We start from the raw sequence: 538896 nt of genomic DNA, 5'->3' as shown, positions 1-538896 counted from the left end.
GGGGGACACACACGCGGTTAGCGTGTAGGAGGTGCAGAGGAGACCACAGCAGGAGGAGATCTGACCCGGAATAGAGAGGCTCAGCTGGACGGAGCTAGCAGCTGGCAGGTTATAAAGCATATTGTAATAGACTGAAAATGCATGCAATGGAGAAAGTTCACAGACGCAGGAGGTGAGGGGGAGTTGTTGGGGGATGGTGGTGGAGAAAGACTGGATAAGGACTAAAAAGCAGTTTAAAACTTTTTTATTGAATATAGATCCCCGAGCATACCACTTAGCTTGAACTATTCAGCAACATGTGTCTCTACCTGCATATCCGATGGGATACCTGCTAGCAGCTGCATATACCTGCTTGTAACCCAGTCATGGACATTTGCATGCTGAATTAAGCCTGGTTATACCTTCTATTTTTTATTTTACATACTTTTCAAAGCTACCAGTGTGTGGGGCTGGCAAAGGAAGGGAAAAAGAGAGAAGAAAGAAAAAAAGGGTGCACACGTGCTCGGTTGGATGGAGCTCAGCAGCTGGCAGGTTGTAAAACACATTGAAACAGAGTGAAGATGTATGCAATGAGGTGAGGGGGAGCGGGTGAGGAATGCTGGTGGATAAAGGCTAAAAAGAAGCAGCCGAAAACTCCTTACTGTATACTCCCTGAGTGTGTATGCACCCTAGTCATGGACATTTGTATGCTGAGTTAAACACTGTGATTTCTTTCTTACACACTACTTAAGAGTCACCGGTGTGTGGGGTCTGCATAAGTTTTTTCTTCTTTCCCCCTTAAGAGAAGAGAGAGGAGGAGAGGAAGAGAGAAGGGGGAAATCCTTTGTTTCTCTCTCTTTTTTCTTTTTTTTTGTGTATCTGCAGACTGGCAGGTCGGGGTACTGGTATACCTGTATATCTCTATAAACCATTGCAGATCTATATCAGGACAAAGAGACTGGTTGACTAATCTATAAAAAGGGACAGATTGATCCTTCATAGAGCTCCATGTCCCTGTTTTCACCTGCTGTGTCACTGCTTATTTTCTATGGAATAAACTGCACAAATATATGCCTATATGCCTATCAACTTGTCAAGTACATATATCGAAGTTGGGCCTGTGACTATAGGACTCACAAGTGAAAGCCTAAATCCAAAAATGAAACAACAGAATTAATTCTGCTAAATGGACTGACAGTATATGGGCATGTGAAGGTGATATAGGCGCATACCACAGCGCTGCTTTCCTCCGCCCTTGCTTGTTTTGTTTGTTTTTTTGCTTTTGGTCCCTCCTCCCCCCCTTCGTGGATGAAGAGACGGGCTGACTCACCTATAAAAAACAAAATAGTCGGGTCTTTTAAAATATACACAAATATATAAACTGAAACGTGTATACATATTTGAATGCAGGTTGAAATAGGGGATATCAGCGGAATGTCCACACGTCGCCGGGCGGCTAAGCAACTATCTGGTGGTGGGAAGAGCCAGGTAAACGGGCTCAGAGCCTATCTAACGGCACCAAAGATGGATCAAGGCAGCACAATAAAGAGGACATTGGGGCATGAGGGCTTGAAGCAGGGCTCCCCAGATCCAAAAGGGGGAGTAAAAATGGCAGGACAGGACCCCCTAGTCCAGGGACGTGGAGGGGGTGGAGTAGGGAGAGGTAGTACAACACCTGGCCGAGGACAATCCCCGCTCAACTTTAAGCAAAGTAGTAGGACACCTGGAGCGAACTCTAGGGGTGCAGGAGAGGTCACCGGGCTTAGTGACCGGGGGGCAGTTTCCCCAGAATTAGAACTGATAGGGGAAAGTCTGAGCCCCACCAAACTTCAGGAAGAAGGCCGTAATAATGACATCACCACAGAAATAACTAAAGCGCAAACAGAGCTGAAATTGGATTGGGACTTAAGAGAACATATAAAGGCCCTACCAACAAAAAATGACATAATGCAACTTATAAATGCTGTAGAGTCTTCCTGTAAACAGGCGGTGGAGGAGATCAGAGAAGAAGTGGGAGCACTGGGGAACAGAGTGGAAGAGTGGGAGACGGACCAGGAAGATACCAGACAGGCGGTCGCGGATCTTCAAGAAACAACAAAAAAACATGAAGAAGTGTTGAACTCAATGCTGGATCAAATGGACAATTACGAAAATCGCGAGCGTAGGCAAAATATACGCATTAGGGGCCTACCGGAAATAGAGCAACGGAACGAACTTCACTTACTAGTTACTAGGCTATTTCGGTTAGTTCTGGGGACATCTGCACCCGAAATGATCGAAATAGATAGAGTGCATCGGGCGCTCTTCCCAGCTCCTCAAGGTACAGAAAGACCAAGGGACGTAATTTGCAAAATGCATCGATACCCGGTAAAGGAAGCAATCATGAGAGCAGCAAGAGAAAGAGTGGGAATTGAATTTGAGGGAGGCCAAATTGCTCTGTTCCCAGACATATCACGTAGAACACTCATGCAGCGAAGAACTATTAAGCCTTTGTTGGAAGCATTAAGAGCGGTTGATGTGAGATATCGTTGGGGGTACCCTTTCAAGGTCACAGCAACAAGAAATGGGAAGACGGCATCACTCCAAAACAAAGACGACCTACAACATTTTTTAGATGTATTGGAACTACCACAGGTGGACTTTCCAGACTGGAGATTAAAAAACCAGGGGTCAACCATGCAAAGACAAGGAAGGTGGCAGCAAGTGCCGGGTGGGGACAAATAGGGAAGGCAAAGGGAAATATTGGAAATGTATTCTGATGGGAGGGGGGAGGGGGGGGTTGGTTTCTTGGTTCTAATATAGGTGCCAATCTGAGATTTTTTCCCCCTGTGTTTCCCCCGTTATCCTCTCCCCTCCCCCCACCTTTCCCCCTTCTTTTTTTTTTTTTTTTCTCTCCTTCCCGGGGAAATTGGTTGGATATCTCTGAGGTAAATATTTAAAACTTAAGTAAAATGTAAAGGTAAAATAAAGTGTAGAAGGTCAATATAGTTAAAGGATAAAATGTATGGGATTAATAGAAGGGGAAGCTTGGGGAGTGGGAGGGGCCCACTATATGTCGGTGGGAGAATTCTTCCCCCGTTAGGTAGGTCCCGAGGTAAGGGACTTGGTTCTCCGTTAGGGAGTGGAGGGGGTGGGGAGTCTGGACGGGGTTGTAAGGTCTCGAACGGACAGAACATCCTCTTAGGGGGTTACCCATACGTAGATATGGTGGCTTATATGTTATTCGTGGGGTTAAGTGTATATTTTATTTTTTTCCCCTTTTTTTTTTTTTTTTTTTTTTTTTTTTTTTTTTTTTTTTTTTTGCTGTCTCTCTCGCCCGCCCGCCGCCGGTCCTGTTTCAGGGCCTGTCCGCTCTTATTTCCCTCGGCCTACCGTCCCCTTCCCTCTATTTGGGGGGCTGGGGCTGGTGGGAGGAGGGAATAGAGTTTAGGGGGTAAGGACTAAAAAGATGTCAGATAAAATGAAAATTATATCATATAATACAAGGGGTCTCTGTTCAGGTTGTAAGAGGGGGCGTCTCTGGCATGAACTGCGCCACCTTGGGGCGGAAATTGTTCTTCTACAGGAGACGCACTTCGTGGAAGGGTCGATCCCCCATATGCCCCTTTTCGTATACAATCAGTGGTTTCATGCTCCTTCGCCTATTTCTGGGGCAAGAGGGGTTACAATGGGAATACATAAACAATGCCCTTTGGTACCTACAGAAGTACAAAAGGACCCGGAAGGGCGATATCTTTTTGTGAAAGGAAAAATCCAGGGCCAGTGTTATACTATAGCAACGATTTATGCCCCAAATAGTCAAACGGTTAAGTTTTTAATTAAAACCCTAGATAGGTTGGAGAAATTCAGAGAAGGTCTGTTGATCTTGGGGGGAGACTTTAATATTACTATGGACCCGAGTTTAGATACCTCATCTGGGAAAACTTTTTTGTCACAGAAAGCGCTAAGATGTGTTAAAAAGCGTCTACGTTCCCTACATTTGGTTGACAGCTGGAGGGTATTACATGAGCGGGATAGAGATTATAGCTATTTCTCCAAGACACATAATATGTATTCAAGGATCGATATGTTAATGATCGACCAATATTATTTGAGTCTGGTGGACTTTGCGACTATTGAGTCGATCACCATATCGGATCATGCACCGATAAGTTTAGGGATGAGACCAGCTTTGGTTGGGAGTAGGGAAAGAACTTGGAGACTGAATGAAGCGATATTGGACGATAAGCAAAATGTAGAATCCTTAACTGGCAAGTTGACCTCATATTTTGAGATGAATACGTCAGAAGAGGTGTCGGACCAGGTGGTCTGGGAGGCCCATAAGGCGGTAATGAGAGGGGAGTTAATTTCAATGGGATCACGTATTAAAAGAGATAGACAGAAGGAACTGACAACTCTTTTGGAGGAGATACATAAAATAGAAATTAAACATAAGATCCATTTAAAGCCAGGAGATGCGCAAAATTTAGAGAAGCTTCGGGCGGATCTCAAACAGCTCCTGGATCGAAAAACTCAGAATAAAAATAGATATTTTGCCCATCGCTTTTATGAGCAGGGAAATAAGAGCGGGAGGTTAATGGCCAGACAGCTAAAGAAACAACAGGAGGCGCGTCATGTACATACAATAAAGGTAGGGAGTAAACAGATAATAGATTCTCAAGCGATAGCAGCTGAATTCCATCGGTTCTATACTTCGCTATACAATCTAGATCCAAGTCTGGGGGAGGTAGACGGGGGGGGGCAGGAGGAAGGGATTCGGGAATATTTAAAGGCCTCGGGACTACAAGCAATACCAACAGCAGCCCTGGAGGAAATGGAAAAACCCATCTCCATAGAGGAGTTAGAGAGAGTGATACTGGAGGCAGCGCAGGGCAAAAGTCCAGGACCAGATGGATTTACTAATATGTATTATAAAAAGTTCTCCTCTATAATCCTGACCCCCCTCTGTAGGTATCTCAACTCGGTGTCGATCTTGAGTCCATTATCGCCAGATGCTTTAACTGCTTATGTGACTGTTCTCCCGAAAGCGGGGAAGGATCCGCAGTGCTGCGCTAGTTACAGGCCCATCTCCCTCCTGAACTCCGATGTTAAGTTCCTATCTAAAATTCTAGCTTTGAGGCTACAGGATCACATTGTTAAGCTGATCCATCCGGACCAGACAGGATTTATGAAAGGCCGAGAGGCCAGAGATAATACAATAAGAGCCCTCCATGTGTTACACTGGATACATAAAGGCCCAAATCAAACCCCGGCAGTTGTGATCTCAATGGACGCTGAAAAGGCCTTTGATGGGGTGGGATGGGGATTTATGGTCGGAGTTCTGAGGGAGATGGGCCTGAGGGAAAGAATGATGGGATGGGTGATGGCATTGTATGCAGAACCCAGAGCAAGGGTTAAAGTCAACGGGAGACTATCAGATTACTTTGAAATAAAAAACGGGACTAGGCAGGGGTGCCCACTGTCCCCACTACTATTCGCTATGGTATTGGAACCTTTTTTGTGTATGATTAGAGGGAATAGGGGGATCAAAGGGATAGTTATAGGATCGATGGAACACAAGATATCCGCATATGCGGATGACTTGTTGTTATATCTTTCCTCACCTCAAGAGTCTCTGACGGAATTGATGAGAGAGATAGACAGGTTTGGCTGCATTTCCAACTTTAAAATAAATATAGAGAAATCGATGCTGATGCCGAATCAACTGCCTGCGGGGATGAAGAAAAAGCTGCAAAGATCCTTCCCCTTTGTATGGCGTTCAGACTCTATATTTTACCTGGGAACACATATAGCCCCAGATGTTAAACGTTTATATGAGTTGAATTATATACCCCTGCTCTCGTCAATACTAAGAGATTTACAGAGATGGAGAAGTTATACACTGACCTGGTTTGGGAGAGTAGGTGCTCTTAAAATGAGTATAATTCCAAGGCTTATCTATGTCCTGTATGCCATCCCTATAGCTCTCCCACAAATATTTTTTAAACAAATAAAGAAAGCTTTTAGGACTTTTGTCTGGGGGGATAAACATCCCAGGCTGGCATATGATATTTTGAAAAGATCAAAGAAGGAAGGAGGAGTAGGACTCCCAGATATGGTACTTTACTATAGAGCCATGGCCCTGGTTCGTATTATGAACTGGAGACATGACTCAAAAGGTAAAATATGGGTTTCCCTGGAGAAAACACTGGCAGGAAGGGATCTGGCGGGAGCACCCTGGATCCCGACCGTATTTAGGGGGCTATCGGAATATGTGTCACCATTAACTACAACAACGTTATCTATCTGGGATAGAATGAATAAGTCGGGAAAGTTTGCCCCTCCAATATCGCCTATTACTCCTTTGGAGGGATTTCCATGGTTCCCTCCTGGGGAAGAGAAGGGTAGTTTTGAGGGGTGGGGAGGAAATTGTTCAGAGGTGGCCCCATTGGGGGAACTGCTTCCCTTAAGGGAGTTGGTACAAAAGCAGGGGGAGGTATCAATGAGGGAATGGAAATACCGGCAGTTGACAGACCTGTTTAATAAATGGAAACACCAAATTAGATCAGTAAATACCATGACTACTTTTGAGGAGTGGTGTGTTAACCGCTTGGAACCAGGCCATATGTTATCTCGGATGCACAGAATGGTCCAGAGTGCCCAAGATAAGACAATCCCATATTACATGCGTGAATGGGAAAGGGAGTTGGGCCTTAAATTTACAGCGGAACAATCAAATAGGTTGATGGAAATAACACACCGGTCCTCAATAAGTTCATATATACAGGAGATGTCGTATAAGTTTCTGACTAGATGGTACCATACGCCGACCCGTTTGGCTCAGATCTACCCATTAATGAATGCCAACTGCTGGAGGGGGTGCAATCAAAGAGGGTCATTTCTTCATATATGGTGGCAGTGTCCCAGGATCAGGAGATTTTGGGAGGAGATATCCCCGTGGATAAAGAAACTGACATTAAGACCTATTGAGCAATCCCCATTGCATTTCCTGTTTCATGGAATGCCAGCATCCATGAAGTTCTACAAAAGAAGTGTTACACCACACCTATTAAATGCAGCGAAGGCACTGATACCTAGACACTGGAAACAACCTACAGTCCCCAATATAGTGGAATGGAAAATCGAGGTAGAGAGGATAATGGAGGCAGAGAGATGGGTACACATGGTCAAGGACCAACAGGACAAATTTAAGGATATATGGGCAGGGTGGATATATTACTCTCCTGAAGTAGGGAAGGATTAGTTTGGGGCGGAGAGGCTAGGAGGCGGGTGGGGGGGAGAGGTGAGACGGCGAAAAATCTTTTTTCCCCCTTTTTTTTTTTTTTTTTTTTTTTTTTTACGTCTTTTATTTTATTTATTTTTTATTTTTGTCTCCCTACCCTGCGGGCGCCGGAGGGGGAGGAGGGGGGAGGCGCGCCCCCCCCCTCCTATTTTCTCACATTTTTTTTTTTTTTTTTTTTTTTTTTTTTTTTTTTTCCCCCCTCTTTTTCACAGCACTAATTTGGATCACTAAAGAGGAGGAAATAATTAATCAATTAAGTCAATATAGGAGGACAAGTATAGAGGCTCCCCTTAAGGGACTTTATTTGGGAGTCATAAGAATGGGAACGGGGGTTTTAAAGGAAGGTTATAGTCACAAAAGAAAGATCACTAATAAGGGAATGGAGAAGAACACACTCAATATTGTTTTTTTTTTAAATTCATTTATTTATGTATTTATTTTTTTTCCACTCCTCTTTTTTGAGGTGGTTATGAAACTTCTCCCCTTCGCATGGTAGGGGGGGGGAGATAAGGTGATGGGGAGTTAAAGAGGCACGAAACAAAGAAAACATTTTTTAATTTTTTTTTTTTTTTTTTTTTTTTTTTTTTTTTTTTTTTTTCCACTAAAGTCACGAAATTAAGGACTATTAAGCCCTGCACAAAATCCCTTTGCTTTTTTTATTTTTTATTATTAGGGTGGGATTGAGCTCCTCCTTTTTGTGCCGTAGGGAGGTCATAAGGTGATGGGGTCTAGGGGGTCACGTGGGAGGGGGGGGGGTCTCGTCTCTCCTTTCTCCTCCTCCTCTTTCTCTCTCTCCCTGGCGTCCCTCCCGCCTCTTGTAGGTGGGGAGTGGGACGGGGGATTGGAGGAGAGGGAGGGGGAGGCCGATGGTGCCCATGGGGGGGATAATGTAATGTATGAAAGTATTTTTACTTAAATATGTACGGAGATGTCCTTTTTTTTTTTTTTTTTTTTTTTTTTTTTTTTTTTTTTTGGTTTTGTTATTGTTATTTGTTTATTGTATGTGATGTAATTTGGAAAATAAAGAAAATAGGTAATTATAAAAAAAAGAATGATCCTAAGGCCCAGAAGTAATTGTTCCCCATAGCCTGCTGGAGTCCATCCACAAGGAATTTAACCTGAATGTCCGGAAGCCTGGGGTCAGTATTGAGTGCCAGGGTTACCGCTTCTATGGCATCATCCTGTCGGATATTGGTATACAGTGACTCAACATCAACTGTAACCAGCCAGGTGTTTTCTGTAACCTTCAGGGAGGATAGGGATTTGATCAATTCTCGACTGTCTTTCAAATAAGATTTGCCTTGTATGACCAGTGGCTGTAGGAATGTGTCTAGATATTCCCCAATCCTGGAATATAAAGATCCAATCCCACTGATTATGGGCCTCCCTGGTGGGTTGATTTTGTCTTTGTGCACCTTAGGAACTATGTATAATACTGGAGTCCTCGGTGCATTGGGAACTAAATATAAGGCTTCCTTTTTGGTCAGTATAGATTTCGCTGTACCTTCTGATGTCCATAACAGTAATTGCTCCTTAAGTTTTGATAGGGGATCCCCTTTAAGAAGTTTGTAAGTGGCTTTATCTCCTACTAGTTTTTGAATTTCCCCGTAATAATACTCCTTTGTTAGCACTACTACACCCCCCCCTTTGTCCGCGGGACGTATGATAATATTCTTGTTTTCTTCTAATTTCTTAATACCTTCTTTTATTCTACCATCTGTTTTGTTTTTAATGACCTCAAGATCTTTGATGTCTTCTTGGATCATGTTTTTAAAAACCTCCACATGATGGTGGGTTCCCTTTTTGGGATTGAAAACTGAATTGTTCTTAAGCCCTGTGTGTACAAAGATGTCATCGCTCGCTATAGGAGAAGCGATGGTCTGTTGTGCAAAATGTTTCTTAATGTTCAATTTTCTTATGTATTTTTCCACCTCAATGAATACCTCAAATTTGTTGATGTTTTTATCTGGACAGAATTTCATGCCTTTTGACAGCACTTCCAATTCTGCTCTTGAAAACACAACTCCTGCCAGATTAAAGATGCCCTCGCTTAGTTGTCCCGAGGTCTTTTTCGCCCTGGTTCCCCCTCGTCTCCCTCTTTTTCTTTGCTTGATTGTTGGGGGTAGACTGGGGTAGTAGGAGTTTTCTGGGGAATTTTGTAGGGGATTTTGTAGGGTTCTTTCCATCCCCTCCATTCCCCCCCCTGGGGCGGATGGTTTTGTTGCTGTGCTGGTCTCCCCCTAAAATTCCCTCTAAATTGGCCTCTAGAAGGTCTAGGTGCATATTGGCCCGATGGAGGATTGTATTGGTAATTATCATAATCCCCTGGATAATTCTCTATAGGGGCAAATCTATTATAATTCGGTCCCCCATATGGTGCCGGATAATATTCATATGGGGCTGGATGGTTACCAATATTCATTGGATAGGGGGGACCCCTCCCAGGTGGATTATTATTACTCTTGGGTGGTGCAGAAAGTTTGGTTTTTTTCGGGGTGTGAGTTTTATTTTTGTGTTTTACTTTGTTGACTGCATGGGGCATAGGATTAGAAACTTCCGCATCACTGGTCATGGGTGGCTCAGTGGAGCTTGCTGGATCGAATTCAGCTTGCCATCTATAGGCTTTGTGCTCTTCATAGTCCCTAACGTCCCTCTGATATTTTTTAAGCTTTTTGTTTTTAATTTCTGCATCATACTTGGAGAGATGCACCTGTAGCCTTTGTGCTCTCTCCAGGTATTCTTCAGAATCCATAACAGGCCCCATTCTTTCTCTTAAATCACTAATACTGGCTTCTACTAATGTATTTTTGGCCTTACGCCGTCTGATCATTAGTTGTAGTAGTTTCTGTTCGCATGCATTGAAAAACTAAACTTTCTGCACCACCCAAGAGTAATAATAATCCACCTGGGAGGGGTCCCCCCTATCCAATGAATATTGGTAACCATCCAGCCCCATATGAATATTATCCGGCACCATATGGGGGACCGAATTATAATAGATTTGCCCCTATAGAGAATTATCCAGGGGATTATGATAATTACCAATACAATCCTCCATCGGGCCAATATGCACCTAGACCTTCTAGAGGCCAATTTAGAGGGAATTTTAGGGGGAGACCAGCACAGCAACAAAACCATCCGCCCCAGGGGGGGGAATGGAGGGGATGGAAAGAACCCTACAAAATCCCTTACAAAATTCCCCAGAAAACTCCTACTACCCCAGTCTACCCCCAACAATCAAGCAAAGAAAAAGAGGGAGACGAGGGGGAACCGGGGCGAAAAAGACCTCGGGACAACTAAGCGAGGGCATCTTTAATCTGGCAGGAGTTGTGTTTTCAAGAGCAGAATTGGAAGTGCTGTCAAAAGGCATGAAATTCTGTCCAGATAAAAACATCAACAAATTTGAGGTATTCATTGAGGTGGAAAAATACATAAGAAAATTGAACATTAAGAAACATTTTGCACAACAGACCATCGCTTCTCCTATAGCGAGCGATGACATCTTTGTACACACAGGGCTTAAGAACAATTCAGTTTTCAATCCCAAAAAGGGAACCCACCATCATGTGGAGGTTTTTAAAAACATGATCCAAGAAGACATCAAAGATCTTGAGGTCATTAAAAACAAAACAGATGGTAGAATAAAAGAAGGTATTAAGAAATTAGAAGAAAACAAGAATATTATCATACGTCCCGCGGACAAAGGGGGGGGTGTAGTAGTGCTAACAAAGGAGTATTATTACGGGGAAATTCAAAAACTAGTAGGAGATAAAGCCACTTACAAACTTCTTAAAGGGGATCCCCTATCAAAACTTAAGGAGCAATTACTGTTATGGACATCAGAAGGTACAGCGAAATCTATACTGACCAAAAAGGAAGCCTTATATTTAGTTCCCAATGCACCGAGGACTCCAGTATTATACATAGTTCCTAAGGTGCACAAAGACAAAATCAACCCACCAGGGAGGCCCATAATCAGTGGGATTGGATCTTTATATTCCAGGATTGGGGAATATCTAGACACATTCCTACAGCCACTGGTCATACAAGGCAAATCTTATTTGAAAGACAGTCGAGAATTGATCAAATCCCTATCCTCCCTGAAGGTTACAGAAAACACCTGGCTGGTTACAGTTGATGTTGAGTCACTGTATACCAATATCCGACAGGATGATGCCATAGAAGCGGTAACCCTGGCACTCAATACTGACCCCAGGCTTCCGGACATTCAGGTTAAATTCCTTGTGGATGGACTCCAGCAGGCTATGGGGAACAATTACTTCTGGGCCTTAGGATCATTCTTTAATCAGATCAAGGGAGTGGCTATGGGGGCTCGTTATGCCCCCAGTGTGGCTAACCTAGTATTGAACAAGTGGGAAGAAGAAACCATCTACCAACAAAACCACATATCACTCATCTATTATATGAGGTACATAGATGACATTATTCTTATGTGGGAAGGCACCTGGGCGACCTTGGAAATGTTCTTAGATGGATTGAATACCAACCAGTACGGACTTAAATTCACAGCGACATCAAGTCTGGTTTCAATCAATTATTTAGATCTCATTTTAACCAAGAATGGCAACAAAATTAATACTCGCACGTATTTTAAAAGTACGGATAGAAATGCGTTTGTGCCAGTGAATAGCTGTCACCACCCCAAATGGTTAAGCACCATTCCGAAAGGACAATACATGCGACTTCGTCGGAATTGTGACACCATTTCTGATTTTCAATCACAATCTTTGACCTTAACAGAAAAATTCAAAGAAAAGGGCTACCATCCTAAAATTCTAGAAAAAGCAATATCGGAAGTAGCAAATATGAATAGAGAACAACTTCTGATTTCCAAGAAGAAGCCCCCCTTCTCAGGAGAATTGGCTTTCTTCTCAGGTTTTCACCGACAATATCAGAGCATTGAGAAAATTTTCAACAAGCATTGGCCCATCTTGCTCAAAGATAATGACTTAGCTGCACTACTACCCCCCAAACCAAAATTTGTATACAGACGGGCACCAGGATTGAGAAATATAATTGCCCCAAACATACCGGACCCACCACCCAAACCTTTCACTTTTCTTGATGGAACAGGATTCCACTACTGCACCAGGTGCAAATCATGCAAAAGCACCATTAGAAAAAGCAGAAAGATTACAAAATTTAAGTCTAACACAACCCAAAGTGAGTACACAGTGAAACCACTTATCACATGTGATTCACATCATGTTACTTACTTACTTGAGTGTACATGCCAGCTACAATATGTGGGCCGCACTACTAGGAAATTGAGAATAAGGATCAATGAACACGTGGCTAACATTAAGAGCGGTTTTCCGAATCATAGTGTGTCCCGACATTTTGATGAATGCCATGGTAGGGATCCTAGCCAACTCACATTCGTGGGCATTGACAAAGTAACTGGCCATTGGAGAGGTACCAATATGACACAGGCAGTCTCTCAGAATGAGACCATGTGGATTCACCGTTTGGGGACGATGCATCCGCATGGCCTCAACATTGAATTGGACCTCAACTGTTTCCTTACTAACTATTAACTGGGGTGTTGAGTTTCTATTCAGAGCACATAAAGTCCCCCCTTTTTTAACAAATATTTGTGGAAATTTTTTCTAAAAAGAATTTTTTTTTATATTTACTATCACTTGATATAGCAATCATATCGATTTTAATAATAATAATTTTAATTGAATTACTATTGCTTACATGCTCTTGTAAATGCGTTTTATTACCTTATTTATCTATGTGGGCTTTAAGGGATTAATGGGTGAATACATTTACTCTTATTATTTTTTCCATCAATTTATTCATCCATATATGTCCGTTCCATTTGCATATTAGATTTGGACGCATGCCATTGTTGCTACTATCGTTCAATACTGGTATTATTGCCTTTTGATCTGTATGTAGCCAAACATTGATACCATGGGCATTAATTTCAAGTCTATGTATTGTATGGGCAGTTCAACGGCACTGAACCCGTTACTGAGGCTGCATCCGGTGATTTCCGCCCATACCAATTGATGGACATATATAAACTACTATCTAGCGTGGTTGGGCACGCCTCCTGAAGACGATTCACAACGAAACGTACGTCGGGGCGGCACTCAACCACGCACGAAACGTCACTTCCTGCCAACGCTGGTTCCGGACATTGCCGAGGTGGAACGCACGCTCCACCGATGAGAGATCGAAACAGCGGTATACACTCGTGGTATACATTGTGACACACCTACCCTACGCGCTACAGCCTCAGTGCCGGGTCACAGGCACTTCTTATGGTAGGCGGCCATTTGGCTCCTTTTATGTTAAGTCTTTTTAATTTTAATAAACCTACTACACTATATTGGCACCATTCTGTCTTTCATGTTATATATTGGGACGTCCAAGACTGGCATTTACATCCTTGCTAGGATACAGCAGACTCTACAAAGTGATCCTGTTTTAAGCTATATATGTCTCCTTGTTTGATACCAAACTAAGGGACATATCCATCTGGTAAGGAGCCATTTCACTTATCCACTTCGGGTGTTTGATCATATGGTGAAGGTGGAACACATTGGAAGCACTATTTACTTCAGTTTTTTCCTCTGAGGATCTTCTTTGGGACGTTTTTCTTCTTTTTTGTTTTTGTTTACCATCACGGGACTAATTCACTTGAGCCCAGTTCTTACCAAGTTCATTACTATGGTTATCTGGGCTTGATTTCACATTCAATCAAGTGCACATGGACTTTAATGTTAGATGTATTATTATTCACAGGTGTTTCACATATTTATATATATACAGTTTTTATTATATAAATATTAATTTATAGCGCACCCATCCCCCACTTATTTTCCACTTTCCACCTGTAGCCTGCCACCAGATGGAGTGTGCCACTTTCCACCCGTAGCCTGCCACCAGATGCAGTGTCCCACCTGCCACCAGATACAGTGTGCCACTTTCCACCCATAGCCTACCACCAGATGCAGTGTGCCACTTGCCACCCATAGCCTGCCACCAGATGCAGTGTGCCATTTCCCGCCCGTATCCTGCCACCAGATGCAGTGTGCCAGTTGACACCCATAGCCTGCCACCAGGTGCAGTGTGCTCCTGGCCACCCGTATCTTGCCACCAGATGCAGTGTGCCAATTGCCACCTATAGCCTGCCAGCAGATGCAGTGTGCCACTTGGCACCCATAGCCTGCTACCAGATGCAGTGTCACTTGCCACCCGCAGCCTGCCACCAGTCTGACTCACCGGAGCCCTGGGAAGGTAAACGCCTTATCACATCTTCAGCTCTGAGGGGTTCATGCTGGGACCAGTAGTCCATAACATTTGGGGGGATTCATCCCTAAAAAGTGAAGAACTACAAGTCCCAGCATGAACCCCTGATACCTAAGGGTGTAACCTCCTCCCATCTCTCCGAGGGTGTCTTGTCATCTGTCACTGTGTCATCTATCCTCTCCTCTGCTGCCAGCTTACTCATCATCTGCTGTCCTCTGCACTGCAGTCAGTGCCTCATGATGCGCTATTCATCTGCATGCCGCCAGAGAAGATTGAGGCAGAGGTGGGTGGAGCTAAGCACTAGGCACAGATGAAAAGGAAGTAAAAACCTTCCTCCGCTCTGAATGCTGGGGCCTTGGCCTCGCTCTCTCTGGTGACATCACTGGTTGCTAGATGCCAAAAAGCTAGCAACCAGTTCAGGCAGTGAGCCAGTGGCTGGTGACTTTGGGTGGAACAAGGTAAAATGAGTCTCGGTCGACCAGGATTCCACCAGGACAAGTGACAGCAGTGATGCAGTGGCCTTATTAGGGGGCTTCTGAATGGCCCATGGGGCAATTCTGGGACGCTGCGCCACCCCAATGGGGCATTGAATTGTTATAGATTGTTTCTCTGAACCATTTTCTTTTTTTTTTTTCATATTTAAATCTTTTATTTTATTTTTCTTTTATGGTAAGGTTCACAGAAGGTTAACATAACTTATACAATGGATACATAATCATATAGTTCTTATCACTACACACTTATAATGGGCTAGCAAATAAACAGGTGGGGATTCAGAAACTTAAGAAGAATAAACCAAAAGCAGTACCTCCCCGGTCCTCTTACTCTGTTCCCACGCCCGCCTGCCTTTTATCAGTAACTTCTTTTCCCGTTTCCTAATACCACTGTATTGACCTCACACTTCTTCCTCCCCTCTGATCCCTTGTCCATTCCTATACCCCACCTAACCCCCCCTTAAACCTAGAATCAACATAATCCTCAACAAAACAAAACAACAAAAAAAAAAAAATGAGAAAAACCCGCCAACCCCCTCCCCTCCTCTCCCTCGCCGGAGACGGGCGGATCCTCCCTTACTTCAACCCTTCGGCCTCTACCATTCCACTTCTACCCAAAAAGGATTCTTCTCTCCCCTATCTATTCCTCCAGTAATCTCTTCCCCTCTTCCGTACTCATAAACTGGTTCCAACCTTTCCAAGTTTCTACATACTGTTCCCTTTTGTTCCGGGCTGAGAGGATCAGATCTTCTATAGCTCCAGTCTCTCTCACTCTATTGAGCCATCTCGCAATAGAGGGTGATCTACTGTCTCTCCATTGTAATGTTATTCCATTTCTGGCAGTATTTATCATGTGACATATCACCATCTTTTTGTACTCTCGCACTGGGATTTGTGAGCAATGGAGCAGAAAAAAAGCTGGATCCTCCTGAATCTGGTATTCCGTAAATTTTTGAACAATTCTCTGGACTTCCTTCCAGTAATCTCTTACTTTTGCACAGGACCAAAATATATGCAGCAAGGTTCCCTGCTCCACACCACATCTCCAACAATACTCTGAGTAACCTTTAGAAAATTTATGTAGCCTTACTGGTGTATAATACCAATGGGACAATAGTTTATAGTTGGATTCCTGTATTCGCGTAGATATTGAGGAGTTTAGTGCTAAGTGAATTATGTGTTTTTACGTTGAGTCTGTGAGAAATTTCTCCCCAGATCTCTTTCCCATTTCCCCAGTCCCGGCAACTCAAAATCCTCCTGAGGGGAATTCAATAGTCTATACATCTTTGAACTCACTCTTTGTATTGGTTCCTCCTCGTCGCAGTATTGTTCAAATTTTGTTAGTTGTTGCCGAAAATTAGATGGTTGTCCCAGGGATCTTAAAAAGTCGCTTATTTGAAATGCTTGCCAAAAGGATAACTCATAATTCCCTCCTCTCTTTGTTAGGGCCTCCAATGATGGCCACATACCAGTTTGCAGAAAATGTGATACCTGTACTTTACCCCTTTGTTTTAATTTATTAAAAACTGCTCCTACTGTACCTGGTATGAAGCCTGGGTTCCCTAATATAGGGAACAGGGGAGAATACTTCGATGAGAATTTTGGATTTTTACATATTTTAGCTGCGATTGACAACGTTGGGCCAATTATAGGATGTTTCTTCATCTTACTTGGCAATAACTTATAACACCAAGGGGCTCTACTTAGTGTTATTGGACAGGTCTGCTGTTCTACCTCAACCCACCTTTTATAGTGTCCGTTTCTACACCAGTCTATCAATCTCGTCAAATGTGCCGCTTGATAATATTTGGCAATATCCGGGACTGCCATCCCCCCAAAACACTTGGGTAACCTCATCACCTCTTTCTTAATTCTTGCCTTTTTCCCTGCCCAGATGAATTTCATCAGGAGGGCACTAATTTGCCGTAGGAAGGCCGATGGTATCGATATCGGCAGTGTTTGAAACAAATACGTAATCTTTGGCAAGATACTCATCTTGACTATATTATTTCTGCCGAACCATGAATGTAGTCCATGTTGCCATTTCTCAAGTAGCATTCTTATTGAAGTAAGAAGAGGTGGAAAATTTATTTTAAAAACTTATTTTATGTTTGCTGGAATCAGGGTACCCAAGTATTTTAGCGCAGTCTTCCACTTAAAACCAAAGTTTTGTTGTATAATTGACTGTTTCTGGGGTGTCATTGACACACTCATTGCTTCAGATTTTGCTTGGTTTATTTTTAGGTTGGAGAGCTCTCCAAATTTAGCGATTTCTTTGACGAGATTGGGAAGAGATACGTGAGGGTTTGATATAGTAAACAGCAAGTCATCTGCAAATGCGGTTATTTTGTGCCTTCTCCCCCCTATCTGTATACCCTGTATATCCGGATTTTGGCGTATTTTATTTAATAAGGGCTCCAAAGATAACACAAATAGTAGCGGTGACAGGGGACATCCCTGGCGCGTTCCGTTTGTGATTTGGAAAGTTTTAGAGAACATCCCGTTAACTCTCACTGAGGCACGTGGGTCTGTATAAACACTCCCTATCCACCTTAACATATTCTCCCCCAGGCCCACGTGTCTCAGTACTGAGAACAGGAAATTCCAACTCACTCTATCAAAAGCCTTCTCGGCATCGGTATTTAGGAACACGCAAGGGATGTCCCCGTCAGTGGCCTCCTGCACCAGATTAAGAACCCTTATTGTACCATCTCTTGCCTCCCGTGTAGGAACGAATCCGACTTGATCCATATCGACTAGCTCGGGTAACCATACTTGGATCCGTCTTGCTAGTAACTTCGTAAAGAGTTTTAAATCGGAGTTTAACAATGAAATCGGCCTATAGCTGCCGCACTCCGCCGGATCTTTCCCATCTTTGGGAATGACTATAATTTGAGCTAGTAATGCGTCCGGCGGGAACCCAGCCGTCTGGCCTACTGCATTGAGAAACTCTGCTAACTGCCCTCCCAGTAGTGTTACAAATTCTTTATAGTATCTTATCGTATAGCCATCCGGTCCCGGTGCTTTCCCTTCCTTCATAGTTTTTAACGTTGCCTCTATTTCTTCTATCGAGATGGGGGTGTCTAAACTGGCCTGAGCTATTGATGATAACCTAGCTAAGTCCATTGCTGAAAGATATTCTTCTATTTTGGGTGGGGCTACTGGTAGCTGTGCCAAATTATATAGAGAGGAGTAATATCTCCCAAACTCCTCCACTATCTCTTTTGGCGTACGTTTTAATTGTCCCTTCTTCCCCTTAATTTGCGGGACATACGTTTGTTGACTCTTCTCTTTCAATTTCCCAGCTAGTAGTTTACTACACTTGTCTCCAAATTCGTAATTTATTTTCCTTCCCCTTTGTATTATTGCTTTGGCCTTATAGCGTAGAATCTCTGTAATCTGCCTTCTCAGATGGCTCAATTCTCTGCCTGTTTGAGGGGTATGTGTCTTTTTATGTTGTAGTTCTAGTTCCTGAATCTCTGTTAGTAGATTTTTAACCTGCTGTTCTCGCTTCCTTTTTAGAATCGATCCATGTCTGATAAGGACCCCCCTGATCACCGCTTTGTGCGCTTCCCACACCATCCCTAGATTACTCCCGGGGGTAACATTCATTTGGAAATATTCTGTGATTTCCCGAGCAACATCTTCTCTCACTTCCCTATTCTGCAAGAGGCTTTCATTTAGACGCCACCTTCTCTCCTGTGCAAGCCCTATGCCAGATAGTGAGTTACGCAGGCTAACCGGGGCATGATCCGACCATGTAATACTACCAATGGACACCTCCTTCACAGAGGAGATCAGATAGTGAGGTATCATGAAGAGATCTATCCTGGAGTACACCTGGTGGGGATTGGAGAAGGTGTAGTCCCTCTCTTCCCCATGTAACGTCCTCCATGCATCCACCAGCTGGATTTCGTACAGTCTACGTAGAACCTCCCGTCTGACCCCCTCTGTGATAGACGAAGTTCCCCTTGAGGTATCTATCTTTGGATTCAGGGGGATATTAAAATCCCCCCCCAAAATCAGTTTGCCTTCTGAAAACTCCATCAATTCTTTGAGAGTCTTCCTCATAAAGGTATCTTGATGTACATTAGGCACATACACTGTAGCTAAAGTCACTTTTGTTTCTCCTATCTTCCCTTTTAAAAAAAAGGTATCTCCCTTTTGGGTCTCGATAGCAATTTTCTAATGTCCATGGGATCCTATTAGAAATCAAAATAGAGACCCCCTTGGATTTTGCTTCCTGGTTCCCTGCGTGGTAGGCCGAAGGGAAGAACCTATTTTGCAATAGTGGGAGCCCCCCCGTCCTAAAGTGAGTCTCCTGTATGTAGGCAATATCGGTCTCTGAATGTCGCAGATCGTTCAGCAACATCCTGCGTTTTTCAGGGACATTAAGTCCCTTTGCGTTCAGGGAGGTTATTTTTAATCCCTCCATCTCCGACGTTGAGGGGAAGGGAAAGAAAGAGGAAACGAAGAAGGAGAGAGAAAAACCCTCACTATCTCCCGCCCTACCCTCCCTCCTGCTTCTAAATCCCCCAAGGGTAAGTTGCCCACTTTTGACCTTCCCACCCAATGGTTCGGTGGGCAGTCCCTAATCTAGGGGCTGGTCTAATTAGGTGGTGCAAAGAAAAAAAAAAGAGAACAAAAAAAATAAAAAATAAAAATGAGACACCCCAGCCTGCTCCCCCCCCCCCCTCCCTCCTCCCTCCGACCATTATCATTACCCTACAGTTTTGTTACTTATTTCCCGTTTTCCTGCCTAGCAGAGTTATTCTTTCTTTACATGCCATTTTGTTTCTCTTTCAGTAGCCTCCATTTATCCCATTGTCCCCGAGTCCCCGAGTTTTATATTTGAATTTTCCCTGCCCCCACTCTCCTTCCCCTCCTCCCCCTCTCATAGATTATCAAAGGTCGCTATACAGGTTCTTGCCTTCTCTTAACCTTTAACCTTCTCAACCCGCATCTCCCTCCTCCTCGCTATATTACCCCCCTCCCCCCACCCCACCAGGGGGATCAAGGGGGGAGGCCGGGAACAAAACAAAAAAAAAAGGACGTCACGGAGGAAAACCCGGGGCAGCTCCTCCAGGAGGAGTTCCATTAGACCAGCTATTCCCCTCCTAACATCCCCACTCACTTCCTAAGGGCTCTCAAGTTGGGCTCCTTCTTCCCTATTATTAATTCCTCCTCTCTTCCCCGTAGTCCCCCCCCCCCAGACCTCACCTATCCCCCAGCCCCAGCAATATGTGTTTATTCTGTGATCCTTAACTATCCACTACCACCCCCTCCCCCCCCCAACCCCAATTTCCATACATCATATATTCCTTGTGACTTTTTGTGACTTCGTGTTACTTCCCATAGTGCCACAGTCGGACCCCCTGCGGCCCACCCTGGGCCTACATGGTCCACTGTGATGTGTACCCTCTCTCCTAATTCTCCTGGGCATGATATCAAAACAAAAGCATAAGTCAAAAAGAGAAACACACCCAATAAAATAAAAATAATAAAAAAAAAAATTATAACCATATTCTGAGGTACTCTAACGGTACCACTTCCTTATAGTGCATATATATAAAATGTCCACATCTATACAATCACCCACTATATTGGGGTTTATAATTATTCTACTTAAAAAAAAAAAAAAAAATACACGTGAAAAAAAAAACTTGATATAAAAGTGGTTCAAAAAGTGTTAGATCCTGGGGCTCTCCTCAGGCAGTCTGGGCCCATGGGGCCGGGATAATCCCCCCCAAGGGGAGAGGGGCGGCGGGGCGGAAGGGAATCGCCTACTCCACCGAATCAAAAAACACATCATAGGGGAAAAAAAAAAGCAAAAAGGGGTAAAAAAGAAAAGGAGGGGAACTGCCCCTTCTACCGGGGTTCTTCATCACTAGAGGTCAATGACATTTGGCTTTTAATATGGTACAGTTTATGGCTTTATGGCCTCTCCATAGGCTGGAAAGAGGGAAAAAAATAAATAAAAATATAACAAAACAGTCCTCGTGTTAGGAGGCTCTTAATCTTCCTCCTTAAGGGGGTACCAATACATTCTCCCTTCTCCTCTCTGACCGTCTAGGCTCTATAGATTTTGCTGTACCCCTGGAAGGCCCATGTAAATGCTGCAGCCAATTTGGCACCTCCATTGTCTCCATCTCCATAAATTTAAACATCTCAGGGAGTTCCAGGGGCTGTTGTAAATGGAATGTCTGAGTATTCCTCCTTATTATGACCGAAATGGGGTACCCCCACCGATATGTTCCTCCTGCCTGTTTGACTTTATCCAGCACTGAACGCAACATTGCTCTTCGTTGGAGGGTAGCGCGGGAGAGGTCTGGCAGTATCTGTATCCGGGACCCCTCATACACAATTTCTCCAGCTTCCCATGCCCTCCGACTTATAAGCTCTTTATGTGAAAAGTGTTGAAAACAACAGATTATGTCTCTTGGTCTATTTGGGTTATCTGATAGGGGCCCCAAGGCTCTATGCAACCTCTCAAATTCAAGCGGGTGGGGGATGGGGGGGACTACCAATTGGAGGCATATTGCCTCAATGGTCTGCTGTAGAGCCTCTTTCCCAATTGTCTCAGGTACCCCCCTAAACCTCAAATTCTTACGCCTACTACGGTCCTCGATTTCTTCTATTTTAAGCTGTAGGGAGTCAACTTGCACTGCTTGTAACCTCTGTGTCTGTTCCAGGCTTGCAACCCGCTTCTCCAGCATACCCCCCGCAACCTCCACATGTGCCAACTTATCTGTTAGTTGCTGTACTTCCTCCTGTACAGTTTCCAGCTCTCTTCGATGCGCCTCCTCCATCCTTAGTACGAGGGCCTCCATCTCTGCCCTTGTAGGCAGTGCGAGTATGTCCGCACGTGTTGGGAGGGTTAGCAACAGTTCTTTCAAAGATCTGAGCTCCGGTTCCTGGTCGGTTGCTTTTTGGTCCATCTCGAGCTGCCGCTGCTCAGCCTCTTCCTGGTCTGTCCGCGTCACCAGCATCCCCCTCTGCAGCCCCCCTTCTTTTTCCTCACCCGTAGCTACAGCTGGGGATAGCACCCTGTGTATCTCCGCAACGCTGCCTCCTAGAGCTGTCGGTGTGCGTGCGTCTGGGTCTGAATCAGCACGTGACACCGCGGATCGAATGCGGTTTGCAGCTGCTCTGGTCTGCGGGAAGTACTGCTGGATCTCGGCTTGAACACGGGCTTTGGAGGACTTCTCCACCTTCTTCATCCCCAGCACGCCGTTCAGATCCCGCTCACCCCTTCGAAGCTGCCCGCAATGTGAGGCTATTTAGTCTAGGACCGTGGGTATCTTCTTGGCTTCATTAATTGTCGGGAGGGGGACGGAGGTTTGTGGAGCTCTGGAGCTAGTGTGCCTCTACTCCACCATCGTTAGACCACGCCCCTCGGACTTCCCCCCCTGTCCTCCTATCTCTCTGAACCATTTTCTATGGATGTTATGTTTAGTTCGCATGCTGCCATCTAGTGACCTTTTGTGGTAATGCACCTATTTTCCATGTTTTCTTTGTCTGATTTATGACACACTTCCATTCTATGTAATGTTCCACCCCTTCTTCCTGGGTTTTGTACTTCCTGTGTAATGGAGGCATCTACAGGCCACATGTAACATGGGCACATGTATTCTGCATAGTAAGCTACAGACAATATCATCTTTTGACCGCATAAGTACCACAACCTATTCATCTGTTTGTATCCTATCATCTGCTGTAACCTGTTTCCGGATTAAAGCGCCTCTGCGAATAGAATCGGTACTTGGTGAGTTCAAGCTATCTAATGAGGATTGTCCTCAGTGATTATATCTGCTTATACATACCAAGCATAGAGGTCTCACAAGGGATAATTGCTTCACAACAATCGGAGTCAGAATAGTCAAAATATGTTACATAGTTAGTTAGTTAGTCAGGTTGAAAAAAGACACAAGTCCATCCAGTTCAACCACAAAAAAAATAAACAAACAAAATAAAAAACACAATACAATCCCATACACCCAACTCTATACCCACAGTTGATCCAGAGGAAGGCAAAAAACCCCAGCAGAGCATGATCCAATTTGCTACAGCAGGGGAAAAAATTCCCTCCTGATCCCCCAAGAGGCAATCGGATTTACCCTGGATCAACTTTACCTACAAATCTTAGTACTCAGTTATTTTATGTACATTTAGGAAAGAATCCAGGCCTTTCTTAAAGCAATCTACTGAGCTGGCCAGAACCACCTCTGGAGGGAGTCTGTTCCACATTTTCACAGCTCTTACTGTGAAAAAACCTTTCCGTATTTGGAGGTGAAATCTCTTTTCCTCTAGACGTAAAGAGTGCCCCCTTGTCCTCAGTGTTGACCGTAAAGTGAATAACTCAACACCAAGTACACTGTATGGACCTCTTATATATTTGTACATGTTGATCATATCCCCCCTAATTCTCCTCTTCTCAAGAGTGAATAAATTCAGTTCCTCTAATCTTTCCTCATAGCTGAGCTCCTCCATGCCTCTTATCAGTTTGGTTGCTCTTCTCTGCACTTTCTCCAGTTCTCCGATATCCTTTTTGAGAACTGGTGCCCAAAACTGAACTGCATATTCCAGATGAGGTCTTACTAATGATTTGTACAGGGGCAAAATTATATCTCTGTCTCTGGAGTCCATACCTCTCTTAATACAAGAAAGGACTTTGCTCGCTTTGGAAACCGCAGCTTGGCATTGCATGCCATTATTGAGCTTATGATCAACTAAAACCCCCAGATCCTTCTCCACTACAGACCCCCCCAGTTGTACTCCCCCTAGTATGTATGATGCATGCATATTCTTAGCCCCCAAGTGCATAACTTTACATTTATCAACATTAAACCTCATCTGCCACTCAGTCGCCCAATTAGACAGAGCATTGAGGTCGGCTTGTAAATTGGCGACATCCTGCAAGGACGTTATTCCACTGCATAGCTTGGTGTCATCTGCAAAGACAGAAATGTTACTTTTGATCCCAGACCCAATATCATTTATAAATATATTGAAAAGTAAGGGTCCCAGCACTGAACCTTGGGGTACACCACTGATAACCTTGGACCATTCAGAGTAAGAATAATTAACCACGACTCTCTGAATTCTGTCTTTCAGCCAATTTTCTATCCATTTACAAACTGATATATCCAATCCTGTAGACCTTACCTTACACATGAGCCGTGTGTGCGGAACTGTATCGAACGCTTTTGCAAAATCCAAATATATCACGTCCACAGCCACTCCTCTGTCCAGGGTTTTACTTACCTCTTCATAAAAGGAAATCAGGTTTGTCTGACAACTTCTGTCTTTCATGAATCCATGTTGTCTGCTGCTTAAATAGTTTTTTTCCTGCAAGAACTCATCCATGTGGTCTTTTATTAAACGTTCCAGTATCTTCCCAACTATAGAAGTTAAACTAACAGGTCTATAGTTACTTGGTAAAGACTTTGTTCCCTTTTTAAATATGGGCACCACATTGGCCCTGCGCCAATCCAGTGGTACTATTCCTGTCATTAATGAGTCCCTAAATATTAGATACAGTGGCTTTGAAATGACAGAGCTCAACTCACCTAGGATCCGTGGGTGGATGCCATCAGGTCCAGGTGCTTTATCCACCTTTATTCTGTCTAAATATTTCTGGACCATATCACTTTTGAGCCATTGTGGATTTGGGGCTGTGTCACTCCCACCCCCATTATGGACAGGAGCTCCCCCATGCTCCATTGTATACACAGAGCTGAAGAAAGCATTTAATAAATTTGCCTTCTCTTTGTCCCCAGTCACCCACTCTAGATTATTTTGTAAGGGGCCTACATGCTCAGACTTCACCTTTTTACTATTAATATATTTAAAGAATTTTTTGGGGTTTGTCCTACTATCTTTTGCAATCTGTCGTTCATTTTGAATTTTTGCATCCTTGATTTCCTTTTTACATATCCTGTTATATTCTTTGTAACATTTAAACAACACTAGTGTTCCTTCATTTTTATATTTTTTAAAAGCTACTTTCTTATTGTTTATATCTTTTTTAACTTTGCCCGTGAGCCACATAGGTTTTATTTTTAGCCTTTTAAACTTATTGCCCATGGGAACATACTTTGCAGTGAGGTTCCACACAGTCTTTTTGAAAAATTCCCATTTCTGTTCTGTGTTCATCTGTGTCAATAGTCCCTCCCAGTCCAAGTCCTGGAGAGCGGCCCTCATCCTTGGAAAATTTGCTCTCTTAAAATTTAGTGTTTTAATATTTCCTGTATGTATTTCTTGCTTATAGTTAACATTAAATGAAATCATGTTATGATCACTGCTACCCAGGTGTTCCTTTATCTGAACATTAGTAATAAGCTCTGCATGGTTTGAGATTATCAGGTCCAACAGAGCATCATTCCTAGTTGGGGCCTCAATAAACTGCACCATAAAATTGTCCTGCAATAGGTTTTTAAATTGTTGTCCTTTAACTGTCCCAGAAGTGCCATTAATCCAGTCAATTTCTGGGTAGTTAAAATCCCCCATTATTATCACCGTCCCAGCCCTTGCAGCCCTTTCCATCTGTGCAAGGAGCTGAGTCTCCACCTCCTCATTAACATTGGGTGGTTTATAACAAACTCCAATGATTAATTTTGAACTACGCACATCTGTATAGATTTCCTACAGCCTGCTGTGTATACGTGTGCTTTTGATCTGCAATCAAGTTCAGTGCCGTCCACCATCTTGTGAAAGCACATGGTCGCACAAGCTTACTGCACCTCATGTGAATTTTAAAAACTGTGGGCCAGATTCAGGTAGATCCGCGTATCTTTGCGGCGGCGTAACGTATCCGATTTACGTTACGCCTTCGCAACTTAGACAGGCAAGTGCTGTATTCTCAAAGCACTTGCACCGTAAGTTGCGGCTGCGTAGCGTAAACCGGCCGGCGTAAGCCCGCCTAATTCAAATTTTGAAGAGGTGGGCGTGTTTTATGTAAATCAGGCTTGACACTACGTGATTGACGTTTTTCCCGAACGGCGCATGCGCCGTCCGTGGAATTTCCCAGTGTGCATTGCTCCAAAGTACGCCGCAAGGACGTCATTGGTTTCGACGTAAACGTAAATGACGTCAAGCCCCATTCACGGACGAATTACGCAAACGACATTGGTACGCCACACTTACGCCACCATATAGCAGGGGTAACTATACGCCGGGAAAAGCCTAACGTAAACGGCGTAACTTTACTGCGTCGGCCGGGCGTACGTTTGTGAATTTGCGTATCTAGCTGATTTACACGCACACGTACACGCCCCTAGCGGCCAGCATAGATATGCAGTTACGATCCGACGGCGTAAGAGACTTACGCCTGTCGGATCTAATAGATATCTATGCGTAACTGATTCTAAGAATCAGGCGCATAGATACGACGGCACAACGCAGAGAATCTGGCCCTGTTTCTCTATATTGAACTGTGTTATCCCACCTGTCTAAGCTGCTGTTCGTCTTCTTAAAGAGGCAGTACCATTTTTTGCAAAAATTTTAAAAATGTCCAGACAAGACTCTGAGCACCCTTTTGTGGCTGAACCAACACAGAATTATCATGCCTCTGAACCCACAGACGTACAGGGAGCAGATTCTGCAGATATTACCGAACAGAGTGTAAGACCCAAATGTACAATAAAACAGACACAGAAACTCAGAAACCACTAGCAATTAGTTCTCCAGCAATCTGTCAGACTTATGGGACAGAATTTCACACTGCATGTCAGTTTTGTCACACTTTGGCACCAAAGAGTGAGAGATCAGACTTGAATGACTTCACCAGATATATGGTACGCCGTGAGCTCATTAACACTACCCTCTCAAGGTTTGATGACTGTCGAGAGAGCTACGTGGCCTGGAGATCAACCTTCAAAGCTGCAATTGCTGATCTCAACCTTACTATCAAGGAGGAACTTGATTTGCTCATAAAGTGGCTGGGGCCAGAATCTGCAGATTGTGTTAAAAGACTGAGAACAGTGCATGTTGACCACCCAGATGCAGGTCTTGTTGCTGCATGGGCAAGACTTGAGCAAGCCTATGGTAGCTCTGAAGCCATAGAAAGCTCTCTATTCAAGAGACTGCAAAACTTCCCAAAAATATGGAACAAAGACTATCGCAAGCTCCAAGATCTGAGTGACCTTCTCATGGAGCTGGAGTTGGCAAAGACAGACCCACGTCTACCCCGACTAAGCTTCCTGGATACTGCTCATGGTGTCAATCCAGTGGGGTCTAAACTGCCATATGACCTGCAAGAGAAATGGGCACAACAGGGCTCAAGGTACAAAAGAGACTACAACATATATTTTCCTCCATTTGCATATTTTTGCAGGTTCATCAGTGATCAAGCCTGGACGAGAAACGATTTCATCTTCAAAAAATATGTAGCATGTGTAAATGGTGATGTCTGCGCTGTCTGACACAAAGGGAAGGGGGGGAAGTGTGGCTGATGGACACACAATAGTAAATAAAACGTATGTGAAGAAACAGTGGGCTAGATTCAGGTAGGGGGACGTAAGTTTGTGCGGGCGTAGCGTATCCTATTTACGCTACGCCTCCACAACTTAGACGGGCAAGTGCAGTATTCACAAAGCACTTGCTCCGTAAGTTGCGGCGGCGTAGCGTAAATCTGCCGGCGTAAGCGCGCCAAATTCAAATTGTCAAGAGGTGGGCGTGTTTTATGTAAATAAAACATGACCCCACGTAAATGACGTTTCTCACGAACGGCGCATGCGCCGGCCGTGAACGTATCCCAGTGCGCATGCTCCTAATAACGTCGCAAATAGTCAATGCTTTCGACGTGAACGTAATTTACGCAAAGCCCTATTCGCGAACGACTTATGCAAACGACGTAAATTTTTTTAAATTCGACGCGGGAACAACGTCCATACTTAACATTGGCTATGCCTCATATAGCAGGAGTAACGTTAACGGGAAAAAGCCTTACGCAAACGATGTAAAAAAATCCGCCGGGCGCACGTACGTGTCTGAATCTGCGTATCCAGCTCATTTTCTACGCTGAAATTGACGACAGCGCCACCTAGCGGCCAGCGTAAATATGCACCCTAAGATACAACGGCGTAAGAGACTTATGCCAGTCGGATCTTAGCCTAATTTCGGCGTATCTTGCTTTCTGAATACAGAAAGAAGATACGCCGGCGCAGCTTTGAATTTACGCGGCGTATCAATAGATACGCCGGCGTAAATTCTTTCTGAATCTAGCCCAGTGTCTCTCGGTGAAATGGCAATTAACAAGTGATCAGAATATAATAACACATCAAACCCTCCACAGAGGAGTATGAAACATCATAAATGCAAAACATAAAAGTGAAATATATATATAAATCAAGTCCCAACTGTGAAATCCAGAAAATATAAAAAATATATATATATATAAAAACGTATATAACAAGTTCTTGAAAATGCAGTCTGTGTGTGGTAATCCCACCACCAAACAAGTGCTGGAAATAAACACTCATAAACTCACATTTAAAAGAATTCTGCGGTAAATGTCATTCATGATGAAGTCACGTGATGTGACGATATGTGTCAGGATTGGAGCACTGGATACATTCACTATCTGACGGCAGGAGACGAGCTCGGCGCTCGTGGATGACATTTACCACAGATTTCTTTTAAATGTGAGTTTATAAGCGTTTTGTTCTTATGGGATTATGCTATGAGTCTCCCTTCTCTCACATATACCGCCATATACTGAGTCACTGGCTACACACGGCTGGGAGGCAGAGAGGACCTAACATCACACACAGAGGGCTGACGAACTCGGTGTTCGTGGATTGATGCCCACGCTCCCTTTGTAAAAGTGAGTGCTTTACAGAGTGACTGCGCCCTTGCTGATGTGTAACAGAGTCACGCTATGAACGTTCTCTTTGTTTCTATGTTTCTCTGCATATGATACCTGCTACTGAGATCACTCAGCAACTTAAAGGAAACCATCTTAGTGCTACAACCATCATCCTCAGTCACATCTCTGATCTTACATGCTGGTTGTTCAACAGCAGTGAGGTGAGCTGCTTGCAGACATAGAGGTGTTCACACTGAAGCAATTTATTTCCAGCACTTGTTTGGGGGTGGGATTACCACATACAGACTGCATTATCAAGAACTTGTTATATACATTTTTATATTTTCTGGATTTCACAGTTTGGACTTGATTTACAGTTGCAATAAAAAGTATGTGAACCCTTTTGGAATGATATGGATTTCTGCACAAATTGGTCATAAAATGTGATCTGATCTTCAACTAAGTAACAACAATAGACAATCACAGTCTGCTTAAACTAATAACACACAAATAATTAAATGTTACCATGTTTTTATTGAACACACCATGTAAACATTCACAGTGCAGGTTGAAAAAATATGTGAACTCTTGGATTTAATAACTGGTTGAACTTCCTGTGGCAGCAATAACTTTAACCAAACGTTTTCTGTAGTTGCAGATCAGACGTGCACAACGGTCAGGAGTAATTCTTGACCATTCCTCTTTGCATGCTAAAAAGTGTACTGGGGGCGCTAATATGTCCAATTCCATTTTAATAAAATAGTGTTGCACTATGGAAGCTCTCTGTTTGTATTCCATGTTCTAAAATCTCAACATTCCGAGGGTGAGATATCGTACATGCTCCAGTCGATTTATATGTCTGCAGGCATTATCCTGCTCAAGCGCATCTGACCGTCTTTTTCATTAAAGAGGTCAACCAAGTCTGGTAAGCACAATTTACTACTTGTGCACATGTCGTACTAATTATCCAGGTGGTGGAAGATCAATTAAGTTTGTATGACCGGAGACGGTTTTTGTATCACAGCAAGAAATATATCTAGAGGATATTTGAGCATTGATGTTGTATCTTTGTTTGCACCAATGGGACTTTATTATTTACTATTGATTTATCACGTACAACAGGACACATTTTTATTAATTTACTTGCTGTTGCATATTATAGGATAAGTTGTGTAATTACATATTACTCTATAGCACCCCCAGTACACTTTTTAGCACGCATCAGATAGAAGTCACATACACTTCATCACTTTCTAGGGGAGCAGCTTAGCACGCATTGTGTGTTTGGGACCTTTACATGGGCACCCAAATTATTGTTTAATAATATATATAAATATTTTTTTGGCGCGGAATTGTTTTTTATATCATTTCTCTTTACAGATAGAAATAAAATTGGCACTGTGTAGCGATACCTCTCATCTTAAATATGGATACTGTAGCTATGGCTGGTTTCCGCATCCTCTGTGGCTGGCTGACTCCCGTGTCCTCTGTGGCTGGGTCAACGTGGGATTACTGGCTGTCTGGCACCCTGTCCCTGCTGTGGGTCACTATGGGTGGCTGGCTAGCTGGCACTCTGGCCCTGCTGTGGGTGGGTCACCATGGGTGGTTGGCTGGCACCCTGGCCCTGCTGTGGCTGGCTGGTGTGTCTTCTCCTCTTCCACCACTGCTTGCAGAGGCAAGGGAGGGACTTGGAGGGAGGCGGCGGCCTTTGCCCAATTCAGGATGGTAGAACTAGAAGGTGTACAGCAGGCACAGTGCGTGGAGGCGCGCATGGCAAAACACATAATAATGTTGCGTCTCTCGTTGTCCTCTCTGTGTCTATTTAAGAGGCTATGTTAGAAGTAGTGCCCATCAATGCAGCCTCATCAGTGCCCATCAGTACAGCCTCACCAGTGCCCATCGATGCAGCCTCATATCAGTGTCCCTTCAATCCAGCCTCACCAGTGTCCCTTCAATCCAGCCTCACCAGTGCCCATCAGCACAGCCTTACTAGTGCCCCTCAATGCAACCTCACCAGTGCCCATCAATCCAACCTCACCAGTGCCCATTAATGCAGCCTCACCAGTGCCCATTAATGCAGCCTCACCAGTGCCAATTAATGCAGCCTCACCAGTGCCCATTAATACAGCCTCACCAGTGCACCCCCCCCATGCTTCCCTCCACCATCCAGCTGGGTCATTTCAGGAAGTTCAAATGACAACCTCCTTGGGCACCCTTCCTCCCCACCAGGATTCCCAGGTCAATGGAGAAAGCAGGAATTTTGCGACAGTATGTGCAAACATCAATTCTCCAGGAAGCGGGAGTAACCGTTCCAGAGTCCGAACAGTACTCATGTTTTTATTCTCCAGTTTATTTTGTGTGCAAGAAAATGGGAGGATGGAGGCCAGTGTTGGATGTGAGATTGAACAGATTCAAGATGGAGTCAATAAATACGGTCATATTGGCAGTCCAGCCGGAGGACTAGATGGTCTCCATAGACCTCCAGGACGCATACTTACATGTATCCATTAACCGCCATTTTCAGGCTTACTTAAGATTCAAAAGTAGAGGACATCCACCTTCAGTTCCAGTGTCTCCCATTCTGTATATCCATAGCACCAAAAGTCCTTGTGGCAATTCTAGCACCACTCAGAGAACGGGAGATCAGAGTCCTGCATTGATCTGGACGACATCTTGATATTATCAAGATATTATCAGTGCAAAGTAATGTTATTGGCACACTTGCAGGGGGTAGTGGATGTCCTTACCAGGTTCGATTGGATAATCAATTAATCCAAGAGCCAGCTCACTCCTAAGCAAGATATGATATACCTGGGAGCTCTGTTCAACACCCAGAATCGGTCAGTTTCCCTTCCACCGGCAAAATCAGAGAAAAGGTGAAGCAGGCCTTGTCAAGCCAATCTATGCCGGCATCGAGATGCTTCAGCCTCCTGGGGACTTTTGTCTCATGTATTCCGATGGTCAAATGGGCCCGCTGACACCTCTGGTCTTTTCAACAAGGATTTTTAGCCCAGTGGAGAAGGAAGTCACTGTCCCAGCAAATAGTGGTGACTCTGAGGATGAAGAACAATCTCTGGTGGTGCACAAGACACCAAAGCCTCCTCAATCACTGCCATCTTGGTCCCATCTCCTGGACCAGTCTTATGTCCGATGCAAATTAGTTGGGCTGGGGTGCTCATTGTGGATCCGACATGGTCCAGGGAAGAAGGCGGTTCGACACCAGCAATGCAGTATCTAATGTGCTGGAGCTGAGAGCAGCCTGGATTGCCATATCCCTTCTGGCCTCCTCTCTCAGAGGGAAATCGCTCCTGATACATATGGACAACAGAGCAGTGGTGGACTATGTAAAAAGCCAGGGCTGCACACACAGCAGATCCCCGATGCAGCAAGTGGAGCCGATTCGGTCATGGGCAGGGCGGAACCTGCTGAACCTCAGAGCGGCCTACATTTCAGCCTTTCAGAATCACCAAGTGGATTTGTTGTCCAGGAATCTGGCCGACAACAAGTGGTCTCTGAATCAGAGAGTGTTCGATTGGATTTGTCAACAATGGGGTCATCCCCAAATAGACCTTTTTGCCTTGCCTCTGAATACCAATACGCCTCTCTTTTTCTTGAGATATGTCTGGCGGACGTCAGCGGGGCTGGATGCGCTAGCTCAAGTATGATTTCCTCTCGGCCTATGCCTTCCCTCCAGTCCCTATGATCTTGCGTTTTCTCCAACGACGCAGCAAGGAGAGAGTGATTGTGCTGGCAGTAATGCCTTATTGGCTGCGGAGGCCATAGTTCACCCTGCTGATGCATCTGTCCCTCTGTGAACCCCTCTCTCTCCCACATCTTCAGGACCTTCTGTCTCAGCCCCCTGCTGGCTCACGCAGTTAAGGCGCACAGTGTATTTCTCTCTCAAATAGAAAGCACTGTTTATCGGTGAGTATATCCATATAGATACTTAGATCACTAGCCAACTTTACGCCTACTTTGTAGGTTATCCAGTAGTATTTTTTGTACTTGTTTTCTTTAATAGAAACACTATGTCTTTTAATATTTAGAAGCTCCAGAAGAAGCGATGTGTATAAGATCGTGAAACATGTCGAGCTGATTTTAACATTCCAATGATTCAATCGGTCTCATCTTGGAATCATCACTCTACCCAGCGCAATATCTGTTTATCACAATAAGCCCTGTGGCTATTGAGTGTTTATCCTGGAGTGACACAAAATTGGGTCCCTATTGTTCCTGTTTTTGTTTATTTGAATTTATTTCTTGTGATGTATTTATGTATCTTTTGTATTAAAATTATCAATTTTATTGGGTTGTGCCTATAAAGTCAATTTTTTCGTTAAGGACATGTTCGCATGTCCTTTCCACAAATCTCAGGGAGACTTTGTGCATCTGCATCCAGATATTTTGAATTTAAGGGTCTGGAAGTTGAGAGGAGAAGATTGGAAGTAGGGTGTTCCAGCCAAGTCATCAAATCTCTGCTTCAGGCAAAGTATGCCTCCACAAGCAATACCTATTACAGGATTTGGCAGAAAATTCTTGAATTAGCACAAAGAGAGCAGTTTGACCCACTAAGAACGGAGGTTCAGAACTTGGTTCAATTTCTCCAGTCAGGCCTAGATTTAGGATTAGGCCTTAATACCCTGAAGGTGCACATCTCTTCCCTCCCCGCTCTCACGGACACCAGATGGGCCCTAAATCTTTTGGTAGAACACTTTCTAAGGGTAGTAATAAGGCTAAAACCACCAAGAAGAAGTCTATACCCCAAATGGGACTTACCGATAGTGCTACACTTTCTTGCAGCACCTCCCTTTGCACCTATGGAAGGCTGTTCTTTGGACGGCATCACACTGAAGCAACCTTCCTAGTAGCTGTTACATCAGGGCGCAGAGTCTCAGAAATTCAAGCCCTAGGCTCTCAATATCCTTATTTTGTTTTCTATCTAGACAGGGTAGTCCTTCAGCCTATCCATCAATTCGTACCCAAGGTCCCTACCACGTGTCATTCCAATTAGGAATGGGTCCTGCCAACATTCCCAGAAGAACAGAATTCATCAAAACTGCACAAATTGGATGTAGCAAGAGCCTTAAAGGCCTACATGTCTGCTACTCTACACCTCTGTAAAGATGAAAGATTATTTGTAGTTCCCAGTGGTGCAAGGAAAGGCCACGCAGCATCGAAGCACACAATAGCAGAATGGATTGTGCAGATTATACAAAGGGCTTAACGGGGCTTGCTGTTCCCCAGGAAGTGAATGCGACTCGACAAGAGGGATTTTTTATCTTTATGGGTAGCCTTGGCAAAGGTCTCCCCTGAGATAATTTGCAAAGCAGCAAACTGGTCCTCGTTTTCCGCGTTTATGGCTCACTACAGCCTAGATCAAGCTAGTCTCACCTCCCGAGATTTTGGGAGGAAGACCGTACAATTTTCGTAATAGTTAATTCAAAATTCTGTTTTCTTCAGCATTCCCTCCCGGGTAGCAAGTTATTTACCATGCGTATGCTGCCATGAAGGCACCAGGAGAATGGAATACTTACCTTTCTGTAATTTTCCTTTCCTGGTGCCTATCCATGGCAGCACATTCCCCTTATTCTTGTGGCTGAATTGAGTCTAGTTATGAGAATGGAGGAGGGGCGTCACTCTCTTTTATAGAGTTATAATGGTCCTGTGGGTTGGCCAGGGGTGGAGCAACCAACCATGCATATGCTGCCATGGATAGGCACCAGGAAAGGAAAATTACGGAAAGGCAAATATTCAATTTTTCATTATTGCACTACTACATAGGAATAAGCAGGGGGAATCTACTAAGTTGCTGAAAAAAAAAAAAAAGAAAAAGGCTTTTCTTATTTTTTTCTTCTTAATATTACATTTTGGTAATATATTTAGGTAATAAGTGCAATGGCATTACAGTCAATAGAGTTTACGTTTTTTGTTATAGTTTAAGCCTGGATTCACATTTGTGCGGGGTGTGGGGCACTGTATGTGAATCGCACAGAAATTGCAACACATCCGCATCAAAAGGGTGCAGGACCCTTTTTTTCCCACACTTGAATTGCATCTGGTAATGGCACTACATTTTGCGATCTGTTTCTGGGTGTTGTTAATATAACATTGACACCCGCAGCAGATCACATGGATGCTGTGCTATTTCTAAGCAGTGCGATGCGATTTGGGGAAACGCAGCAAATCTTGTGTGTTTCCGGCATCGCATCAGATGCACCATAGCGCGGCCACAACAAAATGACCGCCAATGGGAATTCTAATGCAAACCAGAAGACTTCAAAAAAATGGTGCGAATTGCCGCAATTTGGGTGAGAAGACCTAATGGGGCCTTATTGTGGCAAAAACACCCCCCACAGAAAAAAAACAGGCTTAGACACCCCACAGTCCCCAGGTGGGGTAAGGAGCCCCCCCCCACAGGTCCACCCTGGCAGCAGCATAGCATTGCAGTAGAGGGAAACATGACAGAGAGCAGGGAAAGGGAGGATAAGAGGGCCCCCAAACCCAGGAATGCTCAGCCGTAACGACCCGCAGAGGCGGGAAGGACTGTACTTACCCGTCCATGTGAGGACCCGCTGACGCATTCCTGACAGGCATACAACCGCGTTGGAGTAGCTGTCGGCCTGGTCCACTGTGAGTGAGACAACACCACAGCCCAGTCATATGTGGACCTTGGAGCAAAAGCTCACCGGCCACCCCAGGAGTCATGGGGTATGTCGTGGCAGACCCAGCCTCTTCAGCAATGGTGTGCTCACGTACTGAGGAGACTACAAGGATCTATATATCCAGCCTGTCTCTCAGCTGACAGTTGATAGAAGATTCTCAACGAATAAAATAAAATAAAAATTTCCTCCGGGCGCTGGGCCCAAAGGGAGCCATACGTCCTTCTCCTTTGCTAGGCAGAAAAAAACTGATGCTGCATGCTGTAGGGAGGAGGGTTATGTCTGGAGGGACCCCTCTCTGGGTGGGGCTGTTCAACTCTGTTAAAGTAACATATATTTAAATATGTAACATGTTTCTACCTAGTCCTCTCCTGTGAACAGGAACATAACCCACTTGTCAAGACTTGAGAAGGCTGTGTCTGTCCATGGACGATAAGAGAAAACAACTACTTACCTGTTCCGCGTGGACTCGCTGGAAGCATCCCTGACAGGCCATCTTCTGCATGGCAACGGAGGTGGCTGTCGGCCCGGCACACTGTGAATCAGGCACGGAGCCCGGTCATATGCGTACCCCAGAGTGTGAAGCTCACTGGCTACCCCTGGAACGCCGGGGCATGTCGTGGACAACCCAGCGCGTAGCTACGGTCGGCACACATTCGCTGGCCGAAGATGGGGAGACTCCAAGGATCTGGGATCCAGCCTGTCGACCAGTCGGCAGTTGCTAGCAGATCACAGGAGCAAAAAAGGAAAAAAAATAATTAAAAAAATCGCCTATACTAGGCAAAAAAACTGAGCTGCATGGTGCAGGGAGAGGGGGTTGTACCTAGAGGGACCGCCCCCGGGGCGGTGCTGTACAGTTTGTTTGATGTGTTTAAACATTAGCCTGTTTCTGCCTAATCCTCTCCTAGTTGAAGGCTGAATACCCACTTTGTCAAGAGAGTGCTGTGTCCGTCCATGAACGAAAGAGAAATAGCATTTTAGTCAAAAGACTATGACTAAAACTAAATCAAATTTTGACGTCAAAATTAACACTGGATAACATCGGTGCTCTCTCTTTCTGGTTGACTGATACTAACTTGAAAGACTGGGGACAGCTCCAGACTGAAGGTGAAGGTGAGTATTGCAACCAGAGATTCTTTTTTTGACTGGGGCTAAATAATAGATAAAAATTAGCTTAGAGTTTGACTTTAACTTAGAATATGGCAGCAGAATCAAACTCATAACATTGTCAGAGTTGTTAGAACAAAATACATATTATTATATTTTTTTTTTTAAACAAAACAAAGGTGCTTTATTGGTTGTCATATAGGTGAATTAAACAGCATGTCCAAATACATATTACTTTAATATATTTCCTAAACTTTTTTTTATTGGTTACAACATCTGAAGGAAACAAGGTTCGAAACCATTAACTTTAAACTGACATGTACGCATACTTGATATTGATGCTGAAAAGGGCTACACGCTAAAAAAGTCTGCATGTGCTCACATTCTTCCTGACCCAAAATAAGTATTGACATGTCTTACTGTATTGTCATAACAGTGATCCCAGTGGAATGTTTTAGTATTGCAGAGCACATTTCAAAGATTGAGTTCACTGTGATTGCTGTAATGTTGCTTAAATGTTCCATAACCTAAAGTGGAAAAGAAAGAAAAGAGGGTGACTTTAGTGCTTACTGCCGACATGATTTCTTAATTTCTCTGCAGAAATCACCTATAATTAGTCAAAAAATAATTAGAAACAAAACTTTTTAAAATGAGTAGCTGTTGTACATTGTAAAATCACTAAGTTATATCCAATTAAAGTGGTATTAAATCCAAAAGTAAACATGTATTATATCGCAGCGTACAAATTCTCAAACATGATGGCTGCATTAGTTCTCTTTTTTAGGGTCTCTTTCCTTTCCTTTATTTTCACCTGTGATCTGGCCAGTATGTCTATATAGAGAGTTAAGACAAACCATTTAGTACTGACAGTGGTGCTTACAATGATCAGCATTTTTATGTAAAATCTTTATCCCAAACTGTTTGCACTAACTGCTTATAAAGTGTTAGGTGGAGTTCAGCTTCAATTTGTTAGGGTATCTAAATCTGCTAGTGCATCTAAAGCCTCATTCACACGATCTGACTTCCATTGGACTTTTTCAGCCAACATTCACCAAATCATGTGGCTTTTCAGCTCTTTACCTCCACCCTTTAGGCTATTGTTGGCTGATCTTTAGCATTGGTTCTGAGTAGGGTTGTCCCGATACCGATACTAGTATCAGTATCGGGACTGATATCAAGCATTTGCCCGAGTACTTGTACTCGGGCAAATGCTCCCGATGCTTCACCCGATACTTGTACTGTCGGCGGTGATCAGTGCATGGGGAAGTTACAAGCACCGATCACCGCTGATTTTAAAGCAGCTGAAAGCCGCCGTGTATCCCGTGTATGCCGCCGTGTATCCTGTGTATGCCGCCGTGTATCCCGTGTATGCCGCCATGTATCCCGTGTATCCCGCCGTGTTTCTCTCCCCTTCCGTGCTCCTCCTCCACCCCTTGGAAATGTCAGGATGGAGAGCGGGGTAGGAGCCGGTAAATCCGGCTCCTTACTGCTCCGAATGGACAGAGTCAGTGATCACTGACTCGGTCCATTCACATAACTGAAACATCTTAAACTGTGATTACAATGCTTGAGTTTATGAATGAAGAGAAGACGCTGTCTTCACTCCATTCATTTTCAGTGCAGCTGATGCTGCTGAGAAAGGGACAGGGGAACATGTGTCCCTAGTCCCTTTCCCTGTCTCAAAGGGAAGATGTCAGAGGTCTGTTAAGACCCCTGATATCTCACCAAAGCCCCCCCCCCCCCCCCCAACAGGGCTGAAAAAATAAATAAAAAAATAAAGAATAAAAAAACAAAAGAATAAAAAAAATGATTGTAGAAAATTTAAAAATTAAAGAAAAAACACACTGACACGGTACACGCCCCCCCCACACACCACCTTAAAAAAAAGAAAGCATTATAAAAAAAAAAAAAAACATACTGACACATGTGCAGCTGTCACATGAGATTAAAAAAAAGTATCGTTATTCCGAATTCGCGAGTACTTGAAAAAAAGTATCGGTACTTGTACTCGGTCTTAAAAAAGTGGTATCGGGACAATCCTAGTTCTGAGCATGCGTGTTTGTACTTTGGATTTTAGCTGATGATGGACTTGTGTACACACGATCAGATTAGCCTCCAATCGGACATTTGTTCCTGGAAAGTTTGAGAGCATTCACAGTGGCGAACATTTGTCTGATGTCTTGCTTTTTTCGGAAATTCGGAATTCGCAAATTCAAAAACTCGGAAAATCGAAAATTCTCAAATTCGTATATTCAGAATTAAAGAATTCAGAATTTTCTAATTTCCGCTTTTCGGATTTGGGAATTTAGAATTTTTGAAAATCCAAAAATTGCAAATTTGAAAAGAAAGAAAATCAGTATAATTTGAAATAATAACTATGGGCCAAATCCACAAAAGAGATACTCCGGCGTAAGCCGTCGTATCTCTGGTTCTAACTTTGGAACTGATCCTCAGAAGCAGTTTTCCAAAGTTAGGCAGAAGATCCGACATCTGTAAGGGACTTACACTGCCGGATCTTAGGATGCAGTACCGCATCCGCCACTGGGGGCATTTCGAGTCGAAATGCCTCTTCTGGTATGCAAATTAGCACTTAGGGCGATCCACAAAGCTTTTCTGCTTCGTTTTTTCGCCGTAAGTTTTAGTTTGCCAAGTGTAAAACTAGGGCTGCTTTTACATGGTCTAAAGTTAGTAACACCATGTAAAAGCCCATTCAAGCGACGGCATTTGGTATGCATTCCCGAGGGAGAACTCCACGGCAATTTGTAAAATAAAAACCGGCATGGGTTCCCCCCCAGGAGCATACCAGGCCCTTAGGTCTGTTATGGGTTGTAAGGAGACCCCCCCTCCGCGGAAAAATCGACGTAGGGGGTCCCCCTACAATCCATACCAGACCCGTATCCAAAGCACGCTACCCGGCCGGTCAGGAATGGGAGTGGGGACGAGCGAGCGCCCCCCCCTCCTGAGCCGTGCCAGGCCGCATGCCCTCAACATGGGGGGGTTGGGTGCTCTGGGGCAGGGGGGCGCACTGCAGGCCCCCCACCCCAGAGCACCCTGTCCCGATGTTGATGAGGACAGGACCTCTTCCCGACAACCCTTGTCGTTGGTTGTCGGGGTCTGCGGGCGGGGGCTTATCGGAATCTGGGAGTCCCCTTTAATAAGGGGCCCCCAGATACCGGCCCCCCACCCTAAGTGAATGGATATGGGGTACATCGTACCCCTATCCATTCACCTGGAGGCAAAAAGTTAAAGTTATTAAACACACAACACAAGGGTTTTTAAAATAATTTATTATTCTGCTCCGGAGGCCCCCCCCTGTCTTCTTTATTAGCTCTATTACCAGGGGGGGCTTCTTCTTCCACTCTCTGGGGGTCTTCTTCCACTCTCCGGGGGTCTTCTTCCACTCTCCGGGGGGGGGTTTCTTCTTCCGCTCTCCGGGGGGGGGCTTCTCCGCTCTCCGGGGGTCTTCTTCTCTCTTCGCCGCTCTCCGCTGTTGACTCGGCGAACCCCGGTTCTTCTCCAGCTGTCCGGTGCCTTCTTCTTCAGCGCTGGCTGCCTGCTATCTTTGTATGTTAGCTCAATTACTAACAGGCAGCCGGCGCGGTCTTCTGTGACGTCAGGTTCTTCTTCTCCCCTCTTCCGATGTTGACTCGTAGCCTCTTGTCACTGCAATGATGGAAGCGCGCCTTGCATCCCATTTATATAGGCATCACCGTCCCATCATGCTCCGGCAGGTACCCACGTGGTGGGTGCCTACCCACGTGCACCCACCACGTGGGTACCTACCGGAGCATGATGGGACGGTGATGCCTATATAAATGGGATGCAAGGCGCGCTTCCATCATTGCAGTGTCAAGAGGCGACGAGTCAACATCGGAAGAGGGGAGAAGAAGAACCTGACGTCACAGAAGACCGCGCCGGCTGCCTGTTAGTAATTGAGCTAACACACAAAGATAGCAGGCAGCCAGCGCTGAAGAAGAAGGCACCGGACAGCTGGAGAAGAACCGGGGTTCGCCGAGTCAACAGCGGAGAGCGGCGAAGAGAGAAGAAGACCCCCGGAGAGCGGAGAAGCCCCCCCCGGAGAGCGGAAGAAGAAACCCCCCCCCGGAGAGTGGAAGAAGACCCCCGGAGAGTGGAAGAAGACCCCCGGAGAGTGGAAGAAGAAGCCCCCCCTGGTAATAGAGCTAATAAAGAAGACAGGGGGGCCTCCGGAGCAGAATAATAAATTATTTTAAAAACCCTTGTGTTGTGTGTTTAATAACTTTAACTTTTTGCCTCCAGGTGAATGGATAGGGGTACGATGTACCCCATATCCATTCACTTAGGGTGGGGGGCCGGTATCTGGGGGCCCTTATTAAAGGGGACTCCCAGATTCCGATAAGCCCCCGCCCGCAGACCCCGACAACCAACGGCAAGGGTTGTCGGGAAGAGGTCCTGTCCTCATCAACATGGGGACAGGGTGCTCTGGGGTGGGGGGGCCCGCAGTGCGCCCCCCTGCCCCAGAGCACCCAACCCCCCCATGTTGAGGGCATGCAGCCTGGCATGGCTCAGGAGGGGGGGGGGCGCTCGCTCGTCCCCACTCCCTTCCTGACCGGCCGGGTAGCGTGCTTTGCATACGGGTCTGGTATGGATTGTAGGGGGACCCCCTACGTCGAATTTTCGGCGTGGGGGGGTCTCCTTACAACCCATACCAGACCTAAGGGCCTGGTATGCTCCTGGGGGGGGGGGAACCCATGCCGGTTTTTTCTTTGAAAATTGGCATGGAGTTCTCCCTCTCAGGAATGCATGCTGAGCGACGCTGTCATTTTTTTTTTAAATTATTTGTTTTCCCGGCGCATATATTTTTTTTCACCCGTCGCAACTTTAGTGTCCCGTCGCAATCCACAAAGCCGCCCGGCGTCAATTACGTTCGCGTGCTGCACGTCGGGAAAATTACGTCACACGCATGCGCAGTACGGCCGGCACGAGAGCGCGCCTCATTTAAATTTTAAACGCCCCCCGGAGAGGAGGACCGCCTTGCGACGGCGGCACTTAAGTTACACGGCCTGAAATTTCTAGGTAAGTGCTTTGTGGATCAGGCACTTATGTAGAAACTTTAAGTCAGTGTAACTTAACTGCTGAAAGTTAAGTTACGCCGCCTGGCTGAGGATTTGGCCCTATGAAATTATAGGTATTTGAATTTCCTTGCAAATTTGGCTGTTTATTTGAAGTTATGAATTATCCCAAATAATGAATCTATACAAATGGAATGGAACAAAATTAATAATAAATAATAATAATAATAAAAAGTTTTTATTATTATTTATTATTAGATCGTTACGTTCCATTTGTTTAGATGCAGCATTTGTTATTTGGGATAATTCGTAACTTTGGATAAATTTGTATTCGTTACAATCCAACAACTAAATTTAACCGCTTAATCACCGCCTTATAGCCGAAATACGGCTACAAGACGGTTCCTTAAGTCTGGGAGGACGTCCACACTGCTCCTCCTGTGTCCCCTATTGCAAAAACGAAGCTTCCATTTACCTCAATAGCTCAGTTTTTTTTTTCACTGATCTGGTCACATGACTTCTCTCCTCTGATGGGCATGTGACTGCTCTCTTCCAATCAAAGCTACACTCAGAGAAGGAGGAGAGCAGCCTGAAAAAACTGAGCTATATTGACATTTACAAGCTTTGTTTTACAATGACGCTGACAGAGGAAGAGCGGTGTACAAGGGGCTGGCAAGTGACTTTTTTTTTCAACTTTAGACTATGCAGAGAGCGCTGTTCCAGGGCCAGGTCCCGATCCCCGCCCCCTGCTGGTAGAACATGATATCGGCGTATAACGCGAAGGGAACTGTTTACCCTCTGTTTTCAGAGGAAAAAAGTGCGTTATACGCAGATAAATACGGTAACTGATATCACAGGGAAAATAAAAAAGGGGAAAAAGTTTCACAGCTCATATACAGGTCAGACATTCAGGCAGTCAACGCAATCAGCATTGCAAGAGGGATACGGTAACAGCATTGCTAGCACCCATCACCACATAGAAAACAAAAAAACAGTTCTCACTGTCACTGGGGATATTCGTTGCATAAGCCTGCCCCACAATAAATCACGTACCCCACAAGAGGGTCACTTCCTCTGCACGCCCACTGCTCACATTGCCCTCTACCTAAACAGTCGATCCATCACCAGATCGACCGGGGATAGTCCGGGGGCATCCAGCCAAGGTGCCCACAGTCTGTCGAACCTCCCCGGTCGACCCCTATGCTGATATATACATTTTTCCAATCGAATGGTGTCACCCATTTGGGTAATCCATTCCCTCATCGTCGGTGGCTCAGTAGCCTTCCAATGCCTCAGAATTAGTTTGCGGGCCTGAAACAGGGCCCTGGTTATGGCCTGTTTGGAATTATCGTCCATGGGGATGTCATCCAAAATTCCCAATATGCATGGTTTCGGGTCCGTAGGTATGTTAGTCTGAAATACTCTGTTAACTGTGGCTAAAACCCCTGTCCAATATGGGTGTAACTTGGGGCACCTCCATAACAGATGGATTAGGTCCCCATGATCTCTCTCGCAATGGGGGCAATTAGAATACGGTCTCACCCCATTTTGCACAACCTAACAGGCGTATAATGTACTCTAAGGATAATGTAGAGTTGTGAGAGCCATTGGGCCATGTTTAAGGAACACAGTTGTACCCCCTGGAGCGCCTCCTCCCACTGCTACCTATGGGGATTTTTAAGTAGCGAAGTTTGGCACCATTCCACAAGCGTGTGCAATTTTGAAGGGTGACATGTTGGGTATCTATTGACTCGGCGTAACTTCATCTTTCATATTATGCAAAAACATTGTGCTAACTTTAATGTTTTTTTTTTTTAAAGCACAAAACTGATTTATTTCCAAAAAACGCGTTCGAAAAATTGCTGCGAAAATTCTGTGCGCGATAAAAATATGCAACGACCGCCATTGTATTCTCTAGGGTCTTTGCTAAAAAAGCATATATAATGTTTTGGGGTTCTATGTAATTTTCTAGCAAATAAATGATGATTTTTCCATGTAGGATAGGAATGTCAGAATTGGTCTGGGTGTTCCAGAACGCCTGATGGTGCTCCCTGCATGTTGGGCCTCTGTATGTGGCCACGCTATGTAAAAAGTCTCACACATGTGGTATCGCCATACTCGGGAGGAATAGCAGAATGTGTTTTGGGGTGTAATTTGTGGTATGCATATGCTGTGTGTGAGAAATAACCTGCTAATATGAACATTTTGTGAAAAAAAAATCTTGATTTTGCAAAGAATTGTGGGAAAAAATTACAACTTCAAAAAACTCACCATGCCTCTTTCTAAATACCTTGGAATGTCTTCTTTCCAAAAAGGGGTCATTTGGGGGGTATTTGTACTTTTCTGGCATGTTAGGGTCTCAAGAAACGAGAGAGGCTGTCAGTACTTCAGGTGTGATCAAATTGATCAATTTTCAGTAATTGGTACCATAGCTTGTAGACCCTATAACTTTCACCCAGACTAAATAATAACCAATTTTTTTTTTTACCAAAGATATGTAGCAGTATACATTTTAGGCCAGATTTATGAAGAAAAATTCATTTTTTGCTAAATTTTATAATAGAAATTAAGAAAAATTCATTTTTTTTACAAAATTTTCGTTCTTTTTTCATTTATAGCGAAAAAAATAAAAACCGCAGGGGTGATCAAATACCACCAAAAGAAAGCTCTATTTGTGGGGAAAAAGGGACAAAAATTTAATTTGGTTACAGTGTTGTATGACTGAGTTATGGTCATTCAAAATGTGAGAGCACCGAAAGCTGAAAATTGGTCTGGTCATTAAGGGGGTTTACGTGCCTGATGGTCAAGTGGTTAAAAAGCAAATTCCAATACCTATAATTTAAGAGTTAGTAATAGTTAAGTTATTATTAGTTAGTTATCATTTCAGATTTTCATTCTTTATCATTTTCTGATTTTCATTTACGGATTTTCGAATTTCCGAAATTTAGAATTTTCAAATTTCCGGAATTTCGATATTCCAAAATTCAAATTTCTGAAATTGTGAATTTTCCGAATTCAAGTTTTCAAAATTCCAAATTTCCAATATTTCGAAGTTTTGGAAATTCTAATTTTCGGAAATTTCGGAATTAACGAATTTGTCAAAATTCGTTAAAAAAGAAATTCCGAACAAAACGAATTGAACGTGTCTAAATGAGACTGCCTGTGCATCCCCACGCGCATAATCACAGCACTCACATGGACTTTAGTACGCCCCAACTGAACAAGGCCTTTTGCAACAAGAATTTAGTTAAGTTATGCTGTGTTGTATGTGCTGATAAAGCTTTTAGTGTATTTTTGGTAAAAACGTTTAATAAAACATTTACACAACTGTTGTGGGTTTGTTAAAATCAACTCTGGCTGACCAGGGGATTGTACTGGGGGACAGACTGACCTGTGGAGATTTTATTAGGCGACATATTGACCTGGGGGAGATTATACTTGGGATAGACTACCCTGGGAGGGATTATACCAGGGGACAGATTGGCCTGTTGGGAGTAGAATTGTACTGGGGAACAGACTGACCTGGGAGAAGATTATACTGGGGAACAGGCTGACCTGAATGGGATTGTACTGGGGGACAGAGTGACCTGGGGGTGATTACACTGAGGGACAGATTCACCTAGGGGGTAAGAATATACTATGGGACAGATTGACCTCAAGGGAGGGATCATACTAGGGGATAGACTGACCGGGGGGGATAGTATTGGGGGACAGACTGAGCTGGGGGTGATTATACTGGGGGAAAGACTAACCTTGGATTGAATTTTACTGGAAACCAGACTGACCTTGTTTCATTTAACTACACCCCTTAAGCCCCTCCCATCATTAATGTAATTTGGTCACACCCACTGTTTTCCGCCTTTCTCTTCTACTTGCTTTGCCCAAAGGTGCCCTAGGTCTTTTACAATCCTAGCAACATCCCTGGCACAATGAAAAGCATGTCCAGTTTTAACTGTGGCATACAAAGCAAGCCGCTTTTTCAAACAATGGGGCACAACTTATGGTCTTGCACACAGACCCACTGATTTCATAAAATGCCCCTAAGCGGAGGCCATCTAATACAGGAAATGTGTTGCTGGCCAGATCACCAGGTGAAAAGAGAGGGGAAAGAAAAAAAAGAAGACATGCAGCCACCACATCGAAGGATTAATAAGCTGCATGATGTTAAATTTTTGGGTTTAATACCGCTTTAAATAATATGTTAACCCAATATTTTATATTCCTAGTATGTGCCTGTTGTATCATTACTTGTACCATGTACTTGTTTTTAACTGTATCCTGTTCTCTTTGTATTGCTTCCTTTGTGTAAAACACCTGGTGTTCCTGCCAGTCCCTCTGCCTTTCAAATAAAAACTGACTACACTAGGCAAGAGAGCACAGTGTGGTCAGATATCTGGCTATGCTGGGAACTCACTTTGCTTTCTCCTTCCTTGGCTCCTTATGCAGCTGAGAACAGAGGGCATTTATAATGTTTTTTTAAGGCGCTTTGGAACCACTGCCCATTTATTCCAATGGGCAGGGCGTTTTGGGTATTTACATCGCTCCCAACCCACCCCAAAGATGCTGCTTGCAGGATTTTCCGTAACGTCCCGCAAGCGCCCCGCCCCAATGTGAAAAGACACTGCAATGAATGGGAGGTGGTTTCAGGCACTTTTTAGAGGCTATTTCTAGCACTAAAGCGCCTGAAAACTACCCCAGTGTGAAAGGAGTCTAATGCCACGTACACACAGTCGGAATTTCCGACAAGAAAAGTTCAATGTGAGCTTTTGGTCTGAAATTCTGACCGCGTGTAGGCCCCATTGGACTTTTTCTGTCGGAATTTCCGACAGCAAAAATTTGAGAGCTGGTTTTCAAATTTTCCGACGGGAAAAATTCTGATCGTTTGTATGCAATTCCGACGCGCAAAAAAACACAAATTTTCTCGGCTTGTTGTAGTGTTGTACATCACCGCGTTCTTGACGGTCGGAATTTTGTGTGACCATGTGTGTTCAACACAAGTTTGAGCCAAAATTCCGTCGTAAAAAAATCACAGTTTTCTTGACAGAATTTCCGATCATGTGTACGCGGCATTACTCTATTCAAACTGAAAAAGGTTTTGCCTATAGTTCTACTTTAAAGGTTATGTAAAGTTATAATTTTTTTTTTTAAATAACAAACATGTTATATTTACCTCCACTGTGCAGCTCGTTTTGCACAGAGTGTCCCCAACCCGGTCTTCTGGGGTCCCTCGGTGGCTGTCTCGGCTCCTCCTCGCAAGAACTCAACACATTCATCCGAGCTCCCGTGATACAGCCGCTCACCGTATCACTCAGCCCCGCACCTGGCACGCCCGATTATTGGATGTGATTGACAGCATCGCAAGCCTATGGCTGCGCTGCTTTCAATCCATCCAGTGTAGCCAATCAACAGCCAGGCTCGGAAACAAGGAGGATGACGGGGGGGGGGGGAGCGTAGGACTTTCGAAGGGTCAGGTAAGTAAAACGGGGGCTCGGGGGGGGGGGGTTGGTTGGGGGTGTTGTCAGATGTTTTTTCACCTTAATGCAAAGGATGCATCGAGGTGAAAAAATGTTTACCTTTACAACCCCTTTAAGTTATTCCACCAGGAATGTCTCTGTGCAATGCTCTGTTTTGTAATACTCCTCAAAGAGCCACACAATCAATGTGAGCTTTTAAGAAGTAGTATTTTAAAAAGTGAAAATTTGTGTGATGATCTTTGTTGATTTTTATAAAACAAAACAAAACACCACCAAGCCCTAGGATATGTGGAGGGCCGATATACCGTCCTTAGACGAGGAAGGGTGGGAAGAATGCATTACCTCGTATATCCTCTCTCTGATCGTAGCAAAGGACAGATTTATACAATTTAAATTTCTCCACAGAGCCTACTACACCCCGCAATGGCCAGGGACGTCTTAATAGCATCATGGGCCCCTGGGCAAAGTAATACTCTGGGGCCCCTACAATGGAGACAGTGCAGGTAAACGGACATCAAGTAGGTAAGAGGTACCTTTTGGGCGGAGATCTGCATTAACTACATGAACAATCATTCTGTACAGCAAAGAAACAGAGGGGAAAATACTACATACATTAAGTAACAAAGCTGTCCTGTGCATTTAATATATCTGCTAGATTGATGGCTGTGGCCTCCAGACTGACTGATGTGGGTGCCTCTTGGCAATGCTCTGTGAATTCGGTCCTGCCCCTATACCAGCTGACTTACGAAAATAGACAGTGCCGGAGAAATTTCACAAGATCTGGTCCACCTGGGTGGAGACTCCTGCTGCCCTTGACCCCCCTCCAGCTTAAGACGGGGCGACACTGATGGCCCCATCTGACATTCATAAATGGTAGTTGTTTAGGCCCCCCCCCCTTACTCCACTCCTACGTCTACACCACAGTTGAGGGTTATGTGAAATAATCATGGAGGTGCTTGCTGAGCCTCACTTGCTCGGCAAGATTGCTGTCTAATCATTCCTTGCTTGTTGTTGCTGCCTTGGGCTTTGCCTTTGGCTGGACTGCATCGTATGCTCCTGATACTCTGATTTGTGCATCACTGTATTTACTGTAATTTATCTATAATGTAATGCTGATTTGTCTAATAAACTTTTCCCTGTTAAAAAAAAAGAACTGTAAATTGATTATTTAAGTGTTTGCTGTTAAATCTACTGAAAAACATCAAGCTATCAAGGAATCATAGGTCAGAAATATAATCAAACATACTTTATGCTTAGGAGAATTAACCCTAAAGTGTCCCAAACTGATCACATCAGTCTGTTTTTTTTAAAGGTACCTGTTTCCATGAGTTCTGGCTTATTATGTAGGTGCTGGCTGCAATGATCCCAGTACCCAAAAGCATCCCATCTTCTTTTACAGCCAGAAATTTGCTCCTATTAAGAAAAATAATATTAATCAATGGTATTAAGCCAGCGAATATAAAGACAGGACTTAAACCCTCACCTCTGTATATCAGTTGGAGTTGGCAAGTCCACTGTTGACTTAAGTACAGTTTCATAAATAGGATTTCTAAGCAAATAAACCAAATCCAATACCATCACACTCATATCATACACTTGCTTTAGTGGCAGAGAACAGCCATTATAGCCTGCAAAATTCAAAAAGACATGTTACATTTTAATTAACACGTATCATTTAATTGACATATTACTTTGATCTGTATCCGATTTGCCAGATTTCATTATCAGAGACCGAAGCTTTATAAATATTATTTAAAATTAAAGTGTTACTAAACCCACAACTGTAAAATCAGTCTGTACTGTATATGCAGTATAGCATGCTTGTTATACTCACTGTGGAATCTAAGGGGTTAATCCTTTGCATTGTGTAAAAAGGCTGTGTGATCCTGTTTTTTCTTATCCTCCGCTTTTTCCACAGTCCACAATCCATCTCCTTATAAGAGCCTTTTCGATGACGCCACAATCTCCACCCTCATGCTTTTTCTTCACTCACGTGCAACTTTATCAAAGGGTTTGATAAAGGCGCATGTGAGTGAGGAAACGTGTCAGGGTGCTGCTTGTGATGTCATCTCATCGTTTGTAGGAAGCACACGATCACCCATGAGGGCAGTAAGGCCGAGGACTTGCAGATGAATTTGTGACCCCAGTGACTGATCTGTATATTTTCAAGTTCATCACCTGTGTGCACCAGGGATAGTGTATTCCTAAATGTGAGTGGACGGGTTGCTTGTTTTTTAAATACATTTTGTTTTACAGTATTACACTATGCTAGTTTCTTTTGTACCCTTATGTTTCCATCCTATATGAGATATCACACTTGCAGGAGTCCACTATTGGGAGCATAAAGATCCTGGATTGAGACCCCAAAGGGGAAGGTGCTACTTGGTCCAATTGGGGGCTGGGAGGTGAGCGAAAAGTGTGACTGGTGGAGGGTCCACGTGGTGTTAAGTCACTTATTTGTTATCATTCACCATTAGATTGTGTGTGGACAGCATTGGTTCACAGAATATATTACTGGATTGCAAAAAAAAATGCCATCAAAGTGTCAGAATGGGCCTTGTCTTCAAGTTGTTAGAAGAGTGGGTGATGTGTAACATAAGCTTCTAAATGTTGTGCATAAAATGCCAGGACAGTTAAAAACCCACCCAAATTACCCCATTTTAGAAAATAGACACCCCAAGCTATTTGCTGAAAAGTCATGTCGAGTCCATAGAATATTTTATATTTTGACACAAATTTCGGGGAAAATACAATTTCTTTATTTTATTTTGCACAAAGTTGTCACTAAATGATATATTGCTCAAACATGCCATGGGCATATGTGGAATTACACCCCAAAATACATTCTACTGCTTCTCCTGAGTACGGGGATACCACATGTGTGAGACTTTTTGGGAGCCTAGCCGCGTATGGGATTCCCCGAAAACCAAGCATTGCCTTCAGGCTTTCTAAGGGTGTACATTTTTTATTTCACTTCTCACTGCCTTTCACAGTTTCGGAGGCCATGGAATGCCCAGATGGCACAAATCCCCCCAAATGACCCTATTTTGGAAAGTAGACACCCCAAGCTATTTGCTGAGAGGTATGGTGAATATTTTGAAGTTCTTGCTTTTTGGCACAAAGTTTTCAAAATTAAAAAAAGAAAAAATATATATATTTTCTGACAGACTCCATGGCAGACTACGTGTGGGTTAACCCCGCCTCCTCTCCACTGCTATAGGACCCCCTACTTATAAATTCGAGCTCACCTCCATGGACTTCCGTGTTCCTTTCCTGTCCTCCTCACATGGACCCTACATCACAATGTTCTGCGCAAGTCCAGGATGTCTGTCGGATCGTACCAGTTGTTGCGGTTCACCCAGGGCCCAGCTAAGAGCGGGCGAGTGGTTTCCGGGCCTATAATACCCTGATGGTGGAGGGACGTGGCCTTTTTCTTATTATGCCATGGCAGATTGTTTTTTGTGTATTTGTCTCACCCCTTAGTTCTATATTAAAGGGGTTGTAAAGGTTTTTTTTCTATTTTCTAAATAGGTCCCTTTAAGCTAGTGCATTGTTGGTTCACTTACCTTTTCCTTCGATTGTCATTTTCTCTTCCTTATCATGGACATATCTTCGCCACTGTGTGGCCAGCCTTCTTGCACAAGGTATGTGCAGAAGGGGGATGGTGTTTTTGATGTGTTTTCTCTGGAAGTTGCTAATGGCTACCATGGTTGCCTTTTCTTCCCCTCCGTCTGTCTCGTATTGTTCCATTTCAGCTCTGCTAGATCAGATCATCGGTCACGAGACAGGGACCTTGCCAGGTTGCAGCATCATTCATCTTCTAGGTCCAGACGTGACACTCTGTCTCGGACCCATCATCAGAGGGGATGTTCCCATTCCCCCTCCAAATATAGGAGATGTTCACATTCCTCCTCCAGTCACCGCTACCACCGCCATGATAGTTGCTCTGACCACAGAGGGCAAATCGCTATGAGACCCATGTTATGCCCGGGTGGTTGGCGAGAAAGAGACGGAGAAACAAAACTTATTAGGCTGATTGGTCTGTAGTTACCTGGGGCCAGATTCTCAAAGGACTTACGACGGGGTATCTCCACGTACGCCGTCGTAAGTCCGAATGCGAGCCATCGTATCTATGCGCCTGGTTCTTAGAATCAGTTACGCATAAATTTGGCCAAGATATGAGCCGCGTAAGTCTCCTACGCCGTCGTATCTTGGGTGCATATTTACACTGGCCGCAAGGGGCGCTTCCGTAGATTTACGTGTCGAATATGTAAATTAGCTAGATACGCCGATTCACAAACGTACTTGCGCCCGCTACGCCGTTTACGTTAGGCTTACGTCCGGCGTAAAGTTACCCCTGCTATATGAGGCACAACCAATGCAAAGTATGGACGTCGGAACAATCGTATTTTTTTACGTTGTTTACGTAAGTCGTACGTGAATGGGGATGTGCGTAGGTTACGTTCACGTCACAGGCATTGAGCCGGCGTATCTTAGGGAGTAAATTCGACGTGATACTGAGCATGCGCGCGCATGCGCCGTACGATCAGCGCTTAATTTACATGGGGTCACGGCTCATTTGAATGCAACACGCCCACCTCTTCCAAAATTACGCGGGCTTACGCCGGCCTATTTACGCTACGCCACCGCAACTTAAGGAGCAAGTGCTTTGTGAACACTGCACTTGCCTGTCTAAGTTGCGGAGACGTAGCGTAAATAGGATACGATACGCCCGCATAAAGATACGCTCTCCTACGTGAATCTGGCCACAGGTATATACTGTATCTCGGCCCGATTTATATTGGTACCACGTTTGCTTTTCACCAGTCAGCTGGTACAAATCCAGTGAGTATGCAGTCCTTAAAAAACAGCGTGGGGTCCCCCCAAACCATACCAGGCCCTTTGGCTCTGGTATGGATTTTGAGGGGAACCCCATGCCTAAATGTAAATCAAAAATGGTGTGGGTACCCCCAAAATCCATACCAGACCCTTATCCAAGCATGTAGCCTGGCAGGCCAGGAAAGGGGGGGCAAGTGAGCACCCCCCTCCTGAGCCATACCAGGCCACATGCCCCCAAAGCACCTCGTCCCTATATTGATGAGGACAAGGGCCTCTTCCCTAAAACCTTGGCCAGCGGTTGTGGAGGTCTGCAGGCTGAGGGTTGATTGGTATATGACAGCCCCCTTTAACAAGGGCCTGCCCAGATCTCCCCCCCATGTGAATGAGTAGGGGTACCCCTACTCATTCACAAAAAATAAATCAAAAACACAGAGACAGTTTTTGACAATTCGGTTGCTTCATCCTTAAAGTGGTTGTAAACCCTTAGATTAAGGCTTACCTGTAGGTCCAATAAATATCTCCTTAACCTACACGGCTAAGGATATATTTCCAAGAAAGACAGTACCGATGTCTACAGTGCATGCTGCTAACGGCACGGATGGAAGTCACTCCAGCGACGGAGGAGGTGTACAAGGACCGCTGCGGGGGCTTTGTTCTCGGGTAAGTAATTCATAAAGAGCTAGTATGCTATGCATACTAGCTCATTATGCCTTTGTCTTGCAGGTTTTTTTTTTTAAAGAGAGGGTTAACTTCCTCTTTAACAATTGGCTATTCATAGTTTGTTGAGAAAAAAAATGCAAAATGTAAAATGCATGGAAAAAAACGCATTAAAAATGCAACACTTGCATTTTTGGTGCAGGTCCATTAAAAAATATTACACAGAAAATGCAATCTGCTGCAGGAAAAAAAAAATGCTGACCCTTTTAAAAAAAACGCACAGGCTGAAAAACGCATAGATGTAAACGTGTCCCATAGGAAACCATGTTAAATGGACTGTAATGCATTTCTGCAAAACACGCATACGGTAGGTGTGAACCTAGCCGTACACATGTACCAAAGGTTAGGAAAGAATACGCTTGGGGAATAAAAAACGTAATGCACTGAATGTTATATATAATTCCTAAAGTCAGTTTTATGGATTGAATTGTTGGTACAAGCCAAACATTTAGCGTAAATTTCAAGATATAGAAAATGTCATATAACTTACCTAAAACTTCTAATAGCATCTCCACAAATGTGAAAGGAGATTGGATGTTGATATGGAAGTCTAGAGTTTTTAACACTGTCATTTCAGACTGCAGTAAATCTTTCTTTGTATAAGAGTAACCTGCAGATCTCAGAAACTGGATGACTGCATTACTATTGATAATCTGAAATAGGCACACAAATCAAAGCGATTAACAGTGTAACAATGTTTTTTTCATACACCAAGCCTTTCAACAAAGAAACAATGGGAGTTCCTTCATTGACTGGAGAATCACTGGCCCAGGACAAGCATACAGCAAGTAAAATGTCACAACACTTATTACATACATGCCTAGTAGAAAAGAAACAATTCCTGCTGAATTTGAGCCATTAGTGGCCTTGTGAACAACCACCTGACTAGACAAAAGTCAATTAAAAATTGACCAACCCTGGTCTCTCATGCACCACTGGAAACTTAGACCTCCTCCGGGTTGATGACAGTACATGCACCACATTGGGCTTGGACATCATAAACCTCTCCGACTATGAACTTTCACCAGATGAAAGGACTCTATTGGCAAAGGGTCTCACCTTCTGTGCGGAAGCCCAATTTGACACATTTGAGATCATTAAGGATCTTCACCTCTTTGCCAGGAAATTGCTATTCAAAAGTTTATAAAAATGTGAGGCATCACACACTACAATTCAACAGCACAAGGCGGATTTGGAGCTACTCCTATCGTTATCCGATGAGGTTGACTCTATGGATCTCATTGACACCTTTGATCTGGAAAGTCTATTACAAGAACCGGCACTAACAGACATCTCTGAGAGGCCGGTGGGTCCATTAAAAAACAAATCTGATAAATTCCCCCCATTGCAAACAAACCCTAATTTAGCAGCTTTTGTTGCCCTCACCTCTGCTGAAATCAAAAAAATACACAAACCAAGAGTTGTTGGCAATTTAACTTGCCAACACAGTGAAGCCCTAGAAAAATTAAAGAACTGCAATTCCTTAACCATTAAACTGTCAGACAAAGGTGGGAATATTGTCATTTTGACCAATGACCAATATAGAAACATGTGTCTCAAAATTCTTTCTAACGGCGAGTGGTATGTGCCCATTTCTAGGTCCAGTATTCTGAAATTCGAAACACAATTTTATGCCCTGATAGATGGAGCCTTCTCTCAGGGCGTAGTCAACCAGGACACTTAGGAATTCCTTCGAGCGAAATACCCTAAAATACCTACCTTCTATTGTCTCCTGAAGGTTCACAAAAGTCTGTTGGATCCACCGGGCGACCCATTGTGTCTGGTAATGGTGCTTTAACTGAAAACTTGAGCATCTACATCAACACATACTTAAGGCCGTTTGCAAATTAAACTCATGTTTTTTCCTGTTTTGTACCATAAACAATCTTTTGTAACACTTTGTTGATGTAATCATTTCTATTTATATTGTATACAGTATAAACCCACACGGACATTGGCCCCTGAAGAAGGGACTTTATTCCGAAATGCGTAGGGCCTTAATTTATCCCTGTGGATGAGTCCAACACGCATCTATGCAATTTGTTCTTAAACAATTTGTCCTTATAAACTTTTGTATCCATTAATAAACATATTTTATTGTACTTATTCACCTTCATTGAATCAATTGTTACCGTTAAAGCCCCACCTTGGGGGATTTTTCCTTTCCTATTTAATAATAGGGGTGTTGGTAACAGCCAAGGGTCTCCCTTATAGATGTCTCCTTTGTATTTGGCAGACAATTTAAGTATTAGCTAAACAGTGACTACATCTTCTCAAATGCAGTTACTGTCCGGGAATTCAGGCAGCTTGATCCATGCTATAAGTGTAGATGGGGATATTGATTGATTTTCTCTCGTTCAGCCTGCAGAGACGATCAAGCTGTCTGTGATCATTCCTGTATATGCAAGCACATTAAATACAAAGTCTTGTGTGAAATTTAAAACTCTTACATGATAGTGGAAATTCAACTTGCTAGTAATCTGAATACAAGACACCAGGTAGAGGATGAACCTTTTGCACAGGCTGGCTTTTGCTGATGCCCATGCCTCTGTGATTTCCATCAGATTCCTATTTTCTGTACTGGATTTATACAACTGCTTTATGTATAAGATCATGAACCTGAAATAAAGCACACGTCAATGTCATTCTATGTGTAAGTCTACTTGTCACTTTAACATAAACCTGACTGGGCTTAAGTGCAAGCACCTTATTGTACTCCCCCGCGTAAGTGCAATTATGGGCCGTCGTATCTGTGCGCCGTGCCCACAAAACTAGATACGCCTGAAAATAGGCTTCATCCGACCGACGTAACTTGCCTACGCCGGGGTAGAGTGGGCGCATATTTACGCTGGATGTATTTGGCTCTCCCATTGATTTTCTATTCACATATGCAAATGAGGGAGATACGCCGATTCACGAACGTACGTCCGTCCGACGCAGTGCGCGTAAAGTCATACGTCCGGCGTAAAGTTATGCCCCATAAAGGAGGTGTAACTCAGCAGTATCCATGCAAAGGGCTGCAGCAGGGAACACAAGCCGACGTATTTTACGTAGGACGTGAATATGACTAGGCGTAGGTTACGTTCACGCCATAGGCAGTGATCCGACGAATCTTAGGCAGTTGTTCCGACGTGATTGTGAGCATGCGCACTGAGATGCGCCCACGGGACAGCGCATGCGCAGTTGGCGATACGTATCTGTCTGGCGCTCGGCCCATCATTTGCATGGGGTCACGCCTCATTAGCATGGCTCACACCCACTTCCACTTACGCCGACTTACGCCTGAGAAACCCAGCGCAGATTTGGGAGGAAGTGCTTTGTGAATCCAGTGCTTGCCTCTCTGCGCTGCGTCTGCGTAGAGGAGATATGCTACGGCGGCATAAATATGCGCCAGTGTCTGTGAATCCGGGCCTAAGTATCTATTTGGTCTCCAAAGTAACCTCTGTTTCCCTGTGGTGCCTCCTTGGATCATAGGCCAAGGCTACATATAAAAATACTACTACTGCCAACACTGACCCTGCCTCTGCCAGGTGCTAAGACCTGTTTTTGTCTTCAAAATATCAAATGCCAAAGTTTTAGTGGAAAGTTACGTTTCTGATACCTGAAAGATGGATGGCAGGGGTGGTGTTTAGCAACAGTAAATGGGACTGTATATAACAGTAAGTCACAAGACAGCATGCCATTATGTACAGTGCAGGAACAGCATGACATCGTTAAGGGCTTGCCCACATAACAGAGCTGGAGTCGGAGGAGCGGGGAACCAGGTAGATGTTCCTCTTTGTTAAATCCCCTAGACCAAGTAGTTATTAACCACTCAAGGACCGTGCCTCTTTTTGAGATTTGGTGTTTAAAAAACTTTTTTTTTGCTAGAAAATTACTTGGGACCCCCAAACATATCTCTATCTATCTATCTATCTATCTATCTATCTATCTATCTATCTATCTATCTATCTATCTATCTATCTATCTATCTATCTATCTATCTATTTATATATATATAAAAAATTCTAACACCCTAGAGAATAAAATGCAATACTTTGTTACACCGTGTTTGTGCAGCGGCCCTTTTTTTGAATAAAAAAATAGACAACAGTAAAGTTAGTCCAATTTTTTTATATATTGTGAAAGATAATGTTACGCCGAGTAACTTGATACCCAATAGATCACGCTTCAGAATTGCGCCCACTCGTGAAATGAAGACAAACTTTTACCCTTTAAAATCTCCATAGGCGACGCTTAAAAAATTCTACAGGTTGCATGTTTTGAGTTATAGGGGAGGTCTAGGGCTAGACTTATTGCTTTCGCTTTGTGTGGTTTGAATCCTATTTTTCATATGTGGGCGCTGCTCACGTAAGCGTATGCGTTCGCTTCTGCACGCGAGCGGCGCATTTAAATGTATTTCCTTTTTTTTTCTTATTTCTTTTACCTTTTTATTTTTACACTGTTCTTTTAAAAAATAAAATGTTGTCACTTTTATTCCTATTACAAGGAATGTAAACATCCCTTGCAATAAAAAAAAAAGCATGACAGGACCTCCAAAATATGAGATCTGGGGTCAAAAAGACCTCAGATTACATATTTACACTAAAATGCAATAAAAAAAATATATATGTAAATGTTATTTTAAAAAAAAGGGCTCTTTAAAAGTTATAGCCGGTAGTGACGTTTTGCTATGGTATGGAGATGGGTGGGAGCCGTTATCCCCTCACTCGTCTCCATACCAGCCAGGGAGAGGACCTGATCGCCTCCGCCGCTACGGACGGCCCCGGTAAGCGGTGGAGGACACAGGAGAGTGGCGGAAGGTCCTCTCCCGCCGCCGATAAAAGTAATCTTGCAACGCATCTGCCGCAGAGACCACTTCTATCTGAAACCCGCTCACTGAAGAAGAAAATACTGGTCTTATGGTAGCTACTGTAGCTGCTGCCATAAAAACGATATCCCTCTTCAAAGTGCTGACGTGTATCGGCATGAGCCAGTCGGGAAGTGGTTAACATTGTTTGAGTCATTGATCCCTTTAAAGCGTAGATCCACTGGTTTTTGAGTGTATTAACCACTTGCCGACCGCCACACGCAGATGTACGTCGACACAATGGCACGTATCTGTACGTCCTCTTAAATTTGCCGCAACCCGTAATCGGGAACGGTCATCAGTGACTTGTCACTCGTAGTCACGCCCCCTAACAGCAAGAATTACTCCCTAGTACTGACTTAACCCCTTCAGCGCCACCTAGTGGTTAACCCAGTCACTGCCAGTGTAATTTTTACAGCGATCAGTGCATTTTTATAGCACTGATCGCTGTAAAAATGACAATGGTCCCAAAAATGTGTCAAAAGTGTCCGATGTGTGCGCCATAAAGTCGCATTCACAATAAAAATCGCAGATCACCGCCATTACTAGTAAATAAAATATATTAATAAAAATGCCATAAAACTATCCCCTATTTTGTAGACGCTATAACTTTTGTGCAAACCAATCAATAACATGCTTATTGCGATTTTTTTTACCAAAAATATGTAGAAGAATACGTATAGGCCTAAACCGAGGAAAAAAATGTTTTTTTAATATATTTTTGGGGGATATTTATTATAGCAAAAAATAAAAAAATATTGCATTTTTTCAACATTGTCACTCCGTTTTTGTTTACAGCGCAAAAAAACAAGAACACAGAGGTGATCAAATACCACCAAAAGAAAGCTCTATTTGTGGGAAACAAAAGGATACCAATTTTGTTTGTGAGCCACATCGCACGACCGCGCAATTGTCAGTTAAAGCGACGCAGTGCCGAATTGCAAAAAGTGGCCTGGTCTTTGCCCAGCGAAATGGTCCGTGGCTGAAGCGGTTAAAATTCATCAGCGATGTAGCCGCCCGAAGCCTCCATTCTTTCCCACCTCCTCTTCGCGGCGCTGACATTGTAAGTGTGGGTGCCCGGCTGTGACAGTTTGCGGCTTCACAGCCGGGCACGCACTGCCGTCAATGGCCAGGTAATGTTCTGGGACTTGTGACGTGTCCCAGAACATTGCCGGGGGGGGGGGGGGGTTGGAGGGGCCGCTTAGGGGGAGAGAAGGAGTTGCCTAGGTGGCCAGAAATCGGAAGGAGGAAGTGGGACGGGAAGTCCTACTCCAAACCAGGTACCCAGCCCCCCCAAAAAATTACATGCCAATTGTGGCATGTTCAGCAAATTATATCACCTGTGATGTATTTCAGTTATTTTGCAAACCTGGCCTGTTAGTGGGCCCTGAGGACAGGAGTTGATGACCACTGCCCTATGTGAATTACTTTGTTATTTTTTAGCTGATGCACGTGCAGGGTTTTAAATAAGAAAGTTGCAGTGCTTGCACACTTTTAGATGCGATTAACCCTTAATGAGCATCTCACCCACAATTCGATTTATGTTGCAGAGGGTGTCTAAAATCTGAATATCTTATTGCAGACTTATAGGAAAATCAGTTAGCCAATCACACAAGCAAGAAATTGCATTTCTCTGGGTCTTCCATCTGTGTACAGAATGCCTCCAGGTTTCTATATTGCATTGAACTTTACAGAAATTACAATGCTACAGACTGAAAAGGAAAGGTAATATTAAATAACATCAAATTACAATTGTATATGCTTTTTTTATTCGCTATATTTTTTCCACAAAAGTTGAGTTACATTTTAAGGGTTAATGAACACAGACTGCAATCAGTTAAAGAACTGCTACTAGAACAGGTGTCCTAATTGAAAGCTATTTCTGCTATTTGTGTACTCTCGCCTCACCTCCAATAGACAGAATATATCATTCCAATCAATGAGGAATGGAGGGATGATGGAAGGTAAAGTGAAAGTAAATTAAGTGAATATTTCACAGTTACTTTCTTGGGATTGTTTGGGAGAGGGAATTATGAAGAATTTAGAATATACTCGATGCAGATAATAGATATACTGTTAGATAGGATGGCAAGAGAAAAGGCATAGTTAAAGTGGTTGTTAAGCCACTACAATAAAAACATCCCATTCCCTCTGTAACATAACGTGTGCCCCTGTGTCTGTGTTAAATAAATAAGCTTCCGATCTGTACCTTCTATCAGAGTATCTCCCGGCACTCACGTGACTCCTTGACTCTCTCCTCTGCCCGGCCTACAGCTATAGCCAGGGAGGAGAGGAGGAGAAAGCCGAGGAGCCACGAGAGTGACGGGAGACGCTCTGATAGAAGGTACAGATCGGCAGCTTTTTTATTTAACACAGACACAGGGGCACACGTTATGTTACAGAGGAAATGGGATGTTTTTATTGTAGTTTTGATAGCAGCAAGAGGGAGGGGGGGGGGCACTGACACAGAGCAGGCAGGGAGGGAGGGGGAGAGGAGGACAGAGAAGGACAGAGCAGACCTGTGGATGACAGAGGCATGTAAACTGACCACAGTGTCAGGGCTCAGCAGCCATGATAAACCGTGGTCAGTTTACAGGAGGGAGGGTATAGGCAGGCAGGGTCAGCCAGGTATTTTAGGTGATAGAAGGGGCCAAATTACACTGCACAAGCACTGTGCTATTATTCATGCTTTTTTAGGGTAACAAACACTTTAATTAAAAGTTATATGTAACCCTTATTTTTTTTTTTAAGTAACTTCAGCAGCTGATTTAAGTCACTCCCAACTGTTGGATTCTTCATCAGAACGCATGCACAGGCTTTCAGTACATACAGACTTGATCCTACTCATTCCTCCCCATACTCAGTCATTGGTAACTCAGGATAAAATGATAAATACTTTAGATGGCCCATTCTGAGTTCCATTCTCCAAAAAAAGTCAAGTCTCCAATGTCATTCTTCTGGACAATGGTACTCTATAGCATACACCCCTTATCTATTCTCTACACATATAACTCAACACTGAATCCGTGAAAAAAATCCCCATAATAGAAACTGAGTGAGTGATCTATTAGTATCTTTCACATCAGAAAACTGTTAGAGGATCTCACACATCTCACTGAAGCCGTGAATCTGTACCAAATATAAAGAAGATAATTTAAAAGTTCTCTCCAGATAGTACAGAACACGACCATCAAATTCTACCTGAATGTCACAAACTAGTGCTGGGGATGCAATGCAGAACAAGCCTCCAACCTGTTTGGAGAATGTAATGCTCCTGTTCCATGACAGCTGCTGGACTCATTCTAGAATCCTGGTTTTGGCGCTGAGCTGCATTCTCCATGTCTGCCTGTCCACCTGCAAGGTGAATGATGTAGCCATCCTCTGGGTGGAGATCAAACCTCACTGACATCTTTGCTGCCATAGTGCTATGTGCTGGGTGTTCAGTGTGCCCCTGTACCTTTAAGGAGGGGTGGGCTCCTTCCAGGCCACCTGTCATCACCTATCCATTAAAATGCATTTGCTCCCATTGTGAAGACTTAAAAGTCAGGGTTGGGGACTACAGAAAACAAATTACCTTGAAGGGGCCTTTAGCTGACGCATGCATTTGCAAATGTGTGCAGACAAAACTCCTGTTCTTAAACTGGAGTTCCACCCACAAGTTGAACTTAAACTTTAAAGAAAGGTGACCCCTGACATGCCACATTTGGCATGTGATTTTTGGGAGGGGGGCAGAAACCCTTTTTTTTAGAGGGTTCCAGCTCCCACTTCCTCCCTCTAAGACCGGAAGTAAGTTACCTCTCCCCCCCCCACTCCGCAATCATCTGGGACACGTCACGGGTCGCCCACAGTGACAATGCCGGCGCCGCGGAGAGGAGGGGGAGACGAACGGGGATTCGTTCCCCCGCATCGCTGGACCTTGGGATAGGTAAGTGTCCGATTATTAAAAGTTAGCTGCAGTATTTGTAGCTGCTGACTTTTAATTTTGTTTTTTTTAGGCGGAACACCCCTTTAACCCATATTGTTGGCCGCTGGCTGGTTGGTAAGTTTGAGCTTGGAAACCTCTTTGCATTTGTTAAAAATATGTCACCCTTCCAGAGCTTCTTGCTGCAATAGACCAGTTATAGGTGGGGGCAGTGGGCACTTGTTTGTTTGGAGATCAAACCTGTTTTAAGCCAGCCAAACCCTCTGTGTCTGACTTGTGACAGTGTTTATAAAACATGCTTCAAGCAACCTGTTTTCCTGCCTTGTTCTCATGCCTAGACCTGCATCTTTGCCTTGCTCTGCCATCTTGTTTGGATTCCATTGCTGATGACCTCAGATCGGATTTTAACTATGCTCAGAACTCTGCCTGCTTTTTGACCACAGATTGTTTCTGACTATTCTTTGAACTCTGCCTGTTCTGAACTAAGACTGTTACTGGACTGCTCTGCCTGTCTGCCAATCACAAGTACCTGTTCGCTGTGCTAGTTCGCACCTGCCCCAGCATGGTAGCCAGGCACTCTAGCATTGTGTATAAGACCTGGGGGCAATGGAGTACTGGTAGGCCTGCTTGCCTTATGGGAAAGGCATAGTTGCCAATAGTCCTGATTTGACAATGTCCCAGTCTGACTGTGTCCAGGGCAAAATCATGAAAATTCGACAATGTCATGGACATCGGGCAAAACCAGATCCTTCCCTCTACCTCCTCCGACTGCCTCCAGCAGCAAATCTGTTCAGCGCATCAATTAGGGCCTTGCAGTGTGATTGGGTGGGACTAGTGAGGGGGCATGGCCAGACTCGGAGGGGAGATCACTCCTTGATTCTGGCCTGGGTGCAGAATGCGTGAGGAAGGAGCAGGCTGCGGCAATACAGACCCAACCAGAGGTAAAATCGAGGGCGGTGCAACGGGGCAGACATTCTTTCACTGTTTGGAGCATGGGTCTCTTTTTTTTCCTGATGATTTCGACCTTAGGTCACTGTTATACCTTTTGAGAAGATTCAATAAAAATGATTTGAATCAAAATTGTGCGAGTTTGTGTGTGTTTAAGGATTGTGTTTGCTGACATTCATTATTAATGGCATCCCAAAAGCAACTAGCAAAGCGAGGAGATAAAAAATAAAAAACAATTTGAAAAAATGTAAAGCTCAACAAAGTACATGAGCTTCTTTGCCATGTTTGTTGGTCTTAGGGCAGCTCATTGAAATGGAGAGGTTGTCCCATGCACATAAAAACATGCATATGTATGCTGCATCATAGACTGAAAAAACACAAAACCTCCTGCGCTCTGGTGTTTCGCCAAACCGGGTACAGCAGTGTAGTCTAACGGCAAAAATCAGAAGTCTTGCAGCCCTCCACAGAACAAAGGGTGTTCATATGGCTAAAACGAAACAGAAAAGAAAGGAGGGCGCACCGACCTTGTGCATTACCACTTAAAAATGTATTAAAAAAGAATAAAAAGCAATGGTCCTACTCACAAGACAATCATAAGAAAGCGCTTTTCAGACAACTGGACTGGACCTCGCGGCACCTGCCAGGGGAACTTCAGACATCTAACATGCATATGTATGCTGCATCATAGACTGAATAGGGACTAGGTCTAGTTACCCTTTATGCTGCATCTGCCACTTAGGATTAAAGAGGAACTGCAGTCTGCAGTCTGCTCACATAATTTGTAATAAAAACATCTTTGTCATTCTGAAGCTTCCCTCCAACCACTTTGCATATTATTTTATGTATACTGTGATTCTGTACTTGCCAAATATGCTGCAAAATATCTCCCTCCACTAAGTCTGGCTGCAACCATTTTAAATGTGGGCAGCTAAAGCTGCTGCCTGTTCACTTCCTGGATTTACACAGACACACACCTCCAGCTCTGCAGCTCTCATTGGCTCTCTTACGAATCATCTCCCCTCCCTTCCTGACAAATGCTCACGAGAGTAAGGCCCCATACACACGAGAGGATTTATCCGCGAATACGGTCCAGCGGATAAAGCCTCTCGAGGATTTGAGCGGATTTCCATGCGATGGAGTGTACTCACTATAGCATTGAAATCCGCGCCGAAATCCTCTGGCGATAACGTGTCGCGCCGTCGCCGCGATTATGACGCGGCGACGTGCGCGACGCTGTCATATAAGGAATTCCACGCATGCGTCGAATCATTACGACGCATGCGGGGGATCCCTTCGGACGGATGGATCCGGTGAGTCTATACAGACCAGCGGATCCATCCGTTGGGATGGATTCCAGCAGATAGATTTGTTTAGCATGTCACCAAATATTTATCTGCTGGAATCCATCCCAGGGGATAAATATCCGCGGAAAAAGATCCGCTGGAGTGTACACACCATAGGATCTATCAGCTGAAACCCATTCGCTGGGATTTTTCAGCGGATGGATTCTATCGTGTGTATGGGGCCTTAGAGACAGAGCTGTGCATGATGTCATAAGCCTAGGCTAATGACCAGACAAGAAAAAGGAAGTGGGTTGTAAAAGGTATTTACTGGTAGAAAAATAATCTTTTACTATCCAAAAATAAAACAAGGGCAGACGATTTAATAGATGAAAAGATGAAAAAGGTCCACCTTAACCACTTAAAGACCAGCCGCCACAGTTGTACTGCGGCAGGTTGGCTCTCCTGGGCGAATCATCGTCATCGTACGTTGGCCTCTTTAAGACCACTAGGAGCTGATACGTGTGGCTGGCGGCCGCAATGTCCACTGGCCATCTTCTCAGAGAGACAGAATGGGGATCTGTTAATGTAAACAGGCAGATCCCCGTTCTGTCAGGGGAGGATAGACAGATCTGCTGTTCCTAGTGATTAGGAACAGTGACCTGCTTCCCCCGCTAGACACTACACTGTCCCCAGTTAGAAACACCTCCCTAGGGAACACTTTTAACCCCTTGATCGCCACCTAGTGTCAACCCCTTCACTGCCAGTGGCATTTATACAGTAATCAGTGGCTATTTTTAGCTCTGATCGCTGTATAATTGTCACTGGTCCCCAAAAAAGTGTCAAAAGTGTCCGATCTGTCCGCCGCAATGTCACAGTCCCGCTAAAAAACCGCTGATCACCGCCATTACTAGTAAACTAGTAAAATAATAATAAAAATGCCATAAATCTATCCCCTATTTTGTAGACGCTTTAACTTTTGCGCAAACCAATCAATATACACTTAATGCGATTTATTTTTTACCAAAAATATGTAGAAGAATACACATTGACCGAAACTAGATACTATACATTTTTTTGAGGGGGATATTTATTATAACAATAAAAACAGGAGGCGATCAAATACCACCAAAAGAAAGCTCTAATTGTGGGGGGGGGAAAGGTCATCAATTTTGTTTGGATGCAGTGTCGCATGACCACGCAAATGTCAGTTAATGCGACGCAGTGCCGTATATCACAAAAAATGGCCTGGTCATTAAGGGGGCAAATCCTTCCGGTTATTAAGTGGTTAAAATAAACATTTGTAAAGTTTCAACCTACATATCTTCTTAACCAATAGCTGTACCTGTCAAGAAGTTCTACTGCTTGATACTTAGTGGAGCAATCTTGGCACCAATGCTCTGCTAACAAGAAAATGAGCTCTGCAATATAAAACATGAATATTATATATTAATCAAAGCCATTAAGATCTATTCATAACATAGAAGACTTTTGTGTAATGAAAAAAATAATCACCACTGTTGCTGTACAATTACATTGTAATTAAAACAAAAAGTACAGCAATACCTCAGGCTGCGAATAACGTGGTTAACGAGCGTTTCACAATACGAGCTATTATTTTTTCTAAATCCTGACTCAGTTTGCGAGTATTGTCTCACAAAACGAGCAAGTTTAAAGCCAATGGGGTGTACAGTACCGCATTTGGCTAGAGGTGCAGGGGCGCCGGTGACACCCGAGCCGCTCGAAAGACACTCAGACACATTCGGAAACATTTGGAAACACTCCGTTCCCGAGTGCATCCGAGTGGCTCAGAGCAGTCTCCGAGGTGTTTCTGAGTGTCTCCCCCACCTCTGGCCATGCGGTACTGCATAAAATAGAAGTCACTGTGGATCAAACTATCTGAGTTTTCATTGACTCCTATAGGGAAACTCGCTTTGATATACGAGTGAATTGTATTAAAAGCATTATTTTTTAACTAATTATGCTTGTAATCCAAGGTAACACTGTACTTGCTTCAATGCCAAAGTCATTCATCATAGAATATTTAGTGCTACACTAAGAATTGTTGAATTCATAAAAACTGGTGCAGGCAGATTTTGCAAAAGTGTCTCTAGTGCAATTTTTAACAGTGGTGAAGAATGTGCCAAGTTCACGTACCTGTCTAGAACCTGTACTTGAATTTGGCTCATGCTGCACCCGTTTTAGAATGCACGTGAGGCATATTTGCAAACTCTGCAACCAGAGTGCACATTTTTTTTGTGCTGAAAATGCCCCCCTCGGCTTATACTCGAGTCACCTTTTTGCACCCGATCTCCTGGACTTTGGGGACCCGGTACTGGCCGGCCGTATGTCCCCGGGACCCCAAACTTGGCACACATATAGCCCCACTCTTCCTCTACAAGTTTGTTTTCTGGGGGACCTATGGCCGGGGAGCACCAATTTTTCAAAGTCGGGCACCCCTTCCATAGACTCCCATGTTAAAGGGTAATTTCTCCAGTAACTTTGGGGACCCGGTACCGATTTTTCAAAGCCAGGCACCCCTTCTATATACTCACATGTTAAACGTAAGTCTAGTCATGGGCACAGTGAGGCATGGGTACAGTGAGGCATGCAGATGGACACCCTAGGCTTATACTCGAGTCAATAATTTTTCCCATTTTTTTGTGGTAAAATTAGGTGCCTTGGCTTATATTTGGGTCGGTTTATACTCGAGTATATACTGTATGTTGAAAGATCCCAAATTTTCTTGTACTTAAACTATTATTCAGAATCATCCTAATAGATAATATACATGCCGTATCAGTAAAAGGACATTTACCAAACAGGGACTCACCTATCACCTTTGGTTGCTTAAAACAGCCAGCATGCGCCGACAGGCTTTCAAGAACATTCTCATTTTCATTTGCCAAGCTAACAAGAATATCTTCCAAGATATCAAATGTGGCCATTCCAAATATTGTGCAAGGAATTTCGGTAAATTTTTGGGTTTTAAATGGAAGCCGGTTCATCCTTCAACTAAATCAAATACCAAAGTAATTTATCAAACAGGAATTCTGTACAATTATTATTCTCTAATCTGTAATATCTAAATGTTTTATGACTAACAATATACCATTTTTTTTTTATATCTAAAGCATCAATTTTATATACCAGATGAATTCCAGTGAGAAAACTAGAAGTATCAGCAATAATCTGCATTTGTATTGCATATTCCTAGAACATTTCTACAATCCAATATCTCAGAATACCCACATCACATCAGCTTCAGCATTTGAAACCAGAGATTGCCTCTCCTATAGGTAACATGTACTGAGGAATATGGGGGCTGTCATTGCTGACCATCTTCTTGCTTGGTTGTCTCTGGGCTCAATATTTTCTCACAAGCATGCAGGCTGAGAAGCCAGAACTCCTGATCTGAATACTCAGAAAGTATTAATGCCATTGGCTCAGCATGACAGCCAGGCAACCAACATTTCCAAAAGTGGTTGTGGCACCCTTGATTTTTCTCCTATCTATCCTGTGTACAAAAGACCTGTATACTTACCTTTTTTTCAGTGTTCTCTGGTGCAGTCATGTGATCCTGCAGCTCTAGCCCCCTTGTGTCAGTAAGCGGTGTCTACAAAGGAGAGAAAAGAACACTGGCAACAGCTGGGACATGGGAGTCTATGGGTGACATCATAGCACCTGTAATTTATGGCCGATGTTGAGTGCTCCATCATGACACAGGACAGCCAGAGTAGTGGCATCATGTTAATGGCCCGGCCTAAAAATGGTAAGTATACAGATCTTTTTTATACAGGGTAGGTGGGATAGGTAGGAGGAGGAACATTTTTAAGAATAGTTAGTGTTAGGCTTGAATTCCACATGAATATGCAGTCTCCAATGCTAAACATTCATGTTACAGGCTTCAAAAAATATTTTATTTTAACATCAAATGACATAGTTAGTTAACTACTCGACCACTAGAAGGTTTTACCCCCTTCGTGACCAGGACATTTTTTGCTATTTAGCATTGCATTACTTTAACTGGTAATTGGGTACCCCCCCTCAAATATTTTTAAATTGGCGTGCCCCCCCAAAATCCATACCAGACCCTTATCTGAGCATGCCGCCCGGCAGATCAGAAAAGGGAGGGGAAAAGCGAGTGCCCCGCTTCCTGAACCATACCAGGCCGTATGCCGTCAACATGGGGAAATGGGTGCTTTGGATAGTCCTTTTCTGCAAACTGTTTTCTGTTAAAAAAAGTAGAAATGTAACAGACTTACTGGCCAGATCATCAGAAAATGAAGAAAGAAAACGAATGCAGCTACCACATCTAAGAAATGGTAATCTGCTTTATATTTTTGTTTTTGGGTTGAATACTGCTTTAACTATTACTGGCTATACCATGACCTGGATAAATCAACATTTTGGCAGACATACAGTCAGTAGCCTCCTGAAGACCTGGAGTCAGCATCGCCAGGCTCTGAGCTTCAAAGTTGCCTAGCTAAGCTTCATATCAGTCAAATGTTTTCTGTCGAGAGTTTCTAATTACATCTATGTTACGTCTATGTTCTCGCTATACACAGCTGTATCCCATATAGGGTACTTTTTTTCTCTCCTACTCTCCTCAATATTGTGAAAATGAGAAAGCTTTTAGCCTATGTTCACACTGCTGCGGCATTAAAATTGTGCAAATTCAGCTGAACTCACACAATTTCATTCCTGCATGTCAGTCTTACTTCGGTTGCTATTTAGCATTGCATTACTTTAACTGGTAATTGTGTGATGCAACACTGTAACCAAATGAAATTTATTTAATTTTTTTCCACACAAATAGAGCTGTCTTTGAGTAGTATTTAATCACCACTAGGTTTTTTTTTTGGTGTGGAGTTCCCCTTCAAGATCATCAGAGCACAAGTCGCATTCCAAAGTCGGATCAGTTAGGACGGCGACTCAACTTTGACTTCGACTTCAGTGATATTCAATGGGTGGAATTAGGATCAAAGTCGGACCAAATTAGTACAGGGAGCATTTTCAAAGTTGGACTGACTTGTGTCGGACCAGTTAAGATGGCTCCCATAGGGAAACATTGATTTTCACACGTCATACGACATGAGCTACCAATGTTGGAGCGTTTGTCGCACCGGTGCGAACCCAGCCTAAGGTAGGGCAGTTTCCCGGGTTATAGAAAAAATGTAAATGAAAAAGTATTTTATGATCTGAGAAAGATGAGCTCAGTAAAATAAATGCTAAATAAAATACCATCCCAACAGGTGTCACACATTTGAATTTTTCCAGCATTGACTTCCTTTGCGAAGCTCTGTCATTCGGTCACATGACATCTCAGAGCCACAAAAAAAGTTAATGATTGAAGACTTTCTTGTGCCAGGTGCTGTGATCACAGGCCTGAATAGGAAGCAGATAGCTATACAATGCCCAGTAGCTGTCACTGACTGAATGTCTAAATGGAGTAATCTACACTAAGGGCCACCATATAAACATATAATATTTCTGATGCCTCCACCTCCCCCCTATGATGATGGAAATGAACTACAAATGTATAATTAGATGGTATAGGACCCCCGATATCTTAGGGAAGTACCAAGTAGGCCAAACAATGGAGTGTTGGAGGGGGGTGTGGACAAGTGGGAACAATGGCCCACATTTGGTGGCAATGCCCCAAGATAGAGACCTACTGGAAGGAAGTACTAAGCCATATTAAAGAGATTACTAAGACAGAGTTATTTATGGAACCTTGGACATGTTTATTCCATGGAGTAGACATACCGTTAAAGGAATATAAAAATTCAATGACAATACATATGAGGAACGCAGCAAAAAGTTTAATAGGGAAATTAAAAGTAAGTAGCGAAGGATAGAGAAGGGGTCAAGAGGCTGGGAGTGGGGGTAGGTGGGTGGGAAGGAGGGTGAGCACGAAGGGGTATGGGTAAATATGTTAAAATACATGCCTATTGGGGAAGGAAAGGTATATTGTATGTTTTCTATCTATTTTGTATATGCAAATTTAAAACCAATAAAATATAAATAAAAAAAAAAACAATAAAACAAAAAAAGACCAACAATTAAAAAAAAAAAAAAAACTTTCTGCTATAATACATATCCAAAAAACAAAAAAAATAAAAATGTATTCATCAGGCCGATATATATTCTTCTACATATTTTTGGTAACAAAAAAACGCAATAGGTGTATATTGATTGGTTTGCGCAGAGGTTATAAAGTCTACAAACTATGGGATAAATTTAGGGACTTTTATATATTTTTTTATTGATTGTACTGGTAGTGGCGGCGATCTGGGATTTTTAGCGGGAATGCGACATTGCGGCGGACAAATCTGACCCCAAATAACCAGTCCACCCCAAAATCCATACCAGACCCTTATCCAAGCATGCAGCCTGGCAGGTCAGGAAAGGGAGGGGACAAGCGAGTGCCCCCCCTCCTGAACCATATCAGGCCGCATGCCCTCAACATGAGGGGATGGGTGCTTTGGGGCAGGTGGGCTCTGTGTCCCCCAACCCAAAGCACCTTGCCCCCATGTTGATGTGGACAAGGGCCTCTTCCCGACAACTAATGCCCGGTGGTTGTCGGGGCCTGCGGTCTTATCGGAATCTGGAAGCCCTCTTTAACAAGGGGGCCCCCAGATCCTAACCCCCCCTATGTGAATGAGTATGGGGTACATTGTACCCCTATCCATTCACCCAAAAAAAAGTAGTGTAGTGTTAAAAATTACAGTAGACGGTTTTTGACAAGTCTTTTATTAAAAATATCTTCTTCTCTACTTCTTCCTCCGATCTTCCCCCATCTTCTCCCACATCTTCATCCTCCGGTCTTCTTCTTCTCCTCCTGCTTCTTCTTCCGCTCTTCTTCTTTCTTCTGTCTTCTTTGTCTCTTCTTCCTCTGCCGCCGCTCCCACCGACGAACCTCCTCCGATGCTGAGTCCCGCTCATCTGCCGATGTCAAGCATTTCTTAAATAACGATGGGGCATGGCAATCAGATTACGTCATCCGGAGGCCACACACCCTTGTGACATCATGGACTCAGCATGCCTTGGGCGGTGACGTCACAAGGTGGCGTGGCCTCCGGATTACGTAATCTGATTGCCACTCTTCTATCGTTATTTAAGTAATGCTTGACATCGGCGCAGACAGATCAGCGGGACGCAGCATCTTAAGGAGTGTCGTCAGCGGGAGCGGCGTCAGAGGAAGAAGAACACCAGAGAAAGATGAAGAGTGGGAGAAGGAGAAGACCGGAGGATGAAGATGTGGGAGAAGATGGAGGAAGACCGGAGAAAGAAGAAGGAGATATTTTTAATAAAAGACTTGTTAAAAACTGTCTACTGTATTTTTTAACATTACACTACTTTTTTTGGGTGAATTGGTAGGGGTACAATGTACCCCATACTCATTCACATAAAGGGGGGGCGGGATCTGGGGGGATCCCCTCCGAATCCATACTAGACCCAAGGGCGTTTTTTTTTATTTTCAATTTTTTTTTACATTCAGTGGGAAGCCCACTGACAGCTGATTGACTCATCGGTTGTTAAGGATGCGGCGGCCGGCTTACTGGTCCCCTCCTTAGCGATCAATGTATGGGCTGCCTAAGAGCTAAGACCAGCCATAGACAGTTTAAATCTCAGCTGGTTCAGCAGGAACTGGCTGAGATTTGAACCAATAATGGGCAGATTCTCTTATGATTATCACTAGTGGTTGCTGTATAGACAAACACTGTTTGTCGGGAGAATACAATTGGTGGGCAGGAGGGATATTTCCCTGTAAGCACTGTCTGTGTTGATGGGGGAATCATGCAAGTTTCTTTCCTGCAATCTGTTGATGCAGGAAAGAAATTTGCACCGTATATTACCTGCCTAACTGAAAGTGAAAGTAAATTGTGAATGTCTTGAAAGAACAGGAGAGGGGGAGGGAGACTGATGGGGGAGAGAAGGGATGGAGATAATGTAATTCAGTGATTACAGTGTACTGCAGTCTGCAGTGCACACACTTACCCACGGTCCAGGCTAGAATCTCAGGCATCATTCACACACAGCCAGGAATGCTGCTGATTTTCATATTTTTCACCCACACATCCCCTCTCTTCAGAAACAGCATGCCAGGATAGTGTGGGCGGGACTGGAAGGAGGAGGAGGAGCTGTATTCCTCCCTGCTCGTATGTGAGGAGAGTAAGGGGGGGTGGCTGGACTCGCTGGGCTGTGAAAGAGTGTTATAGACTGACACTCGGCTCAGCTTGCAGTCACCACTCTTGGAATTTACAGGCTGGTTCTCCTGCCCTAAGGATGGGAGAAATCAGTCTGTTTTTTCAGTAGCTGAGATGAAGGCTTGGGCCCCCCTCCCCCCACCATGCTCGTGGAGTCCTTCCTACAACTCGCTCTTCTCCATGCCAATGAGGATGCAGGGGATGGAGCAGATCGGGCGGCTGTGGTTGTGTGAGCGCTTGCATTCTGCAGTGTCAGTAAGCAGAGGGAGGAATCCCCCGCAGAAGCTTACTGGGGACACTCTCCTTCTCCCTCTCATTGCCTAGGGTTGCCACCTTTTCTTCATGCCAAACCCGAACACTTTAGCAGTGCATGGCAAATATTTTTTTTTTGTAGTACATTAAATCTATTATGAGCGGGAGAGAGGTGTGGAGGGTATGATGGGGGCAGTATGTACGGGAGAGGAGTGTGGAGTGTATGATGGGGGCAGTATGTATGGGAGAGGAGTGCGGAGGGTATGATGGGGGCAGTATGTACAGGAGAGGAGTGCGGAGGGTATGATGGGGGCAGTATGTACGGAAGAGGAGTGCAAAGGGTATGATGGGGGCAGTATGTATGGGAGAGGAGTGCAGAGGGTATGATGGGGCAGTATGTACAGGAGAGGAGTGCGGAGGGTATGATGGGGGCAGTATAGGGAGGGATTACTTGCAGTGTCTGTGGGGTGACTATGGAATGATGTCCCTCATCTGGGGGTAGGAAGCAGCTCTGAGTGATGTCTGGGGGGGGAAGTAACCTGGGGGGAGTTAAAAAAAAGCTATTGTGGTTGTCTACTAAAATATACAACAATACTACTCAATGAAAACATTATTTTATAAGATGCCAACCCCCAGCACTCTGTATGTACAGATGATGTGAAGGTAATTGATGGGCATTCATATAACCCTGTGTTATCCAGGCTCTGAGTCTGGACAATCAGAGGTGTACACTTATCACATACACACAGGGTTAAGTGAATGGTCATAAATGAACTTCCCATAATCTGGACAGAGGGATGTTTGTATAGATAGATAAGTGCTGCTTGGGAGATACTGTGAATCAGCTGTGATAGGGCTGCAGACTCCCCCCTCCTCCTCACACACACACACTTGCTCGCTGTCTCTTCCAATTTTGCTTATCTAGTGAGCAGTGGCCAGACGTAGCTACAGTAATCTCCTCAGCTCCCCCCCCCTTCTCTCAGAACAGGCACTAGTGATAGTGATTGGAGAGTGGGGTCAGAGATAACAGAGACTGCAAGAGCCTGGAGGGGGGAGACAGACAGGAGCTTCAGATTCATAACATACACACCAGCACAGCGTGTGTATTTAGTGAGAAGAAATAACACTGCTGCTGTGACTGTCTCCACAGTGTCAAGTTTGTGCTAATGAAGCTCCCCCCTCTGCCAGAATGGTCTGTCTGGGTTTCAGGAAGTCTGAAAACCGGACAGATGATTCAGAACCCGGACTGTCAAGGGAGGACCTCACTGTTGCTACTACTTTGCACAAAGCGCTTGTACATCCATCTAAATGTAAGTGTTCTTTCTAAATTAAATTTTCAACATTCAACACAGAGTTATGCTATGTGGATGTTTTTTTTCTTCCTAATCTATGGTGCACACCCTTCCATCCACATCCTGATTTTTTTTGGACCATCATGTCCTGTAAGACCATTGGGTAACCAGCTATCTTCGTCTGTGGTATACTCCATTCCTCTGCCGTTTGGTCACACTTTCTACAGCCATTGGAGACACATACAGGATTGCCCAGGTTCCATCGTGTTTTTACCACACAAAGCTCTGTTTGACTCATCTGAACGTAGGGTCTCCTGGGTTCAAACTCTCTGGTAAGCCCCTTACCTACCTTTGAAGTTATCATCAGGCTTTAGAATTCACCAATATTATTGCTGGACTATTCTATAGTCAGATTTGTATTTTTACAATATTCGTGTTTTTCACATATGGACATTTATTTATATATTTATGTATTTATGTGGACATTTTCACTTCACTTTTATTGTCAGATTTGTAATTTGAAGTTTTATGCCAACCTAACCTAATTAGCGCTACACTTTTTTGTTTTTACGTTTTTTTGCTATTTGTCTATTTGCAGTGTTAATGGCTTACCTATAGGGCAGCGCTGTATTTTTCTGTATATTATTCTGTATATTATTCGGGTGAATCCCGTACAGGTGGCAATCCTAGGTCCACCTAAAATAAAAATATTAAAAGCCAGCAGCTACAAGTACTTCAGCTGCTGACTTCTAATAAATGGACACTTACCTGTCCATGGTGCCTGCGATGTCGGCAGCAGAAGACGAGCAATCGCTCGTCTCTTGGCTGCCCCCTGCTGCCATCCTCGGTGAGGGAAGTGAAGCGTTGCGGCTTTACTGCCCGGTTCCCTACTGCGCACGCGTGAGTCGTGCCTTTCACTGGTCCCCGCCGTGTTTTGAGAACTGTGTGTTTCCCAGAAGCAGGGAGGGGGGGGGCGGTTGGGGAGTGGCGTAGATGTCAGCGAGGTTCCTCTAGTATAGATTTGGAGGCTATCCCCCCTCAAATATTTTTAAATTGGCGTGCCCCCCCAAAATCCATACCAGACCCTTATCTGAGCATGCCGCCCGGCAGATCAGAAAAGGGAGGGGAAAAGCGAGTGCCCCGCTTCCTGAACCATACCAGGCCGTATGCCGTCAACATGGGGAAATGGGTGCTTTGGATAGTCCTTTTCTGCAAACTGTTTTCTGTTAAAAAAAGTAGAAATGTAACAGACTTACTGGCCAGATCATCAGAAAATGAAGAAAGAAAACGAATGCAGCTACCACATCTAAGAAATGGTAATCTGCTTTATATTTTTGTTTTTGGGTTGAATACTGCTTTAACTATTACTGGCTATACCATGACCTGGATAAATCAACATTTTGGCAGACATACAGTCAGTAGCCTCCTGAAGACCTGGAGTCAGCATCGCCAGGCTCTGAGCTTCAAAGTTGCCTAGCTAAGCTTCATATCAGTCAAATGTTTTCTGTCGAGAGTTTCTAATTACATCTATGTTACGTCTATGTTCTCGCTATACACAGCTGTATCCCATATAGGGTACTTTTTTTCTCTCCTACTCTCCTCAATATTGTGAAAATGAGAAAGCTTTTAGCCTATGTTCACACTGCTGCGGCATTAAAATTGTGCAAATTCAGCTGAACTCACACAATTTCATTCCTGCATGTCAGTCTTACTTCGGGTGCGATTTTAACCACTTAAGACCCGGACCAAAATGCAGCTAAAGGATCAGGCCCCTTTTTTGCGATTTGGCACTGCATCGCATTAACTGACAATTGCACGGTCGTGCGACGTGGCTCCCAAACAAAATTGGCGTCCTTTTTTTCCCCACAAATAGAGCTTTCTTTTGGTGGTATTTGACCACCTCTGCGTTTTTTTTTTTTTTGCGCTATAAACAGAAATAGAGCGACAATTTTGAAAAAAATTCAATATTTTTTACTTGTTGCTATAATAAATATCCTCCAAAAATATATAAAAAAAATATTTTTTTCCTCAGTTTAGGTCGATACGTATTTTTCTACCTATTTTTGGCATAAAAAAAAATCTCAATAAGCGTTTATCGATTGGTTTGCGCAAAATGTATAGTGTTTACAAAATAGGGGATAGTTTTATTGCATTTATATTATTTATTTATTTTTTTACTACTAATGGCGGCGATCAGCGATTTTTTTCGTGACTGCGACATTATGGCGGACACTTCTGCCAATTTTGACACATTTTTGGGACCATTGTCATTTTTACAGCAAAAAATGCATTTAAAATGCATTGTTTACTGTGAAAATTACAATTGCAGTTTGGGAGTTAATCACTAGGGGGCGCTGATGAGGTTATGTGTGACCTCATCTGTGTTTATAACTGTAGGGGGTGTGGCTGTAGGTGTGACGTCATAGATTGTGATTCCCTATATAAGGGAGCACACGATTGATGACAGCGCCACAGTGAAGAACGGGGAAGCTGTGTTTACACACAGCTCTTCCCGTTCTTCAGCTCCGGGGACCGATCGCGGAACTCCAGCGGCGATCGGGTCCACGAGTCCCGCGACCACGGTCATGGAGCTTCGGAGCGGGTCGCCCGCGACCCACGGCTGGGCATTATTTAATCACGTACAGGTACGTGATTGTCCCCAGCCGTGCCATTCTGCCGACGTATATTGGCGTTAGGCGGTCCTTAAGTGGTTAAAGACATCTGTGCGGGTTCCGAAGTCGCCAAAAGTAGTACAGAAACGACAGGAATCAGTGTGGAGCCGCAAAGTCGCACCAATTCAGACGGTGCCATTGCCGGCAATAGCCGCCGATTTGGCATACGATTTGACATGTCAAATCGCTTTTTTTAACCCTAGGCTAAACCAAAAAGTTTTAATGTATTCTTGTGGTATTTGTGATCATAATGGGGTGGATCTACTAAAGACAAAGACTGCACTCTACAAGTGCAGTTGCGCATACCCAATCAACTGCAGAAAAAAAAATGCATTTTTGCTTGTACGTGATTGGATGAGGGAAATCAGCAGAGCTTCACCACATTCACTAAGCTCTGGGGAAAATGAGTGCAACTGCACTTTCAAAGTGCACAGTCTGTGCCTTTAATAAACCCAACCCACTGGGGGTCATTTACTAAAAACTGACAGACAGACCTGCAAAAACTCATTTCAGGGCGCCGCCCCCCACCAATTTAACATGGTGATCAAATGAAATGGAATTAGTATACAGAGGTTTACTTCTTCTGAGAGATATTAAAGGAACATCAACACAAAGGACCATCTTCATCCATAAGTTTGTCTCCAGTATCATACTCATTCTATTTCACAATGTATCCAAGTCTTCCTCATCCCTGAATTCTTAATAAATATATGTCCTCATTCCTCTCCACAGTGTAACCTCATCATCCTCAACCCCAACACCCCCTCCATATTCATCATCCTCGTCCCTCTCCACATTGTAACATCATCATCCTCAACCCCAACACCCCCTCCATATTCATCATCCTCGTCCCTCTCCACATTGTAACCTCATCATCCTCAACCCCAACACCCCCTCCATAATCATCATCCTCGTCCCTCTCCACATTGTAACCTCATCATCCTCAACCCCAACACCCCCTCCATATTCATCATCCTCGTCCCTCTCCACATTGTAACCTCATCATCCTCAACCCCAACACCCCCTCCATAATCATCATCCTCGTCCCTCTCCACATTGTAACCTCATCATCCTCAACCCCAACACCCCCTCCATAATCATCATCCTCGTCCCTCTCCACATTGTAACCTCATCATCCTCAACCCCAACACCCCCTCCATATTCATCATCCTCGTCCCTCTCCACATTGTAACATCATCATCCTCAACCCCAACACCCCCTCCATATTCATCATCCTCGTCCCTCTCCACATTGTAACCTCATCATCCTCAACCCCAACACCCCCTCCATATTCATCATCCTCGTCTCTCTCCACATTGTAACCTCATCATCCTCAACCCCAACACCCCCTCCATATTCATCATCCTCGTCCCTCTCCACATTGTAACCTCATCATCCTCAACCCCAACACCCCCTCCATATTCATCATCCTCGTCCCTCTCCACATTGTAACCTCATCGTCCTCAACCCCAACACCCCCTCCATATTCATCATCCTCGTCCTTCTCCACATTGTAACCTCATCGTCCTCAACCCGTCACCCCCTCCATATTCATCATCCTCGTCCCTCTCCACATTGTAACCTCATCATCCTCAACCCCAACACCCCCTCCATATTCATCATCCTCGTCCCTCTCCACATTGTAACCTCATCATCCTCAACCCCAACACCCCCTCCATATTCATCATCCTCGTCCCTCTCCACATTGTAACCTCATCATCCTCAACCCCAACACCCCCTCCATATTCATCATCCTCGTCCCTCTCCACATTGTAACCTCATCATCCTCAACCCCAACACCCCCTCCATATTCATCATCCTCGTCCCTCTCCACATTGTAACCTCATCATCCTCAACCCCAACACCCCCTCCATATTCATCATCCTCGTCCCTCTCCACATTGTAACCTCATCATCCTCAACCCCAACACCCCCTCCATATTCATCATCCTCGTCCCTCTCCACATTGTAACCTCATCATCCTCAACCCCAACACCCCCTCCATATTCATCATCCTCGTCCCTCTCCACATTGTAACCTCATCATCCTCAACCCCAACACCCCCTCCAAATTCATCATCCTCGTCCCTCTCCACATTGTAACATCATCATCCTCAACCCCGACACCCCCTCCATATTCATCATCCTCGTCCCTCTCCACATTGTAACCTCATCATCCTCAACCCCAACACCCCCTCCATATTCATCATCCTCGTCTCTCTCCACATTGTAACCTCATCATCCTCAACCCCAACACCCCCTCCATATTCATCATCCTCGTCCCTCTCCACATTGTAACCTCATCATCCTCAACCCCAACACCCCCTCCATAATCATCATCCTCGTCCCTCTCCACATTGTAACCTCATCATCCTCAACCCCAACACCCCCTCCATATTCATCATCCTCGTCCCTCTCCACATTGTAACATCATCATCCTCAACCCCAACACCCCCTCCATATTCATCATCCTCGTCCCTCTCCACATTGTAACCTCATCTTCCTCAACCCCAACACCCCCTCCATATTCATCATCCTCGTCCCTCTCCACATTGTAACCTCATCATCCTCAACCCCAACACCCCCTCCATATTCATCATCCTCGTCCCTCTCCACATTGTAACCTCATCATCCTCAACCCCAACACCCCCTCCATATTCATCATCCTCGTCCCTCTCCACATTGTAACATCATCATCCTCAACCCCAACACCCCCTCCATATTCATCATCCTCGTCCCTCTCCACATTGTAACCTCATCATCCTCAACCCCAACACCACCTCCATATTCATCATCCTCGTCCCTCTCCACATTGTAACCTCATCATCCTCAACCCCAACACCCCCTCCATAATCATCATCCTCGTCCCTCTCCACATTGTAACCTCATCATCCTCAACCCCAACACCCCCTCCATATTCATCATCCTCGTCCCTCTCCACATTGTAACCTCATCATCCTCAACCCCAACACCCCCTCCATATTCATCATCCTCGTCCCTCTCCACATTGTAACCTCATCGTCCTCAACCCCGTCACCCCCTCCATATTCATCATCCTCGTCCCTCTCCACATTGTAACCTCATCATCCCCAACCCCAATACCCCCTCCATATTCATCATCCTCGTCCCTCTCCACATTGTAACCTCATCATCCTCAACCCCAACACCCCCTCCATATTCATCATCCTCGTCCCTCTCCACATTGTAACCTCATCATCCTCAACCCCAACACCCCCTCCATATTCATCATCCTCGTCCCTCTCCACATTGTAACCTCATCATCCTCAACCCCAACACCCCCTCCATATTCATCATCCTCGTCCCTCTCCACATTGTAACCTCATCATCCTCAACCCCAACACCCCCTCCATATTCATCATCCTCGTCCCTCTCCACATTGTAACCTCATCATCCTCAACCCCAACACCCCCTCCATATTCATCATCCTCGTCTCTCTCCACATTGTAACCTCATCATCCTCAACCCCAACACCCCCTCCATATTCATCATCCTCGTCCCTCTCCACATTGTAACCTCATCATCCTCAACCCCAACACCCCCTCCATATTCATCATCCTCAACCCCAACACCCCCTCCATATTCATCATCCTCGTCCCTCTCCACATTGTAACCTCATCATCCTCAACCCCAACACCCCCTCCATAATCATCATCCTCGTCCCTCTCCAGATTGTAACCTCATCATCCTCAACCCCAACACACCCTCCATATTCATCATCCTCGTCCCTCTCCACATTGTAACATCATCGTCCTCAACCCCAACACCCCCTCCATATTCATCATCCTCGTCCCTCTCCACATTGTAACCTCATCGTCCTCAACCCCAACACCCCCTCCATATTCATCATCCTCGTCCCTCTCCACATTGTAACCTCATCATCCTCAACCCCAACACCCCCTCCATATTCATCATCCTCGTCCCTCTCCACATTGTAACATCATCATCCTCAACCCCAACACCCCCTCCATATTCATCATCCTCATCCCTCTCCACATTGTAACCTCATCATCCTCAACCCCAACACCACCTCCATATTCATCATACTCGTCCCTCTCCACATTGTAACCTCATCATCCTCAACCCCAACACCCCCTCCATATTCATCATCCTCGTCCCTCTCCACATTGTAACCTCATCATCCTCAACCCCAACACCCCCTCCATAATCATCATCCTCGTCCCTCTCCACATTGTAACCTCATCATCCTCAACCCCAACACCCCCTCCATATTCATCATCCTCGTCCCTCTCCACATTGTAACCTCATCATCCTCAACCCCAACACCCCCTCCATATTCATCATCCTCGTCCCTCTCCACATTGTAACCTCATCGTCCTCAACCCCGTCACCCCCTCCATAGTCATCATCCTCGTCCCTCTCCACATTGTAACCTCATCATCCTCAACCCCAACACCCCCTCCATATTCATCATCCTCGTCCCTCTCCACATTGTAACCTCATCATCCCCAACCCCAATACCCCCTCCATATTCATCATCCTCGTCCCTCTCCACATTGTAACCTCATCATCCTCAACCCCAACACCCCCTCCATATTCATCATCCTCGTCCCTCTCCACATTGTAACCTCATCATCCTCAACCCCAACACCCCCTCCATATTCATCATCCTCGTCCCTCTCCACATTGTAACCTCATCATCCTCAACCCCAACACCCCCTCCATATTCATCATCCTCGTCCCTCTCCACATTGTAACCTCATCATCCTCAACCCCAACACCCCCTCCATATTCATCATCCTCGTCCCTCTCCACATTGTAACCTCATCATCCTCAACCCCAACACCCCCTCCATATTCATCATCCTCGTCTCTCTCCACATTGTAACCTCATCATCCTCAACCCCAACACCCCCTCCATATTCATCATCCTCGTCCCTCTCCACATTGTAACCTCATCGTCCTCAACCCCAACACCCCCTCCATATTCATCATCCTCGTCCCTCTCCACAGTTATCCCGTTCCTCTCCACAGTGAAACCTCATCATCCACTTCAATTTCCATAGTCATCCTGATTGATCTTCCTCATTCCTCTTACGATCGTCCCCATCATCCTCATCTCTCTCCAGAATGATCCTCATCTCTCTCCACATTGTAACTCTATCATTCTCATCTTTCTCCATAACCATCTTCATCCCCCAACATTCTCTCTCCATAATCACTCATCATCCTCATCCCCACCATCTTCTTCATCCCTGTAGCGCCCCTCTTTCCTTATGACATATGACACTCTCCTGATGTCAGGGTATATGACCTGTACTGTGATGTAATCTATGGTGTAAGATGTGTTCTTAGTACAGTAAGAGGAAGTGGCTACCACAGCACACTTACCTCTCTCCGTGTTGCTCCTTTCTGCACCAGAGAAGGTGGGCTGGGTGTGACCACCTCCGAGGTCAGCCACATCCCTTCCTTGAGCCCCTCCCAATTAAAATGTGAGCCTAGGAGCAAGCTCCGCCTCAGGGGTGTACTCAGTAGAAATGAGTCCCCCAATGAGAGAGTGCTGATCAGACATGGGGGGGGGGGGATAAAGTAGGAAGAGGAATTTGTTTTATCAGCATGTATTCCTCTTTCTTTCTTTCTTTCTTTCTTTCTTGTGTGGTTGGCAGTGGTGTATTTAGGTTTTGTGCTGCCCTAGGCCTGTCTAAACGTGTGCACCCCCTAATTTAAATATGACACACCCTTTCTGTCAAGGCCACACCCCTAGCTTTTTGAAACCCGACCTAAAATTTTCGAGTGGGGACACTAGTTCTGAGGGCCTGGGGGGGGGGGGCAATGAATTCCCTTAATTTGCATAGATTTCCACTCACTTCCTGTTTGGCTATGGGGCAGGAAGTGAAGGGAAATCTCTGCAACGGGACAGGGATGGTAAAAAAAAAAAACTGACAAGGACTATAACTCTCTTACTCTATCCAAAATTAAAAAACAAAGTGTTGCCTATAGTTCTACTTTAAGCATAAATTTCTGATAATTTTATGGAGAGGACTAAGAGGATATAACCATGCCAATGGTGCAACAGAAAACATATAGCACAGTAAGGAAGGTTTGTGGTCCAGGATGATAGGACAGTCAAAATTACAAGCAGCGCCCCCCCCCCCCCCTACAGTTGCGGAATGCCTGCCGCCTGCATACCGGAAGCACTGCGGTCGCTTTATGGGAGCGGTAGACTAATTTGCCCCCCAGCCCAGTCTGCCCCATAAGACTGGCGCTACACTAACGTATCGCAAACCGGTGGGGACTCTTTCCATGCTGCCCCCCTGCAAAGTGCTGCCCTAGGCCTGGGCCTTGTTGGCCTAGGCCAGGATACAGCGTTGGCAGTTGGGGCTGGCAGCCAGTATATCGCGGGGGACTCGCGGAAAACTTGGGATGTCTGGACCTTATAGGGCCCTTTGTATGAAAGGGCCTTAGGGTCTTAGGCCGCGTACACACGATTGGTCAAAACCGATGAAAACGGACTGAAGGACCCAAACCGATCGTGTGTGGGTCCCATCGGTCAGTTATCCTTCGGTCAAAAAAAAAGAGAACTTGCTTTAAAATTTAACCGATAGACGCCTAACCGATAGGTCAAAACCGATCGTTAGTATGCAAAAGCATTGGTTAAAAACCTGCGCATGCTCAGAATCAAGTGGACGCATGCTTGGAAGCATTGAACTTCATTTTTTTCAGCACGTCGTTGTGTTTTACGTCACTGCGTTCATTAACCAATGGTGTGTAGGCACATCAGACCATCAGTCAGCTTCATCGGTTAACCGATGACGGACCGTTGTCATCGGATGGACTGATGGTGTGTACGCGGCCTTAGGCTCCATTCACACTAATGCATTTTTTTAAGCATTTTGCAGAAATGCAGGCAATTTTTTTAACATGAGTTCCTTTGGAACACGTTCACATCAATGCATTTTTGTGCCTCTGCGTTTTTGGAAAGGGTCTGGGACTTTTTTCCCGCAAAATGCAGCGTTTTGCTTGTTTAATGGACCCACATCAGTTTTTACTGCGTTTTTTTTTAGCTGTACATTCACTGTATATAACTGGCTGCTAAGGAGGGAGCCAGGAAGCCGGCCACCACATCCTTAACAACCAATGAGTCAGCTGTCAGCGGGCTTCCCTGGACCTGCATCCAAAACGCAAGTACTGCGTTTTTAGCGCAATTTTGGCACGATTTGTGGGTTGTTTATTTTTAGCTGTAAATTTACTATATATTACTGGTTGCTAAGGAGGGGGGACAGGAGAAAGAATCGGGAGAAGGAAAAGCCCGGAGGAGGAAGAAGCGGGAAAGGAGAAGACAGAGGAATACCGGAGGAAGAAGACATTTTTAATAAAATACTTTTTACTGTATTTTTTCACACTACACTACTTTTTTTGGTGAATGGGTACTGGTACGATGTACCCCATACTCTTCCACATTGGGGGCGAGGCTCTGGGGGGGCTTCCGGATTCTGATAAGCCCCCCATCCGCAGACCCTGACAACCATCGGCCAGGGTTGTCGGGATGAGGCCATTGTCCCGATCAACATTACTTTACATTGTAGCAAAGTGTAATTTCTTCAGTGTTGTCACATGGAAAGATATAATATATTTACAAAAATGTGAGGGGTGTACTCACTTTTGTGAGATACTGTATATCTGCAGTGTTTTATTATGTCTCTTCAAAGCCCTAAATCCTCTGGCTTTCTCCTGCTCTGTTCTTCGGTTATCAGCCTGATAACTTCTGACAAGTTCTCTGTCAACAGAGATATAACCAAAGGCTGAATTTTGTGTCTGGGTGGGTGCTATAAATAGATTAGCAGAAAGCTGGTCTATTCACAGCACAGCTCTGCACATTCTTACTTCCTTTGCCTATGTGGAGAGGGGGTGTGTGCCTTTCCTCCAATCACCCGTCTCACAGTGTATAGCAAGAATCCACACCCCCAGGTGAATCAGGAAGAGAAAATTCTAAAACAATGTGTACTTTCTAAACAGTATATAAAGCTGAAGACAGCAGATATACAAGTAAAACTTATGTAGGGAGATTTTTTTCATCTCATTGTATCATCTGAAGCCCTGTACACACGCCAACGGGATTTCTGGCGGTAAAAAGTCCATCAGGAATCCCGGGGGGAAAACCGAGAACCTGCTCGGTAACTTTCCCCCTGTACACACCAGAGGTTTTCCCTTCTGGAAAACTGCAGTGAGAACTTTGGCTGGGAATCCTGGCCATGTGTATGCTCCACCTCAGTGTTTCCCATAGGGAAACTGCCGGGAAAAAGTGTTCTAATTTTTCCTGCCAGGATTCCCGGTGGTTTTCCTGTCGGGAAAATGGCCATGGAGCATACACACGGCCAGTTTTCCCGGGTAAAAGCTGTCATGGCAGTTTTCCCGTCTGGAAAACTGGTCGTGTGTACGAGGAATGAGGCTGATCACTTCAATGGGTACATGTGAGGGGTTTACATCCACTTTAAGTCACAACAATAGACAAACACAGTCTGCTTAACCACTAGAGGACCGCACTATAGACGAAAGACGTCCACAGCGCGGCTCTCAAGTGGCAGGTGGACGTCCCTGGACGTCCTGCTATTTACATTCCCCGCGCGCGCCGCTGGGGGCGCGCGGCGGGGAAACACTGTGCCCGGCACATCGCTGAGATGCCGGTGCGCGTGCCTGGCGGCCGCCATGTCCGCCAGGTACCCGCGATCGGCGGTGACAGCAGGGACGTGGAGCTCTGTGTGTAAACACATAGCTCCACGTCCTGTCAGGGAGAGAGGAGACCGATGCCGTGTCCCTTGTACACAGGGACACACATCGGTCACCGCCCCCAGTCAGCCCCCCCCCCACACACACAGTTAGAACATACTCAGGGAATACATTTAACCCCTTCCTCACCCCCTAGTGTTAACCCCTTCACTGCCAGTCACATTTATACAGTAATTAGTGCATTTTTATAGCACTGATCGCTGTATAAATGTGAATGGTCCCAAAATTGTGTCAAAAGTGTCCGATACGTCCGCCGCAATATCGCAGTCCTGATAAAAAAATCGCAGATCGCCGCTATTACTAGTAAAAAAAAAAAAAAATCATAAATCTATCCCCTATTTTGTAGGCGCTATAACTTTTGCGCAAACCAATCAATAAACTCTTATTGCGATTTTTTTTAACAAAAATATGTAGAAAAATACGTATCGGCCTTAACCGAGGAAAACAGTTTTTTTTTTTTTTAATTGGGATATTATTATAACAAAAAGTAAAAAATATTGTGTTTTTTTTTTCACAATTTTCTGTCTTTTTTTGTTTATAGCGCAAAAAATAAAAATCGCAGAGATGATCGAATACCACCAAAAGAAAGCTATATTTGTGAGAAAAAAATGATAAAAAAATAATTTGGGTACAGTGTTGTATGACCGCGCAATTGTCATTCAAAATGCGTCAGCGCTGAAAGCTGAAAATTGGTCTGGGCACGAAGGGTGTTTAAGTGCCCAGTAATGAAGTGGTTAAACGAATAACACCCAAAGAATTAAATGTTACCATGTTTTTATTGAATACACCATGTAAACATTCACAGTGCAGGTGGAAAAAGTATGTGAACCCTTGGATTTAATAACTGGTTGAACCTCCTTTGGCATCAATAACTTCAACCAAACGTTTCCTCTAGTTGCAGATCAGACGTGCACAACAGTCAGGAGTAATTCTTGACCATTCCTCTTTACAGAACCTATTTCAGTTCAGCAATATTCTTGGGATGTCTGGTGTGAATCGCTTTCTTGAGGTCATGCCACAGCATCTTAATCGAGTTGAGGTCATAACTCTGACTGGGGCACTCCAGAAGGCGTATTTTCTTCTGTTTAAGCCATTCTGTTGTTGATTTACTTCTATGCTTTGGGTCGTTGTCCTGTAGCAACACCCATCTTCTGTTGAGCTTCAGCTGGTGGACAGCTGGCCTTAAGTTCTCCTGCAAAATGTCTTGATAAACTTGAGAATTTATTTTTCCTTCGATGATAGCAATCCGTCCAGGCCCTGACGCAGCAAAGCAGCTCCAAACCATGATGCCCCGCCACCATACTTCACAGTTGGGATGAGGTTTTGATGTTGGTTTGCTGTGCCTCTTTTTCTACACACATAGTGTTGTGTGTTTCTTCCAAACAACTCAATTTTGGTTTCACCTGTCAACAGAATATTTTGCCAGTACTGCTCTGGAACATCCAGGTGATCTTGTGCAAACTGTAAACGTGCAGCAATGTTTTTTTGGACAGCAGTGGCTTCCTCTGTGGTATCCTCCCATGAAATCCATTCTTGTTTAGTGTTTTTTAAGTATCGTAGATTCACAGGGATGTTAGCATATGCCAGAGACTTTTGTAAGTCTTTAGCTGACACTCTAGGATTCTTCTTCACCTCATTGAGCAGTCTGCGCTGTGCTCTTGCAGTCATCTTTATAGGACGGCCACTCCTAGGGAGAGTAGCAGCAGTGCTGAACTTTCTCCATTCATAGACAATTTGTCTTACCGTGGACTGATAAAAGGCTTTTGGAGATACTTTTATAACCCTTTCCAGCTTTATGCAAGTCAACAATTCTTAATCGTAGGTCTTCTGAGAGCTCTTTTGTGCGAGGCATCATTCACATTAGGCAATGCTTCTTGTGAAAAGCAAACCCAAAACTGGTGTGTGTTTTTAATAGGGCAGGTAGCTGTAACCAACACCTTCAATCTCATCTCATTGATTGGACTCCAGTTGGCTGACACCTCACTCCAATTAGCTCTTGGAGATGTCATTAGTCTAGGGGTTCACATACCTTTTCCACCTGCACTGTGAATGTTTGCATGGTGTGTTCAATAAAAACATGGTAACATTTAATTATTAGTGTGTTATTGGTTTAAGCAGACTGTGATTATCTATTGTTGTGACTTAGATGAAGATCAGATCACATTTTATGACCAATTTGTGCAGAAATCCATATCATTCCAAAAGGGTTCACATACTTTTTGTGGCAACTGTATATAAACTGGTAACTATGTATATATTTATGCTTCACCTGTGGTGTTTTTATTGGTCCATCAGTGCACCAACACCTTTGCAGCCATTGTGCTACATGCTGGGTGCTTGGTGTGCTCTTGTACCTTTAAGGAGGGGTGGCTTCCCTTCAGTTCACCTGCCCCTGTCTATCCATTTAAATGCATGTGCCTCCACTGTGGAGACACTCATTGTTTAGTGTTAGGACCACAGATTACAGGGTGCCTTGGCGCGGCTCTGTGGCTCACGCATGCGTTTGCAAATGCGTGCGGACAAAACCCCTGTTTTTAACGCATACTGTAGGCAGGTTGATTGGTTTTCTGCAAGCTGGTTGGTAAGAAGGCTTGGTTTTTCCCTGGGCATTCCCCAGGCTTTTGTTGTTAACTATGTATATACCATACCTGGCCAATGACCCTGAAAGATGTAAATCACTGAAGCAGACACAGCCTCTCCATTAATCTCCACATGCTTATGGGTGCCATGCTGAGCAGCTGACCTGTTGCACCGTGAACACAGGAGGTCGGCCGCTCTGCATGGGTGCCATTCCGAAAATGCTTTGCATTTTTTGAATGAATGCAAAGTGTATTCTAATTGCATGAGGTAAAGAGTGTGGTGTCACTGCCCGCCTCTCCACCTCATCCAATCAGAAAATGCTTTGTAATGCTTTTAAATGGTACTGTATAATTCACACTGTGTTTTTACATGCATTCCATTTTGCTCTGTTTGGAGAAAATTTAATTTTGTGCATTCAGAGGCAGCTGAACACATTGAAACTAGTGTGAATAGACATATCCAGTTTTCGGGGACAGTTCCCAATATGAAGTAGCTGTCCTCAGCTGAAAAGTGTCCCCAGATGTGTCCCTGATTAAAAAAAAAAAGTCCCCTGATCTTGCAGCAGATGCAATCCAATGGCAAGGAGAGGGGGATTTGTGCTGGTTTTGTCATGGGGGAGGGGTTGTACCGAAAAGAAGGGGTATTTTTCCACTCTGTGTTTTACTTTTTACCTCTGTAGTCTGTGTGTTACTCCACAGCCCTGCACTCTGTGCATTACTTACTAAGGATCCCTGCAGTGCACTCTGTGCTTTGCTTAATTTTTACCACTGTACTTTACTTACTTCTGAGCCCTGCACTCAGAGTGTAGCTTCCTCCTGACCCTTATGTGTTACTCCTGACCCATGCACTTTATCGGCCTTAGAGCCCGCCTTTACTGTCTCTGCCTTTCTTGCCTGTAGTGCCAGCACTGGACCCTGCTGCTGCTCACTTTCACTTCCTGCTATAACCTACCTCTGTCCATCTCTTGTGACCCCTCTACCTACCTCCTCACACCTGACCTTCCCATCTAGGCTCTGTGTTTTACTTCCTGACCCCTTGCACTCTGTATTTTATTTACTTCCGAGCCCTGCACTCTGTGCGTATTCCTGACCCTTATGCGTTACTCTTGACCCATGCACTCTGTGTATTACTTACTGCTGGCCCTTGAATACTCTAAATTACTTACTCCTGACCCCTGCACTCTGTGCTTTACTTACTCCTGACCTCTTCACTCTACTCATATTTACCCATAAATATTTAAAGTGGAGGTTCACCCGGAAATGTTAATTTTTAACATTAGATTCATGCTCATTTTGTCAAGGGGAATCGGGTAGTTTTTTTAAAATCAAAGCCGTACTTACCGTTTTAGAGATACATCTTCTCTTCCGGGTATGGGCTGCGGGACTGGGCGTTCCTATTTGATTGACAGTCTTCCGACAGGCTTCCGACGGTCGCATACATCGCGTCACGATTTTCCGAAAGTAACCGAACGTCGGTGCGCAGGCGCCGTATAGAGCCGCACCGACGTTCGGCTTCTTTCGGCTACTCGTGACGTGATGTATGTGACCGTCGGAAGCCTGTCGGAAGACTGTCAATCAAATAGGAACGCCCAGTCCCGAAGACCATACCCGGAAGCGGCGGAGAAGATCGCTCTCTAAAACGGTAAGTAGTGCTTCGTTTTTAAAAAAACTACCCGATTCCCCTTGACAAAATGAGCATGAATCTAATGTTAAAAAAAAAAAAACGGGTGAACTCCCGCTTTAAGCCCCACTAACTATTAAGCACAATTTTTCATTGCTATGCGTGCTGCCACACCTACCCCCATTATTGGTTGGTGTGGTCAGCAGGGTATCCTTATATTTAATTTTGAACACCCAGTCACTTCAGTCTAAACACATAAACAAAAATTAATTTAAACCCAGGAGAACATGATCTGTAAAGCATTATTTGTTTATACTTCCCAGATAATATCTCCTCCGTTTGCCTCATTTACATAGCAGTGTAGGCCAAACAATGCCAGGAATGAGTGTGGCGGGTAGCTGCAATCAGCCACAGACAGTAAGCGTATACAAATAAACAGGTGGCTGTCTATGTCACGTGGTTACATGTGGATGAACGTTGCATTGCATTGAGGGCCGCTCATCTATCCCTAACCGCTCAAAGTGCGATTACAGAGGAACCTGTGCTGTCTGAAATTGCATTTTATATACAACTATATAGATCAGACCAAAATGAGGGACAGGTGAGGAGGAAAGAGGGACTTTGTGCCAAATCAGGGAGTTGGGAGCTATAGTCCTCTTCTATACAAAATAAAAAAGTTCAACTTAAAGCAGTTGTATAGTCAAAAAAAATATGTAATTTTTTTGTGCCACCTGTAAGGGAAAAAGCTAGTAGTTGTAAACCCACTTTTTCACTTTTACCTACAGGTAAGCCTATAATAAGGCTTACCTGTAGGTATAAAGAATATCTCCTAAACCTGTACGATTTATGAGATATTCCCCTCGCAATGCGCCGCTGATTGCAGCGGCGCATGCGCAGGGGGGAATCCACGGCGAAAGGACCAGCATCCGCCGGACCCTGCCGATTTTAAATCTCCCGCTCGCACGGGACGTCATCGCCGCTCCAGCCAATCACAGCGCTGGAGCGGCGATACCCGGAAGACACGCCGGAGCAAGATGACATCTCGCTCGGCGTGGACCAGGTAAGTGTTCTTCACCTCGTTCCGAGGTAAGTATTTCATAATCAGCTAGTATGCGGTGCATACTAGCTGATTATGCCTTTTGCCTTGCAGGTTTGAAAAAAAAAAAAGTTTATGCGGTTTACAACCGCTTTAATGAGCTAGTATGCACCGCAAACTAGCTCATTATAAAATACTAACCTTAGAACGAGGCGTCGGTATCTCTGCCGGTCCACGCCGAGGGAGATGACATTTTCCCTCGGCGTGTCTTCCGGGTATCGCAGCTCCAGCCACTCACAGCGCTGCGAGCGGGAGACTTCTTTCCGGCAATGTCCGGCATCTGCCGGGCCTTCAGCTGAGAATCCCCTGTATGCATGCGCATTGCAAGGGGAATATCTCCTAATCCGTAAAGGTTTAGGAGATATTTTTTTTTACCTACAGGTAAGCCTTATCATAAGCTTACCTGTAGGTAAAAGTAAAAGTAAAAGTAAAAGTAGCTCAGTTATTCTGACAGGACGTCATATGACGTCCTGTCAAAGCCGCTAGGGGGCGCGCGCGTCCCGTTACTGGGAACACAATGCGCGTGCTCGGCGGTCGCGATGGTAGCCGGGCACCCGGGATTGCCCAGTAACTGAGCAGGACCGTGGATCTCTGTGTGTAAACGCACAGATCCACGTCCTGTCAGGGAGAGGAGACCGATGCTGTGTCCCTTGTACATAGGGACACAGATCGGTCACCTCCCCCAGTCAGTTCCCTCTCCCTACAGTTAAAACACTCACTAGGCTACACATTTAACCCCTTCCCCGCCCCCTAGTGTTTAACCCCTTCCCTGCCAGTCACATTTATACAGTGATCAATGCATATTTATAGCACTGTTCACTGTATAAATATGAATGGTCCCAAAAATGTGTCAAAAGTGTCCGATGTGTCCGCTATAATGTCGCAGTCCCGAAAAAATCGCAGATCGCAGCCATTCCAATTAAAAAAAAAAAAAATCATAATTATGTCCCCTATTTTTTAGGCAATATAACTTTTGCGCAAACCAGTCACTATAAGGTTATTGCGATTTTTTTTTTTTTTTACCAAAAATATGTAGAAGAATACGTATCGGCCTAAACTGAGATAAAACATATATTTTTTTTTTTTTTAATTGGATATTTATTATAGCAAAAAGTAAAAAATATTGTGTTTTTTTTTAAATGTACGCTCTTTTTTTGTTTATAGCCCAAAAAATAAAAACCGCACAGGCGATCAAATACCACCAAAAGAAAGCTCTATTTGTGGGAAAAAAAGGACGTATATTTTGTTTGGGAGCCACGTCGCACGACCGCGCAATTGTCAGTTAAAGCGACGCAGTGCCGGTGCATCACATTTCATGGCAAATCGCATTTCATGGCAATGCACCGGAAGCTAAAATTTCGTCTGGGCAGGAAGGGGGTGTGCCCAGTAGGCAAGTGGTTAAACCTTTAGGAGTAATATAAGAATAAAAGAATAACGTGGATTTCTTTTTGATGAACATTACGTTTCTGCCACCACAGCACCATAAACCCTCCACTGCAGCCAACACAGACTTCCCTGACCTCTTTTGTCTGCACCTCAGGGTAAAACTCCGGTGGGTGTAACAAGATGTCCGCTTGCCCCCTTCTCACTCTATCATTACTGTCCAGGAGTAGCAAGATGGCGGCGAAAAAACGTCACTTCCGCAGCATTCTGTGATAGGGAGCGGAATGTGACACTGCACCCGCAATTCACAGCGGTCTCCGACAAAATGGCGCCGCCGCAGTGACTGACCAAACTAGGTAGGGAAAAAAACGAATTTTAGAAAAAAAATAGGTGAATATTCATTAACTGTACAGTCCCATAAAGCATATTAACGTATGTTTTAACTAACATTAATCCGGAGAAACGTTTTTTCTTTTTACTAGTGCGGAACTGCGGAAGCATAGAAGGGTGACATCATCAGTCGGCGCCAAGCTGTAGACATGGAGACGGGGAGAGGACAGGGCTCTGAGCCGAAATATGCACAGAGGATCGACCCCAAAACGCTGACCCCGGAGCAGCTGGAGCACATGAGACGAATAGAGATGGCTCAGTGGGCAAAGAGGTCGGGGAATCTGAAAGGCAGAAATATAATTACTGGTCTGGCCATAGGCGGCCTCGTGCTTGGGATCTGTATCCTTCTAGTGTGACCTTCTATACTCATTATACTGGAGAGACCTGACACACGCTCATCTGCCTGGCTGCTGGCTCAGGGGTTATCATTGCCAGACTATGTGATCTAGATATATGTATTATTTACCTTTAGACGTAAACTGTTTTTTTTTTATTCCTCCCATGTACAGGCATGATGTGCTAGTATGCATCACATACTAGCACATTATGTGACACTTGCCTGCAAACAAAGCCCTTGTTGTCCCCGCTGGAGGCCGCATCCATCTTCATTCGTCTTCCTTCTGGGACCGCGGACTCCAGCACTGTAATTGGCCCGAAGCCACGTGACGTCACTCCCTCACATGCATGCAGGAGCCGCCGATCATCGCACACACTTCTGAAGAAACAACACGGGCGGCTGTTGCTTCAGAACACATGTGCTGATGACCTCATTGGCGCGGTATATAGTAAATATCACCTAAATGGCGCACATTTAGGAGAAATTTACAGTACCTATTGGTACAAATTACACAGGGAGATGTACTACCCACTGATGCCAACGATTTTCCCCAATAATATGATGTATAATAATACTCATCTCATACAGTTTTTTTACAGTAGTAATACATTGGTGTTTTTTTTTTTTTTTTCCTTTAAATTAACACACTCTTAAAACGGAGTTCCACCCAGAAATGGAACTTCCACTGTCCGGATCAGCCCCCCCCGGTGTCACATTTGGCATCTTTCAGGGGGGACCAGATACCTGTCTAATCCAGGTATTTGCTCCCACTTTCGGCGAAAAATCATCACAGTATCTGCGACCATCTACGCCATGTCCGGGCCCTTCTCTACTCCGCCACCCCCCGTGCTTTCTTCTAGGAGACACGCAGGTCCCAGAAGACAGTAGGGACCACCGCAAGGCTTCACTTCCTGATTCCCTTACTTAACCAATTAAGCCCCGGACCAATATGCAACTAAAGGCCCAGGCCAGGTTTTGTGATTCGGCACTGCATCGCTTTAACAGACAATTGCGCGGTCGTGCGACGTGGCTCCCAAACAAAATTGACGTCCTTTTTTCCCCACAAATAGAGCTTTCTTTTGGTGGTATTTGATCACCTCTGCGGTTTTTATTTTTTGCGCTATAAACAAAAATAGAGCAACAATTTTGAATAAAATGCAATATATATATATAATATATTTTTTTTTCATCAGTTTAGGCCGATATGTATTCTTCTACCTATTTTTGGTAAAAAAAAATCGTAATAAGCGTTTTATCGATTGGTTTGCGCAAAATTTATAGCGTTTACAAAATAGGGGATAGTTTTATTGCATTTTTATTAATATTTTTTTTTTACTACTGACGGCGATCAGCGTTTTTTTTTCATGACTGCGACATTATGGCGGACACTTCGGACAATTTTGACACATTTTTGGGACCATTGTCATTTTCACAGAAAAAAATGCATTTAAATTGCATTGTTTATTGTGAAAATGACAGTTGCAGTTTGGGAGTTAACCACAGGGGGCGCTGAAGGGGTTATGTTTCACCTAGTGTGTGTTTACAACTGTAGGGGGGTGTGGCTGTAGGACTGACGTCATCGATTGTGTCTCCCTATAAAAGGGATCACACGATCAATGCAGCCGCCACAGTGAAGCACGGGGAAGCCGTGTTTACATACGGCTCTCCCCGTTCTTCAGCTCTGGGGAGCGATCGCGAGGGGGCGGCTAGAAACGGATAGCCGCGCCCTCCTCCAGGATCGCACCCACACAATTTCCGACCGCCGCATGTACCAAGGGGGCTCCCGATCGGACCCGCAGAAAGGCAGGGACGTACATGTACGCCTGTATGTGCCGTTCTGTGGACGTATATATACATGCGGCAGTGGTTAAAGCAGAGTTCTACTGATTTTTTTTCTTAAAGTCTGCAGCTACAAATGCTGCAGCTGCTGACTTTTAAAATATGGACACTTGCCTGTCCAGGGCGCCCCAGAAGCCGATCTGTCTCTTGGGTGGGGGTGCCACCATCTTTAGTAAGGGAATCAGGAAGTGAAGCCTTGCGGCTTCACAGCCTGGTTCCCTACTGCGCATGCATGAGTCGCTCTGCGCATCCTCACTGGTCCCTGCTGTTTTTTGGGACCTGTGTGTTTCCCAGAAGACAACAGGGGAGGGGCCGGACATGGCATAGATCCCATCGGAGCCTGCAGCAATCTATGCCCGGTAGTGGGAGCTAATACCTGTATTAGACAGTTATCTGGTCGAGAGTAGAACGATATGGGTTTTTCTCTGGCCGATGCCGATATTTAGAAATTGGGGAGGCTGATATATGATGCTGATTTTTGTGGCCGATATTTTAGGCCGATTTAAAAAAAAAAAAGAATCGTCACCCACTCCACTCCTTCCTGCTTACTCCTGTCACTCTAGCACACACTTGATTTCCTCAGTACAGGTGGCACTGGTTTGGAACTTACAGTTGGCACTAGTTTGGGACAGATGGCACTGGCAGGTGGCACTGATTGGCACTGGCAGGTGGCACTGATTAGTGGTGGCAGTGGCCGTGACACTGGTTGGCACTGGCGGGTAACACTGGTTGGCACTGGCAGGTTTTTACACTAAGCCGAGTGTAACTGTGTGAAACTAACAGAGAGAGGAGCTGTCTGCTCAATGTCGGCGGTGGGTGGGACCCAGCAGCTAGATTACACCAGCCAATGATTGGGCTACTTTAGAAAGGGGGCGGGCCACGTACACGTAGCTGCTCGCCCAGATACCATCCCATTGGCTGGTGTAATATAGCTGCCGGGTCCCGCCCACCCCCGACATCGAGCTGACAGCTACTTTCACTCTCCTCTCTGTTACTTGTCAGTTTCACACTCAGTGCAGGGCTGGATGCTGCCAGCGCTGCTGAGTGTGGAGAAGAGAGGAGGAATGGCGGTCAGTGAAAAATATCGGCCTAATCTTGATAATAATCGGCCGATTAATCAAAAATGGCCAAATATCGGCCGGTCGATATATCGGTCTACCTCTAATCTGGTCCCCCCTGAAAGATGCCAAATGTGACACCGGAGGGGGGGAGGATTCCAAAAAGCGGAAGTTCCATTTTTAAGTGGAACTCTGCTTTAAGATGCTGGCGCCTCCACCAAGAGCCCAGGGGCGAGTTGGGTGAGGACATTGTGGGCGCCCTGGACAGGTAAGTGTCCTTATTTTAAAAGTCAGCAGCTGCAGTATTTGCAGCTACTGAATTGATTTTTTTTTTTCAGGCAGAACTCCGCTTTAAAGTGTTCATCTTTTCAAAAAATATTTAAAGCGGTGGTTCACTCTTATTAACATGTTTTTAGCATAAAATTCGGCATAGTAGCGCGAGCTGCAGTATGCCTGTCTTAATTTTTTTAGTCCCGTACTCACAGTGTAATTGTAGACACAAGATTTCGACTCCCCGCGGGGAATGGGCGTTCCTATGGAGAGGGAAGGTGATTGACGGCCGGCTCTGGCACGTCACGCTCCCCGAAGACAGCCAGAACAGGTCTCGGCTCTTCACGGCGCTATACGGCGCCTGCGCACAGACTATGCGCAGGCGCCGTGAAGCGCCAAGTCCTATTTCGGGTATTTCCGGAGAAGCGTGACGTGCCAGAGCCGGCCGTCAATCATGCTGCCTCTCCATAGGAACGCCCATTCCCCGAGGGGGGTCGGAATCTTGTCGCTACGATTACACTGTGAGTACCGGACTAAAAAAATAAAGACAGGCATACTGTAGCTCGCGCTACTATGCCTCATGTTATGCTAGAAGAAAAAACATTTTTTTTTTTTTTTTTTATTAATAGGGTGAACCCCCGCTTTAAAGTATAACTAAAGAAAAACTTTTCATTTTGCATAGAGTAAACAAGGGTTATATATAACCCCATGTCGTTTTTTTTTTTTTTGTTTTTTTTTTTTTTGCTTTCTGTGTCACATTTGGGAGATTTCCCTTCACTTCCTGTTCTACAGCCAAAACAGGAAGTGAAAGGAAATCCCTGCAAATTAAGGGAATCTCTGATTGTCACCAGGACTAGTGTCCCCATTGGAAGAATTTCGCTATATTTTACTCTTCTGGGGACAACCCAACATTTGGGATTTTTATTTTACTTTCACTTTTCATGATTACAGTAAACAGGACAAATAGGGTGAATTTTCTTAGCAGGCATAGAGATCAATAAAAACTGTCAGGTGTTCTAATCCCTCTCCACTCTAGCCAAAACTTAAAAACCCTTTATCACTATCCGCTGGTCCTGTGTGTGGAAGTAAGGAGGGTTTCTATCACATGCATGCTGCCATGGAGGCACCAGGAAAGAGTTTTGCCCTTAGTTGTATTTTAAGCTAACACTGATCTGTTCTAGAAGTGGTGCAGAAAAAAAAGGGAGATAAGGATTTAAAATCCCTGGGCCACTAAATGGGCTCTGACAGTGCGGCACTCACAGAAGTTATATACAGTGGGGACAAAGTGGGTGGGGAAGATGTCTGGCATTGGTGTACCTTTTTCTTTTTTTTTCTAAAAAGGTGAACTAACCTTTTTAAAGCCAGGGCCGTTTTTGTACATGTTTTAAAAAAATAAATTTAGGCCCGAAGATTCGTTAAAACTGTTAAAGCGGAGGTTCACCCATAGAGAACACATTTTCCCCTTAGATGAATGCTCGTTTTGTCTAGGGGAATCGGCTAGTTGTTTTAAAATATGAGCTGTACTTACCGTTTACGAGATGCGTCTTCTCCGCCGCTTCCGGGTATGGGCTGCGGGACTGGGCGTTCCTTCTTGATTGACAGTCTTCCGAGAGGCTTCCGACGGTCGCATCCATCGCGTCACGATTTTCCGAAAGAAGCCGAACGTCGGTGCGCAGGCGCAGTATAGAGCCGCACCGACGTTCGGCTTCTTTCGGCTACTAGTGACGCGATGGATGCGACCGTCATAAGCCTCTCGGAAGACTGTCAATCAAGAAGGAACGCCCGCTCCCGAAGACCCATACCCGGAAACGACGGAGAAGATGCATCTCGAAAACGGGTAAGTACAGCTCATATTTTAAAACAACTAGCCGATTCCCCTAGACAAAACGAGCAGGAATCTAAGGGGAAAAGGTAAAAAAATAAATAAATGGGTGAACTCCCGCTTTAAACCTAATTTCTGAAAGTGGACACCCTGGTGAATAAAATATTGGTAGTTCCAATTTTTTATAACCCCCTGATGTCTCACCTGCCCTCAAGTGAAGCTAATGGAGTGCAGATCAGGCCATAATGACTGGGAAAACTGACACTAGGACCAAGAAGTGACATTTTAAATTTTGCTTCCAGATCATTAGCAGGAAGGGATGATCGCCAAACAACGTTCACTGATCTCCCTCTTCTCCAGCGGGTGGCATCCACTGATGTGGGCGCAGGGTGTTTGTGTGCGTGGTAGCGTTTGGGCAGCTGCACATGGGCGACAACATAATGGCCACCAAGCCTCCTTTGAGGACAACTAAAGAGATTATCAGTTAAGTTCTTTTTAACGAAAGCGGCTTGTCTGCTGCCATTTCTAATATGTCTACTTGTAAAACAACAATTTAAACCATTGTAGTTGAAAGTGGAATTCCTGGCATGGATATTTTATACATGGTGACAGTGATTCAGCATAAACTAGTGTAACTATGCATATAATATATCTGGCCTATGCCCCTGGAAGCTGGAAATCACTGTAGTAGCCAATGCCTTGCCAGCGATCTCCACAGGCTTCAGGGTCCCATGCTGAGTGGTTGGTCCAATGCATCCTGAACACGGTATGTCTGCTGCTTGGCACGGGTACTGTTCAGAGCTTTGCAAAGTATTCGCTGATTGGATGAGGCAGATAGCAATGTGTAATCAAGAATACATAATTAAAGGATACGTTTAAATTTTGTAACATGTTACACCTATATTCAGGTTGAAACATGATACAGCTGCACCGACCCCAGCTCCGCTCAATCCCCTGTTCTGACAGCTATGTCACAATCGTCCACCTGGCCCCGTCATCCATTCACAGTGTTCTGTGAATGGGAAAACTACAAGGTCTGACAGTTTTTGTGGTTGTCGGCTTGTAGTTTTCAATGAACTACCACAACGCTGTGGTAGTTCATGAAGTCTTCCAGTCACGGTGTAACTGCCTGGCCATGTCGGAAGTACAGCCAGACAGATACAGTCTGTAGGACTTTGGCATTACATTTTCTGATTGTGGGTCAGTGCTTCATAGGTATATTACAAAAAAAATTGAATTTTTTCACATGCAAATAAACAAGTGCATTTATTCTTTATTTATTTATTTATTGTAATGGTAAACATATCCTTTAAAATGATTTATTTAGGTATAAGCTGTGTAAGCATCTAAGCCTCTTTCAGCCACCATACAGCAAAGCTTACATTGGGGAGGGAGAAGCAACACAAGGAGCCAGTCAGTTATTCTGCTGAAGTGCAGGGAACTTGATGATAGGAAGAGGGAGCAGAGTGACAGATAAGCTCATTAGTCTGCTGTTTTTCCTTTCGCTGTCCAGTCACAGGCTGGGGGACGGACAAAACCTGTACTTGTTACTGAACTGCAGCAGAGAATTAAGCCTCGTACACACGATCTGATTGTTGGCAGGGGATTGTCTGTTGACAAATGTTGAAGATATATTTTCGCGCCAAAAATGTATAAATGTGGAACATATCAATTATAAAATATAAATTAGAATAGAGCTGCTCCCCTGAAAATGAAAAAGGTGATACCTCATTGATTTTAGTGAATGGTGAATGGTAGGGGGCGCTATTGTGATAGGAATATATTAAGACCTATTACTAAATATCAAAAAAATATATATAAATTACTATACATAAATAAAATAAATACTGATCAATTAATAATTGAGCAATTACAAAACTCATGTGATAAAAAAATATAAAAGTAATCAAAATACATCAACCAGTGACAAAATCCACAAATAATTAGTTGAATCAATATAAAGAAGAAAGGAGATTCACAGAAGAAACTCTAATTAAAGAGTGATGTGCTCCCAAGACCATAAATCAAAAATTTGTTGTTCCAAAAATAATGTGATAATGTCCATGTATTCCTAGAATAGCGGTGAACCCCTAGTATACACAGAAGTGAATCTTCTAAATAGTCCAAGAAATAAACATGCAATCCCTTCATGGACAACAGTGCTTCAAAGAATTTCTTCCACCAGTTACGCAAATGACACCCAAGAGTGCGGATAATAAATGCGCTTACCAAAGCGATTAGACGCCTTTAACTAAAAAGAGAGTCAAACTCGCTTGTGCAGTTTTGATGTCTGCAAACATATGGTGCGTCCTCCAGTACTTTAACACAGGCAAGTCTTCTCCAAGCAGTCTCATAAATGGAACATAAAATAGAAAAACAGCTCCATAGTGCAACCGGTTTTTATTTTAAAAATATAAAACATCATGGGCCAAGTGGCCACTTACATTAAAAGGTGCCCATCCCGGCACTGGGTCTGCGGGCCTTGAATATATGAGGTAGCAAGCCTCAAATCGCGTATGGCGTGTGTCTCCTCTCGCCTCGCCAGCTCGCAGGGTCGGATGATGGGGAATTCGTAAAAAGCGTGACCAGGCTACGCCGCCCTAGCCCTAGACTTGCCTGTGTTAAAGTACTGGAGGACGCACCATATGTTTGCAGACATCAAAACTGCACAAGCGAGTTTGACTCTTTTTAGTAAACCACTTCCAGACCTGCGCACGACGATGTACGTCCTGTTTTTAAAGATTGATATCTCGGTAACGGCAGCAGCTGCTGCCACAACCGAGGTATCGATCTTTAGTGTGCGCGGTCTGGTACACGATAACGGCGGTCTCCGCGGCGGATTCGCCGCGAGATCGCCGTTATCGGTGGCGGGAGAGGGCCCCCCCCCTCCCGCTGCTCTCCCGCGCCCTCCGCCGCTTACCGGAGCCGTCGGTAGCGGCGGAGGAGATCGCGACTGTTCGGCAGCTGAGCAGGGAAGAAACTGAAGGAAAAATCTCCTTCGCCCGTCCTCATAGCTCTGCTGGGCGGAAGTGATGTCAAAACGTCAGTCCCGCCCAGCCTCTTAAAGAGACAATTTTTTTTTTGTCATTTGAAAAAATGACAGTTTCAAATTTTTTTTTTTTTTGCATTTTAGTCTAAATATGAGATCTGCGGTCTTTTTGACCCCAGATCTCATATTTAAGAGGACCTGTCATGCTTTTTTCTATTACAAGGGATGTTTACATTCCTTATAATAGGAATAAAAGTGATCAATTTTTTTTTTTTCAGTGTAAAAAGTAATAAAATAAATAAAAATAAATGAGAAAACCCCCAAAAAAAATGTTTAAAGCGCCCCGTCCCGACGAGCTCGCGCGCAGAAGCGAACGCATACGCTTGTAGCGCCCGCATATGAAAACGGTGTTCAAATCACACAAGTGAGGTATCGCCGCGATCGTTAGAGCGAGAGCAATAATTCTAGCCCTAGGCCTACTCTTTAGCTCAAAAAATGCAATCTCTAGAATTTTTTAAACATCGCCTATCGAGATTTTTAAGGGTAAAAGTTTGACGCCATGCCAAGAGCGGGCGCAATTTTTAAGCGTGACATGTTGGGTATCATTTTACTCGGCGTAACATTTATCTTTCACAATATATAAAAAAATTGGGCCAAATTTATTGTTTTATTTTTTAATTCAAAAAAGTGATTTTTTTCCAAAAAAAGTGCGCTTGTAAGACCGCTGCGCAAATACGGTGTGACAAAAAGTATTGGAATGACCACTATTTTATTCTCTAGGGTGTTGGAAAAAAATATATATATATATAATGTTTGGGGGTTTTAAGTAATTTTCTAGCAGAAAAAACAGTTTTAGTCTTGCAAACACCAAATCTGAAAAACACCTAAGGTCTGGAAGTGGTTAAAAGAAGTCTAATCGCTTTGGTAAGCGCATTTATTATCCGCACTCTTGGGTGTCATTTGCGTAACTGGTGGAAGAAATTCTTTGAAGCACTGTTGTCCATGAAGGGATTGCATGTTTATTTCTTGGACTATTTAGAAGATTCACTTCTGTGTATACTAGTGGTTCACCGCTATTCAAGGAATACATGGACATTATCATTATCACATTATTTTTGGAACAACAAATTTTTGATTTATGGTCTTGGGAGCACATCACTCTTTAATTAGAGTTTCTTCTGTGAATCTCCTTTCTTCTTTATATTGATTCAACTAATTATTTGTGGATTTTGTCACTGGTTTATGTATTTTGACTACTTTTATATATTTTTTTATCACATGAGTTTTGTAATTGCTCAATTATTAATTGATCAGTATTTATTTTATTTATGTATAGTAATTTTATATATATTTTTTTGATATTTAGTAATAGGTCTTAATATATTCCTATCACAATAGCGCCCCCTACCATTCACCATTGTCTGTTGACAGACTGTTGTCCTAAAGTCTTAACGTTAGTACGCTCCTTTTGACAATTGTTGTTGAACTTTCGGCCAACAAATGTTGTCTGACATGCTTGTAAATTTTCGGCGGACAATAGTTTGACGTCAGATTTTCTGATGGTCAGTACACAAAAATCCATCACACAAAAGACAAAAGTACATGCTCGGAATCAGTGCTCACCAAACACGAAATTGGCAGAATGGGCCAAAAGGGTGGCGCTCGAGCTGAAATCCCTCGTAGTACGTCACTACGTTCATGTTTGTGGCATGACAATTGTGTACCGTTAGTATGCAAGACAAGATCCTGGCTAAGGATGAGCTCCGGCACGTTCGCACAGTCCATGTGCAGAGCCCGCCTGGAAGTCGGCACTGCGCTGCGCTAATCACAGGAAGGAAGACATTTCCCAATGCTCGGCTGCAGAGATCGGGAAATGTCTCCCTGCCTGTGATTAGTGCGATGCCGACTTCCTGGCGGGCTCTGCACATGGACTGTGCGAACACGCCAGAGCTCATCCTTTTGACAAAAATCAGACGCTCATTGGCCAACAATCTCGTGTGTATGAGCCTTTACTCTGCCAGACAGGGCTATGCTGTGTAGCGGAGCTGTATAAATCTCAAGACTGAATAGACAGAAATATGAAACATTTGTCAGGTAAGATAAACCAGCAGTCATATGTATTTCATCTGTGTAGCCAGCTGTTTGCTGATTACCCCAGATGTGTGTAGCGTCTTCAGAATTTATATTTTTAGATGCATTTGATTTAGAAGCCTTAACTTCCTAACAGATGGTTACACCTTTTTCTCTGTATCACAAGAAAAATTTCTAGATGAACTAGAAGAGGAAGCAAAATTGGCCCGAGCAAGATATCCAAAAACATCTGGCAATTAAATAAGCCGATTGAAGATTTTTGGGGAATTCTTATGATGCATGGATACCACCTTTTAATGCCACCATGGAGCCAAAGCATTTTGCCTATCTTGTCCTATAAAACTCCCATGTCAGAGATCAAAACTATTTTGTTTGATATATGGAATGTTTTCTCAGTGACCATGTTTTCTGTGTCTGTATAGTATGTACTTAAATTTTTATGAATAAAATATGTACAGAAGTCATGCTTGTAGTGACCAGTATACGACTATATTTTATATTGCATTGAAAACAAAAACACCATATACCTGCTCCTTCACAAACTTTTATTTTCTTTTAGGAAGCCAGACAGTTGAAATACACTAGAAGTAAAATGCGTAAAGGCATGTCACATGGGTTGGCCTCTCTGTACTATACCGATCCTGGTAGCTGGCGGGTTTGGGCGCTGGTGGAGGCTCGTCCGCTCTCATGGTTTCCATTGCTCAGAGTTAATCCAAGAATCGCATCCTTGTCAGCTGTGATGTCAGTGGGCAGGGGTACAAAAGGCCATCAGGCGCGCCTTCAGAGCTTGCATGCTCCTTCAGGCAGTACATTTGCCATGCTGGTGCAGGGTTGTATTTATGCTGCTCACATGGGAGCTAGAGACTACATTACCCAAGATGCTGTGGGGTCACAATCCTATGTAGCCCATGGGAGGGAGGGGGGGCAGCAGTATGGTTCAAATAATATAATGTATATAAAAAAATAAAATTAAAGCAGAGTTCTGGCCACAATTTCACTTTTTAAATATAAATACCCCTGTAATACACAAGCTTAATGTATTCTAGTAAAGTTAGTCTCTAAACTAAGGTCCGTTTTGTTAGGTTGTTACAGCATTTAGACACTTTATAAAATAGAAATTGACTGGGGCCATCTTAAGTGTGTGCATCATGAAGCCAGACTGTATGACTTCCTGGATTTCAGCCTTGCAAATCTCACACATGCTCAGTGCTGCACAAGCAGTGTCAGATCAGGTTTCAGCACCTGTGCTGTCCAAGTCACATGATTCTTTGAGACTGGGGAATGCACAGACTCCTGGAAAGTTACACCCACTACATTCCCAGGAGTCTGTGCGGTGTAGGTTAGGAAGCATTAAGCACCTAGGTGCAGGAAGTGGGAAGATTAACTATTCTGCCTAGCAACAACACTTTGAAGGCATCTAGAAAAAAAAAAAAAAAATTCGTAAAGGACTAATGACATTTTTTTTAAAACTACTGATGTAATGTTATATTTATGGGTGGAACTCCACTTTAAGATAAAAAGAAAGATAGAAATGGAAGTAAAAATGAATATAAATAAAGTAAAAAAATATATTAAATGAAGAGAAAAATAAATAATATAGTACAGAAAATATTAGGCTACATCAACTAGTATTTTCTGCTATGTATATTTGGTAGTAATTTCTAAATGATTGGTAAAGCTGACCACATACTTAAACAACCTTACTATGCAGCCTTTGTACAATGTTGGGGCCTACCTAAATAATCTGTTCATTTTATATCTAAGCAAGTAGGCTCTTATGCCTCGTACACACAATCATTTTTTCCGACAAGAAAAGTGTGATGTGAGCTTTTTTGCCAGGAATTCCAACCGTGTGTATGCTCCATCACATCTTTTCTGTGCGAATTCCTGCCAAGAAAAGATTGAGAGCAGGATCTAAATTTTTGTGACAAAAAAAATTCCTATGGGGAATCGCAGTCGTCTGTATGCAATTACAATGCAAAAAAAAAAAGCGCATGCTCAGAATCAAGCAGAAGAGACAAACTGACTATTGAACTTCATTGATCTTGGCGTGTTGTACTTCACCGCGTTCTTGACGTTTGTAATTTTAGACGAGATTTGTGTGAACGTGATCGTGTGTATGCAAGATAAGTTTGAGCCGTTTTCCTGCTGGAAAAAAAAAACACGGTTTTCCTGTTGGAAAAACTGATCGTGTGTACATGAGACTATATAATTATTGGAAGATCTTATGGTAACCTCTTTAGCCAGCATAAAACATACCAACTCTTGCCAGAAGACCCAACTTGTAGAATGCAGAGGGTACTGGAGAAAGGTTTGGAAAAACGTTTATCAATAAGGATGAAGGAAAATACTTGGATATTAAAGATTGGTATTTTTGTTTTATTTTTTTATACCTAAAGTAGTCTACTCTGTGCATGGATGGAACCTAAGGCCCTGTACACACGATCAGTCCAAACTGATGAAAACGCACTGAAGTTCAGTTTCATCGGTTCACCGATGAAGCACCGATGAAGCAGACTGATGGTCTGATGTGCGTACACACCATCAGTTCAAAAACCGATCGAGTCCAACGCGGTGGCGTAAAACACAACGACGTGTTGAAAAAAAAACGAAGTTCAATGCTTCCAAGCATGCGTCGACTTGATTCTGAGCATGCACGGGTTTTAAACCAATGCTTTTGCGTACTAACCATCAGTTTTGACCGATCGGTCAGGCGTCCATCAGTCCGATTTTAAAGCAAGTTCTAAAACTTTGGTCTGAAGGACAAAAGTCCGATGGGGCATACACACGGTAGGTTTGGACTGATGAAACTGAACTTCAGTCCGTTTTCATCAGTTTAGACTGATCGTGTGTACAAAGCCTTAGGGCAGTGGTCTCAAAGTACCGGCCCGCGGGCCATTTGCGGCCCGCGGACCAGTTATAAATGGCCCGCAGGCAGGGTGGAAGTGGGGGGAGCAAAAAAATATATTTTTTTTTTTTTTTTTTTTTTTTGTGAGCTGGTGGTGAGCCGTTGGTATTACAAGTTATTACCACCAGATGTGAGCTGGCGCCATCTGGTGGTGGCCGTTGGTATTACAAGTTAAGCATTACAAGTTAAACAGCAATTCTAATGTCATTTTACACTATTTTCACTGCCATCTTCTTCCCTCTAATTAGAACCCCCAAACATTATATATATTTTTTATCCTAACACCCTAGAGAATAAAATAGTGATCGTTGCAATACTTTCTGTTACGCCGTATTTGCGCAGCGGTCTTACAAGCGCACTTTTTTGGGAAAAAATTACACTTTTTTAAATTAAAAAATAAGACAACAGTAAAGTTATCCCCATTGTTTTTAATATTATGAAAGATAATGTTACGCCGAGTAAATTCATACCCAACATGTCACGCTTCAAAATTGTGTCCGCTTGTGGAATGCCGACAAACTTTTTTTACCCTTTAAAATCTTCATAGGCGACGTTCAAAAAAATCTACAGGTTGCATGTTTTAAGTTACAGAGGAGCTAGAATTATTGCTCTCGCTCTACCAATCGCGGCGATACCTCACATGTGTGGTTTGAACACGTTTACATATGCGGCGCTGCTCACGTATGTGTTCGCTTCTGCGCGCAAGCTCGTCGGGACGGGGTGCGTTTTCTGGCTCCTAACTTTTTTAGCTGGCTCCTAGATTCCAAGCAAATTTGTCAACCCCTGACTTACACCAATGCTGGTGGTAATAATGCGCTCGCTGACACCAGTGCTGGGGGTTAATATTGTGTTCGCTGACACCAGTACTGTTGTTTTTGAAGTTTGAAAGTTTGCATGCGGCCCCCCATGGCATATGAAAACTTGTCTTGTGGCCCTCAGGTAATTTGAGTTTGAGACCCCTGCCTTAGGGCTTACTCCGCATTGTGTAAAATGGCTGTTTTACCCTGTCTTCTCTGATCTCTTCTTCCACTGTCCCCAATCCATTTCCTGATAGAACAGAGGCTAGGGGACCAGCTGCACATGCTCAGTTTGGTGTGTATTGCTGGAGAGTTTTTTTTTTGGGAAAGTGCACTGTCCAGATAGAGGGTCAGGGGTCCTGTAGCCTCATTGAACAGTCATAGGAGAATGAAAACTTCTCCTTTTTATTCAGACGCTGATAGAAATCACAAAACCGCTATATACTGTTGATTAAAAAAGGTATTTATCGGTTTATATTTACTAAAACTATTGTATTTCCATGTTCTGTGTACTGTAGGAGACTATATATAATGAATGCAGGATCCTGGGTTTAGTAACAAAAAAACTTCTTAAATTTAGAATCACTTTAAATTTAAAGATATCTGTGATATACACACATACATAGTTGGTAAGGTTGAATAAAGACGTCGGTTCGTCCCGTTCTTTTTTTTTTTTTCAGGGAGAACGAGTAGAAATTTTGTAGTTTCTCATAACTGAGCCCACTTATTAGCTTTGTCGCATTTCTCTGCTCTCGCTCTAGTTCCAGCACATCCTTCCTGAGGATTGGTGACCAAAACTGGACAGCATACTCAAGATGCGGCAGAACCAGAGTTTTGTAAACTGGTAGAATTCTAATTTTATCTCTTAAGTATATACCCTTTTTAATTCATGCTAATAATCTGCTAGCCTTTCTTGCCCCAGATCGTTTTCCATTCATAGTCCCCCCCCCCCCCCCCCCCAGTGAGTAACTTGCATGCATTTTCTTTTTTAGCTTCTAAGAGAATTGCCTTACAGATTTCTATTTTAACTAGGGCTTGTAAAGTTTCTGTATTCTGTTGTGATGTTATAGCCAGGGTTTTGCTCTGTAGCCTCAACAAACACTGAAATGTAACTATTTATTCCAACTTCTATATCATTTATGAACAAGTTAAACTGAATCGGTTCCAGGACAGAGTCCAGGGGTACTCGCTTACAACTCTAGACCATTCAGAAAATATGCCATTAATCACAACCCTCTTGAAGTGCACATGCAAGCAGTTTTCTACTCTACTCTACTCATCAATGCCAAAACATCTTAATTTGTAAATTAAGCATTTATAGGGCATGTATCAAATGCCTTAGCAAAATCTAGGTAGACTACAACTACAGGCCTATCTCTATCAAAATTATAGCTCACCTCCTTACAGAATGTTAAAAGTTTGGCCTTTAATGGTGGTATAGATTTACATTTCAGTAAATACTGATGGTTTTTGGGCATTTATTTGTTATTGTTTTACTTGGGACTTTATCACCTTTGCACTTGTGTTTATTTGAGTGCTGCCAATGTCTATTATATTATATTCTATGTATGGTGTGACATAGTATGGGTGGGACTATCCATTTGTATGGCAAGATTATGAGAAAGACTCGCTTAATAAAAGGAACAGCATTGATAGTCTGAATGCAGCATAGAGTTATGTTTCCTTGGCTTTGTGCACGTTCGCCACTTAAAGTGGAGTTCCACCCATTTTTTTATGTTTGTCTGTGCTGCATGCTCTAATCGCATAGTGTTCAGAATGGACAATTTTTATTTAATTTGTTGCTTGTAAATACCTTTATTTTGTAGTCCTTCATTACTTCCTCCTCCTTATTTGCCTAGGCTATTTGCAAGGGTTTCTGGGATAGGCATCATGTTTCCCAGTAGTCCTTGCAAACCTGACTGAAACCTATTACATTTCTTGTGCACTGAGCATGTGCGAGATATGCAAAGCTGAAATCCAGGAAGTCATACAGTCTGGCTTCATGATGCCCACACTTAAGATGGCCACGGTCTATTTCTAGATTATAAACTCTAAATGCTGTAACAACCTAACAAAACGGACCTTAGTTTACAGACTAACTTTACTAGAATACATTAAGCTTGTGTATTACAGGGGTATTTATATTTAAAAAGTGAAATTGTGGGTGGAACTCCCCTTTAAGTTTTGGGTGACTATGTATCTACAGTATGTTAGCACTTTAAAAGTAAATCTGAATTCTGATATTGCGATATTAGTGAATACATTACATGAAGATGGAGCAGTTAAGGCTTGATTCTTAGGCATAATCAAAGGGGTTAACAGCGCTGATCAGTAGACATAAACAGGACCCTCAACTTTTTATTATTGTTAAAAAAAAAAAAGATGTCCACCAAGGCATACAGCAGTCAATTGATGGTCATGCAGAGACTTGGATTAAAAAACTGACCGTACCTGGAGGCTGGAGCCACATGGATGACACAGGGGCTCAGGGAAACCCAGCACAAAGCCGTTGAACAAAGAACACAGGAGCGCCGCTGGTGGGGGGCCCGTCCAGGATCGTGGGGCCAGGGGTCCGATGAAGGAGGAAGCAAACTGCAGGCACAGGAACTGTGTAATATACCTTAGCTGTTTTCATCTTTTTTTTTTTTTGCATTTTCTGAGATATAGACATTATTTGTGTATTTAAAATGTTCTCTTATTATTTATTATCTATGCAGGCACGGGGAGACCATGCAGACTTCGGGCAGATGGTGTTGTGGTCTGAGTTCGAACCAGCAGCCATCGTTTGCTGCTGGGTGAGGGTGCTAACAACTACACCACTGTGCTGCCCAGGATTGTGTATATTATACAAAATACACATATATATATATATTGAAAGATTTTTTATGCATGTGTGTTGTTATTGTTTTTAGTTTTCCTTTTTTTATTAATATTATTACTTTTCAACGGTACATTTTTAAGATATGCAATTGATGATAAAGTATTGTGCACTGGGTATTGTTAGTATCCACTCGGATGGGTGGGGCTTTATGGATGACAGGGCCCTGCTAGCTCCTCTCCCTCCCACACTTATACTTCCGGGTAATTTTTCCCTATTTAATCTTCACACTCAGCTGACTAATCAGCTAACCTGAAGAAGGGGCGTGTTCCCGAAACATGTAGTGTCTCCAGTCTGCGATATGTGACTCTCTTTGCTCCTTTGGCATAGGCAGTTCCTATTTGGAGAACTGTAGTACAGTCTGTGTAGTATATATAATATAGTTCAAAGTATATCATGCACTCTGTGTAGTATAAATAATACAGTTCAATGTATATAGTGCAGTCCGTGTAGTATATATAATACAGTGGAGAATATATAGTGGCATCAGTGCAGTATATATAATGCATTGCAGAGTATATAGTGCAGTCAGTGTATTATGTATAATACAGTGGAGACTATATTGTGCAGTCAGTGCAGAGTATATAATAGGGTTCCCCTTAACCACAATACACTATGAAAGAATTAAAGAAAAAAAACGGCGTGGGGTTCCCCCCAGGATCAATACCAGGCCCTTTGGGTCTGGCATAGATTTTAAGGGCAACTCCATGACAATTAAACATTTTTTTGGGCGTGGGGTCACCCCAAAAATCCTTACCAGACACTTATCCGAGTATGCAGCCTGGCAGGCCAGGAAAGGGAGGGGATGAGCGAGCGCCCCCCCCCCCCACCCGAACCATACCAGGCCGCTTGTCCTCAACATGGGAAGGATGCTTTGGGGTGCCCCCAAACCACCTTGTCCCCAAGGGCCTCTTCATGACAACTCTGGCCGGTGGTTTTGGGGTCTGCGGGGGGCCTATCAGAATCTGGAAGCCAGATAACAAGAGGGCCCCCAGATCCTGGCCCCCCTTATGTGAATGGGTATCGGGTAAAAGAAAGTGTCAAAAAGTAAAAACCACAACACTGTTTTTGACAAGTCCTGCGATCCATCCATTCATCTTCAATTACGCCACCAGACAGATCCCACATTTTTTTTTAACCACTTGCCGACTGCTTCATGTAGATATACGTCGGCAGAATGGCACGGGCAGGCAAAGCAACATACAGGTGAGTTGCTTTGAATCTGCCACCTGGCGGGCGGTTGCATCACCAGGTCCTTTGGGCAGCGTGATTGAAAATGGATTTACACTGCGGGACACTTTTTTCCCCCCCATGTTTAGGGCAAGCTGCCTGGTATGGTTCAGGAGGGGGGGGGGTGCTTGCCCGTCCCCCCACCTATCCTGACCTCCTCCCTGATAAGGGTCTGGTATGGATTTTGGGAGGTACCCCATGTTGTTTTTTTCATAGATTTTTCTTCTATATTGCCAGAAGCTGACAATACATTACTGCCACAAGAAAGTTTAAATTACATTTAGAATTTCCCTTTAGAAATGTCATTATTGCTGCGACATTGTTCTACACATCGCACAGATGCGCCACTTTACAGGCAGACGAAGGGGACCCCCCAGGTACGATATTTAAAGGAATATTACATTTTTATTCTTTCACTTTAAGCTTTATTAAAATCACTGCTCTGAGGAGGACATTGATTGCTCATTGCACTCACCTGGAGCGGCGGTCTTCTTTTCTCCATTTGAAAAAAACAATAATTTTAAAAACTTTTTGCATCGATCCATGTCCCCTAGGGCAGTACCTGGTTCCCCATACATTTTTTATGGCAATAACATGCATTTAAGCCTTTAAAATTAGGACTTTTGATTTTTTTATGTTTGTGTCCCATAGACTTTAAAAGGGTTAGTGTGTTCACTAGAGAACATTTTGCCTGTTCGAGGTCTTCTGGGGAAAACCTAACCGGGGGGGGGGGGGGGGGGCGGGCGTGCGTTGTGTTCCGCCCATTCCTAGCAGGAACGTGCAGTCAGGGGAGGCTTTGAAGTTGGTAGCCCAGTGATTAGGGGTCACAGAGACCCTGAATTTGGGGGGTAGGTAGCTGAAGTCCTACCTCCACCCCTGCTCAATCTGGGGCTCTCATCTATGGTTCCGGAGATACGGGGCTCCTTGCCCAGCCTGTCAGAAGCTAAAAGCAGAGTGGGCAGTTTAAATACAAGCTGCCACACTCTGTTTGCAGCAGACTGAGAGGATGAGCTCACAGTGCCTCTCCTCACTTCTCGTCAGAGGCACTGAACTCAATGGAGCTTGGACCAATGGCAAAGTACCATTGACCCAAGCTGTCCAATAAAAATGCTGCAGTGGAGGCTGGCCTCTCACTGCAGTGTCATAGAACGGGGCATGTGTCTTGAAGACAAATACAGCAAAACCTCGGATTGGGAGTATAATTTGTTCCAGAAGCATGCTTGTAATCCAAAGCACTTGTATATCAAAGCAAATTTTCCCATAAGAAATAATGGAAACTCAGATGATTCGTTCCACAATCATTTATTCATAGGTACTTCAGTTTATAGTCCATATAAAAAGATTATAGCAATGTGAAAGGTTGTGTAACCATAAAATGTCCATCCACAAGGGGATTAGAGAAGAGAAGAGAGACGCCTCTAAGTGTAGCAATATGTTGCTAAATGTTGTACCTTCATTAAATGTAACCATATTGCTACAATTAGAGGCTCTTCTCTTTTATACTCTAGCTCCTGCTGGATTTTGAATAGGAGTTTTGGAGTTGTGACATGACGCTACTTGTATATCAAGACATCGCTTGTATATCAAGTCAAGATTTTTTAAAATGTTTTGCTTGTCTTGCAAAACGCTCTCAAACCAAGGTTTTACTGTACTCCCTTCCAGCTCAGTCCTCTTAACTAGAAGGAAAAAAACATGTGGGTATAAGATTTACCCATAAACCTGTTTTTTTCACACAGTTCAGAAGGAAAATGAGAATCTGCTGCTGTTGAAAAGGTACAAGCTAAATCATATATTATGCTATATGCGGTAACATCATTTATTATTTATTTACTTTGAAATTACTGGTTTAAAGTTGGTTTGTGCAAAGCCCCCCTTACATCAGGCATTCCCAGCGGAGCCCCTCCTTCCATGAGGCATTCCCAGCGGAACCCCTCCTTACATCAGGTATTCCCACAGTTTAGGCTGATACGTATTCTTCTACATATTTTTGGTAAAAAATTTGCAATAAGCGTTTATTGATTGGTTTGCGCAAAGCCCCCCTTACATCAGGCATTCCCAGCGGAGTCCCCCCTTACATCAGGCATTCCCAGCGGAGCCCCCTTACATCAGGCATTCCCAGCGGAGCCTCCCTTACATCAGACATTCCCAGCGGAGTCCCTCCTAACTTTAGGCATTCCCAGCGGAGTCCCCCTTACATCAAGTATTCCCAGTGGAGCCCCTCCTTACATCAGGCATTCCCAGTGAAGTCCCTCCTTACATCAGACATTCCCAGCAGAGCCCCTCCTTACATCAGGTATTCCTACAGTTTAGGCCGATACGTATTCTACATATTTTTGGTAAAGAAATCGCAATAAGCATTTATTGATTGGTTTGCGCAACGCCCCCCTTACATCAGGCATTCCCAGCTGAGTCCCTCCTTACATCAGGCATTCCCAGCGGAACCCCCTTACATCAGGTATTCCCAGTGGAGCCCCCTTACATCAGGCATTCCCAGCGGAGCCCCCTTACATCAGGCATTCCCAGCGGAGCCCCCCTTACAGCCGGCATTCCCAGCGGAGGCTCTCTTACACTAGGCATTCCCAGCGGAGTCCCTCCTTACATCAGGCATTCACAGCAGAGTCCCCCTTACATCAGGTATTCCCAGCGGAGCCCCTCCTTACATATGGCATTCCCAGCGGAGTCCCTCCTTACATCAGACATTCCCAGCGGAGCCCCTCCTTACATCAGGCATTCCCAGCGGAACCCCTCCTTACATCAGGTATTCCCAGAGGAGCATCTCCTTACATCAGGCATTCCCAGCGCAGTGCTTTCTTTACATCAGGCATTCCCAGCGGAGCCCCTCCTTCAGGCATTCCTAGCGGAGCCCCTCCTTACATCAGGCATTCCCAGCGGAGCCCCTCCTTACACCAGGCGTCCCCTGCGGAGCCTCTTCTACATCAGGCATTCCCAGCAGAGTCCCCCCTTACATCAGGCATTCCCAGTGAAGCCCCACTTACATCAGGCATTCCCAGCGAAGTCCCCCTTACATCAGGCATTCCCAACGGAGTCCCTCCTAACATCAGGCATTCCCAGCGGAGTCCCCCCTTACATCAGGCATTCCCAGTGGAGCCCCCTTACATCAGGTATTCCCAGTGGAGCTCCCCTTACATCAGGCTTTCCCAGTGGAGTGCTTTCTTACATCAGGCATTCCCAGTGGAGCCCCCCATCAGGCATTCCCAGTGTAGCCCCCCTTACATCAGGCATTCCTAGAGGAGCCCTCCTTATATCAGATATTTCCAGTGGAGCCCCCCCTTACATCAGGCTTTCCCAGCGGAACCCCTCCTTACACCAGGCATTACCAGCGGAGTCCCTCTTACATCAGGCATTCCCAGCGGAGTCCCCCTTACATTAGGCATTCCCAGTGGCGCTCCCCCATCAGGTATTTCCAGTGGAGCCGCCCCATCAGGCATTCCCAGCAGAGTCTCCCTTACATCAGGTATTTCCAGTGGAGCCCCCCTTACATCATGTACAGGGAGCGCAGAATTATTAGGCAAATTAGTATTTTGACCACATCATCCTCTTTATGCATGTTGTCTTACTCCAAGCTGTATAGGCTCGAAAGCCTACTACCAATTAAGCATATTAGGTGATGTGCATCTCTGTAATGAGAAGGTATGTGGTCTAATGACATCAACACCCTATATCAGGTGTGCATAATTATTAGGCAACTTCCTTTCCTTTGGCAAAATGGGTCAAAAGAAGGACTTGACAGGCTCAGAAAAGTCAAAAATAGTGAGATATCTTGCAGAGGGATGCAGCACTCTTAAAATTACAAAGCTTCTGAAGCGTGATCATCGAACAATCAAGCGTTTCATTCAAAATAGTCAACAGGGTCACAAGAAGCGTGTGGAAAAACCAAGGCGCAAAATAACTGCCCAAGAACTGAGAAAAGTCAAGCGTGCAGCTGCCAAGATGCCACTTGCCACCAGTTTGGCCATATTTCAGAGCTGCAACATCACTGGAGTGCCCAAAAGCACAAGGTGTGCAATACTCAGAGACATGGCCAAGGTAAGAAAGGCTGAAAAACGACGACCATTGCACAAGACACACAAGCTGAAACGTCAAGACTGTGCCAAGAAATATCTCAAGAATGATTTTTCTAAGGTTTTATGGACTGCTGAAATGAGAGTGAGTCTTGATGGGCCAGATGGATGGGCCCGTGGCTGGATTGGTAAAGGGCAGAGAGCTCCAGTCTGATTCAGACGCCAGCAAGGTGGAGGTGTAGTACTGGTTTGGGCTGGTATCATCAAAGATGAGCTTGTGGGGCCTTTTCGGGTTGAGTCCTACTGCCAGTTTCTGGAAGACACCTTCTTCAAGCAGTGGTACAGGAAGAAGTCTGCATCCTTCAAGAAAAAACATGATTTTCATGCAGGACAATGCTCCATCACACGCGTCCAGCGTGGCTGGCAAGAAAGGGTATAAAAGAAGAAAAACTAATGACATGGCCTCCTTGTTCACCTGATCTGAACCCCATTGAGAACCTGTGGTCCATCATCAAATGTGAGATTTACAAGGAGGGAAAACAGTACACCTCTCTGAACAGTGTCTGGGAGGCTGTGGTTGCTGCTGCACGCAATGTTGATGGTGAACAGATCAAAACACTGACAGAATCCATGGATGGCAGGCTTTTGAGTGTCCTTGCAAAGAAAGGTGGCTATATTGGTCACTGATTTGTTTTTGTTTTGTTTTTGAATGTCAGAAATGTATATTTGTGAATGTTGAGATGTTCTATTGGTTTCACTGGTAAAAATAAATAATTGAAATATAGTATATATTTTTTTTTGTTAAGTTGCCTAATAATTATGCACAGTAATAGTCACCTGCACACACAGATATCCCCCTAAAATAGCTAAAACTAAAAACAAACTAAAAACTACTTCCAAAAATATTCAGCTTTGATATTAATGAGTTTTTTGGGTTCATTGAGAACATGGTTGTTGTTCAATAATAAAATGAATCCTCAAAAATACAACTTGCCTAATAATTCTGCACTCCCTGTATTCTGAGTGGAGCCCCCCCTTACATCAGGCATTCCCTAGCAGCGGAGACTCTCCGCCGCCATTAAGAACATCACAATCGAGTGTAACTAAATAGGCGGAGCCGCCGGGTGGCTGCCAATATAAATTGAGCTGCGGCACCGCCCAACCCCTGCCCCTTCCCACACACTACACAGACAGACCGGCAGCGGGACAGGAGGAAGGCGATGCCGCAATTGAGTGGTGGCACCACCCACCCCCGCCCCTTCCCACACATTACACAGACAGACCGGCAGTGTGGTGGTGCCACAATGGTGCTGCGGCACCACCCAGCCCGGCCCCTTTCCACACACTATACAGACAGACCGGCAGCGGGGCGGGAGGTGGGCGTTGCCGCAGCTCAATTTCTATTGGCAGCCACCCCCGGCCTCTTGTTTGTGCTGGTCTTCAGGAAAATGGCGGCCGGGAGAGACCGCTGACCTCTAGTGGTGGCAAAATTCGGGAATGCTCCAAATCCCAGGAATGTCCCGGGAAATTCGGGACAGTTGGTAAGTATGGTCACTGATGACTGTTTCCAATCACAGTTTAAAAAGGCATTCCGGGGTTCTGCCCTTGCCGACCGCAATCGCCGGCCTCCCGGGATAATCGAGTTCCCGGGACCCGCGGCCACACTCGCAAGGCACGCAACGGGTGCCAAATTTAAAGGGACGTACCTGTATGCCAATCTGCCTGCCCGTGCCATGTTGTTGACGTACATAGTTGCGCAGCGGTCGGCAAGTTGTTAAGCTTGTGCATTGTTGGTCACTTACCTTTTTCTTCGATTTCCCTTCTAAATGTTTTTTTTTCTTTGTGTGAATTTCTCACTTCCTATTACTCCTCAGTAAGCTTGCCCCCATCATCTGAGCTGTTCTGGCTTGGGGTTAGTCAGCCAGAACAGCTTACTGAGGAGGAACAGGAAGTGAGAAATTCAGACAAAGAAAAAAAACATTTAGAAGGAACCTACTTAGAAAATAAAAAACTAACCGTTACAACCCCTTTCATATAGATTAAGGCAGACCATAACACGCAGGTTAGGTCTGCCATGAGGTCCCCAACACACTTTAACTAAAATATAAGGGAGGTCAGTTCTGAATAAATATCTCTGGTAGAACATTTGAACTGCTTAAGTACTGCGAGGCAACCGTCCGACTAGCCACCTAGTGTATTTTGTCAAACATTACAACTGTCTCTTATGGGGGGCATGATGAAATTTCTAACTGTGCTTTTGTAAACAAAAAAAAGAAATTTCTAACTGTGAAAGGAGATCCAACTTCACCTCCCCCTGCCCCATCACCGATGTCATTCCGCTCTTCTACCAGTAAATTATTCCTGATATATAGACACACCAAGGGACTGGCCCACTGGCATACCGGGATATTTCCCGGCAGGCCGCCTGCCCTAGGGCCGCTTTGATCTATGCTGTGGCTGCAGCTCCCCCTTCCTCCTCCTCCTCTTGTCATGCACAGCGGGAGACTGCTGTGTCACAGAGCTCAGTGTTAAATGTTCGGCCGCGCTATGACAAAAGTCCCACCCTCCTCCTAGACCAGCTTGTGTGATAGATGCAGTGTTCTGTCTATTACATGAGCTGGTCTAGAAGGGGGTCAAGACTTTTGTCATAGCGCGGCCGAACATTTCACAGCTCCGTGACCCAGCGGGAGATGCCTGCTGACTGCTGTGTGTAATCCAGGCACTAAGGCTGCAACGATGGTTAGGCTGCAATGAGGGCACAGTAAGGCTGCAATGAGGGCATGGTGAGGCTGCAATGAGGGCACAGTAAGGTGGCAATGATGTGCACTGTCAGGCGGCAATGATGGGCATGTGAGGCTGCAATGAGGGCACACTAAGGCAGCAATAACGGGCACGGTGAGGCTGCAATTATCGTCACAGTAAGTCTGCAATGAGGGCACAGTAAGGCTGCAATGAGGGCACGGTAAGGTGGCAATGATGGACACAGAACGGCTGCCATGAGGGCACAGTGAGGCAGCAATGATGGGCACAGGAAGGAGGAAATGATGGGCATGGTGAGGTTGCAATGATGGGCATTTGAGGCTGCAATGATGGGCACAATAAGGCTGCAATGAGGGCACAGTAAGGCGGCAATGATGGGCACTGTGTGGCTGCAATGATAGGCACAGTAAGGTGGCAATGATGGTGAGGCTGCAATGAGGGCGCAGTGAGGCTGCAATAAGGGCATGGTGAGGCTGCAATGATGGGCACAGTAAGGCATGGTGAGGCTGCAATAATGGGCACAGTAAGGCTTTAATGAGGGAACGGTAAGGCGGCAATGATGGGCACAGTAAGGCTGCAATGATGGGCACAGTAAGGCTGCAATGATGGGCACAGTAAGGCGGCAATGATGGGCACAGTAAGGCGGCAATGATGGGCACAGTGAGGCTGCAATGATGGGCATGTGAGGCTGCAATGATGGGCACAGTAAGGCTGCAATGAGGGCACGGTAAGGCGGCAATGATGGGCATGGTAAGGCTGCAATGAGGGCACAGTAAGGTTACAATTTGGGCACGGTAAGGTGACAATGATGGGTACGGTGAGACGCAAATGATGGGCACAATGAGGCGGCAATAATGGGCATGGTGAGGCAGCAATGATGGGCATGCTGGGGCTGCAATGATGGGAACAGTGAGGCAGTAATGATGGGCACAGTAAGGCGGCAATGATGGGCACAGTGAGACTGCATGGACTGGCACAGAGGCTGCATTGATGGGCACAGTGAGGCTGCATTTGATGGGCACTGGTGAGGCTGCATTGATCTCTTGTATCGTGTCCGCAGTCTCTGATCATCTACTTTATCATGTCTACATTCTCTTAACATCTTTAGTATCATGTCCTCATATACAAAAAAATCTGATGATGCAAACTATTGCGAAACGCGTCGGGACTCTGCTGCTGCCATGCGCAACCTTTTATTGATGCCCTTTGTTTTCATCAGAACTGTAAGTGTTTTTTTTTTTTTTTTTTCATATTTAACCTTTTTCTTTATTTTTCTGTAGTCAAGGTCACAGAGTAATAACACAGCATAAACCATAAATACATAAACATATAAGAATCCACTATACATTCTAACAGAGAGTCGACTTGAAAGCAAACCAGAAACAACCCAGACAGATAGTGGGATATCAGAACTATCACCGTCCTGGTTCCCTTACTCTGTTCTTGTTTTAACTATCTCTTTGTCTCTGGCTCGCCCTCCCCTCTCCCCCAGAACTCTGTGCCACTCCATACTTCTGTCCCACTCTGTTCCCTTTACCTACCCCATGCCCTACCTATCGCCCCCCTAAACTTAAAACCAAAATAAACCCTCACAGCAGCAAACCGGAAAGAAAAAAAAAAAAAAAAAACCCGTATCAATATCCCCCCCTCCCCTCTCTCCCCTCCTCCTCCTCGCCAGAGACAGATATAACCTCATTTAGTTCACCTCTTCTACTTCTCTCTACCTACACCTATCCTAGTGGGCTCTACCTTCTCTATTCTATTCTTCCAATAGTCTCTTTCCTTCTTCTGATTTCATAAACTGGTTCCACCCAGACCATGTTTCTTCATATTGTTCCCTTTTGTTCCTCGTTGAGAGGATTAAGTCCTCTATAGCTCCGATCTCTCTCACTCTATTAAGCCATCTCGCAATAGAAGGTGATCTACTTTCTCTCCACTGTAATGTTATTCCGGTCTTAGCAGTATTTATCAAATGGCATATTACCGACTTTTTATACTCTTGCATTGGGATTTGTGAACTGTGGAGCAGGTAAAGAGCTGGATCGTCCGGAATCTGACGTTCCGTAAATTTTTGGACAATTCTCTGGACTTCCTTCCAGTAACCTCTCACTTTTACACATGACCAGAATATATGCAGCATAGTTCCCTGATCCAATCCACATCTCCAACAATACTCTGAGTTATCCTTGCTAAATTTATGCAACTTTACTGGTGTATAATACCATTGGGACAGTAATTTATAATTGGATTCTTGTATACGCGTAGATGTTGAGGAATATAAAGCTAGGTGGGTTATTTGTTTACGTTGATTCTGTGAGAAAACTCTCCCCAGATCCCTTTCCCATTTCCCCAGTCCCGGCAACTCAAAGTCCTCTTGAGGTGATATCAATAATCTATACATCTTTGAACTTACTCTCTGTATTGGTTCCTCATATTCACAATATTGTTCAAATTTAGTTAATTGTCGCCGGAAATTAGATGGTTGACCTAGGGATCTTAGGAAATAACTTAATTGAAGTGCTTGCCAAAAGCTTAACTTGTAACTCCCCCTTCTCTTCGTTAAGTCCTCAATTGATGGCCATGTATTTTTTTGCAGAAAGTGTGATGCCTGCACCTTGCCCCTTTCTTTTAATTTATTAAAAACCACTCCTCCTGTACCCGGTATGAATCCTGGATTCCCTAATATAGGGATCAAGGGGGAGCATTTTGTTGAAAATTTTGGGTTTTTACATATTTTTGCTGCAATCAACAGCGTAGGGCCAATTATAGGGTGTTTCTTCATCTTACTTGGTAGAACATTATAGCACCAGGGGGCTCTACTTAATGCGATTGGACAGATCTGCTGTTCAACTTCTACCCACCTTTTATAGTGCCCATTCCTACACCAATCTATTAATCTCGTCAGGTGTGCCGCTTGATAATATTTGGCAATGTCCGGAACCGCCATCCCCCCAAAGCACTTGGGTACCTTCATTACTTCTTTTTTTATCCTTGCTTTCTTCCCCGCCCAAATGAACTTCATCATAAGTGAGTCCGTTTGTCGGAGAAAGACTTGTGGTATGGTTATCGGCAAAGTTTGGAACAAGTACGTTATTTTTGGCAGAATACTCATCTTGATTATATTGTTTCTGCCGAACCATGAGTGAAATCCATGTTGCCATTTCTCAAGTAGTATTTTTACTGAGTTGAAAAGCGGTGGAAAGTTTTTTTTAAACACTTCTTTTATATTTGCCGGAATCAGGGTACCCAAGTACTTTAGTGTAGTCTTCCAATTAAAGCCAAAGTTTTGTTGTATGATCGACTGTTTGTGTGGTGTCATTGACACACTCATTGCTTCAGACTTTGCCTGGTTTATTTTTAGATTGGAGAGCTCTCCAAATATGGCTATTTCTTTAACAAGGTTAGGCAAAGAAACATGTGGGTTTGATACAGCGAACAGCAGATCGTCTGCAAAAGCCGTTACTTTATGTGTACCCTCCCCTATCTGAATACCCTGTATATCCGGGTTTTGGCGTACTTTATTTAGCAAGGGCTCCAGAGATAATACAAATAACAGCGGTGACAGGGGACATCCCTGGCGCGTTCCGTTTGTGACTTGGAAGGTTTTGGAGAATATCCCGTTCACTCTCACTGCTGCTTGTGGGCCTGTGTATATACTCCCTATCCATCTTAGCATATTCTCCTCCATCCCCACATGTCTCAACACTGCGAACATAAAGTTCCAACTCACTCTATCAAACGCCTTCTCGGCATCGGTATTTAGGAACACGCAAGGGATGTCCCCGTCAATAGCCACCTGCACCAAATTAAGAGCTCTTATTGTACCATCTCTTGCCTCCCGTGTGGGAACGAAACCAACTTGGTCCATATCCACCAGCTCTGGTAGCCACACCTGGATTCGTCTCGCTAAAACCTTCGTGAAAAGTTTTAGGTCGGAGTTTAGCAACGAAATCAGCCGATAACTGCTACACGCCGCCGGATCCTTTCCCTCTTTGGGGATGACTATAATATGTGCCAATAAGGAATCTGGTGGGAAATCCGCTGACCGGCCCACTTCGTTGAGAAACTTTACTAACTGCCCTCCCAATAGTGTTCCGAATTCTTTGTAGTACCGTATTGTGTAGCCATCTGGGCCCGGTGCTTTCCCGTCTGCCATGGTTTTTAATGCTGCTTCTAACTCTTCTATCGAGATCGGGGTTTCTAAGCTAGCCCGTGCAATTGGTGACAATTTGGCCAGATCCATTGCTGAAAGATATTCCTCTATTTTTAAAGGTGCTACTGGTTTCTGAGACAGGTTATATAGAGAGGAGTAGTATCTACCAAACTCCTCCACTATATCCTTCGGCTTCCGTTTTAATTGACCCTCCTTCCCCTTAATTTGTGAGATAAATGTTTGTTGGCTCCTCTCTTTCAGTTTCCCAGCCAATAATTTGCTACATTTATCTCCAAATTCGTAGTTTATTTTCCTTCCTCTTTGTATGCTTGCTTTGGCTTTATATCTTAAGATCTCTGTAATCTGCCTTCTCAAGTGGCTCAGTTCTCTACCTGTCTGAGGAGTATGTATCTTTTTATGTTGGAGTTCCAGTTCCTGTATTTCTGCTAGTATATTTTTAACCTGCTGTTCACGCTTCCTTTTTGGGTTCGCCCCATGTCTGATCAGGACCCCCCTAATCACCGCTTTGTGCGCTTCCCACACCATCCCTGGGTTACTCCCGGGAATGTCGTTCATTTGGAAATACTCTGTTATTTCTCGGGCGACGTCATCCCTCACTTCCCTATTCTGTAAAAGGCTTTCATTTAGTCGCCACCTTCTTTCCTGAGTGGGCCCCGTACTGAGCAAAGAAATACGTAGGCTGACCGGGCATGGTCAGACCATGTTATGCTCCCGATGGACACCTCTACCACCGACGAGATCAGATAGTGGGGGATCATGAACAAGTCTATCCTAGAGTAAACTTGGTGTGGATTGGAGTAGAATGTATAATCCCTTTCCTCTCCTTTCATCGTCCTCCATACGTCTACCAACTGCATTTCATGTAGACTGCGCAAGACCCCTCGTCTGACCCCCTCTGCGGTAGATGAGGTGCCCCTCGAGGTATCTATTTTTGGGTTCAGGGGGATGTTGAAGTCTCCCCCTAGAATTAATTTACCTTCCGAGAATTTCATCAACTCCTTAAGGGTTTTCCTCATGAAGGTGTCTTGCTGCACATTCGGGAGGTACACCGTAGCTAGGGTTACTCTAATTCCTCCTATCGTCCCTTTCAAAAAGAGGTATCTCCCTTTTAGGTCTTGGCACCTGTCTTCCAGTGTCCAGGGGATTCTATTGGATATTAAAATAGAGACCCCTTTGGATTTAGCTTCCTGGTTACCTGCGTGGTAAGCTAATGGGAAGAACCTATTCTGCAGTAAAGGTAGCCCACCAGTCCTAAAATGCGTCTCCTGTATATAGGCGATATCTGTCTCTGCATGCCGCAGGTCATTCATCAACATCCTGCGTTTTTCAGGGACATTAAGTCCCTTTGCGTTCAGGGATATAATTTTTAATCCCTCCATCTTCGGCGTTGAGGGGAAAAAGAGAGAGAGAAGGACAGAGGCAAAAAACTAAATAAAAATAAATAAATAAATAAATAAATAAATAACCCCCCCCCTAACCCCCTTTTCCCACTCTAACTACTCCCACCCACCCTACCCTCCACCCAACCCTCCCCTCTCACCCGTTCCTAAATCCCTCTTAGGGACTTTGCCCACTTTTAACCCCCTCCCCCAATGGTTCAGTGGGCAATAACCTAATCTGGGGGCCGGTCTAATTAGGTGGTTCAATATACAGAAATATATACATAAAAATATTAAATAAAGTAAAAAAAAAAAAAAGAAAAATGAGACACCCCAGTCTGCTCCCCTCCCTCCGACCACCCTCCAACTATTTTTGCTTCCCTGCCCTCTACCTTATTATCGGCCTGACAGCGGGTCTTTTTTTCCCCTCTTTTCCCCCTCCCCCCCATTCCCCCATCCACACCTCTAATTGTTACCCTGCCCCTGGATTTTTACCTCTAACTTCTCCCCCCTCCCCCCCCCCAATGAAGACCCCCTGGCCTAACCCCCCTCCATCCTACTATTGGCTCCCCCCCCACCCCGACCCCACTCCCCCTCTCCCAGATCCCTCCCATCCCCCATCTCCCCCAACATACGTGATTTTGTGCTCCTCAGCACTAATCAGGTGCAAAAGGGGACCAGGGAGGTAAAAAAGGAAAGCCTCCCCCTCCCTCCCCAGATCTGTGCAAGTATATTATTACATTGTGTTACGTTGTGTTACATTGTGTTACATTGGGCTTCATATTACTTCCTATAGGGCCATAGTTAATCTTACTGTGGTCCCCTATAAATATAAAAAATAAAAAATAAAAAGTAAAGCGATTAAAAAACCGCCCAAAAAACAAAACAAAAAAAAAAAGCACTGCATATCCATGTTCTGAGGTACCTTAACTGTACCATTACATTACCATCTATTATAGTGTACATATATCTACTAACAATCTCTCCTTCCCTAAAAACACCCATATTCCTTGGGAATTGCTATATCTCCTCAAAAAATAAAAATAAAAAAGAGAGGAGAGTGAATAAAAAAAAAAATTAAGTGAAAATGGCAATCCTACCCCCTAACTCCACTCCCCCCTTAAAAATACATAATAGTGATCCCCAAAAAAAAAAAAAAAAAAAAATCCTACATGGGGCTCCTTCTGTGGGTCTGGGCCCGGGGGTTGGGTATTACCCCCATCGGAGGCGGGGGCGCGGCGGGGCAGGGACAGTAGGGAGCACCTTCCTCATACACCTCAGTATTTAGGCATAGCCCGGGGGAAAAGGGTCAACTCAAAAAAAAAAAAAAAAAAAAAGGGGGGGGGGGAAGAGAAGCTCCCCTCTACAGGGGGATTTAATAACCAGAGGTCCACGTCTTAAATTCATATCCAGGGGCCTTGTGCACCTTGTCTATCGACTCTATGAGTATAGTAAAAAAGGGAGAGGGGAAAAAAAAGAGAAAAAAAAAAAAACGTCTCCATATTTGCGGGACCCTGGACTTCTTCTTTACGGGGGTACCGGCATACTCTCCTTTCTCTTCTCGAACCTCCTTAATCCTGTAGATTTGGCCGTACTTCTAATAAGCCCTGGTAGATGCTGCAGCCAATTTTGCACCTCTATTGCCTCCATCTCCATAAATTTAAACAGCTCTGGAAGCTCCAGAGGCTGTTGTAAGTGAAATGTCTGTGTATTCCTTTTTATTATGACCGCGATAGGGAACCCCCAGCGGTAAGTTCCTCCTGCCTGCTTAATTTTATCCAGCATTGGACGTAACATGGCCCTGCGCTGTAACGTAGCACGAGAAAGATCTGGCAGTATCTGTATCCTAGACCCCTCAAATATAATCTCGCCTACTGCCCAGGCCCTCCGGCTGATAAGTTCTTTATGTGCAAAGTAATGGAAACAGCAAATTATGTCTCTCGGCCTGTTTAAATTTTCTGACGGTGGTCCCATGGCTCTATGTAATCGTTCAAATTCAAGAGGTTGAGGGCTGGGGGGATCCATCAATTGGTAACATATTCCCTCAATTGTTTTTTGTAAGACCTCCTTCCCAATTGACTCTGGTACCCCCCTAAATCTCAGATTCCTGCGCCTACTGCGGTCCTCAATTTCCTCTAATTTAAGCTGTAAGGAGTCCACTTGCAAAGTTTGTAATCTCTGCGCCTGCTCTAGGGTTGCAACCCGTTTTTCCAGCAGTCCCCCCGCAGCTTCCACTTGTGACAACTTATCTGTTAGTTGCTGTACATCCTCTTGTACAGTTTCCAGCTCTTTACGGTGCGACTCCTCCATTCTTAGCACCAGGGCCTCCATCTCTGCTCTTGTAGGCAGTGCAAGTATGTCTGCACGTGTTGGAAGGGTGAGTAACATCTCCTTCAGATCTCTGAGCTCTGGCTCCTGGGACACCTCTCTTCGGTCGATCTTGTGTTGCTGCTGGGCCAGCTCCTCCTGCTCCGACCGCAGCACCCTCCTCGTGGCCATATCTCCTTCCTTGCTCTCCGCTGCGGCAGGGAATGGCTTTCGATTCTCCGCCGGCTCTGTATCCCTTAGCACACTCCCTGTGTGTGTATCTGCGACTGGTCCGGCGCGAGGAGCTGCGGATCGATGCCGAATTGCAGCTGCTCTGGTCTGAGGAAAGTATTGTTGAATGTCAGCTTGGACGCGGGTTTTGAGAAACCCCTCCTCCTTCCTCATCCCCGGCACGCTGCTTGCGGTCTGCGGTCTGCTAAGTCTGAGGAAACCGCGCTAACTACAGGGCCGTTTTTTCTAATCTACAGCCGTGGTAGCTTTTCCGGCGTCAGCTTCCTATGTTAGTCCGGAGGTGGACGGAGGTAAGAGGAGCTCGTGAGCTAGTGTGCCTCTACTCCACCATCTTCAGGCCCTCAGAACTGTAAGTGTTTTTAACCGTTAATAAATTTTCATTAATATTACGGTATCACACTATGCGACCTCGTTTTCTTTTATGTACCTTGGATACGGCCTGATCTCTTGTGAGTTACCATCAAGACGTTGTCACTCCCCCTGCTCTGGTTTAAAGTGATGCTTTCAAGCCATCGTTTTCTCTGTGTATCCAGATCCGATTGATGTGGTTCCACCAACTTACATACAGTCTATATTGACCCTTTAAGCGTATGCTTACTAGGGTTCAATATTTCCGGTAAGCCTCCCCTCCCGGTGGTGGTTACTCTTTCACACAATTATCCATTTTCATTTCACCGTGGTGTTTACAATCGTCCATCATAGGAGATTATCTACTGGCACCTTTCCAGTGACTCACTGTTTTTTGATCTACTATATATGGACTTTTTTGTTCACATTGTTATACGATTTACTTTGTTATAATATTTTTCAATATCATCATTTTCTAGCGCCACTTAATTGTTTTTGTATATTTTCATCACTTTATTGTTTCACTAGATTGTTTGTGGCTGCTTTTTACACAGATAGTGCAGATTTATTCTTGTTTTTTAGTATCATGTCCTCAGTCTCTTTTTTTTTAATCTTAATTTCTCTTTATTGTTTTCCACTTTTTTTTTCTTTTTAAAAAAAGAATTGCATATTTACATACAAAATAGTATAAATTGTCTTAGTACAGTTATTCTGGTATATGTGATTAAACATACATTGTGTACATACAATAAGTTAACATATTCCATCCCTCCCCTCCCCCCCCCCATCCTACCCCCCCCCCTATAAATGTTATGACTTATTATTTTTACTATCCCAAAGTAGGAGCAAAAGTCTTAATCTAGGTTATTCTTTAGTTAGTTAAGCATGCAGAAAGGAAGTTAAAAGGGAAAAGGAGAAAAAAAAAATATAAAGAAAGAGAAAAAAGGAAAAAGAGGAATCCCAGACAAAGACCATAGAGAAGAACCAAGCCAGACCAAAACAAAAGAAGACTGGGGAAAATTCTGTCCTCCCTGTCATTAGTCTCTAGTTGTAAGGAATTGGCATCCAGGGTATAGGAGGTATCAAAACCCCCCTATAAAAACTATCTCTACAGAGGAAATCCCATTTCGCTCAACCAAGGTCCCCACATTCTTGTGAATTTATTATAATTTCCTTGTTTAATAAAAGCCGCCCTCTCACACCAGATCAAAGCGTTAATTGTTTCAACCCAATTTTCAACAGATGGAGGAGCATGCGCTTGCCATCTCTGTGCTATTAATTTCCGAGCTTGGAATTGGCACCTTAACACACTTTCCAGAGCTCCTGTGGGGACTCTGTGATCTTCCATACTCCCTAGCAGGCAAGTTCTAGCCTCTGGCTCTAAGGAGGTCTTAAAAATGTTGTTAAGTCTATTTATCACTTCTGTCCAGTATCTAAAGAGCTTAGGGCATCTCCAAAACATGTGAACAAGGTCCCCTGTTGTCTTACACCTGGGGCATTCGTCGCTTTGGTTCCAACCCAATGCAAACATTTTTTTAGGGGTATAATAAACCAGGTGCAGTATAAATAAGTGGGACAATCTCTGTGCTGGAGCGATTGACACCAATGCCCCTCTGTGTAGAATCTCGTTCCACTGCTCCGAGGTTATCAACCCAATATCTCTTTCCCATCTTTCTCGGCACTTAATTACACCAGTTTGACTTATGGCTCTAGCCCCCAATTTATCGTATAGTGAAGAGATTTGGCCTTTCGTAGTGTTAGTTTGAATCATTTTAAGAAGAGCAGGAGTATGAGTCCTAATCATCGGATGGACCTTAAACTGGGTCTGGAGGGCATGCCTAATCTGAAGATACTTAAAAAATGTTAAATTCATCTCTCAATTCCAAAAACGTTTTAATGAGGTTACCCTCATACATATGTAATAGCCGTATTATTCCCTGATTCTCCCAAATTTTAGGTATTTCTATATCTTTAAGTTCTGTTAAATTCTTATTGTTCCCCAGGGGAGCAAACTCAGTCACCCCAATATATCCCAACAAAGCTTTCGTGGTCTGCCATACTTTGTTAATTAGCTTTGTAGTCGGGCATTGATGGAAAAATTAGTTTGCCTCCAAGGCTTCTATTAGAATTGTATGTGTCATGGATCTGCCACTTAAGGGTTAATGGTGCAGACTGATTTCAGTGATTAACAGCAGGCTGCCCTATTTAAACACCTCAGCAGCACAGTGTCTTCGCTGCCTGATCTGCAGTATTGACCACATCATACCTGAGACCTGTTACCTGTTTATCCTGCTTGAATACCTGTTTGAAACCTGAACCCGGCTTGCCTGACTACCCGAACCTCTCCAATCCAGACCCGGCTCCGTTTGACCATCCGCTTGCTTGACTTCACTGTTGCCAGATCCACCTGCTTGTTTTACCGACTATTCTTCAGCCATCTTCCTGCACGCTCACCTGTTATGACCCGGCTTGTCTGACTCTGCTATATCTGAACTGTTTCCTGCTTGTGCCGCTGTAGTCGCAGATCCCGTGCGGGTCGCTGACCCATCCTCCGCTTCTGTGTTCAGCATCTACTCACCAGAGGTATTCGTCCTTCTGCAACTACCCATCATCACCTCTGCACTCTTACCCCTCTGTGCTCCGAGTCCGCTGTTCCCACATTCAGTGGCTCGTGAACCAGAGTCGTAAGAGAGGCTACCCTGCATCAGACTCTACACACCAGGTACGTTACAGTATCAGGCAGCCATGACAGAGTCTGCAGGTGTAGTTCCGGCCATGGAAGAGGTGTGTAAACATCTAGCTTCCCTTACCCAAGCCGTGAAAAATCTGCAAGATGGCTATCTAAGGTTGGAGGGACAAGTTCAGAACTTAACAGCATCTGGGGACGCAACTTCAGCATCTGCTGCTAGACCATCTGCATCTTCATCCGCTTCTGGTCCGTCAGTAGTGATGTTACCACCCGAACCCAGGGTTCCCATGCCCGAACGATTTTCTGGAGATCGAACCAAATTCCGGGACTTTCGCAACTCCTGTCAGTTGTATTTCGCCTTGCAACCTCGCATATTTTCTTTGGAAGCTACCAAAGTAGGATTTGTTGTTTCTTTGCTTCAAGGGGAACCTTTGAATTGGGCACATCGATTACTGGAGGAGAACAGGTTCCAAACCGAGACTTTGCTGTTCTTTTTCCAGGCCATGGCGCAACTTTATGACGACCCTCAGAGAACTGCCACAGCTGAAGCGGCTCTACTCGCTCTCCAACAGGGGCGAAGGGCCGTAGAGGACTATGTTACAGATTTCCGCCGCTGGAGTGCGGACACTCAGTGGAATAGCGCAGCCTTGCGCCATCAATTTCGTTTAGGTTTGTCCGAAGCTTTAAAAGACGAATTGGCCCGTATTGGGGTACCTGACACCCTGGATGACCTGATCGATAAAGCTGTGCAGATCGACCGACGATTAAGGGAGCGCCGAGCAGAACGATCTTCTCAGCCAAGTCGCCCAGTCTGGGTCACTACCCGAGCTCCATTGCCTCCTTCTCGTTATCAGCCACCAACTTCTTCTAACTCTACTGGCTCTTCCTTGGACACTCCTGAACCCATGCAGTTAGGCGTGATGCGACCTACCTTACCGCCAGAAGAACGCATTCGCCGCCGCCAGCTGAACTTATGCCTGTATTGCGGTGAGGCCGGCCACTACTTTCACAATTGCCCTGTTAAACTACGTAAGTCCCGATCATCAGTTCCTGGTAACATTTCTGCTATCTCTACCAATACCAACCTTCTCGATATCTCCCTTTTGTTACAGCTTCCAGGAAAGACGGTGTCGGTCAAAGCCATTGATTCAGGTGCGTGCAGCTGCTTTATTGACTCCTCATTTGCCGATATGCACAACATCCCTGTCCGCTTAAAGAACTTTACACTTTCAGTTTTTTTGGCTGATGGCTCACATATCAAATCCGGGCAAGTCACCCAGGAAACCTTTCCTTTACCTGCCATCACTGCCTCCAATCATAAGGAACTTTTGATTTTGGACGTTATCTCGTCTCCTTTGTTCCCGGTGATCCTGGGAATACCTTGGCTTAAAGCACATAATCCTCAGATCGATTGGATATCCAAAGAAATCTTGTTTTCATCCCCCTACTGTCAAGTACACTGTCTACCTGGACGCCCTGATCCATCTTCTGCCCTACTTTGTTGGAATACCGATCCAAGTCTGCTACAATCCGTCCCTAAACCCTACCACCAATTCCTGGATGTCTTCAGCAAGAAGGGAGCTGACTCCCTTCCACCTCATCGGCCATATGATTGTCCGATCGACCTCCTTCCCGGGGCTGAGATTCCCTTTGGACACATTTTTCCACTCTCCGAAAAAGAACAGGACGCATTAAAGATCTACCTGGATGAAAATCTGTAAAAGGGATTTATCCGCCCGTCCACTTCACCAGCAGGTGCCGGAATATTTTTTGTTACAAAGAAAGATCAATCTCTCCGTCCCTGCATTGACTACCGGGAACTCAACAATGTTACAGTGAAAAACCGTTACCCCTTACCCCTAATACCGGAACTCTTCCAAAAGCTAAGGTTTGCCGTAATTTTCACGAAATTAGACCTGAGGGGAGCGTATAACCTAATACGTATCAAAGACGGACATGAGTGGAAGACAGCATTTCGTACCCGTTATGGCCACTACGAGTACTTGGTCATGCCCTTCGGGTTATGCAATGCGCCTGCTACGTTCCAACATTTTGTTAATGACGTGTTCAGAGATTTCTTGGACATTTTCGTTATTGTTTATTTAGATGACATATTAATTTTCTCTCGTTCCTTAGAAGAACACCGAGGACATGTCTGTAAAGTTTTGGATCGTCTTCACCAGCACAGTTTGTATGCGAAAGCAGAAAAATGCGAGTTCGAGCAGCAAACCATTCAATTTTTAGGCTTGGTAATTTCTCCAACAGGAATTGAGATGGATCAAAAGAAGGTATCTGCAATTTTAGACTGGCCAACACCTTTAGATAAGAAAGGGGTACAACGCTTCATAGGATTCGCGAATTTTTATAGAAAATTTATTAAAGGTTTTTCTGCTATTGTCGCCCCCATCACACAACTCACAAAACAGAACCTTCGCTTCCGTTAGAACCCTGAAGCCCAGAAGGCCTTCGACACTCTAAAAATACTTTTTACTTCAGCTCCAATTCTCAGACACCCCAATCCAGCGTTACCCTTCCTCCTCGAAGTAGACGCCTCTGAAGTTGCCGTTGGGGCCGTCCTCTCCCAACGTTTAGGAGATAAAGATCTAATACATCCAATAGGATTCTTTTCTCGAAAGCTTTCCCCCACAGAAAAGAACTACGACGTGGGAGATCGGGAATTACTAGCCATTAAGACCGCCTTAGAGGAATGGAGATATTTGCTAGAAGGCGCCGCTCACCCTGTTCTGATCTATACGGATCACAAAAATTTGGAATACTTAAAAACTGCCAGACGCCTTAAACCTCGACAAGCTCGTTGGGCTCTTTTCTTTACTCGTTTTTGTTTTCACATTACTTACCGGCTAGGATCTAAAAACGTGAAACCGGATGCATTATCCCGAATGCACGACAATCCGAAGGATGCATCCACTCCTGATACCATTTTACCGGACAACAACTTCCTATTGTTACATACCGACCTACTCTCTATGATCAGAAGGGCCTCTTCCGATTCCTCTAAACCCTCTAATAATTTTACTAACCGCTAGAGACGGACTATTTTGGAGAGGAAGTCAGGTTTTTGTACCAGAAGATATCAGAGTCGAGGTCTTGAAACTTTGTCATGATCATCCATTAGCAGGCCACTTTGGAGTTAATAAAACTCTTGAATTAATACGACGCACATTCTGGTGGCCCAATCTGGAGGACTTCTGTAGGTCATACATCAATTCTTGTCCTATATGCAACCGAAATAAAACACCCCGAAAACAAGCTTGGGGTTTACTAAAACCGTTACCAGTACCCAACCGACCATGGGAAATGATCGCAATGGATTTCATTGTTGAACTTCCTCGTTCCGAGGGATGTACGGCGATCTTTGTTGTTGTGGATCGTTTCACCAAAATGTCCCATTTCTTGCCCCTGAAAAACACGCCTTCTGCAGCGGAGACGGCCGCGTGTTTATCAAGGAGATTATCAGATTGCATGGAGTACCTTCTAATATCGTCTCTGACAGAGGGGTTCAGTTTACTTCCCGATTCTGGAGAGCTCTCTGCGAAACACTACAAATTCAACTGTCCTTGTCCTCTGCCTATCATCCTCAGTCCAATGGACAAACGGAAAGGACGAATCAAACATTAGAGCAATATATTAGATGTTTCACAACCTTCTCCCAAGACGATTGGGTCTCCCTGCTACCTTTGGCAGAATTTGCATACAACAATGCCAATCATTCAGCTACTGGGCAATCTCCTTTCTTTGCTAATTATGGGTTCAATTTAACATTTTTGCCAGATTTCTTTTCAGAGTCACCAGTTCCAGCCGTACAAAGTACTATGGACTTTCTCAGACGCAACAATCAACTTTTGCACGACGCCAAGGCTCAGGCGGACAGCAAATTTTTTTTCGATAAGAAGAGAAGGGGTGACTTGGATCTAAAACCGGACGATCAGGTATGGCTATCTTCAAATAACCTCAGATTACCTTGTCCGTCTAAAAAGCTAGCACCTAAGTTTTTGGGTCCTTTTCCAGTCAAAAGAAAAATTAATGTAGCCTCTTACGAACTGGTTTTGCCTGACACCCTAAAGATACATCCTGTGTTTCACGTCTTTTTGCTCAAGCCTGCAGTTGCCGATCCTTTTCCCAACAGAGGGTCTAAACCTCCAGAACCCATTCATGTGGACGGATGGGAAGAATATGTGGTAGAAGCCATATTGGACTGTCGGAAGCGACAAGGCCAGAATCAGTTCCTAGTCAAATGGAAGGGGTACGGCCCAGAGGATAATTCTTGGGAGCCAGAAGGTAATATACATGCCAAGAGGTTGTTACGTGCTTTTTTCCTTGCTCATCCTGACAAAGAAGCCCGACTGGGCATCCGGAGGCTGCCCCTTGGGGGGGGGCAATGTCATGGATCTGCCACTTAAGGGTTAATGGTGCAGACTGATTTCAGTGATTAACAGCAGGCTGCCCTATTTAAACACCTCAGCAGCACAGTGTCTTCGCTGCCTGATCTGCAGTATTGACCACATCATACCTGAGACCTGTTACCTGTTTATCCTGCTTGAATACCTGTTTGAAACCTGAACCCGGCTTGCCTGACTACCCGAACCTCTCCAATCCAGACCCGGCTCCGTTTGACCATCCGCTTGCTTGACTTCACTGTTGCCAGATCCACCTGCTTGTTTTACCGACTATTCTTCAGCCATCTTCCTGCACGCTCACCTGTTATGACCCGGCTTGTCTGACTCTGCTATATCTGAACTGTTTCCTGCTTGTGCCGCTGTAGTCGCAGATCCCGTGCGGGTCGCTGACCCATCCTCCGCTTCTGTGTTTAGCATCTACTCACCAGAGGTATTCGTCCTTCTGCAACTACCCATCATCACCTCGGCACTCTTACCCCTCTGTGCTCTGAGTCCGCTGACGAATTGGCCCGTATTGGGGTACCTGACACCCTGGATGACCTGATCGATAAAGCTGTGCAGATCGACCGACGATTAAGGGAGCGCCGAGCAGAACGATCTTCTCAGCCAAGTCGCCCAGTCTGGGTCACTACCCGAGCTCCTTTGCCTCCTTCTCGTTATCAGCCACCAACTTCTTCTAACTCTACTGGCTCTTCCTTGGACACTCCTGAACCCATGCAGTTAGGCGTGATGCGACCTACCTTACCGCCAGAAGAACGCATTCGCCGCCGCCAGCTGAACTTATGCCTGTTATGACCCGGCTTGTCTGACTCTGCTATATCTGAACTGTTTCCTGCTTGTGCCGCTGTAGTCGCAGATCCCGTGCGGGTCGCTGACCCATCCTCCGCTTCTGTGTTCAGCATCTACTCACCAGAGGTATTCGTCCTTCTGCAACTACCCATCATCACCTCGGCACTCCTACCCCTCTGTGCTCCGAGTCCGCTGTTCCCACATTCAGTGGCTCGTGAACCAGAGTCGTAAGAGAGGCTACCCTGCATCAGACTCTACACACCAGGTACGTTACATTATGTGGGGCCCAGGTTTTGAGTACCACAGCCCACTATGTGTTGCAGCTGAGACGCCAAAAAATATGTTCTTGGATGTGGAACCGCCGTTCCTCCCTCTCCCACCGGGAGCTGCAGCGTCTGTAGTTTAATTCTGGCCTGACCTCCTTTCCATATTAACTCCCTGAATAATGTTTCAATTCGTTTAAACCATATTTGATTTACCCAAATCGGAGAGTTGTGAAGAACATATAATATCTGAGGGAGCCAGATCATTTTTTATCAAGTTACATCTCCCAGCTACCGAGAGGGGGAGGCGGTTCCAGATATCTTTTTTTTGTCTCAGTCTCAACAGTAATGGAGCTATATTATTTTTAGTATACTCCTTAACCTCACTAGTAATCCAGACCCCTAGATATTTTAATTTTGTTGGAATTTTCAGCTGGAGCATTTTGGCTATTATATGTCCTCAGTCTCTAAGTATCTCCTGTAATATGCCTGCAGCCTCTGACATCTCCTGTACCATGCCCACATCCTCTGACCATCTCCTGTACCATGCCTCCAGCCTCTGACCATCTCCTGTAACATGCCTCCAGCCTCTGACCATCTCCTGTAATATGCCTGCAGCCTCTGACCACCTCCTGTACTATGCCACAGCCTCTGACCATCTCTTGTCTTATATCATGTCTGCAGTCTCTGAGGGAGAGTGGGAGAGCCGTCGGGATGGGGGTCATGGGAGAAGTCCGACATATGTGGACTGTGGAGAGAAGACTATAGGAAAACCAGAGCCACCAAGCTGGAGCCGACTGACTGATCCCTGCATGGTGCACCTCAGGCCAGTCTGAGGGGGGGGGGGGTCACTAATGTAAGGGGGGTGAATAAAATAATGTAAGGGGGTACTGATATAAAGGTTTCCCCCCTAGATCAGTAACCGCCCCCCCCCCCCGGTCTTACCTTAGTGTATTTTCTGCGGAAGGTGGTCTCTGGTTTCCAGAGTGCCCCTCCCCCCTCAGAGTCCTAGGTGTCCCCCTTGATGATTGCTTCACTTTTACTACTTTTAACTGAAATTTGCTGTTTTATATATATATATCTCTAGCCCTATGTGCTTTCATATCTGTCTTATGTAAATATAATACGCTCTTCAAATGTGCTTTAAAATGCATGGTTTTCCTTTTTATGAACAAAAAATAATGACGTTTTGCTGTTGGGCTGGTATAAAAATGCTATGGGGCTGGTATGAAATTATTTCCAGGGCTGGTTTTTATTCTCAGTCTGGCCCTGGACACACCCTTCCCCCTCTCCTATCCTCACTGTCCGTCCGATACAAGAAATACCCCTGGATGTTTGCTAGCCAGTCATGTGAGCTGTCAAACCAAGTTTCTGTTATTCCCATAAAGTCCACATCCTACTCGTGTAATAGCAGCTGCAGTTCTTCCATTTTTATGACTAGGCTCCTGGTATTTGTGAACATTCCCCTAAGTTTTGTATTGGGGAAAAAAAAATTCCATATGATTTCTTAGGCTTCGTTTTTAATCTTTAACCCCGGAATTAGAAGTTATGGATATAATATCACTAGCGTCTCCACTAATCCCCTCTGTCCTATGCTCACTGCCAGTTATCACTACCTCTATACCCTCCCCCCCAACACCTAGTTAAAAAAGCCCCTCCAACTTTGTGGCCATCTTTCTTCCCAATAGAGCTGTCCCCATTTAGGTGCATCCCGTATTTACTAAAGAGCCGGTAACTGACTGAGAAGTCAGCCCAGTTCTCCAGGAACTCGAACCCCTCATTTCTACACCAGTTCCTCAGCCATTAATAGTATTTGCTAAGGTCATCACAGAGGATAAAGGAATACTCTTTACTTCTGGAGGAAAAAGAGATTTAACCTCCAAAAATGTGGAATAGACTCCCTCAAGAACTGGTTCTGGCCAGCTCAGTAGATTGTTTTAAAAAAAGATTATTTCCTAAATCTACATAATATAACTTCATACTTTGCTGACCCCATAATAGGGATAAAACCTTTTTTGTGGAAGGGAGTTTAACAAAACACATATTAAAATTAGAAGAAAAGAGGTTTAACCTTCAACTACGTAGAGGGTTCTTTACTGTAAGAGCGGCAAGGATGTGGAATTCCCTTCCACAGGCGCTGGTCTCAGGGGAGAGCATCGATAGTTTCAAAAAACTATTAGATAAGCACCTGAACAACCACAGCATACAGAGATATATAATGTAATACTAACATTCAGAGGTAACATTGATCCAGGGAATATTTGATTGCCTCTTGGGGGATCAGGAATTATTTTTTTCCCCTGCTGGAGAAAATTGGATAATGCTTTATTGTTTTTTTTTTGCCTTTATCTGGCTCAACTGTGGCTGTAGGATTATGTATTTAGGATTGTATACATTTTCTTGTTTCCCTTCTATTGGTTGAACTGGATGGACATGTTTTGTTTTTTCAACCAGACTAGATAGTCTGGTTAACCGTGGGAATCTTAGAATCTGGAGAAACTTTAGGACTTCTGACTGATCTGACTAGCAAAGAAATGCATGTTACTTCAAACATTTCTAGTCTCTCCTTCCTCCTTTCTGTAAATTTGGATACATAATTGGATGAAAGCCTCAAGATCATTAGGAGTCTTTGCTCATCTTTTACCTGTTTAGAGAGCCCTTGATAGAACTGACTTTTTTGTGCTGCTGGGTTCCAAGTGGTATCTGCGATCCAATGTCGGAATTCAGCTGTGTAATGGGCAACAGATTATATAGTTACATAGATATGTATGGTGAGGCTGCAGCTCAGGTTCAGGGTCTTAACAATCTTCTTATAGCCTATAGCCAGCTTTATGTAGAGCAACAATTCTTTTTTTTCATATCCTCAGAGAGTTCTTTGCCATGCGGTGCCATGTTGAACTTCCAGTGACCACATTGAGAGAGTAAAAGCAATAACACCAAATTTAACACACCTGCTCCCCATTCACATCTGAGACCTTAACACTAACATGATACCAGGGAGGGAAAATGGCTAATTGGGCCCAATTTGGACATTTTCACTTTGGGGTGTACTCACTTTTGTTGCCAGCAGTTTAAACATTAATGGCTGTGTGTTGAGTAATTTTGAAGGGACAGCAAATTTACACTGTTATACAAGCTGTACACTCACTACTTTACATTGTAGCAAAGTGTCATTTCTTTAGTGTTGTCACATGAAAAGATATAATAAAATATTTACAAAAATGTGAGGAGTGTACTCACTTTTGTGAGATATTGTATGTCTATATTGTGGGTACTCTGGGCATTATGCAGTTAATTGTCCCAACAAAGTTAAAGGAACAATTGCTGTGACTGAACAAATAAACTCCATTACCCAGTCTACAGTATCTCCTTGCTCTGCTAAGGTGATAGCACCAATTACGCAGATGACAAAGAAAGCGATGCCCTTTGTGTGGTCACCTGAGTCAAAGACTGCCTTTACTAAGCTAAAGACTCTGTCCACTTCTGCACCGATATTGGTAAATCCCAATCTTGAACGTCCTTGTGGATGCTTAACCTCCCTGGCGGTATGATTCTGTCTGGAATTACGTACCAAAAGCGGTACATTTATTTTGCAAGGAAATTGGCGTTTTATACTGTAGGCCTGTAATTTTTAGAAATAACTCACTTAAATCTGACCAAACAAGAGTCTTGTAGGCATCCCGGGTATGATTTTTTTTTTTAAAACAAAATTATAAATTATAATATAATAAATAATTATAAATAATTATAACAAATAATAATATAATTATAATAAAAATTATTCAATAATGTAATCAACTCAAAATCACTGAAATTTGCAGTTGCAGAATTGTCGCTGTCATTATTTTATTTTTTTATGACGAATTTCCCCGCAAATCGCTATCGCACATTTCTGCAAGTGATTATAATTTATTATCGCTGTTTTCTAGCTGATCTAAAACCATTTTTGACATAAAGGGACACTTTTGGACAATCTACAGTTTTTAGGCAGAAATTACATTTTTTATTATATAAAAGTACATGCAGGACACTGAGCAGACCACTAGGGACAAGGGGGGTGTGTATTTTTTACATACAGTACTGTAATCTATAAGATTACAGTATACTGTATGTAATGTGTTTGTTTACTTTTTTGAATTTGGCGCCATTCTCCGTCCCCGTGCGTCGTAACGTCGCAGGGAACGGAGATCGGCGTCACACGGGGACTGTGAATCGAGCGAGGAGGTCCCGCTCGCTCACACAGCGGGTGGCATCGCTGGATCCAGGGACAAGGTGAGTAAACCAAGCCTGTGGATCCAGCGAAAGGTAAGCCCGTCCAGCCCGAGCGTGACTCGGGTTTGCCGATCCTAACATGTAAAACCAACCCCGAGTCACGCTCGGGTTTACCGTCAGGGGGGTTAAGACTCTGATGTTGATGTTGATGATCAGTAGACATGTGCAATTCGTTTAAATCCGAATTTGTTTTTTAACGCATTTTGACAAATTAGTTAATTCCGAAATTTCTGAAAATCCCGAATCTTTCAATTTACGAACTTTAACATTTTCGGATTTCCGAAAATTCGAATTTCAAAATATCAAAATTTCAGAAATTAGAAAATCGGAAATTAGAAAATTCCTCCCAAATTCGAAAATTCATCCGAAATTAGAAAATTCCTCAGAAATTTGAAAATTTGAATTAAAAAATTCAGAATTTGAAAACGAATGCTCCACCCCTAATTATAGCAAGGCCCCGCCTACATGCAAAAAAAAGATGTCCCGTTTTTTTTTTGCAATGTTGGCAACTGTGTTAAAGGATTTGGCCTAAGAACAGGCCTGCATTTTTTTTTGTAGTGTGTATATTGAGTTACAAATAGATATGGTGTTTGTGGGTTTTGGGGTGTGCATAATTCCTGACCCACACCCCACTAAGGCTGTTTGATGATTGCTTCTAAATCTCACATGTTAGACTTACAACTGCTATGTAAAGGTTGAGATGAAAAGGAAGGTTCATGCTAATTCATTCCAGCACTGTGTCGCTTTAACCGGTAATTATACATCAGTCAGGAGGCTCATATCTTATGCATTAATCCTTCTTTATTAATGCTCACAGCAGAAGTGTAAAACATCTAACGTATGTAATAAAATAAAAAACTGATAGAACCACACCTCCCAGCAGTCCCATGGCCTAAACCACTCCCATTCTAGTCTCTATAAATGGACTGCTCTCACTAGAATCTTCCTCTTTCTTTCTGCTCACGGCGGAGCACAAGATAAGTATCACCAAAATAATTTTATTGATATTGATACATCTATTATTTTATCTTTTGATATTTACATGTCTATTATTGGTGCGATTTTGAAGGAAATCCCTGCCTTTCTGACACCCAAAGCTTTTATTCCCCAAAGCTTTTTATCCTTATTTTACTGTTTTCTTTTTCCACCTCTGTCTTTAGCACTTCTGTGCCCCTATATTCTTACCTCCGCTCCGCTGGGATCGCTGCGATCGTCAGCGGTCTCCAGCGGCCATACGCTCCCTTCTCTCTTCTTTTCCTCATCTCCTATGCGGCGCGCCATCTTAGCCAGATTCCCCCTCCTCTCTCCTCTATAGAGCGAGCGCGCGTCGCCAAGGAGGCGGATCCTCCGCCTCGCTCTAATCCTGCAGAGCCGCCTCCGCCGTCCTATCGCTTCGCGTGCTGGACTCGGGAGGCGGGCTCTCTCTCACTCCTATTATCCAATAGACGCCTGGGGGCCGTAGTCTCGCGAGACTTCGCCCCCAGAGCGCAATCGCTCCCAGGCTCTCCTCCCGTCGCGTGCCAGTCAGCGCTGGTGACCGGAGGGAGAGCCTGGTATAGTTTTCACCTCAGCACGTTTTTTGTTCCTGGGAATTTAATTCCCATCACTGCCCTGTGCCCACATTTTCTTCCCCTAAACTCTCACCAGATACTCTGTGTATTACAGATCCTTGCCACATAATACCATATATATTTTTTTCCCCTTTGCACTGCTGCCTCCCTCTCCCATTACCATGGCAGAAGAGGGTTCCCCCTTAGGGCAGGAATTGGTCCTAGAACCAACTCACCTTCTTAGTACTTCCCAATTACAGGACCTTATTAATCAGTCTGTCCAAGCAGCACTAGCAGTGGCTGCCGCTTCTGGACCTTCCCAATCCAAGTATCCCCCTGTGCCCGTACCACTCGGCACAGAACCGGCCACAAAGAAAGGAAAATCTTCCTATAAAAGGAAGAATGTGGTGACGGCTAATAATATGCTGCGAGCAGATCCTTCCACGGACTGCCCCACGCATCCTACAGACCCTTTTCAACCTCTGAGCCTCAGAGAGTCAACAAAAAGGCATGGTTCCGCTAAGAGAGCCAAACCAGACTCATACGTCATAGAGTCGGACGACGATTCATCCGCCGAGTCGGATAAATCCGATGTCTCAGGGTCTGAATATTATGAGGAAGAGGATGCGGGGGCTTCGGCAATCCTCCCGGATGCCAACCCTGACAACCAGGGCAAAGACGTACTAGACGCCATGGGGGAACCCCTATTCAACCCGGACACTATTTCCCATCCCCGCTCGGGGGACTGGTCCCCCCTGCCCCACGTGTCCCAATATGTAGAGCTCTGGGCACGTAAACCATTAGATAAATCCAACCGCAATAAACTTAGAGCGGAGTGCCCCCGCCCGCACATCCCCATGAAGGCGGTTGTCACACCTACAGTGGACCCCATACTAATGAAATACCTGCTTAAGACAGGAAAAATGCCTAAGAAAGGGATAGACCGGTCCTTTACAAATATCCAGGATCGCATCCTGGACCTGTTCGGGCCCCTGACCAAAATCCTGAATTTGGCGGAACAATCCGCGACAACCGGCCAAGGGGTTGATCTGACACAACTTCGCGGTTGGGCCCAAAGAGCCATATGCCTTACGGGCAACGCCAACACCGCCTGTTCAGTCGAGCGCAGGCGCTCAATCCTCATGCGCCTCGACCCGCAGCTGGCCCATCTAGCGGAGTCCGAGCCAGGCCCCTCAGCAGGGGGCATGCTTTTTGGCGAGTCCTTAATAAAGGACATTAATAAGTTCGTTGGCATGTTCAACAGCCTGGATAAGGCACAAACGTCCCTGAAAAAAGCCAACAATACCAGAGTTTTTCCCCGGGCTGGCAGAAGCAGGGGCCGTTCTGCTGGCCGATACAACACGGGCAGACCCTTCCAGAGGTCTTCTGCGCAAACACACTATACTCAGGCTCCCGCCCACTATACCACCACCGCGCAACCGGCACCCTTCTTCCCTCCCCGTGGAAGACCCTGGAGGGGACGCGGCCAAAGAGGATACCCTCGTTCACGCCCGTATTCCGGTGAGTACCACGCTCATTCCCTTTCCCCTCATACCGGTGGGAGGCCGCCTAATGTTTTTTACGCACGCCTGGTCTGCGATTACGGCAGATACCTGGGTTCTGAATACGGTAACGGGTTTCCAAATAGACCTTGTTTCCCCACCGACTCTGGGGATAGTACCACCCCCTATCCACTTTTCAGAACAAAATGTAACCCTCATAGACACCGAACTTCGGGAATTGATAGCCAAACATGCGGTCACCGAAGTCGTCACCCCGTCACCGGGTTTCCTCAGCAACCTCTTCCTGGTCAAGAAGAAAGGGGGGGTTATCGTCCAGTCATAAATCTCCGGGACTTGAACCAACATGTCGCCTATCGGCATTTCAAGATGGAAGGCATTCACTGCCTTCGAGATCTTCTCACCCCCGGGGACTGGTTAGTGAAGGTGGACCTAAAGGACGCCTACCTCACAGTTCCCATGCATCCGGATTCCCAACATCTCCTCCGCTTCAGATGGTGGGGTCGCATCTGGCAATTTACGTGCCTACCGTTCGGCCTGTCCTCAGCCCCATGGTGTTTCACCAAGCTTCTGAAACCAGTCGTGGCATCGTTGAGGAGCAGGGGAGTTCGTCTGATCATTTATCTGGACGATCTCCTAATAATAACTTATTCCAAGAGTCTGGCGTATCGCCACATGAACTGGACCATCGACCTGTTACAAACCCTGGGTTTCGTAATCAACCGAGAATAATCGGTTCTCGTCCCTGCACAAGAGATGGAATTTCTGGGCTTCTCGATAGACACCAACCTCGCTATCCTTCGACTTCCCAGCGAGAAGTTGGCCCTAATCCGAAAGGAGATCAGGGTGGTTCTGCGCAGGGGTTCCCTATCCCTACGCATTCTGGCACGCATAGTCGGCCTATTAGCTGCGTCCATTCAGGCCATCTTTCCGGCTCCCTTACATTACCGGGCCCTCCAGAGGTTAAAAATCCTACATCTGCGACGGGGCCTCCGCTACGCGGACAAAGTGTCCCTATCCCCAGAAGCTCAGGTCGAGTTACGCTGGTGGCTCCGCCACGCCACCGAGTGGAACGGCCGGACAATTTTCAATGCACACCCGGACGTAGTCATAGAGTCGGACGCGAGCCGACGTGGCTGGGGCGCCCGCTTGGGGATGGTGTCCACGGGAGGGATCTGGTCCAGGGAGGAATCCCTGTTACATATCAACGCTTTGGAACTCTCAGCGGCTCTCTTCGCCATTCAGAGTTTCTTGGCAACACGGACCAACTGTTGCGTCTTATTGCGCATGGACAATATTTCAGTGGTTCAATACATCAACCGCCTGGGAGGTACCAGATCCAGATTCTAGCGGACATCTCTGCGGAGATTTGGCACTTCTGTCTGTCTCGAGACATCTCTCTTATAGCAGAGTACATCCCGGGGGTCTCCAACACAGTAGCAGACTGGAACTCTCGATATCTTGTAGACTCCAGCGATTGGGGTTTAGACCGTACGGTTTTCGCCCAGATAAACTTACTTTGGGGCCCCTTGGGCATAGACCTTTTCGCCTCTCGCCTCAATCACCAACTGCCCCACTTCTTCAGCTGGAGACCGGACCCAGGGTCCTCGGCAGTGGACGCTTTCCGCCACTCTTGGACAGGGGGTACGCATTATGCGTTTCCCCCATTCTCGATGATCCCCAGGGTCCTTCTGCAGATTACCAATCAGAGAGCAACGGTGGTTCTGATCACACCGTGGTGGCCAGCTCAACCCTGGTTTCCTCTGCTGCTGGACTCGATCATCGACCATCCCAGACTCCTTCCCCGATTCCCTCGTATCCTGTCACACCCGACCAAGGGCATTCATCCCCTGGTGGAGGAAGGCACTCTGACGCTCCTAGCGTGGCTGGTCTCCGGGTGCCGGACCCGGGTGACGGCCTTTCAAGCTCGGCTAGAGACCTCCTCGCCATGGCCTGGGCCCCCGGGACTCGGTCGGCATATCGATCAGCCTGGCAACTCTGGGTACGTTGGTGTGACCAACGGCAAGCTGATCCCTTGCGTGCCCCTGTAAACGTCGTTGCGAACTACTTGGCGGATTCTTTCTCCTCCGGCAAGGCATACAGTTCCATCAATGTTTACAGGTCGGCCATATCGGCCTATCACTACCCAGTGGATTCCATGCCTGTCGGCAAACACCCCCTGATCTGCAGACTCCTGCGAGGTATCAGGTTCAAACGACCCCCGCGTCCTAAGTATCAGTCCACCTGGGACGTTTCCAGGGTCCTTGTCATGCTCTCGGGCTGGGAGGACAACGATTCGCTGTCTCTTAAGATGCTGTCATTCAAGCTTACTATCCTGCTTTGTCTGATTTCTATAAAACGCGTCTCCGACGTTAGAGCCTTGGACATCTCAAGGCGCCAATTCTCACCTCAAGGCGTCAAGTTCACGATAGTCCGCAGGACGAAGACCGGCCTGCACTCGGTTTTCTATCCCTTTTTCCCTACACACCCACGCCTCTGTGTGGTTAGGTGCCTACAGGCATACGAAGCGAGCACTGCGGACCTACGAAGTCCAGGTTCCTCTCAACTATTAGTATCTTACGTCAGACCTCATCACCCGGTCACAACTGCCACTCTAGCACGCTGGGTTAGATCCACCATGGCTCTGGCAGGTATAGACATCACCCTGTTTGGGGCACACTCCTCCAGAGGGGCCATGGCTACCAAGGTGATGGCGACCGGAGGCTCACTCTCTGATCTGTTAATGGCCGATTGGTCTTCTGAATCAGTCTTCCGTCTCTTTTATTTCAGACCGGAGGATCATGTTGCCATGTCTGTTTTATGATGTTTGATTGCTATGTAATGTCTTGCCTTTTTCCTCTGGTATATATATATGCTGTGTTAGCTTTGAACTTGCATAAGATATGAGCCTCTTGTCTGATGTATAATTCGAGATTTTCCTAGCTTGTGACGGAAAATATTGATTATATGAAGACAGGAGGCGAGTATCTTCCCTCCCTTCCCAACCCTTTCACGTTTTTGGGTTTTATTTCAGGCTATTGACATATCTATTACCTGGAGTTTTCGTTTAACCTATGGTTAGGGTGATGTTCCCCTGTTCGGTTCAATCAGCAAGTCGACGCGGCACTGTGGGTCGGCATAGTCGGGACCTGCAGCCTATCTTCTTTGGAAGTCTTCGGTTACAAATCGTGGGCCGGCTGGCCGAAGAGTCGATAATCGGAGACTAAGAAATGACACCTCGTACTCACACAAAGAAAGAGGAAGATTCTAGTGAGAGCAGTCCATTTATAGAGACTAGAATGGGAGTGGTTTAGGCCATGGGACTGCTGGGAGGTGTGGTTCTATCAGTTTTTTCTTTTATTACATACGTTAGATGTTTTACACTTCTGCTGTGAGCATTAATAAAGAAGGATTAATGCATAAGATACTCGCCTCCTGTCTTCATATAATCAATATTTTCCGTCACAAGCTAGGAAAATCTCGAATTGCGCGGTCATGCAATGCTGTTTTTATTTTTTGCACTATACACAAAAAAGAGCAACAATTAAAAGAAATATATATTTTTTACTTTTGGCTTTAATAAATATCCCCAAAAATGTTTTTAAAAAACAGCCGCCCTCTGGCCGTACCCATATGGGGTTTTGCTCAGGAGAGCCATTCTGCCCCTGTATATGTACCGCTTGCTGACTGCCTCTCGCAGATTTACATCGACAGAATGGCACGGGCAGGCAAAGCAACGTATATATACATTGCTTTGAATCCTGCCCCCTGGCTGCAAGCGCCCACCCCGGTCTCCATGCCTGCAGACTCGATGTCCGCCGTTGTCCCGCGATCCGGTCACAGAACAGCAGAACGGGGGGATGCCTTTGTAAACAAGTAGTTGGCAGTGGTGGGAGAGATGGCAGCACAAGACGGCGGCACGAGACGATGGTGGTGGGAGCGACCCGATACCCATTCAAATAGGGGGCAGGATCTGGAGGCCCCTTTGTTAAAGGGGGGCTTTCAGATTCTGATAATCCCCCCCACCCGCAGACCCCAACAACCACCGACCATGGTTGTCGGGAAGAGGCCATTGTCCCCATCAACATGCAAGCATGCGGCCTGGTATGGTTCAGGAGGGGGGACGCTTGCTCACCCCCCCTTGCCTGACCTTCAGGCTGCATGCTCGGATTAGGGTCTAGTATGGATTTTGTGGGGGACCCCACGCCATTGAATTTTTTTGTAATTTGGTGGAGGGTCCCCTCCGAATTTATACTAGACCCGAAAGGGCATGGTATGGACCTTGGGGGGGGATCCCACGCCGTTTTTTTTGTTTGTTTTTTGGGATGGCAATTTTTTTTTTACATTCAGCTGTTAGCGGGGTTCCCTGCTGACAGCTGAATGTAAAAAACAAAAAATGGATGACTCATCGGTTGTTAAGGACGTGGAGGCCAGCTTCCTTGCTTAGCAACCAGCTATATACTGTAAAAATAAAAAGGGCAAAGTTTACATCTTAAGCAGCCGTAAATGCTGACAATGCCTTATAGCCAATGCCACATGAGCATGGTTGTTACCATAATATCAATGCTTCAAATGCAAGACATTATTGTAATGAATGAAAAGAATCAAACATTAATAATATTACTTTCTATTTACGATTGTGCTCAGCTCCATAGCGCAAAGGTATAACTTGCTACCTTCAAAGGTTCAAGCCATGGGTTTGAATGCCACAAATGGTATCACCTAGTGAAAACTTGTATTGTACTCAGCAGCATAATAATCAGTTTGGTTGATGCAATGGTAGGTAAGTATTTAATAACATTATGGTATGGAATTTAAAAAATCCGGCTATTGAGCGCATGCGCGGGCGGCAGGAGCGGATGCATCCCTAGACCGCTCCGCACACCCCCGGCACTTTGAGCTAGAATTAGCAGCCCCCCAACCCGGCTTACCCTCGGACGTGGTCGGCGACACCTGGGGCTCACTACGGAGACCCGCTCCATGTCCATCCGGTCGGCGGGGAGGACCGGCGAATCGCGCTGTCAGCCTCGTGGGTCCGGGAAGGAATCCAAGATGGCGACCGCAACAAGCGCCATGCAGTCAGATGGAAGGAGGACACAGGGGACTGAGGGAAAACCCCCAGCTTCGGGGAATAACAGTGTGCCTCCAGCCAAGAACCCTCTGATTACAGGGGAGCTGACCGACCCTCCCTACTCGCAGGCCCTGTCATCTCCAAGCCCTGCTTCCCATGCTTCCTCAGCTCTGGATAGAGACATGGCAGATATATTTCTCAGCCAGGCCAGTGAAGAAATAGACAATGACAGAATGCAGCCCAGTAGCCAGGACACTGATGCTGATAGCCCTGGAGGTTCCTTGGCTCTCTTGCCTGCACCGCTCCCATATTCTCCAGATGCTATTCTTCTGGCACGTTTTGCAGACATGTTACAGAGAGAGTTGGGGAAAGCTACCACTAAACTGGCTGCAGATATAAAGCAAGATTTTCAGGAGCTTGGCTGTCGTTTAGATAGCATTGAATCCAAAGTTGATGACACTGTTCACAAAGTGGCGCAGAATTCTAATATGATTACTGAACTTTATGATCGCTTGGAAGATGCTTACGCTAAAATCGACGACCTTGAAAATCGCGCCAGGCGATATAATTTTCGTATCCGCGGTTTACCAGAAACGATTAAAGATCTACCCTCTGTCGCTTACTTTTTAATGCAATCTGCTATCCCTGATATTGACGAACTCCACACGGAAATTGATCGTATCCATAGAGCTCTTGTCCCTCCGAAACAAGATGGTCCTCCCAGGGATGTGATTGTGAAACCTCATTTCTTCAGGGTCAAAGAAGCGGTCATGAGGTACGCCAGAGAGCACCCGGATCTGGAATTTGAAGGTTGCAAGCTCCAGATTTTTGCGGATATTTCCCAAGCTACCATTCAAAAACGAAGAGCGTTTAAACCTTTGCTTTCGCCTTTGGTGCAACGTAATATTCGCTATCGCTGGAACTATCCTTTTCGCTTACAATTCACCTATAATAATAGATCACATTCTTTTGCCACGTTTGCTGAAGGTGAAAAAATCATGCTGAAACTGGGATTTATCTCCCATGACCCATCGTCTCAGAACCAAGCAAGATCCGGCGGTCCTCCGCTTTCGCCGCCTTTGGTCCTCCCCGACATCACGGAAATCTGCGACTTCTCGCCAAGTTACTTGAGAATTTCCTAACTGACACCAGTTACTCTTTTTTTTTTTTTTATCTTTTATTTTTTGATTTTTTCTTGTTGGTGGGGCGGCGGCTTCTCAGTGGTCCCTTCGCGGGACATTAGCTGCTGCCTATGTTTTGCTCCTATTTTGGGTGTCATTGAACTTGGTGTTGGGGGGTAATATTACTTGTTGTTTTATACATGTACCGGGGGGTGGCTATGCTCTCTCCTGACTTGTCGGACTCTTCCCATTGGTTACCTTTGGTGGAGACTCCTACATTTCCAGAACTGGAGTTCTGGACTATTTGGTTAAATTTTTTGTGTTTTATATTGTCTAAGAATCATTTTATGCTACACCTCTTGATACTAGGCGTTTCTAAGCCCTTGTGTAATTTTTCTCTCTTTTTTTATTTACTTTTTCTACTTTTAACCTTTTTTCCTTTTATCTTCTGAGGGTCAGCCGGAATCTCGCCAGGACTTTCGTGTTGTCTGTGCATTGGTGGGTGAGTCTGGTGGTTACAGCTGTTTTTTTCCATGACCATGTCCAAGTTCGCTGATTCCATTGGAACCATACGACTGCTTTCACATAACGTTCAAGGGCTGGGTTCACCGTCTAAACGTATCAAATTGTTTAATTATTATAGGTCCATAGGGGCAGATATTGTAGCCCTTCAGGAAACACATTTCCTTCCTTCCTTTACTCCCCGGTATATACATAAAAATTATCCTGTTTGTTATTTTGCTAATGCTACAGAGAAAAAACGAGGGGTAGCGCTCTGTTTGTCTAGTAGGCTGTCATTTACTGAATCTAGAATACTACGGGACAAAGAGGGGAGGTATTTGTTGGTGAAAGGGCACTTGGGGGAGAATTTAGTGACGATCTTAGTTTATTATGCTCCTAACACGATCCAGGTCGCTTTTTTTAATTCTTTATTTCCTTCTTTGGCCTCTGAATTTGAGGGTGATGTTATTATAGCTGGTGATTCTAACTTGGCGCTGGATCACATGTTGGATAGGTCTCATCACCCTCAACTTCGATCCCCTTCTAATCAAAGCCGTAAATTTGCCCAGCTGCTACACCATTATGATTTTATTGATGCTTGGAGGGAGGCCAATCCTACCACTCGAGACTACTCCCACTTCTCCAGGGCCCATAACCGTTATTCGCGTATCGATCATGTTTTTCTCCCCTCGGGTTTACTACCTAAACTGGTCTCAGCTAAAATAATTGCGACGCCTTTGTCTGATCACGATCCGATTGTATTGGTGTTCACTAATTTATCTGTCAGATTAGCTAAATCCCATTGGAGATTGAATGAATCAATGCTTAGTGATGAGTCTTCTTGTTTAGAAATCCTCTCTCATTTGAAAATGTATTTTGACATCAATCGGGCGGGAGATATCACTCCTGCCATTAATTGGGCGGCCCATAAGGCTTCCATACGGGGTTTTTTGATTCAGCTATCATCTAGACTTAAAAAAACTCGTGATGAGGTAATCCGTGTTAAGACTGCGGAATACGAAGAATTAGCGACTCAACACAAACGCTCCCCACACCCTGACCTATTGGTTAGACTTGAACAGGCACGTACGGAACTTAATGTTTGTCTCACCACTAAGGCAGAAAAACAGTTGCGATGGACTAATCATACATTTTTTACTTGGCGGGATCGACAGGGTTCGTTGTTGGCGCGTAAACTTTCCCCTAAACATGCCCACGTAGCTCTTCCAAAAATTAGACTCTCAAATGGCGATCTTTCCCAACATCCCAATAAAGTTCTTCAGGAATTTCAAAAGTTTTACACTGAATTATACAACCCAACCCAGGACCACACTCCTGTCTCCATTGAAGGTTTTTTGCACACCTTATCACTGCCATCCCTCACTGAATCCCATAGAGAGCTTATGGACCAACCCATTACCTGCGAGGAAATACAGAATACTATTAAAGTACTGTCATTACATAAATCTCTGGGCCCTGATGGCCTCTCTAATATTTATTATAAGAAATTCTCTGAACAGTTGGCTCCTCATATGGCTCTCTACTTTAATTTTTTGCGGGATGGCGGAACAGTTCCTTTAGATGACAATAGGGCGTACATTAGTGTTATCCCCAAACCACATAAAGATTCTACAGACATTCTTAATTATCGGCCCATTTCCTTAATTAATTGCGATCTTAAAATCCTGACAAAACTTTTAGCCATACGGCTTGGTTCTTTTTTAGAGCAATATGTTCACAAGGATCAATCTGGATTTATAACCGGGCGTCAGACGCTGGACCAGATTCGTCGTTCCATAGCATTGATCTCTGCAGTGCGCTCTAAATGGGATGCCCCTGTGTCGAGGGAATTATTACTTCTATCTTTGGACCTTCACAAGGCCTTTGATAGCTTACATTGGGACTATTTATTTACTACTCTGGAAGCATTTGGATTCGGCTCCACCTTTATTTTATTGCTTAAACAACTCTATAGTAATCCATCGGCCCAGGTTTCTGTTCGGGGTTATAAATCGGCATCGTTTCCTATCCGACGTGGGACGAGACAGGGCTGCCCGCTCTCCCCTTTATTGTTTGCCTTGGCGATTGAACCCCTAGCTGTATCAATCCGATCTCATCCTGATATACATGGCATTTGTTGTGGACAGCGGGAACATAAATGTTCCCTGTTCGCCGACGACATTCTTATGTATGTCACAAATCCTCAATCGACCTTACCTAATCTTTTGACCCTGTTCCATCGGTTCTCTCGGATCTCGGGACTCTCTTTAAATACCCAAAAGACTATGGCCCTCAATATTTCTTTACCCACCGCGACGGTCTCAACCTTACGGACTCTATATAAATTCCAATGGACACAAAAATCGTTGCCATACTTAGGTGTTCAACTGACACCCTCGATCGATACTCTTTATCGAGCTAATTATCCCCCGCTTTTCAGTCGACTTCGGGAGGATCTTCGGCGATGGGCAGATTATCCCTTGTCCTGGTTCGGTAGAATCAATTCTATTAGGATGACGTTTTTACCCAAGTTACTTTATTATTTTAGGACTTTGCCAATTGCGGTTCCGAGGAGAGATTTACAGCGATTGCAATCAGAAGTTTCCCGTTTTGTTTGGAACAATAAGAAACCGCGAATGAATAAATTGACTATGTGTCTCGAAACAATCTGGTGGGCTTGGCCTCCCTAATTTACAGGCCTACTATCAGGCGGCTCAAATAACCCAGCTTTCCTACACAACGGCTAAAGGATCTACACCCCTTTGGGTCTCTATCGAGGCTCTTTCATGTCACCCCTTTGCTATAGGCTCTTTAATGTGGCTTCCTGGTCGTCTTCGCCCTCCGATATTGTGCCCTACCCTGTCCCATTCATTGGCAATCTGGGACGGAGTACGACATCGCAAACCCTTGTCCTCCCCACATACTCCATTAGCCCCCATTTTCTTTAACCCTGAATTTTCTCCTGGAATGACTCCAATGCTGTTTCTGTGGTGGCTAAACAAGGGGCTTCTTAGGATAGGTGATTATCTTGATGGAGATCAACCGCACTCGTTACAATATCTTACAGATACATGTCAGATGCCTTCTAGCGAACTATTTAGATATAACCAGATTATTTATTTTATACGATCCAAACTTAATCAGTTGGCTGGACCCATGGTTCTTACAAATTTTGAATTATCTTGCCAAACAAAGGGCCTTCTACGGGGAAGGATATCTACAGTATACACTATCCTCACTGACCCGAATGCCAAGCTCCCTTACATGAAACAATGGGAACGGGATTTGAATACCACGTTGGAATTATCAGATTGGCAAGATATTGCCTTCGCCTTATCCAAAATTGCTTCAGGCGTTGTGGACAGATGGGTACAATGCTTCATGTTTGGTGGCAGTGCCCCGTGGTCACGAGGTTTTGGATTCGTATATTTAATTTAATTTATTCGGTAACGGGTGTTAATATACGTCGATCCCCGCAACCAGCGCTTTTTCATAAGTTACCCAGTGAGGTTCCCAAAAAATCAATGACGTTAATCACATATATGTTTTTGGCAGCAAGAATAACTATTGCTAGATATTGGAAGCAGTCGGTGGTTCCTCTTGATTACGTGAAGAATAAACTTAATTGGATCATGGTTAACGACAGACTCACCTGTGTCCTTCGCAATTCTACTAAGAAATTCGATATAACGTGGGATCCGTGGATACGTTACCTATCTCCGTCATAAAATGTCTCCGGCTGACCCTCTTCTCTTCTCTTCTCCTCTTATTTTCTCCCTCTCTTTGTTTTCTCTTTTCTTTTCTTTTTCTCTTTCCTCTTAAAAAAAACGTTTAATGTTGAATTGGCTATTGTTGTTATTGTTGCCAACTGTGGGATGCATTAATGGACCTTCTGTCTCTATGTTAACATGATGTAGGTGGAAGTATATGGAGGGGTTTCCCTTTCTTTCCCCTTCTCTACCTTTCCTTGTCCTTCCCTATCTTTCCCTACCTTTCCCAATCCCTCCCCTCCTTTTTCTTCCCTCTTCTCTTCCTCCTCTGTTCTTTATATGCATCTTGCTCCTGGTATGAATCATTCTTGCGATTCTGGGGTAGTGTGGCTTCCTGGGACAACCACTAGTTGGACCCTAGGGAGTCGAGAATATGGCTCATTAGCTTTATTCGTATTTTCTTTTTTGTTTTTTTTCTTTTTATTACCACTCAGTGAATGATTTCACAGCGGAAGAGGGGAGGGATACGATTTAAAGGGAACATTGTGTTGTTTTTTTTCCTTGGTTATCCTTATGTCATATAGATAAATTAACGGGCTTTCCCGCTAACTGCATTTTATGTTGAGTCTCTTTTTTTTTTTTTTTGTTGTCTATAGGTTTTAGGCTTATGACTCTTTGTATGAATAATATAATCTGATAGAGCTCGATTGTTCTTTTCATCTTTGTTACCTATGTCTGAGGCAACATTGTTCATTTTCAATAAAAAATATTTGAAGTAAAAATCCGGCTATTCAAAAATCAAGACAAAAAACGGCGTGCGGTCCCCCCCCAGTCCATACAAGGCCCTTTGGGTCTGGTCTGGATTTTAAGGGGAACCCCACACCAAAATATAAAAATACCAGACCCTTATCCGAGCATGCAGCCCAGCAGGTCAGGAAAGGGAGGAGACGAGCGAGCGCCCTCCCTCCTGAATGTGCCAAGCTACATTCCCTCAATCTGGAAGCCCCCTTTAAGAAGCAGGCCCCCAGATCCTGCCCCCCTAAGTGAATGAGTAGGGGGTACATCATACCCCCTACCCATTCACCAAAACAGTAGAGGTAGAGTAATGTGACAAAAGACAATAGCCAGTTTTTGACTGTCCTATTAAAAATGTCTTCTTCCCCCGCTTCTTCCTCCTTCTTCCGATCCTCCTTCCGCTTCTCCTTCCCCGATTCTTCCTCTGGTCTTCTCTTTCTTGCTTCAGTCTTCCTCCGGCTTATTATTCCCCCACTTCTTCCTCTGGTCTTCTTTTTCCACGAACCTCCTCTGACACTGCGGCCCGCCGATCTGTCAGCTTCCATGGCACATTTCATATATACCTATGGGGTGACCCCCTTCCCTTGTGACATCACGGACCCATCATGCCCCGGGCGGTGAAGTCACAAGAGGCGGGGTCTCTGAATGACATCATCCGCCCCATCGCATCATCGAGGGATTTTTTTTTTTAAATCTTCAGTGGGTCGGCCGTGGCAGCAGAGGCAGAGGAAAAAGTAGAAGACCAACGTAAAAAGAAGTAGGGGAAGAAGAAACCGGAGTAAGACCGAAGGAAGAAGGAGAAGGCCAGAGGAAGAATCAGGGAAGGAGAAGCCGGAGGTGGACCAGAGAAAGAAGACATTTTTCAAATAAGCTACTACTTTGTGGGGGAATGGGTAGGGGTATGATGTACCCCATACTTATTTACATAGGGGGGCGGGATCTTTGTTAAAGGGGGCTTCCAGATTCTGATAACCCCCCCACCCCCAGACCCCAACAACCACTGGCTAGGGATGTTGAGAAGAAGCCCTTGTCCCCATTAACACCCTCACCATGTTGAGGGCATGTGTCCTGGTATGGTTCAGTTAGGGAGTAGTGATATTGTCCCCAAACCCTTTTCCTGACCTCCAGGCTGCATGCTCGGATAAGGGTCTGGTATGTATTTTGGGGGGGACCCCATGACAACTTTTTTTGCATGGAGTTTCCCTTAAAATCTATTCCAGAACCGAAGGGCCCAATATAGACCCGCACATCGTTTTTTTTTTCAATCTATATTGCTGGAAGCTGTCAATACATTACAGCCACAAGCAAGTTTAAACATTGACATTTTTTCCTTTACAGTCAGGCTAAGTGGAACCCCCAGGCATGATATTTAAACTAATTTTTAATTTGTATTGTGTCACTTTAAGCATCATTAAAATCACTGCTCCTTTAAAAACAATCATTTAAAAAAAAAAATTTGCATTGCTACATGGGCAGGACCCAGGTCCCCATACCCTTTTTTTAAAAATATTTTGCATAAAAGCCTTTAATGAGGACTTTTGATTTTGCAGGTTCGAGCCCCATTGACTTCAATTATTCCCGCATATGCTGATTTGACAGTTTAGGTTTTAATTGGCTTGATTAAGTGCTATTATCATGTACCACTCAATCGCATATTCACGCTATACTAAATGACCCCCATAGTGTCCATTTTGTTCCTACCCCCTTCTTTATTTATCCTCTTTCACATAGCTTTCTTTAATCATCTATCCAGTATGGTATTGTAAAATATTGTCAAACACCCTCAAAACCCCCACACACACATCTCTTTTTCCTTATATTGTGTATACAATGAAAATAATGAAAATAAGGCAATATAAAATTATATATTTTTTTGTATAGTAAAACAAGAACAAGTTAATTTTACATTATACAATGCTAATCTTTTACAGCAATACAAAGAAGCAAGCAGCATACTTTCAAGAACTCCTGCATTATTTGGTATGTTTTGGGTCTTGCAGCAACAGACAAAGTTAAAGTGAAGTAAAAGGTTCACTTAACCCTCCTTCTCATCAGCAATTCTTGCCTTTCCTTGCCCTCCTGGCATTCTGATTGGGGAACTTGTCAAAACTTAAAAAAGGACCATGGCCTTCTTTCCCGGCCCCATGTAATAGCACTGGGCCAATCACAAATAATGTTACAAAATTTGTTACAAAAATTAGGGGACTTCAGCGTCATTGGAGTTCATTGAAAAGGAAACGTTTTGGTGGTTTTATTTGTGACTTTTCAATGACTCCTGAGGGTTACAGAAGCCCTCAATACCTGTTCTTATGCCAAAAATGACCCCTAATTAGCTTACTTATTACAATCTTTTTGAAAGACAGAAAAAAAACTTTTGATAAAATGTTATAACAATTTGAAACAACAGTAAACAAGTACAAAATACTAAATGAAAAAAAAATAAAAAAAATAAAACTACCCAAAATACACCCAAAAAACACACCTTTTATATTGGGAACTTAAAAGTAGATTTTCTAAAAAAAAATGACGATTCCGTCTTCAGCAAAATTTCACCTTTTTGTAATATGTGGCAAACTCAAATTCACCTAAATCATTCTGCTCATCCCTGAACCCCAAGTGAAGTGATTCCACTTAGTCCCATGATGTTGGGTGTTTCACTTTGCTCCCAGTGGCTAAACGAAATGATGGGGAATGAAGGAAAGATGTCTGGTCTGGAGAGTCAAGGAGTTAAGCATACCTTTTACATTCTGTTAATGGGCAAATAAACAGTTCACTTTAAGACAAAAGACCTCTAAACCTAAAACACAAATTGCTTTACGCAACAACAAAATATAATTTGTTATCAGTGTATACATTCCCATATCTTAAAAAAATATAGCAAAAAATATAGCATGAATTCACACAACTGCAAAATCTATTGTACATTTTTTTGTTATTTCTCATAATGTTCAACTCACAAAAATACATTTTGCAAAACATTTATCTATTGAATACTTCTATTATGCTTATGAATCAGATTTTTTTCACTATTACCACCATTATTTTATCACTAACTCTTTGTCATCAGTAGACACTTCACAGAAGTTCATCATTAATGCACGAGAATGAAAATACTTTGAATTGGGACCTATGTGATCATTTACATTAAACTGAGATATTCTGCAAAGATGAAAACACATTTTTTTTTAATCAATCATTTCAAGCTGAAGAGAGGCTGGCTGCAGTGTTCTTCATAAGCATGACTAACAGGGGGCATTGCTAATATTGTACAAGAATTGTGGCACTATGTCTGAACCTACCTTAAAGAAGAACTAAAATAGTAAGGACTACAACTGTTAAGACAATGGACACTTTGGTGAGGACTATGTAATGTACCACATAGTGTGTATAGTGCAGAAGTCCGTAAGGCAGAGTGCATGGGTGTGCCATGCACAGAGTGCAAGGGCCATGAGCACGTAACACAGAGTGCTGCAGTCAGTGTCAAGTTTAGGAACACATATTGCAGAATTCCAGGAGTCATGGGTGTGTAATGCACAGGGTGCTTGGGCCTGAGGTGTGTGATGTCAAGAGTTCGAGGGTCAGAAATATTTAACGCACAGAGTGCTGCGGTCAGTTCTGGGTTTAGAAGCACATAACTCACAGAGAGTATGTAGTGTACAGAATGCAGGGGAGTGTAATGCACAATTGCGATCAGGTGTACAAAGCGAAAGAGTGCAGGAGTCAAGGCTGTGTAATGCTTTGTAGGGATCAGTAGAGTGTACACTTTGCCCCGCAAGCAATATTCTCCCCCACTTTTCCCTTTCAGAAAAATATCACTACTCCCTAACAAAATCCAGCATTAATCCTCTTCCACCGCCAAGCACAAATCCCCCCAAATCCTCCCTTCTAGTACAAATCCTTTTCCCTTCCAAATTCTTCCCAGAACAACTTCTCTCTTTCCCCCTCCAAATCATTCCTCCCAGCACAAATCATTGTAAATCCCTTCTACCTCATCATTGTGTACCCCCTAGTACAATTCCCCCTCTCTCCCTGTAACTTACAGACCTCAGATACAGTGCATCTCAAATCTGGGAGATTTCCTTCTTCCCAGGACTCCCCTCATGTTGTTGTGTCATGGAACACATCAGAGCTGAGGAGAAGCCTCGTGGCAGCTTACATTGGCTCTGATGTTTACAGCTAGTGACAGGCAGCTGGTGGGGACAGATGCTGGCTGTTGCAGTGTAAACTGTAGCAGCCAGTTGGTGACCCTAGGTACCCCACAAGAGATACACAGCACTTGCCCTGAGTGTCCGGCACTAGTGACACCCCTGATGACTAGACAGAAAGACAGCAGTAAGTAGGACATAATCAATTCAAATCACAGCTTTAGTTCAAATATCCTTAGTTCTAACAAACTCCCAAATCTTAAATACATATATAGATATCTATAAAATTGCAATCAATCAATATTTTATACATTCCAACTTGTGTTTTAGGTTACTTGGTCCTTTTAGCCATTGCTGGTTTATACTAGATACCATAGACAGTCAGGTTATAGGCAAGCTACATTTGTAATGATATTCATTAAATTCTGTTTGATGTGATGAGCAATATTCAGGTAAAATTCTGGGGTTCACATTCATAGCAGTCTGTCAGCATTGCTCTTATTCAAATCTTCCACGTTCAGTTATTTTATTGCTATAGCTTTATATAATGATGCTTTTTCATTGTTTTCATGGTTTCAAGTGAAAAAGCCAAATGGCAAAAATGTTGGCAAGCGGCTTTCCCCTTTCTTTTTTCCAAGTCCAAAGTGCATTGTTGTGTAACTTACAGTCTCATAATCAAGTGCATTTGATTAAATGCAACAATATTTTCTGCTAAACACTATATAATGCAACTCTCATTCCACTACAGGTTATCCTTTGTACAACTCAAGCTGTAGCCATTAGGGCCATGTTCTCTGGCTAACATGCGCCCAAGTAGCTGGTAAAAAGATAGAGATGTCCAAACTAGCAGTTACTATGGCAGCTAGGGTTTCAGTTATCTATTTTATATATAGTATCCACCAAGCCAGAAGACTAGTCTTTACTCTGCAAAATCATTGTGTAGGCTTTCAGAGGATTCTCCCACATCGGTCAATATATATCTTGCTTGAAAAGTCTAAATCAAAGAAGACATCACTTGGCAGAACCACAACCATCGAGGTAGTCCAAAATTTAAGTTCAAGTCTTTCTTATTGAAGGCATTACTAAGAAAAAAAAAAAAATCAATTGTAATTAAAAGATTTGTAATATTTTAATGCTGAATAATGTCAGAAAAAAGTTTATGCAGTAAAAATACTTTTTTGAAGTAGCTTAAATAATGGTGTTTTCGAGTGTAGATTGAGACCACATCATACAACAGAATTTCAATCCCCTCATAATTAGAAGTGTGACTAAAGTGTGATTATCATTTGTTAGGTGTGTTAAACATACAAACGATCACTTCCAGGAATTTTGTCAGTATATAAATAAAGGAAATGTTTTGGCTGACTTGTTTTTGAAGGCGCATGCTCTGGGAAGCTATGCCTATCTTTTCACTAACTTCTGAGTCACAGACCCAGAACAAGCAGTGTTGACCACACTATATATAAAATGCCCTTTGGCGCTTTTAAAATAAATCACCCAGTGCACCATGTTAAACACCCAAACACAAAATCAGTGACCAAGTTAAAAACATGTTTTATTGCTAATGATGATATATTTCCTTAACAATAGCTTAACCAGATAGCCTTCAACATATATTTAAAAAATCATACATGAGTCTGGGCTCAATGTGAGAATTTACTTTCTCAAAGGTGCAAGATAAATCCAACAGTGGCGGCACATCCCCTTAATCCATGTGCTCGCCCCCTAATCTCCATGAAGGGCACTGGATGCATGGATTCCAAAGTTTTTTTTTTAGGAGCACATGATTAGAGCCTGAGGCTCTAACTGGCTTCAAAAAAGAGTGGGCTCGGGGCGCAGAGCACTGTGCCCTGAGCCTACTGAGTTGTGTGACAATAGTGAATTAATATTCGCTATTGTCTTCCTGATTCTCCTCTTGGCCAATCAGGAAGTGAGTCCTAAGACCCGATTGGCCGAGAGGAGAAGCGATTTTATTGGCAGCCGAGGGAAGGAGGAGGGGAGCCACCATAAAGCCAGAGAAACAGAGTAAAGCCGCCCAGGTAGTGGAGACGGAGGGGAAGCTGCCATGAAGGAGGAGATGCATGAGGGAGCCAAAGCTGCCCGTGACCTAGATGGGGTAAGTGCTGCTGGGCAGACAAACAAGCGAGCAATGGGGTGGGAGTTGGGGGAAAGGGGTTTGACTGATTAATTGACCAACTGACTGGGGGGGGATGTCTTGTTTGCCACCCCCCCCCCCCCAAAAATGGAGCCACTGGAATCCAAAGGGGTTGATTTACTAAAGGCAAATAGACTGTGAAACTTTGAAAGTGCAGTTGCTCCAGAGCTTAGTAAATGAGGCATTGGGGTTGATTTACTAAAGGCAAATCCACTTTGCACTGTAAATGCACAGTCAATTTAGATCTGAGGAGAAGATCTGAAATGAGGGGAATCTCTGCTGATTTTATTATCCAATCATGTACAAGCAAAAATGCTGTTTTTTATTTTCCTTGCATGTCCCCCTCAGATCTACAGCAACTGCACTTTCACACTTTCAAGTGCACTTGCAGTGCACTTGAAGTGCAAAGTGGATTTGCCTTCAGTTAAAAACTCCCAAAGTTTCACTTTACAAAGAACAACCAATCGCATACATGGAAAATAAAAAAACAAAACAAAAAAAAACAGCATTTTTGCTTGCACATGATTGGACGATGAAATCCAGCAGAGCTCTCCCTCGTTTACTAACCTTAAAGTGGTTGTAAACCTCTGAAAAATATCCCCACCCCCGCCAAAAAAAAACTGCAAGACAAAGGCACAATGAGCTAGTATGCATCACATACTAGCTCATTGTAAAATACTTACCTTAAAGCAAAGCTGTTTCAGAAGTCCACGCACACCAATGTTACGGCCAACATCTTTCCCGGAGCTTCTTCCCTGTAGGCGTTCACGGCACGGCTCGGAAAGGAACGGCACCCTTGAGCTGTTCCTTCAGAGTGCATGCGCCAGTGATGTCACTGGCTGCATGCACTGGAAATATCTCCTAAACTTTACAGCCCGGATTCACAGAGACTTACGCCGACGTATCTTTATATACGCCGCGTAAGTCCATGGATGCGCCGTCGTATCTATGCGTCTTATTCTTTTAATAAGATACGCCAGAATTCTGGCTTCCTACGACCGACGTAAGTCTCCTACGCCGTCATATCTTGGGTGCATATTTATGCTGGCCGCTAGGGACGCTTCCGTTGATTTACGCGTCGAATATGTAAATGAGCTAGATACGCCGATTCACGAACTTACTTGCGCCCGTCGCAGTAAGCTACGCCGTTTACGTAAGGCGTACGTCCGGCGTAAAGATAAAACACCTCTATAGGTGGCGCAGCCAATGCAAAGGTATGGACGACGGAACAGCCGTCGGATTTTATGTCGTTTTTACGTTAGTCGTACGTGAATGGGGCTGGGCGTAGGTTACGTTCACGTCGTTGCCATTGAGCCGTCGTATCTTAGGGAGTAAATTTGTCGTGATTCTGAGCATGCGCGCGCATGCGCCGTTCGTTCGGCGCTTCATTTACATGGGGTCACGATTCATTTTAATACAACATGCCCACTACCTGCCTACTTTGAATTAGGCGGGCTTATGCCAGCCCATTTACACTACGCCAATGTAACTTAGGGAGCAAGTGCTTTGTGAATACTGGCCTTGCCTCTCTATTTTACATCGGCGTAGCGCATATGAGATGCACTACGCCCGCTCAAATGTACGCCGCTCTACCTGAATCCGGCTAAGTAGGTATAGGAGACATTTTTCACACCTATAGGTAAGCCTTATTATAGGCTTACCTACAGGTAAAAGTTTGCAGAGGAAGTTTAATTCCTCTTTAATTTAAGACCTTTAAATAATTAAAGGTCACAATATGCCTGTTCCCTTTAAAGCCGTGATCAGCTGTGCACTGGCTCTCTGTTTCTTGTCTCTTTCACTTGCTTGTTTCCCATAATACAGGTGGTTCTCAAAAAATTAGCATATTGTGATAAAGTTCATTATTTTCTGTAATGTACTGATAAACATTAGACTTTCACATATTTTAGATTTATTACACACAACTGAAGTAGTTCAAGCCTTTTTATTGTTTTAATATTGATGATTTTGGCATACAGCTCATGAAAACCCCAAATTCCTATCTCAAAAAATTAGCATATCATGAAAAGGTTCTCTAAACGAGCTCTTAACCTAATCATCTGAATCAACTAATTAACTCTAAACACCTGCAAAGATATCTGAGGCTTTTAAAAACTCCCAGCCTGGTTCATTACTCCAAACCGCAATCATGGGTAAGACTGCCGACCTGACTGCTGTCCAGAAGGCCATCATTGACACCCTCAAGCAAGAGGGTAAGACACAGAAAGAAATTTCTGAACGAATAGGCTGTTCCCAGAGTGCTGTATCAAGGCACCTCAGTGGGAAGTCTGTGGGAAGGAAAAAGTGTGGCAGAAAACGCTGCACAACGAGAAGAGGTGACCATACCCTGAGGAAGATTGTGGAGAAGGACCGATTCCAGACCTTGGGGGACCTGCGGAAGCAGTGGACTGAGTCTGGAGTAGAAACATCCAGAGCCACGTGTACAGGCGTGTGCAGGAAATGGGCTACAAGTGCCGCATTCCCCAGGTCAAGCCACTTTTGAACCAGAAACAGCGGCAGAAGCGCCTGACCTGGGCTACAGAGAAGCAATACTGGACTGTTGCTCAGTGGTCCAAAGTACTTTTTTTGGATGAAAGCTAATTTTGCATGTCATTCGGTAATCAAGGTGCCAGAGTCTGGAGGAAGACTGGGAAGTACCCACAGTCAGTGATGGTCTGGGGTGCCATGTCAGCTGCTGGCGTTGGTCCACTGTGTTTTATCAAGGGCAGGGTGAATGCAGCTAGCTATCAGGAGATTTTGGAGCACTTCATGCTTCCATCTGCTGAAAAGCTTTATGGAGATGAAGATTTCATTTTTCAGCATGACCTGGCACCTGCTCACAGTGCCAAAACCACTGGTAAATGGTTTACTGACCATGGTATTACTGTGCTCAATTGGCCTGCCAACTCTCCTGACCTGAACCCCATAGAGAATCTGTGGGATATTGGGAAGAGAAAGTTGAGAGACGCAAGACCCAACACTCTGGATGAGCTTAAGGCCGCTACCGAAGCATCCTGGGCCTCCATAACACCTCGGCAGTGCCACTGGCTGATTGCCTCAATGCCACGCCGCATTGAAGCAGTCATTTCTGCAAAAGGATTCCCGACCAAGTATTGAGTGCATAACTGAACATAATTATTTGAAGGTTGACTTTTTTTTATTAAAAACACTTTTCTTTTATTGGTCGGGTGAAATATGCTAATTTTTTGAGATAGGAATTTGGGGTTTTCATGAGCTGTATGCCAAAATCATCAATAATAAAACAATAAAAAGGCTTGAACTACTTCAGTTGTGTGTAACGAATCTAAAATATATGAAAGTCTAATGTTTATCAGTACATTACAGAAAATAATGAACTTTATCACAATATGCTAATTTTTTGAGAACCACCTGTATATCAGGCCATAAAGGATACAAAAGGAAGAAAGAAATTGTGCTCTCTGTCTGATAAATGTATCCCTTTTTAATAAAAGTGTAACCACACTTTCACAGGTAAAAACAGCACAAGCTTCAACATGGCTATACAAAGCGGGATGCAACCTATGCTCACTGCTCACTCCTTGGTCTGGCTGATAGTTTGCTCGCTTGCATGGATTGGACTGCTGCTTTCACTGCAAATATTCCACAAATGTCGTAGATTTTTACCCTACTTGTCGCGTCAAAAAATTACTTCATGGATGAATCCATCTATAAACTCTCTGAAAGTGGCAGTGTTTTAGTTCAGCAAATTGGATGATTTCTTTATAGAGGTTCTGTTATAACTTTGAGTGCTGCAGCTTTTCTTTGTAGTTTATTGGTGAGCGTGAAGATTATTAATTTAATATAACCATCAGAGTTGCTATTAGAAATCCCACACAGCTTACCTGACAGTCGTACATCCCCCCCCCCCCCCCCCCCCCGCTGTCAGTGATGCATTAAACAGTGCAATTCACAGCTAACATCTGCTATCGTATAACAAAGCAGAGCTGTGGTTCGAGTTTATAGCTTTAGTTCCATTATACCTTATAAGAGCATCCACATCTGATTGGACTTAATTGGTAGCTGGATGGGAACTCTGGCAGCTACCAATTAAGTCCAGCCAATAAACTGGAACTATAGCCTTGCTTTTTTTAAATGGAAGCAGATGTTGGCTGTAAATTGCACCATGTACTACGTCACTGACGCTGATGTTTAAATCTGTTGCAGAGTTGAAGTCCTCATGTACTGCAGCTAGTGGAGATGTTTAGGCTTTCTGGTGCAATACGGTTTAATTTATGTGGCTCCATGCTATCTCAGCTGATGTCTGGGACAGTGATCCAGAGTCTGGAGCATATAATTTCCCACTCTGCATGTACCAGTCCAGCTTCCCACAATGTAGGTAACACTAGCACAACTTACACTACTACTAGACGCTGTACCAGTCTGCCACTCTAAGGTGGTGGGTCAGGTGTGGGCTATGGACACCCACAGGCTTCAGCAGGTGTGTGCTTTACATAGTCAGACAGGCAGATATTATTTGTTCTGTTCTGGCTAAATCCATGTCTGCCTGTGCACCTGATGTGTACTCTGAACTGCCCTGATGACTTTTTTAATTCGGAGGTAAGAACTAAAAACTTCTAAAGTGTTACATCTGGGGCTGTGATTGTCAACTTCACTGTAGAGCCATGGCATTCATTCCTTCCTTATTCCATTCCAATGCCAGTAAATGTGAATGTGATTCATTCAATAAGGAAAGTAGCAGCTGCTCCGGTGCTGCAGAGGTCAGCCTGCAGACCTTTGATAGTTTTAAGACTTCCACAAGTACCACAATGGGCCCAGCAGACAAACAGTAGTAAAAGTTGTAATGACTTCTAATCTTAGTGACTTTTAAAGCACAGGGTGCAGGGCAGCTCTCCGGCTCTAGCAGGAGGATGCTCTTGAGGGCCTCCGGCAGAAAGACAGACAGTGTGCAGAAGGACTGTCTCTATAGGGGGGTATAGGCAGTACTCCTCTGCTAAGCCTCCTGCCGATGGGGCCCATGATGGGGGAATGCCTGTACCCTTCTGTTGGCAGCCCTACATAACTTTTTTGTACACGTGCTTGTTCTTTGTTAGTGACCCACCAAAAAAGGTCTGGGTGACAGCCTAGAACTTTCATTTTCCAAAAAGTCAGTAATAGCAGCTAATACACTTACATCCCCATGTGTTTACTTTAAAGTAAACTTGTGGGTAAGCTTTGAGCATTAGCATTTTCGTGTCAAGCAGGAAATGAGCCCTCATTGATCTCTGGAGCTACATGTACTGTGATAGCTCAAATTAAAACTTGTTTTCTTTCTTAAGGAATGTAATATAAATAATTAAATGCACCTAGCCTCATGCCGTGTACACACGGTCGTTTTTTGTGATGAAAAAAAACAACGTTTTAAAAAACGTCATTTAAAATGATCGTGTGTGGGAAAAACTTAGTTTTTTGTCTTTTGAAAAACGACCAAAAAAAAATTCGAACATGCTTCAATTTTTTATGTCGTTTTTCAAAATGACGTTTTTTGTGTCATTTAAAATGATCGTGTGTGGGATAAAACTATGTTTAAAACAACGTTTTTAAACCCGCGCATGCTTAGAAGCAAGTTATGATGTGCTTTGCTAGAGCATTTTGAAAAAACAATGGTGTGTAGGCAACGTCGTTTTTTAAAATGAAGTTTGAAAAACGTTGTTTTTTTTTTCATGAGAAAAAACGACGTTTTTTTACAAGACAAAAAACGACCGTGTGTACGCGGCATCAGGTTCTCGCCAATGTACATTTTTTGATAGTAGGAAATCAAATTTGAAATGTACCACCAGTTTTATATTTGTTTCACCAAAAATGTAATGTTTTTGTTAGTCTTATGTTTTACCGTTTACAGTAACTAGATCGATGATTCCTTGTTTCTGAAACGTATCTGTCATAGGAGGTAGCTTAAGGCCCTTTCATACGGGTGGACGATCAGTTCTGTCTGTCAGTTTTTCAGGTGGACCCAATCAGACCCTCCATTCTCCTCTATGGAGCGGCGGGTATCATTCTGTCCACTAAAAGCACATCCATTCCCCATCTGTCTGTGGGACTGGATAGCAGTCCAGTTTAAACAGACAGGCGGTCCGTTTACATCTGACTGCCCATAGAGGAGGGCTGTGTCTGTGTTCCGCTCTGAATAAGTGGAGCGGGCATGATTCCCAGCTGAACAGGCAGACTCCAATGGAGCCTGCCCCATGTGTAAGGCACCATAAAATAATTTAACTAATAGCAACAACAACAATAGCAACATGCTGATGTGATGGTGCAGATGTAAGATATTTAGGCTGGTTGGTGGTCAACAGTGGTAGTACCAGTAGTATTTTTTCCTTTCTGTATGACATACAGTATGTTTGGATTTGGCATTGCTCACAAAGCAAGCATTTAATTAAAAAATTACCTTTACTTTTCCTTTATTATCCTGATCACATGCTTCACTGTAAAATCCTCCAGTAGTTATCTGAAACAAGAACAATTCTAATTAATACTTTACACTCATCTTTGTGTCCCAGTACAGAACACTGTGACAATAATGCAAAAATCATCACTTTCTGCCATCCCCAAAATAAATACCTCCTAGGTATTTAGAATGCATTTCTAAGCATATTTTGTGCAATGCAATTTTGAGCATTAGATTCTACTTGCTGTCATATGACATCATATGGAGATGACAGATCATGATGATTTTTAAGATAGCTACCCTTTAAGCACAATAATTACAATTTCTAACAGTTAAATAATATAATCAGATAATAATATAAAAAATAATCAGGGTGGATATAACTTTCTTTAGTATATGTGTAATGCATTTGAAATAATATAGATCTGTTTTAATGGACAGATTCACATAAACCTGATGTCCCTTAAAGCAGTGGTCATCAACCCTGTCCTCAGGGCCCACTAACAGGCCAGGTTTGCAAGATAACTGAAATACATCACAGGTGATATAATTTGCTGCTCAGTGATTGCATTATTCTAGTCTGCATCTCCCCAAGGTAATACATAAAACCTGGCCTGTTAGTGGGCCCCAGGGTTGATGACCACTGCCTTAAAGCGGTTGTAAACCGCATAAACTTTTTTTTTTTTTTAAAACCTGCAAGGCAAAAGGCATAATCGGCTAGTATGCACCGCATACTAGCCGATTATGAAATACTTACCTCGGAACGAGGTGAACACCACTTACCTGGTCCACGCCGAGCAGGATGTCATCTTGCTCCGCCGTGTCTTCCGGGTATCGCCGCTCCAGCGCTGTGATTGGCTGGAGCGGCGATGATGTCATCGCGCGGGAGATTTAAAATCGGCAGGGTCCCGCGGATGCCGGTCCTATTGCCGTGGATTTCCCCCTGCGCCGCCCGCATTGCGAGGGGAATATCTCCTAAACCGTGCAGGTTTAGGAGATATTCTCCTTACCTACAGGTAAGCCTTATTATAGGCTTACCTGTAGGTAAAAGTCAAAATAGTGGGTTTACAGCCACTTTAAATAATAACATTTATGCTTTATTGTTGAGACTGTCATATTCAGTCATATGTCATACTCACCATTTTTGTGACATCTCCTGTGAATGTGACTGCTTTATTTGGATGATGTTCCTGTGATCCGGTACTGCTTCCTCCAAGTGAGTTCTTCCTGATTCCTGTTAAGGTGTTATGAAAGAATTTGTATTAGAACAAAATATGGACCTTCATATTATTATTTTACAGACTCGACAATTCTTTTGAAGTGTGTATAACCTAGACCAAGTGAAATTTATTACACATAGTTCTGCAATATATATCATATGAAGTGCGTTTCAGTTAATATTTCTAAAACTACTAATATCCCAATTGTAGCTGTAATCAAGAATGCATTAAACAGCTTTAGTTAGCACCCTTGGGTGGTATATAATGCATGCTAGCCTTCAAATTATTTTTCTCAATGATATAGTAAAGTGTTATGACCTCTAATACCATGGAAGCAGTATTTTTGTGTAATCAACTGTACATTTATCTAAATCTGTACTGATTCCATCTGTAAACTTTAAACTCGGTGCAGACACACTCATGAGTCCTGCTGCTGCGTCCATTGACACAGACAGTAGGACTTGGCCATGCCGCCCGCGTCACTGGATTTGATTGACAGCATGGGACAGGCCTCCTTAAATACCTAGAGTCAGCCCAGCTGGAGAGGGGGGATAGTTGTCGGGTGAAAGAAGCTGGAGATGGAGCACTAGGTTGTCGGGGCCTTTGAGGCACTCCCCAGTCTGGGGGGGGGGGGTGACCTTGGGTCTGTGGTGTTCGGGTGCAAGTCAGAGCCTTTCTGAGTAACAAAGAAGGATCTGGACTGGAGGCACAGAGAGAGACCAAGAAGGACAATGGGAGCTAGTGTGACAAGTCTCCAGGAGGGATCCACCGGAGTGCAGCCAGGAGGGCTGGTTAGTGACAGGCACAGTTGAGAAATCTGGGGAGGCATGCTGGAGTGGACTGGGACAGTGCAGTCTGAGATGGATGTAGAGCCAGCAGGAGAGACTGTGATGTCATTGGCAGTGGATGTGGGCAGCTGGAGCCAGGAAGGCTGGCAGGGCCTAAAGAGGACTGACTGGGACCAGTAGTCGACTAAGGTCAGGTAGCACTAAAGACTTTCCTATTTTTGTGGCTACAGTAAAGGGGCCCACGGTCCCTGCCTGAAAATGACAGTTGCTAAGGCCTGACAGAGTCAGAGTTGGACCTACCATGTGCTAGCTGTACCAGGAACCAAGTATTGTACAGGAGAGAGAGGAACAGTATACTAATAAGCATTGTGCTGTAGGGAACTGGAACTTTAGAAGTGTAAATAGAGGTTCCATCTGATCATCTTATCGATTCCATTATTGATTCTGGGCATCCCATAATTTCCCTTACCCTATCAAAGTTTAAAATTCCTCAATAAAATACAAAACAAACATACAGACAATAGTCTTAAGAGTGACTGGGAAGTAAATGCCGGGTTAGGCAGGGTGACAGGTGGACCACAATATCCAGCAGCCCCTACAGGGATACCGCTACATGTGGTTATATCCACTTCATAGAGATTTTGGCTAATGTTTCCTATAGAGCTGGACAATTAATCGTTAAAAAAAACTGTGATCTCGATTCAACCCCCCTGACGATCTCCAATGTAGAGTTTGCCGATTCTTTCATATAACAAGTGGAGAGACTTATCAGCTGTCAAAAGAAAATATCCGGGCAGTCTGCCAAGTTTTTAACAGGAAACATTGAAACTAATGCTTCCCTCTTATATCAAAGGGATAAACTTCTGTGTGTGTAAGTCCCCTTTCACACTTATACGACTTGTACCACGATTTTGGACGGCAAAATCGTATGACATGTCATTCTCCATGATTTTCAATGACTACCATTCATATTGGCACGAAGTCATGCAGACTTCAAAGTAGTTCCTGCACTACTTTTTTTCTGAAGTGAGATCAAAGTCAGATTCCATATTAACAGATCCGACTTTGGCATGCGACTTGTACACGACTTGTGCATTAAGGGGAACTCCACGCCAATAAAAAAAAACGGCATGGGTTCCCCCTTCGTAAGCATACCGGCCCATAGGTCTGGTATGGATTTTAAGGGGAACCCCCTACGCCGAAAAATGGTGTGGGTTCCCCCCCAAAATCCATACCAGACCCTTATCCGAGCACCAGCCCGGGCCGGTCAGGAAAGGGGGTGGGGACGAGCGTCCTGAGCCACCTTGCCCCCATGTTGATGAGGACAAGGGCCCCTTCCCGACAACCCTGGCCATTGGTTGTCGGGGTCTGTGGGCGGGGGGCTTATCACAATCTGGGAGTCCCCTTTAATAAGGGGGCCCCCAGATCCCTCCCCCACCCTATGTGAATGAGTATGGGGTACATCGTACCCCTACCTATTCACCTGGAGGATGTAAGTGTCAAGAAAAAAAAACACACTACACATGTTTTTAAAGTAATTTATTAGGAAGATCAGGGGGTCTTCTTCCGACTTTGGGGGTCTTCTTCCGACTTCGGGGTCTCTTCCGACTCTCCGCTCTCTTCTCCCGCTCTCCAGTGCCTTCTCCGCGCTCTCCGGGGGTTTCTGCTGGGCTCCTCCACTATCTTCTTTCAGCTCTTTTACTAGCGGGGCCCGGTCTTCTCCATCATCTTCTTCCCTCTTCTCTTGTTACGATGTTGACACGATGATCTCTCCTGCTGTAATGCCGTGTGTGCGGTGCGCAATGATTTATATAGGCATGGGGCGGGGTCACCGGGTGATGTCACCCGGTGACCCCGCCCCATAGGACGTCACAGTCCCGTGGCATGATGGGACTGTGACGTTCTATAGGGCGGGGTCAACGGATGACATCACCCAGTGACCACGCCCCATGCCTATATAAGTCGTTGAGCACCGCGCACGCGGCATTACAGTCGGAGGGTGTGTCGTGGGAACATCGCAAAAAGAGAAGAGGGAAGAAGACGTCGATGAAGACCGGGCCACCGCTAGTAAAAGAGCTGGCAGAAGATAGCGGAGTAGCCCGGCAGAAGGCAGAAAGCACCAGAGAGCAGGAGGAGAAACGGAGAGCGCAGAGAAGGCATCGGAGAGCACAGAGAAGGCATCGGAGAGCAGGAGAAGAGGCCGAAGAGTCGTAAGAGACCCCAGAGCTGCCTAATAAATTACTTTAAAAACCTGTCTAGTGTGTTTTTTTCTTGACATTTTTTTCCCTCAGGTGAATGGGTAGGGGTACGATGTACCCCATACTCATTCACATAGGGTAGGGGGCCAGGATCTGGGGGACCCCTTATTAAAGGGGCTCCCGAATTTTGATAAGCCCCCCGCCCCCAGACCCTGACAACCAACGGCCAGGGTTGTCGAGAAGAGGCACTTGTCCTCATCAACATGGGGACAGGGTGCTTTGGGGTGAGGGGCCGCAGGGCTCTCGCTCGTCTCCTCCCCCTTTCCTGACTGTCCGGGCTGGGTGCTCGGATAAGGGTCTGGTATGGATTTTGGGGAATCCCCATGCTGTTTTTTCAGCGTAGGGGGTTCCCCTTAAAATACATACCAGACCCAAGGGCCTGGTATGCTCTTGGAGAGGGAACCCATGCCGTTTTTTTTTTCAAAAAAAAAAACGCGTGGAGTTCCCCCTAATTATTGGGGGATCAAAGTCGCGTCCCTGCTCATTGAAGTCGTACTTCAAGTTGTGGGGCAAAGTCAGATCCACAGTCGTATGACTCTCTTGTTAAAATCTTGGCTGCAGGCTTTCACACTGGAGCGTCTTTGGAGCGGTGAAGGAGTTTACCGCTCCTCCACCGCTGCTACCCATTGAAATCAATAGCGCATTGCGGGCGGTTTAGGCCGCAAATCCGTCCCATAGTGTCCGCTGTAAAAATAGATGATCTCAAATGTAAACATATGAGATCATCTCTCATTGCCGGCTCACACAGAGACAGCGTCCTGTCAGGGGGAGAGAGGAGACCGATCTGTGTCCCTTGTACATAGGGACACAGATCGGTCACCTCCTCCAGTCAGTCCCTTTCCCCCACAGTTAGAACACTATTCAGGGTACACATTTAACCCCTTCCTCACCCCTTAGTGTTAACCCATTCAATGCCAGTCACATTTATACAGTAATTAGTGCATATTTATAGCACTGATCGCAGTATAAATGTGAATGGTGCCAAAAATGTGTCAAAAGTGTCCGATGTCGCAGTCCCAATAAAAATCCCAGATCGCCGCCATTACTAGTAAAAAAAAAATAATAATTCTGTCCCCTATTTTGTAGGCGCTATAATTTTTGCGCAAACCAGTCGCTTATTGCGATTTTTTTTTTTTTACCAAAAATATGTAGGAGAATACGTATCGGCCTAGACTGAGAAAAAATTATTATTATTTTTTTTTAATTGGGCTATTTATTATAGCAACAAGTAAAAAATATTATATTTTTTTCAAAATTGTCGCTCTTTTTTGTTTATAGCGCAAAAAATAAAAACCGCAGAGGTGATCAAATACCACCAAAAGAAAGCTCTACTTGTGGGGAAAAAAGGACGTCAATTTTGTTTGGGAGCCACGTCGCACGACTGCGCAATTGTCAGTTAAAGCGACGCAGTGCCGGAAGCTGAAATTTCACCTGGGCAGGAGGGGGGTATATGTGCCCTTACTGGATGGTTAAAATCAATATTTTTTGGTAGAAAATTACTTGGAACCCCCAAACATTATATATATTTTAGCAGAGACCCTAGGGCAGGGATAATCAATTAGCGGACCTCCAGCTGTTGCCAAACTACAAGTCCCATCATGCTTCTGCCTCTGGGAGTCATGCTTGATGCTGTCAGAGTCTCGCTATGCCTCATGGGACTTGTAGTTTGGCAACATCTGGAGGTCCGCTAATTGCTTATCCCTGCCCTAGGGAATAAAATGGCAATTGCTGCAATATTTTATGTCACACTATATTTGCCCAGCTGTCTTTCAAATGCAAATTTTTGGGGAAAAAATACACTTTAATTAATTAAAAAAAAACGAAACTGTAAAGTTATACCAATTTTTTTTTGTTTTAGAGAGAATCGTGATCTATCTTCTAAGCAAAAAATTTGTGATTCTCATTTTAGCCAGAATCGTGCAGCTCTAGTCTCCTAACATGTGCAGAAATTATATATGAAAGAATTTTACCTACTTGAATATCATCATGTATGAATCACCCTATGTGAAGAGTGAATATTCGCGCCAAAAAAACTAAATTAATAAATAAAAATAAGATATATAAATCTCAAAAGTGTATAAAAAGCTGCAATCTAAAAAATCTAGGGGGGCAACCCCAGTATTCAAGAGTATGTGAAGGAAAAGAAGATGCGCTAATTAAATGAACCTATAAATGTGTTATAAAATTCAATGAATCAACCTCAAATCTCTAATTAAAATGATAATAAATTATATAATGGTGGGATAGAAGTGAATATATATACAATAATAAGTATATAAAAATAAAGTGCCCAAATAAATAGATGAATAAGACTCCTACTGAAGGAGATCAAAACAAATTATTGTGCACAGACAGTCCAAATAATAGTGAAAAGAATTTTGCAGGGTAAGTCCATAGGTATGTATAGACTTCCTCCTCCACCAAGGAATGGAAAACAAAACACCGCAAACAAGTGCTCATGGATGGCACCTTACCGCAAAAAGTTGATCTCCTTAATCAAAAGGAGATCGCAATAAGCATAGGTTTGTATAACATCAAAATCCTCTTATGTTGATATCAGCAGATCCAGCATCCAGCTGTCATGCCCATCCGTGTATTCCTCTTATAAAGTGTGAAGAGGGATGTTTGCTTGGGAAAATAACATTTTTTTATATACTTATTATTGTATATATATTCACTTCTATCCCACCATTATATAATTTATTATCATTTTAATTAGAGATTTGAGGTTGATTCATTGAATTTTATAACACATTTATTGGTTCATTTAATTAGCGCATCTTCTTTTCCTTCACATGAATCACCCTATAACCGCTTAACACCCGCCTGCCGTCAAATGACGGCGGGCAGAATACCCTGTTGTTCTGACAGGACGTCATATGACGTCCTGTCATTTAAAGCTGCTATGGGGCGCGCGCGCGCACCCGTTGCGTTACTGGGAACACAATGCTTGTGCCCGGCGGCTGTGATGGCCGCCAGGCACCCGCAATTGCCCAGTAACTGAGCAGGACCGTGGATCTCTGTGTGCAAACACAGAGATCCACGTCGTGTCAGAGAGAGGAGACCGATGCTGGGACACAGATCGGTCACCTCCCCCAGTCACCCCCCTCCGCCTACAGTTAGAACACTCACTAGGCTACACATTTAACCCCTTCCCCACCCCCTAGTGGTTAACCCCTTCCCTGCTAGTCACATTTATCCAATGTGTTCGCTATAATGTCGCAGTCCCGAAAAAAAATCACAGATCGCCGCCATTCCTAGTAAAAAAATAAATAAAAAAAAAATCATAATTATGTCCCCTATTTTGTAGGCAATATAACTTTTGCGCAAACCAGTCACTATACAGTTATTGCAATTTTTTTTTTTTTTTTTTTTACCAAAAATATGTAGAAGAATACGTATCGGCCTAAACTGAGATAACATTTTTTTTTTTTTTAAATGGGATATTTATTATAGCAAAAATATTGTGTTTTTTTTCAAAATTTACACTCTTTTTTGGTTTATAGCCGCCCAAAAAATATAAACCGCACAGGGGATCAAATACCACCAAAAGAAACCTCTATTTGTGGGGGGAAAAGGACGTCAATTTTGTTTGGGAGCCACGTTGCGCGACCGCACAATTGTCAGTTAAAGCGACGCAGTGCCGGAAGCTAAAATTTCGTCTGGGCAGGAAGGGGGTGTATGTGCACAGTAGGCAAGTGGTTAAACACATATATGTTCAAAATTAAAATCATTTATTAATTTCCACTGTGTAATTCTCCTTATTTATAGTGTGTCAGAGAGTATGAAGTCATTAGCCCACCTTTCCGCCTCAGCCAATCAGAGGAAGCTTTGTATGTATTCACAGAATGCAAAGCTCTCTATGAATGGCTGAGTACCGGCGTTCCGGGTGTGAAACAGGAAGTCTCTGTCTCACATGCGGAACCCAGCTGAAGCTACATACAGTTCATACAGTACTTAGAGCCAGTGCAGCACTTAGTGAAGGGAAGTTTGTTTGGACCAGCCTGGTCCAAACAAACTATTTAAAGTGAAAGGAAACATGAGGAAGTGGGTTAGTCCTCAAAAAGCATCAGATGGCCAACATAGTGGTGCATCCGGTCAGGCCACTGGACATCCGCAGTGGATCATAATTTGGTGCATTATTATGCTTATGTATTTCCTACTTTTGTGAGCGTGGATTTGGCTGTTTGTTTTTACTAATAAACCTCCGATAATTCACTAGGTGCTTGCGCCCTCCTGTGTGCTCTTTTACAGTCTGGTAATTTGTTCAGTCTGTTTAAAGACTGAAAAAGACTGAAAAAGTTCCCTCTACAGGAAAGCATTTTTGCCTATTTGTAGCTAAACAGTAACACACACTGGATGGGTGCACATTCTTTTGTTACACCTGGTTGTACCTGTCTCCTCAGGGGCAACAAGTTCACTTACGATTGTGTTTTTGCAGTGTTCTGTTTTATGCTGCACTTAGCCTAGGTCTTAGTCCTAGTTATATCCTAACATTCATCTGTGAGCTTACTATCTAACATCAGCAGTGATATTTCCTGTGATATTACTAGCACAAAAATACAATTATATGTTTGTCATCTATCCACATTTTAATATGCTTATACCATACTAAGGTACTGATGGGCCTTCAGGACCTCTGTGCAGTTAATACAGGATGCACAGAAAATATGTCTGTTTGAAGCAGTGGTACACTATAGTCTGTTCATAAAAACTATGTAAGTTCCCATCATTAAATATCAGTCTAGGTTTCATCGTATACACTCTCTGAGGCTGCAGAATAACCATACAAAATAAATAGGCAAAGCATAAATTGTGAGTATTATCCCTGGATTCATACCAGCAGCTGGTAGAAGCTCTAATCTCTGCAAGCTGTTCCTCCTCGATGGATTAAAGCTGCCCTTTGATAGACGCCTTTGTCGACTGGACAGCATGGCTGCTGGAGACACAATACCCGGAGGAGGCACTTTTCCCATCTTAGAATACAGCTCCTCAATCTCTTTCTTCTGCAGTGCTTGTAAGACCTGAACTTCAGACATGTGTCTATTCACAAAACAAAAAAGGCATCAGTAAGTACATGGTCATAATGCAAATCATTACATCTAGTGTGAGTGTCATGTATGCTGTATATGATTTTTATATGATGCAGCCTTACTTATTAGTCTTGCAAAATTTAAAAACAAGACTATTAGCGCTCTTTAAACCTTGAACATCTTAAGCTGTTGACAAAAGTTAATTAACCTTCAAACAGCATTCTCATCATAAAAGTAAAAATACACCTCAGATAAATTCTTCTACTAGCAGGAAAGGGAATATTCGCTATAGCCAGAGCATGTCCAGTTCTCACCAAAATATAAACACTACACAGTCCTGGGCAGGTCGGGGCAGATGAAAATGGAAGAACTGGAATAGAACTACTTACTTCTGTCTTAGCTGTTGAAGCTCCTCAAATATCTCCTCATCTTCACTCTCAGTATCATCACTGCTGAGATAGGCAATACCTCTGGTGTAATGCAGCCAGACCTGAACTGTGGAGATCTGCTGGGGTGTCCTTTCCTGGTTTTCCTCTTCACTAGAAGAGCTAGAATCAACACTTTTCATGTTTGCTGAAACTAAAATGCTGTCTGCATTATTTTCCTCATTCATAACATGGTCATTGTGAATGCATTTTTCATTGCCAGTGATGTCCTTGCAATCATCTTCTGCTGTAGGGTTGTTGTTATTGAAAACACATATACATCCCTCTGATACTTCTACAATGTTACTTACAGGGGTCAAGCTTTTCATGTCACCAGAATATTGACCCCCACAGCTTTGGACACAAACCCCAGATTCTGAGCAGCTAAGATGCCTAGCATGGTCCCACATAGGTGAGTCTACATTGGCACTGGGGGTGAGTCTTTCAGATTCTGATATATTTCCTTCTGTGTCCTCATCTGTGCTAAAATCTGTGTCTGATGAAGCCGTCTCATACAGCTCTGGGGTGGTGTCTGATCTTGGAGATATATCAAGGCTGCTGTTCACATCCCATGATTTATTACAGTTTGTGGGTTCTTGTGCAGTTGTGACTTGAAATCTCCCAACAACTTTTGGTTGGACCTCTGTAAGAACGCAAAATAAAGAAACTGATTTCAGTGGTTCAGTATATTATTCTGATCTTTAATCATAGAGAACAATTATTTGTTCTACAGTGATCATAATAAAAAACTATTCAACTTTCTTCTTATAAATATAAATAAAATAAATATATAAATATACAAGTTTTTTGGATTCGGAGAAGTATTTCATGCAAACTTTCATTAGCAATAAACAATTTCCTTTAAGGGTAGAAATGCCTTTTCCTGGTCCTGATATAGAATTGGCCTCTAAAAGATGCATGTAGTGTAAAGTTAGTTAAAAGTAACACCATCCAGGATTCTAAATTGAATAGAGATTGGAATTTGGACCCCAAACCAAAAAACAAAAAAAGGGGGGGTTGTGGGCATTTGGACTATTGCGGTACAAAGAGCAGTTGTAAAAAATGCACATGTGTATTTTTTACAACTGCTCATCGTACCGCAATAGTCCAATTGCCCACAACCCCCCCTTTTTTTGGTTTTTGATTTGGTGTCCAAATTCCAAACTCTATTCAACTTTTCCAAGTCATTAAGAATGCCTTGGAACTCTCCTTAAACTTTTTGCAAAAATTATCCAAGAGGAAAACCACTAATTACGCACTTTATTGGCAAATTATAAAAATAATAATAATATCATAATTCTTACATTACTAGGGACCAGTGCTCTGAATATAGGTTGCCAGGGAAAGGGGGAAACAATGCAAATCTCAGCTGTCTTGTCAGTATTTGGGTGAGGAGACAAACTGGGATTTTGTAAGCTCTAACGAGCAGGGTCCTCTGATTCCTACTGTATTAAACTTTATTGCAATTGTACTGTCTGTCCTTTTGTTGTAGAGCGTTGTGTAAACTGTACATAATTAATTTCAGAGTATTAGCTTGAGCCTAGCTGCAGCAGAAGTTCTAAAGGTAGTACATTTCCTCCGAGCTGGGGAGAGATTGAACTGTACTGCCAATGTCCTGTACATCAGCTAAACAAAAGCAAGAGAGACCTATGCCACCACGAGGCATAGAACCCTTATACAAAAGCAAATTGAGGGGTGTTATTTTCAACCTGAAAGTCTGAGTGCTGGACCATATGGAGGCAATCTTCTCCTGAGGAGGAGGATTCTGGCTTTAACTTTGTCTAAAATTAGACCCAGGTACTTCAAACATTGTGAGGTCTGTAGGGCAGACTTTGGAAAGTTGATTATCCAGCCAAAGTTTTGCAGGAACTGGATGTACCTTTCGACGTTGACAGACAAGGTCCTGGCTGAGGAGTCCTTAAATTGTAAGTTCACCATTACAGAAAAATCTGTAAAACCGCCCAATCCCGCTGACCTGCAGCGCAGCAATCTCCCATTATGAGCCCTGCTATAGCTGCCTCACCGATCCGGGTCTTAGCAAACCCTGCAGCTTAATCTCCAAAACGTACCTCATCAGGAGGGTGGTTTAAGAGCATTCTAATTGGTCGGCGCCATCACATGGGTGGCGCCAACCAATCAGAACCTGCATAGCCTGTCCGCTCAGCGGGGAAGAAGACGTGCAAATGCCGAGGGGGTTTCTAAGACCCGGAACAGTGAGGCAGCTATAGCAGGGCTCATAACGGGAGATCGCCGTGCTGCAGGTCATTGGGACTGGGTGGGGGTGGTGAAGAGGGGGACCTATGTAAGTTCACCTTACAGATTTTTCTGTACAGGTGAACTTATACTTTAAGCAAAAGATCATCCAGATAACCTGTGAAAAGAATACCATGGGTTCGTAGACGAGCCACAAGTGGGGCAGGCACTTTCGAGAATCCTTAGGGTGCAGCTCCAATGGCAGTGACACAAACTGTAAGTGCTGGTCTTCCGCAACAAAATCCAAAACACATTGCTTTGATGGGAATATGGAGATAGGCACCTTGTATTTCTACTGATGCAAGAAATGCCCATTGTTTGAGGGAAGCAACAGATTCTAGGTTCCACCTATAATTTTGGTACACAAAGGAATCTGTTTAGGGATTTTAGTTCCAGTACCGGGCAGATGTCCCCATTTCATTTCAGGATTCTACATAGGAACCTTGCAACCCATCCTCTGAAGAAACTGGTACAACCACCCCCTTTTGCCTGAAGTTGGTGCAGGGGGAGTCATTAAATCTGCCTTCCTTTGATCTGAAGCTGGAAAACTGAAAGGCAAAAAAGCGAGGAGGGGGCAGGATAGAAATCTTCTTTTGTAGAGTAGAGATAGAAGTCATAAGAGTAGAAGAATTTAGTTTTTTTTCTTATTCGATAAGAGTACCTTCCCCTCAGTTCTTTTCTTGATGAATTTTTCAAGGGATTCCTCAAAAAAAGGGGCATTCACTAAAGGACACAATAGTGACGTGAGAGTTGGCAGGTAAATACTCTGAGGACATTAGGAGATCAAATTATTGAAAGTTTAATTTTCAAAGACTTCAGTGGAGTACTTCAAGTGGTGTTGGGTGGTGCAGACACTTTCTTCTTTGCAGGTACATTTTTTGGCAGCAAGTCTATGTAAGCAACATAGTTGTTCTGAAAAATGTCCATTTGTACCAACCTATGTACCATTTCACAGCAGATTAAAGCAATGTGGCTACATTTATACTACCATGAAATAAGTCTTCTGATCATGTACATTATCATGTTTTATTATATTATTATTTATTTATTACATTACATTTATTTAATATTTTATTATTATTTATTATTTATTACATTTCATGTCTTATGTCCTCTGTCTTCTCACATGGCACATATGCATAACAAAGTATTCCTCCAATGATTGATAATATAGTATAGGATAAGATATTCAGATTGCCTTAGAATGTACATTCAAACTATTTAATACTAGCATTTTCTCTACAGAAAGATATAATGAATTTTACTTACCATCCAAGATTTTACAAGAAGGCATGAGACTTGCTTGTGGTGAAGGTGATGGAGGACCACATTTAGAGATTAGGGATGGTGCCTAAAAAAAACCCCCAAACAACAAAGGAGTTAAAATAATTATGACACATACACTTAATTTAAAGATCACTGTAAATCTTAGAGATGCAGCTGTATAGGTAGAAATCTGCAATTACATAAATGTTGACGATGGTGTAAAGACCCACCTAAGTTGAGTGCAGTATAAGTGTATGTATAGCCATAAACATTTTGGTTTATTTTTAGATAGAGTAGGTATAAATACATTTTTTTGCTGCAAAATGAAAAAGGGAGAAGGAAGAGGGACTTTGAATGATGTATGAATCATATATGTCAGTAATAAGGTACAAATGGTAAACATAATTCATTATAAATGTGTATTTTGTGTCACCGGCGCTAAACAATATTGTATATATATAAATATATATATAAGATTATTTTTTTTTAACTGCTGCAGTACTGTAAACACCTCAAGATAGGGGTATGTGAAGAATATAAACAAAATGTGTTACTGCGCCAATCCTAATTTAAATAAACCTATAATTAATAAACCAACAGCATATTGTAAACTCAAACTCCCAATTAAAAAACAAAAGAAATGAATACACCAAAATCCAATGTGACTATATGTATACGACTATTCCAGATATAAATTCAAGACCTGTTTAGAGTCGATTCGATATCTAGGGATTAATATCCCAGCCTCAACATCACAATTATACTCTCTAAATTTTCTCCCGATGCTTCATAAAATTCAAATGACTTTGACATCTTATGCATTTAAGAGACTTTCATGGTTCGGTAGAATTAATACCCTTAAGATGGATATACTCCCTTGTCTCTTATATTTGTTTCAAACGATTCCAATTCATCTTCCGGCCTTGTAGTTCCATAAAATTCACCGGCTATTTTCCAAGTTTATATGGACTCAGCCCAGTCTCGAATTAGCTTTGGGACATTATCTCTTCAGAAAAACAAAGGTGGAGTAGGGGTACCAGATGTTTCTATCTATCATAAAGCAATCATATTAACACGTATTATTGACTGGTTTCACCACTCCTCATCCAAGTTATGGGTACAACTGAAAGGTCACATACATCCTATAGATCTCTGTGCCCTTCCGTGGACTTCGTCTATTTTACGAAAGGGCCTCTCAATTCCAGCAGATCTCACTAGGCAAACACTACACATATGGGATCATAAACAAAGGAGAGAAGGATATGGGAATCCCACCTATTTATCAAATATGTAGTACTCACCGATATTGTCGGGGGGTTTTTTGTGAGTGTATTCTCAGGTCACTTCTAGGGTACTATACCATTATTGGTTACCTGTGTGTTTTTAATGCCTTTTATGCTCTATTTTCTGATATTTAATAAAACGTAGTAATAACTCTTAAGGGTGTGCAGCAGTCATTTTTCTTTTTTTGTTTTTTTCTCTCTTGGTACATATGGGATCATATGATACCTATCTATAGAATATCAAAACAATTGAGCCCTATGACTCACTTCTTTGGAACGCCGGATTTTCTACCAGCCTTACACTCAACTGTGTTTGGCCCTTGGTACAAACAGGAACATAGAAGAATTGCCCAAGTCCTCCAATCGGACCCATTATTAATGGTAGACTCTTCATCTACAATGCTTTCCCATAACCCTGCGCAGTGGCTACAGAGACATCAAGCTTTATGTTATATACAATCTATTCCATCAAAACATGATATCTGTGCTAAACCAACTGCATTTGAATCTTTGCTCCTGCAAGAGGAACCAATACCACACCCGGTCTCTGTATTATACTCTATTCTTTTGCTATCAATCCACTCTGATCTCCCCCCGTATACACGGAAATGGGAAAAAGACCTCCAAGAGACTGTAACTTTATCGGACTGGCAAAAAAGCTTCATTTTGATCCATAAAATATCAATAGCTACAAGATCTCAAGAGAAGGCATATAAACTGGTGAGTAGATGGTACAGGTGTCCCTCTACCCTCCATCAAATTAACCAGGATATATCTGATATCTGTTGGCGTTGTCATGAGTCAAAGGGAGATATGATACATATCTGGTGGGACTGTCCCCCGGTGAGAAGGTTTTGGAAACATATCTTTGACCTATATGGAAAACTAGTGCATATAACTATCCACGCATCACCCAGAGTGGCTCTCTTAACCATGATTTGAGGATCTTTAAAGAAAGCAAAGGAGGATGTGCTTAGACATTTCCTCGCTGCAGCCCGAGCAGTCATCCCACGACACTGGAAATCAACGACAGTACCCTCCCTGGGGGAATGGGCAATTGAAATGGACTTTATTAGAGGCTTAGAAGGTCTGTTGGCACGGGAAATGGGAAGAGAAGAACAGTTCTCCCATACTTGGTCCGTTTGGTCCAAGTTTCGACAGTCAACTGAGTTTCCAATCTGGGTTAAGGGAAATCCTACCATTGTTTAGCTATGTTCGAGTGATTATAATTAATAATGTTTTCGTAATTTCTCCACTTTCTTCCCCTCCTTCTTTTATTTTTTATTATCTTTCTCTTTCTTTTTCTTTTTTTTTTCCTTTTTTCTTTATAAAGAAGATATGCATTGAAGATATGTAAGAATATATACTGTACTCTGCAATTATATGCAGATGGCCTTCATCTATACAGTGTATATATATATATATATATATATATATATATATATATATATATATATATATATCTGCTGTGTATAGGGTAAACCCTTGTAATACTTATATAAAATAATAAAATAATATTGTAAACAGAAATAAATCTGAAAGAGAACTAAATACGGTAGCTCTTGATTCAATATAAAAAAAGTCCAATGTTCAAAAGCTCAAAGTGCTCCTTAGTGCAAATGTATAAATAGTGAATCTTCCACCGAGTTGTGCCACCGCCACCAAGTTCCAAAATGCACGCTCACCAGACCCAGATATAACAATCGCCTTTAGAAATTGGGGTGGATATCTCCTCTTTTTACAGCCAACATGCTATTTTTCCTCCTTTCATGCAAGAAGTGGTACCTTAATTGTCTTAAAACAAGGGACTCATCATGGTGCAGTGTGCTCAAAACTGCTTTATTTGTATAAAAACATATATGAAACTCACTCACATGGTATTGTGCCTCCAGACCGGCACCAGTCCTTCTAGCAGTACCGAGCGCCACCAACGCTCATCCGTGTAGTTGTTCCATCTGACGGCGTACGCCCCATGCTTCTGACTCTATGCCAGTGGTCTCAAAGTACCGGCCCGCGGACCAGTTATAAATGGCCCTCAGGCAGGGTGGAAGTGAGGGGAGCAAAAAAAAAAAAAAAATTTTTTTTTTTTTTTTTTTTTTTTTTGAGCTGGAGCCATCTGGTGGTGAGCCGTTGGTATTACAAGTTATTACCACCAGATGTGAGCTGGCGCCATCTGGTGGTGGCCGTTGGTATTACAAGTTAAGCATTACAAGGTAAACAGCAATTCTAATGTCATTTTACACTATTTTCACTGCCATATTCTTCCCTCTAAAGAAAACCCCCAAACATTATATATATTTTTTATCCTAACACCCTAGAGAATAAAATAGCGATCGTTGCAATACTTTCTGCTACGCCGTATTTGCGCAGCGGTCTTACAAGCGCACTTTTTTGGGAAAAAATTACACTTTTTTTAATTAAAAAATAAGACAACAGTAAAGTTATCCCCATTTTTTTTAATATTATGAAAGATAATGTTACGCCGAGTAAATTCATACCCAACATGTCACGCTTCAAAATTGTGTCCGCTTGTGGAATGCCGACAAACTTTTTTACCCTTTTAAAATCTTCATAGGCGACGTTTAAAAAAATCTACAGGTTGCATGTTTTAAGTTACAGAGGAGCTAGAATTATTGCTCTCACTCTACCAATCGCGGCGATACCTCACATGTGTGGTTTGAACACCGTTTACATATGCGGGCGCTGCTCACGTATGTGTTCGCTTCTGTGAGCAAGCTCGTCGGGACGGGGTGCGTTTTCTGGCTCCTAACTTTTTTAGCTGGCTCCTAGATTCCAAGCAAATCTGTCAAACCCTGACTTACACCAGTGCTGGTGGTAATAATGCGCTCGCTGACACCAGTGCTGGGGGTTAATAATGTGTTCGCTGACACCAGTACTGTTGTTTTTGAAGTTTGAAAGTTTGCATGCGGCCCCCCATGGCATATGAAAACTTGTCTTGTGGCCCTCAGGTAATTTGAGTTTGAGACCCCTGCTCTATGCAGTTCAACGTTCAACGGCAGGGTATAGCACGTGACGTATTTCCGCTCAACCTGTGTTACCCAGAAGCCTCTACGTGTTTCGCAAGCGGTGTTGCGTCATTAGGAAGCTTCCTGATAACGCAACACCGCTTGCGAAACGCATTGAGGCTTCTGGGTAACGCAAGAGGCGTGGAGTGCATGCCGTCAAATGGAACAACTAAACGGATGAGCGTTGGTGGCGCTCGGTACTGCTAGAAGGACTGGTGCCGGTCTGGAGGCACAATACCATGTGAGTGAGTTTCATATATGTTTTTATACAAATAAAGCAGTTTTGCGCAAACTGCACCATGATGAGTCCCTTGTTTTAAGACAATTAAGGTACCACTTCTTGCATGAAAGGAGGAAAAATAGCGTGTTGGCTGTAAGAAGAGGAGATATCCATCCCAATTTCTAAAGGCGATTGTTATATCTGGGTCTGGTGAGTGTGCATTTTGGAAGTAGGTGGCGGTGGCACAACTCGGTGGAAGATTCACTATTTATACATTTGCATTAAGAAACACTTTGAGCTTTTGAACATTGGACTTTTTTATATTGAATCAAGAGCTATTTGGTTCTCTTTCAGATTTATTTCTGGAATAGTCGTATACATATAGTCACATTGGATTATGGTGTATTCATTTATTTTGTTTTTGTTTTTTAATTGGGAGTTTGAGTTCACAATATGCTGTTGGTTTATTAATTATAGGTTTATTTAAATTAGGATTGGCGCAGTAACACACTTTGTTTATAATTCATTATAAAAATTATAAAAATTATAAAAATTTTAATACAATACATATATATATATATTATATATATTATATGCTGTGTTTCAATTCATCATCTGTTTCATAAGATATTTCTCAAATATGTGTATTACGTAATATGAACTGTCTGCAATCATGTGGCATTTTGTTTTATTATATGTATATATATATATATTGTATTTGATTTTATAATGAACCATGATTACCATTTGTACCTTATTACTGACATATATAATAAATGTGATTGTTTTTACACCTGCATGCTTCATTCAAAGTCCCACTTCCTTTTACCTTTTTCATTTAAACAGGGATGGAGGCAATGGACCTTACCAGGTCACCGCCTCATTTAAAGTCCCAAATTGTTCTCCTGCTTTTTATATTTCTGCTGCTAAGTAGTTTCACCCTCACTACTTGTCCTTGTTTCAATTGTCAACAAAGATATAAGGGGTTATTAAATTAAACATTTTTCAGTTGCCACCATCACAAGAGGTGAGAGCACATTTTCTAACAGGGACATCTGTTCCTCTGACAACTGTCAAAGAGGGGATTCCCCCTCATTTAAAAGTGTTTTTCTCTAGCTTTCTGTTGTTTCACTAGCACGGGAGTGACGGGAAATCTCCACAATAGGATGCTGACAGCAAAAAATAAACTGGGAATGGTTTTAACCCCTTCTTTCCCAATCCAAATGAAAAAAAAAAAGGTCTTAGCTATACATAGACTATAAAATCTTAAACTATCAATGGCATGATTAATTGCTCAAGAGCCTTGGCTGTTACCTTAAAAGGATTTTTCAATAATTTTTTTAAACTAAAGTCTTTCCAAACCAATAGATACACAATAGCCGTCTGTGAGAAACCATGTCAAATGCTTTAGCAAAGTCTAAATATATTACACCAACAGCTATCTCTCTGCCAAGTTTCTGCTTACTGCCTCATAAAAGGAAATTAGATTTGTTTGACAACATCTGTTATTTGGTTATCAATGCTGGCATGCTTATAGTATTATTTGCTATTATGTGCTTTTGTATGGGGTCCTGTGTTTTCCCCTCCAATATCTTCCTAACAACAGAAGTTAAACATATAAGTCAATAGTTACTGGGTGACCTTGATCCCCTTTTTAATAAAGGTAACACATTTTCTTTACGCCATTCCATTGGTACCAAGCCAGTCATTAAAGGGTCTGTAAAATTAGAAACAAATACTTAGCACTAACAGAGTTTGGTTTCTTCAGGACTTATGCATGTAAGCCATCTGGCAAAATTATCTTTGCATTTACTTGCCTATTCCTGTACTATTTCAACATTAAATCACTGCACTACATTGAAATGGCAACAAACTCTTCTTCTTTTTCTTTTTTTATACTAAGAAGGTTTGTTTAAAGATTGTGCTTTAAACCAGTATTAAACCCAAAAACAAAAATATAATATATTGCAGCTTACTAGTGCTTACACGGAATGCTGCAATATATAAATGTTCCTAGTTTAATACTACTTTAAGTACGTTATTATTTTGAAGCTATTGAGCATTTTCTATTAAAAAAAACAGTTGCCTTCTTCGTGTGTTACAGGATATTGTAATATGTTTAAATCTATTTAGATATGTGTACATGTTAAGCCAGTGCACAGAAGGAAAATGTGCAACAACCAATCAGATTTAGTTTTTCTGAAGTCATATGAAATGAGTGACTGTCCTTTGCTTTACCATAAATCTACTGGGGTATTCCTGTATGTGCTTTCATCAAGTTAATCAAGAATGTGTATTCAGGTCATGCAGGATTCAGCAGCTGTGACCCTAAATGTGTCTGGTTGCACCCCAGATAACTTGTTGTAAGTTATTAGCTGAGGCAGGTTGCAGCATATCTACAGAAGACGTATAAATCAATATTTGCTAATATTAATGCATTGTAACCTTAGACATTGCTTTTTTACTGACTCTTGCAGAGAACCTCAGAATTCTGCTCCAGTGGAAAAAAATGGGAGCCACCCACTGTGTTTATCAGCAGAGAATAACACTGGTCAACTGGCATTGAATGCGCTTTTTTTTACAAATATACCATTTAGGCTAACATTATTACATTATTGCCAGGGAAGACCGCTATCTGCAAAGGTTGTTGGTTGAAGATTATTTATTTTGAGTGTCTTATTATTACTTTATTACAGATTTTTGCTTTTTATGTTTACTAAGAAACTGAAGAACTGAGCTGTTCCTTAAATTGTATATGATCAAAATTAGCAAAAACATAAGGGTGCTTTTAAAAGTATACCAAAAAAATCAGGATCGACAACCACCTAAGCACTCACCTAATGTTTTTTCAACAAATTATTATTTTTTTTAAATGAAATTCATTTAATATTTGCTATAAACACTTAAATTGGATTTGGGGAAAATTATCTCTTTATTAGGCACATGATCATTTGCGGGCCAAAAACAAAAACTTTAGTACAGTATGCAGCTTCTCATTTAAATAGACTCATTGATTGGTGTCACCATTGTCAAACCAAACTGTGGGTCGTCATTGAACAGGAATTTATTTCCATTCCCTTACATACACTACCATGATGTTCACTGCCACCCCTGCAAGAGTTTTGATCCCACCCAACTCTGAAGTCTACCTCAACTTTAGCTTAAACCTTTTTGTGCAAATGAGAGGTATCTCTGATCCCTTCTCCTTTGTTTTCTATCTTAGGAAATAATGCCTTCCAACCAGGTAATCAGAATTCTTCATTCATAGCTATCTGAGAGACCAGCTTATTTCAAGCCAACCATACATAGACCCCCCTGGCCACACTGACTTAGATCCAACCCATTTCTCACTGGACCCTTGAAAGCAGAAACAGCTATCTAATTTTTTAGTCTTATGCCGCGTACACACGATCGGTTCGTCTGATGAAAACGGTCTGATGGACCGTTTTCATCAGACGAACCGATCGTGTGTGGTCCCTATCGTTTTTTTATCCATCGGTGAAAAAACTAGGAACTTGTTTTAAAATTATCTGATGGTTAAAAAATGATAGAAAAAAACGATCGTCTGTGGGCACGTCCATCGTTTAAAAATCCACGCATGCTCAGAATCAAGTCGACGCATGCTTGGAAGCATTGAACTTAATTTTTCTCAGCACGTCGTTGTGTTTTACGTCACTGCATTCTGACACGTTTTTTTTAACTGATGGTGTGTAGGCAAGACTGATGAAAGTCAGCTTCATCGGATATCTGATGAAAAAATCCATCAGACCGTTTTCATCGGATGAACCGATCGTGTGTAGAGGGCATTACTGCCTTAATTTAAGAGGGAATGTTCCCAAACAAGGCCAGATAGACATATTTTATTCCTCTACTTTAGCAGGATGATCTCTCTTCTCCATCTGCCTTACTGGCTCACTGGGAGAGAGATCTTGTCTGTGTATTCACCCAGAGGCAGATGTCCAGGATCTTGACCTTATGTACCAAATCCTCCATCTGTCGTAAATATCAAGAATGCAAATATAAAGTCACGACTCACTAGTACCGGACACAGCAAGCACTCCATAGTTTTTTCCCAGTGGCAGCAGAGATGGACACCTTCTCCATATATTTTGGTCGTGTCCCAAACTTGACAGGGTCTGGGGGTAGGGTCACTTCATTATGCAGAAATTCACTGACCACTCAATAAATAAATCCCCAGGATTCTTCTCACTTCATCATAATAACTTTCCTTTGGGACATATAGGCACTCAGTTTTGATTTATATGGTAAATGCAGCCCATGCTTGCATTCCTGCAATTTGGAAAAAAAAACTGCACCACCATGATAAAACAGCAGTTTTAAAGGGTTTAATGACATTATGCTGATGGAAGATCTCACCAGTCATCACAGATATACCACTACATGATTCCGTAGTACTTGGCTTTAATGGCAAGGATATAGAATTACTGATGCATACAAGTCTTGCCTTTTAGAAAACCAGAGGTTCTCTAACCACCATCCTCCTCCACTGCCCCACAACTCCCAACTCATGCTGGATCGCACCCCTCCCCCACCCACTTTTGTTTTTCTTCCCTCTACCTGCCTACCCCAGGACCGTGCCACTGAGAGCACCCTGATTACTCTTGCCCTCTATTGTGACTCATACAGGGTATAGTCTATGCTGGGTCCTCTCCAGTTTAGCAGTCCACTTTGCTCTTAAGCTTTACCCTAGGAGCATTCTCTCTCTTCCCCTACCCTAGAAGTAAAATCCTTTATGGTTCTTCACTTTATCTGCTACATTAGTGCAGTGTCTCACACGCATTAACTGCTGTACTTATAAAGTATGTCAATAATTAAAGCAGTTATGCACTAAAAGCAGGCCCGGATTTACTCCCTTTGCCGCCCCAAGGCCGGGCCCTTCAACGCCGCCCCCCCCCCTCCACACACACACCATCACATAGGAGGCTTCTGAGCCCCCCCATGTGATAAAAAAGAGGAAACATAAATAGCTCAGAGTCGGCTGAACACGGCGCTTGCACAATGACGGGTGGTATTAGCAATATACTATATGTTTTAGTGGGGCGTGTTTAAACAAATGAAAGGCGGCTTTTGCAATGTTGTTGGGCGGCTTTGCACGAGTATATTGCTAATACCACCCCCAAGTTATCAGCTCTGCCCATCAATTGAAAACTCGGCCTCTTCAGTAGCTATCCGCTCCTTAGACGATATAACAGTAATGCACCCGTCCCCTTGCAGAGTAGAACGTGCATCGGGAGCGTGCCGCAGCGTCTGTCACAAGATGTCATTGTGCAAGCGCCGTGTTCAGCTGACTCTGAGCTATTTTTGTCGGCCCCGTTGTGGTTCGTGCTGCACCTGCGCAGTACAGGGGGAGAAACCGGCCGGTGTTCTGCCAAAAAAAGATCCCCGGCAGATTTTGATCTCCCTGTACTGCGCAGGCACAGCGCTTGCGCAGTACGAACCACAACAGAGCCTCCGAAAATAGCCAAAGATGAATAGCTGAGTCCGCTGTTACAGGGCGCCTGCGCAATGACCACGATGCAGCGGCACGCTCCCGATGCTCATGCAGAGCAAGGGGCGGGTGTATTAATATTATCTCGTGCAAGGGGCTGGTTTATTACTGTTATATCATGCAAAGGGTGGATGGCTACAGAAGAGGGCAAATTTTAAAATGATGGTAAAAAAGAGATGATAAAAATGTTGATGGGCGTTTTTAATACTTGTCACAGTATATTGTTATTATGCTTATAAAATGGCTACAGGGGATGCCTCTGCCCATCAATTTAAAATGTGCCCTCTTCTGTAGCCATTCACTCCTTACACGATATTCATAGTGTATGGTGAATGGAGGAGGGTCAGATTTTCCGGTACTTAGCACCCACCTACGAGCCAAGGGTGGGGTCCCGGATGTCAGGCTCTCCCTTCCAATTTGGTCGGATGGTCCGGTCAGGATCTCGGGCTCAGTCCTCTGTATGGATCGGACCGGTAGGTCGGGTCCCAGCTCTCCCCTCTCTATGGATCGGATGGTCCGGTCCGGATCTCGGGCTCTCCCCTCTTAATGGATCGGATGGTCGGGTCCGGCTCTCTCCTGTCTCTGAAACCCGCGACCCTGGTCACTCCTATTGGTCCCCCCTGCCGGCCAGTGAGAGGGGAGAGCGTGGTGCGTTGTCGTGGAGACCTTTAGGAGGTTCAAATCCCCCAATTGGAGAATGCAGCATCCGGTGGCCGAGGACACAGGGGGCGGGGCAAGGATGCGCTGTATTGACACAGGTGCAGACTGGGCGGTGATTGGGTGGGCGGTTATGTGTTACAGAGAGTGTGTAAGTAGGCGGGCGGCTTGGCCTGGGGGTGGCTCCTAATGAGTGTGGGTGGAATCAGTAGTAATAGTAAATGCGGCGTTCCCTGTGCCGTGGCACCGCCCCTGCACCCCTGCCGCCCTTGGGCCTGGCCTCTGTGACCTTGTCTGGAATCCGGCCCTGACTAAAAGTCAGAATTGTCATCAACCTGCATTGTATTCTTTTTAAATTTATATTCCTTTTTAGGTGTTTATGACTGGGGAAATTCACCTCTACTTTCTGAGACAAGAAAAATAACTGATAGGAACAGGACAAGGCAGGAATATTTAGCCAGTGATCAAGACCTGGCACTGATAGAATACTGTCTGGCAGAGTAACCTTGATTACTGCTGCTAAGGGTGATGCTAGAGACCAACCAACAGGATCAGTAGATGGGTGATATTATCTGTTTTACATATTGTTAAGAGCAAATAAAAACAGATTTGACTTTGTAAAACAGTAATTGTTAAGCTCTCAATAGGCATGTAACTATATACCAATATAGCTCTATTCCAAAACTACATATTTACTGGAATGGTGATGTTCTACCAATATGTTCCCCCCGTCAAAAAGTGCCCACGCGTGCGCAGAACAGAAGGACACTCCAGCTGAGTTGCCAATCAACTGGAGTGATGTCCCTTAGTGCATACACACATCGTAGGAGTCTTTTATCGATGGGAGATACAATTTCTCAGCCACAATTTAATGCTATGCAAACAGCGGAGGGACACTGTATTTATCATTTTGTGCCTCACTGTTGCGCCACAGGTTTACAGTGAGGCACAATCTGACATGTACGGTGTCCCTCCGCTCTTTGGATAGCTTCCATTTGTACCCGTGAAATGGTATCATCCGTCAAAAAACCCTCCTACAATGTGCGCATGCGATATGCTGACGTCATATGGAGTAAACATCTTTTCTAGAATTGTTATTTTATTTCTCTGTAATCAAACCCTAAAATGTATTGTAACCCATCCTACGTTTATATTGTATAAAACAAAGGACAATAGCCCATATTAAACTGAGCATGTTTTTGATCTCATCTTTTTGTGTCTCCCGGGATCCTGGTGGAAGCGATCCAGCGGTCTGGTTTAAGTCCCCAACAGATCCATAAAGCTGATTATAATGAATGCAGTCTGTACCTGGGGTGGATCACAAAGAGTTTGGGAGAAGTGCATGGCTAGGGAGAAAGCTGAAACATCATGGCTCAACTGTTGGTAGGAGTCACTGCTGGAGATGACAACAGCATTGGGAATGAGAGGGAGAATGGCACAGCGGGGGGGCTCCATGGAGATATAGGCTTTTGCATAGGATAGCAGCAAAAGATAGCAACATTAACCTGGAACATGGAATCAGGATTCAGGATTCAGAGGGAAAAAAATCAATTGCAAGACTTGAATAAAGAGTGATGCACCAATAGTGGTAGATTTCCCTGGAAAACTAGCCACAAGGCTACTATAAATAATGCATTACAAAACGTAGGCCAAAACAATGTATTTTTACATTTTATTCATGATATTGTTAAATGTGTCTCAGTTTAGTTTGTTTACAAGTTTGTTACAAGACTGTCCATCGACAACACTTTCAGAATGGCCTCTAGCAAATTGGCAACTTCCTTGTCTCTACATATGATAAGTGGGCTTTATATAATAACAAAATCAATAAGGTTCTTGAAAGAGTGGTTAAAATAATGTATATGAAACCATTAAAACATGATCTCATTTGATCACCTTTCACCATGTTTGTTGTTTTATAAAATAAACAGGAAGCTGTTTATAATGTGTATATTACAAATTGTCTCAGTTTACTTGAATTAAATTGTTCTTAACTACAGATGTTGCCACTTATCATAGTGCCCAAGGATGTGCCATAACTGGCCACAACAGGACACAGACAATACCTCCATAAAGATTCCCTGCCCTTAAACAGACCCTGTCATCAAAAGGTAAAACATTTTAAGTATGAGCACAAAAAGATCAAGTATTTTACATGCTTAGATGCAGTGTTTTCCCTATTCATAAATCATTTTTTTTATTCACTTGCAAACTGTTTTCAAACTTGCAAAGTCAATTCCCTAAAACAGTCTCCTTCCTGTTTGTAAGTCATAGCCTTCTCCCCTTCTGGGACAGTCTAATTAGTGTCTGTGCTGACTCAGCATCTTTGCCCCTCCCATCACGTCCCTACTTAAACTTTAATATAGCTGCCAGGGGTGAGGCATAGGAGAATACTATGGAGTGAGTCAGCTGACACCACATCTAAGATCTGAATCCCCAGCAGCAGTCTCAGGGCCTTTGAATGTCTACATAAGGGAGGCTTTTAAAGGTAAATACCTTGCACAAAATAGTTAATCCTATGTGAAGATTTTTGTTGAAATAAACGGTCTAGTGACAGGGTCTGTTTAAGAGCTTACAATCTATAACTCTAAAATGGGACCAATTCCCACATCATATGGTCCCCATACAAAATTAAATATTGAATTGTCTTCATTATATGTATTTACCTATACTTGCCAGTAATTTTAAAGAAATAGACTGAACAATCCACACAAACAACAGACACAAGGGAAGCAACTATTAATGTAATTAATGGCATTATGTGCATCACCACTTTTAAGTTATACTTAAAGTTTAAGTCAACCTCCCTATTGTTTTCAGCCAAGGAAGCTGCCATCTTTGCCTCTGTTTAATCTACAACTGCCATGATGCTCATGTGATCAGTTATGACACCAGCCATTGGATGCACGTTCCGGAAATTAAACTGTTTTATGGATAGGTTTACTTCTGCTTTAAAGGTAAAATCCAGGCAAACTTCTAAATATTCAGTCCTGACATTTACACAGCTATGCCACACAGCACATTGCTCTCTGGCAGGGAAGAGGACATGATCTTCCTCTCCTGCATTTAATTAAGACGGTTAGGACTTACAAGTGCAATCCCCTGCCAAACCGTGTGAATGGAAAATGAAAAGGAAAGCAGCACACTAATAAGCTTGCCTCTGTCACTCTGCTTTCTCCGATAAGCATGCTGCTTTTACTGCAACACACCTGATTGGACTATTGTGTTGATTTTCCCTCCTCATCTCCGAGCTCTGTAGTACAGGGACTGCAAGAGGTTGATACACTTCAAATTAAGGTACACTGCTTACATTTAAAGAATACATTTAAGGATGTAATAATGATTACAGAGCTGCATTTATTTGTGTATTTAACATCTGCCTGGAGTTTAGCTTTAATGATGCAAAAAATTAGGGTGTACTACTATTAATAGCAGCCAGGCAACTGGCAAAATCCAGTAGTCTAATAGTATAAAGCTATAACACCTTGGATTTAAGAAGGTGGGTTTCCTATGCTACAGATCATAGCATAGCTTGTGCCTGAAAAGGCACAGAACACAGAAGTTATCTGCTGCATGGTCCATTACAGCAATGTTCTGCATCATACATGTCTGTATGAATATATGAAATAACAGATATAAGTACTGCAGTCATGGCAATAGTATACTGGGAAAAAAACATGGTCGCTTTGCTTCGAAAATATCGGTATTTACTGGGATTAGCAGAGCAGACTTCTGACTGATTCAGAATGGTTCAGATCAATGTCAGGTATATGTCATGGCCTTTTTCTTATGCAAGAGGGAGGATAACTGCAACTGATACAGCCTTAAAGTGTAAGTTTACAGTACAAACACCCTACACACTTACCACTCTCTGGTCCCTGCTGTACTGATTAGTTATCTTTTCCTACACAGCTGGTATAACAGTCCAGGGATTTGAAATCCCCACTTCTACTCCCCTTCTTTCTTTAGGGCTTTTGGGACGGATCAGAGTGATTCCAATTGGACAAAATGGTCACGTGGCGGTGCTGAACAATTGGAGTCATTCTGATTTGCCACGGAAGCCATAGAAAAAACAGTAGAAGAAGAGAGGGGATTTCAAATCCCTGGACTGCTACACATTTAATCACCCATGGAGATTGAGGAGGTTCTAGGTTGTTGGATCACCTTTTCATTCTTTGTGAAAAAATGAACTTACACATTTGAGACCTAAGGAATATACCAAAATGTTGAACTTTAAGTCTACAGCCTGTTCCACCATGTATGCATGAGACACCAGTGGAAAGAACAATATTTATTTTGAGGGGAATTTATATAGCATTATTTATTGGCACATACCAAACGTATTAGCAGCACTTATCCCAAAATGTTAGCTGTTTAAAACATGCAATAAAAGCGAATAAATCACAGCTCTAGTATGTAATATACTGAGTAAAGTAAAAGGCACATACAAACTCTTGAAGCTGGACTCCAGGCAAGCAGCTTAATATAAAGGTGGAATATATACAGGATAAGGGAGCTTTTTTCCTGCAAAATGATTTCATTTTGATTCATCCACATCCTTGCCAGAAAGCATAGCAAGACCTTGACTTTTTGCAGTTAAAGTATAACTAAAGGTAAAACTATTTTTAAAGTTTTGGAGGGAATGGACAGGGATTAGAACACCTGTCAGTTTTTATTGCTGTCTGTGCCTCCATTAGGGAGATTCACCCTTTTTTTTTGTCCTGTTTACCATTATCATTGAAAGTGAAAGTAAAAGAAAATCCCAAATTTTGGGTTGTCCCCAGAAATGTAATAGGGAGAAAATCTTCCAATGGAGACACTAGTTCTGGTGATCTAGGGGTCCCCAAGGAATTCCCTTAATTTTCAGGGATTTCCTTTCACTTCCTGTTTGGGGACAGGAAGTGAAGGGAAATCTCCACAATGGAACACAGATGGCGAAAAAAATTATATATAACAGGGGTTACAACCCACTCCCTGCTTGTCCAAAAATGAAAAAAAAAAGTTTTGCCTATAGTTCTACTTTAAGCAAAATAACTTGGTCACCACCATCCCTGTAACTGGAAAGTAAAGGAGCAGCAGCAGACAGATAAACCTGTCCTTCTGCTCACTTTACTTTTTCCTTCTGAGAGCATATTGATAGCACATAAGCATAAACAACACCCATGACTGGACCTTAGTCAGGGATGGACTGGCCATCGGGACTACCGGGAGATTCCCGGTGGGCACCCGTCAATCACCGACAGCTGGCGCCTGACGGGTAGATCGAGATTTAGCCAGCAGAGTAGCAGGAAGCGTGTGTAATAAGTTCTCTCTCATGCAATAGTGTAAACCTAGGCTTACAGAGGACTACAAGGAACCGATACCAGGACAAATGCTGGAACTTATACTCATAAACACACAGCTGCATTATATTGTACTGTTTTTTGCTTGACGTTCAGCTACAATTAACATAATACCATAAACATAAATTTGATTGTTAACCTGAATATCCCTAAACTTACCTGTTAACCTTAGCCTAACCCCTAAATAAACTTAAAACTCAAGTAAAGTTTATACTGTCACAGCAATAAATAATAATATGGCGATACTAGCTCTGAAAATGCTATTGTAACAAAAATGGAATGCATTAAGCGCTTTGTTGTTTATCAAATCTTCAAAAGTATTGCGCTTCACTGAAGCAAAAGCTGCTCTGAGTATCATTGCAAGCTATGTACATATGGAAATGCCTATATAATGCAGATTAAATCCTTTAAAAAATATATAAAATTGCACTAACAATGAAATGACTTCAGGGCATATCCCCAAAGTACAATATTCACTGGACCACCAGATTTTGCCATCAGTTGATTGACAGACACTTTAACTGTAAAGCAAGCAATTGGGGAGAGTAAGACCAGATGGATTCACTGATGTGGAAATCAGAAGAACCGGTAGGGAGAGACTCTCGATTGGCCGCCGAGGAGGAGGGAGGAAACAAAAGCCACCGCCGTGCTGAACAGGAGAACGGTAGTCCGCTGCCGAGGAGGGAAAGCCGCCAGTGGTGGGGTAAGTGCTCCCTGCCTGCTGACCAACTGACTGACCTACGGGTGGGTGGGTTTGGGGTTGGTGGGCTTTGGAGGGGTTGGCATATTGTTTGCCCCCCCCCAAAAAAAATTACACCACCCGCCACTGGCTGTCACTCAAGTAACACTCAAATGTATTCCCCTCCACTCCTGTCCTGGCATCTATATAAATAGTTATGTAGCAAGGTGAAGGGAGGGGTGATGGAGGCTGAAGGAGGAGTTGTTTTAGGGGACTCCCCAGAGGACTCATATTGCATCTGTTATTCCACAAATATAAGTGTGGATCACCATACCGAAGAACCAAAATATGCAAAGAAAATTGAGAAGAGTTCCCAGATGGTCGGTATATAGTGACTCCAGGCAGTATGCTATCAGAAAAGATTATGGGCTAGATTCAGATAGCCCTGCGTAATTTAGTGCGGGCGTAACGTATCTCCGATACGTTACGCCGCCGTAAATTAGGGCGCAAGTTCCGTATTCATAAAGAACTTGCGCCCTAAGTTACGGCGGCGTAACGTATGTGGGCCGGCGTAAGCAAGCCTAATTTAAATGGAGATGATGTGGGCGTGTTTTATTTAAATTATTGTTGACCCCGTTGCATGCGCCGTTCGTGAAAGAATCCCAGTGCGCATGCTCGAAATTCCGCCGCAAATTGTCCTTGCTTTCGACGTGAACGTAAATTACGTCCAGCCCTATTCGCGAACGACTTACGCAAACGACATAAAAAATTAAAAATTCGACGCGGGAACGACGTCCATACTTAACATTGCGTACGCCTCATAGAAGCAGGAGCAACGTTACCCCGGAAAAAGCCTTACGCAAACGACGTAAAAAATTCCGCCGGGCGCACGTACGTTTGTGAATCGGCGTATCTAGGTCATTTGCATATTCTACGCCGAAAACGACGGAAGCGCCACCTAGCGGCCAGCGTAAATATGCACCCTAAGATACGACGGCGTAAGAGACTTACGCCAGTCGAATCTTAGCCTAATTTCGGCGTATCTTGCTTTCTGAAGAAGATACGCCGGCGCAGCATTGAATTTACACGGCGTATCTATAGATACGTCGGCTTAAATTCTTGCTAAATCTAGCCCTATGTTTATTGGACTTATTTACAACAGAAAAAAAAAATTAAAAAAAATAAACCTTCATCCGACACCGCAATAAAAACTGCTATTAAATCATTTAAAATGTAGCACATACAAAGCCCATGGGCCTAAATTCAGGGAAGCGGGTGAACATATCCCCTGTCTAGGATGTGTGTGCAAAATCAAAGATTTGCTCAATTGAGCAATACCAATCCCTAATTGCAGGGATAGTTGATCAGAGAGAGACCTGCTCAAGAAAGTGTGAACACAGGGGCAGATTGGTATCGATGAGATCATCTGGTTTGTGCTGGTATATAGCAAACCAATCCCCCTTGTTTGGAATGGGGGTGATGGGGGACCTTGGCCAGTAAGGCAGTAATTCCGTACTACCAGAAGAGGAGAGGGCTATGATATGCAAGCAAAGAGGGGTTGTGCTGGGGAATTGACACTTCTGGAGTAGCCAAATTTCCTAGAAAGTTCAGCGGGACATTGCAAGTGAATGACAAAAAAAATTACGGTAAAGAAATGCTGCAGGAAAACATGTTTAAAATTTTTATTTTAGGGCTACTTTAATTACAATGGCACACCATAACCCATTGCAACTAACCAAGACCAGCTTACAGAAGTTTAGCTTGGTGGAACTAAAAACACCTATTGGATTCTACAGGTTTAAGTTCAAGATAGATGGCAGGTATGTTAGTCATCCATTGGCGTCTTATACAGTATACATCTCACAGACTCTGGTGAAAGCATCTCTATACCTGAACGGAATAAATGGTAGACCATTGAAGATTTAACTCTCAATGGAGGAGCACGTTGCCTTTGGACGTCCTCCTGGGGGTTTTGTTGGCACATCCTGGGCCGTGATATTGGGCACATTTATGGTGCCATGATTAATACTCCATATAATAGATGAAGAGAGTGCACTTAAGACCCTGGCTGGGAAGAACTGATGTGTCATTTTTAAAGAAGAAATCTATTTAATTCTCTCTTTGTAAATATAAATGGTTCTTATAAGTACAGTTATTTTGCATAATCAAATCATTTGGAGATCACATTTTAAATAGCACCAAAAAAGTTCTTGTAAGTGTACCATAGTGGAGGGGAATGACACATTATTGCACAGAGCGTGAAGTGGATTGAGCAGTATAAAGCTGGCCAAACACTTGTAGACTACTGGTAAAATCCCAACAGTACATTTGATAATGCCATCAGAGATTTGCCAAATATCGTTTGAAAGTACTTAAAAATGTCATTTGCTTTTAACGTTGTTTTCGAATCAATGGAATTTCCTGAATGAAAACCACATTTACTGTTAGAATTTCATTCATTTGATTTTTTTTTTAACCTGCTCCATCAGTTTTTTTTCTTCACTGCGATCAAAAACAATCGTTAGTTTGACCCCATTATCTATTATGTAGACGATAAAATTAAAAATTTAAATTTTTGAACAAGGCTCTACTGGTGTATACTGGTGCCTTACAACTGTTTAATGAAAGTGAGAATGGAGCAGTGGTGGTGCCTGACTCCTGTGAAGAGACACTTGAGTGGCAGAGGAGCAATGTCAGACTATTTTCTGACATACTGCAGATACTTAAAATGTTACTAAACCCAGGACCCTGCGTTCATTATATCCGGTCTCCCACAGTACACAGAACATGGGAATATAAACTGCTAAATACATTTTCTCATCAGCAGTCGTGTGACTTCTATCAGTGTCTGGTTAAAGTCTGTAGAAGGAGTTTTCATTCTCCCATGATTGTCCTATGAGGATGCAGGACCCATGACCCTCTGTCTGGACAGTGCTGATTGGCCCTGTTCTGATCACCTCCCTTCATGCTACCTCCCAAGAAAAAAAAACTCTCTAGCAGGGGAGGAACATAGAAGACAGGATCAAACAGCCTTTTTACACAATGCAGAGGATAAATGCCTTAGGTTCCACAGTGAGTATAACAAGCATGCTTTACTGCATATACACACTGATTTTACTTTTGTGGGTTTAGTAACACCTGAATAGGAGAAGGAGCTTGAAAGACTTAGTAATAAATCCACATATAGTTGTGGGCCCCCCATGGAAAATGAAGAAACATCCTGGTTTGAGTACACTTATGTGGAGTAACCTGTGAAGAGTGAGTACAGAGTTTCCAGCAGTGGCGGCTGGTGCTCCATGTTTTGAGGGGGGAGGGGCCAAAAAACTATTGTGTTTTTTGCTGCAAACAAACTGTCGGCCACCCCCGTTCGCTCGGTCGATCAGTCAAAGAACAACCCCCCGTCGGTCGCTCGTCAGCCCACCAGACCCACACTTACCACATCTAGGTCGTGGACAGCACTTCCTCCTCTGCGGCTTCATCCTGAGTCTCCTCCTTCTCGACGGCTATCTCTACAGGGGTCAATACGATCGCTTCTCCTCTCGGCCAATCGGGTCTTGAAAACGCGCTTCCTGAATGGCCGGGAGGAGAATCAAGAAGACAATAGCAAATATTAATTTGCTATTGTCACACAATTGGGTGGGCTCAGGGCACAGTGCTCTGCGCCTTGAGCCCACCCTTTTTTTAAATCAATTAGAGCCTCAGGCTCTAATCGTGCTTCCAAAAAAAAAAAAAAAAAACATTGAAATCCATGCGTCTGGTGCCCTGCATGTAGATTAGCGGCTGGGCGAATGGATTAGGGGGGCCGCGCCCCTGAGCCCCTTATGGATGGGCTGCCCCACTGGTTTCTAGTAAAATAATTATAATCATGATAGTCATGCATCTGGAAGAAGTTATAGTGCCCTATCAGTATAACTGGAATGTTTTCCCTCTGGCAGTTTTGGTGTTGTTTCTGCAGGATGATGCTGACTATAAGGTCTTTCATGTCTCTGGATTGGATGTTATTTTTAGCCTTTCATCTTCTGAGCTTGAAAGGAGGTGTTGAAAGGTTTTAGATAGGTAAACCCTGACGCTCACCTGCCTTGGATGAGGCAGCACGTTCAAAAAGACTGTAAACTGTAGCTTCTGAGCTGAGATAGTATGTGTATTGTCCTTACCAAGACATGGTAAATCAGTAATGGGGAAAAAAATAAGCTGGAGGGAACCTATAGGCGTTATTGGCAACTAGTTCTTTGTCCTCTGCCTGCCTGCCATAGCTTCCAGAGTTCTGATCCTCTTTAATAAATTCTTATTTAATTTTTAATTACATTTTTCAAACACATATATATTTAAATGAAAACAAAAAGCTTTATAAAACTAAGAGCACACATTACATACATGTGTGCTTGATTACATTTTTATGTGCCCAAATAAAAAAAAATGAAAAAAACAATACAAAACACAAAAGAACATACACACATTACTTCTCTAACCTATGCCTTTCAGTTAAAAAACAAAACAAAATGTTTTAATAATGTTGCTCAGGAAACTAGAGCAGGGGTCTCCAAACTTTCTAAACAAAGGGCCAGATTATTGTCCTTCAGACATTAGGGGGGCCGGACTGTGGTCCCCCAATGGTAGAAAATGCTGAGAGTCTGTGGGAGTAAACAATGCTTCTGACTTTGTACCCATTGGGATTAAAAAAGAAAAAAGACATTGCACTTCTGGTCATTAGGAGTGGGAATAGTGCCCTGTCACCTGTATTGGAGGCATAGTGGTGCCCTATTGCTGGTATCAGTGCGAGGGATAGTTCCCCAAAGCTGGTATCAGTGGAAGGGATATTTCCCCAATTCTGGTATCAGTGGGAGGAATGGTGCTCTATTGCTGTTATCAATGGGGGGATGGTATCCCATTGCTGGTATCAGTGGGGGGATGGTGCCCCATTGCTGGTATCAGTGGGAGTGATAGTGCCACATTGCTGGTATCAGTGGTGGGGGGATAGTTCCCCATTGCTGGTATCAGTGGAAGGAATGGTGCTCTGAGGGCCAGATAAAGACAAGTAAAGGGCTGCATTCGGCCCGTGGGCCACAGTTTGGAGACCCCTGAACTAGAGGCTCACAGTCATGGACAAAAATATTGTCATTGCTGCATTTCTGTCAGATAATGCACCACTTAGCCCAGAAAATTGTTGCAATTACAAATGTTTAGGCATTCACATGTTTATTTCTTTTGTTTGTATTGGTATGACACAAACAAGTGGAGAAACAAAAAGTCAAATCTGACACATATCAAACAAAACTCCAAAAATGGACTGTAAAAAATTATTACACCTCTTTATTGAAATCTTGGACCACTCTTCTTTCGCCAACTGCTTCAGGTCACTCAGATTGGAATAGTTTATTTTCCCAACTGCTGTTTAAGATCTCTCCACAGGTGCTCTATGGGATTTAGATCTGGACTCATTGCTGACCAGTTCAGTACTCTCCATGCTTTGTATTACCATTTCTGGGTGCTTTTTGATGTGTACTTTGGGTCATTGCCTGCTGTAAGACCAATGACCTCTTAACCTCCCTGGCGGTATGATTCTTTCAGATTTTTGGTTCTGAAAGCGGTACAATTTGGCACAGGAGTTTCTGTCAGAACTTAAACTGTTGCAGATGTTTTTTTAACCTCCCTGGCGGTATGGTTATGTCAGATTTTTGATGCTGAAAGCCGTACCATTATTTTGCATGGAAATTTGGCGTTTTATATTGTAGGCCTGCAATTCTTAGGAATAACTCACTTAAATCTGTCCAAACAAGAGTCTAGTAGACATCCCGGGTATGATAAAGTTTGAAAAATGAAATCATAAATTATAATATAATAAATAACTATAAATAATTATAACAAATAATAATTTAATAATAATAAAAATGATTACTTTCAGTGTTTGATGACGAATTTTCCCACAAATCACTATTGCCCAATTCTGCAAGTGATTCTAATTAATTATCGCTGTTTCCCATAAAGGGACACTTTTTGGTTGCTATGGACAATCTCCAGTTTCCAGGCAGAAAGAAGAGTATTTATAATATAAAAGTGCATGCAGGACACTGGGCAGACCACTAGGGACAAAGGGGGTGTGTATTTATTTTATACAGTACTGTAATCTGTAAGATTACAGTATACTGTATGTGTACTGTGTTGTTTATTTTCTTGAATTTGGCGCCGATCTCCGCCCCCATGCCTCGTAACGTTGCAGGGAACAGAGCTCGGCGACACATGGGCACTGTGTGAATCGAGCGAGGAGACAGCTCGATCACACATCGGGAAGATATCGCAGGATCCAGGGGACAAGGTAAGTAAACTCCGCCTGGATACTGCAATGCAATCCTGAGCCAGACTCGGGATTACCGCCAGGAAGGTTAAGGAGACCCAACTTTCTGACACTGGGCCCTACATTGCACCCCAATTCTTTGGTAGTCTTCAGATTTCATAATGTCATGCACACTGTCAAGACATCCAGTGCCTGAAGCAGCAAAGCAACTGAAAAATTTCAGTGAACCTTCACCATGTTTGACTGTAGGGACTGTTTTCTTTTTCTTTCAAAGCCTCATTTCTTTTTCTGAAAAAAGTTTTGTTTTGTCTGTCCACAGCACATTCTCCCAAAATGATTTTGGCTTCCTTAACCACTTCCAGCCCAAGGACATCATATGACGTCTTTGAATTTCAGTGGTTATATCTAAATGATGCCTGCAGCTGCAGATATCTTCTTTTTCAGCTGGCGATTCTGTGCACCTTAAGAATGTTTAACCACTTGATCGTTCTTACAGGCGACATCCCCCCGCCACCCTCCGGTGCTTCTCCAGGCTCTCCCGTGCCATTGGGGATCCAGAGAAACAATCTGCTGCAGCCAGATGAAGAGCATAGAGATTTCCAGTGATCGGATGGTCACCAGTCATCTCTATGACCGTCGGAGACCCACGCGCGACATTATGATGTCACGTCCAGGCCGCGGATGTCAACAAAGAGGCTTGCTCTGCAGGAAAGCATCAGATCTGTCATTTCTTTTTGGATCTGATGCTTTCCACCCTGGAGGAGAGATGTGGGGTCTTATAGGCCCCACAATTCTCCAGAAAGAGGACCGATCACGGCCATTTACAAGTTTACAAGGGATGTTTACATTCTTTGTAATAGGAATAAAAATGATCAACATTTTTTTTTTTAAAGAGAAAGTGTAAAAATAACAAAATTAAAGTAAAATAACCAATAAAAAAATGAATAAAATGTAACACATAAGTCCCGTCCACATATGTAAATGCCGTTCAAACCACACATGTGAGGTATCGCCACGTGCGTTAGAGCGAGAACAACAATTCTAGCACTAGACCTTTTCTGTTACTCAAAACATATAACCTGAAAAAATAAATACATTTTTTAAGTACCAAAGTTTGGCGCCATTCCACGAGTAGTTTTAAAGCGTGAAAGTTTGGGTATCTATTTACTCGGCGTAACATAATCTTTCATATTATACCAAAAAATTGGGCTAACTTTACTGTTTTGTTATTTTTTAATTCATCCAAAAAAAACACGTTTGAAAAATTACGTGTGACATAAAAAGTTGCAACTACTGTCACTTTATTCCCTAAGGTGTCTACTAAAAAACATATACAATGTTTGGGGTTTATAAGTAATTTTCTAGCAAAGAAAATATGATTGTTACATGTAGGAGAGGAGTGGCAGAATAGGCCCAGTATGGAAGTGGCTAAGTTAGATTTGGCAAACTCTCTTCTCTTTCACCCACATCCAGGGAGATTAGCTACAGTGCCATGGGCTGTAAACTTCTTTACAATGTTGCACACAGTGGACACAGAAACATTGACCACTTGCTGATCATCTTATAGTACTTTTACTACTACAGGGCGGCAGCTGTGGGCAGAGTCACGTATATATACGTGATTCTGTATTTTCACTTGCAGGGGGCCACCAGCGGGCCGCTTATGCTATGATAATTTACAGCAGAAAGCTAATCTGCAAGTCTCGAGGACTCAATGTCCTCCAGCTCGTATCGATCATTAGTGAAACATGACCATGATTAATAATGATAATGATTGCTCTTTTTCCCTAGTTAAAGCAGCACACAGCAAACACAAAAACACTGCCGAGGAACAGTTAACCCTTTGATTGCCCTAGATGTTTAACCCTTTCATTTTCATTGTCAAAAGTATCAATTAGTCACTTATCGCCACCATTACTAGTATAAAAAAAGAAATAAATACAAATTCCACAAATATATCGCATTGTTTGTAGACGCTATAATGTTCACGAAAACCAATCAATATATGCTTATTGGGATTTTTTTACCAAAACATGTAGCAGATTACATATTAGCCAACATTTATAAAGAAATGTGATATATATATTTTTTGGAATATGTTTTATAAAATTGTCAGTATCTTTTTGTTTATAGCGTAAAAAAAAAAAGAAGAAAAATGCAGTTGTGCTCAAACACCACCAAAAGCTATTTGTGGGGGAAAAATTACATACATTTTACTTGGGTACAGTGTGGTACAACTACGCAAAAAATGTGGCCTGGTCATGATGGGGGGGGGGGGGTAAATCTTACGGAGGTCAAGTGGTCAAGATCTCTCGAGATGGACTTGAAACTTTGAGATTGTCCATACTTTTCCACAATTTTTGTTCTAAAATCCTCAATTATATTCGGCTCTGTCTCTTCCCCATGCTCCTTGTGGCACACAGAGACACATAACAGAAAGGTTGAGTCAAATTTTCACCATTTAAACTGGTTGCCGGTGTGATTTCTATATTATCAGCACCTGTTAATTGTTATGGATGACTTTAATTACAAGAACATGAAAAACTTGGAATGCAATTATTTCTTAAAATTTTAAGAATGTGGTAAAAATTGTATCCAGTCAATTTTTGGAGTTTTGTGTGGAATGTGTCAGATTTAGCTGTTTGTTTCTTCACTTTTTCGTGTCATACCAATACAAACAAAGGAAATAAACATGAGAATACCTAAACATTTGTAATTTCAAAAATTTTCTGGGCGAAGTGGTGCATTATCTGACAGAAATGCAGGGGTGCCAATATTTTTGCCCATGACTGTACCTGTGACACTATAACCATATACTGTGCTTTATATTCTCTGTAGGCATTGTAGGAAGTCCCTTCTCCTTTAACTGTTGTACAACCTGCTGTTTAGGTGGAGAGTGAGGTATTCTCCATAGTTAGGAATGGGAGGGTTTAGCTACAGTGTAGTGGTGCCTCTGAAAATGATTCAGAATGTAGCAGGAGAGCTGTTGTGGGCTTTCCCCTTTGGATAGATGCATAGCCAGGAACTGAGAGCTGTGACCCTTGCATAGGAATTGAGCAGAAGACACAATATCACCTTGCTGGAATGTATTGAAGAGCAACCCTAATAGGGGACTGTTAACATCTTTATGATACTGCTTATGAAACATATGAATTTGCATTGATGCCACTGTTGTGGACTGTTTTTACTTACTTAAAATAAAGAGATTAGGTGCAACAAGCAGCCTCCATGTGGTGTGATGAAAGAGGCTAAAACTGTGAATCAGAATGCACAGCCAATATCTAGGGGATGGAGCATTTATGAGTAACTAGTGAAAGCATGATATACCTATGAGCTGGTGGTGGTTAGGGAAAAAAACACCTTCTTGGCGATGAGAGAGGACCACCCCAATCATGAGACATGTGTCAGATGACCCAGACCCCCATGTCTCTTGGGCCCCTGGTGTTTGGCTATGCTTCTCTGAACCACAATTGTATTGCAGGACTCTGTGTGACATGTGCTCAAGTTGTTTGGGGGTTGTTGTGGACTTGTAGATCAGGAGAGTGAAGTGTAAATGTCTCAATCCGCCATCCATGCACAGATTTGGCAGCCAGTCAGAACTACAATGGACTTGGCAGATACAGAGTACAGAGGATGACCTTGATAGCCCTGTTTATTGGTAGGGCCAAAGCTTTTGGGCACATCCACATGGAGTAGCTTGGGGTCCTGCCTACAGGCCTAATTTCTACTATATTTATTTTACAGAGCTTAGCCCTATCTTTTGGTTTCACACTTTAAAGTTAAGAAGCAAACTATCTATGGAATGTACTTGACTGCATCTGTCACAAAGGACTGAAGGCGTCCCATTGCTCAGGTATACTCCAAATCTTACCTTGGTTGGTTTAGCATAAATATAATTCATACTGTACTGTGTATAAATGCTGTACATGAACCCCTGGCACAGGGCCCCTTATCTTAATTTATATGCTATATTATCAATTCACTTAAACCAGTAGAACAATGCTTTCATTTAATAGCATTTGTTTACTTCCACACACTTACAACTATATATATTTAAATACATTTTACTAAAATAAAATACACATATTTTAAAAATACTGCAACGCATCCCTGACTCCCAAAGCAGCGTATTTATCAAGAGCATGACCCATCAGGTCATGCAAAGATGTAAATAATAAAGTGCATTTGCGGGTCTGATTTACCAGCAGATTTACCAGGCTAGGTTCTATTCCTCAAACCTCTGGATCTCTCTGTCTTTGGGGGAAAATCTAGGTCCCAGCAACATTTGCTGTATTTACCAGATTTCATTTATACAGTCTAATCCCGTTGTTGATATTCTCAACATAAGGAGGGCAAATTGCTTCTGCATCTTCACGTCCCACACTTATTAGTTCAACATGATGCTCACAAATGAAACCTTTAGCCATACAATCCTTTGCCACTGTAACTGGCCCAGATTCATATTCTAAATACTATAAATCTGCAGGGCAAGTGGTCAGTGAATGCTAGAAAATGCAGGCAAAGCTAGGCATGGTGATGTGTCTACATTTGCTTACTCTTGATAAATGTTGCCCTTAATTAATGAAGCAAGAATACAGCTATAAACCATGCAACCTGCACTGAGCCAACTTTAAAGTAAATATTTTAGTAAGGCTTGGCATAATATATGGTTATCATATGTACCATATCATCATTTGATTAAAGTAGCAGAGAATCCCTTTTAGAATTGTCAGTTAGTTGCAAGGCTCAGTCATGCGCAGAGCTATTTAACATCATGTCTAAGCAAAACGTCTATCATAACGTAAGAAAGGAAGCAGTAGTCAACTCTGAACTATGTCTCAATGGTTCCACTGTCTTCTTATTGTAACATTACTGTCAATAAAAGACAGCCATAGCGAAGCAGTATTTGCCTCCATGTACACCAATGATTCCTACTTCTAGTCTGTACCTAGTGAATAACACCAACCCCTCTGAATATGAAATCAAACACAGCAGTACTATACACAGAAAAACAGTTTTGTTATAAACAAAGGTTCAGTTCTGGCAAGCTCCAAAAAAGTTATATCTACATATTGTTCTCAGATCCCCAAAGGGATAAATGCATTTATGGATACTTAAAAATGACACCCGTCTGTAACCACTAAAGTCCAGTCAGTGTACAGTATAACCACCATACTGAACGACTCCACAAGTTCCCACACACAGCCTGCCATATACAATGTAGAATAATCAAGGTTCCTGCAGTTTAAGTAAAAACAATGCAAGGAACCTGCCTGGTAAGGGCTCTCAAAAGCAATTTTCTGCAAAGGCTTTTTTTTACTGTGTACATTTTGGGATAGATGCAGGAGCAGTTTTAGTAAAAAAAAGGTAGGCAAACACTATTGTCTTAATTAATGATTTTTATACTTTTGGTCAAAAGAATTCCATTTACAGACTGTGTGAACTGATATTGGATTTTGGGTGGGAATTCCTTAGCCATCCAAATTCTATCCAAATAAGCCCACACAGCTAATTTTTATTAGCTTGACTTTGTACATGTGTAGAAGTCAAAAGTGAGTATGCCTGTACAACATTTCTGTTAAAAATACTTAAAGCAAGATGGTTCGTAAAAAATAAAGTTTAAGAAAAGTTCAACTTTATTTTGTATTGCAGTCTCCATCTTAAACTAAGGATTGATTCGATTAGAGTACCTGCCTAGAACTGAACCTATTTATCACACGACTACAAGACATGGGTACAGAAATAATGTCTGATACCACCTCACATATTAAAAGCTTATGCTTACAGATTGGTTCATGGCCTGTCCCACCACACATCCAGTAGTTTCCAAACTCTGATTTCCAGTTGGAGCTGAAGATGTCTCACTGAAGCTTCCTATACCTGGCTGCAGTTCTGGTAAGTTTGCCACAATGCCAGGAGAAGATGGAATTTCCATCTGTTGGGGAAGCTTCGTAGGGTATCCTGGTATGTTGGTAGGTGGCACTTGGTGAAGGAACATTCTGCTGTCTGGTACTGAATCTGGGTTCACAAAGGCCTGAGAGAAAGTGCCTCCCATATTAGAAAAAGGTTGTCCGGGCATATTTTGAAGAAACATTCCGCTGCTATTGGTGGATTCAGGAAATACATAGGGGCACTGTCCTTGAAAGTCCTTGACTGGACTTTGAGGTTGGGAATAACTTGTTGGATACATCAGAGGGGGCTGAGCATGTCCAGACATTTGCTGGGGAAAGATAGTTCCTCCATGAGGGATTCCTTGAGGCTGTGTGGTAGCTGTTGATGCCACTGGTAACAAAGTCTGAGCCATGCTCATAGCCAAAGATAATACATTAGCCAAAGAAAACATGGGTGTGGTTGGAGACCACTGGGTAGCTGGTGGGACATTAGAAACAAAAGCACTATTCATAGTTTGTGGCACCATTCCATTTTGCATCATTTGTTGCAAGGTATTCCCATGATTAACAGGAGGAGTCATCATGTTGGGAAGCAATGTATTTGGAGGGTTCACATGTCCTACTGAAGACGAAGGCATCATATGTTGTGGTAGGGAGGATAGGTAGCTACTGCTATGCGCTGAACTGAAAGCTGCAGGTGGGAAGGTGTGGGAAGATGGCATGGAAAAGCTTGTTGAAAATGGTACAGCAGGATTAGATGTAGTTTCAAAAGATGGCCAAGTTCTACTTGCAGCCACTGGAGAACCTGAGAAACAGACCAGAGATAGAAGTTAAATTTAAAGAATATCAAACCACATGGTGACATTAAACTTACCAATTACTCAGACGTATGGAATATCACTTTAAGAGTAGCAAATAATTACAATACTAATGCTAAAAAATGTAGATCAAGTGATCACTAGGACAAATAGAGAGGAGGAATCTGCCCATCAGTGACACAAACAGTAAAGACAGTAAAAAACTTGACAGGGGTTCTAACCTGTTCTCACTCTATCCAAAATAAGAATTTTTATGGCTTTAGAGAATGATGTAAAAAATGACCTGTCAATATTACATTTCTTTATCCACTTGCGCGCCAAAAGGTTTTACCCCCTTTATAACCAGGCCATTTTTTGCTATTCTGCTACATGTCTTTGGTTTGTGTGAAAGTTATAGCACCTACAAACAATGGTATATATACTGGAAAAAAATATATAATTATATATAATTATAATTAATTATAATGGAACTGTGATAGTGCGGCGGAAAATCTGACACTAACTGACGCTGGGAGGGAACTGACTAACTACCACTGACCTCACCAGTTATGCCCTGTACACACGATCGATTCATCCGATGAAACCGGTCTGATGGATTTTTTCATCAGATATCCGATGAAGCTGACTTTCATCAGTCTTGCCTACACACCATCAGTTAAAAAAACTATTGTGTCAGAACGCGGTGACGTAAAGCACAACGACGTGCTGAGAAAAATTAAGTTCAATGCTTCCGAGCATGCGTCGACTTGATTCTGAGCATGTGTTGATTTTAAACCAATGGATTTCCCCACAGACGATCGTTTTTTTCTATCGATTTTTTAACCATCAGATAATTTTAAAACAGGTTCTAAGTTTTTTCACCGATGGGAAAAAAAACTGATGGGGCCCACACACGATCGGTTCCTCTGATGAAAACGGTCCATCAGACCGTTTTCATCAGACGAAACGATCGTGTGTACGCGGCATAACAATAATACAGTGATCAGTGATAATACTATACACTGTCACTGTACTAAGGACACAGCCTGGGAGGGCGATCAAGGGATTAAATGTGTGGCCAACAATGTGTAATGTGTGTAAAGTGTGCTGTTTATATTACTAGATCTCTCAGTTTCTCATTACTGCTTTGCATCGCTCCCTCCGTACAGAGCCCTGTGTTATTTATCAACACAGGGCTTTGGACTGTGATAGCACACAGCTAATTAGCATGTCCTGGGCGTTAACCCTCCTGGCGGTATTCCCGAGTCTGGCTCGGGGTAAGATTTTTGTACCAAGAGCGGTATCCCCGAGCCAGACTCGGGCTCGCCTCGCTGAAGCCAGAGACAAAGTTACTTACCTTGTCCCTGGATCCTGCAATGCCTCCCCGCTGTGTAGAGCGAGCAGGTCCTCGCTCGATTCACACAGTGTCCCTGTGTGCCGCCGATCTCTGTTCCCTGCAACGTTACGACGCACGGGGGCGGAGAACAGCGCCAAATGCAAAAAAGTAAACAAACACATTACATACAGTATACTGTAATCTTATAGATTACAGTACTGTATGTAAAAAATACACCCCCCCTTGTCCCTAGTGGTCTGCCCAGTGCCCTACATGTACTTTTATATAATAAAAACTGTTCTTTCTGCCTGCAAAATGTAGATTGTCCATAGCAACCAAAAGTGTCCCTTTATGTCACAGGTGTTTTTTGAGCAGCTAGAAAACAGCGATAATAAATTATAATCACTTGCAGAATTGAGCGATTGCGATTTGTGGGAAATTCGTCATAAAAAAATAAAAGTAATGACAGCGACAATTCTGCAACTGAGTACATTTCAGTGATTTTGAGTTGATTACATTATTAAATAATTTTTATTATAATTATATTATTTTTTGTTATAATTATTTATTATATTATAATTTATAATTTTGTTTTCCAAACTTTTTCATACCCGGGATGCCTACTAGACTCTTGTTTGATCAGATTTAAGTGAGTTATTCCTAAGAATTGCAGGCCTACAATGTAAAACGCCAAATTTCCTTGCAAAATAATGGTACCGCTTTCAGCACCTAAAATCTGAAATAATCATACCGCCAGGGAGGTTAAAGGGAAACTATAATGGTTTTGAATCAGTTTTATTTTATTTCAAACTAATGTATAATATGTACCAACAATGCAGCATTCCCAAAGTACCGTGATTTTCTAAAGGGAGAGCTCACCAAAAACAATTTCCTTTAAGAAACAGGATTTTTTTTTTTACATGACTGTGCAATAGCAGTATAAATTCATTCAGCTTATTAAGTAAAAATTCTTTTAGGGAATCAGTCACTCTGTTAATTATTAATCAATTATTAAATCCCCTTAGAAGGAAGTTTTTTTTTCTTACAGAGTAGAAAGGATTATTTGAGCCAAAAGCTGCATCTTGCAGTCTGCAGATTTAATTATATATTAATTGAAATATAAATAATCTGTTCAATTGTCTTTATTTAATTTAAAATGTCTGCAGTTTGACACTTAACAGGCCAAATAAAAAGTCTGTTATGGGAATTGAATAAAAATAATTGGCACCCCAGTAAGACTGGCCCATTTGTTGGTAAAACCTTCATAGAAGGCACTGAGTGTTATGGCATGCTGGAAGCTGAGTCATGAAAATGCTTTACCTATCAGGTCTTTTTCACCCGTGCGAGGACTTTGTTTGCCTGCATGGGGAAGCACAGGTGTTCTGTGCACTCTCATGCAGGAAGTCCCATGCATGCACGGGAAAAGCTGCACGGGAAAAGCTGTTACTCCCAATCTGACAGCTGTATCTGATGCTTAAAGCGGTTGTAAACCCTCCTATCTTTTTCAGCCAAGGAAGCTGCCATCTTGGCCTTTGTTCAATCTTCAACTGCCATGAAGCTGCACATGTGATCAGTTATGACACCAGCCATTGGATGGTTTGACAGTTTGGTTGAGAGCACAACCAATGTGCAGTTAGCATTCCCGGCATGCCGGGAATGTTAACAGTTTTTTTAAGTGTTACATCGATGGGTTTACAACCGCTTTAAGTACATCCATGTGAATGAGGCCTAACTGCATATTGCGCTTTAAGCATAAATTGATTGGATAAGGTATTGCAGACCCTACTCCTCAATAATTAATAACACTTGTCATTTCCACTAGAGCACATTTTCTACAGCAAATACTATGAAATACAGTGTACCTATGGTCATGGATGGCAGAATGGATTTTTGTCGAAGATCTGGAACACTTATAACAGGTGCAGCTGCAAATACATCATTGTCCAATATGGGGCTACCCTGATTGAAGAGGCTTGGGGAGACAGTTCCTTTGCTTGGACTCGTAGAGGTCAAATCTTAAAATAGAAATATAAACTGAAGAAAATACTTAAGGACACAGTCAGTGAATAATAAACAGTAAAACAGAAGACTTCGAACTTGGAAGGCAACTAAGCTTATCCTACTCCCATTTCCATCCTAAGCCTATTCTATCTACCCTGTAAAAGGAAAGATGCCCATACTTACCTGTTCTGAAGTTGCTCTGGTCCAGTCACATGACCAGTTTTCAGCTCCGGCTTCAGTGTAGAGGAGGGACATCCCACAATGTATGACCCATAGTAAGCCTATGCGTGATGTCATAGCCCAGCCATGTCTGCAGCCGTTTTCACTGCCTTTCCTTTACATCATGTGACCGGGCCGGTGCAACTTCAGATTAGGTAAGTAAGTATAGCCATCTTTCCTTTTACAGGGTAGATATAATAGGCTTAGAATGGGGATGGTAGTAGGATAAGCTTGGTTTGATTTTGCCTTGCATTCTATATATACATATACAGTATATATAAGCTTTAAGGCTGAACTCCAGTGAGATAAACAAAACAATGAAAAAATGCTGATGAATGTAGCTGTGTAAGAACATAAATGTATATATACAACCAGGGCTCAAGTCCTGCGGCAACGCGTGGGAACGGCATCCCTGCACTTTTTTCACAGCAGGAGCGCAGTTCCCTTTGCAGAACTAGAGCAGCCGAGCCGCCCGAGCCAATTCTTCACTAAGCGGCAATGCCCAGCTCGAGTCACTGTCAGGGGCAGGTGAACCTTAGTAATCCTTTATGTTACTAGCTGCTTCCTGTATATGGATTCATTGGGAAGTGTGCGGGTATTCCGTCACTTCCTTGATGCCGCAATGTCTCCTGGGAGCTTTTGTCATTGTTCCCAGGAGACATTGTGGATGCCATTACTTCTTAATACAACCCCAACCGCAGAGAAATTTTGCCCTGTTTGTCGCATGATAAATCCCATAGAAAATGCAAACAAAATCACGCAAACAAAATCACGAGACACATGTCCTGGGATTTTGTTTGCGTGATTTTACCACGATTTGTTGCGCGACAATCACTGCAAAATTGGGGTGCCATTAAGAAGTAATGGCATCACATACGCATTCCACGTTTTGCTGTGATTTGGAATCGTAGGTAGAATTGCGGCGATTCCACCCGCGATTCCAAAACGCCTTGTTATGAATGGAGCATTGGTGTCTATAGATGGTCAGATCTATCACTTATGCCGTGTACACATGATCATTTTTCGGCATGAAAAAAAACTTTGTTTTTAAAAACGTCATTTAAAATGATCGTGTGTGGGCTGTACGTTGTTTTTCAGTTTCTGAAAAACAAATTTTTTTTTTCGAACATACTGCATTTTTTAACGTCATTTAAAAAAAAATTGTTTTTCAGGTAGTAAAAAATGATCGTGTGTGGGCTAAAACAACGTTTTAAACCCGCGCATGCTCAGAAGCAAGTTATGAGATGGGAGCGCTCGTTCTAGTAAAACTACCGTTCATAATGGAGAAAGCACATTTATCACGCTGTAACAGACAAAAAAGCGCGAATCGTCTTTTACTAACAAGGAATCAGCTAAAGCAGCCCAAAGGCAAATAGAACTTCCCCTTTAGAGTGCCGTTGTACATGTTGTACGTCACCGTGCTTTGTTCATAATTTTTTTAAAAAGATAGTGTGTGGGCAACGTCGTTTTTAATGATGAAGTTGGAAAAACTTTGTTTTTTGGACATGCTGAAAAACAACGTTTTCTTTCATGCCGAAAAATGATCGTGTGTACGCGGCAATAGGGCAACAAGGTAAGAGATTTGCCTTTCTTCATTCATGATGTCCACCACCAAGCCCGCTGCTTTTTTCCCCCTTGGCTGCCTAGGTTGATAATAATATTGTGCAAGATGCAATTTTTTCTGTGGAAAAAAGGAACTAGACATCAGTTAAGATACATAACTCTGTGTATAAAACAAACACTATTATTGCAAGGTATGCTTGCCTTAGTTTGCCTTATTTATCAGGCTGAATATGAGTGTGAAGCCATACTTGAGAACAGTAGGCTAGATTCAGCAAGCATTTACGGGGGCGTGTCTCCATATACGCCGCCGTAATTTCAAGTCGGCGTATCGTTACGCCGATTCTCCAAGGCAGATACGTCCAAAAAATAGGCTTCCTCCTCCGACGTAACTTGAATGCGGCGGCGTATAATTGTGTGCATTCTCACGCTGGCCGCTAGGGGCGCTTCCGTTGTTTTCGGCGTAGAGTATGCAAATTACCTAGTTACGCCGATTCACAAACGTACGTGCGCCCGGCGGTACTTTTTTACGTCGTTTGCGTAAGGCTTTTTCGGCATAACGTTGCTCCTGCTTCTATGAGGCGCACGCCATGTTAAGTATGGACGTCGTTCCCGATTCGAAATTTGAATTTTTTACGTCGTTTGCGTAAGTTGTTTGCGAATAGGGATGGACGTAATTTATGTTCACGTCAGAACCAATACGTCGTTGCGGCGTACTTGGGAGCAATGCACACTGGGATATGTACACGGACGGCGCATGCACCGTTTGGAAAACACGTCAATCACGTTAGGTCATCACACATTAGCATAAAACACGCCCCCCTTCCACATTTGAAGTACGCAGGATTACGCCGGCCCCATTTACGCTACGCCGCCGTAAGTTAGGAGGCAAGTGCTTTGTGAATACAGCACTTGCCTCTCAAACTTACGGCGGCGCAGCGTAAATACGATACGCTGCGCCGCCGTACGATTGGGTAGCTACGTGAATCTAGCCCAGTGTTTTTTTAAGACCCTCTTTAACCACTTCCATACCAGGCACTTATACACCTTCCTGCCCAAGCCAATTTTTAGCTTTCAGCGCTGTCGCAATTTGAATGACAATTGCGCTGTCATGCTACTCTGTACCCAAACAAATTTTTTATCATTTTGTTCCCACAAATAGAGCTTTCTTTTGGTGGTAATTGATCGCCTCTGGGGTTTTAATTTTTTGCGCAAAAAATAAAAAAAAGACAGAAAATTTAGGGAAAAAAAAGGTTTTCTTTGTTTCTGTTATTTTTTTTGTAAATAAGTAAATTTTCCTACCAATGAGGTGGCACTGATGAGGTGGCACTGATGGGCACTGATGATGGACACTAATAGGTGGCACTAATGGGCACTGAAAGGCGGTACTGATGGGCACTGATAGGTGGCACTGGTATGTGGCACTGATGGGCACTCATAGGCGGCACTCATGGGCACCAATAGGCGGCACTGATGGGTACTTATGGTGGCAATGATTGATACTTATGGTGGCACCGATAGGTGGCATGGATGGGCACTGAGACTGACACCCCGCATCACCGATCGCCGTGCTGCGCGCACCCACGGGCGCACGCCGGCTTGTTATCCTGCTGGACGTCAATAGATGTCCAGTCAGGATAACAGAACCACTTCCCGGACTTCAATTGTCTATTGACTGGGCGGAAAGTGGTTAACCTCTTCCATACCGGGCAGTTATACACCCATCCATACCGGGCCTATTCTGGCACTTCTCTCCTACATGTACAAATCATAATTTTTTTTCTAGAAAATTACGCAGAACCCCCAAACATTATATATGTTTTTTTTAGCAGACACCCTAGGGAATAAAACGACGGTCATTGAAACCTTTTATCTTGCACGGTATTTGCGCAATAATTTTTCAAACGCCTTTTTTTGGGAAAAAAATTGTTTCATGAATTAAAAAAAATTAAAAACAGTAAAGTTAGCCCAATTTTTTTGTAAAATATGAAATATGATGTTACACCGAGTAAATAGATACCTAACATGTCACGCTTTAAAATTGCGCACACTCATGGAATGGCGCCAAACTTCGGTACTTAAAAATCTCCATAGGCAACGATTTGAAATTTTTTACAGGTTACCAGTTTAGATTTACAGAGGAGATCTAGTGCTAGAATTGTTGCTGGCACTCTAACGCACGCGGCGATACCTCACATATGTGGTTTAAACGGCGTTTACATATGTCGGCGGGACTTGCGTGTGCGTTCGCTTCTGCGCGCAAGCTACCGGGGACAGGGGCGTTAAAAAAATAAATTTTTATTTCTTTTTTTTTTTATATATATTTATTTCTTTTTTTACACTTTTTTTTTTAATTTTTTTTTTTTTTTATCACTTTTATTCCTATTACAAGGAATGTAAACATCCCTTGTAATAGGAATGTGTGTGACAGGTACTCTTTATGGAGAGATGCGGGGTCAGTAAGACCCCACATCTCTCCTCCAGGCTGGAAAGCATGAAATCGGTGAAAAAAAATTCACCGATCTCATGCTTGTGGTTGCTTAGCAGCCGCAATCGCGGCTTTGTTTACTTACGGGACCCGGGCGTGACGTCATCACATCGCGCCCGGGTCCTCCGACGGTCATAGAGATGACTGGTGACCATCTGGTCACCAGTCATCTCTATGCTTCCTGCGAGCGCCGGACGATTCGTTCTCCGGGCCCCCGATGGCACGGGAGAGCCCGGAGAAGCACCGGATGGCGGCGGGAGGGGGGGGATGTCCCCTCCCGCCGCCTGTAAGAACGATCTAGCGGCGGAACCGCCGCTATGATCGTTCTTACGTTGTGCAGAATCGCCGGCAGTTTAGAAGGATATCTGAATGATGCCTCTAGCTGCAGGCATCATTCAGATATCCACCCGGAAAGCCCAGGACGTCACATGACGTCCACTCTGAACGGCAGAAGTTCTTTGTGGACGTCATTTTACTATGGGCCGGTAGGGAAGTGGTTAATAAAGTAAATGGTTTCACATTTTCAACAGCCCTTAGGCCGGGTTCACACTGGTATGACACAACAGTCGCACGACTGTGGATCCGACTTTGCCCTGCGACTTGAGGTCCAACATCAGTCCGACTTCAATGAACGGGGATCTGACTGATCCAGACAACGCCAGGCACTTTGTGTCTGGTATGAATCTTTGGGGGGAAATTCCAGACCCTTATATGAATATGCAGCCTGGCAGGTCAGGAAAGGGCGTGGGGACAAGCAAGCGCCCCCCCCTCCTGAACCATACCAGGCCACATGGCCTCAATATGGTGGGTTGGTGCTTTGGGGAAGGGGGGCCCTTGCGCCCCCCACCCCAAAACACCTTTCCCCCATGTTGATGGGGACAAGGGCCTCTTCCCGACAACTCTGGCCGTTGGTTGTCGGGGTCTGCGGGTGGGGGGCTAGTTGGAATCTGGAAGCCCTCTTTAACAAGGGGGGCCCCAGATCCTAGCCCCCACCCTATGTGAATGAGTATGGGGGTCCTCTCCCTCTGTTCTTACTCGGTTCTACCTCTGTTCTTCCTCCGATGTTGACCTAACGCCCTCTCCCGCTCTAATGATAGGTGCGCGGTGTGCCACTACTTATATTGGCATGGCACTCAGTGACATCCCCAAATAGCCCCGCCCCATGTCAATATAAGTAGTGGCACACTGCCCACCTAGCATTAGAGCGGGAGAGAGCATTGTGTCAACATCGGAGGAAGAACAGAGGAAGAACAGAGGTAGAAGACAGCACAGAGAGGAGACCTGGCAGAGGCAGAAGACAGCGGACAGAGGGAGAAGAACAGGGCTAGAAGACATCAGCGGAGTGTGGAGAAGAACCGGTGAGGGGGGAAGAACCGGCAGAGGCAGAAGACATCAGCGGAGGAGGCAGAAGAGCCTTGGGGGGGGGGGAAATAGGAGCTATATAAATTACTTAAAAAATGTGTGTACTGTGTTTTATTTTTATTTTTTAGGTGAGTGTACCCCATACTCATTCACACGCCCCGAAGCACTAACCCCCCCCCCCCCCCATGTTGAAGGCAAGTGGCCTGGTATGGTTAAAGAGGGGGGCGCTCGCTCATCCCCACCCCTTTTCTTTTTTTTTCTTTCTTTCCTTTACTTCAGACTTCACCTCGTAGATTTTACTTAGAGCGCTCAGAATCTTTAAACGGCCCTTTCGCGTCTCTATTTTGGTTTCGCATCATTACTAAAGGTGGGGTTTTATCTCTTTTGATGCTTTTTTTTCCCTTCTTTTTCTTTTCCTTTTCCCCATAACTTTTTTTTTTTTTTTAAAGTAAAGATTTTATACTTTTAGTAGTAAGATACACTTTCCTGTTTCTTTCCATTATACATTTTATATCCACCCCTTTTCTGACCTGCCAGGCTGCATGCTCAGATAAGGCCTGGTATGAAGAGGCTAGACCGAATGGCCTGGTATGCTCTTGGAGGGGGAACCTAATGCCATTTTTTTTTTTTTTTTTGCGTGGGGTTTCCCTTCAAGATCTTTAGAGCAGAAGTCGCATACCAATGATTGTTTTTTCAGCTGCCAATAAAATGAACAATGCTCTTGTCATAGAGAAAGATACCTCTGCAGATGGAAGACACGAGGGGTCTATTTGGAAACTTTGCTTACCACTCAGAGATGAGGAGGAGAAGGAGCGGGATAATTCTTGAAGTTGAAGATCAGTCTGTTTAAATAATGTGGTAATGTCAGTTTCACTGAAGTAATGCAACATTCTGTAGTACTAAGGCCCTGTACACACGAGCGGATATCTGATGAAAACGGTCCGCCGGACCGTTTCCAGCGGACATTTTTGCTCCGGATTTTGATCTGATGGGCTGTACACACCATCAGATCAAAATCCCTGCGGAAAACATACGCGGTGATGTGGCCGCGCCATCGCCGCGACGATGACGCAGCGACGTGCGCGACCCTGGAAGGTAAATACTTCCACGCATGCGTTGAATCACTTCGACGCATGCAAGGCATGGGGATCGGTCGGACTTATCCGGTGAGTCTGTACAGACGACCGGATCAGTCCGACGGACAGGTTTACAGCAGATAGATTTCTTAGCATGCTAAGAAATTTTTATCCGCTTGAAAACCGGTCGGCTGGACAAATGTCCGCCGAAAAATGTCCGCTAGGCCGTACACACGACCGGATTTGTCTGCTGGAACTGATCCGCGGATAAATCCCAACAGACAGAACCGGTCGTGTGTACGGGGCCTTAGAGACCAATTCCACCCAAACTTGAAAGCTACTGTTGGGCTGAGACACCTGCCAATTTCTTATATTTGCCTACAATTGCAAAAGTTCCCTTGGAAAGGCCATAACAGAGGTGACTCCAAATAATTTTTACTAAACTATTAAGTAAGTGTCACTTTCTTGGAAGAAAAAAATAGCAAAAATGATTTTAGATAGTGTACACAATTGTGACACATTGTAATTGAGTGTTATTAAAAGTTTCCTTTCCTTTTAAATCTGCAGCACTGTAATTTTCTGTAAAGTGCAATACAATTTGGCTACCTGGAGGTGCTTTGTACACAGATGGTGTACAGAACGCCCCCCCATAACTGTTATTTTCTGCTTGTTTGATTTTCCCAGAAGTCTGCACTTAGGCTCGATTCACATTTTAAAGTATTTTGCAGAAATGCAGGCAATTTTTTTAACATGGAACATTTTCACATCAATGCATTTTTGTGCATGTGCATTTTTGGAAAGGTTTCGGGGATTTTTCTTTCTGCAAAATGCAGTGTTTTGCATGTAATAGACTTCAATGGACCCGCATGCAAAACACAAGTACCGTGTTTTTACTGTGATTTTACAGTGATTTGCGATTTTATTTTTTACACTGTATATAGCTGGTTGCTAAGGAGAGGGCTGGGAAGCCGGCCGCCGCGTCCCTAACAACCGATAAGTCATCAGCTGTCAGCTTTTTGACAGCTTTTTTTTTTTTACCATTTTATTTTAGCCTGCGATTATCTTTTTTACATTCAGCTGTCAGTGGGGAAACACATTATCACTCCAAAAAACAAAGAGATTTGCTGTCTTGTTTCTGTTGTAGAAAGCCACCTTATTTACTGTTCTGGCAGCCACCATGGGAATCACAGCAAACTGCCCAGCAGAGACACAAACAACAATACAAACTAACAGAGGTTCTGACCTTTCCTTTCTATATTGATAACTGCCCTTTAATTTATCTCTATCCTTAATACAGAATGGTGAAGATCTATGCTACAAACCTGAAAATTGGGAGGTAACGTGCTTTCCACAGTAACTAAACCATCCGCCTCATCTTCTCTGTCTCCACTAGCATCTTTCTTTAGCAAAGCCTCCACACGGTGGATGATGTCCTTAATCCTGTTGGTAAAGCTTTCTCTTTCTGACTGCATAATAAACTCATTGTTCACCTGGGGAAAATAAGAATTTTGTCAAACACAACTACTGAATTGCTAAAGAAGGTCAGAAAGGCATAGCGTTGTTCAGCACTATTAAGCAAAAAGCAGAGCCTGCATTTATAATGAACACACATGGCTAACTCCGTAAGCATGCAGTACATAAATAGTTACATAGTTAAAGGTAATATACTGCTCCAGTCCAAAGAATTCACCTCCCCCTGCACTAGGCGGGTGCTGGCTCTGTAGGCAAGACACAAGCAAACGAAAAAAGATCCAGGTAGCCACACAATAACGTTGATGTCTTTTTTGAATGGAAAGCAGTACAAACAGCATACAGAGTCAAAGATAAAAAACTGACGTGTTTCACTTCTCTTAACCGGTGCTTAGTCAGCAAGATATTTACATAGTTAATCTGGTTGAAAAAAGACACAAGTTCATCTAGTTCAACCAATAAAAAGGGGGAAAAATACATATAATGTTATTTACACCATCCAATACCCACAGTTAATCCAGAGGAAGGCAAAAATAACCAGCAAAGCATGATCCAATTTGCTCCAGCAGGGGAAAAATTTCCTTCCTGATCCCCCAATAGGCAATCGAACATTCCCTGGATCAACTTTAACTATAAATGTTAGTATCCAGTTGTATGCAGTTAGTAACGAGTCCAGGCCTTTTTTACAGCATACTACTAAGCTGGACAGAATCAGCTGTCTATTCTACATTTTCACAGCTCTTACTGTGAAGAAACCTTTCCGCAGTTGGAGATTAAATCTCTTTTTCTCCAGATGTAAAGTGTGCCCTCTTGTCCTCTGTGATGACCTTAAAATTAATAGCTCAACACCAAGTTCACTGTATAGACCACTTATGTATTTTTATACATGTTGATCATATCCCCCCTAATCTCTTCTCAAAAGGGAATAAATTCAGTTCCTCTAATCTTTCCTCATATCTGAGCTCCTCCATGCCTCTTCTTCGCATTTTCTCCAGTTCCCCGATATACTTTTTTGTGAACTGGTGGCCAAAACTGAATTGCATATTCCAGGTGGGTCTTACTAATGATTTGTACAGGGGCAAAATTAGATCTCTCTCTCTCTCTCTCTGGATTCCATATCTCTCTTAATAGAAGAAATAATTTTGCTTGCTTTGGAAACTGTAACTTGGCATTGCATGCCATTATTAAGTTTATGATCTACCAGAACACCCAGATCCTTCTCCACCATTGATTCCCCCAGTTGTACTAGTATGCATGATGCATGCATATTCTTAGCCCCCAAGTGCATAACTTTACATTTCTCAAGATTAAACCTAATTGGCACATAGTTGCCCAATTAAATAGTGCGTTTTGTAAATTGAAGACATCCTGTAAGGACATTATTCCACTGCATAGCTTGGTGTCATTTGCAAAGAATGAAATGGTACCTTTAATCCCAGACCCAATATCATTTATAAATATATCAAAAAGTAAGGGTTCCAACAAACACTGAACCTTGGGTTACACACTAACAGCACTAACTACTTTCTGAGAATATGGCCTCTTAGCCAGTTTTCTATCCAATTGCAAACTGATCTCTCCAAGTCTGTAGACTTTACCTTACACATTAGCCATGTGTCACAGTATACCACACCCACAGCCACCCCTCTGTATAAGAGTTTACTTACCTCCTTATAAAAATAAATCAGATTTGTCTGTCAAATTCTTTCATAAATCCATGCTGTCTGTTGCTTAAAAAAAAAAAAAAAATTCCAGAAAGAACTCATCTATGTGGTCTTTCATTAAACTCTCCAGTAAAGAGTCCCCCAAAAATGTAGAAACAAAGGCTTTGAAATGACAGAGCTTAATTCTTTTAGGATCAGTAGGTGTATGTCATCTGGTCCTGGCCATTTTCACCTTTATTCTGTCAAAAAATTTCTGGATTTACAGCTAACATTAAATGAAATCATGTTATGGCCACTGCTACCCAAATGTTATTTTATATGAACATTATTAATAAGCTCTGCATGGTATGAGATCACCAGGTCCAGTGGAGCATCATTCCTAGTCGGGACCTTTATGAATTGTACCATAAAATTGTCCTGTAATAGGTTATACATTTTTGCCCTTTAACTGTTCCTGCAGTATTATTACTCCGGTCAATTTCCGGGTAGTTAAAATCCCCCATTATTATCACTGTCCTAGCCCCTGCAGTCTTTTCTATCTGTGAAATGAGTCTCCACCTTCTCATTAACCCTGGGTGGCCTAAAACAAACTCTATTAATTACCTTTGTAGTACACACACCCATGTGCAGTTTCACCCATAACGATTAAGACGCAATCAACTACGCTCTCTTTCACACTCGCTTTGAAATCACTTCTCAACGAGAGACAAACACCACCACCTTTCTTTTTTACTTTGTCTCTCCGAAAGAAAACATAACCAGGAATTTTAGTAGTCCAGTCATGTGAACAATGAAGCCAAGATTCAGCAATACCAATTAAATCATAGTTCTCTTCATGCACCAGAGCTTCCAACTCATTTATTTTGCTTGGCAGACTTCTGGCATTGTGAACACACACATAGTTACAATCCTTACAAAAAGTTACATTTTAATACATAAGCACACATTGATATGAATGAACACATTATGCAGATCTTTTAAACATATCCTCCACAGCACTGACATTTCTAGGTGTCTATGATTTGCTGTGTACACCAGGAACCCTAATGGAGGAGAGTATACATATATCATGCAGGAATTGTGGTGTAAGAGGAGAAACCAGAGGGATCCTCCCTGCCCCCAAACAACCAATCCCGCCCCATCCCCATCCTAAGTCCCAATTAGGGTATTGGTGACATTAGCAGAGAGATAGTAACCAGTACTACATCTAAGCTTTTGAAGACCTGCACCGTATCTTTACAGAGCTACCACAGCATGACAGCAGTGCAAACTTGCAGTCTTATATAATAAGACAGTAAAAAAAAAGCAAAGATGATGTGCATAATCTCATAACAATAAACCAAATTCCTGGGTTACTTAAGCTGACCCAAGAAAGGTGAATTCTGTCTGATCACTTTGGGTTACCGTCAGTGCTTTTTTTCTCAGACAATAGGTGCAGGAACTCACCGTTTCCGAGTCACCCCTTTTCTCCACCCCTACCCACCTCCCAGTACCGCCCCTTTTAGACAATATAGAACCAAGTATAATTTTGTGGCGCTAAGTAATTTATACGGAATTTGGTAATGATATCAAGAAAATAAGTAAATTAGATCGCCTGCAGCCAGTTACAATGGACCACCCACAACAAACCCCCCCCCCCCCCAGCAACAATAGACTTCCGGCAGCATCAACAGATCTCTGCATAGCCAGCATTAATAGACTCTCTGGAAGCCATCAACAATGGACCATTCCCCCAACAGTAGATCTCTTTCAGCAACAACTGACCCCCCAGCAACATAAGACCCCCCAGCATCAATAGGTCCCCCACCAGCAACAATAGACCTACTCAGCAACAACAGACTCACCAAAAATAGATCCCCAGCAGTGAGCATCAGTACCCTGCAGCACACCCCAGCACCCCTTGCCATTAAATACAGTGGCCCAGATTCTCAAAGAAGCTCCTATCTTTAGGTGGGTGTAGCGTATCTCAGATACACTACGCCACCGTAACTTAGAGCGGCAGGTCCCGTATTCAGAAAGGACTTGCACTCTAAGTTACGGCGGCGTAGTGTAAATGGGCTGGCGTAAGCCCGCCTAATTCAAACTAGGCTGGTAGGGGGCGTGTTGTATGTAAATGATTGGTGACCCCACGTAAATGACGCGCTTTACGAACGGCGCATGCGCGCGCATGCTCAGTATCACGTAGAATTTTCAAAGTAAATTACGCCCGCTCAATGCTTAGTTGATGTGAACGTAACCTACGCCTAGCCCCATTCACGGACGACTTACGCAAACAACGTAAAATACAACGCTGTTGGTACATTTCCAACGTCCATACCTAACATGACTTACCCCTGCTTTATGAGGGGTAACTTTATGCCGGTCTGACGCCTTACGTAAACGACGTATCTTGATACGCCGGGCGCATGTATGTTCGTGAATCGGCGTATCTAGCTAATTTGCATATTCGACATGGAAATATACGGAAGCGCCCCTAGCGGCCAGCGGAAATATGCACCCCAAGATACGACGGCGTAAGAGACTTACGCCGCTCGTATCTAGGCAACAGTGAGGCGTATCTGATTCTATGAATCAGGTGCAGAGATGCGACGCCTTACACTCAGAGTTACGACGGCGTATCTGGAGATACGCTGTCGTAACTCCTTTGTGAATCCGGGCCAGTCAGTCCAGGAGGTGCCAAAACTGCGTTCCCCCACGTTCCCGCGTACTTTGCTCTCTGCCTTATGGAATAAGCTTAATAACACTTATATTTGCATAACATTAATGAGTGAAAGCCAGAATTCTTTCACATGCCTCATTTTTAAATCAGTTTTCAACAAAAATATCACAATGCACCACTTACCATGACTGCTGCAATATCCTCTGGATTGTCTCCATCTAGATCGAACTTGAATGTAACCATCTTTCCATTGTAGGTTTGCAGCTGACACTCTACAACTCGATCACTCTTATCTGAGATCTATACAAAAAGAAGATCAAAACAATTATTGTTATCAATAAAAAAAAAGTTTACTGTAGGATGATTTCAGATTTTTACATTCAAAACAGTTTCCATTGGAGGCACAAATGACATTGTTATGTCTGTAATTTCGCTATAAAATGTTTGTTGCATTTACAAGCTGAATTTATATGAGAAAAGCATATGGAACAATATGAAACCATCAGGCCCTGTACACACGATCAGTCTAAACCGATGAGAAAGGACTGAAGTTCAGTTTCATCGTTCCAAACCGACCGTGTGTGGGCCCCATCAGTCAGTTATCCTTCGGTCCAAAAATTTAGAACTTGCTTTAAAATTGAACTGATGGACGCCTAACCGATAGGTCAAAACCGATGGTTAGTACGTAAAAGCATCGGTTCAAAACCCGCGCATGCTCAGAATCAAGTCGACGCATGCTTGAAAGCATTGAACTTCGTTTTTTTCAGCACGTCATGTGTTTTACGCCACTCCTCTTCTTTAGTATGGCAGAAGGATTCTACTCTGAGCGTGTTATATTTTCTGCTATCAATATGCATATCAAACTAAACCCATGGAAACATTTATCATTAGCTTCCCTGGAGTCTGGGATGCTTACATAACCTATAGCCCCTACATAGTATATTCTTGTTTCAGGAGCCATCTGAACAAACACAGCAGTATTAAGATGCAGAGCATCAGCATATGAACCTCCAGTGGGAGTGCTTCACAGAAAAGCACAAATTATAATGGATGGACCAGTGAACAAATGCAAGTAATCAAGTTTATTTATAATTTACACATATATGCAGCAAAATACACATTGGTAGCAGGGCCATCTTTTCCATTGGGCACGCTGGGGAGTTGCCCGGGGGCCCCGCTTGCCTGGGGGGCCCCACCGGCTGCCCAGCAACCCCAGTAAAAAAATTGTGGAGAGTGACGGGTTAGAACTGCCCATGCCCAGTTTGCGGAAATCACAGAGAAGATCCGATCCTCCACGAATGCGGGGGGTTGCTGATGTAAGGGGGGAGTGAATGCAAAAATGTAAGGGGGCACTGATATAAAGGTTTCCCCTACTATATTAGTGACCCTCCTTACCTTAGTGTATTTACTCTACGGAAGGTGGTCTCTGGTCACCAGAGTGCCCCCCACATCAGAGTTCCCCTTTACATCAGAGTCTGCAGGATTCCCCCTTACAATGCAAGGGGGAACTCAGTCTGCGGACCCTGATGTAAGTGGGAAAGAGAAAGCAGTGGACTCTGATATAAGGTGGTCTCTGGTCACCAGTGTTCCCCTTTACATAAGAGTTCCCTTTCACTGTAAGGGGGAAGACTCTGCAGACTGCAGACTCTGATGTAAGAGGAAACTCTGTAGATACTAGCTAAGGTGCTGGCCATGCGGCTGAATGGGGTGATAACTTCAATTGTGCATGGAGACCAGGCTGGTTTCATGCCCAATAAATCCACGGCGGTCAATCTTAGGAGGCTGTTCCTTAATATACAGGCACGACAACATGGGCAGTAGGGCGCTACTGTCCTTAGACGCCACAAAGGCGTTTGATAGTATAGATTGGAACTACCTTTGGACGGTGTTGCAGAAATTCGGGTTTGGCCCGGTTTACATTTCCTGGGTGCGCTTGCTATACTGTCAGCCACAGGCGGCAATAAGGACGTTTGGCTCCCTGTCAGGGAGTTTCGCACTGAGGAGGGGTACTCGGCAGGGGTGCCCTCTGTCCCCCCTCCTCTTTGCTTTGGCTATTGAACCGCTGGCCATTAGTATCAGAGCCAACCCTTGCATCACCGGTTTCTGCTATGGAGATGAGCAGGAAAAGGTGATGTTATATGCGGACGATACCCTCCTTTTGTTGGGGGATACGGACACTTCCCTTAGAGAGGCTATGGTAGCGATCACGGAGTTTGGCCGATTTTCTGGTTTACTTATTAACTGGTCAAAGTCGGCCTTGCTTTTGTTGGACGGTGACAACACACAGGTAATTAATCCCTTGTGCCCTATTCCCATTACTCCCTCCTTTAAGTACCTAGGGGTGCAGATCACGGCTCAGCCACGGGACTTCATCCGACTCAATATATCCCCCTTGTTATTACGATTTAGGGACAAAGTTAAAACTTGGAAGGCCCTGTTGTTATCGGTTGCAGGCCGGGTGAATTTAATCAAGATGATACTTATGCCACAGTTATTATACTTCCTCCATAACACCCCCATGGTCATCCCCTTGAAAGTTTTCCACACGGTTAATAGCATTTTTCGAGGCCTCATCTGGAGAGACGGGGCTCCTAGGATTAAATTAGAGCACTTACAGAGACCTAAGGATAGTAGGGGATTGGCATTGCCAAACCCCTGGCTGTACTATTTGGCGGCCCAGATGCAGCAGCTGGTCGGTATGTTTCGGCCGGCGGTGCGGTCCTCTGCTCAGAAACTCCTGGAGCACACTGTGGGCAGAAGTCCGATTCCTGATGCGTTGGAGGCACAGGCCTTTGCTGAACCACATAGGAAATACCCCACTTTTAGCCTAACCCAGAAGGTATGGAATAAGGTCAAATATGTTCAGAATGCGGAAGGATACACGAAATACAGTCCAATATGGCAAAATGACACCTACACTGAACTGGCCAAGTTGCAATCGGGGACCAGATGGAAAAGATATGGGGTCACACACCTCACACACATATTTTGTAATGGAGTGCTACGTACGTTCCCTGCGTTGCGAGAGGAGTTTGGCTTGCCGCAGTCAATGTCCTTCTCCTACCTACAGTTGAGGCATGCAGTGGTGGCGCAGGGTCGCTCTTCTGAGTGGTGCCTGTCGCCTACTCCTGCTTTTGATCTTTTGGGGGATGCTGAGACGTCGAAAGGCTTTATCTCCCAGTGCTATACCATTTTGTTGCAATATGTGATGAAGCAGCATCCCCTGAGGATAAGAGAGAGGTGGGAAGCGGATGCGGGAGAGTTGGATGGGGAACAGTGGGAGGAGATTTTTCAGGCGGTGGGCAAGTGCTCCTTGAATGTATCACAAAAGCTTACCCAGTTGTATATCCTGTTACGTACCTATTACACCCCACACAGACTTAGTAAGATGAACCCGCAACTTGACCCTACTTGTACACGTTGTAAGAGAGACCATGGAGATTTGATTCATATGTTATGGAGATGTCCCAAACTCCACACTTATTGGGCAGGAGTAGTGAGTACCATTAACTCAACATTTGGCGTGGCTCTTCCGCAGGACCCGAGGGCATGTCTCTTGGGGGCTCTGGAGGAGTACGAATGGGAGGAGGCGGACAGGGAAGTGATTCACAGGGTGTTGTTCCAGGCGAGGAAACTCATCATGGTTCATTGGAGAGCTGAGGCTCCCCCGACCCGTGCTGAGTGGATCACCAACATTGGGACAACGATGAGGATGAAGAAACTGGTACACCAACACAGGGGCAATGCCCACAAGTTTGAGAAGCTATGGGCAAAGTGGTTGGATGTACCGGGCCTAGCCCCGGTGGACTTGGTGATGGATAGGTTGCTGGGTATTAATGTTGGGTGAGATCTGGATGGGAGCGGATGCCACGAGAGCAATGTCCGGAGTGGTTGCGGGGGGGGGGGGGGGGATTTACCTCCAGAATGGGATTGCTATATCTGTACATGTTTGTATGGCCTTGATCTTTATCTCTATTTTATGTTTATGTCCCCGACGTGTCGAGGGGATTCTGTATGCCTTGTACCTCTGCAAACTAAATAAAACTTTTGTTGGATTAAAAAAAAAGAGGAAACTCTGTGCTGCTTATTTTTTCCAAATAAGGACTCGAGAAACTAAAACATTTTTCAAATTGAGTGCATAAGTAACACTTTCCTTTGTTTTAAATACCATCTATTCACATATTTTTTTTTTCTTGTGAAGGATTCAATTCAGTGCATTTGGGTTATAGTAACCTGACCTTCATGTCAATGAAGACATTTTTTTTTTTACTTTTGTTTAACTTAAACACATTGCTAATAGCACTAGCTATATGTTTATAGTTTAAATACTGACATTTGCATTGTTCGGCACTGAAAACTGTAATTGTAGGTACTTTTTTTGCAGTGGCAGTAAAAAATGTGGTTCTGCCAGTAAATTTTATAATTTTTGTCAGTAAATTCTCGTGTGTGATTGTGTAGACAGGGCCCCAGTGCACTGTATTGCCCGGGGGCCTATAATGCTCTTAAGATGACACTGATTGGTAGAGGTTGTGCATGAATAATAAAATGGCAGCAAAAGGAAATAGAGACACTGAACAGATGTTGCATATTATTCTTGGGTTAGAGTATTAAAGCAGTGAAGTAGACCTGTGGAGATGCAATGTCTATAAAAATACTGCTCTGACTACCCCCAACTTCCTTAGCTTCAGGCACTGACACGGACAAGTGCAACTTTTGCAAAATACATCAGGGTGGTGAGTTGGCTGGAGGGGACACATGAAGAGAGGATGGGATACAAAAAAGTCAAAACAAGCTGGACTGCAAAAGCCATGGGATGCAAACTAAGTTATGATGATTGATGATGGAAAATAACTGCAAAAGTTATTTAATCAAGAACTTTGATACATTTACTCAGTGGATGTAAAAAAGAAACATATACACATTACGGTAGTTCAGAATGCCATTATTAAGCAATGAAAAATATAGACGTGAGAGTTGGAAAAAATCAGTTAAAAAAAATTAGACAGCATAATACTATTGTGTTGAAAGTAATATGGCCTAAATTAACAGTTTTAATGTATTAATGATTTGCTATAATAGCGTTAATGTTTTTATCTAGAAATATATTCTATAGGTACAGTACCTATAAGGTCATTAAAAGCATTTCAGAGCAGCTCATTATGAACATTTTAATTTGATTTATTTAAAATTATGTTGGGAATTTTTTTTTTCCAAATAAGGACTCGAGAAACTAAAACATTTTTCAAATTGAGTGCATAAGTAACACTTTCCTTTGTTTTAAATACCATCTATTCACATATTTTTTTTTTCTTGTGAAGGATTCAATTCAGTGCATTTGGAAGAAAACCTTACATTTTACCAGAAACTGTCATGCCTTGTACACACGACTAGTTTTCCTGTTGGGAAAACTGCCATGACTTTGGCCAGGAAAACTGGCCGTGTGTATGCTCCATGGCAGTTTTCCCGACAGGAAAACCGCCGGGAATCGCGGCAGGAAAAATTAGAACATGTTCTCTTTTTTCCTGCCTTGATTCCCGGCGGTCTTTTTCCTGGCAGTTTCCCTATGGGAAACACTGCAGTGGAGCATACACACGGCCGGGATTCCCGGCCAAAGCTCTCACCGCAGTTTTCTTGACGGGAAAATCTCTAGTTTGTACACGGGAAAAGTGACTGAGCAGGTGCTCGGTTTTCCCCCTGGGATTCCCAGCAGACTTTTTACCGCCAGGAATCCCGATCGTGTGTACCGGGCATTATAGTTATGGTGTGTAGTGTTGAATTGAGTTTTGCAAAAACACCGGTTAAACAAGAGAAATCAATAGATTGTTCCACCCATGCTAAAAAGTGTATGGGGGAGTATCCCCTGCCAGCTATTGCTTGCAGTGCTGAATGAGTATCCAAACAGTGACTGTAGAAGTATGTTGATCAGGGTGGTCCTAACAACTCCAAATTTTGATCGATTCAGCAGGATCTAGTTCTGAATGTTCTTTAGCACTATCATGTATTCTGTCTGGACTTGCTGTCCTTGATTTTTCTTCATTGCCTGTCAGTTCCTAACTGGTCTTGGAACACTTGTCATAACTTCCAGGTGTACTTGGTATGACACCTTCTCTGTTGATAATTGGCCATGGCATTTCCACATCTGTTACATATTGGATTGTTTTCAGGCAAGACCAAGCAGTGCAACCCAAGCCATTGAAAAATGAAAGTTTAAGTTTCTTACTTAACAGTACACAGTTTTTGACAGTGAACAAAATTCTGCACATCTCACACACATTGTCCAAGAAAAATCGTCACAGGTAGCAAAGGACTGCTGGCTGTAAATAGAGGTTCAGGAAACTCCTGGGGCTAAAGAACTTGACAGCAGCACAGCAGAAATCACAAACTGTGCTTTTCACCATTCCTGAATGATAACTTTATGTAATGCCGCTTACACATGATCATTTTTCATGTCATGGAAAAAAACAACGTTTTTCTCAACGTAATTCCTCTCAAGCCTGCCTTGCATACACACGATCGTGATAAAATGATGAGAAAAAATAGAGCACGTTCTAAATTTTTAATGCCAATTTTTCTCGTCGAGAAAAATGCTCTGGAGCCGACTACACGATCGTTTTTAACGACCAATTTAAAAAATTGCATTTTTTTCGTCATGAAAAACGGTTGTGTGTACGCGGCATAAGAGTTTCTTTCTGTGTTGTAACTAGACAGTATTAGCCAGATTCAGGTAGAGCGGCGTATGTTTAAGCGGGCATAGCGCAGCTCATATGCGCAATGCCGACGTAACATAGAGAGGCAAGTACAGTATTCACAAAGCACTTGCTCCCTAAGTTATGGCGGCATAGCGTAAATGGGCCGGCGTAAGCCCGCCTAATTCAAATTAGGAAGGTAGTGGGCGTGTTGTATTAAAATTAGCCGTGACCCCATGTAAATGAATTCCCGAACGAACGGCGCATGCTCAGAATCACGTTGAATTTACGCCCTAAGATACGACGGCTCAATGGCAATGACGTGAACGTAACCTACGCCCAGCCCCATTCACGTACGACTTACACAAACGACGTAAAATCCAACGGCAGTTCCGACGTCTATACCCTGCACGACTTGTACCAGCTATTTGGTGGTTTATCTTCACGCTGGACGTACGCCTTACATAAACGGCGTAGCTTACTGCGACAGGCGCAAGTACGTTCGTGAATCGGCGTATCTAGGTCATTTACATATTCGACGCATAAATCAATGCAAGCGCCCCTAGCGGCCAGCGTAAATATGCACCCAAGATACGACGGCGTAGGAGACTTACGTCGGTCGTAGGAAGCCAAAATTCAGGCGTATCTTGTACTGTGAATACAGCGCATAGATACAACGGCGCATTCGTGGACTTACGCAGCCTATCATTAGATACGCCAGCGGAAGTCTACCTGAATCCGGCTATATGTTGGCACGCAGTCATACAATGTAATCTACTACAGGGGTGGACTGACAACTCATGGGGTCCCCGGGCAATAGAAGATTATGGGGCCCCCAGGCTTACAGATGGCCACCACGCCAGGAGGCAGTGCAGAGGCAGGGCAGTTAAAATCTCAGGATTTTCACATCAAAAGCATGTCGGTTTCAGACATATCAGGGACAGATGTAAAAAAAAACACAGATTTTTACATACTGTCCCTGGTTTTACTAAGCCTGGCAACCCTGATGGGGCCCCCTAGTGACATGGGGCCCTCGGGCAGTGCCCGAAAACCCCAATGGTCAGTCCGCCTCTGATCTACTACCAGTTTCAATGGATATGACTACTGAGTAACAAATTACCTTAATGCTGTTAGAATTTTACTATTCTCTATACACAATGAACTTCTCCTGTTTGTAAAATAAACCCAATCAGGTAAAAACTTACGTTGATAATACGAAGCCTGGATCTTGCTTTACGTCTGAGAAGTTTTCCAGGTGTCTTCTTTACAGGCGAATTAGCACCACGCTCTCCTGCTGATTGGCCTTCACAACCATCACTCAGCCCTGAGGCCTCTGATGCATAACTGGAAGGAGGAGAATTATGCATGAGATTTTAACATTATACTTACAATTAGATAAAAGAAATATTACAATTAAACACATTATGATAGACAATCTTCACAGATCACAGATTTAGTTTATTCTGCCTCACCTGTCCACAGGAGAGGCGATGTCACTGGGAATTCCAAGAGGAAGTGTGCAGTCTGTGTTCACACTGATGGCAATACTCTTAAGAGACAAGACCATAGACTGAATTACTGACCATTTCTCTTACTGCATATAACCTATACATACAATTTTATTTCCTCAGTTTGTATAACATCTGATATTTGATTCCTTGCTAAACAGGCCCTTGTTCGTGTTTAATGATTGTCTACTCAAAATGGGTACAATTACCCTTAAAGATAATATTTAAAAGTGACAAATAGTACAGAAATATTTGCAATGAGGTGAAAAATACCAATAGGTTAATCAAACTACATGTAAAAATCTAATATAAAAAAGAATCACACTATTTGTGATGTCTATGACCTGTTTCTGTGTATCAATGCACCCCCACCTCTCTATCGCTATCGTCCCTAGGTATGACTAAGCACTAGTTTCAGTGCGAAATGCGTCAGCAGTCGGGTTTTATCTTATTTTGCTGTGACTTGTAGTGCTGTCCTTCTTTTAATTTAATAAAGGCTACAATTTGTTCAGAGTGCGGCTGTCCAGAGACAATTTTTGTTCCTTCCTCTCTATCGCTATCGTCCCTAGGTGCACCCCCACCTCCACCTAATTGAGGACCCGCTGGTGCTTCTTCCGCCTGGTCATCTTCCCTCCATTTACCTTATTTGTTTATTGTAAATCATTTTGTAAGTACAACCAGGTGGTCTGGCATTTATAATGAATATAAAATTACATGCTTTTTTGATTGTATTCTATAATCTCCATTCAGAAAATATAGTTTTTAAAAAATTAGGCACCTGAAGAGGCATGGCCTGTGTGAAATATGTTGAGCTGAACCCTGAACTGGATATCACCACCCTATTTATGGCCATCCGTGGGTAGTTTAAAGTAGGGTTACATGATACATATGGTTAAAAATACTTGGTTGTTTCTATTTCTTTTGTAGGGTTAATGGGATATTACAGGAAATGAGATTGTTATATGTCGAGTAAACTGTGATAAAGGATTTTTTAATAGGAAAACTTTTTTGTATGTTCAATAAAATAGTTATATATTTTAAACATATTTTGAGTGGTGTTGTGCCAAAAAAGTCAATTATTTTTTTCTCATTTCCAATATATACAGATTTTAAAGAAGGCAATAACAGTTCCTTCAATTATATTCATACTTACTCCTGGAAAACATATCTCTGGCTGGGTGCTTGGGGGGCTATTAAGATCCTCTTGAGAGGTATCACTTGTATTCCTCAGGGAAATGTCCACTGGCTCCATCAAACCAGAAGAACTAAGATACTCATCAGTCTCACAGTCCGCTAAGTGAAAAAAATAGCATGGCTGTTTTCAAATGATACCTTTCTTTAAACACTGTACAAGAAATAAAATATTTAACAAATGGGATAACTAGTTTGATTAAACTCTTGCTCAAATTATAATAATAAATATATCATTTTGAGACCTGAGGTTTATGTCCCTGAACTTAAAAGCCATTATAAATCAGTTGTTATGCCGCGTACACACGATCATTTTTCGGCATGAAAAAAAACAACGTTTTTAAAAACGTCATTTAAAATGATCGTGTGTGGGCTTCACATTGTTTTTCGGCTTCTAAAAATGTTGTTTTTCGGGTTGTAAAAAATTATCGTGTGTGGGCTAAAACGACGTTTTAAACCCGCGCATGTTCAGAAGCAAGTTATGAGACGGGAGCGCTTGTTCAGGTAAAACTACCGTTCATAATGGAGTAAGCACATTCATCACGCTGTAACAGACAGAAAAGCGCGAATTGCCTTTTACTAACACGGAATCAGCTAAAGCAGCCCAAAGGCAAATAGAACTTCCACTTTAGAGTGCCGTCATACGTGTTGTACGTCATCACGCTTTTTTAATCATTTTTTTTAGACGATGGTGTGTGGGCAACGTTGTTTTTAATGATGAAGTTGGAAAAACATAGTTTTTTGGACATGCTGAAAAACGTTTTTTTTTTCATGCCGAAAAAATTATCGTGTGTACGCGGCATTAGAGTTTGATATGAATTTACTTATAGGATGATCATGTGGAAAGTTGGCATAGATAGGGAGAACATAACTGCTTACATGTAGTAGAGGAATAACATGTTTGTCTGAAGTTAAACAGGTGATGCTGATCAGCCTCTGGTTCCTCTGGCTCAGGCAGAAATGTGCCACTGTTTACCGACTCTGCGGATTCCGAGTTTGATGGCAGGGAGGTAGCTCCAGGGGTGGTATCAGTGGGAGAAATAGTGGTGCTCTGAGAATCTCTCAGCTGCTCAAGGAGTTTTAGAATGTTTTGCTGCTTCTCATCTTCTTTTTTCTTCAGCTCCTCTTGGGCACGTCTCACCTTTTCTCGTTTCCTCTTTATTGCCAACACACGGTCACGAATAGCCTTTGCCACAATTTTGTAGTCCCCTTCACAGACAAAATTAAGTACCACCTTGGAAACACACAGGAAGTTTCAATACCAGAAATATAATATAACATTTAACAAAAAAGTGTATTTTTCTTATCTCACTCTCCTTGTTATATATTGCCTCTACTGACTCCAGGTGTGATTTGTATTGCATACTTACATTGGTCCAGTTTGGGCCAGTATAAGTATCTATATCTCAAACCCAAGGTTACTGATGAAGTAATAGCAGTGATCTACTGGGTTCTGTGCCAAGCAGCTTCTCTACTGAGTGTCTTGTATTGTGCTGACAAAAAAACGAACAAGTATAATCTCTTCTCTTCTGACGTGAGATAATAAGCGCGGGGGGGGGGGGGGGCTGGCCTGGGGACCATCGTGCCCCTTACAGGTGTAATGCAAAAAATGTTTTTTAAAAAAAATAATTACCGGTATTAAAAAAAAAAACAGGAGGGGGCCAGCCGGGCCCCTTACAGGTGAAATGCCTGTACCCCCCTGATGGCGGCTCTGATTGTCAGCTTCCCCAGCAGACCCTCATGCATGAGATACGCATACTTTCATTGGTCCAGGCTGGATCAATGTAAGCATGCCATAAATATATTATCTGGAGTTCAGTTTTAAATTAATGTACCTGATATACTGTACTCACCATATACTAAAAAGAAAAGAACAACATATTATAAGCATTCCATGCAATATGCTTAACCACTTGACCGTTGGAAGGTCTTACCCCTTCATGAATAGAATTTTTTTTGCTATTCAGAACTGTGCTACTTTAACTGGCAATTACTCAGTCATGCAACACTATACGTAAATAAAATTGAGGCCCTAAAATGCCAGGACAGTAAAAATACCCTCCAAATGACCTCTTCTTGGAAAGTTTACAGCCTAAGGTATTTAGTAGGAGGCAATTTTTTGTCACAATTTTTTGAAAATTTTTAAATGAAATAAAATTAATTTTCTTCACTTTTTTTTTACATATGTGCACCAGTGCAGTACAGCGTCATCATATGACTGGTGTGGCAGTGATCAGGGATACTGATTGGAGACAGTATGTACACATTTTTTTATTATTATTTTTCATTCAAATTATTTTTACATACTCTCATCACAGTAGTTCAGTGAAGCCAGTGAATGATCAGGGATTTTTCTTTCTTTTACACTGTTATTGCTTATACCAGTGATGATCACTGTTATAAGCAATAGTTTTAGCTCTCATGCTTATTTTTGTAAACTGTGATTGGCTACAGCCAATCACATGGTACAGTCAGGGCCGCTGATAAGACAGTACAGCCAGCCCTCCTGTATCGGGCCCAGGCCCATTAGTTCAAAAGTCTGGCCCGGGCACCTGCCGAGCAGAAGGGATGGCTGTACTGCCTTGTGACTCTTGTGGATCCCCTGCAGAGCAGCTCTGGTTCTACATACTTGCCAACTGTCCCAATTTTGCAGCAGAGACATCTGAAGAGTCTCTTCCTTTGCCTCTGAGTCTGCAGTGCCAGGTCCTGAAATTTCTCTCCCCCTCCCTAGCACAAAAGATTTAGGAAGGTAGAAGTTCTCTGCCTGCTCTACCTCCTCCATGAGTTCTGAGCTCTGCTTCACCTCTCTCCACTCTGTGCACTGTAAGCTCCAGTGCTGGCTGCAGAGCTTGAATGGGGTAGTGCTTCTGCTGGAGGGGGTGAGTGTGGGGGGGTGCGAGGGAGTGAAGCTTCACTTGAATGTGATGCTCGACATGCGACAGATGCACCATAGAAGTTCTAGAATCTTTTCAAGCATGCACCTTTACCTGACTGGCAGCAATTGTAGCCAAACGCTCTGCTCTTTGCTGTTGTGTCCCTAACAAAATAAAGTTTGTTTTTTCGCTGTTGTTTGCTGTTATCCCATTTTGGGGCTTGCTAGGTTTTCCCTTCACTCAGTAGGTTGTTTGCTCTCATCTTTTACTGTGACAGTTGCTCCAGTGAGCAGTATGGCAAGGACAATGGGTTATGAATCTGACTCAAGCAATCTCTGATAGTAATGGTTAGACATATGGCTTGGGAAATTATAAATATTTTGGTCTACTTAGACCTGGCCTCAATCTGGGGCATGTTCCAGGGGCCAAGGACTTAAGCTTGCTGCTGCAATAGATGGAAGAAGTTAGACTGAAAAAGGATCTCCCTGCTGAAGAATGTTGCAGAAGAGCTAAGTAAAAACTGCGGTGTAGCCAATGGTAAAGATATTCATTTCCCAAAGATCAAGTTATCTTTGATTGCTTCAAACGGGTCAAGGGATAAACTGACTAGAGAGAGATCCACTGCAAATAAAAGAAAACGACTGTGGCTGCTCTAACAGAGTCATATATCTGATTGCTGCTCTCACTGGGTCAACAGTTACTAAGCGGTTGTCTCTGAATGATCTTACTACTACTAATGCTACTTTCAGAATAACTGTCCTATTTTGTGCTCGTTTTGGGTATCCTGCACCCACAAACCCTCTCTTCTAGAACTAAGTTCATAAATAAAAGGTAAAAGAGTGACTGCTGCCCAATTTATTTTCTGCCCCACCATACACCAAGGACCAAACCCTGAAATTAAAAAGTTAGCCTAAAAACACTTAAAGTGGAGTTCCACCCATTTTTTTATGTTTGTCTGTGCTGCATGCTCTAATCTCATAGTGTTCAGAATGGACAATTTTAAATTTGTTGCTTGTAAATACCTTTATTTTGTAGTCCTTCATTACTTCCTCCTCCTTATTTGCCTAGGCTATTTGCAAGGGATTCTGGGATAGGCATCATGTTTCCCAGTAGTCCTTGCAAACCTGACTGAAACCTATTACATTGCTTGTGCACTGAGCATGTGCGAGATATGCAAAGCTGAACTCCAAGAAGTCATACAGTCTGGCTTCATGATGCCCACGCTTAAGATGGCCACGGTCTATTTCTAGATAATAAACTATCTAAATGCTGTAACAACCTAACAAAACGGACCTTAGTTTACAGACTAACTTTACTAGAATACATTAAGCTTGTGTATTACAGGGGTATTTATATTTAAAAAGTGAAATTGTGGGTGGAATTTTGCACCTTCCCAAGAGGAGGAATGTTACACTTAAATTGGTAGCAAAGTCTGCTTTGTTATTTTTACCTACAGGTAAAATTAATATCTCCTAAGCGTGCACTGTTTATAAGATATTAACTCTACCTGCAGCCACTGACATCACTGACATATGCGCTCTGAAGGTCAGGCATACCTTGCTGGAACTTCAGAGCTTTGTGCCGGTACTGAGGGCTCCGGTCATTGCGGCCCCTGGCCAATCACAGAGCCAGAGTGTGCAAACCCGGGGGAAAAAATGGGGGAAGTTGTCAGCCCTCTCAGCGGTGACAGCGCATTACGGGAGGACTTCATTTTATGGTAAATATTCCATAATGTGCTAGTGTGCGATGCGCACTAGCACATAATGCAATTGCCTTACAGGTGTTATTAATTTTTATTTTCCTCCAGCCGCGGTTTACAACCGCTTTAAAGAAAAGTTCTCACAAATGTCATTCCGATATGCCATATGGGTTTTATTAAACACTTACCATCTCTTGAGATACCTCCTCTGCAATATCTTTGTAAAGGTCAAAGAGAAACTCTATGGCATTGTTGTCTTTGTATTTGCCATGCAGCTTTTTACTATCATCCATCCTCAACCAAAGTTTCAAGGCTGGTTTGAGTCCATCATCTTCTTCTGCAAGTTCAACATGAACCCCAGTGTCTTCCTGAAAGAAGGAGTGTTCCAGCAGGTCCTGGATGGTATACCTGTCAACATCCAAAAAGGCTTATTTATATGTAAAGAATAAAGTTGATTACTTAATATTCCCTTTATCTGCATCTCCTGTCTTTAATCAGTTTTTGGCTAAGGTACATTTTGAGAAAGAGAAAACCGGAACCAAATATGATCAAGTAGTGAGTGTGGTAGCAAATAAACTACATGGAAGACTACATTGGCACATAGTAACCTAAGCAGCAAAAAAATATGCCAGCATCACACTATGTGGCCATGGTGGGAATGCTGTTCTCTGGCTTGTTCTCTACACAAGCATGCATAAGACATTAGGCTGCAGCACAGCAATATTCTCTTGCAGCAGGACATTAGCTGCCACTGCTACTGGGTGAAGACACTAAAGCCTTGTACACATTAGTAGTTTTTTTTTATTCAACCCAGCAGGGCTGAATGAAAAAAAACTGACAACTCAGGAGGAGCCGCTGTACTAACTATGCTATGCAACGTTACATAGTTACATAGTTAGTCAGGTTGAAAACAAGACAAAAGTCCATCTAGTTCAACCAAAATAAATAAGTAAATCATACAATCCCATATACACAATCCTTCACCCACAGTTGATCCAGAGGAAGGCGATAAACCCCAGCAAAGCACGATCCAATTTGCTACAGCAGGGGAAAAATTCCTTCCTGATCCCCCGCGAGGCAATCGGATTTTCCCTGGATCAACTTTACCTGGATCAACTTTACCTATGAATGTTAGTACCCAGTTATATTATGTAAATTTAGGAAGGATTCCTGGCCTTTCTTAACCACTTCCCGCCCACCGTCAAACGGCGGCAGAATGGCTCCCCTGCGCAAATTGCCGTAGCTGTATGGCGGGCGCTTTAAGGGGTATAAGGGGCGTACGCGTGCCCGCTGTGGTACTGAGACCATGCCGCAATGTATTCTGTTGTTTGCTGGGGCTTGCATTTTTTGGATTAATACCTCTTTTTAATAAAGGCATTGATTTTGAGTGTGGCTGTCCAGAATTTTCTCCTTGCCCATGCTGCAATGTCCGCTGGGCACCCATGATTGCTCCTGACAGAGCCAGAACGATAATCTGTGTGTGTAGACACACAAATAGACAGTCTGGCAGGGGAGAGAAGAGAGATCATGTGTTCCTAGTATATAGGAACACTGATCGGTCTCCTCCAGGCAGTCTCCTCCCCCCTAGAGTTAGAACACACCCAGGGAACACATTTAACCCCTTGATTGTCCCCTACTGGCACTCTCCCTGCCAGTGACATTTATACAGTAATCAATGGCTATTTTTAGCTCTGATCGCTGTAAAATTGTCACTGGTCCCAAAAAAGTGTCAAAAGTGTCCAATCTGTCCGCTTATTGCAATTTTTTACCAAAAATATATAGAAGAATATTTATGGGCCTAAACTATTGAAGACATTTTATTTTATTTTTTTATTTAGGGATATTTATTATAGAAAAATAAAAACCACAGAGGTGATCAACTACCACCAAGAGAAAGCTCTATTTGTGGGGAAAAAAGGACGTAAATTTTGTTTGTGTACAGCATCGCACGACTGTGCAATTGTCAGTTAAACCGACGCAGTGCTGTATCGCAAAAAATGGCCAGGTCAGGAAGGGGGTAAATCCTTCCGGGGCTGAAGTTGTTAAAGCAATCTACTGAGCTGGCCAAAACCACCTCTTGAGGGAGTCTATTACACATTTTCACAGCTCTTACTGTGAAGAAACCTTTCCGTATTTGGAGATGGAATCTTTTTTACCCTAGACGTAAAGAGCGCCCCTTTGCTTCTGTGGTGATCTTAAAGTGAATAACTCAACACCAAGTTCACTATATGAACCACTTATGTATTTGTACATGTTGATCATTCCCCCTTAATCTCATCTTCTCAACAGTGAATAAATTCAGTTCCTCTAATCTTCCCTCATAGCTGAGCTTCTCCATGTTATTACAGTGATCTCCCATGCTGTTCTATTGTATTCTGACAGAACACTCCAGTCAGCGCTCACAGACTTTGGCTGAGGGTGCTAATCGGGAGCCGATCGAAAGACCTTTTTCGGTCATGCCCCTTCAACAGAAGCCCGCTGAACAATTGGCTTCTGTCAGACCGGCTGCAGTATACACGGGCCACATGTCAGCCAGTTTCTATTGAACCAGCCCAACATTCGGTCTGTGTGTACCAGACTTTAACCTCCATACACAGAAAAGCTTCTTTACTGTAAGAGCTTTGAAAATGTGGATTGGACTCTCTTAGGGCCAGATTCACAGAAGAAGTACGCCGGAGTATCTACTGATACTCCGGTGTATTTTAAAATTTGCCGCGTCGTATCTTAATTTGTGATTCACAAACAAGATACAAAGGCATTTGGCTAAGATCCGACAGGCTCACCGCTTCGTACGCCTTCGGATCTTAGGCTGCAATACTTCGGCCGCCGCTGGGTGGAGTTTGCGTCGTTTTCCAGCGTCGGGTATGCAAATGAGCTTTTACGGCGATCCACGAAGCTACTCGCGTGCGTTACGTAGTTTTTTTCCCGTCGCAAAGTTAAGCCTGCTTTTTCATGGCTTAACTTTACACCAGCCATGTTAAAGTATGGCCGTCGTTCCCGCGTCGAATTTAAAAAAAAAAATTCCGGCGTAAGTACGTTACGCACGTCGCCATTCACAAACACGTTGGGGCGCCGTAATTTCACGCAAAGCACGTCGGGAGATTTACTAACGTAGCATGCGCAGAACGTTCGGCGCGGGAGCGCGCCTAATTTAAATGGTACACACCCCATTTGAATTAGGCGGGCTTGCGCCGGACGTCTTTACGTTATTCGGCCGCAAGTTTATACTCAAGTGCTTTGTGAATCAAGCACTTACGAGGAAAACTTGCGGCGGTGTAACGTAAAGACGATACGTTACGCCGCCGCATTTGTACCTGAATCTGGCCCTTAGGAACTAATTCTGGGTAGCTCAATAGATAGTTTCCTCATTACACAAATTATAACTGGATATTGCCATTTATAGGTAATAACAGTTGAGATTGATAATCCAGGGAATATCTAATTGCCTCCTGGGGATCAGTAAGGAATATTTTCTCCTACTGGAGGAAATGCTTTATAGGGTGTTTGCCTTACCTGATCAACTGTGGGCATAGGATTGTGTATATGGAGATTTTCTATTAGTTTAACTAGATGGACTTTTTTCAACCTGATCAACTATATAAATTTACACAGCAATTCAAAAAGGCTATCTCAGAGCTTCTAGCAGTTCTGCCATTTATGCTAAAGCCCTACAAATCCTGCACTGCATGGAATACATTTTTCTAACAGGAGCTTTGGCAAAGCTTAACCCCCTTGGCGGTAAACCCGAGCGTGACTCGGGGTTGATTTTTTATGCTAGGATCGGTAACCCCGAGTCACGCTCGGGCTGGACGTGCAGAGTGTGCAGCGGCGCGGCTTACCTTTCGCTGGATCCACAGGCAAGTTACTTACCTTGTCCCTGGATCCAGCGATGCCACCCCGCTGTGTGAGCGAGCGGGACCTCCTCGCTCGATTCACAGTCTCCCCGTGTGCCGCCGATCTCCGTTCCCTGCGACGTTACGACGCACGGGAGCGGAGAACGGCGCCAAATTCAAAAAAGTAAACAAACACTTTACATACAGTATACTGTAATCTTATAGATTACAGTACTGTATGTAAAAAATACACACCCCCCTTGTCCCTAGTGGTCTGCCCAGTACCCTACATGTACTTTTATATAATAAAAAATGTAATAAATTACAATCACTTGCAGAAATGTGCGATAGCGATTTGTGGGGAAATTCGTCATAAAAAAAAAATAATAATGACAGCTACAATTCTGCAACTGAGCAAAATTCAGTGAATTTGAGTTGATTACATTATTGAATAATTTTTATTATAATTATATTATTATTTGTTATAATTATTTATAATTATTTATTATATTATAATTTATAATTTTGTTTTAAAAAAAATCATACCCGGGATGCCTACTAGACTCTTGCTTGGTCAGATTTAAGTGAGTTATTTCTAAAAATTACAGGCCTACAGTATAAAAACGCCAAATTTCCTTGCAAAATAATTGTACCGTTTTTGGTACGTAATTCCAGACATAATCATACCGCCAGGGAGGTTAATGTGCTTGGGTTTATAAAAATGTGAAGCTATTTATTAACAAACAGGATGACAATCCAGGGTTTAACGGCCATTAAAGTATATTAAAAATGGATAGAAACATACACACATTCTTGCCGTAACATTGTATAAATGTAAATATTTGCTAAATCCGGTACAAGAGCTGAAACTTTATTTGCACCAAACAAACCCTGTCACCCTTACATCTAGGAGCAACTATTGTCCTCTACAAATTATGCTAGTAAGCGCTCTGCTTGAGGTGATTTTACCTTTCATTTTTGTTCATACGTATACAGCCCTCAATGATCTCCTTGAGCTCAGGAACTTTAACTTTGTAGAAGCTGTCTGGCTTCATGCCCTGTGGATGATGAAAGGAAACACAATGTCAGGTCATGCAGCTTTGACTAAGCAATGTTCTGTACGTCAAAAGACAGCGTCCAAGATAGCCTTAGGAGTAACAATAGAACAGGACTGAGTGCCGGGTTAAACTACTTAAAAATGATATAGAAATCACACATTTGTTTACATTTTATCCCGTAATGTCCTAAAGAGAACCAGTCAGTCAACACTGAAAGCATTGCCATTCATACTACTTGAGTAAAAGCAGAAACCCTTGTACAGTTGATGTCATAGCTAAAACAAAATAAAAATCCGAAGTACTTAGATCACTTTACATCACGGCACCACTTGATACCTTTAAACCATACTTTGCAATCATTCACCAATCCACAGGAAAGACGCTCACTGCATCAATTGACAACCCAGCTAAGAGTTGGTCAATACATAAATATTAAATCCTCCACAGCAGGAAAAACATTTAATCTGCAAGTGGTAAGAACACTGCTAATACTTATGTTTTAAGGAATACCGTACAAAAAACAAGGCATCATTATGCAGGGTCACAATGTAAAACAGTTAATATGGATGTTTATTTTGCAACTTTATACCAGATTACATTGTTCTCTGAAGCAAATAAGGCTATACTGATAGGAAGAACATATTAGCAGGGCCCCATACCTTAGCACCTTTGCGCAGATGAGATACACATGCTCTGTTTTATGTTTAACATTGCTAAATACATATTCCACTTTATGGATCACTGCCTTGCAGTGGTGAAGAGGCTTGCGTAATTCAGTGAAGCTATGAGCTATGCCGTGTAGGCTCAGCTAAGACGGACAGGTCACAGCAGAGAATTCTGACAAGACGTGATACACTGGAGAAGGGAATGGCAACCCACTCCAGTATCCTTGCCAAGAAAACCTCATGAGCAGAAACACAAGGCTAAAAGATATAACACCGGAAGATGAGTCCCCCAAACTGGAATGTTGTCAAGAAGTGCAAGCCAGTATGCAAGATGGCGGGAGCGCGCGGTAACAGCTCTTGGCGTCAAACGGGGCTATTTAAAGGAACTGATGCCTGGGCTCCTTGCTGTTCGGTCTGCAGCGTTCCTGAGACCCACCTGCTACCTGTTAAATCTGCTTACCCAATCCAGAGACCCAGCTTGTTCCTGATCGCTCCTGTCTTGACCCCGGCTTGTTTATCCACGCTTCTGCTACTCCCTCTGTACTACCTGCTGCCCGCCCGTTACTGACCCAGCCTGAACCACAACTCTGCCTCTGCTTCCGAATATGTATATGATCCGCCTGCCTGTGTTTGACCCGGCCTACCTAGACTTGCTTGTGTCCTGTACTACAAAACACCTCCCCACTGACTGCAGCTTCCAGTTTCCTGCATCTCTGCCTCCAGCTTGTCTGCTGTTCCAGTCATTTCCTGCACTGCTGGCATATCTACAGAGTCTCCTAAAGTTCAGCTCAGTCTCTACACTGCCAGGCACTTGTGCGACTCTGCACTTGCAAACTCCCTGTCTGTACTATCAGGGGTTCCAGAGTCAGAGGTGTAAAAGAGGCCGCTTCCTGCATATCGTGCTCTACCACCAGGTACGTGGTGTCCAATGTGCTACTGGTTAAGAGCGGAGGGCTTATCCACATATACAGTACAATGATTTGAAGAAATAATTCCGGATGGCTGCACTTCCAAGAATCCTTTTATTAAAGCTTCATATGACAAGTGGTTGACAGATGGAGCAGGGGACAAAGAGGTTGACGCGTTTCACGCAAATGTTAGCACTTAGTCATTACCTCAATGATTCCTCTATGGTTTCCTGGGTCACTGGGGCAGCAGTTTGGTTGGATGCTGACAAACCGTGTGACTCTGGCAGCCATATTGGGTCACATAGAGTCTATTTAAGACCATAGCTCCTGAGTCTGGTGCACAGTTAGCATGTGACCAGTGTAGAGACAGGTCACTTGTCTGTCAGGGACAGTAATAGCGGCAGCAAAAGGTTCCAGATGAGTAGGGAAAGACGAGGGATGCGCCACATCTCCTGAAATCCTCCCTGTTCAGGCTCTGACCAGCCAGGTCACATTTGGCCCCTCAAAACAGACACTGTCAATTTGGCTGAGATCTGCTCTGCTACAAACTGCTGTTCACTCGCCCGCTGCCTGGCTTGTTGTGAATTGCTATATGTTGACTACAATACTAGTTCTTTCTACTGCAACTGGACTGTGAGGGAGTTACTTTCGCCGCACCATGCTGCATCCTACCAAGCTCATAAAGAATTTTAATGTTATTCTATCTTTAAAATGACTGGTGTGAATACCCCTTGCTCCACTTTATCTAATTTATTTAGTTAAAGCGGTTCTCCACCCTAAAGTGGAGTCCCGCTGATCGGAACCCTCCCCCCTCCGGTGTCACATTTGACACCTTTCAGGGGGGAGGGGGGTGCAGATACCTGTCTAAAGACAGGTATTTGCACCCACTTCCGGCCCGGCATTCACGGGCAAAAGACGGGCATTCCGTCACATTCCGTCACCCCCCCATTGTGTGCTGGGAACACTCGGCTCCCAGCACACAGCGGGAGCCAATCGGCGGGCGCGGCGCGACTCGCGCATGCGCCGTAGGGAACCGGGCAGTGAAGCCGCAGCGCTTTACTTCCTGGTTCCCTCAGCGTGGATGGCGGGGGGAGCAGCAGAGAGACGAGCGATCGCTCGTCCTCTGCTGCGATCGGCGCTGGACTCCAGGACAGGTAAGTGTCCTAATATTAAAAGTCAGCAGCTGCAGTATTTGTAGCTGCTGGCTTTTAATATTTTTTTCCCATGGCACATCCGCTTTAACTTATTTTTGAAGGGGGGTGCCAGGAGAGCAAAGTTTACACCAGGTATGGCTAAAATATTTATGGCACCTTAGGGAACATGAATTTAAAGATGTGCACACTTCCCCTAAAAGGACTCTGACATGAGATATAATAGAGGCTGTCATTGCCTTTTGGGAATCCTGGTTGCCTGGCTGTCATACTGATACTGAAGTTACACAGTAGACACAGCCAGGCTACTAGCACATTGAAAATAAGGCCAGCAATGGCAGGCAGCCCCCACACTGCTCTCATTAAAGAGTCACTTTAAGGATTGGAGACCTTTATATAGGCTATTGTTTTTTTTTTTTTATTGAAAGGGGGATGGAAAAAAAAAACTGAGAATTTAAATGCCAACAATTGTGAAATGTATCTTACATATATTTATGGGAGCAGTGATTTACAATTTCTAGATTTGGAGTTAAACAATAATGAAAGGAGTAAGAGTCGGTTAACACTAGGGCGACACGACTTCCAGCGCGACTTTCAGAGGCGACTCCGACACGACTTGAACATGAACCACAGGGCGATCTGGGGCGATTTACAACACGACTTGAAGTCGTCTCCAGGACAGGAGACTTTCCAGTGGCCAATAAAACAACAATCAGCTCTGGGAGAGGGAGGGGGAGGGAGGGGGGCAGGAGAGGTTTGCCTGAGAAATGTATGTAATCTTCCTGGAAAGTCGCTTCAGTAAGACACTGATCCGACTTCTGAGGCGATTTCCATTGAAATCAATGGGTACAAATCGCCTACAAGTCGGATTGAAGTAGTACAGGAACCTTTTCTGAAGTCGGATCGCCTTGAGTCGTGTGTATTAACACCGCTCCCATTCACTTACATTGTTTTTCTCTACAGCGCGACTTGGGACGACTTGAGGCGACATGAAGTCGGATTGCAATTCGCCCCAGTGTGAACCGGCTCTAACCCAATTGTTATTTTAATGGCATGAAAACAATTCATATATTTTTGTAAGAAAAGTCAACATTTCCCAAAGCAGCAAGAAGGTTAATAAAAAAAAACAGACAACTATTGTGAATAAGTGAAGGGTGGTCTGACTGTGATAGTACAAACAAAAATGGCTTTACTAATTGGGTGTTGTGTGACACAGATTGTATATCTTTATTTGCACCTCTCATCACCTTATTTATTGTGTATTCCCTTCCACTAAGAAGAACGTATGAATTTATGTTACTTGCACTTTTGTCTAGAATAGTTATAAGTTTGTCAGCCTGCTCACTGATCGGCTCTTTGTAAAGCCATTTTTGTTTGTACTATCACAGTCAGACCACCCTTCACTTCCTTTCCACCTCTCCATCCTCCACACATAGCGCAGCACTACCTTCCCTATTAATAATACTTAAGGTCTGATACACCTTCCAGTGCCGCAGCTGCACCCCACCCCCCCCTCCCCACCCTCCCTCTGATAGCGCGGTAATACCCACTCTCACATATTGTGAATAAGTACTGTACAGGAATAAATATAAAAAACAAGCTGCAGGATAGATTTTTGGCTAAGAGTTATGACAATCAAAAGATATAGAAATTCAAGGAAAAAAATAAATTAATATGGATTCAGCTTGAAATTTGGGATGCAACATTGGCAATTGAAAAGAGTGGGAAAAAAAGATGACATAGAAAGTGGATTGTACAATGAAGCAGGAAATACCAGAGGATCCAGTTATCATGTATAGTAAATCACCTAACCCAAAAAAGAAAGTAGTGCCAAAATCAATAGATACTCCTAAAAATTGAATATGGAGGATTAGAAAGGTCTTTTCATGACAAACACGTGTAGGATGTGGTAGCAACAAAAATAGGAAGGTGGTTAAAGTGATTATGTAAAATGTAATTATTTCATGTGTATCACGTTTGAGAAAAGGTGTGTTATATTTTTTAAGGATGGGATGTGTTATAATATAAAAAAGACTGTTAATACCCCTAGTGTATCTTTATACTTGTTCTATAAGAATGGATCTGAACCCAGGGGATAGAAAATGGTTCTAAAGACCAGGCATTTTCACCTTAAAGCGGAGTTCCGGCCACAATTTCACTTTTTAAATATAAATACCCCTGTAATACACAAGCTTAATGTATTCTAGTAAAGTTAGTCTGTAAATTAAGGTCCGTTTTGTTAGGTTGTTACAGCATTTAGACACTTTATAAAATAGAAATTGACTGGGGCCATCTTAAGTGTGGGCATCATGAAGCCAGACTGTATGACTTCCTGGATTTCAGCCTTGCAGATCTCGCACATGTTCAGTGCCGCACAAGCAGTGTAATGGGTTTCAGATCAGGTTTCAGCACCTGTACTGTCCAAGTCACATGATTCTTCGAGACTGGGGAGTGCACAGACTCCTGGAAAGTTACACCCACTACATTCCCAGGAGTCTGTGCGGTGTAGGTTAGGAAGCTTAAGCACCTAGGTGCAGGAAGAGGGAAGATTAACTATTCTGCCTAGCAACAACACTTTGAAGGCATCTAAAAAAAAAAAAAAATTCTTAAAGGACTAATGACATTTTTTTAAAACTACTGATGTAATGTTATATTTATGGGTGGAACTCCACTTTAAAATGTTTTTTACCCCAACATTTCATATTCCTGATATGTGTCTGCTGTACCATGTACTTGTATGAGAAAGTATCCTGTTCTCTTTGTATTGCTTCCTTTGTATGTAATCCCTAATGTTTTTGTCAGTCCCCCTGCTTCCATAGTAAAAAATGACCACACTAAGCAGGAGAACACTGCATGGTCAGGTCTCTAGAAATGCTGGGAACTAAACCTGCTCTCCTCCAATAATCAGACTTGTCCTGACAACACACAGCCATTCACTGGGGAGTTTAGTGTAAAGTTGCTTCTCCTTCCTCAAGCTCTTATGCAGCTGAGAACAGAAGGAATAGAGGGGATGTGATCACTTATAAAAAAATGAAAAAATTTATTTATAATGTTTTTATGTCTATACAAAAATGTTTTGACCTTCATTTCTATTTTACACTGAATGGGTTGTTTTACAAGGTGATCTTTTATACTCACTTTAATGCTGTTATAAACATAAATACAAAAAAAAAATGATTTAATGCACCTAGGCCAATGGAACAAAATTACCCTGGTTATATTTTATGGAATACATCTGGGCAAAACATAGATAGATACATAAAGAATACTGGTTAACAATAGGCTAAGCATTTCCACTCAAGTGGCAGCTGCAAAAGCACACAAAAGCTTTGGATATAGCTTTGGATATAATATACAGTGCCTTGCGAAAGTATTTGGCCCCCTTGAACTTTGCGACCTTTTGCCACATTTCAGGCTTCAAACATAAAGATATAAAACTGTAATTTTTTTTGAAGAATCAACAAGTGGGACACAATCATGAAGTGGAATGAAATTTATTGGATATATCCAAACATGTGGAAGAAGGTGCTCTGGTCAGATGAAACCAAAATCAAACTTTTTGGCAACAATGCAAAACGTTATGTTTGGCGTAAAAGCAACACAGCTCATCACCCTGAACACACCATCTCCACTGTCAAACATGGTGGTGGCAGCATCATGGTTTGGGCCTGCTTTTCTTCAGCAGGGACAGGGAAGATGGTTAAAATTCATGGGAAGATGGATGGAGCCAAATACAGGACCATTCTGGAAGAAAACCTGATGGAATCTGCAAAAGACCTGAGACTGGGAGGGAGATTTGTCTTCCAACAAGACAATGATCCAAAACATAAAGCAAAATCTACAATGGAATGGTTCACAAATAAACATATCCAGGTAGAATGGCCAAGTCAAAGTCCAGACCTGAATCCAATCGAGAATCTGTGGAAAGAACTGAAAACTGCTGTTCACAAACACTCTCCATCCAACCTCACTGAGCTCGAGCTGTTTTGCAAGGAGGAATGGGCAAAAATGTCAGTCTCTCGATGTGCAAAACTGATAGAGACATACCCCAAGCGACTTACAGCTGTAATCGCAGCAAAAGGCGGCGCTACAAAGTATTAACTTAAGGGGGTTGAATAATTTTGCACGCCCAATTTTTCAGTTTTTTATTTGTTAAAGAAGTTTGAAATATCCAATAAATTTCGTTCCACTTCATGATTGTGTCCCACTTGTTGTTGATTCTTCAAAAAAATTACAGTTTTATATCTTTATGTTTGAAGCCTGAAATGTGGCAAAAGGTCGCAAAGTTCAAGGGGGCCGAATACTTTCGCAAGGCACTGTATATGTCACATGGCTATCAAGATGTCCTCACTCACTGTTCTCATGTTGTTGACCTTTTATCTACTTTAATTTTCCAGCCCACCGAATCATACAAACCGACTATCCTGCTGTTACGCTTGCCTGGTATGTGATTTATGTCTCCAGACCACCAAATTTTCAAATTAAGCAATTCATACCAACTGAAATGTTAGTATTTGACTATTTTGTAGGTAAGTAATATTTCCTAAACTGTTTTCCCACTTTCGGGCTATAAGTAGAAAACCATTTACATGTACACCTTGACTCGAATTGCTGCTCAGCGGAGGTCTCATGGATTAGCTGTTTTAACAGCACTGCTGGAGCTCTCTAATCGAAGTTGCTCAGCTTTTCTCATAGCAATACAGCCTAGTTTCACAAACCCGTTGCTTTTCTGTGGGTTTCTGAAACATTGGCTACACCTGTACAGCTTGAAATAAACAAGTGTATTTTCTAAGCTGACTGCATGTTAGAGTGGTGGGAGCTATACTGTGTTTCCAGGCAAACATGTTTTCCAGTTGATGCCTCAAACTTCTTAAAAAGTTTGCTTCTTCACAACCTACATTTACTATTTCTGAAAAATAATCTCAAATCAGGCAGCACTTTTGTCACAGTAGATCTTCAGACATATTAGATCTAAACCCTTAAATGCCATTCCCTTATAGATTTAAATAGGGTGTCAAGTCAAAATATGTGTTTACACAGTAATCTGCATAAATGAGTGCTCCTTGCCAAAAAAAATACTGTTTTTTTTTGAAGAAACAAGCTCTGATTTAAGTATTGCGTAATGCATAGAACAGTATTAGGCTAAAATGCCTTAAGAACAGTGACAAGAAATGACCTCTAAACTTTTTGCACCTTGCTTGGCCTCACATAATTTGTAGATTGGAACAGTCAGTACAGGACCTGTAAACAATATTTTTAGCTCTCTCTATGGTTTGTTTTCTCTGGCAGCTTGAAGCTCAGAATGAATGCAGAGCTTGTGCTGCTCGGTTTAATAGCGCAATTCATTCATTCCAGAGTAAAAGATCATTGGTGAGTTTGTGGGAGTGTTGAGATCTGCCTCCTTGTTGATGCAGGAAGCCAAAACAGAGACATCGGTCTAACTAAGAGCTGGGAAGTCTACCTAAAGAACTGGTACCTGTTTCACACAATGTTAAAACACAATGATACTTTATAGGATTTTAATAATTTTGGATTAAGGATCTTCATTTCAGTATAATTTCAAAGTATGCTGATGCTTATTTGATAATTCGCATCCAAATACATTTTGGGGTAGATTCACAAAGGAGATACGACGGCGTATCTCCAGATACGCCGTCGTATCTCTGAGTCTGATCCGTCGTATCTATGCGCCCGATTCATAGAATCAGTTACGCATAGATTTCTATTAGATCCGACCGGCGTAAGTCTCTTACGCCGTCGGATCATAACTGCATATTTACGCTGGCCGCTAGGGGCGTGTACGCTGATTTACGCGTCGAAATATGTAAATCAGCTAGATACGCGAATTCACAAACGTACGCCCGGCCGACGCAGTACAGATGCGCCGTTTACGTTAGGCTTTTCCCGGCGTAAAGTCACCCCTGCTATATGAGGCGTACATGCGGCGTACCAATGTTAAGTATGGACGTCGTTCCTGCGTCAAATTTTAAATATTTTACGTTGTTTGTGTAAGTCGTCCATGAATGGGGCTGGACTAATTTACGTTCACGTCAAAACCAATACGTCCTTGTGGCGAACTATGGAGCAATGCACACTGGTAAAATCCACAGACGGCGCATGCGCCGTTCGTGAAAAACGTCAATCACGTCGGGTCATGGTTAATTTACATAACACACGCCCACAATTTGAATTAGGCGGGCTTACGCCGGCCTATTTACGATACGCCGCCGCAACTTTCTTTTGAGAATACGGCACTTGCCTGTAAAAGTTGCGGAGGCGTAACGTAAATAGGATACGTTACGCCGGCACAAAGATACGCCATTCTACGTGAATCTACCCCTTTATATTGTATTAAAAGATAAAGCCATACTGCAATACCCATCATATCCTGCCTAATCAAACAGCGTATTAAGCATGTTTTAGCTTAAAAATACAATATTACCTTCTGAAAGGAAACTTTTCCTGATAGAGACATTAAAACCGCCTTTGCTACTTAAAGCGGTGGTTCCCCCTTAAAAACAACTTTTTTTTATTCCACTGCCCCCCCACATTCTATCACGATTAAGGCTCTTATTATTTTTTTCCTGCTGTACATACCTTAGTACAGCATATTCACCCGTGCATCCGGGTTGCGAGTCCCGCGGGAGTGGGCGTTCCTCACATGCTATTGATTGACGTTTTGCCCAAAAACGAGCTCCCCCCTGTCGCGTAAGCCGCGTCACGGTTGGCGAAAGGAGCCGAATGGCGAGTCGGCGCTATATTGGTAGGCCATCTCGCCGGTCACACTGAAGGTGGGTGCCGCACCGGGAACAAGAAGACCCCGCCCAATGGCGTCTGCTCCAGAAGTATCCTCTCCTAGCATGCCCTGCGAGGGAAAAACTCTTCTGATTGGCTGCTGGCAAGAGGCACCCCAGCCTGGACTCCACTGGCGCCACCTGTCGCTGGGGGGGGTATAGCACCCCAGCAACAACTGAATGAACCCCCAGTACAGCCCAGCTGAAACAGAGACCCAATTTAGACAAATCAACTGGATGAGAGCTAACTAACTCTCTCATCCCCCTTAAATTTAAAATAGCACCGCGGTACTGAAAGTACACAGGCGCTACACTAGTAATTGTGGTGATCTGTGATTTTTATTGGGACTTTATGGTGGACAGATCGGACACTTTTGACACATTTTTGGGACCATTGACAATTATACAGCGATCAGTGCAATAAAAATGCACTGATTATTGTATAAATGTCACTGGCAGGGAAGGGTATAACACTAGGGGGCGATCAAGGGGTTAACTGTGTTCCCTAGTGTGTGTTCTAACTGTAGGGGGATGGGAGTGATTGGAGGAAATGACAGATCGTGGTTACTAGCTAGTAGGAACTCACAATCTGCCTCTCCTCTCCTTACATAACAGGAATTTGTGTGTTTACACACACACGTCCCTGTTCTGTCTCTTGTGCCCGCGTGGCCAGTGGTCATTGTGACTGCCAGCCACGCGCATCCGCACCCCCCGCAGAGTAGAAGAATAAAACAAAATACATTAAAACTATGCAATAAATCAAGGAAGAGTGACCAAATAAGGTAAAAGAAATGTAAATGTTTTATTATATTTTTCTTATTCTGTGATCATGGTGCTGAAACCATATTTGTGAGGATTAACATAAAATAAAAGATTTACGCAACCAATATTTGTATTCAGTCTTTGGAAATGCATTGGAGTCTGAAAGTTTGTGTCTTAGATAAATGAAGTGACACCATGCCCACCTCTTTTCCACTCACTACAGAGAGTTTTAGTAATCACAAACTGCCCACTGCTGGAAAAAGGCTTCTGATGGGGAGTGGTGGGGTTGCACTCAGACCCTGACAACAGTGTTATTTGCATTCTCCAGGACAAGATGCAAATTGTGACATGCCCAGCATAGGATCGACTTGCTGTCTGTTCAGAAGATGGATTTGAGCAATATTTTGGGTGGCGTGTAAAGTAAATTGGCATTGAGTAAGCAGGTGGAAGAAGGGAGAGGAGACCATATGTTGTTTTATTTATCTCTGGGCAATATGATTACATTTCGAGATGAAGGCCATCTCTGAGAATGATCACATGGCACACACATCTAAGTTCAACTCTGAATATTCTTTTTTATATTTACAATCAGCAGACTCATTTAAGTGACAAGCTTTCCAGGAAAATAGCCACACACAAATTAAATATATAAAAAAAAGATCGGTTGGACCGTTACTGTCAACAGGTGACCTATGTACGAGCAGCTCCCATTATTCATAGATCAACAGATATCCACTCAGGCATTGAACAGCCAAGATGGCTGTTTTTATTGTACGAGGATTGTAACTGTGTATGAATGCAATTTTTGTACAGCTACTTTCACTTTCCGCCACATATGCTATAGAGGTTCAATAGCATAGTCAAATGTTTAGATCAATCTCTAACCATGAACATTCTATAGTAAAACCTCCATTTACCTTTCTAGAGAATGGAAATTGGCACATACATTGATGTTCAAATCACATGTATCTTTAACAAGTTTGCATTGTGTGCTCACAGTTACCTCCATTCTACATTCAAGGAGCTAAACAAAGGTTCACTTGTACCTGTACCATACATTAAGCCATTTGGGCTCCTATGTACATTCTCTAGATGTGGGTGTTCTCTGCAGAAAAGGCTTCAGATTTATTTGCTGCCTTTTCCCTTATGTAGACTATGACTTGTCTACGTATATTATAAAAAATCTCAACAAAATTATGTAGCTACTAGAATGACTGACAGTACTGGTGGTATATAATGGGCACTGGCCGCATTTATCCGATGTTGTACACTGATTGGAAGGCAGATTAAATGGCAATATTATTGCCATTTAGGTAATGTTCAGCAAAGATACATCCCGTATCCCATATTCAAATTGTTTTGAACTACTATCCCAAAATCATTCATTCTAAAAATCTGAGATTGCTACAAGTGATTTGTTTGTTGATGCACAGGTTTGATAACCTCACAACTTGAAGATGAATTCTGGGCATGGTATTGGCTGGACCAATGTAACTTTAAAAAATATACAGTGCTTGGAATTCTTCTTTAACTGTAGCCTCTTGTGAATTGGAAAACAGCGATTTTTATCTTGGATAAAACATGTTTGAGATTCTGTGGAGTGGTCTGTGGGTGTGTTTTTGATATACAAAATGGACATGCTTGCAACTTCATAGCATTCTCTTGTAGATTAGGAATAGTACAAGATTAGCTGGGGTCGCACATCTCAAACCTGTAGGATTTGTCTCAGACCCATTGTAGAGGCATCCCTAACAGCACGTCACATGATCAGGACAATTCCAGAGTAGATGAAAATCAAGAGGCAGAATTAAAAATTTACAGGAAACTTTCTGTCAACTGGGGAATCCCAAGGGATCCATGAAGTAGACGTAAAACATTAGAAGGATGGAAGTGCCACTAAGCTTGAATAAGTTCTTAAGGCTTCTTTTTTTTTCCACAACACAAAATCAAAAAGCCAATGCATTTCGGGCTTGTGTGCTGGCAGCAAGTTCAATTGTAACACCAAACTGATAGCATGAATTTAGGGTCTCCAGAATGACAGCGATCTGAACTGCATGCTAGCCATTTTGTTTTGCAATTGTTACCCAGTACAAATTTGAACTTAGGCCCTGTACACACGATCAGTCTAAACTGATGAAAACGGACTGAAGTTCAGTTTCATGGGTCCAAACCGACCGTGTGTGGGCCCCATCGGTCTGTTATCCTTCGGTCTCAAAATTTAGAACTTGCTTTAAAATTGGACCGATGGACGCCTGACCAATAGGTCAAAACCGATGGTTAGTATGCAAAAGCATCGGTTCCAAACCCGGACATGCTCAGAATCAAGTCGACGCATGCTTGGAAGCATTGAACTTAATTTTTCTCTGCACGCCGTTGTATTTTACGTCACCGCGTTGGACTCGATCGGTTTTTGACCTGATGGTGTGTAGGCACATCAGACCTTCAGTCAGCTTCATCGGTTAACCGATGAAACTGAACTTCAGTCCGTTTTCATCAGTTTGGACTGATCGTGTGTACAGGGCCTGACTGTCAGCACACACGACCTGATCAACCATTTTGATGTTTTTATTCAGGCTTTGTGGTGCTCCCATTAAAATGTGGAACAGTTTCAATCAGACTGTAAAGAAAAGACATGGGTATCTTAGGAGATCACAGATCACAAGAATATTGAGTGAGCTATAAAATCTTTAGCTGATTTCTATTATTATCTGTTAATTGGGTAGTGATCTGTACAGAATGCCCATTAATTAGCATTGATGAACATATGAGCACAGCTGATAAAAAATGTTTTCCACATATCTGAAGTCTCAAGAATGATATAAAACAGTTAAATGATTTAATTTTGAAATCAGAAATAACATACTGTATGCCATATCAGATCTATGACCTTAATGACAAGGACTAATAAACATTTTGACTGGCATGGAATTTCAGCGTTTGCTTTTGTGCGTCATTACATGGTGTAAACTTTAAGTTAAATGTATGTTATGTTGTACCACATTTGAATCTCTTCCAAATGTCTTTATTTTTCTGTTAAGTATGACAAATTACTCTGATTTCTGTGTGTTCTGCAGAAAGTTTGGAATATATGTGGTTTACTGTTGCAAAACTTGCAACCAAACACAGCTGCAGTAAGCAAAGACCCAGAAACCAGGTGTACTGATCACCAGGGACTAAACAAAGAATCCTGTCTTTATTCCGACCACTCTCCTGCTTCACTTATATCCTATTTATATACATGTTTAGCATCTAAACCTGCTTATCTGTACTGGGGTTTCTTTCCAAGGGCCTTAGAAAGCTTTATTGATCTTGGCATGATGGCACCACACACTTCAGTGGCATAAAGGACAACAAAACCTTGATATTCAAGGCATAAATATGAGTTTCCACCTGCATTCTCTCTAAGGAGGTTCTAATTATTGGCACCTACTCTGAAACATCATATTCCAATTTAATAGATTTAATATGGTGGTAAATGTAGGGGTGTACATATTTTTTTTCAATATGATAATTCTGCTTTTTTTTTATTTAGAAAATAAATATATCATGTACATTTTTTTGTAATTTGTTCAAGTATATCATCTTTGTATGTAGGCACCATATGAATCAAGATCTAATGTTTGCCTGTTTAAATATGTTGAAAAAGTCGCTGTACTCTATACACTACAAAGTCCTGACCATTGCACTCTATACTTTACCTAGTCCTAACTAATGCACTTCATACACTACATAGTGCTGACTGATGCGATTTACATGATATATTGTACAGTACATTATATAGACATGACCAATACACTTTATATGATATACTGTACAGTAGGTTACATAGTCCTGATCACTGCACAAGATCATTAAGTAAACTATTTTATAAGTAGATTTGTTTTCCATATACTGTATATGACTGCTGTTAATTGCCTAAACATGTGAAAATATGCTGGAGGTATTTAACTACTTCCTTACTGGGCACTTAAACCCCCCTCCTGCCCAGACCAATGTTCAGCTTTCAGCACTAACGCACTTTCAATGACAATTGCGCGGTCATACTACACTGTACCCAAATGAAATTTTTATAATTTTTTTTCACACAAATAGAGCTTTCGTTTGGTGGTATTTAATCACCGCTGAGGTTTTTATTTTTTGCTAAAGAAACAAAGAAACATGGAACATTTTGAAAAAAAAAAGATATGTTTCATAGTTTGCTATAAAATTTTGCAAACAGGTAATTTTTCTCCTTCATTGATATGCGCTGATGAGGCGCACTGGTGGGCACTGATAGGCTGCACCGGTGGGCACTGAGGGGCACAGATAAGGCACCACTGATGGGGACAGATAAGGCGTCACTGATGGTGACAGACAAGGCGTCACTGATGGGGACAGATGAGGCATCACTGATGGGCACAGATGAGGCAGTACTGATGGGTACAGATGAGGTGGTACTGATGGGTACAGATGAGGCGGCACTGATGGGTGGCACTGATGGGTGTTACTGATAGGTACCACTGATGGGCACTGGTAGGTGGCACTTATGGGCACTGGTAGGTGACATTTATGGGCACTGGTAGGTGACACTTATGGGCTGCACTGGTCAATGGCACTGTGGGCACTGATGGGTGGCACTGTGGACATTGATGGGTGGCGCTGGTGGGCACTAGAAGGTGGTACTTTTGTGCACTGCTAGGTGGCACAAATGAGCAGGCGGCTGCTCTCCCTTATCGAGACCGAAGTCCCTCTAACAGCCACCGGTGATAGCCTTTTTTCTTTCTCCTCACGCTATCAGCGCAAGGAGAAAACATAGACGATTACCGGCTCTGTTTACATCAGATAATCAGCTGTCATTGGCTGACAGCTGATCACTTGGTAAGGGGTCGGGATCGACCCCTTACTCCGATCTGTGATCCAGCAAGTCTTATTGACTCGCTGATCAAAGAGCAAGCCCTGCAGGGGCGCGCAGGCCGTTCGACCACGGGAGGATGTCCAGGGACGCTCTCCCGGCAATTCAGGTCCGCACTGCAGCCGTATTTTGCGCGTCTTTAGAGGTTAAAGTAATTGTAAAGGTAAATAAAAAAATGTAAATAAAAAAAATAACAAACATGTCTATACTTACCTACTCTGTGCAATTGAATTGCACAGAGCGACTGCGAACCTCCTCTTTTCGGGTCCCCTGCCGGCGCTCCTGGCCCATCCCTTCTGTCCAGTACTCCCAGCCACTTTAACTCTCCTTATAAACATAACTACCTTACTTTTATGCCTGAAAAAAACAAACCTATTGTAAAACAGCTACTGTATATTTGGTTGTGGTATTTCATATGATGTGATAGTTAAATGTAACGTCTTTTGAATTTTGCTGCTGAAAGTGGTTCTTTTGTGTCCTAATTACCAGCTAAATCTCTACTAGTACAAGAAGATTAAAAGATTAGCCAAGAATTCCTCACAAAGTTTATATTTTTCCTGTGGGCCTAAGTTTCTCTTTATTATGGGATAAAACTGGGGCACTGCCTGAGCACTAAGCAATGTTGGCATTTAGAGTGGAAGACTAATATAACCCCACTAATAGTAGAAAAAAGAACTAAAACCCTTTCAAGGGCATTCAATAAAAACATACAACTTAAAATAGCTGAGCAGGTATAATAGGTGAGCAGGTATAATAGCTTGTGATCCCACAAGACCTTTCTCTGTACTGGTGTTTCCTAATAATCCTCGTGATCAGGTAGAAGGTAGGAGCACAGGTATATACACTTTCATGTTTGAAAGTCAAGTTCTTCTGACCTGGACTTTTAATACATGAGGTTTCTAATGTCACATGGACTAAGGCAGCTTAGTTATGCCCTGCCCCTCCAAGTAATTTGTAACCTATATGTCAAGCCTTTATTCCAGAAAGATTTTCCATGTGGTTACGGCAGACCTGGTGACAAATTATTTGTCTTTCTAAAGACAGAATCCCTTTTACTGCAACCTATCTACCCCAATCAGGACCGTTTTTAAGGCAGGGCAAAAGGGGAAGCTGCTCTGGGCCCCATCGTTGTTGTGGGGCCCAAAGCAGCTGCCTCATACGTTCCAACTATCCCAGTTTAAATTCCCTCGTCCCTTGAGGTTTTTGTCCCGTGCTGTGTCCTGATATCTCAGTGTGAAGTTACTAATGCTGCCCAGCTCTGCCGTATTGTTGTGTACAGATGACTCACCAGCAGACCTTGTGTTTACATGTAAATAGCGGCATTGATATTCAAATAGCAGCGGCATGCATATGTAAATATAGGCGGTATTCATATGTATATTATGCCCCCCTGAGGTCATTTCCACCATCACCTATACTGAATGCTGTCCACTGGGGAGATAAAGGGGCATGTTTGAAAGTTCTGCCAACAACTAGGGTCATTAAAGTGTTACTAAACCCAGTAATATGAAAATAGTTTATCTGCCTGCCCACAGCTTATAAATCTTCTTTTTATATACAAATATTGCTACTATATATCTTTTTGGCTGATCTGTATGCACAGTTTTTTCAGTGCTGAGAGATCAGGTAGGAGGAGATTTCTACTGCAGCCTGTATACACATCGACATGTGTGATGTCCATATCATGTGACCTTGCTAGTTCAGCTCAGGGGCCTAAGGATTTTTTTGCAGAGGGTCCAATCAATATTAAAGACGGCCCTGGCCCCAATAATAGACGGGCTGCTCTACCAACTCCTAAGGAGAAGTCATAACTCAGGATATCACTTCTGAGTCTTCCTTTCTCACATGTGCTCATCATGGTATTATATATAGTGTAGGTGCGTATGCACAGGACGTGCCTTCTTTATCTGAGACCTCTGAGATTATTGAGTGTTTTTAGCAAATCCATAATGTCCTGTTTTCGATTTTCTTGTAGTTGCTGGTTCTTCTTTTAAAAAAAATATATAAATTCACCACATACTAGGTGCAAAATGCTGCTGTTCAGAATATGTTATTTGTCCGAGCCAGTTCCAAAAGCAAAAACATTAGACTGGTGACTGGTGCTCTCTACATACAGCTCCAGGCACACAAGTCATGAACTTGGAAGTTATTAAGTTGTTAACATCAAAATACATAAGTATTAAGATTCCATTCCATTAATAAGTAATTACAGCAATGCCTGATGGCTAGTTGGTCTAAATAAAAAAAGATTTGAAATACATCAGGTTGCTGGCACAGAATTTCCTTCAGTGGAAGAATAGAAAAGGAGCCTGCTACTAGTTTGGCAGGAATTAAGGTATAACAATATTCTGTAAAACAATGTAATACGGCACAGTGAATGCAGGGTTAATCAACTTCGCTGTGCTGGCAACTACGTTTTAAACACATAAACACTAAGCTTTATAATGTATAAGCGACTGTGATAGTCTATTCCTACAGTTACCGTATATACTCGAGTATAAGCCGAGTTTTTCAGCACATTTTTTTGGTGCTGAAAATGCCCCCCTCGGCTTATACTCGAGTCACCTTTTTGCGCCCGATCTCCTGAACTTTGGGGACCCGGTACCTGCCAGCCGTAGGTCTCCTGGACCCGAAACTTGGCACACATATAGCCCCACCTTTCCTCTAAGGCCCCGTACTCACGACCAAACATGTCTGCTGAAACTGGTCCGCAGACCAATTTCAGCAGACATGTTCCGTCGTGTGTACAGCCGCGCGGACAGGATTCCAGCAAACAATTGTCTGACAGACCGTTTCTGAGCAGACAACTGTTTCCCGGACTTGCTTTAAAACAGTCCGCTGGAAACCTGTCCGCCCGGACATGTACGGTCGTCTGTACAGACCTACCGTACATGTCCTGCCGCCCGCCATCCCTCGCATGCGTCGAATGACTTTGACGCATGCGTGGAAGCATTTTCAAGGCAGGCCGCCCACGCCGGCGCGTCATTGTCGCGGCGACACCGCGTCATCGACGCGTCGACACCGCGGACACCCCCCGCGTATTGTTTACGCGCGGTCTTCTGTTCGATGGTGTGTATAGCCATCGAACAGAAGTCCCCGGGCAGTCCCCGGCCAGACATGTCCGATGGAAACGGTCTGCAGACCGTTTTCATCGGACATGTCCTGCCGTGAGTACTCGGCCTTAGTGTGCAAAGTTTGTTGTCCGGGGGACCTATGACCAGGCAGCGCCGATTTTTCAAATTCAGGCACCCCTTCCATAGACTCCCATGTTAAACAGTAATTTCTCTGGTAACTTTGGGGACCCGGTACTGGCCGGTCGTAGGTCCCCTGGCACACTTGTAGCCCCAGTTCTCCTCTACAAGTGTGCAAAGTTTGCTGTCTGGGGGACCTACAGCTGGGGAGCACCAACTTTTTCAAGCTGGGCACCCCTTCTATATACTCCCATGTTAAACGTAAGTCTAGTCATGGACACAGTAAGGCATGGGCACAGTGAGGCATGGACATAGTGAGGCATGGGCACAGTGAGGCATGGGCACAGTGAGGCATGGACACAGTGAGGCATGGGCACAGTGAGGCATGGACACAGTGATGCATGGACACAGTAAGGCATGGGCAAAGTGAGGCATGCACATGGACACAGTGAGGCACAGTGAGGCATGCAGATGGACACAGTGAGGTAAAGAGAGGCACAGTGAGGCATGCAGATGGACACCCTAGGCTTATACTTGAGTCAATACGTTTTCCCAGTTTTTTTGTGGTAAAAATAGGTGTTTCGGCTTATATTCGGGTTGGCTTATACTCAAGTATATACGGTACTTTTCTTTCCTTTTAATTGTTGACACTAGATCCCTAGGTACTTGAAGGTATAATCCAATAAAACATGAACGTTACACTAATTGAACACTGTCAACCTGTGCATATGGCAGCCCCAATAGTTACCGGTACATCACGGATCTCCAAACTTTCTAAACAAATGGACAGTTTTGTGCTTCAGACTTTAGAGAGGCCTAATTATGGCCAGAGGGAGTAGAAAATTGCCCTGCATCAGTTAGAGTAAACAATGCCTCACACTTGGTGGTGAGTGGGTGTAAGGAACTTACATTGCATCTGTGGTCAGTAGAAGAAAATATAGTGTACCCCTTTATTGGTATGAGTGTCACATCATTGGTGTACTGGCAAGCACAACATTTCTGTGACTATAGGGTTAATTTCCTCTAGATGGCGCATGTCTGTATACTTGTTCATTTATTTCCCCCATAATGCAATATTACATGCTAGCTTCCTGTCCATTTTTTTTTGTGTGTGTAAAGTAAACCATCTACTAAGAATCTTTAAGATACAAACCCTTCTCTTAGCTCACAAGCAGGCAAAAGTGGTATGTAGATTTATTTCTGTCTAGTTATGAGTTTCAAGTCATGTTTATTTTAAATGTAATTCACTTTATGTCTGATTATTTGTCCTGTATATTTGCTCTCTTTATTCACTACAGAGTTGTTGTAAGTGTCGGTGTAAGAATTTGATATGTACATTAAACATCTGAGACAAGAACCTCAGCCTTCTCATTGTGACTAAGGGTGGCATAATTGGTGTCACTGGGAAGAACAATGCTCCATCGATGTGTCAGTGGAAAGAATAGTCACCCATCACTAGTATCAGTGGGAGGAATAGTGCCATATCATTGAGAGGGATAGTGTTCCATCTTTTATATTGGTGAGAAGAATTATTCCCCATGGTTGGTGTTAGTCGGAGGTATAGTGCCTCATATCAGTGGGAAGAATAGTGCCCCAAGGGCCAGATAAAGGTGAGCAAAGGGCCACATCCAGCCTGTGGACCACAGTTTGAAGACAACTGAGCTAGATCAATAGATATTCCTGCATTATCTTTTGAATCCAAGCCTGTGAGAATGTAGGGTAATGAGTTCTCTGGTTCTAGCATTGTCTATCCCTTTGACCCCACTACAACCATGTCCACATACAATGAGTATGAGCTTCAGGTTGCATTTCTCTGAATCATGTAACAAAAAAGGTGCTTTCAAACCCAGAATCTCTGTAGGTAAATTTTTGATTAGTTGCAGTGCTTTCTAGATAGCATAGGTAGGGTTGCCACCTTTTCTTCAAGTCAAACCCGTACACTTTAGCGACGCACAACAATTTTTCTATAGTATAAACTATACATATATTTTGCTATTTAAGAACATTTCTAATCATATGAAGTTAATAACAAGAGCCCCCCTTTATATCAGAGTCCACATGGTTCCTATTTTACATCTGAATCCACAGAGTTCCCCTTTTCCATCTGAACTCGCAGAGTTCCCTTACACTGTAAGGGGGGACTCTGCAGACTCTGATGTAAGGGACAACTCTGGGGACTCTAAGGGAACCCTAATTTAAAGGGGAACACTAAAAACTCAGATGTAAGGGGGACACTGTGGCCTCTGGTGTAAAGGGAAACTCTGATGTAAGGGGGAACACTGCGGCCTCTGGTGTAAAGGGGAACTCTGATATAAGGGGTGCTCTTAGAACCCTAATTTACCTTTATGTTCTCTTTCAGAGGCAGGAGAGAGAAGGGGGAGACTTCAGTCACAGACAGGGATGCATGGTGAGCTCACTCACCCCTTGGCAGTCTTAGCACCTCTCATCCAGATGTATCTGAGGCTGCTGGAATTTTAATTCCTGGCCCCCACTTTCCCTTTCTGAGGAAAAGCTCCAGAGATTGAAGTATGGGCAGACACAGAGGGGTGGGAGGAATTGTTAGGTTAGTGTTAACTTTGGGCAGTGCGAAAGAGAGAGTGTAACAGACACTCCCGCTTAGACAACTGCAGCCAGCATCGTCCTGGGAAGTCATAGTCCGGTCTGAATTATGTGTCTGGGTTTCAGGTAGTCTGAAACCCGGACGCATGATTCCAAACTAGAACTGTCCAGGTGAATCCCGGACAGGTGGCAACCCTAAGCATAGATATCATTTAAAGGGGAACACTAAAAACTCTGATGTAAGGGGGAACACTGTGGACTAAGGTATGAAGACTTTTTTTTTTTAAAGAAACGTAAAGGTTGGCTTATATTCTAGAAATGTCATAATAAAGTTCATAAAGGATACATGATTACTCAATCTCCCTTACTGAAATTATAAAAATGTATTTGCTACTTACTCTGTGTGTAAAAAATGTAAAAAAGTTTTACGAACATGGCGTGATACCAAATTACAATTTCTTTTTAAGTATTCTAGTCACATCAAGGACAATTTTTGATTACACGTGCTAATAAGAAATTATTTCAGAGATGATGGATATAGGAATTTATCTCCATGCTCTGTGTAATCAGATCTCAGCATGGACTTCTCATACATTTATTAATGCAAGGTCACTAAAATCAAGCCAAGTGTAATCAGATAAAAAGTATTGTGCCTATGTTTAGTATAAAGAAGGCAATGCATGGTCACAGTACGGTTCCTCTATGGCAGGGATAAGCAATTAGCGGACCTCCAGCTGTTGCCAAACTACAAGTCCCATCATGCCTCTGCCTCTGGGTGTCATGCTTGATGCTGTCAGAGTCTCGCTATGCCTCATGGGACTTGTAGTTTGGCAACATCTGGAGGTCCGCTAATTGCTTATCCCTGCTCTATGGTGACTGTGAAAACATATTTCAAATATAAACAACTAAAAAATAGGTGAACAAAGATGGAGACAATCCTTGTAACACTGGTATTTCTGCAGACATAATTCTTCAAAGCAAATATTGCTTTGCTTCTATAGGACTGGACAAATAATGTCCCCTCCCGCCGCCTCTAAGAACGATCAAGTGGCGGAACCACCGCTACGTTCGTTCTTATGGTGCGCAGGATCGCCGGAACACAACGATATCTGAATGATGCCTCTAGCTGCAGGCATCTTTCAGATATCATCGCACAGGATGTCAAAGCATGTCCACCCGGAATGGGAGATCCCCTTTGTGGACGTCATATGACTATGTGCGGTATTGAAGTGGTTAAAGAAGTTCATGCTGTGTTTTTTTTATACAAGGTAACTCTTTGTTAAGCCTAGGTTCACATTGGAGAGATTTGTCATGCGATTTCAGAGATCAAATCGCATGACAAGTTGCAGCCTATTTGAGGCAATGGCACTGATCCAATTGTTGCGACACCGATTTTGCAGCACCGATTTGCAAAAAGTAGTTCCTGCACTACTTTTGCAGATTTCAGGTGTGACTTCAATAGACATCTGTGCATGAAGCCACACAGATGTGTATCAAGTAGCACCTGAAATCGCACTGACCTTGCTACTTTGAAATCATCAAGTGAAGTGGGCGCGATTTCAAAGTAGCATCAATGTGACCAAGGGCTTAAAGTATCTGATGAAACAGGAATGATCTTCTGAGACTCTTAGGATTCAAGTCCTATAATCTCTCTTATGTCTGAGATACTGAATGAAAACTCCCAGTGGTATGGTATACAAGTATATCTCAAGTGTCTCATCCATAAATGATATACCCCACTATGATGCAGAAGGGATCAACCAAGTTAGAAGTGATGTTTTATGATCAATTCAATGTCAGTACACCAATAGCTAACTATGATGAAGCATTGAATATGATAAGGAGTCTCAGTTGGTGACATCATCCCGTGATCATCTCGTATTTACATGTGTCCGTAGCCCGCACTGCTGAAATGCCACACTTGTGAGTACTTTGTATGCCATTTTTACTGGAGAAATAAATCATTTGCAAACAGAGAGCCCTAGATTTGGTGTTTTTATCCCAATGTCACACCGGATACACTGGAGGGAAACCTAAGACAGGTGAAGCCAGTGAGGAGGAAGAGGAGGATAATCAGCTTCACGCCGGGCCGATTCACTGATTACCCCTATAGGGGATCTGCTTTGTCTGACCTGCTAGTAAAACAAGGGTCGGATTGTAAGGTGAGCGGCTAGAGCACAGTGGTGGAGGCGAGCACCAGCACTTTTTGGTTTTATAAGTGCACTGGTAAAGATTTCACTTTGGAAGAAATTTAAGACTCTTTTTTGATATTACTTGAATTTATCACTATTTTTAGGATCACAACATTTTTAACTTTTTTATGTTGCACGTTATTATTATTGTAGTATTGGTAGCGCAGCATTGTGTTGGAAATCACTTTACCTAATGATTAGATTTTATGGAAAAAGGATGAATTTCAAAATGCACATGCACCAGTAGCAAGACTGGTTCAACAATAGGACCAAAGTGTAAATCTACCCTGCTGTGTTGGCCCCATTCTAGTGGGACAGTGTTGTCTATACTGCCTTTAGATCTGATGCCATAGAGTTGATTTTTTCCTACAATAGAACACAGAAAATTCTACAGAGAACAAACACTTCTTTCCTCCTTGTTATCTGAAATTCTTATCAAGTAAATAAGTTAGATTACATCACATTTCCATGAGCTAAATAAAAGGGAAAAAATCATCAGCTCACTGCATTGGTCTTTGCTGGGTATGATCGAAACATACCACAAGCACATAAACATGCTGTATATGCAGATACTGTCTTTTTAGACTGAGCCATGCCAAAATGTAAAGTGCCATATTATGACCACTGCTCCTAGGGAAAAAGCCAAAGCTTAAGACATATGTGAAATAAAGCAGCTGTATACTGAGGGTATGGCAAATGGGGCACTAAGAGCTGGGAGCCACTGGGGGATATCATTTCTGAGAACTGTGGCAGTGTAAATCGCACAATGACCCAACACAGGGCAACATCTGAGGTAGACAGGTATCCATAAAGTATTTAGTCCAAAGTGTTTCCAAAAATCATTTCCGAAGGGTTTCTGTGAAAAGTGTTAAATATATATTATAATCCGTGTTATGCAAACTAACCCAGTACTCGTGATAAGAGCGGGGTGAGTGCAGGTACAGTATATATATGGTGACATGTTATGAAACCCAAACAGAAAATTGGTGAAATGTGGGAGAAGATAAGATACAAAGTGAAAGATTATACCACCAAGTGAAACTAGAGAAAACCAATAACATGGATAAAAAAAGGTGAGGGTGTAGCATAGATAACATATGGCAAAGTACTACCTGATAAGAAGATGGAAAAGACAAGATCCAAAATAGTGTGTGTTGTCCAGGGAAGGAGAGAAAGCCGCAAAGGAACCTGGCCACCTCGGAAAGACACCAATATGGGCGCAGTGACAGGACACTCCCAATGTCACACAGGCATTAGGAAGTGAGGGGGAGGTGCCAGCACCTGAGCGGTGGAACAGCCTGGCAGTTAGCGCCAAACCCTCCTCTCTTGTTACACGTGGATGGAGAAAAATGCTGGCGTTTGGGCGCCATTGAAGGCGACGTGAAACGTCTGGTGGAAAGGGCGTGACGTTGATGTGTGGTGCAGAGGTATCTGCCAATTCCACATCAAAGAGGGAGGAGGGACAACCCGCAGCATGCATCACAGCTCCCAGAAAAAGATGAAAGACACAGACGGCTCACATCACTGACCATCTTGCACCAGCCAATAGAGCATGTTGGGTGACTGCATCTCTATTAAATATATAAAATTCACTACAGACACCCACAAGCTGTCATGTAGAGGGGAAGGTGAAAAAGCATATTCAATATGCCAATGGGCCAATGCCTTTTCTTTTACTTTAAATCCAATATTACCCCCCCCCCATCCCCATCACAGTAGGTAATGATCATGCAATCACTGCTAAAACAAAATATTGGTGTTCAAGCAACTACAGCTTGTGGCCACACTAGTTGTCACAAGTTCTTCAGTTTTTCATGTACCATTAAGGTTAATGTTACTTACTGAGGTCACTTTGCGGTATATTTGGGCAGCATTCTGGCATTCTGAGTATGGATATTCAGAAGTGGCCATCTCCAGCATACACATCCCAAAGGCATAGACATCTACTGCTTCGTCGTACTTCTCCTCATACATCTCTGGAGCCATGAACTCAGGTGTACCTGAGGAAGTACATATAGACATTTCAGTTACGTTAACTGAATTAACAGACCAATTCTTGTATTGACATAAGAGGACTTTCAACAAGAACATATCTTTCACACCCAATTGTAGACATAAGAAGACTTTCAACAAGAACATATCTTTCACACCCAATTGTACAGCTTTGAAAGTATTTAGTAAAATACAGACTGTCAGAGAAAAGAGAGAAACAGATCTAAACACAGAGGTCACAGTTGTGCAGCTGGCATCAATTTCAATGGCCAGCATATGGTAGTGAGGAAGTGAGCACAAACAGTCTGGCAGCTTCCAAGATAGCTGGTCAGGAGAGGCTTTGGTCATTATTGAGGTTTTAAACCATTAATGCAGTAAGACCATTTTTATGTAGTGGTCTTTTTTTTTCTTCTTTAACCTATAGGATTATGTAAAAAAAAAAAACACAGTCACTTCCAGTGCTAATAGGTCTTCCAAGGTGTGATGTAACATATATCAGATAAAATGGTGGTGTAAAAGGTATATATGGTATCCCAAAATTAGGTGGATGCTGCCTTCCTCAGATGGGGTAATCCAAAAGCTCTGAGGAAGGGGGTGCGCCCACCGAAATGCGTTAGCTGTACCCTGTGTTCTGTGCATGTCTATGCACTGTGTTTATGGCCTTTTGTCAGTTGCATTTTGTGAGTACCCACTTTTATACTAACTTTTTTGTATTATTAAATTATCCCTGGTAATGCAATAGGTGTGCGCACCTTCCATTTCTATAGGATTATGCATATGTATATATATATATATATATATATATATACAGTATATATATATATATATATATATATATATATATATATATATATATATATATATATATATATATATATATATATTTTTTTTTTATATTGGTTGAACTAGCTAACTGTCTTTTTTCAGTCTGACTAGCTATGCAACTATGTAACTGATTTGGCTACAGTTTTTTATATGCAAGCCTCTGTAACACACGTAAATCAAAGAATATTTTATTCTGTTTTATGATCATAAACATACATACAGTAGCTAGTCACTTAAAAAAAAAGACACATATCAAATTCAACCAAAAGTTAAATGACAATTTTTTACAGTATAAATATGTTTTCCTAAACTATGTTATCAATGATTCTATGGCCCTTGATTTATTATTGGCTTTTGCACATCTTAATTTATATGGTCAGTATGTAATCTAATACTGTACCTCAAATTATGTTGGATATGCCTTCTGTTAAACAAAAAATATGTTGGATAGGACACTTGTTAGCTCCTTCCTCTACTCTACTCCCTGTATATGTTGCAATTTTGTGTATAAAAAATATAGTGGTGTCACTGCAAATGTCCTGATCTCACACTACGATAAGTATTGAAAGTAGAACAGCTACTACAGGTGTAAAGTCAAGCCACAATGTCCAGCACCCCAAGAAAGGAGAATGGACTGACTGTCAGAATTGAAGAAGAACACAGCTCCTATCCAAAAACTTTGTTTAGGGTTCAGGTTCGGGTAAGGTTTATGGGTTCAGTGCGTTATGGAACGAAGTTAAGTGTAAAGGGTATTATTTTATGGCTTATTTGTTAGGGGGTAAAATAAATCATAACTAAACCCAAGAACAAAAATTTAGTTTAAATAGGTGTGTGGTTTACCACAAGGGATAGTTTATTTTTTTTCCTGTTAGTGGAGTTGTAGCTCATGTACTTGTTCTTGGGGCAACTGACTAAATCAAGCAAACTGTGATTCTCCACTCACCATGCTGGTCCAGCAGTTTTTAATTCTGCAGGTATAATAAACTAACATAGCAGGTGCAGCCTGGTACCAAAAACATTGTTTTGTGGGTTCCAGCATGTTTTCCTAATGTTTTATGGGTACATTCTTTTACATTGTTACCTAGTAAAACACACCAAATTTAAGAGAAACAGCTTTATTAACCCTTTAACCTCCCTGGCGGTATAATTATGTCTGGAATTTTGTACCAAAAGCGGTAAAAAAATTTGCATGGAAATTTGTAGGCCTGTAATTCTTAGAAATAACTCACTTAATTTTGTCCAAACAAGAGTCTAGTAGACATCCCGGGTATGATAAAGTTTGAAACACAAAATTGTAAATTATAATATAATAAATAACTATAAATAATTATAACAAATAATAATAAAAAGTATTCAATAATGTAATCAAATCAAAAACACTGAAATTTGCACAGTTGCAGAATTGTCGCTGTCATTATTTTTATTGTTTGATGACGAATTTCCCCACAAATTGCTATCGCTCAATTCTGCAAGTGATTCTAATTTATTATCGCTGTTTTCTAGCTGGTCTAAAACCACTTTTGATGTAAAGGGACACTTTTTGGTTGCAATGGACAATCTCCAGTTTCCAGGCAGAAATAACGGTGTTTATAATATAAAAGTGCATGCAGGACACTGGACAGACCTCTAGGGACAAAGGGGGTGTGTATTTATTTCATACAGTACTGTAATCTGGAGGATAACAGTATACTGTATGTGTATTGTGTTTTTCACTTTTTGAATTTGTCGCCGAACTCCGTCCCTGTGCGTCGTAACGTCGCAGGGAACGGAGCTCGGCAGCACTGTGAATCGAGCGAGGAGACACAGCGGAGGAACCCACGCACACAGCGGGGACACATCGCAGGATCCAGGGACAAGGTAAGTAACTTCCCCCTATATCCTGCAATGCAATCCCGAGTCAGACTCGGGATTACACCAAGGAGGTTAAAGCACTAATATTCAAGTGTTGCTTTTTTTCAAAAACAGGATATGTTGTTTATTTCTACAAATATGTATTACAAAAAGAACACTAAAATCAAAGCTACCCAATGTCTCAAAAGAATTTCTCTACATTCTCTGTGATCCAACATTGGTACCATTTCTGTACTCACACACGTTTGACAATCAGCATCACCTTCATAGTCAGCTTTAGGTATTATAAGTCTGTAGGCACCTAAGCAAACCCTTGAAGATCTTCTGTGTTTTTTTTGTATGCAGTCCCCCAACACAGGAATTGTTTTTACTAAAAAACTGAAGCCCTGTACACACGACAGGGAACCCCCGTCGGGGAAAAAAAGTATTTTTTCCCGACGGGATTCCTGGCAGGCGTGCCCTGAAAAGCCGTATATACACACGGCTACACAAACACCCACCGTTCTTTTGAATGGCAAGAACGCAGTGACGTCATCGACCACGAAGAGCCGGTGTCTCGTCACATTCGATTTCGTCGCAGCCAGCTTGCTACACTCCAGACTAATGCTGTATGCTACCGCGCATGCGCTGAAGTGTTATCGAGCATGCACGTTTTTTCTACCCTGCAGGTAAGCATAGGCGACCGGTTTTCTCGTCAGGTTCTCTATTTTCCCGTCGGGATTGCTGGCTGTTTTCCTGACGGGAAAACTGCTAGGGAGCCTACATACGGCCGGGATTCCCGGCCAAATGCTCTCCTGACAGTTTTCCTGCCGGGAAAACCGGTGTTGTGTACGAGGCTTGAGTTCCCCAATTATGTGCACACAATGAGTTGTTCTTTTTTTTCCAATTAACCTGCATCTAGAGCAAAAACCTTATTTGATGTTGCTAATTTCTAACATGTTTCCCCATGCTGGTTCTTGTAGAAAAAATTGAGTGTTCTGTAGGTTCCGGCTGTTCATCTTTTCGCAGTTCCAGTTGTTGAACGAACTACGTGGTAATTGAGGGATCAAATGCTTGTGTAAGGAAAAGCATTCTATTAATCTACTAATACTGCCATAAGTAACAGTTTTAAAAGAGAGAACATTTGAGGAAAATGAGGAACAGAATGATTTGGGATACAAATATGGATAGTTATGAGCTATGCAATCTTAAAATAAACACATCATCTATCTGAATTACCATACCTATGACACTCTTTGCAAAGGAGGCACTTTTTAACGTGGCCAGACCCAGATCCCCAATTTTAACAAAGCCAGTGGGCCCCGTGATGAAGATGTTGTCACATTTAAGGTCACGGTGTATTATGGGAGGGCAGCGGGTATGGAGAAAGTGCAGGCCCTTTAAAATTTGACGACTCCACCTTTGCAGTACCTTTAGTTTCATCTCCTTGAATCTCTTCAAGTAGCTAAAAAAGCAATAGGAGAAAAGTATAAATATTTGACTCATGCACACAATGAAACACATAGACACAGATTTGCTCATCTGACTCAATTATTGAGTAGCTGGATATTAAAGCTGAATTCCAGGAACATAAATATACCCTCTCTAGACAAAATGAAGGTAGATTTCCGGGATAGCACCAACTAATCTTTAAAAATACTCCATCCCCCATCCTAACACTTTTTCTGACTAAACTGTGTAAGAAAGGTGCGTACTTACCTGTTTTAAAGCAGGGGTTCACCCTAAAAAAAAAAAAAAATTCTAGCATGCCATCACACATACTAGCGCGAGCTACAGTATGCCTTTATTTTATTTTTTGGCGCCGTACTCACAGTTTAATGCCGTAGTTACGTTTCAGACTCCCCAGAATGGGCGTTCCTATGCAGAGGGAACATGATTGACGGCCGGCTATGGCGTGTCACGTTCCCCGAAAATAGCCAAAATAGGACTTGGCTCTTCACGGCGCCTGCGCAGTCAGCTCCTAGTCTGTGCGCAGGCGCCGTATAGCACCGTGAAGAGCCGATACCTACTCCGGCTATTTTCGGGAAGCGTGACGCGCCATAGCCGGCCGTCAATCATCTTCCCTCTGCATAGGAACGCCCATTCCCCGCGGGGAGTCTGAAACTTCACTACGGCATTAAACTGTGAGTACGGCACAAAATAAATAAATAAAGGCATACTGTAGCTCACGCTAGTATGCTGGATTTAATGGTAGAAACTGGTTTCTTAGGGTGAACCACCGCTTTAATGCTTATCCAGTCCGGTCATGTGATCTTCCCTGTGTCAGCCAGCGGACATATTCGGGGGAGAGGAGACAGCGCTCAACAGGAGCTGTGATGTCACCCATAGGTTTGAATGACCCATTCTTTCTTGGTGTTCCCTCCTCGCCCCTGGAGCCACTGCTGGCTGAGAACAGGGGAGCCAATCACATGACAGACCCATAGCTGCATGAAAATAGGTAAGTATATACATCTTTCATACACAGGTTAGTCAGAATAAGCTTTTGTGTTATCCCAGAATTCCACTTTATCACTTGCACTGCCGGGGCAGCCCTTCTGCAATTTTTGCAGCTTTGAAGATATTTAACCATACTGTCAAATGAAAAAAATATATAAATTTCTGAGCAGTCAGATTTTCTGATCATAAAGGTCCATATTCAGCTGGATAGCAAATGGCTGTCACTTGAAATTATTGTCGGCTTAAGGAAAACGCACAAATCCCTCAAGGATATCTGATGAGGAAACACAGAGGATCATATTTACTTTCCACATTTTATTTGCCAGTGTCTGCTGTGATGAAGCTTGTGTTTTAAATCCTATAAGTGGAGTATATGTGGAGTGCTGTTACATCGTGCTATGGTGCACTTTCAATGTGTCACTTTTCTTTGGCTTTATGTACTTTTTAAAAGTGGTATTTTGCTGTTGTGAATATTCTCTGTCTTCAAATATACACTATATTACCAAAAGTATTGGAACCCCTGACTTCACACGCACATGAACTTTAATGGCATCCCAGTCTTCGTCCGTAGGGTTCAATATTGAGTTAGCCCCCCCCCTTTGCAGCTACAACAGCTTCAACTCTTCTGGGAAAGGTTGTCCACAAGGTTTAGAAGTGTATCTATGGGAATGTTTGACTATTCTTTCAGAAGTGCATTTGTGAGGTCAGGCACTGATATGGACTCGAAGGCCTGGCTCTAATTCATCCTATAGATGTTCTATCAGGTTAAAATCAGGATTCTGTGCAGGCCAGTCAAGTCAAGTGAGGGATCAGCCAAGAACTATATGGGAGGAGCTTGTGAATGATCTCAAGGCAGTTGGGACCACAAGTACCAAACAAAGAATTGGTAACACAATACACTGGGTTTCTCCACCAAGTACTAAGTCATGTTTTGCTTGGGGATCAAATACTTATTTTACTCACTGAACTGCAACTTAATTTATAACATTTGTATCATGTGTGTTTTTCTGGATTTTTGGTTGATATTCTGTTTCTATAACTTAAAATACACCTATGATAAAAATTATAGACCCTTCATTTCTTTGTAAGTGGGCAAACTTTCAAAATATGCAGGGGATCAAATAATTATTTCCCCCACTGTATATACTGTATATGTTGTTTAATGCACTTATACACAATTTTAGCAATTCATTATTTATTGTATTTAGGGTATAATTTCTCATTGCTCATTAGAGCAGCTCACTTGAGAGGAGACACGCCAATATATATGCAGTCATAAATATTGGTATATCGACACAATTCTAATCTTTTTGGCTCTATACACCACCACCTGAAGACAGTTGCAGTAGAGACCTGGCAGAGCATCACCAGGGATGAAACCCAGCGTCTGGTGATGTCTATGCGTTCCAGACTTCAGGCTGTAATTGACTGCAAAGGATTTGCAACCAAGTATTAAAAAGTGAAAGTTTATGATTGTTAATCTGTCCCATTACTTTTGGTCCCTTAAAAAGTGGGAGGCACATATACAAACTGTTGTAATTCCTAAACCGTTCACCTGATTTGGATGTAAATACCCTCAAATTAAAGCTGAAAGTCTGCAGTTAAAGCACATCTTGTTCGTTTAATTTCAAATCCATTGTGGTGGTGTATAGAGCCAAAAAGATTACAATTGTGTCGATGTCCCAATACTTATGGACCTGACTGTATATATGTATATATATTTATATATATATTGTGGCAGCAGGCAGGGTAAATTCCCTGGTTGCATCCAGGATGCAGTGTATATATCCCCTAGGTTCAAACTTAATGCCAGTTTATACCTCTAGGGGGAGTGCTGGGAAGACTTGATGAGCCCAGCTGAATTAGGTGGGCTCATTAGGTCCTCTACAAACACTCCCAGCATGCAGAGAGAGATGCTCCAACCTGGAATCAGATCTATGTGAATAATCTGGGGGAGAGTGATGTCTGTGCGGTGAGACCAAGCCTGTGTGGCTATTGCTAAGAGATTTAAATAGAAGGGAGTCAGGGACTGGGGCAGCACAAGGCTGTACCCAGTTGTTAGTTAGGGACACCAATGTTTATAGCAAGCAGGTCAAGTTGACCAGGATTTATTTTTGTATTTCTTTTGTTTTCTGTCATATTTTTATTTGTATTTAGTTCAAATAAAACCGCACCTTTTTGTTTTCCTCCTACCACTGTCTGCTGTACCTAGTGTTTTTTTGTGTGCTGAACCCTTCCAGGGGGTCACACACACCCGCTGTCGGGCTAACCCCTCACAATATATATATATATAGTAAAAAACGAATTGGCATGTTCTGGAGAGTATAAAAGATCGTGTTCAGGGCTTGCTGAACTGCCATTCCAAAGCATCCAACAGACTTTAATGCAAAGGGACTACTTGTAAAGTTGAAGCTGTAGTAGAGAGCAGTGCTGGCTCCTGTCCCATCCTGAATGCACCAACCACACTCCCTTCAGCTGTAGTGGCCAGGGGTGTACACATGTCACAGCCGCAGCAGGACTTATACACCCTGTCATGGTTGGTGAGTATAACACCTGCCAAGCATAACCCATTCATCCCCTTGGACCCTGCAGAAGCATGCAGTTGCGGGGTGCTTGCAGAGTGGCTACGTATGACCCATTTAACCCCTTGGACCCTGCAGAAGCATGCAGTTTCGGGGGGACTTGTCCCCATTTACTTGAATGGGTCTCGATTGGCAGGCGGTAGCACCCACCAAAGCAAAATTTAATTCTTGCTGCAGCATGTGTACACTTTTGGCTGCTGGCTCAACCACACCTGGTTTAAACCCATGATTGCCATGCACTGCATGCGATTGTGACACAATATACAATATAGTATGGTAATTAGAGGTTTAAATGTGGTGTGAGGAGGCGACACTGTGCCCGGTGATCTTTGATTTCTCCCATGTTGTTTAGGTAGATCTCCACCTCTTTAAGATCTCTACCTCTGCTCTAAACCAGCTCTACTTTTGCTTTACTAGAGATCAAGTTCTCTAGACACCTATCCTTTGTACTCTACGGCACTACATGTTATAGCCCTTTGACGTGTAGCAAATATATAGATTAAACATTTAAAAAAATAACAATTAAAGAAAAAAGCACATACGTCTTCAAAGTTCCAGATGTCATGAGCTCTGTAACCAGGACAATGCAGATCTGTCCCTTTACCAAGGTCTTCCAAGAATCATAAAATCTGACAATGTTCGGATGTTGCAGACCTTTCAGCATCTCCACCTCTTCACTGAATCTCTGGCGCTCTGCTTTGGTCAGTTTTCTGGTCTGTACACACAGAGAGAAAAAAAAAAAAAAATATTTGTCATTAAAATAAATAAATAAAATGTATATATTGGAGGTCACTTGTGTGACATGATAAGGATGTAAGCATTTTGAAACAACTAATAAGATAAGTATTACTCCAAATAATGAAAGATGAAGGCTTATTGATACCTGAGGTTTAATGCACATAAATGTACCATTTTATTAACTGTAAACTGTACCAGCGGAAACATGTAGGCTGGCATTACTGATTTTTGTTTTTGACCATTCTTTTTTTCTGGGCATCATACAGCTCAAATGGTTTTAAGGCTGCATTCACACCTGAACGCGGCGTATTTTACCACAACAAATTGCGGTGTTTTGTCCCGCGATTTGCCGTGACAAAACGCGGTAACATACGCCGCGGTAACATACACAGGAGGGGTGATCAACATTGTCGGCTATGCTCGAACGCCGAAGCCGCCTGAAAAAAAGGGTCCGGGACTTGTTTTGAGCTTCAGGCGTTTCGGCGTTCGGCGTGGAGATGTGAACCATCTCCATAGCCGACAATGTAAAATCACCCCTCCAGCGTATTGCAGGCTGTAATAGCGGCGGGCGTCTGGCGTGAAAACGCCTAGGTGTGAATGCAGCCTAACACTTTCAATGCAAAAAGAAAAAATTTGGGCTACAGTATACATATACTTTAACTTTTGTAGAAATATATGTATAAACAACAGAAACAATAACATAACATCAATAAAGAAGGGTAAAGGGTGTTAGAGCTGAGTTACAATATAACAAGGAAAAAGAAAATGAACTAGTTTTATTAAAAATAAACACTTGTTCATCAATGTACACCACTTTTAACTACAAAGAAAAGAACCAGTTTAAATACTTGGTAACGATAGTATTGTTATATAAAGTATTTGTTAATGCTGCTTACATACACTGTTTGCCAGCTTCACATACACAGCAGAAACTCCTACATTAGAGACCAGGGGGGTTATTTACAAAAGGCAAATCCACTTTGCACTGAAAGTGCACTTGGAAGTACAGTTGCTGTAGATCCGAGGGGGGACATGCAAGGAGAATTAAAAACATAATTTTAGCTTGCACATGATTGGATGATAAAATCAGCAGAGCTTCCCCTCATTTCAGAACCATCCCTCAGATCTACAGTGACTGCACTTCCAATTTCACTTTTAGTGCGCTTGTAGTGCAAAGTGGATTTGCCTTTCGTAAATAACCCCCCAGAACTTGCGCCATCCTATCTTAGATTGCAATATTTTGGATGGCCGCTAGGTGACACTTCCATTGCGGTCGGCGTAGAATATGTAAATGAGTGGATTCGCCGATTCACGAACGTACGCCAGGCCGACGCAGTACTTTTACGCCGTTTAAGTAAGAGATAGGCCGTGTAAAGTTAGAGCTAGGCCCTAGTGGAATAGTAATGTCAAGTATGGCCGCCGTTCCCGCCGCGAAATTCGAAATTTTTACGTCGTTTGCGTAAGTCGTCCGTGAATCGGGATTTACGCCGTTTACGTCCACGTCGAAATCAATAGGCCCGTACGGCGTACTTAGCCGCAATGCGCAGGCGCCCGGCGCATACGCAGTAGCCAAAAAACGTCAAAAACGTGAGGTCAAGCCTCATTGCCATTAAACACGCCCCCCTCCAACCCATTTGAATTAGGCGCCCTTACGCCCGCCGCGTTTACACTACGCCGCCCTAAGTAAGGAGGTAAGTGCTTTGAGAATCATGTACTTGCCTCTCTTACTTAAGGCGGCGTAGTGTAAACACGCTAGGCTACGCCGCCGCAAATTAGCGCGCCCCTACCTGAATCTACCTATAAGATCCGACGGTGTAAGTCTCTTACACCTGTCGGATTTTAAGGAGATCTATGCGTAACCTGATTCTATGAATCAGGCGCATAGATACGACAGTCGTATCTCAGAGATACGACGGCGTATCTCTTTTATGAATCTGGCCCCGTGTGTTTTACTGCAGGAAAAGGGACGCATGTGAATAAGCTCTTTAATAAATTCATGACCATTTGCTTTACAAGTCACATTTAACTAAACAATTAAAAAAACAAAATTTACCATTATTAAGCAGCTTTCTGTCTACTGGTTTAACTGGTTTAGTATATGTAATAGAATACTTAAAAAACAAAACATTTTTGGCCTTAAGCTGTTCACAGTATTACTTTTAGCTTTTGTATGTGAACATATTTTATAATAACACATTAATTCCCGTGATAGCCAAGCACATGTAAGGAAATTTTTTGGCTTGCATATGTTGGGATGATGCAAGTTAGCAGAGCTTTCACCCCATCTGGTAAGCAAAGTGAAAATTCCCGCAAAGTGAACAGCCTGTTTGCCTTTAGTAAATCACCCCTAGGGCTCATGCACACTGCACCCAAAAAATAAAGCTGCTTTCTACAGGCATTTGAGCTTTTATTTCTGCTTGAATAAGCTTGTGCTTTTTTGTGCTCTTGTACACGTTTTTTATTGAGCTTCTCCATGCGCCTTTGAGCTCCTTTAAGCTTGTTTGAGCTTTTTTAAGCATAAGCGTTTTTTTCACAAACCCTCCTAGATAGAATTTTCTTCACCACCGTATAAACCAAACAAACAGCTGGAACAAAGGTTTTAGTGTGTTTTTGAGCTTCTTTGAGTTTTTTTTTTAGCTCTTTTGAGCTCTTTGGGGCACTAGTTACTCTCAAAAACGCGAGTTTGGTGGGGTTTTTTTCTGCCTATAGTAGCATATGTCTGAAAACATCTGAAAAAGCCATAGGCCCATATTCTGAGTAAAAATCCGCCGGCTGCGCTTAAGGCACTTACACTCCGCTGTCCCAACTTACAGGAGCAGGTGTTGTATTCCCCAAACACTTGCTCCGTAAGTTGGGACAACGGAGTGTAAATGCCCCGGCGTAGCCTGGCGGATCTCCAAGGGGGCGGCTTCTATTCAAATGAAGCGCGCCCCCGATGCGAAAGAACTGCGCATGCGCCGGGCTTCAAAAAGCCCAGTGCGCATGCTCCAGTTCTCGGCAGAAAACTTCAATGACGCCGACGTGTGCGTCATTGACGTAAAGTCGTATTCAAGAACGACTTACGGAAACGACGTACCCGACGAAAAAACACGACGCGGACCCGACGCCATCCGTAACATGGCCTACGCGAGACTTGCGGAAACTTACCCCTCATATAGCAGGAGTAAGTTTCCGCTTACGCAAACGACGTAAGCGACGGTTACGCGACGCGAACTCATTCGGGAATCGGCGTAGAAAGATCATTTGCATACGCAAATGACTCCTTCACGTAAATGCCATCTAGCGGCAGCCGGCGTCATTGCATTTAAGATCTGCCAGTGTAAGTGACTTACAGATGGCGGATCTTAAGTGTATCTATGCAAAAATGATTCTAAGAATCAGGAGCATAGATACACTGGCCTAAAAAGGGAGTTACGATGGAGAATCCTGAGTTACTCCATCGTAACTTTACTCAGAATATGGCCCATAGTGTGCATGGACACATTGGCTAGTATAAAGGGGAGTTTCTAGGCGCTCAAAAGAGCTCAAAAGCCTGTAGGAGCGGCGTCTTTGAGCTCATTTGAGCTGCAGTGTGTATGAGCCCTTACAGTGTGTGAGCGGGCTCTCTTACAGTGTGTGAGCGGGCTCTCTTACAGTGTGTGAGGGGCTCTCTTACAGTGTGTGAGCGGGCTCTCTTACAGTGTGTGAGCGGGCTCTCTTACAGTGTGTGTGTGGGCTCTCTTACAGTGTGTGAGGGGCTCTCTTACAGTGTGTGAGCGGGCTCTCTTACAGTGTGTGAGCGGGCTCTCTTACAGTGTGAACGGGCTCTCTTACAGTGTGTGAGCGGGCTCTCTTACAGTGTGTGAGCGGGCTCTCTTACAGTGTGTGAGCGGGCTCTCTTACAGTGTGTGAGCGGGCTCTCTTACAGTGTGTGAGGGGCTCTCTTACAGTGTGTGAGGGGCTCTCTTCCAGTGTGTGAGCGGGCTCTCTTACAGTGTGTGAGGGGCTCTCTTCCAGTGTGTGAGCGGGCTCTCTTACAGTGTGTGAGCGGGCTCTCTTACAGTGTGTGAGCGGGCTCTCTTACAGTGTGTGAGCGGGCTCTCTTACAGTGTGTGAGGGGCTCTCTTCCAGTGTGTGAGCGGGCTCTCTTACAGTGTGTGAGCGGGCTCTCTTCCAGTGTGTGAGCGGGCTCTCTTACAGTGTGTGAGCGGGCTCTCTTCCAGTGTGTGAGCGGGCTCTCTTCCAGTGTGTGAGCGGGCTCTCTTCCAGTGTGTGAGCGGGCTCTCTTACAGTGTGTGAGCGGGCTCTCTTACAGTGTGTGAGCGGGCTCTCTTACAGTGTGTGAGCGGGCTCTCTTCCAGTGTGTGAGCGGGCTCTCTTCCAGTGTGTGAGCGGGCTCTCTTCCAGTGTGTGAGCGGGCTCTCTTACAGTGTGTGAGCGGGCTCTCTTCCAGTGTGTAAGCGGGCTCTCTTCCAGTGTGTGAGCGGGCTCTCTTACAGTGTGTGAGCGGGCTCTCTTACAGTGTGTGAGCGGGCTCTCTTACAGTGTGTGAGCGGGCTCTTACATTGTGTGAGCGGGCTCTCTTACAGTGTTTGAGTGGGCTCTCTTACAGTGTGTGAGGGGCTCTCTTACAGTGTGTGAGCGGGCTCTCTTACAGTGTGTGAGCGGGCTCTCTTACAGTGTGTGAGCGGGCTCTCTTCCAGTGTGTGAGGGGCTCTCTTACAGTGTGTGAGCGGGCTCTCTTACAGTATGTGAGGGGCTCTCTTACAGTGTGTGAGGGGCTCTCTTACAGTGTGTGTGCGGGCTCTCTTCCAGTGTGTGAGGGGCTCTCTTACAGTGTGTGTGCGGGCTCTCTTCCAGTGTGTGAGCGGGCTCTCTTCCAGTGTGTGAGCGGGCTCTCTTACAGTGTGTGAGGGGCTCTCTTCCAGTGTGTGAGCGGGCTCTCTTCCAGTGTGTGAGCGGGCTCTCTTACAGTGTGTGAGCGGGCTCTCTTCCAGTGTGTGAGCGGGCTCTCTTCCAGTGTGTGAGCGGGCTCTCTTCCAGTGTGTGAGCGGGCTCTCTTACAGTGTGTGAGCGGGCTCTCTTACAGTGTGTGAGCGGGCTCTCTTACATTGTGTGAGCGGGCTCTCTTACAGTGTTTGAGTGGGCTCTCTTACAGTGTGTGAGGGGCTCTCTTACAGTATGTGAGCGGGCTCTCTTACAGTGTGTGAGCGGGCTCTCTTCCAGTGTGTGAGCGGGCTCTCTTCCAGTGTGTGAGCGGGCTCTCTTCCAGTGTGTGAGCGGGCTCTCTTACAGTGTGTGAGCGGGCTCTCTTACAGTGTGTGAGGGGCTTTCTTACAGTGTGTGAGGGGCTCTCTTACAGTGTGTGTGCGGGCTCTCTTCCAGTGTGTGAGCGGGCTCTCTTCCAGTGTGTGAGCGGGCTCTCTTCCAGTGTGTGAGTGGGCTCTCTTACAGTGTGTGAGGGGCTCTCTTCCAGTGTGTGAGCGGGCTCTCTTCCAGTGTGTGAGCGGGCTCTCTTACAGTGTGTGAGCGGGCTCTCTTCCAGTGTGTGAGCGGGCTCTCTTCCAGTGTGTGAGCGGGCTCTCTTCCAGTGTGTGAGCGGGCTCTCTTCCAGTGTGTGAGCGGGCTCTCTTCCAGTGTGTGAGCGGGCTCTCTTCCAGTGTGTGAGCGGGCTCTCTTCCAGAGTGTGAGCGGGCTCTCTTCCAGTGTGTGAGCGGGCTCTCTTACAGTGTGTGAGCGGGCTCTCTTACAGTGTGTGAGGGGCTCTCTTACAGTGTGTGAGCGGGCTCTCTTACAGTGTGTGAGGGGCTCTCTTACAGTGTGTGAGCGGGCTCTCTTACAGTGTGTGAGCGGGCTCTCTTACAGTGTGTGAGCGGGCTCTCTTACAGTGTGTGAGCGGGCTCTCTTACAGTGTGTGAGCGGGCTCTCTTACAGTGTGTGAGCGGGCTCTCTTACAGTGTGTGAGGGGCTCTCTTACAGTGTGTGAGGGGCTCTCTTACAGTGTGTGAGCGGGCTCTCTTACAGTGTGTGAGGGGCTCTCTTACAGTGTGTGAGCGGGCTCTCTTACAGTGTGTGAGCGGGCTCTCTTACAGTGTGTGAGGGGCTCTCTTACAGTGTGTGAGGGGCTCTCTTACAGTGTATGAGCGGGCTCTCTTACAGTGTGTGATGGGCTCTCTTACAGTGTGTGAGGGGACTCTCTTACAGTGTGTGAGGGGACTCTCTTACAGTGTGTGAGGGGGCTCTCTTACAGTGTGTGAGCGGGCTCTCTTACAGTGTGTGAGGGGCTCTCTTACAGTGTGTGAGCGGGCTCTCTTACAGTGTGTGAGCGGGCTCTCTTACAGTGTGAACGGGCTCTCTTACAGTGTGTGAGGGGCTCTCTTACAGTGTGTGAGCGGGCTCTCTTACAGTGTGAACGGGCTCTCTTACAGTGTGTGAGGGGCTCTCTTACAGTGTGTGAGCGGGCTCTCTTACAGTGTGAACGGGCTCTCTTACAGTGTGTGAGGGGCTCTCTTACAGTGTGTGAGCGGGCTCTCTTACAGTGTGTGAGGGGCTCTCTTACAGTGTGAACGGGCTCTCTTACAGTGTGTGAGGGGCTCTCTTACAGTGTGTGTGCGGGCTCTCTTACAGTGTGTGAGCGGGCTCTCTTACAGTGTGTGAAGGGGCTCTCTTACAGTGTGTGCGGGCTCTCTTACAGTGTGTGAGCGGACTCTCTTACAGTGTATGAGCGGGCTCTCTTACAGTGTGTGAGCGGGCTCTCTTACAGTGTGTGTGCAGACTCTTAAAGGAGTTGTAAAAGTCCCCCCCCCCCCCTAAATAGCTTCCTTTACCTTAGTGCAGTTCTCCTTCACTTACCTCAGCCTTCCATTTTGCTTTTAAATGTCCTTATTTCTTCTGAGAAATCCTCACTTCCTGTTCTTCGGTCTGTAACTCCACACAGTAATGCAAGGCTTTCTCCCTGGTGTGGAGAAAGCCTCTTGAGGGGGGAGGGAGCGAGCAGGAGTGTCAGGACGCCCACTAACACGCAGCTCCTTTCTCTATCTGCAAAGTAGAGAGTGTCTTGACTTGCCTGCTCACCCCCTCCCCCAAGAGGCTTTCTCCACACCAGGGAGAAACCTTGCATTACTGTGTGGAGTTACAGACAGAAGAACAGGAAGTGAGGATTTCTCAGAAGATTTAAGGACATTTAAAAGCAAAATGGAAGGATGAGGTAAGTGAAGGAGGACTGCACTAAGGTAAAGGAAGCTATTTAGGGAAAAAAATATTTCCTTTACAACCCCTTTAAGAATCTAGCAGCATAGTGTAGCGCAGGTGTTCTTTCAGCCTGTAGGTGGCACTGTGCTGTTGTTCCAGGTGGAGAGGAGTCTGTTAAAGGAAGACAGCTGTTTGGATTGGCTGCTGAAATCACTGGATTTCTAGCAGATCTACAATTATTTCTCAGTGCTTGCAGTGTTTTGTAAAGGGAAAAAAACATGGAGAAATGTGCGTTTATGAGAGACATGTACTGAATCTGTTGTTGTTATTTTGCTCCGACATGCACTGTAACCCTAGTCCTAGTCAGATCAATGCTAGCCTACGTCTGTATATGATATAGTAATCGCCTTAGCGGATTTTGTCATTGAAATGTGCAAAGTTTATTCCTTGACCAGTACCAACTTGTAAAGCAACATTTGATGTATGAATATGAAACAACTTTCAGGCCTCCAGGAGAAATGTTTGACAAGTTCAAGGTAAAAAAAAAGAATGTAACTTGTACCTAAGGAGTCATGTCGTCTTTGGTACTCAGCATATCAGGGGATTATCTTTTGAACTTCACAACATGTGTGTTATGGTAACGCATAGCATTGCACTATGTATGTGTGTTGCAGTATGTTGCTATTCTTTAACCACTTCAATACCAGGCACTTTCGCCCCTTCCGGCCCTGGACAATTTTCAGCTTTCAGCTCTGTCGCACTTTGAATGACAATTGCGCGATCATGCAACACTGTACTGAAACTACATTTTTATCATTTTCTTCCCACAAATAGAGCTGCTAAACAAACTAAAAAAGATCAACATTTTTGAAAAAAATATAGTTTTTGTTTATGTTATAAAATGTAGGTTTCTCCTTCACTGACAGGCACTGATGAGTCGGCACTGATGGGCGGCACTGATTGGCACTGATGAGGCACTGATGAGATGCGGTGTGTCAGACTGCCAATCTGCGCTGCGCACCCCAACGTCATATGACGTCCAGTCAGGATAACAGTCAAAACAAAAGGATTCGCCCCGGGACTTTAAATGAAGTGGGTAACGTTTCCGCCAGTAAAAACAACAGTAATTGTATAGTATATAATTTATTCAAGTAAAATTGTTTACATGCGTACAGTAAAAATTTTACATACATAACACCAACAATTGCCAATTGAAACAATACATAGACAGTAAATATTAATACACAAGTATAATAGTGGACAGAGTACACGGGCATCATACTACCCGATTAGCCTAGTTTCGCAAGATCCAGCTCACTCTTCAGGGGTGTGCAACACTGTAACTAGGATGAAAAAGTGTATGTTTGACAATCTGGCATAGTATTCGTTGTAAAGGCACAGGGCAGGAGGGGTTGTAAGTCCCCATACTCACCACTGAGCTTGACCATGGCTACAAATATGTGGCCCCAAGACGGCAGCAGCAGGTGCCTCACCCTCAACCTGCTTCTGCCGTCATGGGGCCGCATATTTGTACTCACTCACTGGAGTGGTGTAGAGTGGGCGGGAGCGTCTGGTTCAAACTCTCAGCAGCTCACTAAGAGGCTTGTGGGCGAATCCCGACCATACGGTCGCAATCTTTCCTGAACCTCAGCCTGCTGTCTGCTGAAAACGGGTCACAGCCGTGCAGAACCAAGTGCACTTCTGTGATCCACAAGAGCAGTACAGCCAAATGAGCTTTTGCTATACTTCTCCTTTTTTAGCTTATTGAATTCTATGCATTAAGGTAAACAAACATCTGTGCTACAGGGTCTCCCCCTCATACTTACCTAAGCCTAGAGATGTGTACACTCTCTCCCTCTTCACAGGGTAGATTGGCAACAGGGGTATCCGTTGTATCCTGCTGCTATCAATCAAATTCTGTGGCGAGGGATCAGGGAGCGGGATTGAGCCTGCGCAAGTGCCCCCATAGGAAGCGTATTTCAATGGAGGTACTCCCTGAAGAGGAGGATTGGGGCTGCTCTGTGCAAAACCATTGCACAGAGCGGACAACAATGACAAGCTTTACAATCACTTTAATACCGCTTTAGGTAGAAACCATTATTTTGTATGTGTTAACAGTAGCTAAAATGTAGGAAAGTTTTTAATATATATCTTAGTATTAGATGTGGATGCCTATTGTTATAATTATATCAAAAAATGAATGCGTAAATGGTGATAATGATAGGGAGGGAATGCTAAATTCATAGAGTCTGTTAATGACACATAAATAATTGCTGGGCATGCTATGCCTCTAAGGAAGGAAACCATTTAATTGTGGAAAGCTAAAAAAATTGTGTTAATGTAGGATTATGGGATTTGTGAAATTTGCCAACAACCATGTAACCCCTAAAAAAAATTATACACCCTGCAAGTAGGACCAGGATTTTTCCATTAGCACTTAAAGTGATTGTAAACAATCAACTTGTAAAGCAACCCATTCCGTTTAAAATAGAAATGAACGGCAAAACATTTGTGTATAGATACAAAAAAAAAAAAACACATTATAAATACCTTTTTTCCCTTTTTTTATAAGTGATCACATTCCCTCTGCTCTCAGCTGCATAAGAGCTGGGGGAGAGGAGAAGCAGCAGCAGCACACTGAGCTTCCCAGTAAATGGCTGTGCAGCGGGGGGGGGGGGGGGGCGTGTCAAGACGGGTCTGATCATTGGAGGAGAGCAAGCTTATTTCCTCCAGAACTGACTGTGGTGTGCTCTCCTGCTTAGTGCGGTCAATTTTGATTGGAAAACAATGGGACTAGCAGGAACACCAGGGATTTCACACAAATAAAGCAATACAAAGAGAACAGGATATTTTCTTATATAGAATAAATCTATACTCTATATATCTTTAACTCCAGAAAACCTGAAAATTCTCCCGCGCCCACTCTGCTACCTGCTACACTGGTTTCTGCAGCCTCCTCTCTCCCATGCTCCAGCATTCTAAGGTCCTCTGACATGATCAAGATTAATATAGGGATCATAGCCCTGTACTGGACATAAGGACGCTGAGGAACATTTGACCGCTTGATCATGGGGAAAATCGCCTGCCGGGGGAGTGAAGGATCAGGTAAGTATTACTGCTTTTACTACCGCCTAGACTGAGCAAGCAGTTAGCCTTTGCAGCAGTGGCGGCTGGTGCTCAAAATTTTTGGGGGGGCGCAAAGGAAAAAAAAAATTGCAGTCTCACTGTGCCCAAACGCAGCCACTGTTACATGCCATCAAATGCAGCCACTGTGCCATCAATTCGCACCACTGTGCCATGCCATTAAACGCAGTCACTGTACCATGCCATCAAATGCAGTCACTGTGCCATCAATTCGCACCACTGTGCCATCAATTCGCACCACTGTGCCATGCCATTAAACGCAGTCACTGTGCCATCCATTGTCACCACTGTGCCATGCCATTAAACGCAGCCACTGTGCCATACATTGTCACCACTGTGCCATGCCATTAAACGCAGCCACTGTGCCATCCATTGTCACCACTGTGCCATACATTGTCACCACTGTGCCATGCCATTAAACGCAGCCACTGTGCCATCCATTGTCACCACTGTGCCATGCCATTAAACGCAGTCACTGTGCCATCTATTGTCACCACTGTGCCATGCCATTAAACGCAGCCACTGTGCCATACATTGTCACCACTGTGCCATGCCATTAAACGCAGCCACTGTGCCATCCATTGTCACCACTGTGCCATGCCATTAAACGCAGCCACTGCGCCCTTTAATGGTCGCCGCTGTGCCAATTGTCCCCACTGTGCCCTGTAAATTGCGTTCTTCCCCCCCCCCGCCCGGCACTTACCTTTACTGGAGTCAGGCATCCACGTCCCACGATGTCTTCTCCCGCCCTCGATGACTGACAGGCGTCTCAGCCAATCAGGTTACAGGTAGCCAGAACCGGCCAACGTGATTGGCTGAGACGCCTGTCATCTTATTCAAGGGGCGTACAGTCTGTGCGCTCCGAGAATAAGCTTCCGGGACCCGAGGGCTGTATTGGGAAAGCCTATCAGAGCCGTTGGCTTTGATAGACATTTCCCTACAGCCAACCAGCTGGCGTTATTCAGATGGCCGGACATTGAGCGCCGACCATCTGAATAACAGCGGCAGCGGCGAAAATAACATAGATTCGTGCAATGCATGAATCTATGTTATTTCACTCAGTGGCGGTGAGAGCCAGAGGGGGCGGCGCTCCAGCGCCCTCTATGGACGAACCGCCACTGCTTTGCAGTGTAGGCATGGCCCCACTACAAGGAGAATTTCCAGCTTTCCTGGGCTTTAATAAAAGGTGGTACCTTTGGGTACACCAGACCGTCATCTATGTGCTGTGTGTAAGAATGATTCACAAGGGGAGGAAGTAGGGGGCACACTTTGGCATCTATACATTGGGTGCCAGGGGACCTTGTTCAACAGAGGTAGTGTGTCCTTCAACAGTAAGGAAATTTAAACATCAGTATGATAAACTTAGGTCTATCCTTAAAAGTTATGAAAAAAAGGCTGTATGTGACATTTTGTACTCTCCTCTGTAAGCTGTGCTCTATTTTACATATTTATTACTAATGCACTCTGCACAATATGTTCTAGGTTACACAAGGCTAACTTTTGCTGTACATTATATACTGCAGATCGTTATCTCAGTCGCTGGTTACTAAGAAGTGTACAGCTTTTTCATAGAAGTTCTCTCTTAAGCTAGGGTCTAGCCTAGGGGTAGGCAACCTTTTGAGCACAGTGTGCCGAAAAATGTTTTCAAATAATTTTATAACAAAAAAACGTTTTTTTTATAAAGTAAATGCTGTAAACTACTTTAGTAGTGAGAAATTACCATCTGCACTCTCACGCCTCAGATCAGCCCCAATTCCTGCAACTCCACACCTCAGATCACTGTCCCCCCTGCAAATCTATTTCACCACTGTACCCCCTGCTCTTCTGCCCCACCACTGTAACACCCTGTATATCTGCCCCACCAATGTACCCCCTTTCTCATCTGCCCGAACCGATGTTACCCCCTGCACATCTGCCCCACCACTGTAACACCCTGTATATCTGCCCCACCAATGTACCCCCTTTCTCATCTGCCCGAACCGATGTTACCCCCTGCACATCTGCCCCACCACTGTAACCCCTGCACATCTGTCCCACCACTGTAACACCCTGTACATCTGTCCCACCAATGTACCCCCTTTCTCATCTGCCCCACCGATGTTACCCCCTGCACATCTGCCCCACCACTGTAACCCCCTGCACATCTGCCCCACCACTGTACATCTGCCCCACCACTGTAACACCCTGTACATCTGCCCAACCACTGTACCACCCTACTCATCTGTCCCATCAATGTACCTTCTTTCTCCTTTGCCCCAACACTGAACCCCCTCTGCTCATCTTTCCCACCACTGTAACCCCCTTCTCATCTGGCCCAACACTGAACGCCCCCCCCCCCCCGCTCATCAGCCCCATCACTGTACCGCCCTGCTTTTCTGTCCCACCGCTGAACCCCCTTCTCATCCCTCCCACCACTGTACCCCCTGCACATCTGCCCCACCACTGTACCCCCTTTGCTCTTCTGTCCCACCACTGTAACCCCCTGCTCATTTTCCCCATCAATGTCCCCCTTTTCTCATCCGCCCCACTACTGTACCTCTGTTCCACCACCGTATACCCATGCTCTTCTGTCTCACTACTGAATAACCTTCTCATTTGTCCTAACACTGAACCCATCTGCTCATTTGCCCTACCACTGTAACACGTTTTTTCATCTGAGTGAGTGAGTGAGTGAGTGAGTAACTTGTATAGCGCAGCAAATGCGAACTTAATCGCCTCAAGGCGCTGTCCCACCAATGTACCTCCTGCTCTTCTGCCGCACCTCTGTTCCCCCTGCTCTCCTGCCCCAACACTGTTCCCCCTGCTCTCCTGCCCCACCACTGTAACCCCCTGCTCATCTGCCCCATCAATACACCTCCTTTCACTGCTGCCCCACTGCTGTACCCCCTGCTTTTCTGCCCCAACACTGAACTCTCATCTGGCCCATCACTGTGCCCCCTGCTCTTTTGTGCCACTGCTTAAACCCTTTCTCATCTCTTACACCACTGTACATCCCTGCACATCTGCCCCACCGCTGTACCCTCCTGCTCTTCTGTTCCACCTCTGAACCCCTCCTACTCATCTGCTCCACCGATGTATCATCTTCTCTTCTATGATATGTGTTATATGCAGAGTGGTGAAAGGAAGCAGAGATGAAACGACACATCTACCTGTCCTGGCACACTCATCCTGCTGATCCACGTCTCACATCCAGCCCTTGTGCTTGTATGTGACGTCACTGGTTTTAGGCAAAAGTATCAAAAGTGTCAGAATCACCTTCTCATTTGTGTGTCGCAATATCAGATTGTGTGCCGCAATATCGCAATTCTGCAATTTTTTTTTGCAAATCTGCTATAAGTCTTTGATAGTGGCCATTACTAGTATGAATAAATAAATGAAAATTCCATAAATGTATCCCATAGTTTGTAGAAGCTATTACGTTTGCGGTAATAAATAAATATACGCTGACTGGGATTTTTTTTTACCTAAAACATGTAGCAGAATACACATCGGCCTAAACTTATGAAGAAATTCGATTTTTTAAATTTTTTTATTGGGTGTGTATTATAGTAGAAAGTAAAAAATATTGTTTTTTATTATTTTTCAAAATTGGCATTCTTTTTGGTTTATAGTGCATTTAAAACGCAGTGGTGATCCCATACCACTAAAAGAAAGCTCTATTTATGGGAAGAAACATGACATATATTTTTTTGGTTACATTGTTGCATGACCATGACATTGTCAGTTACAGTAACGCAGTGCCGTATTCCAAAAAAAAATCCTGGTAATGGGGGGAAATCTTCCAGAGGTCAAGTGGTTAAAGAGGAAAAAGTATTGCTTTTCTTCAGAGCTGTGGATTCTTAGACCCCATACACACTATTACATTTTCAGTAGATTGTTTGAGTTCAGATTTACCAAAACCATATAAAATTAGGTGAAACCTTGAGTTTCAACGTGTATGCAATCAGATAGGCCCTTGCACTACATAGTTTTGGTTAATCTGAAGACAAAAATCTGCAGAAAATCGAATAGTGTGTATGGGGCCTTAGTTTATGAAGAATTTGTTCTTACATGCAAACTGGTATCCCCATAACAAGGGAGTGGTGAGGGATACTGGCCCAAAAAAAAAAAATGTTGGTGTGACAATAGTCAGTGTCTCCAGATAAGAGTTCCAGGGATGGGCTGAGAATAGGAAAGGGAAGTTTCATCCCATGGGATGGAAAGAAACAGAAAGTAGATGACTGCACACTCTAGAACAAAGGTGTCAAACACAAGGCCCGCGGGCCGAATCCTGCAGCTGCAGAAGAGCCCCAGCCCTCCTCTGGTCCTCCTCCAGACCCTTACTTTCTGCTTTTAAGCAATGCATCCAGCTTCTTCCCAGCAGCAGCAAAAGGAAAGGGGGGTACACTGTGATGTAAGGGAGAGTGGGGGACTCACCTTCTGATGGTGGGGTGGCTCTTGACATCTAATGTAAGGGAAGGGGATGCGCTGGACATCTAATCTTACAGATACAACTGTCCCCTTTGAGGGCAATCATAATGCTGATGTGGCCCACAGTGAAATTGAGTTTGACACCCCTGCTCTAGAAGGATGTCAATACTTTAGTAATTCTTTTAAATAATAATAAAATAAAAAACATGATAGCACAAGCAGATAGATGTTTCAGGCAGTAATAGGGTTAAAATAACAGTAACTGAAACAGACTGTCTCCTAAATAGTGGAAGGAAAACACAGGTGCGGCAAATATTGCTCCACCCTTTAACTCTTATGCCACGTACACACGATCAGACTTTTGCCCGGCCAAAAGCACATCGGAATTCCGCCAGAATTCCATCGGAGTAAAATAGAACATGTTTTATATTTAAACTCTGATGGAATTAATCGGAATTCCGATGGAAATTCTCCAATGGAGCATACACAATGGAAAAAGTCAGTGGGAAATTCTGATCGTGTGTATGTGGCATTAGAGAGCATTAAAACAGTATTAAAAATTAAATAAAATCATAAATCAAAAATGCCCTCCAAAGACAAAACAGAACAAGTAAAAAAATACACATCCCCCTTGTCCCTAGTGGTCTTCCCAGTGCCCTACATGTACTTTTATATAATAAAAACTGTTCTTTCTGCCTGCAAACTGTAGATTGTCCATAGCAACCAAAAGTGTCCCTTTATGTCAAAAATGGTTTTAGAGCAGCTAGAAAACAGCGATAATAAATTATAATCACTTGCAGAATTGTGCGATAGCGATTTGTGGGGAAATTCGTCATAAAAAAATAAAAGTAATGACAGCGACAATTCTGCAACTGAGCAAATTTCAGTGATTTTGAGTTGATTACATTATTGAATAATTTTTATTATAATTATATTATTATTTGTTATAATTATTTATTATATTATAATTTATAAATTTTTTAAAAAAAAAAATCATACCTGGGATGCCTACTAGACTCTTGTTTGGTCAGATTTAAGTGAGTTATTCCTAAGAATTACAGGCCTACAGTATAAAACGCCAAATTTCCTTGCAAATAATGGTACCGCTTTCAGCACCTTTTTTCTGAAAGAATCATACCGCCAGGGAGGTTAAGAGATAAGGTTATATCAGGCTTTAATTGGCTGAAAAAGAATACAAGTCTATGCCTCGCTACCAAAACTGTGTTCCCAGAAGTCCTGAATGTTATCTATAACATTAAGGGAGAACTCAACGCGTATAAAAAAAAAATGGACTCTTTTAAAAGTACCGCAGAGTAAAGCCTAATTGCACAATTTTATCATTACTGTGCACTGCAGCTTACAAAACTACCCCACTGGAGCAAGAAAGGGAATGAAGAAAGTGGCATACTCAGAAGAGAGAAAATAATAGAAGTACAAGGAAGCAGGCCCATCCACCTCAATGTTATAAGGTCTATGCAATCAGACTTCAGTGGAATATATAGAACTAAAATTAAGGTAAGCTAAATGAGCTTTCTGGCATTAGCACAAGTAACGTGTCCTGGATAGGATCTCTATGATGGATTAAACTTGTTGCTCGGAACAATCCATTAAATTACTATTTTATTGCATTACAAGATGACGGGCTGTGACGTCTTGCAAATCTATGTGCATTAGCTTTATATATGGTTACTTTTATAAATCAAACTGTTAAGCCAAATTTGGTCGTAAAATACAGAGACACTTCCTCTAGGTGACCTGCATTTTTTTTAACTTGAACATGTCTTACCTGTCATTTACCATAATTGATTTATTTGATGTCTGATTGTAAGAGGTATTTAAAAAAAGTTGATTATGTTATTTTCTTCAATGTGGTTTATGCTCTACATATTGTTAAATTAAAGCTAAACTCTCGGATAAGCATTTATTGGCGAAATAAACAAGGTATGCGTCCTTTTACTTGAATCTTGGTATGTGCTGTGTATTTCTCCCAGATCAGCGTAGTAATCTGGCATTAAACTTTGCCTTCATATGGAAGCTTCCTGTAATAAAGACCAGTCACTGACGCAGAGAAAGTGGACTTGAATTTGTCGCCCTACTATAGTTTTCTGCAGGCAGTTTTTAAACAGTTTCAGTCCTGGCCAACGTTGCCATTTCTCTAATAAACTTTAATTTTAGTGCACACAAACACAATATAATAACCAACATTTCAGTAAAAAATAAAAAATAATGTTACACTGAATAAACAGATACCTAACATGTCACACTTTAAAATTGCGTATGCCTGTGGAGTGGTGCCAAACTACGGTACTTAAAAATCTCCATAGACGACACTTTAATAGCCTTGACAGGTTACCAGTTTAGAGTTACACAGGAGGTCAGGTGCTTGAATTATTGCTCTCGCTCTGATATTCATGTGATACCTCACATGTGTAGTGTGATCGCCATTCACATAAGCATGCAGGACAAATGCCTGTATTCGCCTTGCCTTGACAGGGGTGCTTTAAAAATGTTATTATTTTATTTATTTATTTTAACCACTTCCCTACCGCACGCCGTCATATGACGTCCTTCACTTTGTGCGGTGATATCTAATGGATTCCTGCAGCTACAAGCATCATTCAGATATCCTTTTTTCAGTTGGCGATTCTGTGCGCGATAAGAATGATCATAGCAGCGGTTCCGCTGCTTGATCGTTCTTATAGGTGATCCCGCCGCCATCCGGTGCTTCTCCGGGCTCTTCCGTGCCATCAGGGGCTCGGAGAAAAAATCGTCTGGCGCCGGCTGACGATAATAGAGATTTCCGGTGACCAGATGGTCACCAGTCATCTCTATGACTGTTGGAGGCCAGAAGTAAACAAAGCTGTGATCGCGGCTGTTAGCATGAGATCTGTGATTTCTTTTTCCCGATCTCATGCTTTCCAGCCTGGAGGAGAGATGTGGGGTCTTATTGAACTTGCATCGCTCCATAAAGAGTACCTGTCACTAAGCATTCCTATTACAAGGGATGTTCATATTCCTTGTAATAGGAATAAAAATGATAAAAAAAATAATAATAAAAAAAAAAGTAAAAATAAAAAAAATTAAGTAAAAAAAAATGTAAAACCCCCTGTCCCCAGTAGCTTGCGTTTAGAAGCGAACACACATGTAAGTGACACATGTGAGGTATTGCCGCGTGTGATAGAGCATGTGCAACAATTCTAGCACTAGACCTCCTCTGTAATGCTAAACTGGTAACCTGTAAAAAAAAAATTAAAGCGTCACCTATGGAGATTTTTAAGTACTGAAGTTTGGCGCCTTCCATGAGTGTGCGCAATTTTAAAGCGTGACATGTTAGGTATCTATGTACTCGGCGTAACATCATCTTTCACATTATACAAAAAAATTGGGCTAACATTACAATTTATGTAATGTTATTTTTTAATTCATGAAACCGTTTTTTTTCCCAAAAAAAGACGTTTGAAAAATGATTGCGCAAATACCGTGCAAGATAAAAAGTTGCAATGACCGCCATTTTTCCTAGACTGTCTGCTAAAAAATTATGATTTTTACATGAAGGAGAGAAGTGCCAGAATAGGCCTGGTATGGAAGTAGTTAACATTGTACCTTTACATTTTTTTGGATCAACTGTATTGCTATTACAAGGGATAAACAACATTCCTTGTGATAGCACAGGCCCTGACAGGTCCTCTTTATGGAGAGAGCTGGGGTCTAGTAGACCCCCAGACCTCTCCTCTGGCCTTCAAGGCATCTGATAGAATGAAGATCAGTTTGATCAGATGCTTTCACAAGCTGGTAACAACTTGTGTACGTAAAAGGGAAACCGGAAGTGATTAAATCTTCGTCACTTACGGTTTCTGACATCACACAGTGGGAGGAACAAAATATGTGTCTCAGAAACCAGATGCCTCTAGTAGGGTTGTCCCGATACCGATACCAGTATCTGTATCGGGACCGATACCGAGTATTAACGGGAGTACTCGTACTCCCTCTAATACCGCCGATACTAAAATAGAATTCTTTCCCCCCACCCCCCGCCGCCACCATCGCTACCGCCACCGCCGCTGCCGCGTTAATCACCGCGGCGCGGGGAACATTACAGCCAGCACATAGACACTCCCCCTTGGACGGATCTGTCCAATCGCAAGCAAGGGGGAGTGTCTCTATACACAGCGCGGCGGGGAAAACAGCTATTCAAATGAACGCTGACTGTAATGCTCCCCGGCGCCGCGGCCGCGGCGGCGGCATCATAACAGTAGGTACGGGGGACATGGCTGGATATACGGGGGACATTGCTGGATATACGGGGGACATTGCTGGATATACGGGGGACATTGCTGGATATATGGGGGACATGGCTGGATATACGGGGGACATTGCTGGATATACGGGGGACATGGCTGGATATACGGGGGACATTGCTGGATATACGGGGGACATGGCTGGATATACGGGGGACATGGCTGGATATACGGGGGACATGGCTGGATATGTGGGGGACATGGCTGCAATATGTTTGGGGACATGGCTGCGTATATGGGGGACATGGCTGGATATTTGGGGGGACATGGCTGCATATGTTGGGGACATGGCTGCATGTGGGGGGACATGGCTGCGTATAGGGGGGACATGGCTGCAATATGTTTGGGGACATGGCTGCGTATATGGGGGACATGGCTGGATATGTTTGGGGACATGGCTGCATATGTTTGGGGACATGCTGGATATGTTTGGGGACATGGCTGGATATGTTTGGGGACATGGCTGCATATGTTTGGGGACATGGCTGCATATGTGGGGGGACATGGCTGCATATGTGGGGGGACATGGCTGCATATGTGGGGGGGACATGGCTGCATATGTGGGGGACATGGCTGCATTTGGGGACACATTTAAAAAAAAGTATCGGTATTCGGTATCGGCGAGTACATAAAAAAAAGTATCGGTACTTGTACTCAGTCCTAAAAAAGTGGTATCGGGACAACCCTAGCCTCTAGTCACATCCCTACTGGGCTCCCCAATATAAAAAGGAGAGCCCAGTAAAGGAGGCTACGGCTGCAAAAGAGGAGGGGGCACTAGAATAACTTTTACAGTATGCAGAATCAATGGCTGAAGAAAAAACAATAATGGGAACACGTCTGTAGCTGCAGTTATGATCTCGATACAACCACTTCAACCTGCTCTCGTTCATGAATGGCAAAGGTATAGGAAGTGGTTAATGGGTGGGCCTGCTAAGGCCGGCCAAACACAGAGCAAATTTGCTTGATTTCCCCATCAACACAGAGAGTGTTGATGCAGGAATCCCTCCTGCTGGGCCATGGTCTTCTCCAGGGGGGCAGGCAGGCAGTCGGGCGGGGGAAGCCGTCCCCACTGGGAGAAGACAGTGATTATCGCTATTGGCTATAGCAGCCTCTACCGATAATCACAAGAGAATCTGACAGGCTGGTTGTACCCAAGTTGATCGATCAATCAACTTGGTACATTCAACCTGCCCATTAACGGTTCGAATCTTGACCAGAGTTAGGTTTGAACCATGTATGGCCGTCCTATGTCATTCCTACAGCTCTTCCCCACTCTGGGATGCCCAGTGGTGATGTTCCTTCTACATTTCTAAGGTTATAAAGCCCCATACACACTATCAGTTTTCCTGATGGTTTTCTCTTCAGGTTTACCAAAACCATCTAATATGAGATCAAACCTTAAGCGTTTCAATTTGAATGCAATCAGGCAGGTCCTTGTACTACATGGTTTTGGTAAACCTGAAGAGAAAACCAGCAGGAAAACTGATAGTGTGTATGGGGCTTAACTGTATTTGCAAAGACATATGTCGCACACAATGTGGATTTTTATGGTTTGTGGCTATTGAGGAATATATTTAAATAAAGTTCAGAGAATATGTTGGATATTTTTACTGCAAAGGACAAACAATCAACTGTTATATGGACATTTTAGCAATAGCATACTATTTTAAAGTGGACTTTGTATGTCAAATGTATGCCAAAAAACTCTGTCCCCCTCTACGAGGAATTTTTTCATTGCACCCTGCCTGCAGCACATGCGAAGTACACATTTTCGCATTCTTTAAGATGACATTATTAGAGCAGGGAGGGAAAACTAAGATTTAAGGCTTAAATTAAGCAACATGCAAGTTCAGTATTTTACAAAAGTGAGTACACCCCTCACATTTTTGTAAATATTTTATTATATCTTTTCATGTGACAACACTGAAGAAATGACACTCTGCTACAATGTGAAGTAGTGAGTGTACAGCTTGTATAACAGAGTAAATTTGCTGTCCCCTCAAAATAACTCAACAGACTGCTGGCAACAAAAGTGAGTACACCCCTAAGTGAAAATGTTCAAATGGGACCAAAGTGTCAATATTTTGTGTGCCCACCATTATTTTCCAGCACTGCCTTAACTCTCTTGGGCATGGAGTTCACAAGAGCTTTACAGGTTGCCACTGGAGTCCTCTTCCATGATGACATCATAGAGACCTTGCGCTCCTCCATCTTCCATTTGAGGATGCCCCACAGATGCTCAATAGGGTTTATGTCTGGAGACATGCTTGGTCAGTCCATCACCTTTACCCTCAGCTTCTTTAGCAAGGCTGTGGTAGTCTTGGAGGTATGTTTGGGGTCGTTATCATGTTGGAATACTGCCCTGTGGCCCAATCTCTGAAGGGAGGGAATCATGCTCTGCTTCAGTATGTCACAGTGCATGTTGGAATTCATGGTTCCCTCAATGAACTGTTGCTCCCCAGTGCCGGCAACACTCATGCAGCCCCAGACAATGACACTCCCACCACCATGCTTGACTGTAGGCAAGACATACTTGTCTTTGTACTCCTCACCTGGTTGCCGCCACACACGCTTGACACCATCTGAACCAAATAAGTTTATCTTGGTCTCATCAGACCACAGGACATGGTTCCAGCTGTGATGGACTTGAAACTAAAATGAAAATGTTATGTTATTAATTAGAACTATTAAAGTGTTTTTCGGTTTATATCTCTTTAATTTCGGTTAATATTTCCATATTTCCTTTTGTATACTGCTTATTTTCCTTGATACGTTCTATCAGAGATTGTTTTAAAGGGATTTGATGTCTTGTGAAAAGCAGAACTGTTTTCCAAATTAAGAAGCAGCTATTTCCCCCCCTCACTCCTAATTATGGCCCCTCCATTATGCTGGATTCCTGGACATGTGTAGAAATACAGACGGACTTTCTCTATAGGAAGTTACCCTTCCCCCCATCATCCTGTCTTTACAGACCCCAGAAGGAATTTCTGACGTCGGAAGGAACTTTAAACTTTGTAACAAGAACTGATTTGAGCTATATGTAGAGGCCCTTATATGAACTGGCCAATGACAGCCTCACAAGGGGAGTGGGAGGATTGATGGGTGTGCATATTTTTGTGATGTTGTATTTTCAATAAAGCTAAAGAGAGGAGGATTTCTCCTGCCTGTCGGGATTGAAGACGAGAGAGGTGAGATGTGTTCTGTTCATAGATTACATTGTCTCACTTTATAATTTGAATCTTCCGGCAGAAAATGGGTAACCCTGAGTTTATCAGGATATCAATTAAGTAATGAGTCTACATCACAGTAATCCATGTCCTTAGTCTGCTTGTCTTCAGCAAACTGTTTGCTTGCTTTCTTGTGCATTATCTTTAGAAGAGGCTTCCTTCTGAGATGACAGCAATGCAGACCAATTTGATACATTGTGCGCCACATGGTCTGAGCACTGACAGGCTGACCCCCCCATCCATTCAACCTCTGCAGCAATTCTGGCAGCACTCATACGTCTATTTCCCCAAAACAACCTCTGGATATAAAGCTGTGCATGTGCACTCTTCTTTAGTCGACCATGGCGTGGCCTGTTCTGAGTGGAACCTGTCCTGTTAAACAGCTGTATGGTCTTGGCCACTGTGCTGCAGCTCAGTTTTAGGGTCTTGGCAACCTTCGTATAGACAAGCCATCTTTATGTAGAGCAACAATTCTTTTTTTCAGATCCTCAGAGAGTTATTTGCCATGAGGTGCCATGTTGAACTTCCAGTATTCGAGAGTGAGAGCGATAACACCAAATTTAACACACCTGCTCCCCTTTCACCCCTGAGACCGTGTAACACTAATGAGTCACATGACACCGGGGAGGGAAAATGGCTAGTTGGGTCCAATTTGAACATTTTCACTTAGGGGTGTACTCACTTTTAGTGCCAGCAGTTTAGACATTAATGGATGTGTGTTAATCTTAGGGAACAGCAAATTTACACTGTTATACAAGCTGTACACTCACAATGTAATTTCTTCAGTGTTGTCAAATTAAAAGATATAATAAAATATTTTCAAAAATATAAAGAGTTTTACTCACTTTTGTGAGATACTGTATGTTGTACCTACTTGCACATTATGGAAAATGTTACCATGGCCTATTGGTTTCGCTTTAAAAAGAGAGTGCACAAAAAGATAATAGACATTGCCACATCTGAAGCAATAAGGGAAAATGTTGCTTATTTACTATGTTGTATAGAAACTCTTTAGTAACATAGACCTATATCAATTTTCTCAGCTGCATATATACTTATTACAATCAGCACCATTCAACACAAATCTTTCCCAAAAGGTTTTGTCACTTCTCCAACGCAATGAGGTAAAATGCGACAAACAGCCACTGTCAGACGTACATAATGACATTTTCCAGGTCCTTGTTACACAACTGAAGTACACAGAGCTCATTGTGATGGTATCCAAAACTTCTGGAATACCATGTTCTTTTGGAAAAGGTAGCATGAGGCACATAGGTGACAGCCAGGAGCCAGTATGGCAGCCAAATCCAGCCAACAAAATCTTGTTCTGGGTACATCATTCTTAGCTCAATAGTCCAGTGTATTATTTTCCATGACTATGACTGCCAAATCCTATAGCTCTCTTCTAGACAGAGTTAAAGACCAGGTATTCAGATCACAATTGCAGTGTTGTAAATACTACTACTCCCATCAAAATGAAGGGGACAATTGCTCAGCTCAATTAAATTTCCATTCAAGTGAATAGGACCACAAATACAGGTATATCATTAAATTGGAAACATAGTTGGGATAGGAAGCACATCCTGACAGTTCTTTAGAATGGCCTTAGTCTAAATGTCAGCCTGGTCAAACATGACAGTGTGTCTCTAAACAGTAAGGCCCAGAGCGATAGAAATAAAATGAAAGGATAGTGAAGGGTCGGCAGGACAGGGTGAGAAGTTGGAGAGGCAGGATGGAAGTGTAGGTGGAGAGAAGGGGAGAGGTTGGATTGTCCAGGAGCAACAGGATGGGAGGGTTTTTTAGTTGATTTAAGGAGGAGGCGGGGTCTCCAAGGCATCGGTGGAGGGACAGGAGACAGGCTAGGAAAACGTTTGTCCCCCCTATTTTCTAGCCTGGCAGATTGCATGCTCAGTTTGGACTTTGGGAGGACCCCACACCCTTTTTTTCATATTTTTGTATTGCCAGCAATGGTTTGCAGCTGGGAAAATTAAAGCAGAGCTCCACCCTAAAGTGGAACTCCCGCTGATCGGATCCCCCCCCACTCCGGTGTCACATTTGACACCTTTCAGGGGGAGGGGGGTGCAGATACCTGTCTAAAGACAGGTATTTGCACCCACTTCTGGGCCACACAGTCTCGGGCAGACTGCGGGCATGACGTCACCTCCCGTCCCCCGCTGTTGTGTTCTGGGAACACTCGGCTCCCAGTACACAGCAGGAGCCAATCGGCAGGCGTAGTGAGACTCGCGCATGCGCCGTAGGGAACAGAGCAGTGAAGACGGAGCGCTTCACTTCCTGGTTCCCTCACCAAGGATGGCGGGGGGGCAGCAGAGTGATGAGCGAGGAAACTGTTGAGAAACTCGACGAGCCAAAAAGAGAGCATGTTCTCTATTTCCTCGACGGGAATGCTGAAACTTGCCTTGTCGAGTTCCTCGACAGCCTAACAAGGAACTCGACGAGGAAAACGATGTGTTTCGCCCGTCGAGTTCCTCGATCGTGTGTACGAGGCTTTAGAGTCCCACATTTCAGCTCTACAGAGAAGAGAATAAGATTGCCGGATGTTGCAGGACCAACTGGTAAAGTAAGTGACACTATGTATTTGTTTGTGCCCCGAGAAAAAATGAACATTAGCTTATTTATTAGCTGGTAGGGGGGGGGGGGGGTAAATGATTTTGGAACAGCCAAACATTAGGAATTAGTGAAATGCCCTTATGGCACAGGACTAACCTATTAACTTTCAGTTGGCAACTCCATAGAGTTTTTATTGGTTACTTGTAGTGTCCCATGTACTGACACAATGGTTCGGGAAGTACTAACTAATGGAATGAAAATTTCTGTCTTTACCTAGAAAACTAACACTGCCGTCCAATAAATCAGTTAGAGGATTGTCACTGATGATTGTGCCTGGTTTATAATCTCCAAGTGTATAGCCATGCATATTCCAAACTGTCAGATTGAACAGCAGCTCTGTGTTCAGTTCTCTGGCAACCAGATGAGAACACAATGTCCTTACATAGGGGAAATGTACATAGTAACAACCATGAAGAGCTGTAATGCTATGCACCTATGTAGACAATTATACATAGAAACTAGTCTGTATATAATATAATTGAGAGAGCATTGGGATAGTTCCCAAAAATATAGATAAACTTTGAGCATTTATTAAAAGATAAGCACCATTTAATGCAGTTTTGTGTTCCTATAAATATAATTACATTGGTTTTGTACTACAGCATAAGTACCTGAAACTATGGGGTGGATTTACTAAAGGCAAATAGACTGTGCACTCAGCAAGTGCAGTTTCTCCAGAGCTTAGTAGATGAGGGGAAGCTCTGCTGGCTTCCATCATCCAATCATGTGCAAGCAAAAACACCCGTCTTTATTTTCCTTGCCAGTGATTGGGTATTCTTTGCAAAGTGAAGCTTCATCTCATTTACTAAGCTCCGGAGCAACTGCCCTTGCAGAGTGAACAGTCCTATATTGGTAGAAGCTTCCTGTCATCTCTTGCTGGGAGATGGATGGATAATCAATAGGAGCTAATCAGTCTCTGTGGCATGCACATGTGACTACGGGGAACATGCAGACAGCATGACAGAGCAAAGTCAATAGACTTGGTGACTGATCAGTGTGTTGCTGCTCCTTCATTGTCCAATCAGCAGACTGTGGGTGGGGAGGTGACACCATGGTAATACCTAAAAACGGCCACAGACGGATCAAAATTCGGCTGGCTCAGCAGAAATCAGCTGAATTTCGATCTGTCTAAGAGCAGACTGGTTGCACTGAAATTGATCCAATTTGCCCGATAACTACCAGCAGCTATAGCCACTAGCAGTGATTATTGTATTCTGCCGGTGGGCAGAAGGACTGTGTTGCTGGGAAAATCAAGCTATTTTCTTTCCTTCAACCCATGGCTGAAGGAAAGAAAATTGTGCAATGCATGAGGCCTCGTACACACGACTGAGTTTCTCGGCAAAAACCAGCAAGAAACTTGCTGGGAGATATTTTTTTGCCGAGTAAACCGGTCGGCATCGAGGAAACTGTCGAGAAACTCGACGAGCCAAAAAGAAAGCATGTTCTCTATTTCCTTGACGGGAATGGAGAAAATTGGCTTGTCGAGTTTCTCGACGGCTTCACAAGGAACTCGACGAGCAAAACGATGTGTTTCGCCCATCGAGTTTCTCGGTCGTGTGTACGAGGCCTAACTTGCCTAACTCTAACTTGGCCATTATATTGTAGAAATTTACAAAAGGTAAAAAGTGTGGAGATAGAAGAGGTAAATCGTGTGTGGATGCACCAAAAAAAACTGTACATGTACTGTATAACCAGCCCTTTATGTACTATTGTCACTCATTGTCAGTATCAAAACAGGTCCAAGCACTGCAGCAATGTGATGTATAAATTGGCAGATGTCTGCCCACCTGCCATTCTCATGGCAGACTTTTTGCTGTCCAATGCTTAGTCCTAATTGGACTTTAGCATAATAAAGCAAACCATCATTTGTTTCCCCCCTGCAACCATGGGTTCCCTGCCAGCAGAACACAATGATTACTTCCGACAGCTATAGCCACCGGCAGCAATCACATGCAAAAATTCTAACAGGCTGGTTATACTGAAGTCGATCAATGGATGAATTTCAGCACAACCGGCCTGGCCATAGATGGATTGATTTTCAAACAGTTCATTTGATCCATCTATGGCCAGCCTAACAATGGTTCTTGGACAGCATTAGCAATTCACTGACTACTTGTTGCCTTAAGATGCATTTAAATACAGTAAAGCAGTGCCAGAAGGAGACTTTTATCAGAACAATGGACATTTTAAGGAAATCTGGAAGTCTAATTAAATAAACAAAATACAGAAGAGCTGAATGAGCCTATTCATCGTTTAGTGCCCATGAAACAGAGCTTATTGTAGATGGCTATACTTACACTTTAATGCCCATACGTGCCATACGTGAATTAATTAAAAAGACAAAGATAAACATCTTTCTATAGGTTTGTAAGGCTGGGCACTACCAGAAGCTATGGCAGGTGTTTACTGGAACACCACATTAGGGCACTTCTTACTTCCTAACTCCTGTTACCAGTTTTATAAAACCAACAACTACATAACAGAAACACGTAAAATATTGCTCTAGAAATATCTATCACCTTAATTATCTGCACTATAAAAATGTCATCTTCCCTGTAACATAGAACTTCATATCCAAGATTGTGAACTCACTTTTCTCTCCAGAATACAGTATACTATAATAAATCAACAATGGAGGAGAAACGTCTTTTGCAGATATTTCTCACCATGAGTTTTGCTGAATACATACACTCTTTATAAACTTTACTTCAAGGAAAGACTGTAGATTTATTGATGAATTTTGTAAATGACCACAGGTCTTTATCCTTCAAATTATTGATTGTTTGTAAAACTATCCACAATCTAACCCTAGTGGATAAAATGAATAAAGTGCAACCTTTGTCTGCGATAAACCCAGGTGAGGTCAATTGTCATTTCTGGATTAAGGAGTGAAGACAACCAGAACCCAAGGAATTACCAGTACAAATAATAAAATGTACTGGAGAGTCTAGTCTTAGTGACAGCGGGGACAACTCACGAGTGTTCCTCACTCTGCCAATGCCACCTGTGTGAGAAAATGTACATGTGCCTTGTATGCACTCCTTTAGCAAATACTGAACTGTCCTGATTTCTAACACATTGGTAAATAGGTATTTTTCTCTCATGTACAGGACAAGGAGGTGACGATGACCTTAAATTGACACTGTCACTTTACCAATGCAGGACAAAGTGACATAGGGGGTTATTTACGAAAGGCAAATGTCCCCCTCGGATCTACAGCGACTGCACTTCCAAGTGCACTTTCAGTGCAATTTCAAGTGCACGTTGCACTTTTAGTTTGCACTTGTAGTGCAAAGTGGATTTGCCTTTCATAAATAACCCGCATTGTCTCTGTAAAGGACCCCTGTCTACTTATACTCACCTCGCCTGTGCCTCGCTACTCCTTTTTCCATATTAGCTGACACTGAAATCAAGGACTTTGAGGGCCAGTGGGATCGTTGACATCACTGTGACACCGCTTGCATTCATACATGTACCAAGATACCAAGTTTGGGGCTACCCCAGAATGGGTCCCTGATGTGGAACAATGGACTGGCTTAACCTACCTTGTGTGGACACAAATCAAGCTATGAACACTACACCACAGCACAGCCCAAGCATGCACTTAAAAAAAGGAAAATGGAAAATGTTATGTTTGCCTGAACTCGTACTGTTCTGCGAATTTTACTGGAAGTGTTGGAAGTTTTATGAACAACTACATTCTTTAGTAAAAGTCGTTAGTGGTTAAGTGAATAATGTGGTCTGATTTACTTGTGAAGACAGTGTGGTCCCACAGTAAATGGGAATAGGGAACGTAGTGAAACCCTTCATGTTAACCTTCTGGGTAGTGAAGAGTAAAAATAAAAGGAAAGGAGGAGCAGCCAACTAGGGAGAGGAGGCAGTGGCAGCCAGGAGATGGAGATTTCGTTGAGAGGTGGACTGCTGGCTGTATGAATTTCCCTTCTGAGTGGCTGGGTCCCTATATTCCAAGGGCTGGGCCTTTACCATGGAATGTGATGTACATAGCAGCTTCCCACAATGCCTTTGGGCTGCAGAGAGTAATATGTGTTGTGTAAAAAGCTGGTGAAGAGAATCCGTGCTCAACATGGTATTTCACAAAATGTCTCTGTAGTCAGTGCCGAGACAGGGGGTCACTGTCAAGTGAAAAGGTATTATCCTTTCGGTGTGGGGCCTCCAGCCTTGAGGAGAGTTGCCTCACGCATTATAACAATTACTAACACTTAGTAAAAGTAATCATGCAAATTCACAGCATGCAAGCCCCCTCATGCTTTCAGGTGTATACATTTCATGAGGCAGGGTTGTGACACATAGAGGAAGATCTACAGCAGGGGTCTCCAAACTACGGCCCTTTAGTTGTTCAGGAACCACAATTCCCATAATGCCTAGTCATGTCTGTGAATGTCAGAGTTTTATAATGCCTCATGGGAAGTATAGTTCCGCAACAGCTGGAGGGCCGTAGTTTCAAGATCCCATATCGACAGGCTCATAAAGTTCTTAATTCTTAATGGGCTGTAAATATTGAATACTATCAGAATTGTGCTGGTTACACAAAATGGTTTTAAATTGGCCCTGGTATGCAGGCACAGGACATTCTAAAGCCCCGTACACACGATCGTAATTTCCGATGGAAAAAGTCAGATGGACTTTTTCCTTCAGGAATTCCGACCGTGTGTATGTCCCATCGGAGTAATTCCATCGGAAATTCCGATGAATTCCATCGGAGTTTACATAGAGAACATGTTCTGTTTTACTCCATCGGAATTCTGATGTGAATTTGGTCGGACAAAGGTCGTGTGTACAGTACAGGGCATAAGTGTTTAAATTAAGTATTAGTGAGGCCCCTTTCACACTGGGGCGGGAGGTGCGCTGACGGTATAGCAGCACTATTTTTAGTGGCGCTATACCATCGGAATTGCCGCGGAATTGCAGCGGTATTCACCCGCTAGTGGTGCGGTTTTAACCCCTGCTAGCGGCTGAAAAACAGTTAATACCGTGGTTTCCCCTTTGCTTTAAATGGGAAGGAGCGGTGGAGGAGCTCCTTCACCGCTCCAAAGATGCTGCTAGCAGGACTTTTGGAGTGGTCCTGGTGGCGAACGGCTCCAGTGTGAAAGCACTCAGGCTCAGGCATTGAGACTGCAGGGCAGGAGTTTTTCAGGCGCTATTTAGGCGCTATTTTTAGCGCTAAAACACCTGAAAAACTCCTGAGTGTGAAAGGGGCCTTAGTGAAGCATAGTCGTATATCATGTTAGAATATCTATTGTATAGCTGTTCTTAAAGGCGTTGTAAAGGTACAATTTGTGCAGTCCTCCTTCACTTACCTCATCCTTCGATTTTGCTTTTAAATGTCCTTATTTCTTCTGAGAAATCCTCACTTCCTGTTCTTTTTTCTGTAACTGCCCACAGTAATTTCGAGGCTTTCTGCCTGGTGTGGAGTGTCGTGCTCGCCCCCTCCCTTGGACTACAGGAGAGTCAGGACGCCCACTAACACACAGCTTTCTCTATCCTGACTCTCCGGTAGTCCAAGGGAGGGGTTGAGCACGACACTCCACACCAGGGAGAAAGCCTTGCATTACTGTGTGGAGTTACAGACAGAAGAACAGGAAGTGAGGATCTCAGAAGAAATAAGGACATTTAAAAGCAAAATGGAAGGATGAGGTAAGTGAAGGAGGACTGCACTAAGGTAAAGGAAGCTATTTAGGGAAAACATTTTTTACCTTTACAACCCCTTTAACATTTCTCTTGCTCAAAGAATCCAGACTTGATCTTGTATACAGCAACCACATTGACAGTGGCCATTTGCAACAGGAACGCAATCCAATGGAAGATTTCCATCTGTCATACCAATTATGTCAAAATAACTTAAATTATTTTAATTAAAGAGTCATCAATAAAATACTGAATGAAGCAAATACAAAACATCCCTTTACATGAAGGTTAAAGGGTCACTAAAGGAATTTTTTTTTTTAGCTGAAATGATTGTTTACAGGGCATAGAGACATAATAGTTAACTGATTCCTTTTAAAAATGATTAAAAAATAGATAAAAAACAATCATATAATGTGCCTGCAGTGTAGTTTCGTTTTTGTTGTTGTTTCCTGGTTCTCTGATGTACAGAGAGCCACTAGAGGGCAGTCAGTCAATAGAGAGCAGTGATACTTTGTCTAAAACTCCTCAGCACCAATCCAGTTTCGTTTTACACACAATAATCACATTAGTGACCACCGTGAGAAATCTCCCAGCACTGTGGTTATCAGGAACAGGCAACCAGGATGTGTCCAGAACAGAGAGGATTTACAGCAACATTAAAAGCAAAAACGAACAATGAGGACATGAAACCAGGACTGCAGTAAGGTAAAGGAAGCTATTTAGCTAAAAAAAAAAATTCCTTTAGTGACCCTTTAATCATGTCGCACTATATGTGCCAGAACAAAGGAGGTGTTGTGCATAAAATCAACCTGCAGCGCTTTAGCAAAATGATTCTCATCAGCAGAAAAGAAGTCCTTTTGTGTGACATTTCAACATGAGCTGTAATTAATGGTGATTTCAAATTTCTCTTTTCTATACTCAGATTTAATTAAAGCGGCAGGGTTGTTCTCCCTTTGAGTGATGCAGGTGCGAGCGTGCGTTTGGAAGTTTCGTGGAACTGGCAGGACTGAATTTCTCTGTGCTTCAATTCTACGCACAACTTTGTAAAGAAGCTGGCACGTGGTTGGAAGAGATAATCGACAGTCTTCCCTCACCCGAGGCAAATGTAGTTTACAAGTAAATGTTTAAAAACGTTTAGAGAATTTAACATTGGTTTAAAATATATATAGTTGTCGAACATGAGAAAGACTGGGTGCAGCTTGTTAAACAGTTTTTCTGGCAACTGTGAAACGCAGGATCAAGTTTGATCTCGCCTCTCCTTATTGTCCTTTAGGAGTGTTTTATTACCAACAGAAAGAAACAAAGCAAAATCACTGCTAGAAAATGATGTGGAGCCATACATTAAAGCGGTATTAAACCAAAAATTGGTTTATATTGCAGTTTATCAACCATTAGATGTGGTGGCTGCATTCTTTTTCTTTTCTTTGGCTGTTCCCCCTCTGTTTTCACTTGGTGACCTGGCCAGTAACACACCTCCTGTATTAGTGAGACACAGCTCTGGACGAATGAGCACAGGAGGTACAGCAGCATTGTCAGTCTGGGGGAGGGTAGTGTATTCGTAGATTTAGATACATGTGTTGATTAAAGCCAAACTCCACCTCACACGTTATAATCCGTTACAGCAATTTTTTTTTTAATTTTGTGATAAATGTTTTACATGAATAAATAAATAAATACTGATCATTTTGATCACCCCTGCCAGTGTTAGGTGTTTTTTCTCCTCCATGCAAACTGATACATTCTGCTGGAGAACTTGTGCTTGTGAAAAACAACAGACTTGATTGCTGGATGAACAAATGAAAATAGAAGAAAGAACGCCTAGAACCCCTTTTACACTGGGTCCGCGGCCACGTTAGTGCTGAAACGCGTTAGTTTCAACAGCCCATTACTGCTGTTTAAGCAGCGCTTTTTCACCGATTTTCCGCTGCTAGTTGGGCGCTATAAACTCCAAAAAAGGATTTCAAAACTCCTATTTTGCGGCACTTTCAAAACGCATTTAAGGTGTTTTGAAAGCGATGCCCATTCATTCCAATGGGCAGGGGTGTTTTGGGAGCGCTGTAAACAGAGATGCTGATTGCAGGACTTTTTTTCCCATCCAGCAAACACACCGCCCTAGTGTGAAAAGGCACACTGGATGAATGAGAGTCGGTTTTCAGGCGCTTAGCAGAGGCTATTTCTAGCGCTAAAGCGCCTGAAAACCACTCCAGTGTGAAAAAGAAAACGAATACTGCCATCACATCCCAGAATTGATAAACTGCAGTATAATAAATGTTTGCTTTTGGGTTTAATACTGCTTTAAAGAATAAACATAACTGTAGTGTAAATAAATAGAGTAAATCTCTTAATTTACTTAGACTTTAAGGCTTGGTTCACACTATTAACTGCATGTGAATTGTCCGGTAACGGCACTGTATTCATTCATTGTGATTGGGCTCAAATCACACCATATCACATTAAAGATGTGCATGCACCTTTGTTGGAACCGCACCACAACCACATCACATGATTGTTTTTTACAATGCGATCAAATGCAGGCAAATGCACTGTGTTTGCAACCTGCAATTGATGTGTTGTTAAATTTGTATTGACACCTGCAGCAGATCGCACAGGCAGTGTGATTTTCCCGCGCGTGTTTCCGGAACGTAGCTTAAGAATGGCCATTTTTAGTCAGCCCCAAGAGAAAAACAAGTTTAATGATTTAAGATATGTTACGCTAATATAAATTTAATGGTGACCTCCAGAGTTAGGGAGAGCTGACATCCTTCAGTGTTGATTGGGTTACAAGTCATGGTGGGTGTGTGAAGGAATGCAATGAGCATAATGATAAATTAGAAAATGTCTATTCTCTATGCATCTTTAATATAAAGTCTATATTGCTTTTCTTGTATACCACTGCTATAATACTTCCTTACTCAAATCAGCTCCTGATAGCATCCCTCCCAAACATGGCGGATACCCCCCCACTCCCACACAGTTATAGGAATGCGGAGGTGAAGACACGTCAGAGGACCGGCTAAGATCGACACCCCATCTTGTACTCTTCTTCGGCCAATTAGATGCGCTTTCTAGTTCACATTAACATAATAGTGACGTATCATGCTGTATGTAGAAGTTTCTCTTGCCTGCATTAAACACAGATAACGGTATGCTTCAACTGAGACGGAGTGTCAGTGACTCATTCCTAGCCATGCATGGTGATCTGAAATATGTAATCTGGAACAGCAGTAGAAAACCATGTTGACCCCTTTGAGGTCAAGAGATCCATCATAGGTGTACTGCAAGATGAGATGGTGGGCGCTAGACACTTTTGAATGCAAAGAGATTTATTGTCTCTTGAACAAAACTGTGGGAGAGAGAGTTAGGGCCAGGACACCCTGGGGTAGATGCAATGATAAGCTATACAGGCCAGAGGCTCTAATAGGCTTCAAAAATGGATGGGTTAGGAGTGCAGAGAATGAGCCCTGATCCCACCCAATTGTGTGACCATAGCGAATACATTTTTGCTATTTTCAGACTACAGTGCCTCCCTGCCAATCAGGAGGCAGGTCAGTGAGAAAAGCGCAAGGCAGTCCTATTGGATGCCCAGCGCTTGTGAAGAGGAGATATGGAGAAGAGCAGAGGATCCACGGTAAGTGAAGGGCTGGCCCTCCCGTGGGGGACAGTTTTAAATGGAGAGCAGACCCATTCACACTAGGTTGGTCTAATGCACATGTGTTACGCCAACAAATTTGTGCAACAAGGCCTAAAAGTTATTTTTACATGAACAAACTAGAAAATAGGGGTTAGTATCCTTTTTTAGTGAGGTCCCTCCACTGAATGGGTATAATGGTTGGAGCTAGCATGCCCTATAGAAGCTAGAGCTGGCAGCGCCTGGGGTAGAAGTCGATGGGAAGAGGCTACCCCTGGTATACTAACATGTAAGCCTGTAAAAAAACAAATGCATACAACTACCCAAAAGTGCTCATTATTGCCATCTTCCGACTTGTAAATGGACCAATAGTTGAAAGTGATGTTGGAAGTGCTAAGCATTTCTTGCTCATATTAAGCCATGTTATGTCATGCTATATACAATTATTATATTGATCAGAAGAGAATATGGTACAGGCAGTTTAAAAGTCATGTCATGTCTGGTGTTAAGGAACTAGAACCAATAGGACGTAAAAAGATGGACATGCTTGATCTTCTTTTTTGTTGATAATGTATTTCTCTCTAGCTTCTGTGAAAGTGTATTCCACCTTTTCAAAGCACTTTCTTTTTGCATTCAGAGGGTAAAGCCTCGTACACATGACCGAGAATCTCGTCGTAAATGAAATGTCGTTTTCCTCAACGAGTTTCTTGTCAGGCTTGTCGAGAATCTTGACAAGCTTTCTTTGCATACACACTGTCAAGACAAAATCTCGTCGTTCTCAAACGCGGTGACGTACAACACGTACGACTGCACTATAAAGGGGAAGTTTGATTCCACTGGCGCCACCCTTGGGGCTGCTTTTACTAATCTCATGTTACTGCGTGTTAAGTAAAAGTTTGCTGAGAGACGATATGCGTTTTTCAGTCTGTTACAGCGTGACAAATGTGCTATCTCCATTACAAAGGCTACTTTTACCGAAGGTGCGCTCCCGTCTCATACTTTATTTTGAGCATGCACGCGTTTCTAAGCATACACACGAACGTGTTTCTCTTCGCAAACCAGTCCGACGAGAAACACGACGAGGAAATTGAGACTCCCGACAAGAAAAAAGAGAACATGTTCTCTTTTTTTCTCCTCGAGATCCACAACAGTTTTCTCGACGAAAAACATGCACACGACCGTTTTCCTCGGCACAAAAGCTCTGCCAGCATTTTTCTTGATGGATTTTGTCGAGGAAAACGGTCGTGTGTATGAGGCCTAAGCCTTTTTTTTCTTTTTTTTTTCTTCCAGGTGCAAATAGTGCTTCCTTTGTCTTTTGCAAAAAAGAAAAATATTTCACCAAATTTACTATATTGACTATTTATGTATTAAAAGAAGAAATCCGGGAAAAAAAATAAGATAAAAATTATACCATTATAAAACCAAACCAACTTTTTCTGTAATATTTAACTTCGATTCAGAGATTTCCCCTGTTATACATTTTTCCTAAGACTAGATGTCCTCAATCTAAAGATAAACATCATTCAACCCAATTCTTTTGAGCCCAGGTCAGCCTGGAGCTTCCTAAGATTGTGACTGGACAGTGAAAGGAGAAGTAGCACAGTGATGACTTTATCTCTCTCTGTCACTCATTTTTTTTCCTAAAAGCATGTACCTTGCAAGCACATAACTGGTTTCCTGAGGCCTCGTACACACGACTGAGTTTCTCGGCAAAAACCAGCAAGAAACTTGCTGGTTTTTTTTTGCCGAGGAAACCGGTCGTGTGTACATTTTTCGACGAGGAAACTGTCGAGGAACTCATCGAGACAAAAAGAGAGCATGTTCTCTTTTTCCTCGACGGGAATGGAGAAAATTGGCTCACCGAGTTCCTCGACAGCCTCACAAGGAACTGGACGAGCAAAACGATGTGTTTCGCCCGTCGAGTTCCTCGGTCGTGTGTACGAGGCCTTATACTACTTACTCATCTCATACTCCATCCTGCTGTACAAGGGCTGAACGAGGCTGATACCAGCTCAAACTCAGGTACTTACACTGCTAGACTAAAAAATAAATAAATTATGGTTTAATAATGATTAAAGAGCAACATTAATTTGAGTTCAGCTTTAACAAAGTGATGATATTCACGTGTTGACTTGTTTTCTCAAAGGAGACTAAATTCAGTTCAGCTTATCTTTCCTCAAAGCTGAGGTCTGCTATATCCCGCATTGTGTGCATTTTATCTGTGTATCTAGCTGTATCCAACTATAGGCACTGTCTAAATTGGTCATATAGGATAATATAATAGTATTTTTTTATCTCTTACTATAAGCACGATTCCCAGGAATATAACATTTTGATATATTATTTAGATTGTTAAAATAATAGGAAGATTGGCATTATTTCCCCATCTTTGTCATCCTTCCTGCCTGTTTTCCAGATACACATCATTGGTGCATTAAAAAGTTAATATTTCATATTTTCATTGGGTTTTATATAAATTGTTAGTATTTTGTAATTTTTAATTTTTCAAAAAATATGGTTAAAATTGCCTGTCAGACAATGAATGGCTCTGTATGGGAGCATGATGCCTTTGATAGATTGTGTAGCTTTGGATTTACATTCTGCAGAGCTGTCTATCTTGTACTGGGAAATCCTATTTATAAAAATGTGCTTAATTGCTACCCCAACATGAACAGTCATATTTTTATGATCTTTTCCCGTACATAAGTGGCTCAGCATGAGAAGTAATTTCTCTGCTAATGGCAAAATGTTACACCATGCTGTAGCTCAGGGGTGTCAAACTCAATTTCATCGTGGGCCGCATCAGCATTATGATTGTCCTCAAAACTTCCCAGCACAGGCATGCCCCAATCTGAGTAACAGTGTACCTCTGTATGCCAGCTCAGGCTTAAGTACCACCAGTTTTCTAATTAGCAAACTGGTTGTAATTCATACACAAGGTGCAACTACACCAGATTCACTGGGAATGTAAGAGATATCATTAAAATTAAGGGTAAATACTTTGTTTAAAAAGTTTTTCACTACCAAAGAAGAGCTAATAATTGCAGAATGTTTAGACATGGGGGTTGAAAGGCCAATAGACTGTGCACTTTGCATAGTGCCGTTGCTCCACAGCTTAGTAAATGAGCAGAAGCTCTGCTGACTTCTATCACCCAATAATGTTCAAGTAAAAATGCATTTTTTTAAAATTTCCTTGCATGTGATTGGGTATTCTTTGCAACAGCACTTTGCAAAATGCACAGTCTATTTGCGTTTAGTAAATTAACCCCAATGTCTCTTCTGTGCGCATGCGTAGGAGGGATGTAACCTCGGCCCGAGTCATTCAAGAGACCGAAGATAAAAACTGTAAAGAAGACCGAGCAGTGACGGCGCTGCGCTTGAGGGCTCTGTTTGTAGGAGATAGGGTTGTCCCAATACCGATACTAGTATCGGTATCGGGACCGATACCGAGCATTTGCACGAGTACTTGTACTCACACAAATGCTCCTGATGCCTTAGCCGATACCTGCGAGCGGAGTCATCGGGCAGAGTGGCAGGCGGAGGCAGCGGGTGGAGCATCGGGCAGAGCTGAGGGCGGCGCGTCGAGCTGGCAGGAGGTGCAGCGGTCAGGGCGACCGGAGCCATCACATTTGGTCGTGGAAGTGACGCTCCGTGTGATGTCAGAGACGCCCATCTTGGTACACCCTGCACTCGGCCACAGTATGCCAGCAGCGGACATCTTGTTACACCCAGCCCATATAGTTTGGGCTGGGTGTAACAAGATGGCCGCTGCTGCTTTTATGTGGCCGAGTGCAAGGAGTACCTGGATGGGCGTTGCAGGCAGCCTTCCCTAATGGCATTTTAGTGCCTGCCCATCAGTGCTCATAAATGTCACCTATCAGTGCCCCCCAGCCATCAGTGCCACCTGCCAGTGCCCCCAGTCATCAGTGCCACCTGCCAGTGCCCCCCAGCCTTCAGTGCCACCTGCCAGTGCCTCCCAGCCGTCGGTGCTACCTGCCAGTGCCTGCCAGCGCCGCCTGCCAGTGCCAGCCGTCAGTGCCATCTGCCCGTGCCAGCAAGTCGTCAGTGCCAACTGCCAGTGCCAGCCAGGCGTCAGTGCCACCTGCCAATGCCAGCCAGTCGTCAGTGCCATCTACCAGTGCCAGCCAGCCGTCAGTGCCAACTGCCAGTGCCAGTCAGCCATATATCAGTGCCGCATATCAGCGCCACCTAATCCTATCAGTGCTGCAGATCCGTGCCACCTAATCTGTATTGTGCTTTGAGAAACTGTCACATGACATTTAAAAAAAGTATCGGTAATCGGTATCGGCGAGTACTTGAAAAAAGTATCGGTACTTGTACTCGGTCTTAAAAAAGTGGTATCGGAACAACCCTAGTAGGAGAGTTTGTAAGTCATGGAGGAGCTCAGCTATGGGGAAAGATTAAAGGAACTGAATTAATTCTCTCTTGAGAAGAGGAAATTAAGGGGGGATATGATCAACATGTACAAATACCTGTACATAAGTGGTTCATATAGTGACCCTAGGTGTTGAGTTATTCAGTTTAAAGTCATCACAGAGGACAAGGGGCACTCTTTATGTCTAGAGGAAAAAATATTTAATCTCCAAATACGGAAAGGTCTCTTCGCAGTAAGAGCTGTGAAAAATTTGGAATAATCTCCCTCAAGAGCTGGTTCTGGCCAGCTCAGTAGATTGCTTTAAAAAACAACTGTATTCTTTCCTAAATGTATGTAATATAACTGGGTACTAACATTTATAGGTAAAGTTGATCCAGAGAATATCCGATTTCCTCTCGGGGGATCAGGAAGGAATATTTTCCCCTGCTGGAGCAAATTGGATCATGCTCTGCAGAAACCTTATCTGCTTCTTCTGGGCAGCTCAAAATGCCTCAAATTCTATGACATTGACTCTGTACAAGCTGCATACCACAGTGATGGTGGTGAGGCACGGATCTGGGATTGAGGGGTATCTACATTTCTAATTCTACACACAACCATGCATCTTGTCTCTGCTATACCCAGAGAACTATTGGTTTATAACCATTTTGCCCTGGATATGATCCGATGCTCACCAGTTCAGTGACTCTGGCATCACTGATTAATCACCAGATTAGAGATTGTCTGTTCTTTTTGATGCTGCGGCTTGTACAGAGCCAATTTTTAAAGAATTTGATGCATGTTGAGCTGCCCAGAAGAAGCAGATAAGGATTCTGCGAAACGCGTTAGCTTACTGCACACACAAGCATCTTTCAAGCTTTTATATGGATTGAGTATCATTTTGGGTCAATGTTCTATATGGCCTTATGTTACTGTCAAATTATTTTAATGCTTTGTATATTTTGTAATAAATTTAAATTGTATTATTACCCACTGTGTATGTGCTTACCTCAGAGACCGTCCCGTCACCTTATGGGAGAGTGGTGCTCTCTGTAATTTTGTTCCAATTGATTTCTTAGGGATGTGTATATTACAGCCTGTCCCTAGAACTGGTCTAACAATCACAAATACTGTGGGCCAGATTCACAGAGCAGATACGACGGCGTATCTCCTGATACACCGTTGTATCTGTTGTTCTATCTATGCGACTGATTCATAGAATCAGTTACGCATAGATAGCCAGAAGATCCGACAGGTGTAATTGTTTTACACTGTCGGATCTTAGGATGCAATACCGCGGCCGCCGCTGGGGGGAGTTCGCGTCGTAATACAGCGTCGGGTATGCAAATTAGGAGTTACGGCGATCCACGAAGATTTTTCCCGTCGTTACGTCGTCGCGAGTGTTAGATTTCCGTCGCAAAGATAGGGCTGCTTTAACAAAGTGTAAAGTTACTCCACCATGTTAAAGTATGCCAGTCTTTCCCGCGTCGCTTTCGATTTTTTTTTAAATGTTTTCTTTTTCCCGGCGCAAGTCTTTTTTACCCGTTGCGATTCACAAAACGTCGGCGCGTCGTAATTTCGCGCAAAGCACGTCGGGAAATTTGCGACGGGAGCATGCGCAGTACGTCCGGCGCGGGAGCGCGCCTAATTTAAATGGGACTCGCCCCATTCGATTGGGCCCACCTTGCGCCGGACCTGTTTACGATACACCGCCGCAAATTTCCAGGTAAGTGCTTTGTGGATCGAGCACTAACTTGGAAAAATTGCGGCGGTGTAACGAAAACGGGTTAAGTTACGTTGCGCCGCCGGACTGTGAATCTGGCCCTGTATTTATTGGCGTATAACACTGAATTTTTTACCCTGAAAATAGAGGGTAAACTGTGCCTGCATGTTATACGTAGGGGGCTGTGGAAAGTTTTTTTCCTGAAACTTCTCTCTTAAAGTTAGGGTGCGTGTTATACTCCGATAAATACGGTATGTATGTATATATATATATATATATATATATATATATACATATATATTGATATATATATATATATATATATATATATATATATATATATATATATATATATATAAAATCATTTCATTCAATCTCCTCCACTTGCGTCATGTGATTAGCATTGTACACATTTTTTATGTTGTATTGGAGGCAGTATAGGTTCATCTATATATATATACAGAGCTTATTTTCATCTCTACACATCAACAAACAAAACAAGTGTTTTAACTGTGAGGAGAAATAGAAATGGAAGATAAAGAAATCACCAGAAAAATAATAGTTATGGGGATAAGGGGAATAGAGAGTTCCTTATTTCTGAATAGGCTTAACTCTTAATAAAAGGTTAACTAAGTACACATATTATTAAAAAAATATTTTACTTGCAAGGTTTATTTAACTGATATCATATTCAGATCAAAGGCCACCCCTTTGATCTGCAAATGAATGAAAAAGAGTAAATACAAAGTAACAATAATGTTTCTCAATAAAGCTTCTGAACATAAGTGTTCGTAAGTGTTCTACCCATAGCAGCTCTAAGCAAAAGCAAATAAATAAAAAAGAAATAGGAAGGCCAGCAAAGGTAAAAGTGCAAAAATTTACAGAAAAGGTAGACCTCTGGTTTGAACAATGCAAAAATAATCTCTATTAGCTGTGATTTACTTCCTTTTATACACAAGGGTGCATATAGCAAGAATTCTATCTCACAACGTGGAATCTAAAGCTGAGTGTTGTGAGCCCGTAATAGAAGTGCATTTCTTGAAGATCAACGGGTACTTTTCTGTGAACCCTTCATGACAGAGGGCAAAACAAATACGCAACTTGTGTTAGTAAAAGTTTTCTATATCATCAACTACTTTGTATATCTAGGTGGATTATACCCTTTTCAGGACAAATTGGGCTTTCATTTGGTGGCAATTAGTAAATGATATCTCCTGATTAATTTTTTTCTATTATCAAAAGAAAAGTGTCCCAAAATTCGTCATCAAACACTGAAAGTAATGACAGCGACAATTCTGTTTTTTATTTGATCACATTATTGAATAGTTTTTATTATAATTACATTATTATTTGTTATAATAATTTATAGTTATTTATTATATTATAATTTAAGATTTTGTGTTTCAAACTTTATCATACCCGGGATGTCTACTAGACTCTTGTTTGGACAGATTTAAGTGAGTTATTCCTAAGAATTACAGGCCTACAATATAAAACGCCAAATTTCCATGCAAAATAATGGTACAGCTTTCAGCATCAAAAATCTGAGATAACCATACCGCCAGGGAGGTTAAAGAAAGTTTTTGTTTTAAATCCTACCCAAAATATACTGATCCTGACCTTTGACCTTTAGCTTGACACTAAGCTGGCACTGACCTAGATCAAACCTTGATCTAGATATTCTTTCTTTATTTGTTCTTTATTGTTTTGCTTTATTTTTATTCTTTTACACACTTTTCTTTGTTGACACTTTTTTTCCCCTGCAAAGGAAAAAAATATGCAATGGGGTTGATTTACTAAAACTAGAGAGTGCAAAATCTGGTGCATGGTAGTCAATCAGCTTCTAACAGCTTGTTTAACCTCCCTGGCGGTATGATTCTTTCAGAAAAAAGGTGCTGAAAGCGGTACTATTATTTGCAAGGAAATTTGGCGTTTTATATTGTAGGCCTGTAATTCTTAGGAATAACTCACTTAAATCTGACCAAACAAGATTCTAATAGGCATCCCGGGTATGATATTTTTTAAAAAACAAAATTATAAATTATAATATAATAAATAATTATAAATAATTCTAACAAATAATAATATAGTTATAATAAAAATTATTCAATAATGTAATCAAATCAAAATCACTGAAATTTGCTCAGTTGCAGAATTGTCGCTGTCATTATTATTTTTTTTTCATGACGAATTTCACCACAAATCTCTATCGCACAATTCTGCAAGTGATTATAATTTATTATCGCTGTTTTTTAGCTGCTCTTAAACTTTTTTTGACATAAAGGGACACTTTTGGTTGCTTTGGACAATCTACAGTTTGCAGGCAGAAAGAAAAGTTATAAAAGTACATGTAGGGCACTGGGCAGACCACTAGGGACAAGGGGGGGGGGGGGGGTGAGTATTTTTTACATACAGTACTGTAATCTATAAGATTACAGTATACTGTATGTAATGTGTTTGTTTACGTTTTTAATTTGGCGCCGTTCTCCGCTCCCGTGCGTCGTAACGTCGCAGGGAACGGAGATCGGCGGCACAGGAGGACGCTGTGTGAATCGAGTGAGGATGCTGCTCGCTCACACAGCGCGGTGGCATCGCTGGATCCAGGGACAAGGTAAGTAAACACTCCCTGTGGATCCAGCGAGGCAAGCCCGAGTCTGACTCGGGGTTACCGCTCGCAGCATGAAAATCTAACCCCGAGTCAGACTCTGGAATACCGCCAGGGGGGTTAATAAGTCTTTGAAAACAAAAACAAAAATGGAAGTTTCTATGCAGAGGTGCACCAGATTTTGCACAACAGTTTAGTAAATCAACCCCCTTGTATCTTTCTCTCCATTCAGAGGAGAAATAAAACACAGGGGCAGGCTGCATAGTGACTGATCACTGTGAGAGCCAATCAGAGGCTATCACAGTGATCAGATGATCTGGAATCGGGAGTCCCAGGTCCCGCTCATTGGTACAAGACCGGGGGCTCTCAGTGACGTCACCGCTAAACTCCACCCTAAATCTTTTATTCAACAGGATGTTTTCTCGGAGCTGTGGACTCCATAGCCCCAAGAAGACGTCCTGTCATTGTAGGGTGAACTAGTTTAGTGGTGACGTCAGTACGCCTGCTCGAATGACTGGCAATTTATCTATTCCTTGTACTTGTTTCTTGTCTCTTGCTTGTGAGTATACCCCGGCACACCTGCGGGTGTAGGAGAGGCAGCCGACAACGGAAGCCCCATAGTAAGTCTATGGGTGGTGTCACTTCCCAGGCATTTCACAGAAGTTGTTGGTCCTCTCCTGCACTGGATTGGCTGCAGAATAGGCAAGTACAGTGATTTTTGCTTTACAGGATTAGACAGATTAGGTTTAGAATGTGACAGAGTGCAGGTTTACAGTTAGTTCGTTTTTTCCTGAACTTCCACTTTAAAATTGCTGGTATGAATCTGGATGATCTCTGATTCAAATGGGTAAAAATATAAAATGACTAAAGTCTCAGTGTTAACTATTTGCCCTCAAGAAGGTTTTACCCCTTCATTACCAGGGCATTTTTTGCTATTCAGCATTGTGCTACTTTTACTGCTTGCCGGCCGCTACATGCCGATGTATGTCGGCAGAATGGCACGGCTGCACATATTGGCGTACAGGTACGTCCCCTTTAATATGCACAGCCGTTGATCGCACGCCCGCTGCCGGCGCCCCTACAGGTTAACCCCTACAGGTTAACCCCTTAACTGCCAATGTAATTTTCACAGTAATCAGTGCATTTTTATAGCACTGATCACTGTAAAAATGACAATGGTCCCAAAATAGTGTCAAAAGTGTCCGATGTGTCCGCCATAATGTCGCAGTCATGATAAAAATCGCTGATAGCCGCCATTAGTAAAAATTTATTTTTATAAAAATGCCATAAAACTATCCCCTTTTTTGTAGACGCTATAACCAATCAATAAACGCTTATTGCGATTTTTTTTACTAAAAAAAATGTAGAAGAATACATATCGGCCTAAACTGAGGAAAAAATTATGTTTTTTATATATTTTTTGGGGATATTTATTATAGAAAATAGTAAAAAATATAGATTTTTTTTTCAAAATTGTTGCTCTATTTTTGTTTATAGCACAAAAAATAAAAACCGCAGAGGTGATCAAATACCACCAAAAGAAAACTCTATTTGTGGGAAAAAAAGGACACCAATTGGGAGCCATGTCGCATGACCGCGCAATTGTCAGTTAAAGCAACGCAGTGCCAAATCGCAAAAAGGGGCCTGGTCCTTTAGCAACAAAATGGTCCGGGGCTTAAGTGGTTAACTGGCAGTTTTGCGGTCATCAAAAACTGTAAGCAATTAAATTTTAATATTTTTTTTACACAAATAGAGATTTCTAGTGGTTACAGTGGAAGAAAAGCCTATGTTTAAAGTGTTACTAAACCTAGGACCCTGCATTCACTATATCTCAGTAGTTCTCAACCTTACTAGTGCTGTGACCCCTTGATAAAATTTCCCAAGTTGTGGGGACCCCTAACAGTTAAAATATTTTCGTAGCGTGGGGTTGTCGGCATGCAAGGCAAGACAAGTAATTTGCACCCCTAACCCACGGACATTTGGCGCTCCCTGAGTCCCCTCCACTCGTACAGTATTAAAACCTCATATGGTACATTTTAGGATGTACCACTCTTTCTCTTTGTTCACCTTTCTTTCCCTTTTATCTCTCTCTATCTTAATTTCTTGTCCCCCCCCCCCCCCCATCCCTCTCTCTAGCTGTCTTTCTTGTTTTTTCTCACCCTTTTTCTTTCTTCCTCCCCTCTTTTACTCTCCCTTCCATGTATTCTCTATTTGTATTCCTTCTCTTACTCCTTGGTGGGGGGAAGGGGATGAGTGGCAATGCTGGGGGGGGGGAGTTCTGATCAACCAGCTTAGGTGCTCTTGATCAAGGTCATCCGCTGATCTGGGGACTGTAGTGGGAAATTTTAATGGAAACTATAATCACAGGTAGTGTTACTATGTCTCCGACTAGGTGGTGTCTCGAAGCAGTGACACCTATGCTGAAATCAGGAGATAGGGTCTCCTCCAGCCCCTCCCACGTCACATTCCTCACAGACCTCTAGTCTCTGCCCCCCAGCCATGCCGTGATCTGAATGGGCGGCTGCAAAGAGGCCGAGTGTGCGGCTGTGGGCTCCAGGAACAGCCCAGCTGGGTGGCCACACGCTGGGCAGCCGCAAAAAGGCTGGGAGAGTGGTGCAGGCTTCGGGAACAGCCCAGAATTTGGTGACCCCTGGAAAATCATAATTTGCCCCCCAAGGGGTCCCGACCCCCAGGTTGAGAATCACTGCTATATCTGGTCTCCCACAGTACATGGAAAGGCAATTATTTTAATAAACATAGATTGCTAAATACGCTTTCTCATCAGCCATATATAGCAATCTTTTGACCTCTATCAGTGTCCGTGTCAGTGGTTAAAGCTTGTAGGAGGTGTTTTCATTCTCCTCTGACTGTCCTATGAGGCTGCATGACCCCTGACCCTCTGTCTGGACAGTGCTGATCATATGCACCCTCCAAAGGAAAAAACACCTTTCTAGCAGTACAAACCAAAGTGAGCTTGTGCAGAATGCCTCCAAGGCTGGTGGAAAAAGAGGATGATCAGAGAAGACAGAATCAAACCGCCTTTTTACACAATGCAGCGAATTAACCCCTTAGGGTCCACAGTGAGAATAACAAGCATGCTTTAATGCATATACAGTACACAGTGATTTTACTGTTGTGGGTTTAGTAACACTTTAACTATTCTTAAAAATATTCCCTTCCTCTCCTGCCTAACCTGTATGTGTGTGTGCTTACCTATTTTTAATCCATTCTGATCAAGTCACCTTATCCTGCCGCTCAGGAGCACGTGACAACAGTCGTGAATTCCAGGAAACATGGTGTCACCCATAGGCTCCCATTGCCCAGCTGTTGTTGATGCTCCCTCCTCTTCTCTGCAGCAGCTGCTCACTGCCGGATAACATGACCAGACCAGAGTGGGGATAGAGTAGGTAAGTATACAGATCTTATTTGTACAGGTTACACAGGATAGGTAGGAGGAGGGGGAGGGAACCTCTTCAGGAATAGATAGTGTTGGGCTTCTTCCACTTTAGGAGGAGGTTGCAGCAGCTGCTCTCTGCCGAATAACATGACCAGACCAGAGTGGGGATAAAGATAGGTAAGTATACAGATCTTATTTGTACAGGTTACACAGGATAGGTAGGAGGAGGGGGAGGGAACCTCTTCAGGAATAGATAGTGTTGGGCTTCTTCCACTTTAGGAGGAGGTTGCAGCAGCTGATCGCATGGGTGCATATGATTATTTTCTGTCACCTTCACTCCTGCTGGCAGAATCCTCCAGTAATGAAAGTTGTCATTTCCCATACACTTGGAAAGGCCCGAGACTCATATGTGCAGATGGTCAGGGCTTAACATTAACCTCTGGTGGCCGCATTATGTACTCAGCACTCCAAGGCAACAGGGTGTAGTATGACAGGCCGGCACAATCCTCCAATGAAAACAGGATTTTACAATCCCTTATAATACACAAAGCATAGGATATCAAATCAGCAGAAAAAAAATATTGAAATGCATTTATAGGGCCCGGTCAGCAAAGTCCTTGCAAATGGGTGTTTAGGAAACGTAATCAGGGGCTTTCAGGAAACTGAGAGCGGTAAGAAGATTTTCTGTGTTATATGGGATACTAAGGAAGACATTTACTTTCCAGCTGAGGATGAAACACAAAACAGAGATTCATTGTTACTGAGGATACAATTTGTCTGGGTGTGAGCCTGCTTTACTCTCGTATTAAACAAATCTTCTCCATATAGGATCACACCCTAAGAAAACACAAATGCATGGGAGTTTGTTTTTATCTGTTCCATCTCACCCTATCAGAGCGCTCAAACATTCTAGTTCTGCATATGCCGCAACACTATAAATATATATAATAACAGTTTCAGAGCTGTCATTGTATGTGATGGGCAAGTCACATGCACAGGGATGCTTTTATGAAGTGACTTGTACACGTGCTGCAACATGAGGGAGAAATTCTCCTCACATGCTCCTTCCTGCTAAATCACCTGTATAGTGCATCCAAAACTCTCACTGGGTTTCACCCATACTCATTTATACTATATTATATCTGGCACGTCAAGGTGTCAGCACAAAACTTTAGGCCTGGTTCACATCTGTGTGGTGCGCTTGCACTTTAGGTGTGTTTTTTTTTTTTTTCAGTTCATTACCATTAAACTTTATATAACATGTGCTTTGAAGAAGGCACATCAAAGCAGGATTTTTTTTTAATGCATTGCACCTAAAGCAGTGGCGGCATGCCTGCTCGGCAAAGGTTGACTGCTCATTTAGGTCTAGGGGAGGGGGGGGCATAGCAGAGAGCAGGAGACTGAAGAGTCGTACACACGACCGAGGAACTCGACGGGCGAAACACATCGTTTTCCTCGTCGAGTTCCTTGTTAGGCTGTCGAGGAACTCGACAAGGCCAGTTTCTCTATTCCCGTCGAGGAAAAAGAAGACATGCTCTCTTTTGGGCTCGACGGGATCCTCGACAGTTTCCTCGTCTAAAAATGTACACACGACCGGTTTCCTCTGCAAAAAACAAAACAAAACAGCAACTTTCTTGCTGGTTTTTGCCGAGAAACTCGGTCGTATGTACGAGGCCTGACAGTTCACAGCTCATAGAATACTGAGAACTGAGTGATCAGTAGTGTATGATCGCTCAGTTCTCACTGCAGAGCCAGCAGGGGGGACAGATGCAGCATCAGATCGATGCTGCATCCACCTGCAATTCTGTTTAAAAATTAAAGTGGTTGTTAAGGTTATATATTTTTTTTAAATAACAAACATGTCAAACTTACCTCCACGGTGCAGTTCATTTTGCACAGTGGTCCCGACTCCCGATCGTCCTCTTCTGGGGTCCCACGGTGGATCTCTCGGCTCCTCCTCGCAATAGCTATCCCCCGATGTCATCTCAAAGTTAAAATCATTCTGAATTCCAACTCATCCCAATGGCCAGGCACAGTTTTATATGTTATCTGTTTAACATTTTGCTGGACTAAGGATTTGCAATTCTTGCCAGAGATTTTGTATACAAACACCTCTTCTACAGTATTTAGAAAGTTTGCTTTGCGTTACCATTTCTTAGGTCAGCTACCTGCTAACTGTACAGTTAAGCTGGTCATACATATTACAATTTTCTTTAGATTTACCTTCAACTATGTAGTGCAAGGGCCTGCCTGATTGCATGCAAATTTAAAGTGTTTAGGTTTTACTTCATCCTTTATGGTTTTGGTAAATCTTAAAGAAAATTGTATAATGTATGGCCTTACATGCTGATTAACCACTTCCATACCAGGTACTTACGCAGCTTCCCGCCCAAGCTAATTTTCAGCTTTCAGCACTGTCGCACTTTGAATGGCAATTGCGCGGTCATGCTACACTGTACCCAAACAAAATTGGCGTCCTTTTTTCCCCACAAATAGAGCTTTCTTTTGGTGGTATTCGATCACCTCTGCGATTTTTTTTTTTTGCGCAACAACTAAAAATAGGCTGAAAATTTGGAAAAAAAATTACGTTTTTATTTTTTTCTGTTAATTTTTTTGTAAATACGTTTTCTCTTTCAATTACGGGCACTGATATGGCGGCACTAATGGGCACCGATGAGATGGCACTGATGGACATCGATGAGGTAGTACTGACGGGCACAGATGAGGTGGCACTGATTGGCGGCGCTGGTATGCGACACTGATGGGCACACATAGGCGGCACTGATGGGCACACATAGGCGGCACTGATGGGCACACATAGGCGGCACTGATGGGCACACATAGGCGGCACTGATGGGCACTCATGGGCGGCACTGGGCACTCATAGGCGGCACAGATGGGCACTCATGGGCGGCACTGATGGATACTTATGGGTGGCACAGATGGGCACTGATAGGTGGGCACTGGGCATGGATGGGCACTGTGGGGTGGCACTGATGGACACTGGGGTGGCACTGATGGACACTGGGGTGGCGCTGATGGACACTGGGGTGGCAGCACTGATTTTTGTCAGGTTGCCAGTCAGTGCCCATTTGTGGGCACTGACTGGCATCTTTTTTCTTTATGCTTTTTTATTTTTATTTTTTAGACTTTTTTTTATTTATTTTTTCTGCCATTTTTTTTTTTTTTGCCCACCCTGGTGCTCCAGGGTGGGCATCCCTGGTGGTCCAGTGTGGCGATCCGAGGGGGGGCTGCGCTGATAAACAATCAGCGCTAACCCCCCCTGTCAGGAGAGCCGCCGATCGGCTATCCTCTACTCGCGTCTGTCAGACGCGAGTGAGGAAGAGCCATCGACGGCTCTTCCTGTTTACATCGTGATCAGCCGTGGTTGGACACGGCTGATCACGTGGTAAAGAGTCTCCGCCGGAGGCTCTTTACCGAGATCGGAGATGCAGGGTGTCAGACTGACACCCCGCATCACCGATCGCCGCGATGCGCGCCCCCACGGGCGCGCGCGGCATGAAATCCTGCAGGACGTTCTAGAACGTCCTGTCAGGATTTCATAACCACTTCCCGGACGTAAATCGGCCATAGGCCGGGCGGGAAGTGGTTAACTTATCAGTAAGGAGACCGGAGGCCCCAAAAAATTCAAGCACTGGTGGCTCAGTGGTACTGTGGGAAACCATACCTCCCAACTCTCTGAACTGGGAATGGGTGATCGAGAACCATTATAGCACAAGATATGTATGCAAAGGACACCCTTCTGTCACACACACATTATGTATGACCATAGGGAACTAATAGGCCAAAAACAGTTGCTCACACAAACAAGTATTTATTCCAACACTACTTTAAACTGGCCTTTTAACCACTACAGATCCGCGCTATCGTCAAAAGACGTCTGCAGCGCGGACCTGAAGTGCCGAGTGGACGTCTTTAGACGTCCTTTGTTTACATTACCCGCGAGCGCCACTGGGGGTCACAAGTGAAATCGCATTTCAAATCGAACCAAATCGTACCCAGTGTGAACCTGGGCTTAAAGATCTATACATCAGTCCAAAAAGATGGACAAGTATGCAGGAATGAGACACAGGGATGCAGGATTTGCATATTGTCTATTCATAGACCTCTATATGTACACCAAGCAGTGATGTGCATGACATGACTGCTCAGGGGGCTGTCTGATTCGCTGGGAGCTTGTCACTGACATAGCTTATCAGCAAATAACTGGCCACTACTAGTTACTAGCTTGTATTTTATTTTTTGTTGTTACCAGCTTCAGGTCAAAGAGTGATTTACTGGTCTGGCCAGGTGGTAACCCCAATCAAGACTACCCACAATTGCTTCAGGGGAGGTTGCATGCTTAACCTAGGGCAAAAATGACTTTGCCAGCTTTTTGCTGCCCTACCCCAACTTTATCGAAATGTTGCTGCCATAAATTTTCAAGATTACATTATTATTTTTCTTAAAATGGTATATTTTCTTGGTTTAAACATTTGATATATTTTCTATTGTTATTTTCTATTGTTAATTAAATATGGGTTTATGAGATTTTCAAATCATTGCATTCTGTAGATTTTATACAACGTCCCAACTTTTCTAGAATTAGGTTGTAAAAATACATGAATTGTGAATCTATATAAATAATACAGAGGGAGTAAAATGTAAGCGTAACTCCACTTTTGTTGAAAAAAAAAACATTCCCCTGTGGATAATCTATGTACATTGCAAGGATTATAACAACCTTTGTTGCAGATTCCTACCTTCTGTTATTCTGAGGAAATCCCTGTTTGTTCCTCTGTGTGGAGTGGGTCTAATGGGAGTGGTTTCATAATTATCAACATGCTGTGCACCTGCAGGGCTCTAATGAGGAAAGCTGCTGAACAACTCTAGGTAGCTACATTGCATTTATAGAAAATCACAACAGATGCAGATGGAAAAAGAAAGGTCATTTTTAATAACATTCAATTTACAATATGATTTGTGTCACAATTGTATACGCTATATTATTTTTTCCCCCCACAAAAGTGGAGTTACCTTTACAAGTAGTGCTGGACAGCAGTTTCAGAAATAACTTTTATATTATGCAAAGCTGTGATTTCCATCTTTCTTTCCTCAACAAACTGTTTTTTTTACGCTTTGTGAACATGGGCTGGAGATTTATTCTTACTGTATATGAAATATACACAATGCTCTAGACTTTTGATAAAAATATGATCAGCCCTAAATGTATTATTGTAGTTTAATAATGTAATCGTTTACTGAGCAGGCACACCTTGTAATTAACATTATCTCTATAGGATGTCTGTGTCTCCTGACCATAAAACTTAGTTCCATCCCAGAAATGAGTTTTGGGAACTGCAGAATTATATATAATTGCCTAAAGCTTGCATCCTTATGTAACCTGATGAATGGATGGAGAGCATCTCTGAACAGCAATGTTCAAGTCTTGCCACAGATTCTCAATTCTGGATCGATACTGACAGTGATATACAAACAAAAATATCCATATAAGCACATAATAAATGAATGAACAGTCTATTTCCAAAGTGCTGAGTGCTCCAAATAAAGTACATATGTGCTCCAAAAAAGGTGTCGTATGCCACTCTCCCCTCTTGTGACCCCACTCAGCTTTGCAGTCTGGGGTCAAAAGTGCTGTGATCTGTATGATGGTATATAGAGAATTCATTTCTCCATAAAAAAATTCTTGGGGACATTAAGAGTGAATCGACCATGCTTGAAATGGGAAAACAAAGAAGGAACTAATAGTGAAGTGCTGTTTAACCACTTAAGGACCGGACCAATATGCTGCTACCTGACCCAAGGGGTTTTTACAATTCGGCACTGCGTCGCTTTAACAGACAATTGCACGGTCGTGCGACGTGGCTCCCAAACAAAATTGGCGTCCTTTTTTCACCACAAATAGAGCTTTCTTTTGGTGGTATTTGATCACCTTTGCGGTTTTTATTTTTTGCGCTATAAACAAAAATAGAGCGACAATTTTGAAAAAAATGCAATATTTTTTACTTTTTGCTATAATAAATATCCCCCAAAAACATATATAACATTTTTTTTTCCTCAGTTTAGGCCGATACGTATTCTTCTACCTATTTTTGGTAAAAAAAATCGCAATAAGTGTTTATCGGTTGGTTTGCGCAAAATTTATAGCGTTTACAAATAGGGGATAGTTTTATTGCATTTTTATTATTTTTTTTTTTTACTACTACTAATGGCGGCGATCAGCGATTTTTTTCGTGACTGCGACATTATGGCGGACACTTCGGACAATTTTGACACATTTTTGGGACCATTGTCATTTTTACAGCAAAAAATGCATTTAAATTGCATTCTTTATTGTGAAAATGACAGTTGCAGTTTGGGAGTTAACCACAGGGGGAGCTGTAGGATTTAGTGTTCACTTAGTGTGTGTTTACAACTGTAGGGGGGTGTGGCTGTAGGAATGACGTCATCGATCGAGTCTCCCTATATAAGGGATCACTCGATCGATGTGCACGGGGAAGCCGTGTTTACATACGGCTCTCCCCGTTCTTCATCTCCGGGGAGCGATCGCGACGGAGCGGCTATAAACAAATAGCCGCGCCGTCGTCCCGGATCGCTCCCCGAGGGAACCCGACCGCCGCGTGTAGCGGGGGGGGGGGGGGGTCCCGATCGGACCCACGTCTAGGCAGGGACTTACATGTACGCCAATGTGCCTGTACGTGCCATTCTGCCGACGTATATGTACATGCGGCGGTCGGGAAGTGGTTAAAATGTAAAAGATTGCTAGTCTAAGAGGCACTTACAAGATAGCTGTGTTAAACAGGCATCAGTGCAGAGATCCAGGTACACTGTATAAGATGACCCCCTTCCCAGGCTTCCGACGCTTCATATTTTTTCCTTCTGGAGCCATATCCTTCTTCATTCTTGTTGGCGCTGAAGCCATATTCTTCTTCCTTCTTGCTGGAGCTGGAGCCAATCACGGCGAACGATGTATTCTATTAATGAATACAAAGCCTGCTTGGATTGGCAGAGGCTGTAACATCATCAGCCCGTACCTCTCTGACTCTCAAAGCCAATCCGAGCAGGCTCTGTATTAATTTGAATACATCACTCACCGGGATTGGCTAAGTGGTATATACTGTATGTAGCCGAAGCTACATACAATATTACCACACGGCGTAAAAGATGACCCCTGTTTTTTGGCCAGTTTTTGCAGTGTAAAAGGTAGTCTTATACGCCAGAAAATACAGTAGCAATATGCCCCATTGTTGGTGTCACTGGAACTAGGAATTCCCACAGCATTTGAGCTCAGATGTCATTTACCTGAGAGATGCCCCAGATGCTGTGTCAGGACAATGAAGCCTCGTACACACGACTGAGGAACTCGACGGGCGAAACACATCGCTTTCCTCGTCGAGTTCCTTGTTAGGCTGTCGAGGAACTCGAAAAGGCAAGTTTCTCCATTCCCGTCGAGGAAATAGAGAACTTGCTCTCTTTTTGGCTCGTCGAGTTTCTCGACAGTTTCCTCAACGAAAAATGTACACACGACCGGTTTCCTTGGCAAAAAAAAATCTCCCAGCAATCCAGAACCGCAGTCTACTCCTTAGACTGTTCTGGATCCTGCAATACACAGATAATAGAGAACAGTATCTACTGACAGATACCTAGGCAGTTAGCAAGAATGGGTTTCATAGTGCTGTTGAATATGGAATGAATTATTTATTCTTATGTGCTGGTCACCGATATGCTCTAATATGTGTCCTCCACACTGAGACCCTTCACTCTCTCCACACTTGTTCAGTATATTTTATGTTTTACAAACCAAGTACTGTTCTGGAACTTATTAACTAACGTAGAATGGGAGACAGCCTGGAGGCTTACACAGGGGAGCAGGAACTGCAGGATCACACGACCGGACTGGAGTAAAAAGAGGTAAGTATACAAACCTTTTTTACACAGGGTAAGCAGGATAGCTAGGACGAGGGCAGAGGGAACTTTTTAAGAATAGTTTGCGTTAGGCTTTTCTGCCACTTTAAGGGGAAATGTGTGACAGATGTCAGTGAGCTATACTGTATTAAAGAAAGTAACAACAAATACCATGGGCCAGATTCAGGTACATTTACGGCGGCGTAACGTATCGCATTTACGTTACACCGCCGCAAGTTTTACGGGCAAGTGCTTGATTCACAAAGCACTTGCCTGTAAAGTTGCGGCAGCGTAGCGTAAATCCCTCCGGCGCAAGCCCGCCTAATTCAAATGATCCGGGTAGGGGGCGTGGATCATTTAAATTAGGTGCGTTTCCGCGCCGAACGTACTGCGCATGCTCCGTTTTGAAATTTCCCGCCGTGCTTTGCGCGAAATTACGTCGCACCGACGTCATTTTTTGAACGTCGACGTGAGTTACATCCTTTCCTATTCACGGACGACTTACGCAAAAAAAAAATTCAAAAATTCGACGCGGGAATGACGGCCATACTTTAACATGGCAGGTCTAAATATAGGCCACAAAATAGCAGCTCTAACTATACACCGGGAAAAGCCGACTAGCGACGACCTAAGAGAATGCGCCGACCGCGTGTACCTTCCTGGATCGCCGGAAAATGCTAATTAGCATACCCGACGCGGAAAACTATGCAAACTCCACCCAGCGGGCGCCCAAGTATTGCACCTACGATCTGAAGGCGTACGAAGCCGTACGCCTGTCGGATCGAAGCCAGAAGCCGTCGTATCTTGGTTTGAGGATTCAAACTAAAGATACGACGCGGCAAATTTGAAAGTACGCCGGTGTATCAGTAGCTACTCCGGCGTACTTCTTCTGTGAATCTGGCCCCATATGTTTCGAATAAATGCATGGAATAAGATATATTATATATATTTTATTTTAAACTAGTCATAATGGTTTCATAAGCATCTTCATCTTGCTGAGTTATAATGCAGTCATGTATAAAGGATATAATAAACCAAAATGTAGCTTTATGTTTTCTCAGTAAATTGCAGTACTGTATCCAAAGGGATACGCTAAATAAAGAATTAGCGGAGGGCCTGTTCACACTGCTTTTAATAGTTTGCATTTTGCAAAGCAACTCAACAAAATACAGAAATAAGTGTGTTCAAAAGAAGCACATATGTTTAAACTGTATATGAGCTACATTGCAGCCCATATTGAAGAGTCCCATATGCTGCAGGTAACATTCCAGTCAACTGGGATCATTTTCAAATGCAGCACATACATACATATACATGCAAGCCCAACATTTATTGCCACATCTGTTATGCTGTAAATTAGCCCATAATGAATTGCTAGCAGCATTAAAGTGGACTAAATTGTATCTGAACACCACAAACAGAAAATGTTTTTTAAATGTTATTCATTTTTAATATTCAAAGCAAACCCATCGATCCATGTCTCCATTCTTTATTTTGTTCAGAAATCACCCCCCCCCCCCCCCCTAGCATTGCCGAAAATGCTGCATGGACAGGTTTTGGCCCATGTAAGTTAGATCAAAAATTTTAGATTTTGTGAAATAAAAAAATAAAAAAACTTCTAGAAATAATATTTGTTACATGAAAACTGATTAGTAAGTAAGCAGCGTGTAAATACATTAGCTGATATGCTGATAATTGATTAGTGAGTTCCTGTGCCAAAACCGAGGGTCTGAAATTAGGTATTATTTCTCAGCAGGGAGCACAGAATTCATTGGATTTTGTACCAGGATAGCCAGACACCTCTGCACTGGTCATTTGGGCTGAGGTCTGTGCTGATGCCAAAGTACACTATAGCAGACCTGCGCTCAAAGAAATGGGTGAGACTATACAGAGCTGCCCCGACACAGGGAAACTCATGTCTGGAGGTTCCAGTGGAAGAAGACTAGAAGATGTTTGGCACTGCTACCTGCATGGGCTGTGTGCTACTTTCTGGACACTGGCACTCCTGGGACTTGTTGTTCTGTATTGGCTGTGCTTACTGCCCCGTGGAGTGGACTATTTCCCCTTGCAGTTCCACATTGCTACTCCATAGGCCTTTTCTTTTTGCAGTGTCCTGACTCCTCTCACAACTGTTACCTGTGTGGTCCTCAAGCTGTGACCAGGACACACAGTCCTCTGAGGACACACGATCAGTCTGTAAAGCAGCAGATGATGGAGAATCCTGTCTCCTAGTGCTGCTGGACCTTAGCGCAGCCTTCGACACGGTAGACCACAGCATATTGCTCACACGACTCAAAGAAGTAGCAGGAGTCTCTGACGCGGCCCTACCGTGGTTCGCATCTTTCCTAGGAAATCGCACTCAGACCGTGAAACTTGGAGGTTTTACATCAGAAACACGGACCGTTACATGCGGAGTCCCGCAAGGATTACCCCTCTCACCCGTACTCTTCAACATCTACATCCGCCCGCTCCTCAAAATCATCAGCAAACAGGACCTGCGCTACCACTCTTATGCTGACGACACGCAGCTTTACCTTCGAATCACCAACAAAAAAGAACAATTTCATGAACTTGGAAAATGCCTCACACTGATCGACAATTGGGTGACTGAAAGCTCCCTCAAACTCAACGGATCCAAAACAGAACTACTCACCCTTCACGCAAATAGGAAATCCATTTCTAGGACCACATGGACACCACCCACCATCCTCGGACAAACCATTGCGCCAAGCAACAAAGTCAAAAGTCTCGGAGTCATCTTTGACTCAGACATGACGATGGATGCACAAATAGGATCAGTTGTCAGCGGTTCTTTTTTTTTTTTTTTTCGCCTCAGAGAACTATCAGGATACTCAATCACTTTTGCGTTCAATTTACAGTCTCCTTTGTTCGCATCATGGTTGGAAATTTCTTTCTTTTTTTTTTTTTTTTTCCCCTTTTCTTATTCTTTATTTGTTATTGGAAAAATACTTTTTTTTTTTTTTTTCTTGTTGACCAATGATATATGTCAATAAATATACAAAAGGAGATAAAGCAAAAAAAAAAAAATTCTTAAATACGTGAATAGATAGATTAGTGTCCCCTAGCCGAACAAACCCTCATCCCACCCTCAAGCCACCCCCAACCCTTGATCCCGACCTCCCGCCCTCCCCTATCTCCGGAATTCTGTCTCATATTGAATCACTCTTTGCCCGTTGACCTTCCTACACTAAATCATCCTATCTATATACCTTGGTGTAAGTTTAAAATTAGCCCAATCCTGCCATTTCCGTTTAAATCCACCTTCTCCTTCCTCTCCCATGTACCTGAGCTGTTCAGCATAATATATATCGTTAATTCTGCAAAACCAGCTCTTTACTGTCGGGCTCATAGGGTCCTTCCATTGTTTGGGGATCAGACTCTTTGCTGCATCTAGTACGTGTGGAAGTAAGGTTCTCCTATACTGTTTGGTTGACATTTCTGTCCCATGAAACAGGCAGACCCATGGATCCGGAGGTATTTTAATTCCGGTTATCTCCTCAATTATTAATAATACATCCTGCCAGTATGTTTTAATTTTTGGGCAGGTCCACCATATATGTGACATAGTGCCCACTTCAAGACAGCCCCTCCAACAGTATTTGGAGGTGTCGTCTTGGTAACGGTGTGCTATGGCCGGGGTTATATACCATTGTGCTAAACACTTAAAGTTCATTTCGATCAATGCACAATTAAATGAAGTTGAATGCGTCTTTTTTAAAATACTCCTGACCACTGTCTCGGTTTTCCCCGTTCCCAATTCCTCTTCCCATTTATTAATATAAGGAGGGAAACCGGGGTCTTTCAATCCCATTAATATTTTATAAATTGCGGAGATCGCGCCCCTTCCCCCTGGTGCCAAACACATACGCTCCAAAGGGAGCAAGTATCTATCTGACCTCAGGGGGGAGGGGAAGGAATCCACAAAATGCGTCAGCTGAAGGTATCGCCACCTGTTCAACTCAAACAATTCTTTTTTTTTACTTAGTTCCTGATAGGTAAGAATTTTGCCGTCTTTTAATATGTCTTTTAATTGAGCATCTGATTTTTTAATCCAGTTACCAAACAGGTCCATTTTCCCTGGTGCAAAGAAATTTGTGTCAAATAGAGGGATTAATGGGGAGTTATAACCCCATCTATGTTTTTTATGTGCCCTATCCCAAATAGACATGGATGCCAATGTGATTTTGTGCATGTGCGGATTTATTTGTCTAAAATGTGGCGGTATCCAAATCTCTTTTCCTAACCGTGAGTTATTTGAACAGCTTTCTAATCTCACCCATCTTTTCTCTCTTTTATCTCTGACCCAATCAACCACCCGTGCCATGTGAATAGCCATATAATATGTATAAATATCAGGTACCCCCAAACCACCATGTTCCTTATCTCTAATTAACACCTCCAAACTAATGCGCATTTTTTTGTTCCGCCATATAAACCTATTTAATAACTGTTTTAGTGTTTTGAAGTAAGCACCCGGTAGTGCGATTGGTAACATTTGAATTATATATAGTATCTTAGGGAGAGTAAACATCTTAAAACAGTTTATTCTCCCTAGTAGGGATCTTTGTCTCTATGCAATTCTCTTTAAATCTTTTTTAATATCATTTAATAGTGGTATATAATTCTGTAGATAGATTAGGTCAGGGGAAGATGTGATATTAACTCCCAAATATTTTATCTCGGTATCTTTCCAAATAAATGGAAACTCTTGCTTATATCTCCGTACGTCCTGTATTTTCACATTTATATTGAGGATTTCTGATTTTAGAGGATTGATTTTAAAATTAGATACATCTCCATACAATTTGAGGGTTTTTAATAGATTCGGGAATGTTATAGTTGGGTTCGTTATGAATAATAAAATATCGTCGGCGAACGCTGCGAGTTTATGTTCCCCATCATTTGTTTGAATCCCCCTAATATCGGGGTTATTTCTGATCCCGGCCAACAATGGTTCCAGGGTTAAAATAAATAAAAGGGGCGACAGGGGGCACCCCTGTCTAGTCCCATTGAACATTTCAAATATCCCTGACAATGTCCCGTTTACCTTAACTCTTGCCGTTGGGTGTTTATACAAAGCGCTTATCCACCCCATCATTTTTGGACCGATCCCGATAAACTCCAATGTGTTCAGTAGAAATCCCCAGTCTACCCTGTCGAAAGCCTTTTCGGCGTCTATCGACAGGAGTAGACCTGGGGATTTACTATCTTTTATTATCTGTGTCAACAGAAGTGTTCTGATGCTATTGTCCCGGCCTTCCCTCCCGGGGACAAAGCCTACTTGGTCAGTATGTACTAAATCTTTCATGATTGTTTTCATTCTCCCTGCTAAGATTTTGGCGAACAGTTTTACATCTGCATTTAATAGCGAGATGGGTCTAAAACTAGAACATAAGGAGGGATCTTTACCTATCTTAGGGATTACTGTAATTGCAGCCTCTAATGCCTCTTGACGAATATCCCAATTTAAACCAATACCGTTTATATAAGAACACATCCTGGGGATCAGAATGTCACTGAACTTTTGGTAATATGCAATTGTTAACCCGTCGGGGCCTGGACTTTTCCCCTTTGGTGACTCCTTTAAATTATTGCGAATTTCCAATTCCGTTATAGGTTCTTCTAAAAAACTAATTTTGTCGTCTGATATTTTATTTAAACATGTGTTACTTAAATTTTTTTTTATATTAACGCTTCTCCTTTTGGTTTTTTCGGGGGTGTCCCCTTGCGATATAGAATACAGCTTCCCATAGTATTCTTGAAATACTCTTGCAATTTCTGATGATGTATGTACTTTACTCCCATTGCCTGTTTGAATACTTTCTATAAAATTGCCCTTAAATTTGTTTTGAAACCCTTTTGCTAGGTATTTACCCGACAAGTCGCCCCATTGATAATACTCTTTCTTACGTCTGTAAGATGCCGCTCTATTTTCATATTCAATAAGATCTCTTAATTCCTCTCGTTTTAAGATAACGGTACGCTCCACTTCATGCTCTCCTGTTAGTTTATGGGTCTGTTCAAGGTCCAAGATGGTTTTATATAAATCATCATATTTCTTCTTAGTTTCTTTTTTTTTTGCTGATCCTATTGCGATCAGTATGCCCCTGATATAGGCCTTGTGAGCCTCCCAAACTATTGATTCCGACACGTGTTCGGAGCAATTTGTTTTGAAATACCATTCTAATTCCTGTTTTATCCTTTTTACAGCCTCTTCATCCTGTATTAAATCCTCATTAAGTCTCCATTTGGTGTTACTTTTGGGAGCTCCCTCTATTTTTAAATTAATTGAAACTGGGGCATGATCCGACAGGGTAGTTATCCCAATTCCCGAACTAGTCACTACGTCCAATGAGCTATGATCCACAAAAAAAAAGTCGATCCTAGAGTACGTCCCGTGTACAGCGGAGTAGAATGAGTAATCACGTATTTTCGGATGCTGTATTCTCCAAACATCTATCAGTTGGAGTTGATGTAATTTTTTTTTAAGTAATTTTCTTTGTGCATCTCCAGTCCGCTGTGCACGGGACGTACAATCGAGATCCAGATCCAGACAGAGGTTCATATCGCCCGCCACAACTACCCTGCCTGTCCTGAAGTCCATAAACGTCTCAATGACCCCCTTAAGAAATCTCATGGAGTTCTTATTTGGACAGTAAATATTTGCAATAGAATAATCCACTTCATTTATTTTTCCTCTAAGTAGGAGATACCGCCCCTCGGGATCTGCTTTTCTCTCTACCAGAACAAATCTAACTTCCTTGGCAAACCCTATGGCAACCCCCTTTGCCAATTTAGTCGGTGAGTCTCCGTAGTACCATAATGGATATTCCGGTGAGCTTATTTTAAGATTTGACTCCTGCGAGATATGTGTCTCTTGTATGAGTACTATATCTGCTTTAAGATGTCTAATTTCTCTTAAAATATTACCCCTTTTTTAGCGGGGAATTTAATCCCCTTACATTGTATGAGAGTATTTTTAAGGTTCCCATAGTATCTACCAGATAGTCGCTTGCCCCCCGACCACTCCCGTTACATTGTTATTATTATATTCGGTCGCAATAAATTGAGTCATAAAACTCAACCTCTTGCATAGGCAGAATTTCCAGTATGCATCAAGGCAAAACCACAACAGGCAGTTTATTTCTAAAACAGATAGCCGGAGAAACTCCCCCCCAAACCCTCTCCCACACCCCCCCACCTCCCCCCATTTACTCTGTACTATGGCCCCTCCCATCACCCAAACCCTCCCCCCCTCCCTCCCTTCCCCCACCAGTAGGGGCATTACGGCCTTAAATAGGCACCTGGATCCGTGGCCAACCTACTCCACCCGGCCCACGGTTCTCGCCCCGGAGGTTGAGCTCTGCGAGTGTGACTACGTCCCGGACCGCCACCGCCCTCCCCCCCATCCGAAGGATGGGGGTGGGTGAGTAGCCCCAGGACCCCAGAACTCCCCGGGCTCCCACCAGCCGGTCCCCCCCCGCCCCTCCCCCGACCCCCTCCCACCCCCCAGCCCCCCGCATCATCATCTCCGTTTTGTTTATTTGTCTTGTGTGGGTTTTTTTCTTAATTATTTTCCTCTTTTATTTCCTGGGATAAGGCTCCATGTCTGATGGCCCGGTATAGGTGATATCTTCTCTTGGGGTTCATTCCAACCAGGTATCTCTATCAATGGGATGTCCAGTCTCTTGCAGAACTTAGTCATCTCTTCGGGGAACCTTACGGTCGCGGATCTACCCTCCTTCTTCCCGATTAAACACGCTGGATAACCCCAAGAATATTGGATACCATGTATTTTTAAATGTTCGAGTAACGGTTTTAGTAATCTCCTTCTAGAAAGGGTCTCGGTGGCAAGGTCCGGGAAAATCTGTAATTCAGTCTCATTAAATGTTACCGGCCTAATGGTTTTAAGACGCTGCCAAATCTGTTCTTTATCTTGAAAATTATGAAATCTTGCGATCACGTCTCTGGGTATTCCCGCTGCCAATTCCGCCGGTTTTCTAATCCGATGAATTCTTTCAAATTTGATTTTTTCCGTTTCTATTTTACCCAAAATGTGGCCGAATAGTTTATCGAGTTTTGCTTGGAGGTCTTCTCCTTCCAGGTCAGGTAAACCACGGATCCTCAAGTTTTTCCTTCGGTTCCGATTTTCTTGATCTTCCATTCGGTACCTCAAGTTCCTTTGTTCTATTTGTAATTCCTTCATTTGCATTTTTAACTCTAACACCTCAGCAGCTTGACTATCCAGTTTTTCTTCAGTTTCTTCCACTCTTCTCAGTAAATGACTCATGTCTTCGTGTACAATCGTTATCTCATTTTTTAACGAGACCTCCATTCGTGAGATTGATAATTCTAGTCGCGAAAACATCTCTAATAGCTCTGTTTTTGATGGGGGTAAATCTTTATGGGTGGCACCGTGTGGTTCCACAACATCCACCTCAGGCTCTCTGGTTGTCACTGTTTCGGAGTACCTTCTCCGTCCATTTTTTTGTTGGCCCATTGATAGTCTGCTTTTGGCCCCAGATGTTTCACTAGGGCAGTCTTTGGAAGTGTCTTGTGTCATGTATTTTTTTATAGTTCCAGGGCTGGCACTTATTTTGGGGGCATTGGCCACAGCACCCCTAACTGGGCGGCCTCTCATTTCTTATATTCTATTAGTCCCACAAAAAAAAAAAAAAAAAAAAAAGAGAAGAAAAAAAAAAAATGATCGAAAGACCCCCCAAATACTCTTGACCCGGCCGATTTGATCGACTATGGGGGCTTTCACTTCAGAATGGTTGTGCCACTATTGACCCCTCAGACAGCTCAACAGATAAAAAGCGGATAGGTAGTGGGGCTGTTATTTCCCCTCGGTTGGTATGCCTCTGAAGATAAGAAGGTGTCCTCTGATATCCTTAAAAAAATTTTTTTTTTTCCTTTTTTTTTTTACAGCCTTTAATATTTAAAGTGTATTAGCTACCAGCGAACTGTGGGGGGCAATGTGAGCTGGCAGGTGAGCTTGTGCTGAAGGGTGATAGGGGGCATGGAAAGAAAGCCACGCTTCCCCACGCACTAATCTGTCACACTATTCCCCACACACCCCACACCCCTTATAATTACTTAAAGTGGCAGTCCACAATCCGCTACGGTTTCTGCTTCAACCTTGCTCGCTATGGTGCACTGTAGTGCGCTGTGTCCTGACACGCTAGTCCCAGCTCAGTCCCCTATATTTCTAATCATTTATAATAATTTGTAGTTACTTGTAGTTGCATGCAGTTACTATATAATTAGTTTATGATTAACTGATAGTTAGCAATTATTTAGCAGTAGTATTTAGCATTTAGTTAGTGTCAGTCATCAATCAGCAATCCGCTTCATCACTTAGCTTCACTCGCTAAATTGCGATTTTATGATTGACTGATGGTTAGCGTTTAGATAGCATTTAGATAGCATTGGGTCGGTGGCAGTCTTCTATCAATCCACCTCTATCAGCAATCCGCTACAGCCACAGCCACATTCACTGAGGTGCCTTTAAATAGTTAGCTGGTGATTAACATAGCAATGCATTACATTACATTAAGGTTTCCTCATTGATAGTCTCAGTTTTCCTATCAGTTCACTGTCAATAGTCAGCTGCAGCTTCCTTCACTAATATACGCTGCACACTGATCCATATTGAGCCATGCTGACACACTGACACAGTGATTACTCACGCCACCAAGACAGACAAGGCAGATGAATCGGACTGCACTTCCACTTCCACTGCACTTCCATACAGCTCCTCATCACCGCATCACCTCGTCACCGCACGGTACGCGTGCCCAGCAGAGCCGTAGCCCTTCAGCTCCTCCAACGCCAACCAGAAGCCGGGACTCCACAACTCCTATGTCTCCAGGAGAACCCCCACAGCCACACTCCACAGCGCGGTATCAAGGTAGCAGGGCGGGGGGAGCGGGGGGAGCGGGGGGAAGAGGCACAGCGGGGGGAGGGAGGGAGACACAGCCTAGTGCACGCCCGCTGGATCCATAGGGTCCGTGGAGCTCCTCAGAGCTAGCAGCAGCAGCACGTCCCGACGCGTCTCCTCATCAGGCCCCTCCCTCCTGAGTTGTCAGCGGTTCTCATCATCTGCTCCGCATGCTACGTAGACTCATCCCCTTCATCCCGGAAGAGGACAGAGCTGTAGTGGTTGGAACTATCATCAACTCACGACTCGACTACGCAAATTCCCTCTATTTAGGACTACCGAAATACCAGATGTCACGTCTACAAGTCGTCCAGAACACGGCAGCCAGACTGGTAACTGGTAAAAAGCCGTGGGAATCAGTCTCCCCGGTCTTGAGGTCCCTCCACTGGCTGCCCGTACAGGACAGGGTGACATTCAAGACACTCTGCCTCACCCACAAATGTATACAGGGGAACGCTCCCCAATACTTAAGCGAGAAAATAAAACCCTACGTCACCAAGCACATGCTCCGGTCAACTAACCAAAACCTTCTCCAAATTCCTAAATCCCGCTACAAATCGAAGGGAGAACGCAGATTTTCGGTCCAAGGACCTCGGCTCTGGAATGCTCTACCCACTACCATCCGCTTGGAGGAAAACCATCGGGCCTTTAGGAAAAAACTAAAGACCCACCTCTTCTGAAGGACCGGTACGACTCTGGATGTCAAGCGCCTTGAGGCGATTAAGTTCGCATTTGTTGCGCTATATAAGTCACTCACTCACTCACTCACTCTGTAAAGGACCTTTGCCCTCTGGACATCATATCTCTGCCATCCTATCTGGATCCCCTATGGTTGAAGTTGTTGTCGGTTGGTGAGTCACCTGACTCTTGCTGTGCCACACTTCTACCTAACCTGTTGTGCCATGATTACTGCCCTGTGTGCTGGACACATCTTCTTCTGTGCCTGGATTACTGCCATGTGTGCTGGACTTAACCTATGCTGTGCCTCGATTTCTGCCCTGTGTGTCAGTGGACTTCACCATTGTTGTGCCAGATTGCCCTGTTTTTCGCTCTGTGTCCATACAACCCTTGAGAAGCTATCCATGCTCAACTCTCTGTAGGCTGGGTTTCTCAATAAAGAACCCTGTGACCACTCCTGCTCTCTGGGTGTGTTCTGTTCCACTCACACCTCCACCACAGTCTGTTAGAATGAACTGGGCATTCAAAAAAAATGGGCTTCCTTAAAGTATAACTAAAGGCAAGATTTTTTTGTTTTGTTTTGGATAGAGGGGAAATAGATTAGAACACCTTCCCCAAGAGATTCCCTTAACGCAGTTGCATACCCACAAATCAAATACAAATAAATAAAAAGAACTGTAAAGCAAAGGCATAATAGGCTAGTATACACCACGGGAGTCCTCAGTTCCGGCAAGGTCTGGCATGATACGCCGGACCTTCCCCGGACCTTCACTGCGCATGCGCCGCTGATGTCAGCCGCTGCATGCAAGGTGAATATCTCCTAAACTGTGTAGGTTTAAAAGATATACATTTTTACCTACAGGTAAGCCTTAGTATAGGCTTATTATATGTTCTTGGACTACAGTGTCATAATTTTTGGGCCTTACATGCGGTTTTCCTCTATCAGCTTTTTTGCTCAGTTTTTTATATGCGAAACAGTGTACCATTTAACCATGTTCATGTACTTCTTTTCATCATGTGTTGTTATGTGATTTTAATACATTTTATATTTTTATTATAATGTGAGACCAACTTTCTTTCCTAATTGGGATTATAGTGGCAACCTTAAAAGCCCATTTTCTTTTTCCTTTTTTTGTTTTCTGCTCAAATACTATTGGATGCAGGGCCACACTCTGCAGTATACGTCTCTAATTTCTCTGTTACATATAGAAATAGTTATTGACTACAGACAATTTTTAAATTTTTTACAGTATCGGTTACAAATGTACCCGATATTACCGATATTGCTTCAAGGGGTTTTACCAGGGTGCAGCTGCATACATCACCCCAGTACCGTTCTTTAGAGCGGACAGTCAGCTTTATTGTAATAACAACAGATGCAGACAGCACCCACTTGGCTGTTATTACAATCAGCAGAAGGGGACGCCCCCCTCCCGCTGCTTACCCGGGCTCTTCCATCCCACTGGGAGGCCCGAGCAACCAGCTGGAACGTCCGTCGGCTGGCTGAAGACCCGAACAAAGCCGATGCTTCATTCGGGTCTCGGATCTAGTAAACCGGAAGCGATGTCATGACATTTCTTCCCAGATTATTGGCATCTTAAAGGCGCCAGTTTTAAAAAATAGAAAGTATTCAAAAACGCACTTTCAAGTGCAGAGGAGGAGTTTGGGGTCTTTGGGACCCCCAATCCCTTCATAGAGAGTACCTGTGCTGCCTATTATTGTCACAAGGGATGTTTACATTCCTTGTGATAGCAATAAAAGTGCTAATAAAAAAAAAGTCGAAGGACAGTGTAAAATAAAAAATGTTAGTGTACAAAATATTGTCACATAATATCGGCTATTGGCCTGAGAGGTGGCTGAAAAATCGGTATCGTATCGGCACTAAAATAACAATATCAGTCGATCCCTATATAGAAGATGTCCAAAGTCTAAAGTCCTGTAAATCTGATATATTCCCCCTGAAGCTAGTGAAAAATAAAGTTATTACACAGAACAACTCCGTTTTCTTGCTCCACACTTGCATTTCAGATAATACATGAAGATTGGTTGCCATATTTCTCCATTCTTGCTATGTTTTCACAATCCAGCCCCTTTGTGAGTCAAAGTGTGATGACAAGACAAGAAATGTCTCCTTTCTGTGGACCTCAAGCTGTAAAAGACTGGGAGCTGGAAATTGGACAGTCTTACAAGTCATTTTTATTCATTTCTAGCTTTTATATAATCTGCTCTTCACCAGTGTCTGCAATATGACTACAATCAAGTGAGATATTCTTGTTGCTAAAGAGGCCACCAACAGTGTTTTCACATGGGGACAAGATACTATAATGTTTACTGTACTTTTTAAAGGTCAGTGTAAAAAGAAATAATGACATTTTTTTTTTTTTGCTCTAGACATAAAGACACAAAAAAGAAAAAAAGTGAAATTGTTCATAGCAGAGAATTTTCAATTTAAGACTCTGTACAAAAAAAAAAAACTAACACAGACTATACCTCTTTTTTCTTTCCCAAACTATTCATTTCAAAAGGACACTATGCTATTAAGAGGCTCCGAAGTATGGCTGATGTAAAAGTAGGTGAGTTATTGTACAAATATAACATTTTTATAGATAGAGGCAACTGCTTTCTTACAGAGAGAGAGAAAAAGCATTACAACATCTTTCAGGTTTTAAATGGTCTCTGGGTTCCTGCCCAGTAGATTATTTTGTCAGCTTTATTAAAGTGTATCTAAAGACAACCCTAAAAATATACATATATTGTAGAATACCAGTCCTTAGATGTGGTGGCTGCATTCATTTTCCTTTTTTAGGATTTAGTTTCCTTTATTTTCAACTGGAGATCCTGCCGGTAACACACTTTCTGTCTTAGGCCCCGTACACACGATAGAATCCATCCGCTGAAAAATCCCAGCAAATGGGTTTCAGCGGATAGATCCTATGGTGTGTACACTCCAGCGGATCTGTTTCCGCGGATATTTCTCCCCTGGGATGGATTCCAGCAGATCGAATATTTGCTGACATGCCAAACAAATCCATCTGCTGGAATCCATCCCAACGGATGGATCCGCTGGTCTGTATAGACTCACCGGATCCATCCGTCCGAAGGGATCCCCCGCATGCGTCGTAATGATTCGACGCATGCGTGGAATTCCTTATATGACAGCGTCGCGCACGTCGCCTCGTCATAATCGCGGCGACGGCGCGACACGTCATCGCCAGAGGATTTCGCCGCGGATTTCAATGCGATGGTGTGTACACCATCGCATAGAAATCCGCGGAAATCCTCGAGAGGATTTATCCGTGGAAACGGTCCGCTGGACCGTATCCACGGATAAATCCTCCCGTGTGTATGGGGCCTTAGGGTGGCTACACTCACTCCTTCACTGTATCTATGGAGAAGCAGAATATCTGCCCTTGGATAGCAGCATTGTCAACCTGAGGGTAGTGTTAGATGGACTAGTAAACTTAGATGGATTTTGGATAAGCCACTAATAGTGATGTGCATCATGACTTTGTCCTACGAGGGCTCTCACAGTGCTCTGTCCCCCGATTGGGCAAAGCCTTGCACCTGACCAGTGCTCAGGTGCAGTTCTTTAACCAATCAGGGCTGTTACAGTACATTGTGGGGTGCTTGGCGAAAGAACATCCAACTGAGCGCCCTGCAAATTCTGCAAACACCCGAATTTGGTTCTGTTCAGGCCAAACTGAGGCTCGCCCAAACAGCTCACCCAACCCTAGTGACTAACAAATTAAATCCTAAAGCTAGCTAACGTTTATAGGCTGTTACAACAACCGATTTAATTTTTTTTTGGTATGAAGGTTTTACCTATGACACAAAGTTGACCATCATAAGCACCCACTTAGTATTAAATGGTTTGTCTCAAAAACCACTGCCACTATTACAACAACTGCTGGAAAAAGTCGAAAAAAGTTGATCTACTGGCAGGATCAACAGGTAATAAAACCATGTTTCTTAGAAAAACATACTTCTGTGTTAATGCAAGTATCTAGTTTGGGTTGGAGGCCACACTGGACTCACTGGATCAGTCACTAGTCATAGGTAGGTGGCTCTGTGGGCAGTGAGGTAGGATTCACTTCCAGTGGGTTAAGCCCAACAGTAGACGGTGGTGGTGGACCTTCTTGGGGGCTTGGGCTGCTACCTCTCTGGTATGCCCATGTGGTTGTTTCAGAGAGAAAACTTGATGAGCGTGAGGAGCAGGGAGAGCCTGATGTCTAGAAAAATGCAACTCTTGATGTGTATTGAAAATGTAAACACGTACATCGAGCCAATGCATTTTGAGGGAATGGACTCCCTTTTGTTCAGGGCTGTTAGTGCAAACTTATGGGTGGGAGTGGTTTCCAGAGCAATTTTTAAATGTAGCTGCTGACTTTTAATAATAGGACACTATCTGTCCAGGGATCCAGCATGGTCCTCACCCAAGCCAGCATCTTTAGTGTGGAAAGCTGACCATGGTGATGTGTCCCTGAAGGCTGTGGGGGAGAGAGTGGGGCAAATTTCCACTCAGATCACCACAGGGATTTGGCTGGAAGTGGAAGCGAGTACCTGTCAAAACCAAGTACCTGCTCCTCAGCCCCCCCCAATATAAATTTAAAACGCCAACACGTAAAGAGGAAGGAGAGGAAATGAGGCAGACAACGGAACTTCACCTTTTGGGTGAAGTTGCACTTTACGCTCCCATTTATATCAAACGTTCAATTTCCTCAGAGAGAGGGTCCATTATTCAATCCATACCATATTCTAGGGTGACCAGACATCCCCAGTTTCCTGGGACAGTCCCCGGATTGAGGACACTGACCCCGGACCAAATCTGTCCCTGGTTTTGTCCCCAGATTGGATTTGAACAGGGGCTGGGGCAATTTCAAAGACAGTCAGTGCAGAATTAAAAAAACAAAAATCTGAATTACACACCCCTGCTCCGCCGCACCTACTAGCTTAGGGGGGTCTATTTCTTTCCATTATCGGAGCGCTTTTCTGATAATCATGTGTTGGTCCGAGCGGAGGAAATATTTCTTCAGTTTTGGGCGCATGCAGGCCCGGATTAACTCCCTTTGCCGCCCCAAGGCCGGGTCCTTCAATGCCGCCCCGCCTGCGCAGTACAGGGGGGACATTATCCGCCGGGGGACTTTTTCGGCAGGACACTGAGAAGCGGGGGGGGGGGGAGTGCTGCTGCCGAATAGCCGAATATGACATTGAGAACTGGGGGGGTGCTCACCACCTCTTCCCTCAGTTTTCTCTCCTCTCACCATCCGTGACATGACAGGGGGGGAACTCCCAAAATGAAAGTGAAAGTGGTGAAAGTGTCCTCTCCTCTCAGCCACAGTGCCGCCCCTGCACCAACTGCCGCCCCGAGGCCTGGCCTTGTTGGCCTTGTCTGGAATCCGGCCCTGGGCGCATGCCCATCCAGCTCCATGTTCTTTTGCCTTGGCTCAAGTACCGGCCAGTCGCCTGCCTGCTTATCTCCTTGCCTTCCCTGGCGGAGTGATCTTCCTCCGCTCCCCACCCAGTAGTAGCCGGGGGCCGGAGAGAGACTTGACCGGCTGCGAGGTGGGCGGCGGCAGCGACAGGCAGAGAGTTGCTGATTGCCGCCATTACTTGTAAAATAAAAAAATATGTCCCCGGATTTCATTTTTTAAATCAGGTCACCTTACCATAGTCCTGTCAAAGCTTTTTTCTGTGAATTGTAATTGCAGTATATATAAACCATATCACATGTATGATTTATTTTGTGTATTTCTTCTACCTAGAAGGACTAAAGTCATTTAAACGATGTTTTAATACTCTAGACAGGCCTGACATGCTTCATTTCTATTTCTGTCCCTCTCAGAAAGTAGGCCTGAGCGCTGTTTTTAGTTGTGGTCCTGAGATATACATAGTGCTGAGGGGCAAACAGGGCTGCTTTATTTTATAAATTCAGAAGAAAGTGATCTAGTATATTCCACAGTAAACAAAAGCCTGTTTTCATGACCCACAATAACCACAGAGCACTCAGAAGAGGCCTTAGGTCCTTAACACACACACACACAAAGAAAACATGATTGCATTAATTGTATGGTATATGACTGTTTTGAAGAAGAAATTATAGGGATTTTACTTGACCTCTTACAAGGCTGTTATTAAAAGTCGTGTATGGCCGCCTTCTGATGTGCTTAAAGAAGTATTAAACCCAAAAGCAAACATTTATTATATTGCAGCGTACCAGATCTTGATGGAATGGCTGCATTCGTTTTCTTTCATTTCTTTCTTTTCTTTTTACCTGGCCAGTAAGTGTATTGTTTTAAAAAGAACAAGCTCCCTTACAAATGTATCAGAGTGTTAAGACAAACCATTTAACACTGACAGGGGTGCTTAACTTGATCAGCTTTTATTTATTCATATAAAACTTTTATCCCAAAAGCACAAAACTGTTGTTGTAATTTTGTGTCTTTGCAGCGTAAACTGGAGTTCGGCCTTAATTTGTTAGTGTATCTAAAACTGCTAGTCTATCTAACACGCGCCCCCCCTCCTCAGACTGACAATGCTGATGTCCAAAGTTGCCCCCTGTGCTCCTTCATCCATAGTGGGGAACTCTATCACATGTGTGACTTCCTCCGAAGAGCGAACTGTGTTTGAATTGCTCTTCAGCAGAAATTTTACAGGAGGGGAGGGGGCGGTATGTCACCTCCTCAACACCTGATTTTAAGTAAAACTTTATGTGAAACTCTTCTTTTTTTTTCATTTTGGATAGAGTAAGGGAGGTTTATAACCCCTGCAAGGTTTATTTTTGTCATCCGTGTTCCATTGTGGAGATTTTTCTTCACTTCCTGTCAAGCAGCTGCAAGCAAAGCCAACAGAATATTGGCATGCATTGAAAAGGGGATTAACTCAAGAGATAAAGCAATATTTCTCCCATTCTACAAGACTCTGGTCAGGCCGCACCTAGAGTATGCCGTCCAGTTCTGGGCACCAGTCCTAAGGAAGGATGTGCTGGAACTGGAGAGAGTCCAGAGAAGAGCAACAAAGCTAATAAATGGACTGGAGGACATAAGTTATGAGAAAAGATTACGAGCACTGAACTTATTCTCTCTGGAGAAGAGACGCTTGAGAGGGGATATGATTTCAATGCACATATACCGTACTGGTGACCCCACAATAGGGATAACTTTTTCGCACAAGGGAACTTAAAAGACACACGGCCATTTACTAGAAAAGTGGTTTAACCTTAAGCTGCATAGAGGGTTCTTTACAGTAAGAGCGGTAAGGATGTGGAATTATCTTCCACAAGCGGTGGTTTCAGCAGGGAGCATCGATAATTTCAAAAAACTATTAGGTAACACCCGAACGACCACAACATACAGGGATATACAATGTAATATTGACATAAAAGCACACACACAAGTTGGACTTGATTGACTTGTGATTTTTTTCAACCTCACCAACTGTAACTATATAACTAATTTTCTGACTTTAGCAGTATTTGTTAGCATCAAATGTTTGAGGTTTTTAAAGCCTAGAATTTATTTTTAATTCAGTAAACTGCCCCACAAGTCCCAAATCCAGTTACTAAGTGATGCACAAGACACATAAAGTAAACCAGAACCATTTGTATATCACATGCTCCCCCTCCCAGGCACTGCAGCTCACAGTGGGGGGGGGGGGGGGTCAGCAATAGAGGCAATGCTGTCAACACAGAAAGGCGGGACTAGGTGTGGCCAGCTGCTGATTGACAAGTTACAGGTTTGTGATTCTGCTGTGAAAATGCTGATAGCCACGCCCCTGATAATTTTTTTTAATCTCACTGTAGTACAAGCAGATGCAGCCTAAATAAGAGTGGCAACTCTGCTCTGAATTCAGGAGCAGTGCAGTATAATCACTATACCATGACAGGAAGCTGTATTAAGTGGACTTCAATGGCAGAATCAACAGATATTTGTGAGACATTACAGACGGAGAAGAAAGAGAAAGCTGGAAGTGATGCCCTTATAATTAACTACTTTTTAATAATTAAGAGATCGTAGCTCTACTTTAGTTCTATTGGCTGCCAAAACAACAGTTACATGTTTCTGTAGACATAGCAAATATTGAAATACTTATAATGTCCACTGGAGATGAAGGATGAGAAATGTGGAACAAAGGCATATTATTATGACTCTTTGGCTATCCTGTACTAGGAAAATTGTTTGGCAACTACTGCAATTTTTAATTCTCTGTGTCTTCATAAAGCCTTGTACTCACAGTACCTTTCCAATGTTCCTCAAGCCTGTCAAAAAAGTGCTATGTGCATTGCAAATAGGGGAAACTTTTTTGCCTTTGAATAAAGCAGGGAAAGCTTGTTGCTAAAGGTAAACTTTAAAAAAATAACAAACATGGTATACTCACCACCTCTTCTTTGTGTGCCACTTGCTATGGGGCACAAAGTGTATGCTCGATCCCAAGCTGTGTGCTCCATAGACACAAACAGCAGGACTTAGCCCGCCCCCGCTTCCTCCTCAAACCGTTTGATTTACAGCAGCAGGAGCCAATGGCTGAGTCCCTGTGTGAAGAGGAAGAGAGGGGAGAAGAGATGCAGCCTGGCACAGCACTTCTCCCTTCTCTTCCACTTCAGCCCTTCCCCCACACAGGGAAGGGGAAGGGCTGAAAGTTATTAAACGTTTTTTACCCTAATGCTGGAAATGCATTAAGGTAAAAAAATGGGTTTTAGAACCACTTTAAAGTCCCTGTCAGTTTATTGTTTGCTGTCTGTGTCCCATTGGGGAGGTTTTCTCCTTATTTCCTGTCCAAGAGAAGCAACAGGAAGTATCTCTCAGAGGGAAATGGCCCTCTAAAAACTGACAATACACTAGCAGAACTTTCTTTGACATTTTTTCTTTTAAGAATGCTTGTTCAAATGTGGAATTTGTTATGCCTCATACACACGACCAGACTTTCCGAGAAAAAAAGTCAGACGGGCTTTTATTCTCGGAAAGTCCGGCCGTGTGTAGCCTCCATCTGACTTTTTTCGACGGACCTTAGATAGAGAAGTTGTTCTCTTTCTTTCCGTCGGACTTCCGACAGATTCACGGCGGACTTTTGCACCGTCAAAAGTCCGACCGTGTGTACAAGGCATTGGAGGGACAAATCAGCATTTGTTTTCAACCACTGTGACAAGCAAATCTGAAGGAGTAGGATGGAAAATGTATCGCAAACCAACACATTTGTAACAGTAAATGGTTTTCGTTCAGGTAAACCCATTCATTTCAAAATGTAATGTTAAAATCAAATCAAAGTTAGAAGTAATTTCAAAAGACATTTGTCAAATCACCAAATGTCCTGAGAATTTTTCGTACACATATTTCTATGGATGTTAAAGCGGTTGTATACCCCAAAAACTAAAAAAAATTCAATAAAAACCTGCAAGACAAAGACATAATAAGCTAGTATGACTAGCATACTAGCTCATTATGAATTAGTTACCTTAGATCGAAGCCCCCACAGTGACCCTCGTTCCTCTCCTCTGCCATGATATCTGGAGTGACCCGTCTTCGCCGATCCGGCCAATCACAGCACCGGAGCGGCGATGACGTCACTCCCACGCATGCGCGCAGATCCGGCATGATCCCCGCGCATGCGCACAATTCCGGCACTTTCCCATTAAAGACCCAGCACGCTCAGTGCACCTGTGCCCTTGTCTATGGGAGAGAGTGAGAGTATCCACCCAGGAGGGGTGAAAATACCCAGAAAAAAAAGGAGGGGCAAACGGGGGGGAGGGGCAAAAGGGGTAGGAAAGGAGAGAAAAAGCCCTTCTTGGTAAATAATATTGGCAATAGCAGGACGTCCGATTACACCTAGAGACGAGGGGACCAAGAGTAGGGGGCGATGCCGACCCCTTAGAGACGGCCCCCCCTTTGCCCCCAACCAAGGCCTCCACGTTCTCGCAAACTTTTTGTAGGCCCCGTCTGATGAACGCCACTCTCTCGCTCCAAATCATTGAGTTGATAGTCTCTACCCAATTTTCCACCGACAGGGGGGGGGGGGGGGGCAATCGGTGTGTGCCATTTCTGTGCAATTAACTTATGTACTTGGAATAGGCATCTCAGCACTGCTTCCAAGGTGCCTGGCGGGATAAAACCTACTAGTGTATGGACAGCTTTAGACAGTTCCCATTGGAAACTGTCTCCATTGGAAGATTTACAAAACATGCACCATTTGATCTGGGGACAACTCTAAAGTGTTGGTTCCATTAATTTCTTTCTCACAGAAAAGGTCACTAGGAAAGTTACCCCAAACAAATTTACCTATTGAGAACACAGACAGCAGTAAACACAAATCAGTTTTTGTTATGTACGGTATACACATTGATAAAAAGAAAGCATGCCTTAAATTTTTTAGCTTATGTTAATGTACCCACAGACATGAAATGGCAGTCTTCTGATCCTGATGGATCAATGCAACAATCGCCAACAGACACCTCCAGTTTCCAGGGCAAATAATGATCACATGGCTTAAAACAAATTGTTGGTCCCTTTCCTCTGATGATATGTTTTTACACACCTCTCTGCTCTGCTCTGCATATAGGATAAGCATGACTGATGAGCCACCTGTTTGTGTTTAGGAACCTACTGGCAAGTAAGGGTATATGAAGCTTGTCATATTGCGCCTGCACATCACACTGCACTCTTGAGTCTATCAGAATATTTACAACTTGTGTTGATGGGCTTTGGCCTTCTTTTCCATGGCATGAGTTTGGAAAAAACAAGAAGGTGAAGAAGGAGAAGAAAGAAAGACATGGGAAAGAGAAGGAGAAGAAGAAGAAGAAGGTAAAGGAGTAGAAGGAGGAATACAAAACAAAATAAATCCGCGCTATCCAATATGTGAGCAGCTACAAAAACCAGTGAACAAAGGAAGATAACAAACAAAACATACAAATTGTAGCGCTAAGTGATGATATGATAATAAAATAAACACTAAGGGCTAGATTCACGTAGATCGGCGCATCTTTAGAGCGGCGTAGCGCATCTCATATGCGCTATGCCGACGTAACATAGAGGCAAGAACAGTATTCACAAAGCACTTGCTCCCTTTGTTGCGCCGGCGTAATGTAAATTGGCCAGCGTAAGCCCACCTAATTCAAAGTAGGAAGGTAGTGGGCGTGATATATTAAAATAAAGTGAGACCCCATGTAAATGAAGGGCCGAACGAACGGCGCATGCGAGCGCATGCTCAGAATCACATTGGATATACTCCCTAAGATACGACGGCTCAATGCCTACGACGTGAACGTAACCTACGCCCAGCCCCATTCACGTACGACTTACGTAAACAATGTAAAATACGACAGCTGTTCCCTGGTCCATACCCTAACATGACTTACACCTGCTTTATGTGGCTTAACTTAACGCCGGACGTACGCCTTACGTAAACGGCGTAGATTACTGCGACGGGCGTAAGTACGTTTGTGAATCGGCGTATCTCGCCCATTTACATATTCAACGCGTAAAACAATGGAAGCGCCCCTTGCAGCCAGCGTAAATATGCGCCCAAGATACGACGGCATAGGAGACTTACGTCGGTCGGATGGAGCCAAAATTCAGGCGTATCTTATTTCAAGAATCAGGCGCAGAGATACGACGGCGCATCCGTGCACTTACGTGGCGTATCAGAAGATATGTCGGCGTAAGTGCTTTCTGAATCCGGCCCTAAATGTCTATATCAAAAAACACCAAGTGACGGATGTGTAAGAGGAATTAATGGAATAACAAAAAAGGTCCAAATGATGAATGGTGAAAAAACTTGATAGATGTATACGACTGGATAAATAATCCCAGATCAACAATGATTCCCACTCGAACCTGATGCACACTTGTGGAATACCCGCCACCAATATAGCAGAGGCTTACCAGATTAATTGAGCCCTAATGAGCCTACGCCCAGAGGGTCAACAAAGCTGAGTATATACAATGGATGTACAGTAACAGCATGGGACCAGATCTTCATACGGAAAGAAACAGCAAAACCACCAATCGAAAGGGAGATGTCTAATGCTTGAAGATGGCAACTCTCAGATGGCCAAACCATAACCCGATGTGTTTAGAGAAGAGTAAAACAGAAGAAACACATAGCATAATACCGTAGGCAATGAGCATTTAATAATGGTTAGAAACACTTAGGCCCCATACACACGATAGAATCCATCCGCAGATAAATCCCAGCAAATGGGTTTCTGCGGATAGATCCTATGGTGTGTACACGCCAGCGGATCTGTTTCCACGGAGAAATCTCCTCTGGGATGGATTCCAGCAGATCGGATATTTGCTGACATGCACAACAAATCCATCTGCTGGAATCCATTCCAACGGATGGATCCGCTCGTCTGTACAAACTTACCGGATCCATCCGTCCAAAGGGATTCCCCGCACGCGTCGTAATGATTTGACGCATGCGTGGAATTCCTTATATGACAGCGTCGCGCCGTCGCCGCGTCATAATAGCGGCGACGGCGCGACACGTCATCGCCAGAGGATTTCAGCGCGGATTTCAATGCGATGGTGTGTACACGCCATCGCATAGAAATCTTCTGAAATCCTCTCGAGGATTTATCCGCGGATACGGTCCGCTGGACCGTATCTGCGGATAAATCCTCTCGTGTGTATGGGGCCTTACATGGAAGTGGAAGAAAAGAACATTATGATCAAAATGTGCGTGGCAGCAGTGGAGTCACCCGACGCGTTTCACAAAAACTTGCTTCGAAATAGGGTTCAATTAATCTGGTAAGCCTCTGCTATATTGGTGGCGGGTATTCCACAAGTGTGCATCAGGTTTGAGTGGGAATCATTGTTGATCTGGGATTATTTATCCAGTCGTATACACCTATCAAGTTTTTTCACCATTCATCATTTGGACATTTTTTGTTATTCCATTAATTCCTCTTACACATCCGTCACTTGGTGTTTTTTGATATAGACATTTAGGGCCAAATCCACAAAAGGGATACGACGGCGTAACTGCTGTTACGCCGTCGTATCCCTGTTCCTAACTATGGAACTGATCCACAAAATCAGTTACCCATAGTTAGGCAGAAGATCCGACATGTGTAAGGGACTTACACTGTCGGATCTTAGGATGCAGTACCGCATCCGCCGCTGGGGGCATTTCGTGTCGAAATGCCGCCTCGGGTATGCAAATTAGCACTTACAGAGATCCACGAAGGTTTTCAGCTTCGTTTTTTCTCCGTAAGTTTTAGTTTGCAAACGCAAAATTAGGGCTGCTTTTACAAGGTGTAAAGTTAGTACACCATGTAAAAGCAAACCCTTCTGTCCAGCGACGCGATTTTTTTATTTTTTATTTTTTTTTCCCGCCGTATCTTTTTTTTTTCCCGACGCAACTTTATTGACCCGACGCGATCCACAAAGCTTGGCGTAATGTAATTTCGCGCTATGCACGTCGGGAAAATGACGTCACAAGCACGCGCCTCATTTAAATGGGAATCGCCCCCATTTGAAGAGGAACGCCTTGCGCCGGCGGAATTTAAGTTACACAGCCCAAAATTTCTAGGTAAGTGCTTTGTGGATCGGGCACTTAGGTAGAAATTTTAAGGCAGTGTAACTTAAATTGAAAAAATTAAGTTACGCACGATCTTTGTGGATTACCCCCTTAGTGTTTATTTTATTATCATATCACTTTTTTTTTTCCATATCCGCTTTTGGGATTTTTGCACTGTCTTCTCAAGGAATGAGTATCAACTATAGAATGGTTTGTCTGCCTTGGATTCCCAGGATCTCAGTGTTCCTAAGGCGTTTTACTTGGTAACATATAGTTACATTGTTAGTCTGGTTGAAGGAAGACACAAGGCCATCTAGTTCAACCAATAAAAGGGAGACAAATTAGATTTTTTGAGACATTTCTGAGATCATTCAAAATTCATTAGCAGGTGCATTTGATCTGCAGTTGGCATGCTTCAAATTACTGTTGCATTCCCATAGACTTGTATGGGAATGCCAAATCCAAATGACGCAAACAAAAGGCCATTAACACAGGCTCTTAGTGAAAGATTTTGACAGGTAACTACGGGCAACACCTTAATGCCGCATACACGCGATCGGTTCGTCTGATGAAAACGGTCTGATGGACTGTTTTCATCAGACGAACCGATTGTGTGTGGGCCCCATCAGTTTTTTTCCCATCGGTGAAAAAACTTAGAACCTGTTTTAAAATTATCTAATGGTTAAAAAACTGATAGAAAAAAACGATCGTCTGTGGGGAAATCCATCGGTTAAAAATCAACGCATGCTCAGAATCAAGTCGACGCATACTCAGAAGCATTGAACTTAATTTTTCTCAGCACGTCGTTGTGTTTTACGTCACCGCGTTCTGACACGATCGTTTTTTTTAACTGATGGTGTGTAGGCAAGACTGATGAAAGTCAGCTTCATCGGATATCTGATGGAAAAATCCATCAGACCGTTTTCATCGGATGAACCGATCGTGTGTACAGGGCATTAGTGTTTAAAAGCAGACCAGTTACGAAAATTGTATTTACAAGCACAGATTTGATCTTTTTATCCTGTGGATAGTCGTAATAACAGCATCCTGTGGAGGGGAGAACTCGTGCCGACATTACAGAATGTGAACCTGTGGTGATTCAGGGAAGAAGGACTGGAGGAATGTGTCATTAAAGATAAACTGCAGATCTGGAAAATACACAAGACAGACAATTGTACAAATACTTAAAAACATTACTTAGTATACTGAAAATGATGAATCTGTAATGAAATATATAAAAAAGAAAAGTTATTACACTTATTCTTGGCTTTTACAGGCATGTTACTGGCCATCGGGAGAAACGGGAGTTTCCCGGTGGGCCGGTTTGCTCTGTGGGCCGGTTTGCTCTGTGGGTCAGTTTGCTCTGTGGACCAGTTTGCTCTGTGGGCCGGTTTGCTCTGTGGGTCAGTTTGCTCTGTGGGCCGGTTTGCTCTGTGGGCTGGTTTGCTCTGTGGGCCAGTTTGCTCTGTGGGCCAGTTTGCTCTGTGGGCCAGTTTGCTCTGTGGGCCGGTTTGCTCTGTGGGTCAGTTTGCTCTGTGGGCCGGTTTGCTCTGTGGGCTGGTTTGCTCTGTGGGCCAGTTTGCTCTGTGGGCCAGTTTGCTCTGTGTCTCTCCCTCTGCAGTCCTTGTCTCCTGCGTGTCATAATGACAAGCAGGCAGTGCCAGCTCTAGCAGCAGCAGCGCTTCCACCCCTTTGCAGGGCTGGATGACTATGTCCCTTTCCCGACCATCAAAGGGATGGGGAGGGGAGATATTTTCATCTCATCTCAGGGTTAGCCAATAATGCTTTGTCCATGCTGCAGCCCCTCCCTCTTCCCCTCCCACCCGCTACATTTTGACTTCAGTGTTCCAGGAAGAAGAAGCTAAAACCAGTCCTCAGCGTGCAACACCAATATGATTTTTTTACTTTATGTTTACCTCAGGGAGGGGGAGAAGGAGGTTCTGTAGAAGCAGCAAGGACAGTCATAGATTCATGCTTTTAGTGCAGGTGATGGAGGAAGAGGGGAACAGGGCCAGTATTCTCTTATATATTCACATTGTCATGTGTATTTACTCTGGCACTGTATACCACCTGTAGCAATGTTCCTGCATGACCTTAGTCGGGGGGACTTCACTTGTTTTTGTGCTTGTTTGCAAAATTAAAGTGGGCCAGTCTGGATGACTTTTTGTCCTAGTCCATCCCTACTTTTAAATAATTTTCCAATACCTAAATAGTTCCACCTAATTATACATTTCTTCTAAAAATGGAACATTTATTATATAGTATTTTTAGTTCTCTTCGTATTCACTCAATGTAACGGTGTAGACATATAAATACCACCATAAACCCAGAGATGTGTTCACTAACAAGATCCTAATGTCATTTTGAATAGTACCTCAGCCTGACATTATATTAGTTTTGTGTAGTTTCCAGCACTGCAGGATAAAAACTGGGGCAGGTAGGGGCAACCAGTGTTTTCTCCATGGTACACAGTGAACTACTGGCTGATAGAGGGAGAAAGTACTCATTCAAATGTTGCCGCTTGAGGCTGGGGTGGTCCTTGACTAAACTATATTCCTTTAACTGCACAGACAAAAGTGAGGTCAGATCCTGGACTACAAAATTGACTAAACAAAATTACAACTTTTGACACATATTTAGTGTAGTGCAAGATAAAATGTTCAATTTACTACTACTCTGCAAGTCAAAGCAGCACATGTAGACCACACAAAGTGCCTGATACTAACACTCAGGTCTCGTACACACGACCAAGGAACTCGACAGGCGAAACACATCGTTTTCCTCGTCGAGTTCCTTGTTAGACTTGTGAAGGAACTCGACAAGCTTGCTTTGCGTACACACTGTCAAGCCAAAATCTCCTCGTTCTCAAACACGGTGACATACAACGGCAGGGGAAGTTCGATTCCACCGGCTAAACTCTTGGGGCTGGTTTTGCTGATCTCATGTGTTTGCGTGTTAAGTAAAAGTTTGTTAAGAGATGATTTGCACTTTTCAGTCTGTTACAGCATAAAAAATGTGTTATCTCCATTACAAACGCTACTTTTACTCCCGTCTCATACTTTATTCTGAGCAAGCGCGGGTTTCTTAGCATACACACGCTCGAGTTTCTCGTCGGAAACCAGCCCGACCAGGAATTCGACGAGCCAATTTGAGACTCCCGTCGAGGAAATAGAGAACTTGCTCTCTTTTTGGCTTGTTAAGTTTCTCGACTGTTTCCTCAACGAAAATGTACACACGACCGGTTTCCTCGGCAAAAAAATATCTCCCAGCAAGTTTCTTGCTGTTTTTTGCCGAGAAACTCGGTCGTGTGTACGAGGTTTTAGTATCAGGGCTTTTTTTCAGGGGGAACTCAGTTCCACCACCTCTGGCTCAGACCCTTTGGTGCCTGCTCACCACAATCACTTGTAATCACAGAAGTCTGGTTTCTGTGTTTACAAGTGACAGCTCTGCACTCTGTATGTAAACCCCTGAATTCTGCACTATGTATGGAATGCAATCTAGGTATTTAATGACCCTTTAAGACCCTTCTACTGTCTGTGAAATCTGAACGGTGTCCTGCAACTATTTTCTGAGAAAAAAAGCTCTGCTTAGTATACTGTTATTGACTGTGGCTATTATAAGGCCCTCTGAAGTTTCATCTCATTTTATTCCAGATGCATAAAATAGATTTTCAAACAGCAAAACTTATGTTCCCTTCTGATTGGGGAGTTCTATTTCTGACCCAGTAAGGGATGTGTTGGATCTCTGCAGCATTCTAGCAGAAATAAAGCTTTTCTATTCAGGTTGTGGCTGCTTTCTAAAGAAGACAAACTGTCAGGCCTCGTACACACGACCGAGTTTCTCGGCAAAAACCAGCAAGAAACTTGCTGGGAGATATTTTTTTGCCGAGGAAACCGGTCGTGTGTACATTTTCGTCGAGGAAACTGTCGAGAACCTCGACAAGCCAAAAAGAGAGCAAGTTCTCTATTTTCTAGACGGGAGTCTGATTTGGCTCGTCGAGATCCTCGACGGGCTGGTTTTCAACGAGAAACTCGGACGTCTGTATGCTAAGAAACCCGCGCTTGCTCAGAATAAAGTATGAGTTGGGAGTAAAAGTAGCATTTGTAATGGAGATAACAAATTTTTAAAGCTGTAACAGACTGAAAAGTGCAAATCGTCTCTTAACAAACTTTTATTTAACACGCAAACACATGAAATTAGCAAAAGCAGCCCCAAGAGTTTAGCCAGTGGAATCGAACTTCCCCTGCCGTTGTATGTGTTGTACGTCACCGCGTTTGAGAACGAGGAGATTTTGGCTTGACAGTGTGTACGCAGAGCAAGCTTGTCGAGTTCTAACAAGGAACTCGATGTGTTTTTGCCCGTCGAGTTTCTCGGTCGTGTGTACGAGGCCTTAGGCCGAGTACTCACGAGCAAACATGTCCGTTCGAAATGTCCGACGGGCTGTTTCCGGCGTACAAGGCTGTTTTTTCATTTGGCCCGCTGGCTTGTACACACCAGCGGACGATATTTCCCTGCGGACCTGAACGCGTGCACGTAATCCACGTTTGACGTCACTATAAAGGGAAAGGCCAAAGTCAATGGCGACGCCCTCTGTTCCGCTTTTGCTAGTTACGGCTTTGCTCGTGTTAGTGAAGGTTTGGTTAGAGCTGATTCGCGCTTCTCGGTCTCCAGGCTTTAGCAGGTAGTATTTTCTCGTTCAGTGCGTGTGCTTGTGGGTACGTAGTTGGCATTCGGGTACAGGCGTGCAGTTCGTTCTGCTTAGCAGATTCGTACTGTGCGTTCGTATCTGTGTGTCGTGCGTTCTTTGCAGGTACCGCTGGATTTGATTGTGCTTTCTGTTGGAGTGTGTTCTTGACTGACCAGCCGGCCGGTTTGAAGCCATGATGGAGCAGCAGCGTCAATTTTCGCGAGTTGGTGCTGTTTATGGGATGGCTGCTGGATATGTTCATTATTCCAGTACTTTGGCCAGAAACAGGGGGCGGAGGCGTTTCTGGACCAAGAATTGGTTGCGCCAGCGTGACCAGTTCTCACATATGCCTCTGCTTAGGGAAATCCAGGAGAATAATCCTAATGATTATAGGAATTTTCTCCGCATGACGGACCCCGTATTCAACAGTCTGCTGGATCTTCTGTCCCCCTATATCACGAGGCAGGACACTGTGATGCGCCAAGCCATCACGGCCGAGCAGAGGCTTATTGCCACGTTGCGGTACCTGGCGACTGGGAGGAGCCTGCAGGACCTCAAGTTCTCGACAGGCATCTCTCCGCAGGCGCTTGGGGTCATCATACCGGACACGTGTGCTGCCATCATTAAAGTTATGCACGAGGAGTATATGAAGGTAAGTTTCCTCATTTTAACCTCACAATGTGTCTTTAATAATGTGGCAAACTAACTTTTTATTTTATTTCCCAGATATGCTGTGTGTTTAACTAACGTTCCCTTTTCTCACTATGCATGTTGATATCAGCTTTTACATGTTCTTTTTATTTTGGCCTACCTGCATATTTTGATCTTACCCAATATTAACCTGTCCAGCATGCTATCTTCGGGCCAACCCCCACCATGCCACTTTTTTTTTTTTTTTTCTAAAAACAGTTTTAACACCCCCCACCCCCCCTTCAAAGTGTTTTTGTCCCCATCAGAGGGCTGTGGAGTCTCTTATTAATTAAGTGGGCCTATATATTTGTGCCCCGAAATTCTCCCTTCATAATTTGCAAATGCTATTTTAAAAATGTAAAGTTGCACAAGGATGCTTGTAGGATTATGTTTGCAATGTTTATGTGCCAAAGTACTAAATCTCTTTTTTTGTTTGTCCCCACAGCTACCCTCCACACCACAGGAATGGCAGTCTGTGGCTTCCCAATTTGCCGAGCGGTGGGATTTTCCTAACTGCGGTGGAGCAATAGATGGGAAACACGTCCGCATTGTGCCCCCACCCCACTCGGGGTCCTACTATTATAATTACAAGGGTTATCATAGTATCGTGTTGATGGCGGTGGTGTCGGCACAGTATGAGTTTCTATATGTGGACGTGGGGAAGAACGGCCGGATGTCAGATGGGGGAGTGTTCGCACGGACTGATTTCTATGATCGTCTCCAAACTGGTGGTCTGGCATTGCCACCAGATGAAGATAATGTGGAAGGACTTCCGTTTGTGTTCCTAGCGGACGAGGCTTTCGGCCTTGGACCTCACCTAATGCGGCCTTTTCCCCAGAGGACCCTCACCTTAGAGAGGAGTGTGTTAAATTTTCGGTTGTCCAGGGCTCGGAGGGTAGTCGAGAATGCCTTTGGGATCCTCAGCAACCGGTTCCGCCTGTTCCTGACATCGATACATTTGGCGGAATATAAATTGAACACCATTATATTTGCCTGCTGCATTTTGCACAATTTTCTACGCAGGCACTCCCAGACGTACCTAGCCTCCATGGGCTCTGAGGCAGGACTACCCTCAGAGAACATTCCTGGCCTGGACACTGGTCGCGCTGGCTTGGCCCCCCAATCTGCTCGTGAGGTACGCGACAAATATGTTGAGTACTTCATGGGTCGGGGGGCCATTGCTATGCCAGATCATATTTCTTTCTAATTCGGCCCCCAAAGAAAGGAATATTCTCACAACTAATAAATAATTAGACCATTGGACTTTATACAGTTGTTTGTCATTACTGCTTTTTCTCTATTTTTCTGTCTTCCAGGTTATCTCCAAAAATAGTGCACTTCTAGTGCCAGATTTACTTACTCAGATGTATTAACTAACCACATTTGCACATTATTCACTCATCTACTAACTGGGTATTCAGTCTAGAAATAAGAAGCCACTCATTTTTCTGCTTTTGATGTCTCATATTTTTATTTTTATTTTATTCATTTTTTAACAAGAAATGTGTATTTTTAGGCAGAAAACATTTCCTGCAAATTCTTGAGACAAAATATTGGCTTTTAATTATTTATTTTTTTGTCTTTATTGACAGTGATTATCAATAATAATGATCGAAACACAATGTAAGAATAATTTCACTGAAACTATACGCAAGAATTTTTGGGCTTGTCATTTGTTTGTGTCTAATTTTTTCAACAAGATTTTAACACAACACAAAAATTTTTTAATTTTTTACCAAAATTAGTTAACTTCTTTCTTTAGGTGAGATTTATTGTTCGTTTTGTGATCTGAAACTGGAAACATTTACAAACCAAAAAAGATCAACACCAAACAAAAATTTAAAAAAAGAACAGCAGTCAGTCATATGGATGGTGTGCTTTCACACTGGAACACGCCAAAATTTCTAAATGCACACATTCAGTGCAAACTCGCCAAATGTCATTGGTTAAACAGACAAATGGCCACATGTGCTATCTGACATCATGGGTGATCAATGTCTGTGTTTTGTGGGAGCAAACCCTTCCTCTCAACTACTTGAGGATCGAGGAGGGGTTTGTACCCACAAAGCACAGACAATAGATAGTCTGTGATGGCAGATAGCACATATTGGCACACTGTGTGTGCATTTAGAAATTTTGGCGTATTATAAAGTACAAAAATTAAAAAGGGTTTTGTGGGCGGGGGATGGGCGGGGGATGGGCTTCTGTGGTTCAGTCTTTGACACGGCCCATCATGTCAATGATATTTTTGTAATTTTGGTCGATGACTAGCATCCTTTGTCGCATGTTCTCCATTTCCGTGCTACACTCTGAAATGACATTTCGCACATTCTGCTCCATGACTAGCATCCTTTCCCGCATAATGTCCATTTCCGTGCTGCACTCCATTAGTTGCTGTATAATGATAGAAGCACTTGCACGTGAAAAATGTGCTACTCCATCTTCATCCCCTAAAAATAAACAAATTGGCATTCAAAATATGTAAATAATTTCCAGCCTATCTGCATATGTTTGGCCCTATTAATATAGGGGTGACACTGACCTGATGGCCTGATAATTTCCACATCCCCAATTTCTTCATCTTCTATCACTCCTCCTTCTTCCACCACCTCCCCATCATCTTCTATCACTCCTCCTTCTTCCACCACCTCCCCATCATCTTCGACTCCTCCTTCATCCATCAATCCACCTTCTTTCAATTCTCCAAATTGTTCTTCCGCCACTTGCCCTTCATCTGATATAAATTCTAAGTCCAAAATAACTTCTTCCTCCTCTCTTCCTTCCTCCTTTCTTCCTTCCTCTTCTCCTTCCACATCCTCTTCTCCTTCCACATCCTCTTCTCCTTCCACATCCTCTTCTCCTTCCACATCCTCTTCTCCTTCCACATCCTCTTCTCCTTCCACATCCTCCTCTCTTCCTTCCCCAGCCTCCTCCTGCTCAACATGTGGAGGTGTTTGATTTTCCGGGTGTCTGGCCCTCTCTGCCTCCTCCAATTGCTGGCGTCTTCTTTCCCCTATAAGAAATAATAAAAAACAAAAGGTATACTCATCAGCACACAGATATTGGATATCATAAATCGCACACATTGCATAGACGATACATTTATGATGATTTTTGGTTGTTTATTCTTTCAGCAATCCTCCATTTTTGGCGTAGTTCTAGGCCAAGCTCTGATCCTGCCCCTTTTTTGCAAAGAAGTGACACAAATGGATGTCACCCCAAAACATTAATTCTCGTCGACCCTCCAAATAAATATACTTAGATTTTTGAGACACAGGTGCTTTGCATTTCAAGATGTTAAAACATCAGCTTTATTTGCATTTTGGAGAATGAATCTTGTTTGCCTGTCACATTCACTCAATTTAATTTCTGTGATTTTGCTATTCAACAATGTTGGAAAACCAAGTTTGGGGCCAGTCAGCCATGTCCAGGTGTGTTGTTCCTGGAGTAACGTCACATTTTTGCTAAACAATGTCATATTACGCGTGTTTACTATTTCACAAAATTTGTTTAAGGTTGTTATTTGACATAAACACAATACAGTATCTACACGTGTTCAAAAGTACAAGCAGGCCAAGGAGGCAGATGTGAAAAAATACATGTCAACACATTATTGCAGACATTTCCCCCCCCCCCTTAAATAATATGGACTTACTTTTACGCAGAATTTTGAGTATCTTCTTCATGTGATGTGGCTCCCTCAATTTTAAATCGGACCAACGCTTCCGTAGTTGCTCCTTTGACCTGGTGACACCAAACATTCTCCTCATTCTCCTTGCCACCTTGTCCATTATGTGTGACTTCCTACGGTTCGGTGTTTTGTAGGGCCCACATTCACCATCATAATCCTTCCTCCTCATGATGTAAACCAACTCCACCATTTCTTCGAACGCCATATTAGTGGCTTTATATCTTTTAGGCCTGGATCGGGACGGTCCAGCCTCTGTCCCTTCACTTGCGCCATGAGAGCTCCGTGCCCGCTCGTGTGACATCGCCATCTTTCCTTCCCACAGAGATTAGGGGCGTGGAAACGAGGAAATGTCCCGTCAGGGGCGGAGATGAGGGCGGGGATTATTGCATATGCGGAGTGTCGCGAATGCCAACAACGTATTGACGTAGGTTACGCGGAGAATATTCGCGCGATTCCAGAACCTACACAGTTAACGCCATATTTACTTTTTCAATTGATTAGGGGCATGGCAAAGGTGACGAGGGCGGCGTTTCATACATACGCGGAGTGTATAAAAGGCGCTTGACGTGATTACGTAGGTTACGTGTTAATTCAGCGAGCGGAAGAAACGAGGATTGTGAGAGAGGCAGGTAAGAAATTTAAACATGGGATCAGCAGCGGGCTCTAAAATGTAGAGCAATGGGATGGGGGTTTGGTCTGTTGGTTGCACAGTTTTATTAAGCTATTATGTCTCTTGGATACCAGAATGTGATTTTCATACCCAAATGCTTTTGTAGACATCACAAAATAGAGAGATCAAAAATGCTGTGACTCATTATCAATTATGTAGGGTGTATTCAGATCAGGCCAAGTATTGTTCTGTGTTGGTTGGACAGAGGTCATTAGGAAGTTTCTTTCATGTAATCAATGCTGAGGGGCAGGATATCTACACATGCAATAGTGCCTTGATGAATGCTGTCATTTGTAATAATTGTGTATGGTTGTAGATTTATATTATTTCCTGCAATGTAACCAAAGGGGCGGCATGTATAAAAAAAATGTTAGCTAAAACCAACCAATGGGGCAGAGCTGGCCAGCATTTTCTAAACAAGAGACACTGTGTTTGTATTTCTATATAGGTACTACTTTTTAAACAACATATTCTATCAATGTAAATGCTGAGGCTTTTTTTAATAGTGTTTTTGGTTTCTTTTTATTTTTTCAATATAGAAAAAAAAAGAGTAAATCCTAATTTCCCAATGGATCTCCTGCAGAGCCAAGAGATTATCCAGCACTTGCTGGATAAATTTAGGGAAATGCCCATCCTGTGGGATTCAAAGCAGGACCATTACCACAATAAGGACGTACGAGCGGCAGCACTTGAACAGCTAGCAGCATACATGAGGACATGGGTGCCAGAATGCAGTGCCAACATGGTGAAGGATAAACTTGCCAACCTCAGGGGCACATATAGGAGAGCGTACAAAGCTCACCAAAAGCAGCTAAGATCTGGAGCAGCAGCAAGACCACCAAAGGAACCCAAGCTGTGGTATTACAACCAGATGTCATTTTTGCGGGATCAACTGGAAGGCAGGGCATCAATGTCAAGTCTGAATCCCAACCTTTCCTCCACGCTACCTCCCAGCGGGACTTCCCCAGATCACCACAGCCCTGCAGAGTCGGATGAAGAGGGCCTGGCTGACAGAGAGGCAGATCTGCGCCTCTACGATGATGAGGTATAGTAGTTTCATAACTATTTATGTAATAATCTTAATTATTGTTTGATTCTTGACTTGATATTGGTTAATAAAATACAAGCTGGGAAGTAAAAATCTAAAATCGTGGGCAAACAAATAGGTGTCAGGGATGACAACTGCAGGGGTCAGAGGGTGAGTCTGTTTTCAAGTTTAAATTCAAGGCAAAAAATAAGATTCAAGCATGAAAATGTGAGTGAGTATATTCCTAAATATATTACAACATGTCCCTTTTTTTTACACAGGAAGAAGAGACCAGCCAGGAGGTGGCAGATCCTCTCCTCACTGTCAGCCAGGACGAAGGGGTCAGTGGCAGCCAGGAGGAGGCCGGGCCCAGTGGCGTTCAGCAGCTCCCCAGGACAAGCACCACCAGCCAGGCTCCTCCCCTTTATATTAGGCCACCAGGCCGTAAGAAGAAATTGGGGGCAGTGGAGGAAGCCAGCCTGAAAATGATTCAGGAGGCGAGTGCCATCATGAGGGCCCCCCTCAACCCCACTGAGGCCTACAGTGCCTCCGTGGCACATGACCTCAATAAAGGCACGGAGGAGCAGAGGCAATTGGCCAAGGGCATCATCAACCAGGCCCTTTGGTGGATGCAGAGGGAGCTGCTGACCCCAGACACTGGGCTATGTGACCCGGCCCGGCTTGCTGAACATCATACTCCTGCTGCCACATCATCCCCACCTGCAAGGGCCCAGGGAAGACCCGCTGGAAGGCAGCCTGGAAGGAAGGTTGCAAGGAAGAGGAGACGTTGATGCCCTGCCTTCCATTTGATCCCCCACAAATGGCATCTTGTTTGGACTACCACAGCTTGGGTTCCTTTGGTTATGTGCTGCTGCTTCAGATTTTATTTTGTGTGCTTCCTGAGGTTGGCTAGTTTATCCTTCACCATGTTTCAAATGCAAGTTTGCATGTATGTTGCTAGCTGTTCAAGTGCTGCCATTCTGTTTTTGATCCTTTTTATAATTTGCTCAAATAAAAGCCTTTTTGTTGATTTGAAAAACGTGCCTATTGTTTGTAATACTGTGGGTATTATTTTAGGCATCAAACATTACAAACAAATAAAATGTTTAATCTAAAATATTCACTTACTCATGTGGGGGGGGGGGGGGGTCATTTGGTGTGCCAACATGGTAGACAATTTAAACAACCTTCAAAAAAATCATGTTAAATATACAAACAAAAGCTAAATCAAAACTATTTCCTATTAAAATATTCTAAATGGTGACATAACTATAAACACCTAAAGAAAGTGGGAAAGATAACCATTAAACATTAAAAGCAAAAAATTTGAAATGTGGAGGACCACTAAAAATATGATACGTCGGGCCAATAAAAGTTTGCAAAAATCTTACTACATCACAGCTAACAAATGTCACTTTTCAGTATGGAACAACTCAGTTGAAATAACATGAGCTAAATAACTGATTAGTTATAGCAAGAGAAGAATGAATAAAACGACGGCATCAAGCATTGGTTATTGTGTGTTTTGCTTCAGTGTTCTATTGCTAGAATTAATCTTTCTATTGACGAATGTGCCATATCCCAAAGAAACGTGAGTTTTACCTGAACGAGCGCTCCCGTGGCCTCATTTAGTCTGAGCATGCGCGGGGTTTTTGTACGTTGGTTTTGTGTACTCACCACCAAACATGTACGTTCGGACAGGATTTGAGCGGACGGTTTTAAAACAAGTTTGGAAATAAATGTCTGCTGAAAAACGGCCCGGCGGGCAAATGTACGGTGAAATTCTGTACGCTCGTAACTACACACGACCAAACATGTATGCTGAAACTGGTCCGCGGGCCAGTTTCAGCAAACATGTTTGGTCGTGAGTATGGGGCCTAAGACTTTGTACATCTTTTTGTTTTGATGCATCTTAAATGTATTAGCTGATTTAAACCAAATGTTTAGTTCAGCTTTAAGATGAATTGCAGGCTGGATCATGGAAAGAATGGAAACCTTTGGCCTGGATTTCATACAAAATTAGGGAAGGGATTGATGTGAACATGGCTGCACAGTGGCTAAGTGGTTAGCGCTTCCACCTACCAGCACAGGGGTCATTAGTTTGAATACCAATCATGTCATTACCTGCCTGGAGTTAACATGTTCTCCTTTTGCCTTCTGGGTTTCCTCCTACACTCCAAGGACATGCTGGTAGGCAAATTTGCCCCTATATGTGTATAAATGTGAGTTAGGGACCTTAGATTGCAAGCTTCTTGAGGGCAGGAAATTATGTGAATGTACTGTATTTATGTAAAGCCCTGCTTAAATTGTCAGCACTGTATAAGTATCTCACAAAGTGAGTACACCCCTCACATTTTTGTAAACATTTTATTACAACACTGAAAAAATTTCACTTTGCTACAATGTAAAGTAGTGAGTGTACAGCTTGCATAACAGTGTAAATGTGCTGTCCTCTCAAAATAACAACACACGGCCATTAATGTCAAAACCACTGGCAACAATATTTTGTGTGGCCACCATTATTTACCAGCACTGCCTTAACCCTCTTGGGCATGGCGTTAACCGGAGCTTCACAGGTTGCCACTGGAGTCCTCTTCCACTCCTCCATGATGACATCACAGAGCTGGTGGATGTTAGAGACCTTGCGCTCCTCCACCTTCCATTTGAGGATGCCCCACAGGTGCTCAATAGGGATTAGGTCTGGAGACATGCTTGGCCAGTCCATCACCTTTACCCTCAGCTTCTTTAGCAAGGCAGTGGTCATCTTGAAGGTGTGTTTGGGATTGTTATCCTGTTGGAATACTGCCCTCCCGAAGGGAGGGGTTCATACTCTGCTTCAGTATGTCACAGTACATGTTGGCATTCATTGTTCCCTCAATGAACTGTATCTCCCCAGAGCTAGCAACACTCATGCAGCCCCAGATCATGACACTCCCACCACCATGCTTGACTGTAGGCATAACCTTTGGACTGTAAAGTGTCTTTGTACTCCTGGTTGCCACCACACACGCTTGACACCATCTGAACCAAATAAGTTCATCTTGGTCTCGTCAGACCACAGGACATGGTTCCAGTAATCCATGTCCTTAGTCTGCTTGTCTTCAGAAAACTGTTTGTGGGCTTTCTTGTGCATCATCTTTATAAGAGACTTCCTTCTGGAACGACAGCCTTGAAGACCAATTTGATGCAGTGTGCGGTGTATGGTCTGAGCACTGACAGGCTGACCCCCCACCCATTCAACCTCTGCAGCAATGCTGGCAGCACTCATACGTCTATTTCCCAAAGACAACCTATCTTTATAATGCTGAGCACGTACACACAACTTCTTTGTCCGACCATGGCGAGGCCCATTCTGAGAGGAACCTGTCATGGTAAACCGCTGTATGGGTCTTGGTAATCTTCTTATAGCCTAGTCCTTCCATGTAGAGCAACAATTATTTTTTTCAGATCCTCAGAGAGTTCTTTGCCGTGAGGTGCCATGTTGAACTTCCAGTAACCAGTATGAGAGATTGATAGCGATAACACCAAATTTAACACACCTCCACCCCATTCACACCTGAGACCTTGTAACACTAATGAGTCACATAACACCGGGGAGGGAAAATGGCTAATTCGGCCCAATATGTACATTTTAACTTACGGGTGTACTCACTTTTGTTGCCAGCAGTTTAGACATTAATGGCTGTGGGGGTTATTTACGAAAGGCAAATGCACTACAAGTGCACTTGGAGGTGCAGTCGCTGTAGATCTGAGGGGGATATGCAAGGAAAATAAAAAACAGAATTTTTGCTTGCACACAATTGAATGATAAAATTAGCAGAGCTTCTTGTAGTGCACTTGTAGTGCAGAGTGGATTTCCCTTTAGTAAATCAACCCCTATGTGTTGAGTTATTTTGAGGGGACATCACATGTACACTGTTATACAAGCTGTACACTCACTACTTTACATTGTAGCAAAGTGTCATTTCTTCAGTGTTGTCACTTGAAAAGATATAATAAAATATTTCCAGAAATGTTAGGTATGTACTCACTTTTGTGAGATACTGTAAGTACCTGTAATAAATAAGTGGTCCTTTCGTGGTAGGGGCAGACTTTTGTGGACTAAACCAAGTGTTTCTAAAGGGTACAGTCTATTGTGCATGCCTTTTCTCATTTTTCAGCATTAGTACAATTGACCCATCAGGCAAATGCCCCCTTCCCACCCAGCCCGGTCATTCCATGGCTACAAAAACGTATGTCCCTTTGCTAAAGAAAAAGCCAAGATAAGATGAGAACGTGTGTCCAGTCGCTAGAAAATAAATTCTGGTATCACAGAGACGTAACTGAAAAGTTCACATGTATCTAAATTATTCATTTCAAATCCACTGATGTCAAATTGTGTTTTAGGAGCATTAATTATGTAACAGGGTATATACTGATAACATAAAAATAAAAATAGCTCTGTAAATTGACCAGTTCATATTTTATACACTAACTATATGCAGATAGGAAGCCACAATGACAGGTACAACATTAAAGAAATATGATAAAAGCAATGATCCATTAGTTGTGAAGAAATGTATTACAGATTCCCACAGTAATTCAATGAAAAAAATTATTTAAGCTCACTAATATAGTGCTATGTATATACTACTAGTAAAAATCATAGATGGACCAATGTTTTTTACCTGGACCCCCCCCCCCCCAAAAAAAAAGCTATATGCACCAGGATATTGCACAGATTGACATTATTGTCTCCGCACTTGAAACTTTGCAAAACAATTCATTGTAATGGTTAATAATGTGAAAGTGTTTTTGACACCCTAGGCGAAACCTTATTTTGCCGCACCTCGATTGGCTCCACCCCTGACTCCACCCCCTGTGTCCTGCCCCTGTATACCCCACCTTTTAAATGAAGCATCCATCAAATGCAGCCCACCAACACTCATCAAATGCAGCCTCACCAGCGCCCATCAATGCAGCCTGACCAGCGCCCATCAATTCAGTCTCACCAGCGCCTGTCAATGTAGCCTCACCAGCGCCCATCAATGCAGCCTACTAGTGCCCATCAATGAATATATATATACACACACACCGGTATTTATTTAAAAAAAAAACGTAAAATTGAAATGACTTTATGTTGTCTATTTTCTATTGTGATTAAATATGGGCTTATGAGACTTGCAAATCAATGTATTCTGTTTTTATGTATTTTACACAGCATCTAAACTTTTGTGAAATTGCATCCTGAGGCTTCCTGACTTATCTCCGCTATAACCAAAGCCATATGATCTTGTCATTTAGCCCCTCTGCCACAATTGCACAATGGCTGCATTCATATTCCAATGAAGTTATCATGCCATTACATCTTTTACCACAAGATTAAATTATGACTGAGATACATGTATCAGTCATTAAAGTGTCAGTTAAATTTGGTTTGAGGCCATGTGAACTTTCATGACACTGCCATAGACATTACAACATGTATAACTTAAAATAAATTTGCTTTATTACATCAATTTAATAAAAAAAAAATCAGACAATACTGTGCTAAGGGAAGGCACTAAAAATAAGTATTTGGAACCGCAAATCATATTGAGAAGAACTGGTTACATTTTATTTTTTTAGACTATATCATCCAATCTATGGTACTACTTAGTACCAATCCAGTTATGAGAGGGCTTTTAGTGCCTCCCCTGGCACAGTATTGTCTGATGTTTTTTTCTTAATTAATGTAATAAAGCAATTTAATTTTAACTTATATATGTTGAAATGTCCATGAAATTTCACATGGACTCAAACACAGTTTTTCTCACACAATAATAATGTTTTATTTTTTAAACATTGTTTTTTTTTTCAAAATACATTGCATTCTGATGAAAATACCTGCTGGTTCTGTCAATGGCCTCCCCTCCCTGGTTAGCAGTGGCAACGTTCTGCAGACTCATCTACCCTCAGCCGAAAATCTCGTCGTAAAAGAAACTTTGTTTTCCTCGACGAGTTTCTTGTCAGGCTTGTCGAGAATCTTGTCAAGCTTTCTTTGCATACACACTGTCAAGACAAAATCTCGTCGCTCTCAAACGCGGTGACGTACAACACGTACAACGGCACTATAAAGGGGAAGTTTGATTCCACTGGCTCCACCCTTGCGGCTGCTTTTAATAATCTCATGTTACTGTGTGTTAAGTAAAAGTTTGGTGAGAGATGATTCGCGCTTTTCAGTCTGTTACAGCGTGACGAATGTGCTATCTCCATTACGAATGCTACTTTTACCGAAGGTGCGCTCCCATCTCATACTTTATTCTGAGCATGCGCGCGTTTCTAAGCATACACTCGAACGTGTTTCTCATCGTAAACCAGCCCGACGAGGAAATTGAGACTCCCGACGAGAAAAAAGAGAACATGTTCTCTTTTTTTCTTGTGGAGATCCAGGACAGTTTTCTCAACAAAAAACATGCACACGACAGTTTTTCTCAGCAAAAAAGCTCTGCCAGCATTTTTCTTGATGGATTTTGTCAAGGAAACCGGTCGTGTGTACGAGGCCTTACTCAGGCTTCCAACTGCGTATGCCACCAGCAGCACTGCCTGATAGGACGGATCTTTGGACTTTGATTGACAGTGGCTCCACAGCCTCATTGTCATTGGTATTCATTGTGGGGCAGCCTGTGTTTACATTAGGCACACCTCAGGGAAGCATTTCATCTATGTCCCACATGCCACCTGACCCATTTAGAGAACAAAAAAAAATCAAGATGGTCAGATGACCTGGAGGAAAGACAGCAAATAAAGGTATTTACATGCCTTTTTTTTTAAACTGCTGGGCAGCACAGTGGTGTAGTGGGTAGCACTCTTGCCTAGCAGTAAAAAGGGTCGCTGGTTGGAATCCTAACTACGACACTACCTGCCGGGAGTTTGCATGTTCTCCTTGTGCCTGCATGGTATTCCTCCGGGTACTACGGCTTCTGTCTAAATTGGCCCTAGTATATGAATGTGAGTTAGGGACCTTAGATTGTAAGCTCCTTGAGGGTAGGGACCGATGAGAATGTACAATATGTATGTAAGCGCTGCGTAAATAAACGGCACTATATAAGTACCTAAATAATAATTTCTATATTGGTGCAAACATTCATTCAGGTTTACAACCACTTTAATATACAAAACTAACCGGCAGTCCGGACATCTAATTCAGATCTAAAATAGATCAGTATAGAAGGTATAACAAGATAAATATATAGAAAATATAGTAGATTAAACTTTTACTAACTCCAATAGATGTGACATGTTTTGGATCATACAGTTTCCTTTTAGCCATGAGTATCAAACAAACAACGGTGTGCTTTTAAATGACTCAAAACCAATTGAATTAATACCAGTCTTGCCCACTTACTAATCAACAGGTATCAGCACTCTGGTATCACTTTTATTTTAGTCAGACATCCTTTTTTTTTAAAATAGCTGTCTGCATCGGAGCCAAAAGTAAATGAGTCCAACAACCGATAAGCAGGAAGCATTGTATGCCTTGTACACATTAATACTAGGGAGACCAGAAGGAAAAACACTAATTTGATTATAATACTGTAAGCACATCTGCTCAGTAACTTAGCATGTTCATCGCTTACGTATCCCTTTAAGAAACAGCTCACCCCCCCCCTCCTCTTATATTCCATAGTAGTGCAGTACAGTGGCCTAGTGGTTAGCACTTCTGCCCTGCAGGATTAGTGTTCTTGGTCTGAATCCCAACAGGGACCCTACCTGCATGAAATCTGCATGTTCCCCCTGTGCTTTTGTGTGTTTCCTCCATGTACTTTGGTTTCCTACCATTCTCCAAAGATACGCTGGAAGATAAATTGGCAGCTTTCTACATTACCACCGTAGTATGTGTGTAGGAACCTTAGATTGTAAGCTCCTTGGGGGAAGGGACTGATGGAATGGATGGAATTTATGTAAAGTACTGTGCTCCGTTTTCTTATCTATAGATTTGATAAATCGGTTTAATTGCAGCTCTATAAGGCTCCATGCACACTGGTCATTTAGCTCCAGTGCAGGAGGCTCTGGCATTTAGGTGTGGGCAGAAGATGTAGATTTATTGCCCACCCCCCGCTGCCAGCAGCCTCAAAAACTCTATGATTAGGTGAAAGCTGCTGCAGTTGTATTGTACATCAAGTGCTACTAACGTTTAGGGCAGTATGTGTCCAGCAGCAAATGTCAGGACGCATGAAGTCTTGCATTCAGGGCATTCGTTCTCGGGGGCCTACACATTCTTGGATGTCTGCCCTAAACATTAGTAGCACTCAATGCATTGAACAGCCCAGTCCAACTGCAGCAGCTTTCAGTCTATCATAGAGCTTTTAAGGTTGCCTGCACCTAAATGTCTGAAGCCTCGTACACACGACCGAGAAACTCGACGGGCGAAACACATCGTTTTCCTCGTCGAGTTCCTTGTTAGGCTGTCGAGGAACTCGACAAGCCAAGTTTCTCCATTCCCGTCAAGGAAATAGAGAACATGCTCTCTTTTTGGCTCGTCGAGTTTCTTGACAGTTTCCTTGACGAAAATGTACACACGACCGGTTTCCTCGGCAAAAAAATATCTCCCAGCAAGTTTCTTGCTGGTTTTTGCCGAGAAACTCGGTCGTGTGTACGTAGCCTGAGCCTCATGTACCCGGCTCAAATCTGCACTGCGCATTGGGCCTTGAAGTGGATCTTAATTACCTCCACCCCCCTTCCCTTGCTAAAATGCATGAAAAAAAAGACCTGTAGGGGAAGAAAAAAATAATTCTACTCATATTTCCCCTGGCTTCTGTGGTGCAGAGGGTGATGTTTACATCATGCTTCGATGAGATCCCAGCCACGTACTCTAAATCCCATGAGAATACGGAGTAGTACCCTACATTCCCCAACTCTTGCCAGAAGGAGGATGACATCCCAAGAGGAAGCCAGTGAAAGGCGACTATACTATCTAATTTATTTCTTACAGGTTTTTTAGGACGGAATGCTTTTTTTTAGGTGTAATGTCTGTTTCTGCCCAAAGCCCAAATACATTATATAAAATTCATATTCTGTACATAATCAGAATATCAACACAACTCTGTAATGATAAGACGACATTAACATTTACTTTCCAGTTTTCTAATGGATTTGCCCTTGCCATGATTTACGTATTTCCAGGTTAACACTTGAACAAACTGGAGCTCTATAAATAACAGATAACAAATGTCTTACCAAGTAGTAAGGAATGGGTAATCCATCTAATTTTAATGTAATATAGTTGCATACACATTGTTCATAGTGGCAAATATCTGAACATACACCACAGAATTAACACTAGAACTAACACAAGTTCAAGATGACCCAAGAACTCGTGGTGAACTGTGTACAATAGAGAGCAGATTCATCACTAAGACAAGGAGTAACCCTTTCTCTGCATTTAGCTGTAGTTACTAAGACAATCCAATCACGAACACATTATAGTCATATTAAAGACTCACATTTTGTTCTCAGGATCATATGTAGCAAAGACATCTGAGGAGAGGATAATGCTTTTTTTTATTTTTGCATTATTATTTTTTTAAGTGCAGAAAAACTTACATTCAGATGCGCTTATTAGCCTCTTGCTCTGCCCTGCTTTCCTGAACTTCCATTTGGAAAGTGCACAGTGATAACAGCAGAAGACTTCCCGAGTTTCCCCTCCTCGGCACTATGGCGTTGATTTACTAAAACTAGAGAGTGAAAAATCTGGTGCAACTCTGCATAGAAACCAATCAGCTTCCAGGTTTTTCGTCAAAGCTTAAAGGGGTTGTAATGCATCCTAAGCATTAAGGTGAAAAAACTTTTGACACTGACCAGATCGCCCCCCCCCCCATATTACTCACCTGAACCCGTTCGTTCCCACGCTCTACCTCTCTGCCCTTTAAGTCAGCTCTTGATTGGATAGATTGATAGCGGCACAGCCATTGGCTCCTGCTGCTGTCAATCAAATTCAATGATGCAGGGATGGGGGGGGGGGGGCGGGGACCGAGTCCTGCATTCTGTGTGCATGGACACAGAAGCAGGACTCGGGAGCGCGCCCACATGGGTGTCCACCTTGGGAGAGCCTTCTCCCCTGTGGGCACTTGATGCAGGGAGGAGCTACCAGCACCGCCAGGGGACCCGAAAAGAGGAGGACTAGGGCCACTCTGTGCAAAACGAACTGCACAGTGGAGGTAAGTATGACATGTTAGAAGCTGATTGGCTGTCATGCACAGCTGCACCAGATTGTGCACTCTCCAATTTTAGTAAATCAACCCCTATGTGTCTCATAAGTCAAAGTGCCACTGCGCATGCGTGCCTTGTCTTAGTCCTCCATTGCTGCCTGTTCATTGATGGTGCAGGTAGCCAACTTGTGATCTCTTTACCATAGGACCCCACAAAGCAATATAGCCACCCCAGAAGAGGTAACCTGCAGCAAGGACCTTTGGACTGGATCAATAAAGAATACTTTCAAAGATGAAGGTACAGCCAAAGTAAGTGCTGAGGTAAGCTGCTGTAATTTTTGCTTCCACGTTTAAGATTTAATAACACATTATTGAACATAATATGAGTCTGAGTTCAAATGCATTTTAAATTGCAGAAGGGATGCAAAATATGCATAAGGGTGGCTTACAGCTGGAACTTCAAATTATTCGGAACATGCTTGATTTAGGCCAGGCACATTCTCCAGCCTGAAGCTGGTTTAAAGTGTATCTATGGGCAAAATAAACAAATTATATGATGCAGTTTATAAGTAAAAAAATGATGAAAAAACTGCGCGATGGGAAATCAAAATAAAATTGAATAGAACAAAAAACAAGCAGCAATTTTCCTGTATGACATAATTACAGTATAGCAATAGTATAAAAAATAAAATCATGCTAATAATCATAACTAGATAAGTAACAAATAATAAATAAATTGAATTGGAAACCCCAAACAGTCCATGTAAGACTCATGTCCACCAGTGATTCAGATAGTGAGCCTTGATTGTCCCTGATGATAAATCCACCATCAACCACCTTGTGTAAACAGTCAGGCCCCGTACACACGGCCGAGGAACTCGACGTGCCAAACACATCGAGTTCCTCGGCCAGTTCAGTCCTGGAGCCGCCGAGGACCTCGGCGGGCCGAGTTCTCCCATAGAACAACGAGGAAATAGAGAACATGTTCTCTATTTCCTCGCCGAGGTCCTCGTCGGCTTCCTCGGCCGAAAGTGTATACACGGCCGGGTTTCTCGGCAGAATTCAGCCAGAAACTCGGTCGGAAGCTGAATTCTGCCGAGGAAACTGGTCGTGTGTACGGGGCCTAACAGTAAGATTAACTGCTTACCAGCTCCAATTGATCCCCCGTTACAAGGGATCAAACAGCGCTTATGGCTTATATCCCAGCCTGGGCCTTTCTCCTGATATTACTGTTCTCCTGTAGCCAGGATGCCACTTTTTCAGATGGCTGAAAAAGATATACAGCCAGATTCACGTAGAGCGGCGTATGTTTAACCGGGCGTAGCACATCTCATATGCGCTACGCCGACGTAACATAGAGAGGCAAGTACAGTATTCACAAAGCACTTGCTCCCTAAGTTACGGCGGCGCAGCGTAAATGGGCCAGCGTAAGCCCGCGTAATTCAAAGTAGGCTGGTAGTGGGCGTGTTGTATTGAAATGAATTGTGACCCCATGTGAATGCATGGCCGAACGAACGGCGCATGCGCGTGTATGCTCAGAATCACGTCGCAAATACTCCCTACGATACGACGTCTCAATGCATATGACGTGAAACCTCACTTACGTCCAGCCCCATTCACGTACGACTTACGTAAACGATGTAAAATCCGACGGCACTTCCGACGTCCATACCCTAAACGACTTAGACCAGCTTTTTGGTGGTTTAACTTTACGCCGGAAAAACGCCTTACGTAAACGACGTAGATTACAGCGACGGGCGCAAGTACATTTGTGAATCGGCGTATCTAGTTCATTTACATATTAGACGCGTAAATCAACGGAAGCGCCCCTTGCGGCCAGCGTAAATATGCACCCAAGATACAACGGCGTAGGAGACTTACGTCGGTCGTATATTGGCAAAATTCAGGCGTATCTCATTTTAAGAATGAGTGCATAGATACGACGGCGCAACATTCGGACTGATACTGATACGTCGGCGTAAGTCTCTCTGAATCTGGCCCAGTGTCTATAAGTAGCAATAATACATCAGTCCCCCTGTAATATTTTTTGAACCTCTTGATCCTGCTTGTATATCCATTCATTTCCCCATTTTGTATTTTTTTATTCGCTCTCCAGTGCAATTGGCCAGCACTGTTGTCCCCCTATGGGCAGGGTAGACTTAGATGGATGTGTAGTTATAAAGTGGAACTTTACCCATAACAACTTGATGAAAAAAATAATTGGCAAAGTAAGACATTCCTCCTTTTTCTTTTTAGCAGAGGCTACCATTTTGTTGAAGCCCAGGGACTGTCATGCCGCGTACACACCATCACTTTATGTGATGAAAAAAAAACGACTTTTTCTGTGAAGTAAAAAATGACGTTTTTGAAACTTCCATTTTCAAAGACGAAGTTGCCTACACACCATCGTTTTTTCACAATGTTCTAGCAAAGCGAGGTTACGTTCCACCACGTTTTACCATTGAAGCTTGCTTCATAAGTAGCTTCTGGGCATGCGCGGGTGAAAAAACGTCGTTTTAAACAACGTTTTTACTACACACGGTCAATTTCTGTGAAGTAAAAAATGACGTTTTGAAAAATGACACATAAAATTGAAGCATGCTTCAATTTTTTTTGGTCGTTTTTTACAAGACATAAAATGACGTTTTCCCCCACACACGGTCAATTAAAGTGACGTTTTTAAAAACGTAGTTTTTTTTCATCACATAAAGTGATGGTGTGTACGGGGCATTAGTAGTCCGGCCTCTAGTGACCCTGATTTTCGGCACAGTGCCAAGAATAAAGAGCAATTGAGCATGTGCAAAGCAGGATGAGACTACTGATTTTTTACCAGTATAGAGTTAGACACTTATTTTTAATACATACTGTAGCTTTACCTGCAAAAGGGGCCAGCTTGAAGCGACCTAGTGGCCAGCAGGGCTTCATTTTCTGACTAAAGTTCTACTTTAAATTGACTAAAAGTAAAAGACAAACACAGTAAAGCCCAAAACCAGATAACACGTTTTATTTATTTTTTGCCTTGGCAGGAACAATTAATTTTTGGGGTTTTGGATAAAAGGTTTAAACAATAAGAAGAAAAACTGACTGTTGTAAGTTAGTCGGTGTAATATGGTTTGACCTAACCGCGTAATTGCCACTAGACAAATAAGTAAGTCTTGTGCCTCTTGGGTGAAGATGTTGGTAAATATGGCTCATAAATTACAGGGGGGCCAGGCCAGGTTCATTCTGCAGCACACTGCAGTGGATTGCTTTTCAGTGGATGGTTAAGCTGTGGCTTCCATGCCTGTTTTTTACTTCTTTTTGGCTGAAAGACTAACTTCAGCGGAAATAAGGCGCCAAAACCATAAGGCAACCATTTGGCACAACCCTATTGACCCTAATGAGCAAGTCTGGAAGGCGGTAAAGCATCAAGTCCGCCGCTTGTGTACAACCCCTTTCGGCTGTATGGTATTGTAGCGGTGGACAATAAAAAAAATTCTGTTTTTACTTCTCCCTTGCTGTCCATGTCAAAGAGGCCTTATGAAAGCAGTTTGGACCGATATTCACACAAAATAAAAGAAATACAAGAATAATAAGTTTAATAAAGTCTTTCTTTCATAGCTAAGCTATGGGCTTGTCCTGTAGTGAATTATGAGCCAGCTGAGTGTCACACAAACTAAGCTAGGTCTTATCACCACTAAAGCAACCTAAAACCATCCAAACAAAGCTGGAGCTGTTCTATAAATACCGAGGTGCAGTCGAGTGCTAATCAAGGCCTTACAATCCTTCCTACAAGTTTTAAAATACTTAGACACCCAGTGCAAATGCAGTAAATCAAATGAAAACCCTTTCTGAGGGATCGGTAAACAAGGTTGAGCAAGAAGCACATTTCCAATAGAGATAGTCATCTAAATAGACATGGCTATTTACTAGAATAACAAATTTTATATAAAAAAAAACACCTCTAAAATCCACACAAGTTGTGGGCTTGTTCACACGGACAGGCAGTGGTAAAGGCAAGCAGTTGAGCCAAAATTCTACTGTCCCCTGACTGCCCGCCTAAATAAAGGCATGCAACCACTAAGGGCTTTGCTTCACAGCTGTGGCAAAAATGCCCAATACAGTTGCAATACGGTGGTGCAGCACTTGCTGGATTAAAACTGGTTGTGAGGAGGCAACATATGACGATTCTCATAGCAATCCATGGTGGATCACTTTTCAGTGGGGCAACAAGAGCTGCCACATGCATGAATGTGGCAGCTCTTGTTTATACCCCTCGCTGATACTCTCTGCTGGCAGTCATTTATATGGAATAAGTATACAGTATAATCAGCTTCATAAAGTAACCAGAAGCAGTGGGATCAATCAGTGCTAGTGATGACTTTGGGGTCATTTGCCTGGACATGGAAGTTGCATGCCGCAGGTGATGATAAACACAATGGGGAGGGGATGCTCGTGGCACCATTGACCTAATATGAGCACATGGCCACGTGGCCATATTAGGTTCATAATGTCACAGACATCCCCCTTTTGTATATTGGCATCTCCCATCCATAGCTCATTGGCCCAGAAATAACAACCAATGTCCAAGTTTGGACCAAGGCCCCGCTGTTCCCTACTTAGCAGGAATGTCTTAGGCCGAGGAACACATCGTTTTGTCCGTCGAGTTCCTTGTGAAGCCGCCGAGGACCTCGGCGAGCTGAAATTTCCCATTGAACAACGAGGAAATAGAGAACATGTTCTCTATTTCCTCGCCGAGGTCCTCGTCGGCTTCCTCGGCCGAAAGTGTACACACGGCCGGGTTTCTCGGCAGAATTCAGCTCTGAACCGAGTTTCTGGCTGAATTCGGCCGAGAAACTCGGTCGTGTGTACGGGGCCTTACACCTTACTACAGTCCAAGACTTATTTATAAACTTAGGAAATGGAAGGGTTCTCCTGAAACCCTAGGATTATCCTATTGCTTTAGGAGTTATAGTAGTGATTGGCTGGGGTATTCGAATTTTGGGAAGGCAGCTTCTCAACAACAAGGATCTCCGCTGTTTCCTTGGTGTGTACCTGTGAAAATTTGAGAGGAAATGGTCCCACCAGAACCGTTAATTGACCAGGTAAAAATGTATTCCAGATTCCAATCAAAGGTCTTTATTACAGACCAACGTGTTTCGGGAGTCACAGAACACCCCCTTCATCAAGATACAGGCAAATATCAAACTTTAAAATCCTCATAATATACTGTATATATATATATATATATATATATATATATATATATATATATATATACACACACACTGTATATATTGTCTGTTCAGGGCCGCTGTTAGAAATCATGGGGCCCCATACAGCCTACCTGATGAGGTTGTCAATGCCACCATTGGGGAATTTAACCGTCTCTATTTTTCCTATTTGGCCATTATTATTGAAAGTGAAAGTAAAAAGAAAATCCCACATTTTGGGTTGACATCAGAACAGGAATGGAGGGGAAATCTTCCAATGGGGGCACTAGTTCTGGTGACCCTTGTGACCCCACGGGATTCTCTAACTTTGGAGGGATTTCCTCCCACTTCCTGTCTTGGCTATGGGAAACCTCTGCAATGGGACACAGATGGCAAAACAACTGACATGGATTATAGCTGACCTGAGAGTGTGCAATGAGCACTCTCTCAGCACAGAAATGTTGACGATCCATGGACTCATAGGTGTGGTGTGTAGGCATTAAAGCACCCCCTTGTTTCCCTGCACATGTGCGCTATGTGGGTGGATAAAAGTTACAGTGCATCTGAATGACATTCTAAATAAGTACCAAACACTGTTACTATGTAATGCACAAGCCCCATAAGGTAAGAAAAAATCGTCCTTTACTTTCCATAACTGTTCCAAATCTTCCTTCGTATGTGTCTCACACATTCCCCCTCCCAGACACTGCAGCTCACAGTGGGGTGCTGCCAATCCAGAAAGCAGTGTGCAGAACTAGGCATGTGCAGCCAGGTGCTGATTGAAAAGCTACAGGTTTTTGACTTAGCAGTGAAAATGCTAAGTAATTGTTTTCATCCCACTGTAGTGCAAGCAGGCAAAGGCTACATGAGAGTGGCAACTCTGCGCTGAATTCAGGAGCAGTGCAGCATCGTTGCCAGACCATGTTATAAAAGTGCATTTGATGGACTTCACTGGCAGTAACAGGTATTTGTAGGACTTTAGGGGAACTCTATACACACAGATGCTAAATAAGGGCTGCAGCACATACTTAGGTTTTTTTATTTTTGCTTTTTGGAAGTTATAGTTCTTATAGACTTATGCCTCGTTTCCACTGCACGGAACGGTTCGGGTCAGTAAGAATGGAGCGGTTTAGAATGGACCGGTCTATTCTCGTGAGCGTTTCCACTGCAAATCGGACCGTCGGGGACCATTCAGGATTTAGAAAAAATGCCTAGCACGTCCACCAATCAGTGGAATGTATTGCATCTCCTCCCCTAATGGAACCGTTCCATTTCCTATGGCCCCACATCTGAAGCAGGACCCAGAATGGTCCGGTACGGTTCGGTTTAATGGCACACTTTCGTAGTGGAAACACCCAAAATAGCGTACCGAACCGAACCGTACCGAACCGATCCGCTCAGTGGAAACGAGGCATAACTGTATATTCTAAGTAGTAGCAGAGTGTATGTAAAAAATAAATAAAAAATTAAAAATAAAATAAAATATACCTACTGTATATCCTAAGTAGTAGCACAGTGTATGTAAAAATAAAATAAGACCGTTGGTAATACTTGGGCCATTTTAGAAAAATAAATTGGCTTCCATTCCGCTGTACATAACAGGATTGTTCTTCTCTATTAGGGAATGTATTTCTGTGCCTTGCTGGAGCCAGGGTATTTTTTCATACTTTCTATATTTATTATTGTAAGCATTCTCTCTTCAGAGCTGGTTTTGTTTCACACGGAGTGTAGTAGTGTGCATTTTGTATACGCAGTAGGCAATTAGAGATGTTAGCAGTCGGCTGGGCTACAGTTTATTTGCAAGACAGCTGACTGTTTAGGCTATGACAGACAAATATATTTCTATGCAGGGAAACTTGGGGGTTATTTACGAAATGCAAATCCACTTGCACTACAAGTGCACTGCAAATACACTGGAAGTGCAGTCACTAAATCTGAGGTTTAGATCTGAAACGAAGGGAAGCTCTGCTGATTTTATCATCCAATCATGTGCAAGCTAAAATGCTGTTTTTTATTTTCCTTGCCTGTCCCCCTCAGATCTACAGCGACTGCACTTCCAAGTGCCCTTTCAGTGCAATTTCAAGTACACTTTGCACTTGTAGTTTGCACTTTTAGTGCAAAGTGGATTTGCCTTTCGTAAATAACCCCCATGGTTCTTTCACAAGGACTTATTTACGAAAAGCAAAACCAATACAAGTGCAAACTACAAATGCAAAGTGCACTTGAAATTGCACTGAAAGTGCGCTTGGAAGTTCAGTCGTTGTAAATCTGAGGGGTAGATCTGAAATGAGGGGAAGCTCTGCTGATTTTATCATCCAATCACGGTCAAGCTAAAATGCTGTTTTTTATTTTCCTTGCCTGTCCCCCTCAGATCTACAGCGACTGCACTTCCAAGTGCCCTTTCAGTGCAATTTCAAGTACACTTTGCACTTGTAGTTTGCACTTTTAGTGCAAAGTGGATTTGCCTTTCGTAAATAACCCCCATGGTTCTTTCACAAGGACTTATTTACGAAAAGCAAAACCAATACAAGTGCAAACTACAAATGCAAAGTGCACTTGAAATTGCACTGAAAGTGCGCTTGGAAGTTCAGTCGTTGTAAATCTGAGGGGTAGATCTGAAATGAGGGGAAGCTCTGCTGATTTTATCATCCAATCACGGTCAAGCTAAAATGCTGTTTTTTATTTTCCTTGCATGTCCCCCTCGGATCTACAGCGACTGAACTTCCAGGTGCACTTTCAGTGCAATTTTAAGTGCACTTTGAACTTGTAGTTCGCACTTGTAGTGCAAAGTGGATTTGCCTTTAGTAAATAAACCCCATTGTGATCAGATCCACCTCTCTGTTTTTCAGGTGGATTGGATTAAAAGCTCCATGCAAGATGCCTTTTACATCTTCCTACCTCTGATTCTTTCCTGTGTCCTTTTATGTATTCCCAGACCTAAACATGACACATCAGAGGTAGCCTGTTGTAAATGGACACAAGTCTTTTTTTTATCCAGCCGTGCATAAATCCACCACAAGTCTGCTGTAAAATGTGGAAAAAACTGAATGGGCAAATTATTGAAAAAAATAAGTACACCCATTACATTTACCACCACTTCAAATCCATGAATTGAAATGAGGCGTTTCAGAGTAGGTGCCAATGATTGCAACCTCCAAAGCCCCCTTCACACAGGTGGACTGATCGGGTCTGACTGACAGTTCTTTAGGTGAACCCAATCGGACCCTCCATTATCCTCTATAGAGCGACAGATGTTATATGTGTCTGTTTACACCCGCCGTCATCCAATCTGATCCAATCCACCAAAAAACAGATGGATGGGGATGCAAACGGATCCTCTTCTGATTGCGGTACACCGGCTCCCTGTGAAAGAGCCCTAATCCTGCTGCTTAAGCCTGGGTTCACACTACTACACTACTTTCATCCTACTTTGCTCTGCTACATTGGTCCTACATTTATCCTACATTGGTCCTACATCCATCCTACTTTCATGAACAGGATACTACTTTGGTCCGACTTCAATGATATTCAATGGTCCTCAAGTAGGATCAATGTAGGACCAAAAGTAGTACAGGGAGCATTTTCAAAGTCCGACCGACTTGTGTAGGACGCTACAAGACGCTCTCATAGGGAAACATTGAACACAGAGCAAAGTAGGATGAAAGTAGTGTAGTAGTGTGAACCCAGCCTTAGGAGGGATGTTAGGCTGTTGGCATATAGTGAAAAGGCTGAAAAGTTTATCACTATTTAACTACAGCCCTAAAATACACCTACTTTTGCATCTGGCACAACTGAATGTGACTTTTTAGTCTTACGTTAAGCCCTTCTTTCTGTTTGTCACACAGTAGTAAATTTGAGCATATAGGGCCCCCCGCTTTAAAGCGGGAGTTCTCCCGAAAAATAATTTTTTACATTAGATTGATGCTCATTTTGTCAAGGGGAATCGGGTAGTTTTTTTTAAATCGAAGCAGTACTTACCGTTTTAGAGAGCGATCTTCTCCGCCGCTTCCGGGTATGGTCTTCTGGACTGGGCGTTCCTATTTGATTGACAGGCTTCCGACAGGCTTCCGACGGTCGCATACATTGCGTCACGAGTAGCCGAAAGAAGCCGAGCGTCGGTGCGGCTCTATACGGCGACTGCGCACCGACGTTCGGCTACTTTCGGAAAATCGTGACGCGATGTATGTGACCGTCGGAAGCCTGTCGGAAGCCTGTCAATCAAATAGGAACGCCCAGTCCCGCAGCCCATACCCGGACGCGGCGGAGAAGATCGCTCTCTAAAACGGTAAGTACTGCTTCGATTTAAAAAAAACTACCCGATTCCCCTTGACAAAATGAGCATCAATCTAATGTAAAAAATTTACTTTTCGGGTGAACCTCCACTTTACGTTTTTCCCTTGGTCTTATTTTATCCAAAAGTAAGTAAAGCACAATGGCAAAGGTGGAACTTTACAAGCTGTGAAGCAATGCCCACACCATAGTTTTTTCCCCATCTTATTATTTTGAAATGCTATGGACAAAATGCTATGCATTTGCAACCTTCACTTTTAAGAATAGATCAAACACTGAGGGGGTTAATTACAAAAGGCAAATACACTTTACATTAAAAGTGCAAACTACAAGTGCAAAGTGCACTTTAAATTGCACTGAAAGTGCACTTGGAAGTGCAGTCGCTGTAAAACTGAGGGGTAGATCTGAAACGAGGGGAACTCTGCTGATTTTATCATCCAATCATGTGCAAGCTAAAATGCGTTTTTTAAATTTTTCTTGCTTGTCCCCCTCGGATCTAAAGCGACTGCACTTCCAAGTGCACTTTCAGTGCAATTTCAAGTGCACTTTGCACTTGTAGTTTGCACTTGTAGTGCAAAGTGGATTTGCCTTTCGTAAATAACCCCCTGAGTATGCTCTAGTAGATTCTAATCCGCTTTAATAAAAAAAAAAAAAAAAAAATCTGTTGAGTTGTGGCTGTCAAAGCAATCAATGATACGACACAAACGCAAATATAAAACATTGATGCTCTATTATAGGAACCTCTCAGATTATTTTAGAGCAGAACATCCATAGAAATGTTATAGCAAAATTTGAATATTTCCATTTCATCCACTCCGGTATACTTCATAAGTACTGCTTAATATTACCTGGCATTAGAGAAGAGAATGTAAATCAATAGGCCTCAGTTGTGAATTTCCAAGAAATGTTTGGCTCATTCCACTAGAGCTGCCCAAGAGACTTCACAGCATTTGAAGGAGGCTATGCATTAAAAAGGTGCCCCCCATAACTAAAAGCAGCATGGCCATTATAAGGGGAGGAGAGGGGGAAAACGGCAGCATAATGCTGTGTGTTATTCCTTAAAAGCAGGTATAGACGGTGTAGAGGGGAGTGTTTATATGAAAGCTGGTTGTAACCAGCCGGATCACACAGAGCCCTCTTCATGGAGTATGAAAAGGGGAACTTGAGGTATGGCAGAGATGTTCTGCACGGAACGTAAGCAGCAATTTATTGGAAACATTTCGTTTTAATGTAACCAAGGCAAAAAAGGGTCTGTCATTTTCTAACACAAGTTTTGCTGCAGGTGGTGTTATTTTCTGCTGGAAAATTACTATGTGACCTACATGCAGTCATATCTCTGGCCATTTGTCCATATTTGCTAGACAATTCCAGAGTTTTGTGTCAAATCTGAAGCCTCGTACACACAACCAAGAAACTCGACGGGCGAAACACATCGTTTTCCTCGTCGAGTTCCTTGTCAGGCTGTCGAGGAACTCGACAAGGCAAGTTTCTCCATTCCCGTCGAGGAAATAGAAAACTTGCTCTCTTTTTGGCTCGTCGAGTTTCTCGACAGTTTCCTCGACGAAAATGTACACACGACCGGTTTCCTCTGCAAAAAAAATCTCCCATCAAGCTTCTTGCTGGTTTTTGCAGAGAAACTCGGTCGTGTGTACGAGGCCTGAAAGAAGTTTTTCCAAAGGCTTAGAACTGTATCAATGAGTTGAACGTCAAGCCAGACTGCAGTTGAAGGGTTTGTCCCAACCCCTCAATACCCTACAGAAAATCACATCTAAATTTAATTTAGACTGGTGTCAGAAAATATAATGTAATTTGTAATATAATATCATTTGAAACATATTCATTTACATAAATCTCACTGTTTTCTTCTGTAATAACACAGCAGACAATGCAACAATCTAAGGGCTCTTGCACATGGGCCTGGATGAGCCTGTTCAGGATAATCTAGCCATACTTCCTACTACCGGGCAGCCAAGGTGCAGCGTACAGCCTATTGTTAACATTAATCGATGTGCACCACTGTACTCACGTATATACGTGGGTGCTATTGTAAACAGGAGCACAGGCGTATCCAAGCAATAGAACATTTTCTATAGCAAGAGCCCTAACTGACTTCCCCTCACCCTTTAGAAAGTGAACTCACAACAGATATTGACATGCTACTCTTCTACTCTTCAACGTGTCCCAGCAGTATCAGAGATCATAATGAATAGGGTTAATAATGAATGAGCCCCACCAGAGCTTTCTAGGGGTTCCTTGAGCAATAAGCAATTTCTACCTCTTAGATAAGTAACCACGGACACCAATGATCTTTTTAGTGATCTGTAATGCCTCGTACACACGACAAGGATTCCCGACGGGAAAAGATCCTTTGGAAATCCCGGGGGGAAAACCGAGAATCTGCTCGGTAACTTTTCCCCCATACACATGAGAGGTTTTCCCGTTGGGAAAACTCTGATGAAAGCTTTGGTCGGGAATGCCGATCGTGTGTATGCTCCATCGCAGTTTTTCCCATAGGAAAACCGCCAAAAACTGCCGGGAAAAAGTCAGCCGGGAATCCTGGCGGGAAAAAAGAGAGCAGGTTCTCTTTTTTTGTCCAGTGTTTTTTGGTCAGTTTTCCCATCGGAAAAACTGCGAGGGGCATACACACGGCTGGGATTCCCGACCAAAAGCTCTCCTCGCAGTTTTCCCGTTGGGAAACCCGGTTGTGTGTACAAGGCATTAGAAGGGATTCTTCTCAATAACAACAAATGTAAGGAGCTTTCTCCCCAATGACTATCACACTAATGAGCTTTAGACATATTTTAGGGGTTCCCTGAGACCAGAAACTTATTTCAAAGGTTCTTTCATATTAAAAATGGTTGAGAAAGGCTGGAATAGCCCATTAAAACATAAAAAGGACAAATCTATGATAGATAGATAGATATCAGTTAATCAGAAATAAAGGCAGCTGGACCTACATGCAATTTTCACATTTTAAAGTTAGGCTTAGCCTTCCCACACTCATGTCTCAAGCCAGGGCCGGTTCAAGGATTTTTGTCTACTTAGGCAAAGGTGCATTTTGGAGCCCCCTCCCCCAACCATCAGAGACTGCATACACGCCACAAGAGACTGTGGACATGGCACAAGAGGTGGTCAGAGACTGCGGACATGGCACAAGAGACTTTTAGAGACTGTGACCATGGGACAAGAGACTATCAGAGACTGGGGACATGGCACAAGAGACTATCAGAGACTGCAGACATGGCACAAGAGATGGTCAGAGACTGCATACATGGCTCAAGAGACTATCAAAGACTATGGACATGGCTCAAGAGACTATAAGAGACTGTGGACATGGATCAAGAGACAGCGGACATGGCTCAAGTGACTGTAAGAGACTGCGGACATGGCTCAAGAGACTGTAAGAGACTGCGAACATGGCTCAAAAGACTGTAAGGGACTGCAGACATGGCTCAAGAGACAATCACTGCAAACCTCCTGTCTGCAGCAATTTCAAAAATACTTCTGCTCAGCTGGGGGCTGGGGGAAGAAACTGGACTATTTAGTACCCGGGCCCAAGCCCTTACCTCTTGTAATTCTGTTCACTATTCAGGGCACCAACAGGGCACTATTAAGAGAAATTTAAGAGTACTGATCTCTTCTATACCACTCTCTTGGGGCTTTGAAATTACCGGGAGCCGCAGCACAAGAATTACTACTCCTGCCCGAAAATCATCAAATAGTCCCGGCGGAGTAAACCTTATGCTGCTATTCCACCAATTAAGCTAAAGTTCTGGCTCCCTCTTCTATACTACTCCGCGGAAGCTTTGAAATTCCTGGGAGCAGGACTATTTGATGATTTTCGGGCAGAGAAGGAGTAATCCTTGTGCTCACGGAAATTTCAAAGCCCCAGCGAAGTGGTATAGAACAGGGCGCTGGCTGGCTGCCTTATGCTGGCGCCAGCCCTGTCTCAAGTCATCCTAAAAAATACCTTTTTGTGATGTTTTTTGGTCCTGGGATGTGTAGGCCTTGCATCCATCTACCTCAAGTGCTTGGGCTATCTGCCACAAAAATACCCAGCGTTTCAAATGAAATACAAAGTGAGTAAACCCCAAAGAGCAATTCTGAAAATCGAACTGTTCGAAATCTGTTTGAATTATTTTGATTCTATGTAGAGCTGTAAGGCCAAGATTCGTAGGATGCTTCTGCAATGACAAACTATGCTAATATTGCATCTGTGTATATAAAGCATCTACACAATATTAATCACTGAAATCACATAATATGACAATGGTGCCAGAAAACCGTGAAAAATCTGTCATCAAAAGGTTAATGAGCAGCACAACGGCTTCACTCAGTCTGGGCAGTCAGCTGTACACATGGAGAGTCATTAAGGGTCTGTTTTTTTTGCACTCTGCAGCCATGGATACTCAATGCAGCATGGAGCGACTTGGAGCGTATGTCTTGGTGAGTCATGCTGTAAAGTGACATTTGTAAAAACTGTCTCGATCAGACATACAGAGGGCTCAGTGTGCACAGCGACTATACTACACCTCAGTCTGTCTGTTCATATTCAGCCTCTATACAGAACATACAGAGCATCCCTATCCACAAACATTAGTATGTCTCTGTACATTGTATACATAAGCCTGCATAAAGCTGTGTTTTATCTATATATATTACCTAAACCACTATAGCCTTGATGATGCAATATCTGGAGAAAAAAAAACAAGAAACAAAATGGAAATATGTTCCAATGATGTTTCATTTAATGATTGACTGTCCCATTACACACTTTCAATAGGCAGTAAGAAGGTGTGATAAAGGAATACTGACATCTGCAGGCAGGGATGAGCTAAAATGGGTTGGCAAGGAGGTCTGAACATGCCTGCACTGTCCCATCAGAAAGCTGGTAAAGTGGACGGCCAATCATAGCCAGTGGAGGTGTTCCATTCCATGCAGCTGCATACTAAGGATGCACCGATATATCTTCTGTAAATAGAGTTATCAGCATTTTGCCAATAGAAAAAAAAGTGCCGATAATAGCATGCTGAGTCCCATTGACTTCAATGCAAAACCCCACCCCATTGACTTCATTACATAAATACCCCCTATTGGCTGCAATGCAAAATCGCGTCCCACTGAGTTCAATGCAAAAAAGCCTCTATTGACTGCAATGCAAAATCGTGTCCCGATGACATCAATGCAAAATTGCGTCCCATTTACTTCAGTGCAAAATCTTGTCCCATTGACTTAAATGCAAAAACCCCCCCTATTGACTGCAATGCAAAATCGCACCCTATTGACTTCAGTGCAAAATCGTATCCCATTGACTTCAACTCAAAAACACAAGCCATATTAGATACATTAAAAAAAAAGATCCATTTTGGTTTTCGGCCAAGTGCATTCTAATCAATGATGTACTAGTCCTACATTGTATGTGATGAGTTGCGTCTGGTTGGACTGCAAAGGTAAGCGACTTTTGGGGGACCAGTTGCTCAGAGAGGAGGAGTCTGTTGCATTATGCAATCCTGCATTGTACTTGGACCCTCCCACAACCCTGGTTGTCAGACAGCAAAGTCAAACGTCGGCTGCCAGGGTTACTTATTCATGTTTTACCGGCTAAGTGGGGGTTAAATCTTATTCAAAGAAATATAATTGCTTTTAGGTTTGCTACCACCAACTACAGCATAAAAATGTGTTATTGTAGTTGAAGGGAAACTATACTCGCCTACCCTCCCGTGATATGACATCCTCGAGCTCCCTCACAAGTTGCCATCATCTTTGCCCAGTCTTCCCCTGGGTGCGGGATCCTTAGCCATCTTGGTTGGCCATGTGTTGGTGAGGTAACTCCCCCAAAAGTGCATGAGTTTATTAATTTTGGTAGGTAGATGACAATATTGGACACTGAGCTGCATGTGCATTGTGAAAAGGCAGTTAAGAATATGTTATTGCAGAAGAGAAATAGTATGTCTTTTCTGCAATAAAACACCTGCCTGTTTGCAAGCATTTATTTCTGAAGTCAGATCATAACTGTTGTTAGACGGATTGGGGTCACAATGACAGCAGGACCCCTTTCGCTAAATCCACTGAAGTGCGACTAACAGAGTTACAAGATTTTGAGACATGCAAGTTATGTAAGCTCTGAACCAGAGAGCAAAACCTTTAGTTAGAACAAATGTAAACTACAAAGTCTTATGTTTGATACTGTTCTAGTTACAGTACTTAGAAGCTGGACACGTGTGTTACGATAATGAGTTCAAGCAGTTGACATGACAGGTGATGTCAAACCTCAGATGGTCTCAAATCTTTGATTCTTGGCTCCAAAAGTCCTTAGACAAAGAAAGTAAAGCTAAATAAGGTCAAGATAACGTTTTCTGTAAGGGCGCTCTGAGTAACAAGACTAAGCAGAATATTGTCTTTATTTGAGGTGGATGATGAGGAGTCTTCAGTGCACTTAGGGCAGCACTCAAGAGAAACAGCAAACTCTAGAAACAAAATAAACAACAAAGAGGCGCCTCTAAGTGCAATATAAAAAAAACATTTAATATCTCAAAAGGGATTAAGAACACTTATGCCGCGTACACACGATCGGTCCATCCGATGAGAACGGACCGATGGACCGTTTTCAACGGTTAACCGATGAAGCTAACTGATGGTCCGTCGCGCCTACACGCCATCGGTTAAAAAAACGATCGTGTCAGAACGCGGTGACGTAAAACACAACGACGTGCTGAAAAAAATTAAGTTCAATGCTTCCAAGCATGCGTCGACTTGATTCTGAGCATGCGTGGATTTTTAACCGATGGTTGTGACTACTAACGATCGTTTTTTTCCCATCGATTAGGAATCCATCGGTTACATTTAAAACAAGATTGCTTTTTTTTAACCTATGGATAAATAACCGATGGGGCCCACACACGATCGGTTTTGACCAATGAAAACGGTCCACCAGACCATTCTCATCGGTTTAACCGATCGTGTACGCGGCATTACAGTATGGATGATGAGAGAAATGCATCATATGTATAATGAGGGTGATCTGTCATCACGTGGTCCCGGTATATATCAAGAATTCCCAGAGAAGTCACTATGCAGCAGAAGAACGTGCCAACAGGGCCAGCAGGAAGACACCACAGCTCTGGAGGCACCAATAGAGCGGTCGCGCTGTCATAATCAGCGTTGGACGTGAATACCGGACGTGATGACAGTGGAGGGGGACCTGCAACCAACGTGGACCGCAAACAGGAAGTGAGGTCATCAAAAAGAGACATGTTCCGAAACTTCTCTGGGAATTCTGATATATACTGGGACCACATGATGTTGGATCACCCTCATTATACATGATATCATCCATCCTGTAAGTGTTCTTAATCCCTTTTAAGATATTAAACATATTGCACTTAGAGGCGCCTCTTTTTTGTTTATTTTTAAAGCTAAATAAGGGACTAAATATAACTCACAGGTAAGCCCACATGATTCTGATAATAATTATACTAAAGGGGCCTAAAAAATAATAATATATAAATTCTAGTCCTGAAGGGTCTTTGGTTGAAGAGTCACTGGTTGTTAGGGATGCTGGCAGGTGCTGGTTCCCTAACAACCAGAGGCCCTGAGGAGGAAATGTTCACATTTTGCAACAATAGCAATGCCACTGCTACATGTTTCAGTTCTGCTGCTAATGAGCTTGACCGAACACCCATTTGTTTGGCCATTCGCTCCCACCAAACATGGACTGAATCTGACGTTCAAAAAACATTGTACACAGTACAGAGATCTCGTATTAATTACCCTTCAGGTTGAATGTGCATAGCCTATAGTGTTTCGCTATTTTCTCTAAAGGCTAAATGTTCTTTAACTCTTCCGGAGAAATGTTCTGTAGGCATTTTTTTCCTCTTGGTATCAAATGTTAGGGAACGTTACATTTGCCCTGTGAAAGGCAACCAAAACTGACTTTTTACATGTATTAGAAACATTACAGGTATTATTTGTGACTTTAGCACAAATGCAGAGACATTTGCAAATCATTTTTTTTACACAGACCCACGGTCAGATGTATCGGGGTGCTGGGGTGGGCTGTGCCCCCCCTCCCAGATTTTGGTCTTGCTCCCAGGACCAGTAGCATCAGCATGGCGGGCCCTATAATAAGGCACTGAAGCTCAGTCCTACCACATGTTGATACTTTGCAAACCCAGGTCAGACAGGCTGGATCTGGCCCTGCACAGACCTGGAATGGTCCCATTATATCATAAGCCCTGCTTTCACTGGTGCATAGACATCATGGAAAAGTTGAATGTTCGAGCATGGTTCAATTATCTCACAGAGCATGTTCAGATTCAGCTCTAGACGGTAATACGTGTTCCACATAAATACTACTGTGTGTGATACGGGAGTAGGGAAGGAGTGTTGGGGGTGGTGCAGTGCACAGCCTGCAGACAATCCTGTCATCAGGTTATATTAGAGGAAATAACAGTAATTATACACATTTTATAACATGTTTAAAGAACTGTTGGTTAGGACTGTTGGCAGCTACCTACGAAAATGAGCTTCTACAATTGGTTGTATTCAGTGTCTGTGGGAACGTATTAGATAACCAAGAGTCAGTGAAAGCCATGCTGTATTTGTGCCTGCTCCCACATTTTGAAGAAGTTATGACCACGTATGACTGCCAATTGTTTGCATTCATCCACATGTGCATGACGTGCATTACTGTTAATGGGATAGTTTTTTTCTTAAATTTAGATGTCCATCATGCGTAAACTTTTTTCATGATTTATTTTTTAATATTTTAGTAAATCCATAATAAAATCAAAAAGTTACAATTGTAATTGCTTTTTTACCCATCAACCTAAATTGTCTTGTGAACATGTAAAATACAATTTCACTAATGTTAATTTGGCCATACACTGGTAGAATTTAGTTTGAAAACATTTGTTTTTAAAATGTTAATTTGATTTTCTAGAGGTTAATGGGGACAAAACAACATTTGTTTTTGACCATATGGACAAGAAAATTTGGAGGATCAGGACTGACAATTTTTGTTGTTTTTTTTTTATCTGATCAAAATAAATTCTAATGCCTCGTACATACAATCGGTTTTGCCGATGGGAAAACTGCCATGTTTGCTTTTGGTCAGGAAAATCGGCCGTGTGTATGCTCCATAGCGGTTTTTCCGACAGGAGCAAAAAAATGAGAACTTCCTGCCACAATTCTCTGCGTTTTTTTGCTCTGCAGTTTTCCTATGGGAAACATTGCAGTGGAGCATACACACGGCCGATTTTCCCGACCAAAGCTGTCATGCCAGTTTTCTGGGTTTTCCCGGCGGACGTTTGACCGCGGGGAAAACCGATCATGTGTACGAGGCATAACTGTTCATGAGGTCCTCAGGAGAAATCGTTTGTATACTGTATACTTTTGTATACTATTGTAAAGGATCAAAAAGTGAATATTAAAATTCCGTATGTTGATATTGCAATTGAATGACAATTTGTTGTAGTCAAACAATTTTTTTTTGAGTCAATGATTAGCAAAATTAAATGCTCTGTTGCAGTGGCATCTGGTGAAGTTTTAGCTTTAGGACGGGGGAGGGGGGGTTGACAGCCCCTGCTCTTCCTTTTTGACCCCTCCCGCTTCTCACACTAAGCCTGAGACCCACGGCAGTTTACATACCATTAGAAGTCGCACCGGCACTGCTCAGCTCAGGAGTCAGTTAGGCCTTCAAAGTCAACCAGTCACCATGTGCTGTCCATCTCAGGCCCCGTACACACGACCGAGTTTCTCGGCAGAATTCAGCCAGAAACTCGGTTCAGAGCTGAATTCTGCCGAGAAACCCGGCCGTGTGTACACTTTCGGCCGAGGAAGCCGACGAGGACCTCGGCGAGGAAATAGAGAACATGTTCTCTATTTCCTCGTTGTTCAATGGCAAATTTTGGCTCGCCGAGATCCTCGGCGGCTTCACAAGGAACTCGACGGGCAAAACGATGTGTTTTGCCCGTCGAGTTCCTCGGATGTGTGTACGGGGCCTCAGTCCACTCACTCCAACCACAGTGAAACCCGGAAAACTGGAAGTGACGCAGTGCTGCAAAAAGAACCCCCCACTGTCCTTCTTTACTGACCATTAAAATAAAATAATAGGAGCAGTGACAAATCACTGAAGAGTGGGGGAGTGTTTGCGGGCACATTGCTTGCGCCCCGAACACTCCCTAAAAAACGGCAAATCAGCTTTCCAAGCTGGGAAGATTCCCATAGATCAGCTTGGGGGGGGGGGGGTGCGGTGCCCGTGCGCCCCCTAGCGATGGGTCACCACTGCTCTATTGTACATTTTTTCTTGAACAGGTAGCAACAAAATTTAACAGTGTATGGCCAGCTTTAGTTACTGGACAAACAAATGAGTTAGGGGTTAACAAGGTCCTGTAATCCCAATTTGAAGCTGAACTCTGGTTCTAGTTAAAAGTTACCCTTGTAGTAAGTTCCCCCCGCACTGCAATGGTTAAATGCTCATTTTGGTCTACAGAGAGCATAAATAGCAGTTATACTTACCTTATCTCTTGCTCCCCTGGAAGCCAACACTTTCCTCTTTGCTTGCTCTGGGTTGTTGGGCGGCTTTTGGCATCCTCACTTACAATGCCAGACTGAAAGCCCTGTATTGTACGTGATGATGTCAGAGTGCCTGTAACCAAGGGTGTTCTTGAGTTCTTGTGCAGCTGGAAGAAAGCTTGTAAGATAAGGTAAGCAAATTGCTTTTTATGTTACCCCTAGACAAAAATTTGCATCTAACCCTTGCAGTTAGGTGTGGGGGCACTACAAGGGTAACCTTTGACTTCACGTGGAATCCAGTTTAAAAAAACATATGCTAATACAGTATTTAAGGATCTGCCCAATTGGTGGTGATACACCCTATTAACCACCCACAAGAATAACATAAAGAGGCAGATTTATTTCAACTTGTACAAAGCCAGGTCTATTGCTTTCTTAGAGTGGAACTAAATTTAAGGATTTAAAAACTGCAAGCAGGTAGCTCTTTATTGTAATAGACACATGTAATATTATCTCTTCTGCAATAAGAATCACTTATCTGCCTGCTCGCAGTCTTCATTTGAATTCACGCCAAGCAGCACATCACTCATTATGACTACTGCCACGTACACACAAGCGTTTTTTAATGACGTGAAAAATTTAGAACAAGGTCTATTTTTTCGCGTCGTTTTTCACATTTTCGTTTTTCATGTTGTGAAAAACGGTCGTGTGTAGGCTTTAACGATGTGAAAAAAACGGGCATGCTCAGAAGCAAGTTATGAGACGGGAGCGCTTGTTCTGGTAAAACTAGCGTTCGTAATAGAGATAGCACATTCATCACGCCGTAACAGACTGAAAAGCACGAAGACTGATCGTCTCTCACCAAACTTTTACTAACAAAGGGTACTTCCCCTTTATAGTGCCGTCGTACGTGTTGTACGTCACCGCGCTTTGCTCAAGCATTTTTTTTCACGATCGTGTGTAGGCAAGGCAGGATTGACAAGAATAAGGTCGAAAAAAAAAACGTTTTTTCTAGACCATTAAAAATGGTCGTGTGTACGCGGCATGACACACGAATGCTCAGGATGCTCTCATTCCACCACTGGCCAATCAAGAGACCAAAAACCCGTCACCTGGATGTAGTTGGAGAGAAGATGACAGAGGCCGGCGAGGGATGTAGCCAGCCACTGCATCGCTGGAAGGTGGAGATGTGTATTTCTGATAGTTCTACTTTAAAGCAGGTAAATTAGGTTTCAACTTCCTAGTAAAACAATCATGCTGGTTGCTATGGACAACAGCTCCACTAGTTCCAGCTTCCATATTCACCACCAGTGAAACAAAATACAATTCAGGAAACTTTCATAAAACTGGGACATTCGAGGATTGGCCATATTTAATATCATATATCAGAACAATCAAATCCTTATCTTAGTATGTACCTGGAAATCTATATTTTTGTATTATTATGATGTCACAGTTCACTTTATGTGTAACTTACAATGCCACTATAGAGAGAAATATTGTATTCTGGTAAATGTGTATGATTACTGCCTATCTATGGTCAAAATGAAAATTCAGATATTAATTTCCACATTGTATTTCAGTTATCTCTAACCTAATATTATTAATCTGAACAATTTAGAACTTTGTAAACCTTTGTGAAGATCCCCACACTTTTACTTCCTTGAATTATGTGACACATACTGTATGTTCTGTTAGTAGGCACTGCAGTGTCACACATTTCACAGAGCCTGCTTCCTGAAATACAGAGGTGCTGTGAGGAGGAGTTTTAGGAGGCGGAGTTACCTAGTTACATAGTAACATAGTTAGTCAGGTTGAAAAAAGACACAAGTCCATCCAGTTCAACCACAAGAAATAAACAAACAAAATAAAAAACACAGTACAATCCCATACACCCAACTCCATACCCACAGTTGATCCAGAGGAAGGCAAAAAACCCCAGCAGAGCATGATCCAATTTGCTACAGCAGGGGAAAAAATTCCTTCCTGATCCCCCGAGAGGCAATCGGATTTACCCTGGAGTCAGAAAATGAATCACTGCTTGCAGGCAGCAAGGTACCATGGGATACATAGTCCTTGGAAATTGAAAATAAACAATAGAGGAGAGGCTGCACAGCACAGGGAAATCCAGGAAGTTGTGGAAAGCAGACAGGCAGAACTCTGAACATTTTTTTCCATGTAAGCTCACTGCTTTACATTCTTTAGATCTTCTTTAAATTCCTTTTTCATTTTACAGGTCTTTATATTTTTCCCTGCAAATACATGGCAGTCAGGCTGCCCAGAAAAAGTGAAAAATAGAGGATTTAGGAGGGATATAACTCTGCCAAGAGTGCTTAGAGTGCTTAGCTTTTATTCATATGGTTTAAGACTTTTTCCAAAAGAGAAATAGCCTGAGTTGGGCTTTAATTGTTTTTTTTTTTTTGCATATTTAATATTAATAAAACCTTTTGCTAACCGCTGATGCCTATGTTCAGCAGTAGGGTGAATGAGCCTTAACGGTGTACTTTTGCTGTGTGCAGTGAGCGCGGTCCATGCATGCTCCCAGCACTTTGAATAAGCTGTCACTGGGAGCTCCCAATCACCATTAAAGGATACATTCACCATTTATGAAAAATAAATTCACACAGATATAATAAAGAGTCCATTTTTTCTCTCTAGAGACATCTGTAGACGCGGCTTTGCGTTTCACTGCACTGTCCCTAAGTCTAAAGTCACGTAAGGAGGTGACGATAGTTTGAGGTGTAACCATGGTGATAACACATTAGCTAAAATAATGTGCCAAAAGGATGTGCATGCATTTGATGTCACCTTGAAGCAAGAAGTCTTTGTTTTGCCAGCACTCTTATTGAGACTGTAATTAAAGCTACAATATTCAGAGGGAGAATAAGGACTTTTGTTGCATCTGGCCACCTACAGCTACTGGTGTCTCCTGTTAATGAATTTGTCATCATATATTGTGAAAGGCACTAGATGACATGGCTATCTTTATGCATGGGAACACTCACAATCACAGCTCATCCCCGTTGATGAATCTAAAACATATTCAGCCTTTCAGAACGGTATCAGTGTGCGTATCCTCTATACTTGGTGGATCATTTGCGTCTATAGCATAAGTATAAGCATAATCCATATGCACAAACTGTCTAAGGCTCTGTTTCCACTACTGCGAGTTGTTGTGCGACTTGACACATGTGACGTCAAAATCTTTACATTTCAATGGTTTCCATTCTAATTGGTGCGACTCAAGTTACAGCGACTCCCAAAACGTTTTTTGCACTACTTTGTTCAGACTTTGGTGCGACTTGTTCTCACATGGTTCTCACTGGTCGCATGACATTGCATCAAAAATCGTATTGCAAAGTCGCACTGCAAATCATGCGATGCATGGGATGCAATAGTGGAAACCTAGCCTTAAATGCCAACTATATACAGTTTATATATATATATATATATATATATATATATATATATATATATATATATATATATATATATATATATATATATATATATATATATATATATATATATATATATATATATTTTTATCTAAACCAGCAGAGCTTAGTGAAAGCTGTGAAGTGAGACGAATGACGACCAGTGAAGTCCTTAAAAAGTTTTTTTTGTGCCTTGTTCTAATCAAACACAGGCTAAGGATTGTAGAATTTGGTTGGATTTGTGGTTAAACTCAATGAACTTACTCAACCTTACTATGTAGCTAAAATAATATAACAAGAATGTAGACCTGACTAAAATGTTCTGTTCTATCTTCCATGTGTTCCCATATAGCTTACTCCCTATGTGCTTTGTCTGCATAGCTTTAATATGTTTTCTTTTTTTCATTCTGACTCCCACTAAATAATCTCCTTTATACCTCATTCTGGTTCTCACAAACATCTAGGCCAGGGAACGCATACTAGCACATTATGCTTTTACTTTGCAGGGAACCAAAAGGGAAGTAAAACCCATCAGGGTTCACGTCCTCTTTAACTCCATGAAAGTGGTGCAGCAGCTTTATTGAGTTCCCCCCACTGTTATGTCACTCCATAAAGACAAAAACCAGCTCTCATTTTACAAGCACGGTCATCACTCCCAAGATACCAATCCTGATAAATAACATGCAGCAATCACTGGGGTAAGTGCATTTACACAGAAAGTGGTGCAAAATGGCTGCAGGAGATCAGCAAAAAAATAAATAAAAAATGGATAATTGTACACACAATCGGACAACAAAACCGTGGATTTTTTTCAGAAGGAATGTTGGCTCAAACTTGCATACACACGGTCACACAAATGTTGTCGGAGATTCCGATCGCCAAGAACACGGTCACAAGCATGCGTCGAATTGATTCTGATCATGCGTAGGATTTTTGTGCGTCGGAATTGCATACAAACGATCGTAATTTCCGACAAGAACTTTTGTTGTGGGAAAAATTGAGAACCAGCTCTCAAAAACATTTGTTGTCGGAAATTCCAACAGCAAAAGTCCGATGGAGCCTACACACGGTCGGAATTTCCGTTCAAAAGCTCACATCGGACTTTTGCTGGCGGAATTTACGATTGTGTGTACGGGGCATTAGATTGGTTCAACTTGTAACTATGTAAATTATGCATACCTAACTACAAATATTTTCTATTACCAAGTAATGAAACAAAATTATATTTTTGGCGTGGCGTTAATTGTTTCCCACACTATTTTTGATAATTCAGTAATAGAGACTAGGAAGAGATTGTGGTTGAAATCTGACTGAAAGCCACCAAACTGCCATTAAAAGTTACACTAAAAAGTTATGCTGTCTGTGTAGCACATTTTGGATACCTCTGAAGGCTGTGTCTGCAAGATACACATTACTGGCCAGATTCTCAAAGAGTTACGCCGGCATATCAGTAGATACGCCGACGTAACTCCGAATCTAAGCCCGTCGTATGTCTAAGGCCGAGTACTCACGAGCAGAGATGTCCGATGAAACCGGTCCGCGGACCGTTTTCATCGGACATGTCTGCCCGGGGACTTCTGTTCGATGGCCGTACACACCATGGAACAGAGGTCCGCGCGTAAACAATACGCGGGGCGTGTCCGCGGTGTCGCCGCGTCGATGACGCGGTGTCGCCGCGACAATGACGCGGCGACGTGGGCGGCCTGCCTTTAAAATGCTTCCACGCATGCGTCAAAGTCATTCGACGCATGCGAGGGATGGCGGGCGGCAGGACATGTACGGTAGGTCCGTACAGACGACCGTACATGTCCGATCCGCCCAAAAATGGTCCGCTCGGGCCTACACACGGCCACACATGTCTGCTGAAACTGGTCCGTGGACCAGTTTCAGCAGACATGTTTGGTCGTGAGTACGGGGCCTCAATGTATTCTCAAACTGAGATACAATTAAACATGCCTAAGATACGACGGCCTGCACCGTCGGATCTTAGGCTGCAATTCTAGGCCGGCCGCTAGGTGGCGCTTCCATTGTGGTCGGCGTAGAAAATGCAAATGAGTCGTTACGCCGATTCACAAACGTACGCTTGCCCGTCGCAGTAAATTTACGCCGTTTCCGTAAGAGATACGCGGCGTAAAGATAAACATGCCCCCTAGGTGGCGTACTCAATGTTAAGTATGGCCGTCGTTAACGCGTCGAAATTTGAAAATTTTACGCCGTTTGCGTAACTCGTCCGTGAATGGGGCTGGACGCCATTTACGTTCACGTCGAAACCAATGACGTCCTTCCGACATCATTTAGCGCAATGATCGTCGGGAAAATTTAGGGACGGCGCATGCGCAGTATGTTCGGCGCGGGAACGTGCCTAATTTAAATGATCCACGCCCCCTACCCGGATCATTTGAATTAGGCAGGCTTGCACCGGGGAATTTACGCTACGCCCCTGCAACTTTACAGGCAAGTGCTTTGTGAATCAAGCACTTGCCCGTAAAACTTGCGGCGGCGTAACGTAAATGCGATACGTTACGCCGCCGCAGATCTACGGAATCTGGCCCTACATTTCTATACTGGCTATGATATGATGTGTATTTCCATCTTAAATGCCAGGTAATTGCTCCAGGGACATCTCAACTTACCTCATTCTATTATACAATTTCCATGGAATGTCGCTTCCAAAGAACTGTGACTACAGCATCCTAAGTACCGCTTTCGTAGTACTTGTATAAGGAATATGAGACAGATTGTATTAAAACAACTGAATGTATCAGGCTTTAACCCTTTCGCTGTTTAAAAAAATCATTTTAGGCCTGAAGATTATACTGTACAAAACCCACAAATATTACATATTTTCTGAAAGCAGATACCCTAGAGAATAAAACAGTGGTAGTGCAAATTTTTTATGTCACGCAATATTAACGCAAAGGTGGCGTGAATTTTAAGGCACACAAACGCAATAAATTACCCACATTTTTGGTAAAATATAAAAGACAAGGTTGTACTGAGTAAATAGATACCCAATGTGATATATAGGCAAATGTGTCTCAGTTTACTGCTCCCTGCTAGCCAGGTTATTGATGTGCTAATGTCCCCTCACTATTTCTAAAGGTTAATTGATCTATTGTGTTGTGTGAAGGAGAGCTGGGTTTAAGTGGCTTGGGTTAATTATTCTGATTGCTTCATTGTGGTAATTATCTCTCTATATGCGGGGTCGAGCGGTCTGGTTGATGTATTCAGTACAGCTAGTGCTCAGCGTCATTGATGTCATTGTCTAAAGAAAATGTGTTTCAGCATCGGCCCCGTCGTGTCTACCTACTCATCTGTATGGAAGCCCCAGTGTGAGGGGGGCGGAGATTTGTCATTGTAACAGTTTTGGAAATGACATATAAGCTGTGTGTTATAACATTAAAGTCTGTGTTGTTCAAGCAGTAAGCTGGTCTCATGTGTGGCTTTCTGGGCGATTCCAGGGATATCCCTCCTCGTGGAATATTGGGGTGATTTTCGTTATGGGAAGAAGGGAACGTTGACGGGGATATCATACCGATACCGTCACAATTGGTTGGTAGCAGTGGGATTTTTCCCTTCTATTCCCCTTCACACCCGGATTCCAAGCAGACACTGGAAGAACTACTGGAAGTTCGTGGAAGGATTGCTAGCAACAAAACCAAGCGGGTCATCATAGCAGAATCAATGGAGCTAGACCAGGAGGACGGGATTGCAGCAACGCCAGCAGTACAAGAGATAGAGACACCAGTGATTCAGGAGGAGGAATCGCCAGCCAACAAGCTAATGAGAGAGAAGCTAGCGTGGTTCGGCCCGAACCCAACGCCAGATGTGGTACTGAAAGTGATGGACATGTTAGTAAACGCAGAGCTACAGAAGGCTAAAGAAATAAGAGACGCAGAGCTACAGAAGGATAAACAAATAAGAGACGCAGAGCTACAGGAGGATAAACAAATAAGGGACGCAGAACTACAGAAGGATAAACAAATAAGGGACGCAGAGCTACAGAAGGATAAACAAATAAGGGACGCAGAGCTACAGTTAAAACTGGCAGCAGTCCAACAAGCAGCCGCACCTTCTACGAACAGTGAGTACAGCACAGCAGACGCAAGGAAGATTCCGTTTAGCGCTTTTAAAGCTTTTGATGAAAAGGACTGTGAGATTGATAACTTCCTGGCGGATTTTGAGCGACAATGTAACCTGCACCGAATAGCTAGAGGAGACTGGGTTGCAATATTGTCAGGCAAACTGTCAGGCAAAGCTTCTGATGCTTTCCGGACCGTGCCAGATCAGGATATTCATAGCTACGCCCGGGTTAAAGAAGTGCTCCTGGCTCGTTATGCAGTAACCCCAGAGTCCCACCGACAGAAGTTCAGGGACTCACGCAAAACCACGAAAGACTCTTATGCGGAATGGGCATGCCAATTGTCCCGGTCGGCCTCTAACTGGGCTAACAGCAGCCAGGCCACCACCGCAGAGGACATTTTGCAACTAATGCTCCTGGAGCAATTTTACAATCACATCCAGACGGACGTCAAGGATTGGGTGAGAGATCGCAGGCCCATGACTCTACCAGAGGCCGCGAAGTTGGCGGATGAATATGCAGATACTCGCAAGACGAACCAGGTCACACCACAGGAACAACCTCCACCACAAACGGTGCCCTCACACCCACCAACCGCTAGATACCAACATCCTAACAGACCGGTGACATCTAGCCCTCGCTATCATCGCCAGGAGGGCAACGAACAACGCTGCTTCCGGTGCAAACAGCTGGGTCACTTCAAGCAGAATTGCCCCATGAATGACAACACCAGGTCAAATTGGTCTCAACCTGGGTACCGCCCACCAGCAGCAGCCCATTGTGTAGACTCGGCTTGGGATCCAAAGGAGCTGGGTCAGGAAGAACCATTGGGCACCCCTTACGAAGCCCTCATGGTACAATCTGTTATTACGGACAACAGGGAACACCATTGTCAGCTGGTCATGGGCGACAGCCCTGAGCCGGAGGGGCCCTGGAGGGAGCTGGGCAGAAAGAGGCACCGCCGGCCACCCTTCAAGAAGAAGAGGTCCTGGAAGTCGTATAACAAGCTGACCTGGGAGGAGAAGAAGCGACTGGAGGAGAGGGAGTCGCAGCGGGCGTCCCAGATGCGTGCCGAGATGTTCGCCAAGGGCCCACCGGTGGCCCCTTACACCACCACCCAGTTCCTGATGATGAAGGACCACGTGGAGAGCCTGCAGGACATGAGCAAGCAGGAGCTGATCCGTGAGTACATAGAGCTGGAGGAGTGCATAAGCCGCATGGAGGAGGAGAACAACCACCTGAGGTCACAGCAGCATGAACTGGAGATGGAGCTGGAGAAGCTCCAAGAGGAGAACCGGCGGCTGCGGAGGGAGCAGGGGGTGGCTGACCTTATGGGGCTCTGATTCCCCTCCCCCCCCCCCGGACTCTGAGCACCAGTGCTACAGCATTTCAACAAATATAACTTTTTCTTTTTATGAATCTCCTAGGATTGTCACTTCAGAGCCATAACCTGCCCCCTCCCATAGCGGGACACCTAGACGGCGGCGCACAGACCCATTCGCTGTCTTCACACTGACTTCTGGTGACTTTGCAGATCGCACAAAGACTTGGGGACTGACCGGCGTGTGATCTGAGGACCCGGTGACATACCTGAGTCTGAAGCAGTTGCCAAGGGAGGTCAGTCATGCCAAACGGAGTTAACCTCTGACTAATAGCTCTGAACCCGTCAACCCTACTGGACCAGGGAAGGTCCAACCGGGTTTGCCGGAGCAGGGAGCAAAAGGGGGGCCATTGTGATATATAGGCAAATGTGTCTCAGTTTACTGCTCCCTGCTAGCCAGGTTATTGATGTGCTAATGTCCCCTCACTATTTCTAAAGGTTAATTGATCTATTGTGTTGTGTGAAGGAGAGCTGGGTTTAAGTGGCTTGGGTTAATTATTCTGATTGCTTCATTGTGGTAATTATCTCTCTATATGCGGGGTCGAGCGGTCTGGTTGATGTATTCAGTACAGCTAGTGCTCAGCGTCATTGATGTCATTGTCTAAAGAAAATGTGTTTCAGCATCGGCCCCGTCGTGTCTACCTACTCATCTGTATGGAAGCCCCAGTGTGAGGGGGGCGGAGATTTGTCATTGTAACAGTTTTGGAAATGACATATAAGCTGTGTGTTATAACATTAAAGTCTGTGTTGTTCAAGCAGTAAGCTGGTCTCATGTGTGGCTTTCTGGGCGATTCCAGGGATATCCCTCCTCGTGGAATATTGGGGTGATTTTCGTTATGGGAAGAAGGGAACGTTGACGGGGATATCATACCGATACCGTCACACCCAACATTCCAAACCTTACATTTTTTTGCGCCCGTATAATGCCGTCAAACTTTAGTACCCTATATTTTCTATAGGTGACACTTCAAAAGCCCCCTATAGGTATAAGTTTAGTGTTACGGAGGAGGTCTTGTGTTAGATTTATTGCTCTCATGCTGACGTGTGCGCCAATATGTAACATGTGTATCAAAATCTACGTTTAGGCGCTTAGGCGCCCCGACGTTCGTGCATGTGTATATGCAGGGGTGGGGGGGGGCCCAATTTATGTTTGAGAGGGTGGGGATTTTATTTGCTTGGGTGTAACTTTCTTTGTTTTGATGATTTTTACGTGACCCTGCATGTCGCCCGTGTGCTCTACTAAATGTTTTGCAATGCAGATCGCATTGCAAAACATTATTTCTCGGCTGAGAAAGCCAGGGACATCGAGAGCTTGACCCAGAAGTAAAGTCATAGACATCGCTTTTCGGGTCACAAGAAGAATGGGAGGAGAGTTTGTCCACTCTTTTCCATCTCTCCACCTGCCGGGTACCCACCATGGAGATCCTGGACCTGCCTAGTAGCCTGGAAAGCATGGCGGTGCGTGCCGACGGGGGGGGGGGGGGGGGCAGATGTGAGCTCCGGTACGGGGTGTGTGTGAGCAGTTGGGTGGCAGCGGAGCATTTGGTAGATCGATCGCTGTCTCAGCCGACTGGATGGCGATAAGAGCAACACAGGCCACAGAATACTCCAAACAGGATGATGATTGCGGCAGTACGTAAATTTGTCTCTTGATGTCACTGCACTGTTAGCACATCTTCGGAAATCAGTTAAAAAGGGCAGAATAACACACTGCAAACTCCCCTCTCAGGTGTGCTCCTCTCTATAGGATAGTCATGGGCAGAATCACAGGCTTTGGCAGTGCACAAGAGACACGCACAAGGGACACTTTCCACTTTCTGGCTGCCACAATGCCAAACTGTGTCTTTCTCCCTGTGTTTTCCTCGTGGTGTCTGACCCGTCCAAAAATGGCCTGCCTCCTATTCACAGCTCTCCTAGGCTGCTATCCAATCATGTCCTTCCTTGCCTTTGCTGTTAGGGGTGGGCTTCCTTCAATCTTGCAGCTTTACCCAATAGTGAGCTATCAGTTTAGAAAGAAAATGCAATGAAGGCCCCTTGAACCGCCTTTAGAGAAAGGGAGCCTTGACTTTTGGAAGTTAAAGGGTCACTAAAGGATTTTTTTTTTTTAGCTAAATAGCTTCCTTTACCTTACTGCAGTACTGGTTTCATATCCTCCTTGCTCGTTTTTGCTTTGATGCTGCTGTAAAACTGCTCTGATCTCCACACTTCCTGGTTGTTTGGCTCCTTAGAACCATCATACTGGGAGCTTTTCACGATAATCTAAGCTGTCATTACTGTGTGTCTAAAACTTAACAGAACCAATCAGATTCATTTTAAAAACAAAACACTGCCCTGGATTTGTTTGTTTTTGTTCTGTGGGTCTCTTTACTTCACAGAAACATGAAACCAGTTTAAAAACGAAAGTGAAACTGCAGGCACATTATATGATTGAATTTAATCTATTTTTAATTATTTTTAAAAGAAATCAGTTAACTTTTATGTCTCTATACCCTGTAAACAGTAATTTCAGCAAAAAAAAAAAATCCTTTCGTGATCCTTTAAGTAGCTTCCCTAAAAGGGAAGTTAAGTAGCTCCCTTAGGATTGGCTACAAAGACCTGAGGTGACGAGGTGGACCCTGAACTCTAGGAAAAGGCTATGCTGAGGCACATCCAACTGTTCTGAGGAGATTCAGCTGTCACAAGAGTTGCCCACCCTCCTGCCCGTTGTGATGTTTTGTCACAGCTTTATTGGCGGTTTTGACCTTGCCAGCAATTGATGTTGCTTTATGGGCTATGTCCTCAAGTTAAATTCTGGGGTCAGTCTAATGCCTGTCTGGCACTGATGGTAAGGACAGGCCTTTTAGACTATGTGAGCTTATGCTTATGAGTGCTCACGATATACTATGACTGGCATGTGAGTTTATATTTATGGGTGCTCATCGTATACTGTGACTAGCATTGTTTGGTACATTTGGAAAGTTGTACTTTTAAAAAGTTCAATAAACCTGTAGCCTTGCCCTATTTCCAACTTAATCAACTTCTGTGTCTTTTTGGGGGGGAAAGGTATTGGTTTATTAGTTGGTCATAAATAAGCCTAAGCTTCTCAGCAGTCATGGAATGTTTCATAGAGCAATACTCTGCATATTTTACAGAACCAATACTAAGCCGGTGCTACATAAACATATATGTATACAAATCCACTACCTCGTTGGGGCGTTGAAAAATGCCAAAAGAATTCCCCTATGAAACTCAGTTTGCAGAAACTTTACTTATCTAAGCTGCCACCACCAATCCTATTTGACCCACCAACCACTAAGGGGAACAGGCCCTAAAGTGCTTTTCCCGTGCCATAGACCTAAACGAACATTTAACCCAATCAGTGAAGAGGCACTGCAAGGGAGGATTTTTACTTTGTTCACAGTTGGGCTTTAATAATAAACTTCCACTACACACAATATAAACCAACAAAAATCTGAAATCAAAAAAGATGACAGGGAAGCAAGCTCCCTGTGATGTAAAGCAGTGGTCATCAACCCTGTCCTCAGGGCCCACTAACAGGCCAGGTTTGCAAGATAACTGAAATACATCACAGGTGATATCATTTGCCACTCAGTGATTGCATTATTCTAGTCTGCATCTCCCCAAGGTAATACATAAAACCTGGCCTGTTAGTGGGCCCTGAGGACAGGGTTGATGACCACTGATGTAAAGCACCTGTGTATGCTTAAAGCGGGGGTTCACCCTTAGAGGGCACTTTTCCCCCTTAGATTCCTGCTCGTTATTACTAGGGGAATCGGCTATTTATTTTAAAATATGTGCAGTACTTACCCGTTTACGAGACGCATCCTCTCCGTCGCTTCCGGGTATGGGCTTCGGGAATGGGCGTTCCTTCTTGATTGACAGGTTTCCGAGAGGCTTCCGACGGTCGCATCCATCGCGTCACGATTTTCCGAAAGAAGCCGAACGTCGGTGCGCAGGCGCAGTATAGAGCCGCACCGACGTTCGGCTTCTTTCGGCTACGAGTGACGCGATGGATGCGACCGTCGGAAGCCTCTCGGAAGAATGTCAATCAAGAAGGAACGCCCGCTCCCGAAGACCCATACCCGGAAGCGACGGAAGAAGATGCAGCTCGAAAACGGGTAAGTACTGCACATATTTTAATATAAATAGCCGATTCCCCTAGACCGAACGAGCAGGAAGCTAAGGGGAGATTTTTTTTTTTTTTTTAAATGGGTGAACTCCCGCTTTAACCCGATCATATCAGTGAATTGAGAGACAGTGAAGGGGAACGTGCCTGAAAGTGTCAACAACATGCTTCAAAATGGAGAGGAGATGTATGTATGTCCCAATCAATCACACAGCAAACACATGATCACAATGGAGGAAAAATAAGACATGGACATGATGGAATCTGAATCCAACCAGCCATTTGATGGCACATGTCAGATTAACATTTTCAGGGCAAAAAAAAGTGCAAGTTCTGCAAACATTTCTAATTCTAATATATTAAGAAAAACAAGAACAATCTGACATCTTAACATGTAACCACGGTGACTAAAACCTTTCTACAATGCCAAACTGTGGCTTGACTCAACACGTTTCCTGGAGAGATCTTCAAAAACAATGTAATATTTTATGGGAGGCCATTATCTGACAATTCTTAGTTTGAAGAAATAATTTTTTTACAAATGTTGTCATGCTTTGGAAAGCCATGTAGTATTTAAAGGGTGAGTTCACTTTTATACAAAGTGCACTTATCCCTTTTGCCTCCCATAGTCCCCTTTCCTTGTCTCCCGATGTATATATACCCTGCATTAGTGCCTGATGCTCTCGGAGTGTTGGGTAAAAATGACCAGTACTGTACCTGTGGTATAAGTTTATAAAGCTGCTCAACTCGGAATTTAGCTTTAACCGCTTCAGGACTGCCCCACGTACATATACTGCAGCAGGGTGGCCCTTAAGCGCAAAATTACGTACCTGTACATGATTCCTCTGATGGGCTCTGGGGCACGCACTAGTGCCGCCGGTCCCACTGTGATTGGACACAGCAGCGGGAGCCAATCAGTGGGTCTGTCAGGATCCCTGTTCTGCATCAGTGCACAACGATCGTGGACGGGTGGCGGACATCAAATCCGCAGAACCTGCGGGCATGCTTTTGTGGCCCGCAATCTCACATGCATGGACCAACGTACAGGTACGTCAGTTCGTGCCGGAGAGACCATCTGCCCCAGTAAAAGTACGGCAGCTGGTCGGCAAGTGGTTAAACTTACTTTCAAGTCACATTGCGTTGATAAAGGAAGCGTCCATGGTTCAATTTTTTTGTTATTGTTTTAAGGCCTATGTGATGATGCACATAGAAAGAAACAAACCTTTCATGAAGAAATGAATGTGCTTGAAATGTATGTTTTATCTGCATATAAAATAAACCCTTCGCTTCAATAGTTCACTCTGATAGTGGATACTACTGCTTTCATCTTTCATTATGGGAAGCCTTATGCCTCGTACACACGACCGGTTTTCACGACGAGAAAACGGCCATTTTTTATATTGGTCGTGAAAACCGCTTGTGTGTATGCTCCCTAGCAGTTTTCTCAACGAAAAAACTGCCCGCAAAAAAATTGAAACCAGCTCTCTTTTTTCTCGTCATGTTTCCTGACAGTTTTTTTCTCGTGGCAAAAAACGGTTGTGTGTATGCTTTTCCTAGGGGAAAAAAAACGCACATGCTCAGAATAAAGTATGCAGCCCAAAAGCAGCCCAAAGGGTGGCGCCATTTGAAAGGAACTTCCCCTTTATAGTCTCGTCATACGTGTTGTACGTCACCGCTCTTTGATCGGACGTTTTTTTGCATGAACATGTGTATGCAAGTCAGGCTGGAGAGGAATCACGTCGGAAAAAAAATAGTTTTTTTCCTGCCGAGAAAAATGGTCGTGTGTACGAGGCATTGCTTTGGTGTTGGTGTGCAGGAGAGGGAACTAAGCATACAATAGGGTGACCAGACATCCCCAGTTTCAGGGGACAGTCCCATGGATTGAGGACACTGTCCCCGGACCAAATCTGTCTCTGGTTTTGATTGGATTTGAACAGGGGCTGGGGCAATTTCAAAGACAGTCAGTGCAGAATAAAAAATAAAAACTGAATTACACCCCCTGCCCCCCGCTCCTACTAGCTTAGGTGGGGGGGGGGGGGGTATTCTTTTCATTATCTGTGCCACTTTCTGATGATCATGTGCTGGTCGGAGCAGAGGGAATATTTCTTTAGTTTCGGGTGGCCGTTCAGCTCCGCTCGCATTTTCTTCTGCCTTGGCTCAAGTCCCGGCCAGCCGCCTGCCTGCTTATCTCCTTGCCTTGCCTGGTGGAGTGTTCTTTCTCCGCTCCCCACCCAGTAGTAGCGATGATTGCCGCCATTACTAGTAAAAAATAAAAATATGTCCCCGGATTTCATTTTAAAAATCTGGTCACCTTAGCATACAAGGGCTTATGTTTACTGTACATTAGGGAGGACTGAGTGTGTAGGTTGACATTACAGGGGCACATAGTGGTAGGGTTATAGGGAAAAGCTTAGTATAGGGTAGGGATCCTCAAACTACGGCCCTCCAGCTGTTGTAGAACTACACATACCATGAGGCATTGTAACACACTGACATTCACTGACATGACTAGGCATGATGGGAATTGTAGTTCCTGAACAACTGGAGGGCCGTAGTTTGAAGACCCCTGGTATAGGGTATAGCTCCCAGCACCAGGAACTCAGTTATGAAAACATAATGACATGTCATGAAGTCTGTACAAAAGAGTATTGTCATTCAGGATTGCCTTGGGCAGCATGATGTCTAAATCCAGCCCTGACATAGCCTGCACCTGCCTATGAATTATTTTCTAAGTCTGCAGAAATACAGGTATATTGACTTTTTCCTGTTCCATTGGTCTTAATATGGTTATGTACTCTATACAGATGTGACCTATTATTCTTTATATAAATACTCGGTCAAATCTTCTGCTTTTTCCTTCCCTGTCCATCACTGCACATGGCAGTGTTACTGGACAAAACCACCTTTCACACTTGGGTAACCTGAAGCACGTTAAGGCTGGGTTCACATATGAGCGTCATGCAGCACACAGCAGGGGTCCGGTGCATCCCCGTTCGCCATTTCAGGTCCGATTTCAGCCAAAATTTGGGGCTGAATTTGGACCTGAAATGTACCAAAGGTGTTTTTGTGCAAATCGCACTGGACCCACTGTGGAGATATGTGAACCAGCTCCATAGAGAGCCGGTCAAAATCTCCTGCTATTGCAGGGAACCCACATCCAATTCACAATGGTGTGAACCCAGCCTTACAGAAGCACTTCAACGCTCAGACTTCTAGGTTATTCTCTTGTAACCATTCACAGCCGAGCAATGTGCTGTCACTCAATACTCAGGAAACATACAAGAGATTCTTTGGGTCATGATTGCATTTATTGGCCCCCAACTGACTTCAATGGGAGTGGCTGAAAAACACCTGCAAAATGTGCATAACAGTCTCCTTTTAGTAACTAGCTTTCCATTGGCCAAAACAAAACACTCAAGTCTCAAAACACAAGGAAAACACACAAAAAAAACACCCAAAAAATTACCAAAAACACCAACACTCAATTGTGAATGTAGATTAGGCTAGGTACACACTATCGGTTTGGTTTTTATTCAACCCCCTCGGGCTGAACGAAAAAACCTGAGGCGATCAAGAGAAGCTCGATGTACTAAGTATCCAATGTTAGTACTGCAATCTCCCCACTGAGCTATTGTGTTCTGACGAGGGGGGCTGCCTCCCTACCAGAACACACCAGTCATCGCTTGCAGCCATTGACTGAGACCGCTAATCGAATGCCGATCAGCAGATGTTTTTCGGTCATGCACATTCGACAGAAGCTGGACAGGCTGCTGGACACACGGGCCGAATATCAGCCGGTTTCTGTTGAAGCAGCCGATACTGGCTCGTGTGTACGGGTCTTAACCCTCCTGGCGGTGTTCCCGAGTCTGACTCGGGGTGAAATTTTTTGGCTACGATCGGTAACCCCGAGTCAGACTCGGCTCGCCTCACTGAATCCACAGGCTTGGTTTACTTACCTTGTCCCTGGATCCAGCGATGCCACCGTGCTGTGTGAGCGAGCGGGACCTCGCTCGATTCACACAGTGTCCTCCTGTGCCGCCGATCTCCGTTCCCTGCGACGTTACGACGCACGGGAGCGGAGAACGGCGCCAAATTCAAAAAGGTAAACAAACACAATACATACAGTATACTGTAATCTTATAGATTACAGTACTGTATGTAAAAAATACTCACCCCCCCCCCTTGTCCCTAGTGGTCTGCCCAGTGTCCTACATGTACTTTTATATAATAAAAACTGTTCTTTCTGCCTGCAAACTGGAGATTGTCCATAGCAACCAAAAGTGTCAAAAATGGTTTTAGAGCAGCTAGAAAACAGCGATAATAAATTAGAATCACTTGCAGAATTGTGCGATAGCGATTTGTGGGGAAATTCGTCATAAAAAATAAAAGTAATGACAGCGACAATTCTGCAACTGAGCAAATTTCAGTGATTTTGAGTTGATTACATTATTGAATAATTTTTATTATAATTATATTATTATTTGTTATAATTATTTATAATTTTGTTTTTAAAAAAAATTCATACCCGGGATGCCTACTAGACTCTTGTTTGGTCAGATTTAAGTGAGTTATTCCTAAGAATTACAGGCCTACAGTATAAAACACCAAATTTCCTTGCAAATAATGGTACCGCTTTCAGCACCTAAAATCTGAAATAATCCTACCGCCAGGGAGGTTAATAGAGACAGATGAGTGTGTTTAGTTCAGCCAGTCAGTAGACTGCCTTCCCTCTGTTTAGTTACAATACAAATGCACTCGTACTGAAACTGGTTCAGCAGGAACCAGCCAACTTTTGGTACATGGATATTGCTGTCTGTTCAGAAGAAGCCAGTCTAACAACAGCCTTCCGTTGGGAGGTCTTGCTGAAAAACTAGCGTTTGATCAGCACTCACAGCCACTAATCGGTGTCTTCTGGTGGGTGGGAAGGAGGAAGAGGAGTCCCCACTGTCAGAATAGAATATAACAGTGGGAAAGATCCCAAAATCACACATTGCTTGTGCTGATTCTGGGATCTGTCTGTTTTTGTCAATTCAACCCGCTGATTGAATGAAACCTAATTTAAAGTGTACAGTATACAATGCTTAACACAGGCAGGATCATTAAGAATAAAAAATGAATATGCTTCTTACATACGTTTTTTTTACATTTATATGTATAGGAAAGAACACCAAATCCCCATGTACACAGATATATCACTGTATACATTTCAGTAGAGGAGGAGATGCCTGGATATTGTGGCTTGTCTAATTGCCTGTATAGTTTTATGAGATGTTTCCAGAGAGCGCTGACTTCCAACATGGAGATATAACTCTGAGAATAAAGTGTCGGAGGCTCTACATTCATGGAAGGCTGAAAACGTTTGCTAGGGAATCTATTGCCAAAACTCAGCTTTAAATGTAATGCTTAAAAAACTAAACACAAAAACAAAAGAAAACAGAAAAATAGGAATATTTACAGACACACTTTAGAGCGATCTCTAATGGTCTAATGGTTAGCAACTGCTAAGTTATTACCATTAAAGCTTCATTTACATTGGCACTCTTTTGTGTTTTACTTTTGTTGTCATTCCCAGTCATTATACTGGAAAGTATAATTAAATTTTATGCCTCCCAGATCAATTTTTCCTGTGTTTAGATGTCCCTGCTTTATTAGGGTTGCCACCTGTCCAGGATTCACCCAGACAGTCCGGGTTTTAAGTCATGTGTCCGGGTTTCAGTCCACCTGGACATATTATTCAGACAGGAATGTGACTTGGAACAGAGCTTGACAGGAGAGTGAGGGGGCACTATGTGCAGTGCCTTGCTATTATCTTTGGAGTGCCCAAAGGTGTCCCACGTCTGTTACAATCCTATAGTGTATAGGGTTGTCCCGATACCGATACCAGTATCGGTATCGGGACCGATACCGAGTATTTGCGCTAGTACTCGTACTCGTGCAAATACTCCCGATACCAAAATAGAATACTTTTTTTTGTTTTGTTTTTTTTGTGACATCGAGCGGTGCATAGAGGCAGGGCCGGATTAACCGTGGGGCTGATGGAGCTGCAGCTCCAGGCCCCCATCATAATATAGGCCCAAACTTAATTCTCTCACCAGGGCCCGGCGGCCGGCCGACGACCGCTATATAATAAATCCACACGTCCAGGCAGCTGCAGTGCCATTGGATGGCACTGATAGGTGGCACTGGCATTGATTGAATGGCACTCATAAATGGATGGCACTGATAGGTGGCACTGGCATTGATTGGGTGGCACTGATGAGATGCACTAATAAGCTGCCTCCCTGCACTGATGCACTAATGGGCACTGATCTGCACTGATAGGTGGCACTGGCTAGCTGCACTTTTGGGCACTGGCACCGATGAGCTGCACTGAAAGGTGGCACTGGCAGTGATCACTCCTTCAATGATATGTAGTTTTCCAGTACCGTATGCTAAAAAACAGCCCCACACCATGATGTACCAGTTCTTCATAATTCTAAAGAAAATATCCTTAGTCTGTATTGTGGTTTGAAAACGGTCACATGACATTTAAGAAAAGTATTGGTATTCGGTATCGGCGACTACTTGAAAAAAAGTATCGGTGCTTGTACTCGGTCCTAAAAAAGTGGTATCGGGACAACCCTAGCTGTATACTATAAAAAAATGACTGTGCGCAGCTAAAGTGTTCAGGTTTGACTTGATGAAAAAGTGGCAGCCCCAAGCCTTATCCTGTTGCCACCTGCTAACACATATGTGCGATTACAAATTGCTTTAATGCCCGCATGCTGCACATGTGCATCCTGCACTGCATGCTCCTAGCAAAGCACCAAGATGCCAAACACAGTTCTTGGTTTGGACTAAATATTGGTAGCTGACAGGACTGGCTGACAGGATCACGTGACCAGTATGACTGCTAATCACAGTGATAACATGATCACCCATCTTTCCCATCCTCCGGAATTCACAATTTTTTTAAAGGGACACTAAGGAAGTGGAAAGGCAAAAAAGCAATTCTAGATGCTTTTACATGCGTTTAGCCATATAAAAAAAGTCCTGCAATAAGCTTTTTTGGGGTGGTGCAGGTGCTGTGTATACACTGCTCCTCCAGTGCCCCTGCCCATTGAAATGAATGGGCTCCGCTTAAAAAAAAACATCGCTAATTGGGCGCTTTTATCCCCTTTTTAACCCCTTCTAGGGGGGTTAAAAGCACTAACGCGCCACTAAAACTATCGGCACTTTACCACTACCGCCCCCACTGCCCCAGTGTGAAAGGGCTCTAACTGCATATAATTGATCCATGTACAATCACATGTGAACAGCTTGTGGAGTCATCCTGTCATTGATTTGTACCGGCTTCCTGTCTTCAGCTGATTGCAAACACCTGGATGAACCTACAACAGAAATACACTGATCTGGGTGTACGGCCCTCGATGGGCACTCATTCATGTCACCAAAGTCCCACTTCAAGCCCTTCATATTATAGGCACTTTCACACTGAGGCGCGGGCCGCTAGTTTTAGCAGTGCTTTACTGTTGTTTTAGAGGCGCTTTTCATCCACTAGCGGGGGGCTTCGGCGGCAATACCCATTGATTTCGCTTTAGGAGTATACACCGCTCCTAAAGTACCACAAAGATGCTGCTTGCAGGACTTTTTTTAATGTTCCACAAGGGGCTTTTACACTGGAGTGACAGGAGAGGTGCTAAAGGCCTCGTACACACGACCGAGTTTCTCGGCAAAAACCAGCAAGAAACGTGTTGTTTTTTTTTTTTTTTTCGAGGAAACCGGTCGTGTGTACACTTTTCGACAAGGAAACTGTCGAGGATCTCGTCGAGCCAAAAAGAGAGCATGTCTTCTTTTTCCTCGACGGGAATGGGGAAATTTGGCTCGCCGAGATCCTCGACAGCCTAACAAGGAACTCGACGAGCAGAACTATGTGTTTCGCCCGTCGAGTTTCTCGGTCGTGTGTACGAGGCTTTACAGATGCTTTGCAGGTCTTATTTTTACTCCTATAGCGCCTGTAAAGTGCCTCAGTGTGAAAGTAGCCTAAATCAGTTTTATAATTGTAAAGAGAAATAGAACTGGGCTTGAAATGGAAGAAACTCAGGCAAAGCCCCATTATTCTTCTAATAAATGTCAGTTGAGATATGAGTGGTTACTAGACTAAACACCTCAGATTTTTCTTTTTAGAAGCCAGGCAATTTGTGCTTTGTTTTTCACATGGTCCATTAAACAGCTTCCTCATTAAGCTCCCTGTATTAGTGAAGCCGAAGTCAACAAGTAACATGAAAAAATGGAGTACCGATAAGTCCGACGTCTGTAAAAATATGCCAATGTCTTAGTGTTTGTTACTCAATGCAGTTCCAACTTGGAGATTAGGAAAAAAGCCTTGCTTTATATAAGGCCTGCTAACACCACTGTGCTGCATTGATATGTGTTGTAACTAGGGTTATCCCGATACCACTTTAAGACCGAGTACAAGTACCGATATTTTTTTTTCAAGTACTCGCCGATACCGAATACCGATACTTTTGTTATGTCATGTGACAGTGGCACATGTGTTAGTATTTTTTATTTTTTTACATTTCTATTTTTTGTTATGTTTTTTTTTTTTTACAGTGCTTTCTTTATTTTTAGGGGGGGGGGAGTGGATGGTGTCAGTGTCTTTAATTTTAAATGTTTTATTATTTTTTACAATTCTATTTTTTTTTATATCATTTATTGCAATTTTTTTTTTTTTTTAGCCCTGTTGGAGGGCTTTGTGGGGTATCCGCTTCTAAACTGCCAGTAAAAACACTAAGCGCTTTTGAAGAGTTTTTCAGGCGCTTTTGAAGAGCTTTCCATTCATTTAAATGGAGAGGGGAGTTTTTCACAGCCTTGCCTGCACATGTGTGAAAGCATTAATTGATTTGAATGGAAATAGGTTTTTGTGCGCTTTTTAGGCTAGGGTTGCCACCTGTCCATGAATCACCCGGACAGTTCGGGTTTTGAATCATATGTTCGGGTTTCAGTCCACCTGAAACCCGGACACAATTTTCAGGGAGGAATGTGGCTCATAACAGGGCCCCAATAGGAGGGTGAGGGGGCACTATGCATGCCACGTTACTATTCTCTTTGGATCACCCAAAGGTGTCCCGGGTCTGTTAAAATCCTATAGTGTATGCTAAAAAAAAAAAAAATCTGTGCGCCGCTAAAGTGTTTGGGTTTGGCTTGAAGAAAAAGTGGCAACCCTATTTTAGGCTCTGTTTTTAGTGTGAAAGCGCCTGAAAAGCGCCTCAGTGTGAAAGTGGTCTTACAAGGACATCCTTTCTAATGCAGGCCGGCCACACATTGGTGGAATTCCAAAAGATTTGTCGATCGAAGATCAAAAAATGTGTGCATTTTAAAACCTGATTGTGCCACCAATGTTTTCAAAATTCGACCAACCAAGCCTTCAATTTCATCTCCTGTTGCTACAGAAATGAAAATGTGTGGCCGGGAATCTTCTTTTCTTTCTAGGTCACAGCTCATCTGCATTTCTCCAATCATTGATTAGAAATTTGTTTGTTTTTCTAAATATTTCCAACATGCCCGATCACTCAAATTCGATGGCTGCAGCAACACTAATGGTGGAAAATCAAATGATTATTCAAAGATGCGATTTTTGAACGAAAAATTGTTTGGAATCTGACGCGTGTATAGCCAGCATAAGATTTGTGACCAGAACTGGATGGTATACTCAAGATGTGGCCAAATTATAGTCGTGTAATGTGGTAGAAATATACTGTTACCTCTTGAGCAAAACCCCTTTTTAATTAATTGTAAGGCCTCGTACACACGACCAAGTTACTCGTCAGGCGAAAAACATAATTTTCCTCGTCGAGTTCCTTGTTAGGCTTGTCGAGGAACTTGACAAGCTTGCTTTGCGTACACACTGTCAAGACAAAATCTCCTCGTTCTCAAACCCGGTGACATACAACACATACAACGGCAGGGGAAGTTCGATTCCACTGGCTAAACTCTTGGGGCTGCCTTTGCTAATCTCATGTGTTTGCGTGTTAAATAAAAGTTTGGTAAGAGACGATTTGCACTTTTCAGTCTGTTACAGCTTTAAAAATTTGTTATCTCCATTACAAATGCTACTTTTACTCCCGTCTCATACTTTATTCTGAGCAAGCGCGGGTTTCTTAGCATACACACGCTCGAGTTTCTCGTCGGAAACCAGCCTGACCAGGAACTCGACGAGCCAATTTGAGAATCCCGTCGAGGAAATAGAGAACTTGCTCTCTTTTTTGCTCGACAGTTTCCTCGATGAAAAATGTACACACGACCAGTTTCCTCGGCAGAAAAATATCTCCCAGCAAGTTTCTTGATGGATTCCGGTCATGTGTACAAGGCCTAAGATTTTCTGCAGATTTTTGTCTTCAGGTTTACCAAAACCATGTAGTGCAGGGGCCTGCCTGATTGCATACAAATGGAAACTCTTAAAGGGGTTTTTCAACTTATTGCATACTATGCATTAAGGTGAAAAAACCTTCTGTAGTGCTGCAGCCCCCCAGCCCCCTGTTTGCTTACCTAAATGCTGTCATCCTCCCTCCGGGAACGAGCACAGCATCTCTAGCTGGTTTGTCATGTCCTGATTGGATAGATTGATAGCAGCGCAACCATTGGCTCCTGCTGCTGTCAATCAAATCCAATGACGCGGCCCTGGGGGGGCGGCGCCGAGTCCTGCATTCTGTGTGAATGGACACAGATGCGGAACTCGGCAGCGCGTCCGCACGGTTGTGTCCACCAAGGAGAGCACTTGTCCAACATAGACACTTGATGCAGGGAGGAGCCACCAATGCCACTGAGGGACCCCAGAAGAGGTAGATTGGGGTCACTCTGTGCAAAACTAACTGCACAGTGGAGGCAAGTATGACATGTTTGTTTTTTTTAAAACAAGAATTTACAACCCCTTTAAGGTTTGACCTCATATTGTATGTTTTTGGTAAATCTGAAGACAAAAATCTGCAGAAAATCGAATAGTGTGTATGGGGCCTTAGGCTGGGTTCACACTATACTACATGACTTTCATCCTACTTTGCTCTGCGACATCGGTCCTACATTGGTCCTACATCCATCTGACTTTCATGGACAGGATACTACTTTGATCTGACTTTGTGATAGTCTGAATTGTTCTTTGACCAATCAAAACAATCCCAGAGTGAGATAAATTCCTTTTACTGCTGCTGTAATCACATGTCGGATATCAAAAGTCAAAAGTCGGATGGTAAGGACAAGGCTTTTACTTTGATTCGACTTCAATGATATTCAATGGGCTGAAGTAGAATCAAAGTCGGACCAAAGTAGTACAGGGAGCATTTTCAAAGTCGGACCGACTTGTGTCGGACCAGTTAAGACGGCTCTCATAGAGAAACATTGATTTTCACACGTCATGCGACATGAGCTCCCAATGTCGGAGCGTTTGTCGGACAAGTGTGAACCCGGCCTTAGAGTTTGCTGGCTTTGCTTGCTGCAGCTTGGCATAAGTTTGCCATCTACTAGGACTAGAGTGTGACTTGCAGGCATATTTTTAGCTATCATGTGCATTACTTTACATTTTTCAATACTTAAAGCGGAGTTCCACCTGGGTATTTTATTTTTTTTAAGTCAGCAGCTACGAATACTGCAGCTGCAGACATTTAATATATGGACACTTACCTGTCCAAGGAGCCGCAATGTCGGATAGACTCACGGGTGCTGCCGCCGCCATTCCTGGTAAGGGAACCAGGAATTGAAGACTTTCAGCTTCACTTCTGGTTCCCTACTGTGCATGCGCGAGTCACGCTGCACGTTCTGGATAGTCCCTGCTGTCTTCTGGGACCTGCATGTTTCCCATAAGACAGCGGGGGGGAAGGAGGAGGGGAAAGGCGATCTATGCCGGGAGGTGGGAGCAAATAACTGCATTTGACAGGTATCTGCTCCCCCTCTCCCCTGAAAGGTGCCTAATGTGACCCCGGAGGGGGGGAGGGTTCCGATAAGCGTAAGTTCCATTTCTGGGTGGAACTCCACTTTAACCTCATCTGTCATATAGCTGACCACTCCTCTATTTTAACTAGGTCTTCTTCTTGTAAAGTTGCTTTATTCTGTTGTGAAGGTATTTGCCCTCTTAGGTTATATGGTCATATGTGTACTATAACGCATGCCTGCTGGTGTGAACTGGCCCTTAATGTCGTATCGTATACAGTACCTTGAGATGGACTATGTTTATGAGTCAGAAATTGCTTATGTTAACATTTTACATCTGCACAGCACAACCTTGACTTGTAGATTTGTGAGGTCATGGGTTTTTGTCTGCTGGTATTTATAATGCCCATAAGAAATATACTTCTACTTAAAAGTTTTACTAAGCTAGATGAACTTCCACAGTTATCACCCTGGAGAGGACTGAGATGCCAATGTTTGCAAATGAATAGAAAGTACATAAAAAATCAAATACCTTGCATTTTATTACCTATTGCTCAATTACCCGAAGGATAGATTTATAAAGCAGTGAATCAATTGCACTACAGTGGGATGAGAAAATGTTGCAGGGGGTGTGGCAATCATTTTTTTTTACTGCTGGCCACACCCATTCCTGGCGATGGCTTTCTGGATTAGCCTTTGTTTTCAGCCCCACAGTGAGCTGTAGTGTCTGGGAGGGGGAGCGCGTGAGACACAACGAAAAGAAGGACTTGGCACAGAGTAACTGGATCTGGGCCTTAAGAAGTACTTTATGGTGTATGAACTTGACTTAATTTCTTCCCTTTGGTGTGTTAAATATACAATTGAAATTATCTTTTTGATAAGTACAGATATCTGTTCATTTGATCAGGAATCCTGTGAGCTGATAACTTCCTGTGCTCTCTTTCTGCAGAGGTGTAGACGGTTTATAGAGATGAGGAGGGGTTATGGAGGTGAAGACAGCTCCGTGTGTTTTGTAATCGATCAGAAATTAAATAGGCAGGGTTGACACCAAATGCATAGGAATTTAGAGCTGTGTTGTCATGGTAAAAAAAAGTAGATATGACACACTATATTTCTGGCACGTCAACAGTTATTTTTCTGTACTTGCATCATGTTTTTTATTTTTTTATTTTTGCCTTAAAGTGGAACGAAACCCATCGATTTAATGGTTTCAAAAAACAGTTACATTTCCTCCATGCCAGGATTGCTAACTGTCACAGTTGCTAGTGCTCTCAACTAAACTGTCAAACCATCAAATGGCTGGTGTCATAACTGATCACATGTGCAGCTTCATGGCAGTTCAAACATGGGCCAAGATGGCAGCTTCCTTGGCTGAAAAGTATAAGAGGGTTTAGTTCTATGATTGAAGAAAGCTCATTGCCCGATTCTGGATGGCATCTACAGTGCCTACAAAAACACAGTGGGCCAGATTCATAAAGAGATACGACGGCGGATCTCCTGATCCGCCGTCGTATCTCTGAGATCCGACGGTCGGATCTATGCGACTGATTCATAAGAATCAGTTCCGCATAGATCTCCCTTAGATCCGACAGGTGTAAGTGACTTACACCGCCGGATCTTAGGCTGCAATCTCCGGCCGGCCGCTAGGTGCCGCCTCGGTCTTTTACGCATCGGATATGCAAATGAGGAGAACCGCCGATTCAGAAACGAACGCCCGCCGCTTTTTTTTTATGTCGTTTGCGTTCGGCTTTTTCCGGCGGATAGTTACCCCTGCTATATGAGGGGTAGCTAATGTTAAGTATGGCCGTCGTTCCCGTGCCGAGTTTAAAATGTTTACGTCGTTTGCGTAAGTCGGTCTGGAATACGGATGGCCGCAATTGACGTTGCCGCCGAAAACAATGACGTCCTAGCGACGTCATTTGGAGCATGCGCACTGGGAAATTTCGCCAGCGGCGCATGCGCAGTTAAATCGGCGCGGGAACGCGCCTGATTTAAATTGTACACTCCCCCTAGCCGCGGAATTTGAATTCCGCCGGGGGAGTTACGATCCTCCGGTGCAAGTTTCGAGGTAAGTGCTTTGTGAATACAGCACTAGCCTCGCTAAATTGCACCGGCGGATCGTAAATCACATAGATTACGCGGATCTAAAGATCCGCTAATCTATGTGAATCTAGCCCAGTAGTGGGTTGAATATGGTAAATCCCTCTTACCTATAGAACAACTGGCCTACCGCCATCGTCATGCGACACAGAAGTTGAACCTTTTTTGGCAGAACTGGTTAGATAATCTCAGCCTTGCTCCACCGCAGTTAGCCCCCATTCACACCTAGGCGTTTTGTCGCCTGTAGTGTGACGCCGCTGCCACCAGAGGGATAAAAACACCTTTCCCTCTATGGAGATGGTTCACATCTCCACGCCGAACGCCGGACGCCTGACGCCTGCCGCCTGAAAAAAGGTCCCGGACCTTTTTTTCAGGCGGCTTTCGGCGTTCGGCTAGGAGATGGGAACCATCTCCATAGAGGGTGTAATCTTGGGGCACATCTAGGCGGACAATACCGGCGTTTTGTCGCTGCAAATCGCGGTACAAAACGCTGCTATTTGTACCGCGATTTGTCTGCCTAGGTGTGAATGGGCTCTAAGTGATGGATAGACTTCTACAATTCAGATTTTTTGATTAGCCCCCTTGCTGGGGAGATCAGGGTTGCTTTTACCCCCACTGAGTTTTTGTGTTTTTTTTGTTTTGAGCCTGTGGTCTTTTTTTTTACGGACACAGAAAATATATGTCACCCTGTGTAAGATGTCTAATAACGAGCTCTGGTTAACCTATTTTATATGTTGTATATGACATGACTAACTCCTATCAGATTTTTCTATATATATTTTTTGGATGTACAGTCATTTTATGACCTTAATAAAAAAGTTTGGAGTTAAAAAAAAAAATATGCATGAAGTTGCTACTGACTAGGGATGAGCTCCATCGTGAGTCTGAACTTGCCTAAGCTATCTTTTCAGGAAATTGTCAAAGCAGACAGCCAATCATAGATGGCAGAGGAATGCCCCACCCTGCAACTATGGGGGGCATGTATGTATGCATGCAGCTGCTGGGCAGGTTATTTCTTTGCTGCCTATGGTTGTCATGTACAATAACATAAAGAAAAAAAACACACAAAGCTGGTATGAAACTTGGCGCTTAAAACCTTTTGAAGTATTGGGCACAAAAATACTTGATATTACCGATATTGCTTCAAGGGGTTTTACATGGGGTGATGCATGCTGCTGCCTGTATCACCCCGGTACCGTTCTTTAGAGCGGTTAGCTTTATTGTAATAACACCATTGCGGCTCAGCAGCCGCTCGGCTTCTATTATTAGAAGCAGCAGGAGGGGAGGTTCCCCTCCCTCCTACCGCCTTCCGCCACTCTCCCAGCCTCTCCCGTCCAACCGGGAGGCCCGAGCAACCAGCCTGCACGTCCACCAGCTGGCCGAAGACCCGAACAATGCAACTGACTTTGTTCAGGTCTCGGATATAGTAACCCGGAGGCGATGTCATGATATCATTTCCTGGATTCCTGGCATCCTAAAGGCGCCAGTTTAAAAAAAATAGAAAGTATTCAAAAACGCATATCTTGATGCTTTAAATACTTTCAAGTGTGCTTCCTATTACTGTCACAAGGGATGTTTACATTCCTTATGACAGAAATAACAGTGATACAAAAAAAAGTTTAAAAATAAAAATGTTAAATGTACAGACTATCGGCCAAAATATCGGTAATCGAAAAAAAAGGTATCGGTCGATCTCTACTAAAAATCTAATGGTTATAAAAGTGATGGAAAAACACTTGAGTCTGTTTAGTGATATAAAAGTGATATTAAAAGAATGAATGTTGTGAATAAAAGTTATCAATTAAGGAAATAAAGTAAATCTTGATGGAATGTTCTGGGGGTGAACCCCTTTGTGTAAGTCAGAACGCCGGTGAATCCCTTAGATGTTGTGCCACGAGCACCATGTGTCAGCGGGGAGCTAAAGCCTCGAGGGACCTCGGGTGGGTGCCCGCTGTGTTTGGCCAATGAGCACTTTTTACTGTCATTATCCTGCTTTTAAAAAAAATGTAATAATGCTGCACTAGCATTGGCTTGGCACTTCTCTTTCTTTTTCCTGCAATATGATTGGCTGTCCACTTTGACAACTTCCTGATGGGATAGCTCAGCGGGTTCCAACTCTTGTCCAAACACGCCTGAGCCCATCCATGCTGCTGACCTGATGCTAGTTTCCTTACATTTCACAATAATTTGTATGGGGAATCAAGCCATTCAGACATAGCAGAATAGGGATATTCTATGTTTACCCAACTAAATCAAATCACATGCAGAATAAACAAAGATGAGCACAGTTCTATAAAAATAAAATAAAATTAAGACATTAGGTCTAGTTTACTAAAGCAAATGAACACCACCATGGATAATTGTTATCATATGCTAGCATTGTGGGATCTATGCAGCACAGGCAGATGACAGTGTTGTTGTGCATAAGACCTAGCTACTAATGTGATGGATTGACTAACATAAAGGAACCGGGTTTCGAGGTCAATCTCAACTTGGATTTTAACATGGCCACTTACCTGACGTTTTGCCAATGGCTGGGGTTCTGGCAGTTTATCACTCACTTATGATCTAATCATACATATTTTTATATGTACTTTTACCTATCTGATATATATTCTGTTTATCTCTATGCTATACTCCAGGGGTTGGTCTCCAAACTTTCTAGGCAAAGGGCCAGTTAACTTTCCTTCAGACTTTAGGAGGGCCGGATTGTGACCATTGAGAGTAGAAAATTCCTCAGCCTTGGTGATCAGAGGTGGTAAAAAATAAATTACATAACGTTGCCTGTAGGCGGTAGGAGGAGGAACAATACCTACCTTTTGGTATTAGTGGGAAGAATGATTTCCATTGTTAGTGTCAGTAGGAGGAATGTTGCCTCATCATTGGTATTAGTGAGAGTAGTAGTGCCTGGTATTGGTGGGAAGAAGAAAACCCCATCATTGATGTCAGTGGGAAGAATTGTGCCCCAATTATGGAGTCAGTGGAATGAATAAAGTTCCATCCTTGGCGTCCGTAGGTGCAATAGTGCCCCATTGTTGATGTCAGTGGGGGGTATAGTGCCCCAAGGGCCGGATAAAGGCAAGCAAAGGGCCACATCCGGCCCACGGCCACAGTTTGGAGACCACTGCTACACTTGAATGAACTGGGCAGATCATCACGGAGGGCTAAACCTTACCAGTGAGTTGCTCTGAATGCAGAGCGGCTGATGTGTTTACTTTTTTACTTCAATGGAGCATTTTGCCACGTTACGGCTTTGGCATTTTGTACTGAGTATTTTGTGTGGCAAAATGCACGTTTCATTCCTGCATTTGGAGTGTCATTAACAATTGCACTGCAAGCCTGACGTGCCTTTTTCACACGTATCCGGCACCCAAAAAATTATCATTTTTGCATGCAGAAAAACACGCAACAAATGTACTAAAATTAATGGTGCCTTTGTCGTGTGTAGGACAACCCATTCAAATGAATGACCTGCCCTATGGTGTTGTGTGAAAAACAGGCAGATAAAAAAGAAAACACACAAAAAAAGCACATTTGTGAAACGTGAAGTGTGAATGTAGCGTTACAGCTGAGCTTTTGAGCTACGCAGATCCATTCAGGATTGTGAGTGAGCAGAGACACTTTATTTTGTATGCCTGAGTTACATGCAAGGTGACCACCGACTGATAGATTGTTACTTTATGCAGGAAACGTTTACAAATGAGGCTTTCTTTAAGGATCCAGGCACATTCCACAATGCTGATAACACAAGGGCATATGAAGAAGCAAGGAACTGCAGGCTCTTTACAGGCTATATGGAGGAATGTCAGCCAGCCTTCACAAGGTCAGAAAATCCATTACAACAGGGGACTAAAGAGACACACAGGGGATTCTACGAAAAGACTGCTCAACCACGACAAAACCATAAACAATCAGTGCATCGAAAGCATTATCTCCAGTACAATAAAACTTAACAGGGCAATATTGCAGATACTGGAAAGTATAATCATGGTGTGAAGTCAAGCAAACATTGACAATATAGATCAATACATTCAATATTTTAAATAAATGAACTAGAACAAATGGCGGTGTAAAAACAGACTTTGCAATATTTAAAATCTAAAAGGAGGATATTTTAGGACCCAACTCCAATCTACCCAAAACAATCTTATCCCAGTAAGGGTCAGTCACATTTTAATGCTGCAGTAATGTGTGGCAAAACACCCATTTTACTGCAGGTTACCCCAATGCACTATTGCGGAAGCCATAGATGTGTGTAGCCTATTGCATTAGGGTGTGCACCCCACAGCTCAAACACACATGCCTTTCTCTGCAGCCTCAGCTGCACGGGGCACTGAATTAAAGTGGTAGTAAACTCTGTTCTACCACTTTTACCTACAGGTAAGCCTACAGCCTACAGGAGCGCGTAATTTTGTGCGGGCGTAACGTATCTGATTTACGTTACGCCTCCGCAACTTAGACGGGCAAGTGCAGTATTCTCAAAGCACTTGCTCCGTAAGTTGCGGCGACGTAGCGTAAATCGGCCGGCGGAAGCCCGCCTAATTCAAATGTGGGACAGGTGGGCGTGTTTTATGTCAATGTTCTGTGACCCGACGTGATTGACGTTTTTTAGCGGCCAGCGTAAATATGCAGTTACGATCCGACGGCGTAAGAGACTTACGCCTGTCGGATCTAAGGGAAATCTATGCGTAACTGATTCTAAGAATCAGGCGCATAGATACGATGGCGCAACTCAGAGATACGACGGCGTATCTGGAGATACGCCGTTGTATCTCTTTTGAGAATCTGGCCCAATATCTCCTAAACCTGTATGGTTTAGGAGAGATTCCCCTCGCAATAAGCCGCTGACTTGCAGGGGGGTTTCTCGGCTAAAGGCCCGGCAGCCGCCGGACCTGGCCGGGAAAGAAGTCTCCCGTGCGCATGCGCGGGAGTGACGACATCGCCGCTCCAGCCACTCACATCGCTGGAGCGGCGATACCCGGAAGACACGTCAAGGCAAGGTGACATCTCCCTCGGCGTGGACCAGGTAAGTTCCCCACGCCTCGTTCCAAGGTAAGTATTTCATAATGAGCTAGTATGCAGTGCATACTAGCTCATTATGCCTTTTGCCTTTCAGGTATGCAAAAAAAAAAAGCTGCTGCGGGTTTACTACCGCTTTAATGGGAAGTGCTGTTTATTCACAAACTGAATCATAGTAAACACAGTTTACAATGCTTTAATCATGAATGGAAACAGTTAACAAGTGTGTTCACTGTGTTCATTTAGAAAAGGAAGGGGTCAGTAAATTCCCCTGCTTTCTATCCTGAAATTTCCCCTGCAGGTAGCTGGGGAGAGAGGAAGTATGCCAGAAGCACTGTGGGGTGGGGGGCAGTAGGGGGAATCAGCACCGCACATATAGCCAGATTCAGATAGACTGGCTTAATTTTGAGGCGGCGTAGCGTATCGCATATACGCTACGCCGCCGTAAGTTAGTTACGGCGGCGTAGCGTAAACGGGCTGGCGTAAGCGCGCCTAATTCAAATGATGAACAGGGGGGCGTGTTTTATGTTAATGACTAGTGACCCGACGTGATTGACGTTTTTAACGAACGCCGCATGCGCCGTTCGTTGACATATCCCAGTGTGCATTGCTCCAAAGTACGCCGCAAGGACGTATTGGTTTCGACGTGAACGTAAATTACGTCCAGCCCCATTCACGGACGACTTACGCAAACGGCATAAAAATTTCAAAATTTGACGCGGGAACGACTAACTTTACGCCGAAAAAAGCCTTACGCAAACAACGTAAAAAAATGCGCCGGGCGTACGTACGTTTCTGAATCGGCGTATCTAGCTCATTTGCATATTCTACGCCAAAATCAACAGAAGCGCCACTTAGCGGCCAGCGTAAATATGCACCCTAAGATATGAAGGCGTATTAGACTTACGCCGCTCGTATCTTAGCCTAATTTAAGTGTATCTGGTTTCCAGAATACGCTTAAAATTACAACGGCGTAGATTCAGAGTTATGACGGCGTATCTACTGATACACCGGCGTGAACGTCTCTGAATCTAGCTAATAGAGATTAGGGTGTGCCCAATTGTACTTTTTGTTTTGCTGTTTGTTAGTATAACACAGAACTCATAGGCTTCATTCACATGAGTACACAAATCCTGCTTTTACATCTGTGCAGGACTACAGCTAAGAATGCAAACACACTATGGAGGAGGGAGAGATTCAATAGAGCTGCTGTGACATTTTTCTGGCATTAATTCCTCTGATTATTGTACTGTGCCAAATTCATGAAGCATCTGCAACACTTTTCTTTGTGACAGCAACTTGTGTACCTAATTCAGGTAGTTCTAAAATGCGCCGCTTTTACACTGTGGTGCATTGAATTCACCAAATTTAAAATAAATTGCCAACAGTTCCTTTTGCACAAAAGTGGAACTAATTAAGACAAACTCTCTTTTGGCATACAGAGAGAAACTGCAAAAGATTTAGCGAACATGTCTTGCATGCATTCTAAAAGTGGTGCAGCATGTGCCAAATTCAAGTGCAAGTTCTAGACGGGTACACATATTGGGGCAGATTCAGAAAGAGATACGACGGTGTATCTCCTGATACGCCGTCGTATCTCTGAGTTCTGCCGGTCGTATCTATGCGACTGATTCATAGAATCAGGTTTCCCTAAGATCCGCCAGGTGTAAGTGACTTACACTGTCGTATCTTAGGCTGCAATCTCACGCTGGCAAATGAGGAGTTACGCCGATTCAGAAACAAACGACCGTCCGGCGTTTTTTTTTTACGTCGTTTGCGTTCGGCTTCTTCCGGCGTATAGTTACCCCTGCTATATGCGGCATATCCTATGTTAAGTATGGCCGTCGTTCCCGCGCCAAGTTTTGAATTTTTTACGTTGTTTGCGTAAATCTTTCGTAAAAAAGGATGGACGTAATTTACGTTCACGTCGAAACCAATGACGTCCTAGCGACGTCATTTAGAGCAATGCACGCTGGGAAATTTTACGAACGGCGCGGGGACGCGCCTGATTTCAATTTTACACGCCCCCTAGCCGCGGAATTTGAATTCCGCCGGGGGATTTACGATACGCCGCCTTAAGTTTACAGGCAAGTGCTTTCTGAATAAAGCACTTGCCTCAAAAACTTGCGGCGACGTAACGTAAATCAGATCTAAAGATCCGCTCACCTTTCTGAATCTAGCCCATTTGGCGCATTATGCTGCACCGCTTTTGAAATGCAAAAGAGCCACTTTCGCAAAATCTGTCAGTCTTTATGAATTCCATGGACTGTGATTGGAGCTCTGTATCGGGCCTGCATGGATTTACACTTAATGCCGCGTACACACCATCACTTTATGTGATGAAAAAAAACGACACTTTCTGTGAAGTAAAAAATGACGTTTTTGAAACTTCAATTTTCAAAGACGAAGTTGCCTACACACCATCGTTTTCTCACAATGATCTTGCAAAGTGAGGTTACGTTCCACCACGTTTTACCATTGAAGCTCGCTTCATAAGTAGCTTCTGGGCATGCGTGGATGAAAAAACGTCTTAGAAAACGACGTTTTTTGCTACACACGGTCAATTTCTGTGAAGTAAAAAGTGCACTTTTGAAAAACGACACATAAAATTGAAGCATGCTTCAATTTTTTTTGGTCGTTTTTTACAAGACATAAATTGACGTTTTCCCCCACACACAGTCAATTAAAGTGACGTTTTTAAAAACGTCATTTTTTTTCATCACATAAAGTGATGGTGTGTACGGGGCATAAGACTCATACACACAATTAGAAAATCGTACGAAAAATACAGTTTTCTAAGTGATTGCACGATGATCATTAGTACACAGCTTTCGGGAGCTGATCATGATAATTCATGCAAAATGATCCAATTGGACCAGGACGAAAACTTTATTGTACGATCTATCATCCGAAAATACAATACAACACAGGACATCACTTCCAAATTTGTATTGTCCTGTGAGAATTGTCGTAACTTTAGTAACCTCTTTATTTTTGATATCAGACTAGCATGCAAAAATAAAATAAACTGCCGATCATTCATCCGATAATCTCATTGTGTGTACGAGGCATAAGGGATGCGCATAAAGATCCCTGCAGCTGCCTGCCTGACTTTGGTTTGAACAAGTTGGCTGCACATGGTTGCCCAACTCCCAGGACTTGCTCTACTGATAATACATGGAAAATGATATGATATTTAACCACAAAGGCACCCCCTTAACATCCCAACTCACTAATTGCTGGCATTAATAAAAAATAAAAAAACATAAACACCCCTTGTACGCACATAAATCCACATTTACATGACATTTCAGTCCTCAATTTTCTTCTGTGCACAGAAGGCAGGCCACTCTTTAGGCATACACATCACTGCCTGTGTGATGTGGGCACTTCCTATTAGATGCCCTGTATTAGGATCCAGAAAAGGGTGACGTTACCTGAAGAGAGCCAGAAGGGACTGGCTGCCTGCACCCAGAACCAGAGCCCACTGGGGACATATAAGGCAGGCTTGGGTGAGTATGAGATGCTTCAGAAGATAAAAAGTGCAGGACTAATTGGGGGAATGAGAGGGAGCAGCGGGAGAGATGGAGTTTAACCGGTTGCTGCCTGCATAACATATATGTGCGGCAGCAAAAGGGTGGGCTTTAATGCCCATGTCACACATACAGTATGTGCCTCTGTGCACTCATTGTTTGCTCCCAGCACAGAGACTAACTGTCAAAGACAACTCTTCATCCAGATTAACCGGTTAAGACCCGGACCATTATGCAGGTTAAGGACCTTGCCCCTTTTTTTGATTCGGCACTGCGTCGCTTTAACTGACAATTGCGCAGTCGTGCGACATGGCTCCCAAACAAAATTGGCGTCCTTTTTTTTCCAAAAATAGAGATTTATTTTGGTGGTATTTGATCACCTCTGTGGTTTTTATTTTTTGCGCTTTAAACCATAATAGAGCGACAATTTTGAAAAAAAATTCAATATTTTTTACTTTTTGCTATTAATAAATATCCCCAAAAAAGATATAATTTTTTTTTCTCAGTTTAGGCCGATACGTATTCTTCTACCTATTTTTGGTAAAAAAAATCGCAATAAGCGTTTATTGATTGGTTTGCGCAAAATTTATATAGTTTACAAAATAGGGGATAGTTTTATGGCATTTTTATTAATATTTGTTTTACTACTAATGGCGGCGATCAGCGATTTTTTTCATGACTGCGACATTATGGCGGACACATCGGACACTTTTGACACATTTTTGGGACCATTGTCATTTTCACAGTGAAAAGTGCTATACAAATGCACTGATTACTGTGAAAATGACAATGGCAGTGAAGGGGTTAACCACTAAGGGGTGCTGTAGGGGTTAAGTGTGACCTCATGTGTGTTTCTTACTGTAGTGGGGCGGGGATGGACGTGTGACGTCAGTGATCGTCGTTCCCTATATCAGGGAACAGACGATCACTGACACTGCCACAGAGAAGAATGGGGAAGGTTTGTTTACACTTACCTCTCCCCGTTCTTCAGCTCCAGTGACCCGATTGCGGCCCCAAACACACCTTCAAGACGACCACTGCCTTGCTAAAGAAGCTGAGGGTAAAGGTGCATGGACTGGCCAAGCATGTCCCAGACCTAAACCCTATTAAGCATCTGTGGGGCATCCTCAAATGGAAGGTGGAGGAGCACAAGGTCTCTAACATCCACCAGCTCTGTGATGTCATCATGGGAGTGGAAGAGGACTCCAGTGGCAACCTGTGAAGCTCCGGTGAACTCCATGCCCAAGAGGGTTAAGGCAGTGCTGGAAAATAATGGTGGTCATAAAAAATATTGACGCTTGGGGCTCAATTTGGACATTTTCACTTAGGGGTGTACTCACTTTTGTTGCCAGTGGTTTAGACATTAATGGCTGTGTGTTGAGTTTTTTTGAGGGGACAGTACAATTTACACTGTTATACAAGCTTTACACTCACTACTTTACATTGTAGCAAAGTCTAATTTCTTCAGTGTTGTCCCATGAAAAGATATAAAATATTTACAAAAATTAGAGGGGTGTACTCACTTTTGTGAGATACTGAGGGCCAGATTCACATAGAATTGCCCTGGCGCAGCGTATCAGAGATACGCTACGCCGCCGTATCTTACCTGGCTCTAAGTCGAATTCAGGAAGATTTTGCGCCGTAAGTTACGGCGGCATAGTGTATCCCTCGGCGCGTATTTCAAATTGGGCAGGTAGGGGGCGTGATTCATTTAAATGAAGCGTGTCCCCGCGCCGATTGAACTGCGCATGCTCCGTTTTGAAATTTCCTGCCGTGCTTTGCGCGAAATGACGTCGCACCAACGTCATTTTTTGAACTTAGACGTGAGTTACGTCCTTTCCTATTCACGGACGACTTCCGCAAAAAAAAAAATTAAAATCCGACGCGGGAACGACGGCCATACTTTAACATGGCAAGTCTATCTATACGCCACAAAATAGCAGCTTTAACTATACGCCGGGAAAAGCCGACTAGCGACGACGTAAGAGAATGCGACGGCCGCGCGTACCTTCGTGGATCGACGGAAAAAGCTAATTAGCATACCCGACGCGGAAAACGACGCGAACTCCACCCAGCGGGCGCCGAAGTATTGCACCTACGATCCGAAGGCGTACGAAGCCGTACGCCTGTCGGATCGAAGCCAGAAGCCATCGTATCTTGGTTTGAGGATTCAAACTAAAGATACGACGTGGCAAATTTGAAAGTACGCCGGTGTATCAGTAGATACGCCGGCGTACTTCCTCTGTGAATCTGGCCCTGAATGTTCACTTTGTAGAATAAGGGGAAACTGTGTTCATGTCAATCATCTGCAAGCCAAATTTATATTTCCCTTGCAGATGACTGAGTATTCTTATTTACTTTGTTAAGTTAATATACACTTCCAGTGTGATTGTTCACTTTGTAAGTAAACAGCCCCTATTCTACAGGTATATCTGCTACAATGTTTTTAGACAAATGTAATCTATAAGGCTACTTTCACACTGAGGTGCTTTACAGGCATTTTAGCACTAAAAATATCGCCTGTAAAGCGCCTCTTCTGTCACTCCAGTGTGAAAGCCCGAGTGCTTTCACACTGGAGTGGTGTGCTTGTGTGACGTTAAAAAAAGTCCTGCAAGCAGCATCTTTGGGGCGGTTTTGGAGCTCTTAAAAAGTCCCTGTCCATTGAAATGAATGGGCACTGCTGCCGAAGAGCCTGCAAAGCACTTCAGCAGTGGCACTTTGCATGCGCTATTAACCCCCTCCTCAGCCGCTAGCGGGGGTTAAAAGCACCCTGCTAGCGGCCGAAAAGCGCAGCTAAAATGGCGGCACCGGCGCCCCCACCACCTCAGTCAGAAGGTGCCTTTAATGAAAAAGAAAAGACAAATGAAACATTTCAATTGTAAAACAGCAATGAATGATGTTGACAGCATTGTCAAAACCCGAGGCATGACAGATCTGCTGCTTATTGGAAACTCTACAAAAAAATTTAAATAAATAAATCCATCAATTTTGAAGCAAGGCCACAATGTACTTCACCTTCCATGTGAAAGAATTTAACATTAGACCTGTAGCGACACATTGTTGTAATGATTCACAATTCAATATTTCTAAGAAACTTCCCAGGACTTTTAGTGACAGGCGGATCATAGCTTGTTATAAGAGGAATTAAGGTCATTTTTAAAAACAACTTAACATAAAATACAAGTTCTAACATAGACTAATTGGTGTGTCAAAAAAATATAGACTTATTACATGACACATTTCCAAAGTTGTTGCTAAAACTGACATAATTAACTTACTGATTTTACAATAACTTACTACCATATTTTCCGGCGTATAAGACGACTTTCTAACCCCTTAAAATCTTCTTGAAAGTCGGGGGTCGTCTTATAACGCTGGTAACCTAACCTTACCTTATCCTAAAGACATGCAGAATCGCGGCCGTATGTTTTTTCAAAAGCCGCCTACGTCTTCTGTTCCGTGATAGGCGGAACACTCAGCTTCCCAGGAGGCACTGTGTTCAGTGTCCGCCTATCACGGAGGCCCTCTCATCCTGTGTTTAGTGTCCGCCTATCACAGAGGCCCTCTCATCCGCGGACGAGAGGGCCTCCGTGATAGGCGAACACTGAACACAGTGCCTCCTGGGAAGCTGACTGTTCCGCCTATCACGGAACAGAAGACGTAGGAGGAGCGGCTTTTGAAAAAACGTACAGTACGGCCGCGATTCTGCATGTGGATAAGGTAAGGGCACAGCGAGGGGGGACACGGAGTGGAGCGCGGACGGGGAGAACAGCACAATGGAGGGGTAATGTAATGTAATGGGGCACAGTCTGGCATGTAATGGGGCACAGTCTGGCATGTAATGAGGCACAGTCTGGCATGTAATGGGGCACAGTCTGGCATGTAGTGGCACAGTCTGGCATGTAATGGTGGCACCGTGAGGCGAGGCATGACTAGTAGGAAGGGGGTAGTCTTATACAGTGAGTATATCCCAAAACCAACATTTTGGCTGGAAAATTAGGGGGTCGTCTTATACGCCGGCAAATACGGTACTAAAAATACCAAAATAATTAATATATAATTTTTTTCTCTTAACCTCCTGGGCGGTGTTCCCGAGTCTGACTCGGGGTGAGATTTTTGGGCTAAAATCGGTAACCCCGAGTCAGACTCGGGCTTGCCTCGCTGGATGTACAGGGAGTGTTTACTTACCTTGTCCCTGGATCCAGCGATGCCACCGCGCTGTGTGAGCGAGCGGGACCTCGCTCGATTCACACAGCGTCCTCCTGTGCCGCCGATCTCCGTTCCCTGCGACGTTACGACGCACGGGGACGGAGAACGGCGCCAAATTCAAAAAAGTAAACAAACACATTACATACAGTATACTGTAATCTTATAGATTACAGTACTGTATGTAAAAAAAACACACCCCCCTTGTCCCTAGTGGTCTGCCCAGTGCCCTACATGTCATTTTATATAATAAAAAACTTTTTTTCTCCCTGCAAACTGTAGATTGTCCATAGCAACCAAAAGTGTCCCTTTATGTCAAAAATGGTTTTAGATCAGCTAGAAAACAGCGTTAATAAATTATAATCACTTGCAGAATTGTGCGATAGCGATTTGTGGGGAAATTCGTCATAAAAAAAAAAAAAATTATGACAATGACAATTCTGCAACTGAGCAAATTTCAGTGATTTTGATTTGATTACATTATTGAATAATTTTTTTTATAATTATATTATTATTTGTTTTAATTATTTATAGTTATTTATTATATTATAATTTATAATTTTGTTTTTAAAAAAATGTCATACCCGGGATGCCTATTAGATTCTTGTTTGGTCAGATTTAAGTGAGTTATTCCTAAAAATTACAGGCCTACAATATAAAACGCCAAATTTCCTTGCAAATAATGGTACCGCTTTCAGCATGTTTTTTCTGAAAGAATCATACCACCAGGGAGGTTAATAATGATGATAAGGGACTATTGAGATCTGTGCATTGTGGTAATATGCAGTAAAATGTGTGGTAATTTTTTTATTAAGTTTTTAATGAAAGAGTAGTCGATGTATCGATTAGAGTTCCAGCAGAGGTAGTGAGCCTGTAAACAGTAAGTGGATTCAAACATACTTGGGACAAACAAAGGACATATATATATATATATATATATATATATATATATATATATATATATGTGTGTGTGTGTGTGTATATATATATGTGTGTATATATATATGTGTGTGTATATATATGTGTGTGTATATGTATATATATATATATATATATATATATATTTGACCTAATTAAGAGAAGAAAAAATACTTATTCACACCATTTGCAAACCATTTCATGCATTGTACTAAAGCAGCCTATTCAATTTAAATTGGTACACTATTTTTGGCAACACAAGTACAGAAAAGTCATAGGAGGGGAAATCTTCCAATGGGGACACTAGTTCTGATGACCAAGGAATTCCCTTAATTTGCAGGGTTTTTCTCTTACATCCTGTTTAGTTATGGGACAGGAAGTGAAGAGAAGTCTCTGCAATGGTACGCAGATGGTGAAAAATAATCTGACAGAGGTTATAACTATCCCTTTCTCTATAAAAATAAAAACGTTTTGTCTATAGTTCTACTTTACGGTTGAAAATATATTTATTGATAGTGTAACAGACAATACAATAAACAACGTCCAGAGTTACAAACTAGTGACAATCTCAAGCGAACATGTGTAATGAGTCAGCCCAATGGCTATTGCCCACAGCTTAACGCCTATCGTCATACAGTAAATAATTAACATTGACGATTCCGGTCAGGGGAGCCCCGTTGTTCACAATAAGATTGTATACAAAAAATGTTGAGAAATTAAAAAGGGGGGAGTGACCAGAAGACGGGCGTGAGTTGAAAAGAAAGGGAAAAAGGAAGGAAAAATAAAAAACAGGAGAGGAATGAAAGAAAGATAGTCGAAAGAGAGCGTAAGAGCTGCTTTGGAGACATTCGTAGAAAGGAGTTACCAAAGGACAGCGAGGGGGGACACCCGTAGGTAGATGCCCTGCCCATCCCACTGTCAGGTTTTGTATGTTAGGGTGATCTTATACAGGACCCTCTCCTAAGCCCCCACATCCTGCTGAAATGCAGTGCAGTAATCTCCCGTTCTGAGCCCCAGTATAGCCACCTCACCGGACCTGGGCTTAGAAAACCCCTTGGCTTATTCTCCAAAATATCCCCCATTAGAAGAGATGTTTCGGAGTATTCTAATTGGTCGGCACCATCACATGGGCGGCGCCAACCAATCTGATTCCGCATAGCCCGTCCTGTCAGCGGGGAAAAAGTAGAGAGAATGCCGAGGGGTTTTTTAAGCCCCGGTCCAGTGAGGCAGCTATACCGGGGCTCAGAACGAGAGATTGCCGTGCTGCAGGTCAGCGGGACGAGGGGCTGAGGAGGGGTCCTATGTGTAAGTTCACCTTACAGATTTTTCTGTAAAGGTGAACCTACACTTTAAATTTAGATTTATGTGGAAAACTTTGAAAAAGCATGGTCTTAAAACATTCCTTTTGGCAACTACTAATTTAAAAGTACCGCATGAAATTTCAGAGGTCACCATTATGTCAACTTGTTTGTGTATACTGGCAGTTTTCAGTAAATTAGATTATATGAAAATAATATAGTTTAAAAATATGTTTGCAAATAAATCTGAAAAGTATGGTATTGAAAGGACATTTGTCTGGCCATTTTTGTAACCTGGACCAATGCAGTAAAAGGTTAAAGCGGACCATCAGTAATTTTTTCAACTTTTTTGTGTATTAAATCTTCTGCCCTTGTTGTTTTAACTTTGGTTTAATTTTTTATCTGCCAGTAAATACCTTATACAGCCCACTTTCTGTTTCTTGTGTGGTCATTATCCTAGGTTTATGACATCATGCACAGCTCTCTCTTTCTCACTCTCGTGTGAGTTTGCTAGGAAGCGAGGAGGGATAATGAGAGCTGCAGGTCTGCAAAGCTGGAGGTGTGCCTCTGTGTGTCTGTGTAAATCCAGGAAGTGAACAGGCAGCAGCTTCAGCTGCCCACAGTTAAAATGGCTGCAGCCAGACTCAGTGGAAGAAGATTTCTGCAGCATATTTGGCAAGTACATTATTCCAGTATATATAAAATAATATGCAAAGTGGTTGGAGGGAAGCTTCAAAATGGCAAAGATGTTTTTATTACAAATTATGTGAGCAGACTGTAGTTCCTCTTTAACTTGTTTGACTATACATGTTTTCTGTGAAAGGAATGTGGCTTGGTCTCACGCTCCAGGCACTTCTGCTCCAATCAGTGTGTGTCAACTGGCTGTTGGCACCTCGTGTAAGCCAATGGTAAAGTTGGTGCGCAGCCGCCAGTCAGAGTGTTGTTCCATCATCCACCGTAGATTTGTTTGGGGTTTATCCCCAAAGCGCTGTTGGCTTTTCATTTGTTTGAAAGCCAAATAATTCCGGTAAGCCCCCAATCTCACTTTCACCCTCACTTGTGTTCTCTCTCTGGAGTTATCCCTTTTGGGATTTGAAACCCAGTTTTGGATTAGGTGCCTCTCCTTTTGTGGACTTTGTTTTATATATTTTTTTTCCACCATTTTTGGAAAAGACTGATTTTTTTTTATTCATTTTATAATTATTTATTACTTATTACAGGGCTCAAAATGTCAAGTCCTGAGCTACTAGCCAGGCCTCAAGAGTTACTCGCCACCAGTTGCCCCACCTAATTCATACACTGCCCTGCGCCTAATTGCACCCGTAAACACACCCTCGTAGATTATCTCATGGAATGACAATGTTTTATGCAGAATCAAGTTACAAAATTAAATATTACCAACAACAACTTTAACAAAATGGGACAGGGCACTGGGGGCAGACCAGAGGGACAGGGCACTGGGGGCAGACCAGAGGGACAGGGCACTGGAACTGGGTCTCTTCCCCAGTCTCCTCTGCAACTCCCATCCATCCTCTCTCTCTCTCTCTCATTCATCTTATCATCAGGAGCCTGTGTGTGCGTCTCCACGCTTGCATGTCCCCACTTCCCCCTTTTATTCAGGCTGGCAGAGAGGAGAGGAGCTGCAGCACAGCGGGAGGGAGTACAATCCAGCGCTGAGATCCACACAACTGCACAGCCATTGACACCATAGCACAGCGCACACTGACAGCGCACAGCACACATTGAGACTAGTCTGTTCACAGTGCTCAGGCTAAACTGTTGGACACTTACATAGAGCACAAGGAGAAGAAAACTGCACAAACTAGAAGGCTGACGCTCTCATGTCAGGGCAACTTTCAGTGAGCGCTGCACCGGAGTGGTAATTTTTGCAATCCTCCACCTCACTCATTACTTTCTGCTCTCCAGCTACATTGGTCGGGCCCGGGGGAGGGGGGCAGGCTCAGAGAGGTCATACTGTTGGGTCCCATGGCTTAATGAGAATTGTAAGTAGAGAACCTGTGTACTGCTCTGCCTGTGCGCGGCTCAACAGACTACTTTTCCCGAGCATGCACCTTTCCTCTTCGGCCGCCAATCTCATCGGGACTCTAGGTGTAGGCACAGATTGGAGGGAGATTGGTCATGCAGCCCTGTCATCACTCGCCCCCAGCTTAAATCCACTCGCCAAATGCTAGTAGGCGAGTGGAAATTTTGAGGGCTGACTTATTATATTACTTTCACACAAACCCTGCAATCAACAATTAGATCTGTTATTCTGTTTGTAAATATCTGGTTTCTTGTGGACATTTTTTAGACTTAAAGTGGAGGTTCACCCTATAAAAAAATTCTAACACTACATCCAGCACCGTGCTGCATATAAAATGACACTGACCTTTATTTTTTGTTTGCCGTAGATATCGTTTAGCCGTGGAATTCACCGCGGCTTCCGGGCAGGGAATCCCGCGGGAGTGGGCGTTCCTATTGTCATGCCAATTGATTGACATGCTAAAGGGTTAGGGTGAACCTCCACTTTAAAGAATCAGCCCATCCAAAAGTGATATTTACATTTTCAGAAGATGCTGGAGAGTTAAAGTGATTGTAAGCCCCCGTTCACACTGGTGCGATTTGACATGTCAAATCGGCGTAATTTTTGCTCAATTTCCGGCAATAGCACCGTCCTAATCGGTGCCACGCCGCATCTGCGATGCTGCACTGATTTAAAAAAGTAGCGATTTACATCTGTGCAGAAACCTCTGTAATCGGATGCACAGATGTTTCTGGAATCGGGCCGAAATCGTGGGCTGATCCCGCAGCCCAGTGTGAACCTGGGCTAAAGGCAGAAGGTTTTTTATCTTAATGCATTAGGAACCCCCCCCCCCCCCCCTATCTATGTTGCAGGAGAGACTCGGCTGCCTGGGACTCTCCTTTTCATTGGCTGAGACAGCAGCCGAGCACCATTGGCTCCCACTGCTGTCAATCAAAGTCAGTGAGCCAATGAGGAGAGAGGCAGGGCCTAGCTGGGGCTCCATGTCTGAACAGACACACAGAGCTGCAGCTCGGCTCTGGTGCCTCCACAGCAAGCTGCATGCTGTGGGGGCACTCATCATGGGGAAGGAGCCAGACGAGTCAAAGTGGGACCTGAGAAGAGGAGGATCTGAGCTGCTCAAACCAGTGCAACAGAGCAGGTAAATATAACATGTTTGTTATTTTTAGGCAAAAAAAAAACAACACTTTAGTGCAATTATGAGAAAGAGTTAAAACAAGTTACTGTTTTTTTTTTCATTTTATATTAACTAGAGTGCAACACAAAGTTTCGGAATGTGTAACGTGGGAGCATCTAAAACTGGCAAATGGTCAGGAAGTGAGATACTATTATAGCAGGGAGATTTTGCTTGGTGGTATATTAGATCATAAGGCTCCACCTAGAACTAAAATATCACTTTGTTTTTAAACCACACGGGAGATCTTAAGCACTGAGCAGAATGCGATTAACCTATGTTGGCAATCATCTCCTTTGCTGCAGATTGACTGCAATTTTCTACATTACACCTGTGGTTTTCTCAAAGCCTAGAAACCAAGAGCAGTCTGAACCCACGTATCTCATGTCGGACTTGGCAACCTGCTAAATTTAAGCATATTACTAAGCAGCAATTGAGACTTCAGTGCTGCTTGTAGGGGACATTTTTAACATAAATGTATAATATTATTTTTCTCTCTCACAGGTCTGAGCTTATAATAATAGTTTATATCCTTTAAACTTAAGGGAATCAACATTTATGAGAAAAATTGGGTAAGTATGTCAAATTTCATTTTTATATATTTATTAAAGAATATGTTATTTGTTAACCTGTTTGTACTGTATATGGCAACAAATGTGTGACATGGTTTATAAAGAGGGAAAATAGTAAATTACAAGGATGAGTTCCTGTGTAATGTCCGAGTCATGAAAGGGTCACAGTAAACGGTTGAAAGCCCACAGACATTATTCACACCACATGCTGGGTAGATAGACATTCATTACACAGTCCTGCATCTTCCTTCCCCAGTGTCTCTACCTGCCAATTGCAGAATCTGACAGCACAGAAATCTCTTTGGCTCTGCTCCTTTATATATTATGCAATCAGTTCCTGTCTAGTGTTTACCCAAAGTGCCACTATATAATTTGCGCTTATTTATATCTGTGCGTAATCATGTGGACAGTTTGAGATGATCATCTGTTGAAGATAAGCAGTATGACAAAAGAACTGTATTAGTGGAAAGAAGGGATAAAGGATGAGACTCTGGAACTACACTTTCCAGATGCCTGCTTACTTTTTAACCCACACTTTACAACCAGTTGTGCAGCATAATCTTTCATATTCAGAGCCTATTGCAAATAGGAATATGCACCGTATCACAATGTGTCACAATGTGTCCATTAATTGTGATTTTTAATAACTTCTGGGCTGCAAATAGGTAATGGGAAAAAGCAAATAGAATTCCAGGATGCATTACTATAGGGATTATCAGCAGGAGGAAGGAGGTCCTGATTCCCCTACACAGATCTTTAGTGGGACCTCATTTAGAATTCTGTGTCCAGTTCTGGAGACCTCACTTACAAAAAGATATTGATAAGATAGAACGAGCCCAGAGACAGGTAACAAAAATGGTGAAAGGGGTGTGGGATAAAACATATTAAGAGCATCCTCATGAACTTAATATGTACAATCTGGAGGAAAGAAGGGAAAGGGGAGACATAATTGAAACCTTTAAATACATCAAGGGGCGAGGGCAGTTTTTTCAATATGAAACCAAAATCAAGAACACGACATGGCCTCAAACTAACTGAAGTAAAGTTCAAAACGAATCTTAAAAAGTATTATTTTACTGAAAGGGTTGTTGATGTTTGGAATAAACTTCCTGCAGAGGTAGTGAGACAGTCAACAGTAAATGGCTTTACACATGTTTGGGACAAACATAGATCTATAGTCAGACAAAAAAGTTAACGAAAATAAAAACACACAAAAAACAAACAAAAAAAAACATAAACATTTAAAAATGGGCAGACTCGTAGGACTAGTCTGTCTTGTTCTGCCATCACTTTTCTATGTTTCTATGTATGTGGTTGGTTCTCCTGGTAAATAAAAAAAGAGTGTGAACTTTAACCCCTTATAGCATTTTTTCTTTCTGCCTCTAAACGCTCTTCAACGATAGCCTGTGTGTCCATGCGTGCAAAGCCGTTTGTAGATGTTCACAGGGTTGGAAAAAAAAACTGCCAGCACATTCAGGAGCAGCGGCCATTTGGCGTTTTTTTACCACGTTCTTCCGCGATTTTGGACAGGTCTAAAGGGTCACCAATGTTAAAAGCAGAAAAACGCCCAAATCTACCTAAAAAAAAGTCCCAGAACTTGTTTGAGCTTCAGGCGTTTTGGAACTTCTGGCTTCAGGCGTTTTGGAGTGGAGATGTGAACCATCTTCATAGAGAATAATAGATTTTTTCCCCTCCAGCGTTTTGTAGCTTCAGGCTTCAAGCTACAAAACACTCAGGTGTGAATGGGGTCTAATAGTTTTCATGTTTGGTCTATTTTACATCCATCATGCTACAGTGTTCTTTCTTTATCACATAACTTTTACAAAGGTAAGGACTAAAAAACAAAAATTAGAAATATATTTTCAAATATTGTATATCAATGTTTTGTTTTCTTATTTTCAGACAGTAGGTGGGGCTTTAGGATCCTTTTTTGCATGATTTGCAATATTATTCTAAAGTTTATACACAGGTAGCCATGAAACAATTCAGAATTATTTTAGGTTTTTAAAAAGTGGTTCAGGTTTTAAGTGGACTTTGCATCAATATACAAGTAACTGCTATTCTAATCCCCCACCCTAAAAAACACAAAAGTCACGAGCATTCTGTCATATGAGAATGTTCGTAACTTTAGTATCCCCTTCATTTTCAATATGAGAGTAGCATGCAAAAAAGAAATAAATGATCATTTGTACAATATTCTCATCGTCTAAACCAGGTATAAACAGCATTACATTAGCAACACTGATAAAGCAAGGACTGGCCAAACAGAAAAAAAAACATAATTATAAGTAGACAGTACCTCCTATTGCCACTACAGAATGTGTTTTTGTTACGGAACCTGCCCTTTCTTTTATAGAAAGAATAGGATTATATTTTAGATCCATAGAAATCGAAAAAAAATTATCAGAGCTTCCAAATGTTTTTATCCACAATAAGGCTCCATGCACACTGGAGCTGATAAACTGCAGTTTATTGGAGTTTGAGCGTTTTTTCAAAGCCCATAAACTCCACTTTTTGTTAGCCTATGTGTCAATGCACACATGGACGTTTTACAGCTTTAATGACCAGTGGAGTTTATGGGCTTTTTTCTGAACGCCCGAAAATCGCGTTCAAAGTGCCATTTTTTGGTATTAAAAAAACCAAAACGCCCAAAAACGATAATAAACACTCAAAAACATTTTATCCATTGAAAAATAAAAAAATAAAAAAACCGCTAATGCTGAAAGACCCTAAAAACGCTAAGAAACACTATTTGGAAAAAAGTTAAAAAACGTTGAAAGGCTCACTGCAAAGCTACTGGCGTTTTTATAGCTTTTTTTTTTAGCATCCAGTATGCATGGAGCCTTTGCATGAAAACTTGGTTACTCGAAAATATTTATAATAATATTTTTAATTTATTATTTGTGATATTTTAGGTAAAGTTTTCAGTGATCAACCCCTAATTGGCAATATGCATAAAAAAATGCTGTAAATAATATCTAAAAAAATTAGCAAGGCATGGAAAGCTGTGTTGCCCTAAACCAGTGTTTCTCAATTCCAGTCCTCAGGCCCCCCCAACAGGTCAGGTTTTCAGGATTTCCCTCAGATGAAAAGGCTGTGGTGATTACTAAGGCAGTGAAACTGATCAAATCACCTGTGCAAAATAATGGAAATCCTGAAAACCTGACCTGTTGGGGGGGCCTGAGGACTGGAATTGAGAAACAATGCCCTAAACAAACCATGTGTTTCATTGCAAATTTACATATAAAATGAAAACGTGTGATTTTGTGGATTGATGATGGAGAAAATGTGTAATAAAATAGAATGCCTGAAACTAAAATGATTCCTGGGAAATAAATGTATCCCTTACTCAACTCTGAAGAAATGAGCAACACAGCACAAAGCACTCCTATTATGACTTTAGAGGAGAAGTTCAAGGACACGATGAAAGGGGTGATAAATAAGATATAGCGGATAAGCTCGGAGATTACAAAGTTAGAAATTGAACATACTGAGAGAAGCGGCAAGTCAAGAGTAGACAATTAAAATGGAAAATAAATTGTTAGGAACTTATTACCATACTTGCCAACAGTTCTGGATTTAGCAGGACAGTTCCACTTTACAGTCACCAGTCCCTTGAAAGGCTTTTCCTCGGAGGGAACTGCATCATTATGCCTGTAATGGACACTATCCCTTCCCAGCCCTGCTCTGTAAGCTTGGCCATAGATGGATAGAATAAAAAAAAATTCTCAAAACATTTTTTTTACATTTGATTTTGGATTGAATGGAATTTACTGAATGAAATCCACATACACTGTTTGAAGTGCGTTAATTTTACATCCTGCTCCTTCAAATTATCTTGTAATTGTGGGCAAAAACAAATGTTGAGTAGAGCCACTAATGATTAGAAAAACAAGCACATTTTTGTTCAAAAGTCTACCCATCTATGGCCAACCTTATCATAGCTGGTTTGAATCTTGGTCGGTTCAGCAGGGACCAGCCAAGATTTGATCCATCTATGGACAGGCTGATTGTAATCAGTCGGGGTGTAAGGAGGTGAATAAGGATGCAGAGATTAGCAGGGTGGGAGTCACTGGAAATGCCTCTGTTACTAGGGCTCGTTTACACATGTGGCAGCCCATGCCACACCTCACAAAAGCGATCCATGGTGCATTGATTTTCAGAGGATGGTTGACAGGCCTGGCATTATGTCCGCTTTTTACCACGTATTTAACCCTGAAAAACTGTTTGTTAAGAATATTTAAATACTTGAATGTAAATAGTCAGGTTCACTTAAAAGCTTGGCAAAGTAGAATTGAAAGGCAAGGCTACTAGCAAAGATAACTGATTCAAAGACAAAATCATTAGCATAACTGGAGCTCAGCATATTATTCATACCAGTCATGCCATAAAATCCAGGGGAAATAATTATGGTACCTCCTCCTTGACACTGGATAATAACATTGTAAATTGCAAACTCTGAGCGAGGCATTGAGAGTTATTTTTGATAAACTAAAGCTGTGACTACATTCTTAGACTGAAGGACATTCTAAGTCACAATATGTAAACCGTGAATAAAAAGCCATAAACTTGCAATTAGGTTTCGCCATGCTTTTTCTGCATCTGAGATCATTTAAATGACCTAAAGAAAATGTAACTAAGAATTGCACCTGATGCTCTGCCTTTAGAAATCCAAATTATTTAGGGCCAATATCTAAATAGAAAGCATTATGATCTATTGCATGTACCCTGGTCTCCCGCATCCTCCTTTTTTCGGGTCCCTCCTGGAACCTCCCTCCTGTTAAGTGCCCCTACATCAAGCAGCTTGCTATGGGGGCACCAAAGCTGAGCCACAGCTCCCTGTGTCCATTCAGACACGGAGCTGCGGCCCGCCCTAGCCCTGCCCCCTGTGTCTTAGCCAATCAGGAGGAGTCTCAGGAACAGCTAAGCCACTCATGGACATCGCTGGAGAGAGAAGGGGCTTGGGTAAGTAATTAGGGGGTTCTGGGGACACTTCTAGAATGCATTAGGATAAAAAACTTTGCCTTTACGCTATGTGTCACATTTTTCTGCTGCTTCATTCCTCTGATATCAGCATGAATCACTTAGTATAGTGACAGGAGTGGAACCTCCAGCTGATTGACAGCCTCCGATCTGTTCCTGGGTGTCCCTTCCCTCCAATCAGCTGTCAAATCTTTTCTCGCTTAGCTCTGCAGAATGTAACTTCAGCTTTCCACCCCCTTTTTTTTGAACACTCAGACAAGCTTTAAAATTTAGTACTTTTAACAGATGTAGGGAAGAAAGGGCTGCAGGTAGATAGGTACAACTTCTGTAGTAACTTTACTGGGTATTTGTAAAGGTTTACAACCATTTTAACACATCAGCAAGACAACTCAACAGCTACACAGATGTGTCATGGACCTTGCATTATATTTATACTGTAAGGCACAAGCCAATTTTCAGGCACAACTGAGAAAAACATAATGGCTATCTCTATAATGGATTCACGCCTTTGCCTGGTGTGTATTTATTAAAATCAACAGAAACACATTACAATAAGAGTGCATTGTAAAATGCTTTAATCGTTCTAGGCTGATGTGCATCATGATGCACATCAATGTACGTTAATGCCCATTGACATGTACGTTGTATTATAAAGCATGTTGATGTGAAAAGTAAGGTTCAATGTAACACATGTCTACATGCCTCAACATATGTATGCATGTGTTTCCATTGACCTGGCCATACATGGGTTGAATTTTGGCAAATTTGAGCCGAATCATTAAAATTTGCTCAATAGGTGGCTCTGTCAGCACCACCTGGCTCACCTTTTGTTGAAGGAACTGGGTGGAAAATTCAGAAACATACAGTATTTGAGTATTCTGACAGTCGTTGGGACCAGCTGTCCGAATATAATAGCTGGGGAATTGCAGCGTTGTCCTTCAATGCTGGCCAGCCAGATATTATACAATTTTCTCATAATTTTGGCCCTTGGTGCTACATTATCTAGGTCTGGGAAAAGGTCTTCTATATCAGGGATCTGCAATTAGCGGACCTCCAGCTGTTGCCAAACTACAAGTCCCATGAAGCATAGCGAGACTCTGACAGCATCAAGCATGACACCCAGAGGCAGAGGCATGATGGGACTTGTAGTTTGGCAACAGCTGGAGGTCCGCTAATTGCTTATCCCTGTTCTATATCAAAGGGATTTTTGGAATTCGAAAAGATTTTACTTTTTCTACCATTGATTTACATTATTATCAGTAATGAACATGTTTCTGGCCACATAAATTGATTATTTTAGTGAGAATAATGTCAGTCAATATGTGATAAGATAAGATAAACAGCAGATAAAATCCAATAATTGCTACACAGTAGGAACAATACATTTTATTGAACCAAAATACTTATCTAACAGAGGTATCTATAGGAATGAGTCTGTGTGTGCATTATGAAAACTTAAAAGCTTTATACAGCAGCTTTATTAACAGTATTTTGTTGTGGACCTCAAAATAAGCTTTCATGTTATATGTCTTATCTATGAGTAATGGCAGACTTTAGTAAGGACTGGTAGCATTATATATAGATGGTATGACTCTATCAGTACATTAGGCATGCTGACATCTATGGAAGTTTGGTTGGCCTATAAATACAGATGTAGTCAAGTTGACAACTTGCAATTTACACTATATCACTAATGTGAATAAGGCCTCATGCACTCAAAAACGCCTGTTTTTTTTCTGCCTCTAAATGCCCCTCCATGTTGGCCTATGTGCCCATGCACACATTGTAGAGGCATTTAGGCGTTCAGAGGCAAAAAAAAACAAACATTGCTTGCGCATTTAATAGAGGAGAGTTTTGGCAGAGAAAAGTGTGCAAATCTGCCTAAACGCGCATTTTAGCGATCGAGTGTTACCGTATATATTCGAGTATAAGCCGACCCGAATATAAGCCGAGGCACCTACTTTTACCACAAAAAAATGGGAAGATTTATTGACTCGAGTATAAGCCTAGGGTGAGAATGCAGCAGCTACTGTAAGCGGAAAAGAGGGTCAACAAAGCACATTTGCAGCTTCACTTTGCATGCCTCAGCCTCACTGTGTCCATCTGCATGCCTCAGCCTCACTGTGTCCATCTGTATGCCTCAGCCTCACTGTGTCCATCTGCATGCCTCAGCCTCATGCTTCAGCCTCACTGTGTCCATCTGCATGCCTCAGCCTCAGCCTTACTGTGCCCATCTGCATGCCTCATGCCTCAGCCTTACTGTGCCCATCTGCATGCCTCATGCCTCAGCCTTACTGTCCCCCTCTGCATGCCTCATGCCTCAGCCTTACTGTCCCCCTCTGCATGCCTCAGCCTCAAGTACCCTGCCGGCGTTATCATCTCCTGGCGCTGTGCCCATCTGCAGTCTTATCTTCCAGCGCTGTGATACATTCAATCTAATCAGCGGCCATGCAATGTAACCAAGCGCTGCCTCCTCCTCTTCCTCTTCCGTGTCCTTCTCTGTGATGGAACACTGACTCGGTTACCCAGCAGTGAGTCAGTGTTCAGCCTATCACGGAGGAGGAGGCGGCGCTTGGTTACACTGCATGGCCACCTGTTAGATTGAATGTATCACAGTGCCGAGGTATTAGACTGCAGAGGAGGACTCGAGTATAAGCCAACATGGGGATGTTCAGCACTCGGCTTATACTCAAGTATATACAGTAATTCATTTGAGTGGCCAGAATAAATTATTATTTTGGCCAATGAAATTAACTAACGCTCAAATGCTTGACGTTTAGCATTTGCATTTCTTTCCAGGAGGAAAGGCATCTAGAAGAGATGGACAGAGAGCCAGTGTGCATGGGACCTTAAACACTAATGGCTAATTTGTGTGTACTGTCAGATAATAGAGTTATGCCCTGTACACACGATCCGATGGACCGTTTTCATCGGGCGAACCGATCGTGTGTGGGCCCCATCGTTTTTTTTCTCCATCGGTGAAAAAAAATACAACCTGTTTTAAAATTTTCTGATGGTTTAAAAAACCGATAGAAAAAAACGATCGTCTGTGGGCAAATCCATCGGTCAAAAATCCACGCATGCTCAGAATCAAGTCGACGCATGCTCGGAAGCATTGAACTTCATTTTTCTCTGCACGTCATTGTGTTTTACGTCACCGCGTTGGACACGATCGAATTTTTAACTGATGGTGTGTAGGCAAGACTGATGAAAGTCAGCTTCATTGGATATCTGATGAAAAAATCCATCAGACCGTTTTCATCGAATGAACCGATTGTGTGTACGTGGCATAAGGGACAGCTAGTGAGATGTTTTGAGGAGAGAAGCTTTTCAGTTGAAAGTTTAGGCCTAATTTTAGTGTACAAATAATAATTGCCTTTATACTTTGTGCGTATGAACATGTGGCAGATGTAAAATATGTTGTGCTCACGATCTGCTTAGATTTATTTATCCAATGCACTAAAAATGTTTTTAAGTAAACAATGAGAAAACAAAATTGCGACACAGATGACAAGATGTAATTTAAACTCCAATGTGTTGTGTCACTAAAGGGATATATGGTTTTACATCATAAAGTGATGCAAGCAGACTGGCTGTAAAAAATACACATGACAGCGATACTCTATTTAAAGGTACAGTGACATTCTAATTATAAGAAGGCCTTGGTGGGCTGGATTTCTGGTTTCTTATACAGTATATGATACTTCAACAGTGTGTTCTCCCTATCTTAGGGCCCAATGCTTTTCCAGTCCATCTGGCACAGCTTTTCATGTTCCAACTTCTTCTATTGTATTTTAGTATTTTCCATTCTCCCGTAAGTATATCACCCAATGGTCCAGATTGATGGCAGCTGTCAGGGAATTCCTATTAGCCAGATGGCTCAGAAACAGAATCATGGCTGAGCATATAGAACAGCGGCTAGGTGTGCGCCTGCACACAGAAGTGTGCATGTTCATTTATGTGCTTCATATTGTGCATGCTAAGGAATATGCAGACCCACTGTCAGTACTGGCCCTAGATGGCCTTTTTAAGACTCAGTGCCAGTGCTGATGGGTCTTTAACTTGTATTCTATGTTCTGACCCGTGTCCTGCATACGATTCCTGTTATTGACCTGGCTCTCCCTTGACCTGATTTCGGATCCTGCCCTGTACTTCTAGTGACATCAGCTTCATCCAACACTTTGAATTGACTTGTAATTCTGTACTGTGCTGCCTGCTTGTAGCTGACCCTGGCTTTCTCTGTGACTTTGCTACTGTTTCTGAATCTGTTTCACGCAACCAACTAGTACCAGCTAGGGACACCTCTAGAACCAGCTATAGTCATCTATGTGTATTCCTGTCACCTGTCTGCTAGGATCACTTGTAAATTCCATCATTCTGAACTTAAAGCCCAACTGAAGGTCCCCTTTTTATGGATTGTACCAAGTGGCAGCTTAATTCTATTATGGACTACTTTTCCTAAGTGTAGGAACACTTTTGCCAGAGCGCTGGTCTTCAGCTACGGGAAGCTGAGTTGGCGGTTAACCATGGGTATTGTATATTAACTTTTGGAGTTCCCCTTATCTTCTACTGGTTTTCCTCATGGTTCTGCTGATCCCTCGACAGACACTTATAGCTGTATGTTCTGCTGGATTTTTCAGGTCGACATCTCCAATTTGAGGTTCTGCAATCAACATCTTTTGGTACTCATGTCCCTCTTGTCCCCTGGTACTGTCAGCTCCACTTCCAGGGATGCTTGGGCAGAAGATACAGGAGAGGCCACTCTGGGGATAACTCTTATAATTGTGGATGTCTAGACTATTTATAACATCTAAGAAATCCAGGCAAGAGTAATGCTCTTACCACTTTCTCCTGCTTTCTATAACATGATTGCAATGGATGGTGGTGCACTACAATTACTGGGTAGTTAACTGAAGCACACTCATTGGCAATCCAGTAGGGGAGTGGAATTGATACCTAAATGATCAGGGATTCCAAGAACCTATGGGAGTCTGTGGCTGACCTTGGGTGTCAAGTTCTCTATTTCTGGTGCCCATAATCTGGCCCCCCGGGGGGGCCCTAACTACACTCCCTTTAAAAAGCATAATTAATTTCCCACAAACATGTTGCGAGAGATCTCTATTCCACCCCTGCATTAGCATACCAGAAATCCCATTGGTATATTGAGTCTTATGACTATGTGAGAGAATGCACTAATAATAAGAGGGCTAATGGGTGCCGAGGGGGGGGGGGGGTGCACTATAGGTACTGAGGCTTGGTAATGCATTTAACTATTATGGTGAGTTATGACATTTTAATGTGACATTAATAAGTGTTCATTTATTATATATATATTTACTCTATACTGTAATTGTATTATGTATCATGTGTAGATACCTAAAAGTCTGCTATTCTGGTGGTATCCCCAGTAATGGTGAGATGACCCAGAAACTCACGCTCAAAGATCTAAATGGAAGTGTTCCCAGAACAATATAAGTAACTGTGGTTTTGCGCTCAGGTATCTATCAAAAATCAAAACAGTTTCCGGTGGACTGACCCTTTGAAATGTTCAATGTTGTGAAAATGCTAAGCGACTAAGGTGGCAAACTACGACAGCTGAACCTGTCATAGATATATCTTCCTCACATAATCTGTTGGTATGCCACAGTATCACAGCTCTAAATACAGATACAGCGTACACTATTCTTCGCTTATCTCATACAGCAGAAGAACTTCTGAAAGCATTGTCTATATCTAAGCTATTCCCTTTACAAAGTTTCTCTGCAGTTTTACAAAAATAACAACCCTTTCTGTCTGAAAACATTTAATGTAGGAAGGTAGATTATATAAAAAAAGTTGGCCCGCGCCTATTTTCAATCTAATTCAATCTGCTGATAGCTCCAAAGGTTTCATCACTCAATGTTACAGTATACTACTATCTTAAGCCACCCGATAAAGGCAACGGCTAAATGGGAAAGTGATTTAGGCCCATTAACGAATGATCGGTGGGATGAGGCATTTCAAGCTGTCGTAACTTGTTCACCTAATGTGTCCCAGAAACGCTCTCAGATACATTCTTCTAAGATCACATTAGACTCCTTTCAGGCTTTTAGCACTAGAAATAGTGCCCATAAAGCACCTGAAAACTGCCTCCCATGCCTCCCCAGTGTGAAAACCTGAGTGCTTTCACACTGGGGCAGTGCACTTACAGGATGTTAGGAAAAATCCTGCAAGCAGCATTTTTGGAATGGCTTAAGAGCTCTCTATACAGCGCTCCCAAATCACCCTGCCCATTTAAATTAATTCCGAAGCGCCAGAAAAGTGAGCCGGAAGCGCCGCAGTATGGGCGGTTTTAACCCCTTCTTCGGCCGCTAGTGGGGGTTAAAAGCACCCCGATAGTGGCCAAAAAGCACAGATTAAACAGCGCTAAATCGCTGCTAAAACAAGCAGTGCTTTAGCGCTGACGCGACACGTCTACAGTGTGAAAGTAGCCTTATGGCTCTATAAAATGGGTAACATTGCAAAGCTCTATTGCTATAGATTGACTAAAACATGTAATGTAGGCTCTATTTAAACTATAAACATCCTAATACTTATATATACTAAGGCAGTGGTCATCAACCCTGTCCTGCAGGGCCCACTAACAGGCCAGGTTTTATGTATTACCTTGGGGAGATACAGTCTAGAATACTGCAATCACTGAGGAGCAAATGATATCAGTTGTGATGTATTTCAGTTATCTTGCAAACCTGGCCTGTTAGTGGGCCCTGCAGGACAGGGTTGATGACCACTGTACTAAGCGATACATATCTTACATGCTGAAAAAATCAATATTGTGCAATACATTCCAGAAAATGTATTTAAAACGCACACAAAATGCTGTAAATAAAAATCAGCAATAATTACACTATTGGTGATGGATTTGTGCATAAATACTCAAATCAACATGTTAAAATATACAAGAGAACGTCCTCTTTGAACTGTGACCATATTCTTCTGTATCTTGCACTTTAATTAAATGTTTCACATCCATCATGCATCTTTGTATAATTCCAAGGAAAACCTGCTCCACCACCAATAATACTAATGCTCACTCACCAGAGTCCAAAAGCCCGCTGGACCACAAACTGTGTGTAATAAAATTACAATCTATCAGCATGGGATTCCTGATAGCCTTCTCTCTAACTCGCAGATGTTCCTTCCCCTACATATACACCAATCTCCCAGTAAGAAAATACCGTGATCATGCAACACAGTTTTATTTCAAATCGCCTTTATCGGGTGGCTTAAGAAATTCAGATAGGAAGTATAATGTAACATTGAGAGATGAAACCTTTGGAGCAATCAGCAGATTGAATTAGCTTGAAAATGGGCGTGGGCCAACTTTTTTTATCACTTCGTATATAGAAGTATTAGGATTTTTAAATAGCGTCTACTTTATATATATTTTTTTGGTCAATTTGGTAGTGTGGTTAATACTTAAAGGGGCAGCTGTCACATATATTTGCACAGGGTTGGCTTCTTTTATATTTGAGAAATGTTCTATTGCTATAGATGCCCCAAACTCCATCCCTACTGGAAGATAGTGCTAGATACCTTGATTGTGGTGTTTCAGGTAAACGTCCCATTTGATCCTAAATGTTGCCTTTTTGGTGTTCTTGGGGAAGTTGTACAAGAAGCATTTTCCAGGATAGCATTGGGCCATGCTTTCTTTCATGGCCCAAAATTAATATAGCAATTTTGGAAATCCACTGATCCCCCTACGCACAGGTCTTGGGTGACTAACATAGGTAATGTACCTATCCCGAAACGCATATCTATCAATGCACGGGTTGCCCCTGTAAATTAAAAAATGATATGGCTCGCCACCCCTGGTCTCAGTCCTAGTGAACCTATATATCAGGGAATCCTCCAATGCCTGGTAGGACTTAAGAGTACCATTTCTATTTCACCTTGGTTGCACTTTGATATGTCAGCTTTCTGTTTTGGTTGATTTTGTTGTTTTAGTGTTGCTACAATTTGCTGGAGGAAAGCTAGATGGCAACGTATGTACTTTTTTTGAGCTGTACTGTTACATGCTTACTGACATTTGTCTGTAATATCCTGGAATGCTGTATTGGTTATTTCTAATATACTTTTCTCTGATTTAAAAAATAAATAAAAAATATAAAACTGGAACCTACTCAGCTTGTTTCTATGATTTTGAAATGCTACTTAATAGAATCAAGAGACCTTAAATAGAATGCTGCTAAGGGAATTACACTGGAATTAAATTTAAGCTGATCTGGTGTCTGACTGGTATGTTTTTCTGTTAACTCTTTACTTATATTAGACATCTGTAGCACGTCTCTGTTGGGATGGACAGACAGTATGGATTACTATTTCCATATTTCAGGAAAAGAGCTCATTACTGGCCTGACACTCAGCAGGTTCATCCTGGTACATCCTACATACAGTATAGGCTTAATGTGCACACATCTGGCATGCACGACAGCTAAAATCTAATTTCTCCCAAGGCCGCCCTCCCATATCTGAAATTTCTATTTCACCATTCAGTTGGACAATTACGTTTTTAAATCATTTCTTTGCTCTTAAAGCGGAACTAAACCCATTGATTTAATTGCTTCCCAAAACAGTTACATTCAAGACATGTCGTGAATAATAACAACTAGTGTGCTTATGTTAGCTCAACAATTTAACAGTTGGTGTCATACTGTAGCTGATCACATGTACAGCATCATGGCAACTGCAGATCAAACAGAGGCCAAGATGTCTGCTTCCTTGGCTATAAAGGGTAGGAGGGTTTTAGTTCCACTGTAAATGTGATACTACCTTTCAGTGCATTATCAGCAATAATTGCTATGTAATTGCTAAATAAATCTAACTAGTCTGTTTATATTTTTGGACTAAAACTATGGCTTTACCCTTTTGTTGTTGGAGCCATTTTTAATTGTGTGCACACATACAAGTAAATGTCTATTGTCGCGTTTTTTTGACTGTCTATGTACCTACTGGCAATAGTTAAGCCGGCCATAGGTGGATCAATCCTTGTTCAATTCAGCGGGGACAGGCAGAGATTCAAACTATTGATGGGAGGCTGCGGGAGGGATTCCCCCATCAACACAGTCAGTGTTGATTGAGCGATTGAATCAAGTGATTTTCTTGTGGAAGGAAAAAAGTTGCATCATTTGTGGCCTGCTTTATTCCTCTATTTGCACCGGACACCAATACCATCAAGAAATTAAGTGAGGGTAAGTCTAGCATGTGAAAAATAATTTATTATTTGAGAACTATGGAGCTTAGTTCTTTAACTCCTTTTGCAAAACAGAGTCAGATGTCAAGGTCTACGCATGTTCTTTGTGTGCTTGGGGGGGGGGGGGGGTCCTCATCAGGTACCACCAGTTAAAGGCCTGGCTCAGCCATTGGCTACACATGCAGAGTGGCAGTGGTGTGTCAGCTGCTAGAAAGCTCTAGTACCCTACACTGAACATTTTTTAGAGAGGCAGTTGTGATATTGTTACATCCTGTCACTCATTATCAGCGCTGGGGGGCTTATTATTACAGCCTGGAAATATGGGTGAACTTTAAGTTCAGGCAAGCAAATTGGCCACATTTGGCAAGTCAGTTTACCCATCTGAACCCCTGGCGGGTTTTTGTAAACAGACATCAGCTGTAGATTGTACAGGTACAGCCTGCCACTGACCACCAATGCTGGGGTGGGGGTATTATTACAGTTTTCTTCTGACCTGATGAGGGTTGAGGGGGAGGGGGGGTTATGATTACATCCTGTTACTGACCACTAATGCACCTTATTACCACTGACCACCAATAAAGGGGAGATTATTGTGGCCACTGACACCAATAATGGGACCTATTTTTCTCCCACACATCGGGTGGATCAATAAGTCATGTTCCACTTCACTCCATAATCTGTATCCGTGCATGCAGCTGCTGCTGTGCCCCCCTTTGGACCTTTCTGCTTCCAACCCCCAATATGCACCATGTTCATTTCATGTTTCATGCCTTAAAAAAGATTTGTTAAAAACTGATCCTTCCCAGGTGCCACATATGAATGTGGGGATGTCTTATTTTCCCCTATGACTGTGGGTTGCTTTAAGGCGCTTTATGCTCATAAAAGGCATTAAGAAGCAGTAGGCCATTTCTGAGAAAAGCAGGGTAAAATAAAGGTGAAACCCATTATGTTATTGCTGAACTTGGGCGTTTAAACGATACATATTACATAGTTAATCTGTTTAATTCAGTGCACTTAATCAGCTACAGAACCTGTTGTACCTATAGTTTATCCGTGGTTTGAGGGTTTCTTTATGAGATAGCAGTTGTATCTCTGAAAGTATTATTATTAAAGTAGACATGGAGGACAACTGTTTTTTATTGTCACAAATAATTTTTGTTTTCAAGTAAAAATCTGTATTTTTCACTAGAAAATTACTTAGAACCCCCAGACTATATATATATATATATATATATATATATATATATATATATATATATATATATATATATATATTTTAGCAGAGGCCTTATAAAATAAAACGGTAAGCTTTGCAATTTTTTTTATGTCACAGCAGTTTTCCTAAACCAAATTTTTTGGAGAAAATGCACTTTGATAAATTTTATTGCGCACAATACACAATACAATACACAATTTTTTGGGTAAAATATAAAAGATGGTGTTAGTAAATAAATACCTAAAATGTCACGCTTTAAAATTGCCATAAGCTTTGCTTTAAAAGCCTTTACACGTTACCAGTTTAGAGTTACAGAGGAGGTCTGATGTTAGAATTATTGTTCTTGCTCTGAAGATATGATCAACATGTACAAATATATAAGGGGTCCATACAGTGAATTTGCTGTTGAGTTATATACTTTAAGGTCATCACAGAGGACAAGGGGGCACTCTTTACGTCTGGAGGAAAGATATTTTATTTCCAAATAGGTTTTTCAAAGTTTTGTTCACAGTAAGAGCTGTAAAAATGTGGAATAGTTTCCCTCAAGAGCTGGTTCTGGCCAGATCAGTAGATTGCTTTAAAAAATGCCTGGATACTTTCCTAAATGTACATAATAATGGGTACTAACATTTATAGGTAATGTTGATCCAGGGAAAATCTGGAATGAGGAAGGAATTCTTTCCCCTGCTGAGCACACTGGATCATGCTTTGCTGGGGTTTCCCCCCTTCTCTGGATCAACTGTGGGAGAAGGATTGTGTATATGGAATTGTATGAATTTATTGGTTCAACTACTGTGGAACCTCGGATTGCGAGTAACGTGGTTAATGAGCGTTTTGCAATACGAGCACTGTATTTAAAAAAATTATAATTCAGTTTGTGAGTGTTGTCTCGCAGCACGAGCAGGATTCAGGTCAAAGCAGTGTGCAGTACCACATTTGGCCTGAGGTGGGGAAGGACCCCGGAGCCAAGCGGAGCCAAATGGCGCCGATCACAGCACGGAAAGGCCTGAGGACAGCTCGGCTGACGTTGGTAAAGCTCGGGAACTGAGTTTTTCCGAGGTCAGCCGAGGTGTTCTTGGCCCTTTCCAGCCATTTCCGAGGCTCTCCGGCGCCCCCCACCTCGGGCCGCATGCAGTATTGCATGCCATTGAAGTCAATGCGGAACAAATTATTTTCGTTTCCATTGACTTCAGTGGGGAAACTCGCTTTGATATGCGAGTACTTTGGATTACGAGCATTCTCCTGGAACGGATTATGCTGGCAATCCGAGGTTCCACTGTAGATGGACTTGTGTGTTTTTTTCAACCCAACTATGTAACTATTTAATTATGTTGTGGGTTTAGTAACACTTAAAAAATTTAGCTTTGTACTGGAAGCATCTAAAGTTCAACTCAGCCTAAACCGGTTTACTGTTGCCCGAATTTTAATTCAAGCTAGGCCCAAATCGCAATAATGAAGTGGCTACAAAGTCAGAAATAAGATTGACAGATAAAAGGTGTACTTTATGTTCTTTCCAACATAACTGAACAAGCCAATAAGCCTTAGGTGCCGTTTTACCTCAAGAACTCTAAAGCTAATGTTTAACTTTTTAATTACTGAGGTAAATGTTGTAAACGGAAAAAAGAAAACAAAATACGGAGAAATAATTTATTTTATCATTTCTAGAATCTAGAGCGTAAACCATAGCAAAGGGGAATATAGGGTGGAACTCAGGGCCGCCATCAGGGAGGTACAGGCATTACACCTGTAAGGGGCCCCATGGTCCCCAGGGGCCCGGACGCCCCCCGTTTTTTTTCTTTTTTTGTTTTCCGTCTGACCCCCCCACCTTTAGAAACTCGCGGCAGGGGCCCACCCCCCGTTTAAAAAAATATTTTATAATATATTGTAGAATATAAAGGAATTATTTTTTCCTTTTATATCCCATTAACAATTTATTTCTTATTACTGTATTTAAAGTATAACTAAAGGCAACATTTTTTTTAGTTGTGAATAGAGTGGAGAGGGATTAGAACACTTATTAGGTTTTTTATAGCTTTCTGTTGCCCTGTTATAGAGATCCACTCTCTCTATTTGTCCTGTTTATTGTTATCAGTGAATATAAAAGAAAATACAACATTTTGTGTTTTCCCCAGAACAGTACTAGAGGAGAAATCTTCTAATGGGGACACTAGTTCTGGTGACATTCAGGGAATTTGATTTCTTTTGACTTGCTGTTTGGCTATAGGATAAGACGTAAAGCAAAATATCCCTATGGGGTCACAGTTGGCAAAATGACAAGAGGTCATATAACTCTCCTTTACATTATCTAAAATCTAAAAAAAGTTTTGTCTTAAGTTCCACTTCAATAATAAAAAAAAAATCTGGCACACAATTTATTTAAATCCACTAATCCCATAGAAGAGCAGTGCTATCACTTTAGGTCTCGTTTATCCTAAAATGAAGAATTAGCTGTGCATATTTGTGAATGTCTGCTTTTTCTATTAACATGTTTTAATGATAATCTTATATAAAATGACAAAAGAGAATGATACTGCTTAAAGTCAGATGACAGAGAAATTCTGATGTCATTTTGCTGTAGGATATTTAGTCAGCCTAATACTGATCTCTGGGATAAGCAAATATTGTCTAAATATAAGAGTCATGTGTATTCCTATTTGAATCTTGGTGTGCTTTGCATATTTCTTCCAGCTCTGTGTAGTAACCCAGTGTGAAACTTTTCCTCTGTGTAGGAGTTCCTGTAATAGAGACCAGTCACTGCTGCTCTCTCTCCTTGTGCAGAGTGATTGGTCTTGTCTCCGCCCCCTCCTGTAGTTTTCTGCAGACAGCCTATAGTGGGTGGGGCTTGCTGGGTCCCACCCACCACTCTGCTGTCAGGGCAGGCTATGTACAGCTCAGTGATGATGTCACTGCTACTTTTACAAGGTAATATTTGGGTTTAAAAGGCATTTGGTTCATACAAATTATAATGATATCCTTTGTGGCTATTGAGGAATATATTGAAATGAAAGTGCTTGTGTTTGGATATCAGATTTAATATCCCCTTTCATTTAACCTGATCGACCAGACAGAATCTATTTGCTAAAGGAACAATTAGAAATCAGTTTTCAGGGAAAAAATTGGGAGGGAAAACTAATAAAAGATGTGATACTATTGGGCTTTTGCATAATTGCTCAAACCACAAATGATTTTATTACTAAACAAAAATGGTGTAGTGCAAGGGTGCCCAACCTTTTGAAGAGCAAGGGCCACTTAAAGTGGAGTTCCACCCATAAATATAACATTACATCAGTAGTTTTAAAAAAATGTCATTAGTCCTTTACAAATTTTTTTTTTTTTTTAGATGCCTTCAAAGTGTTGTTGCTAGGCAGAATAGTTAATCTTCCCACTTCCTGCACCTAGGTGCTTAATGCTTCCTAACCTACACCGCACAGACTGCTGGGAATGTAGTGGATGTAACTTTCCAGGAGTCTGTGCATTCCCCAGTCTCAAAGAATCATGTGACTTGGACAGCACAGGTGCTGAAACCTGATCTGACACTGCTTGTGCAGCACTGAGCATGTGCGAGATTTGCAAGGCTGAAATCCAGGAAGTCATACAGTCTGGCTTCATGATGCACACACTTAAGATGGCCCCAGTCAATTTCTATTTTATAAAGTGTCTAAATGCTGTACCAACCTAACAAAACGGACCTTAGTTTACAGACTAACTTTACTAGAATACATTAAGCTTGTGTATTACAGGGGTATTTATATTTAAAAAGTGAAATTGTGGCCGGGACTCCGCTTTAAGCGACTTGGTAACTGGTCGCAGGCTACAATGTGTGAAGTGGGTGGATGGCAGCCCACTCGGCTCTATAGAGCCCACTCTAATCTTAGCACACCAAACTCGCAGGTAATAGTAATGGCTCAGTGCAGGTAACCCGCAGGTGCACTTTTCTGTACCAGTGGATCAGTTTGAAAGCAGCCTAGTAACCACTGCAGAACAGATATGCCCATGTATACACTGGGATTTTAGTAATAAAAACTTACCATTAATAACAATATTCTATTCTATTCCTACCCAGAGTAGGAGGTCATGGGCCACATAAGAGGGCTTTCGTGGGCCACATGTGGCCCCTGGACCACTGGTTGGGCACACCTGGTGTAGTGCTTATACAACAAATATTATACTATAAATTGCAACCAAAAACTAATTTTATTTATGAAAGCATCTGGAGGAAGAACTATTATATAAAGAAACCTAAACAGACAAACCCTTCAGTGTTATGGAAACTAATCTCACAATAAGTGCAAACAAAGAGTGAGTAATCAGCTGCTATATATCAAAACACCCTCAAAAACCTAAATAACAAATAAATAAAAACAGCGGTGAAAAAAAACACATAACATTTGTGTGACAAATGTGTTAGAACGTATAAAAAAATATTAAGTATAATCAACATGAAACCAGATATAAAAATCCAAAAGTGAAGAGCCCAATGGTAAATAAGTTTAAAAAAATCATGCTTATAATCGATGATTTAAGATGCAAACAGGATCGGCACAGGAAAGCAAATGTACCATCGGCTACCAGTCACTATAAGCTCCGCTCTCCCAGCTAGATCCACAGATCATTTACAACAAGAGAAGCTTCCAGCGTTAGGCTATGCCCCCTACTTTTATTCCACACCACTCCCCCTTGAGAAAGTCATGAAGGACGAAACGCGTAGAGATCTGAGCCTAAAGCTGGAAACTTCTCTTTTTGTGTAATTAGTATGGTATTTGTATGAAAAATAATCAAGCGACCAAGAACACGCATGCTCGGAAACTAAAGAATATGTTATAATACAATACATTACATCACTTTTAGTCTAGGTTCAGATATGTGCAATCTCAGACATTGCATGTGATTCGCACCGGCACAGCAGGGACTTCTTATGGCTTTCTTTCAACAATGACTTTCTTCTTGCCACTCTTCCATAAAGGTCAGATTTGTGGAGTGCACGTCTAATAGTTGTTGTGTGGACAGATTCTCCCACCTGAGCTGTGGATCTCTGCAGCTCCTCCAGAATTACCATGGGCCTACTGGCTGCTTCTCTGATTAATGCTCTCCTTGCCCGGCCTGTCAGTTTAGATGGATGGCCATGTCTTGGTAGGTTTGCAGTTGTGCCATACTCTTTCCATTTTTGGATGATGGATTAAACAGTGTTCTGTGAGATGTTCAAAGCTTGGAATATTTTCAAATATTTATTTGCAAAAAAATGTAAAACCATTTATCATTTTCCTTTTAATTCACAAATATGTGCCACTTTGTGTTAGTCCATCAAATAAAATCCCAATAAACTACATTTAAGTTTTTTGATTGTAACATGACAAAATGTGGAAAACTTCAAGGGGTATGAATATTTTTTCCAGTCACTGTAAGTCTAATAATATAGTAAAGCCTTACAGTGAGGTTCAGTCGGGGGACGTGGTCTAAAAATCAGCAGATAGAACAGCTTCAAGTGACAACTTGTACTTGGGTACTGTATGTGCTAGTGAGAAAAACAACTGGGGCTGAGTCACCTTATTCATTGAACAAATACTTTATCATGTGTTCCTAGAAAAGTTCACTAATTGAGAACACAGCACTATGGATTAGCACCCTGGTGCCAAACCAGCGGCCCGAGGGCCACATGTGGTCCTTTGATGTTTGAAGTGTGTCCCTTGGGGCCCCAGCAGTCAATAGAGGGAGCACTGATTTGTATGAGGCCCCTTTTGTAAAATTGTAAAAAAGCCTAGCCTAGTTTCATGTAACACGTCCCTAGTCTCTGATGGTCTCCCAAAGCATGACTTCAGTCTCCAACCACTCCAGTAGAACAATCTCTGACCATTTCCTCTAGTGAAGCCTCGTACATACGCACGGTTTTCTCGGCAAGAAAGCTGCTGGCAGAGCTTTCTTGCCGAGGCTTTGAGGTTTCTCGTCAAGAAAACTGCCCAGAATCTCGACGAGAAAAATAGAGGACCTGCTCTCTATTTTCTCATCGTGATTTCTTGGCAGTGTTTTCCTGCCAAGAAAGCCGAGCGTCTGTATACTTACCTGTCGCCGTGGAAACCCGCGCATGCTCGAAATGACTTTGACGCATGCGCGGTAGCTTCCAAGGCATAGGTAGGGTGTAGCAAGATGGCGGCGACGGCATTGTAGTCGATGACGTCACTGCGTTCGTATCATTCAAAAGAACGGCGCTTCTTTTGAATGGTGTGTGTGTACACTCGGCCGGCAACAGATTCTTGCCAAGAATCTCGTCAAGAAAAACAACGTTTTTTTTCTGACGAGATTCTGGACCATGTGTACAGAGCTTAAGTCTTTAGTCTGTGACAGTTTTTTGTAGCATTCATGTATTAAACATTATAAGTTGCCCTTTGCAAACATTAGGGGTCACATTTGAGGCCCCATTTACTTTTCAGGTTGAAAACCACTGGATCAACAAGATTGTGCCTGACAAATCATATCAAAGTGCATGCACGCAGACAATATGTAAAAAGTAACAGTGTACAGATGAGTATCTCCAAATCACTACACTTGTGCAGACTATTACTAGGAATACTGGGCTCAATTCACTAAAGACTATCACATTTAATAATTGGATCACATGACACGTTTTTTCCAATTATCTTGTGATATTAAAATGGTCAATTCACTGTCACGTTATGCAATATTCACCGCACTAATAAAATATGCATGGTGAATACTGCATAAGCTGACTCTAAAGTCAATTCATTAAATAAATAAACAGATTTGTTGAATAAGTGGTGGTCTAGCCACGCATTATTCAAGGAATACTGTATATTCAATTAGCGCTGCTTGTTAAAGCGGAGGTTCACCGGTACAATATACCTTTTCCCCTTAGCTTCATGCTCGTTTTGTCTAGGGGAATCGGCTAGTTGTTTTAAAATATGAGCTGTACTTACGGTTTACGAGATGCATCCTCTCCGTCGCTTCCGGGTATGGGCTGCGAGACTGGGCGTTCCTATTTTGATTGACAGTCTTCCGAGAGGCTTCCGACGGTCGCATCCCTCGCGTCACGATTTTCCGAAAGAAGCCGAACGTCGGTGCGCAGGCGCAGTATAGAGCCGCACCGACGTTCGGCTTCTTTCGGCTACTAGTGACGCGATGGATGCGACCGTCGGAAGCCTCTCGGAAGACTGTCAATCAAGAAGGAACGCCCGCTCCCGAAGACCCATACCCGGAAGCCGACGGAGAAGATGCATCTCGAAAATGGTAAGTACAGCTCATATTTTAAAACAAATAGCTGATTCCCCTAGACAAAACAAGCAGGAAGCTAAGGGGATTGTTTAAAAAAATATATTAATGGGTGAACTCCCGCTTTAAGGAGCTAGCATTTGCCATTGTCCTTAACAACCATTGAATAGCATGGTTGTTAAGGAGGTGGTGGCTGCTGTGTGCTTCGCAACCATGACTCATCTGCTGTCAGCTGGTTCACTGTGATGCATCTGTATTTGTGCGTTGGCACTGATTCCTCCCAGCACACACCAGCAGCCATGCCCTTAATGCGGCTGCTGGTGTGAAATAGCCTGAAATAGTGACAAACGGTGAGATTTACTAAAACTAGAGCAATCAGAATCTGGTACATGGCTGCCAATCAGATTCTGACATCAGCTCGTTCAGTTAAGCTTTGATAATAAAACCTGGAAGCCGATTGGTTTCTATGCAAAGCTGCATTTGTTTTTGCACTCCCCAGTTTTAGGAAATCAAGCCCACGGTGTCTTAAAGCGGAGTTCCACCCAAAAATGTAACTTCCGCTTTAATTGACGTGACCCCCTGACATGCCACATTTGGCATGTAATTTTATTTGTGGAGGGGGGTTTCTCTTTTTAGAGCCCTCTTTTTAGAGGCATCCAGCTCCCACTTCCAGAAGACTGCCCAGCCAATCACAGCGCGCAGCACGGCTCGCGCATGCCCAGTGTGTGCTCAGCTGTGAAGCCACAGCCGGGTGCCCACAGTAGTGATGCCGGCGCCGCAGAGAGGGGCAAAGAAGCGGGACCATAGAAAGTGAATGTAGCCACCCTTTAACAGTAGGCTAGAACCCATACAAGTTGGGCTTGAAATAAGTCATACTCTATTCCCTCCACCACACTGTTTGTGAGTGTTTGTTTATGTACTGTATATTTTTAGACTTTCTGCTTTGAATTTATGTGTGTGTTGTTGTGTATGTGCCATATATTTTTATATTTTAAGATGTGGTTTTGTGTCCTATGGCTATTAAGGGCAAACAGCTAAACTTTGTGGTTGATGAATTAAAATGTAGTATTCATTTCAGAGTAAACAAGCTGGCTTAGTAAGTCTTTTTGCCGTACTCTTTACTGGTATGTTAAAGATCAGCCTTTCTCAACTATTTTAAAGTGGTTTTAAACCCTCCTGCGTCACTTTTACCTATAGGTAAGCCTAGAATAAGGCTTACCTATAGGTAGTGGAAATATCTCCTAAACGTGTGCCATTTATGTCGCCGGCACATGCGCTGTGAAGAAACGAACCTCCGCGCCGTTTCTTCACTCGTATGTGCTGTGACTGATGGCTCCCGTGCGACCGCGGGGTTGGGGGGTCTGTATTGTTAGGGGGTCTGTGCACTGTAGGGGGGTTTGTACTGTAGGGGGGTCTGCACTGTAGGGAGGTCTGCACTGTAGGGGGGTCTGCACTGTAGGGGCGTCTGCACTGTAGGGGGTCTTCACTCTAAAGGGGGTCTGTACTGTAGGGGGGTCTGTACTGTAGCGGGGGTCTGTACTGTAGGGGGGTCTGCACTGTAGAGGGGTAACATGCAGGGGGTCCAGAACTGTTAAGGGGGTGTCTGTGTAACATACAGGCATCTAGAGGTGCAGGGTACTGTGTAATGTAAAGGGGTCCAGAGCTGTGTAATGTAAAGGGGTCTAGAGGTGCAGGATGCTGTGTAATGTAAAGGGGCCCAGAGGTGCAGGGTGCTGTGTAATGTAAAGGGGGCCAGAGGTGCAGGGTGCTGTGTAATGTAAAGAGGTCCTTAGGTGCAGTGTAATGTAAAGGGGTCCATAGTTACAAGGGCTGTGTAATGTAAAGGGGTAAAGGGTGCTGTGTAATGTAAAGGGGTCCAGAGATACAGGGGCTGTGTAATGTAAAGGGGTCCAGAGGTGCAGCGTGCTGTGTAATGTAAAGGGGTCCAGAGGTGCAGGGTGCAGTGTAATGTAAATGGTTCCAGAGGTGCAGGGTGCTGTGTAATGTAAAGGGGTCCAGAGGTACAAGGGCTGTGTAATCTAAAAGAGTCCAGAGGTGCAGGGTGCTGTGTAATGTAAAGAGGTCCAGAGGTACAAGGGCTGTGTAATGTAAAGGGGTCCAGAGTTGCAGGGTGCAGTGTAATGTAAAGGGGCTCAGAGGTGCAGGGTGCTGTGTAATGTAAAGGGGTCCAGAGGTACAAGGGCTGTGTAATTTAAAGGGGTCCAGATGTACAAGGGTTGTGTAATGTAAAGGGGTTCAGAGGTACAAGGGTTGTGTAATATAAAGGGGTTCAGAGGTGCATTTCTGTGCAATGTAAAGGGGTCCAGAGGTGCGGTTGTGGAGAGGGGGTACACAGTAGTGACAAAAATATATTGAAGGAAGCAGGGGTATGCAGGGGGCACAGTGGGGTGTTTTTACATTTTAAGGTGGGGGGTGCCAGATATAGGATCCGCCTCAGGTGCCAAATGCTCTAGGTACGCCCCTGCTTTTATCTAATCTAAAATATAAAATTATTTTTGTGATGTAAGTCCTCTCCCATAAACAATGTTAAAGGCTCCATCCAAGAGCCAATATGAAATATAAAAGATCACGTGAAAGAACCCCAAACCATACAAATGTGCAAAATCTCTTACCGGGTATACATGAACCGCATACTAGCTCATTATGACAGACCTACCTTAAAACAAAACCCTCCAGCATTGCTCTGTCACCGCTGAGAGGGCTTTCGTCTTCACCCGCTCTTCCTTCTGGGTTTTGCGGCCTCTGGCTACTTGAGTGGCCAGGGGCGCAATGATGTCAGTCCCGCGCATTTGTGCGTTTACTGCATGCGCTCTGAAGGTCCAGTAAAGTGCACATCACCAGCTGCAAGCACTCTGAATATCTCCTAAACAGTGCAAGTTTAGGAGATATTCACAGCACCTACAGGTAAGCCTTATTACAGGCTTAGCTGTAGGTAAAATATGAAAAAGTGGGTTTACTACTACAGTACTTTAAACAAGAAATTGCTCTTAGTTATCAATGCAGATTGAAGCTAATACCATCACTCCCAAAGGTAGATATACCTGTAGATAAATATACCTGGATAGATAGATAAATAGATAGATAGATAGATAGATAGATAGATAGATAGATAGATAGATAGATAGATAGATAGATAGATAGATACAGATCAGACATTCTTATAATATGTCAAAAAAAGTTAGATTTTATTTCCATCATTTACACTTTCAAAATTACAGAAAACAAAAAAATGGCGTCTGCAAAAGTTTGGGCACCCTGCAGAATTTATAGCATGCACTGCCCCCTTTGCAAATCTTAGACCTGCCAGTGTCATGGATTGTTCTCAATCATCGTCTGGGAAGACCAGGTGATGTCAATCTCAAAGGTTTTAAATGCCCAGACTCATCTGACCTTGCCCCAACAATCAGCACCATGGGTTCTTCTAAGCAGTTGTCTAGAAAACTGAAACTGAAAATAGTTGATGCTCACAAAGCTGGAGAAGGCTATAAGAAGATAGCAAAGCGTTTTCAGATGTCAATATCCTCTGTTCGGAATGTAATTAAGAAATGGCAGTCATCAGGAACAGTGGAAGTTAAAGCAAGATCTGGAAGACCAAGAAAAATATCAGACAGAACAGCTCGCAGGATTGTGAGAAAAGCAATTCAAAACCCATGTTTGACTGCATGATCCCTCCAGAAAGATCTGGCAGACACTGGAGTTGTGGTACACTATTCCACTATAAAGAGATACTTGTACAAATATGGTCTTCATGGAAGAGTCATCAGAAGAAAACCTCTTCTACGTCCTCACCACAAAAATCAGCGTTTGAACCTTGCAAATGAACATATAGACAAGCCTGATGCATTTTGGAAACAAGTTCTGTGGACCGATGAGGTTAAAATATAACCTTTTTGGCCGGAATGAGCAAAGGTACGTTTGGAGAAGAAAGGGCACAGAATTTAATGAAAAGAACCTCTGTCCAACTGTTAAGCATGGGGGTGGATCAATCATGCTTTGGGGTTGTATTGCAGCCAGTGGCACAGGGAACATTTCACGAGAAGAAGGAAAAATGGATTCAATAAAATTTCAGCAAATTTTGGATGGTAACTTGATGCCATCTGTGAAAAAGCTGAAGTTAAAGAGAGAATGGCTTCTACAAATGGATAATGATCCTAAACACACCTCAAAATCCACAGGGGATTACATCAAGAGGCGTAAACTGAAGGTTTTGCCATGGCCTTCACAATCTCCTGACCTCAACATAATTGAAAATCTATGGATAGACCTTAAAAGAGCAGTGCGTAACAGATAGCCCAGAAATTTCAAAGAACTGGAAGACTTTTGTAAGGAAGAATGGGCAAAGATACCTCAAACAAGAATTGAAAGACTCTTGGCTGGCTACAAAAAGCATTTACAAGCTGTGATACTTGCCAAAGGGGGCAGTACAAGATATTAACTTTGCAGGGTGCCCAAACTTTTGCAGACACCATTTTTTTGTTTTCTGTCATTTTGAAAGTGTAAATGATGGAAATAAAATCGAACTTTTTTTGACATATTATAAGAATGTCTAATCTGTAATTTGATGCCTTTTGGAGATTTTTCCATCTTTCCTTGGCTTCGTTATGCACATTAATACACAATTTTACCTAGGGTGCCCAAACTTTCGATCCCCACTGTAGATAGATAGATAGACAGACCTGGAGATAGATAGATATACCCAGAGATATATATACCTGGAGATAGATAGATAGATAGATAGATAGATAGATAGATAGATAGATAGATAGATATACCTGGAGATAGATAGATAGATAGATAGATAGATAGATAGATAGATAGATAGATAGATAGATAGATAGACAGATAGATAAATATACCCGGAGATAGATATACCTGGAGATAGATAGATAGATAGATAGATAGATAGATAGATAGACCTGGAGATAGATAGATAGATAGATAGATAGATAGATAGATAGATAGATAGATAGATAGATAGATAGATAGATAGATAGATATACCCGGAGTTAGATAGATAGATATACCCGGAGATAGATATACATGTAGATAGATAGATAGATAGATAGATAGATAGATAGATAGATATACCTGTAGATAGATAGATAGATAGATAGATAGATAGATATACCCGAAGATAAATAGATAGATAGATAGATAGATAGATAGATAGATAGATAGATATGCCTGGAGATAGATAGATAGATAGATAGATAGATAGATAGATAGATAAAAGTGACAATCAGAATGATAAAAGATGAATACAAGTTTAGTTTGGCTAATTATTTAGTTCTTAATCTTTAATCTACAATCTTTTATTATCATAGGAGTTATAAATGGTATATTTTTTTCTCCCAGAACATTACCAACTCTATCAGTATCTAGTTGTTCTTCCATTTCTTAAAAGCACAGTAAAATTATACTTGACAACTATATAGACAGTCATTGCTGACCATCTTCCAAAAATGCTTCAAAGTTATCTAAAACCAAAACCAAACAAACTGCAGATTACAAGCCATTGGTGTGGTGGTTGCATTTGTTTTCTGTTTCAAGCTTATTTTTGCTTTATTTTCTTCCGGTAATCCTGCGTCTAGTGTCTGTGGTGAGAACCATGTCTATAGAGAAAACAATGGCTGTTCCCCTGATATTGACTACAAACAAGTCCTTATCTCTTCATCTCCATTCCATGAGGGGCAGGGCAGCTGGTAGTTTACGGAAGATAGCTAGGAAGGAAGATATCCTTCTGTACAGATCACAGGAAGGGACAAAAATGCTACATTTCTGGCAAAATCAACAGTTATGTGCAGAAAATGTTCTTGGCTTACAAAGAAAAAGACAAACTAATGAAACCAGCATATCTAAAGATTGAAAACTGCAACATATTGCATTTTTGTTCTTGGGTTTAGTTTTCCTTTCACTGATCTGGAACAAACATACAGGTCAGGAAAATCAAACTAAAGTCCGAATTCCTGATCTGCATGCTTGTTCGGGACTACAGAAGCCCCTGGATAAGCATCACAGCAAGGCATCAATGGAAGCCTCCATATGTCCTCACTATGGGGTAGATTCATAAAGAAGTTACGCTGGCGTATCTATTGATACGCCGCGTAACTTCTAGGTTGCTCCGGCGTATCTTTTTTCTGTATTCAGAAAACAAGATACGCCAGAATTTGGCTAAGATCCGACTGGCGTAAGTCTCTTACGCCGTCGTATCTTAGTTGCATATTTACGCTGGCCGCTAGGTGGCGCTTCCGTCGATTTACGCGAGGAATATGCAAATTAGGTAGATACGCGATTCAGAAACGTACGTCGGCCCGGCGCATTTTTTTACGTCGTTTACGTTAGGCTTTTTCCGGCGTAAAGTTACCCCATAGGCGTATCCTATGTTAAGTATGGACGTCGTTCCCGCATCGAATTTTGAAAATTTTACGTCGTTTGCGTAAGTCGTCCGTGAATTGGGCTGTGCGTAATTTACGTTCACGTCGAAAGCATTGGCTTTTTGCGGGTTAATTTGGAGCATGCGCACTGGGTTACTTTCACGGACGGCGCATGCGCCATTAGTCAAAAACGTCATTTAGGTGGGGTCATGTTTTATGTGCATAAAACACGCCCACCTCTTCACAATTTAAATTAGGTGCGCTTACGCCGGCAGATTTACGCTATGCCGCCGTAACTTAGGGCGCAGGTTTTTGGTGAATACAGAACCTGCCTCACTAAGTTACGGCAGCGTAGTGTATCTGAGATACGCTACGCCCGCAGAAAATTAAGCCAATCTACCTGAATCTACCCCTATATGTTTCCAATGACAGTCAATCGCACAGATATAATACTAACATACTGCTGGCACCAGTTCATTTTCAGCAAATATTCTTCCAATATTCACCAATAGGAATTTCCAGGGGTTGCTGATATTATTGGGTAAATATCATGTTTGCCATGTATTGCTGGCTTTCGGAATGCCAGTGTAAGAGAATGACTTTCTCTACCATGTGGCTGGCCGACTAGGAAGCCTAGCCGCTCATACCTCCAGTGTGTAATGTTTTCATAACAATCCATGGGAACGCCACAAGTTTACAACTCAAACACCAGATGGGATTTACTCTACTTATACAGAATATACAGTATGATAGATCTTAAAGTAGGTTTTTCTATGTTTGGATAGAGTAGAGAGGGATCAGAACACCTGTTAAGTTTTTATTGCTGTCTATGTCTATTATCCTGTTTACTGTTAATACCGAGTGAACGTAAAGGAAAATTACAAATGTTGGGTTGTCACCAGAAAAGGAATAGAGGAGTTATCTTCCAATGGGGACACTAGTTCTATTGACCTTAACTTATTAGTTCTACTATGTTATTACTTTAATACAAGGCATTCTGTGAATGGACGGGGGGGGGGTGATTGGATAACAACAATAGCGCTTGTATGTATGAGCCACAGCAGGCTGAAAGTATAGCACTATACTTTACAAATAGTTGCCCCAACAGGCGTGAATAAAAGTATTCCTTTTTTAGAAAAGAACAGCGATCCCGAGCATAGCATACACCTCAGCAGAGGTAACTTTTTTTTTTTACTATTTGTAACAATTTTCGTCTGTACTTCTGTTGGAGATTTTCCTTCTGATTTGCTCCCCCTACAATTTGTGTCCCCAATATTATTACTACTGTACAGGATTTATATAGCGCCAACAGTTTAGGCAGAGCTTTACAACATGAGGGCAGACAGTACAGTCACAATACAATTTTAATACATTAGGAATCATAGGGCCCTGCTCTTTAGAGCTTACAATCTAAATTAGGGCGATATACCCCTTCTTGTGTACTGGTAATCATTGCCATCTAGTAGAAAAGTGAGAGAAAATCCAAAATGTTGTCCCCAGAACAAGAGGCATGGAAAATCTGCCAATGGGGACAATTGTGTAATGCGTAGCATACATGTTACAATCTGACTTAACAATTTCTGTACAGTCAACTTTAGATCTACCAAAACAATGTAATATGAGGACATACCTAAGCTATCCAATTAAGCTGTGTGCAGACGGGCCCTTGTTGGTAGGTCTAATGCCGCGTACACACGATCGGTCAAACCGATGAACGGTCTGATGGACCGTTTTCATCGGACCAAATCGATCGTATGTGGGCCCCATCGGTTAATTATCCATAGGTTAAAAAAAAGCAATCTTGTTTTAAATGTAACCGATGGGTACGTAAAAACGATCGTTTGTAGGCACGTCCATCGGTTAAAAATCCAGGCATGCTCAGAATCAAGTCGACGCATGCTCGGAAGCATTGAACTTCATTTTTTTCAGCACGTCGTTGTGTTTTACGTCACCGCGTTCTGACACGATCGGTTTTTTGGTCAGTCGTGCCTACACACCATCAATCAGCTTCATCGGTTAACCGACGACAACGGTCCATCAGACCGTTTTCATCGGATGGACCGATCGTGTGTACAGGGCTTAAAGAACATTGTACAATCTGATTGTAACATGTGTGATGAGCTTAGGAGATGAAACACTAAAATGACAGGAGTTTTAAATCCTTCTTACTCTATCTAAGACTGAAAAAAAGTTTTGGCTATGCATAGGCTAGCTTATTCTCATGGGCGCATGCTCATGAAAAAAATAGTGTATTGCTGCATCCTGGAGTAACAGGTGTTTGCATACAGTCGCCTGTACAAATCAATGAGAGTCTGCAGCTGTACGCTGGTAACCGCAGATCCGAGTGGCTATTTGTATGTCCCCGCTTATGTCTCGTACACTCGTACGGGTTTCCCGTTGGGAAAACTGCCATGAGAGCTTTTGGCCATGTTTATGCTCCATCGCAGTTTTCCCGACAGGAAAACTGCCGGAAAAAAAAAGAGAACCAGCTCTCTTTTTTCCCACCGGCGGCGGTTTTTAAGCCGGCAGTTTTTCTTATGGGAAAAGCCTGCGGTGAAGCATACACACGGCCGTGTTTCCCGACCGAAGCTCTCATGGCAGTTTTCCTGTTGGGAAACCCTGCCGTGTGTAGGGGGACAAAGTAACCGAGCAAGGTTCTTGGTTTTCCCCTCGGGTTTCCCAGCGGTAAAAAGTCTGCCGGCAAACCCATACGCGTGTACTAGGCATTAGACACAAAAATGTTCGAACTGTTGTACATGCAAATCAACCAATCAGAATTCATGCTCTTCCAAATTTTTATTTTACAAAAGCTGGTAGAGCAATTCTAACTGGTATGCCAATAGATTGTAAAAGTAAAAGGTTTTCTCTAAAGATACAAATTCATTTGACTTACCTGAAGTTCACACCATGCCACTTCCACTGTCGTTTCAGTATCCAGACCTTTGTAAACTGTTTTAAAAGACCCTCTTCCGATCTCGATGTTAAATTTCAAGTATCTCCCATCTGGCGAAGTGGCTACAGCTTTGGTCTCATTCTCTTCATTCTCTTCTTGCTCCCTCTTGCTTTCTATCATTAAGGGTTTCTGTATGGGAACTGAAGGACTTTTGTGGCTGTTGGCTTCATCTTCTGACTCAGAACTGATGTCCACAATACTGGCCAGGGCGGCCGGAGATGGTAGGACATCTTGTTGGGTAATGAGTGGTGGAAGGCTTGTAGAGATAGAAGAGTTCTGAATGATGGGCTCTACATTTTCTTCTAGAGATGAGGGCTCCTCTGGGGACCATGAGGAGAAAGAAGTCCCTGGTGGGTCATACCCCATAAGTTCAAGTTGAGCAGAGCTTCTTCTGTTGAACTGGTAAGAGTTCCTTCTAGCCCCTTCCTTGCCTGAGAGTCTTCTTCTCCTTAAGGCTGCAAGGGAGGACAGCTCCTCTGGGTCTTCGGAATCAAAGGAAATACAACAACCTAAATCCACTTCTGTCTGAGACATGGCTTGGTTGGTAGGTACTTCCAAAGTGAACATTGTCCCGGTACCCACCAGCAAGGAGATCTCTGCTTTATAAATTGCCCCGCTGAACTTCCATGGTTGACTTGTCAATGGTGTTCAACCTGTGGATCAGATCAGGTTAGCACATGAAATTGACCCAAGTCATGATGAATCCAAGAAAGCAGGTTAGGTATATCCAGTTCTAAGTGCAGAGGAAGGAATTGTAGCTGCTGATGTTCAGCTTTACAAGCAATCCAGATCAGCAGTTGTGTGTGAGCTCTTGTAAATGTTACTTGTGCAGCAGGAGAGCAGAGCAGCAAAGCTCTCCCAACTCCTCCTGCCTCTAAAGTCACTGACAGCTTGAGCCGGTATGAGAGGCAATCTGATCTTACATTCATGTGACTGCAGCAGAAAAAGCCAGCCTTCTGTCTCAGCTGGTGAACACCTCCTCCCCCCAGCCCAGCACCTCCTCCCTTCTTCTTTCCAGCAACAGATACACCTAAATACTATTTCTTTCTCATATACACTGCACCTAACAAGGTCACCTCCTCCCTGCACAAGTCCTCAGCACTACCTATGGAATCCAGACTGTTCAGGAAGGCTTCTTTCTATACTTGCAAGCATCTCATGTACACAAGTCCCCTGCAGGGACACTTGATACCACATCTGAAGTCTGCTGCAGGGACATTTCAAGAAATCTACTCAGTGACACATATGAGAATAACACCTGGCAGCTTACGTTAAAAGAATTATATGAATTTTATGTGTATTTAAAGTATTTTTTTTATTATTATTAATTTTAGTTTTAAATAGAAGGAAGGTTTAGAAGCTCCGTTGTCATTTTTACGGTCATCCCAAGCTCCCTTAGGCTGATGTCACACTTGCAATCCTGTCCCTGGCAAGCTTTGGCTAGTAAACTGTCAAGAGAAACGAAATGGGCAAAAAACAAAATGACTTTTTCTTTTGGGATTATCTGATTTAAAGCTGAACTCCGGAAAGCTAAAAAGTCCTCACTTGCAGTGAACTAAATGCAAAATGCTTTTTGAGTATGTGAGGGTTATAACCCTGTCAGTGTGACTCATTGTGGAGATTCCCCTTCACTTCCTGTCTCATAGCTAAAACAGGAAGGGAGAGGCAATTCCTCCAAAGTGCAGGAACCCCTTGTTGTCACCAAGGTTACATGAGCTACTGTCCTCACTGAAAGATTCCCCTTTATTTCTCTTCTGGTGACAGACTGAAATTTAGGACTTTCAGTGATAATGGCAAACAGGAAAAATAGAGGTAATCAGGGCCGGCCTTAGGTGTTCAGGCGCCCTGTGCGAGATAATCCTGTGGCGCCCCCCCCCAAATGGCCCCCGTAAATTAAAGTATAGGGTGGTATTGGGCCAGCTGGGCGATATAGGGCAGGTTGGGGTAATATAAGGCAGGTTCGGGTGATATAGGGCAGGCTGGGGTGGCATAGGGCAGGATGGGGTGATATAGAGCAGGGTGTGGTAGCATAGGGCAGGTTGCAGTAGCATAGGGCAGGCTGGAGTGGTATAGGGCAGGTTGCGGTGGCATAGGGCAGGTTGCGATGGCATAGGACAGGTTGCGGTGGCATAGGGCAGGTTGCGGTGGCATAGGGCAGGCTGGGGTGGTATAGTGCAGGCTAGGGTAACAGCGCGGCGGCTGTGAGCTTCGAGAGGGACACCAACAAGGGGGAGGAGGAGGGAGCTGAGCAGTCTCTGGCGCTTGAGCGCCCCCACCTCTGTGGCGCCTGGGTGAACTGCACCCCGTCTAGGATCGGCCCTGATGTGACTCACATTCTGTGAGCTGTGTATGCCACACGGTGCCCCTGTTGCCCATGGCGCCCTGTGCAGCCGCACGGCTCGCACACCCCAAAGGCCGGCCCTGGAGGTAATGTATCCCCCTAACAGGGGCATAGACAGTGACAAAAGGAGGACCTTAGACTGCCAAAGTGCAGGGGAAAGGAGACTGTATGAAATGGTCTCGCAACACAGAGGAGCCTGCAGGAGTGGAGGATCAGGTAATTTGCGTTTCACAATGCCATAGACATACATGATCCGCTAACCCCTATTTAACTCTTAAGCCCTGTACACACCATCGGTTTGTCCGCTGAAAACCGACCGATGGACTGTTTTCATTGGACAAACCAATCGTGTGTGGGCCCCATCGTTTTTTTTTCCATCGGTGAAAAAAAATAGAACATGTTTTAAATTTTTTCTATGGATAAAAAAACGATAAAAAAAAACGATCGTCTGTGTGTAACTCCATCTGACAAAAATCCACGCATGCTCAGAATCAAGTCGACGCATTCTCGGAAGCATTGAACATCATTTTTTTCGGCTCGTCGTAGTGTTGTACGTCACCGCGTTTTGGCACGATCGGATTTTTGACTGATGGTGTGTAGGCAAGACTGATGAGAGTCAGCTTTATCGTATATCCGACGAAAAAATCCATCGGATCAGATTCCATCAGATATCCGATCGTGTGTACAGGGCTTTAGAAGTATAATTAAGACCTCTTTCACAAAGCCCAAAAAAAGTTACATATTTGTAGCCATTTTTTTTTTTTGCATATCTAAACACTAGGGATGGGCCGAACGACCCCGTGTTCAGTTCGCGCCAGAACTTTCGAACATTGGAAAAGTTCGGAAACCGAATAACAAACCCCACTGAAGTCTATGAGACCCGAATGTCAAAAATCAAACGTGCCTATTTTGAAGACTTATATGCAAGTAATTGGGCATACAATGGTCGGGGTACTGCCCTGGGGGACATGTATCAATGAAAAAAAAAAAGTAAAAAAACAATATTTTTAAATGAGCAGTGATTTATTGATGCTTAAAGCGAAAGTATAAAAATGTTAAATTCCTTTCAATATAGTGCCTGGGGGGTCCCCCTAGTCCACATGTAAAGTGGCACATCTGTACTGTGTATAGAAACTACTGCAGTAATAATTGCATTTATAGAGCCCAAAAAAATAAAAAAATTCCCTCCAAGCTTTCTTGATTTCGTAAGCAACGGCTTGGGGAGCCAGTCTGTATGACGAGGCCACAACGTAGTGCACTGGGAACAAGATTAAATATTTTTTTGATAAATTCTGGTGTATCTACCACAGACTTTTGCTTTCTACTTCTATAACGTAAATAGTTATTTGGTGCCTTCACGCTGTAACCCTATAGATGTACTCTTGATGAAAGCAAGAATTGGCCTTACTGTCAAAAATTGTAATGATATGCACCAGTCAAACAGGTGTGGAAAAATTGGACTTTGGATGTTAATTGTGCCCATAAAACCTACACCAAAACATTCTTCCAGAGGAAATCAACACCCACAACACTAGGCAGCCTAGAAGTCCTGCAGAGATTCCACATCCCAAAAAAAGTTATTCGGCAACATCGGCATCAGGGACTTCACAGCTGCTGGTAATCAAGAAATGATCCATTTTGATAAAAGTCAAAGGGTCCACAGAGTCTGTAGATAGACACATTTTATAATCATAACAAAACCTCCAGCAGCGCGGATAGCCCGTTCGGAAAGAATTCGGAAACACCCCCACCTGTAAACTGTACACCCCCATCCCCCAACTGTATACTGTACACCCCCACCTGTATACTGTACACCCCCACCTGTATACTGTACACCCCCACCTGTATACTGTACACCCCCACCTGTATACTGTATACCACCAACTGTATACCATACACCCCCACCTGTATACCATATACCCCCACCCGTATACTGTATACCCCCTGCCCCACCTGTATACCGTATATACCCCCACCTATATACTGTATACCCCCGCCCCCACATGTATAGTGTACATTGGGGGTGTTACACAAGGGGCTTACATTGGGGGTATTACACTGAGGTGATTACATTTGGAGGATTACAAAAAATCTCCACCCACCACCTCCACCGTATACATGGGCAGGGCAAAGGGTTGGAGTCAGGGGGAGTTGGGGTGGAGCCAAGGGGGGCGGCAAAATGAGGTTTCGCCTAGCACCAGCCCTGCCAGGAGGCTGTGGGACACTTCACAGGGAACAGGGCGGCTCACGTATGCACAGTGGGGAGCTAAATGTAAAACCGCAAGGAGTCACAGCCGTTAGCATGGTGGTGCCAGGGACCCAAAGTCTGGCGAAGAACCGGCCCAGGTGAGGACAGCGCTGGGACCCTGTAAGGGTCCACTAATTAAAGGTCAGCAGTTACAGTATTTTTTTATTTTTTTTGGGGGGGGGGGGGGGGGCTGAAGAACCTCTAACATATTCATGTCAAGATGTACAGTATTTTAGGTGAAGTTTGCATTCTTGAGACCATTATTGTTCTAAGCTTGTGATGCACATTTGAACTAAGTTAGATATCATTCTGATAAACATGTGAGGACATTATGCTCTGATTGAATTGCACAGTATTGTCTCTTGTTTTTATGCTCCTAAATTTCTCTATGATGACTTGGGTAGTTGGGAATTGTAGTCAAATGCTGATTTTTACATTCTAACACGCTGTTGCATAAACTAAACCCATGCTTTTAAATATAAAATACAGCAACTGACCACATTTGAGCTGCTTTGCCTGCAATGCAACTGCATCTTAAAAAGACACCTGCACCTACAAAACACAGAGCACCTCAAATGCAGCCTCATCAGGGCCGGTACAAGGCAGGGGCAGAAGGGTCCAGTGCCCTGGGCGCTACCATTTTGTAAAGGAGGGGGGGCGCAGCCGCAGGTGAAGTGACCTGTGTGTCATTGCCAGCGTGCCGACTGCCGTGTACGCGCCGCTCGCCACTCCTGTATCCGGGTCCGCCACCTCCCGCCCCTGCTCCCTTCCCTGTCTGCTTACTCCCCCTACGGAGGAGTCTTAGTCCCTCCCTGCCAGCGGCGTGACGTCACACCAATCACGGCTGGAGGCGAGGGGGGAGATGGAGGACTCCGAGGGCTGCGCAGGGAGCTGTGTCGGCGCTGCCTGTGATGTGACTCACAGCCTGGGAGCTAGAGAGGAGGAGCCGCCGACGAGGACGAGGAGCCTGCCTGGCTCTAGCTGGAACCTGTGTCTGCTACAAAACGGACTTCTGAACTGTAAAGTAAGCAGATAATAAAATGGCTAAGGAGGGGGGGGGCTCTTGAGGGGCTGACTGAGGTGAGGTGACCAGAACTTATTAATAAAAAATGTCAGATCATTTTTTTTTTTGTGTTATTTTAAATGAGCCATGCAACCTATCAAAAGCAGCCACTGTGCCCATCAAAAGCAGCCACTGTGCCCATCAAAAGCAGCCACTGTGCCCATCAAAAGCAGCCACTGTGCCCATCAAAAGCAGCCACTGTACCCATCGAAAGCAGCCACTGTGCCCATCGAAAGCAGCCACTGTGCCCATCAAAAGCAGCCACTGTTCCCATCAAAAGCAGCCACTGTGCCCATCAAAAGCATCCACTGTGCCCATCAAAAGCATCCACTGTTCCCATCAAAAGCATCCAGAAGAAGGAAAATCACCGCTCAAGGTGGGTCTGCTATAGGGTCATACACAGGTGTAGGATTCCAAGGGTGCTGGCAGTGCACTAGGCAAGCATGGGCGTAAAATGAAGGATGGATGGCCGCACTCCAAACCAAACAGGTTGTCTTTATTTAAACGAACAGCAAAACATACCAGATCACAGCAACAGAAACAGGAGGATAACCGACGTTTCGCACTGACTTAGTGCTTATTCATGGCTTCATTAATAAGCACTAAGCCAGTGCGAAACGTCGGTTATCCTCCTGTTTCTGTTGCTGTGATCTGGTATGTTTTGCTGTTCGTTTAAATAAAGACAACCTGTTTGGTTTGGAGTGCGGCCATCCATCCTTCATTTTACGCCCATCAAAAGCATCCACTATGCCCATCAAAAGCAGCCACTGTACCCATCGAAAGCAGCCACTGTGCCCATCAAAAGCAGCCACTGTGCCCATCAAAAGCAGCCACTGTTCCCATCAAAAGCATCCACTGTGCCCATCAAAAGCAGCCACTGTGCCCATCAAACGCAGTCGCTGTGCCCATCAAACGCAGTCCTGTGCCCATCAAATGCAGCCACTGTGCCCATCACACGTAGAAACTGTGCCCATTACACGCAGCCACTGTGCCCATCACACGCAGCCACTGTGCCCATCACACGCAGCCACTGTGCCCATCACACGCAGCCACTGTGCCCATCACACGCAGCCACTGTGCCAACACACGCAGCCACTGTGCCCATCACACGCAGCCACTGTGCCCATCACACGCAGCCACTGTGCCAACACACGCAGCCACTGTGCCAACACACACAGCCACTGTGCCCATCATATGCAGAAACTGTGCCCATCACACGTAGCCACTGTGCCATCAAACCCAGCCACTGTGCCCATCACATGCAGAAACTGTGCCCATTACACGCAGCCACCGTGCCATCAATTGTCGCCACTGTGCCCATCAAACGCAGCCACTGTGCCAACACACGCAGCCACTGTGTCAACACATGCAGCCACTGTGCCCATCAAACGCAGTCACTGTGCCCATCAAATGCAGCCACTGTGCCATCAAACGCATCCACTGTGCCGTCAAACGCAGCCACTGTGCCCATCACACGCAGAAACTGTGCCCATCACACACAGCCACTGTGCCCATCAAAAGCAGCCACTGTGCCCATCAAAAGCAGCCACTGTGCCCATCAAACGCAGCCACTGTGCCCATCAAACGCAGCCACTGTGCCAACACACGCAGCCACTGTGCCCATCAAATGCAGCCACTGTGCCATCAAACAGAGCCACTGTGCCCATCACATGCAGAAACTGTGCCCATCACACGCAGCCACTGTGCCATCAATTGTCGCCACTGTGCCCATCAAATGCAGCCACTGTGCCATCAAACAAAGCCACTGTAACCATCAATTGCTTCCAGTGTGCCCCATCAATTGCTGCCAGTGTGTGCCCATCAATTGCCACCAGTGTGCCTATCAATTGCCACCAGTGTGCCCCATCAATTACCGCCAGTGTGCTGCCAGTTTGCCCCATCAATTGCTGCCAGTGTGCCCATCAATTGCCGCCAGTGTGCCCATCAATTGCCGCCAGTGTGCTGCCAGTTTGCCCCATCAAATGCCAGCGTTTGCCCCATCAAATGGGGGGCGCAGTTTGCCATCTTCGCCCTGGGCACCAAATGGCCTTGTCCCAGCACTGAGCCTCATAACTGTCATCCACATTGTGCCACTGAAGTAAATGGGAATCTGTTGACCTGTGTATGATACAGAAAATAAACAATCATCTACACTAGCCCTAAACTGAGTTTTTGAAAAGAAAAAGATTTATAAAACACTAGTAAATTGCCTCTTAAATCAAATCAAAACTATGGCCGCCTTTCACTTTACAATTATTATTATTATCATTATTATTATTATTAAAAAATGCTTATAAACGCAGTCTTACCCATGGGCCTTGATGCGTATAACTATAATGAGCAGGGAGAATTATGTGCTGCAGCAGTTATTTTGTACTTACGTTTTCTCTTATGCCGCGTACACACGATCAGTTTTCGGCTTGTAAAAAACGACATTTTTCAGCCTCTAGAAAAAATTACGTTTTTTCCAGCTTCATCATTAAAACGACGTTGCCCACACACGATCGTTAAAAAAAATGCTATAGCAAAGCGCGGTGATGTACAACACGTACAAAGGCACTATAAAGGGGCAGTTCCATGCGGATGACGCCACCCTTGGGGCTGCTTTTGCTGACTTCGTGTTAGTAAAAGACGATTAGCGCTTTTCAGTCTGTTACAGCGTGATGAATGTGCTTACTCCATTACGAACGGTAGTTTTACCAGAACGAGCGCTCCCGTCTCATAACTTGCTTCTGAGCATGCGCGGGTTTTTCACATCGTTTAAGCCCACACACGATAATTTTTTACAACCCGAAAAACAACATCGTTTAAAACGTTGTTAAAAAATGCAGCATGTTCGAATTTTTTTTTGGTCGTTTTGCAGAACCCGAAAAATGATGTGAAGCCCACACACGATAGTTTTAAATTACATTTTTTAAAAACATTGTTTTTTACATGCCGAAAAATGATCGTGTGTACACGGCATTAGTCCCTCTGCAAAGTTTCACGTATACTTGTTGATCCAGCCATTGAAGTCCAGCTTCCTATGATGAGGTGACAATGATGCTGCACTGCTCCTGTAGTCAGAGCAAAGTTGCCACTCTCATGAAAGTTTCTGCCTGCATACACTACAGTGGGATGATTTTTTTTTTTATCAAGGGACGCGACTATCAGCATTGTCATTACTGATTCAGGGGTCTATAGTTTGTCAATTAGTATCTGGCCAATCCTACTCCTGCCAACTTCTTTCTTGATTGGCTGCATTGCGTATGTTCCTGAAACCCTCCCACTGTGTCTGGAGACACAACTGAAGGAGGATATGGCTCAGTGAGGGAAGGTAAAGAATGTTTTTTGTTTAGTTTATGCGTCTTGTTCAACACATAGTAACTGTATTTGATTCTTGTTTAGACTGTCAATGAAGCCTTTCATTGTACTTCAATATTACAAGCTTCTCAAACTATTTGGGTAACAGTACATAGTCCTCGCATTAGTTTGATTTTGCAGTAGATTCTCTATTTCCAGGAGTTTTAAAGCTATACATCATATTAAAAAAAGTAGTGGTAAGTATGAGAAGAATATAGGATAATGTTCGCACTACACAGGAGAGGAGTTCACATTGCCTTGAGAATGTGTGCCCATACCACAAATTCAATGGTCACATGTATTGGCACTCACACAAAAGGAAATGCAGAACAGTATTGTTGTTTGAGCTAAATATTTCCGGAAAGAACTTAACTGAACACTAATTGTATGTAAAACGGTGACATAACATTAGCCACATTATAATTTAGACACATCATCCCTTTCTGTTTCAAAGAGTTTTAAACATTTGCAAAATTTAAGAATAGTAAAAGCATGTATCAAATATATAAACTTAGTTTCAAAAGTAATTGGTTTGTTTGTAGATACATTGTTGTTCAAGCTATGCTTGAAGAACGATGGCCGTATTTTGGCATTAGAAAATGGAACTGGTAAGGGGGAAGCAGCCCTACAGTATCATACAGGACTGTGTCTTACCTTGCTAATAATGGACCAATGAGTATAAGCCAGGGAGGCAATGTCCATGTTTAAGTAGATGTGTGTGATGATGTAGGATAGTGAAAGCGTTGGGAGAGAGAACAAGAATGGGAAAAGGAGTTGAATAAAAACAGTAAATGGTGAGGGGGGTGGGGGGGGGGGTGAATATCAGGGGTGAAGATTGGGCTATATATCCACACCAACTTGTATTGCCTTATGAGTCATCCAGTCATTTGGTCATTAATTACAAACTATATCATAGTGTGTACTACTTGCCGGGTTAGGGAACCACCATGCCTTTGCCAATACTGCATTACTTCAACCCTTTATACAAAAAAAAGAAACATCATGGGCATATCCTTCTGTTGAGAAATATATAGAAAAGGGTCTTTTTTTTCTTTTTGTGTGTCTACTTCTCGATTTTACTATATCTTGGCTTAAAAAAAATAAAAAATAATCAGATGTCTGTTTTTAATCACTATTCTGTTGTTTATTTATATATTTTACGGTTTCAACAGAAACCGAAAATAATGAAAACTCCCATGCATGCCAGCTTGCAGTATTCAGTCTGTATTCATGCACCTCCAGAGGAGATACAGTACTTTCACAGTCAATGCGCACAGGATGCCAGGTTTACACTATGCAAGTTCTATCAGTGATGTAATCAACTGAATAACACCAGAAATAATCAGGCAGTGTGAGAGCCAATGTGGAGAAGTCATCAGAGGTTTTCTAACCATCTATTGTTTTTAGGATAGACAGATCTTGTGATTGCTGATATAAAGAACAGAACATGAAATTGTGTTGTTTCATGAACTAAAACAGCCTTTGGGAACTATTAAAGTTCACTTTAATAAAAGTGAATTTCTTTAAACCAGCTTTAGGAATTGTGTCAAAATAGGTAAGCAAAGATATAGCTTTGATGCCACCCAGAGCTACAGTATTTGTGCAGTGCTAACATATACAGCTATTCAAAAAATGTGGCCGCTAACGTCACTGCTCCTACTCTGCCCTGTTTCTATTGGTGTACAAGAAGTAAAGCAGGAGTATGGACACAACTTCCTTTATTCATTGTAGTACCACAGAATGCCATTTTCTGTGTTTATGTGTTAGCGGCTAGATGGTAAACACAACGTTCAGAACTCAGAGCTAGATATCAATAGAATTTGAAAAGCATTGAGCTGAAAATATGAGTTTGTAGGGCAATCACATGCTCTTTACAAGCCTGAACCAAGTTGAATTTTTCCCTTTTTCCACCTCTAAAGCTAAGTAACTATTGACTAATTAGAATTGCAGATGCCTTTGAAGTAATTTGCGTTCCACTGAGGTCCAGAGCATGTGGGAGGAAGAGGTTTGTGTAATGATTGCCAGCAGTAGAGGGGAAGTAATAGGCATATGTCGCCAAGCAGCCATGCTCCCTGCTCACCACTGGAAGGAATGTAAACATTACCACTTATCAGAGCTTGCTTTAGGCAGGGCTAGACAGTCCTTCCTGTGACACACATGCCTACCTACAGGAAAGAAAAGCGCTGAGAAACAAGGAAAATGTAGTTCAAACATTAGGGGCCAGATTCAGAAAGAAGTTACGCTGGCTTATCTATTGATACGCCGCGTAACTTCTAGGATGTGCCGGCGTATCTTTTTTCTGTATTCAGAAAACAAGATACGCCGTAATTTTGCTAAGATCCGACTGGCGTAAGCCTCTTACGCCGCCGTATCTTAGTTGCATATTTACGCTGGCCGCTAGGTGGCGCTTCCGTAGATTTACGCATTGAATATGCAAATTAGGTAGATACGCCGATTCACGAACGTAGTTGCGCCCGGCGTATCTATATGCGTCGTTTATGTAAGGCGTCGGACCGGCGTAAAGTTACCCCTGCTATATGAGGCGTACGCAATGTTAAGTATTGACGTCGGGACAGCGTAGAATTTTCCGTTGTTTACATCGTTTGCGTAAAACGTTCGCGAATAGGGCTTTGCGTAAGTTATGTTCACGTCGAAAGCATTGACTATTTGCGATGTGATTTCGAGCATGCGCACTGGGATACGTCCACGGACGGCTCATGCGCCTTTTCGAAAACAGCGTCAATTACGTGGGGTCATGATAGTTTAACATAAAACACGCCCACTACCAGCCAAATTTGAATTAGGCGGGCTTACGCCGACACATTTACACTACGCCGCCGTAACTTAGGGCGCAAGTTCTTTCTGAATACGAAACTTGCGCCCTAAGTTACGGCGGCGTAGTGTATCTGAGATACGCTACGCCTGCCGATAGATACGATAATGTATCTGAATCTGGCCCTAGATCTTCATCGATGTGCTGGTGATGTCATGGGGCCACTGACAACCTAAAAGTAGTGGCCATTTGCTCTGCTTTACAGGCTCATTTCTAATCAGAGATTATGAGGACATGAGGGTAGGTGCATTATATATTCATGCTTTGCTGAATTATGAACACTACTGCTAAAAGCTTAAGGAGCTAAAAAGGAAACTCCCCATTGCCTATACAAAGAATTGTAAAAGGAATATTTAGCTCCCCCACTCCAACAGCATATACTACTTACCTTTCCTCGGTTCCCCTGGCCTTCTGTACTGGGGCCAGGTCCTTCATCAGCTACGAAACTAAAGTGCCCCCTCCCCATGAGTTGTGAAGTACATCAGCAGTATAGGTTGCAAGTTCTACCTTATTGCCCCCCCCCCCCCCATCCCTGGTAAAGGCGTTGAAGGCAGCAACCTCTTCTACCTACCCTTTAGCCCAATGTCAATGAGCCCTTGACAAATATACCTGCAGTCAGGGCCGCCATCAGGGGGGTACAGGCAGTACACCTGTAAGGGGCCCGGAGGTCCCCAGGGGCCCGGATGGCAACCCCCTTTTTTTTTAGGGGTCCGGGAGGCCCACAGGGCCCCAGATGGCAACCACCCTTTTTTTATTTATGTTTTATATATTTTTATATATATATATATATATATATATATATATATATATATATATTTTATATAAAAAACAATTGTATTTATTTTTTATATATGTAAATATATATTTTTTATTATTATTAAAGGGCTCAGAGGTACCCAGGGCCCCATGTTTTTCTTTTTTTTATAAATGTTTATTTTTGTTTATATATATTTTTTTATTAAAGGGCCCAGAGGTCCCCAGGGCCCTGGATGGCAACCCCCTTTTTTTATATTTTATAAATGTTTATTTTATTTTTTTATATATTTTTTTTAATTTATTTTTTATTAAAGGGCCCATAGGTCCCGGATGGCAACCCCCCTTTTTTTGTAATTTGTAATTATTTGTGTATATATATATATATATATATATGTGTATATATATATGTGTATATATATATATATATATATATATATATATATATATATATATATTATTTTTTTATTAAAGGGCCCAGAGGTCCCCAGGGCCCTGGATGGCAACCCCCCTTTTAAAAAAAAAATATATATTTTTTTTATTTCCTTTTTTTTCTTTTTATTAAAGGGCCCAGAGGTCCCCAGGGCCCCGGATGGCTACCCCCCCTTTTTTTTACATATATTTTTCTTTATTTCTTCTTTTTTTTGTAAAGGGCTCTCCCCCCGCTTCTTAATTTTGCGGCAGCGCCCCCCCCCCCCCCTGCTTCTCTGCTCCAGGAGGACCCATGCCTGAAGCTGTGTAAGGGGCCCCATAATTCCTGATGGCTGCCCTGCCTGCAGTCACTCTTTTCTTTAAGTTTTTGCTCACTTTCACATAAAAAGAAAATAGATTGGTTTGACAACTTCTATCTTTTGTGAATCCATATTTGTTAGTGATTGTGCTTTTGTTTTCTAGCAGATACACTTGTATGTGCTTTTTTTTTTTATCAAGCCTTCAAGTATCTTCCTAAAAAACTTGAAACAGGCCTTCACTTACTGGGTAAAGACTTTTTGAAATAAAGGTGCCACATTGGTGTTAAATCCATTGGTACTAAGCAAGTTACAAAAAATCTCCAAAACTGTAAAAAATGGTTTAAAAGGTTTAAGTATTTGAATACACATGGTTGCAAACCATTTGGTCCAGGTTCTTTGTCTACCTTTATTTTTCCTAACCTTTTCATAAATCACATATATTTTGAGCCTTTGGGGTTTATTAACAGACACATGAATTCTTTATTGAATTTAAAAGTACACTTACATTTTAAAGACTCACAGAGGAAGATTTACTAAAACTCAAGCACTCAGAATCTGGTTCAGCAGTGCATGGCAGCCAATCGGCTTGTTCAATAAAGCTTTGGTAATAAAACCTGGAAGCTTATTGTTTTCTATGCACAGCTGAACCCGATATTTCACAGCTCAGTTTTAGTAAATACCCTCCATAGTGATAATGAAAAACAAAACACAATATTATAACATGGATACCGGTGGGTGCAGAAAAACACTTAAAAACACTTTTTTCATTTATACCTTATAATAATTTGTAAGTCAAACCCATCAAAAAACCCAGAAGGCACGTAAAAAACATATGATGGTTAACAACTAGGGGTGGTTAGGGGGTAAAGGAGAATCTCATTTGAAGTTTTCCTCTGCTTATCTGATTAAAAGTCAGGCTGTAGGTAAAACTAAGTGAATAAATATGAACATTGCATGCACTCCATCTCTTGGTAATGATTTAAACTGCAACTTGCTGTGTAGACTAGTGAAGAATATACAAAATAAAACCAATTTTACCATCAATGGTAGAATTACCACCATAGCAACCCAACCCAGTGGGGTTCATTAAATGCTACTTAGGCACATATACGTAGGCACATTGGGCCAGATTCACAAAAGGGTTACGACGGCGTATCTGCTGATACGCCGTCGTATCCCTGTTTCTATCTATGTGGCTGATTCATAGAATCAGTTACGCATAGATATCCCTAAGATCCGGCAGGTGTAATAGTTTTACACTGTCGGATCTTAGGATGCAGTACCGCGGCCGCCGCTGGGGGCATTTCTCGTCGTAAACCAGCGTCGGGTATGCAAATTAGCACTTACGGAGATCCACGAAGGTTTTTCCCTTCGTGAAGTCCCCGTAAGTGTTAGTTTGCCGTCGCAAAGATAGGGTACCTTTTACAAAGTGTAAAGTTAGTACACCATGTAAAAGAAATACCCGTCTTTCCCGCGTCACTGTCAAATTTAAAAAAAATAAATATTTTTCCCGCCGAAACTCTTTTTTACCCGACGCGATTCACAAAACCTTGGCGCAACGTAACTTCGCGCAAAGCACGTCGGGAAAATAGCGTCGGGAGCATGCACAGTACGTCCTAATTTAAATTGGAATCGCCCCATTTGAATTGGCCCGCCTTGCGCCGGACTGATTTAGGATACACCGCTGCAAATTTCCAGGTAAGTGCTTTGTGGATCGGGCACTAACTTGGGCAATTTGCGGCGGTGTAACTTAAATCTGAAAAGTTACGTTGCGCCCGCTGGTTGTGAATCTGGCCCATTAAGTGCTCATGTAGCTGGGAAGGTCATTAATGAGTCAATCCCTTTATAAAAAACACAGTAAAATCATGATATTAATCTTTTTTTAGTTTAAAGCGGAGTTCCACCCAAAAGTGGAACTTCCGCTTATCTGATTCCTCACATTTGGCACCTTTCGGGCGGGAGGGCAAGGTACGCCACACGTTTGGCTCCCTCCTCCTCCTTTCCCTGCTGCCAGGTCAGTAAGAGAGTGCAGCATGCTTCATGCATGCACTGTAGGGACCCTGCTGTGAAGGCCGGCAATGGCGGCGGCAGCACCCGGCAGCCAATGGAAACATTGGCTGGGGTGCTGATATCACTGGATTCCAGGACAAGTAAGTGTCCTAATATTAAAAGTCAGCAGCTACAGTATGTGTAGCTGTTGACTTAAAATATTTAAATATTGTTATTTATTACTCTAAGACTGTCAGAATGTTGTACTTTACTAAAACTCTTAGCAAAACTATTACATAGTTACACAGTTACATAGTAGTCGAGGTTGAAAAAGTCCATCAAATCCAACCTATGTGTGTGATTTTATATCAGTATTACATTGTATATCCCTGTATGTTGTGGTCGTTCAGGTGCTTATCTAATTGTTTTTTGAAATTATCAATGCTCCCTGCTGAAACCACTGCCTGTGGAAGGGAATTCCACATCCTTACTGCTCTTACAGTAAATAAGTCTCTACGCAGTTTAAGGTTAAACCACTTTTCTTCTAATTTTAGAGAATGGCCGCGTGTCTTATCAAATTTTCTTACGCGGAAAAGTTTTATCCCTATTGTGGTGTCACCAATACGGTATTTGTACATTGAAATCATATCCCCTCTCAAGTGTCTCTTCTCCAGAGAGAACAAGTTCAGTGCTCGTAACCTTTCCTCATAACTAATGTATTTCCGTCCCTTTATTCGTTTTATTGCCGTTCCAGCTTATCCATTTCCAGCCTATCCTTCATGAGGACTGGTGCCCAGAACTGGACAGCATACTCCAGGTGCGGCCTGGCCAGAGTCTTGTAGAGTGAGAGAATTATCGTTTTATCTCTGGAGTTAATCCCCTTTTTAATGCATGCCAATATTCAGTTTGCTTTGCTTGCTGAGCTTATCATCTACTAGGATCCCCAGGTCCTTTTCCATTCTGGATTCCCCCAGAGGTTCTCCCCCCCCCCCAGGGAGTAAATTGCATTTATATCTTTGCCACCTAAATGCATTATTATACAATTTTCCACATTAAACCTTATTTGCTACGTAGTTGCCCATCCCATTACTTTGTTCAGATCTTCTTGCAAGGTTTCCACATCCAACTGCAAGTTTAATGCCATATATGTAATTGCGTTACTGCAAGTGTAACGCCATATAGTTCTGTGAATTACTGCAAGTTTAACGCTGTATGTTTCATTGCGTTACTGCAAGTTTAACGCCATATATTTCATTGTGTTACTGCATGTTTAACGCCATATAGTTCTGTGCGTTACTGCAAGTTTAACACTGTATATTTCATTGCATTACTGCAAGTTTAACGCCACATATAGTTCTGTGCGTTACTGCAAGTTTAACGGCGTATAGTTCCAATAAGCACCCCCCACTCCCTCCATCTTGTCTGGGTGGACAGCAAGGAGAGGCAGACCTTTCCATGGCACTGTAAGGGGGCCAGAAGCGTATGAGTTCAGAGGCAAAAGGTGGACGTGGTCGGTCCTTAGGCAGGGCATCATTTACTCTGTTTAGTGATGTTGCCTATGCTATCCAGCCACATTATGCAAAGGAGGGGATGGGCTGAAGAAGGAGGGAACAAAAACCTACAGAGAGGGGAGAACGCTGGTACACAAATTGTCAGTAATGTTCTCCCCAGCTGCAGCGCATTGCCAAGTTGTGACCAGTGGTAATGAGAATGGAGGAGATGATGATGAGGTCACTGACTCAACTTGGATGCCGGACAGAGCAGAGGAGAAATGTGAGGGTGAGGCACAACCCCAACAAGGCAGCCACCCTATTCCATCACATTGTGGAGCTGTTATCTCCCAGCTCACTTCCCACAGCTCAGCTCTCTGGGCCTTTTTTGTACATGTGCAGCCAATCGCACTGTTGCTATTTGTAAACTTTGTCTCAAGCGCATCAAGCATGGCAAAAACACCAACCATTTGGGTACCACATGCTTGACAAGGCATTTAATCTCCCACCGCTCAGCCCATTGGCAAGAACACCTAAAAGCCACACAAAAGGGGCACAAATCTGTCCCTCCTCTTTCCTCAACTCAGTCTGTCCCTACTATACCTCATGATCTCTTAGCAGCCTCCACTAACAGGGATAATGGTATAGTGCAGGGTGTCCGAGGTCCTTGCAACATATCAGCCAGCAGCACACCACTAGCTGTAGACTATAGCTAGCAAATCTCTCTGCCCCATATGCTGCAGCAGAAAAAAATACAGTCCTTGCCAGCCACATAAGGAAAAATTGGGAGAGCAACTGTGCTAATGTAATAAGTGGTAGAAAAATCAATACTACTGAAGTAATACTCAAATGTGATAAAGTGAAGTTGCACCTTACTGGATATATAAAAACAGTGGTAACATAAGGAAAAAACAAGATGCGCTACACATAATAAAAATGAAAATACCCAAAAACGAATTATTTTATTTAAAAATAAAGACAAAAACACACTTACAGATTAGCAGTGTTTGAAAGGCTTGTCAAGCTGGAGCTCCGGCCGGAAGCAGACCAGACAACCCATCAATGGTGTGGAATAAGTGCAGTCAACGGGGGGTGATACCGATGTAGATGCACGTTCCGCCCGACCTGGTTTCGCGACAAAGTGCCCCAGAGGAAGCGATTTGTCGCGAAACCAGGTCGGGCGGAACGTGCATTTCAAACACTGCTAATCTGTAAGTGTGTTTTTGTCTTTATTTTTAAATAAAATAATTTTTTTACGGATTTACACTATTGTGGCCCTCTATGTGTTTTTTATGTGGTATGGCCATCGTATCCCCCAACACGGGAGTGTAACAGAGATCGACATCCGGATTGTCCACACAGGCCTTTACTCTCTACAGTATCAGTCTTCATGCTACCTGGGGTCTCCTTTTAACTAAGAGACCACCGGGAATCTGGTAAGCAGATTCATTACTCGTTTGGTGGAGGTTCCTTTTTATCGGATTGTCACTTTATCATCATGGATTTTTCTTTTCTTATTCACTGGTGAAAGGACTTATTGTTTTTATCAAGGACTTTTTTTGATATCTTGTTGTTCATTTAAATTCTTCACATTACTCACGGACAATTAATTTTATTCGTTTTTGGGTATTTTCATTTTTATTATGTGTAGCGCATCTTGTTTTTTCCTCTTGCCAGCCACATGCCCAGCATCTAAATGCAAATTTTTCAAAGCTTCTGGCTCTACAACTTCTGCATTTCCACCTGGTGGATTCTGCCCCTTCCATGAATTTCCAGAATGTGCTGTACCGCAATAGCAGATTCCCAGATGATATTTATTTTCAAGTAAGGCCATTCCATCTCTCTAACATGGAAGACAATGCTGTGGCATCGTTGGGCAAGGCAATCAGCCGCAAACGTCCACGTTACTGCTGACACGGGCAGTAAACATGTCCAGCAAACATGGGCAGGGACGATATACAGTGCTGTGAAAAAGTATTTACCTCTTCCTGATTTTTTATTTTTGTGCGTATTGCTCACACTTAAATTATTCAGATCATCAAACAAATTCTAATATTACACAAAGATAACCTGAGTAAATCCAAGATGCAGTTTTTTAAATTATTATTTTATTTATTAAGGGAAAAAAGGTGTTCAAACCTGCCTGGCCCTATGTGAAAAGGTAATTGCCCCCTCTTATGCTGAATGATGAATTAACTGTGATAAACCACATTTTTTTATAAAGCTGAGTGAATTTCACTTGCCACACCCAGGCCCGATTACTGCCAGACCTGTTGAATCAAGAAATCACATAACTAGAAGCAAACAAAGTGAAGCTTGCTAACAGATCACAAAAAGCCACACAGCATGCCACAATCGAAAAAAATTCAAGAACAGATTAAAAACAAAGGGCCATATTCTCGTAGATCGGCGCATATTTAGTGAGGCGGAGCGGACCTCCGATGCGCACCGCCGGCTTAACTTGGCGAGAGCCGAACCATATTCCCGAACCCCCTGCGTCCTACGCTGCGCTCGCGTAACTTAAATGTGTTGGCGTAAGTAGGCGCAAGTGACGGTAGGAGGGATGTGGGCGTGAAGCATTATAATGATCCGTGACCCCATGCAAATGATGTCCAGACCTAACGGCGCATGTGCCGGACGTGCTCCGCCCTCTGCGCATGCGCACAATGACAATAGGCGTAAATCCATGCTAAGTTGGGCCGGCCCAGTGTATAAAAGCTTCAAGCATCCGCCCAGCTAGTGCAAAGTGACTCCCTTGTATTTCCCTATTTGAGTTTTCACTTTGCTGCTGCTGCTATGCCAAGGAAAGACCGCAGGAAAAAAAACTTCAGCCCTGCTGAGAGGGAAGTTATTATCTCAGCAATGGAGCGCTTTGATGCCAGGCTCCATGGTGCTGAGAGTGGCAATACCAGCAAAATCAAAAAGGAAGAAATCTTACGCAAAGTGACGGCACAGGTCAATGCCCTTGGCCATGAGGTGAGGACCCCCCAGGACATCTTAAAAAAAATGAATGACCTGCGGGGGGTGGTCAGAAATAAAATGGCCACCATTGCCAAACATGCCAGGGGCACTGGAGGTGGGCCACCCTGTCCGATCCGGCTGTCAGAGGAGGAGGAAATTATTGCCAGATGCCTGCGGAGGGAGCAGGTGGAGGGCCTGGAGGGCCATGACTCCAGTGACCCACCCATGAGGACAGGTAAGTGTGTTTTATCTTCTATATGGTGTGTAGCATGTTTGGGGGGGGGGACATGTGACAAGTGTGTGGGTCCACCAACATGGGATTTTTTTGTGTCATCCACAGGTGTGCAGGAGGGAGCTGGGCCGTCTTCTGCTGTCCGTCCAACACCATCCCCCCAGCAGTCTGCTACAGTGGCTGACCCCCTGGGAAGCCTACAGGCCTTTTTGGAGGGGAGTGGCCAGTCCTCCGCACAGGAGGTGGTTGAGGAGGATATTGCCCATGAGGAGGTGGTGGGCAATGAAGAGGAGGTGGCCCAGAGTGTGCAGGAGGTCATTTTATTTCTTGACGACTCACATGAGATGCCCGGAACATCACAGCACCACCCAATCACCAGCCCCTCAGGGTCTTCCATCACCCTCTCCAGCCCCTCCCGTCCCATGCCCCTCACCACCAGCCCCTCACGGCCCTCCCCCTATTCAAGGGCCCCAGGCACTCCTGTCCCCAGGAAGGCCACCCATAAGACCAGGGGTGTGGCAGGAGTCCTGCAGGAAAAGCTGGTCAGGCAGCAGGACCAGCAGAGCCGCCATATGGGGGACATTTTGGAGGAGTTGAGGCGGCTCAATAATAGCCTGTCCTCCTCTGGAGCAGTGCCCGATGCTCTGCAGGATGTGGCAGGAAACTCTGCAGCCACCATTACAAGTCTGGGTGAGCTGCAAACCACCACAGCCGAACTTGTGGGGGAGGTCAGGGGCCTGCGGATGGCTGTGCAGGCCCAGACTGCATGCCAGGAGGCCCTGCTCAGCCGTATAGCAGTGGCTCTAGAGGGCAGACAGCCAGCCAGGGAGGCACCTGGGGATGTTAATCCACCGAGGGAGGCTCCTCCACCTGATGCCCCACCACCCCCAAATGAGGCTCCCCCCAGACAAGCGAGGGCCAGGAACCTGGGCACCAGGCGGAGTCCGCGCCGGGGCCGGTGATTTATTTGGGCTTCTTTATGCTCTAAGTATGATTTTTTATTTATGCTCTAAGTAAGAGCTTTTTAATATTATTTTATTTATGCTCTAAGTAAGAGCTTTTTAATATTATTTTATTTATGCTCTAAGTAAGAGCTTTTTAATATTATTTTATTTATGCTCTAAGTAAGAGCTGTTGTATTTTTTGTGCTGCACAAAGTAGTGCATAGCACAGTGTGAATGGTGTGTGAATGTGGGGGGGGTGACACTCCTGCCAGTAAGGGGTGTCACCCTCGGTCGCTGGGGATAAGTTCTCCCCAGGTCCGTGTGAAAGGTGTATGAATGGACAGCAACATCATTGGAGCCTTGACGCGGCGTTGCTGCTCCTTAGTACCGTGCGGTGTACTTCGGTCTAATCCAATGGGATGTGCATGTGGGGTGTGTGTGCTAGGGACCACAGTGGTGTGCATGCGTGCATTTTCTGTGTGCCATGTTTAATGTGTGTGTTTAACGTTCAAAGATTCGCTCCACGAGACATCTCCTGACTGCTGTACCATCAGCAGACGGGGTAGCCTCGGTTAGGGGGGGACATGGTGGTTGGGGGGTCAGGTCATCACGTAGGTCAATCTGCAGGCCCTTTCTCACTGCGAAGTTGTGCAGCATGCAACATGCAGCGATGATTTGGCACACGAAGTTGGGGGAATACAGCAGGGTACCCCCAGTCTTATCCAGGCATCGAAAGCGTGACTTAAGGAGGCCAAATGTTCGCTCAACCACTGCACGGGTGCGTGCGTGTGCTTCGTTATATCTTCTCTCTCCTGGTGTTTGCGGATTGCGGAATGGAGTCATGAGATGAGGTCCCAGTGCATAGGCAGAGTCACCTGGAAGGGAAAAGACAGGAGGATGTTAGTCATGCATGTGACCCTCGTGATGTCTGCATCATGGGGGGGGACAGTCATACCTGACACCTATGTCACTCACCAACCAGCCAGCTGTCCCCATACACATTCTGCTCAAATTGTCTTGGGATGTCACTTTGCCTGAATATAAAGCTGTCATGGCTGGATCCGGGGTGTTTTGCACGGACCTGCCATATGAGGCCATGTGCATCCACGATCACTTGGACATTGATAGAATGCCAATGTTTTCTGTTGCGGTATATGTGCTCGGTCTCGTGGGGGGGCTGTATTGCCACATGGGTACAATCAATTGCACCCACAGTGCGTGGGAAACCATCAATTAGGCAGAAATCTGTCATTGCCTTCAGCCGCATGTCCTCCTGGGTGGGTCTGATTATGTGGTGCGACATGCGTCGGAGTATTGCGGGGACAACTTGGTGCACGCATCTACTCATGCTGGTTTGGGATATCCCAACCACGTCTCCACTGGTTCTTTGAAAAGAGCCTGTGGCAAGAAAATGCAATGTTGCCAGGACCTTCACCAGTGGCTGCACTGCATGGGATCGTTGTGTTGGGCTGCTGATGTCATTCTTCAGGGCTCTGGTAATTTCAAGGATGGCATCAGGGTTGAATCTATAACGGTGATACACATCCACATCAGCCATGCCAAAGAGGCTAATGCGCTGTGGGTAGATCCTCTCACGTGCCCTCCTCCGTGCCCTCCTCCTTCTAAGTGCCTCTTCATCCTCACACACTAGCAGTGCTAAGACCACGCCTGCCCCTGGCATGTTGGCATACGAATGTGTTGTCTGTAAAATTTGGTTGCTCAGCTCGTCCGGGATGGTGCTGCTGTATTTGCTTTTTTCAAGCTAACTTACTCAGGTCTGGAGCAAAGTTAACCGAGCTTTATAAGGGGTAACTTTCAGCCGGACAATCGTCTTACGCGCACAGCGCGTAGCCTAAGCCGATCGCGCGTAGGTTCGGGAATCAGCGCATCTACATCATTTGCATATTTGAATACTAATTCTATGGCAGCCTAGGATGCCATCAGCTGAAATATACGCCTACGCTGCGTAAACTTAAACTAGTTAAGACGGACAGGAGTAGCCTGATTTCTGGCGGATCTGGTTCTGTGACTATGGCGCATAGATAGGACGGCGCATCTTTACACGCACGCCGCGCATCTCCATATACGCCGGTGTAACTTGTTTGAGAATATGGCCCAAAGTAATGTACATGTATCGGTCTAGGAAGGATTTCTAAGGCTTTGGAACTCCAGTAAACCATGGGGATAGCCATTATCCACAAATGGAGATAACTTGTGTAGCGCCCTGTGGCTTAGTCTGGGATGCTCCTCACACATGTACTTGTCAGGAGTAGTTAACCTGTTCAATTGTTAGAGATCCATTGATTTCTCACTAAGTTTGGCCTTGTTGCACTTTTCTCTTCTACCACTAGGTGGCCGGGTACTTGGTGGTACTAGATATAAGAAATGCAACCCAAGGTCAGGTTATGGGTATATGGGGAATCTCAGGCAATGGGCAGGGTTTTTCTTGAATCCTTTGGCCTGCTGACAGAGCTTATATATTTGGGTGAGGACAGGTGATCTATGTTCTGTGCCACCCAGACGGCTGTCTGGGTGGACATGTTTCAGGTGCCCTGGGCTTCTAGGCCGGATATTGGGCCTTTCCCGGGGGCATCTGGCTGCTACGCTGTGTGAGTGCCTATCCAGAAGTAAGAGAGCATTGCAGGGTTAGGATTGCGGCTTGCAGTTCAACCAGAAGTGACGGTTCTGTCGGCCTGAGAACCTGTCAGTGGTCAGAGGTAGAGGGGAAGCTGTCGCCACAAAGGGACCAAACACCTTGTTACCGGGGACCACAGTGAGTAACTTAGGCAAGTACCAGAGCAGCATTCTCACTGAACGGGCACGGTGGAGAATCGGGAAACTTCAGGCGGTGATCAAGTCAGGGACCCAACCAGTGCAAGTGACGCTTGCAGAGCAGCCTTGTGAGTCAAGCCAGGGACCGAGCCAGTCAGCAGGGGTGAAGCTTGAGAAGTATCTGGAGTGCCACACTAGGGACCCAGCAGGGATACGTGGGTGGCGCTTGAGGGAGATACCACCGCAGATATTGGAGGAGCTCAAGGGTTTCAGAGTAGGTGAATCAGAAGGTCTAGCGAGAGACCGGGAGCTCAGTGTTGAAGAACTTCAAGAGGCAGTTGTAGTGAAGCTGAAGGAACTGTTACATTTGAGTTAGGAACTGTCAAAGACTGTTGCTATAGGAAACAGCATTCCTGCTTGTGCAGATGTGGTGCCTTGCTGGGGCCTTTTCTTGCACAGCTGTTCTCCTATTGAAGTCTCAGAGTCTGCCAATTGAATCCACAACTATTTAAGGGTGTCCTGGTCCTAATCCTCTTTCCCCCAAAAATATAAAAAAAGACTGTCAAGAGAAATAAAACCTCTTATACATCCAAGAAGTGTCCAAGACAGGCCCAGAGGTGGTTCACACCATGCCAGCTGGAGCAAGGAATAGTGGTGTGTGATAATGGCACAAACCTCCTGTCCACCCTTAGACAGGGAAAGTTGACATATGTGCCATGCCTGGCACATGTCCTCAATTTGGTGGTGCAGCAGTTCCTAAATAGGTACCCAGGTTTGGAAGATCTACTAAAGCAGGACAGAAGAGTGTGCAGCCATTTTAGGTGGTCATACACAGCCAGTGCTCGGTTGGCTGAAATTCAGTGGGAATTCCACCTGCCCATAAACCGCCTGATTTGTGACATGCCCACCAGGTGGAACTCAACTTTGGCAATGTTGAAGCACATGCAGCAGTACCTGTGTGAGTATGGCACAACGACAGGCTCAGGCCGGCTCTGTTTTTTCCCCCCATGCCAATGGCTGTTTATAAAGGATGCATACACTATACTGTCACCATTTTAAGAGGCCACGAGGCTGGTGAGCCGTGACAATACATGCATCAGTGACACAATCCCTGTTGTGTTCCTGCTGGAGAAGATTTTGTGTGGCATTATGGACAGGGCACTCGAGGCAGAGCAGCTGGAGTAAGAAGAGGACTTCCTTTCCTCTCCAGGCCCATTTTATGCAGACACCATTTTTCCTATGCCACAGAACACACAAGAGGAGAGAGAGGAGGAGGAGTATTCTGGCAGTTTTGGAGGCATTAAAGCAGAGGAAGACATACGTCAAACAGTAAGAGATGGTTTTTCATCCGCAGAACCCTTGGGAGTAGTACATGGCTGGGAGGACTGAGTTCCAGATACTCTAATCCTCAGTGACCCAGAGGAGTCTGCTTCTCATGCCTTCGCAAATTTGCGGTACATGGGCTCCCTCATGCTTCAAAGCCTGCAAAAGGACCCAAGAATACGTGCCCTAAAGCTGAAGGACCACTATTAATTGGCAACCCTCCTTGACCACTGTTATAAGAGGAAAGTCTCAGAAGTCATCCCGCCCCCACAGAGAGTACAGAAGAATAAATCTCTTGAGGATACCTTAAGGAGAAGTTTATTTGATGCTTTTCTCCAACTCTGGTAGGTTACAACGTCATGGAAAACTTAGTTATGAGGCTTCTGTTGGTCAAGAGAGGAGCGATGGAGAAGGTGGCCCATTAAGTGATGCATTTCTCAATTTTTTTAGTCCTCGCCACTCAGAGCTGTTCGCTTCCACATCCCATCAGCAGCATCTGCATCACATGGTGGATGATTATCTAGGGGCAAAAAAGAGATGGAGAGTTTTCCAGGTGATTATCTACTGGCTTACTGGGTCATGAGAATAGACCACTGGCCAGAACCCTGCATCCAGCGTGCTTTCTGAACTGGCATTCAGTGCTGTTGGAAGGTTTGTTACCGATCATAGAACTCATCTGTCCACAGACTCTGACTTTTATCCAAATGAATCAGTCCTGGATTACCAGCAGCTATGAAGCCCCTGATGCCGATGTTGCAGATTTTTGGGATGTGGAATCTCTGCAGGTTTTCTAGGCTGCCTAGTGTTGTGGGTGTTGATTTCATCTGGAAGAATGTTTTTGGTGTAGGTTTCATGGGCACAATTAACACCCAAAGACCAATTTTTCCACACCTGTTTGACAGATGCATACCATTACAATTTTTGACAGCAAGGCCAATTCTTGCTTTCATCAAAAGTACCTCTATAGGTTTACGATGTGAAGGTGCCACCAACACCAAAAGAACAATTTGTTCCGCACCTGTTTGACAGGTGCATATTATTACAATTTTTTACAGCAGGGTCAATTCTTGCTTTCATCAAGAGTACCTCTATAGGGTTATGGTGTGAAGGCGCCACAACACCCAAAGAACAATTTTTCGGCACCCGTTACAGAAGTAGAATTTCAAAGTCTGTGGTAGAGACACTAGAATTTATTAAAAAAATCTCTAATCTTGTTCCCCGTGCACTACATTGTGGCCTCATCATACAGACTGGCTCCCCAAGCCGTTGCCTAAAAAATAAAGAAAGCTTGCAGGGAAAATGTCATTTGTTGGCCTTTATAAATGCAATTATTGCTGCAGCAGCTTTTATACACAGTACAGACGTGCCACTTTACAGGTGGACTAAGGGGACCCCCCAGGCACTATATTGTAAGGACTTTTTAATTCTTATACTTTCATTTCAAGCATCAATAAATCAATGCTCATTTAAGAACTATGGCCCGGATTCAGAGAGATCTGCCTATCTTTAGGAGGGCGTAGCGTATCTCAGATACACTACGCCGCCGTAACTTAGAGCGGCAGGTCCTGTATTCAGAAACAACTTGCGCTGTAAGTTACGGCGGCGTAGTGTATCTGACACGGCGTAAGCCCGCCTAATTCAAAATAGCCTGGTAGGGGGTGTGTTGTATGCTAAATAGTCGTGACCCCACGTAATTGGCGTTACTAACAAACGGCGCATGCGCCGTCCGTGAAAGTATCCCAGTGCGCATGCTCCAAATTACACCGCAAATAGTCATTGCTTTAGACGTGAACGTAACTTACGCACAGCCCTATTCGCGTACGACTTACGTAAACGACGCAAAATTCGACGCTGGCCCGACTTCCATACTTAACGGCCCAGATTCAGAAACAAATGCCTATCTTTAGGCGGGCGTAGCGTATCTCATATACGTTACGCCGCCGAAACTTTGAGAGGCAAGTCCTGTATTCAGAAAGAACTTGCGCCCAAAGTTACGGCGGCGTAGCGTATATGGGCCGGCGTAAGCTCGCCTAATTCAAAATAGGCTGGTAGGGGGCGTGTTGTATGCTAAACAGTCGTGACCCCACGTAATTGACGTTCCTAATGAACGGCGCATGCGCCGTCCGTGAAAGTATCCAAGTGCGCATGCTCCAAATTACGCCGCAAATAGTCATTGCTTTAGACGTGAACGTAACTACTTACGCACAGCCCTATTCGCGTACGACTTACGCAAATGACGTAAACGACGCAAAATTCGACGCTGGCCCGACGTCCATACTTAACATTGGCTACGCCTCATATAGCAGGGGTAACTTTACGCCGGAAAAAGCCTTACGTAAATGACGTAAATAAATGCGCCGGGCGTACGTTTCTGAATCGGTGTATCTAGCTCATTTGCATATTCTACGCTGAAAATAACAGAAGCGCCACCTAGCGGCCAGCGTAAATATGCACCCTAAGATACGACGGCGTAGGAGACTTACGCCGCTCGTATCTAGGCAACACTGAGGCGTATCTGATTCTATGAATCAGGCGCTGAGATGCGACGGCCTGCATTCGGAGTTACGACGGCGTATCTGGAGATACGCCGACGTAACTCCTTTCTGAATTCGGGCCATCATTGGCTACGCCTCATATAACAGGGGTAACTTTACGCAGGAAAAAGCCTTACGTAAACGACGTAAATCAATGCGCCGGGCGGACGTACGTTTCTGAATCTGCGTATCTCGCTAATTTGCATATTAGACGCGGAAATCAACGGAAGCGCCACCCAGCGGCCAGTGTAAATATGCACCCTAAGATATGACGGCGTAGGAGACTTACACCGCTTGTATCTAGGCAACTGTGAGGCGGATCTGATTCTATGAATCAGGTGCCGAGTTTAGACGGCCCGCATTCGGAGTTACGACGGCGTATCTGGAGATACGCGGTCGTAACTTCTTTCTGAATCCGGGCCTATGTTTTTTACAAACTGTTTTTATTGATACATGTCAGTACCCGGCCCCCTATAACCATTGCATGCCCAATTACTTGCATATAAGCCTTCAAAATGGGCACTTCTGATTTTTCACGTTCGGGTCCCATAGACTTCAATGGAATTAATTTTTTGGTTCCGAACTTTCCCCATGTTCGAAAGTTCTGGTGTGAACCAAGCAGGGGGTCGTTCGACCCATCCCTACTCATTGATTTGTGACCTCATTAGACATGTGCATTCGTTTTCGTTAGAATGCATTTTCGTCCGAAAATCTGTTTTTTTCCGTTATCGTTTTAACAAACGATAACGAAAGTGCAAGAAACGAAAACCGAAAGATCCGACATAAAAAATGCTTTATTTTCGTTTTCGTTGCGGTAAAAATTCGATATAGAGAGATTCAACATTATAGGGAAAAGATTCGACATTATAGAGAAAAGATTCGACACTATAGAAATAATAGATTCGACATTAAAGAGAATAGATTTCGATTTATGAGAAAATAGATTCGACATTATAGAGAATAGATTCGACATTATTACTAGTCATACAACATTAGAATTCTTGTAGGCGGAATATTCGAACGGAAATGTACGATTCAGCGTAAAGATTCGAATATTTTTTGACCATTAGACAGAAGCCTACAAAGATTCGACGATCCGTCGAATAATTCTTTTGACCATTCGACAGAAACCAAGTATTATTGGATTTTCGGACGAAAGCTATTCCCCAACGAAAAACGAAATAAATCAAAACGATTTTCGGGAGTAACTAAATAAATTTATTTTCCAAACGAAAACGAAAAAACGAAACAAAATATTCCAGTGTGCACATGTCTAGACCTCATGACTTTAGTGTGAGCCAATCAAGTACTAGAGAGTGTAAGAGAATGCAGAAAGAAGATTATCATGAATGAGAGGAAAGAAAGAGGAAGCGGACTATGAGCTGATTAAGGTAATCATGGATTTGGAAAGAGAGAGAGCACAGTGGGATCTACGGTCATTTTGGAGAAATGATAGTGGAGTCTAAGCATGATCATGATTCATTGGGAGACGAGGTAAAATGGTTTAACCTGTTGCTGACTGCGCTATAGACAAAATACGTCTACAGCGCGGTCGAGTTATTCTGGGAGGACGTCCCTGGGACGTCCTCCCAGAATCTTGCTCCTGTGCGCCCCCTGGGGTGCGCTCCTGGAAGACCCGGCGAAGACTCTAGAAGACCCGGCGCATCACGGATCGTGGTAAATTGCCGCTGATATCGGCCGTTTACCACGTGATCGCTCCGTCAAATGACGGAGCGATCACTTGTAAATAAACCGGCGTCATGTGATGACCCCGGTTCCTCCCTCCCCTCTCTGTACCGATTGGTACAGTGTGAGAGGAGAGGGGGAGAGAGCAGAGGCACCATCCCTGCCCAATACTCTGCAATACAGTGTGCAATATTCTGCAATACAGTGTGCAATACTCTGCAATACCCTGTGCAATACTCTGCAATACCCTGTGCATTACTCCGCAATACCCTGTGCATTACTCTGCAATACCCTGTGCAATACTCTGCAATACCCTGTGCAATACTCTGCAATATACTGCAATACCCTGCAATACTCTGCAATACCCTGCAATACCCTGCAATACTCTGCAATGCCCTGCAATACTCTGCAATACCCTGCAATACTCCGCAATACCCTGCAATACTCCAATACTCCGCAATACTCCAATACCCTGCAATACTCCCCAATACTCCAATACTCTGCAATACCCTGCAATACTCCAATACTCCAATACCCTGCAATACTCTAATACCCTGCAGTACTCCGCAATACGTCCCCCTCCCCTCCCGCCACCCTCCGGTGCTTTTACCAACTCACTGCTACGATCGAAGCCAGGATAATTTTTATTTTATTTTTATTTCAGGCTTCCGAGCCTAGAGGTGAGATGTGGGGTCTTATTGACCCCACATCTCACTGTAAAGAGGACCTGTCATGCTATATTCCTATTACAAGGGATTTTTTACATTCCTTATAATAGGAATAAAAGTGATCAAAAAATGTATTTTTGGGGAAAAAAGTGTCAAACTAAAATAAATAATGTAAAATGAACAATATATATATATATTTAAAAAGCGCCTCTGTCCCTGTGTGCTCGCATGCAGAAGCAAACGCATACGTAATTCCTGCCGACATATGAAAACGGTGTTCAAGCTACACATGTGAGGTATCGCTGCGAACGTTAGAGCGAGAGCAATCATTTTGGCCCCAGACATCCTCTGTAACTAAAAACATGTAAGCAATAAAAAAAAAATTAAAGCGTCGCCTATGGGGATTTTTAAGTAGCGAAGTTTGGTGCCATTCCACGAGCGTGTGCAATTTTGAAGGGTGACATGTTAGGTATCTATTTACTCGGCAAAACTTCATCTTTCATATTATGCAAAAACATTGTGCTAACTTTACTGTTTTTTTTTTAAGCACAAAACAGTTTTTTTTAAAAACGCGTTTGAAAAATTGCTGCGCAAATACCGTGCGAGAGTTGTAATGGCCGCCATTGTATTCTCTAGGGTGTTTGCTAAAAAAGCATATATAATGTTTTGGGATTCTATGTAATTTTTTAGCAAATAAATGATGATTTTTACATGTAGGAGAGAAATGTCAGAATTGGCTTGGGTGCTCCAGAACGCCTGAAGGTGCTCCCTGCATGTTGGGCCTCTGTATGTGGCCACACTGTGTAAAAGTCTCACACATGTGGTATCGCCATACTCGGGAGTAATAGCAGAATGTGTTTTGGGGTGTAATTTGTGGTATGCATATGCTGTGTGTGAAAAAAAATCTTGATTTTGCAAAGAATTGTGGGGAAAAAATTAGAACTTCAAAAAACTCAACATGCCTCTTTCTAAATACCTTGGCATGTCTTATTTACAAAAAAGGGGTCATTTGGGGGGGTATTTTTACTTTTCTGGCATGTTAGGGTCTCAAGAAATTAGATAGGCCGTCAGTACCTCAGGTGTGATCAATTTTCAGATATTGGCACCATAGCTTGTGGACTCTATAACTTTCACAAAAAAAAATATACACCAATTTGTACTTATTTTTACCAAAGATATGTAGCAGTATAAAATTTGGCCAAAATTTATGAAGAAAAATTACTGATTTTCTAAATTTTATAACAGAAACTAGAAAAAATTTTTTTTTACAGAATTTTCAGTCTTTTTTCTTTTATAGCGCAAAAAATAAAAAAAACAACGGTGATTAAATACCACCAAAAGAAAGCTCTATTTGTGTGAAAAAAGGGACAAAAATTTCATATGAGTACAGTGTTGTATAACTGAGTAATTGTCATTCAAATTGTGAGAGCACCGAAAGCTGGAACAGATCTGGTTAGGAAGGGGGTTTAAGTGCCCAGTGGTCAAGAGGTTAAACATGGCTAGAGGGACAAAAGGAAAGTTGGGGTATAGACTGGGAACTGATTTGGACAGGGAATAGAGTGAGAACTGATTTCTGGAGAGAGGGATAGTAGTCGTTCTTGTACCAATGGGAGATATTGTATATGCTGCCGATTCCTAACCACTTTCTGTACACTAATTTGCTTCCTTTTTATCCCAAAATATATTCTTTCAGGTTGAAGTATAGACTCGGTGTGTGTGTGCGTGCGTGCATGTTGGGGGGGGGGGGTAAATCTGATAGACCCCTGGGGCCGGATTCAGATAGATTTGTGTATCTACGTTACGCCGCTGTAACTTTGTATTCAGAAAGAACCTGCGCCCTTAGTTACGGCGGCGTAACGTATGTGTGGCGGCGTAAGCCCGCCTAATTCAAATGGGGATGTTGGGGGCATGTTTTATTTAAATTTTACTTGACCGTTTTTTTTGAACGGCGCATGACGTTCAAAAAAAATAGAGCTGTCACAATGAATAGAGCTATCACAATGAATATGCTATCACATAGGGCCTTGCCATGGTTTTGGTAAACCTGAAGAGAAAACCTGCAGGAAAACTGATAGTGTGTTGGGGGCTTAAAGCGGAGTTCCGGCCACAATTTCACTTTTTAAATATAAATACCCCTGTAATACGCAAGCTTAATGTATTCTAGTAAAGTTAGTCTGTAAACTAAGGTCCGTTTTGTTAGGTTGTTACAGCATTTAGACACTTTATAAAATAGAAATTGACTGGGGCCATCTTAAGTGTGGGCATCATGAAGCCAGACTGTATGACTTCCTGGATTTCAGCCTTGCAGATCTCGCACATGCTCAGTGCTGCACAAGCAGTGTAATAGGTTTCAGCACCTGTACTGTCCAAGTCACATGATTTTTCGAGACTGGGGAGTGCACAGACTCCTGGAAAGTTACACCCACTACATTCCCAGGAGTCTGTGCGGTGTAGGTTAGGAAGCTTAAGCACCTAGGTGCAGGAAGAGGGAAGATTAACTATTCTGCCTAGCAACAACACTTTGAAGGCATCTAAAAAAATAAAAAAAATTCTCAAAGGACTAATGACATTTTTTTAAAACTACTGATGTAATGTTATATTTATGGGTGGAACTCCACTTTAAGTGTTAGTATGCTACCACTCTATAACAGTACACAAGAAAATAAGGTCACAAGCAACTTGATGATAGATAGAAAATAGAATAGATAGAAAATAAACGCAAGGCATATAAAACGCAATGTACAAAGCAAAAAAAATAAAAAACAACAGATCAGCAATTACAATAGAGTGTGTAAGACTGGGACTTAATAATGTGAGTACTGGCCTCAAATACATCAATTAACTTAGACCGCAAGAAGGCTAAACTACAGTAACCAGTTCTTATCCAGCCTAGAGTCAAATCACCTCTTTCACACCTTGCACACTCCTCACGGGCCATGCTGCGGTGCGATCTGTCACTCACTGTCTCTACAGGACACAGTGGATGACTGATCAGTGTACCAGCCGCTGCGGGTACCATGTGATCACTGTAACCAATCACAGCAGATAACTTTACAATTGTACACCATGAATGGCTTTGATTCATGCCATTAATTGTGTACATTGTGTTGATCTCTCCGATTGGTCACAGTGATCACATGGTACAAACAGGGCCAACCACAGCCCATCCGTACCATGTGATTATCTGTGGCATATCATAGCTATCCACAATAGTAAACACTGAATGAATCAATTTCATTCAGTAAAAATGGGTGCTTATACAGTGAAATTCACTGGTATAAGCAAAAATAATGTGTAAAAAAAAAGAAAAAAGAAAAACCCTGATCACTTCCCTTACTATGGTAACACTGTATAGCTCTGGTCACAGTGTGTTCCAGTGTATTGCAAGGCCATTCATACCATCAGGGGCCCTGGTGAAGAGGTGAAGAAGCAGGCAGGGGCTTAGACTCTGAGCCCTGGGGAACCCTAAGTTAGCGATCCAGAAAGGCTCTCTCAGAAACCATGAATCAGACCGAGACAGAAGTACAGTTAAATCACACTTGTCTAATAATAAAAATAAAAAGGTAAACAGAGTAAGCGTAGTCAAAACATAGCCAGAGTTCAGTAACCGGATCGGGTAGTTGGCCAAGCCAATGTCCAAGAGCCAGCAATAAAGGTAGTAGTACAGCAAACAGGATCTGTAGCCAGAGGGAACGTCAGTCAAGCAGGTCTTCAACAGGAATGCAGGAGAAAGTCTCTTGTGATGTTAACACAGGCGAAGGCAAAGAGAAAATGAACTGGAAGGCTTTAAGTAGGCAGATCTGACGAGCAGGATCATCAACTGGTGGATCACTGTGGAGAGATGGGAGCTGGCAATTAGCTGAGAAGGAAGGGCTAAGCCCAGCCCTGACAGGCTCACTACTAGGGATGAGCTTCGTATTCGAGTTGAACTCATGTTCGACTCGAACATCGTATGTTCGATCGTTCGTTGAATTACGAACGTTTTGGGCCGTTCGCGCCAAATTCGAGTTACGTTTCATTGCTGGCTGATGATTGGCCTAGCATGCACTATGACCCACATGCTTGGCCAATCACAGCTTGCAAAAAACAGAGAGCCATAATTGGCCAAAGCCAGGGTGGCTTTGGCCAATTATGGCTCAGGGGGTTTAGTACACGCCCCACACTATAAAAGGCAGCCGGCCTTGTGTAGTGTGTTGCGGTGGTTAAGAGAGAACAGAGAGCGACAGAGAGAGTGTCATTTTTTGCAGGTAGATAGAGCAGGCAGGCAGGCAGGCTAGTCAGGTAAAATTTTAGGCCCGGATTCAAGTACGAGTTACGCCGGTGTATCTCCAGCCATTTACATTAGGCTTTTCCCGGCGTAAAGTTACCCCTGCTATATGAGGCGTACATGCGGCGTACCAATGTTAAGTATGGACGTCGTTCACGCGTCGAATTTTGAAAATTTTACGTTGTTTGCGTAAGTCGTCCGTGAATGGGGCTGGACGTAATTTACGTTCACGTCGAAACCAATACGTCCTTGCGGCGTACTTTGGAGCAATGCACACTGGGATATGTCCACGGACGGCGCATGCGCTGTTCGTAAAAAGCGTCAATTACGTGGGGTCACATAACATTTACATAACACACGCCCACATCTTCCACATTTGAATTAGGCGGGCTTACGCCGGCCTATTTACGCTACGCCGCCGCAACTTACGGAGCAAGTGCTTTGAGAATACTGCACTTGCCTGTCTACGTTGCGGAGGCGTAACGTAAATAGGATACGCTACGCCCACTCAAAGATACGCCGATGTACGTGAAACCGGGCCACAGTGTGTATAGGATATACAGTATATACATCCCAGGTGTTGTACATATATTTATACACTGTAAAGTTTAGCTAGATCAGTTCTTCCTAATTCACTGGCAGGCAGGTGATTGTGCTAGCTGCAGTATTCGTATGTGGTTTATTGCCTGTGTCCTCTGTAGTTTGCACCTAAAGCTACTTGGTGTGTACTGGCCGTGTGCTCTGTAGTTTGCACCTAAAGCTCCTTGGTGTGTACTGCACGTGTGCTCTGTAGTTTGCACCTAAAGCTACTTGGTGCGTACTGGCCGTGTGCTCTGTAGTTTGCACCTAAAGCTCCTTGGTGTGTACTGCACGTGTGCTCTGTAGTTTGCACCTAAAGCTACTTGGTGTGTACTGGCCGTGTGCTCTGTAGTTTGCACCTAAAGCTACTTGGTGTGTACTGTACGTGTGCTGTGTAGTTTGCACCTAAAGCTCCTTGGTATGTACTGCACGTGTGCTCTGTAGTTTGCACCTAAAGCTACGTGGTGTGTGTACTGTCTGTGTCTGTGCGATTTTTCTCAATGATTTTCATAAATATTGCAGGGACCAGACATTACATTAAACACTTAAGGACCGCCTCCTGCACATATACGTCGGCAGAATGGCACGGCTGGGCACATTTACGTACAGTAACGGTCTGTACTAGTACCCAGCCGTGGGTTGTGGGCGCGTGCCCGCGGCGCGCTCCCGCGACCCGGTCCCAAGCTCTGTGACCGGGACCCGCAGACCCGATCGCCGCTGGAGTCCCGCGATCGGTCCCCGGAGCTGAAGAACGGGAGAGCCGTGTGTAAACACGGCTTCCCCGTTCTTCACTGTGGCAGCTGCATCGATCGTGTCATCCCTTTTATAGGGGGGACACAATCGATGACGTCACACCTGCAGCCACACCCCTCTACAGTTGTAAACACACTTCAGGGAACACATAACCCCATCAGCGCCCCCTTGTGATCAACTCCAAAACTGCAACTGTCATTTACACAATAAACAATGCATTTTAAATGCATTTTTTGCTGTGAAAATGACAATGGTCCCAAAAATGTGTCAAAATTGTCTGAAGTGTCCGCCATAATGTCGCAGTCATGAAAAAAATCGCAGATCGCTGCCATTAGTAGTAAAAAAAATAAAAAATAAAAATGCAATAAAACTATCCCCTATTTTGTAAATGCTATAAATTTTGCGCCAACCAACCGATAAACGCTTATTGCGATTTTTTTTTTACCAAAAATGGGTAGAAGAATACGTATCGGCCTAAACTGAGTAAAAAAAAAGTTTTTTTAGATATTTTTGGGGGATATTTATTATAGCAAAAAGTAAAAAAATATTGATTTTTTTTCAAAATTGTCGCTCTATTTTTGTTTATAGCGCAAAAAATAAAAACCGCAGAGGTGATCAAATACCACCAAAAGAAAGCTCTATTTGTGGGAAAAAAAGGACGCCAATTTTGTTTGGGAGCCACGTCGCACGACCGCGCAATTGTCAGTTAAAGCGACGCAGTGCCGAATCGCAAAAAGGGGCAAGGTCCTTTAGCTGCATTTTGGTCCGGGTCTTAAGTGGTTAAAGCCGCAAGCAGTCTTAAATTACTTTTTTCTTATAGTAATCTCATTTTGTGCAGGGACAGTTCTAAACATGTGCCACTTCACAGGCATACTATAGACACCCAGCAGGTACAATATTTAAAGGAATTTTTCATATATATTTTTTTTTTATTTAAGCTTAATTAAAATCACTGCTCCAGAAAAAAACGACTGTTTTTAAAACTTTTGTTCCATTGATACATGTTCCCTGGGGCAAGACCCGGGTTCTCAAAGACGTTTTACGACAATAACTTGCATATTAGGCTTTAAAATTAGCACTTTTGAATTCGAACGTTCGAGTCCCATAGACGTCAATGGGGTTCTAAATGTTCGCGCAAACGGTCGGCCCGTTCGAAGGTTCTGGTGCGAACCGAACGGGGGGGGGGTGTTCGGCTCATCCCTACTCACTACCACAGACTCTTGAAACCAGTGACAACCTCTGTGTTTTATGGTATAAACTCACACAGCAGTAGGTCTGCATCCTCCAGTTATGTAACAGGTCTGTCCGCTCTGGGTCCCTGCAGATTAGACACCTATGCAAGTCCTCCAGTTCCCAGCCAAGACACTGCTCTGAATATCTAGGAAAAGTCACACATCTCCCCTCCATGTGCAAAGAATCCTGGGTGTTGAAGTCCACAGCCCCATTCATCTGTATTGTGCAGCACTCCACCAGGACTTCATGTTCCATGATCCTCCCTGCAACATCATCATCTCTTTTTCACAGGCCTCACTGCTGCCAGGAGGAAGGTGGTGAGTGGGGTCATTTTACACAAAGCAACTCCACCAGCACAGCAGCGGTGGGGGAGAGAAGAACACAGCGAGCATTTTGATCCTCAGCACAGCCAGCAGCACACCCGGCGGTGGGTTTGTGAGTGAGTGAGTGAGTGTGAGTGAGTAACTTGTATAGCGCAACAAATGCGAACTTAATCGCCTCAAGGCGCTTTCGTCCAGAGTCGTGCCGGTCCTTCAGAAGAGGTGGGTCTTTAGTTTTTTCCTAAAGGCCTGATGGTTTTCCTCCAAGCGGATGGTAGTGGGTAGAGCATTCCAGAGCCGTGGTCCTTGGACCGAAAATCTACGTTCTCCCTTCGATTTGTAGCGCGATTTAGGAATTTGGAGAAGGTTTTGGTCGGTTGACCGGAGAACACGCTTGGTGACGTAGGGTTTTATTTTCTCGCTTAAGTATTGGGGAGCGTTCCCCTGTATACATTTGTGAGTGAGGCAGAGAGTCTTGAATATCACCCGATCCTGTACAGGCAGCCAGTGGAGGGACCTCAAGACCGGGGAGACTGATTTCCATGGCTTTTTACCTGTTACCAGTTTGTGGGGGAGAGCAGCACAGAAATACACAGCCAGCGGGCAGCACCCGGCTGCACATATGCAATAAATATTTACTCAAATAGAAAAATATTTAAAAAACATTTATTGCTTAGTTCTGGCCATAATATATATATATATATATATATATATATATATATATATATATATATATATATATATATTATGAGGACAAGAGGACACTTTACTTCTAAAGAAAAATTGATTAACTTCCACATATGGAAAGGCTTCTTCATAGTAAGAGCTGTGGAAATGTGGAGCAGACTCCCTCAAGAATTAGTTTTGTCCTGCTAAGTAGATTGTTTAAAAAAAATACTGAATGCATTTGTAAATGAACAAAATATAACAGGCTACTAACATGTTTAGGTAATGACACCAGGGGTAGTTGATCCAGGAAATATCTGACTGCCTCCTGGTCCTGGGGGCCAATAAGGAATCTGTTGGAACAATTGGATCATGCTCTATCGGGTTTTTTGCCTTCCTCTGGATTAACTGTGGGTATAGGATTTAGTATATGGATGTTTACTATTTGTTTTCTTTTTCTTTTGGCTTAATTTTATGGACTTGCTTTTTTTTCAACCTAAATAACTATGTAACTATGTGTAGCGCCCCCTTTACTTTCAGTAAGGGCACTACGCTAAAGTTAGTGGGAGAATGAGAGATAAGTTGCTCTCATTCTTAATTTTGTTAAATTTGGCTGTCCTAGAGCATCTGATGCCACAAAGGGACCCCAGTGACTGACTGGTCCCCCTTCTACTGAGGATATCCCAGGCTGTATGGCGTTCAGTGGGGGATCGGCTTGAGGATACCCAGAGGCAGGTTATCCAAAAGGGCTTGAACGAACCATCGGGGATCTGGTGACCGGAACATTGACAGGTACACTTCTACTGTCAACCGGTGACCCTAACGTGATTTTACTGGGAGGATTTGCTCAATTATCTAGCTCATCCAAGTACTAGGCCTGTGGCAGAGGTCTCATCTGAGTCAGGTCTGTGGCAGAGGCCTGTTTCTCCCAGCAACCTTAAAGTGGCGGCACTCCGGCTGTCAGGCCTGTGGCAGGGGTCTGTCTGGGGGCACTTCACCCACTCTGGCTGGAGTGGCGACGAACTGTACTACTACAGAAAGCAGGATTGCTTTCCTTCTATCCAAAGCCTGATACCGCAAAGTTCCTTTACTTCATCAACCTTTTCTGTCTACCTCAAGTTGTTGGTCGTGTTGGGCCAAGAAATAAAGCATTCAGAAAACCTTATCTACGAATTGGACATTCGCTTATTGCTCTACTCACTACCTTCACCCCTAGACAACAAATAGAGGTAACTTAATACGCCGATCCCAAAACAATCAGTGGCTCCTGAGGGGGTAGCGCTACATATGAAAGTATACAGTATATATAGTCTTCCTTTTCCCATCTCATCTGCTCATAGACTGCAGCTTATTACATACAGTAAAAACCCTAAGTTTCATTTTATCGGAAAAAACTATCAAGCCATTGATAAGTACATGGGCACATACTGATGTATAATTAAAATTATTATTTTAGATTAGAAGTTGCATATGTTAGGTGGCAGTGATTAATTCTTGTTGAAAGCAATTCATGTACTTCTAGCTAAAAGTTTAAAACAAAATTGCAAATTACTAATCTGATATAAGGCATTACTTTCAGTTGTTTTGGCAAAAAAAGGATTGCCATGGCTTAGTACATTTAGCCATGTTATTATCATCATATTAGCAGATACGTTTTTCATTATGTCACAAGTGGCATGATAACATAAATAAAGAAAAAAAAATAGCATAACAGCTAATTGCATTTTTGCTTTCCTTTTCTAATTGTATGCATGAAATGTATTATTGCAATTGAAGCGCTTGCCATTTAAATAAACCTTACTGTGGGGTCTGATGGGATCTGTATTTTAAACACTTTCCTCCACTAGTCTAAAATAAAGAGTCAATCCCTTTTTTTTGGCACCTGTGATAATAAGTGAGATTTGCAGATACCTTCTGTTTTAAGAGGGTCCTACTATTCTTCAAAACCTTTCACGTTATTTAGATTGCTTCTTTTACTTAGAAAGGTACAGTTAGTACAGAAAAGCTGACTAACTAGAAAGATGACACGCTAAGTGGACTTTAATGACATCCAACTTATCTAACTCTGCAGCTGTTTGCAGCACCCTCCTAAGACACACGTCATTTGTTTATCTTGCAGCACAAGCATGTTTAAAGGGAGCATGTTTCCAAACAGTAGCATCTGTCACATACATTTAATAGTATGTTAATATATAGTAGCTGAATATACTTTGTGTAGGTTTATTTTGGTTTTATGAATCTAGGTAATATGTTAGTTAAAGAGAAAGAACATTTCACCTAAACAGCAGGACGATCAAATATCTTTACTAAAATATTAATTCTGCTATGATGACCCGCTTGGTTTTGTTGCTAGCAATCCTTCCACGAACTTCCAGTAGTTCTTTTAAGCAGGGTGTAAGCCTTCCATTCACTGTTCCCAGTGTCTGCTTGGAGTCCTGGTGTAAGGGAGAGTAGAAGGGAAGATCCCGATGCTGCCAACCAATTGTGACGGTATCGGTATGATATCCCCGTCAAGCATTCCCTCCTCTCCATACAAGAACATCACAGGATCATCACACATGAGTCAAGACTGAATGCTGGAACCAAGACTGATTTATTGGCAGCTTGCTGCTGGTTATAAATACAGTTTTACAAGCTAAATCCTTAATCAAGGAACAATGGGAGCTCCACCCCCTTTTCACCCACTCTGGAGTTTCTCATACAGAATATAGCCAGACAATTCGAAGCCGACCTGAGACACATTTTCTTTAAATAATGACATCAGGGAAGTTAATTACAAGGTGTACAGAACACATTAGCTGGGCAGCCTGGCACCGCATAATGAAGCAATCAGAATACATAACATGAGTCACCTCTAATCACAGTAAACAGGTTTAACATCCCTTTGAAATAAGGAGCTAGCTGCAGACGGGTCATTAACATGTCAATAGCTTGTAACACATGAATCCATTTTACCTCTAACCCACAATTTAACCAAGCAGGGAGATTTACACTGACATATCCTTCACAATAGGGTTAATGATCCCAAGTAACGCCCCATTACAACATTTCTAAAGGTTTAAGCATGGGGGGCCAGATTCACAGAAGAGATACGACGGCGTATCTCCTGATACGCCGTCGTATCTCTGAGATACGCTTGTCGTATCTATGTGGCTGATTCATAGAATCAGTTCCGCATAGATAGCCCTAAGATCCGACAGGTGTAATTGACTTACACCGTCGGATCTTAGGATGCAATTCTAGGCTGGCCACTAGGTGGCGATTCCATTGCGGTCAGCGTAGAATATGCAAATGACTACTTGCGGCGATTCACGAATGTCCGCTTTACCTGTCGCTCTAACTTTACATCGTTTCCGTCGAGATACGCCGCGTAAAACTAAGGCTGCCCTCTAGGTGGACTAGCCAATGTTAAGTATAGCCGTCATTCCCGCGTCAAAATTTGAAAAATCACGTCGTTTGCGTAAGTCGTCCGTGAATGGCGCTGGACGCCATTTACGTTAACGTCGAAACCAATGACGTCCTTGCGATGTCATTTAGTGCAATGCACGTCGGGTAATTTTCCCGACGGAGCATGCGCAGTACGATCGGCGCGGGAACGCGCCTAATTTAAATGGTGCCCGCCCCATTTGAATTAGGCGGGCTTGCGCCGAGCGGATTTACCTTACACCGCCGCAAGTTTACAGGTAAGTGCTTTGTGAATCAGGCACTTATGCTGTAAAATTGCGGCGGTGTAATGTAAATGGAATACGTTACGCCGCCGATGCGTAACGGAATTCTCTGTGAATCTGGCCTGGGGGTCCCAAGAAGAGATTGCTATATGGTTTAGAACTTGATTGGTAAGTGATCTGTTGTGCATTTATTAGCTCAGAAATTAAGTAAATACCTGCTATTCTCATACTTGCCAACAGTCCCAATTTTCCCGGGACAATCCTGATTTTTGGACCCTCGTCCTGATCGAAGCTCGTCCCGATTAAAATACCGGGATTTTGGTTTTGTCCCGGGAATCAGGACTGATTTTAGCAAAATCACAGCGGGCTACAAAAAGATGGTCGCTGCCGCCACCACGAGGTCTCTTTCCTCGTGTGTTTAGTGAAGGGGGAGGGGCATCTGATCTGTGCAGCGAATCGGCTTCTCTCTTCAGTGTACAACTAGACAATTCTCTTGTACACTGAAGATGATTGGCTGCACGGATCAGAGACCCCCTCTCCACTGAACACACCAGGAAAGATGGTAAATCATGGAGCTGCCACTAACCCTCCGCCCCTTGTGTCCGATGAGAGGGAACACCAGATGTAAGGACTCGGGCTCCACTGCCGGGACACCAGATGTAAGAACTCTGGCTCCACTGCCGGGGCACCAGATGTAAGTACTGGGGCTCCGCTGCCAGGGTGACCAGATGTAAGGAGAGGCTCCGCTGCTGGGGACACCAGATGTAAGGACTAGGGCTCTGCTGCTGGGGACACCAGATGTAAGGAGGGGCTCCGCTGCTGGGGACACCAGATGTAAGGAGAGGCTCCGCTGCTGGGGACACTTGATGTAAGGAGGGGCCCCACTGGGGTCACCAGTTGTAAGGAGGAATCTGATGTATGGAGGGACTCTACTGGGGGGCGTAGACAAAAACTCACCCAAGCTCTACTACATGATTGTAGAATGATGAGCTGAATAATGGTGCTCGGGCTTGTTGTGTCCCATAAACATCAAAATAGAAAAAAATGCCGGAAACTCGATTGCTTCTTCTTAAATCTTTATTGAGCATTAACAGCAGTGGGACAGCTAAAACGCTAACATGTTTTCAGCCGGAGCCTTCTTCATAGCATTTTTTGTGACTTTACTGGGGCACCTGATGTAAGGACAGACTCTGCTGGGGGCACCTGATGTAAGAACGGACTCTGCTAAGAATGCCTGATTTAATTTGGGACTCCGCTAGGGGCACCTGATGTAAGGAAGGACTTTGCTGGGGGCACCCGATGTAAGGACGCACTCTGCTGGGGGCACCTGATGTAAGGACGGACTCTGTTGGGGGCACCTGATGTAAGGACAGACTCTGTTGGGGGCACCTGATGTAAGGACAGTCTCTGTTGTGGGCACCTGATGTAAGGAGGGACTCTGCTGAGAATGCCTAAAGTGAGGAGGGACTCCATTGGGGGCACCTGATGGCATCTGGTGGCAGGTGACACACTCAGGGCCCCCACTGATTCTGCGTTATAGTAATTTGAATGATTTTATATTACAATGTAATAATAGAAATAATGCGCTTCAATCATCCTGGCACCATAATAACGATTGACGATTGAAGCGCTAACACCAGGTGTTTGGAGTATCTTTATTTGCAGATTGTTAAACTTTCTGGAATATACATATTGCTATTGTGGTGAAGGATCTGGGCCTGCTGTCCCTTCATCCCTCTTTCTTTCCTTCCTTCTCTCTCCTTCCCTCCCTATCTTTTTCTTTCTCTCTCTTTCTCCCTCCATCTCAGACTCTAACCACACTCCCTTTGAGCCACGCCCCATTTAAGCTAGCCCAATATTTTGCGTAAACCACGTCCATTTTTCGCACGGCACATTTTTATTATCCTGCTCTGCCATGCCTACAAAGACCCCACCCCCTAATTATAATAATACTTTGCCGACAGGCAAAAAAGTGTCCCTATAAATCTTTTTAGAATGTTAGCAACTATGTATTCTGTTGAATTCTAGGAAACATACAATTCGTTGGGCCACAATTTGGCAAGCATTATATAATATTTACCTTTTTCTGTTTGGAACTTTCTTTGTCACCACTGAGTCACCACCTCATTTAAATAATAAGGCCGGTTTTGAAAGTCAAAGGCCGTGACAAACAGACAATGAGTATTATCTCTTGTATAAGTGCAGAAGCCATGACAGACGTCACACTGGCAGCTATGAAGGGTGGGCCATCTTCTCCCACACAATTTGTGTTATGTCGATTTTGGATTCATTTAGATGTTCCACTGACCCATGCAAAACCCACAACTTCCTGAATACCGATGTTAAAGTATGGTAAACCTTACAGATAATGTAAGTCAAACATAGATTTTACTTCAGAGACATGTGTAAACAAGATCATTCTAGGTGTGACTGAATAGGGAACTGTACTGTATGTATATGCAACATATATACCTGTGCAATATAAAGATAAAAGGTAACAGTTTGTAAACTGAGTTCACAGACGTGTATAGGGATGGGCAAGTCAGTCTACATGAGTTATGAGTTTGAGGCAACTCAGTTTTGCTAAAGGATGGTGGATAATAAGTGAATGGTGCCATTTTGTAACCTCTTGTGAACTTGTGATGATGACAATTCCCTTTATCTCCCTAGAATGTTTTCTTAACAGTTTTCATGGCCACCAGAGGCGTTGCTAGGGGGGTGCGGGGGGTGCGGCCCGCACCGGGTGACACCCGCTAGAGGGGTGACACCATCCCGATTTAAAAAAAAAAAAAATTTTTTTAGCTGACATGTGGGGGGGGGGGGGCGTGGGGGCGGCTCCCCCCCCCGCGACTGCAGCGCCGAGCGCCGCGGTACAAGAGGAGGGGGGTTGCGGGGTGACACCGCAGCACCATCCATCCCCTCCTCTCACAGCCACGGGCTGTTAGCGGTGCTCGGCAGTCGGTACACAGGCACAGCCCCCTCCTCTCTGTTTGTGTGTACAGAGGGGGAGGGGCCGAGGGGACCTTCTGTCCATGTGCCGTGGCGCTGCCTGCGATGATCTGAGGTACTGAATGGGGAGGGGGGGTGTTTGCACCTGGGGGGATTTCACTGAAGGGGGGGTGTTTGCACTGAGGGGGGGTTGTACTAAGGGGGTGTTTGCACTGAGGGGGTTTTCACTAAGGGGGGTTGCACCGAGGGGGTTTGCACTGAGGGGGGGTTGCACTAAGGGGGGGGGTCTGCACTGAAGTGGGTCTGTGTAACATGCAGGGGTCCAGAGGTACAGGTGGCTGTGTAATTTAAAAGGGGTGCAGTGATGCAGGGTGCTGTGTAATGTAAAGGGGTCCAGAGGTGCAGGGGGCTATGTGATGTAAAGGGGTCCAGTGGTGCAGGGGGCTGTGTAATGTAAAAGGGTCCAGAGGTGCAGGGGGCTATGAGATGTAAAGGGGGCCAGTGATGCAGGGTGCTGTGTAATGTAAAGGGGTGCACAGGGCTGTGTAGTGTAAAAGGGTCCAGAGGTGCAGGGGGCTATGTGATGTAAAGGTGTGCAGAGGTGCAGGTGGCTGTGTAATGTAAAAGGGGTGCAGTGATGCAGGGTGCTGTGTAATGTAAAAGGGTCCAGAGATGAAGGGGGCTATGAGATGTAAAGGGGGCCAGTGATGCAGGGTGCTGTGTAATGTAAATGGGTCCAGTGATGCAGGGTGCTGTGTAATGTAAAGGGGTGCAGAGGGCTGTGTAGTGTAAAAGGGTCCAGAGGTGCAGGGGGCTATGTGATGTAAAGGTGTGCAGAGGTGCAGACGGCTGTGTAATGTAAAAGGGGTGCAGTGATGCAGGGTGCTGTGTAATGTAAAAGGGTCCAGAGATGCAGGGGGCTATGAGATGTAAAGGGGGCCAGTGATGCAGGGTGCTGTGTAATGTAAAGGGGTCCAGTGATGCAGGGTACTGTGTAATTTTAAAGGGGTCCAGTGATGCAGGGTACTGTGTAATTTTAAAGGGGTCCAGTGATGCAGGGGGCTGTGTAATGTAAAGGGGTCCAGTGATGCAGGGGGCTGTGTAATGTAAAGGGGTCCAGTGATGCAGGGGGCTGTGTAATGTAAAGGGGTCCAGAGGTGCAGTTGTGGAGAGGGGGTACACAGTAGTAACAAAAAGATATTGAAGGATGCAGAGGTATGCAGGGGGCACAGTGGGGTGTTTTTACATTTTAACGTGGGGGGTGCCAGATATTGGAACCGCCCCGGGTGCCAAATGCTCTGGGTACGCCCCTGGCCTATAGGCTCCTGAGATGTGAATTCCGGTTCTGGAGAAAGAGAGGTGGGGGGAGGGGACAAAGAAAAATGGAGAGAAAGAAGAAGGAATAGAACGAACAAGAAAGATGGATAGGGAGAGAGAGAAAAGGGGAAGAAAGGAGAACAGAGAGCAAACAGTAGGGTAAAAAATATTTGAAAAATGTTATTGGGGGGGGGGGGGGGGGTGACACCATATTTTACCGCACCAGGTGACACCAACACTAGTGACGCCACTGATGGCCACTACAGCATTACTAGATAGGTTAGTAATAGAGGGTACCACATCCAATATACAGTATGGTATTAAAAAATTTGATAAAACAGAACAGACTTTTTATAAACACAGAAAGGATATAGTAAGTACATAGTGTACACAGCAATTATGCCACAGCAATATAAAGATAAGAGTTATTAATCTGCCAACAGAGTATTTTCCTTAAATTTTTTACAGAAGTATATAGGGATAGGCAAATCAGAGCGCATGAGTTGTGCGTTTGAGACAGATCAGTTTTTCTGCAGATTGGTGGATAATGAGTGGCACTCCTTTTTGTGGAATTTTTTTGCCACTTGGGCATTTTGTGTGACATAGATAGTGCCCGTCATTATCCCTAGAATTGTTCCTTGACTGTTTTCTTGCCTCCTACAGCATTTTTAGAAATACAAAAATGGGCTAGTAATAGGAGGTACTACATTTAATGTATGGTATTCAAAAGTTTCTCTGCCATGTTTTTTTTTTTCATGTTTTGGGCTTCATTTATGTTGGTACCCCCCTCCCATCTGTTCTCAGGGGCATTTCAGACGGTGAGGTTAAGGGGCATGCAGGGGTCAGAATGTTTAGTCGAGGCAAGGTGCATACTGATGGATGTCATATTTCTCCTCAGGTAGAGCTGCAGGTTTCCTTACTTGGTCTTTTTACTTCAGTCTGTTAGTTCAGCTCACAGAACTATTTAAAGTATGCAGGTGTCATTTCATTATTTTAAACCGGACCAGGACATATTCTGTGGGTTCCACTGTCGGCAATATATGGGGCACTGGTCACCACTAGCAGTGAGATACGGGGCACTGTCCATTCGCTGACTACTATGCAGGGAGCTCTGTTCACCCACGGTCAGCAACATGTGGGGCACTGTTCATCCACCATTGGCATGATGGGGCACGGGTCGGTTGTCACGGCAAGGATGGCGCTGACAGCTTTGTGGGAGCACCGTTCTATCTACCAGCAGCATGTTGGGGCACTGTTCCTTCCATTGGCAGCATGGGAGATTCTGCTCCTTTCACTGTTAGTAATAATGGGGCACCAGTTCTTTCACTGTCATGTTAATGGGGGCATCATGTCAGCCATCGTTATCTCAGATGTACCATCCTTCCCGTCAGATGCATTTTGGGCCACCTACCGTCCTCTGACGCGTTGTTGGGTCACTGTTATGGCTACGTCAGGGTAGGGTACACTTCTCCTTCGGTCACCAAGGGGGGGCACGGTTGTCCTTCCGTTCATGGGTCACTGTTTCTCTCATCAGTCCTCGTTGGGGTGTTTTTGTCTTTTAATGCTGGTCAGGATGTCCATTTCATAGGTCAGGTTTTCTTACCAGTCCGCTCGCATGTCACATTTGCCTGTTTCTCATTTTCCTTTCAGGTACTGGTCACAGGGTGGGGGATCAGTGAGGCCGTGTTTTTCCATTGTCAAGTGAGCCCAGCGAGTTTTCACAGTACCCTTGATTTTGGTACTTTACATTTTAAATTGCATTAGGGGTCTGGTTACCTTTCTAGCAGGTCGCATTTCACTTACAATTTTTTTCACCCGTAGGAGCTGGTTGCAGTGTGGGTGTGCGTACGTAGGCTGTCGGTATTTTTGTCCGGCAAGTGTAGTAAGTGCCGTCTTACTTTCCATCATGGTTTGGGTCGCTCATGTGGCAACTAAGCTACTGGTCACATGCTCGGGTGGCTACCAGGGCACATTCCCACCGGCAACTGTTACTTAGGGGTATCAGACGGGGAGGTCAAATTTTGGGTTGGGGGGGTAGCGGGAACTCCTTCCCACTCTGTCAGACAATGGCACTTGGGTGACTACTGGGCCTGGCCTTGGTTGACATTCCGGAGTTCGTCCTTTGGGGTCGTGCTTCACCACCCACGCCGCATGTCATCATGTTGGGTAGTCTCTGCTGGAGGGTCAAGTTCAGGTGGCATCCGGGCACCCCTCGGTAGGGGTTCACAAGGTCTCACGTTTCACAGGGTCCGGTCCTCCTCGGCAGAGGCCTTGGTGGGGTCCGCTGCTTCACGGGGTGGGTTTCCTTAGTCATGGGGCAATTCCTGTGTTTTCAACCTTTTCGTTCATATCCTCAGGGGGTTTTCTCACGTTCCCGGTGCCAGCATTTCAGGTAGGTATTATGTATTCCAGGCACACTTGGCTTTCGGTCCGTATGGCGTTTGGGGCTTCACCATGTCCTGTACCACCGGTTGGTGGCCTTTCACGTTGGGGGTATAGTCAGTTTGAGATGGTCACTTCAATTAACTGGTGCGTTGACAATCCGCTTGTTCATTTCGCTCATGTCATTTCATTCCACATTTCGCTTCCTATATCTTTTACCTGACACGTTTTCAGGTATCCGGGGCCTGAGTGTACATTTTTAATTACCCGCACGCCTCGGGTGACTCGACCTCGGTCCTTTGCTTTTCCACCTCAAGCACTTTTCAGTTATTTGCACAGGTGCCAGATCCACACGGGCCATACAGGGTTTCGTGGGTCAGTCACACACTTACCATTTCAATGTCACAAACTATCACATGGCCAGTGCTGGCATGTTTTTCAGCTAAACTTTCATTCCATCCCCCTTATGTTAATTAGGTTATGTCCCAGGCGGCAGACATTGAAGATGAGTCAGTCATTCCTCCTTCCCAGGATGAAGGTTCCGAGCATGGCAGCACATCATCCATGAGGGCCTGGACCATCCCCAGATTGGTGGCGGAGCTCCAACGCAGGGGTATCTCCTACCCGTCGTTGGCACGCAAGGTGGAACTGTTCAGTTTTTTTTCCCAGGGCTTCAAGCGCTACTCCGGAGCAAGTGACCCTGCGCTCAATTGGGGCTTCCCTCACGCTCATCCACTCCTCACTCAACGTCCTGTCGACATCTTTTCAGGAGCTACGGGCCAGGGTAGAGGTCCTGGAAAGCCCTCCTTGCCTGAATCCCGGCAGCTCCTGTCGTTCCCACTACGTCAGCAGACCTGGTGTCTCCCTTGGTTGTCCCAGGCCCTGTAGGTAAGACCGCTGGTTCCCTTTCGGTCACTCCCGCCCTTTTCATCCCGGCCAACATTAAAAAATACATTTTGGACAGGAAGGATGTCAACTTAGCCTCCCTATTGATAGCAGACCACGATATTGCCGACAACAAATCTTACGCTTGTGGCGACGTCTCGGTGGTAGTTAAGACCAGGGACCATAGACTGAGCCGCAAGCTCTCCGTTCCTCAGGCTAGTGGGTGACTGGGACTTGAAGCAGCATATATGGTCCCTCCCCACAAGGGAGGACCTGGATCGCTTTGCCTCTAGAGTAGAGAAGGTCTTTAAGCAAGATATTAAGCAGCTGAAGGCAGACACCACTCATTTGGGCTCAAGGCTGGAAACTTTAGAGCAGGCAGTAGAAGAAACCACCCCTACTATCACCCAGCTCAGGAATAGGTTTGTGGCTCAGCATCAGCGAAATTGAGACTCTTATATCCCAGCTAGATGACTACGAAAACCACAGTTGGCATTCTAACATCCCCATACAGGGGTAGCCCGAAGCAATAGCTTCTAAGGACATTGTTCCCACACTAAAAGGCATATTTAAGGAGATTCCCCTTCTGAAGCTGTTGAGATCGATAGAGCACACAGGGCCCTCTAACCCCCCTCACAGGGTGCAGAGAATCCCCGTGACATAATCTGCAAACTACACACGTAAACGGTCAAGGAGCAAATCATGCAGCACATGCGCAAACGCCCCTTTTTTTACTTGATGGCGCATGTCTATTCTTTTACCAGGATCTATCCCGCCGCACCTAAATGCAACGCAGGGCGCTACATCCTCTTCTGGAAGCCTTTCACAAAGCTGGCATTACATATCGGTGGTGGTTCCCCTTTAGTCTACAAGCAGGATGAGATGGAAAATCTACTACTCCGCGCGCCAAAGACAATCTCCCGCACTTCTTGTCCCAGCTGGACCTGGAAGCGGTGGACTTTCCAGATTGGCGGCACTCCCTGGATGTAGAAATACCACCGACATCCCAACCTTGGCAACAGGCTCAATCTAACCGACGCTCACTGGGCCGCAAACGCTCCTCCTCCGCTGCTACATGGCAAGCACCCACGGAGGGGAACTGAGGCATTCTCATATTCAAGTATGTCATGGATATGCAATAGCCTGGCAGCTTACCTGTGTTTTCCATCTGTTCATTAGAGGCCTGACCCTGTTCTGGTTCCCTTTTTATCACTTCCTGTTCCTGTATGGCCCCACCCAGGCCATCCCAGGAAGTCTATATTAACTGTTGCACTACAGGTCTGCAGTGCTGTTTAACAGTGTAATTTGCTAAGTTCCTGTCTGCAAGTGTGCTACGATCATCTTCTTGTGTACCGTTTTTGTCCTGTCCCTGACTTCTTCTGATTGCCTGTCCCCCTGACCATTGGCCTGTCCTCGGTTACCCTTGTCTGCCTGTTGCCCTGACCTCGGCCTACCCATCACCACCGTTTGTCCTGCTGTCTGCTTCCCCTCTCTCCCTGCGGAGTGTGACCTAGGGGATCTCGGGGGTCGTGACCTGGATCCAGTTGCGGCCAAGGCCATCCTCACCACTAGAGGCTCTGGTGAACACAAAACTGGGTCTTAGACTCCGCGCCCTGGGTGATCTTGGGTTCACGCTTCCTCTCTGTAGCAGCAGTCGGCTATAGGGTTCATTACCCTGTGGTGCATCCCTGACCCCAATGGGGTGCACTTGTCACCTGGCCACGGGTGACCTGAAAAAGTATTGTTCTTCCTGCAGCCTAGGAACAAAAAAACTGCGCTGATCGAACTAAATAAAATTAAATAAAATTAAGTAAAAATAAGGCTGCAGCAGACGTGTGATACACAATATAACAGGAGAACAATAAATAAAGCTGCGCCCAAAAAATTACAATTATAAGGAATAACCCCTATAATATAGCATAGTGTTCAGATAAAACAATCCAAATATGAGTCTGCAAAGTATGGGATTAGTCCATAATAGGTTTGAAACAGCATGGAAGTAGTTAAGATGAATCCTCTAGTGTCCACACTCATGCAGGTATTCCTTCCATGAACAGCATGGAAGAAATAAGGATAGATCTTCTAATGGACACACACATGCAGATGTTCCTTCACAGACCACACCGCTAAGTGACAGGTTAATTATGACCACCCCCATTGAAAACGTCAGATGATGACGAAACGCGTCTGGGAAGGACAGGCAGTACGTCACCGCGTTGAGGAGGAAGGGCTCCGTGTTGTTTGCCGGCCGGCTTACTTTTGATTTTAAAAACCAATGCTGTTTTAACCGCGATGTTTGTGAGTACCTCATCTGTACTTTATTAAATCCTTTTTTACTACTGCATTACGCTATGGTGCATCCTTCTTTTGTTTCATAAATTTACATATGGGAGAGTGTTATCTGGCGGATTCCTGAGAGCTGTCCTTTTCCCTGGTATTCCTCGGTACTCTGTGGATGAAAGGCCGTGGCTGGGTTATAGCCAAACGCCCAAATTGGCTTACCCTCTGGTAAGCAGCCCCTTTTACTGGTGGAGGGATCACCTTGGTCATAATTAACCTGTCACTTAGTGGTGTGGTCTGTGAAGGAACATCTGCATGTGTGTGTCCATTAGAAGATCTATCCTTATTTCTTCCATGCTGTTCATGGAAGGAATACCTGCATGAGTGTGGACACTAGAGGATTCATCTTAATTACTTCCATGCTGTTTCAAACCTATTATGGACTAATCCCATACTTTGCAGACTCATATTTGGATTGTTTTATCTGAACACTATGCTATATTATAGGGGTTATTCCTTATAATTGTAATTTTTTTGGCGCAGCTTTATTTATTGTTCTTCCTGCAGCCTGTCTGGAGTCCCTGAACTTCTCTGTTAAGCCCTGTACACACGATCGGAATTCCGATGGTCTAAAAACCGATGGATTTTTTCATCGGAAATCCGATGAAGCTGACTTTCACCAGTCTTGCATACACACTATCGGACTAAATTCCGACCGTCCAAAATGCAGTGACGTAAAACACTACGACGTGCTGAGAAAAATTAAGTTCAATGCTTCCGAGCATGCGTCGACTTGATTCTGAGCATGCATGTTTTTTTTTCCGATGGAATTCCACACAGACGATCGGTCTTTACTATCGTTTTTTTTTCCATCGGAAAAATTTAAAACATGTTCTATTTTTTAACACTGATGGAAAAAAGGCCGATGGGGCTCACACACGATCAGTTTGTCATATGAAAAAAGTCCATCTGACTTTTTTCATCGGTAAAACCAATCGTGTGTACATGGCATTACTTGAGGTTACAGATGTACATGCACTTTCGGTGTAATTTCCCCTGCGGCAGCGCAGGATACACTGCACCAATCGCCCTTGGGTACCCTGACTGAGCAGCTGCTCGATGGCTATGGCCTCCCTGTACCCCCTCCACCTGGTCCCTCGTCACCCGTTATCCCTCCACAAAGTTTTAGCTATTTATCTTGTGAGGAGCAGGAACTGCCTAATTCTATGTCTGATCATGTTCCCCCCATAGGATGGCCCATATTGGGTATTAGCCCTGTTTGGGGCATCTTACCTCACTTAGGTGGTTCCTCCTTGCTAGGCAGGCCATCTGAGTCAGGCAAGCAGTTAATTGTAGGCCCACATCAGGCCCTTCTTATTGTTTTTTGTGGTTATTTTATGTTCTGGTTACCGCACCCTTTTCTTTTCTTTACTTTTTGCTCAGAATTCGGAACCTCTATCATTCTCACCTGGCTCAGCTGTATCGAGATGGTCGTTTGGACAACCCACCCCTGTTGCAACATGGCAACAGTTAAGGTAGTGTCATATGATGTTCGTGGTCTGTGCTCCCTCAACAAGCGCAATAGGTTGTGGCTTGAGCTGAGGCGTCTAGGGGCACAGGTGCTGTTTCTGCAGGAGACCCACTTCACAGATTTCTCACTCCCAAAATTACCCACCCACCTCTTTCCACACTGGTAACTCCCCAAACCTAAATCCCGAGGCACGGCCATAGCCATTCATAAGAACTGTCCATTTCAACCTTCTGACTATTGTGTTGACCCCCAGGGGAGTTTCATGTTCCTGAAAGGCACCATAATGGGCCAGATGTACACGTTCCCCACCCTGCTCCTAACTCACATTTATTGATAAGGTCCTAGACAACTTTCGGGAGGGTAGGTTAATTCTAGGGGGATTTTAATGTTAGCCCTGACTCTTCTCTAGATACTTTTATGAGCTTATTGACACATTCCTACTAGGGTTGAGCAAACCCGAACTGTAAAGTTCGGGTTCGGTACGGACTTTGGTTTTTTTTTGCTCCCGAACCCAAAAATTGGAAAAAGTTTGGGTTCTGGTTCAGAATTCGGCTATTTTATGGCGCGCTGCACGGCAGCCAATTGCCATTTGTTTTACTAGTGTGACCAGGAAGCCATCACAGCCATGCCTACTAATGGCATGGCTGTGATTGGCCAGTGCAGCATGTGACCCAGCATGTGACCAGCCTCTATATCAGATATAGGCACACAGCACAGCTCGTCACTCTGCATTAGCTAGTGTAGGGAGAGGCTGCTGCTGGTTGAGGGACAGTGTCAGAGAGGTGTATCCTGCTTCAGAAATCTACACAAGCACTCTTTATTTCTGTGAGATCTGCATCTAATAGTTTAGTGAGAGGTTCCAGCTATTTGCTATAGGGACAGGCTGCTGTTGATTGAGGGACAGTGTCAGAGAGGTGTATCCTGCTTCAGAAATCTACACAAGCACTGTTTATTTCTGTGAGATCTGCATCTTATAGTTTAGTGAGAGGTTCCAGCTATTTGCTATAGGGACATGCTGCTGTTGATTGAGGGACAGTGTCAGGGAGGTGTATCCTGCTTCAGAAATCTACACAAGCACTGTTTATTTCTGTGAGATCTGCATCTTATAGTTTAGGATTTTTTTTCAGCTATTTCCTATAGGGACAGGCTGCTGTTGATTGAGGGACAGTGTCAGAGAGGTGTATCCTGCTTCAGAAATCTACACAAGCACTGTTTATTTCTGTGAGATCTGCATCTTATAGTTCAGGGAGAGGTTCCAGCTATTTCCTATAGGGACAGCAATCTAGAGGTGACTCTCTGTATATTTCACCAGCACTGCACCTGCCACCACCTGTGATACACTGTGTGTGTCCAGTACATAGTTTAGAGAGAGGTTCCAGCTATTTCCTATAGGTACAGCAATCTATAGGTGACTCTCTGTATTTTTCACCAGCACTGCACCTGTCACCACCTGTGATATACTGTGTGTGTTCAGTACATAGTTTAGGGAGAGGTTTCAGCTATTTCCTATAGGGACAGCAATCTATAGGTGACTCTCTGTATATTTCACCAGCACTGCACCTGTCACCACCTGTGATATACTGTGTGTGTCCAGTACATAGTTTAGGGAGAGGTTCCAGCTATTTCCTATAGGGACAGCAATATATAGGTGACTCTCTGTATATTTCACCAGCACTGCACCTGCCGCCACCTGTGATATACTGTGTGTGTCCAGTACATAGTTTAGGCAGAGGTTCCAGCTATTTCCTATAGGGACAGCAATCTATAGGTGACTCTCTGCATATTTCACCAGCACTGCACCTGTCCCTTGTGATATACTGTCTGTGCAGTACATTGTTTAGGGCTAGGTTCCTGCTTCTTGCTATAGGGACAGACATATATAGGTGACTCTCTGCATATTTCACCAGCACTCCACCTGTCCCCTGTGATATACTGTCTGTGCAGTACATTGTTTAGGGCTAGGTTCCTGCTTCTTGCTATAGGGACATAATTATATAGGTGAATCTCTGCCTATTTCACCAGCACTCCACCTGTCCCATGTGATATACTGTCTGTCCAGTACATTGTTTAGGGCTAGGTTCCTGCTTCTTGCTATAGGTAGAGAAATATTTAGGTGAATCTCTGCATATTTCACCAGCACTCTACCTGTCCCCTGTGATATACTGTCTGTGCAGTACATTTTGTAGGGCTAGGTTCCTGCTTCTTTCTATAGGGAGAGAAATATATAGGTGAATCTCTGCCTATTTCACCAACACTCCACCTGTCCCCTGTGGAATACTGTCTGTGCAGTACATTGTTTAGGGCTAGGTTCCTGCTTCTTGCTATAGGTAGAGAAATATATAGGTGAATCTCTGCATATTTCACCAGCACTCTACCTGTCCCCTGTGATATACTGTCTGTACAGTACATTGTTTAGGGCTAGGTTCCTGCTTCTTTCTATAGGGACAGAATTATATAGGTGAATCTCTGCCTATTTCACCAGCACTCCACCTGTCCCCTGTGATATACTGTCTGTCCAGTACATTGTTTAGGGCTAGGTTCCTGCTTCTTGCTATAGTTAGAGAAATATTTAGGTGAACCTCTGCATATTTCACCAGCACTCTACCTGTCCCCTGTGATATACTGTCTGTGCAGTACATTTTGTAGGGCTAGGTTCCTGCTTCTTGCTATAGGGAGAGAAATATATAGGTGAATCTCTGCCTATTTCACCAGCACTCCACCTGTCCCCTGTGATATACTGTCTGTGCAGTACATTGTTTAGGGCTAGGTTCCTGCTTCTTGCTATAGGTAGAGAAATATATAGGTGAATCTCTGCATATTTCACCAGCACTCTACCTGTCCCCTGTGATATACTGTCTGTGCAGTACATTGTTTAGGGCTAGGTTCCTGCTTCTTGCTATAGGGAGAGGTATATAAAAAAAACACCCATTTAGGGCAAGATCCTACATTTGAGAAATATGAGGAAAACGTCAAATAAGGGACGTGGCCACGGTCGTGGTGCTGCTGGTGGAGCTCCTGTTACAGGGAGAGGACGTGGTCGATCTGTGCCAGCTACACGCACAAGTGAAACACCTTTCTCAGGTGCGAGTAGCCGGCAGAGCCTGCAGCGGTATTTGGTCGGGCCTAATCCAGCTCTACGAATGTTGAGGCCAGGAGCAGAACAGGCGGTAGTAGATTGGGTTGCTGACAGTGCCTCCAGTTCCTTCACATTGTTTTCCAACCAGTCTTGTGCTGAAAGTTCAGAGTCAAATCATGCCAAAGCATGCAGCAGTCTCTTCTTCTTTTTGATGAGTCTGTTAGCATGTGTTCCCAGGGCCATCCACCTAGCCCAGCCCCAGAAGTGGAAGAGATTGAGTGCACCGATGCCCAACCACTTATATTTCAAGATGAATACATGGGGGAACCATCACAGCACATCTTGGATGATGATGAAACACAGTTGCCAACTGCTGGTGCTTTTGCAATTGTGCAGACAAGGAGGGCAGTGGTGAAGACTGGGTGGAAGATGATGTGGAGGACGATGAGGTCCTCGACCCGACATGGAATCAACCTCATGCAGGTGACCCATGTAGTTCGGAGGAAGAGGCGGTGGTCGCACAGAGCCACCAGCACAGCAGAAGAGGGAGCAGGGTGCCAAAGCAGAGCGTCCGTCCCCTAGACAGTACGCCTGCTACTGCCCAACGCAGGAAGGGACCAAGCACACCAAAGCCAGGTCCAAGGAGTTCCCTAGCTTGGCAGTTCTTCACACAATGTGCTGATGACAAGACACACGTGGTTTGCACGTTGTGCAATCAGAGCCTGAATCGAGGCATAAACGTTCTCAACCTGAGCACAACCTGCATGACCAGGCATCTAAGTGCAAAGCACGAGCTGCAGTGGAGTAGACACCTCAAAAACCAAGAAAGGTCTCTGGCTCCTCCTGCTTCCTCTTCTGCATCAGTCTCAGGCCTCTCGGCCTCTTCATCCACCTCTGTAGTGACAGTGCCACCTGCCACCCCTCAATTAGAGGACCGGCAAGCAACACTACCACCTGGGTCCCCAAACATCTCCACAATGTCCCATGGAAGCATTCAGCTCTCTATCTACCAAACACTGGAGCGGAAGAGGAAGTACCCCCCTACCCACCCGCGATCCCTGTCCCTGAATGCCAGCATTTCAAAATTGCTGGCCTTTGAAATGCTGTCATTCCATCTGGTGGAGACGCAGAGTTTTAAAAGCCTGATGGCATTGGCTGTCCCACAGTACGTCGGGCCCAGCCGCCACTACTTTTCCAGGCGAGCCATCCCTTCCCTGCACAACCAAGTGGGGGACAAAATAAGGTGTGCACTGTGCAACGCCATCTGTGCCAAGGTCCACCTAACTACGGATACGTGGACCAGTAAGCATGGTCAGGGACGTTATATCTCCCTAACAGCGCACTGGGTAAATGCAGTGGCGGCTGGGCCTGAGGCGGATAGCAGTTTGGCGCATGTCCTTCCACCACCGAGGATTGCAGGGCGCTTCAGTTTTGCCTCCTGTTCCTAACTCCTCCTACGCCGCTTCCTCATCCTCTACCGCCTCCTCATCCAGTCAGCGTAACAAATTCACCACCAACTTCAGCACAGCCATGGATAAACACTCGGTCTCCCCATAAAACACAGTTGCCAGCCACAGTTAATTCCATACGCCTACGTAAATAAGGTTCATACTCCTGTGTGACAGTTGCAGGCCAACCGGACCGTACCCAGGAGAGTATTGTTTTCAGAAAGGTATCCTTGTTTGTATGGGCTGCTATCTCCCCAGAAGACAAGAAGGACATGCTGGTGTAACGACAACTCTTGACCAGTGGAGAAGAGTCCATGGACCTCCCTGTCAGTCGGGACATAGCGTCCGCATTAGCATTGGCATCATGACCACGATACTGAATTTTGTAGCTGTATGCCCCCAAGAATAGGGCATAACGTTGGAGGCGGGCCGCAGTAGTCTGGGAGATGCCTTTGTCAGGGCTAAAGATCTGAAGGAGTGGTTTATGGTCCGTCAGTATGGTGAATTCTCTACCATACAGGTAAAGATGAAACTTCTTAATTGTCCATATCAGCGCAAGTGCCTCTTTGTCAATGTGTGAGTAATTGCTTTCTGCTTTTGTCAAAGACCTGGAGGCAAATGCCACTGGCTTTTCTGACCCATCTGGTAAGATGTGGGATAGTACCGCCCCCAGACCATAGGGTGAGGCATCACAAGCCAAGGTGAGAGGCTTCTGGAGGTCATAGTGCACAAGCATGCGTGACGCCAACAGCTTCCGCTTAGAAACTTCAAAAGCATGTTGGCATGAAGTCGACCAGTCCCATCTGGAGTGTTTCTCCAAAAGCTTGTTCAACGGAAACAAGGTGTGTGCCAGATCTGGCAGGAATTTGTGGTAATAGTTCAGCAAGCCAAGGTATGATCGCAGCTGCTGGACGTTGGTTGGGGCTGGAGCTTTGACTAAAGCATCAACCTTGGCTTCAGTGTTGTGTATACCTTCTGCATCCACAAGGTGGCCACAAAACTCCAATTTAGACACCATGAATTGGCATTTTGCTAAGTTCACTTTCAGACCCTGTTCTTGGAGTCTCGCCAACACAAGCTCCACATTCTGCTTGTGTTCCTGGTCGGTCCGTCCTGTAATGAGCATGTCATCTAGCAGGCACTGAGTGAAAGGAATGTCCGCCAAAATCTCGTCCATTTTTCGTTGCCAAATGGCTGGGGCAGAGGCTACCCCAAACACCATCCGATTATATTCATACAGTCCCTTGTGGGTGTTGATGGTCAGAAACTTGCGGGAAGAAGGATGGACCTCAAACTGTAAATATGCTTGTTTGAGATCAAGCTTGGTGAACTTTTGACCCCCTACAAGAGAGGCAAAAATGTCATCTACTCTGGGTAGGGGATACTGGTCTATTTCCAGTTGAGAGTTCAGTGCCATGCGGAAATCGCCACAAATGCGCAAGTCCCCATTCGCTTTCTTTACCGGTACAACTGGTGATGCCCACTCGCTGTGCTCTACCTTTGAGATGACACCTTGTTCCTCCAGCCGACTTAGTTCTGCTTCCACACCTGCTCGGAGTGCGAAAGGTACTGTCCGAGCTTTGAAGAACTTAGGCTGAGCTGAGCGTTGGGTTTCAGCTTGAGTCTCACACAGTCATGCTTTATTTTTCCCAACTGGTCATCAAAAATAGCTGCTTCAGGGACACCACCCATCCCTCATTATCTCCTAATGGAATGGTAACGGACCGGTGTTACAGGGACTAGGATATATAATGGCAGTCTCTATGTCTGACCCTTGTACAATACCTTTACTTTTGCGTAACCCAGTGGGTGGAGTATCTGCTTTGAGTATGTCTGCAGTTTGATTGGTGTTGGGCGGACAGTTTTTCGGGTCTGAAGTTGTCTCCATTGTTTCTGGGTGATAACTGAAACTGCTGCTCCTGTGTCTACATCTATCCTGAGTTTCTTTCCCTCAACGGTTACATCTACAGTCATTGCGGAGGGTGCTGAATGCATATGATGTATGTCTAATCTGTGGAGCACTTCCTCATCCTCTGACTCAGATGATGATGTATATCTTCCCACCATATATGTCTTTGTCGTGGGGTTCAGAGGTTGTTTATCTCGCACCTTCTTGCGGAGGGTGCTGAATGCATATGATGTATGTCTAATCTGTGGAGCACTTCCTCATCCTCTGACTCAGATGATGATGTATATCTTCCCACCATATATGTCTTTGTCTTGGGGTTCAGAGGTTGTTTATCTCGCACCTTCTTGCTACAGCAAACTCGTTTCAGATGGCCGGTCCTACCGCAATTATGACAGGTCTGATCCTTAAACCGGCAGACTTTGTGATCATGGTCTGTATTCCCACAACAGTAGCAAGCTGACTCCCGGCTTGGTGGGGGTCTGTATTTCCAGTTTGCAGCAGTTGGCTTGACTGCTGTTCTGAAAACTCCCTGCTTCACCTCTTCCCTTCTGCTCTGGGGGTTCAATTCCTCTGTATCTTTCACAGCCATTTCCATCACTGAAGCTACCTCAATTGCCTTTGTAAGGGTAAGGTCTTTCTCTGTTAACAGTCTCTTTTGGGTCGACTCACAATTCAGTCCCATAACAAACTTATCTCTCAGTGCAGTAGGTAGGTAGTCCCCAAAAGAACAGGTAGAGGCTAGTCTGCGAAGGGCGAGCACATAAACTTTAATCTCTTCACCTGTCTGCTGATGCCTCTGATAGAAGCAAAATCTTTCTGCAATTTCTAATGGTTTAGGCTGGAAGTGATCCTCTAGCAGTGTCAGCAGCTCTGCCAATGTCCTAGCTGCTGGTTTTACAGGGGAAAGCAGATCCCTAAGAGTGTCATATGTCTTGGCCCCAACCACTGTCAGAAACACTGCTACTTGCCTGTTGTCTGTGATGGCATTTGCACTGAAATACTGTTCCAGTCTCTCAACCCAGGAACTCCAGGATGTCTGTTCTCCATCAAACTCACTTAATGTCCCGATTAATGACATTTTCCTGCTGGGATCTGTGATTGCTTTTATCCAGGTGACAATCCACAATGTCTTTGTCTCTCTCTCAGACTGATAGACACTTTGTAAATCCCATCCTTGTCGCCACTGTTATATCCTCTGTGTTGTGAGGGACACAAGACTCTGGTCTGGAATAGAGTTGAGCGGACACCTGGATGTTCGGGTTCGGACCCGAACCCGGACTTTGAAAAAAAGTTCGGGTTCGGGACCGAACACGAACACCGGACTTTGACCCGAACCCGAACCCCATTGAAGTCAATGGGGACCCGGACTTTTGACTACAAAAATGTCTCTAAAAAACTAAGGGAAAGTGCTGGAGGGCTGCAAATGGCAGCAAAATGTCGGGAAGAGCATGGCAAGTACTCTGGAAATAAATGTGGATAGGGAAATAACTCAAAATAACCTAAAAAAAATAAAAATAAAAAATATAATGATTTTGACCTTGGAGGACGAGGTCCATACAGTTTTGTTCAAAATTATTCAACCCCCCAATGCTGTAAAGGGTTTTAGGGAATTTAGTGTACATTTGTAATTGTATTCAGAATGAAATCCTACAAGGACTTCATAAAGAACCATATGCAACTAAAATGTTATCAATTGGTTTTGTAATACAGTAGTAAATGCAAAATTCAAGGCAATGGGCACTGTTGAAACGCTACCTGGTCGTGGCAGAAAGAAGATGCTGACTTTGACTGCTGTGCGCTACCTAAAGCGTAGAGTGGAGAAAAGTCCCTGTGTGACTGCTGAGGAACTGAGAAAATATTTGTCAGATGTGGGTACTGAAGTTTCTGCTCAGACAATACGGCGCACACTGCGTAATGAAGGCCTCCATGCCAGAACTCCCAGGCGCACCCCCTTGCTGTCTCCAAAGAATAAGAAGAGTCGACTGCAGTATGCCGAAAGTCATGTGGGCAAACCACACACGTTTTGGGATTGTGTTGTGTGGACTTATGAATCAAAATTACAACTGTGTGGGCCCATGGATCAACGCTATGTTTGGAGGAGGAAGAACAAGGCCTATGATGAAAAGAACACCTTGCCTACTGTGAAGCATGGCGGGGGGTCAATCATGCTTTGGGGCTGTTTTGCTTCTGCAGGTACAGGGAAGCTTCAGCGTGTGCAAGGTACCATGAATTCTCTTCAGTACCAAGGAGATATTGGATGACAATGTGATGCAGTCCGACACAAACCTGAGGCTTGGGAGACGTTGGACCTTTCAACAGGACAATGATCCCAAGCATACCTCCAACTCCACTAGAGCATGGTTGCTGATTAAAGGCTGGAACATTTTGGAGTGGCCATCGCAGTCACCAGACTTAAATCCAATTAAGAACCTCTGGTGGGACTTAAAGAAAGCAGTTGCAGTGCGCAAGCCTAAGAATGTGACTGAAGGTGGAAGCGGCGGTGTAGGAGGAGGAGGAGGAGGAGGAGAAGGTAGCCAACACAGCAGGTTTTGGTTTTTAATTGATTTATTTTTTAAATTAGGGTAAACCCCAAAATAGTTAGACAGATCTAGGGTTGCTACCTCATCCCTTTAAACCTGAACACAGAGTTACACAGGTTCTGGGGCTAATTTAATGTCGATAGACTCGATAAGGCACCAAGTGAGTTTCATTAACAGCACCTTAATCAGCCAGAGAACCTGTGTAATTAATATGTTTTTGCTTTGAAAGCGATGAAATGGCAACCCTAGAAAGCTCAGAAAAAAAATGGCTGGGTAAGGCCGGACCGGTGTCTATTCTGCACAAGGTACGGACAACTCCTCTGGGATCCATGCCTGGTTCATTTTAATGAACGTGAGCTTGTCCACGTTGGATCTGGACAGGTGGCTGCGCTTGTCTGTGATAACGCCCCCTGCCGTGCTAAATACACGTTCAGACAATACACTGGCCGCAGGGCAGGCCAGCACCTCCAAGGCGTAAAGGGCAAGCTCAGGCCATGTGCCCAATTTGGAGACCCAGAAGTTTAAGGGGGCACAGCCGTCATTCAGTACGTGTAGGGGTGTGCTCACATACTGCTCCACCATGTTGCTGAAATACTGCCTCCTGCTAAAACGTTCCATATCAGCTGGTGGTGCTTTTTGTTGTGGCGTGCTGACAAAGCTTTTCCACATTTCGGCCATGCTAACCCTGCCTTCTGAGGTGCTGGCGGTGCCCCTGCTGCGTTGGCGACCTCTTCCTCCTACTATTTTGCCTTCGTCTTCTGCTTCCACTGTGGCCCCGCTGCCAGGTGGGAATTGCACCAGCAGCGCGTCTAACAGCGTGCGCTTGTACTCGCGCATCTTGCGTTCACGCTCCAGTGAGGGGATTAAGGACGGTACATTGTCCTTGTAACGGGGATCCAGCAGCGTGGCCACCCAGTAATCAGCACCTGTCATAATGTGCGAAACACGCCGGTCGTTGCAGAGACACTGCAGCATGTAATTGCTCATGTGCGGCAGGCTGCCCAGAGGCAACGAAAAGCTGTCCTCTGTGGGAGGTGTATCATCTGTTTCCTCTGTATCCCCCCAGCCACGCACCAGTACTGGCCATGAGCTGGTCTGGATGCCATCCTGCTGTGAACATGGTTCCTCCTCCTCCTCCATGTCTTCCTCCTCATCATCCTCCACCGCGTCATCCTCCAGAACTGTGCCCTTGCTAGACAATTGTCTACCTGGCCTTTGTTGGTGCACAAACCCACCCTCGGAGCCACTTGTGAATGACTGCCCTGAAAGCCTTTCAAATGATCCCGATTCCTCCTCCTCCTCCTGTGCCACATCCTGTTCCATCATCGCCAGTAGGGTTTTTTCAAGGAGGCATAGAAGTGGGATAGTCACGCTGAGAGCGGCGTCATTGGCACTGGCCATGTTGGTGGAGTACTCAAAACAGCGCAGCAAGGCACACAGGTCTCGCATGGAGGCCCAGTTATTGGTGGTAAAGTGGTTCTGTTCCGCAGAGCGACTCACGCGTGCGTGCTGCAGCTGGAACTCCACTATCGCCTGCTGCTGCTCGCACAGTCTGGCCAGCATGTGCAAGGTGGAGTTCCACCTTGTGGGCACATCACATATGAGGCGGTGAGCGGGAAGGCCGAAGTTACGCTGCAGCGCTGCCAGGCGAGCAGCAGCAGGGTGAGAACGCCGAAAGTGCGCACAGACGGCCCGCACTTTCTGCAGCAGCTGTGGCATATCGGGGTAAGTTTTCAGGAAACTTTGCACCACCAAATTCAGCACATGCGCCAGGCAAGAAATGTGCGTCAAACCGGCTAGGCCCAGAGCTGCTACGAGATTTCGCCCGTTATCGCACACCACCAGGCCCGGCTTGAGGCTCAATGACGTCAACCACTCATCGGTCTGTTCCATGTCCCTCCACAACTCCTGCGCGGTGTGTGGTTTTTCCCCCAAACAGGAAAGTTTTAAAACTGCCTGCTGGCGTTTACCCATGGCTGTGCTGAAGTTGGTGGTGAGTTTCTTAAGCTGACTGGATGAGGAGGCGGCAGAGGATGAGGAAGCGGAGTAGAAGGAGTTAGGAACAGGAGGCAAACTGAAGCGCCCTGCAATCCTCGGTGGTGGAAGGACATGTGCCAAACTGCTATCGGCCTCAGGCCCAGCCGCCACTGCATTTACCCAGTGCGCTGTTAGGGAGATATAACGTCCCTGACTGTGCTTACTGGTCCACGTATCCGTAGTTAGGTGGACCTTAGCACAGATGGCGTTGCGCAGTGCACACCTGATTTTGTCCCCCACTTGGTTGTGCAGGGAAGGGATGGCTCGCCTGGAAAAGTAGTGGCGGCTGGGCACGACGTACTGTGGGACAGCCAATGCCATCAGGCTTTTAAAACTCTGCGTCTCCACCAGAAGGAATGACAGCATTTCAAAGGCCAGTAATTTTGAAATGCTGGCATTCAGGGCCAGGGCGCGGGGGTGGGTAGAGGGGTACTTCCTCTTACGCTCCAGTGTTTGGGAGATGGAGAGCTGAATGCTTCCATGGGACATTGTGGAGATGTTTGGTGACCCAGGTGGTAGTGTTGCTTGCCGGTCCTCTAATTGAGGGGTGGCAGGTGGCACTGTCACTACGGAGGTGGGTGAAGAGGCAGAGAGGCCCGAGACTGATGCAGAAGAGGAAGCAGGAAGAGCCAGAGACCTTTCTTGGTTTTTGCGGTGTCTACTCCACTGCAGCTCGTGCTTTGCACTTAGATGCCTGGTCATGCAGGTTGTGCTCAGGTTGAGAACGTTTATGCCTCGCTTAAGGCTCTGATTGCACAACGTGCAAACCACGCGTGTCTTGTCATCAGCACATTGTGTGAAGAACTGCCACGCTAGGGAACTCCTTGGACCTGGCTTTGGTGTGCTCGGACCCTTGCTGGGTTGGGCAGTAGCAGGCGTACTGTCTAGGGGACGGACGCTCTGCTTTGGCACCCTGCTCCCTCTTCTGCTGTGCTGGTGGCTCTGTGCGACCACCGCCTCTTCCTCCGAACTACATGGGTCACCTGCACGAGGTTGATTCCATGTCGGGTCGAGGACCTCATCGTCCTGCACATCATCTTCCACCCAGTCTTCACCACTGCCCTCCTTGTCGCTCTGCACAATTGCAAAAGCACCAGCAGTTGGCAACTGTGTTTCATCATCATCATCATGCAAGACGTGCTGTGATGGCCCCCCCATGAACTCATCCTGAAATAGAAGTGGTTGGGCATCAGTGCACTCAATCTCTTCCCCTTCTGGGCCTGGGCTAGTTGGATGGCCCTGGGAACACATGCTAACAGACTCATCAAAAAGAAGAAGAGACTGCCGCATGCTTTTGGGCTCAGACTGCTTGGCTGATTTGCAAGGGGGTGAGGTGAAAGACTGATGGTGGACATCGGCTGCAGGCGCCAACTCTGAACTTTCAGCACAAGACTGGTTGGAAAACAATGTGAAGGAACTGGAGGCACTGTCAGCAACCCAATCTACTACCGCCTGTTCTGCTCCTGGCCTCAACATTCGTAGAGCTGGATTAGGCCCGACCAAATACCGCTGCAGGCTATGTCGGCTACTCGCACCTGAGAAAGGTGTTTCACTTGTGCTTGTAGCTGGCACAGATCGACCACGTCCTCCCCCTCTAACAGGAGCTCCACAAGCAGCACCACGCCCGCGGCCACGTCCCTTTTTTGACGGTTTCCTCATATTTCTCAAATTTAGGGTCTTGCCCTAATTTTGAGAAATTTTAAATACAAAAAAGTGTAAGCTGGTGAAATAGGCAGAGATTCACCTATATATTTATCCACCAAGAAGCAAGAAGCAGGAAGCCAGCACTAAACAATGTACTGCACAGACAGTATATCACAGGGGACAGGTAGACTGTGCTGGTGAAATATACAGAGTCACCTATAGAGTGCTGACTGCCCCTACAGAAAATATATTTCAGGAAACTCTCCCTGACTATGGAACTTGACAGGAACACAGAATAGCACAGATGTGCACAGGTGGTGTGGCAGATGTACTGTTAATGAAATACTTGTCACCTCACCTATACAGTACTGACTGTGACTGGCACTACAGAACTAATATGTCAGCAAACAGTGCCATATAAGGAACTTGACAGCAACACAGAATAGCACAGATGTGCACAGGTGGTGTGGCA

At 43.5% G+C, this 538896-nt stretch overlaps 3 protein-coding genes across 4 annotated transcripts; 1 reads left to right on the top strand and 2 right to left on the bottom strand.

The window, feature by feature from the left end:
• Positions 1-36773: 36773 nt before the first annotated feature.
• Positions 36774-66729, bottom strand: CNTD1 (cyclin N-terminal domain containing 1). The gene is made up of 7 exons (XM_040331207.1): positions 66529-66729; positions 65041-65116; positions 55147-55315; positions 53187-53349; positions 48624-48768; positions 48457-48553; positions 36774-37142 (listed from the first exon to the last, which is right to left on the bottom strand). Exons 1-7 carry the CDS (start codon positions 66701-66703, stop codon positions 37032-37034), a joined length of 936 nt encoding a protein of 311 aa, XP_040187141.1. The 5' UTR covers positions 66704-66729; the 3' UTR covers positions 36774-37031.
• A 25134-nt stretch (positions 66730-91863) lies between these two features.
• LOC120919164 (cytochrome c oxidase assembly factor 3 homolog, mitochondrial) lies at positions 91864-102842 on the top strand. 2 transcript variants are annotated; one of them, XR_005744522.1, is made up of 3 exons: positions 91864-91922; positions 92049-92295; positions 102499-102842. XR_005744522.1 is itself a non-coding variant. In XM_040331203.1 (2 exons), exons 1-2 carry the CDS (start codon positions 92106-92108, stop codon positions 102600-102602), a joined length of 294 nt encoding a protein of 97 aa, XP_040187137.1. In that variant the 5' UTR covers positions 92049-92105; the 3' UTR covers positions 102603-102842. The 2 variants fall into 2 exon arrangements, 1 of the variants encoding a protein (XP_040187137.1); XM_040331203.1 differs by lacking the exon at positions 91864-91922.
• Positions 102843-153962: 51120 nt separating this feature from the next.
• Positions 153963-474075, bottom strand: WNK4 (WNK lysine deficient protein kinase 4). Its single transcript, XM_040331198.1, has 21 exons — positions 472971-474075; positions 275783-275955; positions 271446-271666; positions 267397-267554; positions 242353-242441; positions 237739-237958; positions 233858-234212; positions 232941-233080; positions 231752-231828; positions 231485-231623; positions 223777-223893; positions 219123-219290; positions 217512-217566; positions 210957-211109; positions 206856-207766; positions 178066-178147; positions 174508-175186; positions 173926-174128; positions 165959-166053; positions 164820-164879; positions 153963-157343 (listed from the first exon to the last, which is right to left on the bottom strand). Exons 1-21 carry the CDS (start codon positions 473595-473597, stop codon positions 157341-157343), a joined length of 4725 nt encoding a protein of 1574 aa, XP_040187132.1. The 5' UTR covers positions 473598-474075; the 3' UTR covers positions 153963-157340.
• Positions 474076-538896: the final 64821 nt, after the last annotated feature.

This window comes from Rana temporaria, chromosome 12, assembly GCF_905171775.1.
Source record: "Rana temporaria chromosome 12, aRanTem1.1, whole genome shotgun sequence".
Taxonomy (NCBI): domain Eukaryota; kingdom Metazoa; phylum Chordata; class Amphibia; order Anura; family Ranidae; genus Rana; species Rana temporaria.
This window is presented reverse-complemented; position numbering and strand designations above follow the sequence as displayed.

Bases quoted from the DNA above. Each gene is read 5' to 3' on its own strand.
- CNTD1 (XM_040331207.1), bottom strand. From the start codon at position 66,703: ATGAACCGGCTTCCATTTAAAACCCAAAAATTTACCGAAATTCCTTGC. The intron at 48,769-53,186 runs GTAAGTTATATG...TGAATTTTGCAG, and splicing joins GATGCTATTAGAAGTTTTAG to GCTATAATGGCTGTTCTCTG. The intron at 48,554-48,623 runs GTGAGGGTTTAA...TTTTCTTAATAG, and splicing joins ACTCCAACTGATATACAGAG to GAGCAAATTTCTGGCTGTAA.
- LOC120919164 (XM_040331203.1), top strand. From the start codon at position 92,106: ATGGAGACGGGGAGAGGACAGGGCTCTGAGCCGAAATATGCACAGAGG. The intron at 92,296-102,498 runs GTATCCTTCTAG...ACTTCCTAACAG, and splicing joins CGGCCTCGTGCTTGGGATCT to ATGGTTACACCTTTTTCTCT.
- WNK4 (XM_040331198.1), bottom strand. From the start codon at position 473,597: ATGTTCACTTTGGAAGTACCTACCAACCAAGCCATGTCTCAGACAGAA. The intron at 211,110-217,511 runs GTAAGCAAAGTT...TTCTATTTTAAG, and splicing joins CTCCTCCTCATCTCTGAGTG to ATTTGACCTCTACGAGTCCA. The intron at 174,129-174,507 runs GTAAGTAGTTCT...TTTTGTGAATAG, and splicing joins CTTCAACAGCTAAGACAGAA to ACACATGTCTGAAGTTCAGG.